Raw genomic sequence first — 561,391 nt, 5'->3', positions numbered from 1 at the left:
AAAAGAACTGGGAAAACTCTTGTTTTGAAACACATCAGTGTTGAAGGATGTAGTAAGGAAGGAAAAACCACTCAGGTCTTTCACACACTGTATTGGGGAGCAACAGGGCTTCGTTAGGGCTGGGGAGAGGGAGTGTGGGTGTGCTTGGAGCACAGTCAGAGTCACCCTGCACCCTTCTGCAGAGGACCAGCCTCTCACTCTTCCATACCTGTTTGTCCTAAACAGTCCCAGCCGCAGTTTATGGGGAATCAAGTCATTTCCAGCATGATCCTTCTGCAGCCTGGGCATAGCAACACGGAGGATGCAAGGGAGCTACCAGATGCTGCAGACATTGGAGACAAAACTCCACAGAGAGTACAAGAAGGGAGGAAACCACCTTGGACCCAAGATGCTTGGTGGACAACTCAAGACAGGTGTCCTCTGAAAGCAAATCACTGTGGCAGGATGAGCATCTTTTGCTCTGCAGACGGGCTTCCTCCAGGGTCTCACTCAGTCTCCATGGTTGTGACCAACTTCCTTCCTGAGCTTTGCCAGACCATTCAGAAGGTTAAAACTGGGGCTCAGAGTGGCAGACTGGTACTGTCACTACACAAAAGGTGTCATGTCACAGCTGCAGAGGAGAAGGAGTGATTTTCCAAGTCAGATGATTGGGAAGAAGACAGCTCAAGTCTTGGCCTGTATTGCACCCTGTCGTATAATCTGCTAGGCTACAGAGGCATCCCACATCCTGGTTATGGGTAGCCAACTGTTTGTGTTTCCTTGAGCCCTCAGCCTTCCTCAAATTATTATCTTAGTTGAGCCAGAGAATATTTTACCATGAAGACGTATGGGAAGGCTGCAGTAGATACAAGGAGTGAGCCAATGCCTTCATATATCTCCTGCAAGATCAGTCCTTCTGTTGGAGGGAACAACCTTGTTCACAACTTCCTGTGTTACCCAGATCAATAATTCTCAAGCCTCCAGTGCCTGGTCGAAACACAGAGCCTAGGGACAGCAGCAGAGACAACTACAACTCGCAAAATATTTCATTAAATCAATATCACAGGAGGATCGTGTCTCATGCTGACAGAATCGCTCAGCATCCGCCCATTGGAACTGCACAACGCCTGGCTCCCTGTGCTGCTGCACGGAACTGATGCATTATGTTATTTCAGAGGTTGTTGTAGTGAAGAGGAAACAAGAGTGTCACATTAACAGCAAAGGCAGGTCATCAGTGTAATAATTGAGTACAAGATCTATCCAGTGGGGGGGTAATAGAATAACAAGCAATCAACCGCAATACAGGAAGAATAAATTAAGCGGCGTGTGTCTGCTTTCATCCAGGCACAATTAATGTCATTAGTCCTGAGAGATGATCTGGCTTTCTGGGGATAATTCACGAGACAGGTAACTCTGCTGCACCCAGGAAGTAGCTCCAGCCCTAACCCCTTTGCATTGCTGCGTCCCCCCAGGATGAGCAGCACAGCTGCACCTTCTCTCTAAAACCCCCCACCTTGCCTGACCAGAACAACCCAGCAGAGTTTTGGTTGAGTGACTCACTGGGGCAGCTCTCAGGGCGGGTTTGTGACCTTCAGGCCATGCGTAGCTGTGAATGGCCATCAGCTGGTAAAAGGCCATCGCCGACACCAGCAAAGCTATGGTTGGAAGGCTCTGGGTCCCATACCAAAACCCAAGGTATTCCGAGCAATGAATTTTATCCCAACTTGAAAGCAAATATATTGTTCACATGGTGAAACAACCTGTTTACAGTCTCTTCACTCTCAGCCAAACAGTCGAATTGCCTCTTGCCTGCAAGTGATATTTGTCACCTTATAAATTAATCACTTTCAGGCTGTTCCTTAGCTAAAGCTGTTAAGATCTGGAGAGTCTGGGACAGTTTAATCTAAAGTAAACAACTCTGCAGGAGCTCTTCGTCTTTCTGCTTGGCTCTCTTTTTTTCCTCTATCACAAAAAAAAAAAAAATGGTTGTATTAATACTTTCTTGATGTTTCGTCTCAAGAGCAAAACTTCAAAGTGATTTCACGGTCTAGCTCACTCCTGAAAAGAAATAAATCATGAAGTCAAACAGGCTGGTGGCAGAGCCATGGCGGGGATTGTTAAAAAAGCTGTTTTCAGCCTTTTCCATTTTCCAGGGAGCTCTCCCAAAGACTACACAAGGGAGTTATTTCTCCTGTGTTACTTCAGGGAAGACACAGCCAAATAGCCCAGGCTTGTTCCCATCTCACTGGTCAATGCAACAAAGGGGGAAAAAGGCTGCAACCCAGTGCACACAGCACAGGGGTCCTTGTAGGCACAAGGAACAGGGGGGCTGGGACATTGCTGACCATGGACAATGGTGGAGCTTGTGGCAGTGGCACAAGCATCATCCTAGCATCATCCCTCCACCCCAAAAATTAAGGGGATTTTATTTTATAAAATACTTCTATCTCTCACAAAGATGCCCTGAGCAGGGTGGCTGAAAAAATGCTTACACCACACAACTTGGGAAAAGCAGGCTGCCTCCATCAGGCTGCAGTTTGGAGAGCAGGGTGTAGGAAGCAGACAGTGGATGTGGGAGCAGTACAAGGCTCCCCAGCCCTTCGTTGGTCACAGGCAATCTCATGAGCACTATGCTGCCGAGAAGACCAAAGGTTGCTTTTGGTTGTGAGCCAGAACCACCTAAGGGGTAGGCTAAGGGAAAGCTTTATGATAATAACTCAACTAATGCATGAGCAATAGCGGGGCTGAGGCAGAAACTGTACTGATTAGTGTATTGTCAGTGCTGAGGCCTCCCACACAGACAGCTCTGTCTGCCTTCCCTTCCTTCGCATACTCAAGGATGCTACATTCATTAGCTTGTTTCTGTGCTCAATGCCCTCCATCCCTCACCCAGTGTCCTCTGCCTGTTTATTCAAGCTTAATGCCAAGGCAAATAATCCACCTACGAGGCACTTTTTCACATGCCCGGCAAGAAGCTCTGTGCTCCAGGTTAAAAGCAGCAGCCCCCATCACTGCTTCATCCTTGGGAGGGCTGGGGACTGGCAGAGTCAGAGCTGGCTGCCACGTGTGTCCTGAACCCAGAGTGGTGTGACTTCAAATAAACATCACCACCACCTCCAGGCAATGCTGGGATGCCTACAGGGGAGCTTTCGTCCCATCTTTTAGCTGACTGGTTTTGAAAAGGGTGAGTCTAGTCCTGTGTCTTGCTGGATGTTGGACTAAACAAGGGTTTTGAGTTGAAAGCAGGCAGTTTCAGCCCATTGCTGAATGAAAAAATACTAATGCTTTTAAATGGATCATGCAGTGGACTTTCCCCCTCTCCCCTGCACGGCCTGGGGAGACTGACGTGCTGCATAAGTGCAGTGGTGGCTATTTGAAAGACCCCCTCTCCCAGCAGACAAAAAGGAAAGGGGGCATATCCACCTAGCCATGGGGTGCAGAGAAACCTGGGCTTGAAGCAGCAGCAGGGTTCTTGTACTCCTCACCCTGGGATATATCCAAAGAGAGAGACAGGGGATGCCCTCCCATCCATGCTACCGTGCTAAAAAACTGAGGAATGCCAAGTCCCAGAGCCTCTAAGGCCATTCCTGGCTAAATCTTTTGGGAATTCAGCATTCTACAAGCCACGGTGTCCTGCCTCAGGTCCTACAGATAGCCCAAGGGAGAGGAAAGCACCGAAGCTCAAGCTTGGACATCACCCAGGCTGCTCACTGCTCCTGAGTGCAGGTGTGTAAACCAGTGTGTATTGATGTCCTATGGCTCTGTCCTGTACTCTGCTGTCACCACCATCCCCTGTGCCTTTGGTTTGTGTCTCCTCCAGGGTGTTTGTGGCCAGGAGGCAGAGCTTTTCCTCTTGAAACCCACTGCTTGGGACATGCAGCAGTATATTTGCTCTTATCCTTCTGAAGGGTGGCAATTTGCAGAAAGCCAAGGCTGGAGAAGCTTTCCAGTGCCAGCACGGAATCATTGAATCATAGAATAGTTAGGGTTGGAAAGGACCTTAAGATCACCTAGTTCCAACCCCCTTGCTATGGGCAGGGACACCTCACACTAAACCATGTCACCCAAGACTCCATCCAACCTGGCCTTGAACACTGCCAGTGATGGAGCATTCACCACTTCCTTGGGCAACCCATTCCAGTGCCTCACCACCCTCACTGTAAAGAACTTCTTCCTTATATCTAACCTAAACTTCCCCTGTTTAAGTTTGAACCCATTACCCCTTGTCCTACCACTACAATCCCTAATGATGAGTCTCTCCCCAGCACCCTTATAGGCCCCCTTCAGATACTGGAAGGATGCTATGAGGTCTCCACACAGCTTTCACCAGGCTGAACAGCCCCAACTTTCTCAGCCTGTCTTCATACGGGAGGTGCTCCAGCCCTCTTATCATCCTCATGGCCCTCCTCTGGACTCGCTCCAACAGCTCCATGTCCTTTTTGTGTTGAGGACACCAGAACTGTACACAATACTCCAAGTGAGGTCTCACAAGAGCAGAGTAGAGGGGCAGGATCAGCTCCTTCGACCTGCTGGTCACACTTCTTTTGATGCAGCCCAGGATACAGTTGGCTTTCTGGGCTGTGAGCGCACACTGCCGGCTCATGTTTTATGTTGCAATGGGGAGTGATTGCTTCTTCCCAAGCCAAACTTCTCTAAAAGAGCTTTCCTAAGGGCTGCCACTGCAGACAGGGACAGGCTGGAGGCATGTCAGCTAATGAGGAGACTATGATGGCAGACCAGTTTGGCTTGCCCTAGAAAGGGAAGGACAGGATGAAAGTGGTTTATGAAGAGAGACACAGGTGGGCTTCATATTCTTAATTATGGTAATGGCCTGTGAAAGGCTTAATCAGTGCTGCTCCAAATGCAGCTGTGGGGTGTATAGTGAGGGGTATTACCTGTGCCCAGCATTTCTCAGTGAGTCTGTAAAGCTACCTGTCCTCCAACACCTTTTATTCATCTCCACCCTCCTTTTATTCAAGGACCATCCAGAAAGTGCAAAATTATCTGTCCCCTGCAGTCACTGCCCCCCACAGCCATCTCCCGCCTGGGACCGATGGGAATGCAGGCGCTGACGTGTCATTTCATGGAAAATCCTGAAAAAAAACCTGCCCCTGGAGTTCTGAAATGGGTCAGTCCCAGGGAGATTTTTACTAAGGGAGCTTCAGTCTCCTGCACCGATCCTCATTAACAGAGTCTCCACCAAGCCACAGACACAGCGGCAGGCTCCATAGGGAGGAGCTGTGGGGAGCCAAGCGGAGGCAGCTGCCTCCCCCAGGCAGACCCAAGGTTTTCACTACAAACAGGACAGCATTATGAAATCAAGATGGTGTGGGGTCCTTGGGGCAGCAGGGAAGGAAGGGGACATTGGAGAGAGGCTGAACAGAGAGAGCAAGTGTGCTTGGGGCTGGTTCAGCCAAGTTCCTGGAGAGAGGTGCAGAGAAGGACCAGGAGACAGGTAATGATGGATTCAGGAAGCAGAACATTCAGAGAGTGCCCTGGCTTTGTTTCAGCATCCCAGGCTGCTAGAGAAGAGCTGCAATAGCATCCCAACAGTTAAACAGCAGCTGGGCTCATTTCCTCACTCTGATGTGTCTTTATGTAACGGAGCCCGGGATGCACAGCATGCACTGGGGATCTGGAGGTGGGAGCCCCTCAGAAATGAACTGTGCTCCCCTCTGATTGCCACCTTCAGCAAGAAAATTGCCCTTTCAGTTCTAATTAAAAAAAAAAAAAAAATGGAACATTTCCATATGTGTATGTGCATAGATATAGAAAGCAATTGCAGCCCCCACAGTGTGAAAGGAATAAATAAAGGAGTGGGAGAATGATTCAGTAGCAAAGGCTGGTTATGTGCATACCCATTAGCAAAACTAAGAGAGGAACGGGAGTAATGACATTGGAATAATAAAGTCATTAGAGTGAACAGCCAGGGCCAGTGCTTACACCTGTAAATGCTGCTGAGTCTTTGAGTAGATTAAGTTCATCGTAGTGACCACAGCTGCCTCTTCTAAAGTAATTATTGACAGATCCATGATCCATGTTTGCTTTGCATTTAGTGATCGATTAAAATGCAAACACTCTCACCTTCCTAGGCATGCCTGTGGGATGTTTCTGTAGTTAATTATTTAAATGCTTAGGTGACAGGATAACAGATTTCAGGAATTCTGTTGTATTTAAAGCCTGGCTGTGCCCTGTGATGTGGAAACAATCTAACTCTCATTTTAAAATTTCCATCCCAGCAAGAATTTGCTCAGTTAGAGAGGGAAGTATCTGCAGATGCGACATTAAGAGCATGCAATAAAATGGAGCATTAATGCAGTGCTTTGAGCTGGGAACACATTGGATGGGGGGGCTGGTTTGGGGGGGACAGAGAAAGGGGATTCCAGAAAAGCCAGGAACTTTTTGACTCAATGCAGCAGTTAGTAGGTGTGTTGGGAAAGCCCACACAGGAAAAATCTGGATGTAATAGTTTTAAGAAAAGGACCCTGAGCAGGGTCAAATGCAAGTATTAAGGTTAAATGCACAAAATATTATCTCTGTCATTTCTTTCTTGCTGCCCCAGTGTGATGGTCTCCAAGGCTTTGAGCATGGCCAGTGCCTGTCCCTGAGAGCATGGTAGACACTGGGGAACAGCAGGAGCTGTGATGTTCTGCTGCTACCCCAGCATCAAATACTGTGGGTGTGTCAGCAGCCAGGACCATCTTTTTAGGCCAGGGATGAAGCTGCCCTGAGAAGCTTGCCCATGCCCCACAGCCTAACACAGAACCTCCCCTCTCAGAGCTGCTGTCTTGTCTGGCAAAAATCTCAGCTTCAAAATAAAGAACTCAGTCGCTTTACTTACAGTTGCAAAGGAAGAGTCACCAACACAGCCCAGCAGCACTCAGTGTAAAGATGAGGGTGCACTGGGAACTTGAACAGTGACTTGCAGGTGGCTTGGCTGAGACCCAGCCCCTGAGAGATAACTCATGTCGGTGTGTCTGACTGCAGACATTTGTTCCTTGTGAGAGAAGGTGCTGCCATCCTGGGGAATGATGTCTCATGACACCACGTTGGATGAAGCTGCTACTGTATAAGGAGGAACCCAACCTAAAATGCCTATCATGGAGAGTTGTCAGAGAGGAGTTTAAATAAGCCAGATAATGTTGAGCCACCACCAGCACCACCACATGCTTAGCCATTACCTAGTGTTCCCTGCCCAGTTGGAGGTGGTACCCATGCAGAGACACCTGTGAGTCTGTCTTCCCCATCCCTCCTAGAGAGGACATCCAGTAAATCCTGCTCAGTGCTGGCATATTGGCACTGGCCCTTGCTAATGAACCCCCACAGCCCCCCCCACAGCTAATGAACCCCAACCTCCTGCTCCCTGCAGAGGAGTGGGTTTCTCACCCACCTGCTAGCAGAGTGCTGTCATCACCTAACTGCTCGCCCTTGCAAATGCCCACATACAAACAGTGTGGCGGCTGATGGGTTTCCCTGTGCCAAATGATGTGGCATCATGGGCCCACTTTGGCCCGTGGACCACCAACCCATTATCACCTCCAAATAGCCTCTTCGCCCCTCTGAGCTGCAGGTCAGCTAGGTCCTGCTCCAAGCCATGCTGTGCCCGTCACCCAGATGAAGGGACCTGACGTGTGGTTCAGTTGATACGCTGGAGGGAAGGGATGCCATCCAGAGGGACCTTGACACGCTTGTGAGGTTGCCCGATGCCAACCTTATGAAGTTTAACCAAGCCAAGTGTAAGGTCCTACACCTGGGTCGGGGCAATCCCAGGCACTGCTACAGGTTGGGCAGAGAAGAGATTCAGAGCAGCCCTGCAGAGGAGGACTTGGGGGTGTTGGCTGACGATAAGCTTAACATGAGCCGGCTTCAGTGTGGGCTCGCAGCCCAGAAAGCCAACCGTATCCTGGGCTGCATCAAAAGAAGTGTGACCAGCAGGTCGAAGGAGCTGATCCTGCCCCTCTACTCTGCTCTTGTGAGACCTCACTTGGAGTACTGCGTACAGTTCTGGTGTCCTCAACATAAAAAGGACATGGAGCTGTTGGAGCGAGTCCAGAGGAGGGCCATGAGGATGATAAGAGGGCTGGAGCACCTCCCGTATGAAGACAGGCTGAGAAAGTTGGGGCTGTTCAGCCTGGAGAAGAGAAGGCTGCATGGAGACCTCATAGCATCCTTCCAGTATCTGAAGGGGGTCTATAAGGATGCTGGAGAGGGACTCTTCCTTAGGGACTGTAGTGGTAGGACAAGGGGTAACGGGTTCAAACTTAAACAGGGGAAGTTTAGGTTAGATATAAGGAAGAAGTTCTTTACAGTGAGGGTGGTGAAGCACTGGAATGGGTTGCCCAGGGAGGTTGTGGATGCTCCATTCCTGGTGGTGTTCAAGGCCAGGTTGGACAGAGCCTTGGACCACATGGTTTAGAGCAAGGTGTCCCTGCCCATGGCAGGGGGGTTGGAACTAGATGATCTTAAGGTCCTTTCCAACCCTTACTATTCTATGATTCTCTGACAGGGGAAGGACCTGTTGTGATCAGTATCCATGCAGAGCAAGATGGGGCCATCGAGCCCCACACCACAGCCCTCACCAGCCGCGTCCCTGCGTGAGTCTCCCATACAGCTGCAAAGCCCCTTTCCACCACAGTCAGGACAGATTAACATGGCAAACCACAAACAAGCAAAAACCTCTGTATCCCATTATCCATCTCCTAAACCATCCTGTCCCTGAGTACTGCATTCTTCATGGAACAGAACAGCATTGGTTGCAGTGCCAGTTTTCCAGTCCTGTTATTTATTTAGCATTTAAAGGCTAGTTTGCACGCTTTTTCCCTCTCTGCTTATCAGTCAAGGGATGTTGACACTGTGAAATGCATCTGTTAAGACGACAGCATCTTTCTCCATAGTAATTTATTGTCCTCAAGAAAAGTGTGGGGCAGCTTAATATCTTGTTAACGAGTCTGTCAAACAGACTGTGATGGCTGGGGAAAAAAATGCAAAATAAAAAATGGAGTTTATATTGAAATCAATGGGAGTTTTGCTACTTTATAAAATGGCATTTTTCCCATTGGATGTCGATTAAGCTGTCTGACTTAATAGGTCTGTCCCAGAAAAAAAAAAAAATATATCTTCAATAAATAAATGGCCTAGATAAATACATTAATAACTGGTATGTACTGAAGGTTCCTCTGCTGATATTTGTTATCCTTTTTTTCTCCTCTCTCAAGTTTACATAACTGTCTGAGAGCTAAAAAGCATTGACTTTTCTCCTAGCATATGGCTTTTAAGTAGGATTTACTCTAGAAAGTGCTTTCTGACATGTGGCTAATATAGTCTGTGTATGTCTTGGCTCTTTAATAGACTTTTGAACTGCAGCCGCATTTCCATACAGCTGAAGACTCAGAAACACAGTCTACTCTCTCCAGCCTCTGCTATCGACCAGGTCCACACTAATTTGGCATATTTGAAGAGCTCCTTATTACATTTTCCTCCCTAGTCACAATTCACCATCCCTGTCTTTGGAAGAGATGTGGGACAAGCGTAGCCAGTCCAGCGAGGAGCTCGTGCTCCTGCCAGGAGAAGTCCCATGGAGTATCTTGGGCACCTTTGGCACCTCTTGGATCCAAGTTGCGCTTCCCAGCTCTTGCAAACATGCTTTTTTGCCAGAACAGAGCTCTGTCCATGCTCCAAGCTCCCATGGTCATAGCAAGGCCAGGACACAGGGAAGAAAGTCATCAGGATGCTTAGAATAAATGGTTCAAAGGCTCTGTTGTGATTCTTTATCCCATGAATTGGCCTTCTCTCATTTTCCTGCCCAAAGGCCCAATGGGAAGGGATCTCTGGGCACAGAGATGTAACACCAAGACAAGGGCTTCACCTGCTCTGGGTTTAAGCAGCAACAGATATCCCTGAAATGGCTAGGAATCACCTTGGGAAGACAACTGAGGGTGAGCCCCGAGTCTCTCAGTGTCCGTGTCCATGCCAGTACACAGCTGCTGATGCATCAGTCTTAGGACACAGCCTGCTCACCCTTCGGGGTTCTTCTGGTCCCTGCCCCCACCCTGGGTGTCTGGGACAGGACTGCCTCTGAACACATGGACCTGTAATGCTCACTACCAAGAGACCCTCCAGAAAGTTTTTTCCAGCTGCTGTGTAATGCAAACAAGCCACTAACGAGCAGTCACCTGGCAAAGTTACATGCTGCCAAAAAGCACTCTAGATGCTAAGCCCTCCCTGCCAGGACCCCAGACTTTCAGGCACAGATCTGCACGGACTCTTCCTACAAAAGGGAGGTAGCGTCATGGGCTGCTCTTTTCTGCTCTTGCAGCAGTTTTCTCAGCAAATGATCTTCTCCCCTTCTGGATGAACTGAATGCCTTTGTTAATTCTCCTGTCCGAGCCACACACAAGGTCCCACTGAATCCTATCACCCACCTCCAGGGGTGACAAGGCTGTGTGGGGCTCGTGCATCCTGCTGTCAAGCACAGCAAGCCAGGACATCCCATCTGGGGATGCTCATTAACACCCGGCCATTCCCATTAGAGCAGAGATGACTGTAAGTCACAGCAAAAACAGAAACTCCCAAAGAGCAGGGTGTATCTCTCTGCAGCAATGCTGATTAGTTCCCTGGGCTGAATCGCTTGCTGTGGGGCATACAGGGGTCCCATATCACAGGGCTCTGAGAGGTGGCAGCCACCCCAAGAGGATTGAGCTGCCATTGATACAACTAAGTAGAATTACTTAAATATTCACAGTCTCCTTCCCCTACGGTATTTACTAGAAATTTGCATTTCCACAAATACTTTGATTTCACCACATTTCCTTTCATTCTTCCCCTAGGGAAGGGCCACCAGGGGAGCTTTCTTCTTTGCTTTCCAGCAAAGCTTCAAGCCCTCCTGTTCCAATTTTGAGTCTTTCCTTTTTCCTTTTCCTCTCTCCGCTTTTCTTCAAAGAGAGAAAGCAGAAACAACAGAGGAGAGATGAAGGAGAGCCTCTAAAAATACCAAAGTCCTTCCCCACCCCCAGAAATGCCACATAAAAGCCTTCCAGAGTTCTCAGTCATTCCAAGCTGATGAAAGGGCAGATCTCTGCAAAATTCCTAGGGCTAAATCCACTGCTTAAGAACACTCACAAAACCCTTTCCTATTTTATGCTCAGCTTTGCCCCACAGCCCGGCGTGGCCGCTCTCCTCCAAACAGGTTGCTCCCTTCCCCACGCTCTCCAGTGTTGCACCTTTGCGGCAGGCAGCATGCACAGGCAGCCATGCTACCGCTTGCAGCCGGGCTGGCTGGCACTGCTCTCCTGCTGCCGAGCCAGCTGGCCACAGCACGGGTAAGCTCCTGCTGCTTGGGCAGCTGCCGGGTTTTTGGCTACCAAGCTGGCCAGACAGCAGGGGCTGCCTCTCCACGGCTGGCAGCCCTGGTTCTGCAGGCAGCCTGTCGGCCAGATGCCGGGTAGATCTGCGCTACAGTAATAACCGTAATTAATAACAATAACATGCCTGCAAACCATGATGACAGCAGGCACTAATCTTTCATAATACTTTTAAGACAGGAAGAGGAGAATCCTGCCATACAAGTCCTGCTCTATATCAGTTTGGAGCCAATACTTAGAGGAGGCAGAAGACCTCTTAAATGCCATGCAAATTTGTTTTTCATTGAGCCAGGTTCTATCAAAACCTTCTGTCCTTACGCTGTAGCTGAATTTGCTTTGTCCCAGTCTGTGTCTATAGGATTAGGCAGCAGATCTGATCCTTGCAGGCTGAAAAAATGTAGGAAAATTTTAATACTATATGGCTACAGCTGCTCCACCAAGCTGGAAACCAGGAGGACTAACTGTCATGCTGAGCATGTGGCCTTTTAGCGCTGCTGCTTCTTCTTAAGTAAGCAGTTTGATTTGGCTCACTGGAAATCAGCTGGGAGGGGGCTGGCAATGGTGCTACCTGCATCTGTGCTGGTGAAGCAGTGACCAGGACACTGGTTCCCAGGAGCACAGCATCTCTCTGGATATCGGGGCTTGGTTTCCCCAGCACTGCTATGTGTCAGTGTAGAGGGCAGAAGCCAGCACACCTGCCCCTCCTTAATCCACAGTATTGGTCTCAAACCTCCCAGTGCTGCTGTCTCATTTATTTCAGGCTCATATGCAAACAAAATATCATTCAGGATAATATCTGCGTTCAGTGTTTAATTCCCTGCCCACGAGCGACAAGGGTAGAGCACAGGCTGCTTTGATAACCTCCCACCTCACCCCCTGCCTCCCCAGCTCTTCGCTGCAGCACCAGCCCCATTTAAACCAGTTTGGCCCACACTGTGAGAAAGAAATCTCTTGCCCCACACAATAGCTGATAGGGCAGAGTCCTGCAGAAGGTGGGCAGCCACATCCAGACTGTCCCAGGAGGAAGGAACACCTTAGGAAATCCAGAAACTGCTGCTCCCTGCCTCTGTTTCTCCGGAAACAGCTTTGGAAAAAATAGGGGGGGCTCCTCGCATCTGCTTTTGCTAACCCCCCCAAATTCCAGGGGCACAGAGACCACACTATTCATGCTTTAATTCACAGCTCTCTGCCTCAGTTTCCCCACCTGTGACATGGGGGTTGGGTAATCACCTGCTGGTCTGAGGATAAATTGGGAGGTTTTCAAAGCTGTAGACAACCAGTGGGTACCTAGACACTGTGGCATGCTTTTATGAAGTGAGTGAAGGGGCAGAGGTGTTTCAACACAGGCATCACAGAAACAAGAGATGCTATTTAAAAAGTGCTGTTGCATTGTTTGCTGAACCCCACAAGAAGTGACTATGGAAGGCCCTCTTGAGATGTCAGAGCTGATGGGCCCCTTAGCCCTACCATGTCTCAAGTTATGGTACCTTCTTGCACAACTGTCACGGTAGTTCAGTGGCTGGGTAGGCTCTGCCAGTGAAAACATCACCCAATTACACTAATGAGGTGTGCAAGGTCCCCAGAGGGGTCTGGAGATGAGGCACATCATGTGAAGAGGATTTTAATTGGCCTGGGAGGCTGAGGGCTACTGGAGGTGCACACCAGCTAGTGGAGGCTCTCTGGGGTCCTGCTCCTGTCTCGGTACTGAGGACAGGCAGGAGACTTTGCACATCGACTGCTGTTGTGTGGTTAATGGACATTGGATGACCTTGATAAGGACATGGAACAGATAGTAGCCAGCATGTCCAATCACACCACCAGGGCTCCCAGATGAGCCTGGCTGTGAGCTGGGCTCTCCATTGCCCTGAGGACTACAGCGTTCTGTGCTCCTTTGCACCAAAGCACCAAAGCTGAGCACCCATGGAAAACTGAGGCTTGCTCTGCAGACAGTCCTCCCAGCATGCTTGCTCCCAGGAAAGCTGCCAGAAAAGCCTGGGCAGCCACTTGTAGAAGGGAAAATCCAGTGTTTTATCCTGCAGAGCCCTCCCAGCTTGTGTTGCTGGTGAGAGCTGCCTGTTGCTGCATGTTATTATGGGTAGGACTGAGGGCCCAGACACAGATGATGGAGCCAAGCCTTGATCATGCGAGGCTGGGGCTGACCTTTGAGCTCTCTAAGCCCTTGAGAAGGCAAAGGGGGGCTTCACATGCGTTATACTAGGGTAGTGACAGAGGGGAGAGGTCTCTCCCGTGGGCAACAGCAAAAGCCTCCCCTGCTACTTTCTGCAGGGCGGGGATGCTTACTCAGCAGCTTTCCTCCCAGACCGGTGCCTCTGAACGGGTGTAGATTCCCATTCCTCCTCCTCGGCTGTGAGCCATGAATCAGCTGTCCCAGAATCTTTCTCCTCTCAAATGCTGTGCCCTTTCCCCACCCCTTCCTCCCAGGCTGCGTCTTCCTCCCACACAAGAGCCAGTGGGGATGGGGACAGCATCATTCCCCATCCAGGGAAGGGAGGAGCAAGGTGCCTGCCTGCTTCCCACCAAGCTGGCCTAGGAGACAAGAGCAGTGGCAAGATGAGGTGGGAGCAGGACATGTGAGATGTGCAGTGCTAGAGGATGAATGCAGGGCAGCCGCTCCTGGTTCTGTCATGCCCCACCTCCCTGCTTGCCCCTGTGCTCAGAACACTCAGCTGGGAACTGGTTTGTAACCGCATGCCCTGATGTGAACATCCCAAGGTACTTCTTTCATTCACAGCATGATAGCTCCTGCCATGCTGGGATGCGATATCCTGTTCAGAGACTGTTAGATATAATCCAAGGTAACCCTTTTGTGTTTGATTTATCAGAAAGGCGACCTTGGGAGGAGGAGTGTAAAATTTGCTGAAGAAAAGATGTTTTTCTTCTGATAAGGACCATGAGATCCCACTCTGGGAACTCCCACTGCATTACCAACACCAGCACACCTACTCTCTGGGTTTTGGGGCCTGAGTGACTCTTGTTCCCCTGCAAGGATGGCACAGGAATGATGCAGAGTCCCCAGAGGGGCCATGTCTATGTCACCGCAGGGTTGGACAAGCCTAGCTTCCTGCCCAGCTTCTCCTAGAAAAGACTTTGTGGAAGTGCCAAGCCCTACGCACGTTTCCTTGAGTCCCTTTGCAACCACTGAGCCTGGTTGCAGAGCCTGAAGTACAGCAAGGAGAAGTGATAACAAAAACTAGAGAAAAAGTAGGCTCTAAAAAGCTTCTGATTAATGTGCATTTAATGAGAGCTTCACTGACGTCTGAGCTGTGTGCCAGCTCGAGGGGCGATAGCAAAAATCTCTGCTGCCTGGGACAAAGGACCAGCTCCAATCACCTCACAGCAGTTTCTCACTCCGCACCTGATGACATGATTCGTGCCTAGGATGAGACAAGATCTGCTTTTTTTTTTGCAGAGGATACAGTAGTGGGCATGTGTGAGCGCTGGTGCTTGTGTAGACCAAACCCACCCATTCAACCCTAGAACAGTAGAGAGAAATATTTGCCCAGAGAAGCTGTGGATGCCCCATCCCTGGCAGTGTTCAAGGCCAGGTTGGGTGGGGCTTTGAGCAACCTGGTCTAGTGGAAGGTGTCCCTGCTCATCACAGGGGGTTTGGAACTAGAGGATCTCTAAGGTCCCTTCCAACTCAAACCATTCTATGATGTAATATGAGGGTGGGTGGGTGGGTTGGTGTGTTTGTGCAAACTTAGTGTTTGTACATCAGTGTATATATAACTGCAAGGTTCAGTGCAAATGTATGGACTCATGGACAGATGGATTTACTAAATAGCAAAATAAGCCAAATCCTCAGAAACAAGATATTTGAAACCTCTTGGTAGTGTCTGATCTGAACTCACTGTGACTGCTTTGTCGATCTCAAACTCAGAGAAATGGGAAAAGCTTTCATAAACCTCCATCAAGCTAAAGGGGTAAACAAATGGCATCACCTGCTCTTCTGACTTGAGGTGAACTTGACCATCAGATCATTGGAAATGTGAAAGTAAGCTCCATTTCTTTCTAAATGGAGCTTTAGAAAGAAATCTCATTATCTATTGGTCAGCTTTGCATTTGTATTCTGTGTTAATCCAAGTTTCAACTCAGAGAAAAGCAGCCCTTCATTGTAGGGAGATTTTTGATGTGTGACTGATATTTTATAACACTGCTGAAAGTGACCGATCTGGAGGGGAGGATCAGTGTTATTCTTCCTGCTGGGAAAATTACTAATAGAACTGGGGAATTGTTCCCCTTATCTTTATTTCAGATGCAGAACCATTGCATCATGCACCAAGTTTAGTGGTGTAATCCCCTTCCACATCTGCAAGACTAACACAGACTTTCTCCAAAAAGGCTGTAGGCAAGATTAGGAAAGCTTAACAATATATGTATATAGATGTTTATATATAAAAATATATAAGTGTATAAAATTGTTCATACTTTAAGTGTAGGTAGAATTTATCCATTCCCTCTAAATCAAAGTGCTGAAAGAAACCCAGAGCATGACAACCTCATCATCATAATTAACTTTTTCTACAATAGTTCGAAGGAAATAAACCTAATTTAGTTTCTTTGGGCTTTTGTTCTTACTTTCAAAAGTAACTCTTGCTGTCTTAAGAAAAGCCTACAGATGAGGCAGAGACAGAAACTGCTTATTCAAAATGCTCCTTATTATGGAAATGTTTGACTGCTCTTTTGGGATTGTTTCAGAGGAATTAGGCACACAAGACTGGAAGGGAAGAAAAGGGCCTTCAAGCTGCATCTCCAGCAATCCCAGCCCCAGGGCAGCCACATGATGCAGAAGAGCCCCCAGAGCATCTCATCCACACCCCACGCACACACACCCCAAAAATCCCATGAGATGTTGGAACTGTGTCAGAAAACAAAACCGCAACTATGAGATGGCACAGGAAGAGGGGAGAAGAGGTAGCAAATGTGTCATTAAATGTCTGAAATGGCAGTGGGTTTGTTTGGGGAAATTCAGAGATAACTGGCTCAGGAGATGAGATTGAGGCGCTGGACCTTTGTATTCCCAGCTATTTTTGCCCATAAGATTTTGCTCAGCTGCTCTGTGCTGAGCCCACTTATATTTGACAGGGTTGTGCTGTAGCAGGACCTGCATCCTGGGTCAGAAGGTGCTGAGAGATGGAGCAGGCACCATGCTCCTTGACTGCCTATTCCTGGTAGAAACCACTTTGTTAAAAATGTGTGACTCATCCAGTGCTCTGCCTTCATGCCCCAGCTGCTTGATCCTCACTCTGTTTTCCATCTGCCCACAAAGACTTCCAGCAATTACTGCTTCTGCCCTTTGCCCTGCCATCAGCTCACCCCCCAGGCTGCTGGGCAATGAGATGTGCAGAGGTCTTGCTGAAATATGGCTTTTGCCATCTGTGTCATCCATGCAACAGATGGACACACTAAATAGAGGTCCTGAGCAAAGGCCCATTCAAGCCCTGGATTTTGATGAGCTGTCTATCAAACCCATTAGCAGGGCCAGCTCTATGCACAAGCAAATTAAGTCATTGCTAAGCCAAAACACTGATGAGAATGGCATAAAAGTTGAGGACCCCTGGTTCGTTTGGCAAGGGCAACACTTTACAGAGTCAGACTGACTGTGACTGCTGCCAGGAGATGGGTCAGAGTATGGCCCATGGTGGCTCCATGCATAGAGAAGAAGTGGCATCAGCCAGCAGCTGCAGGGAGAAAAAGCTATGGTCTCCTGGCTTTCCTCACTTTTACCTTCACTTGTCCCTTCCCACTCCCACAGCAAGAGTAGCCCAACTCCAGGTTCTCATTAAGAGCCATGATCTTGTCTTAGCCTACAAAAACAAGGTCTGAAAGTTCAGAAGGAACTCAATTAGCAGGAACAACAGCTTCAGTGGTGAAGGTCCATGACATCACTGACAGGGATTGATTAAATGTCAATCGGTGCAAGTATGGCCTCAGCTCTGGGACTGTGTCACAGTCCTATAAATATGATTGTGTGACCCAAACTCCTGACTGCAGGAGGAGTCAGGAAAGGCTGTGGGAGCATCTGTAAAACCTTCAGCCCATGGAGCAGGAAGCTTTCAAGCAAGGGAACATGGCCCTTCCACTCACCCTTTGCGCAAGGACCTGACTCATGAGTGATTTCATCCACGCTTTTCATCAACTTCACCTCATGTGCTCTTCCTGCAGCCTGGATCACCTCTTTGGCATTGTTCCCCCTGCACAGACCCCTGCATTTCCCTTCTGCAGTCATGCCCCAGCTGGAAACATGCGTTTTTCTACTCTTGACTCAACAGAGCCAGTAGCAGGGTGGAGGGGCAAATGAGCTTCCGTTCTGCCTTGCACATTAGCAACAAAACATGACTGACTGCGTCCTGATTGCAAACATTTTATTCTTGGTGACAGCATGGTAGAGGCACAAAGGATACAGCTGGATTTGCAGAGCCCAAGATGAGCTCTGCAGAACTGATAATTAGAAGAAATCATTTTTTTGACTTGTGAGCTGAGCACATTTGAACTGAGATCAGTGAGGGGGAATAAATATGAAAACCAATTATGTCATTTGAACCAAGTCACTTCCCTGATTATAATCACCTCCCTGTATGGGCATAAAAAAGGTGAAAAAATGCCCATGTCAAATTATTAAGCGAATTAGGGTGACCAGACTGCTCTTAATGATTCTGTCGCTAGTAGAATTTAAGTGAAGTTGTCTGATGCGATTCTGAAGTCAGACGTGCACCGAGAGGGATAATTGGAGCATCGAGATGAGGATTTATGGTACCATTGCAGTAGAGGACTCAGAGTAGGTTATATAGCACCGCTACAGCTGGAATCTTACTGCTGGCAGGGGGTGCAGTAACAGCAGAGAAGCCTGGGTATGTTCTGCAGGGCAGTGTCTCACCAGGTTTCGCTACGGTGAAATCCAGTTAGACAGCCTGATGATAGTGCAGCACCATTCATGGCATCCCAGCAATGACTCCTTGATTGCAGCAAATAGAAGAAGTGAGGATTGCACTCAGAAAGAAGTCAGGTAAATGCTGCATGAAACAAGCAATTGCAATCTCCTTGTGAACGTGCCTGAGGTTCAGCAGGGTCAAAGACCCACAGACACAATCTGAAAGCAGAGATGATCCCAAAGGATGCATCCCAAACCCACCTCTCACCAGTATAAGCTGGATCTGTGAGATGCTGAGCATCCATGAAGAGATACCCAGTTTCCTCCCTAGAAAGACATTTAGATTTCTTCTCTGTCTGGTCTAAGTTCACCAAGATTTAATCAAGTATATGCCTATGCTGCCACTGTACTTCAGGCAAAGGGCAAACTTTACCAGCAGCCTGCAGTACTTCCACCAGGTTCCAGCACCCACTTTGTAACCATAACCCTTTGGAAAACCTTGAGATGAGACAAAAAGCTTAAGAGCTTTTTGCTAGCTTTTGCTGTGCATCCGTGAACCAAGCCTGTGCTTAGGAGCTTGCTGAGCAGTGTTTACACACTTACATCCACTAAGCTTCAGCAGCTTTGCTACCTCTCAGTGGAGATGTTTTTAAAAACACGTTTTTGATCCTTTGTTAGCTATCCACTGGAGGTCTCCTGGAATCTAAATTAAATACCATTAGGAGATCTTTAATCTGCAGTGTTTCCAGCAAAACCAGATGGTGTCTCTTGAGCACACAGGCTCATTCACTGAAGACTCTCCCGGCACGCTTATCCTCCACGCTGGATCTCAGAAAGCGAGCCAGGCACTCGGCAAGCTTGAATTGGCTGGGTTCCCCCGCCCTCAGAGGGGAAAAGCCTGTCTGTGCCAGCCAAGGGTCTGAACCAGTATTTGCTCACAGGAAGGAAACTAAGGAATTTGGGCTGCTCTTCCCAGCAGAGTGCCAGGAGCATCTAAGAACCTACACTGCTGTCCTCTGTCCACAAAACAATTCGGGAAGGCACAAATACTTGTGTCTTCAAACTGTTTAATCTCCCTGGCTTAAACTGCTTGTCCAAATTTGAAGCCTAACTAGATTGTCTCCAGACCACTTGTAACTTTGTCTTATCCTTTTATTAAGATGAGGAGGATTATTTGAAGCTTTTGTTCTTTACAAATCCCCATGTGCAAAGGCAAAGGAGGAGCTTTAGATGAAATCTTCATCGCGGGATTCTCAGATTAGAGATGCAGTCCTTTCCCACAAAGGATTTAACGATATTGGATGTTGAAAACTGGTACCGCATTGCTTGGGGGATCCATGATGCTCTAGTCCCCATGATTGCTGCTTTTCTTCCTCCGAGCCCAAGAAGCTGTGGATCTTCAGCCCTGCAGAAGGAGGCAGAAATCCTCATTCTTAATGCTAGAAGCATAAAAATATGCAAACTTTCACTTGAAATGGAGGACAGGAGAAGAATTCCCTCTAACTGCTTACAAACCTTGGCTCCTCTGAAAGCCTTTGTTTAGCTGCATCACTTGCTCTTATTTTAACTTGCCTTAAGGCTTGGCAATCAGCACCACTTAGCTAAAACATATATAAATCTTAGTGTTGAATCCCTGTAAGCTAAACCTCCTTGGGGAAAGCATGACCAGGTGTCCCCTAAGAAGAACATCTGAGGGGGGGTGGGTTTCAGAATGTTTTTTAGGTGGTGCACAGATGAACAGGCCTGCTGAAAACACGCAGCAAGGATACCGGCTGGGGGTCCCTCCCAGACCAAGTGCTTTAGAAAGCAACTGGCTCCTCTCATGTGCTCTGTCCAAGGAGCAGGGCACAGCAACGATACACGTCCGTACCTCATGCATCCTCAAACCTTGCAAGACCCAGGGACTAAGCGTTCTGGATGGAGAGACAGATAAGGATTTTTACCTGAAAAAATGTCAGCTACCAGGAATTGCAGGTGTGGTTTAGGGGAGCAGGACATCTCCAAATGAACACTCAGACGCAGGAGCAAGACGTAAAGCCCTGTTCCCACAGAGCAGGTACTGTGGTGAGTCATTTCCTTGCCCGTTTTTTCCCAAGCATTGATCAGAAGAGGAAAAAATGTCCCTTTTGTTGATGGGATACCCAACCGGGAGCTGTGCCAGTTTTGCTATGGTCTTGGGGGAGTTTCTTAGCATTAGTGAGTGTCTGAGGTATTTAAATACCTTTCTGAAGTTGGGTCTTCATTTACCTGGGTTTCCAGCCTCTGTCTTTTGTATAGTCTTTTCAGACTGTAAATGTTTTTTAGCAAGAAGCCTCTTTTATTATGCACAGCACCTAGCACCACAGAGCCCAATTGATATTGTTATTAAAAGCCCTGCTACATACCACCAAGGGCAAAGGTGGATGCTGAATCAAAGCAGTTCTCATTAGCAAGCCAGGCAGGGATGCCGGAGGAACTGCCACACTTCGCGGCATGCTGCATATGCACCCAAGAAGTCACAAGCTCCTTTCAAAGCTGCCTGACGTTCCCCTGTGGCCTCCTTGCAGGATGCTAACAGGGCCAGCAGGGAAGCGATGTCTGACAGGCACAGCCTTTGATTGCTATTGTAACATAGAGAATATTAGCAGAATTGGGCACTAAATCCATCTCTTAGTGCCTGTTGTGCCTGTATTATTCATAATTTTCATGTTGCAGTGGCAGAGCCTCCCTTCCTAGGTAATCTTGTTGGCAAGTTGTGGTGACTTTGGCTTAGTCTTTGGGAAGTTGTTCTGGGGAATGTAAAGTGGAACATCCCGTAAGCAATTAGCAGGAGGAACACGTGCATTGCAGATGGTTAATCTGCCTGCTTTCATATGAACAAAAGAGAAGTCCCTTGAATGAAAGGAAACGGGTAACTTTAATGCAAGCTACAGTAAATGCAAATTAACTCCACAAATAAAGAAGCTTTTCTTCTTGGAGCCAAGAAAACATTTCTCAAAGTCTGTATTTTAGATATACAATAATCCCTTTTATACCTCAGAAAGCCATCCCTGCCGTGAGCAGTGTGATATCTTCCTTGCAGACAGTAATCAGTCCATCACCAGCACTCAAAGATGAATATTAATGTTTGATTGTTCTCTTTGTGTTCTGGCACGTCCAGTTGCAGGGCTGGAACCAGACTGACTTCCACTGCAGCCTGCAACCTGCCCAGCCTCAGGTTTAGTCTGGAGCACAAGAAGGTACCTCACACCAAGCACTGGAGTATCCAAAGATCTCAGTATGGACCTACTGCCCTCCTCAGCACTAGGATGTATCAGATTTTTAATCTACTGATCCATGATGCTGCTAAGACCCTGCATCTATCTATTCAGCTTGTCCCAGGCACTCATCCCTTGATAAGGATGCTAGAGCTGAACAGGGATATGCACCCCTTTGAGGACACTTATCCTTCCCCAGCTGCTACAGCAGCTTCCCCAGCTGCTACAGGGAGCCAGCCAAAGGCAACAGCTTTAATCTGATAGGGGCATAGAGCTGAGATAAAGAGAAAGTTTGGGGCACTTCTTCAGGCAAGGGAGTCTATGCCAGTTAGGAGAACCACTGGCGCCCTCTCCCACCACATCAGTGTTGAGGCAGAAAGGTGCCTCAGTTGAATACTCTTGGTCTGAGATCAAATTTTCATGAGCAGGGCAAAAGGTGAGGAAGACAGCAGTCCACAGTTGCTGGTGTGCTTATGGAGCAGCTGGAGGTACAGCTAATGGCCTGGCTCCTGCAGATGCAGGGGAAGAGAGTGGAGCCATATGGAGATGACAGGCTGGGCCAGGCCAGGTGGCCAAAGAGTCTGGAGAAGCGTTGCCTGAAGATAAAAATGACCAAGTATACAGGGCAATGCCCCAACCTCAAAATTACCCAGCACGAAGTCCTATAGGCGTAACCCCAGTCTCCCTTGACACCCATCAGGGCAGGTCTCACCAGCCTCTCCAGCCTCAGCACTGCTGGTCCCACCTCCGCCCAGCAAAAAACAGACAATAGCCATTTCAGATAGCGCAGGGGACGATACGCAACACCAATCTCCAGCAAAGGCTCAGATGGTCCCAGTGCTGATTCTTTCCACCTGGAGTTCATGAAAGGGACATGAAATCCAAAGCAGTGGCAGGCTTCTCAGCCCATTCCAGCATGACAGATTTGTAAGTCAGTGAAGCTGATGGCATTTGGGAGGATTTGGTTGCAGATGGATCAAAGAAAATCCATCCCAGGAGACAGCATTTGCAATGAGAAGCGGAATCTGTGTGAGACGGGGAGGAGGGAGCACAGTAGGGGTAGAGGAAAGGACACAAAGCAGAAGATTATTTTAATTTCCTTCTCCTTCAGGCTCTATTAACACCCTGCCAGATCCCTCTCCCTGGCTGATGTAGTGATGGTGGGGGCCAGGCAAACGTGATGGCAGCTGGGTGCAAATCAGGGACAAGAGAGACTAAGGCATCTACACACTCCACATCCCTCATGACAGCCCTGAGAGCAGAGGGAGCTAAAGAGAACATTCCAGGGAAGGGGAGGGAATAAAGGACCAGTGACAGTTCCTGTTTCTCATGCCTTATCCCGGTGACCTGCTGCAAACACAACCCTGAGAGGTGCTAATAGGAGAAGCTGAAATATTCTGGTGAATCCACACCTGCTGTTATCTGTGCATCACCTATCAGCAACACAGCTGTGCCAGTCGAGCAGCCGCTTGCCTTCAAGGCTTGCCTGCAAGGTGGCACTTGTGGCCTGATCTTCAGCAGGTCACACAGGCAGGGAGGGAGAGGAAAGCAGCTGCGGCTAGTACTGGGGTTTAAGTCTATCCTGGGGCTGTAGAAAAGGGGATCTTGTGGTATGGAAAAGAGCTGAGTTTCAGCTCTCAGGTGTGGAGCTATTGCCATGATGCTGCCAGAGCTGCTGCTTCTCCCTTGGCTTCCTAAAGATATGAGGCTTATATGGACCTGCAGAATGTAGGAGTACCATGCTGTCTGAAGAACTGCCAGCCCCCACCCCTGAAGCTTTTAAATCTTCAGGCTGTTTTTTCAGAGAGACAGAGATCCTAGAGAGAAGTCCTTTCAAATGCTGTGAGCTAATGGATGTGGATGTAGATGATCAAGCAGAAGAGGGGGATCCTATTCTTTTCTCCACAGAGGTGCAGCAGATGGAGTTCAACCCCTTGGTAGACAACAGAGAATACACACACACATGCACACAGATGCCTGCACACTGATGCCTACACACAGATACAGAGCCAAGCTGGGATGTTCTTTGGGCAGGTTTCGCACCTTTCTGGATGCCAGAGGGTGCAATCATGAGAGATGGAGGCAAAGGAAAGATGGCTTCGTGGGTTCATACAGGCTCTGAGGCAGCTCTAAGTCATTTCCAAAATAAGGACACACATAACCAAGTGAAATAAAGTAAGGACTGAGGGAGGCAATAAGGATATGGGGTAATTCCTCACTCTCCTTGTGGTGCCTTGGCGGGTGGGCGACTGAGCAAGCGCCTGGAAGCCTCTGCTCCGTCAGGGGCATGGGAAGTTACAGCAACACCAGCGAGACAGGCCCTGGAGTATTAGTGCTAATAGCCATCTCAACCAAATTAATTCAAATTGCATTCAGTCGACCATTAAAGCATTGTTGGTGGTAGCGCTTCCCCATCCGCTCACATTTTCGTGAAGTAATTAAAGCCATTAGAATGTAAACCAGCTTTTTTTGGCTTGAGAAGGAACGAAAGCAGGAAGGAAAAAGGGAAACTTAGCCACAGCTCAACTAATTCAGCTAATAGTCCCGTTATTTCCATATATACTAATTACTTTCCCTTCTCCAGCCATTTCCATACCATTGCATAGGCTTGTATCCTCTGCAGAGGTGCCTACACCTCCATGCAGTGGCATCCCCTGACCCCAGCTCAGCATCCATCTCAGGGAGGATGCAGGCAGCTATGTTTTCATCCCACCAACCCTCACCCTTCAGGTGTTCACATCCCTGCACATGAGTCTGTTCTCTACCTTATCACGAACATATGGGAGGAGGGGAAAGAGCAAACAGGATTTGTTCTTGAAGGAAAGAACTCTCCCCATGAATCCTTAAACACATGGAAATAAGCAAGAGATTCAAGGTAACCACACTGTCCTCGGAAGTCATTTCATGACTGAGAAACCCTTCCCGTGATGTTCAGCAACGTGAGTCCCCTCCAGTGATGGAGCTACTGGTGCAGGGTCTTTATTTATTAGGCAATCAAAGGAAAATGGCATTGCCAATGGCAGACGGCCAGAGCAAATACCTGGGGCTTAATTCATCGCCCTTCGCCCAGTGCTGGCCTGCTTGCCAGAGGGCAAGAATGGCTCAGGGCCAACAGAATCTGTGGTGAAGATGGCTTTGTGACAAGTCCAGTGATTAGAGAGAAATGGGCTAGAAAGTGGAGAGGTGAGACAAAGGGATGCCCAGCAAGGTGATGAGAGTTGCTGGGGAGATAAAAATGGCTTGGCAATGCCAGGGAGATGGAAATCCTGCTGCATCCTACCTGCAGGGCTGGCTCTGCCTAAGGACTCTTTCCCAGGCTGTTTTGGTTAGACAAGCATGGAAAAGCTCTCCTGACTAGATGCAGCAGCAACTGGCCTGCTGCTCATAAAGCTTCTTCCCCTCTTCCCACCCACCTCATCCCTGCTGAACCATCCCTGTGGGATGGCGGGTTTCTCAAGTCACACCAAGGACCTGGCAGCACAAGCCATATCTCTGCCCACATCAAGCCTTCACGCTGCCCCCAGGCACCTGTACCAGTATGGCGGAGATGCAGCAATAGCAGGCAGGAGAAGTGAAGCATCCCTGGAGTGGGTTTGCAGCCAGATACAGAACAAGATGGAACAGCACCCCATACCACTGCTTTCACAGCTTTTCCAGCAAGGTCCAGCCCAGGCCACAAGGAAGACAGGATGGATATCAAGTCTAGAGCATCCTTTATACAGCCATAGGATGTCATTTTATCAGCACACTTGGACAGCAAACAAAAAAATGAATTCAGGAAGCTAAGGAGCAAATTTATCTCTGGGGTTACTAAGGTAGTAGGTACTAGTGAAAGTCAGAGATTTTGCACAGGAAGTACGTTGATACTTATTCCTGGGGAGCAAGGGGTGCCCATAGGGTCATCTTCAAACTGAGGTCCCCACCAGCAGCTGCACCTGCACACGTGCCGCAGAGATCTTGGAGAAAGAAGCACTGGGAAGCAGCAGGAGGAGGAAGGAGCTGCATTTATCTGGCAGATCTTTGTAGCAGGGCTCCACTCAGGGCTGCCCAAATTCCCCAGCACAATCTCGCTGCTGCTCTCACAAAGTGCTCCTCTGAGAGCGAGAAGGATGGCACAATGCATCAATCACCCCAGGCATTCATCCCACCTGGGCCTCTCAGCGCGATGTGGGGAGCAACGCTTTCAATCAGGCAACATTAAAAATGAGATTCACTTTTCCATTGGCATCAGCAAAAAAGATAGAAGAAGATGCCAATTGAACCCAAGGGGCTAAATAGCGCCTTTCACTCAGTTTTCTATGGGCTCCCAAAACTATGGGAGAAAATTGAAATCTGTCTCCTTGTGTATCCTTTTATTTCTTTTTTTCTTTTTTAATTAATAATTCCTGGTATGCAAGGCCTTGTGCCGGGGCTGGTATTGTGGGTGATGAATCCTGAGTCAGGCAGTGGGGAGGTTTGTGTCCTATCAGTGTGTGCTTGCCGTGGTTTGGGATAATGTGCCTGCCGGCTTGTCAGGTGCTGATGGGGAGCAGGAGGGGTGGGGGGGCTGAATGCATTTTTGATTGCTATAATTGCCACAGATTGGATGCTTGAGAGGAGCTAATTAACGAGGAGGCTATGGGCGGATTATACTTGCAGAACAGAATCCCATGCAGATCCTTTCTCTTTGTGCCACATGTATGAGATCATTGGTAGGTGATTATGGCTGTGAATACGGTGCTAATTTACTTTGCACGTCTGACGAAAATCCTGTACATAATAAACAGCAGAGGCAACTTAAAGTGGCCCAGTTCATAGGGGAAGGACAGCCTTGCTGTTGAATCACTGAACCCAGAGCTAAGCTCCCGAGGCCTCCTGCTTTCCCTAAGTAACCGCAGCTGAGTGACAGTTCTTCCCCTAGCCTCAGTTTCCCTCCATACTAAATGGATAAGTCAAGTTTATCCTATGTATCTATGGATATTTGTAAGGCACTGTGCACCCTGTCAGGGAAGATGCTGTAAAGGAAAGAACAAGAATATCATCATGCCATGGGAGAAGCAAAAATAGCAGCCAGAAAGCTGTGCGCTTGGAAAAAATACACGTCTTTGTGAGCACTCTTGCTCTCAGAAGAAAGGAGTCTAAGCAGCAGAGCCAGCTGCCTCTGCAGCCTCAGGATTAGAGAGAACTGACAGGCAGGATTAGCTCTGCCATCCTGGTCCTGCTGCTCTGATGTTGTCTCACCAATGTATCTCCTGTATTCTCCAAGGCTTACCTTTGGTCCTGGGGCCCTCAGTGGGAAAGGAGCAAAGATTTCTCTTTAAATGTAGCCTTTATCCTGCTGGAGATGCTTGGGCTGGCATTTAACCCAGGCTCTGACTTCAGGGCATGGTTACACTTGTTTTTCTCTCTGGTTGCTGGGCACTCCTGGTGACTGAAAATGAGGAGCTGCCCTATAGCTACTCTGCCAACATACAGCTGGAACATCGCTGGCCAAGCAGGGAAAAGAGTTACTGTTTGCAGAGACTGAGCATCCATCCATCCGTCCATCCGTCCATAGAATCATAGAATAGTTAGGATTGGAAAGGACCTTAAGGTCATCTAGTTCCAACCCCCCTGCCACGGGCAGGGACCATCCATCCATCCATCTGTCCATCCATCCATCCATCTATCCATCCACCCATCCATCCCTCCAACCCTGAAGATTTTAGGAATAGGTTAGACTACAGAATACCCCTGTCTTGATTTGGAGAGCTGCAGAATGGTTTGCCTAGGGCCTTTTCACCAATGTCTGTGACGGTGGAAGTTAGGCTGGACAAGCCTGGAGGGCTTTGGCCTTTCCGAGCACAGCGGAAGTTTCCAGCAGGAATACTTTGCTGGGAGTCAGGCAGTCTGATTATGTACCACTAGACTCTTTTAGAAAGTTGCAGTATTCCTCACAAATAAATCACATCTTTCCATTCAAAAATGGAAGTGACATTTACAGATTTGGTCAGAACATTTACAGTATTGGGTAATTTTCACTCAAAATGTTTTCTGTGCATTTCAATTGATTTTTTCTTTTTGTGTGTGTGAGGTGTTTTGGTTTAGGTTTTTGGGGTTTGTTTAGTTTTTTTAGGGGAGAAGGTTGTTAAAGTCAGCATTTTCAGAGGAAAAGAAACAAAAGCACTTTCAAATGCTTCGAACTAAAGTCAGCATTTTGGACTCCAAATTATACACAGGTAGTTGATCTGTGAAATGAAAAGGTCTATTTTACCATGGACATTTTCGGATTACTGTTACTGTTTCAGTAATAATGGTATCCCCACTGATTCAAAAATGAAACATAAAATCATAGAATCATGGAATCGTTAGGGTTAGAAAGGACCTTAAGATCATCTAGTTCCAACCCCCCTACCATGGGCAGGGGCACCCCCCACTAAACCAGGTCGCCCAAGGCTCTGTCCAACCCGGCCTTGAACACTGCCAGGGATGGAGCATCCACAACCTCCCTGGGCAACCCATTCCAGTGCTTCACCACCCTCACTGTAAAGAACTTCTTCCTTATATCTAATCTAAACTTCCCCTGTTTAAGTTTGAACCCATTACCCCTTGTCCTACCACTACAGTCCCTAAGGAAGAGTCCCTCCCCAGCATCCTTATAGGAGTGGACAGGATGGAAGGCAGGGATCAAAACCAAAAAACATGAAGTCACCTTCAAAGACAATGTGATGGTAAGCTCAGCAGGATGGGGGTGGTGGGGAGAGGACACGTAACGGGATGTTGTAAGGGGGTTGGCCTTTTTTAATCTTTCACATTAAAATATTGGCATGATTTGCTCTAATTTCTAAGTAAAATATGTATCTCTGGTACTGAGGAGAGACAGGTTGTCACAGATGTGGAACACGCTGGGTAGAGATACTGATGATGTGCACTGCTAAAGGAGCTGCATTAGCATATTGGTATTTGGGCTGGCGCCTTATCTCAGGCTGACTTCTGAATCAAAAGTAATTCCAGATACTCTCCTTCTCCTGCAGCAGTTTGTTATTTTATTATTAGGATTGATTTTTGTCCTGTTGAGCTCTGCCTTTTCCTGCTGAGTGGCCAGAGAGGCCAGGTCCTCATCTGGGGAGAGGAGGGGGCAGCCGCAAAGGCACAGCCTTGTCTCCCAAAAGCAGCTGTGAGGAATGAAGTGCAGGACTGGCTGATAAGGGATGGGAGGGGAGGAGAAGAAAGGCCCGATGGCAAACCTGGCCTTGATAATGGAGCACTATCCAAGCATGCAGGCTGCTAGCTGTGGAGTGTACGGCCCAGATAACAAAGTGCTTTGGTTAGCGACCACCTCCCTTATGATGTCAGGATGCTGCTGTCCCCTCCATCGCTTCCCAGCATCCCCATTCTCAGACATGGCTTCTGGGGGATGCCAAAATGCCGCTCCAGCTCTGGGTCCCTCTGTCCAGCCACCCCGTGATGTGCAGACAGCATTCCTCCCTGCTGACAGCCCTCCTCATACCAGCTCTGGGATCTACAAAGAGCTCTCATCCCTCTCATCTTTAAAAAAAAAAAAAAAAAAAGAGCCCCATTAAATACTATAGAGCATTTATGGTCCAATAGGTGAAATTTATGGGCCAATGGGGTTTTTTATGATCATTAATGAAACTTTAGGGTCCCTGTTGGGACCATGGAGTAGAATAAATGACCTCTTGCTAGTCATTGCCTCCCTGGTTTCTAGGACTCTGCACCAGCAATGATCCAACTTCATTTAAAAAGAATCAGATTAAAAACAGATTAAAGTAAAAGCACCTCGTGCCCCTGCTGTGATTTAACTGTGATGAAAAACAGACCATGAAGTAACTTTATAATGGAAGGAAGCTCATTTAAATATTCCCCTCCCACCAGAAAGAGATTTAAGAATTAAATGAATTAGGAGATTTTGCTTTTAATGAGATTAGCCTTCTATAATTGCTCATTATGGACCACTCAAGAGATTTGGAAGAAAAAAATGTTATACAATGTACCTGGAAAACACTGCACTAGAAACCAGCAAACACTGCCCCTTCGCCATCAGTTCCAAAACCTGAAATTCAAACTAGTTTCTACTTACAAATCACTCATCTAAAGTGGCTGCAACTCCTTCAGATCCTCTTTGCAATTACATGGCTTTGTAAAGAAAGCGAAACAGAGGCTTGAGATTTGCAAACCTTAATACATTTGCTAAAAATTCTCCCTTTTCCCCATGGAAGCACAGATTTTATTTTTGAGTGTCAGCTGTCTGGCAAGGCCATGTGATTTCATTTCATCTTTCCAAATTTCAGTCCTACCAAAAATAAAGACTGGACTGAGCCATCCCTTCTGGATTTGAAATGACAGCTCAATTCAGAAGCATTACGGTGAGGTTAGACTAGAAGTTTCGCATCTGAACTTGAAGCATTTGGGCCATATAATAACACCACAGAAAGGACACATACACACTTATCGTTTCATCTGTCTCTGATTGTGATTTATATTTAGCGTCAGGTTCTTTTGGATGAGCTGAAACTAATAATCAGAGCAGGCTTTTCTTACAAAGTGGGATTGAGCAGTTGCTTACCCCATTACAGTTGATGGGAGCAGGCAGTAAAGTAGATCAATAGCACTCTTTGTTCGCAAGCGTTTCCATGTGCTGCATGTTTACAACGATCATCTTCTCCTTTTCTTTATCTCTCCACCTGCAGTGGTTGCTATGAACCAGCATTCAGCAGCTGGCAGCACCAGTATGCAGGCATCTCAGCCCTGTGCTGCGGGATGGATCTTGCACCTTTCGCATTGGGATCCTTACATCCCTTTCCCAGCCATTCTCTTGTGATGCTATAGGGAGAGACTCTGCTCCCCAAAATTTGGCTGCCTTGGAATTGAGTATGTTGTGTATGTCAGCTGTCCTGTCCTCCCTGCAGTCAGAGTGGAGAGATGCATTTCCGGAGGATGCTCTGTTCCACTCCAAGAAGGGGATTTAAGGCAGGTGGGACAATAAGTGTGCCAGAAGGCCACTTTGTCCCATCATCTCCTGCAGGACCAGCTCAGATCTGACTCCTTGCTGTCAGGGGCTGAAGTCAAGAGAACTGGATCCTGACTGGGATCCACTGGGGTTTCATAAGGCACAGCCCAGTGCAACCACAGTGAACACTGGAAAGCCCTGCTGTCTGTGATATCAAGGAGCCAGGCTGGGTGACCACAGCTATGTCCCCAGGCAGCTGGTGCTCATGGGAAATGGCCAAAGCAGCTAACAAGAGCCATCAGCCGTTTGGTGCAAGGCAGTTGTCAATGTGTTAGCGGCTGCTTACCCAGCTGCTAGAGCTGCTCAGCCCTCTTCTGTCAAACCACTTGACTTTGAAGAGAATTTTTAATTCCAGCTTCATTTTGTTATCAGACCTAAAGTCCATTTCTAAAGCTGTTAGGATTGGTTTACTTCAATTTATACTTCCTTTCCATGTTTGCAAAGGCAAACAGACACTATTTCCAAGCATCTCTGCTACCCGTTGATGGCATTCCCTTGTAAATCTGTGCTGGTACCAGAACCAGGGCAGAAAGTGAGGCATGCCACTAATGAATCCAACATTTCATCCCTATCCACCCACCATGTGATGCTGTGTGCTCCCCACTGATCTCACCAGGGCTTGGGAGATGCTTTTAATCGTGTATCAGATAAGAGGAACTCAGCCTAACCGTTCTTGGCCTTGAATGCATACAAATAGGTTTTATGTTAATATTTGCAGATAGCTTCTCAGAGGAGATAACTCCCAAGCTTCTCATCTTCTGGGGTTCTCCAGGCGATGGAGGGGGACAGATGGAGCCGTCAGCTGTTAGCACAGCCCAGGGGTGGGGTCAGAGGCAGGATCACAAATATTCAGCTTAATTCACCCATGGGGAAGCCAGCAACCCTATGAGGTCCTGTCACCCCAGGCATGCAGAGGGCATCCTGTAGATGGTCTCCTGAGTGGAGCTGGGCAGTGTTTTTTTGGTGAATTGAGAGGGGTGTTTTTGCTGAAAACCAGACTTTCAGGAGGGCTGGAGCTGTTTGAGAATTCAGGTCAAATGCAGCAAGGAGCCTTGGTGGAGACAAAAGGAGGGCATTTTGAGAGAGAATGTCAAAACATTTTCTCTCTTTTTTCCCCCCTGTTGCAAAGTAATTTTTTTTTTCCTTCAAAAATTGCCTTAATTTTCTGGAGACACTAAAACAAAACACAGACAAACAAATTCATGTGCACAGGATCAAGCGGAAGATGGGGGCTGACTGAAACCCACGTTTTCCTATCTTTGTTTTCACTTGGAGACAACACGGGGCCCAGGGAGGGGGGCTGCTCTCATAAAGAGGAAAAAACCTCCTTTTTACCTCACCCAAATCATTCTCCATAGCCAGACACTGACCCTGCAACTTTGTAAGTGAGCCAACAACTCCTCTGGAGCAGATATGGATGGAGTAGCTGGGACAATGTCCCATCAAAGAGTCCTATTGCTAGGCCTCCAGGGTGTCCATACAGGCAGAGTTTGGAGTTTCATAAGTTCATAAGTTTTTCAGGGAAAGGGAAGGAATTGCCAAGTTCATTGCTGGGGTGGCAGTGCCCTGCTCCCCACCATCCCCACTGAGCCGGCTGCCTGGGGAGCGATGCCTCCACTGTCCCCATCCCCACAGCACAGCAACGGAGAGGTTTTCATTCCTCCCATGCTGTCACCCTGGCACTATCTACCCCTGCTAGAGACTTGGAAATTAAAATAATAAACAAAGCAAGCAACACTGCTTGCGGAGGCTAATGTACCATAATGCTCTGAAACACAGGCAGCCGCTGCCTCACGCTGAGCAAAGGGGACGTGTTTGAAAAATGTCTCTTCCTCTGGCAGCAGTTATTTCAACATTAGCTTTCTTTTTTACTTCAAATAATGCATTTACTTTCCCCCAGATCATAATCTCCTTACAGAGAAGAGGAGAGGGCGGTGGGGAAAGGCAGAACAATTACACTTTTTAACACAGTCGAGGTTGGTGGGATTTAAATCATGGCAAAACAAACAGAATTTAACTGCCTGGCTGAAGTCACATTCGTGTCGTGGGTATTTATGGCAATCGTCACTAACAACAGGAAGAGATTAGATGTTGCCGAGAGCCTGAGTGCTGGCTGGGGAGCAGGGGCTGACTCTGCCCATCAGTGTATGATCTTCAGAGCAAGGCTGGGATGTGTGCACGTGCACATTCATCCCTGCATGTGCCCAGGTGTGTGTGGTTGTGCTTGGTCCATGTATTTAGTGGCTATCCCAGAAAGACCTTTGCTGGGCAACCTTAATCTCACCTTAATCCCGCTTTCCATCTCAGATCTGATGAAGATCATTTTACTGGAACTGGCTGAGGGTGACTACAAGATTAACTCTGAATATCAATGTGGGTGTCTCTTAAATGCCTCCTCCAACAGAGGCACATACTGATTCTCCAGCTAAGCATGTGAAATCTTCTTTGATTTGAATGGCAGTTTATCTCAGATCTCAGAGCAAGCTTTTTGTCTAGTTGACAGATGCAAACACTGATCAGGATATGCTATGCATTGTACAGACAAAGAACTTCCGCTTCAGCAACCACCCCATGAGCCAGGTGAGCACACAGCATCCCTCAACATGTCTCTGTTGGCATGCTCTACCTGGTATGGGTCAAGGCTTGGCTTACCCTTTCCCTGCAATGCAAATTTGCTAAGAGACATGTAAGTGAACACGTTTCTGCAAAGAGGCAGCCTGGACACCTTTCAAGGTCCAATCCATGCAGTTTGGGTGGAGTGGGTATGGCTGGGACCAGGGATACAGCAGGCTCTAAATACCAACTGCTGGTATTTTACTTCCGTGAGCATCTCTCTTCAGCTATCTGAGCAGGGTCCTAATGGGTCAGTTCTGCAGAAAACCATCTCATCTTCACTCCAGGAAAAAAAAAAAACCACGTACAGCCAGAACCACTGAGTTGTTTTGAAGGATAAAATCCACCTAGAAATCCCCCTATGCCAATTCCCAAGCAAACATGTCCATGTTAATAAAACAAAGTGCTTTCAGCCACAACAGCTTCAGCATGGGAAAGGGTTTTAATGCACTGACCGGGAGGGAAAATTGACTTGAAAGAAGAAGAGCTCTGTCTGAGTCCTCTGGGCCTGGGCAGGGGCACAGTTTAGTAACCTGTTTTAATCAAATTGCTCTTAAAAAGCAGAAAGGAAAAAACTCTGTGATAAGTCTGACCCTTGGGCACCTCAAAGATGAGGGCACAAACTGTGTGATATACTGGCTCAGATGAAAGAAAAAGGGGTGGAAACAGAGTCTCATTTAGGGAGTGAAAAATAAAGGAGGGAAGAGTACAGACAGATCATCTGCTGGCTGGTGGAGCTGGATTCAAACACATCCCAAGTCATGATGGCTCCAAATGGGACTCATAAGTCATCCCCAGTGGGAGCAGTTTTCAGCTGGACTTCAGCATCCCCTTTGCCAGCTCCCTGCTGTGACTATATTCTGTGCTTGGTTTAGTTGTTTTGGAGACTCTTCAAGGAAGGATGAACATAGGTACTCACTGCACCTGAGGAGCCAGACAAAATAATTAGCAACAACATTGGTGAAAATAAATTAAACATGCACCAAATGAATGGGAAATCTCCATTCCCAACCTCTGGACAACACTCTGCAACGGCAATGCTGGAGACAGAGGATGGTGTTAAACTATCTGTTGCAACATAAGTAGGAAATTCCAGAGGCACCAAGCACATCTGCACAGATGGGAAAATGATAGTTACCGCTTTGGTGGTATGACAAAGTAATTTTTTTGCACCCCAAAAAACAACTCAATAGTGGGAGGAATGTGTCAGTTGCAATTTTGTAACTTAATGAAATAAATCAACCAGATAGAAAGAAAAGATGAAGATGAACCCACACAGTCTTGTGGGAACACAAATCCACATGAAGACAGCTGCTGGTAAGCCAAAATCTTGTCTGGAAGACTTCGGAGCCACCTTTGGGATGACAACGATGAATTCCCCAAGTGAGAAAGCATCTTTGAACTTTCTCCAGCCTCTGGGGCTGAAATTTCAGGAACATACAGCCACTGAGCTACGAAAAAGCAATTTCTTGATCAGCTGAGCAGCAACCTCAGGGGACTATGGATGGAGTTCTGCTCTTCCTGACCTGTTGGGATGCTGCTGTGTCTCCTGCATGGAGCAAAACCTGAAAACCTAGGAGGCTGGTATCTGTAGAATGAGTGGAGAAAGGCAAGAGAAAGAGTCAGAGCCAGGCAGAAAGGCTAGGAGAAACATCAAGGCTTAACCCTGCAAAGATGAGGAGGCACTGCCAGCACTCACCTAAGTCCAAGTAGACTGAGAAAACCTAGAGCAGAAGAGTCAGAGCAAGGCTTGGCTGCTGCTCCCTTGTCACGTGAAGGAGGCAGCAAATGGACGGCAAGTAAAGGAGCAGCTTTCCGCAGAGGAAGCCCAAGACAGCACCTTTAGCCAAGGATATGTAACACCGCCTGCTAAAATAACCTCCAAATGCCCATAGCACCCATCTCTCCAGAATGGAGATTTTACAGCAGAAAATTGATTTCCAGAGGCTCCCTCATTAATTTTCATGGCACCCACAGTGTCATTTTAGAACAAGCAGAATTATTAATGCTCAGAGTTACTTGAGCACTGTTGGGAACTCAAGGCCCTCCAAGAGTCAAAGCGGGGCTGAAAAACTGGGGAAGAAAAAGCCAGAACTGAGCAGGTACATCCTTCAAGGCCCAGCTGGGCTTGCCCTCGGAGGCAGGCAGAGGAAGAAAAGCAGAAACTCTGGAGAAAACGCCCCGTGCCCCCTTGATGGCTCTGCTGTTTGGAAGAGAAAAAATAGCACAGACATCTATCTTTTAAAAGGGGAGAAAACGGTCTAATTACACTAGTTCAGGGCTGCCCTGATTCTAAGCCGCCCTGAGCTTCTAGGGAGTGGGACAGTAGGCAATTAGGAAGGGCTAAATATTCACAAGGGGTAGAGCTTGCTGCTGGCTGGTAATGATGCTCTTGCCCTTGAAATCACATCTGAGCTTTAGTGACATCTCAGCTAATGAGAAAACCAGCCCAAGACTCCCAGATTTAAGTATTAGTTCTGGACAGACATAAACCAGTACCCCTAAATTATCTTAAACTATCTGCTGGCTAACACAGGAGGGAGGATAGGAGCCCAATAGCTGCAAAGGCATCTCCACCTAGCTCTCCTCCATCTGCCTTTGCATGAACAGCCTCATTCCCAAGCATCTCAGTGCTTTTGGGCTGCCCCACACCCATCACCTGCTCCTGCCTGCCCCCAGCTATCCCTAATGCCAGCTACTGCTTTGTGTCTCCAAATATAAGATCCTGCCACAGCAAGATGGAGGATTTTGCTGTGCCAGGGGATACTTGTTGGCTGGCACCATATCATCTGTGATCTCGCCCCATTGGAGCACGAGAAAATAAGTACCATTTGTTAACATGCCAATCGTTCTTTACACTGGCTGATTAAAAAATAATTACCCACAGCCATTATTGAGCACTCTTGGAAATGAGCTGTGGGAAGCTGTGACCGTGCGCTCAGCACACAGTGTGTCTTGCCTGTTTCAATATTATTTTAATTAAGTATCTGGGTAAAAGGCTTTTCTAATGTAACTTTCTTTTCATAAGCAGGCCTCCATGTTCAGCTGAGCAGTGCCAGACTGCTGTAACCCGGTGTTACTTCAGGCTGCTTCCAGTGTGGTGGCACAGCAGGACCCACCGATTATCCAGATTCAAAGGACTAATCTTAAGCAGACCCATGAGGAGAAGAGTGCTCGTCTACACCCAAGGGACACGGCTACAGCAGAGTGCTGGAAGGCATCACTGCCCTCAGACCGACCAGCTATGGCCATATGGCTTGGGCTGGGATGTGGACAGGGTGGAAGCAGTGACCAAGGACATCCCTTATGCCTGGGAGGCTTTGGGCTGTTTCTCCTGCCAGCAGAGGAGACCAGCATTGCTGAAGCGGGCTGGCCCTCCTGGCTGGACAAGAGCAGAGGACCTCAGTGAGAAGAGGTCTGGGAGAGCTTCATCCCGCTGCAGGGCCACAGACCCACAGCACACCTTCACTTGCTATGGACTTTTTTTTGTTCTTTTCACAAAACACTTTGGAAAAGAAAAACACAGAAGAGGTGGAGGAAAGCCCACGTGTGCTGGTTGCCCATCCGCCTCCTGCAGCTGCCTTTGTGCATGACTCAAAGCAGCCGCATTAGCCAATTCCACCTCTTTCTTATTTACGTGTTTTCCCCTTTCTGCATCCCAGCTGGGGCTGTATTTAGCAGAGCACACGGTCACCATTCTTTAGTTTGGGGAGATGTTTGCCCTTTCACATGTGCTTACATTCTCTCACATAGCATTTAAGCTGCAGCACTGGTTTCAATTATCTCTTGTTTGCAAGCAAATTAGCTCGGCAAGCACATTTCAGATCCTCAGCCAGTGTAAAACTAACATTGCAGTGGAGAAATCGAATTACTGCACACATTCAAGCAGCACAAAACAGACCCAGAGGTTCCTCTTGCTCTCCCAACTGTCTCTGACCTGTCAAAATTCCCTTTCCAGTTATTTCTATCAGGATAAAAAGAAGCCCCTGAGCAGGTGGAGCCTTTCAGACCTGGCAACAAGGAATCGCAGCAGGGTTGGGGCTTGATGCTAAGCCTGGGATTGGGTCCTTGCTACAGGTTCTGTTTTGCAGGATGCAAAACCTGAGAAGGAATAAGATTATTGGACACAAGAAGAAAATTCTTCACAATGAGAACAATCAGCTTTGGAATAATCTCTCCAGGAAAGTGGTGGATTCCCCAGCATTGGACACTTAAGATTCAGCTGGACAGAGTGCTGGGCCATCTTGTCTAGACAGTGCTTTTGCCAAGAAAGGTTGAACCAGATGATACTTGAGGTCCTTTCCAACCTGGTATGCTATGATTCTATGAAGATGTTGAGAAAGGTGCAGCTATAACAGGCCATCATAGTGCAAATTGCTTGCAGTGAGGTGAATAAATGATCTCTTACTGTTTCTTTGGCAAAGTCAGGCTGATCATGCTCTACTGGAACAACACAGAAATGACATTGCTTTTTGATCAAATCAACCCATTTCCCCAGCCAATTCTTCTTCGTGAGTTGAGAAATGCATTAATACCAGTAGACACTCCAGAAACCTGAAACCCTGAGCTTCAGACTTTGAACAGACAGGGAAAAAAAAAAAAAAAAAAAAAAGTGAAAATCAGAGGGGTTTTCCCTTGCTTACACAAAGCCATGTGTTCTCACCAGACTTTTCTTGACAGAAGAAAATAACACATTTCCCAAACAGCTCTAGTTACTGCAAACGACTTCATTTCCCATCTCAGACACTGCTATGACAGAAATGTAGAAAGGAGAATTGATTAGACCAGATTAGGTTAGATAGGGAGCCTGGTGATGAAAAGCTGCTGCCGCTCTCTCTGCACCCATTCGGGACCATTAGCAACCTCCTTCCCTCTCATCCTCAGGGATGCTGCCCCATTGCTGAATTCTGCTCTAAGTAGCCGCACCGTGTCTCTCAATTTCTTCCCACAACCCACGATCACATTTTGCCCCTGTGTGCGCTTCCCCACCAGAGGTGAGCTCCAGGAAAACAGGAAGGAATTGCTGTATACATAGTTTAGCAACACATTTTGGGATCCCTTGGGATAAAGCTTGCTGGATTAGTGCACTTTACTATTATGAGGATGTTGATGAGTATCCTACTATTCCTTAAAAGCCAGGCTAGCCATTTCCAAAGTCTCTTTTATTTTTTTAATGCAGTAACATTTCCTTGTAGCTTCCCCCAGGTAATTGCTGTTTCCAGTGCAGCTTCACACTAGGTCACCCAGATAACCTGGAAAGAATTGCCAGCCCCTCCTGTCTTCAACATAAAACTACTATATCTTATTTGCCACCACATTAAGCTGGCTGAGAAGGGAGCAGGGCTGTGGATGCAGCGCACTTTGCTCTAACAGTCCCCCTTTTTTATTTTTTATTTCCTTGGATAATTTCATGGTCCATTAGTTTCTTGTAGTTGCTCCCTGCAAACACACACACACATCACCATGGTGTATAAGCTTCCCTCTCACAAGCACAGGCTTTTGGCAGACTGCACATATAGTGGTCATGCCTGCTCTGGGGGCACAGGAAAAGCATCTCTCCCGCATCCAGGGCAGTGCAGAGCAGGATCCCCAGGGATGCTGATGTCCACTGCAGTTGGTACATGCTAAATGCAGATGTGCAAGCACTAAGCTGAACAACTGGGTGAGGACTAGCCCAGATTGCCCATGTCCCAGCACAGCACAATTTGCATGACACCCATTTGGCAGAGGCACAGTATAGGAAATACAGCAGGGAGAGCATGGCAGGGGGAGCAAAGGGGCATTCCCCACCAGCCAGCCCCTCAGCTACAGCCAGAGCAACCTCTCAGCTGCCCCAGCTCACAGCAGCTCACCCCAAGCAGCCTACAGGTCACAGTGCCTGCAGCATCCTGCCCTTGCAAAGAGAGCAGCTAAAGCCTCACATAAGACTGCTGTACTGGAACAGAAGACACAATATTTCCCTTATTTTTAAGCCATCTGGTGGAAAAAAAAAAATAAATCTGAGGACTTTGCAGCTGCATTATGCTGGTCAGTTCTGAAACTTGCAGAATTAGGGAGCTGCTTCCCAACAGCAAAGTCTGTGCCTAGAAGCTGCGGCCCTGAATTTGCAGGGAGAGATGACCCTGTCCCCCAGGAAGAGGCTGAGGCAGCAGGACAGGCAGCCCTTCTGGACAGGCACAGTGTGGGTGGAGGGGACTGATGAGACTGATGTCTCTCCAAAATGACAGCTATTGCTTGGAGTTCGCTTTCTCTCTCTGACAATTGAACTTTGAAAAACAGAGCCAGAACAGAATGTGAATCCTGCCTGGAAAGGGAAAAAAAACAACACAACCCCCAGGAAAACAAAGGGAGGGAGGAAGGTAGGTTTGGTGGATCTAAAATACAAAGAAATGTTATTCATCGGCATTATTGATTAAGTTTTCCTCACCAATACATACGTAAATACTTATCTCTCAAATGAATAAGAGGCTCTGTAATGCTGGAGGGAAGAAGGAAAAAGATTATTGAAAACGTGAGGGTCAGAGAAGCATCCAGCTGCAACGGATGCATTGAGAAGATAAACGAAGACATCTTTGCCAACACACTGGTCTGCCAAAGACCAAGTGTGATAGAAGGCAGCGATTTTCAGGCACTAGAAGCAATGCTTGGGCTTTGATAACAGTGAAATAGAGATTATGGAGCAGATCCTCACCTGGGCTAATTCAGTGCCAGGGCTCCAATCACAGGGCAGCTACACCAATTTACATCATCTGAGGATCCTGCTCACTCTGGACAAAGCAGCCCATTAGCAGAAGGACAGCAGCAGAGATTTATGACAACCACTGTAAGTCAGGGACAAAAGGGAAGAGCGGCCATGGGTGGGATCAAAGGAGAAACAGAGGAGAAATGCAGTCTCTGACTCATGAGCACTCCTAAACCTGCCTGACTCCCTGGGTACTACCCCATCCCCAGTGCTGCCTTGCCTGCTGCCACACGGTGGAGCACATGAGCCCTTGCCTGAAAAAAAGCTCCTGCATCTGGGTTAGCAAACATGCCAAATGCAACCAGACTAGATCTGGTCCATGAGCCAAACCCAGCGTCTCATGTAGCACCATGCAAAGCAGGTTTGGCAAGCAGAGGTGGGACCCCCAAACACCCTAAAGGTGCAGAAAAGAAGGTTTGGTGCATTTGGTAATATCAGCCCAGAAGCACTTGATATGTCTGAAGTTTGTGAGGGACCAACACGATCATCTGTCCTGGCATCCAGAAACCCCGTGGGATCAGCTCACACATCCTGCCTGCAATCCGTGGCTCCATCACCATGACTTTCTCTCCAGGCAGCAGGACTGTCTCAGGGACGTATTCAACCTGCTCAGCACAGCTCAGGTCTTACCTTTCTACACCTACATCTGTCACCATGTGGGGAACAAACGGTGGGCAGTGTTCAGGCAGTATTTCCATTGACTAGGACATTGGAGCTGGTGTGACAGCGGATGCCCAGGAAGGAGTTAACAAGATGCCAAGCTCCCCCAGCACTGGGGGGCTCAGCAAATGCCAACACAGGCGTTGGGCTTGCATAGGTGTGCAAGCGCAGGATCGAGGGTGCACCAGGAGATACCACAGCTCCCCCAGAGAAGCTCTGCTGCTTCAGGCCAGTTCCAGCCATCAGGTCTGCCCAGCTATACCCAGAATCGGGTCTCTCTGAGCTCTCTCAGAAGGCGTGTGGATTCTGCAGCTACTCCACACACACACACATAGGGTTTGTTCCTACTCCCTCGTGTGGCAGCAGCCAGAGCCAGACACTGGGGTCTGCCTGTGTTAACACCCCCCTCGCCCTGAGCTGCGGAGCTGGCTTGCCATCAGCCAAGCCAGCCATATCCATGCACCTCCTTGTGCCTCAGTTTCTCTGTCCGTAAGCAGGGACACAAGTGACACCCCTGAGGGCCCAGGTTTGCTGCGACACCTGCTCAATCCACTCACAGAAGTTATAAAAAAAGACTTCAGGGCTTTTCCTACCACCTTCTCTCAGTGCCTAAAACACATGCAGCAGAGCTGCTGTGAGCCCTAACGAGCAAAGGCTCAGGAGCTGGAGCAGGGCAGCCTCTAGTGGCTGCAAGCCGGGAAATACTGGTCCCTAAACCCGCGTTTAGGGGATGTTTGCTCTTCAAAGCAACTGGCCTGAATAAACCACAGCCTGTGCTGCTACATTGCCCCATGGCCCTGTAGCCCTCGGACTCCCTGTTCCTGGTTTACATCTTTGCCTCCCTGCTGCTGCAGCCATCTCTCGCACACTGCTTCCATTCGCTCCTCCAAAAGCCTCTGACCCCATGGGCTTCTGCTCTGCCCATGCAGCCACAGACACCAAGAGACAATGTGCCACAGACACCAAAAGACAATGTGTCCCAGATCTCATGAATGTGCTACACGACACGTCCACAGGGCTCTTTAGTATCACTGGAAATATCTCCAGCCCCAGCTCAGATTTGGCCATGCAGCTGACTGGTTAGCCACTGGATCTGCAGTATAGTCTCTGATTGCTGGCACTGACTATTGACAGCAGATCCATCCAAATTCTTTAATGCCGCATCTGGACAAGCACAGTCTTTGCTGCTGCAGGGTGCTCTGGCCCTAGGGGATGCACACTGGCCTCCATTGCAAGGGAAGAAGGCTCCCCTAGCATGTCATGGGAAGGGATGGTCAGGAACTGAAAGACCAGTCCTACTCTTAACATTGGATCTATGGCCAGAACCTCCAGTGCCACTTTTGCTGTCTTGGCCCACCTCTGCTGACAAAACTTTGTCTTCCAGGCAGAAGGGGCATGGTCTGCAGCCATCTCACAGCTCCATCGCAGGCCTTCAGCTTCCTGTCCCACAGGACATAAAAATGAGTAGAACAAGCCAAGTGAGACAAATATCCTCCTGGCTGCCTCCAAGAGCCATTTGGCTTCACCTCAGCACATCCCTGCTCCCTGCCTCATCCCAGTTTTACTGGTGAGTCAGAGCTCTCCAGCTAATGGTTGAGCATCACCATGGGGGTGAGACAAGAAAGGCAAGCAGGGACCAGGCTGTTTGTGGGACATATCAGAGGACAGACACATAAATTAATTGAATAGCGGATAAAACAGAAGAGAAGCTCTTTACACACCAGTGTGGGATGGTCACTTGCCACAACTTGGACAGAATGTTTTCCTGCCCCATGTTTCAGGGTGATGACCAGTAACACGGCACAGCATCAGCACAATGAGCTGCTTAACTGCTGGCTGCTGATTCATCAATTACGCAAGAAGCAATTTAAACACACTTTATGTCAATAATTCAGGCATCAGCTTTACTTTTAGAACATCCTAAAATGAAAAAGGGGCGGGGAGAGAAATCAAGCAAAGAGGTCTCTCTGCAGCAAGGACACCCATACTTCATCTTAAGTTGCATGCACGCAGGGACCCAGCACCATCCTCCTGCAGTGCTCCCACTGCAGCTGCTAGGGACCCATGTCTGCCATCAACTTGCCCCACCACATTTTGTTGTGAGAGCTCAGACTGGAGCGTAAGATTCAAGGACAGGGCGAAGGTACATCCAAAAGTAGAAACAAGGAAATGCCTTGGGGACTGGCAATACGGCATATCAATCCTGTTCATAAATGCAAAGTTTTCCTCCTCACCTTTGTCTCAGACCATTTCACTACGAGATGCAGTCTGCTAGCTAAGCAGCACTGGACCACAGGCAGTCATGCAGAGCATCATAGACCGTTATGGTGCTCTGGACATCACATGGAAAGCCCTTAGCTGCAGGAGGACCAGGCTGTGTAGCTCTCGGACACTTGATACTTATGTTACGGGATGAACAGTTCCCAGTCTACACATTTTTAAGCATACTGGGATTCCTTGACTACAGAGGAGGCCCTAATCTTGCAGGGGGAGAAAGCACAGGGTCTCCTAGCTAGGAACAGATGTCAGTCAAGCTCAGGTTTGAAATACTGAGAAGAGGGTGAAGGTGATTATCAGTTAGAACTGGATTATTGTGGGGCTGAGAAAATCCTCTGTTAGAGCCTTAGAATCTAGACAGGCTGGGCTGCATCTGTGTAACATGAATCACTTGGGCAAAACCAGCCAAGGAGCATGGACATATCAGAGAAATTTTTGCTTCCCCCTGTTGAATATCACCTTGTTCCTTTTGACTGTTTCTCCCTTTTGTCTAGGGAAAATAGAAGCTGTAATTGTCCAAAAGCCTTGTGGGATTATTTCTTAAAACCCTAGATACTTCTCTTATATATAAATATAGCTACTCTGTAACTATTCTTTTGTGAAATCATTTATGATTTCAAAGGTGTAACACTTCAGAGTGACAGATTACAGCTGCATTCCTCAGAAATTTTATCATGGGCAAGCTAAGGCAGGACAATGGCCAAACAAGCCACTGAAAAATCTGGCTGGGTTATATGGAATGAGATAAGAGGAAGACAGGGACAAGATACAACCTTTTATCCTCTGCATTCACCAAGACGTTTGTCCCTTTTTCAGTGAAGCAGACCTCCGACCAGCAGAACCTGCAGCAAACAACCTGAGCCCACCTCCGCCTGGATGGCATTGGTGAGAAAAGCAGCTAAGCAAAGGGGGAGGACGTTTTCTGCCAGACCTCTGCTCTGCCACCAGGAACACTTGACATTGCCTGTGCCAGCTCTTCGACACCGAGGCAACAGCAAAATTAATGGCTGTGTTTCTGAAAGGCATTTAAACATTAATAATGAAGAGGGGACACAGCTCCGCAAGGCACATTAGCAGTCATTCAGGGCTCCATTCGCCTGGGATGATTACGAAAGGGTCCTTTTGTGATGGGGACTCATCCATTGGTAATGGGATGGAGATGTGAGAGCGCCTGGGCTAATCTTGCCTTAACTGTACCAAACTGACTCTGTCTCCCCTTTGCTCCCTTTCCCCAAAGCCATAGTAGGTCCAGGTATTTGGTTTCTCAAGAGCATGGCAAGATTTTGTGTTGAACCCACATCTCCCCTGATGTTGCACAGCTTTCCAAGTCACAGATTTCAAAGTCACAGATTACCTGATGTGTCCCCAAAATTTGCTCTCCTTCCATGGCTGTGGTGTTTGGCTGTTCTAAAATACAGAGAAATTTGTCTGTATTAAAACAGGAAAGGGGCCAACACAGTTTTGTTTCCATCAGAGAGGCTGTCAAGCTGTCCACAGGAGGAGCAGGAGCTGCATCCAACTCCCCCCATTCATCCAATGACAGCATCAGGGCTGAATAAAATCAGAAAGCCAGTGGTCATAGGGTCTGCCAGCTCCCACAGCATCTTCCCCTGTCATCAGTGCCAACTCCTTCCCCCACTCAATAAGACAAATTACCCAAGCAGCCCATTCCCCACTCAACCTGCAGAAATATTGCAGACAAACGAGCTTCTCAGTAGGCTGGTTCAGTCATTATCAGCTCACTTATCCAACACTTAGATATCTCCAGACATTCAGACACCGCATATTTGACTCCTTGTTCATTATCTGTACTGCACTGTGGGTGGAGGCGTTCAAAGCCAAGACCTCCTGGCCCAAATCAGATGAAGTGTGCCCTCTGAGTTCTCCTTACTTACTTTCTGGTTGCTGAACTTCTGAGTTTGATCTCAGACCACGATTTTCAAGCTGTTTTCCATGATTATGAAGCACAGAATGTCCTTTTCTTTACTAAAAGTGTAGAGTCACAAGAATCCATTTGAATCCAGAATCTGAAGCTTTAGAACAAATGCCCATTCTTGCAAACATCACAATAAAATTATGTGAGCCAGCAATACTTGAAATAACACCCAATTTATCTTCCTATTTCCCCTGTATGATTATGTCCTTCATTTTGCTGGGGTAGAGAACCTTGAAAACAAATGAGTCAGTTTGATTTTTGTTTCATGGAAAAGTTAATTTCCTGGCTCCTTTGCTCGCTCATGACATTCGGCTGACAGTCTGCGTGCTTTCTGAAGAACTGTCAGACTTTGAAACTTTGGGCTTTCCAGATAGGGAGGTTGAGGTCCCAGCATCCTCCTGCCACCCTCCAGTTTTGCAGTGGCATCCAGTGCATGTGGTACCCACACCACAGGAGTGTTTTCCTGTGCTTTCCATGAGGCTCCCAGCTTTCCTTCTGACAGCCTTCCCATCGCTAAACTCAACACAGCAGACAATTTACAGCCTTAAAGTTTGGCAAGATTGACCTGACACATTTAAAATGTAAATAGCAAATAAACCACCCTCATTATCACACAAGCCTGTGCTGTGGTGGTGGGAGAGGAAGCCTGTGAGCCCTTCCTCCAGCTGTGTAACACTGACCACTGCCATGACACAACCACAGAGCATCATTTACCCCCAGAAATGAAGGGGAACAGACCCTTTCACCCCATCCTGAAGAAAAGATTCGCATCCTTGATGTCAAACTCCTTGACTTGCTTTTCAAGGTGACTCCACCAGGTGAGTTCAAGGATTGTTGAACCTTTCCCTTCTCCAGCCCTTTTGGTACTTTCCACCATCCCCTGGATCTGTCCTGCAGACAGAGGCCTATCACCTTTGCCAGAAGGTTAATCCTATCTCGGAGGGCATCCCCAAAACTTGTACTCAGCACCACTCTCCATAACTGTGAAAGCAGTCTTGCATTGGTCTAGCCAAAGAGGCACCTGAAAATCTCAGTCTCCCCTCCTGCCTCTCCCAAACCCTCAGCACTTCATCTCACCCAAGCAGCAGCTACCACACTCTCACACACAGTCTTCTCCAGTCTTACAAGGAGATAAGGCCAATTTAGCAGTATAATGAATGTATGTACATAAAAGTTGTGATTCAAACACTTTCATTAGATTTAGTCACTGGCTCCCAATACAAAATGATGGTGACACCAATTCCTTCTCAGCCTGAATGACTAATTGTGACACAGAGGCAATTAGGCTTGGTTAAATGATCCGTGTCCCTTCAAAATAATGGCCTGTCAAACTGCATTCGCCCAAAATAATCCAGGATTGACTTGAGAATCAAAATATCGGTTTCTTCAAAAGTAATAAAAACCCAGAGCTCAGTGTTCCTCCACGGTGCAGCTGCAAAATGAAAGGGCTGCCTCACAGCACATGGGGGAGGATGGGCCACCCCAAGGGAGGTGGGAACAGGCATGAGAAGGCTAGATGCTGTTAGAGGCAACAGCTATCGCAAACTACCTACCACAGGCAGAATACAGCCTGAACAGAGCTGGATAGACTGCTCTGGCCTTATGCAAACCTCCCTCCAAAGACTCCAGCACAGGCAATAGCTGGAACACAGGAAGATGGGGCAGGCAGGGGTGTCTGGTCATCTGGACCAGGCTGTTAGTTCAGGCTTCCTCATCTGAGGCCCCAAGTCACCAGCATGAGCTTTGCTGGTTGCACCCTGAGGGCAAGGCTCCACGTCTGGGATCTTCAATCTAAAGAAGCCCTGCGCATAGGCATCTGTAGCCCATGAGGTGACCCTGTGAAACCCACAGCCCCATGGATCCTGGGGAGCCAGTGGGCCACCTCATGGAAGCACATTGCAGAGAACACAGTGCTCACAGGGACTGCATGACACTGTCCACTTTGGGGACAGGGACACTCAGGAGATGGGGGCTGAGTTTCTCCAGGGTTCAGACAGCAGATCCCAGAGCATGCTGCACTTTCCCATAAAATATCCTAACCAAAAGTTAATAAGAAACAACCCTCAACTCTGTTACCTAGTTATCTGCCTCCACAGAGAGCTCCTGCTAATTAAGCACAGTGGGTTAATTGCAAGAACCCACACAGATGTCCCTAAGGAGCAAGGCCAGGGAATGAGCTCTCCCCCACCCTACGCCATCCTTTGCAACCCCCAGAGGGTTTGTTAGCTCTTGCTGCACACCCACTACAGTGCAGGGCACTCACCTCCACGAGACCCTAGCAAAAGATGCTCTGGCACCTTAGCTAATTTCTACATCATCCCCCAAATTATGCCCATGCAATTTCCATTTGCTCTGCACAGCTCACTGCACCCAGCTCTGAGCAGGGAATCACAAAGCAATTACCCACATTAATGGAAGCAGATACTCATACTGCCTATCTTGCTGCTGTAATCCCACTCCTGAGAGCCGGTGGCAGGAAAGTGCCATGGAGCCATCTAAGTAAAGCTTGTGACCTGCCTTCATCTGCGTAGAATCATAGAATAGTTAGGGTTGGAAAGGACCTTAAGATCATCTAGTTCCAACCCCCCTACCATGGGCAGGGACACCTTGCTCTAAACCATGTTGCCCAAGGCTCTGTCCAGCCCAGCCTTGAACGCTGCCAGGGATGGAGCATTCACAACTTCCTTGGGCAACCCATTCCAGTGCCTCACCACCCTCACTGTAAAGAACTTCTTCCATGCATCTAACCTGAATTTCCCCTGTTTAAGTTTGAACCCATTACCCCTTGTCCTACCACTACAGTCCCTAATGATGAGTCCCCTCCCCAGCATCCTTATAGGCCTCCTTCAGATACTGGAAGGCTGCTATGAGGTCTCCATGCAGCCTTCTCTTCTCCAGGCTGAACAGCCCCAATTTCTCAGCCTGTCTTCATACGGGAGGTGCTCCAGCCCCCTTATCATCCTCATGGCCCTCCTCTGGACTTGCTCCAACAGCTCCATGTCCTTTTTATGTTGAGGACACCAGAACTGTACACAATACTCCAAGTGAGGTCTCACAAGAGCATTGTAGAGGGGCAGGATCACCTCCTTTGACCTGCTGGTCACACTTCTTTTGATGCAGCCCAGGATACGGTTGGTTTCTGGGCTGCAAGCGCACACTGAAGCTGGCTCATGTTAAGTCTCTCATGAACCAACACCCCCAAGTCCTTCTCTGCAGGGCTGCTCTGAATCTCTTCTCCACCCAACCTGTAGCTGTGCCTGGGATTGCCCTGACCCAGGTGTAGGACCTTACACTCGGCTTGGTTGAACTTCATAAGGCTGGCATTAGTCCACCTCACCAGCGTGTCAAGGTCCCTCTGGATGGCATCCCTTGCCTCCAGCGTATCATCTGAACCACACAGCTTGGTGTCATTGGCAAACTTGCTGAGGGCGCACTCAATCCCACTGTCCATGACGCCGACAAAGATGTTGAACAAGATTGGTCCCAACACTGATCCCTGACAGACACCACTTGTTACTGTTTTCCAACTGGACATTAAGCCATTGACCACAACTCTTTGCGTGCAACCATCCAGCCAGTTCTTTATCGCCCGAGTGGTCCATCCATCAAATTGATGTCTCTCCAATTTAGAGACAAGAATGTCATGTGGGACAGTGTTGAACGCTTTGCACAAGTCCAGGTAGATGACGTCAACTGCTCTGCCCCTGTCCATCAGTTCCGCAGCCTCATCATAGAAGGCCACCAAACTGGTCAGACAGGATTTGCCCTTAGTGAAGCCATGTTGGCTGTCAGCAACCACCTCATTGTTTTTCATGTGCCTTAGCATGCTTTCGAGGAGAATCTACTCCATGATCCTACCAGACACAGAGGTGAGACTGGCTGGTTTGTAGTTCCCTGGGTCTTCCATTCTCCCCTTCTTGAAAATGGGGGTTATATTACTCTTCTTCCAGTCGTTGCGAACTTCACCCGACTGCCATGATTTTTCAAATATGATGGAGAGTGGCTTAGCAACTTCATTCGCCAGTTCCTTCAGGACCCACAGATGGATTTCACCAAGTCCCATGGACTTGTGCACGTTCAGGTTCTTAAGATGATCTCAACCCTGATCCTCTCCTACAGTGTGCTTAAGGTCTTCATTCTCACAGTCCCTTCATCTGCCTTCCAAGACTTGGGTGGTGTGATCAGAGCATTTGCCAGTGAAGACTGAGGCAAAGAAGTCATTGAGAACCTCAGCCTTCTGCAAATCCAGGGTAGCCAGCTCTCCTGATAGCTTCTGGAGAGGGCCCATGTTGTCCCTAGTCTGTCTTTTATTTGCTACATACCTATAGAAGCCCTTCCTGTTATCTTCCACATCCCTTGCCAGATTTATTTCTAACTGGGCCTTAGCTTTCCTAAGCTGGTCCCTAACTTCCCAGACAATATCCCTGTATTCTTCCCAGGCCACCTGTCCTCGCTTCCACCTTTTATAAGCTTCTTTTTTCTCCCTCTAAGTTTCCTCAGCAGCTCCTTATCCACCCATGGATGCCTCCTGGCCCTCCTGCCGCACTTCCTTCTAACGAGGGCAGGCATCCCACTTGATCACACCCATTCATTCAGAGGCAGCAGAGACCACAAAAGTGACTTTTCAGGGACCTTCCCGAGTGGATTCTCACATGTCTGATGCTAGTGAGTTTGCCCCTTGGAAACTACCTTTCCCTTGGAACCACCAATTTGGCTATTTCTCCTCCCCTTTCACTGGATCGAAGAGGAACTTAACATTTTTGAGACTCCTGCCCCATGACAGCTTTGGGGCTGGCTCAGGTACCTGGGGCCAGCGTGAGAGATAGGGAGCCAAGCTTGTCATCTCATTCCTGGGAAGATGGAAAATAAGAGATTTCACATTCCAAGCAAATTACCACCTAGGAAACAAGAAGTGGCATGGCCTCCTCCCAAAACACTGGTCCATGCCACACAATTTCATCCTCCATGCAACTGCTTAAATCAGTGTGGACTGAGGGCGAAGGTCCAGGAGCAGACCAAGCCTCATGTTTGCATGCTAGATGAGCCCTTGCCAGCAGCAAATGATGAAGGAGAGATCCCTGATGTTCTGCATGTGACAGAAAGGAGTCAGAGCTGATGATGCTGTAGGTCTCTAACCCCTGTGCTCGACAGTGAACTCAGCAGCACAGTCAGTAACAGACAGAAATAACAACTTACTTCTTAGAGAGATTTTTCACTAAACTGCCATTTCATCGGTGACTGTCTGGGCTGATCTGCAAAAGATGACTGTAAAATATCTTCAAAGAGATGCAGGAATAGAAACAGCTCTCTGCTGGAAAACTAAAAATCACTGACCTTCTAAACGATAGTGGTTTATTTGTGCTATCAGTCATAGCATGTGCAAGATGCTCTTCCCCTAGTATCCCCTCCATGTTGTAAGGAGATTAATTACTTTTATCTCTCATTTTCCAATGGAGAAAAACGGCCTATTGCTTCTGCTCTAGCTAAGCCTCACTGCTCCGCAGGTACCAGTGGCCTTAGCTCTGAGGCTAAATGTATCAACATGACACTTCAGCTCAGGATGGTGCTTTCAATTTACTCCTGACTTCAAGGCTTCCTTCTGACACACAGTGGCCCAGCCAAGCCCTCTAGCCCAGAGGCTCCTACACATGCTGTGTGCACCACAGCTGGAGGTGGGCAGGAAGGTGTTAAGTCTGGAGCTGCACTAGCTCTCCACTCCTGCAGTGGGGATTTCATTATTTATGGGCCAGCCTCCTCTGGCTAGGAGACATTTAAATTTTTCAGCAAGGTCTATGTCCCATCACCCAGGGCAGTTTAAATTCTCACTCATTTCATCATGCACAGACATTGGCGCAGGCATCAGCAAGAGGACAGTAATTACAGCAGGAAAAAGATGAAAAAAAAGGGTAAGTTCTGCAATGATTATCCCCTGTGTAAAATAGAATTATGCATATTTTACAGGATGAAAATGATCAGCCTGTTGCACTACTCAGCCTTACCCATACACGACAGAACAGAGACATTAAAAGAGCATCACATTAAGGTTTTGTCTCAGCCAAAGGACATTGCTGTTGAAAACAACCACTACATGTGAGAAAGCCCCATATAGCACTCAGCTGGTTTTGCGCATGATGTGACCAATAATGTCTGATTGTTCATCAAAAGGCAGCTTGAGAACAGAAAGCTTTCTGGCACAGGAGTCTCCAAACAGAATTGTAACATAGAATGTTTCCACTTCGGGTGCTGACATATAACACTTAAGGGCTCTGATTTTCAAAGACTTGCAAAAACCCAGCTTTGAGACAGCAGCAGAATTGTTATGGCCCACAGGAAGTCTCAAGGCTTGCTGCCTTCTGTCACCAACTACACCAAGAGCAGAAGCCATCATTGCCCCTACTGCCAAAAGAGATGCTGCTAGGGAATTGCTCATCTCCTCACCAGACTGGGTTTGACTATCAGGCATGCTCAGACAGATTGGTATTATGTGTCAGAGAAAGTTCAGGCTCTCAGCAGAAGCTCCTGGGCAATTTGCACAGTTCAATATAACAATTTGCTCATGGATAATGCTAGGGAGAAGCCTGAGTGCTGAAAGGGAGAGCTGGTCATTGCTTTGCCACCACGGCATCACTCCGTGATCTTTTTGCCAGATGTGTTTTAAACAGCTAATCACTGCTGCAGAAGAACAGAGAGACTCTGAGCTGCTCAAGGGCAGGAAGACTGTGTCCAGTCAAAAGGCAGGGCAGGCAGCACAAGTGGTCCAATTCTTCCTCATTGCTGTGGAAACTGAGGCATGGAGAGATAGCAACTTGTTTACGGTCACACAGAGAGGGTGCTGCTAGGGTAGAAATGAAACTCCCATTTTATAGCCCCCAACTAGGAAACACTGGAGCTGCAGATTTGCCTCCTACCCACCCCTCCAGGCCACTGCCCCACATTGCAGGGGCTGCAAATCGTCACCAAGTTTTGTGACCTCCCTAACAGCACAGCAGGGAGGTGGTACAGGCCAGGAGTCCTGCACAGAAGTTCCCACTCGCAGGCCACCACTGCAGAGAGAAAGGGGGCACTGCTGGGAACGCCACTTGGCACTTCTGGGAGAGGAGGCAAAAGGTTTGTTTGTTTTCCTTTCCTGCACTGGGAGCTCCCTAATTGCACTAGACTGTTTCCCGGAGAAGGGTGTAATTAAAAGTGAATGGCTCCAAGTCCTTTATTAACATGAATATTAAAGGAAGATAAACACTACATCAATATTCATTTAAGCAGTAACGGAAAATGAAAGGCAGGACTTGATCCCAGCTGACACTTCAGCATTTTATAAATGAAATTACACAGCTGGGGGGAAAGGGGAAACAAACAAACAAACAAAAAGAAGACCCAGAAAACAGTAAGGACCTTGGCACAAAGCAGCTAGGACAAGCTGGAATTGACAGTCACCCCATGCCATGTCCTTCCTCATCACCTCGTCCCCAAAGTTGTTTCAGAGGAAGGTACAGGACATTCCTAGGTTGACAGTTCCAGTACCGAATGGCCCAGGAACTGGGATTCATCTCACCTTTGCTTGTAGCGCTGATGCACAAGTGTTTGGTAGAGTCACTCCATAGACGTACAGCTCAAACTGGATGCTATCATTGACTACATCAATAGTCCATTGTGCCCCACTGCTACTGTGCAGTGACTCAAAACCTGCTGAGTGAGCCAACCCCATCCTGTAATATGTTCAAGATTTTCTCACTAGGAAAAAGATCTAAGTCACGTTTTCTGTCCACCTTCTCCCACTCCATCTCTGGTTTCATGTTTTGCTTCACTTCTTCAGCGCTCCACCAGCATTATCTCCCCAGTACAGGAAGCATAGCTCACCAGTGGCAGATGCTGCAAGTTACAGGACTGATGGTACTTCAGTCTCTTGTTAGAGCTGCTGGAATCTCACCAGTGACCTGTTATACAGCACAGCAACACACAGTAGCTTCACCCATCTGCACTGACTATAGATACAGCTCATCCCCTGCACATTGCACCCTCTGGCCTTCAGTCATCACAGACCAGATTTCCCCAGGGAGCCCAGATCTGAGCAAAGCTTCGCATGTCCCGGCTCACCCCTAGAAGCGCTTTAAAGATACCATTAAGGAGAAAATGGACATAGCTGGTTTGCAAGAAAATCCTCCATGTAGGCGAAACAAGCCTACATCCTTCTCCACCAGGTCACAGGCATCCCCACTGACAGCACCAGGCTTTCCTAGGGATCAGGCCCATCACACCACACCGAGACTGCATCCCTCAGCTTTCTAAGTTGCTACTCACACTCCTGCATACTCTGAGCCTGATGCCAATGAAAACAGAAGAGGAAAAAGAAAATCCTTCCAAGGCTCGGTATAACAACACAATCCTCAGCTGCCCTGTAGGTATTTATGCCATTCTCAGGCTCTCTCTAACTGGTCCTCAGGCAAATGCAGTGCACCTGAGTCAGACCAGCGAGTAGCGCTAACCTCAAGGTTCCAGCCACCTTCAGCCCCTGCATCTGAGAAGGGATTGCAGTCCTGAGTCATGCCTTGAGGCTGCAGAGCTTTGTCTGGGGTGCAAAACTGATGTTTACATTTCTTCTATCTGCAAGCAAGGGCACATGTGTGTCTGGGTCACTGCCCAATGGTGTCTCAGACAAACACTGCCTTTCAGACCTCTCCCTTCATCAGCCTGCCCCTGCTTTATTTCTGCACTGGTAATGTGCTCTTAGAACCCGTACTCTGCCCTAGAAGTGGCTGCATCCTAGCAGTGAGTGAAACTACCCCTGTGAAAATCATTTTGTGATGCTAGAAATATTCGATATCAATTTTTGTGTTCAAATACACCCCCAAAGTGCTCACTCATGGATGAATAATGCAGAAATCACTCTCCACAATTACAGCCCAGGGCACCATCCCTCCCTGCTCTCTGCTGCCCTCAAAACTAATCATCTTCTGCTTCTCTCAAACCTATGGCTCATCATAAGATGAGGTGCAGTACTGGACAGGTTGGTTGGGGCATGAGTAAGAACTAAAATGTGACTTGAATGACATCGTAAACACGGTTGTTCGTGAAAGCACAAGCCATGGCAGATTCTGAAGATAACTAATGGCCCACTGCTGGGTCTCATAAATCTAGGTGGTTTGTTAAAATCCACCCAGCACTCCAGTCTCCATCTATGTGATCTATAAGCTATGTTCCCCCTCCAGCCTACAGAACATGTTAAGCATTGCCTGCCATAACAGGCAATGTGTCTCTGTACAGCTTCTAATGACAGGTAGCAGATGATTAACAGGTTGTTAATAAGGGCAGAGCTGGTGTTGTCAATAATAATCCGCAGAAAGACCCATGCAGCCCACACGAAGAATGACTGCTCCTGGGCTGGTTTGCAGTAATGCACAGAGGTAGGCAAAGAGCTTGCATCCTTCCTTTGCTGAGTCCTCTCCTAATCCCCTGTCTGCATTGCCATGGGTTTCCAGTCTTCATATTGTTGCTCCAAAGGATGTTCAGTGGAAGGGTTAAACGTTCAGATCTCCCTTGGATGGGGGTGCCCAGAGAGCTGGGCCAGCTGGCCCTTCAGCTGGCCACATTAAAGGCAGCAGCTCTGGGAAGAATGTTTATCAGTTAGTGGAGCAATGACTTCAACATTTGTATTGCTGCTATGACTAATGGCTCCGCCCTTCCAACGCCAGAGCATCTCGCATGTCTTGGCAGTCATCCTCACCATAAGAAAGTGACACCAAGGGAAACTGAGGTAGGGGACATCAGGCTGCCACCATGGATGCCATGCTGTGTGTGAGGTGCAGCTTCTCAGGCAAGACACATGTCCAGCTGTGGCTGTGGGGACTTGGGGGTCTCTTCAGCAATAGCAGGGTGTGCACTAGCATTAACAGTCAAAGGACTTGTCGAGATACCTTCTTGCAACCTCCCCCATACATCTGTATTACCTTCTAGCCTTAGCAGCTCTACAGCAACTCAGCTGCCATGTCCCACTCCAGAGATGGCCACATGTCAAAAGCAAGAGGGATGATTCCTGGAGAGACTGAAAGGCCCTGCACACATGTGGCTTTCCATGCTGGCAGCAGCAGGGGATGTTTCCGCTCCTGGCCAAGAGCAAATGAGTCATTTGGCACTGGTGTCTGTATAGGAAGAACTGCCTCATCTCTGAAGCAGTCCAGCACCAGGGGTTTGCCATCAGTGTTGACCTCACCAACTCCAGAAGCGCTGGATGTCACACTGGCATTTCTTCATACACCAGACCTTCCTTGGGTCCTTTTCTTTCCAGACTGTGTTGCTTGAGGTAGCCAACATCATGAGGAAAATACTACCAGCCTTGAAAATGCTTCCTACCGAGGACACAGCCTGAAGCTTAAATATGGGTTGATGATGGCACACAATGGGCAGTGCCCCCAGCCCCAGTGACACACAGCAAATTGCCTGCCTGCCCCAGCTCCACTGAGAACAAAATGGCATCACCAGGAACCACCATTCATGGTGAATTGCTCCCTGGTCAGCATCCTACCTAGTGCCACCATAACCTAGATCCCAGCGAGCAGGCAGACCCAATGCATCACCTGCAGGGACAGGATTGCTCTTCACTGCTGCTAGCAAAGACCAGCAGGCTTCCATATCTATCACAGCCTCACCATCACCATGTCTAGAAATGATTGCAGCAGCCCAGTAGAGAGGGCTTTTCCTTGGGGGAGCTTTGAAGGGTCTACTCATCCTAAGGCAAAATGGACATCCATCTTCTCCAGTAGCAGGAAGCTTTGGTTTCCCAAGGCCGTTGGTTCTCAGGCTTCTCAAGTGAAGAAAGTGAAGAAAGAAAGAAGTGAAGCTTCCCAAGAAAGAAATTCCCTAAATTCTCTGCATTTAGGGCAGAGAGTTATGCACCCAGAACAGGGGCTGCAGACCCAAATGCCATGAGCTACAAGCTACAGGGAATCACAGTAAACCCCAGGCATGTGAGCAATGGCAGGTGCTATCAGCACCAGCAATGACTCACGTCGTGGTTCAGCACCCACCAGCTTCAGTCAGGCCCAGCTTTCAGAAACTGAGAAGGAAACAATGCTCTGAGATTTCTCTGGGTCTTTCTTTTTCTGCTCTTTTTCCCACAGGGAAGCAAGGTCCTGCCAACAAACTGTTGATTATGCTCAGACGGCTCATGTTATCTGTGCGTGGGAGCACGGCACAGCGTGCAGTCCCCTCCAATGCCTCGGATTTGCTATCATCCCCTGCCACCAGCATAATCGCTTCGGTCACACCATGCTCTCCCCCACTGCAATTTCACAGCCACTCAGTCAGGGGGAAATCACAGCGATTTAGGCTTGTCTGGAAGCATTACAACTGCACACTGCCTCTTAAAAAGACACTGGTTTGCACAGAGATGGATTGGCCGTGGTGGGATCCTCGCAGGGTCCAGAGCTCCCCAGTGAATGACTTGCCACCAGGAAAAGTGCTTGGACAAGTAAAGGGTGCTGGGTCTGAGTGTTTGGGGATGAAAACAGGCCCCTTCCCATGCCAAGAGCTCCCCTGGACTGGGGAGGGTATGGGGCATCAGGCTGTGAGGCAGGACTGTAGGCTTCAAAGCCTGTCCCTGCCTCAGCTTTCCTCCAGATTCCTCAAAAAAAATTTCAGAGGTCTTTTTCTCTCAAAGGGGTGCAAGGGATGCTGTGCTGCTCGCCTCTGTAGGTACTAAGTGCCTAAACCCTTCACAAGGCTTGTGTCTGTCCTTCAACAGGTGACGCAGGCAGAGCCAAGCCTGTATCCCGTCATGGTGGATGATGCTTCAGCACCTCAAATCTCACACTCCCGAAAGCATTTAGGGGCTTCCCTTCCAGTGAAATACAAAGGGTGGCAAAATAGCCACCAAAGTCGGCACCAGCACACATGGTTAAATACCAGCACAAAGTCACAGCTCTGGGAGCTGTCAAGAGTCAGTGGTGCAGTGGCTGGGACCCAGCAGTAGGAGAAGATCCATTTGACTGGGCAGATATGTAACAGAGCATTCTGATTTCTCTGGTTCTGTTTCAGTGTTATATGCATTTTTCCCCTCTGTGCACCCTTTTGGGCTCCCCCAAGCCTAGTCTCAGCAGAAGAGGGAATGCCAGGTTGCTGAAACAACTGTGCTCTGACAGTCAGGGTACAGCCTGTGATCTGTGCCTCACAGTGTGCATGCAGGGGCAGAGGATGGGGCTGAAAGGGGAAGAGGGCTCAATATTTCCATCCACAGCGTTATGGATCTGATTTTCTCTTGCAGTCAAATGAAGCATCGATTTATTGCAAATAGCCACTGGGTTGTGCTGATAGTGCACTAGATTATTTTTTTTAGGTACCTTCTAGTCAATGCTGTGTGCACCTCAGCAAATTACCTCTGTAAAGGGCTGCGGCATGAGCCTTACTACAGGGCAAATGCCAGAGGAGGGCCAACATGGCCCAGGGGCAGGGAGGGAAAGCTGGGTGCAACTCCTCTGTCCCTAAAAGCCATCCCACCTCTAAAATTTCTCCTTATCCAGCCCATGGGGCAGAATTATCTGTGGGAACTGGCTGCAAGGAGCAGACCTGAAAGCCCTCAGAGCCCAGTGCACTTGGCCACTGCCCCCTCCAGCCACCAAAGCCAGAGGTTCAAGTGCCGTCTGGTGGCGCACAGGGCCACATGGACAACCCCACCTCCGGGCAGCAAGCCTTCTTCCCCTGCTCACCGCCTCTGTGCACTCTGCCTCCAAGCTGCTCCCCATTCTTCTCCACAAAGCCTGCCTTTGCCAGCATCCCTCAAGCCTCTTATTCCCACCTCTGTGTAGCTTCCTTTCTCCATCTCCATCTTCCTTCTTTTGCCCATTGTCATATATCAGCATTTTCCCATGCCTGTACATCCTCCCTTTCCTGCACTCCAGATCTGGGCTATGGCCACATCCACCTGGGTCTTGCACCCTGTATCATGCACCATGCAGCACACTCCAAGGAGAAAGGACTGCAAAAGTGCTCCTCCCAAACTCACAAAGCAGGGAGATGGCTTTGCAACTATCTGCCCCCTCTGATTGCCAGTGTCAGGTGAGTGTCTCTGTTGTCACCTCCATGCCATGTCCCCCAGTGACATCTCCAAGGTGGGTCTTGCTGCCTCCCTAGCACTGGACCTGCAATGAGAACCCGCAGCAGGGTGCTGTGGGCCCCACCAGCAGCTTCCCGAGGATGGATTTAGCGGGACCTCGTCAGTGGAAAGAACCACGAGGGGGCTCCAGGAACCCATCCGAGCCTGAGCAGAGATGCCAGGAACAGAGCTTGCTTTTCCTGGAGGACGGAGGAGAGATGCTAGGAGCTGAGCTCACATCTCCTGAAGGATGGGGTCTCATCCATCATTCAGGGTGGAGGGAAGCAGAATAGATGACACAGCTCTGTTGAGGATTTGCCAGAACTTTTGTCCCTGTCACATACATCATGACAAGGAGCAGTGCACATGTCACAGTGTGCCCAGTGCAGGGCTGTGGTGTGGGCTGTGCTGGCCTGATCCAGGGGACAGCATGGCCACAAGCTCTTGCAGGATACTGGTGTTCAGTGTACGATCATTTACACCAGCTGTGGATTCATTTCACAGTGTTATTCCTGCAGGCCCACATTTATCCCTCACAGCTGTTTTATCCCTGTCTAACTCCACTGAGTGTAGGGGTATTATTTCCAAGAGGTGAATTTGATCCCAGCATTAAAGAAATGCTTTGGATAACACTGCTGAGCTCACTCCTTAGCGAGCATCCTGGACACACAGAAGTCCCTCCAAGGATGACCTTTTCAGGTATGGGAGAAACTGGTGAGAAAGTAGGTCCAAGTCTGTCTACTGGTCTGTCACACTCTAGCTCCACTGTCTCATCAGCACTTGAGGAAGAAAACACTCCTTTTGAGTTAAAGACTCAGCATGCCCACTCCTGTTACTGCATCGTGAGGTGAAGTCGCCCAGTAAGGACAAGACTCAGCAGCCCTGGCATCACTGAGATACCTAAGTGTTAGCTGGATCTTTTAGGTTCAGGGCAGGTAACAGCATACGTGCAACAAGCTGATCCTTGCCTGGCACTCTGCCTGGCCAGCACCAGATCCTCCTCTCGGTGAAATTTTTTTGCCTTTACTCTTGGTGCCTTTACTCACAGCCGCATGAGTCTCCAGGCCTGGCCACAGCAGACCATTCTCCTGGACAGGTGGAAATAACACTGAAGAAGACACTGCTGCCAGAGCAGATTCTCCACCACCTTCCTTCCCTTTGCAGGGCCCTGTCCATGTCCCCACCTGCAGACTCTGTAGCACAGGGTTTATATTGCCATGGAGGCTGGATACAACTCGGAGTGCCAAGTCCACGTGGCTGCTGGGTGGCACTACGGTTCAGCAGGAAGAGCCCTGCACGGCAACTCTAGACCTACAGCAGCAGTGGGGTGCAGAGTCCATTGAGGCTGATCTACTGTAACTGATGGAGACAGTGCAATTACCGTGGCCAGCTAATTAGGGCTCCAATAAGACTGGTTTGGAGACCTGACCTTAGTGGAGGACTGGATCACTGCAGGTGTTGGACATGAGGTTTGGAGCAGGAAGGAATGGGGATGCATGAGGCTGCAGATAGCTTTAGTCACTTGGAGACAGCAGAAATGTGGTTGAGACCACTCAGCCACTGTCTCTCAGCTTTCTTTAGGACCCCACACTATAACAGCTCGGATTTGGCTGGAAAACCCCTGATTCCTGAGCTGGTCAGCGTGAGCCTGCAGGAAGCTATGGCTCTGCACACCAAGGGGTTTGGTAGGCTGATGGATGGGGACAAGCACTGGGGCAAGGGAACCACCCAGGATATGGCAGTCTGGCAGGGAAATCAGCTCAGAGGTCTGCTGATAGTGTCTAAAGTGACATGCCTCTTGGGTATCGTCTCCCGCCCTCCAGAGCCTACAAAGTCAGCATTGATGCTTTAAGCCCATGCTACACCCAGCAACATAGTCCAAAAACACACAGAGCTCCTGTTGCCACTTCACATGTCCCAGTCCAGCCTCACAGTGTTAGTTAGCACAGACTTTGACCCTTGGTGATCTGGCTTGAAAAAGGCATCAGCAAGCAAAGAAAATGTCACTTCAAAATTAAAGTTGTCCCTGAATTAGAGGAGTTCTTCCAAAAAGCTATCGCGATGGAAAAATGAATGTGTGAAGCACCCACCCTGCAGAACAGGCACGGAAAAAATAGATCACAATGTATTCAGGGCTCAGACAAGACCACACTTGCTTGCAAAAATAAAGCCTTGCATTTGACACATTTCTTACATATTAATTAGTTTGATCAGCTTGCCTGGGTGTGTTAACATGAGTGAGAGCTTGTGTCTGTTTGGTGATGAGCTGTTAAAACATCCAAAATAGAGCTACAAATAATGTCAGACTGAGATCTTCCCTTTGCCTGGAGCCTTCCTGCTGTTTTTCTAGTGCTTTTCCACCCATATTTTTCTATTTTACTTCACTGTGTCTCCTAGGTACCATTTCTTTCCCAGTGCAGAACCAGAGACCCACGGGAGCAAGAGAAGTGTCTTCTGCACGGTAGGCCAAGGAACTGTCACTCCTCAAACACAAAGACAAGAAATGGAAAAAGAGGAAAACTCTATTCTCGTTACACCATCCCCTTCCTCTCCAGGTTCTCTGGGATTGCTGGAGGGGCATAGCCTCCGCAGAGGCTGGAGTTAACATCGCCCCTTTAACGGCAGCGCCACAGCCTGACATCAGCGAGCTGGGGAGTCCAGGGAGGGTGGGAGCTGCTGCTCCAGGAGTGGTGCCAACACATCCCTGTTTCCCTGCCTCTTCCCCGCTCTTGTTTGTGTGTGCCTTTTAACATGCCGCATATGTATCCGTGCCTGCCAGTGGATGTCTGCAGGGTTTACATTAACCAGCTCAAGCTGAAGTCGGTAAACAGCTATTAAAGTTTTGCTCTTCATGTCTCCAAGGGTGTCATTTCTGGACAAGGGAGTCACTTGCATCCTTTGAGTTCTTACAGGCTATTCCCTTGTTTGCAGCCCAAATAGATCTTCCCACTTAACTATGCAGACACGAGGGGTTTGAGTTGGTTTGTGCCTGGCACAGAGAAGGGAAATGAATCTCCTGAGGCTCAGTGAGCAGTGTTCATGTTTTTACCTGTTTCCTCGACATGAGGGAGTCAGACTCAAAACCTGTAACTTTAGTGTTTAAAGTTCTCACTCCCGAGCAGGGTCCGCATCTAAAGCTGTTCTTTTGCCCTGGGACAAAAAGCTGAACCCAGTAACTCCTCAGTCCTGCAGGAGGCTGCAAACTAGGTCTTGATTTTCCTTAGACTGTCACAACTCGAAAGTTTCTTGGAAACCAGATTCTCATCCCAAACGCTGCACGGCACCGAGTGGGAAGCCGAAAACAAGTCCCGAGCACCAATCCCAGCTGCACCACCACCACTAAAGCTATTTATCCACGCACAGGTTTTGTTTCACCCGTTCTTGCCGTCTGTTTTTGCTGGAGCCTCCGACGCTATTGAGAGGCAAATTTTAGCCATCTGGCAAAGCAGGCTGTAGGGGAAAAAGGAAGAAAAGGGAGAGAGCAAACACAATGTGCATGAGCACACACACACACACAAAACTCTGGAGATTAGGGAAGACAAAAACTTCGCTGAACGCCGCGGCTTTTGCTGGAGCGCACGGGCGGCGGGAGAGGAGGGAGCGGCGGGCGGGCGGGGAGGACGGTTCCAATGCAGGCAGGTCTGCCTGCGTGCCTGTGGGGATGTGGGGAACGGTTGCAGGCAGGGGAAGGCGTGACCTGCATGGAAAATGCCAGACAACTCCAGACGCACACACACATAGGCGCACACACGCTCACAAATCTCCGGACAGAGATAAGGCGGACAGCGGAGCTCTTAGAAGGAGGCAAAGGCGTCCCCTGCAAACCAACCGGCAATCCTCCACACCAAACCCACCAGCAAACCCTCCCAGCAGCAAAATGAGGTGAGTACCTCCGCAACGGGCTGACCCCGGGGTCCCGCATGCCGTGGTTTCGGGGCACGGCCGGGCAGGGGGGCCATCCCACTGGGGAAGGTTTCCCTCTGATGACCGTGGCTTTGGTTTCCCTCTGTGCGAGCAAACCAGGCGTTGCTCATGCCTCGGCTTCGTGCTGCAGCCCGGCTTGTGTGCCAGCATCCCGGCAGAGCTCAAGGAATCCTCGGGTGATGGGCACGCAGCCGGGGCGTATTGCTCTGCCTGGTCCATGGGCAAAAGGTGCGAGTGAGGCTGGACATGCTTCAAGAGCTTCAGGTTTCTGTGCACACCATGGTCATTTATCACTTTTACATGAGGTTAAGATTTTCCTGGCATGGAAAAGAAGTTTGATGTTGTTTTGCCTCCCCTGTTTAAAGGGAAAGCAGAGACTTGCACCAGCAAATGGCCCATTGAGGTTGGGGAGGTGATGCCCATTTTCACAGCTGAGCATCCAGCCCCATGCATGTACCCTGTCCAGAGGAGAAACAGATTTTCCCTTCACACATTTTTGTGGTTTCAGACAAGCTGTCAGAAAAAGGCATGTTCAACTTCACTGTGCTTGAAAGAAAAATCAGTCCAAATTTCTCAGCTCCTATTAACTTTGGTTTGTAATGAGGAGCTGAGAAAAGTGATGGAACTACACAAATGAGTCCCAGAAATCTACTGCCCTGGTTTTGAAAGAACACAGACAGGTTAAAAATAATCCACTAACAGTGTTTCAGTTTCCTCACCAGCATACCCAAATCAAGCCTGATTTTGAAACCAGGTGTACACATACATGTGAGCAGTTCCAGTGCCTGTAATACACACCTACAAGTCTTTGCCAGGCCTTACTACCTTTTTAGAAAGCATAACTTTCCATCTTTAATGGCTCTAATTTCCTGCATGTTTCTTTTCCTTTCTGCACTCCACTGGGTGTAAAGAGCCAGAGGTCTGCTCCTCTTTCTGAATCCCATGCAGTGGCACTGGCTTTGGTGTTTGGACCTCCAGCACAGGCAGTGTTCTCACCTTGCACAGAGAAATATGTGGTTTACGCTCCTTTCATGCTGAAAGGAGCTCGAGGGTGGTGTGAGGTCAGCTGGACTGCCACCAATTTACCTGTCTTTTCTGCCCTCCTCTGGGACAGGCAACTTGGTGACAAGTTGGGACAAACTCTTTAGGCTGAGATTTTTTAAAAGCTGAGCTTAATGACAAAAGATCTCTAAGGATCCCAGCCTCTGTATGCTTCTCCATATGGGGTGAGTGGTACCCTAAGAACTGAAGAGAAAGAAAAGAAAAAACAGGGGAGAAAAAGAGAGGAGAGGAGAGGAGAGGAGAGGAGAAGAGAAGAGAAGAGAAGAGAAGAGAAGAGAAGAGAAGAGAAGAGAAGAGAAGAGAAGAGAAGAGAGGATAGTGGAGCATAACATTCTGGGTTACACTGCTGTGGCCCCAGTCCATCCTTGCCCAGCTGTGAAGACGTGTGCTCTTTATTGAGAGTCAGGATGAGGCAAAGCAATAATATAATGATACTTAGCAGTTATTGCCATGATACTTTCATTAAACTGATTTAGAAAGCACCATTATTTTATTAAGCATCCTTATGTTTACTCTTCCATTAAATGAAGATTTGCCCACCAGAGCCCCATTATTTAAAGGACGTGTTGCCAGCGGCTGCTGCTGCCAGAAGCATGAAAAACACCAAGCTCATGACAGTGCTCGGAGCTGGGAACTGTGGAGGTGCCTTTGCATCACTCATGGCACCTGCACCATCCACCTTTCAAGGGGGCTTTCCCCTCCTGGGAGCCATGTGTAGCTCCCACCCTCACCTTCACCTCCCTACGGCTTGGCAGAGGGGTTGCTCCTGGTGACGCAGTCCTGCACCTCCTCTCCCAGATGTTTTGAGTGTGTGACCTTATACAACCCACTTGAGAAAATAGACTGAGACCTCAACAGGTTTTGTCATTGCCAGAGTTTCGTTTCATCTCCTCACGTATGTTTTCCAGGTACCCTATGACATGGGCCTTTTGTGCCTTGCTGCTCTACACAGTGGATGCCATTGAGCTGACGGACATGTTTGGGGAGATCCAGTCTCCCAACTTCCCAGATTCCTATCCCAGTGACTCAGAAGTGACATGGAACATATCTGTGCCCGACGGATTTAAAATCAAGCTGTACTTCATGCATTTTGACTTGGAGTCCTCCTACCTCTGTGAATACGACTATGTGAAGGTGAGCTGTGGTATCATGGGCATGTGGCGGGGTAGACAGCAGACTTGTTTGGCCAGCTAAGAGAAGGTAGTGCTGGAAAAGCTGGGAACAAGCCAGTTTTTCCCATTTATTGAACACAGGAGTTGTCGGTCCAGTGGACTACAGGGAGAGCACGGGTAAGCTGACAACGTACATTGAACTAACAGTGAATGGGGCACCAGATTCAGAACTTACACACAGAGGACAAGATTTCTGAAAATATTTGGGCACCTAATTCTCATTGGACCCAATGGGATTTACACACCTATGGCTGATGAACCCCCTGTGGCTAAATGCCCAGCCTGTGCCACTTTCATGCCAGCCACATGCAAGTAGGATCCTTGAGTTGGGCACCCTCTGCCAGGCCACAGCTGTGGGTGCACCTTGCACCCAGCCTGCATCCCTGGCTGCAGCTTGTCCATCCAGACACCCTGTCCATCCCCCACAGATGCCAAAGGTAGAGGTTAGACCTGAGCTTGAGGCTTCAAGTTGGGGTCTGCAAGCAGAGCCTCCCAGAAGCCACAGCACGCAGACCCAAAGACTCCCTTGGATTTAATGCAAACCCATTTCAGAACTGAAATACAAATTTCAGGGCCACTACTGACAAATACCTGCAGCACAAACAAGCTATGGAGGCTCCCAGTGACCTCTCAAGGACAAACCACAAAAGATTTCAGTCTGCTTCATTGCTGGGCAGTAACCCATCAGAGACTGTGGTGGGCCACACACTGCAGTGCCACAGAGCATCTTTGCATCCTGCACCACAGGTCTTTCCAAGCAAGGCCCTCCTTTGCATGCAGGACAATCCTGAGTTCCCCATACCTTTGAACTTGGTCAGGTCTGGTGCTTTCCAGCAGACCAGCATAGCAAGCAGGTGCTTTCTAGGTTTGCCTGGCTGAACATGCCTTACCCCATTGCCCGGCACAAGCCTCACCCTGCTCCTCCGCACAGAGGCAGGTGGAGGTTGCAGCCAGGTCTGGAACCACAGAACTCAGACCTGGTGCTAGTTGCCAGCTAATTGAAATTATTATTTTATTCTTGCCCTAGTAAAACAAAGCAAACATTTGGTTTGGTTTTTTTTTCCCTTTAGGATCTGCTGTTCGCTGCTTTAATTTCCCCTTTGTGCTGGCACTCATTCTGCTACTAACAGCTCTCATTGAGGTTTGATTAGTTCTTTCTGCTTCTCCTGGATCTTCTCCAAGCACAAGGGCCAGGGACATATATAGAGATATATTGCTTTAAAAACCCAATAAGCTCAAGGAGCGGATTTCTTGGAAACTTTCCCCATTCCAAGCTTTACCGCTCCTCCCACCCTTCACCCCCTGCTCTTTTTTCCTTTTTCATAAGGCTCCCTGTTATTTAGCCATGGTGCCAACTTGGCACCATAGCTCTCCCTGCTGCTGGATTTCCATAAGAAGGCGGTATTTTTCACAGGGATTTAGATCTGAGCTGTATAAAATTGCTTGGGGCTGTAACTCAGCTTGCGGAGCCTCTACCACAGAATTACATTTGAAAAGTGCTGAAAATGGATGGATTATGGGAGACCTGTAGGCTACTCTGCTGGGTAGGGGTCCAATCTTGATGCTGCTAAACCACCAGCTTAGAAAACATTAAGGAGGACAGCAAATGACTGCATGGTTATTTTCCTCCCTGTGTCTGTGTGCCCAGCCTCTGTCTGCATCAGTGCAAGACATAAAAACAGTGTCATCCTGCTCTTTGAAGCCAACAGTGCGTGGCTATAGAACGTAAGTATAGAGCCAACACACATAGGGACTTCTCTGTAATACTCTGTCAGTCCCAGTGAAGATGCTCAGAAAGCCACAGAACACATCTCTGCATTCAATGGTGCTCGGTGGATTCCCCTCCATGAAGTTGTACCACTGCTTTCTGAACTCATATGTGACTTTAATCTCTGCAGCATCCTCTAGGAGAAAACTGCACAGGTTAAATATATGACTATATGCCTCCGTGTGTGTGTGAAGAAACACCTTCTTTTTTGTTCTGACCATGGGTCTGACCAGGCTGTTCATCAGGGTCTTCATCATCTTGTCTGCCATAAAAAAGAGGTCAAAATGGGGGCTGAATGGCCCAAATGCAAGGTGGGAATCCAGCTCAGCACAGGCAGAAAGCTGCTGTGCCCTGGCCTTTGCTTTCCTTATCTCCTTGGCTGCCCACACACCCAAGCTCTCAAGCAGTGTAGAAAGTCATCCTAAGTGGCAAGCTCAAGGCGAGCTGAGCTGTAAACCCGCGCAGATCTCTGCCTTCGGGGTGGTCTTCAGAAGGGAACAGTTTCCAGAGCTCTGAAACAATGGCTAATTAAAACAATAGCTGTTTATTTATATATATATACACACACACGCATGCCTGCGTGTATATATATAAAAAGATCATGGCTCCTAAAGAAATGCTCATAGGCCAGGAAGCTTGTTTGTGCAGACTGGGATGGCAGAGAGGGATACTTCAGTAAAGAAGTGAGCCAGGAGGAGCAGCCACCCCCAAAATATCCACCTAAAGAAGCCCCATGAAGGTAAGAAGCACCAGCCATAGACTGCTTTGGAAAGCCAGTCAGAGACAGCCTCTCCCCAGGTTGTGAATAGCCACGTGCCAGGTCCTGGGGATGGGGAAGGAGCAGCCATCTATGCTGGGCTTTTGGCTCCTGCCCTCCACCACGCTCCTCAGCAGGCTCTGCCCAGCTCATTGCTGTCCCCAGGGAGTTGATTTGGGGGTTCCATCTTTGCGGGGTCCTCACCATGGTTTGCCCAGCTCCTTTCTGGTGTCACCCAATTCTAAGCACTTTTGTACATAAGTCTCCAGCATCTCCAGCACTGGCCCAGGGCATACCAAAAGCCACAGTCGTGACTGGGAAATAGGGTTAAGTGACTTGACTAGTGGCACTGAGAGCGCTGTGGCAGAGGCAGGGAGATGAGAGATGAAGTCACAGTGGAGCGCTAGAGATGGGAGATGAAATTCTGACTTCTGAGTGGCCTTCACGAGTAAATCCCCAAGTTTATTAAGGAGATCAGAGCCTAGGGTCTTGTCCATGAGGTTGTGTGCATTGCTCGGTCAAGCACTGGGATGAAATCAACTCCTGCAGGCTTGACAGACAGCTTGGGACCAGCTCCTTGGTGGAAGTGAAGGTGGGACCTGTAGTGAGAGGTTTTCCCTCCGTCAGCCCATGGCAAGTCCTTGATGGCCCACAGTGCTCATGGGGTTACATCTCTTCACCCTGATTCCTGTCACCGAGTCCTGATTCAGAGTGGCACATGCTTGAGACCTGGCAGGTTTTAGCACATGTTACAGCACTTCCCCTTCACTCCTTCTAGCCCAGGGGCCATCTGTGATGGGTGTCTCCAACTGCGCATGAAGGCAGGAAGGTAGAGGGGTCCATGACAATTTGTGGGTCCTACCTCCCTTGGACACATTTCTGCAGCTGCTATTCACACCCATGTGGCCATGGGAGGATCTGTGCCATCCGGTGCTCACCCAGGCAGGACTCCTACTAACCCCATGTGTGGGGGCCAAGGAGCTGGCCAAGCATCTTAGGCAAAACCAGTGGCTGCAAATAAATTTGCTCACAGATGGCCAGATGCCCAGCTGAGCACAGGAGACAGTTTTTGCCAGCCCCAGTGAGGGGCTGATGAGAGGAAAACGGGCCTGGACCAAGCTGGGAAGGCAGGACTGCAGGCAGAGCATTAGCTAGTGCCACCACCCCAGGAAGCGGTGCTCAGGGAAGAAAGGGGGATTATGAAATATCTGTGATGTGGTGGAGCCGCATCCCCCTGAGGTTTGGCACAATGTTTAGGGTGCATAGCAGCTCAGCTTTGCATGCAGTGTCCTGGGCTCACAGTGTGCCATCCCCTGCCACGGGTAATTCCCATGGGGCAGGGCTGCGTGCTGTGCCAAGCCGAGCACTCAGCAGCACTCAGTGCTCAACATAGCACTGACATGGGCCATGCAGGGCCAGGGAAGGGGATCGATGTTGCATTCAGGGCAGTGCATGCCCAGCCTGGGGCTGTGAGAAGAGGGCTCAGGACCCATTTACACCTTTCTCTGCTCAAAGGAGGAGGAAAAGTCATAAATCGGGGGTTAGCATGAACTGGGGGAGGGTCAGGAGAAGAGCATCTTCTGACTGGCCTCAGTCAGGGGGTAATCTGTGCCCCAGAGGTATGGAGTCCCATAAGGAGCATGTCAAATCCTGGGAGGCAGCTGGGAGGGTCTAGGGCTTTGCTGCTCTGCTTTCCCGTCCTGTTGGCTCTGTGCAGAGAGTGGGGTGGCACTGGCTACCCCCTGCACAGCTGTGGACCAGCAGCTCCATCGGCACCCCACCATCCTGCCTGGGCTCTCGTTGCACGCCCAGCCTCCCCAGGAAGGAAAGAAACAGGGTTATGTGGGTGCAACAGCCCACAGGAGGGGATGGTCTCCAGATGCCAAGCCAAGTCCACAGCAGGGGAAACCAGCCATCCTCTGCTTTCCCCCATGGCATGGCTGCCATGTATGTTCCTCTGAAAATTCAGGTGCATGTTCGCACACAAAAGGACCCTTAATGTGTATTGGGGAGAGGATGCATGCATGTTCGGGAGAGGATCTCTAGGAGACCTAGATGGAGGCTCCTGTCCCATCCCTGCCTCATATCCAAGAGTCAGCAGCAGCATCAGTCATTTTGCAAAAAAATCCCCATTCATCTGGGTGTTGCCTTCTTGTGTGCACTCTAACTGCGAGGCAGCTCGGCAGGGGCTGTTTCATGCCCTTCCCTGTCTCTGAGCGTATCCTCCCCATGTCATGTTCCCAGTGTCTTCAGCCCAACGCTATGATTTCTCTGCCTAATGAGCCATTTATATATATTACAAGTGGTATGTTTGGCCTTCATCAGTCCAATTAGTACATTCCTGGAGGGCTGGAGCTGGGGGGTGGTGGCTTCATTTCCGTATTGCCGGCTGCCTGCTCCTCTCCAGCAGCAGACACTGAACCGCCGGGCCAAATTCCCCTTGGTGTTTGTGGTGTTTCGTTAACCCACCCGCTGCAGGAGGCATCTCTGGAGCATTGCTCATACTCTGGGGCAGCACCCCAGCTCCTGCCCCAAAGGGAGAAATCAATATGGGACAGAGGGGAACACATGGCTCACCCACAGCCCAAGCCATCCGGGGGACAGATCCACAGCCAGAGAGGGACCCCCACCTGCCTCCATCCAGAGGGCCAGAAATCTTAACAAGGGAATAAGGAGGCAAGCAGAAACAGGGCAGACGGCAAGAGGCAGTGGCAAGGGTAAATTTAGGGCACGAGAGTGTCACTATATTTTATTTTTCAAAGGAGGATTCTTTCAGCGTATTTTTATAGGGAATTTCTCTGCGGCAATTGATATTTCCCTCAGGGACACATCTTCTCTAGTGAAAACGTCGACATCGTGACCCGAGAGGGAGAAACTCCAAACAAACAACCAGGATTTAATTACCAGCCTGCTCGCTGGATGTAAATGATCTATGAAAAAGTATACAGTCCTCAGCAGAAGCAGCAAATATTAACCAGGGATTATGACCTCTCTGTTTAGTTTACTGCTGGAGGGCTGTCTCTGCTCCCTGTGGCTCGGGGCATGGGACCCGTCATAGATAAGAGGCCTTGGATACCTTCAGCAAGGAGACCACAGCTCTGGGGCCTCATCCTGCCACTCCAGGGCTGTATCCAGGGATGCTGGCAGCAATGTTGGAACTGGCCCCATGGCAGAAGCATCCTTAGGCCAAGATATGGGGCACCAAGGCAGGTTCTGCAGCGTCTCAGTGATGCTGCGCTGCAGGTCCTGCACCGGCTGGGGCTGGAGGAGAGGGATGGGAGCCCACGTGATGGTTCATGTCTCCCTGCAGAGGTGACAGCCACCAGCCCCGCACAGAGGAGCTGGCTGGAAATTGCTCCTTCCCACAGCTTGCCTTAAGAAAAAGCAGTTTCTGCACAAAAGGCTGCGTGCCACGTGCTTGCACAGCCAAGACTGCATGATGGGGCCAAATGCCATTTTCCTTTGATTTTAGTGATGGCGCTCCCGTTTGTCAGTCTGAAAGACTATTTCATTTCAAAACAAGCTTTCTTTCAGATTTAAAAGAGATTCTAAAGCACCACAGTATATTTCAAAGGGATTGAAACCAGATGGATCCCAAATTACTTGTTTGCCTTTTTTTTTTTCCCCAGAACACTGTTTCACACAAAAAAGCTGAAATTCAATTGGGTTTTTGTCCCAGTGCAGGGGTATGTTTTTTGTCCAAATTCTCAAAATTTATCATCGGAAAGTCTCTCTCTTTTCTGGCCAGCTCCAGCTTGTATGAGAGGATGGAAAATATCTGGAGGCAATGTCAAGGCATGCTGAGTTGCCATTTCCATGTTGGCTTTCCCTGGTGTGAGCAAGTTTCCTCCTGCTTGTTCAGCCCTGGGAAATTTCCCTTTCAGCCCCAGACCCTTCCCAGCCAGCACATCCCTGGGGTCTCCAGGAGACTGGGATGCAGTCAGAGGAGGGTCTTGCCTCTCTGAGGCCATGTAAGCTGGGGATGGCTCTGGGATCCCATGGGTCCCAGAGCAGGCGGCTGTTTTCCCCATGCATGTGCTGGGGGGCTGCACGCTTCATCATGGCCTCAATAGCATTAGCTTGGCACCAGAGGCAGCAGGCTGCCGTGGTGGTGTTCATAGCATTCCTCAGACGAGGGGTTATTCATATTCATATCTCCTGGGGGAAAACAGACGGGATGCTGGGAACCAGCTGGGAGAGGTTATGGTTGAGACAGGCTGGAGATGAGATGTACTGAATGAGTTGGGGTCAATGCTGAAATGGTCCTGGAGAAAATGGCAGGGAAAAAGGAGGAGAGGGGGCTTCCAGGGAAAAACAGAGGGTTTTCTGCAGGGATTACAGTGCTTTAAGGCACAGGTGAGGCTGTGCTTTAAAGGAATGCACATAGACACTAGTGAGCATGACGGCATGACAACATGACACACTGGCTCATTGGTGTGCACCTGTAGCCCTCTGAGTGTGTGGCTCAGAGTCCAAAGGAGGCCTGGAGCCAGGCAGGGACCCTGGGTGGCAGGGACAGGACCCAGCTGGGCCAAGCCAGCCCAGGAGACAGGAACACCCTCCAAATTACAGCTCCTGCTTTGAGCTGACGCAAAACCAATGGGCAGGGGTCCCAGCACCCTCCCAGCAGCAGAGCCCTCATGCAGATGCTGCTGCCCAGATCAGAGTTTGGGCCAAGGGAGGAGGTGATGGGGCACTTCTCAGCTGCCAATAGCTCTGAGTGGGAATGACAGGGCTGATTTTCACACCCCTTCTTCCCACCACCTGCCTACGTCCTCACCCCACTTCCCAAACAGGCTCCCTCCCTACATCCTCCCCTTACACTCCCCAGCTCTTCCTTACATCCCAGATGCTGCCTGCTCTCAGCATCTGCTTCAGAAGCTCTAGGCAGAGCAGGCAGACCTGAGTCCCTTCTTGGCTGCAGAAGGTGAGGTGAATGCAGCGGGAATGGCTGGAAATTGCTGTTCCAAAAGTGCTCTGGGAGGGGCCAAGGCAGCACAAGGCTGAGCAGGACAGGGCACCCAGGGTCCCAGAGCCGCATCCTTAGGCTGTGGCCATCAAAGGCTGCTGGATGGGCAGCCTACCCCACAGAGATACTGCCGAGCCCTGGCAGGAAACAGGCTGGGGAAGCACAGGCAGAGATGTGAGGTCTCAGGTGCAGAGCATGACTCCAAGCCTGACCTCCCGCAGGAAGGCTCTCTGGACTTGCAAACACCCAAGCCCTGCGAAGCATTCACCTGTTCTTTCTGCTAACAGATTGAAGCTGAGGACCAGGAGCTGGCAACCTTCTGCGGGAGGGAGACCACAGACACAGAGCAGGCTCCTGGCCAGCAAGTGATCCTGTCCCCAGGGCCCTACATGGGGCTTACTTTCAGGTCTGACTTCTCCAATGAGGAACGCTTCACCGGCTTTGATGCCCATTACACTGCCGTGGGTAAGCAGCAGTTCAGCTTTCAGGGCCAGCTTGCTAGGGTGGCAAAAGAAATTTGCTAGGATCGTATCCCAGGCCTGCCTTGGGGATCCTAGCAAGAGAAGTCCTTGTATGCAACCCTTGGGCCATATGGAACTCGCTGGGTGCTTGTGTGACCCACCACATGGGACAACTAACTTCTTGGTGTTATGGCAAATGTCCCCACAAGGAGTGACGTGGAGGGCTGCAGGGTGACCTCCCTTCCTTGTTATCTCCATCCTAGATGTGGATGAGTGCCTAGAGAAAAGCGATGAGGAACTGGCGTGTGACCACTACTGCCACAACTACATCGGCGGATACTACTGCTCCTGCAGGTTCGGCTACATCCTCCACTCTGACAACAGGACCTGCAAAGGTACCACCTAGGCACAGCTCGGACATGGGATGATCATACAGAGGGGTCCCTGAGCAGGCAACAGACCTACTAAACACAGGCAAAACTGCCCTCTTTTGCTGCCAGGGCAGACGAGTTGCCTCTTCCCCTACACATCAATAGCCTGGGACCGGAGAGTGCCTAAGGCCTGCAGCCCTCTTGCGTGGGAAGGAGATGTGGTTTCTCCCATGGGCTCTGCTTCTCAAGTCAGAGACATCAAAAGGTTTAGTCTCTGCTCTGAATCTGCATCATGTAGGTTATCTGGGATAAACTCTCAGCCCAGGACTTCTATGCCACAGGCATATCTGGAGATTGGCTGTGTGAGGTCCCCATTGCATAGTCCCGTATTTGGGTCCAGCAGACCCTACTCCACTTCAAGGGCTGCTGAGTGTGGTCAGGGCTGGGGTGTGGCTGACAGGATCCTCAGTGAGCCATGGCTGTGTTTCAGTGGAGTGCAGTGGCAACCTGTACACCCAGAGGAGCGGGGTGGTCACCAGCGCTGACTTCCCCAGCCCCTACCCCAAGAGCTCAGACTGCCTGTACCGTATCGAGCTGGAGGAGGGTTTCTTCATTACCCTGAGCTTCGAGGATAGCTTCGATGTGGAAGACCACCCTGAGGTGACCTGTCCTTATGACTACATCAAGGTGAGCTGGGCTCTCCACACTCCTCCCACCCCATGTTCCTGACACTTCCCCCGTGCCCTAGTGATGGGACCAAAATCACCCTTGGCTAAACAGGGGTGATGAAGCCAACAGGAATCCTATGCTCAACTGATCCCCTGTCTCTTACCACATCTGATTTTGACCCTCTCAGCCAATAGTGACCCTCTTTCAATTCACATCCCCCCAACACATGGCGCTTAAGCCCCACTGAACCATGACAGCCCCATCCATTAGCCAGCCTCAGGGTGAAGCAGCCCTCAGGGATCAAAGATCCCCCTCAAAACACCCATTCTTCTTTGCCTTGGCAGATCAAAGCTGGAAATAGGGAGTTTGGCCCTTTCTGTGGAGAGAAGTCCCCAGGACGCATTGAAACCCAAACCAACAGCGTTCAGATCCTCTTCCACAGTGACAACTCGGGAGAGAACAGGGGCTGGAAGCTGTCATACACAGCAATTGGTAACTCCTGATGCTTTCCTCTGTTTGCTGGGCTTGGGCAACGAGAAGGGCTTTATAAAGCCTGCAGGTGGAGAACATGAGTTTGGTGGTTCTTGATCCCGTCTCCAGAAAGGGTCTGTTCCAGAAATCACATGAGGAGAGGAATAAAATATCATGGAGCCTCTTTCTAATTTTTACCCTACTCAAGATGAGCTGTGAAACAAGACCACATTGCAAAGCACAGCAGTTTTGGGCAGGATAATTGCACAAGCTACTGTTATTAGCTCCCAGCTAATATTTGGGCTAATAATTTGGGGTTTGTAATGCCCAAAGGCATGGTATTACATACTGGAGGAAAGACTTGGAGCCTCCACTCCTTCCAGGAGAAGAGTCTGGCTGAGCCAAGCCAGTGTAGGCTAATAGCAAGAGCAGGGCAGGGGTGCTCAGACTGTGCTACATGAACTGGTGGCAGAGCTGGGACTCCACCTTCCTGCCATTGATTCAGCTAAGTTTCATTTTGCTTCATTTGCTTTTTATTCAAAGGAAACCCGTGCCCACTGGTGCAACCACCGATCAATGGGAAAATCGAGCCTTCCCAAGCCAAGTACACCTTCAAAGACCAGGTTGTAATCAGCTGCAACACCGGATACAAAGTACTGAAGGTATGGGGTGACGGTGTGGAGCTGGGCACCTGAGTAGGAAAGGGTGGAATCCTTCCTCTCAAAGCCATTGCATCCCTGGGAGAATCAACATAATCCAGATACAATCCTTACTCCATTCCCAGGGGCAAGGAAAAAGCCTCCTCTGAGAGCCACCAACTTTCCTTTCCAAAGGAAAAGAGGAGATGGCACCTTCCCAAGCCACTCTCCAGCATCCCTCCAGAGCCGGCAAGCTCACAGGATGCAGGCTTGGCACCTCTGCCAGAGAAGAAGTCAGTAAAAGCCCCAGGGGAGCTGCCAGGACTGTGCCCGCTCCCCACCTCAGCAGGCTCTGGCTCAGTTTCCTGGGCAGCCCTGCAGAGGCCAGCCTCCGCAGACCAGGAGGTTCTCCGGGACTTTGGGACAGATTCAGCTAGTCAAGGGGGCTGGGATTTTGGCAGGCCCTCTCTGGGAAACAGCTGAGAGCCATGGGGAGTGCGGGTGACTCACAGGGTGGCTGTCTTGCCTCCAAACCAGTAGCCTGCTTTGACTTCCAACATGGAGCTGGATATTTCTCTGATCTCCTCCCAGCCTCATCCTTCATGCAGAGCTGCCTCCTTACCCATCCCAGCACCTAGAATAGGAATAAATGACTCCAAGGTTTTTTGCATTCAGCATGCCACTGAGATGCTGGCAACAAGAAAACTTTTTAAGATTTTCATTTTGATTTTATTGCAATATTTAGCTAGAAAAGTCCTTCTCCAGGATGGTCTGGATATAGCTTGACTAAATCACCAAGAATTTGACTTTTTACGGAGAGATTATTTTCTTGCCTTGTACATGGATGGTAATTTTTTGCTGGCATCTTCTGCACAGGATAACCTGGAAAGCGACTCCTTCCAGATCGAGTGTCTAAAGGACGGGACGTGGAGTAACAAGATCCCTATCTGCAAAAGTAAGAACACCCTTCCCCACCCTGCCTATGTCCTTCTCCTGCTGAAATAATTTCATGCTAAAGGGAGCTGCCTTCCCAGAGTGGAGTTCCTTACTCAGAGACACAAACCCAGCCAGAGAGGCTACGTAACTCTGAAAAGCTCTTTTGGCTCATTCTTGGATAACAGCGGGGCTCGCTCCAAACGCCACAAGCGGGAGGTTGGTGCTTTTATTTAGATTACTCATATAACTTGATTTGCGAGCCACTTGGCTGTCTCCCTGTCAAAGAAAGAGCAAGCCTGGCTCTTCAGAGCTGGGTCTGTTGGATAAATCTGACATAACTTGGGGTAATCTAATTCCTGGTACAAATTTCCTTCCCAATGGAGGCTACTAAGACCCAGGGCATTAGAAAGGTCCCGGGCACTAGCCGAAACTGGGTGCTGCTCAGCTATGTGAAAGGGAAGAGAAAAGTTGCCCAAATATTTGCAAACCTTAAAAATAGGAGAAAAGGGGAGAAGAAAGGAGATGCCATTTGAAAGGACAGGTGATGATTTGCATCACCTCTTCTTTCATCTAACCCAGCTCCTCTCTCTGCTCAGGCTTGGAAGATGTACCTGATAAAACCTTTTTCCTTTCCCCCAAACACCCTCAGCCCTCAGGAAGGCACTCACTACTGCTCAGCCTGCTGTAAGGCTGTCCCAGAGAGGAGAAAAGCAGCAAACACACTCAGAGAAGGTCCCAAGACCTTCCAGGAGAGGCAGGATGAGATGCTCTAAAGGGATGTTGGGATCCAGGCTCTCCTCATCTGGGCAGATCCTTTTTCTTTTAATGATATTGTGGATCTTACCTTAGGAGAGCATTTCTGGAGTTTTAATTAACGTTTTCTCAGCCAAAATGAAAATTATGAGGCTCTCAGACCTGCTAAATCGATTTGTATCTGAAAAGACTCTTTAGAAATTGTGGGATCAGAGATGCCCCTGCCCTACCAAGGAAATCTCCACTCCAACAACTCTCGCTACCACAGTCTCCCATTGATTTTACACAGCTTGAACAGTTACCAGATGAAAATTGGCATTGACCAGAAAAAAAGAACAAATATTTTTAATCCCAGAAAGCTGGGGCTTTTTTTTTGAGAAAATTGAAATGATTACCTGCATTATTCCAGACAGGCTTGTGTGGTATGACTCATTACACTAAATTTCTAGGACTTTTTGGAGAAAGCCAAGAAGCCCCTAAATGGGCAATTCAGGCCTCCAAAGTGCAATGCCTCCCACCTCCCCAGGATGTGTGGGAGAGGCATGGCACAAGCAAAAACAGTTTCAGAAAGCAATGCAGAAAATAGAAAACTTCTCAGCCAAGGTGGATAAAATCCAGCTCCGTGGCCTGGCAAGTCTAAACACAAACCCATGACAGCCTCTCCCAGCCCCTGTCCCCAAGTTGCCCTGGGCAAGCAGAGCAAGTAGGTCCCTGGCACAGCCCTGGCTCCACCAGCACCCGCAGCATGCTGGCATGGCTTGCTGGGCACTCATTAACAATTTCTGGTGTTTTGGGGGCTGGGTTTCCTGCATGCCTCTCTCCGCTCATCTACTAATTGGGCTTTCTCTCTGCTCTCCTCCTTCCCCTCTGCTTTCGGTGCAGCTGCAGATAGAGCCGACAACCAGACAGAGGGAAGAGCCGGCTCGGAGCAAGTGGCTGCGTGAGGCTGGTGCCAGCTGTGCTGCCCCGACGGGCAGCCTGTCTCAATGTCCCTCTGATCTACCCGGTACCCAGGGCATGTCCCCTTTGCCCCCAGGTCCGGCTGCCAAACCCATCTCTGTGGCTTGTCTAACTGGCATGGCACTCTTAACACCCCCACGTCTGGTGCTTTCTTAACTCCGTCTCAAGAAGGGGGAAGGAAATTTGGAGCCGATCCCCCCTTCCCTCCTATCACACCACCCCATGGGAAGGGTGTCTGCCCAGCCCCAGCACCACTGCCTGGGGACCGGGTGCTGCCACCAGCTCCCAGCACGTCCTCTGCATCCCTTCCTCTCCACTCAGATGCCTCAGCCAGCTTGGCTCCCCCTTCAAGGCAGCGGTTGCAAAAGGAGTGCAGCATGGCCGCCTGGTTGGTTGGTTGCTTGTTTGGATTCAGCCTCCCGCTGCCCTTCCTCCCTGGCTGCCCTTCCTCCCTGGCCCGGCATCACAAATAAGAAACACTCCTTCCTCTTTTCTCTCCGAGAGTCCTGGTGCCTTTCAAGCCCTCCAGGCAAGGAGGTCTGGAGGATGGGTTGGCATCACCAGCCCTTTCCTGCAGGCATCAAGCCCTGGCGCCAGCACAGGGGGATGGATGCTCCTCTGCTTCCCCTTTGCTCCCAGTGCTGGCCCAGCGGAGGTGAAGACAGTCTGGCCTCAAGCTGATGGCAGCTGAGGGAGTTCAGAGCTTTGTGTCTGGTCCCATTCATGTCCCCAGGAGCCACAGGCATGCACTCTTGACTCCTCGAGGCATCAGAGGCTTCACTGAGAGGATGCTGGGATGTGGTCTCTGTTCCTACAATTACACAGATTATAGGAACTAAATGGCTGCTTTCCTGAGGGAAAAGTCTGGAAAAGTGTATGGCACAAACTCCCTCTGCTCACCCTTTCAGCAGGACCCAGGACACTGCTGGAGTAACACCTCTGTGCAAGAGCCCATTCTCCAGGCATCCGGCCTGCCGCAGGCCTGGGGGACACAAAGGGAGGGGATGTGCTGTGCAGGCCAATGGATGCTGCCCTGCAGCTATAAACGACCCCAGAGCAGGTGTGCAAGCCAGGCTGGACCCCCAGTATCCATTCCCTCCTTTCTGCAAGCCCCAGCGTCCTCCAGTGCTTTATAAATGTTCCACAATTTCTAGTACCATGGCACAGGAGCACTGTGCACCCAAGCACCATGGGAATTGAGCAGCAAAGCTCAAGGTTAGCCAGGGACCCCTAGGTCTGGAGAGGGGTCTGTGTCCCCTCCTCTGCCCCTCTGCAAGGCACAAGTGCCGTGAGCCTCCACCCAACCTGGCTGCTCCCACACACCCCTGCTGTCCCTACAGCAGGTGGAGGGGACCCTGGTGAACAATGAGCTCCAGAGTTTTGTTTCACCCAAGCAATTAGGCAACCCTGAGCATCAGTACATGTCCCTGGTCCAGGTACTGCTTCTAGTGAATTCTCTCTTCATTAGCCTGGACCACTGTGTGAGGAGTTCGGGTTCCTGTCCTCCCCGCTTCCCATCCTGGAGCACATGGAGACCCATGAGCCTGCTTTCTGCAGTCACCTATCCCCTACTCAACCTCTCATCTTAAATGAGGCAGAACCCAGCTTCACAGCACCACATCTCCCAGCAGGATCAGACCCCAGTTCCTGACCTCCGGTGGGGCAGGTTCCCCAGGACAGGGCAGAGGGAGGTTGCACAGCATCACCTGGGTGTGCTGTGAACTGCCCGCACGGCAGGCAGGGAGCTGCAGTTGCCATGGCTTTGCTGGACGAACCACCTCCCAGCCCTGGTTCCTTCCTGGGGTGGGTGGCACAAGCCCAGTTCAGGGGACAAGCTGCAAGTAGAGGCTGTGCAGGGCAGGGCACTGTGAGAGGTCTGGGGGAGAAAGGGGACCATGGACAGGCCATGGAGAAGGGCAATGGCAACCTTCTCCATCATACCCTGAGCCCACACCAGAGATGGATGAAGCAGAGCCGACCTTGCTTATATCCTAGGAGATGGAGTAGGTGGAGTCTCACCAGCATCTACTGGCTTCCCAGGCCAGCTCAGACACTCTCAATGTCCTTCATCCCCTGCCATTGCAGGACAGTCAGGACCATGGGTTGCTTAGCCTGATCTGTAAATGCGTATCAGCACTGAATGGTGAGCAAGACCCAGAGCAGGAGGGATGAGGCCATGCACTCAGCAAAGCCTTGTGCATAAAGGAGCTCCCCTGATGCATGGCATAAGTTAGTGCATCAGTGCCTGCTTTTCCCTGCCAACAGCCAAGGGATGCAATGACATACTCTGGGACCATCTCTCAATGGATCTCACCTACCACAGCAGGTTTCTTCCCTTCTCAGAGGTATAGCAGAGAGAAATCTTGCACTAAATGAAGTGCACAGGAGGGTGTCCCAGGGCTGGGTTCTCCACCAGTGTGAGTGGTGTTGGCCATACAGCCTGTGGGTGAGCCGTGCTGTTGGTATTCAGCACTGCTGCCTGCATGCCCTGTCTTTGCACAGTGGCTGTGTTGGGGTTTCAGAGGCCAGGCTGCTCTGGCTGGGGATAGCCTCCTGCTGCCATCTGAGACCATGTCAGGCTGTGCCCCCTACAGTGCCCTAGAGAAAGGGGATACAGGACTATACAGGCCCTCATTCTGCCCCATAGGTAGGACCACCATCACATGCCAAAGCCCAGTATTACTGCCCACTGGCTGGCTAGGCACCCAAGAAACAGCAACGGGCTCAACCCTGCTTCTGTGTTGGCTTTCAGTTGCTGACTGCAAAGCACCGCCGGAGCTGGAGCATGGCTTTGTCACCTTCTCCTCCAGGAACAACCTGACCACCTACCGAGCAACCATCCAGTACCACTGCCAGCATCCCTACTACCACATGGCCCCCAACAGCACTGGTGAGCAGTGGGGCTGGGCCGCATTCCCACAGCACGGTGTGGGGGGGGCATGTGGCCACGCATTGCGTGTTTGCAAGTGGGGGGAGCTTGGGATGGACTCTCCGGAATGCTCTGCAAGCAGCAGGCTGTGGATGTAGCCTACACACATCATACCCTGCATCTGCACTGCCTGGATTGTGAGACTGGTCACATCCTGCACTTCAACAAGGTAGGATGGAGTTAGCACTGCCTGGTGCTTTGCATGTTTCACAGCCTCGGCAGAGCAGTGTGATTTTTCTTCTGCACTCTACCTTCTTATCCTGCCATCTGCTCTCTGCAGCATATGTGTCTCTGTGAAAGAAGCTGCTGCTGCAGAGAGCACCAGGGGCAGCAGTCTCAGATAGGGCTCCACAAGGCTCCTCATTCCAGCACCCAAGTGTCCAGCATAGCCAAAGCCGAACAGTGGGATCATGGCAGTTTCCCCCTTAACCCCTGGTCCACAACCACAGAGACACCACAAGGTGCTTTGCCAAGCACCCCAGGCCTCAACACCCTTCAGAGCCAGCTCTTCTTCCTCCCTCAGCAAGCAAAGCCAAAGGATCTCCTCACATTCCTGTCTCCCTGCTTATATCCCCCTTGCATACCTCCTGGTCCCAGCATCCTGCATGCATTAGCAGAACAGACACTGGCAGCATTACTGGGGCGACACTGCCAGCCAAGGCTGAGGGCACAGCACAGCCCTCCAGACAACTCAAGGCAATGAAACTGAGGATGTAGCATGTCCACTGCACAGAGGCAGGACTGCCAGGGCCCCCCAGGGAGTGGAACACAGAGAGTGAAAAAGGGAGGTCACTTTCTGCTCTGGAAAAGGGTTCAAAGGGTCCTGATAGCTGGGCAACATCTCCTCCTTGCAGAAGACACCCCATCATGCCAGAGCCACAGTCCAGCTAACGCTTTGCTTTCTTCCAGCCACCTACACATGTGATGCATCGGGGGTATGGAGGAGTGAAGACCTGGGGACCAAGCTGCCGTCCTGCCGACCAGGTACTAGTGCTGGGGTGGCCGGTTCCCATGGCAAGGGGTGCAAAGCAGGGATGTGCCATCAGAAGATGCCTCCACGCCTGACCTAACCTATTGTTTCTCTAGGCAGGGACCTTGCTCCCTGGTGACAATGCAATATGCCTTAGGTATATACATACAACTGCTGCAATGTATGGTCAGGAACATGGTGGGGTCAGAGGCTTCCTGCTACCCCAGCTGGCCCAGAAGGTCAGGGTGCAGTGATGGCACTGGGCAGCAGTGATGAGGGCATGTCTCTGGCAGTATAGGGCAGCAGTGAGTCATAGCCATCCCAGCTGTCAGGGTTCCCCAAGCTCCCCACTCCAGCAGTCAAGGAAACCAGCAGTCCCAGGGCAGAGCCCTTGGCCATGTTCAACCCCTAGTATCACCGGAGATGGCTCCAGCCAAGGACAGAGCATTACCTGCCCAGCACCGCTGGCTGTCAGCTCCCGTTAGCAGTGTGTCCACATGCAAAAGCAATTAGCACCTCTCCAAGCCTTGCACAAAAACCCAGCCGCTTTGCAGGGAAGGAAAAGTCCCAAACCTTTGAGCAGTAGCAGAAATGTTTGCAGCCAGCAAGTTTCCAGGCCAGGCGCCCATTCGGGATTAGACAAAAGCCCCTGGGATGTTGGCTGGCCATAGCCAAGCATGGGGCCAGCTCTGGCTGCCAGGCGGGGGGGCTGGAAGCAGCCCTGGGTGCGGTTGTGGTCTGATGTGCAGGAACAGCTCTCCAGAGAGGTGCAGGGACCCGGCTGCCGTGGAGCTGCTGCAGCCACAATCACCCCGGGGCTGGGGAGGTGGCTCAGCCCCATGGAGGGTATCTGCTCTCCGGCCACACTGCATGACTGCAAGGCCAGAGGAGGGACCCCCTCAGACTCCCTACATCTCATGGAGGTCTGAGACCAGGGCTGTGGCTCCTTTTGTTGTGGTGGCTGCTCCCTGCATCTCTTCTTGATGTTTCAGCCTGAACTAATTTGAGCTGGGAGCATATGGGGACATCTTTTGGGGCCATAGCTGCTTTCATGGGCCATTTCCAGGCCTCCTGATTAGTGACAGAAGTCAAAGAGACTTCGGGAAAATGGAAAATCCCAGAGAGAGGGTGACGCTCTCCTGAGATTGGGATATGCAGGCTGCAGCTGGCCAGCTGCTCTTCAGATCTTCCCCATGTCTCACGCCACCTCCCCATCGATAGCAACTCTTCTTCCAGGCCACTCTGCGCCGGCCTCTGCCATTAGTGGGAGCATTTGCAGCTTGGTCAGCATTTCTGATATGTAATTTAACAGAATAAATATTTGGCTGGATGCACTTCCTCTAAAACCATCTTCCTGGGACAGCCATAAGCTTCAGTGCAGCAGACCAGCTGGGCTGAGACACAGGAATTATTTGCCTCAGCACGTTTTCTGTTCCTTCCAGCACTGGGAAAGGCAGGGGAGTGGAGCACATGCAGAGACACTCACCATGCTCTCTCCCTCCTGGAGTTTTCCTAGCAGCAGACCACAGCCACAACAAGTCCATGTTAGCAACTCCTGGTGTTCCTGCCCTAGTTGCAGAGTTGACTGTCAGCCCCAATCCCATCTTTCTGTGGGGCTTTGCATCCTCCCCTTGCAGTACAGGGGGCATTGGGGCAGAGTCCTGGCACTTTCCACAGAGAATACAGGTTCTCCTTGCAGACGTGGAGGGATGAGAACAGCACCTGAGCTGCTGCAATTCAAGCCTCTCCCAGCTATAGAAGGGCAAGCTGGATAAAGCTGCTGGAGGCAGCACATCAGGGCTCTTCAGATATTGATTCTGGATCTGTTGAGGAGCGGAGTAGAAAGATGCTAGTTTGGCTGCCAGAACTGTGAGGACTTGAGATGCAAGAGTAAAGCCCGTGGTGCTAGGCAACATCCCACAGCAGAGCCTTCCCCAGCCACAGCTCCTCTGAGAGGGCAAATGCCATGGCCATGAGACCACAGATCTCATGAGAGGTCTCAGAGCGAGGGGTGAGGCAGGGCTGATGTCAGGCTTCAGTCCTCCTCCAAACGCCTCCAAACGGTGTTCCCCTGGGTTTCTTGGCACACTGAGCAGGAGCCAGGCAAGGGGCTGAATGATCTGGGAAGAGCATACTGAGGATGCAGGATTACTCATTTGGCCTTTCTGCTTCTGAAGTGATGTGTATCCAGCCAAATCCCTCCAGAAACTGAACTGCAAAGTGAGGAATTGCTAGCCCTCAAGCCATCTCCTTGTTCCACCTACCAGCTCAAGTGTACAACCCTTAAGTACAGCCCTGTTTTACTGGAATCCAGGCTTGGCAGAAAGCATAGTATCTGCCAGATCTTTGAGATAGCAGAAGGATCCCTCCACTTGCCCTTTCTTGAGGAAGATGGTAGCACCATGCCCCCATCTGGAACACAGATCACATAGATGTAAACCAAGACTATGGTCTGATACCTCTTAACATGCTTGAAGTCCCACCCTGGCTCATGCGTTTTGCTGAATTCATGCCTGACCTCAGTGTTAGGAGGTCTGGTACAGCCTGGATGAAAGCCTCTAAGGCTCTGTAGGGTGCTATACACAGTTCTGACTGTCCATATTCATGCTCAGTGGGCAACAGCTCACTCTCCTTTTCCACCCCTTTTGCAGGAGGGCAAACCGCTGCCACTAGAAATGGTTCCACCAGGCAAAGGAAGACACAAAAGGAGCTGGGGCTGCCTTTAGGAAGGAAAACCCTTCCGGAGGACCGATGTGCTCCTTTTCCACACTAACCCCAAAGACCTGTTAGTGTAGGGAATGAGGTGTAATGCCCAGCCTGCTGCAAGCTCTGAAGCACACTGACAGGAATAGGCAAAGATGGCAGGGAGGATGGGCTTTATCCACTGAGAAACAGAGAAGAGTGCCCTCTATGGAAAAAAAAAGACACACGTGTGTTGATGTGAAGAAAACCAGCCATGTGGCACAACCCACCGGAGTCTCCCTTCTCATTTGTTTCCTAGGTAAGTGCTGGCAGTAACTGTCCTGTCCCTTTTGCCTGCAGTGTGCGGCAGGCCGGCTCGTCCTCTGCCAGGGATCATCAAGCGCATCATTGGTGGGCGAAATGCAGAGCCCGGCTTCTTCCCCTGGCAGGCCCTGATTGTGGTGGAGGACATGTCCCGGGTGCCCAACGACAAATGGTTTGGCAGCGGGGCCCTGCTCTCAGACTCCTGGGTGCTGACGGCTGCCCATGTGCTCCGCTCCCAGCGGCGAGACAAGACTGTCATCCCGGTCTCCAAAGAGCACGTCACTGTCTACCTGGCCCTTCATGACGTGAGGAACAAGATGGAGGCTGTCAACCGGACAGTGGAGAGTATCATCCTCCACGAGGAGTTTGACATCCAGAACTACAACCATGACATTGCTCTGGTCAAACTGAAGGAGAAGGTGACCATGGGGAACTATGTCATGCCTGTCTGCCTGCCCCAGTTTGAGCATGAGCTGGAGGGTCCTCACCCCAACACGCTGGGGCTGGTGGCTGGCTGGGGTATCTCCAACCCCAACATCACGGTGGATGAGATCATCAGCTCGGGCATGAGGACACTGTCTGACATCCTGCAGTATGTCAAGCTGCCGGTGGTGCTGCACGCAGAGTGTAAGACCAGCTATGAGTCACGGTCGGGGAACTACAGCGTGACCGAGAACATGTTCTGTGCCGGCTACTATGAAGGTGGGAAGGACACTTGTTTGGGAGACAGCGGAGGAGCCTTCGTCATTCAGGACCCGGGAACCCGGAGGTGGGTGGCCCAAGGGCTGGTCTCATGGGGTGGCCCGGAGGAGTGCGGCAGCAAGCAGGTGTATGGCGTGTACACTAAAGTCTCCAACTATGTGGACTGGGTGGAGAAGAAAACAGGCTCTTCAGAGAGGTGGACATTTCTGGACCCGGAGCTGGAGAGATGAGTGACTAAGCAGCCTGCTGCCGCAGCTCCCTTTCTTTTGTTGTTGTTGTTGTTTAATGCGCTCCAGACTCTGGTCTTTCGCAAGCAGTAGCCACGATGCTCAGCGCACGCCAGGCCTTTGCCAGCCCTCCACATCATTTGTTTTGCTTGGTCCCACATCCCTTTTCTTGCACTCCTAGGAAATGCTTGCTAGGGAGCTGGAGGAAGGGAGCGAAGGGCAAGATCTCAGCCAGCATCCTCAGCTTGTGCTGCCCATCTGCAAACCTCACCCACACTCCTGGGGAGCCTCCCTCCAAGCCAGGACAAAGGCACAGCAATGGAGGCGGCATTTCCCTGCCACCAAAGCTTTGGGCTGTGCAGGGAATTGTCCCCACACCCAGGCTCTCCAGCCAGATCTTCCCATCAGAAGGAACTGCAGGAGCTACAGAGGCTACAGACAGTGCAGAAAACCCAACTGGACAGGCTTGGATATCGCAGGTCCCCCACACTGTGTAACACCTTTTCTGTGCAAGGAAGTAATGAGATAGCTCTGAGGGTTTACTATTGTTTTTATTTGCAAACGAACATCCCTGCCTGATGGCATCTCAGGTGATGTCGACCTGGCACCAGGGATGTGAGGAGATATCCACATTAGCCCTAAACTTCAGCCATGGCTGCCAAGATGGCACCAACTCAAATGGGCTACCCTTATCCCACCATGTGGGATGGACACCCCACAGAAGACACAAGGACAGGGGGCGGGGTTTGGATTCACTGTCACACTCACCTCCAGCCACTAGAACTTCTCCAACCCTCTATCACCTCAAGCCCTCTCCAGTCTTCCTCCAGACTAGCTCTTGGAAAGGTTTCCAGCCACAGAAGTCCTCCCAAGAAAAGTTTTCCAACATACGAGACAAGCATTACATCCGCTCTACATAAGCAATACTTATTTTCAGCAGAATCATTTTAGACAAAATGTCCTTACAATATTTTCACCTTTTGAGGCACCTGGGTAGTCCTGCATGGCAGTGCATTCATTCTTTCAAGAACCTCATCCTTTTTAACTGCTTTTAAGGCCATTGGTTTGGCTGATTCACAGGTTACTGATGGCGTTCAGTGTTTGTTTATGGATCTACTGGTCTATTGCAGGTGTCCAAGTCATTGTAGGCCGACCCCAACTCACCTATCACACCAGAAGTATTCATATCTCCCCTGTCACACCAGAAATATTCATATATTCCCAGCCTTTCTCCATGGTCCATAAAACAAGTAAACCCTACCAAGGAACAAGGTCAGGTGAGCTGACCTTCCTTCAGTGAGGACAATCTCCTTCACTTGCCAGCAAAGCTCTCCTATAGCTATAACCAACATGCAAAAATTGCCTGCTGTCTTCTCTGCATGCCTGTAGCCTTTTTTGGATCTGTCCTCTTCCACATCCTTTGGTATTGCCATGCAAGGAAAGAGACAACAGTGAATGAACCACTCAGCCATTTTAGTATCATCCAAAAAGCCATTTGTAGAGCATGGAGAGGAGCATAAGGCCTAAGGAAGGTTAAACTTGCAGACACACTAAGAACTGTACTCTTGGCTATGTCATGTAACTGCAAGGTATTTTTATGTATACAAATATATATATATTTCTTTTTTGATAATACATTCTGTAAAATATCCGATGTCACATAAGGATGGTTTTGTGCAACCTTCCTTCTGAGAACAAAATAAAACTTTGATATGTACTGAGTTCATGCCCTGAGGCTTTTATTCCAAGAGGAACATGGTCAATGTTGTTTGCTAGTCCCTGCCACACATGCCTGTGCTCCCAGGGGGATTCTCACACTGTCCCTCCCCCCGACGGCTGCTCAGCCATGGCCTGCACAGCTTCATGGGCTGAGACAGACCCCGACCATCCAGGAATACAAATTGCAAAAACTGGCAGAAGATGAGATTCTGCCCTTGGATTATTTATAACCTTAGCACTTCACTGAAGATAGGGGCAGTGGCAAGAGGAGAGTGCAGCAACCTGTGTGCTGGGAATAGCAATTAAATCTGGGTTCAACTGACATACAGAAAAAATAACAAGTGTGTTACTTTTGCTTTAAAAAGGGTGAAGAATCAGCCCATCCCCACTAGATGTTGGATTGAGAGAGCGCATCTTCATAGCAGAGACTCTGAAGCAGGCAGATGGGAGCTGAGGCAGGGACACAGCTCTGTCGGGCACCTCTTCTCTGCATCACAGGCTGTGAAAATACAGCTCGAAATCGTGGGCACTGTTTTCTAGCATGTGTCTGGATACACGCACACGTATGTGTATGAGAGATGGGTTATTGATCCCTATTTTCCTACAGCACAGAACTGAAATAGCAGCACTGGGCTCCTCTGGGTTGTCAGCAGGGAGGAGGGTGGTGGGTCTGGCTCACTTACTCGTGGGTCTGCTAACATGTCCAAACACATCCGAGGGATGAAGGGGAGGAGAGAGAAACATCTAGATCAGAGAATGTTTCCCTGAGCATTAAACCACCTACTGTAGGATCTGAACCTAGACAGCTCCAAGGCAAGCTAAAAATTATTGCTGCACTATAATAGATCAGTCATACTACAGACTCTCCTGCACCTCCCGTCAATAGCTCTGCTGGGAAATCCCCGACGCAACCCAGCCCTCATCCTCAGCTCACCAAACTGCTGTGCTGCAACTGCAAATCCCTCCTGCCCTGCGGCTGCTGTGGCTGGCTGCAGGCAGCGCTGGGAAATGGCAGCAGAGGAGAGAAGCAAGAGCAACAACCACCGTTTGCATTTGCTGGCACCTCGCGACCTGCCAGAGTGGTGAGAGCTTCTCTCCAGGGAGACAGGCATGGAGAAAGCCGTTTGTCAGTCTGGCTGCAGTGAAGGGTCAGCAAAACACCCCTCGGTGAGGTTTGCCTCTCCCTGGCCAGGTGTGAAGGCCAGGCTTGAGCTGAGAGTTGGCTGCAGTACAGCCCAACCTCAGATGGACCAGCGGAGGCAGCTGAGGGACCGGCCCAGGATTCATGGGGAGAGAGAGCATCCTTCATCCTTCAGCCCCGGGAATGGGCTTACTGTCCCCATTCCAGCTGAGGGGCTGGCCACCATTCACCAACCTAAGGGGCTGAACCATCAGCGTTTGCTCTGGGCTCCAAAAGTGCCAAGAGCCACAAAAAGCAGAACTTTGAGGGAGGGCATTTTACTAAGAAACAAGTGGGAGATGGGCACAACTGCATGTCAGAGAGGGGTATCCAGGAAGGACCGCAAAAATGAGAGTGTGATTGAGAAGCTAATGTATGCACAGGAGGGGATGAAGACTGCATGATGGAGGAGGCACGTGTGCACAGCATGAAGGGACAAGCAGGCAAGCAGGCAGCAGCAGGGAGGGGTCCAGGGGAAAAGCGGCATATACACGCAAGGCCATAGGTGGGGGAGCACAGAGTGTGTGCAGAGGGCATTGCAGGGGAGCAGGGAATGGCTCTGCCATTGTAAAAGAGCAGAGAGACCCAAGCAAGAAAATAAGGACCCCTACAGGGATGTGGTCTCCACCAGAGCTGGCTTCCCAGGCAGAGGCGAGGGAGTTTCCCCTCAACAGCTGCGTGGCTGGAGGGGCTGCAGGCAGACAGACATGATGACTGAGGCTGGGAAAACCTCAGCATGGAAAGGATAAGGCTATGGGCAATGGCAGCAAGAAACTTGGCTGTGTCTCTGCTTCATGACATAAACGCCGGCAGAGAGAGGGCGGGCTGCTCCCAGCGCAGAGCCACACAGGCGGGAAGGGAGTTGGTCCAGGCTGCCCGATCAGCCTCTTTCTCCACAGCAAAGCCACTCAGACACAGCCACCCCAAGCAAGGAGAGACCTGCTCCAGAAAGACAGGCCCATTCAGACACGAGACCCTCTGGGTTTCAAGCACTCCCACAGCCATTGTTCCCATGTCAAAAATGATCTGGACATCACTGATATTCACTCCAATGGGGACAGGTGATGCTGACTCTCCTTCCTGGGGAAGTCCCTGCTGGTGGCACCACGCTGGTCCCCAGCCCTGCTGCTGTGGCACCACTGTCCCCCAGGAAGAGATGGGGATCTGTAAAGGTTTGAGACCCCGTGCTTTGCATCATGTGTGCACCTCCAGTGCTCTGAGACTGGAAAATCATAGTGAGAGATCAATTCATTCACAGACCAGGACTGTACCCACGTAGGAAATGGTTTGGGGGGGCCACGCTACAGGGAAACAGCTGGGCACAGGGATGGCAGGGAGGGTATCCCCCATCTGGGGAATGCTGGCGCATCCCAGTGCTGCCGGTCACTGGTCCCAGTGCTTCCAGTGCAGTGCCGGAGATCTCGCAGCTCCACCTGCTGGCTTCATGGCCAGGGCTGCAGAGGCTGCAGACGAGGTAGGGCGCTGGGGAAGGGGAGAGTTGGTGGGGTAAGCACGGCAGAGCGCTTAACAAACAAAACCCACACGGCTCCTGGATCACACAGGGTTTTCTTGTTTCTTTTATTATTTTAACCAATAGCCTGCAGGTTGCATATATGAAAATACAGGAGAAACTTACACCATCAAAAAAACAAACCCACAGTGAGCAGCGTAAAGGCTTGATGCTGTGCAAGCTGCACTGGTGATGCTGGGTTTGGTTATTGCTTTTCCTTCAGCCCATCTTTCTTCCATTAATTCACCCGTGAAATCTTTTTCTACCATGTCCATCTTCAGCATCAAATCATTGTCAAAGTCAGGCATCCACGAGTCCTCTGGGCAACCTGTTCCAGTGTCTCACCACCCTCACAGTAATACCTAATGTAAATCTACCCTTTTTGCAGTTTAAAAACGTTACCCCCCGTCCTTCCATGATACTCCCTAATAAATAGTCCCCTCGTGAAAACTCAGCACCCAGATGTTTCTGGAGGATGAAGCAATCTCCTGACCCTTGGTGACACCCACGGTGCACAGGGCCAAGGCAGATGCTGCTGTACACAGCTCACAGAAGGCAGTGCCAGTGACCATGGGCACCAGCTCCCCATGACTTTGCTGCAGACCTCCAGCTCTAGGTGTCCCTAAGCTCCTAAGGCAGGGGAGAATGGGGATGTGCTTCCCTGGAAGCTGAGCCCAGGTGGTGAGTAAAGGCAGCCCTCAGCTTCCCTCTGAGCTGCCCACACGTACCTAAAAAAGGCTTTGGAGACATTAAAAAGCACAAATGCATCCTTGGACTGAGGAGAAAGGGCTTGTTTTATTCTTGCAAGTACACTTGTCCTTTGCATTGGGCAGCTGAGGGTCGTCCTTATGCAAAATGTCCCATAAGAAACCATCAGAACCACCAGGCTTCCCGAGGCTGTGGGATGAGGTGCCTGGCTGAGGCACTCCCCTGTGCACCCATGCTCCCAGCAGCTGGGGAAGCCTCACCATGCCACAAGTGAGGGCTGACCTTGGGTACCCAATTTTCCAGGCACTCCAACAACTCCCTAGCCATCACCTCAGTTCCTCTTTGCAAGCTCCCACTACTTGTAGGTGAAATAGAACGAAGAGGAGCACTGCTAGAACACAGAGCAAGGATCTGCCGATGCAGCAGCAGCATTTCCAGGGGAAGCTGCTGTTGAAGTGTGAGGGGTGGTGAGTTGGGCTTGCATAAGGCCTCATAAGAGCGTGATGGGTCCTGGCCTTGTGCACATCTATCAAGGGCTTCCAGGCATTCGACGCTGGGGTCAGCTGTGACTCACTGCAAATGCCAAGCTGGCAGCCCTCACTGCGGGTGCTGTAGTGTGGCCCCATCACCAGCGCATCCACCACAACTTCCAGGAGCTCAGAGGGCTCAACGCGCACATGATACAAGTACTTGAGGATCTTTAGCACCAGGCTGTGCAGAAGCCTCTCCACAGTCTCCAGGCTGAATTCAGACTCCTCCATCCAGGGGCTGGGGCACCACCTGCAAGCCTGACAGAAGGCTCGCATCCATACCATGCCCCAGCCCTGGCACTGGTGTATGTGGAACAGGACATGCACTTTGGCCAAAGGCCACCCATGAAAGAACTGAGAGCACTGAAACCTGCCAGGGCACAGAGGAGATCAGCTAATGCTAGGTTCCCCGTGCTGAGCCAGCGGCTTCCTGCCCAGTCAGCAGGGATCAGGGCAGCCAGATCTGATGGATTCATTTCGCTCATGTAAGCTTTACACTGAACTGTCCTCCCCCTAACAGCACAATGCCAGCCTGGGGAGTTCAACACAGATGTGAGCTCAGGGCTGGCCCAAGCATTAAAGATCTTAGGAGCCAGGCTGACTGCTGGCACCATCCTGGTCCCCTTTTTTAGCCCAGCCCAGCCCCACTGCCAGGAGCAGAGGTCCTTGGGGTGGGGAGCATCAGGCCCCTGGTCTATTTGGGGCTCCAGCCCCTCACCTATGCTGGCTCATCACAGCTCAGCGGAAAGCCAATGTCAATCTCAGGGCCAGGGAAGTTAAAAAAAAGAAGACAAATAGAAGGTGCGGGTGGAGGCTGCAGGGCAGGTGAGGAGATGGCTTGAGGAATCAAAAGGTGTGCAACCCGCAACTCTTTGTCTTGCACAATCTGCATGGGGGCTGCAGCCAAGGTCTCTGTTTGCTGCCACCTGGGCAGGGTGGCTGGTTGATGCCCAGGGTCCTGCCTAGGGTGGAAATGGTTGGGATAGAGCCTCTCATCAGCAATGCAAATCTCTCCGCTGTGCGACCTTGGAGCCTGGTGTGGGTGCAGGGACTGCTGAGGCATCACCCCATATCCCAGCAGACAGAGGCTTCCCCATCCTCATCCTCTGGGTGCAAACCCAGATTTGGTTCAAGTGTGATATAACTACCTCTGCTCACTGGAGGAGCTCTTTGTATCTTGGCACCAACATGGAGAAACTGGCGCTGCACAAACTCCTTCCAGCCAGGCTTGAGGACATGCACCTGCAGGGTATCATCCTTCTGAAGCATCCAGGCTCTGTTAAGTCCGTATCTGCTATCTTCTCTGCAAAAATGTCCTGCCAGGTCCTCATGGTCCCACCTGGAGCTGGGGAAGAGGCAGTGGCCAAGCCTGTGGTTCAAGCTTGCAGCTTCTGAGTGCTAATACATGTACACAACAGTCTTTTCCTCAAACATATCCTCTTTTCACGTCATATTTGTGTTGGAGAGGAGAACCTTTGCTCCCGTGTGAGCAGCAACGCCCCATCCTGATCCCTGTGTCAACAGGCTCTGCTGACGCTACACCACATGTTGACCAGGCGAAATGTCCTCTAAAGCAAGGACAAAAGAGGGTTTCACAAAGTCCCACACATAAACTCCCAACTCCGCTGAAGCCGTGCTCTCATGATGCTGCTCCGTCTGTAGGCTGGCATAGAAGTTGAAAGAAAACCCCCTGCCAGGCTGCCCGTGCCTTTCACTATCACGGCAGCAGGGGTGAACCAGCTGAGATTGTGCCCAGCATAGGAATAACAGAAACGAAACCCACTGAAAACACAGCACTTGACAGCTTTACCTCTCTCAGTAGCTGCCACCAAATACAGGCTGTTTTTAACATCTTTCAGCCAACTCGAGCAGAAAAAGGCCTGACATGAAACCGCAGGGTGGAAAGTTGGGGAGGATAGTACCACACGTAAAACCGAAAAAGGTGAGGTGTGCTCTGAGCTGGGAGCGCCAGGGCTGTCTGCAGCCCTCTGCCCTCCAGCTTACCCCTCTTCAGGTGTGCAGGTCCCCCGGCACATCCCATGGAGAGCAATGCAGGACAGGGAGCAGGTTAGATAAGATGCCAAATGATAACTACTCTTGAATTGGAGGAAGATCTGCAGCTTGATAAGGCAAGCTCAGATTGCCATGAAAATTGAGAGCAGCCCTGCAGGGGAAGACTTGGGGGAACTGGTGGATAAGAAGCTGGACATGAGCTGGCAATGTGCACACTCACAGCCCAGAAAGCCAACCATATGCTGGGCTGCATTAAAAGGAGTGTGACCAGCAGGTCGAGAGAGGTGATTCTGCCCCTCTGTTCTGCTCTGGTGAGACCCTACCTGGAGTATTGCATCCAGCTCCAGAGGAAAGACATGGACCTGTTGGAGAGCAACCAGAGGACAGCCACAAAAATTGCCAGGGGGCTGAAGTACCTCTCCTGTGAAGACAGGCTGAGAAAGCTGGGCTTGTTCAGCCTGGAGAAGGCTCCAGGGAGACCTCATTGAGGCCTTTCAGTACTTAAAGGGGGCTTATGAGAAAGATGGGGACAAACTTTTTAGCAGGGCCTGTAGCAATAGGACAAGGGGTAATGGTTTTAAACTAAAAGAGGGTAGATTTAGGCTAGATGTAAGGAAGAAATTTTTTACAATGAGGGCAGTGAAACACTGGCATGGGTTGCCCAAGGAAATTGTGAATGCTCCATCCTTGGAAACATTCGAGGACAGGCTGGATGGGGCTGTGAACAACCTGGTCTAGTTGAAGACGTCCCTGCTCACTGCAGTGGGAGCGGACTAGATGACCTTAAAGGCCCCTTCCAACCCAAACTGTTCTGTGATTCTATAAAGCCATGTCATCTAGCATGAAGCTTTCAGAGACCATCCTATGCACACAAAACTCAAAAAAATGCCTAGCCTTGGAAAAATGTGCCAGGTGGCTGCTGAGGATGAAGCCACCACGGAAAGTTATGGCAGTCCCTCATGTTGAGTGCCCAGAGCAGCACTCAGGCTCCCAGAAGCAGGGAGGGTTTAAAGCAGAGACTGTAAGATATTAAAGTCTGCAGCAGGACAGACCTCTGTTTAAAAATGGGTATAAGGATCTATGAATCAGGCTTAAAATACTTCACATTGCCTTCAAATAAAGTCTGTCCCTGTGGCAGCTCTTCTGGCTTACCGCACCAAAAGCCTGGGAGCCCCAAACAGCAGGGACAGTGGCTGGCCCTGTCCTGGAGCTGGCTGAGGAGGTGAGATTGCTGAGGATGCAGGTGACAGCACCTGTGTCCACATGAGAGTGGCATGGTGACTGCCGGCAGTAGGTGATAGTGGTTGTGAGGTCTTGAGAGGCACCAGTACATCAGGCTCATCCTCCAGACCCCAAAAGGGATGCAGGCGGTGAACATAGGTCCCAGCAACCACAGGTTGGCAGGGTTATTGCTGCTGGAAGAGAAAACCCTGAAGCATCTGCACGTCCCCTTGGACCTCTCTGTGTTAGGGGCTGAGATTTACCCTGGGCAGGGGGGGTTGAATGCAGGAAAAAAATGAAGGTTTTGACATCTCCCCTTTACTTCTAGGGCAGCCACACATGTTGAACACCTAAAGCTATCTCAAGGAGAAGCAGCCCTCTCTTCTGGCACTCTCATACTCACCCAAACAAACAGATCACTTCCTCTGGGAAATCCGTGGTTTCAGCCCAGCTCTTCCTTCCAGAGGCTGCTGCCCCAGGGCGGAGGGATGCTCCCCATGGTGCAGGCACAGCTCCCCACACTGCCCATCCCAGGGAGCAAAATGCTGCCCCTCAGGCACACCGCTCAACAGAGGTCCGGTGGCATCTCTCATGTGGGGACAGGCCCCTGCCTCCATTCCAGCTGCGACGGAAACCAGTCCCCCGTTACATCATGGCAACACAGCTCAGATCACGACTCACGACGTGCCAAGCCCTCACAGTCATCGCTGAGACAGAGCCTGATGCTGGTCCTGCTATTAAAGCCTTTGACTTGCTTTTACTAAAGGGACTTTCCCAGAACCACCTACAGAGCTGAAAGTGCTTTTATGTCCTGTTCCACTTCACACACACCTCCCGGCGCTGCCCAAGCACCTTGCCACCTACTGGCACCCGCCTGGAAACAAAAGCTGCTTCTGCAGGTCCCCCCACAGCCTGGCATGGACCAGGGAAAAGCCATGTCATAGCCCCAGCATGCTGACACTGGGCTGGACAGAGCCTGTCAGAGACAGATCCTCTCCATACCAGCATGTTGGTTGTGGCTGCTCCACAGGATGCCTGCAGGAGGCAAACACAAGGTGCAGCCCAGGTGGTAATTTCCCTGCTGCTTTCGCACTGCCTGAAATTATTTTTGACTTCAGCTCCCACCCCCAGGTGCGCTGCCTGTGTGAGAGGAGGAAGGTTTCCCAAAGTTCTTTCTGCCATCCGAGCAACAGGGTGTAACTCTAAACACTTCTCTGCCTTTCACTGCTTGCTTTGTACTGGGGCTTTTCTCCCGTTCTGAAGACCTCCCTCATCTCTTCCTGCACTAAACACGCCCAATGCTTTTCCATCAGTCATTCTTTCAGGGCATTTTTGCTCTTTTCTCCAGGTCATCAGGGCGAATTTGATTTCTAACCTTCCTCCCAGACGGCCCCTACACCCTCCCTCAATAGTGTGTTGCCTTCATTTGAGCCATGCTTCCCCAGAAAACCCCTATTTGATATGTCTGCTGCCACATGCTATTAATAACTGCTCATGGGATACAGCTTCTTGGTACCCGCAGTGGCAGAATTTCCCATTTCCCCTATTTGCTTATGAGAACCTCACGTAAGGCAGCATGGAGATAGCATCGCTCCTGCTTTCCCTGCAGTACCCAGCCCTAATGAAAATGAGATTGGTTTGACACGACATGTTCCTGCTAAACCTGTGTTCTCAGCCCCAGCGCTGCCCTCTCAGTGTTTACTGCTTGGTGTCTTTACTAATTTGTTCCAGCGGTTTTCTGGGTACTGAGGCAGGCTGACTCATCTAGACTTTCTCAGGTCCTCTTTTTTCCTCTTTCTTGAAGCAGACAGTGAATTGGGCATCTGTATCCTCCTGGGACACAGCTCCATGACAGCTCTCTGCACTCCTGTCCCCCTCCAACCTTGCCACTGTTGATGGTGAATGGTTGTCACCCCATCACGGTGAAACCCACTGCCTCTAGGGACAAGTGATGGCTGAAGGTTCCCTTCCAGGCTGGACTGTCTTCATAGTCAAGCCTTTGCAGTAGGGGGTTCCACTTTTCTCAGGCTGGATTTGAGGCAAGCGACATCAGGTCCTTTGGAAATAGGGATATGCCCAAGCTGAACTGTAGAGAGGAGTCATTGCGCCATTGCCCTGAACTTCTGGGGTGGAGAGGGATGCTAGGGAATGGGGAGGGATTTAAGGAAGGAGGCGGATGTGAAGATATGGGAAGGTACCACCCCACATGGCCTCTTGGGCCTCACAATGGTCCCTCCAGGCATCAGGAGAGAGCTCAGCCCCCTCCAACAAGGCTCTGCCCCACTGCCACGGGTGATGGGTTTGGTCTTTGGGGTGGTGGCATGGGCAGGGCCAGGGCTCCTGCCCAGCCCTCCAAACCCCATGCACCAGGATCTGGCCTGCTGGCACCAGCACATCCCACCAAAGGGAGCAGCACATCCCACCAAAGAGAGGAAGAGAGAGAAGGAGAAACCCTGGAGCTGACTCAAAGCAAAACTAAAGAAAGCAAAATGAGGGTGGCAGGAGGAAATGCAGATGTTCTGCAAGCCTACAGCAGGCTTGGCAACAAAGCGAGGCTCTTAGTGGGACAGGACAGAGAAGATGCAGTGGGCCCGGACCCTTGAAGACACACCATGGCTGTGCAAGCTAGCATGTTAGGGGTACAGGCAGCCTGTCCAGTAGCCCACAGATCATGCCATTAACCCAGGGGCCAAATATTGCAGTACTTCCAGCACAATCTCTCCGAAGCTGAAACACAGCCGAGACCTCCCAGTGACCAGGACAGTGCTTACTTGTAAGTGACCTTACTGCCACATAACCTGGCCGCCCCTTCTTCCCCCAACCCCGGCATCTGCAATGTCCCATTTTGCAGGAATGGTGCTTTGCTGCTCCATGGCATAGCTCTCCTCGAAGACGCTGCTGCCAGCAGCCCATCTGCCTGCCCAGTTCTCTGGTTTTACAGCTCAGGTTTCTTTAAGAGATGCTTGCTCACCTATTGTTCCCAATCACCTGTAATCAAGGCTAGGGTACATAAGGAACCAGGCTGGCTTTCAAGTATCTCCATAGGGGATTTGCTTGTTTAGGAATAGTAGCTTGGGCATGCTGAAGTCACACCTCCAGTTTTCTGCAGATACTGACAGGAATCAGCTCCCTGAGGTCTTCCACCAGGGTCTGACCCTTCCCCATCACCAGGACCCCAGCATGGGATAGGGAATGAGCTCTGCTCTCTGGAGGTTCCAGCTCAGGTATGATGCCAGGGAGCTGGTGAAGCATTTTGGTAGTGGCTGTGGTGGCGGCGCTGGGTGTCTGCAGTTGGAAGCAGCTGCTCTAACTGCCAGACCAGAGCATGTAGGAAACACAGCAGCTTTGGTGCCTGCAGCCACCCGCTCAGCTGCACCCAGGTCCTGGTATGGGAGGAGCTGCTGCACATGAATGGGGTGTTTTGGGTGCGGTGTGTCTGCAGAGATGTGCATGTATTTGGTACGTGGTAACTGTGCATATCTGGGGGTGTGCATGCAAATTTGCATGGGGAGTTGTGTACATACTTTTGTGTTCATGTGTGTGTGCTTTCACATCAGTGTCCATGGCCAGGCTGGGGATGCTTGCTCTGGGGTGATACAGAGAAAAAACAATTGGAACCCTCCAATTTGGCTGCTGTGTCCTTGTGAGAACAAAGCATGGGAAAGAGGCTGTCAGGAGCACCCTCTGTCACTCACATCATGATACTGGTAGGAATGAGGAGAGCAGATCCAAACCTATGCCTTCTCCTTTCTGCCTTTCAGGAGTCATTCCCAGTGATGGCACATCCTGAGAGCACAGAAGAGCCGGGTCCAGGTGCTATTTAATTTTACAGGGCCTTGTTGTTCTCCTGCTTGCACTGCTGTAAGCCTCAGTCTTCCCAAAATGGGATGCTGGGGACCTGCTCTTACTCTGTGAGCGGCCGGTGGCCCTGTGCACAAGGGTCAGCCCCAGCAGCTGCGATGCTGCAGGGAGCGAGGTCAAGCAACACAGCCAGATGGTGAGGTCTGCCTATCTGCCCTGCAGCAAACCTCTTCTCCACAGCCTAAAGCAAGGACCATCGAAACTTTGCCACCCATGCCCCTCCGCAGGCAGCAAAGCAGCTGCAGTGGACAGGATGTACCCCAAAACCATACCAAGTCCATCAAAGCCCAGCCTCTTCTTGGTGCAGGCACAAAAAACCAAAGGATTGTGAGGGTGGTGAAGCACTCAAACAGGCTGCCCAAAGAAGTGGTGAATGCTATATCTGTGGCAGTGTTCAAGGCCAGGCTGGACGGAGCCTCGGGCAACACGGTCTAGTGGGAGGTGTCCCTGCCGATAGCTGGGGGGTTGGAACTAGATGATCTTAAGGTCCTTTCCAACCCTAACCAATTTATGATTCTATGACTTCAGGGTGTCAGTTTAGCTACCTCAGAAAACCTGATGCAGACTTTAGCATCCTAAGTGTAAATGAGTTCAGTCTCTGCTTAATTTGGAGTGGAGAAAAGGGGCATAAACCTGCCAATTGGCGCAAATAGCAGGCAGCCAGCTGGTATGGGCACAGTGGTGGGCAAAAGCAGGAGGGCTCTGATATGGAGTGAGGGCAGGGGAAGGAGAGATGTGAGATGGTAGTGCTAGGAAAGCCAGAACTGGGGACCTCTCAGGACGACAGGTAAAACAGCCTCCTCCAGATCCCACAAGTGACTCCAGGAAGACTGAACTACTATCCTCATGCTGGAGCGAGAGTCAAAATCATGGGCGGCTGCTCTCCTGGCTTGCACGGAAAGACAAGAGCAGCTCCTGCACAAGAATGTGCTTGGCTCCCTGTCTGCAAGCAGGACACTGGGGCATGGGGGCTGTCACCCATCTCAGGGTACTGCTTGGTTCAGGGATGCTCCTCTGGGGGCTTTAAACCTGCATCCCACCTGGGCTCATCCCAGCCCTATTCCTGCTCTGGCTTGCACAGCCAGTGCCATGCTCAGTGCAGGAGAGTGTTGCTTGGGTCTCTGCCAGCACCCTGTCCTCCAGACAGGGATGCAAGATGGTGTCAGGCAGCCTGAAGCATCCCTGGGCTCCAGCCTTCTCCCTGCAAGGGGCAGATTGCAGCCAAGCTGCTGAGGGGCCAGAGGTGCACAGACACTGCTGTGGGCTGGGTGCTCTCCCTTCCCAAATGGCAGTGGGAGATGCTTTTGCTAGACCTCTGATGGTTTGGGAGCAGACCACCATCCACCAAGAGGGGAAGAGATCCAGCCCTGACTGCTCCTGGAGGAGCCATGGCTGCAGCCGGAGGGAGCAGGAACGGCTGAAGACCTGGCATCTCTGTTGCCCGAGAGGCAGGATGGAAAATATGAAGCAGGACCCACCCTCTCGCTGGTGTCACCTCTGACGGGAAAGCCCAAAGCAAAACTGCTGACTGAGCTCCTGCTTCTCGCCCGCTGCAGCTGCCTCCTGCCTTGGCCTGCTGGGCAAGCCGAGCCCGGCTGGCCGCTGTGGGTCTCTGCCAGAGCCATCGGGGTGAGGAGTGGGGCCGCTGCTTGCAGAAAGCCCTGACGGGCTGAGCCATGCACTGGTGTGAATGAATGCTGTGCGAGTTACGGCACTGCTTGTGGTAGCTACTGGCAGCCTTCAGCGGCACTGGTGATCAAGGTGGGCCACCATATCCACTGTCTTGCCCTGACGAAGGGTGAAAGCTGTCCCACATGAATGTCTGTCCTCTCTGGTCCCCTCTGGAAGTTTCTTAGGGACTTTCCAGCTCCCTGCAGCAGACACTCTGCAGTGCCTGTCATGCATCACCACTTCCCCCAGCACCCAGGCTGGCTCCCACAAGGCTGCACTGGTTTTGTCAGGAATAAAGGAAAATGAAACCTGCTGACGGTGCTGCTAAAATCTGAGATGCAAGTGACCCTTCTCTGGGTTTTGTGGTCTTGCAGCAAGTCTCTGCTGCCTCCAAACCTACACCTCACCAGGGTTTCTCCTCTCTCAAGCAGTGTCAGTTCTTTCTGTTCTGGTTTCTGGCAGGCAGCATGGCCCCAGCATTGCTTTCAAGAGGGAAAACGGATGTTTGGAGCAGGAAAGCTGCATGGAGCACCATGCTGGAAGCTTTGCCCTGGCTGATGGCAGCCAGGCCCCTGGCACAGCTAGGGGTGATCATCCCTAACGAGCTGTGCAAGTGCCCCAAGATGAACCTGGTAAGGGGGGACGTGGTTTGCAGCTGCACCCCAGTGACCAGCTCAGACAGGTATGAGAGGGAAAAAAAAAAGGTGGCAGCTTCTCTGCATTATAAAGTGCAGCTTCACAGAAGAGCAGCCTGTGTATGGCACGGAGAGGCCCAGGAACTACAACAGATGCTGCGGCTGCCTCCTGGCTCTTGCCTGCATGCTGCCAAGAGATGTTATTTGGCTGCCCACATGCCTGCCATCACAAGGCAACAGACTCCCCTGATGTGAAACCCTTTATTTACCCCCAGGGCCAAATCTGCCTCCCACCTGCTGGAGGGAGGGACACAGGGGTAGATTTCCCCCCTTGCAGAGGAGGGAAGTGCCTGGAGGCAGGAGGAGAACCAGCTGCCTGCTTCCCCGGGGCTTCTTTAAACAGCCATACACAAGGCAGTCTCTGCTCTGGGTGAGGAGAATCCCTCAGCCCTGGGCTCCTGTGAGCAGCATCTCCCAGGGTCTGCTCCAGCTTTGACCTCCAGCATTTCCTCCCACAGTGATGCTTGGGTCAGATCTGGGTGAGGGAAGCAGCGTGTCCACTCCAGAGAACTCCAGGTAGAGGCAGAAAATCGAGGCATGATGTAAATCACCTTTGGGACAGACCCATTTGCATCGCTGCTCTGCTGCAGCCCATCCTCCCTGCCCTGAATGAAGAGGTGGCATGAGGAGCCCTGCAGGGATCTTCCGTGTCTTCTGGCACCTATCCCATGGCCATGGTCCCACCACAGCCAGGACTGTCCGATATCAAGTCCAGCAGCGGCACCTCTTGCTCCAGTCCTGGCACGCTGGGTTTTTCTCAACTGCAACCTGTGGTGAGAGTGAGGGGCCAGGGCAGCCTGTCCCTGCCTGCACCCCTCAAGCAAGGAGGGACCCCAGCCCTCAGAAGGGCTGGAACTGCAGCTACCACATCTTCTCATCCAGGTGTTTCTTCCCCCGCTCTGGTGTGACGGGTTTCTCCTCTGAGAAGATGATGGTGGCGTATTCAGTCTGGTCAACTGGCGAGGTCTCGGGGGGCACCTGGATGTGCTGGTCCCACTGAAACTCCAGCACGCCATAGTCCACAGTGGACACGGACACCACAGGGGGTTTCTCTTCCTTCTGCAAGGAAATCCCATTGAGGTGATTCATCATCCGGAGGTACCTGCCATCCCCAGCACAAACCCTCTTTTTACAGCAAGTGCTAAAACCAGCTCTGAAGCATTCCAGGAGGGCAAGAGCAATACAAAGCAGGAAGACGCACAGACCTGGGATAGCATTTGCTCAGAGAAACCGGACCGTGAGCCTTGGGGTCGCTGCTGAAGCCATGTGACCTCAGCTCTCTGCCTTTGCAGGCAGGTTGGGGTCCCTGCTTACCCAGTCATAGAAGGCTGGGTTGTGCTAGAAGCCCTTTTCCCACCTCTCTGGGCTGGCACAGGATGCATGAGGAGACCATGGGGCTGAGTTTGCTCAGCCCAGAGAGGCAGGGAGCAAAGGGGACCTACTCACTGCCTTCAGCTGTCTAAGGGGGCTGGAGAGAAGACGAAGCCAGAGTCCTCATGGAGGTGCCTGGCAAAAGGAAGAGAGGAAACAGAGGCTAGCTGCAGCAAAATAAATTTTAGCTTAATGTACTGGGGAGAGGGAGTGGGCAACGCATATTTCCTCCCGTTTTCCACAGCAACACAATCCATTGTTAAAGATAAGCCTGCTTTGAGCAAGGGTTGAACTAGCGAGGTCCCATCCTATCCCAGACAGTTACTTTAATTTTGGATGGGCTGTGCTGCAAGTGCAGAAAAGCAGTTGTAGCTGTGCAGAAAAGATCAAGCAGCATCAGAGAAGACAGAAGCAAGAAGCCTGTAAAGGGCTGATGCCCTGAACACCAGCAATGCCACGATGCTCCCCTGCAGCACCGCAGGGCATCTGAGACAGAAAACTCACCGCTGGCCTGTTTTCACTTCGTGGTTTCTGTACATCTGCAAAGTAACACGTTTGGTTAGAAGATGCTTGCGTGCTAAGGCAGCGTGAGCATCTGGGGCTGACCCAGTCCCCATGTCCTACGAGAGCACTGGACACCACAACCATTGCACCACACTTCCTCCTTCTCCCCTCAGAGTCTAACACACTGAACATTACAATGACAAGTGAGATACCAGCCTAGGGTTTAATTGGGATTAGAGGGGTGCAATTCCTCAGGGGTCCCCTCTGGGAAAGCTCCACAGGTGCCTACAGCAGGGAGATGATGAGAGTGCCGGAGGTGCCTGGGCAAGGTGTATGGAAGGGACTCATACAGCATTAACATGCCACATTAATGAGTAGTGCAGAGCCACACCATGTGGTCTGGGGGCTTTATGAGGAGCAAGCAGGGTCCAAAGCACCCTTCTCCCCTACGCATGGAGATACCTGTCCCATGGGGACATGCCACAGCTGAGTTTAGCTCATTGAACCAGCCCATGTACCCCAGGAAGCTGCAGGCATCTGGCTGCCCCCAGGTCCCAGCTGGGTTTGCTGGATGAGCATCACCCATCAGGTCCCCTGCCAGAACCCAGCCCCTCAGCACAGCATGGTCTCTGTGGGGGATCATACCTCCTCTCTTGTATGTGATGGTGAGGTACCCGAAGATCAGCAGCACAACCGCCCCAACCACCAACAGGATCCCCAGGACCGTGGCCTTGATGTAGTTTGGGGGGTTGCTTTCCTCCATCTCGGGCTCGTCAGTAGCATTCACCTTCTCAGGGGCTGCTGCAACAGCCACCCAGAAAAGTGGGAACAAGACAGCAGGTCAGGAGTGTAAAATGGACTCTATAGTCCTTGTGAAAGGCAACCAGGGAACATGGGGGCTGTCCTCTGAAAGGGCTTGGTCCCAGGCAGGCTGCTACAGCCTCTCCATCCCTCCAGGGGCCCTGAATTTAGGCTGACATGGGGGATGTTTTGGCCATGTCTCATTCCTTCCCATTACAGGTGGTGAGGATGATCCCACACTGCTGACAGCTGGAGTGCAGGGGGTCACGGCACTGCTCTGCACCCACAGGCGGTCCTACAGCACAACTCCCTGCCCGGCAGAGCCCATGGAGGACACGGCTTCCACAAGCCTCCCCACAGCTACCACATCCTCAGGCCAGCACAGCATCAGCTCACATTGGGAACAGATGTTGTGAAAGACAGTGACTTTTGCAGTGTTTCCCCTTTTTATAAAAGGTCACCTTCAGTCCCACAAAGCCCCCACGCTGCCAAGCAAGAGCATGGCAGATCTTGCTGCAAGATCTCAGTCTCCCACGCCATGGGCCTACGACACCCTCCCAGGGCATGGTTTTGCAACAACAGTATCTACACCAACACTGGCTGTTTGAGGGGTCTGAGGTCTGGCCACCATCCCAAACACAATCCCTATCCCCAGAGGAGCTCTTTGGGAGTGAAGGCAGCTCCCTACGCTTGTCTCCTGCCTCCGTCTATGGGAGAGAGCAGCTTCCTATGCTGGTCTGTTGCCACCATCCATGAGTCAGGAGTCGCTCCTCTCCACAACATCACCGGGAGACAGCCCCAGCAGGATGGAGCCCTCTGGCCTCAGGACTAGATTCAGCTGCAGTGTGGATATGGGAGGACAGCCTATCTCCCTGGGCCTCAATCCTGCATGCAAAGGTGAGGGGAAAGGACAGAGCTGTGCTCCTCTAATCCACAGCAGGTCCTCCCCCAGCAGCGTAGTGTCTGCCTTATGCCCTGGGGCTACAGCATGCCTGAGAGCACCATTGGTCCCCATCAGCTCAGACCCCAGGCTGACCTGTGACCACCAGCTGGGACCTATTGCTCTCCATCACTTTATCAGGTTCAAAGAAGGTGATCAGTCCACAGAAGTAGGAGCCTGAGTCATTCTGGTGGAGGTTCAGGATCTCAATCTTGAAGGCAGGAGTGTGGTTGGTGAGCAGGTACTTCTCCGTCTTCATCTGGCGGTTGATCTGGCTGATCTGGGGGTTGATCTCAGCGATTTTCTGGGCTTGGCTATGGTTGGTCTCCTTGTACCAGTTGAGGCTGTACTCTGAGCTGGAGTCATTCTCCATGGAGATATTGCAGAAGAAGGTGGCTGAGCCACCTGCAGGGAGAGTTAACATTGCTGGGAAGAAGGTCACTGTTTGGGAGAGAGGAAACAAGGCACAGACATGGTTACAGCAGGCACAGGCCTCAGAAACAGCTGTACTCTGTACTCCCTGCTGGGAATAGGGATGCAAGGCCAGTCCGCGGCATCACTTTGGATCTCAGGGAGGTACATCAGCCCTTGTCTCTCCCCTCCTGAGTCTGTGCCTGCCAGCTGGAGAGGGATCCTTGGGTAGTAACTGTACCGAGAAGTGGTTTCAGCAGAGCAAATTGTGCTCTGGGCTACCTAAAATTAACCCCGAACACCTGCACCAGGGAAAAGAGACTTTGGGTGTTGTATCATTTTTAAATCTATACTGTGTGTTAATGTCTAAGTCAGCCTCACTCCAGCTGATGCTGCCTCTGAAAGAGCAGAGGGACCCCTGGGACCCAGTCCTGGGCCGCGGCAGTACCCTGTGGTGCAGCCCATTGCGTGCTCAGCGGCCTGTGGAGTGCTCCGTCTCTGCTCACTGCTCTGTGCTGGGACACAGCATGGGCAGGGGCTGACCAGGGCACTGTATTTACCATCTCCAGCCTGAGACCGTCTGAAAGGGCAGAGAAGCCTGGAGCTTACAATAACCATCCCTTCCCAGCTCCCCACATGTACATGAGCAGCCAGCCAGCCACACCACAGGGTCCCGGCCGGGCTTGCAGGCTGCTCCCAGCACAGAGGGTAGTTGGCCATCGCCGCTGCCTCCCTGGCCCTCAGTACCAGCCCAGCTGCTTCACCACACTTCCCTGCCTGTGAACTCCATGGGTTCATCCCCCCCAGGCAGCGAGGATGCTGCAAACACAGGCCAGGCTCACAACATCTCAGCTCAGCCAGCTCCATCCAGCAGGATAAGGCAGCTGCTGCATTAACTTTGGTTTGGAGCAATAAAAAGCAGGAAAAAGCATTTTTCACATGGGTTATCTGACCAAGCAATTCAAACTGCCAATGGTTTGAAAAGTCCCTGCCGTTAAGAAGTTTATCTTCTCTTTTCAGAAACAGCCACCGATAGGTAGGTGCCCACACTGACAGAAGTAGTTTTTGTAGTGTCTAGGTTTCTTGTGTTTAACAGAAAATATTCTGCAGGTTTGGGTCTTTTCTTCCTAACCAGTGCCACTGCCAGCAACGAGTGAAGAAGCACTTAGAGGACTTCTGAAAGCAGAGGTTGGGTTTACATATTTCCCTGTATCCTCTCAGCACAAAAGGCAACATCTGTTCCCACACCTGCACCCACCCTTGAGGCAGAAAACACCCAAAGTGACCATAGAAAGAGACCGGCTGGTAGGAAATGGTTTCATCAGGGCTCTTGCTCGCTCTGCCCAGACTCACTCCTTCCCCTCTGCCTCCCTTTCCTCCCCAGATTTCACCCTAAGCAAAAGCACATGCAGGACCCTGGCTCCCTCAGGGTCAAGTCTAAACCGGGAGGCGCAGCCTGAAACTGTGAGAGCCAGAGCAGAAAACCCCAAACCTGGCATGGTGCTGGCAAACCCAGAGGCTCAACATCAAACCCCAGCCACAGTCAATTGTGCCCACAGCACACCTCTGGTGCCGGCACCACGGGCTGGTAACCTGGCCCCTTCTCCATCCTTTAACCCTGTTTCTGCCCTAAGCTTGCTTGAGCCGCACGTACCCAAAAGGTTTGGTTTTTCTGCCTCCTTGATGCCAGAGCTATTTTTAACTACAAAGCTCCCAGCCCATAGACATTTTCCACTGGCTGCAAATGACACGGGCTGTTGTCACAAGCACACCGTGCTCCGGTACTTACCCCGGCGGCAGCCAGCCAGCATGGGGCCGCAGCAGAGCAGGACAGTGTAGAGCCTGGTCAGGGCCACCTCCACGCTGCCCCACGTCGTCTTCGAGGTAACCAGAGCCATGGCGAGCCAGTCAGTCCCCTGCCCGTGCAGATGTGCTGTGCTGTGCCACCCCGGCTCTTCTCTTTGCTTCCTTCCCCACAGCAGCAGCTTGTTCTCTGACGTGCGCAGCAGGAGCTGGGGTGGAAATGAAACGTGCCCATCTCTGCTACAGAGGGAAACCCATCTGCCTCCCGCCCCCAGCTTCCTCCCCATGGAGACCGGGATCAGCTGAGCCAGCCTAGCCCCTTCCCCTCCCCATGCGCTCCCACACAGGCACCCAGCCACCAAGCAGCAGGGACAGGCACCTCTGAGCCCGCACCCTCCTGGGGGAAAGCTCCCAGGGATGGAGCAGACAGGGACCACAGGTGACATCCTCAGCTCCAGCCTGCCCCATAAGTCAAAGGGCTGTTTTGGGTTCCCAGGCATCCATGGGTGCTTACACTAGGTGCCCATGGTAGTGGGGTGCTGGGGGAACATATGGCACTGGGCAGACAGGCAGAGTCTGAGCAGCCATGGGGTACCTATTGGCAGCCTGCTCCCACCAGGAAAGGATGGGAGAGGAGGAAGAAAGAGAAGGAGAAAAGAGTATGTTCTTTAAGAGACAGGAACTTCAGCGAGTACGTCACACCATTTTTCTGATGCACATGTCCTTTTTCCCCCAACAAGAAGCTTGCCTGATGTGTTGGCAAGGGTCCCACCAATACGGTTGAGACCTGGACAAGACCCTGGTCTCCTGCAGCCCTCACTGTTGTGGCACACAGCCACCTCAAAGGATCAAGGGTCGGTCCTAAAATGGCTTAAAAGCATCTGAGGTATATAAGGAGCGCTGAAAATTTGGAAGATGAAGAAGCAAGCAATGATCGAACAACTGGGATGGAGCCAGCTGAAGGTCAGAGCTGAATGTCCTCAAAACCCAGGGAAAGCAAAGCTTCCCAAATGAGATGGGGAGCACAATTTGCCATCAAAAGATGCTGAAGAAGAGAAATCCACAGGTCCCAAATATCCCTCCCTTGTTGGTTTAACTGAATTCACATTTGTGGGTCTGACCCAGGCAGGAGGCGATGTGGCTGGGGCAGGAAGAGGAAACGGTTAATAGTGTTTGCAAATAAACATGGAGAGCGGTGAGGTCTTTCAGATACTTCTCAGAAATTAGGAAGGCCTGTGCAAACGATTTGCATGTGCAACAGCAGCTGACTCTGAGAGGAAAGGCAGCAGCCATGAGGTGGTGAGTAAGCAGCGAGTAAGCGGAGGGATGGAGCGGAGGCACAAAACTGTTCCTTTAGCGAGCGGAAATCTGCAGGGCCTGGGCAGGGCAATGGTGATTGCAATGCAAGGGTGCCACACAGGTACGGCTTGGGGCCACCACCACTTTCGGCATAGCAGCCGGGTGCTGTTCCTGTTCTGCTGGCAGGCAGAGCTGGTGCCCAGCCACTAATGGTACTAAGGGCTCCCATGGGCCATCTCTAGCAAACGGTGCTGCTAAAGCCTGTGGAAATCAGGAGCTGCTGCTGCTGCTCAGGGCCCCAGCAACCCCCCTGCACTCACAGCGGGTTGGGGCAAGACTCAGCATCAGTTGGGAGGTGTCTGTGCATTCCAAGCAAAACTCAAAACCTCCTGCTCCCTGGTGAAGCCTCATACCCTCCTGCACCCGAGTGGCACTCCCAGGCAGCACCCTGCCCGCAGAGGCCCAGTCCCAGGTGCCCCCAGCCCTGCCACACATGCCAGCCCCCTCCGGCCCCTCATCCCAGCAGCAGCGTACTCCACACTGGCACCAGATGCACCTTCACGCTGTTTCCATGTGAAGCTGTGTGACGCACCCAGGACCTTTCTCAGCAGCATCACCCACTGCAAGTAGCAAGAATCATCACGGAGATTGCTGCACCACGATAAACAGCAAAGGAAGCAGGATGTCAGTCAGCTTCTCAGGAGGTGGCTCTATCGTACACAAGCCACTGTTCACCAGCCTCCCTCGGGAGAGTCAGCAACTGTGGGCAGGGAAAAGGGCACAAGGATGTGACTGGGTGGGGGATATTGGAGAGTGACACTTTTAAGCCTTTCTGGAAGATTTAAGAAGTTCCTGGCAGAAAGGAGCAAGACTGGTGTCTCTGTACTGATGGTTTGGAAGTATGGATCAGAGGCAGGAGGGGAGCACAGGGTGCGGCAGCAACACACAGGCAGGAACTGGGGGAACAGGCTTCGTAACAGCAAGGATTCAGGCTGCGCCCGCCTCCGCCGACGCACCCGGGCGCTCCCACCGAGGCCCTTGGGGCCGGGACACCACCGCAGCCCCCGCCGAGGCCATCGGCTGGCGTACAGGGCGCTGCCCTGCTGGCACCCGCAGCGCTCGGCGCCAAGTTCAGAGCCACCGCAGCCCACCGAACCGCGGCCGAGGGAGCGGGCAGGGTGGCAGGAAGGCAGCGGGGAGACACCCGGAGGCCGCCTTCCCCGCCGCTGCCGCCGTAAGCCCCCGCCACGCTCACGCCCCCGGCACCCATCTCAGCCCCCCGCGGCCACGTGCGAGCCCCACCGCGCCCGGCGCCGTGACGTACGGCGTGACGCGCGGCAGGCGGAAGTGGTGCGGTTGCCACAGTAACCAACGCCGGGGCGGCCCGCGGGGCACCGCGGCCATGGGCGACCCGGGCCGGGGCGATGGGCCCGGGAACACGTACAGCCTGCGGGCCAGCGCCCGGCACCGGTGAGCCGCGGGGGCTTCGGACCGAGCGACAGTGCCGAGCGGCTTTGGGTCGGGGCGCGGGGGAGGTGGAGCTGCGGTGGGGCTCTCAGGAAGTGTGGCCCCGGGCCCCGGGGGCTGGTATGGGGCTCTGTGCGCTGGGTGGTGGGAATGGGGGAGCCCCGGGACTATGGGGACTGGCGGGCACTGGGATCCCAGACTGACTTTGACACCAGAGAAAGGGGGTGTCTGAGGAGGGGAGCACAGGCAGGGGATGCTGCTGGAAGGGCTGGTTTCACACCTGTGTTTATGGGTGTTCAGCCTTTGGCAGGGCTGGTTAAGTATATCTCCATCTCAGCTGGGCTTTTTCCCCCCGTGGTTTTTAATTTCCCGTTTTTCTTTAATATGTGAAAGTTACGTGTATTTCTACACATAGCGTGAACTTTCTGGGCTTTCTGTTGCTGTTTTATTGCCCTGATAGATTTAAATCATCCACAGTAAAGGAATGCATCCGTGCAATACTGAAGGAGAAACTGGCTGATGTACAGTACATTCCAAACGACATGCCTCAGCTTACAATGTCTTTATCAGAGGCAATAAAAGACAGACTGAAAGGTAAGGAGGTTTGTTTCTTTCCTTACTGTGTCCTCTCCCTTTTTACAGAACCTTCCTTTATTCTTGAAACCTATTCCTTCCCTGTTGACTGACTCAAGGCTACTGTTATGAAACAATCTATTATATATACATATATTCCTTGCCTGCAGAACTAGAAGCCTAATTCAAGTAGACAAGATTTGTTTTCATATAGACTGGCTGGTGTGGGATGTCATCCTCGGAGGGGGAAAGAAGCTGCATTAGAGAGAAGAAAGAAGTGATGCTTCGTTGCTTCTTGCTTCAATAAACAGAACCATTCTTGCTTTTTTCTGCTGCAAGTTAGATCAGAGTTGGGTCAGAGTGGAGTAGCAGGGAGATCAGAACAAGGCTCAATGGGAGCAGCAAAGGGGGAGAGAATGAGGAGCATTCTCCCAGGAGGAGTGTGACTACAGCCTTACAGCACTGGGAAAGGTTGTGGTGGTGCTGCGCAGGATGCCCTCCACCATTTTTGAGCTCAAGAATTAAACTTCAGGCTCCATCAGGTGTTTCCTGTGTTTGCTGCTGGAACAGGTACATAGACGTGCGTTGGCACAGTCACTTTTTTTTTGTCTTCTTCCTGGCAAGAGGCTGGTGCTCCATCTGCTGGGCTGGCCTGACATGGTGGCACAGAGCTACTGTCGCCCTCGGCAGGAACCATGAATTTACACTTCTCCCAGAGTTACTCATCTGTTTTAAAGCCAGCAGCAGCTGTAGTCCCAGCACGAGTTGATGCTGAGCTAATACACACAGGGCTTGGCTTTAGGAATCTGTAAACACAGTCGCAGTAGCCTGAAGTGAGACTGGCCCAGTGTATTAGCTGGCATTTCTGATAAGCATTGACATGGTGGATGTTACCAGACCCAGCACGTTGTGTTCAATCCTCCAGTGGAAACAGTGCACCAGAATCTTCCCAGGACACTGTTTTGTTGAAGACAGTCATTAGGATCTATATTTTATTTTAAACATGCCTGTTCTCATTTGGCTTCTGGAACATCGCCGTGGCCTGATTGGATCTGTCCTGTGCCCCAAAGGTATTTCTTTACTATTGTAAAACAACTGCATATCTTTGCAGAAACATAACATACACCCACGTATGCTTTTATGTGGCCTTTTATCCCAGCTCAGAAGTAAAGGAAGCACCTATGCGGCAGAAGAATCTCTACAATACTTTTGCATCAGAACAGTTTCAAAATAAGCCATCTTTTTTTCAAATTGGATTTTGTCCACCATTCTTTTTATGTGTTCAGTTCCTGAAAGTTGTCAAAGTAGAACACTGACATGTTGTGTGGCCGTTCAGGGGTGTCCTCTGCCTTAGATGCATCTTTTGACCTATGCCAAATACCGTATTCACCCTTTAACTCCAATAAAACCATGGTACTCTGTACCTAGGAAGATGAAGCTGCAAGGTAGTCTGTCCACTTTGCCCATGTATAGGATTGCACAAGACACTTGCTTTGTAACCAGAAATCTTTAGTTTTCTGGGCCCTGTGTTGGGCTCCTATTTTAAACAAGTAGTTGTTCTCACTATGATTTTTTTCTCTCTCTCCAGAGGTGGGATTTGACAGGTACAAAATGGTGGTGCAGGTCGTGATTGGAGAGCAGAGAGGAGAAGGAGTGAAGTAAGTTTTGCATCTTCTAATTGTATTTTTATAAATTTTGTCGGGTTTGGGTGTTGTTGGGTTTGGGTTGGTTTTTATTTTTTTTTTTTTTTGTTTGGTTGTTGCTTGTTTTGTTGTTAGGTTTGTTTTGGGGATTTTTTTCCTCCTTTGGAAGCTGTTTCCAACTTCCTAGGTACAAAGTTCCCTCTGCAGACGATGATGAAACTGTAAAGCACTTTCTTTTCTTTTTAAGTGGCAAGTGAGGGCTTGGATTGTGCCTCCTTGAATTACCCTGTGATAATTGGCTGTACAGTGGTTCTTAGCAAGCAGAAATGCTGAAAAGCATTTGTGAAGAGTGTTGCAGAAAGGCATTTTAAGTTGTATTCATGATGAACTATAGCACACACCCAGCCCATTCTCAAGGCCTGGCTGGAGCACAGGAGCTATGGTAACTCACTTCTGTCTAAAGCCAGATTTCCATAAACTCTTAATTTGCATTTAATCCCCCCAGGTAGGCATTTAAGAAGTTTAAATTTCTGTAATCCCTATACAATACTGTCATGGGAACCGAGCCTAGACTAAATTCTAGTTTGGCTCCAGATAGCTGCAATTGCACAAAAGAATTCCTCTTCAGCTGCAGAGTGGGATGTAGTTTTCCATTACTAGTGAGTAGGGAGAAAACGAAAGAGAACAGCCTACAGGGTTTATGTGCTTTATCTATTGGGCTTATCTTTATTATTGTGCCCGGTGCTCCAGCAGCAGAAGATAAGTGCAGCAGAGCTGTAATCAGATCTGCTGCCTCAATGTTCTAGAGGTCAGGAAGGAATATCTATACTTGCTGCTCAGGCTTTTGTCAGGAATGTCTGTCTGCAGGCAGACTGCTTCAGAAGCGCCGTACCAGAGTGAATGGTTCAATGAGTGAAGTGAAATGAACTTCAAGGAAAAGTGAAGCCCAGCAACACAGGCTGATAGAGCAATTGGGGAAATTTTCTGGTTTTCAATAGGCAGGAGGCGAGACTGAAGCATGATTGCTAACATCCTTAATGCAAAATACTGGGAAACCAGGGTATTCCAGAGGCAGAGTGGACTACTGGACTGAATAAAAAGCAGAGTAACCCTGAGAGCTATGGTAATGGGGTGGGGGGGAGTGGGGGGAAGAGAGGGATTAAAAAAGGACTAAATTCAAAGTCTTCTAACAATGAGTTGTATGTCTAGGGACTAGGAACAACATGCTGTGCCACAAACATTGATCCTGTCAGCTGAGACTGACTGTGGCAGGCTGGGACGTGGGCATTTGCAGCAGGGAGAAGGGAGTGTCAATGATCTTAGACAAGGCAGTACTGAGGTCTCATCTGTAATATCCCATTACAGTCTGGTTGCTTGTCTTCAAGGTAAGGCTTGGACTGAAGCAGGTGTAGAAAAAAGCCAGCAGGATGGTCACGGAATAGAGTATAGATACAAGAGGACTAGAAGAGCTTAGCTCATGGTCTAGTAACACAACGTCTGCCAAGGAATACGATAGCTCCCTATAAATAAGTTGGGGGTATGTACCATGAGGGTACAGGAGGTGAAGGACAAGAACAAATAAGCTATATTAGCCACCGATATGCACAGGCCAGAACTCAAAGATTCTTAAGCACCATAGCTATGAGGTTTCAAGCCCTGCTGCACAGTGGAGGTGGCAGGGTTGATAGCTGAGGAGTTTAAAGATGAAGCTTGATCCACATACAGAAGGGGTTACAGCATGTGGTGGAATTTAGCAGTGGGGATCTAGGCTCAGGATTCAGGAGAATTCTTCCCATTTCCTTTATCTTTAAAAGAAGCTTAGGTCCTTGTATGTGAACCTTGTGGGTGATGGCTCAACTCTGTGTCTTTTGTCTAGCATGGCTGCGCGATGTTTCTGGGATGCTGACAATGACAGCTGTGCTCACGATGTGTTCATGAATGTAAGTATCAACTGTTTTACCATGGGAAAGTGTAAAGCTACTTGCTTTTGTGTGAGAGGCAGAGCAACTGTAAATATGGAGCAGAAAAAACCAGCCACTAGAAGGAAGGAACCAAGACTATTGAAACAGTATGATTTACATCCTCATTCACAAAACTTACTTAGATATAATATCAAACATAGTAAAACTTATTTCTTGAGTAGGTCATACAGTGCTGTGCAAAAGTCAATATAGTCACACCATTTTATGGTTGGGGAGAGGAAGCACAAGAGAGAAAGTCTTTTCTTACATGCTTTGCTGAACTGCTGTTGTGGAGTACGGCTGGAATCCAGGACTGAGAAAAAGCCAAGGTTTTATTTCTTTATTAGTTTTTTTATTACTATTTTAAACTGACACCTAGACACCTGCGGGTGTATGGAGGGGATAACCTGAGGTACTTCTGACATTCAGACACACTGTCCTGAGTTACACCACAAGTGAGGAATTAATCACAAGTGATAAGGAACTGATTAAGAGACAGAAACTTGCAATGTATCATAGGACAGGGTTATGCTGTGGTCTAAGTGTTGTCTTAGGTCAGCCTTTTCAGCTAGGCTAGCAAAGAGCTTGCGTGCAATAACACAGAACCTTTCTCTGTTTTCCCCAGGACAGCCTGTTTTGTATAGTAGCTGCATTTGGCTGCTTCTACTATTGAAGATGGTAAATGTTGCACAGAAGGACAGAGGTGGGGGAGAACACCTTAGGGTATTTTTTGTTCAAGTGCACAAAAGCATAACAAAATAACAGCTCTACAAAGCATGCACCACACCTGTTCTAGATGCTACAACATTCTTTCTTCCTTGTGGATATCAGTGTAGCTTTAAGCACAGTATTATTATGTCCTTTATTTAAATCACCCTTCAATTATATATAGTGTGTTGGGTTTGTCCTAAAACTGTATTGCCAGTAGCCGTTGTTTCTAAGGCAAACTCAACTTTCATCTTGAAAGGGTTCTGTTGCTTTTATGTTTGTTAATTTTCTGAAATGGATTAAATATTTATAAGAAATGTAAGATAATAAAATCTATGTATTTAGTATTTCCTCTTCTGTGGGTTGACCCTTGTCATTTCCACTGTTTCTCCTTCCACTCTACAAGGTGCACTAGCCTGGATGACTTGTCTGTGCTTCTCAGATGATCGTTTCCTGTAAATTAACCCACAAAGCTGACCTCTTATTCTGGTTATCCAGATTTGTTCCTGCGACTCCCATAACAATTGGGCTGTGAATCCCAGCTGTGTCATATGAGATGGTATTAACTGATAGGGAGAAAAGGTATTTAGGACATCAGGTCAGGCCACCAGCCTGCATACTACACAACTACTGAAACTCCTCATTGGTCTGGTGCAATTTGTTACGACTCCGGAAAGGAGCAGTAGAAAAGGCTGCTGTAGATCTGAAAAGGAGTGCTAAAGCCTGTCAACTCCCCAAGTATCAGATGACCAGGTCGGCTCCTGAGAGCGGGTGTCACCAGAGCACATCTCAGATACCTGTTGGAAGGTGGGATGAACGGCTCTGTGGTGATGCCCTTTCTCTTTGTACTGACCAAGCAGCAAGCACAGCTGAACCATTTCAGTGGCATGAATGGCTTTTATAGTGCTGAAGTGGGGCAAGGTGAATCCTGACCCCTACCCATACTGACTGTTGGACCTGAATGCACCCTACCCATGCAGCTTGGGAAGCAGGGAAGTAACAAATTGTGTTGCATCTTCTAGAACCACTCTTTTGGCTACAACACTTGAGGCAGCATACTCATGTTTCTCTGATGTTTGTTTGAAAGTGGCTTTCTCTCATTTTCCTCTGATGGGAAATAGAGGGTGCTTGCATGATACCACCATGGCCCAGAGCAGCTGGGTCTGCTCTAGGGGTGCTTAGCTCCCTCCTTCCACAATTCCCAGAATTTACATCGGGCATTTGAAGGGCCGCGAGTCGAGGTTATGGGCGGCAGCAGCAAACCTCCGCTGGCCCCTTCTCCCGCTGCTGGCCCCCGGTCCAAGCCCCGGGGCATCCGCCACTCTACGAGGCCAGCCCAAGGCGGGATGGGGGGGCCCGTTGTGCGCCGGAACGGAGATTCCAGCCGCGGTTTCCCGGAGCGCGGCTTCCCGGAGCGCGGCCGGTCCCTTCCTGCCGCCCCGGGCCGACACGCAGCGGCTCCGCCCGCAGCCCCGTTGGCGTTGGCGGGAGCGGGGCGGGGCCGGCGCCGGCGCCGGGAGCGGCTCCGGCAGCGGCGGCGGGGCCGGGCCAGGCCGGGCTGGGCTTGGCTGAGCGGTGGCGGAGCGTGCGGACGGCGGCTCGCTGGTAGGGGGCGGCGGCCGGGGCTGTGCGCACCGGGGGCATCTGGCGGGCCCCAGGGTCTCTGGGGTCTGTCACTGCGGGCCCGGGGGGCTCTGGGGCGGCTGCGGGGTCTGTCCCTGTCGCAGGGGACACGGCGCTTGCTTTGGCACCAGAGGAGTGCCCGTCGCGGGGGATGGAGGCAGGTGGGGGGCTCCTCTCTGTGCCCTGCGGGGTCAGTGGGGACCTCTTCCCAGCGGGGTGGCCAGGCATGGGGCAGCCCGGCCTGGGCTCGCTGTGGAGTAGGGGCACTTTGAGAGGTGCTGCCTCACAGGGACGTGGGGTGCTTGGCTTTGGATAAAGGGACAGTGTCTGCTGGGGAGGGTCGTGGTGCGCTGCTTCCCTTTGGAGGGAGCGTGGGGAGAGGCTGGAGCTTGGGCACAATGCTTGGAGGGCAGCAGGATGAGCTGCGCTGGGGGCAGGCAAAAGGAGGCAGCAGCAGATGCTGGGCGAAACTTTCGGGGTACACCCCCAGGGATTGGAGCATGAGGACTGGGGGGGACATCCCGGACCCAGGGGATGAAACCAAGGGCTGGGCTGGGGAGAGAGGAGGAGAATGACAAGCAGGTGGCCCTGACTGCGGAGAGAGAAGGTGTGACCTAGCTGCCGCGCAGCACACATCCTCTCTAACCCGCTTTTTTGTGTCCACCAAAGTCCTGGCTGCACTGATTTATCGTTTTGTAATTAAAGTCTGCAGGAATTCTGAGAGCTGCAGCGCTCCTCAGTAGCCCTCGCTTGCTGTGGAGGGAGGTGCAGGATGCTGCAGGTGGTATTCTCTCCTCCGTCCCCACCCCGTGCCTTTGCAGCACCAGGTCCCCAGTGTGGGGCTGGCGTGTGGTCAGAAGCAGGTACTGCTGGGTTTCCATCTGCAGGATTCCTGGGCCTGAGCACAACCACTGTATTTGCTTTGAAATTCGCATGACAAACACCTGTGCTTTGTTTCCTGAAGGAATTTGCTGTACTTACAGAATTATTACAATTTATGACTTGGAAGTTTCCTGGTCCAAGATCTAGATTGTAATTATCTTGAAAGTACTGTAGGGTGAGCCACAAATAATAATTGTTGGAGCAAGGGCTTGGTATTGATGTGTAAACCTACTGAGGAGGTTGCCTCCTGAAGTCACAAAAGGCTCTATTAAACCCTAAAAACAAATCATACATGCAACTCAACACAAAAGTCAGGACTGGGTGACCACCCATCCCTGTACTTTATTGTCCCTGGCCAGGCTCCAAATCTTCTCTGATATTCTGCATAAATCCTCCTCTTCTTCGCTAACCACAGCAGAGACAGTCGCACACTGGGACACTCGGTGCCTCGGGTTATGGTATACCCAGAAGGGCTGCAAATTCACGGAGAAGGTCTTGCCACCAGGTTCTCTTTTTTGTGTGTGTATTCCATAGCAGCGCTGCCGAGGTGATCATGCTGCACTGTTTTCAGTTGTGGTGTTAGAATTGTCTTAAGCTATTTGGGACTTTGTTGGTGAAAAGCAGCATCTTTTCATCAATTGCAAGACAGGTACCAGATTTCTGTGCTTGGGCTCTGCTTGAAAAGATATTACCAACCTGCCTGCATCAGTACAGGATGCAAGGCTTGGGGGTTTGTTTTAGCAAATATAGCAAAGGTCTGCATCTGGATGCCGTTGTACCGCTGTGCGGCACTGGCTGAACTGGAATCCCCTTTATATGTTCATGTGGCTATTAATATGCTGCAGGTTGGTTGCTTTTGCTCAGCCAGAGTAGCTGAAGCAGCCTGTCTTATAAGTGTAGACAGGACTCTGCCTACCAGATCCTGCAGTAACTTTAGAAAGGGGCTTGAGGGCTTAGGCCATCTAGATAGAGCAGATGTGGGCTGGGACGCAGCCATTAGCACTCAGGTTTTTTAGCAGATACTTTTACTCTGAAGATTGGGGTAGAGCTGGGCCTGGCAAGCTTGGGCTGGGAATGAGGTTGCCTTGGAGACTGGGCAAGGTTTTTAAGCACGAGTTGAAGGGAAATCTGTGATGAGTCTTCTGTCATTAACCTCTTCTGAGTCTTTCTGTCTGCAACAGACCTCTACAGGGATACGCACCAGTAAGTTAATCGTAAATTTGGGGTTGGAGTGGGGGGAGAACAGGGGGAAAGGGATACTCTTCTCCCCTTGATGGAGGAATGCAGGGTCATTTTGGTACTATACAGCCTGTCAGGGGAATTACCTGAAGTGACAGGACTTATTCCTTTTACCTGAGGCCCTCGCTTATGTGCTGCCCATGTGTCAAGGCAATTCTCTGCAGACAGCTGGCAGAGTGCAAAGTTTAGTAGCATTTGCCTGCAGATGAGTCAGCAGAAGAGAAATAGCTTGCTCCTGTAAAATGGGGCGATCTTGTAGGCAAAGCAGCACATGACAGTCACATCTGATGTGCCAACACCTTCCAAGTTCAGAGGGACGATAGGGGAGCCTGGGAGCTGTGGGTGTCAAGGGGCCTTGCTGGTCCAGCCTGCCAGTCTTGTGCTGACTTGGATTGGGGTGGGAAATGCAGCAGCCTGGAGCCAGAGTGTTTACTGAATAGTTGCAGCTATCTCTTGTTTTCCACAGGCTTTAGAATTTAAGTAGCAGGATTGTTTTTGCCTTGGCATGTGAATCTGCAAGTGAAAAGCAGTGGAAGTGGCAGAAGAAATCCCACTACTGCATGTAGATTTGCAGATAATATTCTTCAATAAATTCCTTGGGACATGAGAACACAAAGAATGCAGATGGGCCGGGTCCTCATGCCACTGGTGTGGTTAGGGTGCAGAAATACGCAGGAATTATCTGCGTCTCCAGTGTAGTGCCAGGCACACAGTTCTCTGACACCTCCAAAGCTAAACAAAACATCAGTACTGTCCATGGAGATGCAGACAGCGAGATAAGGCTTTGGCTAACAAGAAGGTTTGCCACACCTATTCTGACCTTCTGCATCTTCCAGAGGTGTTAACTGCGGAGTTGTGGTTAAATTCCAGCTCGGATGATGGCGTAGTTAACTAACCTTAGAAGAGTTGTAAATTCTTTCCCTACTTTTCCCTGTGGTTTTTTTTTTCCTTTGTGGTAACCAATGCTTGTCCTTTTTTCCTCACAGAAGCGGCTGCATTTCAGTGGGATTCAGTGGTTCCCTGACAGGGAGAGCAACTCCTCCCATCTGGCAGTTGGCTGGGCCTCGCAGAGCTCGTGCAACTCTCTTGAGGTGAGCTAGCTGGCACCTTGAGGTGATGCAAGGTGCTGCTTTGATACAGGATATGCACCTAAGAAGTTTCAGAAGCGAATCCCTGAGTGTTTTGTCAAGTACTGCAGAGGCTGAGATTTGCCCACGGCTTTCCCGAATGGGGCACTTCCAACCTTGCTCCTCATGAGCAGTTTCTGGTGTTCAGCACACTCAGTAATGCAGGAGGGTGGTGCCTTAAACAAAATAGAACAATGTTAATATTTTACAGCAGGGCTCGCTCTTCTGGTTATGCCTGGGTTTTATCTTGGCTTTTTTTCAGAATGAGCTTTGAGAGTTGTCTTCTCTTCCCCATTCCCCATCTGCTGTAAATGTAATTAATTTTAAACAGGCAGTGTTTTATGCATTTAGGGAAGCAAAGCTGTGTGCTCATGTGCTAAGCTCAGCTACAGATGTTGTATCCCATTGTTAGTAAGTAATTGTTTGGGATGCTATTTTAGGGTCAAAATGAAACATTCTAAGATTAATCGCTTTGTAGCAGTAAGGTATGGTTTGTTTTTAAAAACAATGTGTTCCCAGTTTTTAATGAAAACAAGTTTGGTGCTGAGAGGACTTCACAAAAACGTGCTAGCCACAGGAGAGAAGTTTTAAAGCTCTGAGGAATGGTAAAATTGTTTAATTTCTACATCAATTTGAGCACTTAGCAGGGCTGTGTCACTCATGAGATGCCCAGCCCAGCTCTCCAGACACTGCAGAGGCTCCTTCAGCAACATCTAGCCTATAAGATCAGAGCAGACAGAGCATATTTACTCCATCCTCAAAGCAGCTTTCTCCCTTGGTACATCAGTTGTTGCTGCTGCTAGGTGGCTGGTGCTGTCTGACCACTGCTGCTTATTTGATGCAAACAAAATGCATTCACTTAAGGTATTGCTTGTCATCATTTGACTAGGTATACTCTGAGAACTGTAAAAGTGAATTAGGGTGGAGGGAAACTAGTTGCTTGGGTGTGGGAAGAAGCTGTTGGAGATTTTTCCTGGGCTTGGACAGTGGTGCTGTGCATCAGCATAAAGCATAGTGTTGCCCTGTGCTGTAACCTGCTTTGACTGGCTGTGAGCTCTGCACAGGCAGCAAGATGCTGGCAATAGCTCAGCACAGTGTAGTTGTGTGCGGAGAGGTCTGGCTGCTCTGATGTGCCAAGCTAATGCAGGAAGAGCTTCACCTGTTTGTGCATGGGGACTGCTATGTCTGTACTTCAGCACCAGAGCCTCTGCCAGGGCTTTTTAATGTTTTGATGGACAGTGGTTCTGAATGACTGTGTTCAGCACTTTAATAGACCTTTTAATTCTCTCCAAAGGGAAGGAAAGCAAGTGTTCAGAGACCAACAGGTGACTTGAAGCACAGTGAAATTATTTTGACCAAATAACAAGAAAATCTGCTGCTGTTTCCCCCCACTGTTTCTACAAACACTGGGATTACTTGAACCAGAGACAGAGGCCTGCTGCTTTTTGTGAGCTAGATGGTTTCTGCTAGGATCATGGTGGTGAAGTAAACAACTCATACAGAGCGTGCTTGCAAAACCTAGGAATTGCTTGTGTCATACCCTTTGTTTTCACAGAGGCACTCTGGAAGCTGCTGCATTTATAGCACAAATCTTACCTGAAAGTTGAATGTTTGCAAAGTACTTTTGTCTTCTTCCAAATACTGTTTTGGCTTTCCACTCACCTATGATTCTCTTTTCCTGTCCTTAGTGCATTGTGTTGAACCTAACAGCTGCCTGGGATACTTAGATGCATGTAGCCCAAAACCAGTTCAGCTGTCTCTGGTCCTGATACTGTTCCTAAGGTATCATCTACTTGATGCTAGGTGGGGAGATTGGTGTGTTCACATGTTACTAAACTGCATTTGACTCCTTATTTTGGAACATTACTTAACCTGGAGTCATTTGTGCTTGAGTAAGTCCGATCACTAAATCTGCTTCTTAACAGCTCCCTTTCACAAAGCCCACCCTTCTTGGTTGCTGAACAACAGAGCTTTGCCCGGTTGCCCTTACTGAGGACAGTTCCAGCTTGTCCCAAGCAGGAATGCTCAGCAGTTGCCCTCTGCTAAGGAGAGGGGTGGTGTTCAGAGGGACATCTGCCGTGTCTCATACCTCCCACTTCCCCCACCTAACATGTTCCAGCACACCCACTGCTTATGGGTGGGGAGACGTTTTAAATTCCACACGGCTCTTATTATTAGGGTGTTGAGGCACACACGTAAGCATCATTCCTGGGCAAAGGGGTCATGCTGCTCTCAGGAACAGCAGGTCAGAAGTGCCAGTTGCTGCACTGGAGAGCTCCACACTTCAAGTGAGCCAGAAAGATAATGCTGCTCTTTAGTTACAAACTTTGCAAATGTAGCACCCGTTTCTAACTCCTGCAGCAGCTGAAATGGGAATGTTTGCTGCCATATCTTTCTATAAATCCTTAGTTTTGCTTCAGCTGTATGGAGTGCTGGGCTTCCTAATGCTCCAGGGCCCTTTTGGGAAAGTGCAATGACTCCAGCTCAAAAGCACAGATGGCTGTCATGATTTCTGTCCTAAATTGGTGGTCTGTCTGTCCGTTCATCACAGAAGCAGTTCAGCTGAACCACTGCTAATTACAAGCTGGTACATAAAGTGCCAGCAGTAAGTGTGCCCCTAATGTGATATCAGCAGCTGCTTCACCATCAGCTGAGTCACTGCTGCAGTGGGGACAGGAGACAAGAGGGGAGCACAGTGGCAGCCATCCCAAGGTGAACCGTCCCCACTGGGGAGCTGCAGCTTGGTCTTACACATGCAAAAAAGCAAACAGCAAGCCGGGTAGTTGTTGAAGTTATGACCATGGGTTGCACCCCTTCCCTCTCCCTTACCCTGCTGCTTAAACCTGCTTCTTCCTCCCATCAGGATTGTACAGGGATGCAGCACACCCACCGTCTTGATGAGTGGGTAGGGGACACAGAAGGTTGGAAGAGTGTTTGCCTTCATCAAAATGAGAGCTAGGGGAGGGCTGCATGCAGACTAGGCATGCCTTAATCCTTAGGTTGCTTTTGAGATGCTAAAATAGTATAATTAGCCCTGTAGTAGTGATTTATAATTTGCATTGCAACTCTTGTTCAAGTTTCTCTCCAGCCAGCTGGCTGCTGCACACTTCTCTCTGCAGAACAGCTCCAAGTTGCATTAAATGATTCAGTATTCCCACCAGGCACTGTTTGTCAAGCCTTGGCAGCTGGTGCCAAATACAACTGGCTAAGCCCCTTGTTAGGTGGCTGTGTCTTTGCGCTGACCTTCTGTACGCTGTGCCTGCTGTTGACTGATTCTGCTTTGGAAGAGCTGAGAAATATTTTTACTGTTTTTTCTCCCTCTCTCCTTCATTTTGTTCCAGTTCTTGCTGGGTGTGCTTGGCAAGATGGAGCCTCCGACCTCCTCCAGGCTGAATTCCCGTAAGAGAAGAAAAGGTGGATCTGGCCCCAATGGGGCGACAGAGCTGGATGGAATCCCTCCAAAAATGTCCCGGCGCTCACTCGTAAGTAAGCAGAGATAGGAGCTTTAGGTGCCCGAGAGATTAGGACATTGAGCTGTAACAGCAGAAAGATAAATGTGATGGTTTTTCTGTGGGGGGTAGGGGAGAATCAAATGACAGTAGCTATCCTTCTTGCAAAGCCAGTTTAAAATCTTCCTTTGTTCATACTAATAACATACTTACAATGTGGGCTTAAATTAGGTCTGAGGAAAGTGTCACTAAGCTGCTTTTGTGGTGTGTCTAGCTTGTTTATAGTCACTTAAGCTGAACCTGAACAGGCATGAATGTAGATACTCATGGAGAAGTAAGCATTCATTTCTCACAAGTGGGTTTTATGAAGTGACCCAGCAGGAGGGAGAAATACTCCAAATAAGTATGTAACAACCCATGCAGCTTGCAGAAAGCAGTCGTGTTCAAGTCAGGGAACTGCAGGAAGGTGTGAAGCCTGTACGCACCTGCAGAAGCAGTCTATTGAATTCACACTCTGAAACACCCAGAAGATAACTGCTCCTTTGATCCTCTGGTCTGGCAGGAGACTGCATTTATGTTGCTGGTACTTTGAGAGTGTTCAGGAAAATTTCTCTGTCTAGATCAACCTTGGGACAGCTTTAGCAAGCTAAAGCCACTGGGGTCTCTTCTAAAGGGGGTCTGTGCCAGTTAATACTAGTGTAAAGGGCTGACTTTAACTTCTCCTTGCCACAATATTGTGATGATAGACTTTTTACAGCTCTTCTCTGCCCTCTTCCTGGAGCCGTCCTGTGTATCACGTGTGCTCTAATTGCTCTTCCCTTATCTCTGTCAAAAGCCAGCTACCATCCCTGCCACGTCGTACTGGGGTCATAGTCCTTGGCAAAATAGGGTGATGTGTTGCAGCTTTCCTCTTTGATAACAATGTTTTGCTCTTCAGAAGTACTTCAGTCCTGTCCCAGAGTATCTGGCAGATGGTAACAAAGCAAGAGCAGCACCAACAATGAGAACTGGGGAGGCAAGCATTGGGAAAGGAGGCTCGACCTGTTGCATGACTTATCCCTCAGAACCTTTTTATCCTTGACTGTTGTCAAAACCCACCCCATGTATTTCAGTAAGGAAGGAGAAGTGTGCAGGTTATTCCATGGGAATCACTTGCTCTTCAAGTTGGTGTCTGTCCTGTGTTAGAAATAAAGCATCTATGAACAGCACACAACAGACAGTATCTAGCCACTCTCAAAAGTTTCTGGCTGTTTTTTAGCCAGAGGGCTAGCACAGACCTCCTGAGGAAAGATTTTTTTTTTCTTCTTTTGTGAAAGATTTATCTATTATAGCAAGAGTAATAGTGTCGCCTAACTGTGACATTACCTTGAAGCCTTTACCACTCCCAGCTCAACAGCTGGCTAGCAGAGCGTTCCCCTGAAGCAGCAGGGCTCAGCAGCAGATGGTGGTAGCAAGCTTGCTGACGCATAAGCCTCTCGTATTGTGCACATCAGGTTGAGTCCTGACCCTTGTAGGCACTGCGGAGGAAGTGCAACACTCTGGCAGGACCTTTTGAGGACATTTCTCTGTGATCATCTGATAATTTTGATAGGGTTTTTTATGCTTTTATTCCTAGCTTCATATCAAGTATGTGCGAACCACATGCAAAGAATCTGTTTTATTCACAAGTCCCAGATATAATGGCAATGATGAAAGCAGAGATGTGCAGGCCTTACCTAACAGTAAGGATCCTGGTAGAGGATGTTGTGTGTGAAACACGGGTACTAGAGCCTCAGTAAGTTAAAGGAGATTTTCAGCAGTATCAGTGTGCTTGAATCTAGTGGTCAGTGAAGTGCTTTCTTGTGCGCTTCACTTTGAGCACTCTAATAAGGAATGATGTTAGCAACAAGGAATGCCATTAGCAATAATAGCAGCAGTCTTTCTAGTTGCAGTGGTGCTGGGCACCATGGCAGGATGCTGCAATGGGACAGGAAGTCAGAGAGGAAATGGCTCATTAGGTTTTTGCAGCTTGAATGTGTTATTGTAATGATCTGCAAGCTCATTTCCTAGTCTTCTGGCTTGGGAAAAAGACATCCATTGCTGCCCCATACCTTCCTGCTACAAGGAAATGGGGCTGTTTGTTCTGTTATGGGAAGGGCAGATGTTTTGTTTTCCTTCAGAGGAGACCAGAAGTTATACCTGGACTTCAGCTGCTGATTAAACAAGCTAGCAGATTAGAGGTGTTCTCCTGCATCAGTTGTAGATACCAAGTTATAGTACCTACAGTTGTAGATGCCTGCAACAGTTACAGATGCCACAGGTTGAGGTCAATCTCTCACTGTGTATGGCTCAGAAATGGGTGATGATACACATGTTCCCTGGGAATTAGTGCTGCTGTTGGTATTGCTCTTCTGCTCGTTCATAAAATCAAGTCGAGGAGCTGTTACAATTTGTACATCATAGCACAAGCACTCAGGCACAGCAAAGTGATGGTCTTGCCTGGGTTGGCATAGCTGGAGCTGCGACAGTGAGGTTTGATGAAGCTTGGCTTATGCCGCTCTGAACTGCTGTTTGTCAAAAGTCTGGTTTTACCAGCTGCAGATCTGAGCCTCCTGTTCTCTTGCGTCCAGTATGACTGCCATCTTCTTAACTCCACTTTTCTCTCTATTTCTCTCTAAACTTAGGCTAAGCACCCTATAGGGGTGTTTTGAGGTTTAACACTAATTAGTCTTTTAGTACGTGTGTTTGAATTGTGCACAGTGAGACACAGTGAGTCACTTGGTGACTAGGACACTGCAGTGTCAGTGCTGCTGCTGTATGCTGCATTCTCACATGTAACCTTTTCTGGCTATTTAGGGACTGAAGGAACCGGCTCCGTTCTCAGATGAAGTAGAAATCGATTACAGCAAGCCATACATCAGAGTAACATATGAAGAAGCAATGAGAGGGACCCCTTGTAAGTAGAAAAACAGATTGGAAGGGGACTGTGTAAATGTTGGAGGGTGGGATGCAGGTATGATTGATTGTGATATCTTTGAGACCAAACCAACCTTGTGTGTCAGACCAGTTTTGTGGTCAGTGATTTGGTTAATGCTTTGGTGGTTAGATAACTGTTCCCATGTGAAATTGGTCTGCCAGTACAACTGAAATTGGAGCTCATGTGTGTGAGGAGCCATACCTTCACCAGTAAGGCTATTTGATGCAAACAGATATTTGTGGTTTAGCTCTTCCGTGCCGCTGGCAGCTATAGAATAGTATCAGAGCTGAACATTTTTCTGTACAACTTTGAAGCAGCTTAAGGTTAAGCACTTTAAAAGTCATCTTTTCTGAAACTTGAAAAGGGCAGACAAAACCAACATGTATCTTTTTTCCAGAATGTCCCATTGTAGCCTGGCTTTGAACTAAAGTCAGTGTTCTTAAACACAGTAGGCCAGCCCCAGAACAAGAACGTATCCTTTTATTCTCTAAACCAGGCTGGGCGAAACTGTTCTCTTTGCAAGTCTAAAAGGGAGGCTAAAAAGAAGGCAGAGGCAGGGCTGACTCCTGAAGGGTGGCTGCGCTCTCTTGCCAGAGTGTACAGACAGTGCTGTCTTGGCCTCTCTGTTGTGTCTACAGAGACAATAAAAATGCTGCACTTCTACCTACCTGACTACTGATGAGACCTGGCAGTGGTTTCCTGCAGAGGTTCTAGAAATCCGATGCCTTTCACAGTCCACATTAATTTCCCAGCTGAAAATCTCCAGAGCCTGCCTAAGGTCTCTGATTTCAGTAGCAATGGCTCTCCTGCCTGCTAAGACTAAAATACACTGCATGCTTCCTTGTTGCTGTTTATGCCTGTGCTCAGGAACCATAGCTGCTGCAGGTATGGAGGAAAAGAGAACAGTTTCCAGAACATGACTGTACTTTCATAAGGGCCTGCCAGGACCAGCCCTCTCCTGGCATACAGAAGGCTTTTGCAGTCTCAGATCTCCAGATCCTTGGCTCTCCAAAGCCTCCTGGCATCTTTAGTGAGGTGGATTTGCTGAAAAGGGATTGAAAGACGCTGTCCTCAAAGCAGCTTCTCTGCTTAGCTTGAACTTAACAACCCTACCTTTGTGTTTTCTTTGAGTAGTCAGCCTGAGTTTTTGGGTAGAGCCATACACTTCATGGTCTGGGGAAGCTGATGATAGCAGTGGGGAATTAGAACAGTCTGGTCCCTCAGCTAGACTGGTAGCTGTGGCAGTGGCTGCAGAGGAGGAAGCTGAAATGGTCTTGAGATGTTATCCTGGCTGGCAGGGGGAAATCAGGCACCTATGAAACATTTGGGCCAGTTCCCCTCCGGTAGCTCCCTGCTGTGCAAAAAATGAATGCTGTTTTGGGTTTCCATAGGAGGGAGATGTTTGGCGTTTGTTTTCCCTTGGTCTCCCTTCAACTTGTTTCAGTGGATATGTGGTAGGCTTTGAGTCTGTCTTTGAATATAGTTGTATTTCAGCTGAGCTGCTTTTGTTTCCATGTGGAAAGGCAGAGTGCCAGCCATTGCTCTTTACAAACTTTTCCTGGCCACAGCTCTGCTTTCTGCCACTTTTCTGCAACATCCCCATGAGTTTTAGAAGGTCTCCAAATGCGGACATGAGCAGCAGCTGCTTCTCCAGGAAGGACTCTTCACAAATGTCTCTCTGTCCCTTTGGCACAGTGGATCGCCCCGTAAGAGTTTATGCTGATGGAATATTTGATTTGTTTCACTCTGGACATGCCCGGGCCTTGATGCAAGCGAAGAACCTCTTCCCAAACACATACCTCATTGTTGGAGGTAAGGAGTGACCTTGTTGACTTTGGCTGTCGTAGGAGTACAGTTTACCTCCATTTGTGGTTCTGCATGTAGATGGCATAGTAAGGTTTTTGTCTTTATGGCTTCACTGGCCATAAAGCAGCTCTCACTGCAGCCAATTGTCCCAGATGTTGTTGGAGTCTCACTGTAATATGTTGAGAGTTGGGTATGTCTGCAGAAAGATACCCTGTAGCAAATGAGTGCTTAAGGAAAAGACTTTTTTGATCACACTGTGACAGACACTGGTGAGTTGCACATCTGAGTATCAAAATATATTAGGGACAATTGAACATCTGCCTCTTGAATGAGATAGTTAAAGAATGAGTAACAGTCCCTCCATGGCTGGTTGACCTTTGTGTCACCTGTATCACAGTGCATGTCACTTCCCCACTCCAACTCTTTGCTGGGGATTGCTTGTGGCTAATCCCTAACAGGTCCCGCTAGGAGTGTGGAGATCACGGTTTTCTGGGCATGTGGCCATGGAAGTCAGTGAGGCCCCATTTCTCCAAATAAAGGTTCCCTATTTTATCTGTTAGGTTCAAAGGTCTTTACATGCTGCCAGGAATATCCTGCTGACTGCCTGAGGGGATCTAGAAGAGGTGTTTCAGCCAGGCCTCCTTCCGGAATATAACAGGGAAAAAGGAAACCCTTTTTTCTGGCTGCTGTAGTATACCGGCCTCTGTGCCCGTGACTTCACCCACCTTAAAGACTCATCAGGCTGTGTATGTTGTCTATCACGAGGTGACCTGTGGTCAGGCTGTGTAATGACATTTAAGTATCAGAGTTGAGAATACCTTTAACTACTTTTCTCAACAACCGTTAGCTTCCTGAAGCAAATTGAAACTCTGATCCCCTCGCAATAGAGTGATCATAATGTCTTTGTGTGGCTTGTTTCCTTACCACTTGCTGCTGAGGGTGTTTTTGTAGTGGTACTTCTGCATTTTTTTGTGTGTGCTGTTGTAGTGTCTGGAAGGAGAAGGGAGGGAGGAGAGCTGAAATAGTCACTCCAACCTACAAAATGCACTGAGCTTAGAAATCTTGCTGGTGGAAAGACATCCCCATGTACATAAATGTTGTACCTCAAACAGGTCAAACTATTAATGTCTTAATGTAGCAAGGTATGTAACCATGTTCTCTGTCTTTGGGAGACTGGTGAGGAGATGGAGGGCAATGAACTGCTTCCCTTGAACCAGGAACTGAGATGAGGCCACAGCCCAGTGAACATTAGCTTCAAGCTGGGAGCAGTCTCACCCGCTCTTTATCATCTGTTTGTCCAGAACATAAATACATCCAATGCCAGTGAGACTGCTAATGTCTTGTTTACTTTTGAGTGATAACCAAATAAAACTCCCTCCTCTTACATTGCAGATTTTAAAGAGTTTTTAGTTTACTTTCTCATAGAACATAATTAAGCTAACTTGATTTGCTGTGAACTCACCCTTTGTTTTAATACAGCTTTCCAAAAACTAGACTGTGGTATGGCATTTTATGAAATCGGAAGCTTAGGGCTTTTTTCATGGGCTTCAGTTCCCAAGCCTGAGACATCTACAGGTTAAAAAGCAGATTCCTGTCCAATAGGCCCCCAGGTGCCATTTCATAGAGGAGAGTTGTCTTCTGTATTGACTAAGAGTTCTATAGACCTCGAGGGCTTGGCGTGTAGGCACCCAGCTTGGGCAGAAATTACCCAAAAGCCTTCCTAGAATTGCTCAGGAGCTAAGTTCCCTGCACTGCTCACTGTTCTTGGTGCTTTGCGGCTGGGTTTGAAAGTGCCAGCGCAGTCCATCAGCCTGCCAAAACCAGGCTGGCATTGCCTGGTGTAGCAGGAGTGTGTGCAAGGTCTTTTTGCAGTAAAGTATTGGGGTAAGTACCTCAGGCTCACTCTTCTCTGCCTGTTTCTTCAGTCTGCAGTGACGAGCTAACCCATAACTTCAAGGGCTTCACAGTAATGAATGAAAATGAGCGGTATGACGCTGTGCAGCATTGTCGCTATGTCGATGAAGTGGTGAGAAATGCGCCGTGGACGCTTACCCCCGAGTTCCTGGCAGAGCACAGGGTAATTTGTGACATCTGATCTGTTCTGCATTTTGATTAGCCTCTGTGCTGGCTGTTTATAGCAAGAATTTATCCATGGGGGTGACCTCTGCCTGAGCAACCAGTTTCTGTTGAAACTCCTTAAGTAGGGAACTAACTGGGTTATGGGAATCAAGTGGGCTTCTTGGGAGCCTAGAAGCATTTGCTGAGCTGGCAGGTAGTGTTAAAATAAGGTAGTGGTTGTGACAGGGTGAAAAAGCCTGAGAGGGTTCTTGCTGTTACAGGAGAAGTCGATGCTGGTTATAGATTGGTGTGAAACACAGTAGAGAGAGGATGACATGGGTTGGAAGGGATTTCTGGACGGTGTCTGGTCCAACTCCCTCCTTTACAGCAGGAGAAACTCAGATTTACATCAGCTTCCCTGCAGTAGGAAACCAGGCAAGCTGTCTTGAGAGTCTTTTATCAGTCAGTAAGATAAAGTGAGAAGAGTCTCTAACATCTGTTTAACTGCTTTGGGAGGTGAAGGAGTCTCCAGGGGAGTTTGCTTAGTTTTTTTAGCCTTGTTGGCATTAACAAGCCATTTCTCTGTGGAGCTTAAAACAGCTGTGTCCTTAGTCGCAGCCTTTCCTCTCTGGTGTGTGCTTATAATTAGTATGCAATTACTATTGAGAACTTGGGACTGCTCTGCATTGCTTTTTAACAAGAGGAAAGTGTCTTGCTATTCTCTGTCGCACCCCTGCATTGAGGTGTAGAGCAAAAAGTTACCATCCTTTGACAGAAAGCAGGATAAAATGTTGACTCTCATTGCTTTCTTAATTTTCAGATCGACTTTGTTGCACATGATGACATCCCCTATTCTTCTGCTGGTAGTGATGATGTTTATAAGCATATAAAAGAAGCAGGTGGGTCTGGGCAGATTCTGCAGGGCTTCCTGTCAAAGATCTGCTGTAGTTTCTTCTCTGCCCCTATATGGCAGGATTATGCCTGGGGAAGTGGCAGTGCTCCCCTGGGAACAAGGTCTGCCCAGGAGGCTCTGAGAGTGGGTGGATTATGCAGTGGATTATAGTCACCAGCTAAAGTGAAAAGCTTTTCATTAGAAGACATAGTATTTTGGCAGGGATTTGAGATGCTTTGGTCTTACTTAGGTCTTCCTCATAGTCCCAGAAAGGAGGACCCTAGTATTGTACATTCAAGGGCAAAGGTGCGGAGGTGCGAGAACAGTTAGGAAGTGAGCTCTTGACGGGAGAGATTATTCCCTAATAGAGGTGGCAGCAGCTCTTTTGCCATGTGTCTTGCTACAGCTGTCCTGGGTCCTGTTCCCCAATTTTAGGCATGTTTGCACCAACTCAGAGGACTGAGGGGATCTCAACATCAGATATCATCACCAGGATCGTGCGGGACTATGATGTTTATGCCAGACGGAACCTGCAGCGGGGTTACACAGCTAAAGAGCTCAATGTCAGCTTCATAAACGTGAGTTGAAGTGTCTCTCATCACAAGCTGTGTGAAGCAGAATCTTAGTGTGGAGATGTAGAGTCTATCTACTGGTAGCACAGTCCTGCCATATGCCAGTAAAAGGACAGCCTGCAGAGCTAAACAGATGCACCAAACCAATGTCCGTGGAGTAGAAATTAAGACTTCTTCTGCCCCTGCCTCAGGGACCCACCCAGAGGAGCTGGGGTTTTGCTAATATTGCTCCATTGTCAGAAATGTCCGGGTGTTGTTTTACCTGTTGAAAGAGCTGGAGACAGGGTGCGTGGTGAAATGTGTGTTTTCTTGAATTGAACGAAGTGTGGGTGGTTCTTGGCAGCAGCTGCTGTGTGTCATCTCTCTCCTCTTCAACTTTCTTAAGGTAGAGTCATTTGTTAGGATGAAGTCTGATCCTGTTCTAGCTGTACTATTCCCTTCCTGGAGCTCCTTCAGGAGCAGCAGTGCTTGGGTAGCAGAGAAGGGCGTGCTCTGATCCTGTGCTGAGCAGCTCTAGCCCACAAGCAGAATACGCGGCAGAGGGCCCTTTGATGTAGAATGTAAAGTAGTAGATGTTTTGGGGCTTTTATCACTCAGATACTATGCCTATTTTTTTTTTTTTTAATACAATCAAATACAAAAACAAAACAGGAGAGATAATGACTGCTTGGCCTCTCTTTGGCATGTAACTCTGCCTCTGTTTAAAAACACCCAGCAAAAAGACTTGTGCGATCATAATCTGCAGAGAGACCTACAGCAGGTCACTTGAATCTAATCAGTATATTGTATAAACATTTCCCTCTTCCATGCACTTCTATTAGATAGTGATAATCTCTGCGTTTAGTCTCACGCTGTGTGCTGTGCCAGTGCCTGTCACAAAGCATCTATGTTTGCCATTTAGTTTAGGGAAGAAGTGTCACTGAGGTGAAGGAGAAGTGTCACAAGACTAATGGAGATGCTGAGTCTTAACCAGCAGTTCAGTGTAATAACACAGAGCAGAGGTGGTCACCACTCAGATCTGCTGAGCTGTATTCTGATCCAACGCTTACTGTACAGGAGAAGAAATATCACCTCCAGGAGCGTGTGGATAAGGTGAAAAAGAGGGTGAAGGATGTAGAGGAGAAGTCAAAGGAATTTGTGCAGAAAGTGGAGGAGAAGAGTATTGATCTCATTCAGAAGTGGGAAGAGAAGTCCCGGGAGTTCATCGGCAATTTCCTGGAGATGTTTGGTCCAGAAGGCGCATTGGTAAGGAGCTGCTTTGGGAAAAGGGGATCTTGGAGAGCTTGGCAGTCATTGAAGGGCTTCTGGAGCCCAGGGTCTCCAGAGCAAAAGTTAGTGGTTTGCTGCAGTGCTCAGTGTGCTGCCAGTCTGCAGACAAGTTGTCCCAGACTTGGGCAGCCTGTTTACAGGGAACCCTCACCCTTTCCAGCTGGATAATGCCAGTTACAGCTGTAGCACGAGAAGTCCCCATGTCCCATAAGCTGGCCTGTAAACTCCAGCTTGTGTCCTGCAGGCCACTGAGCAGCCAAGAGATTGGTGATCACTTTGTCACTCACTGGTCTAGGATGAGTCTAAAGCTAGTTTTGATGCCAGGCTCTCCTGTACAGCTGGGTAAATTCTACAGGCACTTCATGTTAGAAGTGCTAGAAAATGGGTGACAATTACACTGTATGTGGTTTCCAAAGTCTGGAGCAATGCTTGGGCTTTTTCTGCTCTTGTATGAAGGATTGAAGGGACACAACAACCCAAAACGCTGCACAAGCTGTAGTTAGCAGCCATTTCCATTGCTGTTTGAGCCATGCTAACTGTCTCCCTGCTTCCATCACCAGAAACACATGCTGAAGGAGGGCAAGGGCCGGATGCTGCAGGCCATCAGCCCAAAGCAGAGTCCCAGCAGTAGCCCCACGCACGACCGCTCCCCATCTCCCTCTTTCCGCTGGCCCTTTTCAACCAAGACTCCTCCCTCCTCGCCAGCCAACCGCTCCAGGAACGAGTCTGCGGTCACCTATGACATCAGTGAGGATGAAGAGGATTAAGCTACCAGCCGGGATTTGCTGCGAACCGCTAACCGCCGCATCCTAAGTCTGAACCCACTGGGGAACTCTAAATGAGCGAGAGAGCCATAGGAACAGGGCTGACGGTGAGCACAGGGCATTGGAGGCACCTGTTGCTCTTAGAAAGGGCTGCTGCCTGGAAGCACATTCAAACCTCCTCTCCCTTCTCCTCCCTAAATCCCCTTTTTATTGTTTACATTCTAGTGGTTTCCAGGGGGAAGATCGTTTTTATATTTTAGAAAATACTTTTAAAGCGCAAAGAATAGCACTCAAGTGTGGCTTTTGTTTCGGTTTCTTTTCCCTTGTTAAACCTCCAGGCAAGAGGGAGAGTGGGAAGACCCACGTGTCTCTTCTTTCCTTCAGTTCCTCTGTCTTATTCCCCCCACCCCCAGGCAGTATCTGTGCCACTGCCAAATGAAAGACCCCTTGGTTTCTCAACCAGCATGACCTCGAGAGCATGCAGGAGGCGGTGGTGTAAAGAGGCCTCTAGGAAACAGAGACATTTCTGCTGCACTGGAGCCCATAGGAATCTGTCCAGCAGACGCTGTATTGCTCATGTGCCCCTTAGCTGAGCTTCGCAGCGTGTCACAATGAGGATGTAGTGCTGAGTAGGGGGCTACCAGCTTAGCACACAGGAGTTACACCCTGGAGGAACTCACAGCACTGTAGAGTCACACACCCCATAAGCACGCAGCATTCGCAGCTCCATATTGTACAGGGGCTGCAGGGAAAAGGCCTCTCCAGCTAATCTTAAGAAGACTGCTAACTCTTGAGCTAAAATTCAGCCCTCAGTTGCTGTTGGAGAGAAGAGAATAAATCTTTTCTTCAGGGCGCTTGCTGTCTGCGCATTTCCTCGGGTGCGTGAGAGCCCAGGCAGGAAACAAATGCGTGTACTCCTTTGAGAAGTTCCTTGTCCCGGTGTCTGGTTGTGTAGTGAGTTTTACTGTCTGTCCAAATGGCGCCTCAAGACTGTGCTCTGTGCGTGTTTGTGTTTCAGTTGCTGTGCTCTAAGAGCTGGAGCAGTCCTTTACACTGGTGCTGTGAAGTCGCTGCTATGAGGACAGAACGTGAATTCGTACAGCCAGTTTGCTGCCCGTGTTGGTGTGTGCAGCTGGACAGATGAAGGGCATGTTTTACCCCAGTGAAGGGTCCCAGTCCCATCTGACTGTTACCTGGCTTGCGTAATAAATTCACGAATCAGTGCCTGCTTACTCCGCCTTCCTTGAGGAAGGCCAGAAAGAGCATCAGAGAGCTGCAGCTTTTTAACATTTTAAATATGTAATCTGCTCATTTGAAACCATGGTCCAGGTTATGCCTGCTGTTGTGTCTGTAATAAACACTAAGCTTCGTGGCCTGTGGCTCCCCGTGGGCAGTTGCCTTCCTCACGCTGCATGCCTGTGCACAGAGCAGGTCAGTGTACTCTGTCCCTGCAGCAAGCGCTGGACTTGCTGTCACATAGCTGCCAAGCTCCTGCTTCCTTTTCTGTTCGGGTTTGCCTGTGATATCCATTGTCTCTGGGTGGAGCTGCTGGGCAGAGTTGCCTGTATCCTGCAATGCTGGGAGCACAGGATAGCTCAGAGCTAGTCAGCAATACTGCAGAGAGCTCCTCCGAGTGGGATTCAGTGCTTGTGGAGCAGTGGGTGCAAGGAGGCAAATCACCAAGTGCTGCCACAGGCTCTGCACAGTGCGATGCTCCCAGGAATGCAGTGGCCCTGTGGTAGGAGCAGGCTGCCGCTTCTTTCCAGCTTTCATCTAGCTGATCCTTTGTCATGCTGCCCAGAGGGCTTGTTAGAGACGCTGTGCTTCTGTTGAGGCCAGAGCTGGTATAGGGAAGGGTATTTTGGGAATTCTTCATCTGCCACTTTGGACCTCTCTCAGCAGGGATGTGCACGGCTCTGGGAGTGTGGTTGGCTGCTATGGATTTTTTTGCTATAAGGAGCAAATAATTGCCGGTTGGTACAAGCCAGTTCTGAATCCCCTAGTTTGAGTGGTAGAGCACTTACTTTATATCACCCACATTCTCTCTTCCCTCATCTTCCCCACCTTCCCTTCCTCACCCTTCCCTCAGTATGAGTGTTGCATTGCTTTCCCAAACCAGATCACAAAGGCCAGGCTGCTCTAGAGCCTTACTACTGTTTTAAACACAAGTTATGCAACAGTGTTCTGTAAATTCGGATAACAATGGTGTTTTGGATGGTGATTTGTTCTGCAGAGACCTTAATGTATTTCTCAGTCTCTCTGCAAAACCTGGGGTACTTGGTAAGAAGCCAGCTATGGTTTTACATGTATCTTGAAATAACAGAGCTGTTTCTTGTAACCAATAATCCCTGCTTCCTCCTTGCACTTAAATTAAATTGGAAACTCAAATCCCAGATTAGTCTTTTCTTTTTTTTTTCCCCTTTGTATTTTTTGTTTCCTTATGGATTGCTGGACCAGCCTTATCTCCAGCACTGCCCTGTCCTATGAGGAATAGGACAGAGCTTGATCTTTGGGCAAAACACGTGAGCCAAGTCCTCCAGGAATATCTTGTTATCCACAGATGTACCCAGTGCGGCTTCTCCAGGGCTGTCCTGCACACCCCTAACCCATCCCACTCTTCAGAAGAAGCATCCAGAAGATGCATGCTGGAACTGAGTGTGGAGTTAAGAGTTAGAGTGGAAAAATAAAACTTTACTAGCATGCACTGAAGAATGTGTTGAGTTTAATGCTGCTAAACCCAGAGGCATTGACTCCTGCAAGACAGCCCTGCCTCACTTACTCTGTAGATGTGGCAGTGAGGCTTCTGGCATCAGCAACCAGCCCCTGGGAGAGGATCTTCTGATGGCAAAGAGGAGCAGTAGCAGCAGGGCAAAGCTGGAAGGTGCCAAGGATGCTGGTAGAAGCAAGAAATAAAGAGCATGGCACTTTAACAGCATATTGCTTAGAACTGTAGGAGAAGGTCTTTAACCTCTTGGGAAAAGTATGGCACACACCTGTACTGAAATGATTTTGTGCATTTTATGGAGGACTTTATTGTGCAGTCTGGTTCTTGCAACCAGAGGCAGGTGCTAGAGCACCAAATACACTTGGCAGTAGCAGTGACTTTGGTGAGACTGACTCCATGTCTTGCCCCTGCTCCTCAGGGTGAGCTTCTCACTGCCAAGGGCTCCCTGGTGTAAAGGTGTGGGTTGGGTTTCCTACCTGCCACAGGTAAGGAGCTGGGTCTGGTTGTCTGATCGAGGGAAATGAATCCCATATTTTGCTCTTGCCTGGGTGTTGCTTCTTGGCAAAGCGAGGAGATTGCTGGGTCTCAATGCTTCTGCTGATGCCTGGGAAGTCAGTAAAGGCCATGTACTGTTGCCAGGAGGCTGTCAAATTTGGCAATCTCATTACGGAACATCAGTGAATCTTAGAGCTGAGCAGTTTCGCTTTGAACACAGCCACCTGCGAAGAGCTCTGAGTCACTTTTTTTCCTCCTTCTAATGGGACAGAAAACTTGCTTTTTCCCCAAAAGAATCAATTTAATAAAAGTTGGGAGCTTTGGCTGACTGCTTCCCCAATGGGTTGCTCTGGCCAGAAGTATTACAGTGGGAGGACACCAGGATGCAGGACGAGGGAAGCTTTGGTGGTGCCCTGCAGCAGGCTCTGGTCTTAGCGCTGATGATCTGACATCTGCTGCCCATCTCCAGCCGTGCTGCATCACCCAGTCCTGTTGTCACCTCAGTCCCACAGCAGCAGTTGCTTTAAGCTCGTTCTTCCCAGTCAGTGTTTGCTGTGGTGGTTTCTCTGCGTGGGCCTCTGTGTACACTGTGTGTCTTACTGGCTTGTTCTGGAGTTGGGTGTTTGGCTTTTATGTTTAGCCAAATAAATGCAAAGTCATTTTACTAATGCGTGCTAGATCCTTTCTGCCATCCTAACACGGCCAGCTCCTGTTGTGGTCTCCTCACCTGCCATCTTAAGCAGTGGTTTGAGAAGTTGCTTCATTGGGGATCAAAAGATTACCTAGTGGTTTGTGCAAGCCATCATTCCTCCCGATGTCCACCCCCACCTCTGTTTTGAGTGTAGAGCAGACACTGCTACCAGAGCATATTCTGGGCAAGGCTGGTTAAGGCAGCATTAACTAATTGCCTGTGTTACGAAGGTGCTTCAAGGCTTCTTTCTTTGCCTGGCCCCAGGCTGGCAGATGTGGATGCTCCCACTGTCCTCTCAGGAACAGCCACTGCTGTCCCTGCCAGGGACAGGCCAGAATCAACCAAAAGTCTCAGGAGGAAATGCTGCTGCCCTGGCATTGCCTTGGACCCCAGCACCCAGAGGTCAGTGTTACAGCCAGGTGTTGAGCACACTGTGACAGCCCCATGCCATGGCTGTGCTGGTTGGGGCTCCATCTTCTTCTCCCTGCATGGAGTCACCTCCCACCCAGCCTGGGCAGGAGACAGTCTGAGCCCAGTTACCAACGCAAGCCTCAGGTACAAATTTATCTTTATTCAGTGCCAGAGAAGAGCCCCCCAGGCTGGAGGTGGCTTCACAGGTCCCTTTGTCTCGTGGCTTTCAGGTTTCAGACCCTTTTACCCCATGCCAAGATGCTCTTTTCCCCTCTGCCTCCTCTGCTGCCGGTAGCTCCCCAGGCTCAGAGGAGGAGCAGATGCTGTATAGGGCAGAACAGCCCCTTGCCTCACTCTTCCCCTTGGCACCCCAGTTGCTCTCTCATGCTCATGCCTTGCTTTCGGTGCCTGTGGGTGCGAAGCGGACGGGCTGGTAGCCCGGCTTGTCATCCTGTTTGCGGTAGTATATCCGTGTCATGACTGCCAAGATGAAGGTTTGCGGGATCAGCAGCTGCATGTTCATCTCTGGAAAAGGAGAAGGGTTGTTTGAAGCCACCTTCGTCCACCGTGCCCATTCCCCATGTGCGATGGAGGGGCTCAGCCAGGAGCACGTACCACTGCTCCCCCATCTCCCAACTTACGCTGCGACCTGGCCTTGGAGGAGAAGGGCGGCGAGCAGGCGATGTTGCCATTGTTGGCCAGGATGCCGAAGATGGCAGGCTGCAGCGCCGTCAGGATGACGAGGATCTACAACCACCAACACCCAAGGTGGTGCAGGCTGCACCACTGCCGGGCTCCTGCCCTTCACCTTCCCCTCTCTCCAACAGCCTGCCCCATCTCCACCCATCCTGTTCATGCTGTTGAAGCCCCTTGCCTTGTGGGGAGCCAGACAGGATGGGGGCTCACCTGGAAGCAGGCAAACTTGGCCTTGATGTTCTGCTCGGTCAGGTGCAGCCGGGCCTGCCGGAAGAGGATGCCCAGGGACCACAGCCCAAAGAGGGTGGAGGCACCCACCACGGTGTTGATCCAGAGGGCCACGCTCTCCGCCGAGATCTGGGGGACACACAGAAACACACCTGGGCTGAAAGAGCTGCTGGGCAAGGCAAGGGCTGGTGGAAGGTCCCAGTCCAGGGTGTCACCCTGCCCGTCCCTGTGCCCTGGCACTCACGTCGGCAGGGTTGTAGTTCCCATCAGTGGACAAGACCAGCCCCACGAAGACACCAACCACCCTGCAGAAGGTGTACTGGAAAGTCCCCAGCATCAGCAGCTTAAGCTTTCTCCTGGCACAGCAAGAGAGACCATTAGCACCCTGAGGCCTCCAAGCCCTTGCCCAGGGGCTTCTCTTTTACCCCAGCAGAAGCAGGGGGCGAAAGCCCTCCCCAGGGGCAGGGGGTTACCCCAGCTTTGTCTTACTTGTTCATGGTGATTTGGGGCAGGCAGGGGCAGCAGCAGCAGCAGGGCCCGGTGCTGACAGGCATGGGCACATCCTTCAGGGTGCTGAGCACTGCCTCCTTCCCCCCGAAGCCCTCCACCATGACCAGCATCAGCAGGTAGAAGCAGACAGCAAAGTACCTATGGAGGAGGAGGAGGAAGGCAGGTCAGGCCCTGTGGGCTCCCTGGTGCCACTGCCCCAGGGTAGGTGATACTCACGCTGTGGTAGCCATCTCCACCACCATCATAGAGCGTGGGATCCACAGCCCGAAGCAGCTGATCACAGACACAACCTGGGGCAGACATAAGCTTGGCACATTGCTGCTCCCCACTCCTGTGGGCTGGCAACCCTTGCGTGGGCCTGGCCCCCACCACCCTCACACCTCAGCTCACCGTAGGGGCTGAGCTGCTCCAGCGGAGGGTCTTCATCTTGATGGGGCAGCGGATCTTGCGGGTGAGGTAGAAAAGCTCTTCCACGAAGATCGCGACCGACAGCAGCGTCATGGTGGTGGCGAGGCCCATGATGGCGAGTTGGGCCGTGTCCAGCTCTGCCGGGGAGGGATGAGAAACCAGCTCTGTCCCCTCCTGTCTCTCCTGGGGCAACCACTGCAGGAACTGCCACATGACCAACCGCTCCACACGTTTGGGAAGCCCCTCAGTGCATCTGGCCATGCTGGAGCTGGTGCTTCTGCCCCACTGTTCGCATGTCTCCTGCCCCAGCACTGGTCCCCCTGGGCTGCCCCCATCCCTGCAGGCAGGGCTATGGGGTGGGAGGCTGTGGCCCTGGCAGCACCTTGCTGCCTCCCCCTTCCTCAGGGCTGCTCCCTGGCTGCGCTCACCACAGCCACCCTGCCTCCTTCTTCCCTGCCCTGCTCCTGACAGTGGCAAAAGGAGAGTCCCCCCCAGTCCCCAGACCTACGCTGCAGCAGCTGCCGGGAGGTGGGAGGCAGGGAGAAGCATGCTGCCGGCACGCTGAAGTTCCTTATCAGCATCTCCACCAGCGGGCGGGAGAACCTGCAGAGAGGAAGGAGAGCGCTGCACGGACCCAGCAGGGACATGGGGGCACCCAGCCCCGCAGGGTCCCCTGGCTGGCTCGCCTGGCCCCCAAGCACCTCCCTTCCTTTATAGAGGAATAACCCAAAATCCTCCCCCAAAAAGCTGGATTTGCCAGGCCGCAAAGCGGCGCGGGGGTCCCAGCACCCACCTAGGGTCGTTTGCCAGCTCCATGGGGGTGTCCATCCTGCTCTGCTCCTCCTCGGCTGCGTCCCAGCGGCCGCGGGGCTGCTCAGCACCGCCTGCCTCGGGGTCAGAGTCCCCAGGGCAGGGACCGCGGGGAGGACGCCGCGCCTCGTTCCAGTTTAACCAGCAGCCTCCGGCGCTCCCTTCCCTCGCCCGCTGCTGCAGGCGCCCATTGGCGTGCCCTCGGCCGCACGGTTATCGACCCGGGGTGCCGGGGCAGGCGGACATCACCTATGCCAGCGCGCCTGCGCGTCGCCAGGGCACCGGGCACCCATGCTGAGGTGCACCGGGCAGCATGGAGATGGGCTTATGGTGCCACACGGCGTCCGGGACGCACCCGCGTGTCCCCTCGGCAGCAGTGGCCGGGCGGGAGGTGATGCTGCAGGGCCATGGGAGCCTGCCAGGCCCCGCACAGCCCTCTGGCTGTGTGAGCAGTTGGCAATGGCTCAGCTCCCAGCGCTCTGCAGCGCTGAGCCCTGCTGAGAGCAGTCCCACGGCACTAGAGGGCAGGGCTGGCCCGATGCTCAGCACCCCGGATCAGCGCCCGGCCCCCGGAACAGGAGCAGGGCCGGGCCTGGGAGGGGAATGTGGGATGGAGGGAGCACACTGGGTGGAGAGCTGGGGCGCCAGGCGTGGGGAGCAGTATATCTTTGTCCTAGATGGATCCCAGCATCCTCATGGGTCTCAGGGGTGTCCATGGCTCCTGGCGTCCTCCCAGCACCCCAAGGAAAATGAGCGCTGGTTTATACTGGGCCCCCAGGGACCTTCGAGCCCCAACCCTTTGCCCTTCCGGCAGTGGGCTCCTGCTGAAGCCAGAGTGGCAGCTGTGCCCCAGATGGGTCCCCTGCACCCCGGTATGGGATGCTGCAGTTGCCATGGGAGTGGGGTTGGGGGAGGAGGAGGATCCTGTGGTTGCCATGGGAATGGAATGGGGTGATTTGTTTCGCTGGGGCTGCCGTCCATCCTGTGAGGCCAGGGCCCCGCAGCTGCCCAGCCCACCATGGAGTTTCTCACCCTGCTTAGATTCAGCACCCTCATCTACCTGACTCACTGATCTCCCTCCAGTAAGTCACCCCACACCCTCCTGGGGACGTGGAGCAGCAGAGCTGCTGTTTGACTCCAGTGTCCTCAAGATGCTAGAGCCAAGCATCAGCTCAAACAGCCTGGATCTGCGTCCACCACCCTCCCGGCTCCAGTGGGCCCTGGGGCTGAGCACCCCAAGACTCTGCCCACTCTCCACCTCTGCCACGGCAGCCCCAGGGCCTGACCCCAGCCCCCCTGTACTCCTGTTTGCAGGGACAGCAGCTGGCTCTGCGTGTCACTCTTCCACCCTCTTCCTCCTATCTCTTGCTAGCTTGGTCCTGCCCCGTGTAGTCAACCTAGGGCTCCTCCAGCACGGTGGGGTGGCAGGGGAGCAGGGGCTGCCTCGTGGGAGGGTCGCCCCATGCGGACACAGTCTCCCCATGTGTGTCCTGCAGCAATGGGAGGACAGGCTGAAGCAGGGGCTCTGGAGCACGGCGAGACAGCACTGCCTGCATGGCTGCCACCATTACTGCTGGCCACACATCCTCTGCTACCCCTACTGCAACTGCTCCATGGAGGTGAGGCACGTCCAGTGTCTCGGGAGCCTGGGGTCTCTGTGTATACCTGAGGTGCTATGGATGCCAGGTTGTACCCACCCCACCTCTCAGCCCCATAACTAAGTCCTGTACGCCTGTTCCTACACACCATATACCCTCCATCCTGTCCTATATACTGTGCCCCCATACCTAACCTTGCACACCTCATGCTATAAACCCTACCTGTAGCTTGCATGCTCAGCCCTACACCCATCCCTATACCTTACACCTTGCACACCCAGCCCTACTCCCCGCAGCCCCTACACACACTGCACTCTACACTTAGCCCTATACAATGTGCCTGGCACACACAGCTCTCCATGTTGCTCCAATACCCCTGTCCATACATCCTGCACACTGCACACCCAGTCCTGTGCACTAAGACACCCCTTGTAGACCCCTTGCACACACAGACACACTAACCCCTGACTTGCACAAGCACAACACCCCCTCCATGCACACACAGCCCCTGTGTGCAGCACAGTGCAGAAGCCAGCCACAGCCCTGGGTGCTCCCAGCCCCACAGGGTGCACAGGGCCTATGGGCCCCCCCGCTAACACCCCTGTGCCGCACCAGTTTCAACAGCATCGCCTACAGCTGAAGAAACATGTCAGCTCCTGTGGTATCGGCTGCATCTGCCTCTTTGTGATGGTCACCATGGGCTGTATCATGGCGGTCCTGCTGTTCTGCCTCATCTGCTTGGTGCTCATCGCCCTGTGGTCCATTGCCACGGCAATGATCTGCACGTATCCTCACCCTAGGGAGGCAGAGCCATGCCCTAGCATGTACGTACATGTGCTGCACCACCCAGGCTGTCGCGTGCAGGAACCTATTCCCCTGCCTGCACATAGCCCTGGGGCCAGCACCACCCATGGGTGCCCACTGCATGGGGGCACACTGTAATCCCCTTGCCCAGCATACCTATGTCTGTTGTCCTTGACTCACTGCTCCAGCATCATGATGACCCTCTTCATCATTGTCTACCTGAGTCTGATTGAGCTCTGGGTCGCCTTCATCCCTCGAGCACAGCACAGACCGAGGTGTCAGGTATGGCTGCAGGGCATGGAGCATCCTGCCAACATGGGAGGGGATGCAAGACACGGCTGGACCTCAAGCAGGGAGAAAGAGCCCCATATATCAATGCTCTGCATGAGTTGGTCCCACCGTGCATGCACATGCATGCACAGGAGCCTCCATCACTGCACACACTCCCCTCTCCATCCCACCTTGGTGCCAGGTGCACCAGTGACGCCCTGCAGCACTGACCCACCTCCACCTGCACCAAGCTCCCAGCCCCATCACCATGCCCAAGCCCACCCTGTCCCACCCCACATGGGGCCAGGACATGCCTGTCACACCGTCCTGCTGGTGTCACCAGCCCAGAGCTGTCCCTCAGGGACATGTTGGGCTCTTGCCCTGCAGCCCATGGCCCTGAGCCCTCCCTGCACCAGCAGGATGGGACATGCCTGCGAGTTGCTTGCTCTGACCCGCCCCAGGAGCTGGCAAAAGATGGGTGTGGAGAGGGGAAATGCAGCGGGAGAGACCCCAACTTTTCCCCTGTTCCAGCCCCTCTCCATGCTGGGGGTGGGTGGTCCTGGGATCACCAGAGTCCCCCTTCTTCTCCAGTCACCCTTCTCCGTACAGGCTACTACCACAGCCAAAAGCTGGCAGGATGGGCAGGAGCCAACAGCAGGTGAGCATCCCCTCCCATGGGTAAGATGGGGGCAGCTACACAAGGCTCCAGGCAAGCCCCACCAGCTCAGCCTCAGCTCCAGGCCCCTGAGATGTTCCAGGCATGAGAAGCCCCTTTCCTGCCCCAAACCCCTTCAATAGAGAAGGAAAAGGGAGTACTGAGACGGGAGCCATGTACCCACCATCCCAGGGCAGGGGTGGTCTGAAGGCTCCTCGGCAGTGGGGCGGCTATTTTGTCCTGAGGAGCTGGCAGAGGGGCCAGTGGCAGCGCTGGTGATCTCCCTGTTTGCTCAGTTAGCTTTTTTAGTTTAAACAAAACTGTTTGACCATTGAAATCCTGCCCCAAAAACCCCAGGTGGACCCACCCCCCCCCCCCCCCCCAGCGAGCCTGCATCACCCACGCTGCTGCTTTGTCAGTGTTCCCCAAAACTTGGAAAAGTGCTGGAAATGCAAATATTTGGGTGGGTTTTAGACAGTTTTCCACCCATCTCTAATTCCCTGCGGTTATGGCCAGATGGGCCGACTCCAGCAGGCACGGTGGGCTCCCAGCTGACCATCACCAGTTTCCTTATGCACAGGACATGGCAAGGGTGGAAAATCCTCATTCAAAGCCCTAGTAAGAAGCCAAAATATGTTCCTGTCCATGTTCTCCTTTCCCACCCAGATCCTGGGGCTGCAGTGGACAGCAGGGATGCCAAGGAGTGAGAACCTCACACCCAGCTCAGGCTCTGGTCCATCCAACAACTGAACAATAAATATCTTCACCCCGAGCTTTTGGTGATCCATGGTCACTGCTGTCCCAGCACACAGAGGGACAGACCCGCTCAGTGGGACAGAGCGCTCCCCCTCCCAAAGGACATCCCTCACTCTGCTCAGTCCCTGTGCCAGGCAGGACCAGCAACCAGAGAGCAACGGGACCCTGAGGTGCAGGGGGATGCTTGGCATTGCAGGGATGCCCCCAGTCTGCAAGACCACATATGACCCTGCTACCCCGCACCCCAAGGGCTTGGGGGAGAGGCAGCATCCCCACCCGGCTAGCACCCCAGCAGTACTCCACCAAGCCGCTAGAAGCAGGAGGGTGGGCACTACTCAAGAGAAACAAAACACAGAGGTTAACCAGACTTGTGAAAGGGACAGAAAAGCCTTTCCCAGGGCGCTGCCCTCCCCGCTTCCTGCAAGCATCGCCCCAGTGAGGAAACTGCTGCTGAGAGTTTGGTGGTCAAGCAAGGCTACTGCACCATCCACTTCCACACGTCCTGCCACCAACCACAGCCACACAGTGCGACAGCCCCAGCTGGAACCTTCCAAATCCGGCAGCGCCAGAGAGGGGTCCCAGGCACCTCAAGCATCCCCCTGCAATGGTCAGCATAGGGCCATGCAATGCCCCCAGCCCTGGCCCCAGCACAGCGGGGATGGGCTGGCTCCCCCCGGCCCCAGCTCAGGAGCTGCCCCACTGATAGGGGTGGCAGGGAGCCCTGCCCATGGCTGGTCCATAGATAAGGCCCGTGTGGTCCCCACCGATTGCTCCAGGAGGCAGCCGGGGGGGCAGGAGCCACCATCCCTGGGAGATATGGCCAGGAGGGAGCAGCGAGTGAGGAGGGAGGGGGGCTACTGCAGGGGTGTGAGACACCAGGCCCCTGCAGGTCCCCTTCTGTGGGCAGAGGAAGGTGCCCTGGCTCCCCCGAGAGCACAGTTGGGGTGGCACAAAGTATGGACCCCCTGGCAGAGCAATAGCTGCCCTCAAATCCTCCCCTTCCCAGCAGGGAGAAGTCCCTCTGCCACTGGAAAACACCTCCCAGAGCCCTGCAAAAACCCATAGGGCTGCATCTCAGGCTCACTGCGAGGCCGGGTCAAGGACCTCACTGTGCCTCAGTTTCCCCATGTGTACAACAGCAGAGAGGGCTCAGCCTCCTCACTCTGGTGCCAGGAGAGCCCCATGCCAGGTGTTATTTATAGACCCAGCTGGCATTTCAGATGGGGACACGCTGCCCTTGGAGCCACACAGCTGCATGCAGCCCCTGCCGCAGTGTCACCAGAACAGCCAGCCTCGGTGGGGTGGGAGTCCTGTTGGCTCCAGCCTCCCGTCCTGGGCAGGGAGAATCCCCCTTTTCCCAGCTCAAGGGGGTAAGGATCATTCCCACTGCAGCCACCAGCCGAGCTCCCTTCCTGGCCATGGGCGATGGGACACGCAAGTGGCGGTGATGTCAAGGCGAGACCAGAGGTGTGCATCACATGAGGGCGTGTGAGGGAGAGCTGGGGATTTTCACTAACCAGAGCAGCATGCTACTTCACGGAAAAGCCACATCTTGGATGTTTTATCATCCCCTCCATCACCGTCTTGGGAAGCAGAAGTGGTGCAGAGGGTGTGTGGCCAAAATCCCCCCATCCCCTGCTCCCCATCAGGCCCGCTTTCAGAAACACTGCCCAGCCACAGCTGTGGGGCCAGCTCCTGCACACAGCCCTGGTGACACCCCCAGGGACCCTCCTGTCCCCCTTCCCCAGGCAGGGCAGAGTGTCCCCGCAGGTGCTGCCACCCTGACCAGGCTCCTGTGCTGCAGGGCCAGGCTGGGGAGAGAAGTGGGATGTTGGCACAATCAGGGGCATCAACACATCTGATCCAGAGCATCTAGAGGGGTTACCTCCCAGGGAACCTGCTTGCAAGGCTGTTGGCAGCCCTACTCTGCAATTCATGTCAGAAAAATGCCTCTTCCCAAAACTGCTGAGACTGATCACGTATATATTCACGGAAAAGCCATACATAATGTATACACACACATCTATACATATGTATATGACTCTATATGCTGTATGGGATCTTATATGAACTGCAGCGAGCTGGGATGGGTGTGCCCTCAAGTGGGACCGCTCACCCTTACAAGCTTGCTTATCGCCCAAGCTGTAGCCACAACCACGCTTCCAAACCAGTGCTCCCGGGGGTCTGGCCCTGCTGCTCCTGCCCAAGGGTCCCCACAGCCCCAAAGGTGACGGGGGGGGATGCCCAGGGCAGGATGCTGCCCTTCGCAATGCCCTGCATCCCATAACTGTCAGTCCAAGGGTCTGTCTTCCAGAGTAGAGGAGGAGGATAGTGGGGCTTGTCCCTGATGTGAGAGGAAGGAGAGGCCACTGTGAGTGAGAAGAAGCCTGGCAGCATCTGGATCAAACCCTTCTCCATCTGGACCGAGGCCATCAGAGCAGCTTTGATGGCTCCAGCATTCTCCTCTCTTTTGAACAGAGCCTCGCAGATGGGGCACCTGATAACATCCCCACCTTCTGCCCAGTCCTTCTGGCCTCCCTTCTGTTTGCTTTTCCTCCCAGCAGCCCCACGTCCGACGGTGCTGCGCTTGGCCGGAGCGGAAGCAACCAAGCCATGGCAGGGGCTTTGTCTCCTTCAAAGGGCACGAACAAACGGCCGGCGGCCCCCAACCCAGCTGGGGGGATCCTGCGGAAATGCCGCAGTCAACACCCTCGGGCGCCACTTCCTCCCCGCTCCCAGGCTTCGGATGCAAAGAAGCGTTTTGCTGCCGTAAGGCAACATCTGCATTTCCAGCAGGCGTCCCGGTGAAACGCCACTGGTTTCTTAGGGCCACCGCCAACCTCTGAATGAAAAGGCACCTTGTTTGAGAAACAGAGGGGCCTTTTCTGCTGCGGCCACCTAAAATACTGCACATCACTGCTGATGTTTGCTTTTTGGGAATGACGAGGTAAAGTGTGGGCTGCAGGCGTTTGCTTTGGTTAGGATCTTTATTTTCATACTTGTCTGTCTCCTGCAGGAAGCTCGCAGGTGAAAGTGCTGAGGATTTTAAAAGCCCTGCCTCAGACGGACAAATATTTTCCCAGAGAGCCAGCAGAGACGCAGTGTGTTTACGGAAGGGGGGTGCTCCTTCCCTGATGGCCCTGAGCCCTCCCAGCTCCACAACACCCTCCAGCCATCCCACAGGGACACTCACAGCGGCCGTGGGTCAGGCACAGCGAGTGGTCCCAGCTGCCAGGGGAAAGCCTTCGGCCCTTGGTGGGTCTTCTTCAGCAGGTCAAGGCTGCCCCTGGGTGATGCTGCCTCCCATTGCAGGTGGGAGGTGGAAAACATCCCGAGTGCAGTTCAGTGGAACCAAGAAAAACACCTCCTTTCCCCTCCTGTCACCTCCACTGGTGCTGAACCGAGCGCTCCAGTTCCGCTGCCCGCTCCCTCTTGCTTTGGTAGGCAAGCGGGCAGTGGGGCGGGAAGGGGTGGACATGCCCAAGAGCTGTGCGCAGACATGTGAGTGCCTGTGTGGGGTGTGCATGTGGACAGGGGCATACAAATGGATGTACGTGTGTGTGTGCGCCCATACTTGAGACATAAATGTGTGGGTGCGTGTGGTTTTGTCTACCTGGCTGCCATCCATGCCTGTGAGCACGGCACCCTGCAGGAGCCAAGGCAGTGTGTGGTGGGGGCCCAGCATCACCAGCTCTTGCTCGCTGACAGCAAAGCAAGCCTCAGCCCTGGCCAAGCCTCTCTCCTGGGTCTCACATTTTCCCCCAAGTCCCTGCTGGGGCACAAAGTAAAGGGACAAGGCATTTTACCCCCAGGCTCCAACAATGAGGAGGCAGAGGGAAAGAAGGGTGGCAGCAGTACTAGTTCCTCTAGAGAGGTGCACATAGCCATATGCCCCTTTGCCCCTTTTGCACCACAGGGTAATAAATAAAACCTCTGAATTCATATCTGGAGGAAGCCGTAAAAGATGCTGGGATGTGCACAGACAAAGAAAGGGGCTTTCTCTAGAGAGGGGTAATCACACCCAACAAAACCCACAACTGCACCCGGCTGAGGAGGCAGCCAGGGCAGGTGCCTGCACTGGCACAGCGGGTGCAGCAGCCCCCGGGGCAGTACTTGTGGACAGACTGAGCCAAGCAGAGCTAAAGGAGAGGCTGGTGCTGGGAACAGTCCCTGCTGGCCATTCCTGTACAGGCCAAGGATGACTAAAAGTCAGAAGGTAAGAATAAATACCAGCCAGCTCTTCACTGGGGAAGCGGGGAAGGGAGGAACAGAGGTTGTTTCCATTGACTTGACCAGAGAGTTCTTTTAGCTGCAGGAAAGACTTCAACTTTCAGGCCACATTGGGACAAAAACAGAGACATTTTTAAAGTCAGCTTTTCCAACCAAGCAGCGGCCTGGCCCTGCTGTGTGTGCATCCCAAAGGACTCCTGCCAAAACAAGGTGGGGGACAGGCAAGATTGCTCCTCTGCATAGCCCACCATGGACATTTGCCTTTGGCACCCCATCCCTCGGAAGGGCATATGGGGAGACGGTGCCTGCCTGGGGCGGAAGGCTGTCACAGGGCAGACCAGCAGGGATGGGAAGGTCAGCAACTTGGCTAAGGCACAGGGCTGCTGATCTCTTGATTCCAAGAGCTGGGAGAGTCATGGCCTTTCTCCAGCCACACACCTCCCAGGAGATTTGCCCTTGAGGCACTGCCCAGCTTCACATGCCCCAGGGAAAATGATACCCAGACTCACACTTAAATTACCCATGCCTGCTGCCTGTCCGTGTCCAGGGGCAGGGGCTGGCTGCAAACTGCAGCCCCTGGGATTCAGCTCAGCCTCTGGGACCCCACAACAGCCCAAGGGAAAGGCATGAGCCCCCCAGGGCCATGCCAGGCACCTGAGTGCCAAAAGCGTCCCCAGCCCTCCTGGGTGCCGGAGCTGCACTGAGGTCCCCTGGTCTGAGCACCACATCTGACCCTCTGCTCCATAAATAAACCTACAAGGCACATGGCATTGCCTGGGCCCCGGTAGCACAAAGCTGGCATGCAGGGAGCCATGGGCAGGTGTCATAGCCACTGCCAGTGCAGAAAAGGGGCAATTAGTAGGTAGAGAGAAAGCTCCTGCCCTCCCTTCTCAGCCATGCTGCGCTAATCCCACCCCAATTAAAGACCCCTCTTTGCTTTCAGCTATCGCTCTGAGACATTAATCCGCCCTAAAACAAGGCATTTCCAGCAGGTGGACAGGACAAAGCCAAACCTCAGGTTGCCAATGGCTCTGGCACCTGCCTGGGAGCATTTAATTACCCTGACAATGGCTTCGAAAGCAGAAAAGCCAGGAGAGCCCTGCAATCAAAAACCCAGAGAGGAAGCACTGGCTTAGGCTGCTGCTCCAGGATGCCTGGGGCCAGCTCCTGCAGATTACAGCTGCTTCCCAAGAGCAGAACCATCGTCCAGCCCTCTTGGGGATACTTTTTCCCACTAGAGCCTTCAATGTTGTGCATGGTGCTGGCTTCTTCTTTATGTTGTTCTTTTTCTTTGTGCTGTGGGCTGCTCTTTTGCCAATAAATGCACCTTGTAAAAACACAAAGCACTGGACAGGCCTAATCTGAGTCAACATGTGCCCTTATCGCAGAGGGTGGTTCCCACTGAGCAGGCTCGGGCTGTCCTTTATTCATAGGATAAGGCACATGTGCATGCAGTGCAGAGCAAATCAGAGGCAAAACTTTCCAGCCCCTTCCCAGGCTCTTCTGGGAGCACAGGAGTGAGCAGAGAGGGACTCTTGCAGGACTGATCGTGCTAGTGAGGTTTAGCAGGTACTGCAGGTTCCCGCAGGGCAGGCACATGTCCAGCATACAAAGCAGACCCCTCTCACAGTATCTTCATGTCCTTCCACAGCTCCATCCAGGCATTGCTCAGAGCTCAGCTTTCCAAGGCTTTTGGGCAACAGTCACTTTCCTTCTGGCTACATGGGCTTCTAAGCAAAACACCACAAACTGTGGATGGCATCCCTGGCTGATTAGGATTCAAACCACCAAGCCTGGAAGAGAAAAAACCCAACAGGCCCCAGCTGTGTCAATTGCTGATTCAAGAAAAGTGCTTAAAAAAATTGCACACAAAGCACTTTTCAAAAGTGACCTGAAATGCCTGCTTGGAGGTGGACTGAAGGAGGAAAGAGAGGGGCTGTGTGCTGCGCAGCAGATACAGATCAGCAAGGACCAGAACAAAGCGGGACAGGGGAAACTTGTGAGCAACCCATGATCTGGAGGCAGAAACCCGCAGGACTGTGTTCCAGCTCCTATGTCATCCCTCTCCCCACTGCTGTCTTTTCCCTTTCCGCTTCCCACCGCTCAAACTCTCTTCCCCTTGTGCGACCCGATGCCGGGGCCAGGTCCACAGGTAGCCATAAAACACACAGGCTTTTTTGTCGGTGCAGAGCAAGACAGACCTTTGATGTGTCCCAGGGCGGCCGCGCTGCGTCCCCCTGCTTTCCAAAGGCCCGTCCTTGGCTATTGTGCTCGCATCCTGAGCTTGTTTGTACACCCGTCTGCGGCCCCCAGCCCTGCAGCCCCCCTGCCGCAGCGGCAGCCGCCCTGACCGCCAGATAAAAGCAGGCGGGCTCACCGGGCAGAGTTGCTATCAGTGCAGCGACAAGCAGCACAGTCCCACGGTGCAGCCGCTGAGATAGCGGGAGCTTTGCCGCTCTGACCCTGCACCACGGAAGGCTCCAGGTCAACAACAGCTCCTGCTCCATCTCCATCAGCCCCAGCTGCCCACCGCAGGGCTGCCTGGGCACTTCGTCTGTTGGCAGGAGCCATATCAGCCCTGCGCACACGCAGGGCTTGTCCTTGTGGTGCTGCTGTCCCCCTTGGCTGCACCTGGGAGGGCCAGCATCTTGCCAAAAGATGTAACTGTCAGGCAGGAAGCAACGCTGAAGCCTTGCTCTTTGCTAATCGCTTCATCTCCCTGCTTCCTCTGAGCAAGAATAAAGCAGGGATCACCGCCAGCCCTGCTCCCTGTAGGCAGGGTCAGTAGTGCAAGGAGCACTGAGGGGTCCCCAGAGGTCTGGGGGTTAAAATTCCAGTGAAACCCAGTCTTTGAAAATAAGGAAGCCCCATTAGAAGAGCCAGCCTGTTTTAACCCCACTAGGACAGTGTCCAAGCATGAACCTCTCTGCTGCTCCTCTGTGCCCAGCCCCTGGCAAGCGGAGCAGTGGTAATGAGCACCACCACGTCCACTTCCCTCCTTGTGTGACAGGAGAGATGGGGAGATGAGCCTTCCCACTGCAGGGAGGCAAAACAACCCCTGGAGGTCTCTGTGGAGGAGACACCACAGGATACCCCAGGTCTGCACATTCCGAGGAAGAAGGGACTGCACTACCTTCACTCCACATCTCTCCCCCAGGTACTTGGAGCTTTCCGGCTCCTGTCCGGCTGGCAGATGTGGACAATGCGGAGAATTGTCAGATGCAGGTGCTTCCTTGGGAAGGAAGCAAACATGGGTGTTATTTTGAAGGGAAGACGGAGCTGCAGCCAGCTCTCAGCGTTACCTGCTACGTTTCCACTCTCTTAAGCACATTTTCCTGGCTGCACATGGCCCACCCCTTGCCTCCCCCACAGCCTCTTTGCTACAGGAGGAGAGGCAGCAGATCCTCTCCCAGATGCCAGTGCCTGCCAGGACCCCCTCCTTCTTCAGGCTGCACGGCAGCACATGCTGGGACTGTGGCTGAAGAACCAGAGCTCCTGAGCATGGCTGTGTGTGCCTGGATTGCTGGGAGTAAGCAGGATGGGGTGACCCCTTCCAAGGTAGCACAACAGCTTTTTCTATGCGGGTCAGATCCAATTATTTCACCCCTCTTTAAGTCAGGGCAGTTGAGGAAAGCAGCAGCAAATGCCAAAAACACAACTCATGGTGTTGTGAAACTATTGGATATTGCACTGCTGACTGGGGGAGACGGGAGGAAGGAGGGCAGGCTCTCCCAGGAACCATGCCTGCCAGCCCTGGCGTGGAGTGGGGCTGCAGCGTGATTCTGAGGTTGCAAAAATCTGGGTCCCAGCTCCCTTTCAGGACCTATAACAGCTGAATGCACCCCGGTGCAGCCCATGAGTTGAGCAGGAAGAGCAGCCAACGTCTTGCTCAAATCTGCTCCAGGAAGACTGGAGCTGGCACTGCCACTTCTCCGAGTGGCTGTGATGCAGAGGAAGCGGCTGATACACAGGGCAGAAGATCAAAGCCTTTCCTTTGTCCCCAGGTGCCTGTTGCCTATTTGGACCTGCACCCTGGGGTGCCCCTGTTTTGTAGAACACAGAGCCCATAGGAGCCCTTTGGCTTCCTCCCACCCCATGGGCCATCATATCTCCCGCAACTTGGCACCATACTCCAGCACTTGGATCTTGGCTTTTCCATCACTTCCGGATTGAAGAGCCATGTTAGTCCCTGCATTTCTTGCCATAAAAGTGCTCAAGTTATCTCCTAGTGTTGTTTTTTGATAAGATGCTCACAAAGCACTGGTCATCCTTTCCAGCCTGTTTATCTCTGTTGCTCTTGTTTTCCTTCTGCTTTTTAACTGCCTTCCCAAAATGCGTGTAGGACAGCTGGTCACACGAGGGTTAGCCATGCTGCAAAACTGAAGTGAAACTATATTTTCCTTCCCACATTTTGGTCTCATGTTTCATCATTAATCCTGCAGGAGGGACACTGTCACATCATAGGGTATTGCACAAAGGAATGTGGAGCCATTTGAGTCTGAGGCAGGGCACTCACAAGCTCCTCAGAAGTTCAGAGGAAACGGACAAACATCTCCTAAAATACCAGAACCAAGCCGCAAGGAAGAGGAACGCCCTGGTGGAAGCTGGGCTACAGTGAGGTGCCAGGACAAGCACAGAGGCTCCTGCACTGAACTGTAGGCAGGAGCCAGGCCAAGCAGGGAGCAGAGCGGGCAGAAGCACGCAGGAGCTTGGTGCAAGCTGCAGATACCTATGGCGTGGCACGGCAGGGCTCAAACAATAGTTTGCTGCAGCTGGTTCAGAGTTTAAATGCTCCCTGTCTTTGGGCAGCAGAAATCTCCAGGTGGAGGGCAATGGCTCCTGATTTTTATGGGCCTGAGCCATGCTAAAGTCATGCACAGAGAGACCATGTATCTTGCTGGGATGAGGGATCAGAAGTCAGCAGTCACCAATCCCACACCCCCTTCCCTCTTTGGCCATTTCCCAGCCTTATCTATCTCTGTTCCTTACAAAAACTTTTGGCCGAGCTGGACAGCATGAGCACGTGGGCTCAGCATCACCTGCAGCACAGGCACCACTCTGCAAACAACACAGGTGCCAGGGCCAATGGAGGTGGCATCAGCCGCTCTCGTTCCCTGCCTGCAGCCAACATAAAGTAAAGGGCACTCAGCTGCTCTCAGGTACCACATTGCATCTGAAGAACTCTCATTTTAAGGTATTTCACTGCCAGCGCTGACTATGGTGCAAAACATCCGAGTTTCCAGAATGTCGGCTTTCTTCTCTTTTTCCTGGCAGGTATAGAAATGGGGAACTGCTCAGCACACAGTCAAACATATTGTGAGAGGGAAGAGAAAACACCTGCAGCGAGGACCTGTTAGGGCAGGTCGAGGCTGGCACAGCGGGGCACACAGCAGCTCCTCTGCCAGCAGGAAAGGAGACACAATGGACAGAGGCTATGGGGAGAAACAAATCAGACTGCCCCTTTCCTGGCTTGCATTTCGGCACTGCTCCCAGGAGCTTCCTGAGTGTGGGCTCTGCTGCAGTGACGGCAGTGTCCCCCCATGACTGCCATCACCACATGTGCTGATGGATGGCCTGGAGGAGAGAGCGCCTCGGCACTGGATCCTGGCTCAAACCTCCTGGCACGTCCACCAGCATGTCTTGCCCGAGAGCTGCTTTACAGGAGGTTTGTCTCCAGACAGACGCGTAGAATTTCAGATCTAGTTAATCCCACCTTTATCAGCGCAGGAATGTAATGCTTTTCACAAAGCATAATCCTCTTTGCAATCATGTGTTCTGCCAAACTACAAACTTTCTGCTCCCGTCCTTCTTTCTTGGGAGAGGATTTGAGGCAATAATCCAGGCCTACCAACTTATTTTCTTTAATGAGCAAGGGACAAATGAGCACAGCATTGCAGAACACGCACACACACAAACCTTGAAGCAGTTCCTGGTTCTGTCATGCCTTTGAGGGATGCCCTGAACTGAAGGACTGAGGCTGGAAACGGTGACCTCCGCTTGTGCTGAAGCCCAGACAGACAGGGCAGAGGCAGCTGCAACCACAGCCAGGGCCCGCTTATGACCGAGGGCAATTCTGGAGGCAGCAGACATCAGCAGGTGCTTTAGAGGGCAAGAAGTTCTGCAGGGTCCATGCAGCTTGGGGTCTTTATGAGATTAGGCATCAGCTGAAAGGAAGCAGAGCGAATATCACAGCCCTGGTAGTCCTTGGGAAGCTATGGCAGAGAAAGCCCCTGACAGGGGGAGCTCCCTTCACAGCCCCAGCTGGTGCCTCGCCGAGCTGCAAGACAATCCAGCATCACACTCACGACTGCAGACGGACTTACTTGCAAAGGGCATGGGTGGCTTATGGGTTCTCTAAATACTCCCCATTATATTATTTACCACTTTCACTCTAAAAACCACTGAGCTGCCTCCTTACCCATTGCTTCACCTTATGAAGCCTACTGAAAGATGTGCGCTAGAACTTCACTGTCAAATGACCGATACATTCTACTTCTCCTTCAAGTTTCCTAGAAACAAATCAGGGAATCTCACCACTCTGCACTTGCTGGCTATTAGAGACCAAGCTCTGCACACACGGGAGCTCCCACCATGGGAGCGTGGGGTCACTCTGCCTGCCCCAGGGTGAGGGCTGCGGCAAGGACCACATGGGCTGTCTGTGCTTCTTGAGTCTGTGCACTACTGTGGCTGCCTCTCATAAAGGCCTGCCACGCTTCTCATCGTGCAAACAAACCAGCAACCTCAGGCAGCACAACATGAAGGAAAGACACCCCAGGTGCCTCTGCTTGCTCAGGTCTAAAAAGGCAGCCCTGAGCATGCATGACTTGCTGAGACCTGAAGATGCTGAGTGCTTCCCAAGCCAGAGCAAGCCCTCCGTCTGGTTTGCACCAGCCAGGGAGGAAAATATTTTTCCTGCTCTCTTCCCTCACAACGCAGAGAGAGCGGGAATGCCGAACCAGCGACCTGCTCCTTCTTTTGGCCGCTGCATACTGTGGCAAGCGCACACCCGTCCCACGAAGAGGTGTTCTACTGGCTTCCCTACGCGAGAGGCTGCTGCCCCGCTTCCAGCCATAACCGTGGGGCATCCAAAACCTATTCTGACAGAACGCGGCTTCCTTACATCCCTTCCCCGCAGCGAGGGAGGCTCAGGTAGGGCAGCAGCGACGAGACATCGCGCAACGCGCGCCGCACGGTGCGGCGGGCCGCGGACAGCCCGCGAGGACCCCGAGGCGGGGCGCGCCTGTGGCGGCGGCGGCGGGCGCGCTGATTGGCCCCGCGGCGCGCGGGGGCGGGGAGCGCAGGGCGGGAGTAGGACCGCGCCGCGGCGGCCGCTGCGGCAGTTGGGTCGCGGCACGGCGAGCGAGAGGGGCGGCGGGTGAGCAGCGGGGCGCGGCGGGCGGCAGGGCGGGGGGACACGGGGAAGGAAGGGGCGGCGGCCGCTGTGAGGCGAGGCGGGCAGAGGTGGCGCGGCCGGAGGGCGGCGGGGCGCGGGGGCTGCAGGGCCCGCAGCGGCGGCAGCAGCAGTAGCAGCAGTCCCGGTTGGCGGCGGGGCGTGCGCGCAAGCACGTGGCCGCGGCGGAGGCTGCCATAGCCGCCTGACCTTCAAGGCGGGCAGGGCCCCGCTGCGGAGGGGAGACGTGCCCTCGGCGGGCCGCGTATCGCCCGGCCCGCTTATCTGGCAGTCCGCAGCCGGGCCCTGCCCGCGATAGCGGGGCCGCCTAGCCCTTCGCGGGAGGCTACTCCTGTGCTTTTATTTATTGGTTTTTTCCTCCTCTTCACCTTATTTTTGACGGATTGGGGTTGTTGGCCGCCTCCCGGGCTGCGTGGAGGGAGGAGGGAACATCCCTTTCCCGTTAGGTGCCCGGAGTGCTGGCTCTCTGCTCGGGCTGGCTGAAGGGGTTTGGGCCATGAGGGGCTCGGGGGGACCCTGCACTCCTGGGGGAGCAGGGAGCATCCCTGCCAGGTGCGATGGCCCCAGGCCATTGTGCTTCCCTGGCTCTTCCCCTGGGTTGGCTTGTCTGGCTTTTAGGAGACCCTCCATATGCATGCCCTGTTGTTCCCTGTCTGCCAGCTGGGAGCCTAGGCCTCAGATTGTCGCTTGGAAAAGGCTTCTCAAAGCTGCTGGGGTTTCATCTCTGTGTACTCCTGCCCTAAGTGAAAGGAGCGGATGGCCACTTTTAACCTTTGATCTCCAAATAAAGCCTGCTTATATTGCAGAGCTCCCAGGTGTAAAGCTAATCCACATGCACCGAAAGACCAGTTCAAAGTCATTTCTTAGCAGCACTGCTTGAGGGCATACTCAGGCTGCATGCTCCAAACCTAAACACCTGTCCCAACCCAAGCTGTCTAGTCACTAACTTACAAAGCTTTTTGCAGCATCTTTTCAGGAAGAAATGCTGAAGTAATTCAGTTACAGCAGATAAGTTTACTGTCTAGAGAAACCCGAATGAATGAAATGCCTTTTGGAGAGTTGCTCTTGGCTATTCTGTAATACTGCTCAAAACTGATACTGCCTTCATAAAGTGGTAAGCCATCTAGAAGAGGCTTTGCAATTGGAAGTGTTTTGGCAGGGTTGGATTTTGTCCTGCTGTGAGTTATGGCATTGTGCCACTTCTGGCTACCAGTCGGACTCACCTCCATCCTGTCAGTGAGACAGACTCCAGGAACCTTAGATATGTGGTATCTGTTGTCACAGTTGAGCGGTGCCTCTTGCCAGCATTCCCTGAGTGGAGGTGCCCCTACCATTAATAAGACTCTTGGCTGAAATCAGCCATTTGAGACTGTATTCATCATTTATATGCACACCATCTCCATCCCCAGTTCCCGGAGTTCAATAGAAGGAGTCAGTTTGTTCATCAGAACTGATATTTGCTGTGGGAATATGTGAACTTTCTACCATTGTGACTTACTTAGAAGCATGCACGTAAAATCCATGGGCAAGTGTTGTACTGGTGACAGTGACCTTGGATGTCTTACGTAATGGCAGGGGAACAGTGTGACTTGACTACATGTGTTCTGCGCTTCCAGGGCTTTGGTCAAGTTGGTGGGTACTCCTCCAGAAGGCAATGGACCATGCCAGAGCAGCAATCTCCAACTTGGTAAGACACAGCCCCCTGTGCCATTTGTCTCTTGGTGGGCTGATGGTGCTGCAGAAGGAAGTTTTGGCCACATGTGTGTCAGTATGGAGAAGATGAGAAATCCAAAGCAGTGTTGGGTGCTACTGTGTGGGTTGTGAACTGTTGCTGCGTTGCTTCAGCCAAGACTTGCAGAACTAAGCCAACCCCTGGCTTAGGGCTAGAAGATCACAGACACCAATATGGAGGATGACCAAATAGCGTTTTATTAAACAACAGCAGGTGCTTTATACCTTTCGGCCACACGGAAGTACCTGTTCTGACCCAATCAGAAGGGCAGGTTAACAAATTTTACCTTTTATGGTATTGTCCAGCCTAGCCCCACAATTCCCCTCTCCATGCTATGGGGCTTGTGAGAGTACCTAGGGGGGGGCTCTCTCTTTCCGTACATCGCGATATCTTCCGGCCGCCATACCTTAACTACCTACATATCCCCCCTCCCTATGCACCAATAAGGTGATTAAGATAAAACAATCCTAAAAATACATGTCATAAAACTTGTGTGCAAACCTAGCAAACGTGTGCTGTTTCTACATTATTTCTTATAAAAATTCTAAAAATATACATTATAAGTTTAGATAGAAAATATAAGGCACGCCAAACAGGATAACTGGAGAACAACTGAGAGTAATGGTGTATAACTAGGGATAGCTAAAGGGAGTTTTAAACGAAAACAGTCTTAGAGCAATCGCTAAAATGCCATTAATCTAATGCTAACACTCTCTAATTGACTCTTAACAAATGAAACGAGCTTGACAGGGTCCCAAAATCACTGCTATTACAATCATTGTGATTGGTCCCATTAGGTAGATATCAGGGTGGTCAGCCATGGTGAATGGTTGAACCATGACGTAAACCAACTTTGCTGTGCCTCTCGTTCCCTCCTTCGTTTTTTCCAGACCTTTCTGCAATTTGGTCATAGTGTCTTTTACTATTCTGGTGTGGTCTGCATATACACAACACTCTTCCTCTAGTGCAGTGCACACTCCCCCTTGCTGTAGAAGCATCAGGTCTGATCCTCTTCCTTGTCATCTTCATTCGTCACTGAGACGTACCGGTTGCGAGGGTGTCCGACAATCCAGTCCTGCGGACAAGAACTCACAATTTTCATTAGTTTTATTCTGATCCTCCTTTAATTCCGCCTTAATACATCTGCTAGGTACCCATCTCAGCAATCCCTCCTTTTCTACCGCTGCATACCCTCTTCCAATTGTACGCAGCCTCCACCCAGATTCCCACTGTAGTTCCCCTGGAAATTTAACTCGCACCTGGGGAAAGGTAGCTACTTGTTGTTTTAAATACTGTTTTTCTATTGGCGAATACTGTTCATGTCCTCTAATATAGTGATTTAAAGCTAACAGGGCTCGATTTAAGATATTATTTTGTTGATCTGTCGGTATTTTTCCCGAATACCCTTCTTCTTCTCCAAGGATCTTAATTTTTTCCTTGAGCGCACGATGACCGCGCTCCACAATCCCCTGGCCCTGACAGTTGTATGGGATCCCGTGTTTTAATTCAATGTCCCACTTCTTGCACCAATCTTCAACTAATGTGCTTCTAAAACAAGGCCCATTATCTGTTTTAATCGTTTTTGGGGTTCCCAGCCAGGCCATGACGGTGACCCAGTGTTGTATGACTGTCTTTCCCGTCTGCTTGATGTGTGGTGTGGCCATTATTGCACCGCTATAAGTATCAACTGTAACCGCAAGGTGTTTCCTAGGGGCCATGAGTGAACATTCCGTAAAGTCTGTCTGCCATAACTCTCGTGCTTGCAGCCCTCTAGGATTCACTCCAGCCTCCCATAATGGGGAATGCTGGCAATAGGGACAAGTAGCGACAACTTCCCGAGCTTCTCTAATAGGAATATTACATTCTTTTGCCAATGCTTTTGCACCAATATGTAGCTTCCGGTGTAGTTCACTAGCCTGTTGTAACGTCCACAACCTTTTTGCAGCAGAATCTGCTTTTGTGTTACCTTCCACCAGTGGACCAGGGCAATTTTGGTGGCTATTGATGTGAATCACTGTGACTGTACCAGTTCGCTTTCCTAATGCTTCTTGTAATGCATTTGAAATGTCCCCGTTAGCGTATCCTCCTCTCTTCATTGATTGAACCAATTTGTACACGTACATAGAGTCTGTACAGACATTAATATGTTTTTCAGGAGTTTGTTCAAGCGCTAGACACATAGCTTTTGCCTCTAGCCATTGAACACTCTTCCCTGCTTCTACCCAGATTAGTTTTTCCCATTTATTGGCTTCCTTCCAGACCACCACTGCTGTGTCTGTGACAGAGGATGCATTGGTAAAATATGTCAGCCCAGGCTGGGGATTATCAAGCACTCTCAACTGCAGTGAGGGCTGTAATGCATCCATGTATCTTTTCCAGAGCTCTACCTTTCCTGTCTCAACCTTCCCATGGTATGTACTTAGAGATAATTGCAGCTCTACTTCATTCTCCATCAGTTCTGTCACCTGTTTTTTAGTCCAGGGCAGCCAGATGACATCTGGTTCCTTGCCAAATGTTTTTCTGCTTGATTTTCTTAAAGATTCCATTACAAAAACTGCAACCTTGCTCCACCTCACAAAGCTGTCATTTCCCTTTGAAGAGTATGCCCACAACAGGGGACACAATTCCTTCTTTCTGTCTTGTCCTAGCATTCCAAAACAGCCTCCTTTGGTAAAGGCCCAGGCTAAAATGATGTCCTTGCCTGGTTGTATGCGAATAAGGGCAAATTTCTCTGTTCTGCGTTGGATTTCTACCAACGCCTTTCGCGCCTCCTCTGTAAGAGTGCGTGGTTCCCAAATTTGATTACCCTTTAGCAGGTCATAAAAAGGTTCCATTAGGTCATTGGGGATCGGAACAAAAGTTCTCAACCATTGAATGGCCCCCACTAGCTTTTGAACATCGTTAAGTGTCTTAATTTCTGGATTTATTTGGATAGGTTGGGCAGTGACCTGCTCTCCCCTAATTTCTGTTCCCAAGTATTTGAGTGTACTACCCTTTTGAATCTTCTCCTCTGCTATGTTTAACCCGAATTGCTGTAAATTGGTCTGCACCTGTTGGAACAAGGAATCCAGGACGGCTCTGTCCTCTGCAGCCATCAGGATATCATCCATGTAATGCAAAACCTTTGTTGAACTCCACTTTTCCCTGATACCCTCCAGCGCCTTAGCCACGTAACGCTGGCACATTGTGGGTGAGTTTTTCATACCTTGTGGCAGGACTGTCCATTGCCAGCGTGTTGCTGGCTCCTCCAAATTGATTGCAGGTAGGGTAAAGGCAAACCTTTTCCGGTCTTCCAGGGCAAGAGGGATGCTGAAAAAACAATCTCGAATATCAATTATTATGATATACCAATCCTGTGGGATAGCAGAAACAAGCGGCAGACCAGTTTGCAAAGGTCCCATCGCTTCCATCTGCGCATTCACAGCTCTCAGGTCATGGAGTAATCTCCATTTGTTTTTGTTTTTCTTTCGAATTACGAATATCGGGGTGTTCCATGGACTAGTAGAAGGCTCAAGATGACCACTTTGAGCTTCTACCTTCACAATTTCCTTGGCTGCTTGTAATTTTTCTTGAGTGAGGGGCCACTGTTCCACCCAAACCGGATCATTCGTCAGCCAAGTAATTCTATCTTGTTGTGGGTCAGGTTGAGCAGTGGCCCCCCCTAAAAATCCTTCATAGTAATTCCCATTTGACGGAGTGCATCTCGGCCTAACAGGGCTTGTTCTATCCTAGCAATAACAGGAGTCACTGTGGCAACCGTTTTCCCTGCTCTTCATCATCTATTATAAACATCATTGGCTGCGAGCTTACAAGAATGTTAGTATCCCCTCCCGCCCCGGTGACCTATCAAAAGTGGACTGTCGGAGGGGATGGGTGGGATCTGTCGTTGCAGCTTGTATGCGGCCTTGCAGTTCGAGATACCATGCCTCCTTCAAAAGAAGGAATAGCAGGCCAGTTAGTACCGCCCTTGCCAGCTGCCTAGCGTCGGCAGGGGCTAGTGGCTGGACGTGGGCGGAGTCGAGCAGCATAGGTGTGGTTTCGCTCGACAAACCTTCCTCTTTTATTGCCTTGTGAAGGGCCTGCACCAACTTAGCGTCTAGGGGCGTCCACATAGCTCCTCCTTGTGGCCCAACCTGAACAGGGAACGCCTGTGGAGGCGCGGCCGCAGGTACAGCTTCTAGGGTTACGCCACTTAGCACACAGTCTTTCGCAATCAAGTTCCAATTTGGCTGCGCCACAGGGGGCGGGGTTTCGCCCAGCCGCTCCAAGGCGCGTCCCCGCATCCCCGCCTGCGCCTCCAGCACATCCATCGCCCTGCCAAGTTCCTCCACAAGGTCCCCCGGTGTCCCACGCCCCTCCTCCCCGGCACCCGAGCCCCGAGGGGGTCCAGCGCCACTCGCCGCAGCCTCCTCATTTTCTGACTCAGAATCAGAACGCATTTCACATCCACCTCCCCGCCATTCCCGCCATGCCGTTTGTTCCTTCGGGGTACTGCGTTCCTTCTTCCGTGCCCCAAAGGGCCCTGCGTCACCGCCACCCACACGTTTCAATCCCAGGTCTAATAATTCCTCGTCGTCTAGATGCCTCAGTACCATGCCTGGGAACGCATCTAGGGGGTCCACATTCTGATTTTTTGATTCACCCGGCCCAGACTCGCCGCCCCTGATTGCAGCGTCCCCTTTAAGACATTGCTTGTTAGGAAGGGCTGCAGACTTGCTGCCCTTGACTGCAGCATCCCCCTTAAGACATTCCTCGTTATAATGAGCTACAGTATCTTTTAACTCCCCCCACGGATATGCCGGTGGTGCGGGGGGCTCCTTTCGCGCAGCCCCTCCTTGCGCACCGGTTGCAGAGGGCTCCTCTTCAGACTCAGTAACAAGAAATGCCTGCGGCTCAGGCAGCTGCTCTATAGATTTATCCTCCACCTCGTCCTCCCCACCATCACCAGGCTCGCCAGTCTGCACTGCCGCTGTTGTAGTGGGAGGTGCAGTTTCAAGCGCGGCTCCCTGTAAGTATAACTGCACCGTCCCCCACGCCTCCCGATCTTGCCGAGCCCATTGCAATAAGGCCAATAACTTTCCCAGAGTGATGAGAAGATCTGGCTTTCCCGCCAGTGCCTGCTCAATCAGTGTCTGTTTAAGTTGTGGCCAATTTTTGGAATTAAATATCTGAGCAGGGTGACCAAGCACCCCACTGTGAATCAAAGATTCCAGGCACGCCTTAATGCTGCCAGATTTGATACAAATCTTGAAATCCTTTGCCAACGTTTTCAGTACCTTAACCGTCACATCCATGCTCGCGAGCTACACCTCTGCCCTCCGAACGAATCACGTCGGGGTCACCACTTGTTGCTGCGTTGCTTCAGCCAAGACTTGCAGAACTAAGCCAACCCCTGGCTTAGGGCTAGAAGATCACAGACACCAATATGGAGGATGACCAAATAGCGTTTTATTAAACAACAGCAGGTGCTTTATACCTTTCGGCCACACGGAAGTACCTGTTCTGACCCAATCAGAAGGGCAGGTTAACAAATTTTACCTTTTATGGTATTGTCCAGCCTAGCCCCACAATTCCCCTCTCCATGCTATGGGGCTTGTGAGAGTACCTAGGGGGGGGCTCTCTCTTTCCGTACATCGCGATATCTTCCGGCCGCCATACCTTAACTACCTACAGTGAACCAAGCGTCACTGTAGCTAGCTGGCCACGATAAGGGGGTGGCTTATGCAGTTCAGTGCTGTTTGGTTATCAGTAACTGCTACAGTATCTCGGGTCTCTCAGGAAGCTGATAAGGAGGGGGGGTGAGCCTTGAACAATGTTCCAGAAGGAAGTGCTGCTGAGGAAGCTGGTAAATGCATGTGTTGTATTATGTTACTTTGGGGGTGGGAATTCAACCACAAGTCCAGCTTTTCAGTGTAATGTGCTTTGAAACAAATGTGCAGGAGCTTGCTCAGACAAGTCTGCTGGTCCTAGACAGCTTGGCCTGTGAAATTACCCTAGGCTAGGCCTGCAAACATGATGGCTTGGTCTCTGCACAAGTGTGGAGGTTATGTGGGGTTGAAGCACATCCTCTGCAAAGGGTGAGGGAAGCTGAGCTATCAAGCAGCTGAGCAGGGGCACTGCTAGGACAGGCTGCTGTGTTGTGCTTTCTGAAATGTGAGCAGCCAGCCACTTCATTGCTGGTAGCATGGGCCAGGATGAAACCGCAGGTCTGAAATTAGATGGTATTGTTTTTACTAACCAAGCTGATGTATGGTCTCTGCACCTCCAGCCCCTGACTTGTAGTTTGAGAGCAAGCTGAGAACTGTGAAAGAGGTAAAGATATTGTAACAGAACTTGGGTGCTTGCCACCAGCTGCTTCTCCAGTACAGTGGAGAGGGCCTGCAGGACCATTGCTCCCAAAACTATTCCTCTGGCCTTTTAGCCAGGCTCCTGCCTGTCCCAAACACAGCCATGCCCGCAGGCAAGTTCAGTGGCTCTAATGGAAGCTGAGTGGTTCTGCTCAGTGCCTGGCTATGCCTGGAATTGAGTTTAACTGTCTGTTAATCTGAACGCCTGCCTTGCGCATGGGCTGCTGCTCTGTGAGCAGTTGGGCTATGTGTTGCAGCTGTTCAGAAAAGTGGGCTTGAGGCTGGAAGCTGCTCTGCTCAGGCACTGATAAACTCTTGCTGAATGGTGCGAGTTGCTGGTGGATGCAAGAGGTGTGTCCTCAGCTTTCGTGTTAGCTGAGGTAGCAGGATTCCCATGGGTCAGTTTTCTTCAGCCTAGCAGCTTCATAATACTCATCAATAGAGTAATTTAAGAGTAGCTTGGGGCAGTTTAACACAAGACTATCTAGATGCTGCATGAAAGTATTCACATGAAAGTGGATGTGGCTAAAAGGCACAGCCATGCAGGGGTTGCCTTCCCTTTCCTCTGTGGTGATCAAAGTTCCCTTCTGTGCAAACTGCACATGTTCAAGTCAGATCGATGCGCTACTGATTAAGACCAGGAGTTTCTGCTTCAGTCAGACTTTGCCATGGGGTAATGTGGGAAATGCTGATGCTATTGGCTGTGTCATATCTGAAATAGACTCCAAACTAAACTCTGACCAGTGTAGCTTTGAACTTGTGTAGGGCAAACATGCTAAATAGGCCCTGGAGACCCCGTGCTGGGTCTAAGTCTAACTGTTCAAAGAAGCCAGCCTGACTTACTGAAAGCCAAATGCTCAGGCTGTACTGGAGCAGTTTCAGGTGAACAAGCTGCATTTGATTTGGAGCATGGGTGCAGCTGGCTGCAGGGACAGTAGGCTGATGTAGCAAACTCTTCCGTCACATGACTGTCTTTCGATACAGTTTGGTGGCGAGCCAATGTCGTACACACGCTTCAGCATTGCCCGGCAAACAGATGGAGACAACAGCCATGTGGAGATGAAGCTGTCTGCTGATGATGAGGAAGGAGGGGAAATTGGGAGACAAGAGCACGTGCATGCCAGCATGCCTCCACGGAGGAGTGGCAAGAACCTCTGCTTCCTAGTCATTGCAGCTCTCCTCCTCCTTCTGATTGGTAAGGAAGGGTGGGAGGCAACTGCATGAAGTGGATTCTGGTATTGAGCATATCTGAGGCCATTAGTATTTGGATCTGTATTGTTTCATGAGACAATTAAAGAGCCTGAATCCAGACTGCAGCCTCTTGTCAGCAAGTATGTCTGCCTCAGACTTATGGTACAGAACTGGCACAAAGAAGTGTGAAATTTGACAGTGGAGCTGTGTCTTAGCTGAAGGGTAAGCTGGTCCATGTGGCAAGTGTGCTGGTTTTCCTTTGATTAACTCTTAACACTTCTCAAGTGATGTGGCTCAATATATCAGTAAAGCCTCTGGTGTTTGTCTCAAGAGTTTTAACGCTGCCACTGGGCTAAAGTAAGCATTCTTCTTCCAAAGTGGTGCTGGACGGACTCTGCCAAGCACAAGATCACATTTACAGTGTACCTTGAACGTGCCACCTCAGGCAAAATGTCAAGCTGCATAGTCCTGTCTGTCCTTAGCTATGCCAGTTTGTCAGAAATGGTGTGAGAGCAGAGATGCATCTTAACCCTGAAGCTGCTTTGAATGCACTTGTGTGGTGTGAAGGTGGTTTAGTCATCTCTGCAGCACAACAAAATACCTCTTCTGCCTGTAGGGTTTCTGATTGGCTACTTGAGTTATCGTGGACGAATGCAGAAGGCTAGCAGGTGTCTGGATGGAAGTGGCAAGTGTGAGATGACTCCTACTGCATCTTACTTAACGGAGGATGAAACTGAGGAAGAAGAGGTTCCTGGACCACCTATCTTATACTGGCCTGAGCTTAGAGCCCTGTTGTCAGAAAAGCTGTCAGCCAGATGTCTTGAGGACAGCTTGAGGTAACGGTTCCAGGAAGCTTAACTTACAGCTATGAGAGGCACAGCCTGTGAGCAGAACTCCTCGAGCTCCTTTGGAGAGCAAGGGCCTTAAAGATAATGTGGGGTAGTATGTGGTTAAACATGGGCTTAAATGGCTCATCCAACTTGGGTTTGCAGGCTGCAGCACTGCAGTGCAACCCGGTGCTGTAGCGTAAGCTATGTATCTGTTACCTACAGGCAAAGGGCAAACGAGGACTCTTTTGAAGCTGGACAGATCGAAGATGAGAAAGCTGCCAGCTACATTCATGACCAGTTTAACAGCTTCCACTTGGATGAAGTCTGGAACGATGAGCACTACATTAAACTGCAGGTCAAAGGCAGGTACGTTAATGAAGAGGTGCAGATCTCTTCCTTGCAGCATAGATATCTGTAGTCTTGAGCAAACACATGTTTTCTGCTGAAAGCAGTGCTGAAGTTGTGAGCCAGTTACTGCTCTCCAAAGAAGGCCTCAAGCTAGCCAAGCAAGAGCTGCTCCTGTCTCTTCTTCAGCTTGCCAAATCCAGAGGGTCTGGTAACAGCCTGGATTTTTCCTGGGGCAGCTGGTTCTTCAAAGCATGCTTAGGAAGTAGAGAGAAAACAAACTTGAGTAAAAACTAGGCTGAAGGGCAGATTGCCTGTGTGTAAAACTGCGGGTGTGGGCACTGTCTTGTCACCCAGATGGGTGCTGGGGACCTGGCAGTGGCTCCTATAGTAGCTCAGCAGGTTATCAACAGGCACTGTGTTGGCTGACAGCCCGCACCTTTGTCTTACTTGCCCTCTTTGTGTTGGGGGAGAAATGAATTTGCTTAGCTCCTCTTAGGAGATGACTAAGAGACCTGGAAGCGCAGATTCTTTCTGCCCTGTCTTAGAAGTTAGCCTTCATTAATGTCTCTGAACAACCGCAGAGATTCTTGCATGGAAGTACTGGGATGAGTCTGCCTGCTTCAGGCTCTACACTGACTTGATCGTAATTGCTGAAATATGGGAGCTAGTTAAATATGGAGTTTATGTATGAAAGAACATAACACTGTCTCTTTACATTTAACAGTAGCAACAACAGAGTGTCTATTCTGCAAAATGGTAAAGAGGAGGAATTGGAGAGTCCCAGTGCATACGTGGCATACAGCAAGACTGGCTCAGTTGTTGTAAGTGACTCCAAGAAGATTTCAGAAATGTGCTTGCACCCTTACCAGGTGGCAATGTTCAAAATATGTCCCTTTGAGATATGAAGTGTATAAGCCATCCCCAGTTAGAGACCTGGGTTGGTGGTGGGGAGAATTCAGTGAGGAGCAGGCCCACATTTTCAGCAAGAAGTGAAAGTAACTGTTTACACTTCTCTGCTGGGATCCAGACAGGAACCTCGTCAGAAATGCTGCTCAAACAGGCATGTTGCATATGATCAGTTTACATTATTGAGCCTGAACTCCCCGCTGTTAGCAGGAGTCACTGTTACTGTGACTCTGTAGGCTGTATCAAGTATCTTACTGACATAAGACTGCTGCATTTATAACCAGTGTTTCTGTCCCAGGGCAAACCAGTTCATGTGAACTATGGACTGAAAGCTGATTTTCAGAAGATAGAGAAGCTGGGTGTTTCACTGAATGGAACTATACTCATCTTCAGAGCTGGAAAAATAACCCTTGCTGAGAAGGTAAGCAGTCCATGCTCCAAAGCCTGGCCAAATTTGGCAGCAGGAAGCTGTGTTTCCTCCTCTTTGAGGCTTAGAGGTGTGTCTTTGTTCAGGTCTCTAGAACTTGTGTTTGTAGGCTTGTCCCTGCAGGTCTCGTCCTGTGTGTATGCACTTAGCTTCCATGTGCAGATCTGGACACCAAGACTGAACAGAGCTGGTTACCCTTCATGGTGGCATTCATGTCCTCTGGCAGTCTTGCTGGGACAGCCAAGCATCTGGAGTGATGGAGGCAGCCTGGGGGCTATATGGTGCAGAGCTGGCTGGTATTTCTAGATACAGCAGTAGAGCTGTTAGAAGCAGAACAGCCTTGCTTTCAGAACCCCTCTTGTTGCTGCAGCCAGGTACTTTCAAATCTTGGCTGCACTGTCTCACTTGGGCTAAGTGAAGGTGGTGGCACTGCATGCCCAGTCAGCTGCCTTGCGTGTTGCTGTAATGCTCCTTGTGTAGTGAGTAGAACCAAATAGGCAAGCAGCCTAAAGGATCCAAGTCCTTCTGTATGCAAGCTTGTTGTAGGTGTCTGACCCAGAGCTGTCTGTCAGATGGGTGTTTCTGAGGAGGCTGGGGCATAGCACTCTTTGCAAGCAGGCGCAGTCTGACTGCACGTAAGACACAGGAAGAACTGAAAAGTGCTTCCGCAAGGGCTGCTTACTGTTTTTCCAGTCCCGTCCCACTTTTCAAGCTGGTATCTAACCTTGCAAGAGTGTTTGTACTGGTGGCATATCAGTGGCAGGCCTTAACTCCCCTTGCTTGCAGTACAGATGTGCAGTAAATGTTCCGGTTTGTTACAGGTTGCAAATGCCCAAGAGGCAGGAGCAGTTGGTGTCCTGATGTACCTGGATCCCTACGATTACAAGAACACGGATGCACTTGTCCCCTTTGGACATGTGAGTATGCAGCTGGCTCCCCTTTTGTGTTCTTGTTAACCTTTCTCACTGTGGACTGCAGCAGTCCTCGTGCAGGCCTCTGGTTCAGCAGTGCTTCATGCCCTTGTGTAGATGAAAACTGTTGGGCTTCTCTGAGACTTGAGGGCTCCTCTTGCTTTTCACAGGCCCACCTTGGAACTGGAGACCCTTTCACCCCAGGCTTCCCTTCTTTCAACCACACCCAGTTCCCACCAGTGGAATCTTCTGGACTACCTCGCATCCCTGTTCAGACTATCTCTAGCCAAGCAGCAGGCAAGCTGTACAGGTAATAGTTTCTCTTGGCTTGCAGGCTAAGCTGCTGTGGCCCTCTTGGAGGAGTCAGGATGGTCTTGAGGCGCTGTGAGCCCAGGGAGCTCTCTGCTGGTCTGTACTGTGTATCGCAGTGAGCACTTACTGGAACTGGCTGGAGAAATGTTGCTAGTGTCCATGTCTTATGTCTTAAAGACTGAACTTAAGCTAGTGTTGGATTCCTCTTGGCTTCTGCCTCCTACCTCTCCCTGCATAATTAGTGGTACAGGACTACAGGCTATCTCCTGAGCAGGTCCTGAACAAAGCTGCATCTGCAGTTGTAGGCTTGCTTTCTTCACAGGATAGCTAGATGAGGTCAGAGCTGTATAATGAGTTCAAAGGACCTCTCTTTTTTCCCCTCAGCAAAATGGATGGAGAAAAATGCCTTCTGGAGTGGAAATCTGGGGTCATGGGATGCAAGATGATGCTGGGCAGCACGACCAACATGACAGTAAAATTGAGCGTGAGCAATGCTATGGTGGACCAGAAGATACTGAACATCTTTGGTGCTATAAAGGGATTTGAAGAACCAGGTAACAGCAACTGCATTGTGGCTTAGTCTTGAAGGGAACCCTTCCTCTTCTGTGATCATCAGATAACAGCTGCTCCTACAAAGACAACCACTTCCTTAGCAGAACCAAGACCCTTCCCGAAGGGTCAAGGAAAAGGCTAAACCACACTGCCAGAGAAAGGCTAAATGATTGCAAGCAGTGTGCCAGATTTAGGAGTCAGACTCCATACTCTGTTCCTAGCAAAGGCTCAAAGCTGCTCTTTTGATAAATGGTGTTTACAACCTGAAGCTTGCAGCTCAGATCTTGTTGTCTCCTTTATAGATCGATATGTTGTGATCGGAGCCCAGAGAGACTCCTGGGGCCCTGGAGCGGCCAAGGCTGGCGTTGGAACTGCCATATTGTTGGAACTTGCCCGTGTGATCTCAGACATAGTGAAGAATGGTAAATACTTGTGCAAAAGCCTGGGGGTGGGAGGTAGTGCAGGTTTATTTCTCTGTGTGTTGACATTGGAGAGCCCAGCAAAATAATCCTATGGGAAGGCAATAGGGAATCTGACTAAGCTTCCTGGAAAGCTATTGCTTTTCCAGCGTAGACAACTTAGCTGCAGTGGGCATTTGCTTCCACTGCATGCTTGTATCTGGTATTGCTAGAGTGCAAAAGTGTCCTTGGATAGCACACAGTGCAAACCTCACACTTGAACTGTTTATTGGGCAGCCAGGCCTAAAGGTGGGGAAAATACTGAAGTGGCTGACCAGCTGGAGGAGTGGAAGCTGCATGGTGGCACTTAGTATGAGTGTTCTTGTCTCCAGGGTTAATTTTGGGCTCAGGCAGCTAAACAAAAAAGGAGGGAAATGCAGACAGCATGGTTTTCCTACACAGCTCATGGGGGTCAGGGTAGAGTGTCCATGCCTCATCTAGTGTGCATATTTGTCTGCAGCAGCCAGAACGCTTTAGCTCTGTCTCGGGAGCAGGAGATTTATCACCCCAGGCCCTCAGCGCTAATCTACATCTCTATGGGGGAAGGACAGACATCTCAGTCTCCCTCTCTTTGCAGGTGGCTACAAACCAAGGCGCAGCATCATCTTTGCTAGCTGGAGTGCAGGAGAGTACGGAGCTGTGGGTGCTACTGAATGGCTGGAGGTACTGTTTCTTTGGTGGACTTCTGTGTGATGACTGTGCAGTTGTGGTTTTCTGGAGTTGTATTGCTACTGCTCATCTTAAAATACTTGTTTTGTTCTAGGGGTACTCTGCAACGCTGCATGCCAAAGCCTTCACTTACATTAACTTGGATGCTGCAGTTCTAGGTAACCTGCTACTCTTAAGTTTCTTGAAACTGAGTGGGACCAGAATAGCTTTACCGATATCCCTTAACCTCCAGGAATGGGGGCTTTGCCAAAGGTATGCGGAGCCTGAGCCAAAAGGAGGCAGCTCTGCTAGGTGCTGATAGACTGTGCTGTGTCTGTTGAAGATCCTTTGGCAACAACCTGTAGATCAGTAGTTGCTCAGTCACAGGTCTGAGCAGCTCTAGCAGCAGTGGCTAATTGTGCCAGCATGTCAAATGCCCTTGTCATTTTTTTCAGGCTCCAACCACATGAGGATTTCTGCTAGCCCACTGCTGTACACGTTGCTGGAGAGAACTATGAAGGGGGTGAGTTGAAGGGTCTTGGGCTAGTCAAGGTGACTGTGGTTTTAAGGAAAGCAGCCACAACTGTGCTGGCTCATTTTTCCCAGCTGGCACCTTCTGAGGAGAAGCCCTGAATAGGAGAAAGGGCTGAGATACTCTGGAAGGCCCTGTGTGAAGTCAGCTGGGCTCTAGGAATTGCAGTTCATGCATGCAGAATCTAAAACTGGCAAATGCCACAGTTCAGTGGGAGGTGAATGCTTGTCCTGCGTGAACTGTGTGGAGAAAAGAGATGCCTGACTGGCATCTGCACAGCAATGCAAGCTTCAGGATGGACCTGGAATCCCCAGCAGAGGTCAGAACAAGTGCAGTGACTGTTAATCTCTGTGCAGGTGAAGGACCCAACAAAGGATTCAGGAAACCTCTATGACAGAGTTGGCTCTGACTGGGTGAAAACAGTGTAAGTATTGTCATCCTGTTCTTTAGGAAAGCAAATCTCCATAAAGGAACAGACTAAATTGCCTCTGCTCTGTGTGCTGGAGTGTCATACTGCTGTCCGGGGGGGGGGGGGTCTACCAGCTGCAGTGGGATCAGGCAAGTGTGAATAGTACACTCGCTGCGCTTAGTGCTGCCCCAAGCTGCCTGTAGGTAGCCCGGACACCTTTTTGTAGAGCAAGAACAGCCTTGTCCAAAGACAGGTGGCTGGAAATGGACGAGCAGCCCTCAGTGCTTGGCTGGGGTTCCTTGCCAAAACCAGTCTCATCTAGACAGGGTAGTCCAGTTGGCTTACAGCTCCAGCTCTAGGGCTTGCAGCTTTTCTCCTGGTGTGTCTTAAGCAATTGGTAACTCAGTACTTGTCTTTTGCAGTGTTCCCCTTGGTTTGGATAATGCAGCATTCCCTTTCCTGGCCTTCTCGGGAATCCCGGTGGTTTCCTTTGGTTTCTGCAGTGTAAGTGCTGTCCACTTGACTGGTGTATTCATTCCGGGCAAAGTGTTGTCAGGATATCTGCTCTCCAGGGTGGCAGAACACAAGGTGCTGTCCCAAGCTCCTTGTCCATGCAAGAGCCTCTCTGGGGGAGGAGATGCAGCCTCTGGACCTGGTGGCTGTGGCAATACTTGCTGTGAAAGCAACTTCTGGGGCATGGTTGGCCTACAGTCTCTGTTCCAGAGTCCTGAACACTCTTTATTTTGTTGGGAGAGGGGGCACTTGCTCTGCTGGAGGCTCAGATGTCAATGTTTCAGAAGTTAAAAGTACTAGAAAGATGTCATGCTGTTGCTGCTTCAGTGAAAGACTGTACTGTGGCCTGCTGGTCAGCAAGCGAACTGCATCGGGAAGCAGTACTGTAGGCTAAAGCAAGTGCTAATTCAGACTGTTCAGGTGGGGTGCTGGAGCTTGGGGCTCGAAAAAATGGTATCAGCCAGGCAGCCTGCTCTGTTACTGCAAGGTGTGCAGCTGGGAGCCTTTCTGATAACAGCTTCCTCTGCTTATTGCTTGGATTTTGATAGTGTTGGACTTAATCCACAAAAAAACTTGAGTTATCCTATCAAGAAGGGTTGGAGGATGCTACCAGCACATACTAAACTGGGTGCTGGGGTTTGCCTGCCTGTGCTTCTGCATTCAACTCTGGTAGGGGAAAAGCTCTATGTGTCTTTGGGTCCAACAAAGTAGTAGAGCATCCTGCTGATTGCTGGAAACTGTGAGGGATGAGATGCAGGAGCTCCATTCCCTTCCTCTGTGCTTTTGAAGTTTTGCCCCTCAAGTCTCGCTACTTAGCAGCACAAGGAGATGGGATGTGGTAGAAGTAGCAAGCAAACTTGCAGCGGGAGGTAAAAAATCCTAGCTGGAGAAGCACTCTTGCCTAACTTCAATGCCTTCCTTCTTGCAGAAAGATGAGGAATATCCCTTCTTGGGCACTACTGAGGACACTGTCGAGAACCTGAAGATGACTGACAAGTTGTACGCTCTTATGCGTGCTGTTGCAGAAGTTGCTGGACAGATAGCTCTCAGGCTGACCCATGATCATGAGCTTTACCTGGACTTTGAGAGATACAGTGAAGAATTGCTAGCATTCCAGGAGAAGTTTTTGGCCTATGATCGGGATGTGAAGGTAAGAGAGGCTCAGAGTGCTCTGAATTCCTGCTACAGGGCCATGTGCTAATAAGACTCTGCTGTCATTGGATACAGCAGCATGGACATCTTCCTCCTTTGGGCATCAGAGTGTACCAAGATGTGAAAGGAATTGATGTTCCTTGCAGAGCAGTGGAGGCAGAGTCGCTGTGTCAGACAGATTTAGCTAATCTGGCTGTGGTGAGCTCTTGAGGAAATGGACGTGGATGGTTTCTTCTCTGGTTACCATTCACAGCACAGTGCAGCTTTGCATCTCATTTGCACCTCTGCTGAGAGCTCACAAGAAACTGTAGGTGGGGAGAGACGTCACTGGGCTCAGTGACCTCAGAGGAGCCTGCCAGGAACTCGCTCTGCTACTTGGTTAAACTGGGGGGGGGGGAGGGAAACAATAAACCCAACACTTTCTCTTGGTAAGAGAGCAGCAAAAGAAGAAAATCAGGTTTGCTAACAGCTCGTCCCTCACAGGCTCTGGGGCTGACCTTGAACTGGCTGTTTTTTGCCCGTGGTGACTTCCAGCGAGCTACAGATACACTGAGACGAGACATTGCCAACAGCGACAGGGAAAACAAGATCGTCCGCAGGGCCCTGAATGACAGGATCATGAAGGTGGGTACAACTGGTTTTCCTTTTTGCACGAAGGAAAGAAAGGTTGGGATGGGCCTCTTCCTCACTGTGCAGACTGGTGTCTCTTCACTTGCTTAGTGTCAGCGTGACCGACTTCTGCACTTGCTACTGCGAGAGGGTCTGGCACAGCACAGAGGTGCTGTGAGAAAGGGCTGGGTGGGGATCAGAGGTCAGGAGTTCTGTGGCAGATTAGGAAAGAAAACTTGGGAGGTGAGGGTGTAACCCTAAATTTGCACCTCTGCTTCAGGTGGAATATGACTTCCTCTCCCCGTACCTCTCGCCAAAAGATGCTCCCTTTCGCCACATCTTCTTCGGCAGAGGCTCCCACACCCTGCAGAGTCTGCTGGAGAACCTGCAGCTGCTGAGAACCAGCAGGGACAGCGTGGACGTGAACATGCTGAAAGAGCAGCTGGCCCTCGTGACCTGGACCATTAAAGGAGCTGCCAATGCCTTAGTGGGTGATATCTGGGATACAGACAACGAATTCTAGACATGGCAAACACATGGGTAAGGTACAGGATTAGGGATACCCACTCCCTAACATGGCATTATTTTTCTGTAGATTTTCTGGCAACAAATATTTTTTGACCAAAGTTGAGCTTAAAATTCAAATCTCACCTTGACAAATTCACAGGAGGCAGTTTTAAAGCAGGTACTAGGATTACCATGAAATCTGCTCTGACCAGGCTCCCATTTGACAAACCAGTCATGTACAGCTGCTTGTGGGGCTTTGCTTTACAGTGTACTTGAGAACCAAGAGCTCAGGTGACTCCTGAACTGGTACCTTGAGTGGGGAGGTACCTCGTCTATTTAGGGTTTTAATTGTTGGCCTCCTAAACCTAGTGATAAAATGGGGAATGGACTCCTCTTAACTCTTGTAATGAGGATCCCTTTTCTGGCAGGGAGCTGCAGAGATCAACCTGTAGCTCAAAAATAAACCAATCTAGTAATAGCCCGCAAGTGCTGGATTATCAGCAAGCTCTGAAGTGCCCAGCCTGCCTCTACTCAACAGGAGGGTCCCAACAACATCTTAGAGGCTTATTCTGCCAAGGCAGGTCTCGATACCCAGGGAAAATGACCCAAAGATTATCTAATGCCCCCTTTAGATCCTTAGCTGGTACCTCAGTGACTCCTGCGGCATTGAGGAATGGCTCTAGACTGGCACTTCAGACCTTGCTGTTGTGGGGCCTTTTGTGAAATCGAGTCTCTTGCTGGCCAAACCCTGTCTGACTGATGCCATTTTGCAGGATGGCTCTTGTTTGGCACTGAGATATTTATTTGTTTATTTATTTATCAGTGACAGCGTTCACTATAAATGGTGTGGTTTTTTTATAGAAGATAATTATCGGAAGCAGTGCCTTCCATAATTATGACAGTTATACTGTCGTTTTTGAATAAAGCAGCATCTGCTATTACAATCAAACATGATACTGGAACTTTGCATTTAACATAACCTAAACAGGCCCCTCAAAAAAAGTTTTGGAAAACTAGCAATTAAGCTTTCTGTGGCAAAAACACCCCTCTGGAAGAAACCTGAATGTGTAAACCTGGTAGCAAGTCTCCAGGTTGTGCTCCAAAGTGATCCTTGAAATGCTGAAAAATTGGAAATACTAGAAATTTGGCTTTCCTGTGGTGTCCATGCCCCTCTGTGGGTTTCGGACCCCTCTTTGTCCCCCTTTCTGGATGCAGTGTGCTCTCACAGGGAGCACGGTTTCCCCTTGGCCACAGCAGCGGAGCTCACTGTGTAGCCCTTGCTACACCTGCGGCAACACACAAACTTCTTGTAGTTCAGATTAGGCATTGGCCCGATTCTTAAACGGCAGCTTCCTGCAAACTTCCAGTACCTTATGTATCATGAAATCTAACTGACATTATCGGGGGCAGTGTCTTCCATAATGTGTAAAGAACAAGGTAGTTTTTGCCTACCACGGTGTTATATCGGAGGCAGTGACCTCCATATGTTGCACTATGGGTGTACGTAATTATCGGGGACAGTGTTTCCCATAATTGTTCTATGCTTATCATGCAATGTCATCTGCGAAGCTTGATGGTTAGTATCTAACATGGATCAATTTCCTGCAGTCCTATTTTTTCACTCTCCTGTGGTGATGCAAATACAAACTTCAGTCTGTTATGTGCTTCCCTATATTCTACCTTCTCCCTAGGCTGAACTGTTTCAAATTGCTATGCTGTCTTGAAGTGACTTCCTGCCTCCAGTCACGGGACTGGTGCTTGAATGTTTTGTGGAAACTAGGCTAGTTATACTCTGTGCTCTGTGATTTAGTAAACTTCCTTCAGATCTATTACAAGGACTTGGGGAGTTAGAGGTGAAGGTAGGGCCTGGGGCTGGCACTGTCTAGAGGGCTCTGGTCACTGCTCTAGATAGGCATGTGTGCTACCTGAAGGCTGGGGGATGCTGCTGTGTGTGCAGGGGAAGTTGCTTGCTCCCCAGGTCCCGCTGGAAACTCCAGTCTTGCCCCCTGGGTGTTGTGTGGAGTGGCACTTTTTTCATGGTGCCTCTCTGCTCCCTGACCCGAAGCTGAACACTGCTGCTTTGTGACACCTGCTGAACTCTGCTGCCTGTTCCCAGAAAGCAGCTGGCTCATTGTTGCCAGCCCTGTGCTCTGCAAACAGTTCTGGCATTTAACCTAAACCAAGCGAGTGACCTGAGCCCCAGCAGTAGTCCTTGAGGCAAAGAACAGTGTTTGGCTGGAACACAGGCCTGGCCTCTGCAAGGAGTGGGCAAGGATGAGCCCCCAGGCTGGTCCCTGAGCTCACCAAGGTTGAAGGCAAGTTTTTCACCTCTCTCAAAGCTCGATGCCCAGGCTTGTGTGACTCCTTGCTGCTCTTAACTACCCTGCTGTCTCCAAGGCATGTTGAACAGCCCCTCCGTGTTACTGTTTCCTAGTGACACTTCTCCGGATGGCATTTAGGAGCTGCTGTCTGGGAGTCCTCACTGTAGTGTTTGCATGCATCTTGATGTCAGACTTAATCACGCGCTTTGTAGCCAGCAGAGAAAGACAAAGCCTGTCTCCTGGCTGGGTGGCACAACCGTGACTGCTGGGATGTTGGGATGCCTTGCACAGCACTGGCATCGGAGTGGTGTGGGGTGTTAAACTCTGTTTCTGGGTTACCTGCTGTCTGCTTGAATAAAGTTTTAAAGCTTCAACACTCAACTCTTCTCATGGGTCCTTGAAAAGCCGCGATGCTGGGGTGGCTGTGTGTGAGCTTGGGCAGCTCTCCTGCTGCATCGGCCCGCGGTGACATGCAGTAGCAAGTCCAAACCTCATAGAGCTGAGCAGCACAAGGGGTGAGGACTCTGGCAATGAGGTGGAAGAGCACCCCTCTCCTGGGTACCTGTGGCCTCTTGGTCACTGTGTTGATCCTATAGCTCCTGCAGCACTGGGCTGGATGCAGTGTCAGACTTCTCACTGGCATTTGGTTGCTCATAGAGCTCTGGCTCTATGGGCCGGAGCTGCCTCCCCAGACCAAGGGCCTTTTTGGGTGAGACTCTGCTGGTTCGGAGCTTTGCATTTTAAATACGCTCAGCCTTCCTTCCCCGGTGCTGGTCTCACCTCCTTCAGAAACACTGCATCCCGTGAAAATGCACCGTTGCGGGGGGGAGGCTGCTTGCTACTTACGGGCTGTCCCTCCTCTTCCAGCAGGGATGATTTACTTCTTGGGAACACGCTGTCTCCCGCATCTCCTTGCCCAAACCTGGCAGGGCTCCTCTCCCTGCAGTGGCGGGGCCTCTGCAGCGGCCGGGCGGGGCCAGCCCCGCCGGGGCAGCGGGGGACAGGGCTGCAGGCGCCTGGGAGCAGGAATTGGGGCTGCTCCGTAGCAGTGCCGGGCTGCCCGTGCCGTGCGTCCCGTCTCACCCCTCCAGTCTCTGCAGCGGAGCGGTCCCGGCTCTGGCGCTGTTCGTGGTGAGTGTGCCCCCCGCGCCCCACTCTTCACCCATCCGCCTGCTCGTCCGTCCCCGCTCGATCGGTCCGTCCGTCCCTCCCCACCCCGCCGCCATCCCCTCCCCGCCGTTACGTAAAGCGGCGACGCGGCGCCTTTAAGAGCGGGGCCGGCCGGGCGCGCACCGCCCCGGTAGCTCTCGCCGGCGGCGGCAGGAGGGGGCGGTGGCGGCGGCGGCGGCAGCGGCGGGGTAGGGGGGAGCGGCGGCGGCGCCGGGGCTCCAGCAGCGCGGCTCGGGGGGGCGCGGCAGGGGGCGGCCCCGGGGGGGGCCCCCCCGGTGTGCGGGGCTGGGGCCGGGGCCGCGTGCACCATCCGGGGGCAGGGCGCGAGCGGGGTGCCGGAGGGCGGGGGGCTGAGCCCGGGGGTGCCGGAGGGCGGCGGGGTGGCCCCGGGGGTGCAGGAGGAGGGTGGCTTCTCCCGGGGCGTGCAGGAGGCGGGTCTGGGGGCGCTGCCCCGCGGCCAGGAGCTCGTGGCCGCGGGCGGCGGGGTGCCGGGGCGCGGCGGGGGCCAGGGCCGGTGGCACTGGGTGCCGCTGGGGGAGCGGACGGGCTTGCAGGAGTGGGGCGAGCGGCCCGGGCCGGTCACCGCCGCCGGCGGCCCTAAGCCGGACGCGGAGCCGCGGCGGCCTCGGGAGCGGGGAACGGCCCGGGCGCGGCGGCGAGCGCGGGACGCGGAGGAAGCGGCGTCGGGGGAAGCGGGGGGCAGCCCTGGGGCGCAGCCGCCGCGGAGAGCGCGGTGCGCGGTGCGGGGAGTGCAGGAGCACGGCCCCAAAGCCGGGCAGGAGCAGGGCCTGAGCCGGCGGGCGCAACAGGAGCGGGGCGGGGGGCGGCGGGAGGCGAGCCCCCCGGCCCGGGCCCGCTGGTGGGTGCGGCGGGGCCGGCAGGAGGAAGGGGAGGCCCAGGGCGGGGTGCAGGAGGAGGGCGAGTTCTACTCGGGGGAGCAGGAGCACCGCGGCGGCACCCCCGGCGCACGGAACCCGGCACACCGCCCGAGCCGCAGGAGGGCCGCCCGGGTGTGAGGCCGGGTCCGGCTCGCCGCCCCGCGGGGGATCCCCCTGGAGACCGGGCTGCCGCCGGCGTCGATCGGCGCACCCCGCCCCGACAGGCGGGCGGGCGCATCCTGCCTGGCATGCGGGCTGCCCGGAGCGCGGCCGTGCCGGTCCTCTCCCTGCGGTGACGCTGCGGACCTGGCGCACGATGCGGTGGCAGTGGCGGTGAGCACAGAGGTAAGAGCGAGGCGCGACCCCTTGCAAGGGGTGGGGGGTGTCGGTGTTCAGCACTGCGGTGCTGCCCGGGCGTGCTGTGCCTCACCGGGCACTCTTGGCACCGTGCCCCGCAGTGTTGAGGGCTGCCGGTGCTGCTGTTGTGCCCAGGCGGCAGCATGCCTGACCCCCTTGCTCCTGCGTGCCAGGACAGAGCAGGCAGTGGGGTCTGGAGTGAGTGGGTGCCCGGTGCCCTTGAAGCCTCCCAAACCGCAGCGGAAGCTGGGGGAAGGTTTTTTTCCTTGGAGAAAAGGCGGCTTTGCTCTGCTCTTCCTCTTCTCCGGGCTCGTGGGAGCTCCAGCGCTGAACAGAGGATCCTTGTCCTCCCGGGCCGGCCCTGTGCCTTGGGGTGTTGTGCTGCTGCTGGAACCCGGAGCAGCGATGAGGTGCAGGGAGCCTCTGCCCACTGGCTCGGTGGGCAGCACTGTGTCTGTGTCCAACCACGCTGTAGCAGGTTTTTCTCTGCGCACTCGGGACCCTCTGGGTACTTGTGTTCTTTGTTGGTTTTACTCTTTTTAATAAAGTCTTTAAGTTAAACCTGGTAAGGTGGTGCCAACAGCACAGGCAAGGGGCCTGTCTCGCCAGGAGAGCCCTGCTCAGCTGCTCCAGCACTGCCGGACCCCTTGCCTGCTCTGCAAGTGCCAGCTGGGGAGGGGGTTTGCAGGTGAGCAGAGGAACCGGGCAGGGACAGTGTCTGTGCCGCAGCGCTGCCGCCATGGGCTGGAGGCCATGCAGGGCTGGGCTGTCTGGGCAGGGCACGCTGGGGCAGAGCCTGGCGCTGGTGCTTCCCCACGCGCTCACCTCCCTGGAGCCACCTCAGTGCAGTGTTCTAGGGTGCCCCGGTGCGGCTGGGCTCTGGTGTCTGCTCACTGCCCCATATAGGTGGGTTCCCCCCTCATCAGTTGCTGCGGGCTCGGGGGGTCATGCATCCCCTGTATTACTCAGCCCTTCACTGAGCTGAGGCAGGGCAGAGTCCTTGAGCAAAGTTTGTCATTGCTGGGCTTTGCAAAAACCAGGACCTGCCTGGGGGTGTCTCTGAGCAGCTCTGCACTGCCAGGCCCTTCCTTAGGGAGAGGGTCCAGGATGGATCCTGGGTGCTGCAGCCTGCTGCTCCCTGCAGAGAGGGGGGCAGAAGCAGGCTCTGCACCACCAGTGCCATTGCACTGAGACCCGGGTGGGGGCTGTGCAGGCTGTGCAACCTGTTACCAGCCCCTGGAGCTACCCGGGCCTCGTTAGCCCGGAATTCGTTAGTGCAGGGCGTGGGCCATGTGGGTATGGCTGGGGGGCTGGTGGTGCCTCCCTTCTCCTGCTCTTCCTTGTCCTCCAGTATCTGCTAGCCTGCTGTCCTGGCCTTGACTCAGCCTCCCCCAGGGCATGGGGGTCCTTCGTGGGCAGAGGAGCAGCCCCCACAGGGCCAGGAACTGGTGCAGGCTTGTAGCAAAGCCCTGTCCCTGTGCCACCTTGCAGACCAGGCCTCCATCTGTGCCTCAGTTTCTCCCTGAGAGGTCCCATTCTGCCACTGAAGCACTGAGGTTTTCACTCCCGTCATGCCCAGGAGGGATGGTAGCTGGCTGGGGCAAAAGATCCTGAGGGGCATTGCCCACTTGTATGGGTTTTGGGGTGCAGGAGAGAGCTCTGCCCCACATGCAGCCCCTGCTGGAACAGGAAGGCTTTAAGGAGAAAGTCTTGCTCCAGCTCTCTGCTGAGCAGCCCCAAGGGGGGGCACTGCTCACACTGCAGCCTGGCTAATTAGGCTGACATCAATTAGTGCTAATGACCAGCAGATGTTGAATGGTCTGGCCAGGGCTCTGCTCTGGTGCTGGGGAAGTGGTGGGGTTTAGCCTTTGTCCCCAGAGCTCTGGGGCTCCTACCTGCCCTGCTCCCAGTACCCATCACAGAGGTGAGATGCTGTGTGGTGGACGTGGCTTTGTGCCCATCTGGCCTGGCAAACTCATTTTGTGACAGTTAAAGCCCGCCCCAAGGGCAGGTCCTGCAGTGGCGTGGAGATGGGGGTACTGCTGGCAGCATCCCTGGGGCAGAGGTTGGACGCTGGGCTCAGGGCCTGTGCTGGTCCTCCCTTTCCGTGACAGGACCAGGGGCAAAGCCCACCCATGCCCTGGGGGGTGAGGGGGAACAGCTCCACAAAGGCTCTTTCAGCTGTCTGGGCAGGGAGTGACTGGGCGCAGGGAGATGTCCCACCTCTTACCCCCCAGGGAACTTGGAGGGTCCAGGGTGGGCATATGGGGGGTGCCACGCTGAGGGGCCCATCCTGACATCTCCCTCCTGCTTTGCACCAGGGGGACCCTGCGGCCAGTGTCACCACAGCCCTCCCAGCCCCATGGCTGAGCCCTGACACCGTGCCCCCTCACACACTGCCTGGCTCTCTGCGACACTGGGGCTGGTGCTGCCGAGGGACCCCTGCAGTGCCACCACTGCGGCCCAGGTGAGATGAGTGCGGCGGGCACAAACCAGCCTTGCACGGGGCAGGCTGGCAGCATCCCCACTGTGGCAGCATCCCTGGGGACTGGTGATGCCAAGGCTAGCTGACACCAAGCTCGCTGCCTTCTCCCCCTCCCTGGCACTGCCTGTGGGCACGGAGCTGACTGTGGGCAGTGTGCTATGGGTGCCGGGGGGTGTTGCTTTGCCTGCTTGTCCCCCAACACACCGTGCTGTGTTTCTGTCTTGATTGGAGGGCTTGGGGCTGGGGTGGGCATCAGCTACAGGGTCAGTGATTACTGCCTGCAGTGGGGAGATGGGAGGTACAAGACGGTCTCAGCCCGCCCTGGCTCGACCTGCAGAGGGGATTTAGCGGAGGAAAGAGGCTTATGGAGGGGATTGGAGTTGCGCTGGGCTCTGTCGGGGTGGGGGGGTCCCCACCCGCCTGCGTCTCTCGTCCCCAAGCAGCCACTGCTGCAGGCAGGGGCTCAGAGTGGGGGATGCACTGTGCCAGCGGGCAGGATCAGGCTACGGGGCCGAGCTCTGGGAGCCCAGAGATGGCAGCGAGGGGGAACCGGGCACCCCGGCCTCCACGGCCACCCCCACCACAGGGGTCACCAGCCTTCCATGCCGGTCCCCCAGGACCTCCTGCTTGCCCGAGCCGGCAGAGCAAGCAGCATCGGGTACCAGCACCAAGGGAGGCAAAGCACCCACCGGTACGGGGTCCCACAGGGGGGACGTGGGGTGGGGACAGTCCCGGCGGAGCTGGGTGGCAGCAGCACCCTGGGGGCGGGCAGGATGTGTCTGGCAGCCCCGGTTTCGGTGGGAGCAGGGTGCGTGGGTTTGTGCGTGCCCGCACGCCTGCGCCAGGCCGGGGAGTGTGTCACCACAATTTGGGGCCGCCCCCGGGGCCTCGCCAGGGCTGAGCCAGCCCCGGGTGCCGCCGCGGCCGCCTTGCTGCCGCCACAGCCGGTGAGATCACTTCCAGGTGACAGAGCTGCCAGGAAGGTGGCAGGCTGTGGTGGCAGCAAGCGGAGTGATGTGCTGGAGGTGAGTGGGGGGCCCCGTCCCCCTCTGGGAGCTTGTTTTGGGGACCTGCCGCTTCCCGGGGTCCTCTGCGCGGGGTGGTGGGTGCAGGGACGCAGGACGGGATGTGGGCCAAGCGTGGTGTTCCAGAGGGCTGGGGAGGTCCAGTGTAGGCAGAGAGGAGGGACCTCCTGTGGTCAGTGCCTTGGGGGACAGGGACAGCACACCTCATCCGGCAGTTGTCCTTGCGTTGGGAGCTCCTCTGGGGTGGGAGTTGCAGGCAGGTGGGTCAGGGGTGGCATAGTGCGATGCCATCCATCCCCTCACAGGGGACCTCTCATTTGGGTTTCAGCTGAGCCTGGGCAAGCCAGGAGGACCCAGTGCGTGGAGGGGTGAATCACATCCGCCGTGGGGGCTGTGGGGACAGCGGTTGTCCCCTCGTGGCTTGGGCACCCCACAGCATCGCTGTGGCTGGGCAGGCTGGCAAGCGTTTCGGGGCAGCTGGGGCTGGAGGGAAGGTGTCACGGCACGTGCGTCAGTCACGGCTGTGGCGTGCCAGCACGGTGACGCCGGCAGCCATGCATGGGGGTGGCTCACTGCTCCCACGCCGTGGGCCCGGCCCGCCTCGGCTGCACGGCTGAGCTCACCTCCCTGGTATGGCGGGGCAGGAGGAGCCGCCGCGGGGCGACCCCCCCGGGGCAGGTGCCCCCCGGCACTGGGGGGTTTGTCCTGGGGAGAGCAGGATGGATGCGTGCTCCTCTGCCCTGGCACGGTGACAGCTTCATGTCTGGCAACACTTGGGTGTTCGGGAATGTGGGGTGTCGTGCAGTGAGTATCGTGCTCCGTGGCGCTGGCATAAGGAGCAGTTTTGTCCCTAGGGCTGTGCCATGCCCCAGAGGACACGTGGGTCCTGCGCGGCTGCAGGGGCCTCTCCTAGTTTCACCTCTGGCCCAAGGGGCCTCAGAGAGGGGCTGTGGCCGGGCAGTGTTGGGGTACAAGCTGGTCCCGATGTGCAGGTTGGGGGTTCCCCATCCAGGGGGTGATCTCCCAGTGCCACCTGCCCCTGCTGGGGGCTGTGCCTGGTGCAGCGCCTGGAACAGGTCTGGGAGACCCCCAGCGCCCTGCGATGGGGTGGGGGGAGAGGATTGATCCTGGGAGCGATGCTCCCCGCATGCCTCCCGGAGCCCATCCCCGCAACGCCCGCGGGGCCTGGCTGTTCTCCCGGCACTGCCGTGCTTGCGCCAGTGCTGCCGGTCGCTGTGGAGCAGCCATCTTCCCAGCACATCCCATCCCCCTCTGCCGGCGCAGGGAAGTGGGAGGGATGCTGGGGATGCTGCCAGCCCCAGAGCCCCCCCCAACCCCTCTGCAGGTGCCCAGCGGGGTGCTTCTCACCCACCCAGCTTGCCACCGAGCCCCGGCTGCTGGACGATGCTCCCCGCTCATCCTCATCCTCCTCTTCCCGCCTGCCTGCACCGCATCCCCGGTGGCGGGCTGCACCGTGCCCGGGTGGGGGGAGAAGGTGGCTGCGAGCGCGGCACTGGGGCTGGCGTCGATGCCACCACCTTTCCGCTCGGGTGCTGGAGTGGGGACAGCAGGCGGGCAATTGGGCTTCGGAGCCGGGAGGAAGATCGCGGTACCAGGCTGGGATCGGGGTGAGGACGGGCGCTTGAGGGGCTGCCCCGCTTCTCTTTTCCCCCATCTCTACATCCCTCCATCCACTTCCCCTCCCCTCCATCACCGTCGCGGTCACCTTCACCCTCTCGCTATTTTCCGGAACTGCAGCAACTTTCTGCCATGTGATCCCGAGCCCGGCTCCAGCCCTCGCCACCCCCGGCCAGGCGCGGGTGTCTCCGCAGAGCCCCCTGCTCGCCGCCGCGCCGCAGCCGCCGCCGCCGCCCCAGCCATGGGCGAGAGATGCGACTACCAGCGCCTGAGCAGCGCCGAGGAGGAGGAGGAGATGCTCGGCCCCCTGCCCCACAGCCTCTCGGACAGCACTGGGCAGCAGGCCCTGCGGCCAGGCAGCAGGCGCCCCGCACGGTCCCCGCGGCAGGACATCGCCCCGGGCATGCCGTGCCGGCGGGTCAGTGTGGGGGGAGTGGAGCGGCGGGGGGCACCCGGCCAGGCTGGGTGTCCACCATGAGGGGCAGGGTCCTGCTATGGGGCACAGGTCGGCAGCTGGCATGGGGCACAGGGGGTCCCTGCATGGCATCTCCCCTCTCCGGCACTCGCGGTACTCCTCAGCATCCAGGGTGGCGTGGGGATGGCATCCGCCTTCCTGGCTGTGCTCCATCCTGACCCACCGGAGCAGGGCTGCCTGCCACTTCTTGCTGGGGAAACTGAGGCATGGGGGTATGGTGGCATAGCGGGGAGGCCTGGGGGGGCACAGTGCCCATCACAGACTGCCATCCTCATGTAGGGGAGTGTCGGGCTGTGTGCATGTGGGGGGGGGTTAGGGAGCACATAGAGATGAAGCCGCCTTGGGGTGTAGGGCAAGCGGTGGGGTGTTGTGATGGGTAGGAGCATTTGGGGGTGCTTTGGCCACCTTTGTGCTGCTCAGCGTGATGCCGGGCAAGCGCAGAGGCAGGGAGCGTGCCGCGCGGGGGGCAGGCACCCGTGGGTGCGCAGGGGCGCAGGCGGCTCCAGGTGTGCATCAGGCGGAGGCAAGTATGCTGCCGCCGGCTGTGCGGCGCTGGGGTGTTGGCGCACGTGCGGCCGGGCAGGGCCATGGCTGGGGGGTGTGCGGGGGTGACGCGCTTACGGGGGGCGGCTGCGGTTGTGCAGGTGCCGGGGGTCGCACCTGTGTGGTCCCAGAGTGTGCGTGACGGTCGTCACCACCCATGCATGGGCCTGGGTGCATGCAGGGTGCACCCCTGGCGCTGCAGGGGTGAGTGTGCGCAGCATGGCGTGTGTGCAAGGCATGGAGGGCTGGGTAGCACTTCTGCTGGGGGGCCCTGCAATCTGCTGGGTCATGGGAGTGAGATGGGCATCTGTGACCCCCCCAGGAAAGGGGTTTGCTGGCTGGGCTTTGCTCGCCTGTCTCAGCGTTGAGGTTTTCATGGGTCTGTGGTGGATGGGGAAACTGAGGCACAGAGCCTCAGTGGCACAGTGGCCAAGGTTGGGTGCGTTCCCCCCCCGCTCCTTTTTGGAGACCAGTAGTCCCAGTGCGGGCTCTGAAATGGGCAGCCTCCCCTGGGGTTTGGGGGTGCAGGAGGCAAGCGCGCTGGCCCCAGTGGGTGCCGGTCCCAGTGGGTGCCATCCCCGGCTGATGGAGGTGATGCCCCATTCAGAGCAGGGAACCCCTCACATCACGGTGTCCCCAGAGCCAGGGAGTGGGCAGCTGGCGCGTGGCAGAGGTTGGTGCCGAGGGCACCGTGCCTGGGTGTCCCTGGTCAATGGGCTTCTTGTGCCGGGCGCCTGTGCTGCTGGGTGCCAGCTGGGATCCCGGCGGCGGTGGAAGCCGCAGCGGAGGCTCCTCTGCACCTGGGGATGCGCTTAACACCCTCCCAGCTGCTCCCCCCTCGCAGCCATGGCCACAGTTGGCGGGGGGGGTGTGTGTGCAGACAGGCGGGGGCTGCGGCAAGAGGTTGCTGCCGGTCTTTCCTCTCTCACGCCGTGGCTGCGGGTGCTGCCAGATGTTCTCCCCGGGGAGCCCGCGCCGGACAGCAGTGCTGGGGTTGGGTGCCAGCCCTGCCAGGGAAGGGGAGCGAGCCCCAGGGTGCTGGCGGCACCCCACAGCAGAGCCCGCGGGGACTGGCAGCTGGGCAGCGGGTGCGTTTGCCGAGCCAGAAGCTCCCCCCGCAGTGCCCATCGCCCTGGCATCCTGCCTGTGGCCTCGGCTGGGGAGCGGAGAGCCGGATGTCTCCTCTCCCTCCCTCCTTCCCGGCTTCCTGAGGGGGGAAACTGAGGCCTGGGAGCGTTTCCCAAGGCCGGGGCGAGTTTCCATGGAAATGGGAGCGGGGGTCCAGGCTCCCAGCTGCCGGCGCGGGTGCCTGCTGCTGAACAAGGGAGAAAGCGGGACATTGATGGGAGCCCGGCCCCCTGGGCGCGCGTCCCAGCCCCGGCTGAAAATAACCCCTCCCCGGAGCGCTGCGCGGGCAGCCGGCCGGGACCGAACCCCGCGGCCGGACAGGGGTCCCTAGGAAGTGGCTCCAGCCAGGGGGTGACCCCAGCCCTGCCTGCCGCCACCCCCCGCCCCGGCCCTGTTGCGTTGGGGAAGGGGAGGGCCGGCCAGGAGGATCGGGAGCCGGACGGAAGAAGGGGGAGAGCCACAGCCCGCGTCCGGCTGACGGGCGCCCCAAGAACCCCCGCCTGCTCCGGGGGCACATACGGGGCGGCCGAGCCCGAGGGGCATCTCTGCAGCCCGGATGACAGGGCTGCGGGTGCCCCGGCTGCGCTGAGCGGGCTCTGCTGTGGAACGCCGGTGCCGGGGAAGGGACATCGGCGGTGCCAGGGGCCGGCGACGGGCGGCCAGGCAGGATGCGACGCTTCCAGGCTTTGCGCCGATCTTTCCCTTTCCTCACCCGCTTCCGCCTCTACCGAGTAAGTGCCGACCGTCTCCCTGGCAGACCCTAGGCTGGCTGTCACCCAGCCCTGTTCCCATCGCCTGTGGGCAGGGGACTAGCCGTCCCCGGCCACCTGCGGGCGCACGCCAAAGACCAGCGGCTGCTTTTGCCCCGCATGCCCCCCGTGTGCCCCCGTGTGCCCCCGTGCCCAGCTGCTTGCCGCAGCCGCCGTATTTTTAGCCCAGTACTGAGGGCTGTAATTGTGGTGACACACCGAGGGAGTTGAGTGCAGAGGGTGAAGACAGCGGGGACCCGAGGGAGAGGAGAGGATGGAGGGGGCTGTGCTGCTGTGGGACCGGGATGGGGGTCCCACCTCCCGTCCAGCTCACAGCAGCCAGGGGCAGAGCCCTGCCTTTCCGCAGAAAAGTGGCAATGAAAGAGGTGGAGAGCTGGGAAAGCGGGCACGGATAGGGGGTGGAGGGGGACATGTTGTGGGGAATATGGGGAACCGTGGGTGAGACCTGGCCCCATGCCCTGGGCCAGCTGTGGAGCTGACACCAGCAGTGCTGGGTTGCCCTGTGCCTCAGCCCAGGCACCAGGACCACCCGGAGGCTGTGATGTCCCTGCGTGTCCCCTCCGTGTGGCTGCCAGGCGAGGTGCCACCACCCGTGGCAGAGGAGACCCGCTGTGGGTCTGTGCCGCAGCGGGGCCAGGTGTGTGGGGATGGCAGTGCCGCGGTGGCTGTCCCCTCCCCAGTCAGCCCCTCCAGCTGGGCAAAGGGAGCGTGGCAGGCACGGGGTGCTCCTCAGCTGGGCTCTGCTGCCAGGCACATCCATCCAGGAGGCTCTGCGGCCTCCTGTGTCCCTGGCACTGCTGCCTGGGGACAGCTTGTGCTGGAGTAGAGGGGTGGGCTAGTGTTTCTGTGGGCACCATCGGCAGCGCAGGGGTCTCTGCCTGTCCTTGGGGGTCCTGCTGATGGGGTGCCTCTCCCAGCTTCCCTGGGGAGCTGGGGACAGGCTCAGGAGATGAGTCCTGCTAGCACCCCTCATACCCTAACCAGGCAGCACTCCAGCCTTGTCTCTCAGCCTCTCTGGGTGACTTCCCCAGTGCGAGGATGGGGCAGAGGGGAGCAGAACAGGGTTCCTCCCTAACCCCACACGGTCGGTGTCTCCGCAGAGGCTGAGCTGTAGCATGCAGGCGGAGGAGGGCACGGACTGGCTGCTGGAGCTGCTCACTGAGCTGCAGCTGCAGCAGTACTTCCTGCGCATCCGGGACGAGCTCAACGTCACGCGCCTCTCCCACTTCGAGTACGTCAAAAATGAGGATCTGGAGAAGATCGGCATGGGACGCCCCGGTGCGTGCACCCACCCAAACCTCCCCCTATACCCCCAGCTGGCTGCACAGCATCTTCTGGGGATCCCAGAGAAGCATGCGGTCTATGGGGCTGGAGGGGACCCCCACCCCGTGCTTGGTTGGTGACAGTCACCATGTCCTGCAGGCCAGCGGCGGCTGTGGGAGGCAGTGAAGCGGAGGAAAGCCATGTGCAAGCGGAAATCCTGGATGAGCAAGGTAGGGATGGGAGAGGGGCAGGTGTGGCAGGGAAACTGAGGCATGCAGGAGGAGCTGGACCTCTCCTCATGCTCTTCCACAGTGCCTGGCTCTTCCCCACATCACCAGTCCCTGGGGGCTGGCAGGGAGGTGGGCAGAAGCCCCTGTGGGGCATGCCCTGCCTGCAGTGTGACCCTGCCAGCGTGTGCCCCCGTCCTGTGCAGGCTCCTGTGTCACTTCCCAGTGATGGATGTCCCTGCTGCCCCGGCACTTGGGAAATTCATTCCCCTCACGTTATTTGCCTGTTTGCCAGGAAGCTAATTTGCAGCTAACAAGCCACAGAGCCTCTGCATCTCGCCCCAGCCAGCTCTGTGGGCAGCAATGCTGCCTGGCGCCCTGCCCGCCAGGCTGGGGCTGCGCCAGGGCAGGGGACCCCACGATGCTCATGTATGCTCCCAATGCCATCTCGTCCAAAGCTGGTGCTGATGCCGCCATGGTACCCCTGGCACCTTGCACCCCCGAAAGAGCAGGGCAGTTGCCAGCTGGGCGCTGGGTTGCAGCCTCTTCCCTGTGTGACTCATCTGGGATGGGATGGGGACAGGATGGGCTTTTAATAGAAGGCTGCTCAGCCTTGCACTGGACACAGAAATGCCACCTCCCACCCCAGCCGCATGCTGGGCCCAACCCTTGTGCACCCCACACGGATCCTGGCTTCTGAGGATGGGATGGACCCCATCCCATGGGACACATCATTGGTCCTGGCACATCATCAGTCCCAGCTGGGGGAGAAGGAGGGAGAGCCTGTCCACGTTCCCTCTGGGCTGGCGGTGGCGGCAGCGCGTGTTGCAAGGCCCACGTTGCTGCAGGGATGTGTCACCACACTCGGCCCAAGCTGGAGGTTTCTCTTGGCCTTGTGCCCAGGCACATCGTGTAGTCGCAGCCTGGCCAAGGAATGCCCAGGGCCCTCCAACTACCAGCCTGGTTTGCCGAGGCTGCTGTATAGCTTCTGCGGGGCTGCTGCGAGAGGCTGAGAAAACTGGGGCTGTTCAGCCTGGAGAAGAGAAGCTGTGTGGAGACCTCAGAGTAGCCTTCCAGTATCTGAAGGGGGCTACAAGGATGCCAAAGAGGGACTCTTCGTTAGGGACTGTAGTGACAGGACAAGGGATAATGGGTTCAAGCTTAAACAGGGGAAGTTCAGGTTAGTTATAAGGAAGAAGTTCTTTACTGTGAGGGTGATGAGGCACTGGAACAGGTTGCCCAAAGAAGTGGTAAATGCTTCATCCCCGACAGTGTTCAAGGCCAGATGGACAGAGCCTTGGGCGACTTCGTCTGGTGTGAGGTGTCTCTACCCACAGCAGGGTGTTGGAACTAGGTGATCGTAAGGTCCTTTGCAACCCTAACTGTTCTATGATTTTATGATTCTCTCCACATAAATCACAGTTCAGGGTGCAGGCAGCTGGAAGAGCAGAGCCTGCTGCTGCAGCCAGCCTGCCCTGGGTAATCACCAGTTAGCGGTCGTCATTAGGTTCCAGAGTGTACAGGCCAGGCAGGGTGTCACCCTGGCACGGCTCACAAACACAATGACTTGGGGCATCTCTGCACCCGCATCTCACCTACCTCCATGTCCCACAGGTGTTCAGCGGGAAGCGCCCCGAGTCGGAGCTGCCGCCCCAGCCCCAGAGCACCTTCCGCAAGCCCCCCACGCCACCACCCCCTGAAGCTGGGGGCCAGCACTCCCTCACCTGCCTTGTACGGGAGCGGGACCTCTCCATCTTTGAGAAGCTGGGCGACGGCTCCTTTGGCGTCGTGCGTCGCGGCGAGTGGTGCACGCCCACCGGCAAGACGGTGAGGGGCTGCTTGTGGAGGGGTGAGCCAGGCAGCGGGACCACCTGGGGGGGAAAATGCTTTGGGGCTCATCCCTGCTTTGGCCGTAGCTGGATGTGGCAGTGAAGTGCCTCAAGACGGATGTGCTGAGCCAGCCGGAGGCACTGGATGACTTTATCCGGGAGGTGAACGCCATGCACTCTCTGGACCACAGGAACCTTATCCGTCTCTATGGTGTGGTGCTCTCCCACCCAATGAAGATGGTGAGTGTGGGGGGACGGGGCTGACCCCAGTGGTGCCCTGTGGGGGTTCTCTGTGGTGGGGTGAGCAAAGCCTGGATCCATATCCCGAGTCCTCTAGGGGCATCCCAGTGGGGCACAAGAAGGCTGGAAACCAGCCCAGCCAGGGTGCTTCTGGCCTGACCAACCCGCTGTTCCTACCCCATGGCCCAGGTGACAGAGCTGGCCCCGCTGGGTTCCCTTCTGGACCGCCTGCGGAAGAACCAGGGCCATTTCCTCATCTCCACCCTCTGCCAGTATGCCATTCAGGTGGCCAAGGGCATGGCCTACCTGGAGTCCAAGCGCTTCATCCACCGTGACCTGGCTGCCCGCAACATCCTGCTGGCCTCCAACGAGCTGGTTAAGATCGGGGACTTTGGGCTGATGCGGGCCCTGCCCAAAAATGATGACCACTACGTGATGCAGGAGCATCGCAAGGTCCCCTTTGCCTGGTGAGCTCTGGGGAGGGGGGGACCTGGGGATGCACCACCCGTTGCCTTCTGATGCTCACATCCTTCCCCATGCAGGTGTGCTCCTGAGAGCCTGAAGACACGCACCTTCTCCCATGCCAGCGACACCTGGATGTTTGGGGTGACCCTCTGGGAGATGTTCACCTATGGGCAGGAGCCTTGGATTGGCCTCAACGGCAGCCAGGTGAGTGCACAGCAGGGACCTGACCCCCTGCCTCACTCTGGCAGTGGTTGGGGGGGGACCTGGGAACCCCTGACAGTACTCACTGCTCTGCAGATCCTGCACAAGATAGACAAAGAGGGTGAGCGGCTGCCGCGGCCCGAGGACTGTCCCCAGGACATCTACAATGTCATGCTGCAGTGCTGGGCACACAAGCCTGAGGACCGACCTACCTTCGTGGCCCTGCGGGACTTTTTGGTGGAGGTGGGTGTGCAGAGGGGGGGACAGGGGCTCCAGCACCCCCTTCCCCTCGGCTCTGCTTGAGTGTGGGCAGTTAAGGGTGTTGCCAAGGCGGGAGGTGACATGGGGGACTCAGCCCAGGCAGCCCTGCAGGCTGGGAGGTGGCAGGCAATGATGTGGTCACAGCGGGAAGTCCCTGGGTACCACTTTGCCCTTCTCCAGCCCAGGGGTGTCACAGCTGAGGAGGGGCTTGGAGTGGTGATGCTGTCTCTTGTCCACTTTTGGGGCTCCCCTGCCCTCCCCTACACGGGGCTGCAGCTAACCTCAAAACAGGGCAGGGATGGATGTGGGGGTCTGCATCCCCTTGTTCTCACCCACTTTTCCCCCAGGCCCAGCCCACCGACATGAGAGCACTGCAGGACTTTGAGGAGCCCGACAAGCTGCACATCCAGATGAACGACATCATCACAGTCATCGAGGGCAGGTACTGCACAGGGTGGGAGGGCATGTACTGCCCGGGAGCGGTGCCAGGTATTGCACTGAGGGGGCATGGACCAGCTGCCAGCCTCAGGGCTGCCAGCCTGCGTGGAGACGGGGCACTGGCAGAGCTGTGGAGCAGGGATGGGGAGGGTGGGCTCTGCCCCCCCAGCACACCTGGTCGTGTACCCCATGGATGGGCAGAGCTGCCCTGCTGCCCTGGGAGGTGTGCAGCACCCCAGGCAGCACAGCAGTGTGGGGCCACTGGGGTGTGTGGGGGGCAGCAGTGCCTATGGGCAGCACAGCCCTGCCTGCACTGCCCGCACCATCCACCCGCTGACTCACCTGCTCTGCCTCTGGGTTTGCCCTGGCCTTGCCACCAGAAACCGGGTGCCCCAGAGCCGCTCCCCACTGATAGCGGTGGTGACCTGCTGCTGTCACTGTGCGGGGAGAGATGCTGGGGAGCTCGGTACCACGGTGGCATGACCTGTCACCCCCTGCGCTGTGGGCTCTGATACTCCACCCAGGGCAGGGCCACCCCCTTGCACTGCCCCAGTGACCTGCGGACTAGGGGGACCTTTGGTCCCCACGTTCCCATCCCAGCACGTGCCCACTCCCCTCCAGCGCGGGGACAGCCGAGACACCCAGAAAGAGCTCAGTGTCCCTTTGCCGCGCTGGCACACGGGAGGATGCCCCTGCCTCCAGCCCCGGGGGGGTGAGGAGAAAGGAGAAGGGCTCGGTCCTTCCCCCCTTCCCTCTCCCCCTTCCCGGGGCCTGCTCCCCACCGTTAGTCACGGCCCGGAGGTGAATCAGGCCGGATTTGTGTGTCTGCAGGGACCGGCTTTCTCCCCGGCCGCCGCCACCAGGGATGACTCTTGCCCAGGGTCTGGCGGTTTAATTGCAGGGAGGGGAGGGGAAGGGAAGCGGCGTCGGCGGAGGGAGGGAAGGAGGGAGGGAGGGAAGGAGAGAAGGAGCGGCGGAGGACGGCGCAGCCGCGCCAGTGCGCCTACATCGTCCCCGGCGCCGCATCACGGGCTGGGGGTACCGCTCCCGCGCCCCCCGCCCCGCCGTCGACCCCAGGTGAACCACGGGGAGCGGGGGGAAAAGCGAGAGGTTGGCAGGAGCGGGACGGGGGGACGTGGTTGCGCTGCGATGAGTCGGGGAGGGCCATGAGCGCGGTGGAGCCGGGGCGCAGCCTCCCCTGCCTCAGTTTCCCCAGGGGACGCCGGTACTCGGTGGCCCGTGGTGGGCATGTTTTGGGGGTGCTGGGTCCGGGCAGGCAAAGTGAGCTCTGCAGCCGGGGGGTGCCGGTGCTCCCGCAGCGGAACCCCCATCCCCGTGCCTCAGTTTCCCCCCTCTCGGGGCGCCTGCCCCCCACCGCGCTGCCGGCGGGGATGCCCGGGCAGGGAGGGGAGGGCTGGCGGAGGGGGTGGGGGGCTCCTCCCGGGGGCCGCATCCGGCCCCGCCGAGGCCGCCTGGGGCACCGTAAACACCCCCCACCCCTTTTCAAGCCCCTGCCTGTCGTTCGGCGGGCGCTGGGTGTGCGTACGTGTGTGTGGGCAGGGGCAGGGACCTACCTGAAAGCCCCCCCGGGGACTCAGCCGGCCGCGGGAGGGGGCTCTCGGGGGGAAGCCAGGGCAGAGCTGCAGCGGGATCGTGCCGGGGGTCCGCGCCCGGATCCAGTGGGACGAGGCTGGGAGGGGGGGGGAGCATAGGGGCCGGCCCGGCCGCAGCATCCCTCCGGTGGGATGCGGTGCTGTCGCGGCGCGGGGAGGGCGAGCGGAGGGGACCTCCCGAGGAGGGGGAGCCAGCTCCTGCCCGTCCCACCGCGGGTGAGGGAGGGTGCGCGGTACCGGCTGGGCTCTGCCGCGGCCACGCCGAGGGGTCCCGGCGCTGAGTAAGGCGGCTGGCTGGCGGCGAGCAGGGAAGGTAAACAGGAAAAGGGCTGAGCTGGTGGCCGGGGGTGACTCACAGGTGACTCCAGGAAACCGTGGGGCCCGTGCCAGCCTCGCCAGGCTGGCACCGCCACCGCCCCCTGCCCGGAGCACGCCCTGCCCGCGGGGAGCGAGGGACCCGGCAGGCGGGGAGCGGTTAGGGTCGAAGCCCCCCCACATTCATCTGGCACAGTGCCGGGGGTATCCTTTCCTGCCCCCTGCCTGTCCCTGTCCTGTCCCACTTCCCACCCGGGCTAGGTGATGCTCCCCTTCTTCCCCTGGAGCAGGCAGCTCCAGGCTGGCTCCTGGGGCACACTGGGGACCAGCACCCCAAGGTGGCATTGCCCACTGCCTGCCTGCCCATCTTCCGTTGCCCACACCAACCTGCATGGGGCTCACTGATAACATAGGAAGGGAACGAGGAAGTCCCCCCAGTTAATAGTTGAAGGTTCATCACTAGACCCCAGGCATGTCCCTTGTGCCATCCTTGGCTGCGTAGGGCACAGGAGGACTAGGGGTGAGCAGCTCAGTGCAGGCATCGCCCCAAGGCTCCTGCATAATTTGGGGCAGCTGCAAGGAGGAAGGGGCATATCTTTTTGGGCACAAGCAGGGAGCTTTGTTCCCTACCCCCCGCATCCTCAGCACCACCAGGTGCAGGGGCCCACAGGGTGGGAGGCAGAGGGCACTGCTGGCGCAGGGTTGGGATCCTGGGCGCCTGGGCTCCCTTCCCACCTGTGCCACTGCCTGCCTGTGGACTTGGGTGGACTTGGACGAGTCACCTCGCCTCCTCCCCTGTTGCTGGGGCAGGCGTGTGTCCCCCTCCCATACCCTTGTTGGTAACAAGGTCCTTTTTATTCCTTAGGGCCGAGAATTACTGGTGGCGGGGTCAGAATAAGCGGACCCTAAAAGTGGGCCAGTTCCCCCGAAACACGGTGACCTCGGTGGCAGGGCTGTCGGCGCATGACATCAGCCAGCCGCTTAAAAACAGCTTCATCCACACGGGCCATGGAGACACCAACCCGCAGCACTGCTGGGGGTTTCCCGATAAAATTGATGAGTAAGAAAATCTTTTGTCTTCTCTGCATCCCTTGCCTGCTCCCTGCTTTCCCTGCTGCCCACTGGGCATGGGAGTGAGCTGTGTCTTGGCCATCCCGTGTCCCCCTGCCAGTGAAGCATCTCTTCCCCCCCGCTGTACTGGGGATGGTGGCTCCGGGTGGCTGGACTAACTCCCTCTCTTCTTCTTACTAATGGGGTCAAGGGCAGGGGGGGGCTGCTGTGCTTGTGGGAGGGCTGTCTGGGGAGGGGTGAGCACCTTCTCCCAGCCCTGCAGCCCCTCTTGCTGTCCCGGGGCGGAGGGACATCAGTAAGCCCCACTGTGGATGTGGCTGTGTTACCACAATGCTTTTGGGGTGTCCCAGGGCTGCTAAACCTGCGCCTTTCTGTGCCTGCATGGAGGGAAGCTGTGATGGGGGTGTCGCCTGGCCCTCTGCTTTTAATAGCATGAGTTAAAACAGCAAACCATGAAAGAAATCCACCAAAATGCTTTTTCCACCCACCGTTCCATTACGAGAGACCCAGGTTGTTCTGATGAGGGGGGTCGGGTGCCTGTACCTGCTTGCCATGTGGGACTGGCGTGCTTAGTATGGTGCTGGGGGATGGTGGGCAGAGGTGCCTGGCTCACAGCAGAGGGCATGGGGGGTCTCTGCCAGCACTGGGCTGGGGGGACGTGGGAGGGCTGTGTGAGGGGGGCAGGATAGGATTTCAAAGCCTGGAAAGCTCCTGCTGGGTAGAGCCAGCTCCTGCGCTGGGCTAAGCACATCCTCTGGGATCGTGATCCCCGCTGCTGTTCGGCTTCCCATCCCCGGGACAGCTCTGCCGGTGCCCCCTGCCGCAGTCTGACCCACAGGGCACCCGGTGGGCTGAACCTCGGGGGGCTGGACCGGGGTGCCGTGCACGCGGTCCCGCTCGTGCCCCGGCAGGCTCCCACTGCGTGGGCACGGCGCTGGGTACGTGCTGCCGGGCTGCCGAGAACGCACCGAGCTGGGCACACGCCCAGGCCTTGGGGCTGCACCGGCTCCCACCGGCTCCCGCCTCGCCGCGCCGCGCCCGGCTTGCGACGGCTCGCCCGCGCCTCCCGGCACCCCACCAGCGTGCCGTGCCGTACCGGGGCGCCCTGCCCTGCATGCAGTGTCGTGCCGGGGCACCCCCTGGGTTACAGCGCATCATACGCGTGGGGGCGGGGAGGGGTGGGTGACACTGGGATGGCACCAGGCTCTGTGCCGCAGCACTGAAAGCCTCTTGGGGTGTGGTGCCCCAGCGCTTGCAGTCACTGGGGCATGGGGCATGGTGGAGGTGGGGTGTCCCAAGGGACAGCGCGCAAGCCCAGGGAGAAAGGGGTCCTGCAAGGCCCCCACTTGACCCCCAGGTGCTCTCCTCTCTCCCCACAGGCTGTACTTGGGAAATCCCATGGACCCTCCTGACGTTTTAGGTGTGGACCTGAGTGCTGCCAGACCCACCCAGCTTCCAGGCAGGGCTAAAAGTGAGTGGCTTTTCTCCTTCCACTCTGCCCGTCAGCTGCGCAAAGTCCTCGTGCCCTGCTGCCAGGGTGATGGGCTGTGGACCCTCTCCTTTCTGTCTCTCTGCTGCCACTTGCTTTTGACAGACCCAGGGGGAGCTGGGGTGACAGGGCGTGTTGTCACCTGGCCAAGTGCCACTGCCAGCAGCGTGGGTGGCTGGTGGCTCTGCCCGGCTGGACTCTGCCCCGCTGCCCTTCGTCCAGGTCCCTTGTCCGCTCCCAGCCTCCCGCAGCTGGGCTCCCCAGTACGGGGGATCTCAGTGGAGCTGCCACGTGGAGGGAGCTCAGACGCTGTGCGGGTGCCACAAATACCCTAAACCTGCTGTTTTCCCTTGGGGGGGCTTCCCACCGGCATCCTCCCTGCGCCCCACTGGTAACGGGGGACATGATGAAGCACGCGCCCTGCTAACAAGCACCCTGACTGCCGCTTGCTTTGCGCGCTCACCCCACGCCTCTCCTCCTCTCGAGCTTTCTCTTCTCCTGCAGGGCAGCCGCCTCCGCGCCCACCTCAGCCTACCGTCCTGCTCACCAGTAAGTTGGGCTTTTTTGGGTGCTTTTTTTCCCTCCTTCATGTCCCCTTTCTTTTCTCTCATAGCTCCTTTTGCCGTTTCTGCCTCCTGGGTATCACCATGGGTGATGGCATCTGTGGTGGGGACAGAGATGCAGAGCCGGGTGCTGGGGTCCGCAGACTGGGGAAGGGCAGGGTACCCTGCAGCCACCCAGCACCCTGCTGCCTGCCATGGTGCATCACTGTACCCAAGGGGGAGATAAAAGGTGGCTGAAGCTGTGGGGCGGTTTGGGGGTTTGGGGATACAGGTGCCCCTCCTTGCACCCCGGGGATCGGTGCCAGGAACCTCACCATCCCTCTCTGTCCGCCTTCTAGAGCCCTGCTACGACCCAGTCAGTGAGGAGGAGGAGGGTCTGCCAGGGGGTCTCCGGAAGCTCTGCCTTAAGAAGCCAGGCCCAGGCAAGGGTCTGCGACCAGTCAAGCCATCGGCACGGGTACCGGGCACCAAAGTTGGCGAGCGGCAACCCGGCCGGCTGACCAGTGAGGGGCCGGCAGGCAGTGAGGTGACACTCATTGATTTTGGAGAGGAGGTGCCCCAAGGTAGCCCCTCGCCAGTGGGGGAGCTGACAGCCCCGTCGTTGGCCAAGCTGGCCATGGAGGCCTTCTCCTTGCTGGACAAGACCCCACCACAAAGCCCCACGCGGGCTCTACCCCGGCCCCTCCACCCTACACCAGTGGTGGACTGGGACGCCCGCCCCTTGCCCCCACCGCCTGCCTATGACGACGTGGCGCAGGATGAGGACGACTTCGAGGTCTGCTCCATCACCAGCCCTCCGAGCCGGCGGGGCAAGACCAACTATGGCTTTGTGGATGAGGGTGAGCGGGGACCAGCGCTGGAGGATAACCTCTTCCTGCCCCCCAAGGAGATGAAGCAGCCCAGCATGACGCAGACCACAGAGCTCTTTGAGGAGCTGCAGCAGGAGTGCATGAAGAGGCTTAATGTCCCCCTGGGACCAGCTGCCCCCACAGACGACAAGCCCCAAATCCCTCCCCGTATCCCTATCCCGCCACGGCCCGTACGCCGTAATGAGCCTGGGCGCTGGTCGGGGGAGCTTTCACCAGCGTCGGGGGGCGAGGAGGACCGGCCGCCCCAGATCCCCCCCCGGGACCCGCTGTCACAGCCCACCTCCCGGACACCCAGCCCCATGGCTCTGCAGGTGGGGTCCCCCCAGCAACGTGCCGCTCTCTGCTCCTGCCTCTCCACCTCGCCAGGGAAGCCCATGCCCACCACACAGAGCTTTGCCCTGGACCCCAAGTATGCCACCCCCAAGGTCATCCAGGCGCAGGGCAAGGACTGCTCCAAGGGACCCTGCATCCTGCCCATCGTGAAGGATGGGCAGAAGGTCAGCAGCACCCACTACTACCTGTTGCCCGAGCGCCCTGCATACCTGGACAAGTATGAGAAGTTTTTCAAGGAGGCCAAAAGCCCCGAGGAGGTGCAGGCGTCCCGCCTGGTCACCACAGCCACCGTCCGTCCCATGGTGCAGCAGCCGCCACCAGACTGCAAGGTCAACTTCTCCTCCAACAACAGCAACCCTGGGCCCAAGTGCCTGGTGAAAGCCTCCTGCAGCCTCCAGAAGATCATCTATGATGGGCCGGATGGCTGCCGCCCTGCCGACAAGATCCGGCTCGTAAGTGGCATCTGTGAGCAAGAGGGGACACAGTGGCCATGGGTTCGCTTGAGCAAGAGCCATCCCTACCCTGGTTTCTCCAAGTTCAACCCCAAGGGGTTGGCTACAGAGGGTCCCCAGTTGTGCTGTGGGACATAAGTGTCACTGCAACTCCAAAATGGGGATCACAGGCCCTTTTAACCCGAATTAGCCCCATCCACAGCTGCGGGGAGGGGGGAGGAAGGTGGCTGTCACTGTGGTCCCTTTGGGCTCTCCTGGCTGGGTCCATGGTGGCCACGAGTGTGCACCCAAGCCCAGGAGAGGCTGAAGATCCCAGGGATGAGGATAGTCCTGGCTCCAAGCTGACAGTACTCCCCGGGTACAGAGCCAGGGCGGAGGGCAGCCCTGCTGTCCTCCTGCTCCAGCTGCTGGCTCCTCACTGCCTGGGTGAGGTGGCAGACATTGACCATAACCTCCCCTTAGGTGCAGGACACAGTGCACGGCGTGACCACCGAGGAGTGCCAGGCCGCCCTGCAGAACCATGGCTGGAGCGTCCAACGGGCCATCCAGTACCTGAAGGTACCACACATCCCTGTCCACCCGCCCCAGCTCCTGTGGGAGTGTTGGCACCCCTGTCCCCCTCCTTGCCATGCCCTGTCCCCTTGCAGGTGGAGCAGCTTTTCTGCCTGGGGCTGAAGTCCCGCGTTGAGTGCCACCGGGTGCTGGAGATGTTCGACTGGAACCTGGCCCAGGCCAGCTCCCACCTCCTTGATCCTTACAGCACCACCCGCCAGAAGTAGGGGCACGGATGGTCTTTTGGGGTGGGGGACGTCCACGGCACGCTGCTCTTGGCGAGCTGGCGCCATCACCCCTCCTGAGCTCATGTCTTCTCCTCTCCTTACAGGCGGTGACAGCGGGGATGGGGCGAGCTGTGTCGGATCCGGAGCAGGCATCTCGCCGTGGGGCCATCCCCCGGTGCCCACCCTCACCTACACAACCTGCTGCTGGACTCTGGACTGAGCCCCGACTTGGGGGATGGGGACACCCCGAAAGGGAGCCTGCCCAGTGCCCCTGACTTGTCAGGGTGCCTGCGCCTTGGCTTCAGTGATGGGCTCCATCCCCATACCCCTTGTTGAATTGTTTTTGTAAAGAGAAATGTAATTTTAATATATATATATTATGTATATATAAAAAACTATTCTATGGAGAGGAGGAGGGTGCCTGTGGCCATCTCCCAGGTTCATCCCTGCCAACGCACAGGGGCAGGCCATGTCTTCATGGGTGCTGGTTCCTCCCTGTGCAGGCAGCCACAGCCATGACCCACGGGACCTGCTGCAGGGATGGAACCCAGGCGCAGGGTGCCAGGGAGGGGATACGCATGTGCTGTGGTGCCCAGCAGGCACTGAGGATCCCCAGGGAGCTGTGTGATGTGTAAAACACACTGGTGATGGCTCCCAGGCTATTTTGGGGAGCAAAGGTCTCCCCGTCTGGGCTGCTAGAGTTAGTTGCATGCTGTCCCAGGCCCAAAGCTGGAGGGCTAGGCAGGTTTCTCCCCCTGTGAGCAGGCAGTATTGCCCCCAGCAATGTCCTGCAGCAGGGCCCCCCTTTCCTGGCACCCCAAGGACTCGGCTCCTGGTGACGCCTGACTCATGCCCGGGCAGGGAGTGCCGGGACGTGCCTCGCGCCCCAGCCCACACGAGGGGCGTTGTGTAACCAGATGCTACTGTGCAGCCAGAGCCGGGTGTTGGAGGGGGGGTGGCCCCCGTGGGTCCCAGGCCCCCCAAGTGAGTGTCAGAGCTCCTCTAGCTGGCTTCCCTGAGGTGACAGCAGTGGGAAGGGGTCTCTGAAGGTGGAGGAGAAACCAATGTGGACCATGGAGGACCTCTGTGCCCAAACCCAGCCGGTCACTGGGCTTTGGTGGTACCTGGTCCCCAGGATGTGCTCTGCTCCAGAGCTGGTGGCTTCAGAGGAGTGACCCCACCATGCCTGGTGAGTCGCCTGGCAGGACGGGCTGCCTTGGCATGTTTGTGGGTCCTTCCCTGTGGCATTGGTACCTGGCCACATCACCTATGTGCAATGTGCACCAGGCTGCACTTGTCTCTGGTTCCCTGGCCCTCCCTGAGTGTGGGGATGGGGAGGTTTGCTGGTGCTGCTGTGGGAACAGTCATGCATAGGTGCTTTGGACTCTCTCGGCCTCAGTTTCGCCATCTGAGGTGCAGCTATCATGGTGTGGCAGCCGGGGAGGGATGGCTGTCAATGAAGCGAGGAAGGCACAACGGCTTCACCAACTTATTTCTCATTCTTAAACGATCCCCAAGCTGGGCTAGGCTAGGCTCTGTAAAGAAGCAAGCCTGTGTTTGCTGAAGTGGCCCCACGTTTCCCTTTCCACGGTGAGGTTGCCTCTGTCCCCAGTGGAAGGTGACCCGCAACCCAGGACAAGGCGCGGCCCTGCTGCCCATGCGGGAACAGCCCCCCCGGCCAGGTTTACGTTGCTGTTTGCCGCGATGGCACTGATAACCCCTGCGCGCCAGTCCCCAGGCAGCGGTGCTGGCAGCGCCAGGAGGGGGACTGGGGCAGGGCTCACACGCAAGACCCCAAGGGTGCAGCAGGAGGCTGCTGCTTCCTTCTTCCTCCTTGGCTGCAAACCAACCCCTGCCAGGGGTTATCAGCCGCGGCCAAGCGTGGCAGGGACCCAGCAGTAAACAGGGGGAGTGACGAGGGGATGAAGAGCCCAGGGCTGACCCACCCCTCCCAGAGGTGCTAGGGACCCCTGTCCCCACTTGCCATCCCAGGGCCTTTGGCGCAGGTGACTTTGCAATCCGTTGAGTGCTCCCAGGGGTCTGGAGACCCCAACGTTGGGGTATCAACCATGGGATCACCTGGGAAGGACCTTAAAACTTCCCATGGCAAAATGGATGTTCCCCAGCATCAGTGGGTCCCCAGGACACGGACATAGCCATGCCTATGGCAGGCTGTGAGGACACGAGCTATCAGTGCCCCAGGCGGGGTAAGTCAGTGCCCCAGGCAGGGTACATGGCATCCCGTTCCCCCCACCTGAGGGAGTGCTCACTGGTGGAGCCACCCCCTTGCGTCGCTCCCCTGGGACAGGGATTGCTGCAGTCCTGTCCCTGCCGTCGAGGAAGCACCATGGGGTGCTGGGGCCAGTGGCCACTCTGGAGCTGCGTGCTGTGGGGTTTCTGGGTGCTGCCAGGTAAGTGCCGGGGTGCCCACACTGCTGCGGGGCAGATCAGGTGACCGATACCATCTGGGCGATGGGTGATGGGCTGCGAATAACTCTGGCTGCTTGAACGCTATGAGTTTGAGCCCATGCCTGGCCGGGGTTTGCCCCCTCCCCGCCAGCTGCTGGCACAGTCTCAGAATGGTTCCCTGACCATGGCACAGTAACAGGGGGTTGGTTGTGGGTCAAATGGGGTCTCTCACCTGTGGGGAAGATACCTTTCTCTTGATGTTGGTCCAGCTGTGGGTGCTGCGGTGGGGACCAGCCCCAGGGGCTGGGGGCACCTTCCTCCCACAGCAGGGAGGAGGGATGGGGGTGATGGGGGCCCCAGGCTGGTTTTTTCCTCATTCTGCCCTTACCTACCCGCTCCGCCTCCAGCACAAACCAGGAGGACGGGGGATAAGCCCCTTGCTGCAGTAGAACTGGGCAGCATCTCCTTCTCGGCCGACAGCACCAGCGCCGAGCTGCTTCCGGGCCTGGGCATGTGCCAGGCGTTCCCCAGCACCACAGCTGCCCGGCTGGAGCACCCCTCTCCTGCAGGCAGGAGCACCAGCCCCTCCGCGGGCTCAGGTAAGGCTGGTGGGCAGCCGGCTGCGGGCAGGTTCCTGCCTGCTGGGGCCGCGGTGGGGCTGATCCAGCTGGGGCTGCCTTGTCTCGCCCAGCAGGCAGCCTGGTGCCGGAGATGGTGGCGGGAGGGCTGGTCCCAGCCAGGACCAGTGGCGAGCAGCGGGGGTCTCCCACTGTGGCAGCTCTCCCCAAGGATCCTTCAACACAAGGCAGTCCCCAGGCAGGGGCTGGGGTCTCCTCTCCAGGTGCTCCCAGCCACCCGACCAGCATCCCTCCGCCTCCCACCACCGCTTGGCATGGGCAGCTTCTGTCCCTCGTGCCAACAGGGAATGCAGTGGGTCTTGCCACAGGTGGTGGCATTGCTGGGCCAGCTAGAGCCACATCGCCCCCAGCTCCACGTGTCCCCACTGTAATGGGGATGAGCAAACCACTATCAAACAGCAGTGCCGCTCCCAACCAGACTGTGGAAGGGTCCAGAGTGGCTCTGGACCGCACCCCTGGAGAACCAGTCCTGGGAACAACTGTTCCCATGCAAAAAGGCGCTGTGGCCAAGCCACCCATGGATGCTGCTGGTGCACTGAAAGGTTCCCCCCTAGCTCCAGGTGGACATCTGTCCCCACCAGTGGCACATGTCCCAGCTGCTCAACCAGCGCCAGGGACTAAAGCATCTTCCTCAGTAACTGGCAAACTGACTGATGCCCATGAGTTGGGGCAGCTGGGCAATGCTGTCACTGCAGAGGGGATGTCGGGGACAGCATGGACCACAATGCCATCGCTCCACCAGGATAAGCACAGCACAGCAATGTCGTTTCCCAGCATTAGCGAGAGCTCTGCTGAGCCGCATGCAACCGCCATTCTCCCATCCCAGGAGGAGGTGCTAGGGCCGGACAAGGCCACCTCACCTCTGGCCACAGCAGCCAGCATCTCCCAGGACATGGGCAACATCATGAAGCTGGCGGCAGCCCCAGCCAGCCCTGCTACTGGCCTCCATGGGGGTCCAACCCATGCAGCCACAGAGGGAGCCAGAATGGCAGCCCCACCATCTGCAGACCGCCCAAGTGCATCCTCAGCAAAGATCACCTTTTCTTCTGCAACAGCTGGCACCAGCGAGGCTACAGAGCCAGGGACACATGCTTCGTCCAGTGTTGGCCACAGTGCCCCGCAGGACGCCCCTGTGCCCTTCACTCAGCCACCTCCAGCCCTTTCACCTCACCTCCTTCATGATGCTGTACTAACAACAGGAAGGATGCTCCCCTCCAGCCACAGTGGAGCCCTTGGCACTGCTGGAGCCAATGCTGTCACCCACCCCCAAGCCACCGCACTAGCTCCAGGCACACCAGCTATGGCAATGGACATCACCACTGCAGAGCAAGTCCCCACTCCATCGTTTGCAGCTCTGGGAAGCACTGGCACTGAGCTGGCATCCATCAGGAGTGAACCCAGAGCCACAAGAGGCACTGCTTCCCTGGAGACCAAGGCCACCCTGGTGGGGCTCAGCATGAAGCTGTCCCCTCACGCAGCTCCCAATAGCCCTGGTGGTCCCTCTCCACGGCCCTTTCTGCACTCCACAGGGTCTCTGTTGCCCCATATGCTCTCAGCAGGCCCTGAGGCCACCACAGCAGAGGTGGCTGCAGGTGGAACCCCTCCAGCTGGACCCAGCATGGCCACAACCTTGTCCCTCAGGGGTGCTGTTGGAGCAGAAGGGCCAGCTTCCAGCCATGCGATCGTCACTGCCGAACCATCACCAGAGACACCTGCCAAGAGGACTGAGGCTCCTGAAACCAGGCCCCCCATGGATCTGCCTCTCCTGGCTCCCAGGGATAGTCACTCGGCTCTGCCAGCCATGGCTAACCCAATCCCAGCACCGGCCACAGCCAGTCCCCTCCCCAGTGCCACCACTGGCAAGACACCCCAGCCTGTGACATGGCCACCTCTCAAAACCACAGCCATGGAGGGGGGCAGGGACAGGTCCCAGCTGAAAGAAGACGGCAGCACCATGCAGGCAGCTCCAGGCTCAACCCCAGCTGAAAACACAAGGGTGGGTGCTGTGGCAGGCACCCCTCTCGGTGGTAGCACCACCCTGGAGACTGCCCTGCTGGCATCACCCTCCACCACAGCCCATGTCGCTGTTTGGCCAAGCGTGGGTGCATTGGACCACAGCTATCACACTGCTGAACCCACCATGGGCACGGACACGGGCATGGACTTGGACATGGACACACCTTCTGCCACCACAAGGAACAGGGCTATGGGGCTGCCCCTGGGATTGTCCACTTCTATGGCTGGGGTGGCTGAGCCAGGCACTGGTGATGCCAACTCATCAGCACGCTCTGCCCCAGGCAGCAAAAGCCCTACAGCAGTGGCCATCATGGGCACAGCATCAACCACAGCTCTGGAGCTGGTTCCTGGCCTCACTCACAGCCCTGCTGAGCCAGAGGCCAGTGTGTCCTCTCCTGCCCCCAGGAACACCCATCCGATGGTGGCAGCACCCTCCGTCACCCCCAGCATCACCAACACTCATCCAGCAGCAGGAGCAGATGATGCCAGGCTGGACAGGGTCACAGCAACACCCCCTTCTGCTGCCCCCAGCAGTGCCTCCACTGTCACCCCAAGGCCATTCCGTGAGGCCACCAATAGCAGACAAGACCCAGCCTCGAGGGCTCACAACCCAGTCCCTGAGGATGTGAGGAGAGCTAGGGTCTCCTCACTGGCTCTTGGCCACACACATGTGTGGGAGACTACAGCTGCATCCCAGTCAGGTGCTGGGGGTACCACTGCTCAGGCAGACACCACCCCTTTGGAGAGCAGTGCCAAGGGTGCAGCACCCCCAGCCAGCACCGGCAGCACCAATGTGCCTGTTTCCAATAGCGGTGGCACAAGCCCAGCCACCACACCAGCCGCCAGTGTGTTCCCTAGCAACAGCATCCTACAAGGCACCTCAGCCGGATGGGAGAACTCTGTGGTGACTGGGGCCACCGCAGCTGTGATATCCGCCACAGCAAAGGCCACCACCACCAGCAGTGCCCTGTCCCCTGCTGTAACACATGAAAAGGGAGGCGGAGGTGGGCAAGCTGTCCTACACCCATCAGCACGCAGCCCCTTGGTGGAGACAACTGCGAGGACCTGGGGTGTGCTCAGTACGAGCCCTGCCATCATGGTGCCCAGTTCACCCCTCTCCAGCCCGCACAGACCAGCAGAGAAGCCAGCAACAGTCCCATCATCTTTGCTTGGATTTCATGCAACTGGGGAGGCAAGAGCCAGGGAGACTCTCTCTGAGCCAATAACAGGCACTGCTTTGCCCACAGCTATCAGCGACCATGCCATGGGACAGGCAGCGAGCACATCAACTCCTGGCTTCTGGATATCACCAGGGACAAATGGCTGGGGAAAGAAAACAGCTATCACTGCAGATGGAACCACAGCCACCACTGCAGATGGAACCACAGCCATGACTGCAGATGGAACCACAGCCACCACTGCAGACGGAACCACAGCCATCACTGCAGATGGAACCACAGCCATCACTTCAGATGGAACCGCAGCCATCACTGCAGATGGGACCACTGCCGTCATTGCAGACAGCACCACAGCCATGACTGCAGATGGAACCACAGCCATCACTGCAGTTGGGACCACAGCCATGACTGCAGATGGAACCACAACCATCACTGCAGATGGAACCACAACCATCACTGCAGATGGAACCACAGCCGTCACTGCAGGCAGCACCACAGTCATGACTGCAGATGGAACCACAGCCATGACTGCAGATGGAACCAGAGCCATGACTGCAGATGGAACCACAGCCATCACTGCAGACAGCACCACAGCCATGACTGCAGGTGGAACCACAGCCATGAGTGCAGATGGAACCACAGCCATGACTGCAGGCAGCACCACAGCCATCACTGCAGATGGAACCATAGCCATGACTGCAGATGGAACCACAGTCATGACTGCAGATGGAACCACAGCCATGAGTCCAGATGGAACCATAGCCATGACTGCAGATGGAACCACAGCCATGACTGCAGACAGCACCACAGCCATGACTGCAGGTGGAACCATGGCCATGAGTGCAGATGGAACCACAGCCATGACTGCAGATGGAACCACAGCCATGACTGCAGGCAGCACCACAGCCATCACTGCAGATGGAACCATAGCCATGACTGCAGATGGAACCACGGTCATGACTGCAGATGGGACCACAGCCATGAGTGCAGATGGAACCATAGCCATGACTGCAGATGGAACCACAGCCATGACTGCAGACAGCACCACAGCCATGACTGCAGGTGGAACCACGGCCATGACTGCAGATGGAACCACAGCCATGACTGCAGATGGAACCACAGCCATCACTGCAGACAGCACCACACCCGTAACTTCAGACAGCACCACAGCCATCACTGCAGATGGAACCACAGCCATGACTGCAGATGGAACCACAGCCATGACTGCAGATGGAACCACAGCCATGACTGCAGATGGAAACACAGCCATCACTGCAGACAGCACCACAGACATCACTGCAGTTGGGACCACAGCCACCACTGCAGATGGAACCACAGCCATGACTGCAGATGGAACTACAGCCACCACTGCAGATGGAACCACAGCCACCACTGCAGATGGAACCACAGCCATGACTGCAGATGGAACCACAGCCATCACTGCAGATGGAACCACAGCCATCACTGCAGACAGCGTGACAACCATCACTGCAGATGGAACCACAGCCATCACTTCAGATGGAACCGCAGCCATCACTGCAGATGGAACCACAGCCATGACTGCAGACAGCACCACAGCCATCACTGCAGATGGAACCACAGCCATGAGTCCAGATGGAACCATAGCCATCACTGCAGATGGAACCACAGTCATGACTGCAGACGGGACCACAGCCATCGCTGCAGATGGAACCACAGCCATCACTGCAGGCAGCACCACAGTCATGACTGCAGATGGAACCACAGCCATCACTGCAGACAGCACCACAGCCATGACTGCAGATGGAACCACAGCCATCACTGCAGACAGCACCACAGCCATGACTGCAGATGGAACCACAGCCATCACTGCAGACAGCACGACAACCATCACTGCAGATGGAACCACAGCCATGACTGCAGGTGGAACCACAGCCATCACTTCAGACAGCACCACAGCCATCACTGCAGATGGAACCAGAGCCATCGTTGCTGATGGAACCACGGACATCACTGCAGACAGCACCACAGCCATGACTGCAGGTGGAACCACAGCTATGACTGCAGATGGAACCACAGCCATGACTGCAGGCAGCACCACAGCCATCACTGCAGATGGAACCGCAGCCATCACTGCAAATGGAACCAGAGCCATCACTGCAGGTGGAACCACAGCCATGACTGCAGACAGCACCACAGCCATAACTGCAGACAGCACCACAGCCATGACTGCAGGTGGAACCACAGCCATGAGTGCAGATGGAACCACAGCCATGACTGCAGGCAGCACCACAGCCATCACTGCAGATGGAACCATAGCCATGACTGCAGATGGAACCACAGTCATGACTGCAGATGGAACCACAGCCATGAGTCCAGATGGAACCATAGCCATGACTGCAGATGGAACCACAGCCATGACTGCAGACAGCACCACAGCCATGACTGCAGGTGGAACCATGGCCATGAGTGCAGATGGAACCACAGCCATGACTGCAGATGGAACCACAGCCATGACTGCAGGCAGCACCACAGCCATCACTGCAGATGGAACCATAGCCATGACTGCAGATGGAACCACGGTCATGACTGCAGATGGGACCACAGCCATGAGTGCAGATGGAACCATAGCCATGACTGCAGATGGAACCACAGCCATGACTGCAGACAGCACCACAGCCATGACTGCAGGTGGAACCACGGCCATGACTGCAGATGGAACCACAGCCATGACTGCAGATGGAACCACAGCCATCACTGCAGACAGCACCACACCCGTAACTTCAGACAGCACCACAGCCATCACTGCAGATGGAACCACAGCCATGACTGCAGATGGAACCACAGCCATGACTGCAGATGGAACCACAGCCATGACTGCAGATGGAAACACAGCCATCACTGCAGACAGCACCACAGACATCACTGCAGTTGGGACCACAGCCACCACTGCAGATGGAACCACAGCCATGACTGCAGATGGAACTACAGCCACCACTGCAGATGGAACCACAGCCACCACTGCAGATGGAACCACAGCCATGACTGCAGATGGAACCACAGCCATCACTGCAGATGGAACCACAGCCATCACTGCAGACAGCGTGACAACCATCACTGCAGATGGAACCACAGCCATCACTTCAGATGGAACCGCAGCCATCACTGCAGATGGAACCACAGCCATGACTGCAGACAGCACCACAGCCATCACTGCAGATGGAACCACAGCCATGAGTCCAGATGGAACCATAGCCATCACTGCAGATGGAACCACAGTCATGACTGCAGACGGGACCACAGCCATCGCTGCAGATGGAACCACAGCCATCACTGCAGGCAGCACCACAGTCATGACTGCAGATGGAACCACAGCCATCACTGCAGACAGCACCACAGCCATGACTGCAGATGGAACCACAGCCATCACTGCAGACAGCACCACAGCCATGACTGCAGATGGAACCACAGCCATCACTGCAGACAGCACGACAACCATCACTGCAGATGGAACCACAGCCATGACTGCAGGTGGAACCACAGCCATCACTTCAGACAGCACCACAGCCATCACTGCAGATGGAACCAGAGCCATCGTTGCTGATGGAACCACGGACATCACTGCAGACAGCACCACAGCCATGACTGCAGGTGGAACCACAGCTATGACTGCAGATGGAACCACAGCCATGACTGCAGGCAGCACCACAGCCATCACTGCAGATGGAACCGCAGCCATCACTGCAAATGGAACCAGAGCCATCACTGCAGGTGGAACCACAGCCATGACTTCAGACAGCACCACAGCCATAACTGCAGACAGCACCACAGCCATGACTGCAGGTGGAACCACAGCCATGAGTGCAGATGGAACCACAGCCATGACTGCAGGCAGCACCACAGCCATCACTGCAGATGGAACCATAGCCATGACTGCAGATGGAACCACAGTCATGACTGCAGATGGAACCACAGCCATGAGTCCAGATGGAACCATAGCCATGACTGCAGATGGAACCACAGCCATGACTGCAGACAGCACCACAGCCATGACTGCAGGTGGAACCATGGCCATGAGTGCAGATGGAACCACAGCCATGACTGCAGATGGAACCACAGCCATGACTGCAGGCAGCACCACAGCCATCACTGCAGATGGAACCATAGCCATGACTGCAGATGGAACCACGGTCATGACTGCAGATGGGACCACAGCCATGAGTGCAGATGGAACCATAGCCATGACTGCAGATGGAACCACAGCCATGACTGCAGACAGCACCACAGCCATGACTGCAGGTGGAACCACGGCCATGACTGCAGATGGAACCACAGCCATGACTGCAGATGGGACCACAGCCATGAGTGCAGATGGAACCATAGCCATGACTGCAGATGGAACCACAGCCATCACTGCAGACAGCGCGACAACCATCACTGCAGATGGAACCACAGCCATCACTTCAGATGGAACCGCAGCCATCACTGCAGATGGGACCACAGCCATCATTGCAGACAGCACCACAGCCATCACTTCAGACAGCACCACAGCCATCACTGCAGATGGAACCACAGCCATCGTTGCAGATGGAACCACAGCCATCACTGCAGACAGCACCACAGCCATCACTGCAGTTGGGACCACAGCCATGACTGCAGATGGAACCACAGCCATGAGTGCAGATGGACCCTCAGCCATCACTGCAGACAGCACCACAGCCATCACTGCAGGCAGCACCACAGTCATGACTGCACATGGAACCACAGCCATCACTGCAGGCAGCACCACAGCCATCACTGCAGGTGGAACCACAGCCATGACTGCAGATGGAACCACAGCCATCACTGCAGATGGAACCACAGCCATAACTGCAGACAGCACCACAGCCATCATTGCTGACAGCACCACAGCCATGAATGCAGCTAGAACTACATCTATCAATACAGACAGAACTACAGCCATCAATGCAGACAAAACTAAAACCATCACTGCAGACAGCACTGCAGCTCTTGCACCCACATACCCAGTGAGTCCAGCCAAGGAGGCAGGAGATGTCCTGGCTGCAGGCACTACTGTAACTTTGATCCCAGCCACTACCACCAGACCTACCACTGCCCCAGCTCCTGCCCTTGGGACACAGAGGGGACCGGCCACAATGTCAAGCACATCTGCCCACTCCACCACTGTCCACAGAAATCCTGTCACTGAGCTCCAACCCACGAGTGGGATTACCAGTAAGTATATTTTCTTCATCCCAAAGTATAGAGCAGGAAGGGGTTATCAGCTGATGAAGCATCGTGATGGCTGAGGGTACCTACGGCTAAGCCCGGGGTGACTCATCCAAAATGTGCATTGATCTGCCAGATTCATGAGGAAAGGTGAAATAGGGCTTCTGAGAGCCTATTCCAAGTTAAAAAGTGGGTTAAAAGTTGCGTTACACCATCAGAGCAGTGGTCTGTCCAGGGCAAGCACAGGCGCAGCACCCAGGCAGCAAGCAGGCGAGTTTGCACTGGCCATAGGAAGGACAGAGCATACATTAGCGGTTTTTCTCCTTTCTTTCTCAGTGCCAGCAGCCTTGCTCTACCCCTTCGGCACAGAGGAAGGGGACCAGGAGTGTGTCCAGAGGACAGTGGATTTTAACTCCCCCCTGTTCAAGCCAGAGATTGGGTTCCCCTTTGGGAATTCACTGCAGGATGCTGTCTACGTGAGTTCCCACCTCGCTGAGCATGTCAGGGATGTGCAGCCTCTTTGGTAGAAAAAAATCCCGCAGAAATGGAGCAGAAACTGAATTTCATTGAATATAACTTTTTTGCAGTTAAAAATGCCTGTTTTCTGCTCACTCGTGGAGGCTAAAAGCCACCTCAGGAGCTGCCTGTGATGTCAGCAAATAACAAGTTATTCTGGTTAGTTTACAGATAACGGACAGATCATTTTCCCACCCACGGACAACTACGTCCCCTCCAACCCCAACCCACCTCCCCAGGGCTTCAGTGGCCAGGAAGGTTTGCCGATGGTGGCCGCCTTTTGGGACGATGCAGATTTCTCCCAGGGTGTCGGCACCACTTGGTACCAGGTCAGGGCCACCAAAGCTGTTCTCCTGGGAGAGCCCAGCTCCCATCTTGCCCATTTTTACTCTCTCTCTTGCCAACCAGGAATACTCCACACTCAGCTCTACCCGAGACGCCCTTGTTCATGATGTGGAAGCAAAGATCGGGAAATACATGAAAATCCCCTACGTAGCAAAATGGACCTTGAAGGTGACATGGGAGAAGGCTCCGGCGTACCCGTCCCAGAGGGATGACACTCGGGTGAGCAGTGTGGGGCCCAGGTGACAGAGGGGACTGTCACCAGCAATGGCCAGGGCAGCACTGGGCTGCTGGTCTCCTGTACCTTGATGCAGGTGTTTCAGGTCTCACCACGTCAGTCTGCACTGCGGGAAGAGCGGGGGAGGCTTTGGAGGTGCTAAGGGGGTGCCTTGGGTTTCTCCAGACGAGCACCTACCAGGCAGTCCTCACCACTGATGGGAACCATTCCTTCACCCTGCTGCTGTACCAGGATGGTGGGATGCAGTGGGACTACACCAAGCTGGCTGCAGACAATGTGCTGATCGGCTTCTCCAGGTGCTGTGCACATGTGTGGCTGTGTTTCGGGACAGCAGGGTTTTCTCCCAGGATTGTGTTGGGACCATCTGAGACGTTACCCCCAGGAAAGCCCAAGTCCCACCCCCAGAGCAACCCTGTCCCATTTAAACCCTCTCTGCTGCAAACCACAACAGTTCCCACCCCAGCTGCTCTACAGGGAGAGGAGGAAGGTTGTGTTGGGAGGGTGACCCCCAAACCTTCTGTCTCCACACAGCAGCAATGGCTATGCCCAAAATAATGAGCTGACTCAAAAGCCACCAGCTGTCAAGTACCGACCCGACCAGCACAGCAGCACCAGCACCGGTATGACAAGGGGGGAGTCCTTGAGACAGGTCAGGATGGAGGGAGCCGTGTGCTCTGTGGCAGGAGCATGTTCCCCGCACGTGTCCGTGCAAAGCGGTGGGCCAGCAAAGCCATTGAGCCAGAGCAGGCCGCTGAGAGCAGAGCATGGGTGTCGCATGTTCTGCTGTGGCTTGCCACAGCCAAGCCAGCTCTAGAGGGAGCCTGGAGACTTTGTGTGAGATCAATGGCCAGGGACAGTTGTCCCATGGGATCCCTCTCAGAACGAGGTGAGATCCCAGTGGGGCGGTGCTGTTCTCTGGTTGCTCCCCAGATGTGCGTGGTCTGTGGATCTACAGGCTGGACAGCCGCTCCCGGGTGAACTACAGACTGTGGTGCCTGGCATGGCTGCACGCAGAGCCAGCGCCAGCCGCCTGGAATGCCCAGCTGCCGCCATGTCCTTGCTCCCAGCCCCAGGCAGAGCTGGACCCCCGCTTCCGCCACAGCTCAGGTGCCAAGCACAGCACCCCCAGGGCCAGCCGCGGGTGGGGGGACAGCAGAGGGTCCCCTCTGCTCCGGGGTGGCCATCATCCTCCCACACCATTTCAGGCCCAGCAGACGCCTCTGTGAGGATGCTGCGCACTGCATCCCCCAGCCCAGCTGGAGCAGGGGTGCGATGTCTGTACCGAGATGGGAGCTTACTCGAAGGCTGGCAGGAGAGAGCATGGAGCCTGCCCATTCACCCCACCACTGGTAAGTGGGCACCCGCACTGCCTTACCCTAAAACACCCCGAACACCGAGTGCTCTGCAGGCGCAGTGGGGACCCCGACACCCCAAGCGCCCAGCTGCCTTACCCCTCAGATGGGGAGCTGGAGGCATTCGACTGGTGCTGCCAGCGCGTTGGGAAGCCCCTGTTCTGTGCAAGGTTTGCTGAGAAGAGACCAAGGGTTGGCTGCGAGGGATACGTGCCACCCACCCCTGGTGAGTCCCCAGGGCTCTACCTCCTCTGTGCCAGAGTACTGGGTGGGTGGCATGGCCATACATGGATCCTCTCTGGAGAGCATCCAGAGGCTGCTCTCCTCCGTGCAATGACACCATCATTTGTTTATTTTCCTTCCCCCCAAATGGCTCCATGTCCTTTGGACCCCAGCTGGTGCCTTTGGGGACCCCCACATCACCACTATGGATGGACTCACCTACACCTTCAATGGGCTTGGGGACTTTGCCCTGCTGCTGGCTAGCGATGCCCAGACCAGCTTTGTGCTGCATGGGCGCACGGCCCGGACTGGCATGGCCCAGGCCACCAACTTTGTGGCCTTTGCTGCCCAGTACATCTCCACTACCACAACAACAGTGAGTAGAGGAAACCTGGGTATCAGTTTTAGCTTCTAAAGGGAATGAAGAGTACATCCAGTCCTGGTGAATGGCCCCTGGCGCTGAGCCGCTCTGCCAGGGCTGGAGGAGGACACAGCTCAAGTGTCCCCATCATGGCTGGATGGCAGGAAGGGAAGAGCAGAGGGGCTGACCAGGACATCCGCTGTGATTTGCAGGTTGAGTGGACCTTGGGGAGCCAGGGTGACATCCAAGTCGTCCTGAACCATGAAACCATCCAGTTTTCCTATTCCCAAGGTGAGCGGGTTGTGCTGTTAAATGTGTCTGGAGGAGTGATGAGTGTCCCCATCCCCACTCAGCCAGGGTGGATGGGGAGCATTCCCCTCCCCAGATCCTGGGGCATCATTTCAGACCCCAGCCTTGCATGGACTCTCCCTCTGTGCTCTCCTTCTCTTGCAGACATGGGTGCTGAGGTGTACTACAGCCCTGGCGTCCTGCTGGTCAATGCCTCCTCCGCCATGGCTGTCTTCGATGGGGCCATTGCCATCTCCATCTCAGCTGCCTCCGGGATGCTCAGTGTGGTCTGCAGCCTTCCCGATCAATACCGCAACAGCACCAAAGGCCTCCTGGGTGAGGACTTGTGGCACTGCTGCAGAGCCAGAGTGTAAAGTTCCCTTCCCACCCTAAAGCAGGCTGGAAAACACTTGGGAGGTTGAGGGGGGAGTTGGCATATTTATGAAGGCAGGGACCCCTCCATCTTAACTAAATGAGGGCCAGCACCAGAGAGGAGGTCAACCCTGGGGGGACTTCAGTCCTCTGGTGATGCTCCGCCAGGTGTGTGGGACCATGACCCTGCAAATGACTTCCAGATGCCAAATGGTACCAGCATCCCTGTGAACAGCAGCGAGGAGGAGATCTACAGCTATGGTTTGACCTGTATGTTCAGGCTCGGGATCTGCCTTGATGGTTCCCCTCTTCCTGCACCTTCTGGCTACACTTTGGCTGGAGGCATTTTGACATTTGCCTGAGCAAAAGTGATGCCAGGGAAGTCCTTTGGTCTCCTCACTGCTCTGTGGATATGAGCCTTAAAATACGACAAACCTTAAAAACCCAAGGCCATACCCATGGTGTGCTCTCTTGCAGGGGCTGTTGGAGAGCACAGCTTGCTTGCTCAGCCTCTGGACTTACCAGTAATGAACTTCACACCCATCTTCTTGTCTCGGCTGCGACAGGAGAACGAAAGCCAGTACCAGCTGGTAGCCTCACAGTGCCGTGGCAGCAAGGAGTGCATCTATGATTCACTGAGTACAGGGGACATGGCCCTGGGCCTGGCCACCCAGAGCTTCACAGCCGACTTCCAGGAGAAGAAGACAGTACTCAGTAAGTGGAGCAGATCCTCACCTCCAAGAGGTCATAGCTTTGGTAACTAGGCAGTGCCCTGCTCCCACCATGTCCTCTCTTGCTCCATGTGAGGCAGGAGAAAAGTCACCAAAGTGTCAGAGTTGCATTGCCCAGCTGGCTGGTCTCCAAGCCTGGGAGATGCCACCATGCTGTGCAACACGAGGGCCTTGTCGGTAGGCAGTCAGGGCAGCATCTGTCTAGGGTCCTGTCCTCACCAGGAGGGACTCAGAGCCAAGGGGTGCCAAAGCCATGTAGCTACCAACCAGCTGTGTGCTGGGCTGCTCTTTCCTCAGATGCCTTCCCTCCCATCATCACTGGTGATCCATCACTCACAGCCTTCAGGACAGAAAGGGTCAGGAGGCAGTACCGTGCCATGGGGGTGGGTGCACGCTTTGCCCCACACCTCTCTCCAGAGCTCAACATATCGGGTAAGGAAGGAGCGATGAGGCAGCTGGGATGGGATGGGGGGACACTTGGCCACCAGCCCACTGCCACCTCCTCTAACTTCCACCTCTCCCCTGGCAGAGAGCGGCACCTTGACATGGCAGCCCCGTGGGACAGCCCCACTCGCCATCAACCTGGAGGCTGTTGGGTCCAACAACCTCACTGCCCTCCTCCAGCTCCACTTCACGCTTTGCAGCTGCAGGAGGATCCAGGAGTGTGACTACAGCAACACCGTCACTGTTGAGGGGTCCTCCCTGCAGGTAGTGTGCTGGAAAGCCAGTGCCACATTGTGCCTGTCCCCACAGCTGTCTTCTCTGTCCATCCATCCTCCTCGTGTCCCCTAAGCCAGTGCCACTGTCCCCTTCCAGTTGGCAGCCTGCAGGTGTGAGGACGGCTACTCAGGTCCCTTCTGCCAGGACCCTCCAGACCCCTGTGTCCAGGGATGCTTCCCTGGGGTGCGCTGCGACTCCCTTGCTGGCTGCGGCTCCTGCCCAGCCGGCCTGACTGGTGATGGGCGGCACTGCTCAGGTGACAAGGGCTTGCCATGGCCACCAGGGCACCTGTGGTATCCCCACCAAGGTGCTTCTCCTGGTGCCACACTGCATTGCCTCGGCAGATATCGACGAGTGCGTGCAGGGGATGGTGTGCCCAGGGAACACCACGTGCACCAACACGGTAGGCAGCTACGCCTGCTCCTGCCCAGCTGGCAAGGAAGGTGAGTACAGGCATGGTTCTCATCCCACTATCCCCTGGGCCTCAGTGGAAGAGGGGTCCCGTGGGACCCAAACTGGCAGAGAGAAGGGGGAGCTGGCTGAGCTCTGTACACAAGCCCTTGCTGTCCTTAACAGAAGGGATCGGAATCCAGCCACTGCTCATGCTCTCAGGCTGCAGGTCTCACTATTCTGCTGGGAAGGGAAAATTTTCCCATGCAATTTTTCTCTTTGGGAAAAAGAAAAAATCTCATCCCATCAAAGCTCAAATGCACATGCAGAGGTTGGGGGGGCTAAAATCAAATCATTTTTTCAGATGGTTTGGGGAGGGGAGTGGGTGATGGGTTTTGCTCCTATTCTAATGCAGCTAGCTGGGATTTCCCAAGGATGAAAGGCTTCAGGTGGGAGGAGGAGGTGCAGGACTTTTCCTTGAGGACCTGAATTTATACTAAAAGTCCTAATGCATTAAAAAAAACCCACCCAAAACCCTGAAACTTGTAAGAAAGGTGCTACAGAGCAGCTGGGGATGGCTCAGTGGGCTGGGGCTCTGCCTCTGCAGCCAGGCTCATGCCTCAACCTGACCTGGGCTCCCCATCCTCCAGGTGAGGGGCCAGGCTGTGGCTCAGCCTGCGGCTCCCACTCCTGTCCCACGGGATACTGCAGTAACGGGGGACGCTGCCGCCTGCACCCCATCACCTGCACCCCCAGCTGCACCTGCCCCCCAGCCTTCACCGACCAGCGCTGCCTGGTGGCAGGGGGGGATTTTCGGCCGTTGCCCAGCACAGGTGGGTGCCTGTATCTGGTGGGTGTGATCCCCAACCCTGCTCACCCCAGTGCAGGGGTTGCAGAGCCACTGCTGTGCTTCCCCCTGACAGATCTGCCCCGGAGAAGCATCCAGCTATGGGTCAGGACGCTGCGAAATGCCACTGCCGAGGAAGTCAATGGCACTGTATGTCACTGGAGGGGATGGGTTCGGGGAGGGGGATGCACCAGCACACCAGGCAGCATGGCAGCTTGGGGTGCCCATGCCTCCATGCACTCCCCTCCTGTGAGATTCACAGGATCCAGTGGATCCACAGGGCTGGAGGGAGGCAGCACCAGCCATGTGATGCTGGCTGCATCCATGTGCCAGGTCCCCAGTGTGTGAATGGAAGGCCAGAGCAGCCCTTGGGGCTTGGCCACGGTGCCCACACTGCTCTTCAGCCTGTCTCTAATGCTCTTCCATTCCTTCCACCACAGGTCTCAGCCATCCTGGGCTCCCTGGAGGTAAAGGCTTTCCAGAGCAACACCAACATCACCCAGATGTGAGTCAGCTGTGGAACGGCCCCATGCCCACCCCAGAGAGCCAGCAGAGCAAGGCTGGGCATGGGGCCGTGAGGTTTGGGACACAAAGGACAGTTTCACCCACCAGCCCTGATGCCGATAAACCCTTGGAGACACAAGCCTCCTGGCACCTTCCATCTCCTGCCTCATTCCTTCTTTATCACACCCCAAATGGGGAAACCGAGGCACGGTGAGGCTCAGTCAGTCTGTGGTGCAGCAACAGCTCCACTAGCAGCCCCATCTTTTCCCCACAGGACAGACAGCGATGACTTCACCTTCACAGTGGTGTCTGAGTTCGCCTATGACAGCCACAGCACCGTCATCCAATTCCTGAATGAGGAGCTGCAGGGGGCCATCACCAGTGCCTTCAACAGGCGCAGGGGACAGCGGGAGGCAGGCACCCGCCTCCTCTTCCAGCACCTGCACAAGGACAATGTCACTGACCTGGTGAAGTGTGAGTTGTGGGGGAGCCCAAGAGGAGCACCCCGCTGTCCCCATTGTCATCATTACCCTATATGCCCTGGGGTTCATGTAAGAACCATAGGGGAGGTGGGTGGGCAGCAGTCCCCAGCCATGGATCCAGCTCAGGGAGACGAGGGGTGATGAATCCATGCCTTTCCTCCCCAGTGACAGTGGCTGAGCTGAGACAATATTTTCCCTGCGGTTTGTATGGCTACAAAGGATACCAGCTCCACTATGTGGGGACCGTCGGCTTCGTCTGCAGCTCCCCTTGCAAGATGGGCTACTGCCAGCACGGTGGCCTGTGCCAGCACCTGCCCGAGGGTCCCACCTGCAGGTAGCAGCAGTGCTGGGATGGACAAAGCCACCTGGCACAAAGCCACCTGATGCTCCCCACAGCATCACCTCTCATCTTTCCCTATCCGCAGCTGCCTGCCCTTCTCCGTGTTGTCCCCGGCCGGTGCCCGGTGCGAGCAGCTGGCCATCAGCTTCACCGCCTTCCTCAGCATCTTGCTGGTAATCCTGGCTCTGCTCTGCCTCTCACTCGCCATTGTCTGCCTGGCCTCACATCTCGGCCGCCAGCAGCGCCGCCAGCACCAGGGGTGAGCCATAGGCTGGACCACAGGGGCAGGTGCTGTGGGTGCAGCAGGGAAAGGAGGTTCGGTGTCAGCAACAAAAACTGGTGGAAAATCCATCTCTGGAAGATCCACCACTGGTGGGACCCATCTGGCCTGGGCAGGGGGAGCCTGCTATGGGGAAGAGGCTGGGCTGGGTGATCTTTTAGCATCTTCCAGACTTTTTCACAGTCATCTGCTGCTCAGAGGTCCAATAACATCAGTGGGTTGAACGTTAGCTTCCCTTTTTCCCCCGTGTCAGGGAAAATTTGCATTTCTTCCTCATCTCACCTAGTGTTCAATTACAGACGGGCTTTCTATTGAATTTTAATTTGAATGCCATCCAAATAATTTCCACTGCCATTCACGTTGGTCTAGAAAGAGTTGGTTAGGAGCCAAGATCAGGCAGGGGCTCTCCTAGCCTCCCATGACATGTCATCCCCTTTCTTTTCTCCCCTCCCAGGGCCAGGGACACCTTCTGGAGGCCACGGCCCTTCTCCTGTGAGTATATCCCTGCAACACCTCCTCACATCAGCTCTGCTTCACTCCAGTCTTCCTTGATCTCTGATCATCTTCCCTGCTCCAGCTCTGATGATGGCAGGAGAGCGAGCAGAGCCCACCCGCTCTCACTCCATGGAAAGTCATCGGGAAGTGCAGCTCCAGCCCATTGACCCCTTAGTCCAGGTATGCCATGGGGTTATTGTCCCCGTGGGGGGTCGGGATGGGGGGCCATGGGCTGGGGACAGGTGTGCTAGCCTTATGCCTCCAAGATGCTCAGGAGCCATGCCTTGTGCTGGAGCATCACGGATGCTTTGGCTGGTGCTGGTGTCATTGCTGTTGGGCTCGTCACAAAGAGCAGCACCAACAGAACAGTGTGGCTTGTCCCTTCTTTACAGATGAGGATCCAGAGACCCCACATCAGGCCTCTGAGCCAGCCTCCCCAGCAGCCTTAGCCTGCCACTGGTCCTGCCCCAGCACCTCTGGGCTCATGGAGGAGCCAGCTGCTGCTTCCAGCCCCACCGCCCGCTCTCGAGGTCTCCAGCAACAGTGCCTGCGTGGAGGCAGGGGACCGGCGGCTGTCCTTTGGAGCCTGGTCTTTGTGGGAGGACTCACTGTGGAGGAGATGCTTTTATTGAATGAAAGAAGTGCGTTTACATTGGGTGGCCGAAGCAAGAAGATTTTACCTTTCACTTAGGACCTGCAGAGGCAATCGGGATAGTCCTTGAGTGTGTCTGCACTGAGGTGTGCTCTAGTGCAACATAATCAGACCCAGCAGAGCCACTGGTAGAGTCAGGTGGGATAATGCAGTGATTATAACCCATTAGGAACAAAATAGAATAAATCAACAATGATGGCATGCTGCTAAGTTGCCTGCACCTCATGGTGCCCATGCGCCAGACCTGCTTCCTTGTCACCGAGCTCTCAAGTTCCTGCTTTCTTCTCGTCCCATTCACAGGACCAAAGAGATGGATGTAGCTTTTTTAGTCGCTCCATCCCCTCATTCTCCCTGCAGAGCTGCAAGTTTCCCCTCACTGCTCTCCCCAGGCACCACTCACAGTGGCTCAGATCATGCAGGTCAGGCTGTGGTCCCCACAAACACCCCTGCTGAGGAACATGGTGTGCCCAAGGAGGGTGTATCAGACCCCAGCAGACCCCAGCTGCAGCCCCACACCCCTAGAGCCTGTCTTGGCCTCAGCCTGGACACTCACATCACCAGCATCAACTCCAAGGGCAGAAGCCTCCTGTAATCCTGCTGCTCCAAGCCTGCCCCCACCACTGCCTCCTGTCCTGGCCCAGCAGAGGACACGGCTGCTGCAGGATCAGTGATGCTCAGACCCCAGGAGGCTTTATTGAACAAACAAGATTGAAAAGGTTTTTGGTTTTGATTTTTTTTTTTAAGGCAGACGCTCGTTTATGCACAAAATATTTATTTTTCTCCCAATTTCTGATCATGAGATTGCATTTTGCCCTCACATACCCAGCAAAGGTATGGGGGACAAGACAGGACCAGCTCATGGGGTGAGCCTGGCATACCATGGCACTTGGGGTCTTGGCCACAGTCAACCCATGCAAGGTGCAAAAACCCCTTCCCTAGGTGCCAGGGGTCCAACCTCCCCCGGTAGCATGGGAGGCACAGTGGGATGTAGGTGGGGAAAGAGGTGGTTTACGAGGTGAGGGGTACCTGCCCGTCTCCTGCCAGCAAGGAGGTGCTCATGGGCACCCACTCGGCCGCAGCTGGGGAAGGGCAACTAAAGCTACTGGTTCCTGGGACAAGTCTGGGTTAGAAACATGAACTTGTGCCAATGAAGCAGGCACTGGCCAAGTGAGCTGCCTTGTGTGGTGGGCAGTGTGATGGGTACTGGAAGAAGTGCAGGGACACAGTGGATGAGAAGGAGTGGAGGACTCGGAGGATCAGACGTGGCCCAGACCATGCTGTTGGTGTGCAGCCCCATAGTTATTCATCCTCTCCGCCTACAAAGAAGAAGAAATGAGAATTGCTCAGCCACCTCCTCCCTGGGGCCCTAAGGTAAGCTGGGAGCCCTGGAGGAGTTTCCACACAGCGGGACAGGGACAGGAAAGTGGCCAGCAGAGAGGAGACACCCAATCCCGCTCACCTCTCTGCTCCTCCGAGTAGCTCTCTGACTCCTCTGAGGAACCTGCTGGGGTTGCAAGAAAGCCCCACATCAACTTACACCGATAACCACATTAGCTGCAATCCTCCTCCCCTGCCGGTGCTGTCACCCCCAGACTACGCTGGTGATTATGTGCTAAGGAAGATGCAGAGATGCCCCCCACAACCCCGTACGGCCCAGGGCACAGCATAGACTGCATGTGGACACCCCAAAACCCATCTCTCATCTGCCTGGGGCTCTTGCTGCCTTAGCAATGGGGTGGCTGGGACGTTCCCCTCTGCAGCCCTGGGCATCAAGACAGCATCGCCCCAGCACACACAGGCTGCAAACCCACCCATGCCAGGCAGCTGGTATCCACCACAGCCAATCTTTGGTCTCTTCTCACTGTAGCGGGCGCAGAGGTGGGCGCTGCCAGCCTGGTTACAGCACCAGTCATAAAACTTCAGCTCCTGGTCTGGAGGCAAAAAGGAGAGCAAGGGGCTGAAGGGGAGAGGAGAGGGAGGTGGGCTGGCTCTAGGCAGGCAGGGTGCTCGCCTCAGCTTTCGGCAAGTTCACACTCCCTCCAAGGGCAACAGCATGTCAGGAAAGAGGTTGGCATGCAGATTAAAATGATTTACAGGCTACAGCGATGCCAGCCTCAGCTGGGGGATGCCGGGGCGGCTGTGCTTACCACGGTAGGGGGATGTCTGCCTGAAGGACCTCCAGTACCTCTCCTGCCGCCCCTCGATGAGCTGGCTCTGGCTGTCATACAGGCAGCGGATGCCAGCACCGTGCTGGTTGGGAGAGGCGGAATGCAGCATGGAGACACGGGCAGCCCACCAGCCTGCAATGGGGTGGCAGTGAGCCTTAGCGCAGCTCTCCCCAGCCAGCATTCTTGCCTCAGGGCAAAGAGCAGGGCTGGGTCTTGCTCCTTGTTATCCATCACCCATGGTGCTATGGGGGTTTGGAGGGACTGACAGAGACCATCCAAGTGGTCCCCCAGGGTGAGACCCAGGTGCTCGGTGGGTCCATCCCCACTGTCCCCATACAGCTTAGATCAGCTCCATCCAGTCTAATAACACAGGGGCAGATCAGCCCTTGTTCCTTCTCAATTTCCCTGTCTCTGCAGGGAAGGGCAGCCCCCCACCCCATTTTCCTTGGGGTCACCTGCCCACCCTGCCAGCAGGGACTCCAGCCACCCTCACAGGGATGTGGGAAGGGACAGTTTGGACACGAGGACGTGAGGGAAGTGGCATGTCCACTTACCTCCACGGCTGCTCTTGAAGCGGGGGTCCTGCTGCCCTTGCTGCAGGGAGCAGGGGCAGGCGGGCAGGCCTTGGGTCCATGCCCGCGGCTCCTGCTGCCGCCCTGTCCACGCCAGGCACTTCAGCCGGTAGTTGACACCCACACGGCTCTCCAGCTTGTAAATCCACAGCCCACGGAGGTCTGAGCAGGGACAGAAATCGCGAGCTGCCACCTCCGGCCAAGGGGACCACAGGGGCAGCTTTGGCTTGAGGCAAGAGCTGAGTGATGCTGGTGCTGGAAGCTAAGCCCACATTGTCCCTAGCCATGGGAATCCATGCTTAACAGCCACCCAACTACAGGAAAATGGGGAGAGGCTCTTGCCAAAGAAGAAAGTCTTGGGTCAGAGTCATTACAACAAAAAGGGTCCATGGACACATCAAGAACGTTTCAGCCTCAGGGTACCCAGCGGTACCTTTTGTCTCTAGGGACCTACTATCTGGTACCCAGTGGAAGCATTTTGTGCATTTTATGCACAACAACCCCATGCAATGCTACAGGGTTGGGGAAGAGTGGCTGGAAAGCAGCTCAGCGGTAAAGGACCTGGGGGTGCTGATTGACAGATCTGAACATGAGCCAGCTTATGCCCAGACAGCCAAGAAGGCCAATGACATCCTGGCCTGTATCAGCAATAGTGTGGCCAGCAGGGCCAGGGCAGTGATCATCCCCCTGTACTCGGCACTTTTAAGGCCACATCTCAAATCCTGTGTTCAGTTCTGGGCCCCTCACTGTAAGAGAGACATTGAGGTGCTGGAGCAGGTCCAGAGAAGGGCAACAAAGCTGATGAAGGGTCTGGAGCACAAGTCTTACAAGGAAATGCTGAGGGAACTGGGGGCTTTTAGTCTGGAGAGAAGAAAGCTCAGGGGACACCTTATCACTCTCTAGAGCAACCTGACAGGAGGTTGTAGCGAGGTGGGGGTCAGTCTGTTCTCTCATTTAACAAGCAACAGGACAAGAGGTTCCTCCTCAAGCTGCATAAGGGGAGGTTTAGACTGGATTTTAGGAAAAAATTCTGCACAGAGACGGCAGTCAGGCATTGTAACAGGCTGCCCAGGGCAGTGGTGAAATCATTGTCCATGGAAGTGTTCAGAAACTCTGTAGATGAGGCCCTCAGTGACACGGTTTAGTGGTGGTCTTGGCAGTCCCAGGATAATTGTTGGACTTGGTGATCTTAAGGGTCTTTTCCAACCTAGTTGCTTCTATGATTCTATGTGCCTGGGGGGAAAGCTTGGCCTTGGTGAACTCAGTGGGAGCCTTGCCACAGTGGCAGGCTGGATTTCATCCCCTGGGAACATCCCCCTCCCCACGCAGATCTTCCCCAACCCCCTGAGGGGCTGCGTGAAACCCCCCCGACTGTGCGGCACTTACCTGTGTTGTAGCCCCTGAACTGGTCAGGGCGATATTTAGTGGCTGGAGGTCTTTGAGTCAGGTCATCGTTGTGGTAAAAACCATCCCCGCTGCGTGCAGAGGAAAGAAGAATCAGGGGTTGCTCTTCCTGTGTGAGGTTATCACAGCCCCAGCCTGCCCTTCAGCCGCTCTGATCATGAGCCAGTGGGACCCCACAGCACCCAAATCACAACTCCGAGGACAAGAAGGCAAAGGTACTAGCTACCCCAGCCCGCTGCCTCCTCTGCCTCCTCTCTACAGGATGCAGTTAATTTTAGGCGCTGCAAATGCACCTACTGCATCGTGGGATGAACTCATGGACATCTCAAGACCCCTGCAAGCAGCTTGCATGGTTTCCAGCATCTTGCAGGGTGATACGGAGCAGAAACCCACAAGTGGTCATGCACAGGCAAACGTGCACACACGCACGCCTGTGCTGCCCACACTTCCCGTCACAGCCACCTTTTCCTTACCCAGCTGCAGCAATGAGGAAACCCTGGAGACAGCGTGCATGGGGAGAGACGTCATGCGAGGAGGCAGGAAGCAACTGCTCCAGCCAAGCAGCGGAAATCCCTTCCCTCAACTGGTGCAAAGTTCAGCAAACATCCCTGTTCCCCGCTCCTTCTACCCAAACCACCAGGATGCTGTGGGCCCGGGACCCCAGACGGATGTGTGGTTTTTACCACGAGCACAGCCCGGCAAGTCAGTGTGCTGCAGCATGATACAGCCAGTAGTAGAACAAATTTGGCTGTGAGACACCCGTGTGTTAGGCTACATGGGCATGCAGACCCCATCTGGGCTGTCCCTCATCCTTCATGGTACACAGGGAAAAGGATTAAACCAGCCATAGCCAGTGGTGGGACACAGCCTGGTGCTCAGAGGAGGCAGGGGTAGGGTGCTGATCCCACGGTACCTGGTGTAGCCAATGAGTACATTGGTGGCAGCGAGCCTGGTGTAATCCCATTGCATGCCTCCCTCCTGGTACAGCATCAGGACGTAGGACCTGAAGCCGTCGGTGGTCAGAACAGCCTGATACGTGATTGTCTGGGGAGAAGTATTGCAGACAGGTAAGAAAGCAAGCAAAGCTGTTAGGTTTAAAATTAGGGCTGTGGGTCAGTGCTCGCTCGGGAACAGCAGGGCTGAGGGCCTGATGTGCAAGATAAAGGCAGCCTAGGCTGGTTTGCATTTTGCATGGAAAATGCAACGGTTTTACTTTGATGCTCCATCTACTTTGATGTTCCAGGAGAAGCCTCACATTCACCCAATTTTATGCTCCCAAAGAACAGTGTTTCTGATGCACAGCAAACTCCCACCGCATTAAAGAGAAAGATTTTACAGAGCAGGGGAAGTTCAACTAAAGATGTCCCCCAGAAAACCAGAAAAACACCAAAACATGGGCACAGGCCAGTTCTTCTGGCAAAAGTCTTCAAGACTGACCTTTTTCACAAAACTGGTTCTTATTTTTAGGCACAGACAACCATGGGTCTTGGGTTTTTTGTCAACTCCATGAGCCCTTGAACTCCATCAGTCCCTTACCCTGTGGGTGTCAGTCCGCGCTGTATAGGCAGGTGCCCTCTCCCAGGTGATCTTCAGGGTCCAGACTGCAGAGTAGGAGGACTTCAGGTACCGCCGAACCTTTGCTTCCACATCGCGGACAAATGGAGGCTTGGCCGTGTTGAGGGTGAAGTACTCCTGCGGGTTGGGTACACCCATGTCTGTGTTAGCTCCCAGTAGGGCAAAGACAGGTCTAGACTGGGGTCATGCCATGGAGCACTGCAACTGAGGGTGTGGATGAGATTTGGATGTCTCAAGACATGACACACACAGGACCAACCACTCTTAGGTTTGGCCCAGAAAAGGGAAACACTGCTCATAGGCTCCATCAATTACGCATTTCAAGGGACATCCACAGAATAGGTGATGAGTTTACCATCAAAAGGTGTTTCATGCAAACATGCACCCCAGTGGCTTCGCTTACCTGGTAATAGGTGGTGCCAACCCCTCTGGAGAAGTCGGCGTTGTCCCAAAACACAGCGATAATGGGAACCTCCTCGTGGCCGTTAAAGCCGCTGGGAGGAGGGTTGGGGTATGTGAAGATGCTGTTGTCTGAGGCTGGGAAAATGATCTGTCCATTGTCTGTAAACTGAGCAGAGGCATCCCTCCATCAGGTGAGGATCACCCTAACACGGGAGCAGCAGCCCTTCCATTTCCAAGCCCACTTCGAGCAAGGCCAAGGAAGGTCACGACTGATATGACCACAAAGTCACCTCCTGCTGTAAACAGACCCCAGCAGCATCCCAATTGATTTGTCCCTGACAGGGTCCATCCCAGGCACCTGCCCCAGGGTGCCTCCCCGGGTTTCTGGGGGATGGCTGCTTGCCCAGCAGCAAGGGTAGACCAGGTAGCCAAGGTAGACTCACGTAGAGAGAGTCACGCAGGGTTTTCCCAAATGGGAATCCAGTCTCGGGCTTGAAAAGTGGAGAATTAAAATCCACCCTCCTCTCCACATACTGCCGATCGTTTTCCCTCGCTCCGTACTGGTAGAGGGGCACAGCTGCAACTGAAAAAGATAACAAGCAAAAAACCACACCCCTAAACACACAGCAAAGCCTTTGGTTTGTGCCAAAAACTCAAAGGGCTGAAATGATTTTGCTTCCAAAGGGACGCAGCCTGGGCAGCAGGAGGTTGGGGGGACACTGCCAATAGCCACCTGGACACCCTGTGTGCCACCTTCCCTTGCAGGAGCTTGCTCCCACCCCTTCCACTGCCTTACATGTACACAGCTGTCCTAAACCTGCTGTGATGGCCTTTGCGGTCACTGTCCCCTCCTGCTCCAGCCCTGCTGGGGCACCGTGCTGAAGGACTGCCTTTAGGAGGGGAAAAACATTGTATGGGACTGTGGTAGGGGGACAGCAGGGAATTAAGCACTCACAGAAGTTTCTAGAGATGTCCACAGCCTCCACTTCCATATTTATGTCTGCTAAATAAAACAAAGCCTTTGGAGAGAATGGGTTTTCTAGCTGATTGGCAGGCTTGAAGGCAGGCTTGAAGGCAGGCTTGAAGGCAGGCTCAGCCTGCCAAAAATGCAGGCTCATGTGCAAGAGGTTCTCATGGTGTGCCTCCCCCAGGTGTCCTGGCCCCAGATAGCCCCCTTGGTCTCTAGGTACCAAATGTCCCCCAGGATGGTCCGTTAGGATGCATCACATACCTGCAGGGCCAGGCAATGGGGTCAGGGCAGCCGCCGGCCCTTCTGATGGAGCTGGAAACACTGGGGATGATGCTCGAGAGATGACAGTGGCTGCTTCTGGTCTGGGGAATGTCTCCCTGCCCCCAGGGATGGGGACTGGTGGGGCCAGGCTGGTGGTGGCTGTGCGTGTGGTGGCTGGGGACCTGCCCCAGGCTCCCCCCTGGCCTGGGAAGGCTGTGGGGATGCTCGACCCACCAGTGACAGGGGCTTGGTTCACTAGGCTGGTGGTCAGCTCGCTGCCCAGCAATGGCTGTACAGCGGCTGGTGATGAACTACCGGCAGGTCCCAGCCTCGGGGTCTTTGATGTGGGGCTGCCAGCAGTGATTCCAGGGGGAGGAAGAGCAGGGACCCCTGGACTCCCCCCCAGCAGGGAATGAGTGGTGATCTCCACATCTACCCTGGCTCCAGTTGTGCTGGGAAGGAGCCAAGCCATGTCCCCTCGTCCTGCCATCGCTCCAGGGAGCATGGCACTTGCTTCCTCAGGCACAGAGATGTCAGCATCCCCAGAGGGGGCTCCAGGGCTTCCCGGCTGGCGGGGAGGCAGGAGCAGGGCAGGCCCCCCCAGTGCAGCAGCAACCAGCTCTCCCCTTCTCCCTGCAGAGGACCCCACTACTGACTCACATGCCAAAAGCGGAGCAGAAAGCCCAGGGTTGGTGGACACTCCCTCTGCAGCGTTTTCTCTCTGCGGAGCAGAAGGCAGCTCCAGGGCGGCACCAGGGGATGCAGGAGCACGGGGGGACACTTCTCCCAATGGTGCTGGCATCCCTGAGGCCACCTCGTCTTCAAAAGACCATGTCTGAGCGCCTCCAGCATCTCCTGCCAGCCCACGCTGTGCCCCTGGCATCAGGGGTCTGCTCCCACTCTGGGTGCCAGGGGCAGAGATGCTGTCCCCATTGGGTGCCAACCCTGAGCTCAGCCCATGCCCGGAAAGAGGCAGAGAAGCAGCTGGAGAGGTGGCCATGTCATTGGAAATGCTGCTGCTGTCAGGAGCCACTGGGACCAGGGGCTGCGTCTCCTGAGGGGAGGGGAGGGCAGATGGGGCTGGTGCTCCTGATGTCTTCTGCATGATGGCTCCTGCTCCTTCCCCCAGGCTGGCACCAGGGGAAGGTCCCCCGTTCACTGAGGATCCTCCAGGCAGCTCCACCACATTGGCTTGGCTCAGTTGTGCATCAGAAAGTCCAGGACTGGCACCGCTCTGGATGCCAGGGGCAGGCACAGGGCGTTCCTCAGGGCCAGGAGCCCCCAAGGCTGTGCTCAAGGCACCACCAGCTCCACCAGCTCCAGGAAGGCTTGCTCCATTAGCAGCCTCGACAGCTGTCCCAGGTGATGAAGACCCCTCTATAGATGGGGAAGAAGATGCAAACTGCAGCACAGTGCTCATTTCTCCATCAGGGGCTCCTGAAGCAGCTGGTCCCTCTCTAGCAGGGGCCTGGGACTGCCCTGAGGACCCTCTGTCACCAGCTGCTTCACCTGCCCCTTCTCCTGCAGCAGGAGGGACCCCAGGCCCAGCACCCAGGGAAGGCGGCCAAGGTCCAGAAGAACTTGGGCTGGATGGATCCAAAACGGAGGATGCTGCAACTGCACCACTGGGAGAGGCAGGACCAGATGAGGAACCTGCCCCGGGCAGCTGATCCTTCCCAGCCACTGTCCCACTGCCCGCAGCAGAGACCAGAGGCGGCTCAAAACCAGCCCCACTGCCTGCTCCTCCCAGCGCCTGCTCCGCTGGGCCAGCTCCATGCTCCTCTGCTGTCGGCAGCCCCACATTTGTGCCAGCCTGGACCCCAAGGGCAGGTGATGAGGGTCCTGCTGGTCCATAAGCTGCTGAGCTGGGGGCATCCCATGCTGAAGTCAAGCTGGTGCTGGATCCATTGGCTCCAGGGAGACCTGCTCCCTGGGGAGCACCAGCTGCCATCCCCAGTGGCTGTGACTCCCCAAAGGACGGAGGCACGGGAGCTCCCTGGGGCTCCCCAGCACTGAGGTCAGGGCTCGCTGGTGTCTCTGACCCAGACACAGGGCCGGCTGCAGCCCCTGGGGGTGGGTAAGCAGCCACAGGAGCACTGCCCCCTGGTCCTTCAGCCTCCAAGACACCAGGCTCCAGCCCAGCACTGCCAGGAGGTGCGGGACCAGGCAGGGGCCCTTGTCCCAGTGCCGGCTCTGCTCCTGCTCCATCCCCAAGAGCTGACAGAGGGGACAGTTTGGCATTTGCCAAAGCTTCTGTTCCTCCTGTCGGCAGCTCTCCAGTGTTAGCTGGATCTTGCTGAACACTGAAGGCTGAAGGACTTGTCTCCGTGTAGGGCTTTTCTGGGTTTCCTGCCTGTGCTGCATCCCCTCTGCTCTCAGCCCCTTGCACCAGAGCAAGCTCTGAACCAGTTTCAGTGTCTGGAGAGGCCAGGGACAGGCTGTCAGGGCCAAGGGCTGCGGCTGGGATGGGTCCTGCTCCACCACCCTCTGAAACCGAGGGTGCTGCCACCACATCACTGGGAGAAGCAGGACCGGACAAGGAACCTGCCCCGGGCAGCTGATCCTTCCCAGCCACTGTCCCACTGCCCGCAGCAGAGACCAGAGGCGGCTCAAAACCAGCCCCACTGCCTGCTCCTCCCAGCGCCTGCTCTGCTGGGCCAGCTCCATGCTCCTCTGCTGCCGGCAGCCCCACATTTGTGCCAGCCTGGACCCCAAGGGCAGGTGATGAGGGTCCTGCTGGTCCATAAGCTGCTGAGCTGGGGGCATCCCATGCTGAAGTCAAGCTGGTGCTGGATCCATTGGCTCCAGGGAGACCTGCTCCCTGGGGAGCACCAGCTGCCATCCCCAGTGGCTGTGACTCCCCAAAGGACGGAGGCACGGGAGCTCCCTGGGGCTCCCCAGCACTGAGGTCAGGGCTCGCTGGTGTCTCTGACCCAGACACAGGGCCGGCTGCAGCCCCTGGGGGTGGATAAGCAGCCACAGGAGCACTGCCCCCTGGTCCTTCAGCCTCCAAGACACCAGGCTCCAGCCCAGCACTGCCAGGAGGTGCGGGACCAGGCAGGGGCCCTTGTCCCAGTGCCGGCGCTGCTCCTGCTCCATCCCCAAGAGCTGACAGAGGGGACAGTTCGGCATTTGCCAAAGCTTCTGTTCCTCCTGTCGGCAGCTCTCCAGTGTTAGCTGGATCTTGCTGAACACTGAAGGCTGAAGGATTCGTGTCAGTCTGGGTATCTGAATAAGGACTGCCATTTCCTGAACCTCCTGACTGTGCTGTGTCCCCTGCACCCTCGGCCCCCTCATCCTGGACCCCAGCAGCAGGCCATGCCAGTCCATCAGGTACAAAAGATGCTGGGTTGGGAGCATCTGAAGCTGAATTCAAGCGAGCGCCATCAGCATCCTGGGGAGCACCAGCTGCCGTCTCCAATGGCTGTGTTCCCCCGAGAGAAGGAGACATGGGTGCTCCTCGAGCAGCACTGAGGTCAGGGCTTGCTGGTGTCTCTGCTCCATCATCAGCTGCAGGCAGGGTGCCAGCCCCAGTCCCTGGGGGTGGGTAAGCAGCCCCCGGGAGTGGGTAAGCAGTACCCAGAGGTGGGTAAGGAGCCCCAGGAGCACTGGGGAATGGCAGAGCAGCAGCAAGCAGTGGTGGCTGTTCTCCAGTGGGGGTCTGCCATGGGGATGGTTTGGCCAGACGCACAGCTCCCATGTCCCCTCTGGGTAGTGCAGTGGCCAGGACTGGGGGGTTTGTGTCACTCAGTACATCAGTGGGAACCCCTGGGGATAGCAGCGAGATAGCAGTGTCCTCTGTTGCCTTGGGTGCCTCACTGGCTGCAGGTGACAAGGCTGAACCAGGAGCTCCCTGCCCTTCCCAATCCTCACTGCCGGCCGGTGCCAGCAAAGTAGTTGGGCTCAGCACTGCCTGGTCGGGGAGGACAGAGGGCTCCCATAGGTTTCCCACTGTTCCCGACGCTGTTGGGCTCTCCAGGGGCAGGAAAGTCGAGGCAGGTGGGCTGAATTCACCATTTACTGCATCTCCTGCATCTCCAGGCACTGACGCTGAGGGACTTCCCTCAGCAGCCGGGGTAATTTCTCCCACTGGCTCTGGGGTGATGCCCACAGCCCCGCTCACCGCTCTGTCCTGCTGGGCTGTAAGCAGCCCCCCAGTGCTGGGGCTGGGGCTCGAGGAGTTGGCACTGTCTTTGCTTTGGATATCCAGGGGCAGGGTAACGCCTTCCTCAACTGCTCCCGCAGCTGTGGTCAGCCCTTGGCTCGGCAGCATGGTGACACCGGCACCCACAGGGCTGCCAGCAGTTGGCTGTGCCTCCCAGGCGGCTGCTGGTGGAGGGATGGTAGGGAGGGACTTGGCGGCAGTGCTGGGGTTTAGATCTTCTCCTTCTCTGGCCACAGCCGCGATGTCCTCCTTCATACCTGCAAAGAGAGGGGTGGTCCCCAGGGGGGTGCCGGGAGCAGCTGCTGTTACATCAAGCTCTGCTTCCGGGGTGATAGTGGGGTGCTGTGCAGAGATGGCGGCAGCAGTCGTGGCTGCAGCAGGAGCAGTCAAACCCCTCTCAAAATCCTGAGACGTGTTAAGCGGCTTGGTCACGTTCGTCCAAGTCGGTGCTGTAGAGGTGTATTTGCTTGCCCCTGTCACCACAGCATCTGGCTCAGCCCCGGGAGGGAAGGTTGGGCTTGGTGGGCTCTCCATGAGGGTGGTCTCCACCGTCTCAGCATCAGCCGCCACGGTGCTTGTCTCTGCAGTGCCCACCACCAGGGCACTGGGCCCCTTGCTCTCTGCCGTGATGGGAGAAGCCGTCCCTGCAGAAAATGGCCCCTCGGTAGTAAAAGGGAGGGCAGCAGCAGCCCCGAGCCCTGCAGAGGAACACAAAGTGGAGCATTACGCTGGGCTCTGGAGCCGGCAGCCTGCCAGGATCAGCCATGTGTCTCTGCCAGCTGAGCATCAGGAAGATCCTGCCCCTTCTTAAACCCTACTGCCTCATCCCATGGCCTTACAAGTGTCTGATTTAACAGCTAAGGAGCGCAGCCTGGGCTGCCTTAGGCACAGCACTGCATAGCGCCTTTTGAAGGCCCAGCATCAGCTGCTGCCACCTGAGGCAGGACACAACTCATCACAGGTCTAGTGCAAGCCTGGAGGCAAAGGCAGACGTTGCAACCAGGACAAAGGCAGATGCTGCAGCCAGGGCCCTGGGGATGGTATTGCCTGCCACTGGGAAGAGCTGGGGCCCAGTAAGTCTATTTCGTAGCCCCAAGGACATCTGCAGAGCTCTGCCGCCTGAGGACAGCTCTCAGCCCTCTTTGCCTTGCTGCAGGGACAAACCTGAGGACAGCTGCTTTTGCAGAGCCGGTGTGTGTGTGCGTGTAATTCTTCCATGTTTAAACCTTTTGGGTGTCTGAGGGACATTTAAATACAGTTTACCCAAAGCCCTTTGGCAAATAGGACAGACAGGGCTTAGTGAAACGTTCCCTGATGGCAAATCCCTCTCTCCTGCTGCAGATAAAGCAGAGGGGACCACCCCTCTCCTCCAGCTGGGCGCAGGCATCAGAAGTTCCCTGCCTGTGGAGGGAATGATAACTCCCAGAACCAAGTCCTGCTTACAGCTCCCTCCTCCTGCTGCTGAAATCCTGCCCCACATCCAGGAGCTTTACCCAAAGGAGGAGACACTACCCACATCCCAGGCATTTGTCCCAGCACCCACTATCACCCATGGGTGACATTCCACTCAGTCTTATTTTTAGGACAGGGATGTAGGCTTTGCGGAGGCCAATCTACCGCCGTTGGCTTCAGGAGAAGCTGGGCAAATCTGCTGACGCTTTGCTTTAGGTGCTGCAATTAGGGGAGACAAAGGGCACCCCGAGGGTGAGCCCCAGCAGGGTTTCACCTCAGTGAGACAGCCTGAGCCTGTTCCCCATCCGGGTGCTCCGGTTCATCAGGTTCCCCCTGCCAGACAACCGGATCCCCCTGCAGCGGAGGTGCCTCCAACCTCACCACTGGCTCAGATCATTAACTTGTGGATAGCTTGAACTGTAGTCATTAATGACTATGCCAGACCAGCCCTTGAGGGGTCCATCCTCCCCCAGTCCCCTATTCCCCCTCCTGTCAGGCTGCTTCCTTGCCATCTTCCCTGGCTGAGATATGCTCTTTGCACCAACCCCCTTCAGCCAGAGAGGTTCAGCTGCTTCCCTCCCCGTCTCAGAGAAAAAGCGCATCCATCAAGTCCCCCCAGGTTAGCTGGGCACACTCCACCCCAGTAAATCCATCTTTTATTTTAATTCTTTCATACAGAGCAGGAAATGCCACCTACCCCACGCCACCCCATCATGGGAAGAGTGTGAAAGAGAGGCCCCAGCATGGAGCACCAGAGTTTGCTCTTTCACGGGATGAGGGAGGGATGGGAGTGTCTCTGGAGCCCTGCTGGCTTCCCTTGGATCCTTTGCTGGAGGGGCTGTATGTAGGCTCCTGGGCTGGGCTCTCACCTCTCCCACGGGTCCATGCCTGCAACCAGCCCCTCAGGGTGATGCCTGCCCCATAGAACACTTTTCCTAGCTCTTTGGCAGCATTGTATGGTGAGGACTTGGTCATAAGAGGAGTTTCCAGAGCAGCCAGGAGGGAAAAGCATCTCACAAGCGTACCTGCTTTGCCCTGCAAGGGCTCGGATAGGACGTGTGCTAGCAGAAAAATATAGGACATACCGTGCAGAATCCATATGCAGCATCCCACGAAGGTAGAAAGTGTCCATCCCCTGGTCCCCATGCCTCAGGCCTCCACACAGGCAGAGCACTGGGAAGCTCAAAGGGAGGCAAGAGCAGCTCCGTCTGTCCCTCCCTGTCTGCCTGCCTCTCCTGCAGAGCTGGAGTCTCGCAGGTGCAATCCTGCTGCTGCTCCCTCCTATTTATAGGGATGGCAGAAGGAGGCAGGTTGCAACCGCCGTCCCCTCCCGCCCCCAGAGCTTTCCCTCCAATGTCCCTGTCACCGTTCACTTCCTGCTGAGCTGCCCCCCTTCCCAAGGGCTGGATGCCCTGTTCAAGTGGTGCATGGGTTGGGGGTTACCCTACAGGGACCCATTCTCCCAGGGAGCTGGGCACAGCCCAGTGCAGCTCCCTGCACCACCAGCACCAGCTGGAGAAGCTGAGCCCAGAGCAGTGCATGGCACTGCCTGCAGTGGCATGGCAGACATCCCAGAGACCACATAGGACCTGCTCCCCATGCAGGGGAGAGGGACACGGAGCAGTGGGTCATGGTGGTAATGGGGCAATGCCAGGTGGTGCCACCACGCCTGTGAGGACACCATAGACACTAAAATCAGCAGCTGAGCCGTGTTCCCCCTTGGCTCAAGGCTTCCCCCAGAGCAGAGGCAGATTATAAAGCAGAGAAGGTATAGCTGGGAGCAGGCCCTGGGATGTCAGCTGAGCTCCCCAGCACTCAGCTACAACTGGGAGCACTGGGGATTCCCGTTCAGAGCCCAGCATGCCTCATCAGGGTTTTAAACCTGCACCTCAGTATGGACACAGCAGCATGGGGTGCTGGGAGGGGGTGAATGAGCCAGCGAAGCTCTTCTGCAAGGTGGGACCAGCCCCTCCAGAGGCTGAAGCAGAAAAAGGTGCAGCCCAGGATCCCCTCCCCTGCTATGGAGATACCCTGGGTCACTTCACCCCTATGTCTCCCCTTCCCCTGGAGCAGCAATTCCCTGTTTCCCCTGCCTTGAAAACTGCTGCCAGCTCCCCCACGAACAGCATTACGCAAACCCCCATCACTACATGGTTTTGTAATCAATTAAACGCTTTTTAACCAGGACTGCCCCCAGGCAACTCCTGCAAAGTGCTATTAGGGGTGTTAGGCAGTACACAGTGTCCCACCGCTCCATCAGGCATGCGGCAGTGGCAGGGCACACGGAGTGACACCCTGGCCCCAGCCAGGCAGCACCAATGGGGGAAGTCCAGGGGAGGCCAAGTCACGGTTGATGGAACCCCATCCTGTAGACTCACGTATTCCCCCCGGCACTGGGAACAGGGCATAGGTGGTAAATAAGGGGAGAGCACCACTCGCCTGGAACCGACAATGCCATCACGGGGATGAAGCCGAGGAGAGGACGGTGCGCCAGGGGCCCCTGCAACCAGCACTGCAGATCACAGTGTGACCACCCAGCCAGTGACCACCCCAGTGGCCACCACACCTGGGCTGATGGAGGATTAAAGGGAAGCAAATCCACCGTGGGAGCGTCATCGCCGCCTGTGCTGACAATGCTATATCACTCTGGAAAGCCACCCTGATGGGGAATATGTGCTGACACTGGAGAGAGTTGCTCCAGGTGGTGTTTGAGGTGTAACATGTGGTGGGAGCCACAGGGGTTGTTGCAAACATACTGCTCAGCGTAGGGGAAAACAACTCAGCTGAAGCAAGGTGCTTCCAGCACACCTCAGCCTCAGCCCTCCTGCAAGCTCCTGCCCATGGTGTGCTGGGACTGACACTATCCAGAGACCCTCATGCCTACACCTCCTGCCCAAATAGCCCAATTCCCTGATGGTCCTCCAGCAGAGTCATGGGGGTGACAAACCAAGCTTGTCCTTCTGCTCTAGCATTGGCACACACCCCCAAGAAGGCCTGCAGCCAATCTGGGTTATCCCTCATCTCAAGGATGGTGCCCTTTTCCCACCCTGGGAAAGGGCTTTTCATTGATCCTTCTCCTACAAAATCAAGGTTCCAGCAAACTGCTGGCTCCTGGAAGGAAAACTGTCATCTGCAGTTATCAAGGACCAAAGCATCATAAGGGCATCAGGCCCATAAGGGCCTCAGGAGCCTGCATCCAGGGGGCAAAACCATGAATCCCAGCATCCACGGGCTCTGCACCATCCAGCATGGCATTGCATGGCCCAGAACAGTGCCCTATCAGCCTTCCTGGACTTAATGGGCTCGTTGTTCAAGCCCTGCTGAGATGCTGGCATCTCCTACCAGGTCTGGTCTGGCCTCCTAGCAAGGGCATTTGGAGAGGGCTCAGGGGTGGGGGGGTGGGGGACCAGGTTATCCATCAACCCCACAGGTTCTGGATGACTTGGCATCCTGCTGCCAGACAGCAGGAGAAAGGCTATAGCCTCCAGCGGGGTGAGAGGGAGGGGGACACTGGAAGGGACACTTGAGTTACAAGGGAGTTGGAACACATGATGCTGCTGGGTGTTCTGAAGGTGACAGTTCTGCTGGGCGCGGAGTCTGCTCCTTGGGACAATGCTGATAGTTGGGAGTGGGTTATAGCAAACAGGCTGAGAAATGATTTATGGGCTCAGAAAGGAACGGGACTTGGATCTGACCTCCCAAGCCTCTCTTGTCAGGGGTCCATGGCAGGCAAGCAGCCGTATGGTGAAGGTGGCAGCCAGCATCCTCAAGGATGGCAGGCATGGAGAGCATGGGCAGTGTCAGGAGCTAGTCAGAGCTCCATGTCCCCAGTGTCCAGGCAGGGCCCACCATACACATGGGAGCAACGTCCCCTCACCATGCCCCACTTCTTCCTCCCAGGCTGGGGGACAGAGGGGCTCAGTGGGACCGGAGCATCTCCTTCCCCCGCCACCCCCCAACCATGATAACAGAAGGCATCCGTGCTGGCAGGGGACAGCGAGTGCCCCGGTCACCTTTTCATCCCGGCATTTCAGGACCTTTTCCTCCCTTTGTGACGCAGTTTGGCTCCATTACCCTGGCCTTGGCCCCCGGCCATGTCCCGGGGTCTGAAGTTATGGATTCAACAGCCGGAGAGAGCAGCCCAATGGGACGCGGTGTGGGAGGACTCTTGGCCCAGCTCCATGGTGTAGGCAGAGCACGAGGATTTCTTTCCTAGCACACCACCAGGCATCCAGTGTGGGGACCCCTTCCGGCAGGCTTTACGCTGCTCCCCAGCTCCTTGCCCAGGTGCTAAGGGACCTCTCTTGGTGCCAACATCTACAAGAAGCCCCCAAAAGCCAGGCAGCATCCTAGAGAGCAAAGGGGCAACAGTGGAATGCAAAAGGGGTATCCCAAATGGGAGCATCCTGAAAAGCTGCCTGGGCTCAGCCTCCATCCCCAGCCCAGCCTCTCCCGGCCCTTGCAAAATGGCAGACAGATGGGTGATCCCAGGGTGCCTTTCCCCCTCCTGTCCCCATCCAGCCCTGGAATCATCCCCAGCTTTGGCATCCCACAGCCCCATGTGCCCCTTCCCAGCTTTCCCACACCAGGGCGGCATGGGCTGCCAGCGAGGAGCAGAGATGAGCCGAAAATAACCCCTGAGAAGCAACATGGCTATTTTGCTAATTATTTCAGTTTTCAATCTCCCGGCGAGGTGACTTGCTTAGGCTAATAATTGCTTCAGTTGGATTTTATCTGGCTAATTAATCAGTTAATAAATGACTTTGCTGCAGGGGGATAGATGTTGTGGCCGTCTCCTTAGCTGGGGACTGGAAAAAAACAGGAAGGAGCACAGCCCACGGGATTTCCACAGCCACATGGTGCACATGAGTGGCATGGGGCAGACAGAACCCAAGCAGGGACCCCCAGCCTGTCAGCATACCGAGCCATCCTCGGAACGTTTGCAGCAGCCCCTGCCAGGGGGAACAGCCCTGAGCTCATCTCTCTGCTGTGAAGCTTTTGGGACTCAGCTGGCTTTCCTTGCTGATACCTCTGCTAGATGGAGAAGCTGAAAACTGGGGAAGGCGACTTGGAAAAAAAAAGAAGTCATCATCTTTGCCGTGGAAAACATGGGATTTCCCTTTACTGCACAGCCTGGTTAGCATGGGTGTGCTCCTGTCAGCAATACCGCAGGTGAGCTGGGGAGAGCTGCTGTGCCAGGCTCCAGCTTCACTTGCCTGCTGCACTGTGGTGCTCAGGAGCTCAGCTGGCGATGGGACAGGGCTCCAGTGCAGGAGCAGGCTCTTTTCCTCTCCTGCCTCCTTCCCAGAGCCAACCCAGGCTCCACCTTGGCCCACTCTGGATGTAAAGCAGCCATGAATCATCTCTTGAAGACCCCAGGCACTGCAGTCTCCCTGGCTTGCAAATCCTTGGAGGTTACCACCACTGAGCCCCCGAGTGCCCTGGGCACAGCAGCACTGGGGGCTCCAGATCTCCTGTCTCTTGTCCATTGGTCCCCAGGGTGGATTTCACAGCTGAGCTACCCCAGCCGCAGCTGTAAAAGCCCATTCCCACAGGACCTTCTCTTCTTGGTCCCCTGGCAGCGCCGGGTCTGGTGCAGGATGGTGGGAGAGCTCAGGCTCTACGGACAGGCTGAGGGAAGGGGCAGGGGCACCCCAGCCCACAGGGAGGCACTGGGGGTCCTCTGAGGATGCGCAGTGAAGGACAGGGTGTCCCAGGTTCAAGGGGAGCTGTACAGGTTACCCCAAAGGGCTGCACCACTGTGGAGTTAGGAGCTGGCAGCAGCAGGCTTGCCAGTCCATGTGGGTGCTGGCTGGGTGAGGAGCAGTGGTCAGGTCCTCCTCTTCCCTCGCCACTCCACCGCCAGGCCAGCACACGGGAACGCTGTCTGCAGGTCCCTGCGGAGCTGTGGGGAGAGGACAGGCGTCAAATCATGCCAAGGGGGTGTCCTACCCCCATTCCCCACCTAGCAGGGGCCTCATCCCAGATGAGGGTCTCCTCTTCATCTGAAACTGCTCCAGGAGACATTCAATGTAAGACACAGTCGTTCCCCTCCTGCTGGCTGTCCAACATCCTCCCTAGCTAGCTGCACCATGGCTGGCACATGCAAAGCGGCACTCTCTTCCCAGCACACCTCACCTTGGACAACAGCAGCTCCTGCACCGTGGTGTTGCCCAGGTCCAGGGGCACAGTTAGCCGCAGTGACAGAAAGAGGTGAGATGAACCTAGGGGTGAAAAACATGGCTCTGGTTATCGTCCTTGAACATTGGGCTGTGCTGAAGGATCTGGGGTCTTTCCATGTCTCTTTGGCACAGAGACAGAACCTCCTCCGATGTTAATCATGTCATGGGCACCTTACACTGTCAGGAGAATAACACTCCACCTGTACAGCAAACCACACATCCCACAGAGCATCAACATGCTTGTATTGAGAGCATGGCAAAAGCAGTGGGGCTCCAGGACCCCCTGCACTTGCCCCTGCAAACCTAAAGCCACCAGCACTGAGGGTGGCGATGCCCATGGGGCATTGCACTTACTGGTGTTGGATGTGGTGGTGGGGCAGACAGGCAGCATCGTTGGCAGATCTGCAGAGGTGCTGAAGGCAACCTCTGTGGCCTGGGTTGAGCTGGCAGCAGGGGAAGAGGGCTCCGTGCCTGGGCAAAGTAATGTCACATTAGTGCTGCCTGCAGAGAGGTGCAGGATGCTCCTACAGCTGGGGACAGACCGAGCCTAAATGGAGCCACCTGTGTGAAGCCACCCAAGTACATGCCCAGCATCCCCATGGGGATTTGTCCTGACTATGCCCCAGCCTCCCAGGCGCCCCACAGCTGCACCCACCCGTAGCTGCACTGAGAGTCCCAGATACTGTTGACATGCCTGGGGCTGACCCCATGGTTGAGTTGGAGATGCCAGGGGTGCTCCCGGATGTGGGGCTGCTGCTGGACACCTCCGTGCTGCTAATGGAGAAGGCTGTGCTGTCTGTCAGGGTTGTCAAGGGCTCAGCTGAAGCGGCTGTCGGTGCTGGTGCAGTGACAGCAGGCGTGGTGGATGGTGAGAAACTGCTGGTCTCTGGGGTTGTGCTGGACCTCTCCAGGGTAGAGGTTTCAGGGCTGGAAGGAGGGAGGGTGGCTGCAGTGGTGGGGTCAGTGGTGGGCAGCCGTGCTGAGGTCTCCATAGGTGTCAGGGAGGTAGGGACACTCGTGGACACGGCTGCTGTCACATCTGTGATGGTGGTCCCTGAAAAGAGGTGGGAAAATGAGGCATACAAAGGCTGATGAAGAAAGGCCGAGACCACGACTGTGTTGCGGATGGTGCAGCATTACCACCACCATGAGCTCCACAAGGGACCCAGAGCTATACATCAACTGTGGAGCATTGGGAGTGGGGATTCACCATCCTGCATGAATCCAGCATGTGGATGCCCTGAACAGCAACGTGATTGTCAGCAAGGCAGGCCACATGAATCCCCCAGCCCAACAAAGCAGGAACAAGCCATGGGCATCGTCAAACTCATGGCAGAAACTCCTGTAGGCGCCAGTGCTGAGACCGGTTCCACCACCTTCACCCACCCCTGGAGGAAGTCAGACAAACCCGTCTGACGGGAAGAGCCGTGCAGGAACTGGTGACCGTGAGACAGGCTGGAACTGCAGCAGCAGCAGTTTACACAAAGCTCCCTGCTGCAGATAGTCAGGAACTGATAGCGCCGGGTGTAAATAATGGCAAGGGGGGAACCAGCCCCACAGAGGAACAAATCCCGGCTTGCAGCTCAGGGCAAGTCGTTAGAGACGTGCAGTGACCCATGAAAGCTCTGCAGGGGGTGAAGGATGCAGGAGGGCCTTCCTGTCTGCCTGCACTGACTCCGTACTGTGCAGCGTGCTATCCCTGAGGAAGCCCAGGCATCTGTAATCCTTTCCAAAAGGATGCACGAAACAGCCTGGCTGCCCCGGCCTCCATCAAGGGATGCCTGCGAGTTAGTGGCTTCGAAATGCCAGGCTGGATTCCCCCATGATCCCAGCACAAACCCAATGAGTCTGGGGCTCTGCTTGCATGGGGTTGAGGAAACAAGCCATGAGCTTTCAGCCAACCCCACCAGAAATTCCCAGAGCCCTTGACAGCCGTTCGCTCCCTGAGCTGGTGCTGGCAACAGCTGGTTAAATAATAATGTGGAGAAGGGCAAAGGTCCGATCCCAACCCATGCCGGCTATCTGCACTGAAGATCCTCGCATACAAAGCAGGAGCTGTAAGTCCACCTCTGCTTCCCATTTAGCAAACAACACTTGCAGCGTTTCACCCCCTCACCTCACAAGGCACCACACCACCCAGGGAATGATGCTCGCTGTTCACCACCCGCCCTATGGAGACCATCGCATCCCACTCAGCCCTTACCCAGCACAAGGTGCAGCACAGCGAGGCGGGTGAAGCTCAGCAGCAGCAGGGGCAGGGGCAACCTCCTGCTCTGCCCAGCCATGTCCAGGTGGGTGGGAGACGATGGGACCCTGCAGGCACCAGTCCAAGAGCTCCCTATATCCCCAGCACTGGGATTTCCTGGTCTCCTTTGCCCAGCAGAGAAGGAGCATCCAGGTGAGTCCTTTCACTCCCCAGGTGTCAGCAGCAATGGGGGGGTTTCCACCCGACACGGATACTCCCAGGGAGCGGTGTGGTGCCAGGTGGACATCAGCTGCACGTCTGGACCCAGAGGAGCCACAAGCAGCAGGCAGGGCAGGCCGGCAGGGCCACCACTGCAGCCGGGGACCGTGCAGTCCTTGCCTCCTGAGGGGACGGTGACAACGGAAAAAAGCCCAGAGAAGCAGCCAGGCTGCCTGAGACCGTCCCTGCGCTCCGCCACAGGGGTGATGTTTGGTGGTGGCTCCTAACACCAACGCCCCTTGGGAGACAACAGCCCTGTCTGAGCGCGAGGAACTGGCTGAGAGAACAGGAGGCGCTCAGGAAGGGCGTGCTCCAGGCTGAGGGTTTGTCCCCTGGGCTGTCTGTACAGGCATCACTTCCCTATGTCACAGCATGTCAGGATGAAGCGCTTTGCTGATAGCCAGAGTCACTTCCTTCTTCTCAGGGTCAGGGACAAGACCAGTCAGAAGCGCTTGCAGGCACTGGGCCAGGGTACAGGCGCTCCTGGAGGGTACAGGCATGCTGGAGGACTGCCAGGGTGCAGCCACCCTGCTCCTGTACAGATACACTGGGACACTGCCCGGTCACAGGCGTGCTGAGGCATGACCAGGGTACAGGGGTGCAGGCACTCTGTTAGGGTGTTGTCACAGTGTAGCTGTTAGGCCAGGGCACAAGTACTCGGTCAGGATTCAGTTGCTCTACTGGGGTACAGGGATGCCGGCGGCACATGAACAGCTAGGGGCACTGGGGCAGGGCACAGCGTCCCTGCCAGGTTCAGGTGCACGGAGAGGGGTGTCACCAGGGTACAGCTGCAGCCCCGGGGTAAAGATTGTACAGTGGGAGAACCACCAGGATACGATCACAGTGCTGGGACACAGGTGCCTACGATGGGGCACTGGCAGGGCACAGCTGCGGGGGGCACTGCCGCTGCACGGTCGCACTCCCGCGGTACACCCGCGGTTCACCCGCACCGCCGGCTCCTGGCGCGCCAGCGCGGCACCGGGCATGCCCCACCCCCGAAGCCACGCCCTCTTCCCGAAGCCACGCCCATTCCCAGCACGTACGTCACACACTGTCCTTCCACGGGCCGCCCCCCCGCTCTTTGCCCGCCCCGTTCCCCCCGCGGTGCGGGACGGGCGGCACCGCCGCCATAGTGTTGCACTCACCCGCGGCGGCACTGGGTGTCTCGGAGGAGGTGCCAGCGGTGGTCCCGGCCGGTTGGCTGGGGGTGAGGGTGCTCCCGGAGCCCCCCGTCCTGGTGACGGGGGTGGCCGTGGTGTTCGACGTGGTCGACTGGGGTTCATCCGAAATGACTACCGGAGCTGGTGCGGTGGGGGAAGAGGCGCTGCCGGTCCCTAGGGATGTGCTGCCAAGCAGTGTGGTCACGGCTGGCTCTTGGCGGGTGGTGATACCAAGCGTGGTGCCCACCCCGGTGGAGAAGAAAGGAGTAGAGGTGGGGGCAGGCAGCGTGCTCGTTTCGACTCCAAACGAGCTGACAGCCAGCGCCGTGCTCGTCCCCCCAGACGTGGCGGTGGTCGAATAAGTACAGTTGGGTGTCGTGGCCACGGGAGTTGGTGTCAGGGTGCTGGTGGTGAGCCCCAGCCCTGTTTGGGTGGGCTCGGGCTGTGCCGAGGTGCCATAAGGAGTGCTAAGGGCTGTGCTACCCGTTGCCTGCCGTGTGGTGATGCTTGAGGCTGCCGGACTGCTGCCCAGAGGCACAGTGCTGGCTGTGAAAGCATCCGAGGTGGAGGTGTCAGGGCTGGAGGAGGGGAGAGTGGCTGCAGCGACAAGAGGCGTAGTAGATGGTGAGAAACTGCTAGTCCCTGGGGTTGTGCTGGGCCTCTCCAGGGTAGAGGTTTCAGGGCTGGAAGGAGGGAGGGTGGCTGCAGTGGTGGGGTCAGTGGTGGGCAGCCGTGCTGAGGTCTCCATAGGTGTCAGGGAGGTAGGGACACTCGTGGACACGGTTGCTGTCACATCTGTGATGGTGGTCCCTGAAAAGAGGTGGGAAAATGAGGCATACAAGGGCTGGTGGTGAAAGGCTGAGACCATGGCTGTGCTGTGGATGGTGCAGCATTACCACCACCATGAGCTCCACAAGCTATGCATGAGACATGGATTGTCAGGAGTGCGGATTTACCATCCTGCATGGATCCAGCATGTGGATGCCCTGAACAGCAACGTGATTGTCAGCAAGGCAGGCCACATGAATCCCCCAGCCCAACAAAGCAGGAACAAGCCATGGGCATCGTCAAACTCATGGCAGAAACTCCTGTAGGCACCAGTGCTGAGACCCGTTCCACCACCTTCACCCACCCCTGGAGGAAGTCAGACAAACCCGTCTGACGGGAAGAGCCGTGCAGGAACTGGTGACCGTGAGACAGGCTGGAACTGCAGCAGCAGCAGTTTACACAAAGCTCCCTGCTGCAGATAGTCAGGAACTGATAGCGCCGGGTGTAAATAATGGCAAGGGGGGAACCAGCCCCACAGAGGAACAAATCCCGGTTTGCTGCTCAGGGCAAGTCGTTAGAGACGTGCAGCAACCCATGAAAGCTCTGTGGGGGGTGTGGGTGTGTGTGTGAAGGATGCAGCAGGAGAAGACCTACTCAAGCTCTGCGAGTGTGAGGTCTGCAGGAGGTACAAGCCTCAAGTTTATTCCCTGTGTTTGACTCAACACTGCTCTTGCTGTGTGTCAAGTGCAAATATCACGATGGCACTGGGAGTTTTCCAGGCCCACAACGTCCTGGTTATGCTGCCATCTGGGCAGAGCCATTTGATGCTGCTGGTCAGGTCGTATCAAAGGCAGTGAGCCCAGCAGTGACCAGTGTTCAGCAAGGAAGTCAAGCTGTGACCAAGGTCTTCTCTGCCCGGGTGGAAACCCACATGAGAGGCAAAAGAAATAAAGCCAAGCTTGTTGTTTCTGTGTTGCAGAGCACAGCCCTTTCACTCTCTGGAACGGGCCTGAGATGTCAGAAAGCAGACAGCACCCACAGTGTTCCACCTCTGTGGGTGAAGCCATGCTGAGGCCACCACCCCCCTGGGGAACGATGCTCCCACCTCAGCACCCACCCAATTGGTAGCACCACATCCCCCTCAGCCCTTACCCAGCATGACGTCCAGCACGGCAAGGCTCAGCAGCAGCAGGGGCAGCCCTCCTCTTTGCCCAGCCATGTCCAGAGCCTGCACCCCAACTCCCTAAGTGGGGGCAAAGTCCTGCACCCGGGGATACAGGGCCAGGGGATGGTGCCAGTGGGGATCTACACTGCCGAGTGATGGTTGAAGGTGGCAGGAGCTGCTTCCTCATTCCCGCGGCCAGGGAGGGGAGGCACCGGCGGGCACTACACCCCTTTCCCGGGGGCCGGTGCTGCGCCGATGTCCCCGGCGCACCCACGGGCGCGCCGGGGACATCGGCGCAGCACCGGCCCCCGGGAAAGGGGGAGGGCGGTACCAAATGATGGGGTCCCGCCCCGTATCCTGAATCCCTGCCCATCTCCACGCCTTTAACCACCCCCCCCTCGTTGTATAACACCCGGAGGACCGCGTGGCTGCCAGGTAGGGACCGGGAACCGGGAAGGGCAGGGTACCAGCATCCCCCGGGCTCACGGACCGGGATGGGCAAGGCACAGGGAGCTCAGTATGGTCCCGTTTCCCTTCGCAGCGGCCGCGCGGAACCACGCTGCTCTCGCTGTCGGCCCGCGTAGTCCTAAGGATGCGGCGGCGGCAAGGGAAGCGAAAGGCCGAGGCCGCGGAGGTGCCACGCGTGTCTCGGAGGAGGACGGAGGAAGAGGAGGCGGTGCAGGAGGCCCGGCGGAGGGCGGCCCCCTCCGTGCGAGAGTTCAAGTTCAACAAAAAGCGAGTGCGCCTCATCTCGCAGGGCTCGGATCTGAAGGATGATGCTCGGTGCATCCTCTACTGGATGTCCCGGGACCAGCGGCTGCAAGGTGCGAACCAGCTGGTGGAGGAGACTGGGAAGTGGAGCTCCCATGGGTGGCAAAATCCATGGTCCCTTCCCACAGCAGGCCTTGGAGCTGGTCCCCCCTCTGCAGGGGAGACTGGGGGGATTCCTCTTGTGAAACCCCATCTCCATCCCCTCAGTAAAGCATCTTCCATGACACTGCCCCATGTGCTTTCTCCCTAGATAACTGGGCTTTCCTCTATGCCCAGCGCCTGGCCCTCAAACAGGAGCTGCCTCTGCATGTCTGCTTCTGCTTGGTGCCCAAATTCCTGGAGGCCACCATCCGCCACTACGGTTTCATGCTAAGGGGCCTGCAGGAGGTGGCTGAGGTATGGCCGCTGCAGGGATATCCATGCTGAGTGGGACAGGGCTCCTGGGGAAGCTGGGAGACAGACACATCCCTTCAGTGGATGATGGTGGGATGGGGTCTGCAGAGGCATGAACCATCCCATAGCCTTTTCCCCCTCGCTGCAGGAGTGCACAGACCTGAACATTGCCTTCCATTTGCTGCGGGGCTACGCCAAGGACGTGCTGCCCACATTTGTGCTGGAGCATGGTGTTGGTGGGCTGGTGACGGACTTCAGCCCCCTCCGCCTCCCCCGGCAGTGGGTGCAGGACGTCAGGGAGCGGTTGCCAGAGGATGTGCCGTTTGCACAGGTGGGTGCCTGCACTCTGTGAGGGGAAAACTGGCTGGAGAAACGTGGGAGAAACTTGTCTCCTGCGTTCCGTGCCTGCAGAGGTATGCTGGAGTGACCTGAGCAGGGAGTGTGTGTGTCATGTCATCGGGACTGTTTGCTTCTCCTGCTCACACCCTCCTCCACGGCTTTGCTTCCCAGGTTGATGCTCACAACATTGTGCCCTGCTGGGTTGCCTCCACCAAACAGGAGTACAGAGCCAGGACCATCCGGGGAAAGATCCATGCTCAGCTCCCCGAGTTCCTCACCGAGTTCCCCCCTGTTATTCGTCACCCATATCCCCCCTCCTGCCCAGCAGAGGTACCAGCAGCAGACTCTTCTGCACTCAAGGCCAGTCCTGGAGGGTTTTACAGCTGCTTTGTGATCTTGGGGGGGATGGCAGGGGACGGGGACAGTGACCTGTCTGAAGTTGTGTGCAGGTGGTGTGGAGATGGCAATGCCCTGGGGGAGGTTGGTTCCCATCTCATTCATTCAGTGCAGGTCTAGTTAAGAGGAGAAGGCTGGCATGAGCTTGGGACTTGCTGGCTGGGGACACCCAGAGGGCATAACACTCGGGGCAGCCCTGGCTGAAGAGCGTCTGTAAATGCACTCATGCTGCTTGGTCACCGCCCAGCCCATTGCTTGGAAGGCCTGTTATTCCAGCTTGGAGGTGGACCGTACGGTGAAGGAGGTGGAGTGGGCAACCCCCGGCACGGCTGCGGGGCTGGCTGTGCTGCAGTCCTTCATCACAGAGCGACTGAAATCCTTCGTCTCCCACCGGAATGACCCTAACAAGGCGGCGCTCAGCAACCTGTCCCCATGGTTCCACTTTGGTGAGCATCCCAGGCTTCACAGTCGGCAGCAGGGCCGAGCATGGTGGCAGCATGATTTCCTCCCTCTGTGTGTCCCCAGGCCAGGTTTCCACCCAACGAGCCATCCTGGAGGTGCAGAAGCACCGGTGCAAGTACAAGGAGTCAGTAGACGCATTTGTGGAGGAGGCTGTGGTACGGCGGGAGCTGGCTGAGAACTTTTGCTACTACAATGAGAACTATGACAGCGTGCAAGGTAACGTTCGTTCTGGTGTGGGTGGGCAACATGGGCTGGGCTGGTACCCAGTGGTCACCCCAACTTGGCAATCCTGAGACCGACTTGAAGAGGGGCTGTGAGGGCACTAATGTGCTGTCATTCCTTCTGGAGGTAGGACAGGAGCTGGTGAATGCCCTCTTCAGGGTTAATGTCTCCTGGGCATAGTGCTCTTCAGTAGCCCAATTCTCCATCCTTTCCACAGGGCCCTGCAGGAGCGGGTTGCTCATCATTGCTCCTCATCTCTTTTGCCCACAGGTGCCTATGGCTGGGCACAAACCACCCTGAAGCTCCACGCGAAAGACAAGAGGCCTTTTCTCTACAAGCTGCAGGAGCTAGAGCAGGGGACCACGCATGACCCACTCTGGAATGCTGCCCAGGTACTGCCCCGCATCTCCCTCACAGAATGCTGAGTCTTTTCCTGAGGGGCAGAGGCAAGGTGGCACAGACTGACCCATCTGTCCATCCCTTTCCCCCAGCTCCAAATGGTCCGGGAGGGCAAGATGCATGGCTTCCTGCGGATGTACTGGGCCAAAAAGATCCTGGAGTGGACCCGCGCCCCCGAGGAGGCCCTGCAGTTTGCCATCTACCTCAACGATCGCTACGAGCTGGATGGGAGAGACCCCAACGGATATGTAGGCAAGCTGCAGGATGGGGGCACAGCAAGGGGGTGTCTTATCTCTGATGGCCAAGGGCTGTGGCAGGGGGGAGGGCTCTGTGCAGGCTACCCAGCCCGTCCTGCTTTGCACCCTCATTCCACTGCTCTCCACTGCTGATGCTCTGTCCCCACCCCCTGCAGGCTGCCTCTGGTCCATCTGCGGCATGCATGACCACGGCTGGAAAGAGCGGGCTGTCTTCGGGAAGATCCGCTACATGAACTACGCCGGCTGCAAGCGCAAGTTCGACGTGGGGCAGTTCGAGCGTCGCTATGCCCCCTGCGCGATCTCCCAGTGACAGGCACAGCAGCCTCCAGGCTGCTCGTGCCCCTCTGCACTAGGGGCAGATGTGCCTGTGCCAAGGTACAAGCTCACGCCTTACACCCAGCCCGGGACTGCCATGGGTGCTGTTGGAGGGCTCACTGTGACAGCAGCAAGCCCCAGGGTTTGCTGCGCTGGGGCTGTCCAGAGCCCTGCTGCTGCCACATCCTCAGTGTACCTGTGCCTGCCCGAAACCCCTTCTACAACCACTGTGGGAGTAGGCCCAAGTCGCTGTTGCTGTTGCTAGTCACAGCTTAGATTTAGGCTGAGCAGGGCTTTTCTGAGGAAAAGCTCTAAGTGGCTCCTCATGCTGTGCTGCTGCAGGGAAGCCTTGCTTTGCTCCATGGGGAGCTAGCACTGTGCTTGCACACACATCCTTCAACAGTTGTTTTAAAGTTTACAGTTTGTGTCTATGGTGTTTATATGGCGATGCACAACACTGCTCCAAGGGATAGGGATGCAACAGGGATAGGACAGCCACAGCCATGCCCCTGGGCCCCAATGCCCACAGCAAAGGCAGGCCCAGGGAGGGACAGGCATTACAGGGAGCCCCTTACTCAGTGTTTTGTACCTCCTGCCCTGAGTCCAGGGGGTAGTTTGCAAGGGGAGGTCACAAACCACATGGATTAGTCCCAGTGCCATCTGGCAATGCATCACTTGCACAAGTTGTCCCCTTCCCGACTGCCCTCTGCCTACTCCCTCCCTGCCCCAGGGGCCAACAGGCAGTGCAGCACTGACCCCAGGGGTGATACGTACTGCTACAACAGCTGAAATGATGCCACAACACAACCAGGCCCCCCATTAACTTAGTTTATTAGGGATGGCATTTTCATTGCCACTCTGTGCAACAGTCCCATGGGTAGGGCTCTAGGTAATGGCCAGAGCATTCCCTTGCTCTCTCTTACAAACAGCTCACTGCCTTGGCCAGTTCCAGTGTTCCTTTGTAGTGGTTAGTGCTGGGCATAACCCTGCCCTGGAGCTCTCCATCAGGTTTGCAAGTCCCACTGCTTCCAAAGTCCATAGTGGAGGGTGGAAACCCCAAATAATCCAAAATCCCTTCCCTCTTCTTTAAATGTACTCAGTGCTTCTAGAAGGGGATGTGGGCAGCCTCTCAGCTGCTGTCCCATGACATTAAAGTGCTTCAAACAAAACAGGGTGGATAGAGGTGTGCTGCTGAGGCAGCTCCAGGGAAGGGGGTGCCAGCTCCAGGCAGCAGTGGGAGGGCTCGACTTGCTGTTGGGGACAGGCAAGGCAGAGGTGGACCAGCGTCTGGCAGCCCCAGGGCTTGCAGAGACAGAGAGTGAGCAGGACAGCAGCAGCTCCCCTGGCAAAAACAAAGCAGAAGCAAGACAGGAGGCAGCAAAAACTCCAGGGAGTACGTGGGGAGCTGAACCCCCTTTCCAGCTAGACCCGGCTTTGTCAGGATGCTGTGAGCAGGGGAGACATGCTGCTGTGCAGCAAGGCTCACAGCCACAACTCCTTCACCAAGTCCTGCATCCATCTCTCCTGACCCCAGCCTCTCTCCCTGACCCTGTCACCCCTGCAGGGACAGCCCATGAGCCAGAGCTTGTCCTGCAAAAGCCATTGCCCCTAGATGCCTTCCACCAGTGTATTGCTCCCCAGTTCTTCAACACCCTTCTTGCACATACACAGGCCACACCATCCTTCTGAACACCCCACTGTCACCCCACATCCCACTCATGCCAAGGTGGTGCTGGACACTCACCTGTGCCATGTAAAGCATCCCCCTGCAATGCAGGCACCTCCTCAGCTGACTGCTAGCCCCAGAGCATCTTGTACTGCTGGGTCCAACCCTGCAGAGCTGTTGGTCGCAGCAGGCAGCTCTGCATCAGCAAGGGACCAGCCCTTTGCAGCACCCCAGTGCCAAACCCTCTCCCCCGTGCACCCCACATTGCAAGCAGGCTGCTTGGCCACCCCACTGCACTGCAGCTGGGAAGCCTCGAGGTTTTGCCTGGCTCAGGGACACCTCTCCCAAGGGGAACAGGAGATCTGCTGGGAGAGGGGACTCCTGGCAAACAACAGCCCCCTCCAGGGGTGAGGAACCAGGAGCAGGACAACCCTGGAAGTTTTATACCAGTGAGTTTCCAAGCAGATCGCATGTCCCCTAAAGAGGCATTTCAAGCAGCACCTCCCTGGGGGTAACACACAGTTAAAAACACAAACAACCACATTAAAAAAATAAGACCAAATCCAGCAGATTAAAAACCAAAAACCCAACCTAAAAGAACAAACTGAGATAGGGGTTTGGGGGATGTGGCCGGAGGGCTGAGCCTTCACTCACATCCCAACAGAAGGCAGCTGCGCACAAGGCAGGTCCTGGTGCCACCAGAGTGAGGTCCCATGTCACCCTTAGAGAAGGACGTGCCCCCCAGGAAGACAGACAGGCAGAATGAGGAAGTGGGGCTTACTGCATTCTCCAGCCATGGGGATCTGCCTCTACGAAGCCTGGCAGCACCAGTGCCCCTGTGCAGCTGCTCCAGGGGCAATGCCCCTCTGCAGCACAGGCTGCAGGTGGAGGGCAGGGAAAGCAGCTCAGCACAGACAGCACAAAGAGGCAAGGCAGGAATCTGGCATTTTCACCACTGCCACGTCCTCTGCTCCAATCCTGGAGTGAGAGCAACTGCTCTCTGGCAGTGTCGCAAGCCAGATTTGAGGAAGGCAGCTGTTATATGTACAACCAACCTCAAATCCCCACTGTCCCTCCATAAACACAATCCCCAGCAGCAAGACACAGGATTGGAGGACTTGGAGAGCTGATTCCCGCCTCCAAGGAGCAGATGTGGCCAGAGATTTCTAATATACAGCTGATGAGCAGGAAGTGCTGAACCCCCAGGGATCCTGTTGGGGAGCAGGGCGCAGGGACTGGCAGCACAGCCCTGCCTGGTCCAGCATGAACAACTGCTCAGGAAAGGCCCCTGTTCTGCCTGCAGCACAGGCAGCAGTTGAATTTCCCCAAGCAAAGTCATTAGGGGGTGTGAGCGAAACCTGGAGCAGACCTGGGTGGTGGAAGATGTCCCTTCCCCAGCCCAGCACTACTGCATGGGAGAAAAACAGATCCCTTCAAGACAGTGCTCCAGCCTCCTGACAGTCCTCCTCATTGCCAGTCTGTGTGGCTCAGTCTCTGGTGATGAAGGCCAGGCACATAAATAAGCCCATGTTCTGCTCCTCTGCCGCAACATTCATGTGGCTGCCACCACCTCCGACTGCTCCAGCTCCTCTTCGTAGTCTGAGACGTAGGACTCCATGCTCTGCTTGGCCAGCAGCTCTCTCCGGGCTTGAAGCCGCTCACAGCGGGGACAGTGGGTGGATTTGAAGCAGGATTTGTGGTAGCAGGCTTTGCACTCTGCAAGGGAAAGCATGACTGACTGAGAGCTGGCAGAGGCTGACAGAGACTGCCTGACACTCGGCACCCCAGGGAGGGATGCTCCAGACTTGTCCAGGAGGACTTTTCAAACCAAAGCCATGGCAGAACAAGCACAAGAAGCAGAGGTCCAGCACTGCTCTGGAAGCAGCAAGAAGACATGCTGCAGGGTCCCTGAACTGGCTTGCGAAGCCTTTGGGAGCACAGGCAAGAGGCTTCCTCCTCTATACAAGGTCCTTCCCCAAATTTCATGATTCTCCAAGGAAACAGTAACTCTGCCCCAAGTTTTCTCTGGCACTGTGTCTGCGTGTTGTCAGGAGCCATTTCAAGCCAGTTCAGAGGTTGGTCCCAAGCTGCAGCAACAAGGTCTGCTTGGCCATTAATACTGGGCATTATCAAGGATTACACCTGAAGGGACCTGTGGATTTCCTGGCAGGCTGGAAGTGCACAGAGACAAAGCCTTCAGGCTCTCTCTGCTCTACAAGGTCATCTCCAGCCATCCAAGCAGGGGCAGGGGAGCTGTGTGCAGACACAGCCTGTCCCGCAACCACAGCAGAAGGGAAGCCAAGGGACCCGCTCACTGCAGTCATGACCCGACTGCGCACTGCCGCCTGGGCAGGGAGCACACAGCGTGGTCAGGAAGGGACCTACGCACTCCAGCACACCAGCAGCTCCGGCCAGGCAGCATTATAATGCTGATCTACTGCTGTGATAACGTGGTGCAGAGACACAGGCCACACACAGAGGCATCCCGGTCTGGCTGGCTCTCGCTCTGTACCTCTCGCTAGCACAAATGCCACTCAAACTGGAAGCAGACCTTGGTGGCCTCAGGGTCTGCCCCCTCCCTGTTTCTCCCCACCATCTCACCTTCACATGTGCTGCACTTGTTGAGCTCAAAGGGGAAGATGATGTCACTCTCATTCTGGCAGAACTCGCAGATGAAGCCTTTGGCTTGGCACAGCTGGAAAGAGAAAAGGTGAGGAAAAGGCAGCTAAATGCTCCTCATCTCCCTGCTCTGCTCTAAGCATGCAGGACAGCCCTTCCTCAGCATGGAGCACAGCAAGACAGAATCAACATGTGTCAGGGGTGGGAGGGAGCCAAAATGGGGAAACAAACATCCCATACATGATTCAGCAGGAGCTCTGTGGAGCAGCCAGGAACAGTTAGCATTGAATCAGTAATTTGGTGGCTGCCTGCACATCAAAGGCCTCCCCATCAGTTATCTTTGCAGCAAGGTGCTCCCGAGGGTGCTCCTGAGGGTGCGGAGCCATGCAGGAGGCAGGTGAGGGAGGCCTTACCATGCACTTCTCAACGTGCAGACTGCCTGCCTTCAGGAGCTCTGTCAAGTGAGGCACCAGGTCCCCTTTCTTTGTGGCACTGAGGTCACTGAGCGAGTAGAGGTGCAAATCCTCTGTCAAGTGGCCAGGCACTGTATCAAAGGAGTCAAGGAGGCTGCAAGGACAGAGAAACCAGAGCTCAGAGCAAAGCAAATCCATTAAGCTCCTTCTCTCCACTGCTTCTGCTTTCTTTCCCCCTCTCCTCCCCTCTCCCCCCATTGCTCATTGCACAGGCTGCACAGATCCCCACTGCATATTGTCATGGGACAGAACCAGAACAGCAAAACAGCTTCATCTCACAGCCTGGGACTCACTCTTTAGCTAGTCGGCATGTCTTAAACATGTTCTTCATGTGGAAAAGCTGGATTCGCAGCAGCTGGAGAGGAAGGGGGGACACAAGAATCAGTAAACAGAGTACAGTCCTTGGCCAAGCAGGTCTGCCTCATTTCCTGCGCTGGTGAAATGACCGCTGCTCCTCAGCTGCTGCTCTCCTGCTACCAAAGTGTTTACACCACGCAGGACAAAGTGAGCACAACAATCATCACGTACTCCAGGAGATAAACTGAAGCCCAGCCGGACGCCAGGCAGAAATTCCTTTTGAAATTCCTCTGTTATTGGACAAAGAACAAGAGGTGAATGGAAACCCATGGTGCCAAGGTTTTAAGCCTCAAAACCTGAAATACCTGCTTCTCCCCAGCTTCCCTGGAACACAGTTTACAATGAGCACCCGCTTACCTCACCCAAACCCCACTTAGGAAGGTGTGGAAAGGGTCTTACCCACACTTGGTTGAGAGACTTCACTTTCCGGTACAGGGCAGGATTGATATCCTGCACATTGAAGAGTGGGTCACTCCAGATCTTACTCAGTAGGTCCTTGGAGAAGTTGCTCACGTAGTACTTGCTGAAGTCCCACTTGCGCAGGATGCGGCTGGGGATGACCGTCTGGGCGTTCTCATGGCAGCACTGGCAGAAATACTTCCCCAGATACTCACAGTACCGCAGTCGCTTGATGTAATCTGACCAAACCCAGGCAGATAGGGAGGTCAGCTGAGGCACAGGCTCTGCACAACCACATACTGAACTCCCAACATTGCTCAGCATTTCCAACAAGCAAGGAACCTGCTGGCAGCTTTAGGACCCCAACAGATGACTTTGCCTTAGAGGAGACAACATCTGAAATGCTCTCCCTAAAGGACAGGCTGGCTGCTGTTTGCCTCTACCAACCCATGACCTTCCAAAGACGGAAGCTCCTCTGTGCACACCAATGTGCACACCAATGTGCAGGCAGACTGGTAAAACCACCATATCAATTCCCCAGTGTCCTTGTGCTGAGCTCTGCCACCACACACCCACTGTGTGTTTTCCCACTTGTTCATAGGTTCTTCGCTACTCCCCAGCTACGGCTCAGGGTCCCAGCACTCACCAGGATCAGTCCGGATGCCACAGCCTGCGCATCGGTAATTCTGCTTGGCCACAGCCACCTTCCTCCTGCCCAGAGACAGAAGACAACATGCATGAGTCCAGCCCTAATGGCACCTGGCACCAGAGGACGCGCACTGGCACAGATGTGGATGGCAGAGATGGCCACATGCTTTGCCACTTCAGTGTGGACAACAAATCCAAGGGGAAAAGCTTTGTTGTGCCCTGGTGCACACCAAAGGCACTGACCACTGACACTGGCTCCATCTCCATCTCTTAGCACCAGCTGCTGGTGGTGACCACTGTGGATTTACCAGGCTCAGAACAGGGAAGCCTGGTGGTCAGGTAGGAAGGAGAGGATAATCAACCTTGGTGTTGATGGAAAAGGGTTGGAAAGGGCAGGTCCCTGGAAAGCCCTTGGCCGCACAGGTCCTTACGTTGGGGCTGGGTGAACATTGAAGATGATCTGTGGTCGTGGAGGGGCCCACTCCAGGTTTCCGCGCACCCGAATCCTCAGCTTGTAGATGTCGGCATGTTCTCCATCATCAGGAGAGATGGGCAGAGAGTCAGGGATGGGTAGGAGCTGGAAGAAGCAGGCAAGAGGGTCAGCTCCCTGCCTGGTACAGCAAAGGCAACACACCTGGCTGGCTTGCCAGAAACCTGCAACTGCAGCCCTCTGGAAAACTGCCAGGCATTGAGCTGCTGCTCCAGCTCAATGGGGGCTGGAGAAGGGATGTCCCCAGGGATCTGAGCACTCTGCTGTAGGAGGCTGTGGTGGCAGAGCCCTACTGAGCTGAACCCCAGAGCCCAGACAAAATCCTTTGTCCAGCTGCACAAAGAGATCACTGGCACTAGCAAAGCCCCTCAGCAGTAGGCTGAAGCCAGGGATTCAGGGAAGATCAAATACTCACACCCCTACCTTCTGTGGGGCATCATGCTCGGGGACCAGCCACTCCAATTCAGAGGCAGCCGGGAGCTGCATGCCCTCAAACTGCTTCAGCAAGCCCATGGCCACAGCCTCCGCCGAGTTGGAATTGAGGAAGGAATAGGATCTAGACAGTGAAGGGGGTGGTTAGTACCGGGTCTCACAGCTGTGCCCTCCTCAAAATCCCTGATGCCAGTCCCATCTCAAGCTGAAGATACTCCCTTCAGCTTTGGTACCTGATTTCTGCACTGCTACACAGGCTTGAAATTGATATATGTGACTGATTTCTGTCTTTGCAGCTGCCACCCAAGCAAAGGTGCCTAATGGCACAACAATTGTTTAGGAAGGCAAGCAAAATATATCTTACTTAATAAAACCTGTGCCTGTTTGCAGAAGCTGCAAAGTGAGAGCCAGCATCAGTATGAGCCAGAACTGCCCTCCCAGTGCAAACCTACCCAAGATGCTTCCAACCACAGACACGGCTTTGTATCTCACCCAGCTAGCAGAGGGGTCCCTGCATCCCAATAGGGTTTTGCTTTCAGAGCATTAACACAGCAGCAGTGCTTACAACAGATGGTGATTCCCCTCCCCACAGCCCCCACCTCTCCACCCCAGGGCAGTACCAGGAAAGGACTGAGCACTTCATGTTTAAGCTGCTGCCACACTGCACAGAGTCCGTGAGCATTGCTGTGTGCCAGCAGTTCTGCCTCTGGGTCATGGCACAGCAGCAAGGGTTGGAGAGAAGGTGGCAGCACCATGTAGTCCAACAGGCTATCCCAGTTGAGAGGGGAGAGGCAGGGGAGGCTCAGAGCCAGCAGCAAGTCAGCAGCCAGTCCAGATGCTCCAGGTTATGCCACGTCCTCTCCCCAGCCTCTTACCTACTAGGAGGTATGGGCCTGTCTCCTGACACCAGCCCATATCATATCTACTTCGTGAGTATCCGGATCATCCCAGGTGCTGCTTACCAAATTCAAGACTAGAACCTAGTGCCCCACTGCTAAGTAAAGAGAGGGAGAGAGAGAGGGAAGGAGGGAGGGAGGGAGGGAAGAAGGGAGAAAAGGAGGGAGGGAGGGAAGAAAGGAGAAAAGGAGGGAGGGAAGGAAGAAGGAAGAAAAGGAGGGAGAGAAAGAAGAAGGGAGGAAAGGAGAAATGTCCACTCCGGTGCAAAACAGCAGCTGATGCATTTGGAAGAGCAGAGTTGGGCAGGAAAGAGAACTTGGTACCAAGATGTCTCGCCACAAGCCACAGACGTACATGGACTCTGAGGAGAGAAAGGACTTCCTGCTGGAGTCTGGGTTCCTCTTGATGTCTGCATCTGAATCACAAACAGACAAGGTGGAGCAGATGGGGCAGGGCAGGGGGATACATTCATTTCAAATCAAAGCTTCACTGTAAAACTTATCAAGCTGCTCAAGAGCACGTGAACTACAGCATCAACTTCTACCAGTGGCACTGAGCAGCAAGGAGAGGTGCAGTGTAATCGGTCACCTGTCAGGAGTTTCAAGGGAACGACATGGTGAGATGCTGTGAGAACAGTGAGCCTGCAGCTTGGGGGAGTCAAGTGGCTGCTGGTACAGGTCAAACACCAAGTCTCAGCAGTGACATGGCCTGAAACAGTACACACACAAGAGCTAAGAGGGCAGGACAGCAAGGTTAGCAAGAACATTTTAGTAGCTCTCTATACGCAGTATAGATGCTGCAGGGGATTAGCAATGGGATGCAGAGCCCTTCTCTCTACTTGACTGCAACCTGTAAGATCAGACAGTGGCCACGCCACAGCCTGTCAGTGGCTGCACAGCCAGGGCTCGTAGCGTCATCCAGCACTCCAGAGACATGTCAGCATCTAAGCAGAGAGTGGGCCGGCAGCTATGGGGCCAGCCCTCTGCACAGGCCACAGACCCATCTCCCAAGCAGGGAGGAGTCCAAGGTAAAGTGCAGGAGGACACTGGGATCCTGCTCCCTCCACCCCTTCATCAGCCCCCCAACAGCCCTGGGCTGCTGCATTTCTCCTCGGTGCCAGCCTCGGGTGCCAGGCAGTACCCAGTGCTACCTTAATCACTCATCCTTTCTTTCACCTGGCAGGTTAAACCCTGACAAGGAATTTATCTCAACGGTAGAAGGACCCTGGGACAGGAGACTCTTCCGGCAGTATAAGGTAGGCAGAAGCAGACAGAAACCCTGCTTCACTGCAGACGGACTCTCAGAAAAGGAAAGAGGGGCATGCAAGGGGAAAGTACTACAGGTCAGGACAGAAGAGAGACCAGTGGCACAACCCTCAGCCCAGTAGGTCTCCTGTTTTGTCCTTCTAGGGAGCTCTTGGAATGGGGTCTGCAGTGACCATACCACCCCCAAACACAGGCTTTCCACTTTCCTACCCCAGTGGCCCAGTGCCTGGATAGGGGAGGCACAGCTCGGGGTCCCTGCTCCTCCATGCCAAGGTTGGCTACATGGACCCACATAGAGCCCATCTGACCCTGGCCAGGCACCAACCACACACTGTGGCCAAGGGAATCACAGTCTGGCTGACTGAAGAGCGCCACTCCCAAGGCCATCAGCTCCCCTAGGAAGAGCAGGGCTGCCCCGGCAGCAAGGGGAGCAAGTTCCACTCCTGCCCGTGAAGTTACAGACTCACACTAGAGGAGTTCAGCATGGATGCCTGACCCTCCTCATTTGACATCCATTGCTAGAACAGGAACAGTAAAGCATCCTAATGCTAAGGAATCCACATATCTACATCATGCAAACAGACTTCTAGCTGCACAAAACAGGAAATTCAGGCACATGTAGCCTCCCAACTATGTGGGGCACCAGCTAGACGTATCTGCCATGCTCTGGTGCCTTTGGCTCTGCATAGGAAGGTGCTGTGTTGTCCTAGACTACGATGAACATGAGCAAACAGTGGGGCACATGCAGCACAGTGTGGGCCAAGTGTTATGGGGAGGCAGAGCCAGCACACTTTGGCACTGGCATCATCTCAGGGATGGCAGAGGGAGCCAAATCTGACCCTAGACTCTCATGGGGGCTATCACTGGGATGCTGCCACTGCTCACTTCCCAACCTTAACTTCAGACACTCCTCAAAAGCCTCCAGCTAGCTGCCTGAAACACTTCTGCTACCAATGCTATCACTAGGTGGGATAGTCCCCAGAAGGCCTGTGAACAACTCCCAAACCCCAGGACATCACTCTAGCCCCTGTATGCCAGCTTCAGGCCAGGATGAGCTCCCTACGGATCAATCACTGGGCTGTAAACACAGGACACAGTAGGGCTTATGGGGAAGCTCTGAGCACCAGCATCTCCAGCAGGAGCAACATGCTGGTGCCAAACAACTGACAGGAGGGATTAGCAGCAGCCCACGTAGGCTGTTGCCTTGCTAAAGCAAACAGGGAACACATGAAGGTTATTCAAATGCATCCAGCAGACTGGAAGGATTAGGTAAGTAGTACTGTAAACAATAAAAACACTAAGCAAGACCTGGCTGCATGTGATCCTGTGCCCAGGGCCTCCAGCATGAACAAACTGCCTGTGCCCTGCCTGCTCTCACTACTTCTCCTTCTAGGGCTTCTTTCTGGAAGGATTCTTCTCCAAGTCAAATCTGAGCAGGATGGGAAGGTTTAGCTGTGGTTCAGATCAGAGCTACGGGACACCACCCCTGCCAAGTCAAGCAGGATAATGCTCCCCAAGGCACCTGTAGAGGACTCTGTTCTCATTCAGCTTAGGCTCAGCTTCAGCAGCTACAGAGCTACAAAGCTGTGCCATCACCCTGCCAAGCCCTACCCCACTCAAGACAGGTCTTCACCACAGCTGGCTTATTCGGTATGTCTGAAATACTGTATGGCAAAACACCCTGGGGGATGGAGCCCACAGCAGAGCTCCTCTCTGCTCCATCCTGCTGTATCATCCTGCCATAGCTTCTCTTGGTGATGTCTGGATGATACTGTTCACAATCCCCAAGTCAGGCAGATTTCTGAGCAGTGTGCACATGCACACACACACAGCTTGCACAAACACACACGTGCCGCAGGGGAGCTCTGCGGGGTACTACCTGAGAACAAGGAAGCCATTGACACTGAGAGGCCGTTCTTGGACATTTGAATCAGGTTAGATCCATCGTTACCATCTGTATAACACGGTGATGACGAAACAGTTGACTTCAGTGCTTCAGCCAGGCCAAAGAGAAAGGGCATAATACAAGAGCAGCACTCACATGAGAAGCCCAGAACTGAATTCACACGCCCCTCCTTGGGCTTCAAAACTGAGCCCAAAATCTAGCCCTCAGTGACTGAAAGGAGAGTTTTGCTATCCACAGTTAAGAGACGAGAAGTTTAAGCAGGAGACTGGACTGCTCCGTCTTCTATGATTCTGTCTCCTTTTTAAAGTCAGTGAGATGAAGGTACTGCTGAGAAGTCAGTCATCCACCTCAGAGGATGAACAAGGCTCTGAAGAAAAGGAACACCCAGGGACCCCAGCAGGTCTCCTGTGGTCAATAAGCTCAGCCACCCAAGCTGCCAGGAGCAGAGCAAAGGTATCGTAGGTCAGGATGTGACCAACACCCACTACTGCCACCCAAGAGTAAGTAGTCAGAGCTGCAGCTCCTTCTGCCTGGGGCTGAGGAGAGCGGGATGGCAGCTCTCCCACCTCTCTCTAGCTGTGACAGCCGCTATGTGGACCAGGCAATGAAACAGAAACCTACCAGCCACAGGCACTGAATGCTAGAAGGTTACAGAGGATTTTGAAGGAAAGTCATGCCACCACATGAGGGAAACTAGTTGCTCTGCTCATGCTGAGAATTCAGCCACTTGTTTGGGAAAAGTCATCCTGGAAGTCAGAGGGATGTGCTCTCCTTCAGCGGGACCAACCTCAGCACAATCATGTCAAGGGGAAATCTGTCCCTATGCAATAAGCAACACAGCCATTCCCTCCTACCTCGGATCTCGTACTCTTCCACATCCTCTGCAGAGCCAGAGTCAGAGAGTCGCATGGAGCCACGGGAGCTGAACTGGGACCCGCTGTCTGTCGCCACAAGACCTGGGAGAAATGCAACACAGCTAGGCCATCACTGGAAGTGGTCTGAAGGGTCACTGACAGCTAAGGGAGAAGTTGATAGCCAGGTATGGCCAGGGCAGGGAGGGATGGAAGTCAAGGTTGGAAAACACTATGGGTTCGAAATCAAATTACAATCCGTAGCTCGGTGCCAGCAGCACACAAGTGTTATCAATGTATAGTATTAGTCCCATTATGGTCTTCAGTAACAGCAGAGTTTCACAAATCTCTGCAGCACCTTCACAACCATATGATTGTTTCCCACAAAGGGGCAGGAAGACAGGATGCTATCAGGTCAGGCAATGGACAGAAAACCCACATCCCATTAGCTGATGAACCCAAAACACATCACGCACTGTCTGAGCCCATCCCCTGGCAGGTAGGAAACAGGTGCCTGGTGCGGATCTGCTGGCGCCGAATGCGAATCTTTTGTTTAAGCTCCTGGATCTCCTTGTCGCTGTCTTCCTCCTCCTCCTCCAGCTGCCGGCTCATCATATTGCATTTCATCAGCTCAATGGCAGCGATCAGGGACTCCGAGATGCTGAAGTGGGCATTCTCCTGCAAGGCAAGAGCAAAAGCATTCAAGGCTGTAGCATGGAGAAACTAGGAAGACATGGTAAAAATCCTGTCTCCACCTGTGACAGCAAAGAACTTATTACTCATGGAGGATGGTAGAAAGACCTTAATCCCTGTCAACTACACAAAACCTGACTCTTCTAGGAGGACCTAGAAACTAAAGCCTTCTTGGACACCACAATACTCCTACAAAGAAGTTGTGCAGTAAAACCACTCTGGGCAGTCAGCACATGTCCCTAAGGAGCCGTAACATGTTGCAAAGCTGCTGTGTATATGCTGGATGGGCAGATCCCGGCTGCCAGGCACCATCACAGAACTCAACCTTGAAGTTCTGTGCACAGCTCTATAACAGGAAATACTATGGCATTATCTTCCCCACGGAGGAAAGTGTCACTGAACCTGCAGTAAGATACTTTCTCCAATGCACCGGCTGCTGCTGCCTCCCTCACCTTCTCCAGGTCTGCACAGCTGCCAAAGTCCTGCTCAGAGAGGTAGCTGATGAGGGACTGCCCTTCTGAGGGTCTTCTGAACATCCCTTCCCCCGAGCTCAGGTACTGTCCAGAGTCTAGAAAAGCAAGAGACAAACGTATTAGGGAGGGACCTGCTGTTATCGCCCTGCTAACAAGCCCTGCCAGTGCCCAACCAGCATCCCACAAGCAGGTGCCAGAAGGTGAGGCCACCGCAGCTGATGAAGGAGCCTGACCAGGAGCACGCATCCCTGATGAGGGTGGCTCTACTCACCATACTCCATGTAGAGCGAGCTGGGTGTGTTCAGTTCACTGCTCTGCGTAGAAGCAGAGACTGGCCTTCTCCTTCCACCTGGATCATCGTGGGACTCTGGAAGGGAAGATGACACCAGGCACACATCAGTATCCCAGAGGTGCCCCGCCACTGCACAGGGTGAAATGAAAGGGGCTCAGCATTGCATGGGCAGGCAAAAATGAATGGAAAGCACAGAGGGACATCTTCCTGCTCCATGCCATGACTTAGGGCAAGCCAAGGAGGGAACAAAACTAGAAGGCATTTCAGGCAGGAGAAGATGAGGGACGGAAAGAAGGTGAGATGCTCATGAGATGCCACAGAGCAGTCAGGTCTGGAGCCACCTTCTCTTTACGCCCTAGCAGAGCTGGGGGACACAACAGGCTCCAGCAAGTGCCTCTTACAAGCCCCTTCTTTCTGCTGGAGCACCTCTAAAGGAAGGGCTATCCCCAGAAAGGAAGGGCTATCCCCAGGGTACTGAGTCACAAGAAACAGGAAGCCTGAGCAGCTGAGGGATCTGTGGGGCTCCCAGCCCTGCAAAACAGCCTCAACAACTAGAAGGAGGCATCTGAAGGACACGCTCTTGCCCAACTAGAAGCCTGGGTTCCCTGGTCACCTGCAGTGCTCAAGGTGACCTGCAGAGGCTGTGGGCAGGGCACTGCCCCGTGCACACATTTGTGGTGCAACTCCCTGCCAGGCTGAGCTGGCAGAGACCGTCAGGAGCTGGCGTTACTGGAGACCAGCAATGGATGGTGCTCTATGGAGAGCCACAGCCTCAGGGAGGACCTGGATAGAGCAGCTGGATGACCTAGGACTGCTGAGGGAGGCTGAAAACACCCTGACTGGAGCAGGTCAGGAGCACACGGGTGTGGACATAAGGGTAGGCATCAGCTGACATCCCAACACACCAAGCAAAACAGAAGGGCAACCCCATCCTCTCAACCTCCTACTCCTCTGTTCCCAGCTTTGTGCCATAACCCTGATGTGGCTGGAGGCTCCTGAGCCCACCAACATCAGCATCTCCCTGCAAAGACCATGAAGTGGCAGCCACCAGGATGGGCCTTGGGACCAACCCACCCCACAGGCTGGGTGACAAAGGAGACCCATTGGGGTGGGAGACTCTTATAGCTAACCACTGCAGCCTGGCAGAGTATCCTGCAGGCATCTCAACCCTGCTGAAAACCAGCAAAGAAACCACCTTGTGATCACCAGCCTGGGGGATGCCACGTACAACAGAGCCTGCTGCTGAAGGGTAAAGTGAGGCAGTGCTCAGAATCCTCTGCTGGAGCAGGACACAGGGCTGGACACATCTGTCGGAATGCCCACCACCTCCAGGAAGCAGCCTTTGCAGCCACAGAGCCCTCAGCACCCAGCTGTAAGCTCAACAAACCCAGCGCTACTGTTGAATGGGTGCAAAAGAAAACAGCACATTTTTTGGAGCTGCTGACTCTTTCTGCGTGTGGGGCAAAGGGATGGCAGCACCCCAGCACCTCTGCTTGGGGGAAACCTGCCCCAAGCCCAGAAGACCAGTTGCGAGTCCTGTCCTGGCTGTGGGTGCAAACACAGCTGACTGGGATGTGGCTGAACTCAGCCAACACCAAACCTCCCCACGCCTCAGACCCACTAAAGGAAAAGAAAAATAAGATGTTCAAGCCTGCTTAGCTGCCAGCCCTTATTTGATAGGTAGGAGACGAAACCTCTCCTGGCTCCCAGGGCAGTGGGGTTGAGGGAAGGGCAGGGGACACATCTCAGGGACTTAGAGGCCAGCACTCCATAACACCATGCAGGGGAGCTGGGCACCCTTCTGGATCTGGCCCACTGCTCCCAAAATCCAAGTTAGGATCTTCAGTCAGGTTACATGCATAAACCTGACTGTGCTTCCAAGCATCAGCTGGGACACAGGGAAGAAAGAAATTTTTTTTTTGTTTTCTAAATGAGCACTAATGGATTGATGGAAATCCTGAACTTGATGCAATGATCACTAATGAAGGGCTGTTATACTGGCTCCCAAACCTGCCACTGGATCTTCTATTATAATGGTGATATCCCTGAGGCCTCCTGGGCAGACAGAGGAGGAGGGCAGCATTAAGAGAGAGAAAACAGAGATAGACTGGTTACTACCCAGCAAGGACCTCCACTTCTCCCACAAAGGCAGCACCAGTGGGACAGACTCCCACAAACTGGCTGTAGTCTCAAATCCCCTGCCCCCCCCCGCCATGCATTCACCCCCTCAAGAGCACAGGAGGACCCAGCAGGTTACCAGTAGGATGACATCCTACCAGTAGGATGAGCCCAAGCCCCAGCCCAGTGCCCTGCCAACCATGGCCCCATGCCCCAGCCAGGCAGGGCCAGTGGGGAAGCAGGATGGTTAATGCCACAGCATTGCTGGCATTTTCTAAGCTTTTGGTAAAAGCTGCCAATACCAATAACAGACTGGCCCGGGGCATTCTGGGAAGCAAAACATCAGCCCATCACTCTAGTGCAGAGCAGGAAAGTAAGGCCTAAGGGCAAACACCAAATTTACCAACCACTTGCACACTGTTCCCCTCATCAATCAGATCCATGGAGTCAAAGGGGTGGCCAGCATCAGCCTCCCGTTACCAGGGTCTCCCACACCCCAAAGCCATCCCAGAAAAGCTGCCCCATTACCGTGCAACTTCCCCGAAGCCACGTTGGTGTCAGAGTGTGAGCGTACGTGGCTCTTCTTGAGGACGCCCTGTGTAGCTGATGACTGTCCTTCCGAGAAGCTGGACCGGCGCAACAGGCTCAGGCCCCTGCTTCCCCCTCCGCTTGCCCCCTGCTCCCCCAGGGATGAGACTGAGTCCAGCTTCTGGGAGCTGCTGGAGGAGAAGAGTTTAGAGCTACTGCTCTTGGTGCTGTTGGTGCTAGCACTGCTGCACGCTCGGCCCCGGCGCCCTGAGTTCCCAATGGCCAGGTACTCTGGCCCATCATTAACATCGCTCTGTGGATCATCCTGACTCCCCGTCCAAGTGTCCTCACTCTGGCTGGTGGTGCTGGAGCTCATCTCGCTGGCAGGAGAGAAGGGGTCTTTGGGTGAGGATACATTGAAGTGGGTGACAGAGCTGCGCTGCTCCAGAGGGGACCTGCCCTCGCTGAAGGAGGAGGACCGGGTGGACGGGCAGCACTCCTGGGGCTGGCTGGCGCTGGAGCTGACAGAGTTGCTTGCTGATCTCCTGTCTGGACAGAGGCAGGAGCAAGATGTCACATAGCCCGGCACAAGCAGACCACCCTAAGGCTTCATACCAGCATGTCCACCCACCATGGGCCCATTCCCACCAGGGATCTCCCTCCCATTGCAGGCAGACATCTTCTTGCACCCATCCACCATAACGAATCCAAGAGCAGAAATAAAAGGCAAAGTCTCTTCTGGGTCTATCCTGAGCTTCCAAGCCCACCCTCGTTACCTGAGAGGCCAGAGGAGGCTGGAGAGTGGAGGCTGGAGAAGGACCCAAAGCAGCGCTGCTGCACGCAGCCTGCAGCAGGGATGTATGGGGATGCGGGAAGGGCAGTCAGGCTCTGACTCTTGGTCACCAGAGGTGGACCATCACTCCTCCTGGTAAGCTGAAGAGAGGTAGCATCATTAATAAATCAGGATTTACAGGGCATTTACACATCAAAGGAGAAGTAACAGAAAGGAATCGACTTCCTAGTGCCTGGTCACCAGCCAGCAAGGATGCGGCAGACCTGACGGCAGGAGGATGGGGAGGTGCGGTGCAGAAGGGAAGAGGCTTTTTGTTCGTAGTTACGTGGCAGGCTCCTGTTGGGAAATTACCAGGCTCTCAGTGAAATGATCCAGGCAGCCCAGCGCCCCAGGCAGACGGCTCTCATGTCCTTCTGCATCGTGGTCACACATCTCTCTTGTACCAGCAGAAGGACCTGATGCGCACAGGGATGGCAGTGACGTGCCGGCCAGCTGAAAGAACACAGCTCCCATTTAATGGAGCCTCATTAATTGCTCTCCTCTGGGGAGCTCTGTGCAAAGAAAGCAGCTGTTGTTCCCATCCTCTGGGGAGGGGGCAGATGGTGCGGGGCTGCACAGGGGGTCACTGGCATCACCAGCAGCAATGGTGTCCTGGAGTGCTGCCTGTCCCCTTGGCAGATGACTGTCCCTCACAACCAGGCAGCTCTGCTCACTGGCCCTGAAGCCTGGGACTATTGGAGAGGACTTCAGAGGTGCCTCTTACAAGGAACCATAGGTCCTCATACTCAAATCCTCAATGCCAGGCAGAACCAAGGTGCTCCACTACAGGCTCCACAAAGCCTCCTTCACCACCCCAACCCCTGCCAGGCTCACACAGGCAGTGCACGGACCAGTTCACTGCTCTCCTTCCCTCTTGGAGCTCCTTTTGCTACATCCAAGACCAGCCCCTTGCCCAAGGGCTACATGTGGCCCAAATAAGACCTCTCACAAGCAGCCACAGTCAGCCAGCATTTGGGGAAAACCAGATGTAAAAGCCGGGACCTCTACTCACCATGGAGGTGTCAATCTGAGCCAGAAGCCTGGGGTTGTTCTGCTCGACAGCCTCCAGGCACTGCAGCATGGCCGTGACGTGTGCGTCACTGAGCAGGAAGGCAGTGTCTGGGGAGAGAAAACTGCTGCTTGGAGGAGTCCCTCTCATCTGTGTGGTTTGATAGTGCCAGTTCCTCACATGCAAATCACCTTTTCTGCCATCCCCCCTCACTCCTATGTGGCTTGGATATTTTCTTAATAGAAAGATAGATATTTTCTTAATAAGAAGGAAAAGGCCCATTTCTCTTTACCTGCGTAGAATTTCCTGATGTACTGCCGGTTCCCCAGGAGCGGCCTCAGCTGCGCTGACAGGCAGTGGCACTGCAGGCTGTGCTGCAGCCACAGCTGAGCAATGGCCTGGTCCTCTGGGCCCTCAGGGTCAGGATGGCCACTCTCCTGCAGGCTGATGAACTGGAAAGGGACACCAGGCACAGGGTTAAGGCACGCAGAGGCAAGCAGGGGAGCAGCACTGCTCACTGGTCAGTGGGAAGGAGGACACGTCTCAGCAGCTCCTCAGCCACCAGGGAGGCAAAGCACCAGGTAGGAGCAACGCTTCAAAGGTCAGCCAGCGACCAAAGTCCTCTGATAGCCACCAGCAATATGAATTTCTCTTGCATGCTCTCCCACCCGTGTGCCTCGCCCCTGACCCAAAGGGACCCCACACTCCCAAATCCAACCTGACCCCAGTGGTGACGGTCATGTTCTTGTTGACACATTAACTGGGAAGGTTACAGCAATGCCTGAGCTGCTGCAGCTTCAAGAGCTAGACTGTTAGAGATCTGCACAGATACATGAATCACCCCTGCATACACACAAGCGCTGCTTGTGCCGGTTCCCTTGGTGATGCCCGCTGTACCCGGCCGAGCCGAGTTGGAGACTGGCCTGGGAGAAATAAGCAGCTGATTGTCTCAGCCTGAGCCACGCCGAGTTCCTGGGACGTGGCTTGTACACAAACACACGGCTGCTTCAGCCTCCACAAGCCATGGAGCTGCTTTACCCCCAGCAGGCCCGCAGCCAAAGTGCTGCTATCCCAGCAGTGAGGCTCACAGCCCAGCTGCCCAATCCCATCCCTGCTGGGCACACAAGGCCACCCCACCAGAACCCACCTTCTCCAGGTGATGAGCAGAGCCGGGACTCAGCCAGCGAATGTCCTTCACAAACTGCCAGTAATCCTTCTGTCTGCAGCACACCTACACCGGACAGGCACAGTTAGATACCACCAGCCAAGTCCCAGTTAAATGACAACATCTCCCATTAGCCCCTTGCTACTATGAGAGTTCAGTCCCTAAACCTGGCAAGATGAGCCAGAAAATGGGCAAACACATCCCAGCAAAACTAGCAACCATTGCTGTTTTCTGGTGCAAACCACCACTGACGACACCAGCATGGCTGAGTACCCCAGGTAAGAAATTTGGCATTGCACTTTTACCAACTCTTTGCTGTTGTTTGCCTCAGCTTTATTCAAACAATGGATTATTTTGTTCTTAGCTATTCTTGCCATTAAAGAGGAACTGCAGCAGAGTTGCTGTTTCCATCACCACCCCATAGGGTGTAAACAAAGCCCCAAAATATCTCTCCTCACCAAAAGACTGAATATTTTTCCTTCCATTTTTATTTCCTCTTTCACAAGCGGCAGAGGAATAGATTCTGGTTTGTGGTTTATTTGTCTGGAGGGGGTAGAGATGTTGCTTTGTTTTTTTAAGACTAGAGAACTAACATGGCAATTTTAGTCCTCTAGATTGAATAGGGGTTTTTTTTGAACAGATAAGTAAAATTCACTCAAAAGTTTAAAAACCTCTTGCAATTCTCTTAACATGTACATATGGGTTTTTTCAAAAAAGCTGATAAAATAATAAGTAAAATGAATTGTTTTGCTGCAGCAACTATGAGAAAACTGCTGTTAGGAAGCTGTATTTTTATGGGCCTCCCTTTGCAGCTAATATAGCTTGACTGGTGCTGCAGGTGCCCAGGCAAGGGAGACATTTCTAAGAGAAAGAGCTGCCTTTGCCTGCCTGAAAAGCATTGAGGAAGGCAACACGATCCTGCTTTGCAGCTCTGGCATGAACTGTTACCAATAGTCAGACAAGTATAAATAATTTAAATCACGCTTCCTGAAGCCTATTAATAGCACGACTATCAGAAGGGAGCACTGCATGCCTCACACATGAAAGGTAGCTTCTCTCTGTGGATCTCTCAAAGAAGGTCCCATTCCTCTGGGCCGCAGAGCCACTCGATGGGAAGCCTGCCCCCAGGCACACCCTGCAGACTTGCTTCAACCTTCCATTGTAAATTAATTGTGCTGGTAATTGTAAGCTGAACGGGAGATCTTCAGGCCTCTGCACAGAAGCAGGAAAGAGAAACTCTTCCAAGCAGCCATGAAAGGGGGAACGGCTGGGTGAGTAGCTGCAAGGCACAAGAGCCTGGAAAGAGATCCCATTCACACAAAGCAAGGATTTGGTTGCCAGTTCCTGTTACTAACACAGCTAACCAGAAACAGTAAAGATGCAAGGTTTCTCTTGCCAGACCTCGCTGGGAAGTTATCCAATTGCAGACAATATGGGCCCAACTCATTGCAAATGCAACTTTATCACTTGGCTGCAGCAGGAGGAAAGGAGGGAGGGGCTGACCTCAGCGCAGGGTGCACAGGTACTTAGAAAAACTATGTCGAAGGTGGATGAGATAGAAAGAACACGCACCCAGGTCCCTCTGACAACCACAGCACTTGCCAGGCAAGCTCAGTTCCAGCTTTAACCATTTCCCACACTGCTACAAGCATTGTACCCACTCCTTGCTAGGAGCACTGAAGCAAGTTGCAGCAGACAGGACTGCCCCACTTGCTCATGACAGGCACCAAAGCTGCTACAGACAGACAGCAGTGCTGGCAGGACAGAGCCCTACCTTGTCATGGATGAGCCCATGGTAGAGGATGCTGTGCATGTCTCTGCAGAGCCGTTCCAAGCCGCCATACTTGGACCAGACATTCGGGTTGCTGGTGGACACCAAACCTTCCACTGTGGTCTTCAGATTGCCTAGTAGCTTCCAGTGCTCCTTTCTGCAAAGGAACACAGCAAGTTGCATCAGATATACAGCAAGAGGAGCTTCACAGCAGGACCATGGTATTGGTATCTCCAAGGAGACTCTGGTCAGGCTGAAACCTTTGGTAGTCCAGAAGCTAGCAAAGGTGAGCTAACAGACTTTACACCTCCTTGTGGTCTCCCATGCATGCTTTGTGGACAAGAGGCCGTATCATAATGATTCTTGTGATGACTGGTAGCCACCACCTATATGGTCTTAGTAGGCAACCAGAACAAAGACTGATGGCTCCTGCAATATGTGACTTGCTTGGTACATACCAGCAAAGCTGAAGGACATTTTTCCAGCCAGCCTCATGCTTGCTTCATTCACAAGCTCTATCAGAAACTGTGCAGAGCAGCAGCCCATCAGGAGTACCGCAGTTGTAAGGCAACAGTATGATGTCTGCCCTATCCAACCTAGTTGATTCCACTATCCAGCAGACAGTGGCCACACTGCAGCCACACTTACAGAGAGCAATGTGTACCGCACCAAGCACTCCAGCACCATCAGGATGCAGAGGTGCTCCACTCCAAGGCTGGTAACTCTTCACTTGCATCTCCATCTGTACAGGTGCCCCCTGGCTCCCGTACGCACAAGTTGACTTTCTCACAAAAGCATTCATCATGTTTTGGACAGAGATTAGCAAACTGCAAACTGCAGGTCTACTCAAGAGTTTGCACAGCATTTCTCATTGGTATGACCCACCTCGGCTGCTCTCCGTACAGCAAGAAATCACCATTATCAGCCACAAAGCAGGAGTGGCAGTGCAGAGAGGTAATATTATTTGCCTATGCAAAAGCAACTTTGGGGAAGGAAGCTTTGGATGACTGAGGTCCCTGCTCAAGCTGCTTGACTGTGTTGCCAGAGGAACAGTAGCTGGAAGAAACATGTATTCAGATAAAAGCCATTCTTTCAGAAGCAACAGGAATGTTGCAATGTTTATATGGGAGTGTAAATACCAAAAAATATGCCTCTGCAGGGTTTGTAACAAAAGCACCCAAGGTGATAGCTTACAATGAAAGTCCAACCTTTCATCTTGCAAGAAACAAGCCAATGTTTCAGCTGTTAATCCCTCCCACACCCAAAACCAAACTGAATTTCCAAAGCAAAAGGGGGAAAATATAATAAAAAATAACATTATTTAAAACTGCTCTCATTGTAGATGAAAGTGTGGGCTACACACTTCTGCAGCACAGAGAAGGATACTAAAAAGTAACATAATCCTGGTATTTAAAACCAAGCTTTTCTTGCCAATATTCTCTTTTTGAGACTTGATCACTATTGCTAAACTGATTAAATGAACAAGCAGATCATCAAATACTGGCTCTACTTCAGGCTACCTACCCACTCCCTTCACAAGGTCTCCCCAGGGCAACCTCACCACTTTCCGTGCCCGTGTAAACTTAAATCACACAGAAGCCGACCCATCCCACCAGCAAAGCCTGTCACCCTGGCAACACAGGAGCTCCAAACCAGAGCTGCAATGCGTATGGAAGTATGTATACGCTTATGATGTACTTAGACTAACAAGCACCAACAGGGCTTTATCTCAGGAGATAAGGAGATTTTATCTCCTTATCCTAAAGGAGATCCGACTTGGGGAGACACAGAAAACTGAACCAGCTCTTCTAAATTTATGGGCTTTTCCCATCCCTGCCCTAAGGGATGCAGATGCTCTTCGATCGGGGACTGCGGACACCCAGAGCAGCATCGCCAGTCCCAGGTCAAAAAGCATCTGCAGCCACTGAGCTCAAAACCTCACCAGCTCCTCCCCAAGATATTTCTAACACTCAGATTTAGGAAATGCAAGTGAAAGCTCAGCCACGCTGTTGATCTTCCAAGTCAGTGAGTCAGGGGAACTCCCTCCGGTGCTATTTCATGCTAAAAAGCAGGCGATGCACACAAGGATGTGGAGATAGGACATGCAGAGACGTGCCTTTCCAAATGAACTGTCTCATTAAAGGAGTTGTGCATCTTCCCAGAGGTAGAAAACTAGGGTCCAACAGACTGGAGTCACAGCTCCCTCCTAGCACAGGGAAACTAAGGTTAAGCAATCCTTAAACAAAATAACCTCAAAATATTAAAACATTGAACTCAGAAGCACATAGGGAATGAGCAGCACAATGAAAGCAACTTTGCAGAGGTGGTGCAGAAGCTACCAAAAGTGAATTAAACCCCTGTAAGACAGTAAGGATTCCATGGGACTTCTTAGCCCAAAGCAGTTCACAAGTTGGATGCACAAGACCCTACTAACATGGAAACCTCAGCTGTTTCTGGGCCGGAACACTGTGCATGCTGGAAAGCATACAGTGATGTAAGGTTGAAGAAATGAAGACCCTTATAGTTGGCTGCATATGGCAGGGAAATCTAGAGAGCACAGCTAACCACGTTTCAACTTTGACTGGACTTGTGGGTTAACCCCAAATTAGCAGCAGGGTTTGCTGCCCTCACACTGACAGAGACTGAAATTGAGCTGCCAGGAGGGATGGAGGAAGCCTGAGCCCAGCTGGCATGAAGTTCCCCATTTCAGGTGGTGTTCAGAGCAATATTAAGAAATCTGCTTGGTCTTTCCTGAATAAAGAGAATTCCCCTTTGCTAGTGCTAAAGAAAGCCTGACACGGGGTAAGGCCAATTCATAATCACATCATGCAAACTTACGGAAGGGCAAGGTGAGTGGGGTTTCATGCCCCAGAGAGGTCACAATACAGGAGCAGAGCTTCCCCTGCAAGAACTACATGTGCTTCTGCTCTCCTGCTCTAGCAGAGCCTGGTTGCCCAAGCCAGAATGGCTGAGGGTGTTTGCAGGGGTCATCACCGGTGGAGCATCGGTGAGACCTCAGCCACATCCCTCTCCTTCCTTAAAGACAACAATCTCTGATCCAGCCTCTAATTTTAACCACCAGATCTGTAAACTTGGCACGGGGTCTCCTTGCTTCACCTCCACAAACTCTACCTTCAGGTACAGCAACATCAACGCACCATCAAGAACCATGTTCAGTATAATTGAACGTTTTGCACTGGAGTGAAAAAAGACAGAATACAGCCTTGGAGCAAGAAATGGTTTAATGCCACTGCTGATGACAACAAGAGGGAAACATTGCTTGCTCTCCCAAGGCTTTTTCAGCCCCTCCATGCCAGCAAGGCTAGAAGCTTCTCTAGCAAAGGTGACTCACAGCAGAGGCAGGGAGCCATGCTGCTGACTCAGGTGAACTTCTTCATTTAAAACAAAACCAAACCCTAGTTACTTTCCAAAACAGAATCACACAGCTATCTAGTATTAAAAAAATAAAAATAATAAAAAAAAGCACTCAACGTGTGTGTGTCTGTGTTCTGCAGGAGGCAGCTAACGTTAGCTGCTTGAACCCTCTTGATCCCTCTTAGCATACTGAAAAGGTCAGGCTGAGGATGCTGAGGTCACGGAGGGACTTCCACCAGATCTCCAAGGACATTCCCGTGATGACTGTCGATTCCTCCTGCAGATCTCAAAGGCGCTGCATAACCCACTGCTGCGCACAGTCTGCTCCCGTTCTCGCCATCCCCAGGTCTCCCAGACAACCAGCAGCCCCTTCCCTGGGCTCCCCCCCTGCTGCTCCAGCAGGCTCGGCACTGCTGGGGAAAGGCATTAAAAGAAAGGCAGGTTTCATGCAATTCATCTGCAGCAGTGGGGAGTGCCTGACAAGGCAGAGGAAGCCAGAAGAGCTCTGCCAGCCTGGCAGATCAGCCCTGCTGCGCCCGGGTGGGATAGCTGAGCAGGCTGGCAGGGAAACGAAACACAGGGTGGTTTGCAATGGTGCTAAAAGCATTTGTCAGTATAAAACAGGGGGCACAACCACCAAAGGCTCCCCCAGCAAATGCAGCCCAGAGCTGCTGCTTGCTGGAGTACTCTTGCCCTTCACCGGCAAAGGGTGAGGGAAGAAAATAGGGATTAAAGGTGGGTTTTAGCCTTCTCCCAGCACAGCAGATAGTTTCACCTGCTTGTCCTGGTGAAGCTTCCCACAGGCAGATGACCACAAAACCATGAACCCAGGATACTGTCCATCAGGCTTCAATCTGCACAGGACCTGCCTGCAACAAGCACACAGGCAGCCAGAGGCAGCAACAGGCAGAGCAGACCCCAACGGCAGCCCACCTCCCTGGGACCAGCCACTCACCTTCCTCCACTGCTCCCAGTACAGGTTCGTTCCCTTTAGGGACCCTCTCCTCAGGCCCTGCCGTCCCTGGGAGCTGAAGGCAGCAGCTCTCTGCCAACCTGCCCAGCTGCACAATGGCCCCTCTGCTCCCCCCAGCACTGCTGCGTCCTCCACACCACCTACCCACAGCACTAAGAGCCCTGCTCACTGCCCAGCTAACCTGCCTGCTGCACCTCAATGGACATTGCTATTACAGCCCCTGCTCCCCGATGCATGTCAGAACTGCTGCATAGGAGGAGAAACAGCAAAAGCTAGCACAAAATCCTTGCTCTCCTCTCCTGTGCTGGCAGAAGGATGGACTTCAGCAAAATAACTTCTGCTTCTGCGTTTCCCGTGATACACAGGAAGATGGATCCAGTGAGCACTACCCTACTGCTGTCAGTCACAGCCACGATCTATAGTGAAATGGCACCTCACCAGGAATTAAAATGCTGAACCATTTGCACAAAGGACAACGACGCTGTGCACAGCCCATGCCAGGATCTGCCCCAGCGCATCAGTGATAGCCAGGAGCACAAGCAGGCCCCCTCATGTGCCAGCACCAGAGCGGATGATGTCTGCTATGTCCCCAGGGGAGTGCTGAGGGTGGCACCAGCTCAGCCCTATTAATAACACAATGGTAGAGTCTGGTAGTGCAGGATTTGCACTTGCAAAGGCAAGAGAATGCACAAAGACAATTCTGGAAAAAAAAAGAAGAAGTGAATGCAATCAACTCTTTTACCTTTCTGAACTGGCTGGGTCTGAAGCGTTAGCTAAAGAGAAAGAATGGCTCAAACCATGCAAATCAAAAGGCACCCTAAACCTGTGCTGTAGCTTTAAAAGCTCCAGTAGCATTTTCCTGGCTGATATTGCTAGCAGGAACAGAGAGGCTGGCTGAGCCCCTCAGATAAGGAATGCTTCTCTCTCATATCAAGTTTCAGTGGCTCTCTCCTCCCCAGCCAACACTCCCTTTTCCACCCAACATCCATGCTTCACTTGTGAGCACCAGGGCAAAACCGAAGCACAAAGCAGAGGCTGAAGACATGCAAAACCCTGAAGTAAACAGGACTTGTCATCAAAACACCTCCAGGGAACAACCTCTGCTGCTTTTATAAATACCAACAAGAAAAACCATGCCTAAAGCATGAATGAAGACCACACAGGTGAAGATACCACAGCACAGCCGCTCTTGCAGCCAGCCACGTGCAGGTGCACGGCCTCGCCTTCAGAAATAGAGAGAAGCCAGAGATTTCTTTTCAGCACCCAGAAGGGGCGATGCAGCCGCCTGCCAGGAGGGTAATGAGACACAATCTGAAAGCAGCAAGCTGCAGAGCTGCCAGAACAGCAGCACAGAGTCAGGGCGGGATGGCGTCGCCCTTAAAACAAGGCGTGTGAAGCAGAGGCTCGGCAGCTGCCGTCTTGGCCATGGCTGATGGAGAGTCGCTGTCTCCTCCATATCAGAAACAGAGCACAATGTACTGAGGGCGTACATCTGTGGCTACCACTGCCAATAGAATCACAGAATGGATTGGGTTGGAAGGGACCTTAAAGCTCATCTAGTTCCAACCCCCTGCCATGGGCAGGGACACCTTCCACTAGACCAGGTTGCGCAAAGTTCTGTCCAACCTGGCCTTGAACACTGCTAGGGATGGAGCATCCACAGCTTCTCTGGGCAACCTGTAGCAGTGTCTCACCACCCTCATAGTGAAGAATTTTTTCCTAATGTCTACCTGAAGTCTACCCTCTTTCAGTTTAAAGCCATTCCCCTTGTCCTATCCCTAGATGCTCTTGTAAAAAGCCCCTCTCCAGGTTTCTTGTCAGCCCCTTTAGGCACTGGAAGCTGCTCTAAGGTCCTCCTGGAGCCTTCTCTTCTCCAGGCTGAACAACCCAGCTCTCTCAGCCTGTCTCCACAGGACAGCTGCTCCAACCCTCTCATCATATTGATGGTCATCCTCTGGGCTCGCTCCAACAGGTCCACGTCCTTCTTATGTTGGGGGCTCCAGAGCTGGACGCTGTACCCCAGCTGGGGTCCCACGAGAGCAGAGCAGAGGGGCAGGGTCACCTCCCTCTTCCCGCTGACCACACTCCATCCCGCAGCCAAGACGCCCGCCCGGTCAGGGCGCTGAGCGGTGTGCTGGTCGCGGGGTGCGCTGTGAAGCACCCGGCAGCGGGGCCGGGCTGTCAGCGCAACGCGCGGCTCTGACACAGGCGGGGCCGGGCGGGGGCAGCGGCACGCCCTGCAGCCACCCCCCCTCACCCCCCCTGCCCCGGGGGTTGCCGCAGGCCCCGCTCCCGCCGCGCTCACTCCCCGCCGCGTGTCACACAGGCGCACGTGCCGCCCCCCGGCCGCGGACACACCTGCTCTCCGCGCGCCCCTCGCGGGGACCGACCTCCATCCCGCCGCCCGCCGCCCGCCGCCCGCCGCCCGCCGCCGCCGCGTCACCGTCACGTGGGGGCCAGCGCCCGCCCCGCCTGCGGCGGACTACATCTCCCGGCATGCACCGCGGCTGACCGGCGCCCCTCGCGCGGCGGGAAGACCACAGCTCCCGGCATGCAGCGCGCGCGGCCGTGCTGAGGCAGCGGCACACCGCCGTGGGGGGAGCTCCGTCTCTGTTTATCGCCCCGGAGCTCCGCGCTGCCCTCGGTGTCCTCCGCGACAGCGCTGTCGCCGGCTCCAGAGAGAGCATGCCTCCGTGAGCCAGCGCCCTGCGTGACTAGGTGAGGAGGGAGCAGCGGGCGCTCCGGGTTCCTGTCAGGCACGGCTGCTGGCGCTGAGCGGGGCGGGCCCCCGGCGTCCTCCACCTCTATAGATACAGGGTCGTGCCCCCAGGGTGAGTCTGTGGCTGCTGCGGGTCCCCACAGCGGTACGCTGCTGTCAGCGTGCAAAAGTTGAGTTGCCACTCGGGTTACCACCAGCCCTCCGAGTAAAGCGTTTGCACTGGGGTGCAGCTGCACCACAGTGTAAAACCACAGTAACTGCTGAGGTAACCGCTTGCCAAACCCTGCATCGGAGGTGATGAGGAAATTGTGATGCCGAGAAAAACAAACAAGGTGCCCCTGAGAGACAGCTCATGCACTGAACGTGCCAGCAGAGACAGAGAAACAGAGGTTTCTGTTCTGTCACCCAGAGTAAAGAGGATGTGAGAAATATTGCAGAATTATATGTACTTTCCTGTAAGAAGATTGAAATGAAACTTGGAAAAAGTGATGCTGCTGCCATTAGTTTGAGAACAGTGACAAATTATTATAGGAGATAAAAGCCAGCTATGTCTCCGGGTATGTTTGATGCCTCAGAAACCAAAGGTAGTCATTTGTACAGTGGAAACGTCCTATATCTGTTACTTCTAACGATAAATACGTGCTGCTCACTGATGCTGCGTACATGAAGACACACCCCTTCACCTGACACGTTCTCTGTGTTTTACCAGTACAGCACTTCAGCAGCATTTGGAACAATAGGGCTCTATACTGCTATTCTAAAAGCAGTAACAGCAAAAAAAATACAATGGGTTTTTTTTCAGAAGGTGCTTAATTAAGAGCCTAGGGCTCCCTGACCATAGTAATTGTGTACAAGTGTAGAACAACAGCTTCCAGCTGGTTGTCAGGCATGCAGAAGTGTTCATGCACTGGTTGGATGGGTGGAAAACACTGGCTGTACGTGGCATGTCTGCTGTCAGGGCATCGGGCTATGTGTTAACTCTCACAGTAAAAACAGTGGAGGAAATCAAGTCATCAAGACTATTGTGATCATTGTAGATGATCACACCTGGTGGAGCATGCAGATGAAGCTGACCGGTCTCATTTAGCTCCTAAATCAGGAATTACAAGATTCTCCTAGTCAGAAATACAAGTCAGAAATAGCATGGATGTTGCTTAACAGCAATTTTCAAATTCCCTTTCTTCAGGAAAATCTCTCCTTTTCCCCTGCTTCATTATGTTGTTTTGCACATTACTTGTAGACACTGCTCACTTAGCTATTGTCAATGCCTGTGTCAATTTAGAGAGCATATAAGAAATAATTCCATCAAGAATAAGCCTGGTCACAAAGAGCCTGTAGTCACACAGGGATATGTGTGCTTCTGGGACTGTGCTGAGGTTGAACTGGAGACTCACTCTCCAGTGCAGAATTTGAGGAGTGCCAGTAGAGGTCAACAGTTGTAAATGTATGAAAGCATGTATGTATCCTTTTGGATACATACAGTAACAAAATCTGGAATCTCGCAGACCTGATTGCTGTTCAGGGAAGATTTGGGTGACATAAAGTCAGTTATCAACTCACTGTAATTTCTGTACTCATTAAAAGTACCTCACAGGGAAGGCAGAACTGGAAGTTACTGGTAGATGCCAGACAATTTCATGTGAGGAATGAGAAGCTGTTTTTCAGAGGGTTAATGCCTGTGCCCCTAGGGAAGCACGGACTGGGATCGATGCAGGTGTTCCACAGCTGAGGACATACAGCTTGGACTTGACAGTCCCCTCCGGCTGTAAATCTACGAGTGCATTTAGTACCTGATTCTTTGGGCATGGTTTCTGCTTGGTAATTTTATTACCTCCTCCCAGGAATTTCAGCCAGGATGTTCAGGTCACATCTGGTCTGTAATTCCCCCATGAAGTACCGTAACAACAGGGGTTACTAGGCAGCCAAGCCATGAAGTCTCTTTTTTCTGAGGAGACAATAACTGTCAGTGCCACATGGAAGCTTTGTGGCTTGGCGGGATGCTGACACAGTCCTGAGAGCCAGAAAACCAAGAGCTGATGTTTGCACAGTTGCCTTCATGATCCCCACAGCATTTCAGCCATTTTCAACGCAGAAGAAAACACTCTTCGGGATCAGAACTTCTGTCTTTTTTTTTCTATTGTGCTGAGCAGCAGACAGCTGGTGTCCTGTCTGGATAATAAATGGAACCCATGGATATGGTACAATCTGGATTTTGTCTGATTTCCACCTGTCACGAGGGCAGGCAACATCTGCCACCTTTGCAGTTAGCGTATTTGTTTTGGGTAAACAGAGCATTTGCTTGTCAATGTGACACAGTCACCAGATGGAGCTGTACCCTATAGCATCGCAGGAATTTTATTTGATGTTTTCAAAATAATACCTCTTGTGACAGCTCTATTATTAGTATTTATTGGTAATCTGGTGATAGCATCTTTGCTTTAGAAATGAGGTCTGACTTTAAGAACCTCAAGTCCCACTTGTCATCAATCACTTGTCATCAAATCCCACTCGTCATCTGGAGGAAAATGCATAAATTACCAAATCTGTGGCTCCAGGACTCCATGTCTGAACTTATGCTGCACATGGAGAACACAAGAAAATGAGATGCCTCCAGCACTGTGGTCACGAGCTCCTCCTGCTCGAAAGGGAAAATCTCTCACTAGCTGAAGATTAGTGTCAATAGATGCCCTATGACAATAACTGAGCCATTCACTTCTATGCAGTAGAAAGCAGCAAGAGGAGCATCCAGAGCCTTTTCTTTGCCTTATTTTAAAAGGGAAGAGATGCATAAAGAGCATAAGCAGAGAAAGCAAAGCCTTGTCAACAGTCTGTGGCACAGCACAGAGCGGTGGCCAGAAAGCCTCGGCTCTTTCCTTGCATTCTCAATTTTCATGATGGTACTCCAAGAAGGATCTCCAGTTCTGCAGTCAAGAATAAAGCCCTACATGGTATTTAGGCACAGGTGCCTCCCAGCGAGTGACAGAACTGTGCTGGAGACTGCACGCACAGGGAGCTGCTGGTGGGCACTTGCATTTGCCACAGAGTATTTATTCTATCAAATGATCATGTGGAGTACACGGGCAGTTAATGAAATGTGGGAGTGTTCCTACGGCACAGAGTCATGCGTATGGAAATATTTATTCCCGCCCAAGGGTATTTGCAATATAGTCCCTGGAGGTGCAGCACTGGAGGCAGTCAGTCAAGCCCTAAAACAAGCTGTCCTTCGGTCATGTTGCAAAGCCTGCTGAAGGGCAAGGGCAGTCGGCTTTTGAATGGCAGCCTCAGCACGGCTCCAGGAGGAAACGCGGGGAGATGTGGGCAGAGACGCCAGGTGACTGCTGCAAGTGGGGAGAATCGTTACAGATCCTCCTCTCAGCATTTACTGCCTGGCTGCCAAAGGAAGTCCGGCCTCTGCAATTGTGTTGTCGCACACCTGCTCTTTCCTTTACTATCTCTGGAACCCACTGCCCAATTTCAGCCAGCTATGAGCAAGATGTAGCGATTGCAAAGCTAATTGCCATCCCTTAAATTTAACAGTGTCGAAGGAGGTAAGAGCCTCTGTAAAAGAGGTAGATCTCAGCTGTATTGCAGCTCATTGAGGAGCAGCCAGCTGACCAGTAGGTATGTGTGTGCTGTTGACCCAACAACACACTCAGTGCCAAAGAATGCAGATATATAGGGGAGGAGGAAAGGCTTCACTAGATTCCTTGCTAAAAAGTACCAAGTAGTTAATTTCTCTGAGTTTCTGAATCGTGATTCTGACCAAAAGCAAAAGAAGATAACCCTGAAAAGAACCCAAAGAAAACAAAAGGTCAGTAGCCATGCTGTTCTGAGTTTAAGAAGTAATTTTAAGCCTGACATGATATTTTGAAACGGAAACATGTTTTGAACCCTGCGGTTTGACGTTTGGAAACATAATTCTACTAGAAACTGGCCTGTGCTGGTTTTGCTCTTTCCTGCACAGGGTGTTAATCGCAGTGCGGTGGCAGGCAAAGGCATCTTGTGCTCAGCTACTCGGCTGAGCGCCCTTCCCTTGCCCTGCAGTACCTTAGCACCCGGCCAGCCCCTGACTTCATGCCCTGGTGGCATATCTGCCCTGGGCCCCGGTCGCACCGAACCCTCCCCGCCGCCAGCCCTCTGGCGCCCGCGGCCTCCGCTGTGGCAGGGCAGCGTTCGCCGTTTCCACGGATACCCGCTGTCCCTGGAGAAGCCCTCTCGCAAGCGGCCTCCGGACTACCCGGCCATCGCCACCCGCCCTGCGCCCCGAGTCGCCCAGCGGCACCCCGGCAGCTCCACAGGCGAGCGGGGGGCCGAGGCCCGGCCCGCCCGGATCCCCCCTCCCCCTGTACCTGCTCCTCCTGGCCGGCAGGGGGCGGCACGCCAGCTCCCGGCTAGCAGGGGTGAAAGAGGGGAGGCAGCTCCTCTCCGCGGCGCAGGCATCTGCTCCCAGGGCGGAGGGGAGGTCACTGCGCACGCGTGAGCTGCGAGCGCCCGGGTGTGGCGGGCGCATGCGTGGCCGGGCCCCGCGCATGCGTGCGGCAGGGTGCCGAGGCGGTTACGGGAGGTGGCGGAGGTCCCGCGCGCAGCCATGAGCGGGTTCGGGGCCGCGGCGCTGCTTCCCGGCTCCTCGGCTGCGGCGGGCGCCCGGAAGGGTAGCAGCGATAGCCTGGAGAAGATCGACATGTCGCTCGGTGAGGAGAGCGCCTCTGGCCCGCCGCTCTGGGGGACAGGGTGGAGGGGCGCGGGCTGGACCCACCGCCACGGTCGGGTCGGGTGGCACAAACCGACCGGCTCTGCCGAGCACCGGCGGGGGTGGCACCAACGGGAGGCGGCCTGAGACAAGTCGGGCGGGGGGGGGCAGGACCCTACGACAGCTACAGCGCAGCGGGGGGCAGAGTGCGAGGCTGTTTCGGGGGCTCGCCGTGTCGGGGCCGGGAGCCGCGGCCCGGCTGTGTCCCCGGCAGCAGCAGAGCTCCCAGGGCTGTGGGCTGGGAGTTGCTGTCACTGGCTGCGGAGGCGCCGGGTTCGGCGGGGTGCGTCCCCTTTGTTCCGTCTGGGTGTCCGGAGCAGGCCGAAGACCCGGGGTGCTGCGTGCGTTTGGCACCGGCCAGGCCTGCGGTGCTTGGGCCCTTTGCTGGGTGGCCCTTGGGGAGCGTCCCAGGACCTCGCCTAGCGCTCGTAACTGCAGGGGTGGGGTGGTTCGGTTGCCGCTCAGCTGGCTGTGCCTCTTTTTTCTTCTCAGGTTTGGAAGCTGGTAATGGCAACTCTCCTTTGTAACTCCTTTGCAGTACTTTACCAGTCAGATCAAGCCTGATGTCGTCTCTACCACGTAGTTTCCTGTGACAACCTACCCCCTTCTCCCCTGTCCTCCCATTGGTTGTGTGTGCTAGGAAGCGGCACAGCCTCCTTAGAGATCTGCAGAGCTGTGTCTCTGAGAAACTGACGTCCCCGCTATATGTATTTCAGAGAGGTATCTCAGGGCAATTCCGGTCTGGTCTTGTGCACTGACTTCCCTTAACAGCTGGGGATACATTTGGTGTGTTCCTGGAGTACTTGTTCCAGTTTAGTTTTATTTAAAAAAATAAATAAATAAAAGGAAAATTGATTTTATACACTACCAGACTGCTGCATGATGCTGCTGGAGTGTGTTGGGTGGTGGGTACTGTCAGGAGACTCACTTCAAACAGCAAAATCGCAATGTGAACTAGAATGTTATCAGTAGACTTGGCCTTTGTGGACCACCTTGAAATAAGAGGATCTGTACAATTTTTCCTTCTGTAGGAACCCAGTGGAGTTCTTTGTTTTGGCAATGGAGATGACTTATGAAGTGATGCTTCGAGTTTGTCTGACTGTGGAGTAGCATTACAGCATTCATATAACTCTAGTTTTACTTATAGCACACCGAGTCTTTATTTTCAAAGTTACCAATATTAGTAGAGTTATTGATTCTGAGTGGCTGGTTGTGTGTTCATATATTCTAATGTTTCTTGGCCAAGTTAACCTTTTGGTTAGCTACTGCTGTGTGTCCTGGACACTGATTAATAGCAGACCGCAAAGGACTGTTGTGGTGTCATGGTGATGTTTTGTTGTGAGTGGGTATGTCCCTTCGCTTGTTTAGATGCAAGGGTAGCTTGCATGAGAACTGTGCCACCCACAGCTACTGTGCCCGGGTCAAAGCTGCGTGGGCTGGTGTAAACAAAGATGAGAGGCTGTCCCGCCTCTCTGTCTGTGGTACAAAAAAAGAAAAAGCCACATTAATCTAAGAAATCTTAAGATCTAGATGTTAACATTGAGTATTTTGTCATGTAGCAGTAAAGATTAAACCTGGTTTTGTTGGGAATGTGTTATGTGCAACTCATCTGAAGCTAAGCTTCCAGTTTGATACCATTCCCAGATGTCCTTTGTTTTCCCAAATAAGAGAGTAGCTGAAACTTAAGTTCTAAAGTTTTAAAAAGCCTTGTAACCCTGTGTGCAGCTATAGCTAACTTGCAAAAAAGGGATTTAAGATGGAGCAGAGAAACTGAAGCAAGGATCCGTGCTCTCTGAACATGGTGGTTTTGTATCACAGGTACATACTCTGCTCTTACAGTTTTGGAAGCTTTAGTTTTTGTTGAACACTGCCTTATTAATGGTGCTATGTTCGACTAATGCTCCTGGTTGAGTACTGCTGTGACAGTTTCTGACACTTTGAAGTGGCTTTGGTTTCCTTTGTCATATAAAGAGGATAGTTTGGTAATCCTTGCTTCAGGGATGGTCCCTTTGGTAAAGAAGATTTTGTAGCAATGAAACCCTGAGTGACCTGTATTAGTATTCCTTGTCCTAGTAGGACTTTTCTGAACATTCAGTCATTTCTGCAGCAAAGTAAGCTAATTTTCTCTTAGCTTTACTTCAGCAGGATATAAAACATTGGATAACAATGTTGTGATTTTTTTTTTTTTTCTGTTTTTAATGCTGTTTTCTCTGTTCCGCCCTGTCTGAGTCCATTTGAACTCTGTTAAACACAGTAACCCTGTTCCCATCTCTCCCTGGCTCAAAAAAGGATGTCCATATGTTTGTGGTAGCTCCCTGTTGAAACAATGTTTTTATCAGTTGTGCTGCTCCCATGATCTGGATGCAATAAGCACACTTGACATTTTCCTTGATGGTGTTTCTGTAAACAAGCTAACAGTCAAATAGAAGCATGCCACATCTGTTGCTTTACTCTCATCTCCTGAGCCAGCTACCAGATCAGTGAAGGAAATCCAATTGGTGTGGCATGATTTGCACTTGACAGACCTGCTGTTCACTTTTCATCTGTGTATTATCTTACATGTATTCTGAAACACATTAATAATTTGTTCAACATTGTTTCCCTGGACAGTAGGTAAGATGATTGCTTTGGATTGCAGATACCTGGGGAGAGAGAAATCTTACTTGCTTTTTTTCCCTTCTTCTTAACCTCGGTGAACATAGGAAGATAATTGATAGGCTGAGTTCTCTCTGTGTATTTTTTCTTGACTAACTTTGTGTGGAAGAACTGAGGCTTGAACTGACAGTTTGTATGCACTCTTCAAAGTCTGGGAGTGAGATGGAATTGTCTTTTCTTTCAAGGTATACAAAAACTAACAGAGTAATTCAGTTTAAAATTTAATGATGGGCTGAATGCCATCATCTTTCAAGCCTGTTGGATTTTCTGGAGGTATGCAACCACTCCTCTTTTGCTAGTGCATTATATTATAAAGCAAGTCCTATTATAAGACTAACAAGGACTGGGTGTTTTCTAGGATAATGTTTCTGGAACCATAACTTGTATGTGCTGGCTTTGCAGGATTAACTGGTCTGTTTCCCATGACTCCAAGCTGCTAGGGTTTTTTCTTCAGAACTGGAACATGTCTGCAGTATGTCAAATTTTTATTTTCTTCTTACAGATGATATAATTAAACTGAACAAGAAGGAAGAGAGAAAGCAATATTCTCCCAAAATGAAAAGAGGGCTTCAGCAGAATCAAACTCGACAATTCAGGACACCAGGCTCTAAGTGGGGAATCCAGCAGCAGAAAGGTGTGTATGCCAAACATAATCTAGATGCACAATGCCTCTTTTGAGCTGAAGTATAACCTAATGAAACGTATGGATTGACATGGTCAATTCAGGTGTCTTTCAAATACTGTTATATGCAATTTCCATTATAATTCAATTCTTTGTGATCCATTTATGTGTGATTTTGGTTTTGGTTCAGTGTGAGAAAGTCATTGACGTGTTTGGCCAACAGGGAACTTGGGTGCTTGAGGGACTCTATTTGACTCGAGGAAGGACTGGCATTCTTTTTGATTTTTTTATTTTATTTATTTTAATTTTGGAAATGGCGTTGATACTTTGTCCCTTCTCAGAAATGGATAGAAAGAGTGCTTATGCCAGTGCCTGCATATTAGGAAATATGGAGGTCTTGCCAGAGCTCAGAGCTTTGTGCGAAAGAGCCAGCATATTTATATTTGGTAAGCAGAATTCTCCTAGCAGGTCTCCCTAAAACAGCTGTTACTGCAGACTGTAACACTGGCTCTGGGATACATAAATGTGTAGTGCAGACTGTCTGAATTGGCTTTGTTAAGAGTTTGGGATGCAGAGGAAGAACCATGTCAGCCTTCTTAAGCCAATATTTTTACAGTGGAATATAGAAATATCAGATAGGCGGGGAGTGAGGAGAGGAAGAGTGCGCAATAATAGCTTTACTGTAGATTCGCTGAGTAACAGATAAACAGAAGTCGTATTCTAAAATGATTCCCAGGTTTTAGTCCAGACATGCCCAGAACCTGCTTGAAGTATAGACTGGTTTTGCTTATGTTTAATATTGAAAAGTACCTGTTCAGCTCTGGATTATCAAAATATGGAAGAGTACTGTCTAGTCAGAAAGCTGACCACCTCAATACGAGCTGGTTAGGTGTTTAAGTCAATACATGAGATTTTTTGTTCAGTAACATTCATTTAAAACAAATACACAGCCATCTGGTGTATTCAGTGATCCTCATTTTATCTTTGTCTTGCTTAATGTTTGTTGAAGCAACAGCTCATCGTTAGCATCTTAGACCCAAATGTCTTTGGGGATCAATGCAATGTTGTGTTGGTCAGGGCTCAGAGGTTTGGTTTTTATACAGGCCAACATGGCAGTGTTACTTGTGCCTCTTTAGTAAATAGATGACTGCAGGAAAATATCTTACATCTGTCAGCCTGAACGTAGAATAATTTGTGTAGGTGAAGCGTGTAAGTGAATTTAAATTGCAGATTATCAAACGTGGAGGCTTCTATTTATGACCACAGTTGTTAAAAGCAATTGTTTATGATTTGAAGGGCACAAAAGAAGCAAGTACTAGAATTCGGAATTTTAGGAGGAACTTGAGCTGCAGATATGAAGCTAAATACAACCGTGTTGGCAGTTACTTTTCTCTCTTGGAACCTTCTCTCCTTGCTTGCCCTTGTTCTAGGAAAAAGAAAACTTTTTTTTCTTTTTCTTAAATTGCCAGATTCATGACATGTTGAAACATTGTGAATAGCTTTAACTTTTCCCCCCTGTACAGCTCCACACATTTCATTTGAAAGCAAACCTCTTTTGTATTGTTTTTTGAGCAGAAGGTATAATTAAATAGTTCTTCTGAGCAGTCTAGTTATTAGTAGCTTATGACCAATAGATTTGTTGCTGCTCCATTGCCACTGAAGCTATTCTGATAAGTACCAAATCCTCTGTTGTTTGTGGACAGCTACGGAAACCACAAATGATCAGCAGCATTCAATTCCTTGTGGGTTTAGAAGTGGCTGCCTAACTCTCTGGAAAGAAGCGAGGAACTTGAGCTGGGAGTCTTTTCAGCTTTTGGTGGAAGAAACAGAGAGAAGAACATTGTTCATGTGAATAAAAGTTGTCACTGGTGATACAGAGAATGCAACTGCACAAAACCCTGTGCAGCCTGAGCTAACTTTGAGGTTGTCATTCATTTGAGCAGAGGTTGGTCCAGAGAGCTTGTGAAGTCCTTTTTAGCCAAAGTAACCCTGTTTCTCAGCTTTTCTATTTGAAAAGAAGAACATTTGCTAACCATCCACAAAATACAGGTACATAGCAGCTTCTGCAGGGCAAAATCTATCATAGCTGCGTTCTGATTGATGGTTTACCTCATGTGACAGCTCCTGTCTCATGAAGAAGCACAGATTTATTATCAATGCTATGAAGTCAGATGTGTAAACCTAGATGCGTCTGTTGCTGTTAAGCTGACACCTTAGTCTTAATTTATCTTGGGGTCTGAGGTTCTAGAGGGGATGATGCTTGGGGAGAAAACTAAAGCATGGTCTGTATTCATAACTTAAAGTTAAATGGCTCCAGACAGGGTTAACCAAAGCCTTGTAACTGGAGTTTTGAGGTGTTTATACTACAGACCTCAAACTTACAAGCCTTTTATATTCAAAGGCTGGTTTAATTCTCAGTTTCATTTGGACTGCTGTGCAAACTTCTAATTGAAAACACTTTACATGTGATGTAATTCATACGCTGCTTAATATGGTTTTGTGGGCCAATTGCTATATTCTTTTTTTCTTAAGTCATGTCTTGGGAACCACTGATCTAAATAATAAGCTTTGAAGTTGCTTGCCTTTTTTTTTTTTTTTTTTTTGTTTTTTTGTCCCCTTTAAATTAAACTGGTAATTTAAAGTTTGCTGAATGGGTAGGCAGCTGGGGTTTTGTTTTGGTTTGCTTCTGTATTATTCAGCACTTAATGAAATTCCATTTTGCAGTATTTTGGTATTTTTCTATGCCAGAATGACTAAGTCGTCCCTGTAGACATGTCAAATAACAAATTTTCAGCAGAAATTAATGCAATGAACTAAAGCAAAACCAGGATCTATATAAGAAGCTGATTATTGTTGTGCTAGGGCTTGGGCCAAACCTGCTAGAATAACTGAATGACCAAATTGTCTTCAAGTGTAGTGATAGCTTCTGCTCTAAGGCTTCAAGTGTGCAGCCAAATAACTTGCATTGCCTGCATAGCATCGTAAAGCAATAAGCTTTTTCTTTCAATAAGGATTGTTGAACTTCCCATGTTTGTTGCAGGTTATGGTATAAACCGTTTGGGACGCAGAAAGAAGATAGCAGGGAAGAAGCGTTCTTACGGAGTTGTAACTGGCTTGGCAGCCAAGAAAGCAATGGGTTCACGCAAAGGAATTAGTCCTCTGAACAGACAGCCACTTAGCGAGAAGGTAATTAATGCAATTTTAGTGGTTCATTTAAGAACAGATTAAAAACATGAAGCCCAGTGGCTTCAGAAGAGTGCTACTGAAATAGAAAATGGAGACAGTCTAGTGCACCCTTTTATTAAATTGGGGATGTGTTAGCTGAGTTCTTGCTTGTTTTGAGGGGAGTGGTTAATGACTAGGTTTGAGAGTTTTAACACTTAACTAGGTTGGACGTCATTAAAATTGACGTACAGATATATATTCTGTGCAAGTATGGAGGTAGTTACTGTATTTTTATGAGAAAAGCTCACTTAATAGGATTTCTTGTCTTTGCATTGCAGTGATTCAGCCAATACGCAGGTGTTAAGCATGTGCCTGTTACAAAAATGGAAACTTTTGCAAAATACATCACTCCATCAGTAGGCTGCCTCTTCTGCACTCCTCCAGTGCATTGGTGCCTGCTCCATCTCATTCAGTATTGTAGAACAGGGATTGCTTTTGGATTTGTGAAGAAAAATAATTTTAAAGATGTGTGAAGCATGTACTTTGTCGGTTTGGGGAAATGCAGTAAACAAAAAGTAACTGCTGAGCTTTGGGGCTTTTGTGTTGATTCCCCCTCTCCCCTAATAATGAGTGGAATATAGAATTCATGAAAGCGTAGAAGGTATTTTCAAATTATACTAGGCTGCGAAAGGTAGGCAAGGCTAAATGTATCCTATATGCAGTTTGTAAATGGAAATTGAAGAAGTGTTTGTGTGTATACAGTATACATACACGCTATATATATTTATTGTTTTTAAGAATGCACAGCGGTATTACCCGGTTTTGAAAAAGAAAACAAACCTGCAGAGACAATCTGAAATGCAGAGAAAACAAGCTCCAGCCCTGAGGAGGCGTGCCCTGCTAAACAGAAGGTAAAATACCAAGTCTGCTTTCTGAACGCTCCTTGACAACTTCCCATAGTGAGTCTTGCTTGATAGGACTGAGTCAAAGAGAAAACGGTAGGTACTAGCAGTAATAATACAGTCAAGCCTACTGTGTGTATGAAGTTCTACAAATCTGGAAGCCAAGCGTGGAGAAAACATTGTCCCAGAACAAAGCCAGATATTTTATTACCACATAGAGCACTCGGGAATACCTGTATTTGTGAGCACTGTATTTGTGAGCCTTCATTTAAGTCATAGGCAGCCATATACTGAAATGGCCAGAGTGGATTTCAGTAGCTTTGAAGTGACAGCCATGGTTTAGTGAACTTTCTAAAAAAAATACCTTTGCTGAAGCTGGTGCCATCTTCAGTTTCATAGAAGCTATTGCATGTTTTAATTGTGCTGGAATTAACATGTCTGTTACAAACTGCATTTTAACTGGTGTCCGTGATGAAAACTTTCACTGAGTGACCTTATTGTGGAAATTGTAAACAAACTTTCTTTATACAAATCAGGCTGCTCCTTGGTTTTTGTCTAATCAGCAATGTTTAAAGTGCTGGAGGATACCAAGTGAAGTAAAAAGCTGAACTAATAATCATACTGTCCTGTGACATGGTAGTACTAGGCTTATATGTAACAGAAGTATTTTTTCCCTTTGAGTAATGAGTTTTGTTCCTAGTAGAGGAGAAGCTTATTGCAACTGAAATGTTTCCACCTCAAAGAGGCAGCATTGCAGATGTCCTTAAGGATGCATTGGGCGCTTTCCTGTTATACACAGTAATCACTCCAAGATGTTATCTGTGGAGCCTTTGATAACTATATTTTAATAAATATTACAGGAATAATGCGTTGTCAGCTTTTGCCAGAATTGGAAACAAACTAAATCAGCAGAAAGATACTCGTCAAGCAACCTTCCTGTTTAGAAGGGGCCTGAAGGTAATAAAAATTACTGAAAATGACAATAATAAAAAAAATGCCACAGGTTTTAAGCTAACCTATAACACTGATATTAATGAACTAACTTTGAATATCAGATCTGAGTAGAAACTTCAGGTGGATTGGGAAATAGCTACGGGTTCTTCTAGGGAAGTGTATTTGTCTTCTTTAGTTGCTGTAATCTACTGAGTCCTGCTTCCTGTTCCAGTGTAGCTGGATTGTTCAGAGGGGCATGGAACTCATCAGTGTTTGAGGGTGGTTGCAGGGTATTAATTTTTCCTTTTAAAAAGTAAGTGTTAGCACGTTGCAACTTTCAAAAGTTGCTTTCAGGTGAATAGAGGAGAAGCATATTTTAGAATCTGATTATGGTTGGGGGAGGGTTAGTTATATGGGGTTATTTATTTTAGTTATTTAAGTTGTTATTTTAGTTACTTAAGGATTTGGTTTTAGTTATTTTGAGTATGAACAAGAGAACAGAGAGTGTGCAGTGAATGATAAGTGGTCTTTTCAGTTTGCCCTCATTCTACATTTGCCATCATTGTGACTGTAAGTAGCTGCCGTATTCCATCCACACATTGTAGATTTATGGACAGGGTCAGGAGGAAGAAAAATAAAACCAAAGTCCTTTAAAACAGCTGTGAGAATGTATTGGGTATTATGTATGTTAACATTGATCAGATTAGGAGCTAACCAGGTTTTTCTCACTGGCCTGGTAAGGTTTTGGTGTATCTTGGTAAAGCGTATGTTTGCTGACATAGTCCTCAAAATGTTTCCATCTCTTTATTGGTTAAGTTACCGTCATTGATAATTTTGTATATCATTGTGTTCTTAATTTCTTTCCAATGTCTTGCAAAGGTAATAAGATAGTTATCTTTGAAGTCCCTCTGAAATTGCAACTGTTCTTGTGCAGTGTACAAACAGCTTTAAACTTCTGTTTTTGAACTTCTCTATTTCCAGCTGCCACAATAGGAATCGAAACAGTATTCAAATCCAGTGTCTGTGTTGATATGTTTTCAGGTGCAAGCCCAAGTGCAGTCAACAGATGATAATCAGACAGTAAAGAGAACTCGTCAGTAAGTATGTAATTTGGACAACTTCAGTTTGCTTACCAATACGATTCTCATTTTAGCTCTGGCTTCCGGGCTAGGATAATTGAATGGTTTTTCTCTTACCCTGTATGCATATCAACTGAGTGACAGTGATCCTCCCCCTATTCTCAGTTATTTCCTAAACTATCTTCTAATTTAACCAGGAGGAGTTTGGTTTTGCTTAAGACATTTGCAGGAATGAGGGGGAAGGAGGTAGCTTCAGAGGATCAGACTAATCTCTACCACTCATGGATACCGCATAGACCGGAAGAAAAAATTCAAATGTCGGTGTTCTGAGCTCTTAATGTAATTTCCATTTTATTTAATACACATATAAGCCTATGAAACAGTTTGGAAATAAACAAAGCAGGCCACAGGTGGACACTCGGCTCTTCCCGCACATATTCTTCCCATATTGTTCCATGCTTGCTAGGCTATTCACAACTTTGTTGGTAACACAACAGGCTGAGTAAGCAGCGTATGCCACAGAACTGAATCTGTCACCTTTTTGATTTCCTTTAAGGACCCTTTTCGTCCCATCTGTGGCAAGGAAATGGAATGTTTAAAAAAAAAAATGAACATTTCAGTCAGCGCTGCAGTTCTGGTACACCTTGCCAGTGTGTGATGTAGCACTCACCTACATAGGTTTAGATAGCGTAAAAGGTAGAAGAATCAATAGCCAAGCTTCTTGTAGATTGCTTAACTGCATGTGATCTTTGCACTGCCCTATATTCCGAAAGCTTGTGTGTTCTTTACAAGTGCAGTGTTTTGGATGCACATTTAAAGATATTCTGACTTAAATTTCTGTATATTTTTGTAAGTGACTTCTGTGTTTTCCATCTAGATGGCGAACTTCTACCACAACTGGAGGGATTCTGACTGTGTCTATTGACAACCCAGGAGCCATCATAACCCCAGTGTGAGTTTTCAAAAAAGTTCTGAAATATTCTTAGCATAATCAAAATTGCTGGTCTGAGCCATTCAGCAAGTTCCTTGCAGGTAGTACTTCAGATGACCGCAAGGTCACAGCTTCTTGCGAAGACTTTAAATCTGGCTCCTTTCTGAGTGTTTCTGAGCAATGTTTGAATAATATCACAGCTGGATTTCACAAGACATGTCCCAGTTAGGAGCTTGATGTGTATAGAGTCAAAGCATGGTGGGCTGGTAAATTTTCACCTTGTCTGTCTCTTCCAAATCAGATTGTATTGCAGCTGTTCTGTCTGAAAAGGAATGAGCATCTAGTTGATGAGTGATGGTGATAGTTCCTCCCTGATTCATAAAAATACTTCTGGAGTTGTGCTTAAGGAAAGCATTACTGTCTTTGTTGTTGATGGGAAGTTGATGGTGCTGTTGTTTCATGAGGTGTTTTATTTTAATTTTCAGTAGCCTTTTTCATTAGTAGCATTTTATCTGTAAGGAAGACTATCAATTTTAATTTTTTGTGTTTACGGGAATCATTAACTCCAAATTATGTGTTTGTCAGAAGGAGTGAGAGGTAGAAGATAAGATGACTTCCTGTCAGGACACTTGCTGTCTGATTACAGTAACAAATGGTACCTTTTTATAGTTCTGCGTGACTTGTACCTTCTTGAATTTGTACCCTTCAGCTATTCAGCCACTCTGGTGAAATGGCTTGATGAAAAATTCATACCTCCATCAGCATTAAGGCTTTACTACATAAAACACACATTCACTGTGTCCTTTGTACCATTCTTCTTTCACAGTTCCCCAAAATTGCGATTAACTCGTACTCCTGTGCCACCATTTCTGATGAAGAGGGACCAATCTGAAGAGAAGAAGATTCCCAAAGGGGTTCCATTGCAGTTTGATATCAATAGTGTTGGAAAACAGGTAAATGTATTTTCTTTGCTGAACTGTGGAAGTAGTTTCAAGACAGATGAAAGTCAGTGAGCCAGGCACTTTCCACCCAGACTTACTAGTGACAGGAAGAGGGAACTAGTGACTACTTCTTGTTTCCACTTCCAGTTCTTTCACTAACTTGCTATTTAACTTCATACAAGTAACTAAACTCACTGTTCCTGTTCGTCTAGTTCATGTCTTGCATGCCCACATGCTTTAAGTGGGATTTAAAATGTTGAATATTTCTAAAAGCCTTTGGATGTTCCTGCAGTGCTTGAGTCGGCAACTGTGTGTATTTCAGGGATGAGTTGTTTTCAGTTGTGTAACCTGCACGGAACCCCAACAGCTGAATTTATAAGGCAACTTTTGCTATGCATCTAGGCAAAAAAAAAATGATGTAAAGGCTTAAAGACGAACAATTTTTCACAGGTTTCATGAAGACAGGTGACTTGGTTCAGGAATCTTGGAGCTCTCATTGAAAGAATTCTTACAGGGTGACTGCTGCCAGCTGTAGAAAATTACATGGACTCAGGGTGTCAGACTGGATTTTTTCCTTCCATGAATAAGCAGTATGGCAAAAACAGTTCACTACTATACTGTAAAATTAATTGAACTTTTGGACTAGATTCCAGCCTACTGCGTCAGCTGGATGGACTGGAAAGCAGCCCTGCATTAACATAGTTAAAATGCTGCATTTGTTGAAGTTGCGTGGAAACTATGTGGGAAAATTAGTGTAGTGGAAGTTCCCTTTTTCAGTCCGTCTGTCCTCAATTTAACTTACAGTATTTTGAGTATACGTTGTCTTGGCATTGTGTAACATGTTTTTAATGAATTCTGAGAAATGAGAAATGCTAGCTCTTGATGTATAGTCCAATCTGATTTTTAAATGGTGTGGGAAATGATGAAATCAAATTAAACCATTTTTTTCATCCAAGTGAGCCTAAAGAAATCTGTGTGATGATACAGAATGAGGAAAAAAATTATTGTTGTGTCTCTTACTTTGATTAAATTAACCCTAATGTCTTTTAAGACTATAGTTAAATTACTTTATTTCTCAGACAGGGATGACGTTGAACGAACGTTTTGGGATCCTTAAGGAACAAAGAACAGCGCTGTCTCAGAACAAAGGGAGCCGTTTTGTAACAGTGGGCTAACCTGACAGATGGACTTGAGCACTGATCCCACCTACCTAAGAAACGGAGATAAAAGTGGGCAGAAGAATACAGCACACATCACTGAAATTCTCTGGACTTCATGCTGAGATGGTGGCAGAGCTCCCTCTCTTTATTACTTTGAATGGTAAAAGACATGATGTCCTGAGAAGGGGGAAAGTGGGAAAACTGATCTGCTGGAGTGGCACCATCACCTGGTTGGAAAAGATTCTGTGGCCCAGCTAATGACAAACACTGATTTTGGTTCTTGTAACCAAAATACACAAATTTTAAAAGCTTTTTGTTTGGTGGTTTTTTGTTTTTTTGTTTTTTTGTTTTTTGTTTGGTTTTGGTTGGTTGGTGTTTTTGTTTGGTTTTGGTTGTGTGTTTTGTTTTTTTTTTTTTTTTTATTTAGGAGTGCTCAGTATCTATTCTTTGACCCCTCTGTCATGATAAAGATCATGTGTTTCATTACAAACCCCATTTTAGGGTTTTTTAGGGACTGCCTATAAACTTTACTGTGGGCTGCAGTTTGGCACAGAGCCTCAGTCCATGAATACTTTGGTAGTGATGTAGTGGCATTTTTCATGGGAGCATTGGTTGTATTTCTTAGTGTTTTTGAAGTTCAGTTTTTTTCCTTTCTTGAAAACTAAATGTTTTGCATCCTCACTTTCACAAATAAAGCTGTTAGCTGAGATATCCAAAATATGAAATCGGGATGGAGGCTATTCTACTCTTATCCTTAAAAGTGGTCCAGATTGTAGTGGAGGAATACTACACAGGCAGTGTGAGAGTAATTTATATTACAAATAGCTCAAGCTCATTATCCTCCTCTGTAAATGGAGTATGTCTGTCTCCTATTTTTTCTTAAACTTCTGCTTTCTGTTTCTTTTTGTAAGCTTTTTCACAAACTTAAAGCAATAACTTTGCAATTTTGAATAAGTCCATAGGAATAAATACAACCATGCACCAGAAAGCCAGTGGTACAGTAGAGTACCTTATCCTCCCCAGACATAGGATTCTCATTTTGCATTCCTTGCCCCAGAGGGTTTTCTCTGGCTCTTGGAAATAGCCAGAGGCAAGCAATCTAATGGCACTTGTTTGTATATACCAAAGAGAGGAAAGATGCGAACCCGACCAGAAGTGGTCAGACATCTTAAAATTGTCTGGAACTGGGGACTGTTGCTGGAGGAAAGCCCTCGGTTTGCCAGCATGTGCGAGGCGTTAAGCAGGAGCAGGTAGTCATTGCTTTAAGCTTAGCTTTGTGCATCACAATCTGCAGGATGGTAACAACTGGGGCATCCTCAGTCTGAATTTGTGTGATCCCTAAAACTGAGGCACCTGTCCAGAATTGCTTCCAGACCAGGAACTTAACAGTGTTCTATAGCTATGAGATTTAGGTACAGTCAGGTAAAAGAACAACTGGCTTGCTGCTTCCAGAAATGTTTACGGTGTTTGAAGTGGGTTTAATTCCTTTTCTTGTTCTTCAGGAATTTACATTTGACTTCTTAGAGTTGGTTTCCTTGCATTTTTATCTCAAATTCCAAGTTAACTGGCATTTACCGGGAACTTCAACGTTGAAGAACGTTTGACATTAGAAGGGCTTTTGTATAGCAGTTTTAAAGTCAGAGTGCATCCTGATACTATATAGTACTTAAACCCTTATTTTTAATGTTGAAAAATATACCGTAGCAGAAGCAAACTAATCGTAACGGCATTAAGGGGTTTGTTGGGTTGTTTTTTTTTTTTCCCTGTTAATTACTAGTAGGAAATTGGGGTTTTTTGGAAAAAATGTCCCACTGTTAGAATTGGAGTAGATAAAGTGTTGTCAGTCACCCTGTTTCAGTGTATACATTCTTCCATGTGCCAGGATGCAACAAAAATAACATTCTTTTGCATCAACATAGATGCAAAACATTGATGCAGTGCATCAAAAAATGCTAGTTTGTATTTAATGAGAAGACGCGTTACACTGTACCTTTTGGTATTTTTCGGAGAAGTTATTACATTGGATCTATTCTGAAGCTGTTAATTATTTTCTTTTTTTTTTTTTTTTTAAATAAAAAGTTACAGGTTTCATACTGTCGTGTTCCTGTTCTAACCACCTGGGCAGTTTATCGGTTATGTGAATTTTGTCATATCCTTCAAGAGGTTCTTAATAATTAGATTCTTATTAAATGTTCTAAAGAATATACCAGAAAGGAGGCTCATTTGAAGAGGGCTCACATTCATTGCCTAGCTTAATATACTGAAAATGAAGCACTTCTTGGGGTGGCACTGTACAAACTCACTTGCATTTAAATGTGTATTTGTGTATTTTTTCAGTAGCACCATATAACATAGTGGTTTGGTGTGATTATAGAACCAGATCCCTTAATCGGTCAGACTGAGCACTGGTTTCACATTGCTGTGACATACCTTGCTAGTGAGAAGTCGCTGTCACCTGAACTTCGGGTTACAGGACCGGTGTGAACACCCTGAGAAGACAACCACCACTGTGGTTCTGAGTGCGGAGCTGGCTGCGGGCTTGTGTTAGCACTGGAAGTGCTGCTGCTTAGTGGAGGTGCGGGAAGAAAATGCTGCCTGCAAGTAACGTTTGATAAGGTGTTGAGGAGGAAGAGTGTCTGAAGCCTTTGTTCTTCATTACCAGCTCAAGCCCGCACAGTTGCCAGCTTTGCCCGACACTTCCAGTGTAACAGCGCATCAGTGCTTGCCCAGAGCAAGGCTGGCGTTTAGTTGGACACTGCAAAGAGCGCAACCGTTTAGGGACTGATGACATCAAGTTAAAGAACCAGTTGTTACTCTTCCCACCTAGGTCGGATCCCTGCGCTCTCCCCGCGGTTTGTTGCGGGAACGGGTCTGTGCCAGGCAGCCGCTGGGACGTCCCACCCCGGCGGGCGGACAGGAGTGTTTCTGGCTTTGGGCAGGGGCGCGGCGCGCGCCCGCGAACACCGCCTTACCCCGAGCCGGACCCAAAAAGCGGATGTTCAGCGCGGTTTTCACGAGCAGCCGTCCCTGTGCGCGCATGCGCACGCCGCACCCTCCCCGCCGGTCCCCGGGCTTCCCCGCGCCTGCGCAGTGGCGCGCAGAGCCGGAGCAGCAGCAGCAGCAGCAGCGGCGGCGGCGGCGGTGGCGGCGGGGGGGAAATGGCGGCCACGGTGCTGGCGGCGCCGGAGGGCGGCTCCGCCGTGATGCAGGCGGGGAACGCGGCGGCTTGTACTCCGCCACCCGGTCCCTCAGGTCCCGGTTCGTGGAACCGTTCCTTGGACCGAGCCTTAGAAGAAGCGGCGGCCAGCGGTACCCTCAGTCTGAGCGGCAGGAAGCTCCGTGACTACCCGCGGGCCAGCGCCGCCAACCACGACCTCAGCGACACCACCCAGGCCGGTGAGGGAGCGAGGCGGCGGGGAAGGGGGGTCGGGGAAACGCCTTGCCCTGCCTCCGCAAGCACCCCAGGGCAGGGGGCAGCCGGTGTAGCGGGGTCTTGGAGGCTCCCCGTGAGAGAAGGCTCAGGGGGGCTGCCTGTCCCGTCCCGCCCCGTCCCAAGAAGGGTGCTGGGGATGGGAGGGGGACAGCCAGCCCCCCGCCGAGAGTGAAGCTGAGTTGGTCAGTTTGCTGTCGCTCCAGTAGATTGAAGCTGGGTGCATGAGGAGGAGGAATATCCTCAGTGGATGTTTGGGGGTGCTCCCCCCCGCCAGTTTCTCTTGAAAAGTGTATGTGTGGGTGCGGAGGGGGATTCCCGCAGCGGGGCGATGCTTGGCATGTTTCTTCATTTGGGCCGTTTCTCCTTCACCCTTTTGCCTCCTCCCTTCGCCCTCCGCCCTTCCTCTCCTCAGCCGGGGCAGGATGGAGGAGCTGTTGCGGGGTACTCCTCCTTCCTCTGCCCGCCGTCGGTCTGGCCGACGAGATCTCTCGATTTATTGGGGCTTTTTTTCTTTGTCGTCTCCACTTTAGAGGTGTTTCCCTTGTTGGAGGCTGTTTTTAAAAGAGTTATGAGGCTTTTCTCAGTACTGCTGATCACTGATGTGGTTTTAGCCGCACATGTTGTGATGTATCTCCATGTGAGCGTGTGTGCATATATACACATGTATATGCACCCTACCCCTCTCATCTTGTGCTGTTGGCAGGGGAAACCAACTTTCGAAGAAGGGCTGTCATGTGTGTGTGCTAAAGACAACTGTTTCTTGTGCTCTTGCACTTCTGTTATTGTAATTTCTGACAGCCATAAGCAAGATATGAAAGGTGCTGTGGATAGAATCAGGTCCCCCCTTTTCCCCCCCCCCCTTCCTGCCTTATATGGATGAAAATTTAATATTTATTAAGGATTTTTAAGAAATACTTTACAAGGTACAGTAAGCAATAGGGCTGTTTTTTTCTCTCTGCTCTTCAAGTATAGTCATAGGAGTAGACCAAAAACTAGTATACTTTACCTGAAAGCGCCTTGATCGTAAGCAAAAAACTCATTTTTGAAGTGTGTTTACATATTACTGTATTGAATAGAGAGATGGGACTTGGGAATCAATGAGAATTTGTGCAGGAAGTAGAAGTTTGGTAAGCCACTGTCCATCATATTCGAAAAATCCTGGCAGTCAGGTGAAGTTCCCGATGACTGGAAGAAGGGTAATATAACCCCCATTTTCAAGAAGGGGAAGGTGGAAGACCCGGGGAACTACAGACCAGTCAGTCTCACCTCTGTGCCTGGCAAAATCTTGGAACAGTTTCTCCTGGAAAACATGCTAAGGCACATGAAAAACAACGAGGTGGTTGGTGACAGCCAACATGGCTTCACTAAGGGGAAATCCTGCCTGACCAATTTGGTGGCCTTCTATGATGGAGCCACGGAACTGATGGACAGCGGCAGAGCAGTTGATGTCATCTACCTGGACTTGTGCAAAGCATTCGACACTGTCCCACACGACATCCTTGTCTCTAAATTGGAGAGACATCAATTTGATAGATGGACCACTCGGTGGATAAAAAACTGGCTCGATGGCCGCACGCAAAGAGTTGTGGTAAATGGCTCGATGTCCAGTTGGAAACCTGTAACGAGTGGTGTCCCTCAGGGATCGGTGTTGGGGCCGGTCCTGTTCAACATCTTTGTCGGTGACATGGACAGTGGGATTGAGTGCGCCCTCAGCAAGTTTGCCGATGACACCAAGCTGTGTGGTTCGGTTGATACGCTGGAGGGAAGGGATGCCATCCAGAGGGACCTTGACACGCTTGTGAGGTGGGCCGATGCCAACCTTATGAAGTTTAACCAAGCCAAGTGCAAGGTCCTACACCTGGGTCGGGGCAACCCCAGGCACTGCTACAGGCTGGGCAGAGAAGAGATTCAGAGCAGCCCTGCAGAAAAGGACTTGGGGGTGTTGGTTGACGGGAAGCTTAACATGAGCCAGCAGTGTGCGCTCGCAGCCCAGAAAGCCAACCGTATCCTGGGCTGCATCAAAAGAAGCGTGACCAGCAGGTCGAAGGAGGTGATCCTGCCCCTCTACTCTGCTCTTGTGAGACCCCACTTGGAGTACTGCGTACAGTTCTGGTGTCCTCAACATAAAAAGGACATGGAGCTGTTGGAGCGAGTCCAGAGGAGGGCCACGAGGATGATAAGAGGGCTGGAGCACCTCCCATATGAAGACAGGCTGAGAAAGTTGGGGCTGTTCAGCCTGGAGAAGAGAAGGCTGCGTGGTGACCTCATAGCAGCCTTCCAGTATCTGAAGGGGGTCTACAAGGATGCTGGGGAGGGACTCTTCCTTAGGGACTGTAGTGGTAGGACAAGGGGTAATGGGTTCAAACTTAAACAGGGGAAGTTTAGACTAGATATAAGGAAGAAGTTCTTTACAGTGAGGGTGGTGAAGCACTGGAATGGGTTGCCCAGGGAGGTTGTGGATGCTCCATCCCTGGCGGTGTTCAAGGCCAGGTTGGACAGAGCCTTGAGCCACATGGTTTAGGGCAAGCTGTCCCTGCCCGTGGCAGGGGGGTTGGAACTAGATGATCTTAAGGTCCTTTCCAACCCTTACGATTCTATGATTCTATAAGTTTTCATAATGCATTGTATAGAGCAAGTTTAGCTTATGTTTATTTTTATCCTCTAGTTGTATAAGTGAAGTAAAAGCTGTTTTAAAAGGTGTCAGCATGCCGTTTGTAGCTTTGATTACTTCCTATGCTGTCATTTATATTTTCTAGTGGTTTGTGTGGAATTGTAGCTTAGAAGCTTGGAAAGAAACTCCAAACATCACTTTTTGAAAGTTACCTTGTATGTTAGTAAGTGTGTTGATTCACTGTCAGCTAAGTAATTCAAAATGGAGCCTTCTTTAAAACTGTCTGACTTTATAGTCTGTCCTGTCACACCCTGCTTATGCAAAAATCTGTCACTAATAGAAATATCAAACAAAAAATCCATCAAACCAGACCTTGAGACAAGTGTGGTTTGTTTGATGTGAACACATCCATAAATAGAAAACACTTCTTGTTGGGATACAATTTTTTTTTTGTTCAAAGGGTTTTCCACAAATGCAGTTGCGCAACGGATGTGTAGTGAGCTAATCTGTAAGCAAATGCAGCATGCACATTTGTGAGGGATTTGTGCTTTTTGTTTGTAATCCTATTCATTTACTGTACTCTTAAACAATTTGTGGGAATTCTTGTTTCCACCAATGTTCCCATCTATTGTGATGAATATTTGCATTGTAGTTGTTCAAGAAGCATTAAATGCTAATAAGCGGCAGTGCATACCATACACTTGTGTGCATTTATCATCACAATGAACCTTAGGAAAAAAAAAAAGCTAGAACTGGTCTTAAGTTGTAAGGAGCAAAGCTTATTGAGCAGGGGGCAGGAGGGAGGGACGCATTCTGTTTAAATCTCTTGTTTTGAAGGCTGCTGTGAATAACTTCGTCTTGTGCCTTTTTTTTAGTGTGGTCTGTTCTATGACTTTGTTTTGAGTGAGGCTGGGCAGTGGGGAAGAACCCATGCAAGCGTTTCTGACCCCCGCTTTTCAGTTGAGTGCTCAGCTACAAATTTAATCCAGTTCTTACCCCACATCAGTTTCATTCTTGTGAAACCTCCAATTCTTTTCTTTGGGAGCAGCCACAAATAATGTGGTATAATGTGTATGTGTGCTAGGTGTTACAAACACCAAAACACTTTAAATAAGCCCCTAGATTGTATACTCCAAGTGCCTTCCTGCATGCTGTGCTGCAAAGACTCAAAGCACATCAGGTGGGACGTGTGTGTGGAGTTTCATAAAAATCATTGGAATTACTCCCAATCTATAAAAATGAAGACAAAACAATGTATATGCAAACCTTACTTGTTTTTATGTGACACCTCTCTAGTGTGGATCATGTTATACTCATATAGCTTACTCCCATTCTTGAAGTAATAAAAGTAATTGCATGTCACTGTAACTGCATCGATGCTAAAGAGTTGAGGATGAATCACATCCCTCATTAATGTAACTACACTGCTAGAAAACCAGCATCTAGCATAGCCTTAAGCCTTAACAGGATCACCAGCCTCACCTGGAAGCTGTTGTTAATGCAGATGAACCAGCACAGTGGGTCAGCAGGAACAGGACGTTAGAGGTTAGATGCTTGATCAAGTTTAGTTGAGTGCTCTGTGAAGATTCTGAAGTTGATGATGGGTGAGGGGAAAATGTCTTTAAGTAGATGTCAGCCATAAGGTACATTTTCAAAACATTGAATCAATGGGAAGATCAAATTTCTTTGGATCTTTTATGAATTCAGAGTTGACAGTGATACTAACCCTGATGCCCAAGCTGTAGTAGCTTCAAGGTACCATTCTTAACCACTCACTGAAAAATCATCAGAGCTGAGTTTGTGGCAGGTGTAACTTAACTCTGGAAAAATACTTGATAAGCATATCACAGTTGGAAGGGACCCATAAGGATCATTGAGTCCAACTTGCTGCCTCTCGCAGGGCTATCTAAAACTAAACCATATGACCAGATCAGGTTTGCTGCATTTTTATTCTGGAAATAAATATAATTTTTCCACTGATGCCTAACAGAAATATTAAATTCCTCATTAATCATTTGCCGTAGTCACTAAACTATTCACCGGAAGGTGAATTGTCTAGTAATGTCAGAGCCTCGGCTGCTTCTGGGCACTGTTGTCTTCCACGTGGGAAATACCCGCAAGCGACTTTTAAAGCCAAGATCAGTGCTCAAGGTTGCTCTCAGAGCAGGTGAACTCAGCAGGCGTTGAAGTAATAGTGAATGTCTGGTTGATTTGTACATTGACTGGAATTAAGATCGCGTAATATAAAATCAGATTGAAGATGAGACGGTCTGTACTTGAGAGCTTTGGAATGGATTAGTGGGAAGGTAGCTCCCCACAGTGCGTGAGGCAGTAGTCCATCTAACGTTCTTGTACATGTGAAGTGGCTCATGTACAAGAAATGCATTGTAATAATAACTTAGATACTGAAAGAGAGCAGCTGTTCTTTATGCTCATCCCTTACAACTTAATTGGAGTTTTAGGAAGTGACTCAAGCTTTCAACAGTCATTGATGATGAAGAATGAGCAAGCTTCTTCATTAACAAAGCAAGAATTTGCTTCTTTCTTTCTTTCATACTCTTTCCTTTAACCTGCATTATCTATCCTCATTTTATCTGGGTTGAGTTACAACCCATTTGTTCATCCCACTCTTGTGCTCAACCAGGGAATAGGAAAAGGAAGGGCTATAAACCATCTGAAAGGAAGCACAGTTGCATTTTGCCAGTGTTAATGTAGATTCTGATGTCATTTTTTGACAGCTTTCCCAGTGGCCTAAAGCATACATTGAGCAGAAAAGTTGTTTGTCAAGCCCTTTGTGACAGCTGTAATTACCTCAACCACTCACTGTCTCCATTTTTAAAGGGGAAGATGGGAATATGGGGGTTTATGCAATAAAAGAAATGGCTGTAGTATGGGAATCAGCTAGTGAGATAATTATATGCAGGGTACTATGTCTTGTTTCTGGAATATATTAATAGAGGAAAAAGATAGCAAGACTCTAAAAATTAAGAAAAAAATTATCTGCTACTACCTTTTAGAATGCCTTTGCCAATAAGGTATCTGTGTGGTTTTGTTCTTAGCAGCTCTCCACAGAAACAATAAAATCTGACCATAGCGTCATGCAAAGTGCTTGCTTGCATTTAGAAAGATTACAGTGACTACATGAGTGTTCTGCAGAAAGAGCTCTCGCTGGTATTTTTCTTTCCTGCCAGAGATTGAGTTGATATTGCCTAATGAAATGTAAAAACAGTTGAGAAGTATAGTCTGGCACATAGAGCAGTGGCCGTATTTCCCTAACATTTGTACTCAAAGCCACAACAGCAGAATCCAAACCAACCTAAAATTAAATAATTGTTTGGAAAAAAAAAAAAAAACCCTCTTTGGGTTACTGTATCTAGAATGTGATTTTATTATGATCTTTAAGATAACTTGCAAGGAAATGGGATTGTTCTGTGTTCAAGTCACAGGCGATTTGTCAGAGGAGCTTACAGTGTTGCTACTTAGGTTATCTGAAGTTTCACTATTAAAAATCAAAACCTAACATTTCATTAGGGTAGTCCAGAGTCTTGTGCTCAGATTTCTGTGTTTGCCTCTGCCCTTATCAAAACCCAAACGGAAATACACTGTCCCAATGTTCTATTAGCTGTGGGGGTGAGAAGGAGGGAGGATGACAGTCTTTCCCCAAACTATAGATGGTGGTCTAGCTTGTTACATTCAGTTGCTTTTTTTTTTTGGTCTTACCTCCTTCTTGTGTCAGTCCCTTTATAATTCAACTATTCCTCTGTCTTGTTTTCTTTCAAGTTGTGTTTCTGTTGTTATAAAGTCTTGCTCTTACGCATGTTCTTTGCATAAATACTGGCAATTTTTAGTCTAGGCTAATGGGATTATCTGAGAGTGGTGCTTTGGTGAATGGGTAAGTTGCGGTCAGTTCTCTTTCTTGTTACCCTCAAAATGTGGACAGCAGTAGACTGTCATAGTTTATGGTTTGGTTTTGTTGAATGTGTTGGACTGGGTTTTGATGGAGAGCTGAGGCCTTCACTAGTGCTCAGTGGTTCTTGGCACACAGGCAGTCTTTTTGCCTCGTGTTTTATAGCAGCTGGGAAAATGGAGTCTGAGCTTGTAGCTTCTAATCCTTGTGGCAGTAAAAGTAATACGTGACGTTCAGAATGCCTTTGTTTAGTGAGTTGATCTTTTAAAACAGAAAAAGTAGCCCCACAATCAAACTTTTACTACCAGTAAGCTCTTCTAAGTGGTGTTCAGGATGGCACGTGTTTGTGGTTACTTCCCTAGTAGGCTTCCACTTTCCTGCCTCCATCATGATCAGGCTTTTTTTCATATTTTTGTCTTGTATGCATACACTCTTAGCTATATTTTTAAAGATAATTGTAACTACATGTAAAGAGGAGAGGGATTGATAGGTAAATATATTGAGTCCTGCAGTCACACAAAGGACAAATTAGTGTTTAGGAAAAAAGGAAATGTCTTTGTTTCTCTCATGATGTTTCCAGCCCTCTTCTCCTGTGGTTGTACCTGTGCTTGGAGGGAGCAAATTTATATTGCTTAAGTACTCCCTGAAGTCAGTCATAAACACACAGCCCAATGTGGTCCAAGTTCTATGCTGATGCCAGAAGGGGAAGTTCTGTCTTCATCTGCTGCTGCACAGTTAACACCAGCAATCATACTGCCTTCCAGCAAGCTGTTTTGTACTTACCTGGCTGAAAACTCAGCCTGTAACTAGCAGGACCAAATCCTTGGACAGCTCGCGGCATTTTCACATGTATGTGAGTGCTCTATAGGGTGATGAGAATGAGAGGGTCTGTTTTGGCAGATATCTGAGCTTAAATTAACTTGCATCAGTTGTGAAATCACACCTTAACTCTATTTTGTAACCTTTTACCTCTGAGCTGTTGTAAATTTGCTCATTTCTTTCTGTGAAACGATGTGCTAGCCTTTGAGTCAGTCAGCATAGGAACTTTTTCTTTCAGAGTATGGCTTATAGAGCTGAGTTGCATTCAGTGAAACTACTGCTGACAGATTTTGATCTCATGCTTTCATTTGGCAAAATACATTATTTTATGCAAGTAATTTTACACTGATGGTTTAGCTTTAGAATGCAGTAGACGTAATTAGTTTCTTCAGTAGAAGAACCAGCAGTGAAGAATTAGTTACAACAAACACTGGAAATTATATAGTGTGTGTTAAAAATAAAATTACATGGTAGCTAACGAAAAGGCTATAACTCAATTCAAGGGTTCTTCCCTTTTTAATAACTAATCAGGCTTGGATCTCATGGTTTCCTATGTTAGCCAAACAGCTTGAATGAATTGCAATTGTGTATTTAGCTGAAGTCATGGGCTGTGCAGTTTGCTTTCTTCTTTATCTGCTATGTCCCCCTCTCCAAAGTGGGGGGGTGTGAAAACCCATTCATGTTAAAAGTGTCTTGGGGCTAGACTTTATCAGAGTTAAAATATTGCTTTAGTTCCCTGAATTACAGCTATTTAGAGAAAGGGTAATATATTGTGGTCTTTTCTTTATAGGAGTGTTTTGTGTAAGTTAGTACTTTTGTATATATGCAGAAAGGGGGCTTTATTTTTCACTTTGAAGTCCTCAAAACTGTCCCGACAGTCCTTTCCTTCAGCCTCACTTATGGTTCTACACTAAAAACTGCTGCCTTCACTGACAGAGCCCAGAAGTCTCTTTCGAGTGAGGAGAGTCTTTGTTCTTTTCTAGCTGGTAATGTTACTGATTTGCAGGTATTTAATAGTCTTCTCTAAATGTAGTTCAAGCACTCCAAAATGAGGATATGCCTAAAAAATCCAGCTTGCTGTGCAGCCCAGGTGTTGGCTGGTGGAACACATTTTTTTTAACCATAGTCTGCTCTGCAGAGAACAGTAGGATTAGTGATCATCTATTCAATTCCCTCCCCCTCTCCCCCGAGTTGTTCAATGACCCATGTGAGTTTTAGTCTATTCTGCTTATTGTTGAAACTTAGCTCTGAATGCAGTATTGTGTTGTTATTGCCTTGGGTGTTTGGGTAGTGCTCCCTACTATTGAAAAGGTTCCAGATGCTATTTTTCATGCAATCTCTATGAAGTGAAGCAAGGTAATGTAACTGCATTTTGTATATATGAAACTTGGAATCATACAAAGTTTGATAGCATATGCTGATTTGGGGTGCCAAATTCAAAGCACATGGTGCCTGAACTTTTAGGCAACAGGTAAATTATATTTTTATTTTTTAAATGCAGTTCTTCATAACTTCAGATGCCTTGGTGACTCCTCAGGAGTACTGGAAATCAAGCCCAACATCTAGAAAAATGGGAATATGTGATTAATTACTACCTTTGGGAAAATTAGTTTAGAAGATTTGCTTAGTATGATGGAGGAATTATATGGCAATGTTAGGATGAAATCTGTAAAGCAGCATTCACCAGCTTTCAGGTTATCACCCCTTGTTCTTTTTGCAATTCTCTGCTTTTTTCCTAATGATTTTTCAACAGTAGTTGTTGATCACAGTTCCTGTGATCAGTCCTGATTCTTACAGTAATTTTGTCATCTGAAGAAATCCACGTGAACAGAAATATCTTGAAGAGGAATGAAAAGTAGTATGTGGTTGCTAATTAAAGACCTGCGGACAGTAGATACGCACAGGAAATGGGCAATTAAAGTTACGTGGGCATCTTTGATTATAGACTATACTGTCTGTGTGCTTGATTTACTGGTGTTACATAAGTTTTTAACTGAGTTTTCTCTGTGCAAGACACCAGTGCTTTTTTCAGGTTGCTTTCCTAATGCTGAATTCTAAATTCAGGCTGAATTTGTCTAGATGCAGTTAAGTGGAATCATGCTGGCACCCATGTGACTCATCACGACAGTTCAAACCTTTATGCCCATCATGTCTCTCTTACCTATGCCAATGAGATAGCAGTAGGTTGTCATTCCCTGAGACCAGTTTGTAAAGTGGGATGCTCTGCCTCCAAGTTGTACAGATGTTTGAGAGCAGAGGAGCGATGATATGTGTAGGTCTTCGGTTCTGTGCTTGGTGTACTGGAGGGGATTGTGCTCTGCTGGGTTGGGATTCCTCCATGTGTTCATGTCACATGTTCCTAGCAATATGATGTTGTCTGTCTCCTCTGCCCTCAATCTTTTTTCATCTCCTTCATCCCAGCTTCCACATCTTAACCTTTTCTTCTTCCCTCGCTAATCTTGCCCTCTGTCTCAAATGCTGCTCTCATTGCCAACTCCAATCTTCTCATCCAAGTTGTTAGCACGATAAAGGGATGAATAATCAGAATAATCTATCAAGTATTAATGCTTTGTAGAAAATCCCTTTTAAATCTGAGCAGAACATTAATTTGAGGGTGCTGCTGAGACAAGTAGTAATTTAAACCTGTTTAATTCATTATTGCCATTATTTATGGCCATATGTATTACTACTTAGTTCAGCCATAGACCAAGGCTTTTACTGGTGTTTGAATTGGTGTCATACACGCTGTTCTCTAGGAGTGAGAGTCACCGAGTGCAGTAATAGCAGGACAATTAGGTGCTTGTCATTACATTGACTCCAAGCTCAGCTATGAAATAAATGCTTTTTTTAGAGGGCCACCACTGAATGTGGTTATGAACCATAAAATATCTGCTACTTCCTTTTATTGTGCTGGCTTGTCAAGGGGTGGGTAAATTTGTGCTTAGCAGAGTCAAAAAATTATCTTTGGAACCCATCTATGCTAAAACAGCAGATCATTTGAGCTGTAAATGTGTTGCAGAATATTCGAATGTGCTATATGGCATGGCTCTGTTCTGCTGCCGTGCAAATCATCCCATCATTCAGGAATGCCTGTGTGTCAAAAGATTGTTGTCATTATTACTGTTAAAAGCTACAGTGTAAGAAGGCAAGCCTAGAAGCTTTACTGGTGGTTAAATGTTAGCTTTTCCTTCTGGGCAAGGTGAAGGAAGTTTTCATGGAGAATATCCCACCCCACCCCACCCCGCCCCGCAACTGATAACCTTCAATCTGTTTTGTAGTTCCTGTTCTCCTTAAACACATTTTTTTTAAATCAGCTTTTCTATTGGAATTTTCAGTGTAAAGGTGCTGTCATAGCGTTTATCATGAGACAGTATTTAATTGCAGATTTCTTACTATGATAACTTAACATGTTCTTTTTTGTTTAAGATACTTCTTTTTATCTCAGCTTTTTTTGTTTTCTCTGAAAGGAAAAGAGCATTAACTTGTAACTTGAAATAAGAGGTAGAAGATCTGGGTTTATTTTGAAAGTGCCCAAGTGCACGGCAACTATTTAAAATCTCTCTGAAGTATTACATCCTTCTTTCTGTTGGCTAATTGATATGGTCAGTGTTAACAAATGGTGTTGAGAGATTTATTCTGTCTTCATGTAGAGTAAGGAGGAGGCTAGTTTTCTATTCAAAAACTTCGTTTTACCATCTGTTACTGTTTAACTGAAGGTTTATCAATACTACTAGAAATTTACTTCTCTGAGAGTATTAATGTGCTTATTAAACACATGTTTAAAAAAAACCCCAACGAACCTTAATATGACGATAAAGCCGTAGTTTCTTTCCAACTTGGCTTGTTATAATTCGAAGAACTTTTTCATAGGGCTATGCTGTAAGGTATGAAGAATGTAAGGGATTACAAAAACACACCTGTATTGTAATTATTTTGAGAACTCTTTCGTGATATGACCTTTTTTTTACAGAATTAACTTTCAGTGCTTTTTCCGTATCATTACATTCATCACAAGTTCAAGCGTGCAGATGGTTATGATCATGTTGAATAAATATGAAAAATGATAAGTATGAATAAAGAACGTTACACAAACTATTTGTGTTCTAGATCTGATATTTCCGTTTTGTTTCTGAGGATACTTTTGTGGCTGCGAACACCTCTACATACCATGTTTTCTAAAAATCTGTTCTTTCAGATACTGAAAATACCTTGGCAGTGCTATGGTACAGGTTGCAAAGCTCGATTGCTTGTCCTGCTTTTTTCAAAAGAGCATTTTTGTTACTTAATGCAAGAAACTCTTCTAGTTCATAGAATTTCGTCTAGACCAAGGTATTAAAGTAGTAATAAAATAAATCCTTAAAAGTGTCTTTCCTTGCCAGAAATCTCTATTCCTTATGAAATTAACATGCTTCCTATGCTTTTCTTGAGTTTAACTTTCTCTGCACCATAACGTTCCATTCAAATCGTGATTTGGGAATAGGTAAGAGAGTTGTATTTTACTGCTGTTAAGGAGCATACAGCACTTTGAAGAGGGAAGGCACAACGGAAGTTCTAGTGCACGTGATTTGGATGTGCATTAAGTAGCTGAGTAATACAGCTGTAAACTTTTAGATATCTGCCATCTCTGCTTCCACAAATACATGCTAAAATGAGAAGTGCATCTGTTAATCTGGTAAATTCTCTTTGTCAACGTTACTGCAGTGTCATTTCTGTTCACAATCCTGTAGTTCTGCTACAGAAAGTGGTTAAGAAATAAGTCTGTGGAAGTTCCATTTCAGTAATGAGTTACCAGTTTGAAACTAGACCATTTAAATAGCTTTTCACATTTAAATAAAATTAAAATATTATTCAGTTCATATTCCTTTTCCTTAAAACACGTTATTCCTCTTTGAATATGTAAAACAAAATGCAGAAATACGTATTTTCATCAATAATGTAATTGTTGGCACAGTGCTGCCAGATTTGCACTATTTCAGTGGAAAAAAATACTTTCACAGTTTTAATAACCTCTGCTATTATTTCTATCTAATTAGATTTTTCAGACAGAAATGTGATTTATTTTTTAAACATGGCTGTATTCTTCCCATATGATGTAGTTCTTCTCAACTTTTGACTGGGTTAAATATGTAACAAATGGAAGTAGGAGGGTTTTTAGAGGCATAAATGGCAAGCTGTATGGGCAGATTCTGGAATCACTTGAATGAGTTGTTGTCCCTTCTGTTTTGGGAAAAGGGTTTCCTCTTCTAATGAATGACTACAACATGGGTCTTTGGGACTTTCTCAGCATAGTAATGAGAAGTGTATCTGAAACATGACAATTGTTGGGGATTACAAAAGCAAACAAACAACAAGAACCGAGTAGAACCAAGAGAATTTCTCTTTGCTCCTACACTGGTCTCGTGTGATGCAGTGCAAGAGGCAGAGAGGATCTGGCATGGCTCCTGCTTCACTCTAGGGGAAGCAGTTTATACTTCTCTGATTCTCAGCTGGGGGTATTTTAGTCTGCTCAACACAGTGTCTATTTTTTAATCATATTAGAAGAAAATGTGTTCATACTTAAATTATGCCTTTTAGATTTGCCCATTCTATTTTCATTCTCTGGTTTTGACCTTAAATAATCCTCCTATCTCTGTGTTTCCTGTCTTTTTGCATCTTGCTCTCTAATCTGTGTGGTACATCCTGCTTCCTCACTGTCTGCATGGAGATACTTGCTTATGTCAGAGGTATTTGTAGAACACCTTGTCTGGTGTACTGTTTTACTTCTCAGGCAAAATCTTGCAATTTTAAAGAAATTAAAGAAAACACAGTTTATGTCCCATGAAGAGAGGAGGAAAAAAAAGAAATCATAAGCCACGCATCTTATTTGGGGGACTTGAGTTTGATTTCAAGTTTTATATTGCACATAGACTAAATTTGTTGAAATAGTTTTTTAATATGCCTTTGTATTTTGTTTCCATGCCATTTGATTTGAAACTATATTACTACATTATGTAATCTCATAAAATAGCCTGTTGTGTTGGGATGACAGTACTTAGGAGGCACTGGGTATGTTAACATTTGGAAAGCTGGAGACATCTTTTTAAATAAGCAAAATGAGTGTGTGGTGTTACGGAGTTGGTTGGTGTTCTGGTGTTATTGGCTGATAAAACAGCCTACTTCTGGCAGGTAGCATCTTCCGTGAGGGGGAAGAAGATTAATGAACAAGAGTTTAATACATGTGCGTATGAAATTGTAAATGTAACCTTAATTTTGCTTCACACCTATATCATTTTTATAACTTCACTGTAATAAACTTTGTTTCACTCCAGCTGTTCAAGTGTTTTCTTCATGTTACTTTCCATGTGACAACTTTTCCATGTAGCAGAAAGGTCATTCCTACTGTGTTGTTGGTGTTAACTTTTTCAGGGGATGTCAAACTCCAGTGGCAAATTTTCATTTACCGAAGTTTTTAATCAGTTTATGGCATCTTGTCTTGTGATCGCTGCCATCCTTGCTCTCTTACTCTGTATCAATGAAATGTGGCACATTGTCTTTCTTTCATGTAGTATTCTCACAGTTGTAACAGCTGTTTCTTCTTTGGCTGTAGTTGCAGTTTAATAGAGATAGGGAAATTCTGGTTTGTAAAGAATGTTAAATATTAGCAGGTGAAGTAGAAACTAAAATGGGTTTATTTTCAAATATATTTTATGGTGAGACTTTTCACAAGTTTCTCATTCTTGCTTTATAATAGCCTGAAGAGTTTTATTTCACTTCTGTTGGAAGTACAGATGTGCTTCTAGGGATCCCAGGATAGATTTTCTTCCTCATCTTGTACTTACAGTAATGAGATCAATATTACTTTCTGGGCAAAAGAAATATTCAGTGCCATCACTATTGTTAGTGCTTTATCATCATTTTTCTTTTTGTATAAACTTCAAATATCCTGCTTGACTCATATTTTCCTACCCTTACTGTTTTCTTTTTGCTGATCACTTCCATATTTATACCAAAGCTAAATTTATCTTTTAATGCTGTGCCATTTTTATAATGTCTTTTTAAAATTGCATGTCAGAGCCAATTATTTTCCATGTATAACCTTTCCATTTGGCTGTGGGTGATTCATTGGCTTATTCTTTGCTATTCAGTGAAAATCAGATTTGTAATTTCAGGACTTTCAAGCTATCTAGTGTCTTTGCTGCATCAAAGTCCTTCTCTTCCCACAACTCCATGCGGAGACTTCTGAAAGCTAGAAGTTGTTCAAGTTGAATTGTTTCCATTAAGTCTCTTGATTAAAATTCATGGAGTGGTTGTTGCAGTGGGACTGTTTTCCATGGTGTGGGGTTGGATTTGTTTGGGATCGTTTTGCAGTGTTGGAACTGCAAATTTACCTGCAGTTTCACCCAAGCTGTAGACTGTTGTCCCTCTTTTTACCCAAGCCTGTTACCCTGGTGAGGTTTTGTGAAAGATAAATGGATTGAGTAAATATTAATGCATGCTTTTAACAATGCTCATAATTTTTAATAGGAAAAATTATAGATGGATCCAGAGCTCTGCGCATGGACTTACAAAGCTTTTTTATGTCTTTTGCTTGAAAATAGATTTTTCAAGTCAGTTTTAGTTGGGCAATTCCTTTTGTACCTGAAGAAAGTTTATCAGGGGGGTTGGGAGGGGAAGAGTTCACTTACTGCCCACTTCCCCTCACTGCTAACTCTGTGAAGCAGTGGTGTAAAATGAAACCCTGCTCTCCTGGAACACGGTCAAGTATTTCATAAGCAGTGGGCAGGGGCAGGGTGTCGTGTTGCTGAGAAGCAGTAGGGTGCTTTCATACGTTGAGTGTGTCGTGCCTGTGTCCATGTGCGAGCATGTATGAAGCAGTTTATCTGAACCTTTGAGATTTTTACATTTGGTTTTTTTACATGTTTGTGAATGACCACTTCGTGAAATAAGGTTTTGTAGAGAGAGCTCTAAAAATACCAGCAGTTAAAAGTCATTATGAAAATGGAGTAGCGAAGATCTCTGTAAGTGGAATTCTCATCGTTCTTGTGCAGTGTGGGCAGTTGCCACACAGCTCCGTGTTTGCCGAGAATTCTTCTAACAATGCAAAAAAACTTTTGTTCTCCTTTTTCTCCTGTTCTGTGCGGCTTGTACTGAGACAGTATAGATAGAGTTGTCACATGCACAAAACTGATGTTTCTCAGAGGAGCTGGAGGGATAGAACCAATCAGCCAAAAATTTTCAAAGTGACTGCTGCAGTTTGCTCTTAAGAGGCCGTGATGGAAATTAGTCTCAATGTTTACTGTTAAACCTCAACTTCAGCATTTTCCTGAACAGAGATGGGTTTGGTTTTGAAAAGAATTCTATTTTAAGTTGTAGTGAGATCAGGTTAGATTTTGTGTTGTGTGTTTGCTGCCAGAGAAGTTTTTTTTTTAAAGATGTGTAGAGTTCACCTCAAATATTGATTTGAGAATGTAACAATCCTTTTGATAGCCTTGCTACTAGCTTCTAGCAAGCTGAGCTTTTAAAAAAGTGAAGATGCATGTAATTGTGACCACAAGTTCTGTAGTTCTTGGTCTCTGCTAATGTCAGCATGGCATGCTTTTGACTGAAGGTGACTTTTATGGTGTCCAGATTAAAAATTTATTTCATATTATGAACATATGTTTTGGCAATTGCTGTCATTTATCTCTTCATTCGGCTGTCCTCTCTGTTTGATACAGGATATTTTCCATACATACCCTATACTGTTGTTTTATTTCTTGACACTAAAATGGCTTGTACTGCACAGACGACTTGGTAAGGCTCCAGCTCTTTTTCTAGAACTCTGACAATAACTGTCCAATTGAAAATTGCAGCACTGCTAGTGTAAAGTGTAACAGACTTTTTTTGTTAGGGATGATGTCAGCATGAGAGATGGCCTCAAGGAGTCATTAAAAGAACATAGGACTTTTGACTGTTGGACTTTATTGACTTTTCTCCTCAATAAAATACCGTCCTGCTGAAGACAGATTAGTGTCTGCAGTGCTGAGACATACTTGGTGACCTTACTGTGCAGTCTGATGAAGCTGCATCTAAGTGCTGTAAATACGGAGGCACTCTATTAAGAGCTTCAGAGAAATGTGGTAATAACAGGCATAAAATTTTATAGAAATGCTTGCCTTTCTGTGAAAGTAATTGGCCTTTTTATGTGAAATTACTCATTTTGCTTTTTAGGACCTTTGAATTTTCAGTTCTGGTTTGAGCTGGTTTGTTTCTAAGTCTCCACTTGAGACCTTCTGAAACGTATTCACGGCTAAAATGTTTTTCTTTATGGTCTGTCCATCTATTGCTGACTTTAAGATATCATTCTACTTAACTGTCTGTGGAAAAAAAGGGAGTAAAGTTAATGTATTTTGAACTGACCAGTGAAATACATAGGGGGAATATGCAAAACTAATGGAATACTAGGTAAATTGCAGCTGTCACATTAGCTGACTTATTTATATGTGAAAATGCTTGTAGATGGAGAATTTTATGTACAATATTAAGATGAACTGAAGTCATTGCTAGCTTTTAGAGAAATAAGTAGATGAATGGTGGAAATATGAAGCCTTTGTTGGTTGCATTTTATGTTTCCAGCCCTCCTGACTGATCTATTCCTGCCTTTATTCTGTGCCAGGTCTCCTTCCCCAGGTTAGAGTTTTGTGAGAGAGCTGTTGGAATTACTGAATATATGAGATATTTCACTGATACAGAGGAAAGTCAGAGCAGAGCATTAAGCAAAGTCACAGTAACATACAGTCGTCCTCATTGATAGTCTCTTCAGGTAGAACTGTCAGTAGCCATGAGCAGATCATTGAGTGTGGTTTAAAAATGTAATGGGTGTATTTGGAGTGCCTGAGCTGGTTGTGGGGGTGCCAGCTTACACAACATAAATTTATTCAGAAGGCACTATGCTGCCTTACAGGGGCTTTCTAGCCTGGCTCAGTACTGCCTAGGAGGTCTTGATACTTTTCTGTTAGTATTTGTCATTACTTATCATCGTACACCATCTGCATTAGCCTTTGTATTAACTTGTGGTATTGCTTTATCCACATTATCTGACCCTTCCTTCCCTCTCCTTTTCTGAATAACTGAAGGTTGACTATGGATTTTAAACTATGGACTATGGTATCTATAGTACCTTAGAGTCTAATCGCGAGATGAAGGAACTAATATTTATCATATTTTTGTTTTCCTGTCTTTTTTGTGAGAAGTATGTAGCTTCTTGGTAAGAGTCTTTTCTAATTTCCTGCTGCTATATTATATCTGCTTGTGTGTGTGGTACTTTTTGTACACGCTGCATGCTACAGATTTCCCATATAAAATGGAAAGATCAGAGAGTTGGAATTGAAGGAGATGATAGTGTGTGTGAAGACCTCAAAGCCCTTTGAGTGCTTTCTGGCCAGTCTCTGGACCATGAGAAAAATGTGTTTCCTTAAACTTGTAGATGTAAGGAAATGAAAAGTTGCCATGTAGAGCACACAGCCTTCTCTCCTCTCTTAACGAGCAAATGTCTTTCCATTACAACAGTAGCTCAGCCTTCTCTTCTGGAGGTGGCAGCTTGCATTGTGTCCTGTACTGAAGTTTTGAATACAACTTACCATGATGTGAGGACAAGTTTTATAACAACAATAGGAGGCTTTTTAATTAAAAACAAGATTAAAAATATGTATTATTGACTTGACTTTTAGATTCAGCAGTTCAGCACAACCCAGCGAAAGAACGTCTTGCACTGAAGTTTAATGAAGCTTGAGTATAGTTTCAGTATCACAGCAGGTTGAAGAAGGTGCAGCCCTTCACCACATTCATTCCTATTTCTGTGCAGCAGTTCCTTTCTCCTCTGCACTTCTAACCAAATCACTAAGAACAAGTTGTTGTAAGTTATGAAGTGACTACCAGGTTACTTCTGCACCTGTGAAAGTGGGAAGTTATACTCAAGTCTTGAATCGTTGGTTTTCTTTAAGTATTAAATGGGAATGTAACAGAAAATGAGAAATTCTTTCCTGATTAGGGAAAAGAGTCCATAGAACGGAGGTATATCCTTCCTAAATAATATGGGACAAGACCAGCTCAGGCCTATGGGAAGCCAACATTGTGGAAAACACTGATACTTTTGGTGGGAGTTCGTCCATTTATTGGTATTCATTCTCCATGATCCTGAGTGTGAGAACTGAGAAAAGCAGATGTCTTAAATAAAAATAAATGAGGAAGAAATACAGCAGAGATAAATTTCATATTGTAGAGGCTGGGATTGAAGTCTTGAATCAAAGGAGCAAATCTGAACTGTGTAATGATTCTAAGTAATGGTGTTGCAGCAAAACATTTACAAAATGAGCTTAGTCTCCTTTGTTTTAGCCGAGATGATTGCTTAATGCTAGAAGAAAATAGAATGCTTAAGTAATGAGCACTTTGATCTGATTCAAGTCCGAGTAATGTCTGCTTAGAAAATCCCGATTAAAGATTTTCTTTCAGAAGTTTCTTTCTTTCTTTCTTTCTTCCCTCCTGGTTTGGGTTTTGTTTTGGTTGATTGAGTTTGGGGGTTTTTTAACCACCTTGTAAAGGTGAGGCCTCAACTTGCTTGCCAGTGTGCAGGTAACAGCTTCTTTAAGGAGGTTGTACTACCAAAGGAAGTCACTGTCCTTATGTATCCACTAGAAAGACAGTTCATGTAAGTCCTCCCCAAGTTAGCTTCAGGCAAAATTTGCAAGAGTAGTTTAAACAACTTTAAAAATCATGTGAAGCTAACTTGACTGCTTCTCTGCCTGATGTAAATTGAGAAATGCTCACACAAGTGTTGCAGAATCAGTAGCTTACAGCAAAGGGCTGGTAAGGAGTATTCAATAGAGGTGATAATTTTACACCAGTATAGTTGGATTCCAGGGGGTGTATCTCCAAGTCTTTCAAATGCTGTTTTAAACTGTCTTGGTTAAACTAGTATAAAAGGCTAGACATACAGGTTTCATGCTATGATTTGACTATTTTCTTTTTACTTTTTTTGTTTGCTTGGTTGTGGTTTTTTTGATTGTTTTTCTTTTTACTTAAAACTTGACAAGGAGTAGGTTTGGGTCAAACCAAAACAGCCTCCTTTAAAACACGTTTATCAATGAAGGGGTGTATGCTGCCTGACTAGCTATGTATGTGCAGTCCAAAGGCTGTTTTCCCTTGGAGATAAATACTGTATGTATGTTTTGAACAAAAAACCAGAGATACTTGCAATGCAGCTGACCAGTGAGGAACTGAACTTCCCCAGTTTAACCGGACTTGGTGAGCTGGAAATTCTGGTTCATTTCCTCAGTGTTAGATCTCTTGCAACATTGCTTCTCCAACTTTCACTTATTTTAGTTTGTTTGGCTTTATGTTTTAGGGTGGTTTGAAAGAGAAGCATGATTGTGCTGTTGGCTGGATGCCCAAGTTTAGTGAGGAAAGGGAATGAAATTGCTGGAAGAGACATCAGGGGGATGGTGAGGTATCTAGCAGAAGCTGGAAGCAGAGTTTGTGTAAATACTTCTTTAACCCAAACCCTGAAGGAGGGGGTTAGAATTAATCTCTATTCTCAAACATAGCTGAACAGTTCCATTTTGCATCATCTTTGCTCTGGCAGTATATGAGTTGCAGTTTGCATTCTGTCTGTAATCTGTCCTCTTGTTTACTGACCAGTCATAAGGCCCAGCTGGTAGATCATCTGATTTCCTTCATCTGCCTCCCTTCTAAAGCCACTGAATTGTGCTCCCTGCTCATCTGAAAAGCAGTTACATCTCATTCCTGAAGTGTTTGCTTTGCTCCACCATGTGCCATCCTTAATGTCATGCTGTGTACACAGGTCCATATCTGTAATAGGCAAAACTTGGGAGTAAATCCCTGATCACAATGTATTTGCTACTCTGAAAAGAACTCTGTGGTTTTTTTAAAGTGTGTGTGTGTGTTAAGGAACCAAAAAAGTGCAGTTTCATGCACCAGCTAGTCCAAATCCCAACTACTGCCAAAAGTCATGGTCCCTTTCTTCCCATGCACATTCTTGTCCTCTCTTTCATATTGATGTTAGAGATTACACAACTGCAGCATGAATCAGATCATGCCTTAGAAGGGCTGAAAACTATTCATGGTGGTGTTTTTTTGCAGGATTTGTTCTCAGTAATGAGACCCAACTGGCTGTGTGGCTGCACAGACGGGAGTGCTGGCACAAGGGGAGGGCATGATAACACATGGCCAGTAAGGAATTGTTCCCTTCACTAGCTTAGGGTGGCTGACTGTGAAGCTGGGATCTCCATTGAAAAATTAATAAATAATACTTGATATAACAGTTTGATTCATTGATGCTACTGATTTTCCTGCTCCAGAGCCAACTAGAGGAAAAGCAACTGGAGTCAACGGAGTATTAGGAGTTCTCTGTTCCTTACAAGGACTGGAACTTGTCACTCTTCCTGTTCTCTGGTAACCACACAACTGTATAATGGTGTTCTATAGTTTCCACTGGGTTTTAGTTGTTTGTTTTTATTTTTACTAAACAAGCAATATTCCCTGCAAAAGGAAAATGAAATTATTTTACAGAGGAAGAGGCATTGTATTCCAAGTCGTTAGTCTGATTACAGTGTTTACCTCTTCTTGCAGTGCTTACACAGTCTGCTCCTGTGAGAAAATCATGCTTTCTATGGCAATGTGCTTTCTTGTCAGAGGATGTACAGCAGCTGACATTAAGTGCAAGACTGTAAAATATGTGTTTGTGTTTAGTCAGTATGTTTTATGGTGACACCTGTGAAGTTTTCATTCATGTGTAAAAGAGAAAGCTAAACTACAGCAAATATGCATTAAAATCATGTGGAGAGAAAAAAGGGAGGGAGAATGGGAGCTGGTGCTTAGAATCTTGTTTACCTCTGATCCCACGTATGACTGAGTTTTCTTATTTAGTATAATTAAAGTTCTTGCAGATCTTTGTACATATTTTTTTCTAGTCTTAACAGAGAATGGTGAATGTTGCAGAGACTAGGCTCAGAGAGTTGTAGTTAATTAATTTCTTGGGTTTATGTGTTGCATTCTAATGGAGAAGAGTTGGAGGGGCAACACTGCTAAAAAGACCCTAATGTAGTTCAGGTGAGTTGGAAGCCAGATTCTGCAATACTCCCTTGTGTGACTGTTCTTAAGATGCTCCTGAGTTAAAAAAACCAAAACAAAATAAAAGCTAGCCAGGTTTCATTTGGCAGTCTATGTGTTGAAGGTAAAGGCTTAGGCCATAGTTCTGGGTCACTAAAATTGCCTCAAGCAAGGGATTTGTGAGACGTCTTCAGAAAAGTGAAGGGTTTTCTTGTTTTTTAAAACCTTTGGCAAGACGCTTTGTTTTTTGTTATTTGTATTGAGCGTTCCAAAATAAAAGTGTGGCCAGAGGAAATGACATTGTGAAACTTTGATCCACGCATCTGACACTTGACAATGATTTGGCAATGGTTTGAAACATGGTTTATAAGGACAGTGTCAAGCAGCTCCGATTAAAAGCATGCTACAAACCTCGTCTTTAGCACACATGACAGGAAATACAGAGCATTGATTTCAGTGTGAAGTATAATCTTTCAATTCGTTTTGCGTGTTATGCTGTATATTCTCAGGTTGGTGAATCAGGCTTTGGTGGTAAGCACTTCTGCATTCCAGGCATAGCACCACCAAGTTGACATTTGGAAGAAACTGCCATCCTTTACCTTGTTTTCTCTAACTGCAGAAATCATAGCCTGTTCATGTTGCAAAACCCAGCAGGTTGGAGATTCTTGGTTACAAAATCTTAGTCTGTGGAAATGGTAGAAACACATTTTAATGCTGCTAGTATTGTGGCCAAGCAGGAATGTGATCGTACATATCAATAACTGATCTGCTGAGAACTGAAATGTGGTAAGTGTATCAAGGATGGATCACATGTCTGGATCTAATTTTTCTTCATGAAATATTGGAAATTGAAACTAGAAGTTAGGGGATGTGTTTCATTACAGGGCTACAGAAATAATGTAGGTGAAAATAGTCTTCATTATGCCTGATACTTGGGTGTTCTGGCTTGGGCAGTTGGTGCTATCGTGTCGTCATTGTACATTACTGAGGTAAAACAAAGAAGGATGTGTCTCATTTTGGCTCACCTTCTTTCACCTTAACTTAATAGGTTTGCAAGAAATGTATCTCGGATACATGGGAGAATAGTTGGGAAAAGTTCAGGTTTGACAGGACTGGCAGGTGGAAGGTGAGTCAGGAGATGACATTTCTGTGGTTAGTTTTAAATTAGGGTATGACAAAAGTGGTAGTGTTGTATCAGAGCAGGCAGGAAGAGGTAAAATCACCCCTCCTGTGTCAGAAAATCCTCCAGGTGTGAAATGCAGCGCTAAGGATGCCAACATTTGCAGTGCTCAGAGAGGAAAACATTCCCAGATACAGAGTTCAGGGACTAACAGCATCAGAATTATATACAGAAGTATTCTTTAATGATGATTTCAGGTTTTCTTGTGCAAGGAAAGTCAGGACAACAATACCAGTAGCTCGTCTGCTTAGGGCTATGCTTTCTTTTTTTTCATTTTCTTTCAGTAGCTTTATGGGAAGGTTTCCTAAAAATCATCAGAATCATAAGCATTGATCTTCTCAGGTTTTCATTTGAAGTTCTGAAATGTTTGCAAGGTGAAACAAATGATTTCATAAAACCAGGATGAATATGCATGACTTTGTTTGGCTGATAGAATGAATGACAAGCAAGAGGCGGAGTGAAGGTTTAAATAATGCATTTGGAATTGTGAGTAATCGTTCTAATAGAGTCAATTATAAACGTCATAATTGAGCAATCAAATGGCATCAAGTTCCTCAAAAGATCTGTTGAGTGACGCTATCTGAAAGATGCCTGTAACCTAAGCAGTTAATTTCCAGGGAGCAGACCAACTCTTCCGGAACAGTAGTTGCAGGTTAGTTGTTCAGGTGAGCTGCTTTCCATATCTCTGAGATTACATCAGCTGCTTCAAGGATGTTCTTCAGTGTGGTTGCGGTTTTGTTGTTATCATTGTGGAACTGTGGAGTTTGCTTCTGGTCTTTAAGTTGTGTATGTGGGGGGAAGAAAGTCTATTTACAGAGTTCCAGATTTTGAACTTATTTCTCCTTGAACAGCTGTGCTTTGTCCTCTTAGAGCAGTTCATTCTGCCTTTTGCCTTCTGTCACTGTACTGGCTGTCAGCCTCCTGGTCATTGATTGACTTCTCTAATTATTTGTGTGAAAATATGTTTTTGTCTGTAAGCTGCAAGCTAATATATCTTAGATTTGTCTGTTAGAAAACTGTGGTGTGCTTTTAAGTTACAAGCGTTTTCATACTTTTAGGGGAAAAAAAATGTTTTCTTGCCCTTCAAATGAAGTCATCCTTGTTGAGGGCAGTATATAGCAGCCAGTGTCACCATCAGGATTCAAATCAATTCACAGATACCAGTATTGTTATTGCATCACTACAGCACATTCATGGCTGATGTCACACAGCTGCAACTGGGTTATTGTAGAAGGCATGATACATCATGGGTGGGAGCTCACAGTTTACAGCTGCTGACATAAAGTCACAATCTCTCTTACATTAGTGTTTTGCCAGCGGGTGTTATGGTGGTTGCTGACATTTGGTTTTGAATAGGCGGCCAAAACTCTAGACTTTGCTGGTTTAAATTAAAAAAAAAAAAAGTGCATGGGGAACACATGCAGATCCCTGGTGACAAAAGGCAGATTTTTATCAACGAAATTGTGTAGCACAGCCCAGGCCTAGAACTGGCCTTCATTGTCATAATTAATTGGAATGAGAGCAGAAGCCATATTCCCATCGCAACAGGATTAGTGGACTGATCACATTAGCATCTCGTGATGAACTGGAATTCAGCACCGCCCAGCTAGTTTGAGTGCCAGTAACAATTGAGCTGCAGCTCCCTTTCTTTTTAGAGTATGGAGTGGGTTAAAGTACTCGGTACCTTAAACAGTGCATCCTTGTGCATCAGGGATTTTCCTTTGGAGACAAAATTAGTGTTACAGCTTAGGTTAAAAATGTGTGAACACAGCCCTGCTAATATTTGGTGTCAGAGGAACGTTCTTCTTTGAGCAGGAACGGTTTAAGTTTAGAGCCAAATGATGCAATTTTAAACGTACTGTATTCTCTAGTCGCATTTAACGTTGGATTTACTGGCTTTCTGAATGGAATCCCAATTAAGATGGAAAAGGTCAGTGATCTGACTCCACTCTGAGGTTTCATTTTGTGTTTGTACTCTTGGCTTTATTATCTTTCACAAAGAGCTTAGTTCCAAAGAACGCTTCTCCTTTGCCAAAATTCCACATAATCTTGCCTTCAAGGAAACATGTCCATTTTTAGCAGGCTACGAGAGCCTTTTTTTAAAGCATATTTCTGGTAACAGCAATTTTAGCCCATGAGATGTGGCCACAAGTCAATCCTACTTCAAATTATATCAGCTATATTCCACTCATACATTTACTCGTAGTGAAATTTGACGTTTGTGCTTTTGGGGGAGAATTAGTCATTTGCTCTTTGGAGTTCATGGTATGTCAAGCAGCAAGGGTGTGTGCATACATATTAAAGCAAATAATCTGCATCATGCTGATTACTCCTTGCTTGATTTGACAGCAGTTGGTTCTTAATTCATGCTATAACATTCGTTTAAAAAAAAAAAAACCCTATAATTTATATAAGACATCACTACAGTGTTCTGAGAAGTTGAGAGAAATCTTCGCACAACTTTTAGTTTGTAATTTTAGTTTAATAATTTATACTGTAACACCTTTTTGTTTTCTGGTTGTAGTTGAAGTTATTTTATGCATACAGTAGCAGAAGAATATCACTAAACCAAGTCTTAATTGACAAGATATTTTCAATAAAATACCTTTGGTCTTGTTCCTTCACCTCACTCCTCCTGTCTCTTTTGGAAAAGCATCAGCTACTGCTGTACTGCAGGGTAGCATATATGTAAATATCTAACCAGTCACTGGTGTGCTTTTGTCGTTATTTCTCTCCTGTTTTTGTTAGAGCTGTTCCTTTCATTCGGATATTTTTAGGAAGAAGGTGAGGAAGAGGATGGAGTTGTTGAATCGTTTCATACAATGACTGCTGCAGTCTCTGCCCCATTTCTGGCTCCATTTAAGGTCTGCTTTCTGGAGTGGAGGAGGGTTCCAGAGAAATTGGCCAAAATCAGAAATGTCACTGCGTCTTAGGGATAGTGTGTTCTGAACTTACAGAAATTAAATACTTGTTGGAGGTTTGCAAGGGAGCAAGGCAGCAATTGCAAAAAACCAGAAACAGTTCTTCATTTGCAGATTCAGAATTCACACTGTATTTTTATCATATATTGTTTTACACTATAGCTTAGTCTGGTTTTTCTAGCAATTGCCTTTTTTTATGGTCCTGGCAGACATTCCCTCTTAGCTCCCCATTCAAGCATATGAAATCATGGATGCTGTGTATGAGTTAGTATTCTCATGGCCATCATTTGGGTAAAAATGCTGCAAACTTCTTAACCAAGCTTGTAACTGGTTAGACCTGCTTTGGATGATTTAAGAGACTACACTGCAGCATCAAAATTCAGCTTCAATTTAATCTGCTTTCCACCAAATTTCTACTGCTAAACAGAAATGCCAAGTTTTAAAAATCACTGTAGATTGAGAGAAGTCTGGAAAAACTTAGTTGTTGCTGCTAACTGGCTTTGGTGTCTCTCTCCTATCATGCTATGAGCTCATTTGTTGTTTAGGTGTGAAGAAGTGAAAATATACTTTTAATGTTATTTTTTGTAGGGAGTAATTTCTATAGAAATACTGAATCATAGCTCAGAATATATGAAATTCTTGACTAGTTCATGCCTCATGGGCTGCACAGTATGTAAACCACTAGAATTTAAACGTTCTTTGGTAAGATAAAGTGAAACAAAAAGCAGTTGCTAATTCTCATGTTTGTGGTTAAACCCTTTCCAAAACAGAGTTGAAAGAAATTCTTTCTTTGCAACTCTTCTGCCAGAAAATATGTCTCATTACTTGGGAAGTCTATTTCACTGTTAAAATGGGTAGTATTGAAAGAGACTTTGCCAGCACAGCTGTGTAAACGAGGGATAAAACTGTGTGCTGAAGGATGTTGTTACATTGTGAAATAAGTGGTGGAATTCAGTTCCATCCTCCAGGGTACCTAAGAAAAACACACCTTATAATGAACCAATATTGTAATTCTTTAAGTAGGTGCTTAAACATCTAGTCAGCATGGAAGCTAAGTATTCTTTTTAAATTACTCTTGCTTGTTTCTTGACATCTCTGAAATAATTTGCATTCTTCTCCCTTTTATCTATGGCAACATACAAGTGTGCTGTGAAACTTTAATGGTGAGTTGTGTGTCACAGATAATTTCAGTAATTCCAAATACTATGATTGGCTGCACTTACTAGAAATTTTTCAGGACACATCATATTTATTTGTGTTGGGACAGTATGTTTGTTTGGAAATGGCTCTTCTGTTACGTATTACAACAATGTTGGCACAGGAGAGATCTGTTTGGGAATGTTGCCATTTTGGACATTGCATTGTTGCATAGTTTTAGCACTGTTACTCTGCTTTGAGTTTACTACAGCCATACAAGCTGGCGGAGGGGAGGGTTGGAGTTTGCTGTCATTTTCATGGAAACATTGATGAGAATTAAATTATGGAAGTAAAGCAGAAAAAACCCTAGGACAAACTAGTATATTAAGGGAAATGGCTTGTGTAAAATACGTGCCCATTGCAGAAATTCCCTTGAAAGTGTATCTTGTGTCCCTGCAGGATATAGACAATTGCTTTATTGACTCCTTGACTATCTATAGATTCTTAAGCAGGTTCTGATTAGTCCGGTTCATTTGCTGTTTCCACTTAAGCTGGAGTTCAGTGAGTGCTTTAAATCAACAAAAATAATCCATGCCACCAGAGCAAGGGACTCTGCTGCCTGCACCATTGTTTTTCCCTAGTGCTGGCATAGGGCTTGTGGGGCTGGGTGCTGAGGGGCTCAGGAAAAAAACATTGTATTTAATTCTGACCAGAGTTTCTCACAAACTCTGACAATGCAAAGGGCTTGGGATGAGCAACAGAAGTAAGGAAACTTTGGGTTTGGCAGTAGCAGGAAGCAGGGCCTATCACAGTGGTCTTTCTTTGCATTTGATGCATGTATCTGATGTTTTATCTGGATTGGCATATGGTAAGATTGGGATGTTTATGGAAGCTGCCTTTAGCAATTGTAAGAGCAGGTTTTTCTTCACTCTTCAAAGAAAAGAAAAAATAGAAAAAGAGGTTGTCTTTTTCCACACGAAAAAGAAAAAGATAAAGGAGCAAAGATCTCAAACAGTTTTCTGTCGTAAGGCAACGAAACAATTCCAGACATGTGAGGCACACTTCATGTTGATGACTTCTATTATTTTGTAGTTTTGTCTCCCACTATTAGAGCTAGTCAGAAACATTTATTTAAAAGTGTTGGTTTTTCCGAATCAAGCTTGAACAAGTTCAAGCTGAGGTCATGTTTGAGTCTGATACAAGCTCGAAAGAAGCATTTGGTGTGATTTTTTTTTTTTTTTTAAATTTGATTAGATTTTTTTTTTAAGTACTCTTTGCTGAACAGACAAAGAGTTTTGTTCTGTTCCCTGTTACCTTTTCATATCCCCTTTTGATGGATTAGAAGTTTCCACCATTTTCATGTTTTCTTATCTGTGTGCACCCTGCAACATCTACTGAACTTCATATCCATCACAGTCTCTGCTATAGTTAGCTTCAGTCATACCTGTAGGTTAGATAGTGCAGCTCCTTCCCACTTGTACGTTAAAGTACATGTGGAGGTTTTTCTGTACAAAGTTTTCCATAGCGATTCTTTCTGCTGAGATTTTTCATGGCTGGATATTTATCAGTAGTAGCTTGTGACTTATTCTAAGCACTGAGGTAGACCTAGAGCCACTTCCAGCTGTACTTGGAGTGGCCTCTTTTCCTTGATCAACCTAGAGCAGCATACATTGGAACAGTGGTAGGCGGAATATCTCTGAGGAGGACTTTTTACTCTTTTTAGTTTCCCTTATGAAATAATGTTAAGAGACACAAGACCCATCTGCATTGGCAGTCTTAAAAAAACAAGCCGTATTGGGTGGTTCCTTCATCCTATTATGCTGTTGAGGAAAATTTGAAATTCAAAACAAATAAAGTAGCAGTTAAATTTGGATTATTTACTTTTTGATCATTTATAACACTGATTCAGGTTAGAGGGCAGATGTTCATTGTAAAAACCCATCCCTTAAAAATATTAAGGTGAAGAGTTGGCTTATTAAACAGGAAGTATCTCTGTAGGAACTCCCTGCTGACACAAGGCGCTCTTAATGTGAGCATAACTCCTGTCAGAATTAAGAGCTGGGTGTGTTAGGAAGCAGGAGATGGCATTATAAGCAAGAGGTTTCCTTGACCTTTAAAAAATAAGAACCTTTTGCAACTGCATTATTTATCACAGTGTAGCTTTTATCATAGAATCATAGAATGGTTAGGGTTGGAAGGTTTTTTAGTCGTTGGCAAACTTGCTGACAGTCAATCCCACTGTCCATATGGCCAACAAAGATGTTAAACAGCACCGCTCCCAGTACCAACCCCTGAGGAACACCACTTGTCACTGGTCTCCATTCGAACATTGAGCCATTGACCACAACTCTCTGAGTGCGACCATCCAACCAATTCCTTATCCACCGAGTGGTCCATGCGTTATTACTTTTGAAAGAGAGTATTACCAATGGGTATTTTACACAAATAGACTGGTAATTGGAACTGGCTAAGGAAAAATACTGATTCTTCAAATACAGAATTTGGTAGGAGTTTTGGTTAACCTTCTGTCTTTTGCTGAGCAAGAAATGTATGATCACAAAGATAACAGTAAATCTTACTGCTAGCAGCAAGCAGAGCATTTCTCTGCAGCTGGGAAGACACTTTATTGTAAATCATTCCTTTGCCTGGTTGAGATTACAGGCTTGAGCTGTATCTCTCTGAAGGAGGGAATGCTTTGGCTAGAGTTTAGAAAGCTTGTCTGAAGTGTGTGCCTCATGTTGGCCCCTCTTGGACCTGTTACACGTAAATATATGTGTATTTATATGAAGTATGTATTTTAGACTAGAAATCTGAGATTTCCACGTAGCATAGAGTACCTTAGCAGGGGGCTGGGAGAAAAGTACTTTCGGATTCTTTTCATTACAGCATTGCCTGCCCAATACCAACTGCATTATATGAAGATTGTCTTGGTACAGAGATTTGAAGCTGGGCTTTCAGCGTTTTAAAGTAGCTTCCTCTAAGCATAATGCATTTTGGGATATGAAAGTCCGACTGTGAAAGGAGTGTTGCATCAGGCTCTCTTTCTCTCCTTGTGGCTGTAAGATTTTAAAAGATGTTGATTTATTTCGTGTGTAAATTGAGTCACTTCATAACTCGAAACTTCACTTGAAACTCTTGCAGGCAGGACAGTGAAACTAATTCCTGTCCAACTGTGTGGCAGTGAATGCACAGACAATACTTGTCCTCCTGAAGTTTTAAGATAGCTTTACTGAATGTTTCTTTTTTCCCTCCCTTTAGATTTGTCACGGAACAGACTGTCAGAGCTTCCAGCAGAAGCATGTCACTTTGTCTCCCTCGAGAGTCTTAATTTGTACCAGAACTGCATTCGATATATCCCAGAAGCTATTTTGAACTTACAGTCTTTAACATTTCTAAATATCAGGTAACAATTGGCTTAGAAATTTTGCTTTAGCATCAGTAGTCTAGGTTTATAAATCTTAATGTATCTGTAAGTAATGCCAACATGGCATGTAATCATCACATTGTTTTATTGTATGTCATTGGATCAAAGCAGCCTGAACCAGTCTTACCCACTTAGGTGGATCAGGGAACATGAGGATTAACCAGCAGTTTGTAGAACTGGAGTATGAAGAAAAAAGCTAATTCCAGCTTAAAGGAATCGCCAAATAAATTCCAGTAGTTTTCATGTGAAATACGGGCATGCAGACTGAAAAGAGGTGGTAGAGCTTTTAGACAGTCTTAACATTTCAGCTCTCAGCAGCTGAGCAAGGCTTATGCAGTTTCCCTTTACTTTTGCTGTATTGATGGTTTTTAAAGATCTTTCTTCAGCATTAATATGACTCTGCCAGCATTAAGAGCTAATTGCTGCAACTCAGCCTGTTGATTTAATTTAACTATATACAGCATCCTCTGTTTGTAGAAGGCCTTTTAAGAGGCATGGAAAGTGCCCCATCACAAATTGGCAGTGATATCAGTCAGGAAAAACTTGAGGCTGTTTCCTTCTGGTGCTACACTTTTGCCAATTTATTATGCTTATGTTTCTTTATTTTCTTTATTGATGGTGAGAATTGTAGGAATACGATATGAATCACGTATGGGTTTCCTATTGCTATGATCTCTAGTAGGTACAGTCCAAGTATTATCCTCTTCAAAGTTGCTGTTGGTTCACCTACTGCTCAGAACTTTTTTTCTTTAATAGCAGGGAAATCTGGATTCCAAGTATGAAAAAATACAGCAGCATATTTTGCTAAATGTCAACGTCTGATCAAAGCCTTAATTAAGATCCTAATCACATTCTTTCTAATGATTCGGTCACTGCTCCTTGCTAAGTTTTATTTTTAAAGAGAATCTTTGTCTTTACAATCCATTTTCATCCTGCCTGTTTCTCATCTGAGGTTACAGTCCAGTCATATGACCTCATATTTGCTTTAATAGTAGTTTATTATGAAATGGCTAAGGCTGCATTTTGTAATAGTGAAATCCAGCATACCACATTTGTTGATCCACATGACTTGCTCAATTAGAAATATACTTTAAATATTCAGTAAGTAATGACTTTCTCTGTGGCATTTTGTATGTGCCCACCTGCAATGCTACTTATCAGAAAGGCTTTTGCACTCTGTTCATAGTCATTTGTGGCAGAGGGTGGCTCCTTATCAGAAGCACCTGAAATAACATATTCCCCAGCACTGAATTCAAAAACATCTGTTCAGGTTTGGTACTTGATATTCAGAGTTTGTTCACATGTAACTAGATAAAGCAAGTAATGAAGAATGACTTCATGGAACTACTTTTACAGTGATTAGATGACTTGGTTTTTGATTTGACTCGGTTTTTATATAATTGGAATGTGCTTTTTATATGTGTCTTTCATTGCATTAAGATGTGAGGTGGTTTATCATTAGAGTTCTGATGATTTTGTTTTCTTTCTGTCCAAAAAGTCGAAACCAGCTTTCCACATTGCCAGTACACCTCTGTAGTCTACCACTAAAAGTTTTGATAGCAAGTAATAATAAGTTGGTTTCAATACCTGAAGAAATTGGACAGCTCAGACAGCTGACAGAGCTTGTGAGTATACAGTTATTTTTTAACTATTACTCTTCTGTCTTGAATTTTTAATTGATGTGTTTAATAGGTTCAGATGTGCTTCAGAAGAAATAACAATTCTTTTAAACTGATCAAAATAATGCAGTACTTAGGATGCTATCTGGGCATGTACAAGGTCAACATCCTGTTTCTCATTCTGCTGATTGATTCTAAACCAGTCACTTGCATGCAATGACAAGTTAACTTATATCAGCTCTTAGCCTAAGGAGGATTTCTATCTGCTATAGTATCTTCAACTATGTTTTGACTTTGGATAGAGTTTGAAATACTCTGAGATCTTAAAATTTTATGTGAGGGAAAGATGCCTTGCACTGGAGAGCAAATTACCCATGTCAATTTAACTAAGAGTCTTCCTTAATTTTGAAAGGAAGGGTAGATGGAATTAGAGCTCTTCATGCATTTGTTTCTGGCAAAAAGCTTTTATGTAGCAAGTTGTGCTCTCTCAGATAATATGAAATAACTTGAATGAGATAACTTGAAATAACCTTCTACATCTGAATGCTTAAATCTTTTATTTTAAAACTTTTTTTCCCCATGTATTTAAAATGAGAATAATGCTTCACATCAGCAGTAAGATTAAGGAATATAAGGATCTGAAATGTTACGTATATAGTTGTCTTTTTCAGTCCTTAAATAAAGTGCTACATATTTTACTTAACAGAGGCCTACCAGTCAGTGGTAACTCATTCTTTACTCTTGTTTTCTAGGATGTGAGTTGTAATGAAATACAGACAATACCTCCACAGATTGGAAATTTGGAATCCTTGCGGGACCTAAATGTCAGAAGAAATAATTTGGTGCGTTTACCTGAAGGTGAGATAAAGACTCTCAGTTGTAACAGCAGAAACTTAAAGCACTTCTTTTTCTTCGGTGCTGTTTTCTTTCCCTGGGAGCAAGAAGCAGCATATTTAATTATTTTGTAAAACACATTGTTTTATACTCTTGGGTTTGGGGTTTTTTTATATTTTTTTTTAATCTGCTTATTTGTATGTTTATTTTCTATGTCCAGAGCTTGCTGAGTTGCCTTTGATTCGATTAGATTTCTCCTGCAATAAGATAACAACAATACCAGTTTGTTATAGGAACCTCAGACATCTGCAGACCATCATGTTAGAGAACAACCCTCTTCAGTCACCCCCTGCACAGGTAAACTGCAGCTAGGAATTCAGATGGACTAGTTCAACTAAAAAGCGCAGAACAAAGTTAGATGCTGAGCGTTTATATTACGAGCTTTATTTAAGAACGAGAGGACTTTAAATAAATTGTATTGACTAATAGTGTTAAATACACAGCACAGCTTGAGAAGTCCCTTTGCTTCTTTTACCTTACTGTATTAGTAGTCTCATTGATGGGATATTACTAAGAATTCCCCTGTTAGCATTGTACTGCTGCTAATATTAGCTGAACACTTCTGCTTTTGGTGCAAGAGAGAGGAAGCTCTGTTAGGCAAGACTGATTTTGTGCCACTCAAATGTCAGAATTTTGGCTGAGGCCTCAGTGCTGCTGTGTGCTGGTTTACTTTGCAGCAGAGTGCTCAAATTGGCCTTTGACCTAGAAGCTGCAATATGGTTGGTGACTAATTTGATTTTTTTAATGTGGGTATAAAAGCCCTTGAGTATTACAGGTTCTGCTGTGAGCTGCTGCTTCTGAGTCAAGAGTGGCACTTGCTAAGACCTGTAGCTTCAGTAGGGTTTTGCCTCCCTTTTGAAAGCAAAAACAGCTGTTACTGGCTTCATTCACTTTAAATTTGAGCTTGCTTTGCCAGTCTGCCGTTGCCGTTCAGAGCTGGGCATGGGTGGGATGCATTGTTCTGATGCCAAGGCTATGAATTCTAGTACTTATAAATGCTTATGTGTTGTTTGCACGTTGAAATCTCAGCATCCAGCTGACAAAGTTGCATGCAGACCAGATGTACTTGGAGGGCAGCTTCCATTTGTCTGTCATGGGCGTCCTGTCATGCTCCACTATATCTGTTTCTCTAAAATGCAGTGAGATTAGAAGAAGAGATTTGTTGGTTGATGTACATGTGCTCATTTATTACTCTCAATTATAGGTGAAATGTCTGTAGAGTACTTTGAAAATGTATTGTCAACTTATACCTATGTATTTTTTCCTTTTTTTTTTTTTTTTTTTTAAGATATGTATAAAAGGAAAAATCCACATATTTAAATACCTGAACATAGAAGCATGCAAGATAGCTCCAGACTTGCCTGATTATGATAGGAGACCCATGGGATTTGGATCTTGGTAAGTTTGGCACAATGCAAGTTCTTAGTTTTGACATTCAGGAAAACTTTGTCAGTTGTCTTGAGTTTTTAAAGAAACTAAATCCAAGGATCGTTCTTCAGTAAGTGCATTGATGGAGGTGGCTTTGAAGAATGTAATTTGTATTATCTCATGGTGCATTCTAATAAGTGGTGCATGCTCTCGTGTTGTTAACACGTGTGTTCAGTTTCTAAGGTCTTAATGTTTTCCACATACTTCCTGAAGTACATCCCTGCAGTGATTTTGAACCTTTTGTACAGAATTTTGTAACTGCTGTGCTCAAACCACAGGTGTAAATGCTGATCTCCACCCTATTAGTATACTGTTATTTTTGGCAAGCTTTCACTTGGCATTATTGCTTAGCATTGTAACACAAATGTTGGAACAGTCAGCCGTATCAGCTGCTAAATTAAGATGTCTAGAGAAAAGCAGGAGTTAAGATTTATTTCTGTTATATGATATAGAAGAAAGGGAGTCAGTGAAGTATGAAACTAAATATACAGAAAAATGACCTCAATCATCTTGGAAGGTGGTAATAAAGTGTGGAGGAGTGAGTTGCCTGGAAGGATGTACTGCTGTTTTAGCAGCAATAAAACAGAAATCAGAGCGTGTCACAATAAATCATCAGGAGTCAGATTTGTGAAGAAGAATTTGCACAAGGGACTGACAGAGTGATTCCTCATCAGCACAGAGTGTCTTAAATTATTAATTCTTTAGGTGAGGTCAACATACAAGCATTTTGAGTGTTACTCAGTTTCCTAGAGTGTAAGCTGTTGCAGATGGTTTCTGCATAATACTGAGGATTCTGTTCTGTTACTAAATCATGGTATTTTATCTAAATGATAAAATGTCATGATCTGTTTAGCATAGTTTGTGTATTTTTTAAGAGAAAATCTAAAAATATCAGTGGACTCTGTGCTTACTGATTTATTGTTGTCTGTAGTTGTATATTACTATGGCAGTTAACATTAATTGCTCTGGTGAAATTAGAAGAATTAATGTATTTTAATCATAACTTGGAATTATGAATGTAAAAACAAGTGCAGAGCTATTTGCAGATGCTTTCTCTAGATTTGCCTCCAAATTCATCCATATGAAATGAGTTTCAGCTGGCTTTCCTGTAGCTGTATTTCCATCCCCAATAGCAGATAAGAGTTGGTGGTAGAATTATTTGTCGTTACCGTGCTATTCAGGCCATTTGGTGTTGCAGGTGATTCCTCCTGTCTTCATGTACCTATAGAAGAACTGCCCATGGTTAAGAGTGTATATTAGGAGAAAATAGTAGAATGATCTAGTGGAAGAGAGGATCTCAAATTATTATATTCTTCTGGAACTTGCAATGAGAGAAATAAAGGTATTCTGCTACAATATAGTTAATATTTCCAGGCAAGTCATAAGAGCTTTATGTTTGTTATCTTCAAAGGTGACCAATGGAAAAAAGGTAGCAGTCAGTACACCTAGACTTTGTTGCTGTTTTATCTGATAAGCAAGGTGGAATACCATGGATCTGAAGGTTAAGGATCTGAAACTGAGTGGTTAAGATTCTTAAAGTTTAAGGAAGTTTGAGTCATGCTGTCAGTTCGCTCTTCATCAAACATTGTTTAATAACAAAGTTGTTAATACTGATAATAAAACAAGATGCTCTGAAACATTAGGGCAGAAAGTGGGATTTCGAAGTTCTACTGCAGCTGATTATTTTTGATCTAGCCTTGTCAAATTATATCAAACTGTTTTACCGGAGTGAAATCTTGTATGTTAACAGTCCTTTTGTTAACATAAGCTATGTGAAATCTACAAGTTTTGATCTGCTGCAGCCAGTCTCTCATTTGTAAGATTGAAGTTCAGAGCAGCTCAGGTTGGTGCTGGGGTGAATGTGATTGAGAGGAGGCAGAACTGTTGAAGCTGTGTAGCAGTTCTTTTGGCACTGAGGCAGACTGGTATAGGCTGGAGTTAGAAGGTTTAAAATGTGAAGTACTCATGCGTGAACCAGTGTAGTGGATATTCTGGGACTTGGGCAACTGTTCTTTCTTAAAAATACATGTTTTAGTGTGGCTTTGGAGCTGTGTCTTTGAAGTGTTGGCAAGTATTGTCTTTCCTTTGGCTGTTGACCTTATCAGGCATTTAGCTTCTAATCCTTTGATTTCGAGCCTTACATAGCCTTCTGGATAAGTTTTACTTGCCCCAAAATGTTCTGATCTGTCTAAATGCTTAAGCGTTGTTTCTTGTAGCTTATTGGTCAGAGAGGAACAAAAATCATAAGTCTCAAGTGATTTCAGGATGGCTGCAGTATGATTATAAACATGTAAAGTGTGCAGCATTGAGTGTACAGCTGTTTTTAAGTGTGAGAGTTGGGGAGACAGAAAGCAGCTTTCATGTTAAAAAGGAAAAAAATCCTGGGAACAGTGATTGTGAATTCTCGAGTTTCCTGATAGCCTCAATGTTAGATGTATAGCTTGTCAAAATCTCTAATTGAAAATGAAGGCTAAAAGAAGAAAATTTGTGTCAAAATACTTCCCCATTTTTGAAATGTAGCCAAATAGTCATTTTGATGCTCTTCAATTTGCAATAATTGTTCAACCTTACAACAGGGTACTAGGGAGATTCTGAAAATATTGGTGTATTTATAATCGAATTACACTGCAGATGGATTTTTCTTTTCTCTGACCCACATTTTAAATCCAATATTTAAGTACTGTCAACTGTTAGAATAAGTATGGTTCTATTGTCAGTGATTCAAGTAAATAGTTCTTTAACTGCACTGGGTGATTTCATGGTCATTCGTTTTACGTCCCCACCCAAAAGAAGGGAGTTGGTTTTTCTTTCCCCCTCTTTCTTTCTAGGGGTTTATTGTGCAAATGATCTTTCTGTTCAAATACAGGGCCATAAAGGTGATAACTTTTTAATTAAACAAAACTCCATGTCTGTACAAGAGTTTGTCTTTTGGTGTATATCAGCATAGAAGTGGACGTATAGCTTAACTTTATCATCTCTCCTCCTACTTTTTTGTTATTTTATGTCTATTTAAAAATTAAAATTGCTCAGGATAATAGTCTGTTGCTGTTCTACAAAGTCCCATGCACACATACTGCACTGCATTAATAATAATAACAACAACAACAATAATGAGTCATTTGAAAATGTTTCCTGAAAGAGGGATTTCAGAGGGAGCGACAACTTGAGAGCAATACCGGAGAGAAAATGACCTGCAATTTACTTATGATGGGGTGAAGCAATTAGCTTCCTGAAATTTGTTCTTCCTTGTGTATTATATAGTAATTATTGCTGGAGTTCTCCCTGAGGCATCAAGTGCCAGTAGGACAGTTGGGCCATTGTGAAATGCCATCTGCAGTGGATCAGAGAAGTCCCATTGTCTCTTTTACTGTAGCTATCTGCAGCAGTTGCCAGACTTGACATCTGTGATGGCTGGGCTGCTGAGTTACGTAGTTTCTAAGCCCAGAAGTTTAGAGAACTGCATGGCTGTTTAGTTATGTGTATTGTTACCCTAGACCCATGTCTGATGCCTTTGTCTAGTCAAAGTCAGGCTCTGTAGATGAAAACTGTACTTCTATATTTATTATATTACGAAGCATTTGAAATACCATTGAGATTGGTAAAGTTTCTTAGGTAATTATGATAGAGAAGATAATTATGTAATACATTCTGTGTACTTTCATGTAGAAGTAGTATATTCTGAATTTTCAGTAATTTTGCATGGTTTTATGCTTACTTTTGAAAAAGTTTGTGGGACAATGTGTGTCAGTGAAAACAGAAGATGAAAGCTTGAGTTGTTAAACAGTGAAATAAGACGCCACTTTGCAGTTTTCTTTGTCATAATTTCTGCTTGGGAAACGTTTGAAGTATGGATATCTTTCGGATCAGATTAGCTCTTAAAACGCTAGGCAGTGGCAGGTGTACAGCTGACTGACAAGTACGTTTGCAGCTGTGAGTACGTGCCCTCTTGTTCTAAGCGGCAAATGCACTGTGGTGCTTTCTAATATGCTGAGCTTCTGAACATGCTGCAACTATGCTTCGTAGCTCATTCTGCTTCTGTTCTGCAATAGCTGAGAAGCTTTTAGGGGTGTTTGTGTTACAGTAACCAAAACTGTGTTTTTGACAGCCATGAGGAACTCTATTCCAGTCGTCCGTATGGAGCACTTGATTCTGGCTTCAACAGTGTGGACAGCGGAGACAAAAGATGGTCAGGGAATGAAGTAAGTGTTGCAGCTTTATTTTTGTTTGGTGCAATATTGTACAGCAAGGAAAACTGTTAAGTATATATCTGGAAGCATTTTCAATAGGTAATATATATGCTAGTGTGCAGGTTGCCTTGAGCCAAAATTATTTGTTGTTTTATTGGAGAAAAATGAGTGTAATTTTATATGGGACAAACACAAAGTTGGAAATAATATGAGAAATGTATAAAACAGTGCATGACAGATTAATTTACTAGAGTACAAAACATAAGAAAAATGGGAGGCCTTATTTTGAAAAAGCTTATAACTGTATCATATTACAATGTTGAGTCAACTACAATTACTTATGAGTAGTTGTTTCAGTAAAATAAATCTGAACATGAAAATTAAGCTTCAAAAATCAGATGGAAACTTTTTCTTCTTTCTTTGAAGCTTGTTTCAAATGTTAAAATCTGTTTGCCATTTGGAAGCAGGAAAATGGGATCTCTTAGCAAGGAGACTGTGAGTTATTCTTCCCAGGAAAAAGCTCCCTTTTTCTCCTGGGACAACTAGAAAAGGCAGTAGCCAAGACCTTGAGTGCTTCAGTGAGCTATGCTCTGTACACCTGCTTGCACTCCTAGCTTGGTTTTTGAGAGGGTTCTAGGAGTTTCCATCCTGGAATGTTTTCAAGCACTTAAAGATATTGGGGGAAAAAAAAAAAAATACCTAAACCCAAAACCAAACACAACCCTGTAGGCAAGCTGGGTTGTTTTCCTTTTAAGAAAGTTTAAATATATGGTTTAAAAAGGAAAAAAAAGCTGCATTACAGCTGTATTTTGTAGGTGCCAAACAGGACAGTTGAAGTATCGAGAGGTAAAAGTTGCAAGATGATGTTTCTGAAGAGAAGTGTTTCTTGACTTCACTGTTTGTTTTCTGAAGCCAACAGATGAATTCTCGGATCTCCCTTTGCGTGTGGCAGAGATCACCAAAGAACAGAGGCTGCGAAGAGAAAGTCAGTATCAAGAAAATAGAGGAAGCACAGTTGTAACTAATGGTGGAGGTAAATAGTGATCTTTGGTTAACAATGTTTATTGTCATAATTATATAAAGGTCATTATTTGCTATAAATAGTGGGCTGTCTAAGGAGGGGGAAAAAAAATAATAATCCAGGTATAATTGTATACAACCACTGCTGTGTAAACAGGAAAACACTTGTATTAAGGTTGTTATGAGGCAAAATCAAATAGAATCAGAATTAGGATTGTGTCAGCTTCTGCATATGTGCTGTGTAAAGTCTCCAATTGCTTCGAACAATGTTTTAGAATGGAGTTTTGCTGCTTGAGCTACTGGGGAAAATTTACAGCAGGAGTAAATTGTCAGTGCTTCATGCCGACTGCTGTTGGAATGGGGTGAGCAATTTTGTCAGGGAATTCCAAATTTCCAAGTAGCAAAAGTGCTTCATTCAGCAGTCCCTGGTTTTAATCCAAACACACAAGGCATCTAGGAGGGACTGGTATTTCTGAGTGATGTTGCTTTTTTGCACCTTCTCAATTGATTGCTCTGCAGTCTTACAGTAGCACCCTCATATTTGTTCAAGAGGTGACAGCACTTTACATGTTTCTTGGTCTCTGCAGTCCTTCTCCATTTTAACTTCCAGTAATCTGCTGGTACCGCCTTGTTTTGTTTATATGTCTCAGTTTGAGCATTCTTCCAGGTTTAGGTTTTGGGTGGGGTTTGGTTTTTGTTTGTTTTTTTTTTTTTCAATCATTCCATCTTCTCCATTTTCCTGCACTACTTATTATTAGATCTCATCCCATATATCTTGATTAATTTTTCTTCTTTCTGAGCTGCTCTCTGCTTTCCATTTCTCCTAATGGCTACAATTCATATTCCCTGTCTGAGTGTCACTCTTCCCAACTACTTTTAATCTTCCGTGCTCAACGCCCACTTTTTCTTCTCCTCCTCCCCTTCATCTTTTGCCATCTTCTTTTCTTAGTCTTACTCTTCTCCACAGTATTTTGGGGGTTTTGGCACCTGCTAGAAATATCTGCATTAATTTGGTTGAGTCACACTCTTTCACATGTGACAGACCAGAAAAATCAATTCGAACAGTTAGATTCTGGCGAAGTTAGAAGGATTAAAGACATGGCATCGATAGAAGCTCTGGGAAGCCTTAATAACAGGTAGTGCTGCCAGCTCTGCCTCCAAGACTAACTTTGTTTTGTTCTTTGGGTTTTGTACACCAGGGATTTCAAAATGCCTCACTAGTCTTTTAAGATGGAGCAGGGTCAGTTCATGAGTCGGAGTGTTTGAGAGGGGCATAAGCCATAGCATGTGGCTGTCAGTGATCCAGGAGATGCTTTCTAATTTTGTGTTTCTAACACAGACACTAGTGTCTTTCACCCTTTACTGTAGTATTATTATTATTTAAGTTTAATAGGCAAGGCTGGGAAGAAGGGCTTTTTTGTTTTGGTTTGATTTGTTGGGGATTTTTTTAAGATTCGAAACTGTAATGGAGACTTAATGAAGCCAGAGTATATAGGAATGCTGTTCTGGATGGTTGTAGTAGCAGAGGAGGTGGCTTTGGCAGTTAACAGTTGCTAGATTGTGTGGTGAGGCAAAGAGAAGTCTGTTTTAGACAAGCAGGAAAGGGGCGGGGGAGTAGAAAAAGAATGTCTGCAAGAGAGTGGAGCAAGTTTGGGGAGAGTTTTAAGGAAAAGAAGGCTCTAGTACTCAGAAAGGGAGCTCATGCTTTCTGCTGCATCCCCAGCACAGTATTTTTCACCAGGGTAGTTTGCTCAATATCATGACTCTCAGGATTCCTGGGCAGAATGTATAAAAGCAGTGACAAGTGAAAAATTTGCCCTACATAATATCACCCACACAAGGGAAAATCAATACTAGCCAAGCTGTGCTGTTTCTTGCTCTCATTTCAGTGGTTCCTAATCTCTTTTCCATTCTGCTTTTTAAAATAAAACTGTGGATGCTTTTATGTTGGTTTAGAGGGGTTTTGTTGCTTTCTGTGCTGTCCTTCGTTGTTTCCACATAGGTTTCTTATATTTATTGCATTTGCATCCAGATAACGTGGACACACTGCCTTCTGTGTTCTTGTTGTAAAATTAGTAGAAGTATGTCATATCCATTCTAATTTTTGTGACAGAGGTGAATGAGAACCAAGACAAATGATTCAAAGTGTACACAAATCATTGTACCTTCTTGGTGTTAGCTGACAGATTTTGATAGATAGTTTTGGGTATTGAAAAAAAATTCACTACTTTACTTTTTCAGTCACTGCAAAAGTATCTGCAGCCATAAAACTGCATGCTTGATATATGTTTCTCATTGCTTTTTAAAAAGCATAAATTTTCTCATTATTTCAAAATTTGATGTTTAACAGAAGTTAGTGGACCTGGCAAAATCCAAGAGCTTTTAGGCTGAGCTTTCCCAGACAGAAGAAAAACAGTAGAGCCTTAGTTCCTGGCATTGCTTTTTTGTCGGGGTTTTTTTTTCCCTCTCCTGTTGGTTATCTAATTATGGATGTTTTCTTTGTGTATGTATGTCAAGCGGAACATGATCTCGATCAGATCGACTATATTGACAGCTGTGCCACAGAAGAGGAGGAGGAAGAGGTGAGGCAACCCAAGTGCATGGACTCAGACAGCCTCAGCTCACAATTCATGGCATATATTGACCAGCGGCGAATCTCTAATGAGGTGGTGCTTTTACTTTAATGAGTTAAATTCATACGCCCCAGGAAAGCCTCTGTGATGGTATTAATGCTTCTTGTCCTCAGAGGTTTTCTTAGGGCTGTTTGTTTGTTTGTTTTTATTTATTTAAAAAAATACTAAAATCAGGTCTGATCTGGAGGAAGAGCACAGCGTTGTGCTTTGTGGAAGGTCAGAGCTGGAGTTTTAAGCTGCTCCCAAGTGCCCTTTGGGATATGTGGAATAAGTCCAATGCAGCCATACTGTTTTCCTGTCATTTGGATTTACAGAATCATAGAATGGTTTGGGTTGGTAGGGTCCTTAAAGATCATCTAGTTCCAACTCTACTGGGCATCGATGCCTTCCACTAGGCTTGCTTCTTGAAGCTTATGCTTTAGGCATATGTGAAGTAAATGTTTTTCAAAAGGAGTTCTGTCTTCGAAAAACATGCAAGTTGATGCTTCCAGCTGGTAATTTATGATATCTAGAAAATTGTGAACATTTACTTGGTAGTACTGAATATATACTGGCTTTCTCAGGGGAAAAATGTTGATTGTTACCAGCATAAAGACTTAATACAGGAATTTTGCAACTCCATTAATTTGGCTGTTCAAGTTGATTGTAAGTTACTTGCCAGTAATCTTGAGCATCCATTTTAAGTTTAGACTAACTTAAGTATTCAGACTTTTCAGAAAGCCTGCTCTTTGCAGAAAATGGTTTCTTTGTCTCTTACTATTGAGCAAAGCTCTGAACCCACAGGTACGGATTTGTTATGTATACAGTCACCTTTCTGAACAAAAACCGCCATCTGTAGTTTTAGATAAACCTGGCATGAAACTGTTCTCAGTCAGTAAAAGTATACAGGTGAATGAACAATAAGTGAAATTATTGCTAGATAGGCTAGAAAGTTCTCCAGCCAGCCTTTTAGAAATGTCTAGAAACAGCTGTGAGCAACTCTGAACACTGCCCTGTTTTCTCTCACAGAAAAAAGAAATGCTAATAATAATAATAATTTTTAAAAAGGGCAAACTCAGCATATACTATCCTAATAGCAGCTGGTTTTATTGATTGATTACTCTATCCAAATGATGTCCTGGTGCAGACAAGGGCAATGATTCCAGTAAGGTTACTGTTACTTTTCTTTAGCTCATGTCATTTTATTGCTTTCAAGCTGCACAAGAATTGGTGTGCACTATAATAAAATTCACTAGAATTCCTTTGAAATTGTATGAATTGCCAAAACTGGGAGGTGCCTTTGTGCCAGTTGTAGCAGCCTCTGCTGTGAACACATGGAGAAAACTGTTCCCTGTTAAGTCGTTTGGATGGTACATTTCTAGAGACTGTCCTCAGAAATCTAACCAATAGGAACAGATCTTCAGCATCCATGTGGGAGTCTGGTCCCTAATTTGCCCGCTTTACAGTACCGTTTGCTGTGTTTAAAATCAGTGACATAGATATCTGAGAGGTGCACTAATTTTGCAAATGTCATAAATCCAATATCAGATCACAAAAGCTGATGCTGCTTGAAGCATAAACATAAGAGCAAAACTCAGAAAAAGCAACTATTGGCAATACAGCACAAGGACTCCTTGCTGTGGATAGTGAAAAGGCATTGGTCAACATCAAAAAGCTGTTCATAGACATCTCTTTATTCATAAAAATTTAATTGTTTGCTTTTAACTGAAGTAGTAGTTTCTCTTAAAAGACAATCCAAAATACTACTTAGGAAAGCAAACTGTATGCGATATAACAACATGCATACATGAGTAAAAATTGGCAAGTTAATCTTGAAGAGTTTCAGTTTTCCTACATTAATGGGTACGAGCAGAAGCTTTAAAATAAAATTCCCAATGGGATAAATGATTTCATAGCTCAAATTAAGCCTAATGTGTTCTCATTCATCCCATGTTTTGCTTTCTTAGTCTCTCTGTGATGTATCTTTAGGGCATCATAAAAGACCATCAGCTATTGTATCCTGTATTTCTGAGTGTCCAGACTGCATTGCTGTACACCGGAATGTATGTTTTTCAGAGCTTAATGCTACATTTCTTCTAAGTGACATGAATTATTTTCTATCTACATGTACTTTTCTGCATTGTTCTTAATAGTGGAGGTTTAAAACTCTTAAATTTATCAGTAGGCATATTTATTCTTGAAATTTAGTTTATTTAAATTGGAGGAAAAAATAAAAGGGAGCTTGCCTAGCTGGAAATTAACATCCCTGAGTTGTGATTTGTGGTTCTTTTGTCAAGTATTTTGAATTAATTTGGAATTAACCAGTAATTACAAATGTTGCTCTACAAAGAGTTTCTTTGACATTAATGTACAGTTTTCTGAATAACTTGCTAACTTAGTCTTTGTTATTTTGCTTAGGGCTCACCAGTAAAGCCTGTATCCATCAGAGAATTTCAGAGAACAGAGGATACAAGACGATATTTACATCAAAACAGGTAAGAATATGTGGTAACAGTAATTTTATCCAAAGTTTTATGATGAATGCAGAGCGCGTATTTACTGAATGTGTTTTGAAAATGACACTGTTTGCTGCTGTTTCACCAGAAACGTGCATTGCACTTGATTTATAAATTATTGCTCCAGATTAGGAATTTGTATTCTAATAACGGTAGTGACCAAAAGGCATGGCTGTTCTAGACCAATGCTCAGCTTTGAATCAGTTGGTTAAAGAAATCTGCCAGGTTAAAGTGTATACTTTTAAACTGATTTAGTATCTGCATTTCAGGATTTAATTTGTGCTTCAATTAAATAGCTGACTATATTACATAAAGGACAGATGGGGTAAACATACTTGTACTGAAGGTTCAGGGGAAGCACAAAGAGAGTTACTGTGGAGTATCCAATGTGCTACCCGGGTGACTCTTGGCAGCTGTAGTACTGTAGGGTTTTAGTTTAATTTAAAATATTCTTTTATGTGTCATAATCATGAGCTTACATCAGGGGAAGAAGGGATAGGATGGGAGTCAGTGCTGAAAACAGGTTGCTTAGTTTAATAAAGCAGACTTTTTGAATTATGCTCATACTCTTTAATGACTGTTGGCCTATTGGAGGGATTGCTTATCTGTAAAAACAAGTCAGAGTTGGACAGAATATAAATGAGGTGGTTGGGTTTGAGGAAAGACGTTTGGGTGTCTAGTTAAGAGAGCAGAAGATAAGCGAATGTATAGCTTCTTGCTAATGGAACTAAAATAAAAATTGTTGGAACCCTTCATATTTCAGTATTCTGTGGGGTGAATGTGAATGTGCAAGGACACAGCAGAAAGCCAGCTCAGTTGTACTAGGAATGTTAAGAAAAGAACTGCTAGCTATAATTATGTCATTACTTATGCTGTCAGTATAAATTAATTTTTAATGGCATACTAAAATGGCATTGAAAGAGAAAATGAAATCAAGAGTAGTGTGTACATTTTTCCAGAGTCATGGCAGCATTTTAATAAGCATTTTGAAATGTCAGCAGATGTGCAGGAAAGGTAGCTGTACTGATACAAAGGAGGGTAACTCCTTCAACATATATCAGCATTCCTTATCCTGTAGTGTCTACAGGTAAGGCATAAAATAATACAGCAGTCTGTCATGTCCTCCCCAAATAAAGTGAGTGCTCTTGGTTTGAAAGACTGATTTTTTGTTTGTTTGTTTGTTTACTTTCCTATTTGTACATTTGTAGTCAACATGGAAGTATTTAGACTTTGCAAACACTGGATTCTATGACATATCTGAAGGAAGTAAAAGAAGGCTCATTAGCTAGGAGAGAGCTGCTGTTTACATAGACATATTTTAATGAGAAAGGAAATTGTATTTCACTATGGTACCCAGTGTTTTCAAAATTTAACTTAAGGATGGCAGCAGATATTCATGCAGAAGTAGTTAATCTACGATCTAAATGAATTGTAGTTTATTCATATTATGCTAAAGCAGAGTGAAATTCTTAATGAGGTACTAAAAACAAGTCATACTGTTAATGCCTTCAAAATCGTGTAAAAACAGCCATATGACAATGAGTAATTTTTTATATTTTAAGCTTGTATTAGACAAATATTTCATTTGTGGCAACCACAAGCTGTAAACTGCTTCCACAATAATTCTGTGCAAATGCCTTGGCAGGCAGCCTCTTTGTTTTTCCTTCAGCATGCTGGAGCCATTAAAACTCTTAGAGTTGGATGTAAGGCAGGCTCCATCTCAAGAGTACTTACATTAGTTGATTCAATTCCGTAACTACAGTTTGTGTCTCTGGACAGACTGTGGTGCATTTCTGATGCAACAAAGCTCTGTGTACTCTGGTCTGAGTACACTTCTTGGCACTCAGTTGAATCCAGTCCCGTCCATTTGAAACAGCACAGTAATGGATTTGTCATGTGAATCAGTGCTAATTTAAGTAACAGAGGAGACCTGTAGCATATGGGTCTTCCACATCTCTTAAGATTATCCATGCAGAATAGGTAATAAGTCTACACACAGGCAGCAGGACTGACATTTTTTGGAAATGCATTGGTGAATGTGTCTCTGTTCCAGAGTTGCCCCAGGAGTGAAGGTTGCAGAGTGGAGGCTGTCAAGAGTAAGCTACTAGATTTCCATCAACTTTCTAGGCAGCAACATGGCAGGGAACATGCTGTAGACTGTGGGCCTTGGGAATTGTTTCAGTGCTAGCAACTGCCTTCTAGCAAAGAATTGACTGCAAGATTTCTTTTATTGTTGATATGACAGATAAGAGACAGATCAGTTATTGTTTACCTTGTGACTTTGATGGGTTGTGTCGCAAACAGGAAGTCATCACTTGATTGGTAAAGTGAGCAGGTTTCTTCTAAAAATATCAGAGGGTGCTAATGTTTAAAACTCTGTTCTTTTCAGAGCACAATAAGGCCTACAATAACCAGAATATAGTCTTAAAAGAGAGATTCTATCTTTGTGTATTTTGAAATCATTGTTAATTAAGCAGGTTATGTTTATTTAATCATGAGCTGCAGTAGGTGTGATCTGACTTCATATCACAACATGATTTCTTTAGTCATCCTAAATTTCAGCTTTGTGGTTATCCGAAGTTAATTGTCTAGGCCATTACTCTTGGAAAAACAGCTGTAATCTAGAGAGAAATTAATCTGATAGTAGTTTATATGCATTAGTGGCCAATCCCCCTTCCACCTGGTGTTTACCTGCAGGGATACTGATGAATTACAAAGACCTGAAACTCTAAATTTGATGCAGGACAGAGAGCATCATCAAGTACTAAGGAGTTATGTGGACAGGACAGAAAGGTAGAGAAAACATATAGTTTCTACTGACTAATTTTATTCCACACATACACCCCTCTTCCCCCAACAGCTATAGTAGGCAGTTGGTCCTCTATATGTAGATTGTCTGAAAAGGTCCTGGATTGGTTGCTTAATCAGCTCTTAGAGAATCAGTATGAAGTACTGAATATCTCCATGTAATAGGCCAAATGTACAATCCAATTGATACATCTTTAGCTGTAGAAAAATTTTATCACAATTCCGGAGGAGAGGTAGAAATGACTGTTCAAATCTGTCATGCACAGTGAGTTAAATCGTTATTGCAGCAGTTGGTTCAACAGCTTTGCTTACTAAACAGTTACTCTTCTGATTTGATGAGATACTTTTGTGTTGCTGAAAACTCATGTATGAAAATTTGTTCAGATTTAAGATAAAAAGTATACTTACTCTGTTTTTCCATTTGTCAGACCCCCAGCTGATTCACCTTACTTTCTATCAAGTCACCACAGTCAGGTAACACATTGAATTCTACTATTTTATTCTTTTGGATGAGTTTGATACAAAACCAAACTCATGTTAGCCATAAGACATGGACTGTTTCTCCATCTGTTTTACCCTGTGTAGCTCTGTCTTTACAGCCTAGTGCGCTGTTTTGTTACAGGTGCCTAATACAGATCCCGAGCTGCATCGCAGGCACATAGAGCGTACCCGTCGGGAGGCTCAGCTAGCAGCACTTCAGTACGAGGAGGAGAGGATGAGAACAAAACAGATTCAGAGAGAAGCTGTCCTGGACTTTGTTAAGGTACCTCCTTTTAGTACCTACTTGATACTTTATCATTTCTGAATCCCGTAATGAAAATTAATTGCCAAGATTGTAATACTTGTACATTAAACTCTTGGGCATGCATGCCATTTATGAAGAAAATGGAGAAATAGTACTTAAGTCCATTTAGTGTTGGTGCTGTAGGTTAATATAGATAAAAATAGAACTGGAGAGAAAGACAGAAGAGATCTGCCCACAAATGGTTATTGCAAAGAATTGTGTTTTTACATAGTCCACCTCATTCTCTCAATTTTTCATTCGCATAGATGTGACAGGATTGGTAAAAGAAAGAAGGGGTCTTTAGTTGAGAAGGCATAGAGGCAGTTTAATTTTGAAGACAAATTTGGCAGAGAAAAAAGCAATCATACACACAAGATAATGTTGGCTGATCTATTTTGGTACTTTATGGTGCATAAGTAAGTTACTTCCAGGTAAAGCACAGTTGCGAATTTATGGTACCCCAGATCGTCCATGGATACTGCATCTTTGCTTTCTCTTTCACTGTAGTCAGTATGAAGTAGTCTGCTGCTTAACATGCAAACTTGTTTATGTGTTAGTTAAATTTATTTTACTGTTTACTGCTCTGGTGACCTACCCAAATCTCGCCATCACAAATCTAGTATTTTGGTCTTAGGGTGGTCTGCAGAGAGGAAAAGAATGTGTCACTGCATTTATGTAATGTGTAAATTTAGTTTAGAAAAAGGTTTTTAGCTGCCTGGAAGTAGGCTTTTCATTAACACCAACTAGGCTCAGGCCTCTGGCAATGTTTTTTAGAAAAGCTGTTTTTATTAAAGATTCAGCTCAGTCTTTCAGTTAAAGACATTAGATGTTTAGGATACATTTTGTTCATTGATGAGCCTTTTGGGGTTTCTGATTTTGTTTAGGTTTTTTAATTCTGTTGTCTTTGTTATGCATGAGCACTTTATTCCCAGCAGTTAAATTCCTCCCTTGGGTTATATTTTGGGTTTATTATACATCTTTAATATGCAAAACCAATTTTGATTTTGTTTGTTTTTCATATGGAATAAAGGCTGTTTTTTTACTAAAAGTATCAGTGAAGCTTCAGCTCAGTGGAAACTTGCAATTTTCCCAGCGCACGTTTCATTTAAAAACTTAAGACTTCTTGTGTTTTAAAACACTTCTAAATTATACTGTTTTGTTCTGAGCTTTTGTTTCTCTGTTGCATTCTTTTAAATTGTCATCCATTTTTCTTTTTTCTCTATAGCAAAAAGCATCCTTAAGTCCTCAGAAGCAAAGTCCTCTGGATAGTGAGGTAAGAGTGCTATAGGAGTATTACAAGGGATGTCAGCACCTCAATTCTTAGCGCTCTCCATCAGAGATATTATCCTGATGATGGAGAACACTTCGGGACTGGGTTATAGCAGTTCTTTTGACACTTAATATTAATCCTTGGGATGGGGTTTTTTTGCTTATGGGACCATCCTAGTATTTCCTTTTGCTCATGTAAATGCCTGTCCAAGTCTGGTGTTTTACTGTTTCTTGTATGTTTTCTATGTTCTGTACAGAAAACACATTTCATATCCCATTTTAAGTTTGCTCCTTGCGAGCAGTACAGTTTACTTTCTAATGGGAGTATTGAGACAAATTACTGTGTTGTAGTGATCCTTCATTGATCAGTTTTCTCATAGTTTCCTGCCGTTAGGTCACCAGTTATGCCAGAAAGATGAAGCATGAGAATTTTGAGGGCTATCAGAAAAATAAATAAATAAAATTTTAAAAAGTTTTATTCTAGTGTAGTTTAATGATCAAAACCAGTAAGTCAGCGGGGAACACAAATCATCCAAGGCTCAGTCTTCTAGAGCTGAGCCAATAACATCTGTTCACTCTCTGCATCAGATTTCTACATAGTAATAACTCTTCCACTGCTTGCCATCCCCACTTTTTTCCAGAGGACAATAATTCACTTGGCAGTGTTAATCAGATCAAAACTTTTAATAATATAATGAGTATAAATAGTTCTTCAGCAGCATTTTTCAACTAACTTTTTTTGTTAGAAAATTACCGAAACATGGGGTAATTGAGATAGTTTTTGCTCCTTTTCCTTCTTAATGTTCTTCTGTTCTTAATTTATTCTTTTAAAGGGTCCTTTGTTCTACCACAGTAAGAACTGTGAATACATAGTTATCTGTATTTACTTGAGACAACACAGAAAGCAGAGTAATTGATTCCTAAAGTAATACAAATACTCTGTAATTCCTGGGTTATGTGGTTGTACATTACTGCAGAGTTACATATACTTTATGAATTTAAAAAAGCCTCACAATGCTATAAACAAGCAGTACATGTTCCAAAATGTCTGTCTGTTCACATACCGTGTGTTTCTGACATTCTGTGTGTTTCTGACATAACTCCATCTCTCCCAACTCCCAGTGTCCCTTTCCACCCAGAAGGTCTCAGCATACTGATGATAGTGCCTTGTTAGTGGTAAGATCCTGCACGTAATGGCCTTTTTATGTGGCAGATTCTAGAGCATAGAAATAACAACATGTTATGATTGTCTCAGATTAGACCAACTATTTTAGAGCTAATCTAAATAGCATAAAACATGACCATCTTCTTTGAAAAGTAGCTTAGCTGTGAACTTTAATATTATGTCAATACTTGTACTGGCAGCCATTTGCTAATAATATAGCGTTTTCCCACAAAATAATTAAAACTTATCTTTTGCTGACAGCAGAAGAAAAGTACTGATAGAACAGTAATAAAGAACAGTTTCTACAATTAAAAATTAATCTCTAGTTGTTCTGGTTTGATTTCTTCCCCGTTTAGCTTGCTTCCCAATTGATGCACTCTGCAGTATCAAGTAAGCAATTTTAATGCTTCAGGCACAGCCTTCTACTTTAACTTGTCTGCATCCTGCACATGGTGCTTAGAAATACTTAGTATCTCAGCAGGAAAAACTGCTCTACATATGCTACAAATCACGAAATATTCCCGTACCTTTTTAATGTTTATAGATGGCGTTATCTTAAAAATAATCTATGATGAACACTTAGCAAAAATAAAAGCCTTTATGTACCTAATCCATGTTTTATGCTATTTCTCCCTTTATGGCATCTTAGCAATGTAGCATAATTAAAGAATATAATTAATGCCATAATTCATGTCTATAAAAGAAAAATACACCTGATTTGCCTGCTGTTGCATGAGTGCATGCCTGGGATTTATTTTCTTAATTCATGGGCTTCCATTATCTGCCTAAATTTTCCTTAGGCAGTGCTTTTGGTTAGAGTGTCTCTCTCTAGAACACGTTGCTCAAGATATTTACTATCTCTTTGTTCAGATATTTTTGTTTTCCTGCTTTCAAACACTAAGCACTGTGTGGGAAAGAAAGCAAGCTAGTAATATTAGAGAGAGATCTAGTGATCATGCATGTGCCTGTTGAGAGAAACCACAATCAATTAGATATAAAAATGTGCTTTCATATTTAGATAATCAGAAACAGAAGAATAGCAGTGGTCTGGTTGAAGTGTTGATAATCTCTTGTCAGTGAATTAATCTTTGGAATGTATTTTAAAGATACCTTTAAGGACCCCATTTCTATCTGATTGTGTACCCCATGACTTTTGTTGTAAATTAGTATGTAGAATTTTACATTACATGACTTGGAATTTTCAGAAATTAATTTGAAACTGTCTTCTGTCACTGTTTGTGTCCTTTGAATTTTAACCAAGTTACATCCTTGCACTTTACAGACAAGTGGCCAGGCTGATAGGGAAAGATTGAACCAGATTTCAAAGCAGTCATTTCTCTTTTCGTTTTTCTTTTGATTCCTTGCTCTTTTCAGCAGCACTGAACTATAATAGTATATGAAATACTCAGTTTTCTAAACTGCTGAAGTATGTTCTGCAGCTCTATTTTGTAGTGGAAATACACAGTGTGTCTAATGACGACATATGCCAGGGCAGCTGTTTCTGGCAATTATTATAAACTGGAACATTAAGCCCATGCAAGCTCATGAATTTGTAGCAGTTTTGGTTCTACAAATGTATTTTGTATGGTAAAAACATGTTCAGCAACAAGGAAATGTTCATTAGTTTGCTTTAGGGAAAAAAAAAAATAGTCTGTCATAAGAGTTGAATTACTTCTGCTTTTTTATATTCTATTGTATTTCATTTGACATTCTCCCTGCCCTTATGGATTTGAAATTTAGCTGGGTCTAATTTCTGAGGATGTTTTTTTTCCTCCAACAAAGTATTTGATATCAAAGTTCTGTTCGCTAATGGCAGCTTTCAGTACACGTTTTTCATTTACATAGTTTCCTCTCTGTCTTTTTCTCTCTCTCTCCATAAAGACTGCATGCAGCAATGTGAACTTTACCATACCAAACTTTAGGACATTGAAACTTGCAGATAGGTTAGTTTTAAAAAAAATAGTTCTGCTAGTTTTTCCACTGATTGTTCTAGCTTTATGGTGTGGGAATTACACTTTATGGCAGAAGAAGAGAATATTACACCAAAGTACAGTAAAAGATCTTTTGTTCAGCGTTTCCCTTGTTACATCAGAGCTCTCCAAACTGAAGAGTTGCTTTTCTTTTGCTCCAAACAATGTTTTCAGCTCACATGTAAGGAAAAGATTAAAAAAGTAGTAAGTCTAATATGTAGTTAGAATGCAACTGAGCTTTCTTTTAAAGTGAGCTTTTTTTTATTTTACCTCTTCTGTCTTCTGATTTTGTTACTACTTTAGCAAAAATTTTCTTAAAACCAAAATTAAGTTGTGAATTTCCTTTTTTAAATCTTATATCATGTTTCTTCTCCTTGTTTTCTTTTATGACAAATTAAAATGCATTCACATCGCACAGGTTGTTCTGATTGTTTCCTTCTGTTTGTAAACATTTTCAGGACAGTCTGTTTGAACTCACAAAAAGACAACCCATTTTCTATGAGTGTTAATAGTTTAGTTCTGTTTGTTCTACATACCTATGATTAGGAGTGGAGTTTGGCTGTAGTACTTTATTGCACAGTGTGGCGGCTTTCTTTGTGTTGACTTGTGACAGACTAACTAAAATGTTGCTGAAGAAATGTAATGGCTGGCCTCTGAGAAAATGTGCTGTATACTTCAAAGTTTTGTATTAGTCCTATCCTGCTTGCTGTTCTCACAAAGGTAGTCCTATTCCGTACAATTGAGATTGCTTGTTGAGATAGTATCAAGGCTTCAGACTTGGCTAGTGATTTCAGCCTTGATTGCTTATGGATCTCATTTTCCCCCAAGTATCTTGTTTCTTCCCATACTGTCCCTTACAAGGTGAATACTGTGGAAGGAAAAAAAGCCCAAAACATCGTCTCAAACTGCTGCTCAATTTCTCTATTGTGAAGCTTGTGACATACTTGATAAGCATCAGGCAGCTGGTGTGACCTCTTCCTTTCATAACCTTTGTGTCATTGCTGCCTTGTGCTCCCTTCATTGCGTTTTGTTTTCTTCTTGTGGTCTCCAGCATGGCCTGAGGCCATCATGTTGCTATTAGCACATGGGATCTCTGAAACGCTTTAGCAATTTAAGGCTTTTAGGCACCAGTGTGTTACAAATAATAATGGTATGGGTAAAGTAAGCAGGACTTGAGTTATGCTAACTTGTACTCTGGAGTTTTCTCTCAGACCATTGGCATCCATTTGTGTATTCAAAAGTTTAATAATCAAATTCTCTTAAAATATCCTTATTTGGTTCGAGCAGAGTTCTGGTTGGGCTCTGCTTTGGCAGTCCCTGTATCTACAGTTGTTTCTGGCGCAGGGAGATTTCTCTGACTTCAGTCCTAGACCTAGAGGCCAAGTGCGGCATGTGCAGTAAGGTGGTGTAAGTCTGAATTCCAGCATCTTGGTTCCTTTCATATTGTGGCTGCCTTTTCTTACAGTTATTCTTTGCCTCACTTCTTCCTTTCTTCCCTCTCTTTCTTTCCTTGCTGTCCCTGGCAGAATGGCTTTGAGCCTCTCTTTGTGTTTGAGATTGACAGTAACACCAATACCATTAAAAGAAGGCCAGGGACTTGCAAACAGGTGAAGAGCATGCAGTGTGTTGGTGTTGTGGTTGTCCTACCCTGTGGTGTGCTGTGTTCCCCTTCCCTCCACCCACTGCTGGGTACGTGGGTTTGTGACAACTTCTTGTTAGTCTGCATCAAGGTTGTCTTGGTCACTTCATATAGGAATAAACAGTTAATGTTACAGAGCACCTACTTCTGTTTTATTTTATTGTTTTCATATAATAGCTGGTGTTTTGCTGAAGTCAAGTGATATTTTGAAATACTTACCAAAAAAAAAAAAAACCCAACCAAAAAAAAAAACCACCCCAAGATTTTTGCTTTGCACTACTGTGGAGAGTCTCTCCTGAGGATCAGCTGTTAAGTCTGCATAAGGCCTAAAGATGTTTTTATTTAAGGCTTACCCTGAGCGTAACCTCTCCTTCTAGTCCTTCCTGGCTGTACTATTCTGAAGTAGCACAGTAGTTGCAAATCATTTCAAATACTAACACTCTCAAGTGTGTCATTCACACCTATAGAGTCTCTGGGTGTCATTTGGTGTTCTTTTCCTGTGCTGAACTGCCGCTTTCCTATTTGAATACTCTTTCAGAAAGTATAGTTTCATTCTTGAGCCATTTCAGTCCTCAAATGTTAATGTTTTGATCTTGCTTTCAATAAGACATGGAATTTGGCCTTCTACGTCCATCTGTCAGTGATAGATTGGGATGCTGGAGCTCCTGTTCCGTGAACATGAGAAGTTGTTTATTTGGTTGGGTTAATATTGTCTATAACTGAAATCTGGCTGTGCTTTACTTGTGGCTGCACTGTAAATCTTCACAGTGACATCTTCCCCGAGAGCTAGATTACACCCACAGGATCTTATTTACTTTGTGTTTAATTCACAAGGATCAGCATTAAGTGTTTGTGGCAGATACAAGGTGTGTATTCCTAAGCTGGTTAGATGTGGATTTTTCTGATTTTTACTAAGTTGATAGGAAAATAACTAACTAAAAATGCACAACATACTTCAAACATTAAAAAAAAAAAAAAAAGCTTTATTCTGAATAGTGGTTCAGAATGAACTGTTTAGGGTAAAATTTCCTTTTGGCTGATAGCATAGGTGATAGATTAGGGGTTACTAAAGAAGCGTTTGCCTCACTGTTCTTAGTAACTTACTGTTCTACTAGTTCTGCTTTTGATGTCGCTGTGTGGTGTGTAAAAGAAACATCACGTCTCCCAAGCTTACAAGCCAGAAAGTTCAGGAGGATAGGACTGCAGTTCAGCAAGTATGTTTTTGTTGCCTGTTGAGTGTTTCTGAGAATGTGATCACACTCACCTCTTGCTTTTTAACTTGTCTACTGCATTCCACCTTTGTGTATGACCTATCAGCCATTTGCTAACACTGCTACTGCCTTCTCTTTCTTTCTGCATTCAGTCACTTTCAGGGTTGAATCAATAAAGCCATGCTACTACCCTGCCTAATGCCTCTACCTTCAGTCCTGTCAAGGTATCTCTTGCTATTATCATTCACCAACAAAAAACCCTTGGATCCACACATCTGTTTTAACAGGTGTTAGTCTGTCAGCTTCTAATCAAAAGTTCAGGTAGGGTATGAATCTGATTTATCTGATTAAACTGTAGTAGATATTACCTCATCTTAGCTTTAGGCTGTGTCTACAGGAGGCCTAAGCTGTAAAAACATGGTAACCAGTCTCTGCTCCGAGGGGTTCTTGGCCGTCTTTGATGTTGCTTTTTCTGTACAAGTTTATTTGCTCTTGACCAAGTTGAGTTCATCAAAAGTACTCTTTTTGTATTCTTCACCAGCTTACTTCTGAATACAGACACCCTGTATTTCTTTCTCCTCTGTGAAAACTGCTGTACTGAATGTATTCATCACAAGAAATCAGTCTGTGGAAGCACTGTAACAAAACACAGGGTGTTCCACTGGGGAGAGTGATGTTAAGTAAATACCAAGTTTGCATTAGCAAAGGTGTCGAAAAACTGTGTCCTTATCGGTGCTGCTGTAGTGCAAGTTTTGCATGTTATTTAATTATCTCTTTTTTTGTGTCCCCTTTACAAAGAATACTTGGAAAGTTTTGGTTTGAAGGAAGAGTAAACGAAGATCTAACATTGCATTGTCAGTACTGTTTCATCATTCTTTCTCCTTAGAAAAAAGCAAATGTGTCATTTCTGCAAAAGAAAAAACTTTGTCCCTTTCTGTAGAGATGAGACTTGGGGAACAACATACTGTGGTTTCTCACATTTCTGGGTTTTGTTGGGTTTTCTTGGTTTGGTTTGGTTTTTTTTTTTCCTGAAACACATTTAGATGGATGGAGCCTTTTTTAAAAACACAGAAAATTAAAATGTAGTCACAGCTTTTTCAGATTAGGACCATTTATATTCTTCTGCTTTTTTATCCACAGAGTGATGACAGATCTACCATCTCCCCTGGCTCACCTACCACACAGACAGGTAACAGGGAAAGGAACAAAAGTTTCTGAAAAATGATCAAAATGCCTGCTTTGCTTATTTGTACTACAAAGAGATGGGAGCATTTGTTCCCACCTCTGTGTGTGGCACTGCTGTTTGAGAATTTACCCAGTTATTTGGGTCTCCTTAGAAACACTCAAGGGAAGAGACAACAGGGGTGAAGCATGTCCTCAGGCAGAATGTAGGGTTTGGCTGGTTTTTAGGCCTTCGTATGGGCCTAAAGCAGATGCATTCAGCACCACTCGGAACAGTTGTTAGTATTGGTATGCGGAATGTGCTTTGCATGCAAGTGTCCTTGGAAGTGCCTTTTCCTGCTCTGTGCTTTTACCATGCATGGCTGTAATTTATTTTGTCATTATTATATTAAAATTTTTGGTTTGTTCCTTTTAATTACCACATTGCTGAACCCATTTCCTATTTAAATTCTAACCATTTCCTTCTTCCTCCATTCCTGTGCCTTTTCCCATTTGTTTAGTCCACCTTTCCCCTCCATATCCTGGCCATGCAGCCCCGCCTTCCTATAGAAACGCTGCCCAGCGACCAGAGAGTTTCCTTTACCAAGCAGCTGTCAGGGATGAAGCAAAGAAAGGTAGGTTAAATAGCTCAGAAATCAGCTAGCTTTGCTACCCTGTATTAACATCTGCATTTCCCAAGGTTTTGCACTGTTCTGTTACTTCAGGTCATTATCATTAAACTACTTTTCGAGTTCCATTTCTAGACACATGGCACTACATACTTTTTGAATAAGAAATTTCTCATTTAGAGCTGTCGAATACTTTTTTTGCCATATTTGTAGAAATGTGGGGGTTTGCTCTTCTTGGCCTGTGCTTACACCTAAGAAGATACCAAGGAAATGCCACAAAAGCCTTCAACAGCTGATGAAGGCAGCTTGATAAATTTAGCATTGCATAGTAGCTCAAACAACGTTGCAATTTCTGTAGAAAGGCTGAACTGTTTCAGCATACTCCATTCGGCAGAACTTTGTTCTCCTTTGTGAATTACTGTTACCCAGCAGAAAGAACAGAATCTAAACAGCAAGGAAAATGTGTTTAAGAACACCTCATCTAGATTAGGAGATCATTAGTTCCATTCATAATAAAATGAAAGAAACAGATTGTGAAAGGGAATGCACTGTAGCCTTTCTGGAACCTTGTGTGTGCATGTATAGTACAGCAGTGAAGGACAATCAGCCAAACCATGCTTAGTGATCTTCTTTCCTTCATGCTGCTTTTTTAGCTATTACTTCATCTTCTACCTGTGCCTTGTCTCCTGCTAATGATTCTGCAGACCCTAGAGTAAGACAGAACTCCAAACAGCGAGAGGAGGAGCTGGAGCTAATAGAGCAGCTACGCAGGGTAAGTGCTGCCCAGAGCCAGTATGTGGGCATCTTAGTAAATGCTTGGTAAATCTGTCCTCGTGTTTTGGACCAATTTCACTGAACCAATGTGGTGACCAGCTGACCAAAATTAAGTGGTGGTGTACAGTCTAAGTGGTTCTTTCAGATGGATTCAGTGGTGCACACTTTGGTTTTTGCAGTGGATAACGTGAGCTTCAAATTCTGTAAAATAAAGACTCCTGCTTCTGAGTGTCTGGTGATCTCTGCTTTTAAAATTAATGTGTGTTTTCTTTTTTCTTTATCAGCCTTCACACTTGTTAGGGTGAAGCCCTCACACTTCACTGGAAAGTTACCTCACTGTTTCCTTTAAATCTCTTTTTTAAACTCCTCTTTGCTGTAAAGCCCACAGAAAAGCAGGTGGCGTGCAGAGACTACTGCCAGTCATGCTGACAGTATGGTTTCCTTCTGTGCTCTGGATCCATCTTTTGATTCTTGCTTTATCCTTAGTTAAGTGCAGAACATTAGAGGCACAAATATTCCTTATACTTGTGCTTTTTGACTGTTCAGGGCCACCACACTCATGGCTTATGCCCAGCTGCAATGACACTACACATACATGAATATTGAAAATGCCACATGGCGTTAAGGTACTGCTCTGCTTTGCCCCAGACTTGTTTCTGGAGAGCATGAAGGGATTCCTTGAGGTGCTCTAGTCAACTTTTTGAACTTTCCCAAGAATTAAGAATTCCTGTTTGTTAAGGCTATAAGCATCCCAGATGGACAGAGAGAATTCTTTCTCTTCATAACATTTAAAGTAAGGACAATCTCTCTAAAAGGAGAAAGTTATCTTAAATAAAGCAAAACAAAACTTGGTGCTGCTTGCAGAGCCCCTCTTCTGTTATCTCAGAATGCTTTGTATGTAGCCTGTCTCTTGTTCTGCTTCCCAGGTAAGCTTAAATCTTTTTTAATACTTAAAAAAATGTAGATGCAGTATAACAACTCAGTGAAATTCACACAATGTTTGAAATAAGATTAAAAGCCTGAACGGAATTTGCATTAATTTCCTTACACAAATGCTAACTATTTATGTCAAATAGTTCAGGTTTTTCTTTAAAGGCAAAAATGTTGTCTTGATTTTTCTTAACTGTGTTGTCCTCCAACCCACAATGACAATTATTTTCACTTCCCTTGGCAGAACCATTCTCTGAGACTATGTAGGATCAGGAATACTATTTCTAGACCCTGATTTCCATTATTTTTGAATAACAATTATATTAGTCCCCTGTGCTGTACAATGAAAACTGTTCATCATTGAACTCAGTTGCTCCCAGATTATGGTCAGCTCTGGGCCACAGTAGTGTGCAGAGCTTTCCTTGATGTTATTCAGAAAGCTGTTTGGAAATGTCATGAGGATGGACAGAGCTGTAATGCAAGCACTCTGCTTTATATAAAATATTCTGTAGAATGAAACAGCTGGAGGAAACCAGCTCTTACTTTTTGTGTGTCCATGTTCATCTTTCTGCAGAATATAGAATCTCGGTTGAAAGTGTCATTACCCAGTGATCTTGGAGCAGCTCTCACTGATGGTGTTGTTCTGTGCCATTTGGCTAATCATGTGCGTCCCCGGTCTGTTCCCAGCATTCATGTCCCCTCACCTGCTGTTGTAAGTATGTAATAATGACGGTATTTTATAGGTGTCCAAAGTAACATCCAGTAAAGTCCTGTAACCCAGACAAATGCTAAATTCAGCATTCTCCTCTGTGAACGTACATGACAAACAGTAACCATCAATGTTCTGTCTAAAAAAGATCTGTAGCATCATTAAAAGAAACTGTATTTGGGTTTGCTTCATTTAAATGAAGTTACTTCTAACACAGATTATAAGAAAATGTTAACATTTTCAAGTCCTCCATCCATTAACTTGAAAACTAGTGAAATAAGAGTCAGTTCAGCATGAAAACTGAAATAGGATATTTCAAAAGATTAAAAGGTCTGAGAAGTTAAGAAAAACAGATAGTAGGGAAATATAACATTCTCTACCACATTTTACTGTCTTATGTAGTGGGATCCCAAAACAGGCAGAGAAGCCAACTTGATTCCTCTGTCCACAGTACTACAAATTCCTCTGCTTAGGAATTTCAGCAGAGCACACTCAAGCTACTTGGAGAACAGCATCTCCTGGAACAATCCAGTCATACCTTTGTGATAATGGTCCCCAGATACAACCTTTTTTCCTGTTGAGAGCAAGGAAGGAAATGCAGGCACACTGCAGAGAAGTTTGAAAATGTCTGAAGTTATTTCTCTGACCCTGCCTATGTGCAGTGCTTCTGGAAAGCAGCGAGGATGATAGATTTCTGGATGCGTTACTGTATGTCATGTAGGGAAAACACAGAATTAGAGAAAGGTGAAGAACTGGGAAATAACAGTAGATCATTTACCTAATCTGTATTTGTGGAAGTTAGAAAGTTCAGTGAAAATACTTAGGGCCAGCTACTTAAAAGTAGTAGGAACAAGCAGATTGCTTGTTATGCACCTTTAAATTGTATGAATAAGGAAAAAAACCTAGAGATGGTTCCTGTGGGAAGAAGTTGGAACATGCATGTTGTGTTAGCTTTTCCTTTTTTTGGAGTCTATCATTGTGTTGGCTGGAATTTGAACTGGCACTTACTACTGTATCATTGTGGTTCCTCTCCCTTGGACTTATTGTGAACAAGCAGATGTCTTCATTACTTTGAGAATGATTGAACTGGACATGCCAACATTTTAGGCAGATTGTGGAATCATTAAGAGAAAAGGCATACTGCTGCTATTCAGAAGACTTATGTCACTGAGTATCTTTTCAATGGCCTGATTTTATGTGCTGTTGAATATTCTGTGTTAGGAATTAAATCATGGCTTTGTCATATTAATCCCAAGGAAGAGGCAGCCGTTAGCTGCATGGCTCCAGGAGCTGAAGAGGCATCATGTCATTTCTCAGTTACAATGTGATCTTTGTATTCCCTTCGTCTGTTGGGTGAAAGAAGTCAGCACTAGCCTTTAACCTGCTTTCTTGGTGGAGAAATACGGCACATTGAGGGGACAGAGCAGAAACCCCACCACTTGTGGAAGAGGATGGAATTCTCAGAGGCTGCTTCCTGCTGCTATATAGACTCTGGGTAGCTTGTTAAAAGGAGCAGAAAGCTTGTGCCTCTTTAACCAGAAAAGAATAAGCTTCAAGAATAGAAACAAGACAGAGCCTGTGCCATGGTATGTCTCTGTAGAGGTGTGAAAGCTAACTAGAAAAAAGCTTGCTTGACAAAATGGTGGTGAGTGCAATTCAAACAGTTACATCAAAGATGTCTACAAGAGGCTTAAAAGCAGCAAGCTTCAATTCCAGTTTTCTCCATTATGTTCTGGTTACATCTGACAGCCTATATTTATTTTTTTTTTTTTAATATCTTTGTTATTTCAAACATGGTTTGATATTTATATATTTTTGTATTGTAGTAATCCAGAACAGACTCCAGATTGCTTCATATCATGCAATTGCTCTGAAATCACAGCGTGGAAGCCATGCATATGTGTTTCATTCAAAGTATATTTTTAAAATTACCATACTGTGGTCACTAAAGGTGTCGGCCAGTTTTATATAACACCTTGTATCTAAATACTGCACAGCTTAGAATTGTCTTTTTTAAAAAACATCCGGAATTCATAAATTAGCTTTTCATAAAATGGTTTTGAAATTCTAAAGAAAAGCAAACTTCAACAGAGCCTGCTTTGAATTAGACAAGCTTATGTCAGTGCAGTATGTTTTTGGCAACGAGATTTGTTAAGGGGTTTATTTAAATAAAAAATTAAGATCTTTTTAAATCCTGCCAATGACAAACACTATGCTTGCCTCCTTTACAGCCTAAACTTACAATGGCAAAATGCAGACGAAACGTGGAGAATTTCTTGGAAGCTTGCAGAAGGATTGGAGTGCCTCAGGTATGTATTTCTGCTATCCGGATGTAATGTTTCAGGTGCAGTTTTGTATGATGCTTCAGAAAATAAAACCTTCTTTGAAAGATCAGATGAAAACAAAATTATTAAAAGCTTAGAAGGTTCAGGTGTAAGCTATGTCTTGTGGTATAGATCAGACTTAGCTTGCATTATCTTCCAGAGCTAAATGAAGTCAGATTTAGTTTATCAGAAGTCTTATTCACTTACTGCTGTGCCTCAAATTCATAATAGCTGATTCTAAATGCCTTTAGAATTGCAAGGTATTTCTATAACTACAGTTACATCTTCTCAAGATTAAATATTTGACAGCTTAAAAGTGGGATAAAATTTGGATGATGTTTTGCATGTTTTATTTTTATCCCAAAGTTTTTCATGTTCTTTCAGAATAATTCTCTTTCACGAATGCCTTTACTGTCTTACCAACAAGTCACAGTGTTACTGGCCTTTCTCTGATGGTAGCTATCTCTGCGTAGATCATAATTCTTTTGTTATGTACCAGTGGTAGAATTCTATCTTCTGGTATTCCTTGTCCCCTTCTGCAACTTGGAAGATCTAGGAGGTGGGAACATAAAATAGCCCATCTGACTCCAGTTACCCTGTTTTATGCTATCCTGTCCTTTCCACTTTGTCTTAGCAGCTGTGTCAGCACAAATAACTTTGATACATCATGTTTTTCTTAATTTTTCTTCTAGTGCATTAATTGATTTTGTTTCTTATTGCTCAGCATTTGTTTCTGTTGTAGGTGCTGTTTTCTTTCTTTTGTATTGTGAAAGGGAAAAATAGACCCAGTGGCTCATTTCCCAGTTATTTCTAAAACCACTGTTCTCGAGTCAGTCATGCAGTACTTTTTGGTGTGTTCAGATAATGTCACTTGCAGGCATTTGAACCATGGGGCTTTTAGGATAGCATATTTATCAAATGCCTGGCAATTTCACATGGCTCAGTGGTGAACTGAACGTGGTAGGGAGCTGTAAGTGATCGTTAGTACTTTGAGATCCTGCACTATTTTGGTACCCTGAGAAACTTCAGGCTTTTACTTCCAGCAGAACTGCACAATGTAAATTTATCTGGGCCAAAATTGTTCAATTCCATCCCAGCTTCCCTATTTATAACTCCCTCAAATATGCAGATGTGATTTTTATGGGATTGCCATACAGAGCAGATCACTGAAATGACCCACATTTAAAAACAAACGAAAAAGCCACTCAAGAAAAGGTCCCCTATAGACCCAGCCTGCTACATCTGCTGCACCTACTGTCCAGAACCCTCCTGGCTTTCTCATATTTCTTGCTTTAATGTTGAAGAGTTCAAGGAGAGTGTCTCTGGGGAAGCTTACTGAAATAGCCCCACCTGAACTCTAAAGTTGCTCTCACATGTCTACATTGCATATCTGCTGAGATGTGAATGTAAGATATGTGTATGCAAGAAAGGCCTGACAGCCTAGCATGTTTTTCTTGAAAAGATGCCTGCAGGTATTTCCTTTCATTTAACATCTAATTACAAAAATAAAAGACTTTCTGAAAGTATCAATCTGTGTAGAAATACTAAGAGGAAGACTACTTTTAGAAAATTGTAATTACAGGCTCCGCAGTGGAGCAGCTCTTTATAGAACTTTGCTAGTTAAAGCCCTTGCATCAAAAGAACCACAGATCATTGAACAGAATGATCTGTGCATCTAGATTTCACTGATTTACACTGATTACCTGGGTGAAAGGGAGGGAAAAGATACACAGTGGGAATAGTTGCAGAACACTTAAACTCTAGTTAGTAATAGATATTTCGGCAGGCTACCACATTCAAGCATAAAAAAATCACTTGTCCTACTGTTTTCCTTAACTAAGATACATACGGAGACTTAGCTTTGGTGAGTGCTCAGTGCCAGCAGCATCTCAGAAACCTCCCCTGGAGAAAAATGGTTTTCACTAAGGCATGTGTAAACTGCTGTTTTTAACAACAAAGAATAGTTACATGTTTAAGCCATACAGGTGACAGGCACCTCACCGAACACTAAATACTTGCATTAGGTCTGTTCTTTGCAATGGGAGTCTTGCGGATTCCTTTGTGCAAATTAACCAGCTGTGATACGCGTCTTGACTACGTAGGCTATATCTGAGATGTCTGATAACTGACTGCTTCGTGGATGTTGCTATGGCTAACTGACTGACCTTTTTTTTTCTGTCTGTTTTCCCTTCCTGCTCACACACTCTGGACAGGACAATCTTTGTTCCCCTTCTGACATTCTTCAGCTAAACCTCAGCGTTAAAAGAACAGTTGAGACTCTTCTTTCCCTGGGGACAGATTCAGAAGAATCCAGTCTTGTCTCCCTTTCCATTCAGCTCTGGGGCTTTGTGGTGTTTTACTGTACTCTAATGCTAACACTCTGTATGTTCTATCGCTGGGTCTTTTTTCTCTAGCTGAAGGATAGTGTTGCCGCTTCCTCCCTCTGTCACTCCAGTGCTTGGGAAAGGATTTTGGTTTTTGTCAAGACTGTGTGTATCAAGTGCTTTCTTTCCCACTGATGGGACAGAGGCGACAAGTACAATGTGTGAACACAATGGTGCACCCACATGACCATCTGTGACATAATCCACATTTGTATTTGCTGTGTCATATTTAGCAGGTGACAAGGGAGGAAGTGCTGTCTGTGGGCTAGAGCGAGGCACAGAGGTTAGGACGTGTGGGTGCGTGCTGTAATCTGCCAACAGGTGATGTAGTACTGAGAAAACTGTTGTCAGTTTGTGCCTCAGTTTTCCCACGTGTATAATGGGAATTGCACCCACCCTGGTAAATTGCTTGAGAATTTATCTGATGAAAAATGTTAAAAGAAGGCAAAGTTGTTTTTCTTTCCAACATCAGTGTTCTTGATGAGATCTCACAGTCTTAGGAGACATGGTCTGGTAAGTTTTATCCACAGGACTTTGTAGCTGATGTTTCTTTTTCCTTCCCTTTATCCTGCTTCTGAGAGCATTTGATTTCTTGTATTTGTAGACTGGTGTATTACTCTGAGTCAGGATTTGTTAAATAACTGTCAGTGAATCCTGAGCTACTTGAGCTTCATAACAGATCAAGGAGGAAATTTTCAGAGAAATTGCACTCTTTATTCTGGCACAGAAGGAAAAATCCCTTAAATTCTATCAGATGCCACAGAATGTCATAGCATTTTACTGTGCTCTGGATAAAACTTAAAAACTTCTTGAGTTTCCGCTTGATTGTGGGCAGCCCAACCTGTGCTTGTTCCGTGCTTCTTCCTCCTATCCTGTAATTTTCAGAAACCTTTGCATCATACAGTTGCAGAAATGCAAGTCCCAGTTGCACAATGACTCTTCACTGTTATACAAAACTCAGGTAGTCTTCCATAAAGCTTCAAAGCTTTTCCCTCCCCAGAAAAAGCATCCTGGTGCTTTATTGCTTTAATGTCTCAGGGACACCTCAGAACTTCAGGGCACTCCCCATGTGATGTGTAAAAGACCATGTCTCCTCAGAGTGTAGATTGATTCGGGGAACTCTGTTCAGAGACCGGTGACAGGTAAGTGTTAAATAAAATGGCTTAATGGCAAATGTGTTTTCAGTAAATTTCTGTTACATTTGAAAATACAGTAAATGGCTTGTAAGCCCAGTGTAAATGGTGTTAGCATTCCGACATTAACCTGGCAACAGCTCTGAAGCACAGTTTAAGATACAGAGGAGCTCAGTTGCACTTGTGGTCACTACCAGTAGAAACGTGTTACGTGTACATGGATCACACAAGCGCTTGTAACACGAAGTGAGTATTTAACAAAGAAACAAGTAGAGGAGTTGATGCCCTCTTTCCAAATCACACAAAGTGTTCTGTCTAAGCAAAGCATTTTTGAGCAAAGAGGGGACCTTTGACAGAGGGAGGTTGTTTTAGTTTTAAATGAGCTATTTTTGCACTGCTTACTGGTGTGAACTAAAATGAACTCAGTTCCTATGTTCCTTAACTTCTTCTAATGAACACTGTGATAAAAGCTGCAAGGGGTTTTACACTAACAGTGCCTTCCAGTTTTTAAATTTTGTTTGTCATGACTGACTGTGGTATGGAGTCATTCCAAAGCTTTTCCTCTTACCTGCTTGCATACATAAGAAAAAAGATAAGGCATGTTTGCTCAAGTTTACAAGTATTTTCACAAAAAGCACACTCTTCTCAAAATAACACAAATTGGCTGGAAGAAAAATGTATTTCAGCCTGATCATATGGCTTACTGTGAGAATTTCAGTCTGGGTTCATTTGTTCTCTCTCAGCTCTGAGCTTTGCGGGAGAAGTGCTGGCTGCTGCTGTTTATGCTGAAGGATTTCTATAACATCCAAACTCAGTAAAGGTTCAAAGAGTGGAGAAAGGCAGGTTGCTGTGGAAATAACACATGAAAAATAGTTCTATAGGAAAGATACACTTTGGTTATTTTCTGCAAATAGAGAACTGTTGGACATGTATACTGACTGTTGTGGAGTGAGGATGGCCAGGATGTGCCAAGGACTTACGTAGGATGAGGCTTTAAATACGTCTTAGGCTGAGAATAGCACAATTATTAATAAACACTTTTAAACCTCTCTTGCATTTTGCGTATTACTCTTATTCCTCAGGATGATTTTGGAGGTAACCTGCTAGGCAGGTGTACTTCTGGGAGGTCAATAAGCAGTAGTGGTTCATTGTCTGCTTTAAAGCATGTCTCTCCTCATGTTTTATAGCTAAACAGGACTCCCTCAAAAAGGCAGTGGTGTTCTGGAAGGGAAGCCGTGGTTCCATGTGGTGGTGGGTTCATCACGCTGAGGGAAAGCTTGCTCCCTCTTGAAGTTCATCTCCTTTCGGTTTCATAAGCTGCTGCTATTTCAGTGTGGGCCGAGACAGAACAATCTGCTGTTGCTCACACCTCCCACAGTCCTTTTCAAGTTCTCATTTGTACAGTTTTCTAATAAATTAACACCAGGATTAGCCCAAGGCCACCTTCTTTGAGAGTCAAGTTCATGGCTCTTTAGCCACAAGCAGGAGTTTCATGCCATACCTCTGTGTGTGTGTGTGCTGGCTGTCCATAACATTTCATATTTCAGTCTCCTTTTGCTTAATTTTTTTTTTTTCTTTTCAGTTGAGTGTTTTTCATCCATTTTGTTTTTGTCTTTGTTTTGTTCCCCATTCAGGAGCAATTATGTTTGCCTCTACATATTTTAGAAGAGAAGGGTTTGACACAGGTAGCTGTGACTGTCCAGGCGCTCCTGGAGCTGGCACCCCCAAAGCAGCAGCAACTTCACCACTTGTCTGCTGTGTAAAGACCTCCGGGACCTTTGGGGTTACCTTGGCTAAGCAGAAGGACGTGAAGACTTTACTGCCCATGCAGTGCATCCAAACACCCAGAGCTCTGTTCTAAGGAAACGAGTTCCCATGATTCCTGACAGGAATGTTTTACTTCATTTCTCCATTTTTTTTGGAGATTACAACAGTTTCCAATAACATTTTTATTATCAGTATTTTGCCCCTTATTTAAAAAAAAAAAAACAGAGTTCATTGGGAGGAGGGCAGGGAATTCCTTGCTGACCGAAGACATGGGTGTAGCTTGGAAAGAGATTCCTAGGGGAATTCATTTGTTTAAAAAGGATGTTGCTGCAGTGGGCACATGGGGAAATTTCTTTCCTTCCTCACAGGGTTCAAAGAAAGGGAATTTCTTTGCCTTCAAAGAACAACAGCTATTTCTATTATATATATAAAAAAATTGCCACACAATCTTACCTGCAGTGTTTGATAACAGGGTCGAACCTCCTGCTGCTGTAACTCGCCTTAGCACGTCCTCATTACTTAAAATTTGAAGAAAAAAAAATCTGGTTACTTTTTTTTCTCAAGGGGGAAAAATACTGCATGTTTTCTCTGCAAGAAAACACCTTAGTAAAAGATACTAAATCAGAACTGTTCAAATTGTTAAATCACATGGGCATTCTTGCTGGGTTCACTTTCTGTTTGGGGTTTAGCATGTCTTTATCTGATGATTTTCCCAGCACCTCTGTCCTCTCATCTGCCCTTCTGGCCGTGCAGGGATGCATTTGGTTACTCAGTGGTTTTGTCAAATGATGACTAGTTGTCATCAGGAACCACATCTGTATTTTCACTGCAGTGCAAAGTATCACAGCCTGCTGTGCTAATCCTTGGCAACCCTTTACCAAATGATAGGTTTATTAGGGGCAGGGGCATCCCCTGCAGCCATGTCAGCACTAGTGAGTGTCCCGGCCACTGAGAAATTCATTGTTTTAAGAGCACAGTTACTGAATTTCCACAGCGGGCTGCGTATTGTCAAAACAGTGTCTGTCACAAAAGGTAGCCTCTCTTTGTGGGTTTGACAGGGCTTTAAATAAGCCTTTTATCGTTGGGAGTTTATGTAGAGGGATGCACTGGTTTTACAGAGCTACCATGACTTCCTTCCTTTTTCCTTAATGTGAAAATGGAAATTCAATATACAGGGATGGGAGAGGTAGCCAGCAGGTTTCATGTTTTGCTGGAGAGATGATGCTTGCAAAACAAAGACTAGCTCCGTGTGTTCTGGTCCGAACGCTGAGGCCAAGCTCACAACCACATCAGCTACAGTATTTTCTCCCCCTCCCCCCCAAAAAAAAAGACTTTGCAAAATCTAGTTTTCACCCATGCATTTCCTTTGGTAGGCTTTGGCCCATTTAAGGCATCCCAGAATGTTATGTTACTAATAAATACATGGTGCATGGGGTCTGAAACCAGCTGAGGCACTGAAGGTATTCCATCTGGGAATATGTTTGAAGCAGAATACACCAGGAGGATTTCATAGGGATAAAAGAAGAAGAAATGGGAGCAGGCTGGCTAACGGGCGTTTTTGCAGAAGTAAACCTGCTGTGGGATCACTGCCAAGGACTGGACTTAGCTGGATTTTCCCCCTTTTGATTTGCAGTTTTGTTTCCACTCCATTTTGCTTCATGTATTACTTTCAAGGTCCATTGTGGTGATTGTCGAATCCCTGATTTCACATAAGTATTCCAGTTGCTCCTTACTGGCATCCGTAGATGGTTGATCATGTTGTGAGTGGAGAAGAACACCTGAAGGGTATTTCAAACTGCACAGCTGAAAAGAGAAACCTTTTCACACTGGGTGGGTGCACGGCCCTGAGCCTGGCAAGAAGTGAAAATGCCACGCATAGGAAGAGAGCAGCCCACACAGACACACTTTCCTCCTCAGTTAGATCTTGTATTTCACTTAACGTCACTTGCAAGGAGTGCTGGTAATTCTTAAGGGATTACGTCAAAGTGCCTGAAGTCTCTGCTGTGGTTTGTTGGGTGGAAGATTCTGCCACTCACAAGTAAACAGTACGGACCACAAACGTTCCGTGTATGTTTGTCTGCACAGAATTTGAAAGAGGAGGGCACTGACTTCATCAGAGTTTCCGGCATCAGGTCACTTGTGTTGTTACAGGGCTGAGTTGCTTTTTAATAGCACACCCTTTGTGGGCTGTTTAAACACTCCTGTTTTAAGAAAACCATTCCCTTCATGGAATGGTCACAGTGTGCTCTTCACTCCAGTACAGCTTCCAGCCCTTAGGGGAGGTGAAACCTAACAGAGTTCAGGTTGGCGGAAGTTTGGCATTTCATTAATACTAATCTTTAGGAATTAATGGGGTGGTGGGTTGAGTCCAGACAGCAAGAAAAGGCCATTTCCCTGTGTGCCTAGTGAAGGCAGCTCCTCTTCTGTCCGAGCAGTGTGTGTGCAGCAGCAGAGCTTGGGGCAAGGAGCAGCAGTGGCCTGGCTGGACAGGGGCTGCCTCTGGCATCGGTCACCCAGTTCCCCCTGGCAGTTTCAGTGTATGTGACTGTATCCGTTTGGCGTTAATAATCCTGTGTGTTCATCCTGGCAAACACTAAATCTTGACCAGATGTTTAGGACAAAAATCCAAACCTGAAGTTTCATCGTACAGTTCATTTAATGTGTTATACCAAACCCAACTTCAGTTCTCTTTTGCAAAATGGGTGCGGATTTTTCGGTGTATTTATGTGCAATTTTTGTTGTATCCCATGAAAAGAATATTTTAAAGAGAACATGTATAAAATCCTATTTTGTGTGTTAAAGCAAAGAGGCGATTGTCTTTCTCTGGGGCATTTGTTGGAGGATGTGGGACGAGGAATCCACCTGAGTGTTCTGTGCTTGCTGGTGTTTGCACACTGACTCCCCTGTGCCGCTGACCTTCCTCGAGCCATGTCGAGCGCTGAGCAGCATTTGATGCTCAGCGGGGAGAGCTCGAGGCAGAGCAGTGCAGGCACACGGGAGCCCTGGCAGCAAAACAGCCGGGGTTTGGGTCTCCCTGCTGAAGGGGAGGCTTTTGTAACGGCCCCAGCTCAGCAGCCTGCTTAAAATGAATCAGAGACAGCTTCTTACAGCGGCAAGAATGCCTCTCGTTCTTGGTCGTGATATGATGGCAAATGGTATTTTTATCCTTTTATGCCTATAAATGGTTCTTTGAAAAAATGTTTTAGGAACAGAGGACTTTTAAGGTGAATTTGGACATTAAAAAATGCTTTTGTATAGATATTGTGATGTTTTACAAAATGATCTAATTTTGTTATTTCTGAAAGCAGTGTAAACGTGTAATTAATAGAGTAAAGGATTTTAAAGCTCCATCCCATGCTGTATGTCTGTAAATACATTCCATAATTTCTAAGTCTGTTACATATAAATGTGTCTGAGTATTGTATATTTTACATTGCCTGTATTCTGCCAGTAGTGTGAACTTCTAGCACACCGGTAATATAAAAGGAAACCATGGGTAATTTGAAATAAAGTTTTCAAACTTACAGGAATTACATTATTTCTTCCTGCTGTTTTTCTGTTCCATCATTGAATGTCACATCCTCTGTGTTGGGTGTTTATTCCCCTTCCTCATCCTCACAGGTGCCAGTTAATGGACTTGGTTTGTTCCTCTCATTTTCATAGTTAACTAGGATAGAAAAACTCCGCTATCTTTACACACATTCTGCAGCCACATCAGAAGGTTTTTCTTGGGGATATTTTAACCTTCCCCAGACACTGAGAAGCAGTGATTTTGTTCAGAATCCTTTGCTCCTCCCTCCCCACCCCCTGGGTTTTCTCTTCCTTCTCAAAGTAGAATGTACATTCTGGGTTTGGGGAGTTTGCTGCTGCCGGTGTTGCTGTTCTTGCTGTTCTCATCACTTGCTTGGTTTTATCCTATATTGGGTCTGATCTGTAAAACTTGCACCCAGCTTCGTGCCCCGCAGCATTTGAAGGGTTTGTTTTTACTAGCCAAAATGTCTGCTCCTCTTTTCTTCCCTCCTCATAGCTAGTTTTTATTACTTAGAAAAATAAGTAAAGGCCTAGAAATTGCCAGAGATCCACAAACTTCCCGCTGTGTGCCCCTGTGGTACTGTTCGCTGCTCACCAAGCTGCTGCCTTCATGAGGGCTGCCCAGCTCTCTCCAGGTGTTCATCCTTCCCACTCTTTCCAAAGCCACCTCCTAACCAGCTTCCTGATCTCCAGCCTTTCTTCTCCATTTACCTCCCAGGAACCCAGTTCCTCCAAAGGGCTTGTGATTTCTGGTTTTCCCTGCAAAAAATGTGGATGTGCACTTTGATCCCCTCTCTCCATAGCTGGAGAAAACACGTAGTACTGATCCTGACAGAGTTCCTCAACACTGCCACGCTTTGGGATGCTTCTCTCCGCTCCCACCACCGGATGTGCTCGACCGGTTTACTTGCCCACTGTACAGCTGAGGCACGGAACGCCGCTGTGGTTTCTGCTGAGCAAGGTAAGGCTTATAAGGAGAGCAGCACCTCTGGGACAGGCTGCTGGTGGGAGGAGACCTGAAGGAGCAGGATGGGTGGCAGCCGGGCCACAGTCCCCACACAGGAGCATGCTGTCCTTCCCTGGGAGGTGTGAGGTCAGGTTCAACACCTTCACCCCTTCGCACTACCACTGGTGGCTGGGACACTTGTGTTAGGACTTGAGATTTCAGCACCCCCCACCTTACTGGAATAGCAGACCCTGTTCTATTGTTGGTTTGGGGGTTTTTTGTCACCAGAATTCTGTTTTGCTCTCTGCTGAAAAGCAGTCAGAGCCCAGCAAATGCCATGTTTTAGATTTCAGTTGGTTGTATTACTAATGTGTGCCTAGAGTTTGATATAAGGTCTGCCACCCCTCCACCTATCCGGCTTTTTCCTTTGCTCAAGCCTTCTGTGGAGTTTATTATCAGAGTTCATGCCTTCCACTCAAACAGCTCACCTGTTAACACCCGCCACATATGGAAAATACAAGTCAGCAGTGCATGAGAAAGGAGAGTTAAGATTAGGAATGTAAGTCCCACAGTTGCTCTGAGGCGCTTCCTACAGTGAGATGTGGTGTGGATATGGGTGCAAGCATGGTCCTGGCTCATGATCCCTACTCTTACCAGTGCATGGGGAGCATGGAAAGTGAGCAAAATGGCTTTGGTACCAGTGCTGGGAGGGGAACGTGTGTCTGAAACTTCTGTGCTCCCTTGATGATCCATTCTGCCTGATAGGCACCAGCCCTTTCTCTGCCCTTCACACAGAGCCCTGAGCCAAAGGCGCTCTGCTTATGATTTCAGTCATCTCCACCTTTAGATCTTTTGGCACAGTTCAGCTTGGACATGAGGACGTTTGGATGGGGCCAGCATGGGCTGGTCACAAAGAGCACCGCAGATTTTGTGTGATTTGAGCTCGCTCTCCTGTGAGGGAGTGTCAGACACCAGCCAGCTCAACCGCAGGGCTCATTTTGCTTTGTGCACAGACCTGTGTGTACGATCCTGTGTCAGGAGAAGGGGCTCCCCTCTTGGTTAGAAAAGCAGCACACTGCTCCCCAGCAGCTTCACTTTCTGCCTAGTGCCTCATCTTGCTGTGCACGGATGGCGCCAGGGCAGCTCCTGCAGGCAGTGCAGCCGGCTGTCTTTTTCCGATGTTCCTTCCCTCGGTGGGAAGGCATTTGGAGCTATGCTATGCACTGACATTTTGCAGGACTGCGGGAATGGAAACCTGTGTGCTTTGACTGCCCTTGTGTTTACGCTGCAAGCTGCCAGCGGTTTTTCCCCTGCTGACCTAATGCCGGCTCTGACAGCCTGGAGGGTGCTGCTTGAGTCCAGGTGTGGGTGGCTTGGCCTCCCTGCCTCACTTGGAGCCACAGCAAACACCAGTGCCTCAGTCATGGCCAGTGCTTTGGGGTCTGCAGAGGATGTTCTCAGTGCAGTGTGTCCCATGCAGGCAAGATACTGGGCTGTTAACAGGGTTACCTCCCTCTAGCTGTCTTGTTTCCATACAGCACTTTGGGGGACAGTGCTTCTCACTGCTCTGATGCAAATCCCCTTTCTGCTGGAGAAAATGTCTCTGCTGTGCAAGGGCAGCTTCAAGATCTTAAGAGTTACTGTAGCTTTACCTTAACTGTGTGTGACATGACTCTGTTCTCCAGAATAGCTCGAGAACTTGGTTTATTTCGTTCTGTCAGACAGACCAACCACAGTGCCATGCCTAGGAATAGCCCTGGAGCATGTCTGTGGCCACTTTCTTTACTTATCACTTTTTTTTCTTTGCTCCAGCTTTTTCCTTTTTCCCTTTTTCTTTGTGGTCTGATTTCTTTTTCTCCATCTTCTTCTTGAGGCCCTGGTAGGGGCCAAGGTTCTTGCGGACCATTGTACCTCTCCACCAGGACTGCAGCTGGAAGAGAGAGAGAGAGGTCTTAGGAGAAGCCACTTGCTGGAGTACCTGGTACAACCCAATGGGCAGAGAGTCTCTCTTGTGCTCCCCAGCTGCAGGAGGGAACCTCTGGCCCACACAACAGCAGTTGGGCCTGTGTTGGTCATGCTGAAGGAATCCACATCTGGGACAAGGGCATCTGTTGCTGGTGGCAAGGGGACAAGCAGGGAACAGCTCCATGACCCTCCCTGTATCACCCATGCAGTGGGGCTGGTGTGATAGGCACAGCCCCAAATCATTTGAGGAGACTAGCTTCTCCCCTTTTCTCTTTTTGCTCCTTTCTCAAACCTGCAGCTGACTGCTGGCTTTGTGTCTGCCCCAGTAGAAAGGGACAGGCTTTGTCTGTCCTTTGCTTGTGCTGCCCCACACCAGCCAACTTTCTTGGGCTATTTTCTGCCTGAACAAAGCCTGTGGCACAAGTTTTTAACTCCCACCTGCTGATGGAGCAGCGTGGCCTCAGCTTTGCTCCCATTTACCTTCAGGGTGCTCTTCAGCTCCAAGGCATCCTGCTCTATTTGTTTTCTTTTAGCGTCCTTTTCTGCCCGGTCAGTGATGATGGTTTTCTCAAATGTCTGGCACTGCAAGATAGCACAAGGGTGGCAACAGCAGCATGAAGAACACTTCCCTTAAAGTGCAGGGCTGTCCTTCCAGCCTCACCCTGCCCAGCAGCTTGCCAGGGCAGGGCTCACCCAGACCCTGGTGAAAGGAATCTTCTCCTCTGGCTGTGTACTGGGCCACAGTGCGGGTCCCTAGCCTGTGCACCAGGGAGCTCCATGACAGCCCAAGGGTAATGTGTAAGCATGGGCCTTCCTCCCCCGTTTCCTTTATTTGATCTTTCCTGAATCCAGATGGCAAATGTTGCTCATTACCACCATTAGTCCAAAGGCACTGAGAGCTGCTGCCAAAGTGAAGCCTCTCACAGCCTGAGTGTAATTAACCCTCTGATCCTGCGCTGTAAAATGGCTGTCTGATGGTGTCTCAGGCAACAGATGGTGGTAGGAAGGACCTGTGCTCCCCTGGGGTAGGCAGCAGATGATGTGCAAACACACTTGGGACACTGAGATGACAGTGTACAGAGTGAAAAATATGAGCTCACAAACAGGGAAACATCTAACTCAGTGCCATCGTCTCAGACCCAGTGACAGTAAGGAATGATTACAAATTAATCCCTTCTGGCTTTAGAACACCCCTTTTTCTAGACACTTCTCTCTGCCCTGTGCTGCCTGCCCCACTGTGTCTGCATAGCTGTGTTCAGAGCATGGCAGATAACCAAGAAACCAGTGTGGGGCAGGAATGGTTTTAACCAGCATCAGTCTCTTAGAGCACTGTAAACATGTCTGCAGGGAGGGATGAACTGCCTCTTCCAGTCTCAGCCTGTCTTATACCAGTGAGGCTAGAAGGAGATTTGTTCAGAATAAGGCAGCAAATGAAGGTGAGACATACTGATGGGATGGGACAGCATCTTTGACCCTCTCAAAGGCTGTCAATAGCTCTCTGATTACTTGCTGGTATTTGACAATAGGTGTAGGGGAAACATCATCATCCTTCGATGTCACAGGTGGCAAAAAGAAGATGACTACTCGGTCCTGCCTTCCCAGAACCAGTGCTTATCATCTCACCCTACACCTCAATAGTACTGATTTTTATTTTCCGTGGCCCTGGTTCCTTATCTGAATGAGGGGAGGAAAAAGCCAGGATGCAGTTTTGCATGGCTGAGCAGAGATACTGCTGATGTCTTACCTCCTTGGCAAGTCCCTGCAGTATTTCCAAGTTGTTTGCCTTTAATACTTTTAGGGCATCCAGTTCTTTGTCTTTAGCATCTGTGTCATTTTCATATTTGTCCACCCAGTATTCCAGCTTCTCTTCCACCTTCTGCATGGGGATAGAGTGGTGCTCAGCATGGTAAAAAGACTGTACAGGGGAAAGGTTTGCTCCTATTATATGGCCTGCTGTCAGAATGGTGGTAAGAGTACCCTAAATTTTGCATGGTCAGTGTTTTCTTCTCATCTTGAAATGGCCAAACCGCTAGGACTAGTGATAAATTATTGGTGGCCTGCGGATCCCTCACTGAGGGTTCACCATGGAAGCTGCAGCACTGGGCTGGGGATGAAGAGAGGCTAGGTTGGGCTTTCAGGGGTGCATGAAGAACGGAGCAGCACTGCGGGTTAGTTTCGTACACAGTCGATCCTGGAGAAGTAAGTGACAACTAGAAGCCATTCTTTGTGTCTACACAGGGGGAGGGAGGGGGTTAAGAAATAGAATTTGTCAGTGAGAAAGCTTTTGTCCTCTGCCTGACTCCCTACCCGCTTTTTGTATTAAGCTTAGCACACCAGGAATAAGGTCCCAGAGGAGCACTTCACGCTATTTCAGGTTGTGAACTTGGCTTTGTCTCACTTGTGAATAGAAGGGCAGGTGTTTCTGAAACAGTCACCCAGATGACTTCCTTCCATTCATGAACAATTTCTCCATAGCAACAACCATGATGGCTTGCATGGAAAAATAATCTGAGGAAAAGCATCAATCTCATTATGGCATCACAGCTGGACACACAAGGGAGATGTAGGCCATGGTCATCCTCTTCTCTGTGGGCCCCTATAAAGCCACCAGCTGCTGTCTGAGTACGGAGAGGTTTGTACTTTGCCGTCTGGTAGAGGTCAAATAGGCTGCAGCTTGTACTTGGAAAGCCCCCTCACTACGAAGCACTGATCAGCCTAAGGCTCTGCGATACAAAGGACACTAACTGCTCAGAAGATACGGCACTTTTTTTGCACTCAAATCACATTTTTTTTTTTAATTTAGTATCTTCTAATAAATTTTGTACTAGCAGTGACGTTAGGTACCCTGCAGTAGTACAGGTTTTCTTCCAGTCATGTGTTTTGAGATGCTTTCCAGTGTTATTCACTGTAATGGGCACACTTGATAATAGGAGAGCTCTGAACTTCTGGATCAACAACACAAGGACATTCATGGTTGTTTGCTGCTGAAAACGGGTACAATAATTGTGAATTAGCAATTATCCAACCCTGATACTTCCTCGGATTAAGATAAGGCAAAACTGGGCTGGCAAGTTGTGTCATTTCCTCCTTGGTGCCTCCTGTGTACAACACTCGGGTTGGTGAAAGAGTTGCCCTCAGTCTGCACAGTAGCACCCTTCACTGAGGCACTGGGACCCCCAGCTACTGCCAAGGAAGGTCTAAATAAAATTCCAATTAGCTGAATACAACTATCTGAGGGAGGAACAATGTGTAACACCTGAACAAACAATGCCAATCATTACATGAACTCTAATTTTAAGGAAATGTAGCAAATCCCAAGTCTGGGTGAGCTGGGTTAGTTATGACTTGAGGATAAATAGTCATTCAAACAGCAGCAATGAAGAACCTGGTAAATTTGATAGAGCAATAACTGGCTTTCTTTAGGCACTAACTGAGGGTATAATGTTTATCAGTTGCTACTTTAAGCGTTAGCAGACAGTCACACATACCTTATGGTTTTGCCTGAGGAAATCTTCAATCTCCGTGTGGACTCGAATCTCCTCATCAGTTTTGCTCTTCAACTTCTGTGATCAGCACAGACAGAAGACAAGAGACAACGTTAGTGCATACGTGTGCACACACACTCGCTGCTGAAAGCTGAGCTGTGAGCAAGAGTGCAGGAGCAATTTGCAATTTGTGTAGTCATTTTTTCCCAGTGACAAAATTAACCGAGGCAGTCCTTGACCTTGGGCCATCCATAAGGAAGGGACAACTAGATCAGACTAGTGGGGAAGTTTGCAAAACCAGAACCATTTTCTAGCCGAATTCACCTTAGGGCCACATGAACAGCTTTATCAGCACCACGTGCTGTGGGCAGTGCTGAGAGTTTGGGCTGCTTATGTTGCTAAACAGCCTTGTAAGTACACCTTTTCAACGTAGTTATGTTTCTCTGATAGTGTCATTATTTTAAGCAGTCCCTACCTCCAGCCATTGTCTCCTGCAGCCATGCCATCCATGCTGTTGCTGTTTGCAGGACCATACAGAGAATCAATGAAGAGTGAAAGATTTCTAACCTGGATGAGTTTTCTGATCCAGGTTCAAATAGTTTTGTTGGTGACTGTGATGGAGAACACAAAGGGCATCTGGGGAGCAAGGGAGGACTCTTTCCTTACTAACGGGATATGCCTTCCAGTAGAGGCCATGGGGAAGGGCTTACCTGAATTTCCTTGTCCAGGATATTCTCTGCATTGCTACACTTCTTCTGGATTTCGTGGACCTGGAGGTCAGTGCTTTTCTTCACATAGGAGCTCTCCATGCTCATTTTGGCTTTCATCTCTTGGAGCTCATCTTTGAGGTTAAGAATCATAGCATCTCGGCTCTAGTGGAGGAGAGAGAAGCACAAAAGCAAGCCTGGAGACTGATCACCTCACTGTTTCTTAATCTCTCCAGTCCCTGCTAAACTCAGGAGAGACAAGCCTATAGGCTTCACACTTTCCCTGAATGTTGCTCCATTTCAACCTCAACTTCAAAGGGAAGTTTGATTTGTAACCCATACAGATGGCAATAAACCCATCAGCAAGGACTGATTACCTCTGGAGAGGGTGGAGTAATGAACAGAGTGAGACAAGAAGCCAGGCCTTCTGGTCTCTGGTCCAGGAAGGGATTCAGTCATGCTTATTATAAGCATGAAAGAAGCCAAATAATTTCAACTACCTAAAGTTAGGCTTTACTAATCTCCTGAATTAGTGAGTGTCTCAGTGTTGCAGTGAGTGAGCATCTGTAAGAGAGCATAATGCTTCAGCCCCACGTAAGCCAAAGGTTGGTTTCCTAAAGCATGCTCTATTCCTTGGATTCATTTTTTCCTAGTTATGCAACAACTGTATAAATGCAACCTTAGGAACAGGTAAAAATCTAATCTGTGTGGTGCTTATGTTTAAACAGTTCTTGAAATCTTACCAGGTAGATGGTGTCCACTTTGTTAAAAGCACACACCCAGCACAAGGAAGTGCTGAAGAAAGCTTGCTATGAGCTCTCAGCCTCCCCCCATGCTCTGTTTTGCAATGGAGCTGAGCTTTCCTGAGGGAATTCTGTCTCTGAGGAACTCTCCATGGGCAAGAATCCTGATCCATTTGTCCAGCTTTTGGAGCATGCTCAGGAAGCAAAGTGCATTTGCTTGACATGGGGTTGTTGATTTGTTTACTCCTTTAATGAATTCCTTTGAGTAACAGGTTTCATTAATCAGGGGTTGGCACTTGGAAGAACCGCCTGTAAAATGAAAAACTCTGCACTTTTGTATTAAGAGTTAAATAGTTTCATCAAAGTCTCCTATGCAGTTATGCAAGATCAATCTTAAAGTCTCGGGTTTGGAGCCCGATTGCTCCATTACAGCCTTTCTCTTTGCCTTCCTGACATGCTGTGATGGGTTTGACATTCATCAGCCAAACCTTGCAGCTGAAGATGAAATACCAAAGTGCTGGCATTTAGATGTTTGAAGTCCACATATCTTGTCACTGAAGCACCCTCGCATTCCTCAGATGTGTAAATATGGAAAAATGCCACAGGAAGAGGCCAGCTCAATAGTGCTGTGTTTAAAAGCCGCTGCAGCATGACTCATTTGGAAAAGGTTTCCTTATAAGAAGAGTTTGGAACAGTTACAAGGAAAATCCTTCCCTCTGCACCCCTTGTGGGACATAGTTAGGAAGAGTAAAGTACGCTTGTAAGGCTCAGAACAATTTGGGCCCTTGGCTAATGCTGTTTTGTGGGTTTGAAAGTCATGTGTTCACATTTGTGTTTTTCTTCCTTTTGAAGATTTGCAACATCAGATACTATTTTAGAGCCATATCATCATATGACTGCAGACAGCTACAGACAGCACCTTTTTGTGCCCTATTAAAGTATCTGGTAATGGCCTTTATTTTCCCTGGTATGAAATTTTGGTGGGTACTGGGAGGAGTCATGTTCCCAGTCACTAGATATGCGAGGTGACCATACCGCTTTATTTAGAGATTGTCTTCCTGTCTCATAGTGGAATCATGTCTAAATTGAGGGGCTGGCAGAAGGACTGGGGAGATGCTGGTGAAGGATGCTGGGTGTTTTTGGTGCTGAAACTCAGCAAAGCCAAGTGCTGCGGATGTCAGTGTTATTGCTGTCTGCTAAGGATCTGCAAACAGGTCAGAAAAGGAGGGTTCAGCCTAGGTTACAAAGGACTCAGGTATTACAGAGGTGGGACAGAGCATGACCACTTCACCAGGTTATTTCCTTTTTTATTTCACATTTTTGTAAAGCAGAGGAAAAAAGTGCTTTTGATTCCAGCGCCCCAGGCCTCAGCTGGGATGGGGGCCTGTCTGTGCTGTTTGTTTTCTTTGTTGTATGGCATGTCTGTGGTTTGGATTTGGTCTGTGGTGTTGTAAAACATCTTTGTTAGAGGTGGGGAGTCTGGGGGCTTGGTTGCACAATTCAAAGCAGACGGGAAGTGAAATGCAAAACCCTACTGGTGGTTTACAGCAACGCATTTGCTTGGAGAGGGAAAGTCAGCTGGAGGAGTGTGGGCAGCTACTGCAGCCCTGCTGATGGACCTGGTGCTGCGGAACTGGGGCGCATTCAGTATTAGGTTGCAGGTAGTAAATACAGCAGTAGATGCCCACAGGCTGTGGGCACCGTCTGTATAGTATGCTGTTCCCTGAACTTAAGCAACACGTGGCAAATGAGTTCATATTTATTCATTCTTGTTTATCATAGCAAAGTTCCCAGCCCCGACACGGAGCGCTGTCATAGTTAATGCAGTAAACCTCTGGGCTGCTTATTTGGGATGACTTCAGCCTTGAATCTGCCAAAACAAAGATGCAAAATGATACCTCATGTGTCCAAAACTATCACAGAACTGGCAGAGACCAAGATTAAAACCCAGGAAATAGTTGCAAAGAGCAAGTCTGCTTCACAAGCAGGTAAACAAGCTGATTTTCTCTGATCTCTCAGCTTGCAGACATAAGCTCAGAGTCCTGTCTGCTGCTGTTACCAATGCCATAGCAGTCTGCTCCACAAATGCTGTTTGGCTGCAAAAGGAACTGCACTTTGCTGGAGAGGCTATGCACTCTTAATTTACTGTGCATAATTAAGTGTGTCTTAATTCATTTTGATTTGTTTCTCTTACAAACAAAGAAACAAATTCTTAATTTACTGTATCATAATTTACTTTGATTTGTTTCTCTTACAAGTGCCACCTAGATTTCTCAGCTGTTCCACAGCAATTAGTATTTACAGTCACTTAAAATATGGCTGGTTACAAAAATAGCCAACAGGAGTAAACAGTCTAGAAATTCCTGCAGCCAGCAGCACACCCAGAGCCCACCATTTGGCAGGCACTGGGAGGGGGCAGGGGAATGGGTGCTGTGCTATGTGCAGGCAGGCAGCATGCCAGCAGAGAGCCCTGCTGCCTGCCTCCTTGCTTCCACACTGGCTGCGTATGAGCTCAAGTCTCTCCACTGGCAACTGCAGTATCTCAGCTTGCAAAGCCTGAAGATATGCTTAGATCTACACACCTGCTGCAGCCTGGACTTGCTCCCCCTGAAACCACAGCATGCAGCCCTACAGACACTTCAATAAGGCTCTGTCCCAGCTGCCGGAACATCCACATGCTGCACACCCTAAGAAATGCCTCAGTTGAAAGGACACGAAAACTGGAAGGTCACCCAGCTTCGCCATAACAGCTTCTGCAGCCCTCCACTAGCTCACCTCCAACCCCAGCAGCTGCAGGAGCAAGCTGTGTGAGGGGCAGTTTGCTGGCAGAGCGAGCAGACCTGTTAGCAGCAGCACTCTTGTCCAAAGTCCTGTCCCTCTGGAGCCAGGTTTGGATCTAGTGCGCCAGCTCCAGGTCCTGCCAAGCTGCCCTGGGGCTCTGCCAGCAGTCACCCAGGAGCTCAGGACCATCACAGTCCTTGTGTCTTCTGCTGTAATCGCCTGGTGCGTTTCTGCAGTAGGAACATGCACCAGTGCATGTGTGTATGTGTTTAAAACATTCCTGCAGAACACTTCGTCATTTGTCCTTTTGGAAGAGGGTAAAGGAAGAAATATGATGGATTTTAGTTGCATTAGTAAGTGCACTACCAAGTGGTACACTGACACAGTGGCCCTGGGTGTGTTATGAGAGCCCACATAGTAAAAGTTACAAACCTGTTTTCATTGGTACCATAGTGCAACAACATGGTTTTCTGTCTGGGAGGTAGCCTGCAGTATTACTGCTTGTTATAGAATTATACCATGACTTGCACACATTTATGGCATGAATACACCACAAAACCGGCATGACATAAAGAGTCTTCAGGTGAATAGCAATGCAGGAATTCTAAAGTTTACATTTCCTACATTTTTACGTTAAACTATATAATACTATATGATGTGAACGTGTTGCAAAAGCTGACCAGACTGCTATCGCTTGTCCAGGAAACCGGAGAAAGTGAGTATTTTTATACAAGCTAGAAAATAAACACTGCAGCAGCAAACAGAACTCCTGAAGCCAAACTAGAGCTATTGGTGATGCTCCTGCATGGAGGGATAAGAGCAAAACCAGAGTGATAATTTCAGCTCCTTTAGAGACACCAGTGCTTTCCAAGAAGACAGACGGACAAGATTCAAAAAAAGAACATTCAGCATTTGATTTGTGTTCCATTAGAAAGAAAAATGAGCTGAGCAGGCTAACACTGCATTAATTAACATCTCATTAAGAGGTAGCAAGGCTGAAAATACAAACGTACAGGCAACATGCGTGAAGCAAAGACTATGTTTTTCTGGTTCCATTATTAGATTTGCTCACTTTAGTTTTCTCATCTACTAGACTGGAGACAGCCATGTAGGCTTTTTTCTACAGGTCTGTGCATTATTATTGTTCAAAGTACTCCAAAATCAGCAAGGTGTATTTTTGGTTTTAATTAGCTGGCAAGGTGACAAATCATGCAAGTGGCTGTAAAACTGCCTAAGGGAAAATCCCATATGAAGTAAATAGATATTATTCTCCCTTGGGAGATGCAGTGAGGCACCATTATTTTTGGCACAGGAGGAAAGGAGTACTTGAAAGTAGTCTTGTCTTTGATTTGTTATCAAAGCCAAAACTATAAGGAAGCCGAGTAAAGGACTTTTAAGCTGGAAATATAAAAACAAAATCCCAGATGAATCCAGATCCCACTTCATGTGGCAAAAAGCAAGAATCAAATTAGCAGAAGGTACTGAAAGAATACAGAGAAGAGCACCCTCTCAACATGGGAGCTACATACCTTGTGCTGCAAGAGGTGGGAGAGATGCAGGGCAGGACACAGAGAAGTGCCCGGCCTGACTGCACAGTGCCAGGACATTGCTGCTAGTGTGAGACAGGATGATTACAGCCCCCTGCACATCAGCCCTTGGGAAGGCATTAAACCAGAACCAGATAGGTACATTGCATGCCCAGACACTGTGAGGTTTGAGAAGCACTACACGGTAGAACAACCCCATCATATCCACTAGCTTGGGGAGATGGGAGAACAGGGGCTTACCACGAGCCATCAGATTCTGACTGAGAAGGGACAATGTGCAGAAGCAAACAGACAATGTACAGTCTCTGAGCCTGACAAACCATCCAGCTTATTTCATTTAACTGCCACGCAGATGTCAAGGAACTTTTGGGTTGTCCCACAGGGACACTTCCCAATGTATGTTATGCATTTCCAGGGTCTCCGCTAGTAGATGAACATTGACCTAAATGAATTTTCCCATCTTGCATATTCCTGCTTTCTCCTCTGCTGTTCTAATATCTTCCTGGACTTCTGGTGTTTTTGTCAGCTATAGTTAGCTGCATACACTACCAGTGCCAATAGATCCTTCATGTTGTTACAACCATGCTGTATTTACAATTAAACTTTCCACTGCACATCCAGACTGCCAGCACAAAACCCTCATGTTCTATAAACTGTGCTTTACCAGCATGTCAGTGGCTTAAAATTCCTCTCTGTAGCCAACTATATCCCGGCTTGAATACTGTCCACACTTTTGTCCAAAGACAAAATTCAGTGATACTGATTATTTCCTCAGATGCCCTTGCTGTCCTCTTGCTCAGTACTGAACAAAGCATCAGATTCTTGTTCCTTCTTCCAGTCCTTGTATAGCTCTGAATCTGCCTGCCTTTTGCTTGTTTTCTGTAACACTCTTCCTGCCTCAGCAGGGCTATGCTACATTTCCATGTTTCTGCACAGAACTGTGTGTGCTTTTGCGCTCAAGCACGCCTGAACATCAAGTCTGAGCTGTCTGGTGAGCATCAAAGTGACCAGTGATATGGCATTCAAATGACCTGCACTTGTGTAGCAAGCCTGACATTTCCAGAATGCTCCAGATTTACTGTGCATCTGGGGCACAGTAAATAAAATGCACACATAAAATGGTGTGTTTATTTTTATGCTACAGACAGAAGGGTGGAAATACTGAGCAAGAAAGATCAAGCTGACAGTGTATGTGCAATAATGTTGATCTGCCTTTGTGTGGGACTCTCAGGTTTGGATTTTCTAATATCTGGAAGCCTAGAAAAATAGATTCAAATAATGAAATTTTCCCCAGACAAAAATGTGGGTAAAAATGACATGCCGCTATGCCAGGTGTCTCTCACTCCCTCATTGTCACACTTTCTCCTGTGCCAGGTGTCACATCTGCATGAGTAAGTATGGCAGAACCTTAAATACTGCTATCTGCAGACAACCTCTTTCTTACTGATTGCAGATGTCTCTGCTTTGCCACTCCCAGCAGTGTTTTGGGGTATTCCAATTTGATCATAGTCTCTCAAGCTTATGAGAATTTTGAACTCCCGTTTGAAAACAGTGGGACACTGTCCTTCAAGTTATTACCAGGCTTATTCAGCATACAAATCTTTATTGCAATTATACTGCTTCTATATTCCTACATTATGGATCATTATATATGCCACATGTTCTGTTAGCTGAGTGCAAGTTCCTGTGCAGCAGAGGCAACCTTGCTAACAGGCTTCCCCCCTGGCATGATGCCCAGCGCTAAGTGATCTCACCTTAAGTTCTATTTCAGTTTGTTTCTTGACATCTTGCAGCTGTTTCTCAAGTGACTTTATCTGCTGCTTTCCTTCCTTCTCCCTGAAGAAAAATGTGAAAATACAATCACTTGAATATATAAAAAAAAGACAGGAGCTGTTCACCTTGAAGGGGAACTTCCTGTCTCTTGGTACATTGTGGCACCTTGCTGAACACTGCCCTGCTTATCCTGCTTGCTCAATGAGTTTCTAACAGCTGAACTAAAAGAAGTGCACACAAAAGCTTGGCCAATTTCTTCAGACCAGTAGAAGACAAGATGCTTCCTGTGGCTGAGTAACAAAAAAAGGCATCCACCTCTTCATCTGAATCTTGGGGAGGCAGCACATCTGCAACAAAGACTTCTCCCTAAAGCTAGTGTCTTGGTAAGTAAATTCTGAAAGAAGAAATGCACAGACTGAGCAAGGAGGGTGGGAATGAATGGATGAATGAGCCAAAAGCCAGGGAAAGGTCTTGAAAGCATGGAGTGCACTTGAGGATGATGCAATTCCTGTAGCTGAGAGGGAAGATGACTACCATTGGGTCACAGTTTCTGCATTTCAAGCAAAAACCTCCCTGATTCTGTGCAGAAGCATGCCTGACCAGCAGACAGTGCCAAATTGTGTAAGTTTCATTATATGTACCAAGAAAGGGTTTTTTTGTATCAGACTTAAAATCTTTCAAAAACCACTGCTTCAGGTTCTGAGATCTGTGAAGGGATATGAGTGAAGGCAAAAGCTCGAGAGGCTAGCAGATGCAATAAGGTTCTAGGTGTTACTATCACATTTCACTTAGAGTGCTTTTCTAAGTTTTTATGCTTATAGTTTGATATAAAGCCAGTAAATGCTACAGTTGGTACCTGAGACTTAATACCCTATCCCAACCTTTCAATCAAATATGCATTTAATTTTCAGTCCTTAGCTGGGTGACCTGTTAGAGCACAAGCTTCTGATACAGAGTTCTAGTCTTACTGCAGGCTGCTTTCAGACTAGTATATTGACACAAAACCAGGCAAGTATGCATTATATTGAAAGACAGAACAATTTTATTCCATGAAAAGAATATATAGTAGAACAGACATCATAGTGGCTAGATATGATTGATGGAGTGGAATAAAAATGATTATGTCCTTTCTGATTATAATTTGTTTTCTCCTTTCCACCTTCCAGTATTGGATAGCTATTCCACAAGCAATTGCTGCTTTTACTTTTGCTTTCTGTCCCTTTCATGGATAAACAATAAATCCCTTGGGTTTAGGCAGTGGAAGAGTTGAGGTTTGTGCTTGAAATCACCCATTTCACTGGAAGCTGAGGGCTTGCCCCAGAGGCAGACCACTGAGCCACCACCGGACCTGATTCAGTAGGTTGGACTCGTGACAAATCATGACTTACAGCAGCTCTGCTGTCTACCCTAAATGATGGGCCTGAGCTGCTACACAGAACAGGGTAGCTTTAAAACGATCAAATACTTCTCTGATGACTGCTGTTCTCTCTGATAGGCTTGGGATTGAACCAGAGCTTCCCATGCTTAAAACACCTCCAAACCTCTAGAGCCCAGAAGTGTGTGTTAAGGAATCACTAGTTTGAGTTGAGATGGTAACAAATCTGTGCCCTGTAAGATTTGGGTCAGAAGAGGATCTATAGTGCAGTGGCTGGTGGATTAGCCATAAATAATATAACTGCCTCTGTCACCATCTGTGCTAGCCTCTCACTGCTCCTGGGAAAGAGCATATTAGCATTAGCATGAGTCAGAACAGGTACTCCCCAGCATCACATAACCTAAATAACATACGTTGCTGGCCCTGGTTTGAACAGATTCTCTGCTGCTCTGGCTTTCACTGGGGCTAGGAGTTAAAGATCACTCCTTTAAAGATCAGCTCCTACATCACATTATGTTTCAATTTGATATGGGGCAGCATTCACATTATTGCAGACACTAGTGTCCACCGTAGTCGAAGCTCAGGCAATTCCTAGCTCAGATCAGTGTCAGAACCATCAGTTATTTCTTTCTGAAGGGGAAAGAAGTGCAGTTTGTGAAGCAGACAGAATGATTCAAGCTGAAAAAGTGGAATCCTTTCTGTATTTTGGGTGTAGGTTGGGGTTTGGTTTTTTCTAACTTTTTAGCATATATACTAAGCAGGAATGGACTTTGGCTTTCAGCAGTTAAGCAGGGAAGTACTGAACACAACACTGACCTGATGAGGACGTCATGAAACTTGCTCTTTTTTGCCTTCTCTCTCTCATTAGCTTCTGTTAGGCTATTGAATGTTCCTGATTCCTGCATCTTTTTCATAGTGGCTGTAATTACATCACTTGCATACTGCCTGCCAGGAAGAAAAGGAACACAACAGCAATTTATAGGTGCTGGTACTATAGTGTGAGGCACCTTTATCCATTATTATTTTCAGATAAAAAGGTAAGGAAATACAAGGTCCCATTTGTGTTCTTATGTCCTACCAAAGCCAGAGGTGCTTCTCCCATGGTATCTGCTTCTTGTACGTCTGGAGAACACTGTATTAGGAATTCATGGAAGTTTACAATTTAAAAATGCTGCCTTGAATGCTACTCTGGGAAATAGAAAAGAGGCACAAACATATCCAGTCTGTGCCAGACTGTACTGCCATTTAGAAGAAGTCTGCTGGCCTGTAGTAGTGATGACAGATAGGTGGATCTTGGAAAATGAGACCTGGGGAGGCAGAGAAGTGTGTCTCTGAAGAGAGAGATTTTGTGTGCCAAAATATCCCAGTACAGCCCTATGCTGATCTTAGCAAATACATGGGCTTGCCCAGTTTATTGAATTTCGTGGTGCATATGATATTTATATTTTAGCTGCATTTTTCTCATTTGTGTTAGGGTCTTCTTTAAGCCCTTTGATGATATAACATTAAAGCCAGGATGCAGTAAAATGCATACTGAATGCTCAGCTCCCCAGTCTGTCTTTTAAACCAAAGGCTGTTGGTATTTCTGTAAATCAAGACACTGGATTAGGTGCAGGAATAAAAAATATTTTAAAAAAGAAAGACACTCTTTGGTATTTATATACATTATCTGTTCTATAAAGGAGAATGTCTGTAGCGACCATGGAGGCTCTGTGTGCCCTGCAGAATAGATGAGTTCATGGGACAACGCTCAGATCCCTCTTGACCTGTACATCTCTGTTAGGGGAATCTGACTCTAGACAGCAGAACATCAGCACTGGCTAGTACCTGGCATGAATTCCACCTGAGCAACAAGTATCAATTGGGTAATATTTCGCAACTCCATTCAAAATAAACTGATTGTCATCACTTGGCATCCAGAGGCAAGCAAAGGCCAGAACTAAATTGCCTGTGAAGCTAGACCCCACTGCTCTCTTTAGAGGTACGCCTTCCAGACCAAGACTGAGGTACACCAGCAGTGGGAGAGTGAGGAGCCTGTATTTTTGCTTTGAAGAGATAAACTGAGAACATTACAGCTCATAACATCCCCCGCAGTCATCATATTTGTGCTTCGCTCACCTGTCAGCTTGAATTTTTCTGAGACTCTCTATGGACAGAGCACTGTGTTTCACAGCCCTATTGGAAAGACGACAGGTACTTTTTAGCTCTTCAGTTTTCCCCAGCTGCTGCTTGTGTTCCATGCTTTTCAGAGACATGGAGGTAACTGTTTCCTTGCTCCCTTGCTTTTCTGACTCTTGACAGTAACTGTCCAGCTCCTTCTGAGCTTCTACGATTTCTTTAATTTCCTGGATGCCAGCCTGAAAGGGAATAAGAGACACCTGCTTGCGCATTGGGCAGTGGAAGTAGACCTTCTGCAACATCGCGTGAGAGGAAGAAAAATTAATAATAGAGTGGAGCTATACTAAAAGCAGTTGATAGTCTATGTTACATTCTGCTAAGAGAAGAAGAGCAGAAGCATTTGTGTTGGTTAGCTCTGAGCACACAATGTAGGCTTATTAAAGTTTATGGGATCAAAAGTCCTGAAGTGACAGGACTAGAAAAAGCCTCAAAAGGTGAATTCGTTTGCCCCAAGAGATGATGGTTCAGACTTGTTATTCCTGGCATGTTCTTGATGACCTCCAGCAATGGAGACTACTCTGCCAGTGCCAGCATGTCACAACAATCTTTACCATAAGAAAGTTTTTTGTCTCCTCAGCTCCAGTCAAGACACCAGTTTCTTGTCCTCGTTTCTATAGGCAGAGAGGACAAATCATTCCATCTTTTGCAGCAGCTTTTACGTACTGAAAGACTGTTAGCCTGCTTTCCCTCTGCCTTCTCTCCTTCTTAGCCATTTCCCTCTGCCTGTCACCATGACCTTTCCCTACAATATTATTGTTATAACAAGAGCTGAGATGTGTGGAAATAAGTGATAGACATCAACTATCTGCTCATAGCTTTATAGTGTGCTTTTGCTTTTCTGGGGCTTTTTCTTTTTAAATAAAATTGTACACGGCCACAAGATACCTTTACATGTAGGAGAGAGCTGCCAATATTTTGAGTTTCTCTGCTTTAAGTGCTATGGGTAAGAATGCAAGTGCATACACTGGGACATCAAAATTTTTGTTGCCTGCCTACCGGCACCTCTGTGGCTGAACATTTATTAGGAGTACCACTGAAGCCAGCTAACAAAGCCACTGCAAAGCCCAGCCCAGCCCAGAGCTGCCTACTCCCACCCTGGCTGCTTGAGAAAACTGATGAGAGAACTCACTGAGCTGAAACATTTTCCAGCAAAAAAAAGGAGAGGGAAAAAAAAAAAAAAACAGTAAGTTTATTTTTAGCAGCACCAGTTCTCAGTCCAGATCCCTCCACAACCACACACACATTTGTGCCAATGCAACACAGAGGACAGAGTAAAAACAAGGGGTCAAAGCAGCAACTGGGTATGCCAGTTCTACTTCCAAGAAGTTACTTGTCAAGCGAGGCTCCATTAGTGGTCTGCAATGCTGTGTAGTCTGAGGGCAGAGCACACTGCAAGCGGCTGCTTCGGTCTGAGTATTGTGGACATCTCCAGATGGGATGAATCAGTCTCTGTTAGTGCCTGACTCACCACTGACTACAGAAGGAGTCTAGGTGACTATATGCTTAATTTGGACAGTTAAATTTACATTAAATGAATTGCATGCAAAATGTGCACAGACCAGTTAGTTAATTAGAAAAAAAATGTTTAAATAGTTTGCTGGTGATGGCTGTACTTCAGAAAGAACTAATTTTGGCAAACAAACTGCTTAATATAATGTAGATTTTATGAATGTTCTCATAGATTACTTTTTATGTCTGGGAAAGTTCAAGATAGGCTTTAACTGAATTGTCTGTAAACACACTAATAATTAGCAAATAACTACGTAAGTAAGACAAGGAGTTTGTAAACTGCATGTGTTATCAACTGTGTAGTCTCCTAGCTGTTTATGTTTTGCTAGTCTTTTGCCCAAAATTCAGCAAATAGAAAGGCTGCCTTTCTCTGAGGGGGTACACTGCATGATGCAATGTACAAGAGTCCCCAGTTTGGAAAATCAATGAGATGCTGGCCAACACAGTGATTAATCCTCTCAGAAATGTCATCAACTGAAATTTAGATGTCAGTCTTTGAAAATGTCATTGATTTTTTTCGACTGACAGAGCTCCAGGGTGCTTTGCAAATACGGGTCTTGTACAAATACAATAACAGCCAAACATAAACTGAGAAACAGGGAGGAGTAGCAAATTACAGAGCACCAAAGTTAGCGAGTAGCTTCCCTAAGTCATTTTCTTGTTTCCTTTTAAATTTGTTTTGGTGTCTTTCAGAACACAAGTAGGGTTTATAGTCTGTGAGAAAATTGGTTTTTAAGAAGTGACTTGGTAAAAATGAGCATCTGTGACTGAAGAGAAAAGCTAAGGTGTTTTCGCTATAACTGTGTAGCTTTAGTAGTTCTGCCAGCCTGAGTCTGTGCGTCTGAAGAAGAACAACAACTACCGTTCTAGAGATACGCTCTGTCTGTGTGGTTTTGCTGCTGGCACACAAGAGGTTACACACCCAACTCTGGGAGAGAAGCATCCTCTGGATACAGGTGGGGGTGGCTCACGGGACTCTTAAGGGGAGGAGTGCCCTCTATTGCACAGTATAAGCATCGTTCATTCCCTGAAATACAGTGTAACACCAGCTTCTGCGGCCCCACAATGGATTTTTTAAAAAGAAGGTAATATGGAAAGGACACACGTAGAAAACAACTTATTGATTTACCTTCCTCTTGCATTCTTAAGTGGCACATTAGACAGAGTGAATAGCATTAGATCTGAAAACCCAGATCCCAGTTTTTATTTCTATCCTGGTCACATACTCTTTTCTGAGTTCCTCTTAAAAAAAAGGGCTTCAAACCACTTAAAATGGAAACAGCCAGCGATGTAACTTAAAATATATCACAACAGAACTTAGAACCATTTACCCCTCAGGATGGTTCCATCCTGTTTCTTATGTCTATCAGCTACCAGAAATATCACAACCCCTTCCTTCACAAGCAGCAAACCTCTGCCTGAGCATTAGGACTTCTTTTCTGTTCCTTATCTCTCTGCCCAAACCTTCTTAGTTATGATGCCTATTAGAAATCAACTAATTAATAATGGTCATTGAAAATGGATAGTTACTAACATATTTTGAAGTAGAATCTTTCTTAATTCACTGTGAGGACTAGAGGAACTTTTGTGTGGATTTAGAGAGGAACAGAATTATCCTGAGTTTGAGTACTTTCAAATGTGCTATTAGTTTGTATTTTTAAAGTAGTTGTGTATCGGCATAAGAACATAGTTATGTTTTGCTTCCTTTTCCTTAGTCCTTTGCTTGTCATCTAACCATTGAGATTTTAAAATTATAAGCCCAGGAACCTCATCTTAGGTCAGTGAGGTCCTTTGCACCAAGTCTGGACAAAGGCTTCTCAGTGATGCTGCCATATAAATATTAAAATTGGTCATCCATGCACTTTTAATGTGTTTCTTCACCCAAGGGTCATGGAACACTTAGCAGAGAAAATATCTGAGTTGACTTTTTTTAAATGCTGGCAGAAGACATAACAGTAAGACAAGAAAAAAAAGGGGGGGGAAGTATTTTTTTAAGCAGGGAGGATAGAAGCACATACATGGCCGAGGTCTGTCTTGCCCTCACATGAAACCGGCATAATATATCCAAGAATTGAGAGCTGATCGACACAATTCTCCAGCACAGCAGTAAACAGCAGAGCTTCCAGATGAGTGAGTTTTTCCATTTCTTTAGTCACTGTGTTCTTGCTAAGAGGAACAAAGACAAAAGATACTAATGAGAAAGGCTATGGTGCTAGCAACAGTAGTTTAAAGGTAGACCTGAAATAGCCTTATTTGCAGCCTTTCATATACTTCCTTAGCTTTGTTTATAGTCTTTCATATACTGTTTATAAAAGAAGCTATGCTCTGCTAATGGCTGCATTCAGGGACAGTGGGAATGTTTAGCTTTCACAAAACAAAGTAGGGCCTAGTCCCTCCTACAGCAGATCTGGATAGATAGGCTGAGGACGGAATGGATACGGGAGGCACAAACTGGGTGAGGTGGCCTCACCATTCAGTTTGGGGGGGAGCAGTGTTTCATGATGGACTTTATTCTTTGCAAAACAGCAGAATGAAGGTGCCTTTTTAAAAGGAAGAAAAATAAATCCACATCATATAAAATCTCAGATCATGAACCTTTGTGCTCTAATCATTCCTCATTATTACTGTGTACCCTTAACACTTCTATGATGCAAATCTCCTCAGCAGGAACTGTTATCACCTTAAGATGTTGAAAGTCAAACAAGAACCAATATCTGGACTAAGTAAACTATCTTTAACATTGTGTCGTTTTATTTTAAATTGCATTTCAAATGTGAAACTGCTGTGATGTATGTTTTAGCATCCCTTTGCCTTGCTTACACATGGAATATTGCGAAAGCGCTTCTAGGAATGGAAATTCACTATTAGACCAAGTGAAATTGGTCCATTTAGAAAAATGCACAAGAAAATACCTGCATAAACAATGGAGAAATTCTGAGATTTTTAATGTTTTGGTAAGCCATTAGACAATCCCTCCAAGCCCAAAACATCACTTCTCCTTTCTTTTCAACCTTGGATTCAATGGTAGAAGTGGAGATGCACAAATTAAGTATTTTTACATAGAGAAAGTCAGATGATGTTTTTTTCCAGTCAGCAGGCACTAATAAAATATTTTTAAATGTTTAACTTGGTTTTATCTTTTTAAGAAATCTACAATCCATGTTTTGAGTCTAAACAACATAAAAATAATCTATTACATGTAGAGTCCTAATGCTAAAAATATGGTAAAAACCAAAAAAGATTCGTTGTGAGATAGCTGTGACAGATGATTACGACAGCATTCTTGAAAGAAGAGGTAATGCTTGCAGCCCTTATAGGAAAAAGTGACTTAATCGCAAACAAAGGAGGATACAATAGCTTCTCCTCGATCCCATCAGCAGCTTCTGTCCAGGACAGAATTTACTCAAGATATTAATATGTGTTAAAAAAGCTCACGGCTGGACTGGCTCTCTAAAGCCTGCTCCTCCTATGTGTCTCCTCTTAAAACCATAAGAAACCTCTTCTCCCTCAGAAGATGCATGTGCCAAGCCAGTACGCTCTGGATTTATGTTGACTTGGAAGTGAGAAGAAAACCACTGTCTGGAGCATTAAGAAACAGTACAAATAGTGAGCTGCTTTCTCTGGATTTAGCATTAACGCAGTCCCACAGGCCATCCTGATGTAGCCATTGGCATTGGCCTTAATCACTGTGCTTTGCCGAACTTGTTCATTAAACTCTATTAATAATAAGAAAAGAAAAAAGGAGGTATGTGAAGGATTCAGTTTTCCCCAAGAGTTTAGGTTGACATTCTTTCCCTGCTGATCTAAAGGGAAAGAAAAACATATCGAGAAATAATTTTTAAAACAACTGTATAAAAAGTCTGGCCTCCTGTTCCTTTTGGGGATTGCAACTCCCTCTGCTGTGTGAGAGTCCTGGATGCACATTTCTCCCATCCTGCTGCCTGATAAACTCAAATGGCTTCAAAGACAGCATTCCTTTTAGTCAATTAAGGATTCCAGTGAGAAAATTCAAAGCTGAGAATGTTACATCTCCTTCATCTCTGTTTTGCAAATGATTGGCAAAGAGAGATTTGAATATCCATAGTGGCAGCAGCTGGGCCATAAATCAGAAATACCTTGGGTTTTACAAAAAAAAAAAAAGTCTCTTAGGCAAGCAAAATAATAGTGGTCTTCAAAACCCTGCCTACCACTATAAATGTTAGGACATATCTTGGGTTTGGCTTAGAGATGAAATTTAGTTTTCATCCTGACTGTAAAGACTTTATGCTCCTGCTCTCTGAGGCTGCACTCATGAGAACCCTGAAGAACTGAGTGCAGGAGTAAAAGACGTGGTGCTACTTTTAGCTGTATGTCCCATGTGGGATTAGATCTGTGTGGGACAGGAAAAGATAAGATTTAGGGAGCATTTATTGACTGTGGCATCTCTACTGCTGGAAAAGAGTGTTTTGACAGAGTTTATTCTCCTCAAAGCAGGGATTGTGTTCTTTCTCTAAGCAGAGGTGCCTAGCACACATTTGATACTGGTAACTGGATAGATTACTGAGCGCTGCTTTGCTTTCTACCTCTTCCTTAAAGTAGAAGCCAACAGAGTAATTTGGAGAATTCATAATATTCTATCCCTTCTCTGCTCTTACTTCCTAACAATTTAATCTCTCTAAAGAAAAACTCTGCTTATACATGCTTGCAAGGCATTGTCTGCTTCTACCGTGGCCCAACAATGTATAAATGGACTTGATTCTGCTCCTGGATCAAGATTTAATTCCTCAGTCCAGGCTCAAGCTCTCCAAGCCCACCTGGTGACAAGACAAGAGTAGACTTTGCTGCTGAGATTCCTGAGATCCTTTTTCTTTCCCACCCCCGCCACCCCCCTCCCCCAAAAGCTCTCTGGACATGTGTCCAGATGCAGCTTAAGACACTTAGGAACAAAGTTACAGTGAAAGTCTGGCCAGCCAGGGCACATTTCCCTCACATTTCTGCCTATGTGAGGGAAGTGATAGATCAGGAGTGAATGACCCCAACATGGGAAAATGAGTAAGGGAAAACATGTCATTCTACAGGGATCTGAGTGTAGAAATACATGTTTTCTGTCACCAAGGTGATATCGGGAGTGAAATAAATGTTGAGATGATTCAATTCAAGGTGAGAACGGAGGCAGAAGGGCAGGGCCCGGAGAGCAGCCATCAGAAGAGGGCCCCGGAGCCCTGGCCATCCCAGAAGCACCAAGCACTCCACCTCCTCGCTGCCCCCTCGTAGGGCTCCTCGGCTTGTTCTACAGCCGCAGACGGTTCTCACCGCCGGGCTACGGCCCCGTTCGCCCTGCCAGGCCCCCCCTCAACCTCCGCGTCGGGATAACCCCCGCTCCGCTCCTACCCCGGGCGGCCGCAGGGCTCCCGCCGTGCCCGTCCGCCCGCTGCCGGGCCCGCCCCGTCCCGCTGCGGCGCTCACTGGCGCGCGGCGGCGGCGGCGCCCGTTTCCATGACAACCACCACGATCCGGGGACCTCGCGGGGCTGCCCAGGCGGGTGCCTGCGCGGCGGGGCTGGGGCCGCCCCTCCCCAAATCGCCACCCGGAGGAGAAAAAGGAGGGGGGAAACGCGGCGGGGAATGGCGCTGGGGCCCGATGCACTCACCCCGCCGGGGTCGCCTCTGTTTCGCCCGCTCAGGCGGTGCTCGCGGCTGCCCGAGGAGGGTCCTTCCCAGCCCATATCCCGGAAGGCAGCGCGGCAGCTTTCTCTTTTGCCGCCATCTTGGTTCGCCGCCGTGGGGGTAAGGCGGGGTGCGGCGGCGCGGGGTAAGGGGGTGGCGTGGGGGTGTATCCCCGCCATGGCACCGTCGCGGGCGCGGGACTCCGGGGGTGTTGCGGCTGGCGCCGTGCGGAGCGGGTAGAGGGCGGGATGGCGCCGATGTGCGGCGGATGGTCCCGGCCGTAGGTTGGGGCCCGTAGCTGAAAAGGGGCTGAGGCGCCTGGAGCGTCCCGTTCTGTGGAGAAGCGGAGGGGTCTTCTTCCCTCCCTCGCGAGGCGGAGCCCGGCCTGGGGACGCTGGCGGCCCTCCTCCTTGTCGCTTGGTTCTGGGTAGCTCCCGGCTATCAGGATGTTCTGGCCCCCGGACCGGGCCTGCGGCAGCTCCCGCTCACTCGGCTGGACAGAGCGGCCGGCCTGGGAGGCTCATGGCTTGTGTGTCGTTTCTAGGCCTGCTGGGACCAGGGCTTCAGGAGGACACCATGACCGGGAGGTGAGTTACCTACCCCGAGACGGCTCTCGGCTCCCTGTTGCACTGTACTTTTGACAAGTCTTGCAAACTGAGCATTTCTGAGAGTGTTAAAGCTGTGGGCAATGATCCATCTTCCTGTGGCAGCTCTTCTGCCCAGTGCCCTGCTGAGCCCTCTGCTAAACGCCCACAGTTGTGTCTTCCTGTTCTCAAGTCTCTGCCTTAAGCTAGTCATAGCTGTTCATGTGTTCTGCCACGCTTTCCCTGGCCTTTCAATAGATGTGGAATATTAATGGTGGCTTTGTTAGCACAGTGTTTGTGAACCTCCAGTGTGCAGTGGAGGCTTTGGCATATTGCTTCCTTGAGTAACGGAGCTACTTGCTGTCGAGTTTCCTTATGGATACAGGGATTGAGTCTGAATTATAACTTTTTGTCTTAATCTGTATCTGTAGAGTTCATCTTCTCTTGTGTATGTGTGAAAGATAGAACTGGGTAGCTTGGTTTAATACTGTTGTGTTATGGGACAGTTGCTGGAGGCAGTCGAGACAGTCACACTGTGTACATGATGTGTGGAATGAGCCTTGTAATTGCTTTACGTGCATAGTACAGACACATCTTTGTCATGAAGAATTGTTGAGGAGTTTCTGTAATGTCACTGGTCCGGTGCATGTGGAGCTGTCCTGATAAACTGCAGCTAAGTCCTTTGAGGCTACAAATTAGCAGCAGTTACTATTTTCTATAGCAGTTACTGCAACACAGGAGGCACCGTTTGTGGTGTATAGAAAAAAAATAAATTTACTCACTACAGAGTGTTTATAGGCATATATTGAAATATATATATTGAAATATATATTGAAAACGTAATACCTACTGATGTTGAAGCACTTTGGGTTTAGTATGCAGCCTGTAGTGCCAGAAATCTGTTACAAGCAGATACAGAGCTCTCATAAATATTTCATGTCCCCGTTACTTAGCTTTTCTCTGTTAACTGAATGTAGGGATCTGCAGTAATATGTAAAAGCAAAAGTAGTGGGGTTTTTCCTTTCCTAAATTTTTTCTGGTGCGGAAATAGCTTCTGCTGAAACAGCACATGATTTGTTTTTACATTATGGGTGAATTATAATTTGCAAATGCTTTCAATGTCTCTAGGCTGTGGTGCAAGGCCATCTTTGCTGGCTACAAACGTGGCCTCCGAAACCAGCGGGAGCACACTGCCCTTCTGAAAATTGAAGGTGTTTATGCCCGTCAGGAGACAGACTTCTACTTGGGCAAAAGGTGTGCCTATGTATACAAAGCTAAAAAGTAAGTTGCTTTTTATTGTTATGCTGAATTAGCCAACTCCTTTATCAGCTTTTGCAAATGCCAGCATGTGAGCAGTCTGCTTACAGAGCTTTTGTCAGAACAAAAATAAATTGGGTTCAGTACTGTCTAGAGCAGTTTCCTGGGATAGTTTTATTTTTAATGTCCTTGGTTGGTTTTGCTTTAATTGGCTTAATTCAGATCATGAAATTATGAAAAACAAATTTTGCTCGAGACTGGCAAATACTGAAGGTGGATTGATGGAGTAGATTGAAGTGAGGTGAGTTTGAGGTGGGTCCTGTGAGCTATTGAGTTAATTAAAAAGCAGAATTATTTTGTGAGGCCTGGAGGAATTTGTATCCTGGCATTTGTGTGCCCATGTCAGAGCGCTGTCACTGCTGTGCTAGCATTGGTGGAAGCCTTAAGAACAGTAACTTAATATCTTCCACTTATTTTTTATTTGGAGTGTAGTTGTTGGAGTTCAGGTATGGGAATTCAGAATTGCCTTGAATAAAATTGGAGTGTTAACTTGACCACCATCATTTCCAAGATGACATATGGCTTCTCTAAAGCATTTTTTTGCAGTCTATTGCAATGGCTTAGGCCTCTCCTGCCTTTGGTGTGTCTGGATAAATGGTACAAATAAGATGTTGCATTTTCTGTGGAAAACTCTTGACTTTTTGGTTTGATCATATTAGCATCAGTGTTTTACAAATTCTTCAGCTTTGTAACTTAATAGTTCTCCAGTGGAGCTTCTGATAAATTACAAGCTGCAGTATGTAGCTGTTTGGAAAGTATAGTGAAATTCCCAGGCTTGGCAAATAAAAGTGGAATGTGGTCCAGTTAAAAATGGTTGTGGAATAAAGTTATTGAAGTGCTTTAAAGAGGCCACATTGTCTGCCCTGTCACTGCAGAGCCCAGTACAGGGCTGTGGCTGGCTGCCTCAGCAGGCTGTTCCTCTCTTTCCTTAGCAACACTGTAACCCCCGGTGGGAAGCCCAACAGGACACGAGTGATCTGGGGGAAGGTAACCCGCGCCCATGGGAACAGTGGCATGGTTCGTGCTAAGTTCCGCTCCAACCTTCCTGCCAAGGCCATTGGACACAGAATCCGGGTGGTAAGTGGATTTATTTCAGGAACAAGATATTTCGTGGCAGTTTTCAGGGAGCTTTTTAATCCCACTTAATATGAGGAAAAACTTGAACTATGGTTTTGTTCTGTTGCTGTTGTGTGTTCAGCATGGCTCTTTGGTAAATGCTCCTTTTGGAGCCAGGAGGGGTTTATTGGTAGCTTCTTGTGCTGAGGGGGTTCATCTCATTGTCAAGGGTTTTGTGTGCTGGCTCAGCTTGTCTGGAAAGGCCCTTCAACTTCCAGGACTCTTCCTCTGCTCCCTTCTAAAGCTGTCTTGGTTTCTTTTCCCCAGATCATGTACTTTTGTACCCTTCTACTCTGATTTCTACCCATTGATAGATTTTATTCCTACCTCCCAAATGTTTGAACTTAGGGGAGTGCTATCCTGACATGTCCACTAGTACCTGTTCCACACTTGGTGTTTTAGCCACAAGGCTTCAGTAAGACTTTAGGTCCCTCACTGAGTTTTGATGCCGTATTTTTCTGGTGATGTTGTCAAAGGAGTATCAGGGAGTACAATCCTTCTCTCCTTCTGTTCTGACTTTTTCCTCTGCCTTAGGAGTAGGAGTGGCGCAGTTACATCCTGAAACTAGGCCCGTGAGGACTCTTGCTGTCTGTGAGCAGGAGGGCTGACTGCCGGGGCAGCCTGTACCCTCAGCAACGTGCTACTTCGAGTCACTGAACTAGTTGTTGGGCTTTTCAGTTCTTGCGCCTCTTCTGTGTAAATGGGGGGAAGGGGGTCGCTTTTATAGTAGTTGAAGAGATTGAGGAACCAGATTGCAACTGAAAAACTTGTGTTCAAAATAGTACAGTCCAATAACAAGATTTCTAACATGATTCTGTCTGTTCTTGTGTTTTGCAGATGCTGTATCCATCTCGGATCTAAATTTTTATTGCAAATAAAATGGAGACTCTGTTTAATTATTGTACATTTCTGGTTTTGTCCCCTCCACCTTTTTGAGGAACTTCCTTCTTTTTCAGTAGCGTATCAGAGTTCACAGCACAGGGATGGAGTAGTGACTCTAAGCTAGACAACGAAACAGAGATTCACCTGTGCTTGGCAAGGCACTTGCAGACCAGACTACATTCTAAAGACAAATAACTGGCAGTCTTTAGTGAGACCTGTCTCTGGAATCTGAATTGTTTGCAGGGCTGAACAATAAATGTTCACAACCCCGTAACTGTACACAGAAACTTTACCTAGAACATGAGAAGTATTTCCTTGCCTACCTAGTAGAGGGAAATTCCTTGTTCCTGTTTCTCTTGTACTGGGTGATGACTGCTATTGAGATAAAATTGTGTACATGGGCAGCGTGCATGCCTCTTGTCTGTGCAGTTTATTTCAACATGTTTTCATAGAATCACAGAATGGTTTGGGTTGGAAGCGATGTTAAAGATCACCTTGTTCCAACCCCCCACCTTGGGCAGGGACACCTTCCACTAGACCAGCTTGCTCAAAGTCCCATCCAGCCTGACTTTGAACACTGCCAGGGGTGGTGAAGACATTTTTTCATCATGCAACTCTAGTTCGTGAGTGTTAATAATTGCTGGTTTCCTGGTTAGCCTTATCACAGTGTGTGGTGTGGGGTGGTGAGGCTCTTTACATCAGACTGTGCCAGGACCCCATCCTCTTCAGACATACCTTCCTATGTGCCTTTGCCATCCAGAAAGGGATGGTGACTCAAGGAAACATAAGGAAACTTAGGACAACTGCCAAGATTGGCAGAATGAGGCACAGCTTTCAAAGAGAATGGGGTTTTGGAGAACAGAGGCAGAGAAAGGTTTGGGATTCTCTATTGTATAGGGTTTACTTGGCAAGGGTTTTACTTGGCAAGGTTTTGGTAGTGGGTGGGCTACAGAAATGTCTTGTGTGAGAAGCTGCCAGAAGCTTCCCCTATGTCCGATAATGTGAATGCCAGTTGGCTCCAAGACGGACCCAGTGCTGGCCAAGGTCAAGCCAGTGACACTGGTAGCGTCTCTGGGACAACATCTTTAAGAAGGGAGGGGAGTTACTGTGCAGAAGCAATTGCAGCTGGAGAGAGGAATGACAATATGTGAGATAAACAGCCCTGCAGACACTTAAGGTCAATGCATAAGGAGGGAGGAGGTGCTCCAGGCACTGGAGCAGAAATTCCCCTGCAAGAAGTTCAACCAAGCCAAGTGCAAGGTTCTACACCTGGGTCGGGGCAATCCCAGGCACAGCTACAGGCTGGGTGGAGAAGAGATTCAGAGCAGCCCTGCGGAGAATGACTTCGGGGTGTTGGTTGATGAGAAACTGAGCATGAGCCAGCTTCAGTGTGCACTCGCAGCCCAGAAAGCGAACCATATCCTGGGCTGCATCAAAAGCAGCGTGACCAGCAGGTCAAAGGAGGTGATCCTGCCTCTCTACTCTGCTCTTGTGAGACCTCACTTGGAGCACTTTGTGCGGTTCTGGTGTCCTCAACATAAGAAGGACATGGAGCTGTTGGAGCAAGTCCAGAGGAGGCCCATGAGGATGACAAGGGGGCTCGAGCACCTCCCATATGAAGACAGGCTGAGAAAGTTGGGGCTGTTCAGCCTGGAGAAGAGAAGCTGCGTGGAGACCTCATAGCAGCCTTCCAGTATCTGAAGGAGGCCTACAAGGATGCTGGAGAGGGACTCTTCATCGGGGACTGTAGTGACAGGACAAGGGGTAATAGGTTCAGACTTAAACAGGGGAAGTTCAAGTTAGATATAAGGAAGAAGTTCTTTACAGTGAGGGTGGTGAGGCACTGGAATGAGTTGCCCAAGGAAGTTGTGAATGTTCCATCCCTGGCGGTGTTCAAGGCCAGATGGACGGAGTCTTGGGTGACATGGTCTAGTGTGAGGTGTCCCTGCCCATGGCAGGGGGGTTGGAACTGGATGATCTTCCAGTTGGGTCATTCCCAACCCTAACTATTCTATGATTTGTTTATAGGGTGTAACCTCTGTTCAGTGGAGCTCAGAGGGGTACAGTGACTTGGATGGATCCAGGCCAGGGCTGAGTTGGCACAGGCTGCCAAGGGACCAAAACTGGGGCTGCCTCAGCCATCCCTGGAGGTATCTGGGTGTGGATTGCTGAGACAGGACAAAGTGACCATCTGGTTTGAATTCAGTGATGACTGAACCTCTCACAGGAAGGACCTGTGTCTGGTTTGGTACACTTCAGCAGGTGAAAAGTGTGGAGTTCAGGGGCTAGGAAGGTTAAGAGTCTTGCAGAAGGTCAATGGAGGAGATGGTAAGAGCTGTGGAAGAGTGAACAGGAGACAGGGGGTAGAAGGGGATCAGTGAGATGGGGATGTTCAGGGGATAGGTGGGATTTTCTTCACTTGATATTACCTATGCTATTTCTTTTGGGCACCCAAGATCTGTCCATGGATGAAGAGCTCAGCACGTGCTGGTGCTCCACAGCAATGCCCCTGGTGGCAGTCAGAAGCGCTGCACAAGTAAAGCAGGTGCTTTCTTTCCAGCATCTCGTAATGATGATGTGTTTTTCCAAAGCAGTAAGTGGAAGGAGGTTTGGAGAACAGGTCTGTGAAAGAGCACTTGTGCAAAGGTTGCTAAAGCTTAGCTTGTCAGCCACCAGTTCCTGCTCCTTGCTGGCTCAGAGGCTTTTCAAAGTGCCCCCATGAGCACCAAGGCTGCTGGAAAAAAGAGTTTAAGGAGCTAGGCTGTGTCACTAGACACACAGGCTCAGAACTGCTCTCAGATTCCCTTCTGTTTAGCTTCTCTGCAGACCTCTCATCAAAATTGGCACGAGAATCCTTTCCCTGTCCTTTTTCTACTCTCTTCAGAAGAGAGGTCAATCTTGGTAAATGCATTTCTTAAGGGGCCTAATCCAATGGACTTTTGATTTTGTTTAAACTTCAAGGCACTACTAATAAACATGATAAATTTGTTTCTCTGAACAAATTTTCTCCTCCTCTGAAGTCCAGAATGAGCAGATGCTGTGTTTTCTCTGAACAGCCATGGGCATATATAAGAGATGTGATTACCCTCATTTGGGACTATCTGTAGAAGTTTTCTACAAACGTGACTGTCAGATGGGTGTTTGAAGGAGCATCAGGGCTTGTAAATACATCTGTGTATTGCTCAGGTGCCTGCCAGAGCTCTGAAGTCACTTTGTCAGGGACCACTAATCTTGCTGAGCTCTTGACACCCTCTGAACTGTTTGAGCTGTACCCCTTTAAGTAACACAAAGGAAGATAAAGTTGTATATGTTGTTAGATCTTACCTCTGTTAATGAGTAAAGAAATGTAAACAAGGTTGTTTGGGTATTGTGGGTGACGTTCACCATTCCAGTCAGCTTCTGCTGGCAATGGTATGTGTGTACCCAAAAATTAACTAGAGAATTGCAGTGGCCATGAAGAACAGCTCTATCTGGTCCCAAATATTAGTTTTTAGAGGGTGTGCTGGCAGTTTAAACATCAGGGCCACTGCAGAGAAATAGCTAGTGGTGCTCCTTCCGAGCTGAGTTAGGAAGATAATTTAATTTTTTCTATACCTTCTCTGCAGGAATAATCTTCATTAATCTGGGGAATCACCTGCTTGAGAGCCCACTTCCCAACGAAGCTTGGGGTCTCTGTGCAAGCCACTGGCACAGCACTGCTCGAAAAGAGCCTTGCAAGACCAGTGCTGTAACAGTCTTGGCACATCAGACAGGGTATCGCTGGCACCACCACACCACAGGCTGTGCTGGCAGCTCATGTGGAATTTAAACATCTGGGTTGTCTTGTGGCAGTTTGCAGGGAGCATCCTGCCTCCTTAGAGCCAACTTCAAGAGACCTGGGCTTCCCCAGTCAAACTGGCCAAAGCAAGTGTCTGTCTTTGGTTTGTTCCTTGCAGGGAGCAGCCACAGCTGCTGGTCCATCTTCCCAGAGACATTCTGGTTGTGACTGGCTTATGATCCAATCTGTGTCTGTCACCACAATTCTGTAGTGGGGGAAAGTATGAGCAGAGAAACCCAAAGTGAGGGCTTCTGTGGGCCAGCACTTGCTCCTGTCCCTTCCAGCTGCTGCTCGTGTTGCTGCTTACATCCATGGCTTTTCTCCACAGAACCAGGAGCGAGATTCTGAATAGATGAGGAAAAAGAATTCCTCGTCAATACAAAATCTGAGTGACACTAAGGCCAGACCTGGCTGTTGAATTATGTCTGACTTCGTAGCCCTGCCATATTGACAGCTGCTCTCAGGGCAACCACCCTGGCACGGAAGCATGGGCTCTTGCAACAATAGACCCTGATCTTTGGAAGAGGAGCCTAATCCTACTGTTTAATCCCCCCCTGATTTGCTTATCAGCACTTGTCAATGAGTAAGTTGCTTTTGCAAGGACCCAGGACAGAAAGTCTCTCTGAGCCTTGCCTGCACTGTCTGGCACCTGTGATGCTGGCATGGGGGAGTGTTTGCTAAGCCTGTCTGCCATAGCTGGGGCAAATGTTTTCCTGGCTGAAAATTGGTGGCACACAGTGACCTTCCCAATCTGCCACACCTCCACTGTGCCTGAGCACCAGCCTGTGGCACATCCCACAAGTAGTGGCTGCTGATCTGCGGGGCTCTGGGGACAGGTAGCCATGAGTATGGGCAGGAAGCAGGCATGCTGGCTCAGCCGCCTTTGTGGCATGAGTGTGCCCCAGTGTGCATGCTGGCAGCCACCGATCCAGGGCAGGCACACGGATTTCGGCTCTGCTTTTGCCTGCCATGCTCTTAGAGCCAACTCTGCCCATCCCACAGACATGGTTTGCTCCAAATGGCCTCAGAGAGCAACTGCCCAAGGTGACTCCTTTGAGCTGTTTATCCCTTCCTGGGTTCTTGTGATAGGACATGAGCTGTTTGGTGGATCCTGTTCTGAAATGGCACAGGGGAAGTATTTACCACGTGCTACGGATCAGAGCTTCCTGGTTCATATGCCAGACACACCAACACCACGCAAGTGTCAGGGCTGGGCACTGCTGTGACATGGCTGCCATTCACTGTCGGCTAGCAGAGCCAGCTCATGGGATACAGGCCCTTCCCTGTGCTGGGGCTGTGTAACACATGCCAGCACCCACACCCTGATTATAGCTCCCTGCAAACATTATATGCTTTGATGGGACGTGTGTGTCACTGCAGAGTGCTGCTGATGCTGGTGGCTGAGACTATGGACTGTCTTTCGTGTGGAGGGGAATAGATGTGGTGTTTGCAGAGGGGAAGCCAAAGAGCACTGGCTTAGGAAGGGACTTGGAGGTGCAGAGTGTGAGGTGAGGGCTGCAGCTCAGCTGTGCTCTTGTGAACAAATTGGGGAACTGGTGACCACTGGGGTTGGTACGGGTTAGGGTTATATGTGGCTATAGCCTGGCCAGGCTGTGCAGCAGCGTAATGGCACATGACACCAGGGAGGACACTCCAGCACTGCCCTGGGATAAGGCCTGTTATACCCTCGGGGGTGCACGATCAACTGCTCCTTCATTGCGGGCTTGTGTGTACCTCACTTTGCAGCCACCACAGCCTCCGCTCTCTCAGCTTCCCAGCCCCTCCACAGCATATGTTTTTTGCCTGAAGTTTATCACCTCCTCATTGGAAACAAGACCAGCCTCGCAAGAGGCCCGTGCAAGGGCTCTGAGGCTGATTACGTGGCAGATATGGGGGGTCCAGGTCCCCTCCAGTACCCACCCTGCTGTGCCCACCCGGCAGCAGGCAGGGGCTGTTCACTGGAGGGAGCGGGAACGGGGGTGTGCCGGTCCCGGGACGGAGCCGGAGATGCTGCGGGGAGCCTCGCACGGGGCGGTGGGGGGATCCTTGACCCCCTCACCCCCCACCCCGCTGCATTGGGGTCGGCGCACAGGGTGGTGCTTGGCGCGGGAGGGGCAGAGCTGGTGCCCGGGTACGGGGCCAGGAGTGATGCAGGGTGCAAGGGACCGGTGCGCGGGGCCGGGGAGCAGGTGGCGGGACGAGGGGGCGGTACGGGGCTGGGGCCGGGGCTGGGGGCGGTGCGGTGCCGGGGGCGGTGCGGGACCGGGCAGGGTGCGCGGCGGCGGCGGGGGATGGCGGCGGCGGAGCTTCAGGAGCTGCGGGCGCTGGTGGAGCGGGCGGGCGGGCGGCGGGCCGTGCTGCTGGTGGCCGAGGTGGCGGAGGGGGCCCCGGCGGCAGCCACGTTGTCCGCCTTCGCCCGCGACCTCCTGGGGGAGGAGGCGCCGCCGGGGCCGGGCTGCCGGTCGCGGCGGCGGGTTGTCGGCGGGCGGCGAGGGCTGGGAGCGCGGCTGCTGCTGGTGCTGTGCCGCGGCGGGGCGGCGCGGGGCCGCGGAGCCCGTGTCCGCCTGCGGGAGGTGGTGCGGGACGTGCGCGGCCGCCTGCCCCCGGCACCGCCGCCCGCCGTCGTAGGCGTTCTGCTGCCCGGCGGGGACACGGAGGACGCGGCGGTGCTGGACGCCACGCTGCGGCGGCACTTCCCGGCGCCCGGCACCGTGCAGGCGGCCCGGTACAGCCCCGGCAGCCCGGCAGCCCTGCGCGACTGCCGCGCCGCCGCCTGCCGCGCCCTGCGGGCCGCCCTGCAGCACCCCGCAGGTACCAGTGGGGACCGGCTGGGGGGAAGCGGGTCACCTCACCCTGGGGCCGGGGGTTTTTACAGTGGGATTTGCTCCGTTTTCCGGTGGAATCTACTCCATCCTAATGGGATCTGACCACTCCTGATGGGATCTTCCTCCCCCACAATGGGATCTGGCTTTTCCCATTGGAATCTAATCACTCCTGATGGGATATTCACCCCACCCAATCAGATCTGCTTTCCCCAATGAGTTCTCTTTCATGCTGGTGGGATCAGAGCCTTCCCAATCGATTCTGTCTCTTTCTGGTGGACTTCCCAGCCCTGGCAGCTGGGAAGGACAAACTTCCCAGCAGGTTGGGAAGCACTAGAGCAGCTCACAGATAGCAGGGATGTGGCAGCTGATGGCTGTGACACCATGGGCCATCCATGCTTATGGATGTGTGTTCCTGGGGATGCAGGATTGGGGTGTGGCCCTTGCTGTAGGGTGCAAGCAGGTCCTGGCCTTCCTGCAGGAGAAGGATGCTTGTGCCGACTTTACATAATGAATAAGAACAACAGTAAGTGGATGTTTGCATCTGTTGGTGGCCAGTTTAACCAACATGAGCATGGCAGGATGAAAGCTGGTGTCAAGCAGGGCTTTGAGGAACAGCGCTTGCCCTGGGGTGAAAGGCGAGTCATGTTTGTGGGCAAACGCAGGGTGATGGGCAGCTGGGCAGGCTCTGCTGTCATAGCAGCCACACAAACCAGCCTGGGCTCACTTTAATCTTTGGCACTGTTTGTCTTGGACTGTTTCTCTTTCCTCCTTCCTTCTTTCATTTTTTCCCCAGTTTTCCCTTGCTCCCCATCATTCCTAGAGGCTTTGCTGTCTCTCTGCCTTTACCCCCAGGAATCCTGGCACTTGCCTGCAGCACCACATCGACAGGGTCCTCTGGGATCCCTGGGACATGCGAATGGTCAGCAGCAGCTCAGGTGCTTCTTTCCATCAGCTCAGTCCAGAATCCTGGATCTGAATGTTGAGGTGCTTTGAAGTGGCTGGGAGTCACTGTGAGGGTTCAGGCTTGTCTTCTGCCAACTCTTTCTACTGAAGTATGCATGATCCCCTTCCCATCTTCTTTCACATACTTTTGTCTTCCTCACTTTGCTCCCACTGCAAGAATTTCTGGTGTGCTCCCACATGCCTGTGAGCCCTTCAGTTCTGGTCACAGCAGCCTGGTGGGGCAGCAGCTGCAGAGACAGAAGAACATCCCTGCATATGTGACCTTTCTCTACCTCCGCACATTGCTGGTGCTTGGCTCAGAACATGTATTTTTGTGGCTAGCTGTGGATTTGCCCTGATACTCTGCCTAGTCATGTAAGTGTCTCGGGACCTGCATGTGTAATGAGGACGCTTATCAGCTGCAGGATTCAATCTTAGACAGGGGCAGCTTCTTTCCATGCCCCTGTAAGCCCTACCTTCCAAAATCTCCACATGGCCAGAGGGATCTCAAGCGCAGCTGTGCCTCTGGGGACGTGGGGACCTGGCAGTGCCAGGCACCAGCTTTATCGCAGCCTGGTCTCCTTCCACTCATGGCTTTCCCCACAAGCAAGGCACAAGGGGAATAGTATCTTTAATGTAATGTGAGGGAGGACTGTGGAAAAAATGGGTGTGGGGCTGCAGAGCACCCTGCAAGGCAGGTTCTAGGGATGCCACCGTAAGGATGTCCTCAGTCCGGGCTGAGCTTGTCTTGTTTCCCCTCTTGACCCCGAAAAGGGCTTGTGCTAAGCTGAAAAAAGATGCCTTTGCATCTGGATAAGGATGCTGGGAGGTGTAGAGAGTGTAAAACTCTGTGTACCTTATGCCTGTGCTTATGCCTGTTTTATTTCTGCCCAGCTTCAAAGCCTCTTCCTCTTCCACATACATTGCTGCTCCGCTCTGCCTATGACAGTTGCTCTGGAGCTGCAGCCCTCCTTCCTGTGCTGGGAATGTCCTGGACACTGTCATTTGCGCAGTGGATGTGGGACAGGAATGGCAGTGGGGTTCCTGTATCTCTTGGGTCTACGCAGGATTGTGTTGGGCTGCTCTCCTGCCATGTATCAGTGGTGGCCAGAGTCCCCACTGCACTGCGAGGAGGGGATGTCTTTACAGCTGGAGGTTTCGGTTTATTGACTGGCAGGAAAGACTGCCACTGTGAACCCTCTCATGTCGCAATGGTTTGATAAGCTGAAGGACACTGAAGTGGTTTATCATTTGTTATCCTATTTCAATGGAGTTACTGAACTGCTGCTGTTGGAGACCATTTAAAATATGCTGGTGTAGTGTTTTACAAGCTGCTATAGTGTTTTACTGTAATGGCTTGAAAGCCTGTAGTAACTTGCTGTGACCTTCATTGTCCTGCAGAATAAATACTATACATTGATTGAGGCTACATGCTCTCTGCATTTTGCAAGCAGTTACAGCAGTAGTTTTCAGTATGTTGCAAGTCTGCGTGTCCAGCAAGTCTCCCTGGGAGGGAGGAATTGCTTAATAAAGCGGGGAGCAGAGAATAGGTTGATGTGGCAAAAGCTGTGTGATAATATGAAAGAAAAACTTCCTTCTGCAGGAGTGCCCTAACCGTGTCAGTCCCCAGCGTGTGCCCACTGAGCTCCTGCCAGGTTTCTTGCTCTGGGCTACTGCATCCCGGATGGTTTTGGCAGTGAGGTACCAAAGTAGAACCTGACACTGGAGACAAATTTCCATGGTAGCAAAGAGGTTTCTGCCTGAAATAAGGATGGTCAGGAGCTGCTTTGTGCTTTCCAGGGGTGGGCTCTGTGGAGTGGACCCGTTTTTGCCATGAGGCATTGAGCTTGTGGAGGGGAGATGTGAGTTCCAGCAGGGAGGTGGAGGAGCAGCATGGCTGACCCGTTGCTGGTCTGAACTCATCTTCTCTCATTTATTCAGAAGAGGTGAAAGACAGGGAGAGGTGGAGGCTCCCATCCTTCCTGCGGTGCATTTCTTGGAGCCGGAGGAGTTGGAGAAAAGACCACAAAGCAAAAGCTGCAAACAGCATTCATGAAGGTATGCCCAGCTCCCTCCCTTGTACTCCTGCCCTGATTGTCAGAGGTTCCTCACTGACTCCTTGGTTGTCCTGATGCCCAAACCCCTTGCTGGTGGCCTCCTTAAGCTATTTCCAGCTCTGCAGCTGATGTCTCTTCCCTGGCTATAGTTTGGACAGAAACTGAAGACAACCTATGCACGTCTGGCTGCTGTGTTGCTGTCTTCCTGTTTTCTGGCCTTTTGCGTGTCTAAATAAAATCATGTGAGGTCCAGTGCCCAGCTACACCCCTGGGAGCACTGCTGAACTCAGATGTGTTTTACCAGAGTTTCTGGCAGCAGAACTGCTGTCTGTCTAAACAATGATTTGGAAGCATCACCCTGATCTTACATGATGTTTTCTGCAAACGCAGCTGGAAGGAGTGTTTCCAAACCACTTGCATTCGAGGCTGGCTGAGAGGAGGAAGAGTGCAGTCAGCCTAGGGCTCCCTGATTCCAAAGGAGATTGTTCAGGTAGCAAACAGCCTAGCGTTCAGCCTTTGCTGTACCATTGGCACTGCTGCTTGCCTTTCCCAGCAATGATTTTCTTTTTGCAGAAATGCCTCCATGCAGGAAGCTATAAGGTGTGTGGTACGGAGATCCGGGCTGCTCCACAGAGCACATAGAGGAGGGGGAAGTGCCTTCACTGTAAATAGGATAGGATAGAACAGAATAAACTGGAATAGAATAGAATATTTTCAGTTGGAAGGAATCTACGATAATCATCTAGGCCAACTGCCTGACCACTTCAGGGCTGACCAAAAGTTAAAGCATGTTATTAAGGGCATTGTCCGAATGCCTCTTAAACACATTAAATGCTTAAAAACCATAAGGCTTGGAGAAAACAACTGAGAAACAAGCTTTGAGACTTGTCCTCTAGGGTCAGAAAATTTAGTGCCTGATCTTGCTGTCAGTGCCCGGCAGGTGGCCACGCAGTTTGTTCCGATATTTCTGAGACGGCAGGAGGCCAGGGAGCTGGGCTGTGTGCTCCTTTGCTCATAGATAACCCCTGTTTGTTGAAGCAGTGTGGAGTTTGTAAACCAAAATGAAAATCAGTTATAAAAAAAATCAGCTGTGCTTAGGTTGTGAGTAGATATCAATGGCTTCATCCCGTGTGTTCTTTTCATCTTAAGTTGCATTTTGCATGAATAAAGGTCTCCCATTTAGATCTCCCTTGACCTCACTCTGCTCTTTGCAGATGACCTGCAGGACCCTGAGGAAGAAGTGGCTCTGACCAGCCTGTCCCCCAATGGAAACTACGAAGAAGCTGCTGGAGACACAGGCACTTAGAAATGCTGGGCGCCCAGCATAGTCCATGTCCCTGATCCGCCCAGTGGATTTGGAGCAGTGGGAGGAGGAGCTGGTGCATGCCCACTCACCTTCTCCTCTGAGGACCCACCACTAACAAGAGAAGCTGCTTAGCTTGCTACGGTCTTCTGTAGCTGCTGACAGCAAAAGGTCCATGCCAGAGAGCCATCCTCTGCTGCGCCCTGCTGCCAGGGGGTGTCTGGAGCTGCTGCTGGACACTGGGCTTCTGAGAAGTACTTTGGGGATTTATCCCACGTCCTGGGCGAGATGATGTTGGAACTTTGAGTGTGAAATGCAGCCACTTGCGTGAAGAATGAGGAATGCTTTCTAATTCTGAGCAAAGTTCCCTGCTGAGATTGCCAGGGCTAACCTCCCTGGTAAGAGGATTCTGCTGCCTTGTTTTCTTGCTTTATTGCTGCTTTGAAGTTCCCACCCTTTCCCTGATCAGGGAAAAAAAAAAAAAAAAGGACAACCTGGTGGTATGGATACTGCAATGGCTACAGAAAAGGCTTGAATGTAGCTGTATAACATGAAGAATGCATTAACAGCCCACTGTGGGCAGTAAGAATAACTCAGAAGATCCTGATAGCAATGGCAGCTGGAGCAAAGTGTGATTTGGAAGCAGGACCCATCCCTCTGGCTTGTCTTGGTGCTCACAGACTGACTGATGGTTTGCCTGGGTTGCAGCAGGTGGCAGGTGGACACTAAGGTGTGGCTGATGCTAGATGGGGTTATGGGAGAGGCCCATCTCGCTTTGGACATTTCCACAGCCATGTGATAGCAGGTGTCGGAGGTGGCCTGCAGCACGAGAAGCTGTGGCTGCTTCATAAATAAACAGAAAAATAATCTATTTAAGTTGTTCCAAAAGGCTGCATGTAGCTGTGGGGCAACACAATTAATTACAAATCCTTGGTTTATGAGGAGTATTACTATAAGGCTAAGGATACCTTTTTTATTCTTACTTTAATGCAACATAAAACAGCTCTTGTATTATTTTTAGCACAAGCTCTGGGTTTTGTTTGGGGCTACCTGTCCTTTTGGAGTTTCATCCAGCTCAGACCAGAAACTTCAACCTGCCACCTCCTGCCTACCTCTTCTCTGAGTTAGCTCCTGAATTATGTCAGTACATTCTCCATACATCTGTCCTCTCTCTGGCTCTTTTATTCGCAATGGCAACTGAAGTGTCTGCAGTCCTGCCAGCTCTGGCCTGCACTTCATCCCAGCAGTGTGCCTTTGGCATCTTCCTAGCTCTACCTGGAGCAGGGGATGGCTTTTGTACCCAGCTCTGCCTGTGACCATGATCATCAATGTTTTTCAACAAACCTTTTTTCTGTGCCTCAGTTTCCCCACCAGTAGGATGGGGACAGCAGTGCCCACCTACCTCGCTGGGGTTATGATGGTGATGCTGGAGCAGAGCTTAGCAGCTCTCGGGTTTAGAGTTGGTGCTGCTTTGCCCTTTTGGCTGGGAGAGAGTGGTGGAAGGTGCCTGGAGCATGCTGGTGGCGTCTAGTGGGAGAGAGGGGGAGAGTTTGCAGGTGTGCTCAGCAAGTCTCTACGTTATCATGTTGCTTGTTTGAATGTGTTGTGATAGGCCTAGTCTACATAGGAAAGCTTGGTCTACATAGCTTCACCTGAAACGCAGCTGTAATATGCTGTAGCTGCTCATAAGGTGGTGGGAGGGGGTAGGTGGGTGCTAAGCATTTGAGAAAGGGCATGTCGCATCTCTTCACAGCAGAAACACTTTCCTGTGTGGTGTGGGCTGGGGAGAGCGAACCTAGGAGGCAACTGACGTGGGCAGAGATGGCACCAAACCAGTTCTTCTTCCAGCCTGCAGGATTTTTGTAGGTTTTCTTTGCTTATGACCAGGAGGAAAATAGAAATGTAACCAAGTGACTCAATAAAGTCACTCGGTGTGGGTGGCTGTATTTATGATCCCGGGCTTCAGCACCTGATAGTGAGTGCATCTTAGCAAGATGAAGGTATCCTCCTGCTCTGTCCCAGGCATGAGCACGTGTGTGTGCTGTGCAGTGAATTCCCTCTGCTCGTATTCACAGTAGAGTCCAGGTCGCTGCACAGTTACGTACTTTCCTAATAAAGCCCTTGGTTAGGTGAGTCCAGTAGGACTTCATAGTATGATCAGGTGTATCTTTGTTTTCTTGCAGTATTTGGCCTTTGCCACCTAGAATTTACCAGTGAAGAGGTTGCCCAAGAGGCTTGCAGTTAAACCTATCTTAGTGCTACAAATCCAATGGATTTATTTATTGTTAATTTTTAAGTAAATCATGCAAGTTTACCCTTGCAGTGAGACTTTTGTGGAAGCGGATGAACTGCCTGAGGTTTAGAAGGTGTGAGAATACAGTTGATCAAAAGTATTGTTTTCCTTTGACTGAGGAATAAAAATGACTTGAATTTTTAATTTTTTCTTCTTTTTTTTTCCTTTTTTTCTTAATTTTTTTGTTTGTTTGTTTTTTTATTCAATAGCTGGGCATGTGGAGATGCAGCAGATAGTTTTTCCATGTTTAATTGATTTAATAATTGAAGGGCACTGTGATCTTACATGATTGCTGTAAAAATAAAGACATTTAATTTCTGAAATGGCATGTACTTCAGTTTGGTTTTTGTTTGCCATGGTGTTATCTGTAAAGTAGCATTATGTGTGGTTTGACTGATATTTCTCTTGATTTAAATAAAAGGTATATTGGGAAGGATGGAAGTGGCCCCAGCGTATGGTATCCAGAAGATCATCAGAATTGGTCTGTGTGGAGCTCAGGTAGGCTGCTCACCTGCGGGCAGTGGGGAAAGCTGTAGATCTTCTCAGTTGTCTGAGAAGAGCAGAGCTGACACTCTCGGCATCGTGATCAGGGCTCTGATAACTGTCATTAATAACATTCACCAACTGAGGCCATAAGGTTTCCTCGAAGAATTGAAGTCCTTCAGAAAGTATTTTTTCCTATTTACCAGAAACAGGCAGAAACCAATGCTGCTGAAGTCTGGGCGCTTTGCTCTCTTATGCAGCACCATTGCTGCTGAGCTGGGTTTTCCTTGGTGCAAACCCACTAGCCTGAACTTCCCATCTGCCTGTACTGGAACCAAAACGGGAGCTGAAGTAACCCCACGCTCCTCCACGACTGGGTACATCCGTGCGTGCGGGACCTGGAGGCAGCGCTGCGCCGCCGAGTGACCCCGCAGCCCCCGGCCCTCGAACGGCGCGCGGGGGACACCGCGGGGGCCCGCGGGCCGCCTGCGAGGACCCGCAAAACACAGCTGTCCCGCTCGCGCCTGGCTGCTTTCCCACCGCCCCGTGCAGGCGATCGCCACGGGCACCCTTCCCGGGAGCAGCGGAGTTCTGCCGGAAGGGGCCCTTCGAGGCACTTCCGGGCCGGGCGGCAGCGGAGCGGCAGCGGCGCGGATCCCGGGCGGCGGCAGCACCGCACCTGGGCCGGAGCGGACACCACCTTCCCCCGCACCTGGGCCGGGCGGGCGGCACCATGATCACCTCGGCCGGTGAGGGAGCGGCGCGGGGTAGCGTTGCCCGACGGGGTTTCGCTGAGTCAGGGCCGTGACTGGGCACCGCCGCAGGCCGCGGGGGCTCCGGCCGCGGCGCTTCGTGGGGCCGCCCATCACCGGGGCCTCCCCCCGCCCCGGGCACCCCCTACTGGTGGTCGCCATGCGCCCCGGCGGGAGCTGGAGGCCGCCCCGGTGCCCGGGAGCTCGCCACAACCGGCGTTTTAAGCCTGAGCCGCGGGCGGGCTGTCCGGTCCCCGCCCGTGTCCTGGGGCGGCCTCCCCGCCCGCTCCGGTGCTGCAGCGGCCGGAGCGGGGCGGCCCTCCGCCGGGCTCGGTGGGACGCGCGGGAGGCAGAGGCGGGTGCTGCCCGCCCCGGCGCCGCGTCCTCTTTCTGTCGGTGCCTCGTGAGGGCAGCGTGGTGGTTTTGCGGGTCCACCTGACGGTGGGGTGCGCAGCAGTGAGTTGAAGGGCCTCGCCTGCTTAAAGCGAATAACCCATAGGAGGTATAAACCCTAGGTGGTGGGGTCTGTAGGAGTGCAGCAGGGAATGAGAAAAGGGGAGGAGGCAGACTTGAACTTTACAGGAGGTCAGAAATGCAAATGCCTTGCAGAGGAAAAGCCAGGTTAAAGAGTCCAGGCTAATGAAATGTGTGAGGAGCTAAGAAAATAGGAGAGGTATTTCCAGAAGTACTCAGGCCAGAAACTAATATGTAACCGGTGTGACTTTATGAGAGAAACAATGTAGAGGGTAATAGTTTGTAAACAGCTTTATCTTTCTGAACCCTTTGCTTTATGTTTCAGTGTTATTTTAATTGAGAAGTAAGAATTCCTTTCAAAGGGATTTTAAAAAGCTAAAAAAAGTATGTTGAATAGGAGTAAGATTTTTTCTTCCTGATAGGTTAGGTAAGCACATGAGCTTTTTTAAGTAGATAAATGAAATCATACATTTGGAATGGAGTTGCTGAAAGGAGCGCTGTGGGCTGGGCTCCTGAACCTGCCTTCCTTGCTGAAGGGCCACAACAGTGCTGCTTCAGTTGTTGTTACAGACGTGTCTAGCCTGGGTTTAAAAAAGTCTGATAATGGAGGTTCTACAACCTTGTTAGGCAAAGTGAGTAACTCTCTTACTGTCAGAAAACGTGCCACCAAACCTCAATCTTTGAAGCTCCAAATAAAGCTTGGTCTTACTATTCCTCTTTGTATCTGACACAAAGATCAGATTATTCCCTTTCTGCTGGCAGCTGCCCTGTAGTTGTGTGACCTCTGTACCCTTCCCTGATTTCCACAGACTGACCAGTCAACCTGCCTAAGTCCTGATTGTTGGACTTCTTTGTTCTTATTTCTCAGTTCTGAACACCCTGGTTTGCTCGTAACTCGTAAAACGTGGTGCCCAGCACTGGATGCAGTGGTCTGGCGCAAGTGTGTCGGTGCCAAGCAGGTGGAAGGATTCCTTCATATATGTGTCAAGAAACACTCTCACACACCTCCCTGTGAAGTCTGGGTTCTCTTCCTTACACTGCAGCCATATGATACTATTGTCGTGTTTCATCTCAATCCACTGTACTGTTCAGATTCCTTTCTATTTTTGTACATTTTAGTTTTGACCTGCACACTCTCCTTTTAGATTTGTCAAGATCTTTTGAAAGGCAAGTTCAGCCCTCCAGTAGGCTTGCTGGCCTTTCCAGTTTGATGTCTTATTTAGATTTAAAAGGTTAGCAATCTATACAACAGATGAAAGATTAAAAGCAGTGAATTGCGTTGGATTTCAATCAGATGCTATTCCAACCTTTTCAGTCGCAACCTTGCAGTCTGACAGTGAAACCATTTATAACCATTCTTCAGATTGAGCTCCCCAGATAACCTCTCTTCCGGTTATGTCAGATAAACAATATTTCTGTAGCTGTTTGTACAAATGTTCTGGGACAGCATCCCAGGTGATTTGACATGATCTTTATGCCCCTTGGGGAAGTGGGAAGTGACTTGCTAGAAAGCAGTCAGCAAACTACTGATGGAGCTGGAAGTAACTCCCAGATTCTCTGAGTTCCTAATAGTTCCTAGCTGAGTTCCTCAGTTCTGAGTCTAATATCTTTTCCTCTAAGAAGGATCATCCTTTATAAACAGCGTACCTTTTCAGTTATACATTCTGAACTATTTTATATCATGTTTAATACAAACTTGGATCTGATCATTGAATTTTGATACTGAAGATTTTTAAACCTGCATTCCAGAGACAGTTGTCTTCCCTATTCTGTTGGTTTTGAACTACATAACATGTTCACTTTCAAAACGGAGCGAGTCCAAAACTGACTATGATCTTGTTTTGCAGCTGGAATTATCTCTCTTCTGGATGAAGAAGAGCCACAGCTCAAGGTAATCTGTTACATCTGGGAGAGAATAACAACAAATGTGTTATGTTGAGAGCTTGAAATCAAAATGAGTGGATCTCAATAATTAATGGTTGGACAACAACAGGTGGGCCTTAAATCATATCTAGTCCAAAAGCGGAAAGGAAGGGTTTAAGTAACGTGATAACGAATGGCAAACTTCCTTGTTTTGAACATGGATCAAAATGGAGCTTTGCATGCAAAGATCTCTAGTCACTAAAACTCCCAGCTCTCTGATGATAATGGCGCTTTGTTAATTAAGTGTTCCAGAGACTGCATTTTGACTACATAAAATTCAAAGCTGAAGAGCATCTCAAGTTTTTAACATAATTTAAGCAATGTAAAACAAAATCACAGTTACAGTTTTCACTAAGGGGGGGGGAATCACGATAGTAGTAGGAGAGAGAAATAGCAACAGAAACTTCACAGTCTGCAGACTGTATGAATCCATAGGACATCACCAAACACTCGAAGTGGTGGTGTATTGATGATGCTTGCTAGTTACTTGAATAGTTAACATAGTCCCTTTTAGGAGGGGGATCTGCATCTTGTAGTATTAGTAATACCTTAAATGTTTTGCTTGGAAACAGTCATAGGTGGCGATAAATCGGAGTGAGGCCTGCTTTTGTGCTGTACTGATTACAAGTGGGCTGATTTTAGTCTGGATATTGTTTATCTGCTAAGTACTGTGTCCACATAAGTAAATAGAGTTGGCTGGTGTAGACCACAGGCCAAATCTATGTGCTACATGAAGGTTGCCACAAAGATTTGAAAACTTTGTATTTTAAGGATTAAGGATTCCTTAAAAACTTTGTATTTTAAGGAATTTTAGCCAGTCGTTCATCAGAGAGAGAGGCTTTGGGAAGGAACATCGGGGTTGTCTTACCTGTTAAATGAACAGCCCTTTATTTGCAAAGGACTTGGAAAGTTTAGTGAATGCTTGCTAAGATCTTTTAAAGCAGAATTTGCTGTTGAAATGGGTCAGTGTTTATGATATTCGTCTTAGGTGGTACTTCATTTTTACTGGGGAAAGGTAATAAATGCATTTTTTATGTAATGTAACTTTTTATTGTCTTTTGTAGGAGTTTGCTCTTCACAAGTTGAATGCTGTTGTCAATGACTTCTGGGCAGAAATCTCTGAGTCAGTGGACAAAATGTAAGCCACTTGCTACTTCAGGGCATGCTCCTTAAAAAGAACAGGAGATATGAAGTGAATGTAATTCTGGTTGCTTGATACTGGCTAGTACAGCATCTAGCTCCATATTTTCTGGAAAGCACTAGTATAGAGGATTTGGGGTTGGAGCTATAGTCCCAAAGTTGCAAGTTCGGTGAAGCTGTCATGTGGCCTTAAAGAGAACTGAGCACACAGAGCTGATGCTGTTCTCTCTCTCCTTTGCAGTGAAGTTCTCTATGAAGATGAGGGCTTTCGGAGTCGGCAGTTCGCTGCTCTAGTTGCTTCTAAAGTTTTTTACCACCTGGGAGCTTTTGAGGAATCACTGAACTATGCCCTGGGAGCAGGTGACCTCTTCAATGTCAACGACAACTCGGAATATGTGGAGACGATCATTGGTAAAAAACTATTGCTGCAAAAGAAAAGCTCTTGTACCTTTGAGATTTTACTCGATTTAGCTGCTTTTCTCCATATTCCTTTTTCTCTCCTTGTATTCATTTAAAGTGATGTTGCAGCTAATTTTACTGAGTTTATTTGTGCTTTCTTTCTTCTGCTTCGGGATTCTGTAATGGAACTGACTTGGGAGTTCTGGCATTTTTTTTTATTCTTAACCCTTATTCTATTGCAAGTTCCTGATAGGAAGATAACTTTGGTTGTTTATTGTCCTTTCTCTCATTTGTGTGCTAATGTTTTTATAAATTTCAGCATAACTTTGGAAATAATCAACTAATAAGTGTAGCTGCAGGCCTGATTGAGGAGTAAAACCTTTTTTTTTTATCCATCCTTAATAAGATAGCAAGTCAGATGCTGAATGCATGTATAATTCGAATGTCTTTTGAAAATCTTGTCTGCTGGATCATTTACTTTGTACAGGACGTGATGGACCAGGACTGGCTTTCAATCTCCCCAGCTAGTGCTTACAGTAGAGCTAGGAAGTCTGTTACTGCTGTTTCCATATTTATTTAAAATATTCCGTTTGAACAAAGATTATGTCTTTGGTTCCATTTTAAAAATATCTGCTTGTTTTGAACACTAAGAGCAGAGTTTATTAGAAGAGAATATTAGTATCTTCCACTACTGTCTGTATATGAGTACACAAATAGTTCTTGTGCCTCACCTTTGTTAGTTTCTCGTATGCTGAATTTGCTGGTAGAACGTCAGTGTGCATATACTGATCTCTTCATCAGCAAACATCTAGGAAGTTGACTCCCATTCATATTTATTCAATATCTTTTCAGCAAAATGTATCGACCACTATACCAAGCAGTGTGTGGAGAATGCAGAGCTACCAGAAGGGGAGAAGAAGCCTGTTGATGAAAGGCTAGAAGGGATAGTGAACAAAATGTTCCAGCGGTGCTTGGATGACCACAAGTACAAGCAGGCCATCGGCATTGCTCTAGAGACACGCAGGCTGGACATCTTTGAGAAAACCATCCTTGAATCGGTATGTGCAAGAGCCAGGAGGGGCAGGTAGCCAGTCTCTTCCAGGCATGGAGTCAGAAGTGAAGTGCGGGATCCATGTTGCTATGAAACTCGCCCTGCTTTGTATGAACAGAATAAAAGATGAAAGTTAGGGTGTTTGGTTCATCATGTTCATGGAAGGCAAAGCCACTTAAGGCTATGGAGTATAGAGAGACCCCTAACTTTAAGAAATCCCTGAGCAGCAAGTTGCTGCGAGAATATTTCCAGGAAGCTTGGCTATCTACCCTCTTCTTAAGGTATTCCCTGTCAGCTACTAGCAGAAATACAATGCTGGACTAGGCAGACCTTAGATCTGGTGTAATGTAAGAAAAGCTGTTGTATTTTGCTGTGCCTGTCATCTGCTGTAACACTGGGAAGGGATCCTTAGGGCTAGGTGATTTATTTATGGCAGGCAAAAGCAAATAATCCAGTAATTGTGTGAGCTGCTCTAGTTTTCAGTAAGTGGCTGTGTGCAGTATTAGCCTGACCTGAGTGCAAGGTGGTAGGTACAGACTGGCCTTAACATCTTTCAGTGAGGGTTTAAGGTAAGTCATATTACCCAGTAATAGCAGTAAGAGAAGCATGCCTGTAGTCATTTGCAGCAGCTCAACAGTTGTGTGTAATCTGGTTATGCTGCAGTATCTCAGTCATATGCCAGACACATGGCTTAAGTCTTTTAAATTTTATCCATTTCAGTTTATAGCTTTCCCATATTTTTGGATGTCTCCCATTTTTGTATATGGGAATGAGAATCATAGGGCATCAATTTTGCTTTCTGTGTTCTGTTTTCTGTCTTATGCATTTACTGGCTTAATTGCCTGTTACACATTTCTCATCTCCAATTACCTCTCTGAAATTTAGTAACCAAATCTGTTTCTTGGTCTCTAGCAAGAGATAGGCATGTTGGGGATCTTTTCTTGGCACATGGTTTGTTTTGTTGACATTTTATGTTAGTGCAGTGACTTTCACTGCATTCAAGAATGATTATTTGAACAAGGGATGTGAAGAAGAGGAAATAGCTATTGAACTTTTAAATTAATCTGTTGCATGTTTTAACTACTGAATTAAATGTTGATCCTGTGCATTTTTGGTAGTATTTTATAGGAACTATAATCCTTTCTGAAAATTGGAAAGGAAACCGTGAAGATTCATGCGTCCACATCTTTTGCTCTGCTTTTTAAGTAGAAAGGAGGTAGCCTTGTTTTAACTTCAAAATCCTGCTTCTTAGTCCAAACTCGGAATTGATATCCCTGAATTTTTATTTCAGAATGATGTTCCTGGGATGCTAGCCTACAGCTTGAAGCTCTGTATGTCTTTGATGCAGAATAAACAGTTCCGTAATAAAGTCTTGAGAGTTCTAGTTAAAATCTACATGAATCTGGAGAAACCAGATTTCATCAATGTGTGCCAGGTAAGCTTCTTAGAATGATGTTCAAAGATCAATCAAAAGTTACTCTTCTTTAGATGCATTTGACTTGACATCTACCTGATCTCTTTCTTAAACAGTGAAATGAAATACCTTTTCCTGGTTGTGTGCTTCAAATATATATCAAAATGAGATCAATTCGAAAAGGAGATGGAAATATTGCACATTTGGTCGATTTATAGAGAAAGAAACATGTTCAAAGACAGTTTGGGGATGTAGACAACTCTGACAGAATATTTCAAGCCTATGTAGGGAGTATCAGAGGAAAGGTTCACAGCTTTGAATTTTATTTTTCTCCAAAGAACATTGGCAGTGCTGTGGTTTTTTTGGTGAGCCATTGTCTGAAAATGTTTAGACGATTGGTTATGAAATTACTCAGATGGTCTCAGACCTCTGCCATGCTTGGTGTGCCAGGTACATGTGACTCAGGACTGTTGTACCTGTTCCATTTTAGCTGAGACATCCCTACAAAATGACTCATGCTTCTTTAATCTGCTTTTGAAGTTTCTGTGTTTAGTAGGACAACATTGTCAATTTCCTAACTGCAGAAATAGGAAGGCTTGAATGACATGTCTTGAATTTGTAATACTTGGTCTTGTTTTTAAACTAACCTGTGAAAACTCTTCATAGATTTCTGTTATCTCCTGTGAGAGAGAGAAAATTTTTCTTTCTTTGAGGACATGTTCTGTGAAAGCAGCAGATGAAGGAATGGGGAAAATGGAGTGTGTAGTTTTGCTTTCTCATTCTGAAGTATGTAATGTCTTCTGGTTTTTTTCCTTCCTGTTCTTCCCTTCCTGCTCAGTGCCTGATATTCCTAGATGATCCACAGGCTGTGAGTGACATCTTGGAAAAACTGGTGAAGGAAGATAACCTTCTCATGGCCTACCAAATTTGCTTTGATCTGTATGAAAGTGCTAGCCAGCAGTTCCTGTCTTCTGTAATCCAGAATCTCCGCACAGTTGGCACTCCCATTGCATCCGTGCCTGGATCCACCAACACCGGCACCGTCCCTGGATCAGAGAAAGACAGGTGGGGAGGCTGGCTTGAGAAGGGGTGTAATTGGTCACAGTCCTGCTCTGATGGAGCTTCCTGTTCTGTGTACAGATGCCCATTACAAACAGTCATGTTGCTCTCCTTCATTTAAGTCAGGGCAATAGACAAGACATGCTATTTGCTCAGGGCAAAATTGCGTATTACTAGAATCTACTGTTTGATAGAATGCATTTTCCACTGCAGTTGAGGTAAGCATGGTGCAGTTACTGTGGCTCAGCTAATGAGCAGTAATTCATTAAACCATAGCGCGAAATGCCTGGGAACACTGATGCTGTGTGGTCGTTGCAGCATCTTGTAAAACTAAGGAAGGGAGTTCAAGCAAAAAGCTCATTGTGGCTATATGCAAGTTTCGTTTCACATCATGGCTTTTGGTCTGCTTGTGGGAAGAATGAGCTCAGATGATACGGTAGTGTTATAGACCCTCTTACACTTGCCATTAAAAAGAGCTAGTTCACATCTAGTCTGAATTTTGTTAAAGTTCTGACATTTAAAACTTCTTTGGTGGGCAACATAGAATCATAGAACAGCTTGGGTTCGAAGGGACTATAGAGATCATTTGGTTCCAACCCTTCTGCCATGGGGGGCAATCTGGCCTTGAACACTTTCAGGGATGGGGCAGCCACAACTTCTCTGGGCAGCCTGTTCCAGTGGCTTGCCACCTGCACAGTAAAAGAACTTCCTCCTTATATGTAATCTAAATCTACGCTACATCACTGGATCATAGCTGCAGGATGCAACTGTTAAGAAAACCAAAGTTTGCATTAGCTATTCCGTCTTCTTTATTTCTTGTTTTGATGGCATACTGGTAATTGGCAGATAATTTTTTTTCAAACTTCTCTTTTTAGAGGATTGACCAACCCATGCTAAGGCTGCTGTCCAGCTCAGAGGCAGCGTGGAGGAAGTTTGTGCCCCATCAGCTCTTTAATCACTACAGCTGTCATGTCTGTACAGAACCTGATCCCTGCACTGTCTTTGATAGTGTGTGATGGAGAATGCTGCCTAGATTAAAGCTGGTTAACTATAGTTAGTTATAGTTAGTTATGGTTGTATAAAACCTTATAAGGGCTTATACAGCTGTGAGAAACTGGGTCTAAATACTTAAGTTGATACGGGCATAGCAAGTATTCTCCTCTCCTCTTCCAGTGAAATAAAAGGAAGCGCAAGAATAAATTATAAGTCAGCCTGTGAAGCATTAGGACAAGGTGCTAACAACAGCTTAATAGGTTTCATTTCCATTTCAACACTCTCAACATCCATCCTTATAGTGATGAGCTCAACGCTTCTGGGTGAGGATATAATTATCCTTGCTGACTTGTTTGTTGACCTTGTTTTCTCACCAGTCTCTGCTTGTTCATTCCCTCCAAGGGTCTCTGTTTTTGTTGTCTCTATAGATGAAATGAGTGGGGCGTTTTCTAGGCCTTTTTCTTCAAGTTCCCTGAAAATTAAATTGGGAGGAGTTTTCTTCTCATCCTCCAGATAGTCAGCCCTTGTCCTGTCAGAGTCCTATTTTCAGTCATCATCTCCATGTCACAGGCTGCTCTTTCAAGATAGTGTTCAGCCATAATTTCAGTGCTTGATTAGTTAAGAGTGACGAACTAGGTTGCATTTGTAATTTTCATTTTATTTCAGTGATGCAATGGAAGCAGAAGAGAAACCAGGAAGCACTTGTGCAGGGAAATCTGCAGAAATTGTGAGTGCCATTTCCAAAATATGCCATGCCTAGTTTTTCTTACATGATCTCTTTGAATTTCTGGGGTTGCTGAATTGGTTTGGCTAACGAAGAATGGAATTCCACTTCTGTCTTGCTTGACAAGGTGACAGATGATCTCTGAAGACCAAATATCTGACAGTCTGAAAGTCCAGCAGTTCGGATACTGAAAGCTGGGAGAGAGCGCAAAGTGGGTAAATTTCAGCAAGAGTTACAGTGCTCAGTCACTGAAGAAGGGGACAGAAGGATCTGGCTCATGTGTTTGCTTTTTGTTCATATCGAAATAACTCATTCCAGAAGAAAGGGCCTGAAATTAGCTTGATGCCTTTTTTTTTAATTTTTTTTTTTTTTTTTTTTAATTCTTTTTTCTTCATTTTCTGAAATCCCGCTGTAGTTCTGATAGAATGGATAGTATAGAACTGATGCTGTTCTGCAGGAATGGCAGGAGGGGATGCTGATGTAACATAGTTTCTTTTCCATGAAGGAGGAAGGTGTTGCCTTGGGCTGGCATGGTGGCTGTGTTGCTGGTCCAGCTGCTTATAATCTTTTTGTTTAGTTTTTTTCCCCAAGTACTGGAGAAAGTGAGTTTGCTTCTAACATGCACATAAAATTGAATTTCAGCATGTAGAATATCTAATGCAATTCTGACACTTCTAATGCTGAAGAAAGGTAGTACTTCTAGGGAGGAAAGTAAAACCCAAGATGAGTGTGTTGGTTTTTCAGTTGTTTCCCCATGGTGCATGTTTGCGAACTAGACCTGGGCAATTCTTGTAGATCACTTAAAATTCATCAAGGGCAAACAGAAGTGTTTTCTTGAAATTATATTCCACAGGGAAAACAAAAGGAGTTGAGTTTCTTGCCCCATTAAGGAACCTGTAAACAGTGGTTTTGTGCAGGAAAGGTGTCTTGAATCAGTTCTGCTGCACTGGCATTGCTGACTGTGCCAAGGGGCCAGTATGTAAAAACAATTATGTGACCAGAAATGTTCTTGAGCTTAATCTTCCACAATTCAGAATGCTGACTATAAAGAAATAATTGAGGAGATTAAGGGCTGAACTACTCATGCTTGGCTGGTCTCTGACCAGCTAACAATGTCGGTACAAAATGCTGCAGTGTACTTTTCACCCTGCTCAGAAGGGACTTAAATTGGAACTTAATCTGTGGAAACTGTTCCATCATGAAGAAGGAGGAGGCTTTCTCAAAGAGCTTTGGAAGATTAATGTATTGGAGATTCCTAGTTCTACTAGGTGGTGTTCTAAATGAAGCCTGTAGCTCACAGGAATGATGCTGCAGCTCAGCAGGGCCATGTGTCGTGGCTTTGTAGTCCTCTCCATTAAAACTTCCATGGAAATACAGGTTCCCATTTACAAAAGTGGTTGCCTCTTGCAAGAGACTGTGTCTGTAAGGACAAACAGCAGCCTGCAAAGTATTAGATGTCACTCATATCCTTTTGATTTCAATGAAACAATACATTTATTTTCAAAGAGTCTCTTCTCCCACCTGCACTGTTGTGCACAAAGGGACTTGATTTTCTGGGAGGTTTGGGCTTGTGCAACAAGGGCAGAAACAATGTCTTTTTAGTCCTAAAACTTGATAGATTTTGAAATATGATGATGGGAAAATAACAGCTTCTCATTAACTGTATTGTAACAGAGCCGTAGTTGATTTCTCACATTTTTTCTTCTTTTTGCTTGTATGTGAAGAACCCAGAGCCTAAGGATCAGATCTCAAAAATGATTAAAATTTTAAGTGGGGAAATGGCCATTGAGTTACATCTGCAGTTTTTAATACGAAACAACAATACAGACCTCATGATCCTAAAAAACACAAAGGTAGGAGGTTTTTTGGATATTGTTGTCTTGGATTCATCTGGTTCATCCTGTGTTTGTTTTGGCCATGTTGCTGTTTTTACATCATTGTCTTATGTTTTAGCATGGCCTCCCTAGCTACGTATAAAACTTGAACATGTGAGGCTGAAGAAGAGCTGATTGCACCCAAAGAAGGCCATATAATCGTTGTTTGAACTGACAGCTAGTATGATCTTGTGACAGGCTGTTATTAGCATGTTGTTTTGGTTTTGGTTTTTTTCCAGTTGGTATAGAAACTAATCCTTTTCTGCCCATCCCCTCTTCCCCCCCCCTCCCCCCCCTTTTTTTGGTGGGTTTGTTTTCATCTGGTCAGTAAGATGGATGAACTCACCCTCCAGCTCCACGACTGATCTATTGCAAATGCTGCTGCTTGGGGAGGGGGGGAGTCAGCCAGGACTGTAGGTTACAGTATGTTGGTATCTTTGTTGAGATGTTCACGAGACTATACTTCTAGCTTGGCTAAAGAAATCCTAATACATGCTCAGAGACTAGTATTTCCTCATTGAAGACAAAACTGATCAGCTACTGTAGGCAGTGCTAATGAACTGAGTAACTTGTTTTGTTTTGGAAGGTGTTATTCAAGGGTGGGTAAATGAAAACTGACAGGTAAATTAAACTCTCTTAAGCTAAATGATTATTAGAAACCATAGGAGAAGTTTTTTGTATGTGAAATGAGATGCACATTGTCAGCTTGTCAATGGGTTCATCTATTTCAGGAGGCACTTCAAATGTACTGGAAAATCTTTTTCCATGTACTGGTTAAGTGCTTGGGAATGATCCTGCATAGTGTTCCAGGGGTGGCTTGAAAACGTCAGCAGCACACAGTCTGCAGTGCTCAGTTCTGGGAACCAGAAAGAGGGGTTGTTCAGTTAAGCTGCAATTGAAGTTATCACATCTCCGACAGAAACTCATTGAAAGGATTGGTTTGCACTGGAAAGATGGGTTGAGGATATGTTAAAATGTATAAACAATCTATTAGTTTGATTAAAGGGAAATTGCAAGTTAAATTAAGCACAATTATAATCCGTTTTTCTAATGTACTGGCAAGCATGCTAAGTGACCTAGGGCATACCTTTTGCTGACTGGTGATACTGATTGTTTTTGTTCTTTCAGGATGCAGTTCGGAATTCTGTGTGTCATACAGCAACGGTTATAGCAAACTCCTTTATGCATTGTGGTACAACGAGCGACCAGTTCCTTAGGTAAATTTAGGCAAGGAAGCTCTAATGTGATTTAGAGATCTTTGAACAACACTGTTGCCCTACTTAACTTGATACTTTTAAAAGGGTGGCTGCAGAACTCTGGGCTTAGAGAAGAATAAACAAAGGGTCTAAAAATTAATGTGCAGGCAGAGGAAGAAGCTGGAATTGTTTCCTTTTCTCTCTCTTCACAAGCTGACTTGATTTGACTGCTAACCATGTGAGCAGTTTGGAGAGTGGAGATCTGGAATGTTTGTTCTGTTTGCTATTTAGAGAATTTCTGAGATAATGTGTCTTTTTTTGGAAGAGACTGACAATGCTGAATGACTCTGGGAAGGCAGATGTCAGGGCTGACATTACCAGGGACTTGAAGAAAGCTTCAGAAACTCTGCTAGTTTCTCCCAGCGGGTTGATGGGCTGCATGTTGGGCAGTTGTTCTCATCTTTCACTGAGATGACCAACCAAAAATCAGGGCTGATGAAGGGAAGAGAGGTATGAAGTGGAAATGTGGTTAGCCTTCCTGCCTTCTGGATCTGCTTTTCTGGTTTGAAAGTGGTCTTCAGTGCTGTGAAACCTTGCTTGCAGGATGGGGAACAGGCTGTATGAAAAACTTCTTATAACCTTTCTCTTTTCATCTTCCAGAGACAATTTGGAGTGGCTGGCCAGGGCCACTAACTGGGCTAAGTTTACCGCTACTGCCAGCTTGGGTGTTATACACAAGGTAACATAGTGTTCATTGCCCTCTGTTCAATATAAATGCTTGACTTGTGAAGACTGAAAACATTGAAATGGGGATTCTGAATGATACCTGCACTCCAGTTTACCTAGTCTATTGCAAGGCACAGCTGTAACATAGCTGGTGTCTTTGCACTAAAGGAAAAGCTGTGCTTCATCAAGTCCATCTTGTCTGATACCCGATGTAGTTTATGACATGTTTTATTGAGCATCAAAAAGGTGGTAAGATAACACGGCTCAAGGAGAGAGTCTTCTTTCTAGATCTTCTCTTCCTTTTTGAGTTGAACAGAGTCAGTAGTTTCCAGCTATTAAAACTGCAGGTGTATATTTCTTAAGTGGTTTTAGGACAATACCTGCTGTCCTTACTGTAGTAAGTTTCAATAAGTTTGAATGGTGACCTGAATAGTGGTCATTTTCTTCAAATTCATTCACAAGAAGGGCATGTTTAGAGCTGTTTTGAAATAGCTAGAAGTCTTTGTAATTGTGCTGTGTGTCTCAGCCTTCATTAAAGTGGTCTAGTGAATGAACTAGTGTAGCTTCAGGCCAGATTTGTCCTGAATCAGTGACCAAGTGATTGATGAATTCTTGTGTACTGTGGTTAATAAAACCCCAGTACAGAAGGATTCTTTGCTGAACAGTGCTGTACAGCACTGAAAGGCTGATTTTTGTGGAGAAAGTAATGGCTATAACTTGTTTTCTCCTGACATATTTCAATATCATTGTGAAGTATGTGCATCTGCTGTTTTTTCACCTTTCACTTCCCACTGTCTTCTCTTCCTGCCGGACACTGAACATCCAGGGTCATGAGAAAGAAGCATTGCAGCTAATGGCAACATACCTACCCAAGGACACGTCTCCAGGGTCAGCATACCAGGAAGGCGGGGGCCTCTATGCCTTGGGTCTCATTCATGCTAACCATGGTGGGGACATCATTGACTATTTGCTGAACCAGCTGAAGAATGCCAGTAATGATGTATGTACTGGGTTCAGTGATGAACCTTTGTTTTGTTGGGAGTATCCAGAAAGAGTGCTAGCTTGTTTAGGGTTAGAGGTAACTAAGACCATAGCACTAGTGTGGTACTTACACTTTCTGTGGGCCTTAAATATAAAGTTTGGTTTTAACAACCTATTGCTCAAGGTTTAGGTAAGATTTTTAGGAAATTTTTACGTATTTGACAGTAAATCTACCTTCATCTTCCTTACTCCTTGTGTATCTACTTAGTTTCGCTAGTAGACCTGCAGTATTCAGGGACTGTTACTGCTTATGGCTTAGCTGTCAAAAGAATAAGCCACAAAATGCTTCTGCTGCCCTGTAGGTTTAATGCAACTTATTAAAAAAAAAAAAAAAAAAAAAAGTATTTTACTTCACCACTCACTGTTCGTAGAGCTCTACAAAAAGTCTCCTTTACAAGTTAGGAACAGATTAGTGTTTTCCCAGCATGTTCTCTTCTTCTCTTTGGGGAATTTCACACTATAAAAATTCTATGAAAGGATTGCACTCATCTTATTGCAGATGTATTGTCTTTCCTGTATCCATTGTTAGAACAAAAGAGGATGTAGACAGTTCAAGTGGGTTACTGATTTACCTTTCTACTTAAAAAGTATTACTAGGCAGCAATTTTTACCCACGGCACAGTTTTACATAAATCGCTCAGTGGGGAAAAAGACCTTAAAGTTACTAGAAAGGGTCTTGTGCTATGTGTAAAGCTTCTGATACTCATTGTTTATGGACTTTTGAACCACTATTTCTATCATTTTCTGACTCTTTCATCAGAATTACTGCCTGAGATGGTGAAAGTGGTATTTCTAACAGGTCAAGAGATAATTTTGGGTGGTTTGAGGCTAAAAGTTTGCAGCTTTATGTTGATGGAAAAATGTCTACTTCAGCTGAAGCCATATTGTTCTCTGTTTTATAATGACTAAACTTGCATATGCTTCCCTAGATTGTCCGACATGGTGGCAGCCTGGGTTTGGGTCTGGCTGCCATGGGGACAGCACGTCAAGATGTGTACGATTTGCTGAAAACAAATCTATACCAGGATGATGCAGTGACAGGTAAATGTTCTGCTTTCAAAGCAAACAACCATCTGAGGCCTTATCAGGCATCTGGGGCTTTTTGGTGTGGGGTTTGGGTTTTTTTTTTTTCTTAGCAGCATAGATTGCTTCTAGGTTGCCTTAGCTGCGTTTTATTTACTGACCTTTTCCTGATCAGCATGGTTCTTTAGTTCTACGGCAGTAATGTTCAGAGGTCCTGTCAGGACTGGTCTGTGGCATTATGCCAAATATTGGTAAGACATGCTAGGTCTTTAAACAGTCTCCTATTTGATCTGTTGGCCTACTTCTTGTGTGATTTTCTGCTTTTGGGAATAGAATATTTGCTGCTTTTGGGAGCAGAGTTTACTTGATTTTTTGCTTTTCTGTGCTGCGCAGGTGAGGCAGCTGGCTTGGCACTGGGATTGGTTATGCTGGGATCTAAAAATGCTCAGGCTATTGAGGACATGGTTGGCTACGCACAGGAAACCCAGCATGAGAAGATTTTGCGAGGCCTTGCAGTTGGAATTGCTCTGGTCATGTATGGGAGGATGGAGGAGGCAGATGCTCTCATTGAGAGTCTCTGCAGAGATAAGGTAAGTTTAGCTGTGATTTATTCCCTGGCCCTTTTTGTTACGCAGATGACCTTTCTGTCCTTTTGTGAAATCTCCAGCTATGGTGGGTTATCTCTTTCGAACCAGGGAAGTTCTTACATAGGTCTGAAGTGGGACAGTTTCACACCTTGCTTCATTAACCCTGATCAAAAATACAAGAACAGCAGTGCTTTGTTGTGTATTTTTTAGCCTCATACTCACTCTCTATAGTTCCGTGAGCAGCAACAAGGAGCCAGACAGGGTGTCATGATTAGAAGTGGATGAGGCTTGCTGTAGGTGGGTCATTCTTAAGGGTCTAGTAGTGGTCAATAGGAGATAGTAAATAAACAGCAGAATAACACATCTGTCAGATACTGTCTTTGGCAGCCTGTGGCATAGCAACTTTCTGTCCCCCTGAAACTGATAATGGCAGCCCTGCTTTGGTGCTTGTCCTGTTACTCATCCTTAATAAACAATTAAGCAACGAGGCTACATTTTTGCAGATTCCAGGCCCAAAAGAGGAACAGTTTTAAAATAAGAATTACTGAGTCTCTCTTTGGATGGATGTTAAATATTGCTGCTTTCTCTTCCAGGATCCAATTCTCCGTCGTTCTGGCATGTACACTGTTGCTATGGCATACTGTGGCTCAGGGAACAACAAGGCTATCAGACGCCTACTGCATGTGGCTGTAAGTACTGTGGGCTTAGAAGCACACCGCAAGAAATGTGGTGTGAGAGTAAGCGCATCACTCTGACAGGTTTCGTGTCTACGATGTTAATGTTCTGGTCCAAATCAGAGATTGTGAAATGATGAAAACTTTCCTTAATGCTATGAGTAGAAATAACAGGGTCTTCTGACATTAGGATAACTAGACTTTCAGCAAGAGAATATTCAGCCTGATATCACAAAAAATTTATTTTATTTTAAAAATAAAAATAATTTATGATATTTTAAAAATAAAACACAATCCCAAAATAGTTGGTAATGGGTTTGTAGTGAATAGTCTGTGTAACAATGGGCTGGGAAAAAGCAACTTAAGCTGTAAAAGGTGAGGTCTGTCTGCTCCTTGATAGGATTGCAGTCACAGCGTATGAACGAGGGTGAGGCCATTTCAGCTAAGGCTGAACATGATTTTTAACTTTCTCCACTGTTGTGTCTTCCTGATTAACCTGTGTGCCTGACACCTGGCCTGAAATGTTGCAAAGTCCTCAAGTGTTTTAACTACATTCTGAATGTCCTGTTTTCCCTTTTGTAGGTGAGTGATGTGAATGATGATGTGAGGCGGGCAGCTGTTGAGTCACTTGGTTTCATTCTGTTCAGGTACAGTGTCTTCCTTGGTCACTTCTACAGCCTTCAATTTGATGTCTGTTACATTTTCAGGAAGCGTGTATGCTATTGCTTTCACAAAATTACTCAATAGCTAACTGAGTGGAGGTTGAAAAGTCAAAAATTTGAGAGAGAATAAAACTTGGTGCAGAATTAGAAGCCTGCCTTAATGTTCAGCAGATGCTTAATGAGCCTTTCTGTTGGTTTCCGGACTTACGGCTTAATTGTCTGAATAGAGTTAGATGAAGTTGACAAATAGAATGAAAAATCAATATTTGCAGGATTGAGACTTAATGAAAAATTAAGTATAAGGTGCTTGTGCCAGGCCTCTTAAAGGCAGCAGTACTCAGACAAATATGTCTGCCTGATTGCTATCTACAATGTTCTTGGAAGTCATGACTTTGGCAAAAATAATCTGAAGAAGAATGTTGAAATAATCTTTGTTTTTTAAGTATCCACTACTAAACTCTGCCAGGTTACTGACTGGGCTTACATTGTGGTAATGTAGAGCCCACACAAAATAGTCATGATGTTTGCTTCGGTTCTTTAAAGTGAAATCTGTTGTGGATCTGGTATTTTGTAGTCCTCTATAGATAGTTCCCTAGGTAAGAGGTGCTGGGTTTGGTTGGTGGTTTTTTGTTTGTTTGTTTGGTGGTTGTTGGTTTTTTCGCTTGGTTGGTTGGGTTTTTTTATTAGATTGGGGAATTAAAAATCTCCCCTTCATCTGTTAATACAGTAATCTGTGTAATCTGAGCACTGAGCCAAGCTGCAGCCTTCGAGTATGTCTGAGAGGAGGCAGTGTGTACTTGGGTCCAGGACTGTAATGTAAAAATCTTTGTTCGCATCTTCCTTGGGTTAGTGGCAGTTTGTAAATTCATCCTAAAAAGCAGGGTAAGAGATGCTTAAAGGTGGTATTAAAAAATGGGTTACTGATATGATGGGTCAGTTTGTCATTAATGAACAAATTTTCTATGTGAGCAGCAGGTGTCTCTCAAGAGCTCCTGCTCCGTTGCATTGTTCCTTGCTGCATAGCAATCGAGTCTCCTGAAGCCAAAGGGTCTGTTTAACTGGCTTCTACATCTGTGTACAGAAGGAAAATTCCATGCAGGCCTTCCATAGTTTCAGGCATCTTTTTTCCAAACAGGTTGTGACAAATCACTTTTGATCTCTGATTTCAGTGTAATTTTTCTTCTCAATAAAGGCAAAATATAATTGGACATCAATAGCTCTTGCCAAAATGAGAAGCTTTCAAGGCTCTGAGCTAAACCATTTACCATGTGCTTGCATCTTATTGGAGCAAGGTACTTCTCGGCCTGTTCTTTCCATATCCAGCAACAAGGAAATGAGTAACATCACCTTTGACTCTTTCACCTGCTCTGCAGTGGTACAGATCTTATACTGGCTCTTTTTCGGAAGGAGTACAGTCCAAAACCTGCTTGCACAGCAAGGAGGAACTTGTAAATTCCAGTGTCCACCTGACTTGGTAGCAAAGGACTAAAACTTTTTAGCTGATTATCATTGGCTTCTGGAGACTAAAGGCTTGTGTTAAGCTGTTGTAATTGCTAACACTTTTAATAACTTTCATAAAATATACGATCAGTTGTTTTGCTTTAAGACACAGTTCTGGAGGGAGCCCTTCGTTTGTCTAGCCCAGACTCCTGCATTCACATGCAGCAATGGAAGGGATTTTCTGCTAAGTGGGCCTCACAAGTTACCCCCTGCATTATTCTCTCTAATTATAAACCAAAAGCTGTGTTTCATTCCTGGAAATAAATATTGTACATCACCGTGGGGATCTGAAAGCTGGTTTTACATTTACATTTCCTGTTTGCTGAAACTGCTAGTTAGAGCTAATTGTGTTCTCTGGACCGTCTCAATATTGCAGGTGTGCAGAGATACAAAGACCAAGTGGGCTGTGAGTTTGTCAGATTTCATGCGTAAAATGACATCTCTTAGGACTGTTGCTTGTTGAAGTCTAACTAGATTTACTTGTCTTAAAGGCCACTAATACAGCATTGAATGCTGGCAAGAGTCAGTAATCTGTCAGCTGCTAGGTATACAGAGCTTTTGAATGAAGTGTTTTGTGATGGGAGGTGAGCAGATCTGTAACACAGTGGGCTAAGCCCCAGAAATTAATCTTGTCTTAGGTGGAAGAACATGACTGAGGCTTCTGTGAGAAGAGATGTTGAATTCTCTGCATGTGGTTCCAAGAAGGGAACTGTGAAGTCAGGATTCCAATAAGAGAATAAGTTTGTTTAATGCAAAAAAACCTTTTTGTTTTTTAAGACTTATGATGAAATGGAAAACATGATGAATTTAAAGTGGTTTACTTTTTAAAATTGGAAAGAATTATTTTTATCTTATTTTTTACCAATTTAGATCAGGAATTGATCTTTGTTTATATTGCAAAGTGAGATGTAATTGGTTTATATAGTCAGATTTTTTTAATATTATTGTATGTTAGAGCAATGCTGCAGTGTATCTGAACACCATAGTTTATGTACAAAATGAGGAGGTAGATGTTTTATAGATAAAACAAATACAGTTGGTAAGAAGGCTTCAATGTGGGACGCAGCAGTGCTTGAAAGCATGAACTAAAAAGGTTTAATACTCTCATAGCAGTGTTAAGAGCCATGGGGAAGAAGGACTGAAGTTGTGGGATGCTGTTTCTATGTTGGTGCAGTATTGTTGGGAAAAGGCTAAGGGCAGGAGAGGGAACAATGCAGCCTCTAGAGAATCTCAAAAGGAAGATGTAGTCTCGGCTGATAAGCATAGGCTACCCAAACACAGAGAAGTCTGCATGGCTTATGTTCAGTTCTTCATTTTAGGATTATGCAAGTGAGATAGTAATGTTTCCTGCTTTTGTATTCTTTGTGTTTACATAGTCTTTGATATTTTAACACTATATGTTTGTTTTGAGGCAAACATAGATCAGATACTTAGATTTTGTTCCAGGAATACTTGGACAGTTTGTTTTAATTCCTACCTTCATCCAGTAGGCAGATGGCAGATCTTCTGGGTAATTGAGTAATAGGCTAACAGTTATTCTAATGTGATCTGTACCAGTCACTTTTTCAGTTTATTAATTGTGAAAAAGAGGAGTGTAGTGAAACATACCTGCTTGTTAATTCTTGCATGGGAAAGGTCAAAGGGTTTTGTTTACCCTCCAACCCATCTTATCTTTGTCTTAATCAGTCCTCCTGGGGGAGGAGGGTAAGAGTGCCTTTCAGTGAAAGGTTAATAGTAACAGAGTCTTACTATAACCAGAAGAAGCCTCAGACTTTCCCTGAAGTATTTTTGAATTTGAAAGTGCTTTTATCTGTAGGTCTGAAACTGGAAACAGAACTGTGTGCCTTCACTGACCAAACTATCGTGCACTGGAGAACTCCCTTGGCATCTCTGGCAAAACTAATCTAACTTCTAATGAAAATTGTAGCTCTACAATCAGACTGCACGTTGTTTCAATCAGTACAACACTATGACATCTTGCATTAATTCTTCCCTGCTATTGTTTTATCATTATTCTAGACCACTTTGTATTCGTGAGATTTTACTTACTTTAGGAAATAGAGCTCAGAGCCTTACGTCACTTGAGAGCCTTTGAAAATCTCTGCGTTTTAACTTCCTACTCTAAACTAGAATGTCTATACAGATAAGTAATATGGTTGGTTTAAATGTGAGATAGGTACAAGCTAGGCTGAAGAAACCTTCTGAAATCTCCAGAGTATTCCTTCAATTAGCCACTTGGTCCTTACATCCCAAAAATGATAGGCTTACAGGCACTGCCTATAGTGCCTATAATAAGCCTATAAGCTTATATATAAAGATTTTCGTATCACTAAATCACAGTGTGCATGAGAAGAGGGAAAGAAACCAATCTAATATGTTCTCCCCACACCTCTCGTTCCAGAAAAGTATTATCAGTTTCTCAGATTATACACACTAAAGCTTTTTAACTGAGTAACTGAACATTTTAAGCAGTGCAATTTATAACTAAATTGGTTGTCTGATCAAATCCTTGAATTTCCTTTAAAACTACTGTTCAGCAGCTGAAGTTTCAAATTAAGTCATGAAGAAACGCTCAGATTCTTTGAGCCATTAAATGAAGTTGATGATTATTTTTTTTTTAAATGGCAAAAACTTCCTGTTGGATTTTATTAGGGTATATTGATGTGCGTCTTGCAGAATGAAAGGCTTATTTGTTGCACAGGGTTTAATGAATTTGAAAATGAGTTGCTGTCAACTGTCTAGAGCATTTGTGAAGAGGATCCTTCAGAAAGCAAGAAGCTCCTAATTTTTAGGAGCGTGATACTGTTTTTCAGAAATTGGAAAGGATCTCAGAACCTGAATGCAAGGAATCTTAGATGTGGCTAGACGAATAGGGTTTGACATATATTATTTAAAAAAAGAGTAAATATGGACATTTCAGCAAACCATCTTTCCTATTTTGTAGCTGGCTTCCCATTTAAAAATTAAAAAGCTGCTTCTCCTGCAGGGCAGAAGCCTTCCTTTGCTACTGGAGAAAACAGTGTTTCTCATGGGAACGGGCAGTGACAGTAAACAACATGGTGTCAAATGGCAAAGCAGAAATATGGAAGTTACTTCTCTCCTGACTGTTGTTTTTACCATGCTGATGATTACCTAGAGAGCCAAAGGGGAAGTGAAATGAAGAAGTGCTTCTTAGCAGTTGTACATAGGCATCTGTATCAATGTCATAAAAGAAATCTAATGCTTCATGGTAATATTAAGTCATTGATGAGAACTGGCCAGAACCCTGGGACTCCTGCCTCCAGCTTCCAATGCAAAGAGCCAGAGGAGCTCTGGTGAATGTCCTGCCTCTTTTGGCTCCAGTGTACCAGGTTGTTCAGTATGCCTTCACCAGGTTTACTGTGCTTGCATTTCTTTACCTTTTAAGGCTGAAGTTACATATGACAGCCTAGAAAAAGATTTAGAGGAGTAATCCTTTTGCTTTCTCAAACCAGCTTGCAGTGCTGTGGATTTTTCCACAGTAAGAAAATGGTGTAGGAAAATTACATTTTCTATGAAGCACCATAAAAAAAATCAGCATGCCTCTTGTATGCTAGTGAACAGCTTTATAGCATCAGTCTCTCTTCTCAGTGCCTTGACCTCTGCTTAACACTGGATTTTTTAACTGTATTTTGATGCATTTGAAATCGATACGAGTATGGCCAGATGTGATGTGATTAGGAAAAGTTTTTCACTTGGAGAATACAAGATAAATGATGAATACATTTTTCTGGCTGCCTAAAAGTTTTCTTATAGAATCTGAACTAAAGGCTTGCAGCTTAACCTCCCAGATGATTTGGGACTGGCTTCACAAAATGTGTTTTATATCAGCACAGTTGAGATTAGCTGAATTTCTTGCTTCCCTCTTCCTTAGAGTGGTTTAAAGATTGGGATTTTGTTTGGTTTTGCTTGGTTTTGTCTGGGTTGGTTTTTTGGGTATTTGTTTGGTTTTGTTGTTTGTTTGGTTTTTTTTTTCTTTATGGTATTCCCTTCATTTGCATTTCAAGGCACTTACTCTGTTAGGCTTCGAACTCCATTGTTTTCCTCTCTGCAAGGCTGCTGAGGTGGATGTATTTATAGGTAGTCCTTATGTCCATGTCTGTGCTGTAATTTTTAGTTAGATAGGCAGCCAGAACATTGACTAAGTATCTCCTAATGTATTAATGGAACAACAACAACAAAAAAAACCCATACTTGTCCATTGTTCTTCTAAAATGTATCTCTTCCCATAGTGCAGATCAGCTTTTAGTCTTGTCTGCCTTGCTTCTCTAATAGTTTAAAAAGAAATGAAATATGCCAGGTAAAAGCTTCTCTGATAGTGAGGAAAGTTGAACTAGGTAACTGTGTAAGTTAGTATTTTATGTGGTACATAGAGGCCATAGAGCTGGCCACATGATTGGTTTGGCATGGGCCAGATTCTGTAAGAATTGAGAGCATCTTACTTCAGAGAAAGGAATGTCTTATAAATTTGTGTTGTTTAAAGATGATACCCATGGATGTAGTCCTGAGCATCCCATCTCGCTTGTCAGTACCACACGAGCAGTGTTGTCCTTAGTTACCGTACAACAAACTCGTGCTTTCTTACAGTAGCTTGCAGTGACTCTCTTATTTTCAATCATGTCTTGCTAATGAAGGTAATGTCTTTGTTCAAATCTGTTCTTGTAGATACAGTTGCTAAAACAAGATCTCTGCTGTCTGTTACATATTTTTATTTCATAGTTCTGCATCTTCTCTTCATCTTTCTTCTCCCTCTGTCCTTAAGCTTTCAAGACTGAATTCTTTGCTTGTTTGCTTTCTCAGTGGACAAGCAATTTTTTTTACACTTGGCATGTTAAATGAAATGTGCATGTTTTTCTGTCTATGGAGAAATTTCCTTTCTTTGTAGGAAGAGTGGATTTTTGATGAGTCAGTAGTCCTTTTGGTTGAGGGTTATTATTGCTGACTAAATTCAATAACTGGAACATGTTTCTTTATATGGTTGCTAAAACCGAGAAATCTATATGCTGGCTTGACAAAATACATCTTTGCCAGGTGAGACTTTTTCAAGAGTTGTTTCCTGTTAGTGTAGTCTAACCACTGATTGCTAAGAGGCCTTGCTTTTGGGGGGTTCGTTTTATTCCTACTCCCTCACTCCTAGAGCATCAAAGTAATCTAGGTCTTACTAAAGGCTTTGATTCTCAAAGATTTTTAAATGTAGGCATCTTTTACAGCTATAGCAATCCGTCAATTCTGGCTTTAACTACAGGATCTCCTTAAACAAATTTTAACAAAAAGAGGAGTAAGAGCAGTTAGAGTTTATTCTAACTTAAGTGACTAGTGACTATCACCAAAAAGGGTAGGAAGAAGACAACTTACACAGAAGTATTTATAATACTTTCTTCTGGGACTCCATGGCAGTTTTTACATTAGGCTCTGTTTGGATTTGCATATGTTCTAAATTAAATATATATAAATAAATGTTGGAAGGACATGTTATCTTTTGTACTTTCTGTTCTGAGATGGAAAAAAAATAAGCCTTTTTCTGTACATAATTTTAGTGTGTAACTAGAGGGTTTTGAAAACATTAAAAATGAAAACAGAGCCCCAGCTAAAAATGTTACTGTAAATGGGAACTATTGGGAAAAAATTGTGAGCTGGCTGCTTACTGTAAGAACGCCAGTACTTTGGGGAAATCCGATTTCCCTTCCCAAAAAAAGATGGTCTGGAACTGTCAGAAGCTTCTCATTTCCCAGATGCTAGATTCTGGTAGCTTTTATGGATTGTGATGAGCGATTCTTTTTATGAATTTTATGCTCTGATGGAAGGCTTGAGCATGTTTGGGAGAGTGCAGATTGGGACCTGCAATCTTATGCCATTAGTCCAGTGAAATTATTGTGAGCTAAGCTAAACTGCAAATGTGTGCGGGTCTGGATAGTACTGTCATCTCTGCTGTCTCTTAAACACTTGCTCTTATTTTCAGGTGCAATAGCTATTCTGTCTGTGATTTTTCTACTTTGTGTGAACTATATAAAATGAGGGAAGGCTTTCACTGAAGTTCCAATGGTCATAAGAAAGAAAGTTTGTCCATATAAATTAAAGGGAAGTTCCAGGCACTGTCTGTCCTGGTTTACTCATGATCATTGATGTGGTATTGCCCTATTGTGGTTAAATGCTCTCATTTTCTTAGTATGAAAAGAACATCTGACAAATCTAACAACACCAGACATATTTGTATGTGAGAGTAATGGAGATGAAATTCAGGTGGGTAAAAGATTCTACCCACCCCTGCAGTAAAACAACAAAGGGACAATTTCAGCACATGGAATTTTTACTCATCCTGATAAGAAATGGTTTTACCCCTTGTGGAATGGACACCTTTTGGTCTCTGGAACAAGTGATTCTGGTTCTGATATGCATACCCTCAGAGAACAAGAAAAGCTCATACTTGGATATGCAGTCTCAGCAGAGGAATGTATCTGTAGGAGGCAATGCGGTGAGCGTATGTGCTGTTCTGTTTACACAGAGTAAAGGTGGATTTAAATGAAAACAAGCACTCTTGTATCCCCCTGCTGATTTCATCATAAAGCATCAACCTACAGAGTGTTCTGTCTTCTTCCCAGAGTAAACATTAGTGTTTGTACAGAGATGCTTTTCTTATAAAAATGTACTTTGAAGAGACTGGGGGTGGTGAGAACTGAAGTCAGATATGCAAACTGGTTTAGCTTATATTTATTTCCCTCTTCCTGAAGGCTACAGTTCTGCATCAGTCATTTATCATGGAATGAAGCTGTGGGTGCCACCATGGAGTTGGGGTTAAAATAGAGGAGGCTTTGGAGGAGAGGAATTAATATAAATTTGTAAGATATTGCTTGCATAAATAACAGAAAACAATAGTATTTATACCCTCTTACAGCACAGTTACCTAGAACAATACATACAATAATACTATGATATAGACATAGCTGCCATTCCACTATACGTAGCTGACTTGTTCTTCTGTTTTATCAACTTCATTCTCTGTGAGCAGCAACGTATCCAGCAGAATGGCCGATGACGCTTGGATGGGTGAGCTCCTCAGCCTCATTGGGCTCTGGTATATAATGGGGTTAATCCCGTTTCTCATCCCATGCATGACAAAGAATTTGGAATTTTCTGTCACAGAGCTTCTGAAAGAGATCCTGCTGGAGCGTTTTCTAAGGGCCTTGATAGGCTGTGTGGTCCGATAGTTGCAAGTGATATACCTGCTGAAAGCTTCCCTAAATGTTTTGTTGAATAGTGTATAGACAAGAGGGTTCACTCCTGAGGATACATATCCTATCCAAACAAATATCTCCATAAGCTTTTGAAAAACCTCTTGGTTGCAAGAGTTGCACAGAACTGAACTTATGTTTGTTATGAAGAATGGGCACCACATCAACAGGAAAAGAAAAAATACAATCCCTAGAACTTTTGACGCCCTTTGTTCATTGGTTATTGTTTGCATGGACTTCCTCCCGATTGTGGATGTTCTGCAGATAGGCATGTCATTGGACAAAGTCTTGTCCTTTCTGGAGCCATTTAGCATGGCCACCTTTTCTGGTGAGGAGGCAGGTGTTGTGTTACGCTGAAGTACTGTGGACACCGTTGACCAAGTGAAACGGTGAGGTGGCTTGTTGATGAAGTAGGCCTTCTTGCGTAGCACTTGGATTGTCAGAAAATAAGTGACTATCATGATAGTGAGGGGAATGAAGAATGCAGCCACTGATCCGTACAGAATGAAATCATGAAAACGATCAGGCGTCAGGGCACACGTGATGTTTGTAGAGTTGCCATTTCCATCTTCAATGCCTCTGATAGGGATCGGAATAGCAATGCCTACAGGAGAAAAACAAAGTGCTTCAGCATATGGTAATCGCTTGCAATCTCTTTTTTGGGCCTGAAGCCTCAGGGTTTCTAAAGGAAGGTAGTTCCTGAGCTCTGGAGCTGGCACGGGGTGACAGAGGATTGAGAGCATCATGTGTGTAGTTGGGCAAATAGTACTCTGTAAGACTTGGCAAGCTCAGCTATAACAGAGCCTTTTTCTAAGGAGATTGAGCCTAACCTTTACTTATTGAGGAAGCAGGATAAAGTTGCCAACTTCTCAAGTGTAAAATACATTAATTGTTTTGACTCTAGTTGCTAGAATTAGTATGGCTTTTCCTCCAGTGAACTGTGTTTCCCTAATGCCACCTGCTTCCACCCTCCCTCCCCTGGGGTAACCTTTGCACTTTTTGAAGGGCAGTTTTGTAAATACATGAATCTTGTCTTTGCTTCTTATCTTAACCCCTTGAAGTGGCTGGACACAGCTGATTTTTTTTCACCCTGTCTTGACTCTTTCGTATGTACAAGTAGTTAAATAGTTGTTAGAGTTATGCAGTGTGTATTTAAGATGGATTTGTTGTTTAAAGTCTCTTGCATATTTAAGAGTGTTTAAATGAGAGTAGCTAACTCTGTAATTCACCACTCTTAAAAAAAATATAAAAAAAAATAATGTTAGCAGTCCTATCTTTTAAATGAATTTTTTATAACCACTAAATTGCAGTCAGCACTTTGTTTGCCAGCAGTCTGACATTACAACAAAAACAACAGGTTCCTTGCTGTCTGGTGAAGGTTATTGTGCTATGTTTCCTGATAACACTTAATGAGATGTAGGGATTTACTACATCTACATCATTACTCTGCTACTCCGCTTACTGAAGCTGGCTAAAGGCAGCAAGAGCAAAATGGTTTACTCTTCAGCCACTTGATCCCTTTCTTAATAAGAGGCACACCTTCAGATACAGCAAACATTTAAAATTAGGATTGAACCAAATTAACCTTTGATTTGGAGAACCCTGACTCAGCTGCAGAATGCTTTTGTGTCAGATAAAAAAGATATTAAGAAGTACAGCACTGATTAATTACAACAAACCAGGCATTAAAAGGTCAACTTGTGTCTTGTCATGCTAAGAGCTTCTTTTTTTATTTTTTGTGATAAAATAAAGATAGCATCTTTTCTCCTGTCATCACAGTTCTTCCTGAATTTTTTTGCAAGTTGGAATGTTTGGGTTTAGGCCTGTATGCCTTGGCCAAGATGGTAGATGTACCCATTCTCCCATGCATCATTTGCCATAATAACCCAGAAAAATTTTGTTCTTTCTCTTGCACACAGAGCATACAGCACTGTGCCTATGGCTGCCTGCAGCATGCATTAGGTTATTTGAATTAAATGTTTTCACCTCCTTAGCTCATTTAACAGATTTTTTTTTTTAATCCTTAAAGGCCGGTGAGGTGCCACATGCACATCACAGAGGTGCTAATTTAGAAGTTTATTCATTGGCTTCCTTTATATAAACTCTTCAGGGTTTGTTTAGGTTTTGGTTTTTGGGGTTTTTTTTCGCTTAGAAGTTAGCTTTTCTATATGCTGTATTGCCAGCGCATCTCAATCTTCAATGTGAATGTTACCAGCCACTCATTTATCTTTCAGTCTTTGATATAAGTAATTAACCTTTTTTTATTTGCTTCATGGGAAAATTGTAAGGCACAGATTTAGCAGCATCTACTCAAGGCTTAAAACTGTGTTCGGGATAGAATATACTACCACAGGAACATGTACTCTCGCTTTCCTGGGAGACATGCTATGCATGCAATTACTGTCTTCTGATTTTTGGACTTTTAGGACCGTGAAGAAGAGTGATGACTATCCCTACTCAATCCTTGCCCTTTCTGGTAAGCCTGATAAGGAGCGGTGGTTGAGGCAGATTCTTATGATGTAGCTATGCATCATCTAAGAGGTGGACTTCGGCCAGGCGAGGTGTTAGGGTCTGCCACTCAATATTACTTGGACAGAGTTTCCATTTTGCCCAGCAATCACCCAGTGTTTTGGATGTGAAAAGCTTCTGCATTCCTTTTCCAGTCTCTGAGTCTCACATACCTATTGAAATGAGCCAAACCACGATGATTTTGATGATTGTTGTAGCCCATGAATTGTACTGACTAGCCTGGATTGGCTTTTTAATCGCAATATAGCGGTCCAGTGAGATGGCACAGAGGTGCATGATGGAAGCTGTGGAAAAGAGGACATCAAGGAACAGCCAGATAGGACACAAGGCAGTTGGAAAAGGCCAGGTATTGTCTGAAAGAGAACAGAAAACTCATTAGAATCTAAGCTTTTTGAGAGTTTCCAGTGTGTGGTTTTCCCTTGGCCATTAGTATTTTTGAGAAGTTCACAATACTATGGGAGCAGAGCTTTGCCACTGCCTTGGCTGGATTCTGTCTTACATTTTAGTTAGCTCCTAACTGGCATGATTGCTGTCATCATATTGATCAGGCTGATTGGGTATTAAGCCTTTTCCTGTCTTTTTGTCGTTTTTAGATCATAAGGTATTTGTGGCAAGGACTTTGGATAAAAAAAGTTTTAAAGAAGTTATGACTTTGCTTGGTCCTTGTGCCCTGCTGTTAAATGATTATTTTCAGCTATGTCTCTTTGATAGTCCTATGATTCAAGGTTGTATTAGATGGAGGAGATAATGGGTCATAACCAACGTATTAGTCAATCATTGCAGAACCTTGTTTGAATCTTAGTTGATGATCTTGGAGAATCTAGTTCACATAGTTTTAAAATACGTTTGCTGTGTCACTTGACCAGCTGCAGTTGAGCACTACTGTGGCAACGCAGGGCTTTTCTGTCCCAGTAATGATTTTATAAAAACTGAAGGACTTTCATGTGCATCTTCCCTCTCCCCCGTGCCAAAGCAATGGCTTGGGTTTTAAGTATGGCATCCTGCTTCTTACAATAGTTACTTGTCTTTAATGTTAATCTTTATAGTGAACCTAGCACCTGTCAACTGCATTGTGGTTTTGTAGCGTTAAACTTTCCAAAAAGCTCGTAGTTTTGGGAGCTGGGTCTCCCCTACCAAAGTTTACCATACCAAACCAAGTGAACTTTAATGAAACTCTGATTGGTTTTTTTAACTGCTTTATATTCATTCACAAGTAGTTTTTGTTGCAATCCAGTGCTAGCAGTGTTCAGTTTGAGATGCACCTTAGTGTTGCGTCTGTAAGAATATTCTGTAGTCCTAGGGAAGAACGTATGAACATAGAAGTTTATTTCTGATGGTAGAAGTTGATGCACTATATACTTATTCTATTAAAATTCAGCTGTACTCAGTCAGTAGGCACATTGGTAGTATTGCCAGAGGAATCAGTTCTTAGTTGAATGATGATTAAGATGGGGGGGAGACATTTCTAACAAATCCAATCGTTTTTAATCTCGTTGCTCTGAATAAATAGGTCTGCATGCTGAGAGTGCCAAATGAGCTGGACTGTTGTAATGCCCAGTCTTATCAATGTGGTAATGTTGCAGTAGTTTGAGATTAAAACATGGTGTGACTGATAGATGGAACTCATAATGGTGCTGCCTTGACTTGGATTATAAACTCCAGAGAATGGAAAATTTTATAAAGTCAGACATAGCACATGCTTGTCTGCACTCTTCCCTATGTTGGGAAACCTCGCCTGTTAAAACAAAGAGAACGCGTGGATGGAGCCCTGAACCAAACCTCATCCATCCCCAAAGCAGGGGAGGATGGTATAAAGCAGTGAGGCAGAAGGGAAAGAGGCAGTCTGTTTTCAAACCATTAACCAGTAAATTTTAGTTCTAGCTGAATATTTCCTAAAATAGCTACCATGGTTGAAATTGTACTTCAGAAAATTGTTGTGTCAGACAGGTATGAGGAAGTTGTAATTAGTATATTATGAAACCCTTACTCATATTTAATAATATGGCAGGATGACACAGCTGGATTTCAAGTGACAAGCAGTATTTCTGTTGTAGAGTACTTACATGCTGCTCCCTGGATTGTAACTGCTTTGCTTTCTGGTGAATTGCAGTGTGATAAATTCTTCCCTCCCCCCTCCCCTCCTCCCCCCCCCCAGTTAATTTACTCTTTGCAGAAGAAAACCCTCAAATATTTTGCAACAAAAAGCTGTTTTCCTTCTTTTAAATATAGATGCATGTAAACAGCAATCTGGTGCAAAGCGGCCTTGTGTGTTTTTATGAGTTTTAAGAGCTTTTCTTAGTTGGTAAGTGCAACTGAAGAGAGAAAGTTTTGTCTTTTCTTTATTTTTGTCTTGTTTTGAACTGGGTGCAGAAGGCAGTAAATTATCACATTCATGGTTATGGCATTCTGTACTATTATACTTGTGTCTGAGATGATGATTTTTATCCAAACAAAATCGGAGTAGACTTTAAATGCAGTAGCTAATAAGAATTGAAGAATATGGTTATTATTTAAACTAAATATTGTGAAACTGGTACCTTAAAGTCCAGAAAGCCATGTAATTATCTAGGATTCATACTGTGGTGTATTTTGTTTTTACTTACTTTGATTTGTTGGTTACACCTGTGTCAGAAGCTCTGTGCCTAGTGCTTGAGGGGCTGCTCTGGGCTGAGATTTTGTACTTTCCTGGCGATAGTGGTGTGTATCACTGTTGGCCTATTCTGTTAGTTTGGTAGTTGGAATATTAATTTCCCCTATCAGAACTCAAAGCCTCTCTGACCCTTGAACATGATGGTGACCTGCTTGTTTGTTGTGCTGCTTTATAATTCAGATGGAAGGTAAAATGAGTATGTCCTGCCAGGTGGCAATGGGAAGCCATTAGCAGGTCATGCTTGGTTTGGATAGTTACAAGTTCTGATTCTCCTAGTATAAATCCACGCTGTTGGAGCAGACCAGAGCATTTACTGGGCTGAGATTCTCCACCTTCTTTTTCCTTCAGAGTTGAAATGCTGATTTAAGCAAACTAGTGGATTGGATTTGGGGTTTTTTTTTAATATATTTTTTTAAATGCCATAGTTACCTGACAAACGTACCTGCCTGAAAGCTTGTCTGGTTTCTCCAACTGTCAGGTGGTATAAGATAAAAAGATATTCCTTCTTCCTACAAACGTTGCCTCATATCCTCCCAGGGCTCTATGATCTTTAAGGTCCCTTCCAACCCAACCGTTCTATGATTCTATGATTTTGTTATAGGCTGCTGAAATGTGTTCCCTCTGTAGGATTTCATTGCTGTTAGATAATGATGCTTTTACTGAACTTGGATATTTTTAATCACTAGCTGATTTAAGCCTAGGCTTCAAGCTTCAGATTGGGCTGTGTGTCTGTAGCATGCATGTGTGGTGTTCACCGTTGAGTCAGTATTCTGCTTTGTGGACTGCACAGGCATGGCGTTTCTAGGCTGTCGTCTTCCTTCACCCCCATAGCTGCCTGCCTTTACTTCTCTGCTACTGTTACAGCTTCAACAGTAGTTGTTCACTGTCATGTAGTTTTTTAAATTTAGCCTAAGTATTTTCTTTTCCTTTTTTTTTTTTTTTCAAATTAGATTTGCTTTGTGACAAACCAACCTTTGTTTTCTTAGTTATCTTTAGATTTGAAATTTTAGGAAGTAGCCCTCAATAAGGAAGTTTTCTCTGGTAGTTTGCACAAGCAAGAAGGGAAGATTTGCTATGGTCATCATCAGTAATAGGGGAAGATTGAAGATAAGATGTTGATTGCTTGTGATAGATTTTAAAAACGATGGTTTGCAACCTAGGACGATCAGCATCACCTCCTGATTTTTAAGTGGATGAATATCAGGAATATTTTATATTTAAAAAATTTCTATTTTAGAAGATGGTACATGCACTGTGTCCAAGGAACCTATTGCCTACCAAGCTGTGGACAACAGGCTTCTTTCTGCTGCAGGCTTTGCAAATGAGAGGGTCTCTCCAGTTTATTTGCTAATTTCACCATGCAATGAATAGCAACATTTTTGCTTTTCTTCAGTAGTTCCGAGTGTTAGAATTGTGGATAACTCTTGAAAGCTAGGTTTCAGAGGATGCAATTATTTCGTAACATGCCCTCCTATTTTTGGAAGAAATGAGAAGAATTTAGCAAGCAATAAAAACAATGAACTATTCGTGTATCCTGACACTCACACTCTTAAATGAGAATTGCAGTGTATATTTGTACCAAAGTACATTTTGGTCACTCTGCTGAAAATAAATAATCTGCTCATGGTATTATACCTGTGAGTGCGAGTTACAGGTTTGTTTATTTATCTTTAAAAGGGGCAGCTCTTTATTACAGAGACAGTCTATTTCTGAAAATTTTTCTTCAAGCGTACCATCAGGGCATGGAGCCAGTATCTGCAGTAGGTTTTGAACATGTTGTGGTTAGTTTTTTACAGTCAGGATCATTTAATGTGACTGTGCTTTGGTTCGCACCCTTTCCCTGAAATATTCTCCACATAATTAGATATCAGTCCCAAATCGGAAGCATAATATTTGTATTCTGTATCTAGAAGCTGCATCCAGCTATTTCATTATTATGGAGACATTCCTGTGTGGAAGTGCCAGGAGGGTGGGTTTAGTTTGCTCTCTGGCTGTCAGTGATTTTTTTTACATTCGCGTAGTTAGCTGGCTAATGTAGCTTCAAGATTTAGACTTGTTATGTATTTAAATATCTGTTCTAGCTTCATTCCAGTAAATCCTCATGTTTTGCTCATGCTTTGAACTTCTGTAAACACCTCAGCATCTTCTCGCAGTCGGTGAAGAAACAAAGCAGTTTCTCTGGTTGGCTGCCAAAAAGAGACTTGTATGCAAGAAATTTCAGTTTTAACCACTGCTATGTGAAAGGCTGGTTGCAGTCTTAGTTATAACTAATTTTGCTACTCTCCAGTAAGTTTCCTGCAAGATGAGAGATACTTTTGTTTGACTTTTAAATTAAGATTCCTAGCATGCTTTAAACTGTTGTAACCAGGGTTTAGCATGAGATTAATTGAGAGATTAAGGAGCAATAGCCCCTTCATAAAGTTAAAAAGAAAAAATTCATTAGTCTAGCAAAATGAAAATAATTTAAAAAATCCAAACCAAATACCTCTACCACCACCAAAAATCAACTCCAAAAAATCTGGAACTTGCCTTCCCTTTGTATTGGTTGCTAGTCCAATTCTAGCACTTTTTATGGTTAGGAGTTTTATTATTAATGAGGCTTTTGGCAGGAACTAAGCAGTTACACTATCAGTGTGTCTATACATATCTGTTTCTTGCCTCTACACTCACATACACATACATGGCATACCAAGGTTTTCTCTAAGTGGCTGGTTTTTTCAAGTTATAAATCACTGTCCTGGTCATGTATGTTCATTTTTCTTTTTAGAAACTGTTGCTTGAAAAAAGACTATTTTTTTATTTCAACACTGAATTCTGACCTCCAATTCATACTTCTCTTTAGGGAAGAGCAGTCTGTAATATACAGAAAATCAGTCTCAAGGCATTTAGCGAATAATCACATTTGTTAATAAAGTTATACCAGTCTTCTGCAGCAAACAAAAGCTACTGATGGCCTTTCTGAAATAGAGTGTATTATTGTGTTTGCTTGTTACTTGGGTAACTCTTAGAGATCCAGGATAGAAAAAATGAACTGCTGCAGCCTTTCATTATCTAGGGTCCAGTGGTATCTGTACCTTAAGGATAATAGTGTAAATCCCCAATTTTATTGAAAAAACAGGCTTGTTGATTTTTTTGTTTAGTTGTGTGATATGAAAACAGACCACTGAAAATGTATTCTTAAAGAAAGTTTAGGAGTAAAACAGAGAGACTTTCTCATAGAGCTGCCTCTGGTTAGTTGTCAGAAGCAATATCTGAAATAAAGCTGGACATGAGAGAATATGAAAAGTCATGCTTGTTCTGTAATGACTAACCAGAAAGAAAATGTCACACCTGATGTATGCTCGTATAAAAAAATACCTATTTTATTCCATATGAACCAGACTAAATGATAAGTCTAAGTCTAAAACGTTAGGTTCACAGATTGAAGCTTCCTTGGCTCGACAGATGAGTTAATTCTTTGGGATGCTTTATAAGCTTGCCACTTTCCCCAAGGTGGGAGAAAATCGATTTATCTGAAAGTGGTACTGGTAAAGTTTGTTGTCATTGGTGCTGACAGGAGCCATCTCTGACTGCTCATGGAGCGTGGAGTCAATACTAAGGTAAAATCAGGTGCCTGACTCATAAAAAGTTGAATATCTGTTCAGTGTACTGAACAGGTACCTAGTTTTCATTTAACATTTTTTTAAGAGAAGACTGCCTACAATTGGTGTAATATTGAATAGAACAGATGCCCACATTGTGCTAAAAATAATATTACACTGTACACAATGTGATTTCCCATGTCCAGCTCCAATTTAGTATCAGTTCTAAGTCTCAGGTGATTTTTGAATGGTTTGTTTCAAAGGAAAGAATATCCAGAGTGGCTATACTTCTTATAAAGACATTAAGCTATAAGTTGGGCAGAAGAGAAGATTTAGCAGCCCTCATTCAAGGGATTTTAAAAATGGTAATGGTGGAAAGCAAACAGTATTTCTGTTTAAATTAGACCTCCCCAAACTGTACCCCATATGCTAGCCTGATGGAATAAACACGCTGTACTTACCAAATAAGATTATGAGAAGGGCAATCGGCATCACAAACAGACCCACGAGCAAATCCGCCACTGCCAAGGATGTCAAAAAGTAGTTAGTAGCATATTGTAACTTTTTCTCCAGAGACACTGCCAGTATGACGAGTATGTTCCCCCCGATCGTGGGGATTATCACCAGGAGGATCAGTAAAGCCGCCCAATGCACTTTGTTTCCTTGTTCGTCACTTGTGTAGTCCTGCTTGGGTTCTTCCGTTACTGAGAGAGGCAACAAAGATCCATTGCCAAGTCCAGACCCGTTCAAGAAATGTAAAGGATAGGACATTTTTGTGCCCAGCAGAACGTATTCAGGAGCTGTATTTTGTGCAGGAATTGCGTACGGTGTAGGAGTTCACTGTTCCTCTCTGGTCCAGGATGGTCCTGAAGAAAGGCCAGCATGGTCAGTATGGTAAACTGGTCATCTGCTATTTTGAGATACTGTAACCATCTCCGATAAAAAAGTTTCCAACTTTTTTATCATGTACCTTGCTGGGTGCAATTAAGTCTTAAAAATGAAAGTCTTGTCTTGTGTCCATCTCTGCTTGGCAGGGTTCAGTGGTCTGGTCTCCCCTTTATAGTGAAGTTCAGGTTTCAGAAGATTATAGCAGAAAATTCAGTAGCTGTGAAAAGCAAGCAGTCCATTAGCTACCCGCCCTCTTTTGTTTCCTTTCTACAGCAGTAAAAAGTGATAGATTAATTTGGATGCCAAATGGTTCCCTTTAGATACAGTGAATGTAGATTTGCTCTTTTTAAGTACAGACTGATGCAAAGGCAGATGCTCACATTGTGTGTATGCAACTCCTCCTCTCCTGAGTGTCCACTCTCCAGCAGCGTGTGCGTAGGCAGACGGCAGTTCCCATATTTCCCCTTATTAAGAATCCTGTTTCTCAACAGAGGGTCACCTCAAAAATATCTTCAGAAATTATGTATGAGGTTTCCGTTTTAATGTCTACGATTCCTGATTTATTAGGTGAGGGTCGGGAAGCCGTAGACAATAAAACACTGGTGACAGTCTCAAGGGGACCGTGAAGATTTATGGAACTGAGACATCTAAATTTACCCATTACTTGAAGGGGGAAGTGAGTAAACCGCTTGTTTTTGTAATCTGAGCAGGGCTTTTATTAAGCACAGCCTTTTCTCTCCCTCTCTCTGTCTCTCTCAACTCTGCTGAAGAGTTGAGATTATAACAGCTGTCACAGCATTAAGCTGAACAAATGCTCAGTTACTGAGTAGATGTGATGCGTTGCAATTTTCAGGTGAAGAAAGCCTTACCTCTTTCTTTTGCATTTTAGCAGAGTTCACTTTGCATCCAGGAAGATCCTTTGTAATCTTTTTCATCACTTGGTGGATTTTAGGATAAGATGTTTCACTACTTTCTGGAAAACAAGTTGTTGATTTGGTTTTTTTTTTTATAATTTTTCTGAAACTTGTCTCTCTGCACGCTTTTGTTTAGCACTTGTTTCTTCTAATACCAAGAAGAAGAATTTCTATTTTGGGAAAACTGTATTTCTTACCCAGGTATTTTCTCCAGCTCTTGAATGGAGGAGAATAATAATTCTTGCCACATTTAAAAAAGATAAAAATAAGGTTGTGTTCTTTTTTTGCTGTCCTTTCTCTTCCATCATTTTGACGATTTTACTTAAGTGATTAGCAGAGTCTGTGTGCAGTTTTCTCTTTTCATTAGCGAAGCTCCCAGTCTGCTGCTACCCTTGTTTGCTGATTGACTCGTTCCAGTGTTTTCAGCTCCAGTGCTTGAAAAGCAGGGAAGTAAATGAGTGGGGGTTTGCCTGGAAAAGAGCCAGAGAGAGTTAATTGGTTCAATGCTCCAGTACTGTAATGTGTGCTCTCTGTAGCTGCATCAGGATGTGCAGATCTTGTAAATGACCCTTCACGCTGCAATATTGTAGCTGTATGCACCATAGCGTGTGTATGCCTGCACACACGCTTGCTTTTGCTCTCTCTCTGGATGGAAACACAATTAACCCTAAAAAGTTCTGCTGACTTGTAAAGGCTCCAATTTTTTTCTTGACTAATTTAATAAAAGATTGTCTACCACACTATTTTATTTTAACCGTGTACACTGTTACTTTAAATATTTCATCATGCAGCTGCATTTTATTATGATGAGCATTCTCTTTTGTTACCTTCCAACTTTGTCAGATGTGTGTATGGTCTCTAAAAAAATCTTATAGTTCTGCATTAAAATGGAAATAAAGTTCACTTCCAAGGACATTAGCAGGACAAGTGTGTAACAGACTCCTTGAGCTTAGGGCCAGAAGAGACCATGAGATCGTGGCCTGACCCCCTGTGTGTCACTGGCCATTACATTCCATGAATTGCTGATGCTTACCACGTCTGAGCTGGGAATCAGGTCCTCGATGAACTGTGAATCAATTTATATTTGTTAATAAAAAAAAAATCAAACCAAAGAACAAACAAAAAAACCCAAAACACAAACATTCATATCTTTATAATACAGCTACTTTGTGGCCAAAGAGAGAAAGCTGCTGCCAGTAATTAATAGAAATACTTGACTTAAAGTATGTTCAGATACAATAGAATTTCCAGCAAAGTAGTTTTCATTTGTTCCTTATTTTTGCTTTCCTTTGGTAAGATTCCATGTTGTATTCATTTGCAATTGACTTTTGATATCTTTATTCTTCAGAAAAGTACATATTAGGAAATAAAGGTTAATCCAGCTACAATATTTCTGTTTCCTTATCTGACCACCTCCCCATTGTCACCCCTGACATTACTGAGAATAGAGCACATGAAAACTTACAAAAAGCAGAAATCAAGACAGGACAATACTGTGTTGGGCCAATGAGCATTCGGATTCAGATTTTGTTAAGCTCAACTATGTCTAATCAACTTCTGTTTCATAAAATAAATCTCGAAGGCTTTTCTGGCATTAATCTAGCTGTACTTTATGTCCTTACCAAAATTTCCATTGGATTAAACAGTGTTCCCTCTTCCTGATTGTACAGATGAAGCTTGTTTTCCTTCATCATTAACACTTGAGCTATTTTTTTCCCCTTGTTGAAAGGTGGCTGGAATTATTGCCACTTTCTGGAGATGGAGCTATTGGCAGTATGGCTGCATCATAAATGGAAAAGTAAAATGTTCTGAAGTAAACCCACCGAAGTATAGTAAAAGATAGATTAATCCTTTAACTTCAGTGGTTTACTTGTGGATATGTGTCACATTCAGATCTTCATGTCACATCTCTGAATTTAAAGAACAGAATTAAAACTTCTGGGGAAAAAAATAGGCAGTGCATCTATCAGAACCATCTGCTACTCATCAGCATCAGTTACTCATGCAAGCCTGTGTTGGAGCTGAAGCATTATCTTGAAAGAGGTTTGGTTTGGGTTTGGTTTTTTTTTCACTTTTTCACAGCACAATCGACACTATCCCTCAATCACGTCAGTGTGGGGCAAGTATCAGAGTTCTAGAAATGTAATTTTGTTGACTTGAGTTCTGTATTAGCTCTTTATAAATTTTTTTCACAGATCTTACCATCTGAGAAGCATCGCTGTCAGCTATTGCAGTAGAGAGTTGTTTTGGTCAAAGTGAAAATCAAGAAAATCACTTCTCTGGAATGCCACAGTAGATGTTACAATGTCATTTATGTGACAAAATAATCCCTTTAGTCACTAGAATGACTAAATCTGATAAATTGGGAGGGGGGAGGTACCTTGACGAAACACCTGCCAAAGGATGTACTGTTGCCTACAGATTGCTCTGATAAAAGCTGTATAAATACATTCATATTTAATTGAAAAGGATCATCTTTTTTTTTTTTTTTTTTAAATACAGATGAAAAAAGTTTTCTTAGAAACTTGCAGAGGAAGATGATACAGTTTTAGTCACATATAGGCTTGCATGGCATATGTACCTGCTTGGGGCATTTCTTTCGCTTTAGATGACTAGAAAACTTATCTGCCTTTTGTGATGTTTTTTGAACTTTCTCAGGTTTGAATCATTTCTAAGAAACACGTCCTCCTTTATATCTATTACAGATCTGCAGCAGGTTCTTTACTTCATGCTTCTGGCCAGGCTTTTTGTTCAGGCCTCTCTCCTGCCCCCATATTCAGCTCCTTCCGTGTGATAATGAAGATAAACCTTAAACCATGCTAGACCCCACTCCTGGTCCACTGTAACCAGAATATTTGAACCAAGCATAGATATTATCTTTTCCTCACCCCTTGCTGTTATTTCTGTTTTCAAATTGCCAATACTGTTCTATTTGAATGGAGCCAGGTCTACATTAGACGTGAGCTGACACTGGTGACAATACTGTTGAGTCGGTGCATATCCCTCAAGTTCCCCTCTGTGCCGGCTGGCAGCACTCAGCCTCATCCTCCGAACAGCAGGAGGCCTCCTAGGAGTTCTCATTCTTTATCAAGTCCTGCTTAGACAACCAGGAGGTATTTCAGAGAAAAATACTGTGGAAAAGGAGGCTGTGTTGCACATGAGATATTTGCAGCAAATTCCTGGCATTGGAATAGCTCAGATTCTTTTTGTTGAGAGGGAAAGAGATGGGGTTTACAGCCAAGCTTAGTCTACACCAAAAATGTGTCAGTTCATTGCATTTTTCTCTGCAGGTTTTCCATCTTCTTTGTTTTCCCCCCTCTGCTACACACACCCCGTTCAGAAATGACTGCAAATTGTGCAGTTAGGTATCCTCATTCCTTCTTTATTGACTGATTCATGGATGAAATGAAACTTCTGTGGTTTTTTTTTTTTTTAATCTGTCACTGTACTACCACAGCAACTTGTGGAAATAGTTGTGTACCAAATGATTAATTCATGACCAATAGTTTAGAAAGTCATAAATATTCAGAATCTTTTGAAATATGACTGGGGAGACTTAATGAGAATTTTAAAAGATATATTTGACATTGTTCTTTATTTCTCTGGCATTTCATTTTTCAATGAATTGTGAGGTCCTTAAATATTTAGATTAAAAAATCGGTGTATTTTAGTAATGCTTCAGATGCTTCCATTTTTTAGTCTCAATCACAAGACCAGTCTGATGGTTTATTTTCAGTATTCTCTTTGTTTTTTGATGCCACCTTATGCATATACAGGATTTCATGTTTAAATACTGCTAAAATATAAAGAGAGATGGCAGTAGTCCTCTAACCTTCAAGATGTGCAACTTACAGAATTGGAGATAAACAGCACAAAGATATTTGGATGTGATTCTAATGGGGCTGTGATCTAAGAAATCAAGTGGAATGTGCTTCAGGATACGGCAAGCTGAGTTTTTAGTTTGTCTTGTGATGGTGTTGCATACCTCTTGGAAAAAAAGATTGAAATGGATTGTTTAAACAGAGTCAATGTATCTAACAGTGCTCCTCAACTTTCAGGAGCCCAGTAAGGCTCTTGTAGGCAAAGCCTACTAAGAATTATGCTGTCTGCAGAAGTTGCAGTTACAATTACCTTCAGAAAAACGAGACAGTTTAGGTTCCTTACAGATATCTTATAATGCTGCTGTGAGAAATGTTTTGTGGTGAAAAGGAAATACAATTTCAGGGTTTTCTGCAACGAATGGAGAACCTTCCATGGTCCATGTTATGCACTGAAAGGAAAACTGACCACCTTCTGTGTCCAGTTGATCACTTGATGGGATTGTTTTGCATTTTGTGAATTTTATTTATTGTGGGTTGGGGTTTATACGGGCTAACCTTTGGCAACAGCATGTAGGACTTTGTAAAGCCTTTCAGCAATAAAGTGAGCAAGGAAATGTTATTGCTTAAGCATTGATACCAAGAGTGCTCTTGTGTACTTCAGTTCTGTTCCCCGGTAAGCATTTTTACAAGACTCTTGCTTCCTCAACCCACCTGTGGTTCTGCCTTCTAATTCTCAGACGCTTTCTGAAGATTGCAGATTCGAGAAGACTGCATTGCTGAAGAAAGTGGTGGGACCCCGTTAATTAGCTTTAACTCCCAGAGTGGATTTACAGAAGGCCTCCTGTCAAAATACTTTTTTGTATGTTTTATGGGTAGATGTGAGATAAAAGCATTTAAAAATAATGGCCACAAATAATTTAAACCTGGCTAAGAATTCCCTAATCAATTAATGTAGATTAATCCTGATTTTATAATAAAAACTGTTTTGGAACTTCTGAGCCTGCAGACACAAAGATATGTCCAAGTCAGTGATTCTGTAAAACCCAGTTTTCTGAACAGGAATTTAATGACTTATGCTTCAAAGTGCATAACCACATCTTTGCCAGAAAATGTTTTTTCTCTTCTTTGGCTCGCAATCTGCCTGTTTAACATTTGCTGAAGTAAAGCAAACACAAAGGTGTTAAAAATCTTTGTGCAAGAGCTGAAAGACTTCTGTGCAGCTGAATGATTGGACTAATTTATTGCAGGATTTGTGACTCCTGGTCTTCACATCACCTCATTAAAAAAAACCGAACCAATACAAAACACCCACCACATTGTCAGCATCCAAGATGTTATTTGAGCAAGAGGCTAACAGATAGTTTTAAATGTGTCTTTTAGCTTATAGTCTTCACTTCTGCTTGCTTGCAAGACAGAATTGTTCCGTTTCCCAGCTCTTCCCTCTTTCTTAATATTTGTCATCACAGCTGCATCTTAGACGCAGTAGTTTCCAGAAAATTTGTGTTTGTTCCTTTCTTCTTTTATGTGTTGGGGTTTTTTTCTGTCTTTGTTTTTTGCGGTTTTTTTTTTTTGTAAGTTGGTGGTGGTGGTAGTAGATGGGATTCTTTTCCTAAAACATATAGATTATAAAGTGGTTTGTGTGGCATCAAAATTAATGGAGTGATAAATATGACTGCAAAGACAGGAGAGAAATAAATATATCCACACCTGTAAATGAGTTCTGCCTTACTTCAGAAATACTCAATGTTTCCAAGACTGTTTGCATTAGCAACACGTGCTTCTTGTTGTAGGAAATTAAGGGTTCCTTTCATCTCCCCCAGCACTGGGCTAGAAGTTCTGTTGCTGTAATGACCAAATAGCACACTGGTTCCCAGCTGGCGAGGCATGACTATCTCTTAAAAGACAGCAACGTCACAGCACGATATTGTAAGGAGGCAACAGCAGACATTGCTGATAAACTGATTGAAAGTGTGTGTTGTATTTGAGTTTCCTCACATGCTTAGGTTTACAGCAGTAGGTGGGGTGAGGAGGGGAAAGCAAAAGCAGTGATTGTGAAAAGGATTTTGGGACCCACCAACCTTGAAGGTTGATTGAATACTGGAGTTAGGGTTTGTGTCTGCTAATGGGAGGTTTAGTACTGTGTGTCTTATTCAGCATAAGTCTCTGCTAGTGGAAGGTCTCACAACAGCATGATTTCTAGAAATAAAGACGTCAATCTCAGTAGATACGTCATTCTGTCATTCTGTTGGGTGATCTTTTGAAGGCAGAAAATATGCACTCAAAAGGAAGACTTTAATAGTGAGAGCTGTGTGTAACATCTGCAGTGATAGTGAAGATAATTCATTTGTGCACTTCCCTGTTCTCTTCTTAATCCACTGGTTTTGAGAGATGAAAAACGTGGTGTGGAAGGACAATTTTAATTTTTCCAGTGTGAACAGAGTGAAGTCTCCATATTTTGAAGAACAATAATAATTTCCTTTTTTTTTTTTTTTCCTCTTTCTCTAGGACTCCTGAGCAGTGTCCGAGCGTGGTTTCTTTGCTGTCAGAGAGCTACAATCCCCATGTGCGTTATGGGGCTGCCATGGCTTTGGGTATCTGCTGTGCGGGCACTGGAAACAAGGTGAGGACCAGAAGCATCCATTGCCAGTACTGTTCCTGCTCTGTCCTGACACATCTGTGTGGAAATGTCACACACACACAGAGCTTTCTCACACATGTACACTGTTAGCCAGCTGGAGTAGAGCAGTACTTCTTTAAATTCTTTAACTGTCCTGGGCATAGAGATTTTTTTCCTACTTGTACAGAATAGATTTTTATACAATAGATAATGGTTTTATACGTTATTGCCAGATTCTTGGAATTTTGTCTTCAAAACCTTCCTTAGAGTTTTCGTAGTTGTCAAATTGCCACTGAGCTTTAAATGTATGTTCAGTACTTCAAAATCAATACTCCTTTGCCCTTGGAGTTGATCTTTTAGAGATTGCTTTATGGGGAACAAGGGGATGCCAGTGTCAGGAAAACAGCAGGTGTTTTGCCTAACTTCTAGCTCCTTTCTTCTGTCCTGTGATACACAGTTCATGGAAGATCCATGTAGTATTTGATAAATCTCATGCTTATCTGTATCATCCCTTCCTCAGCTAGTATTAAACACTTGGTCTGTGACTCTTGCAAGTGAGCACTCCCTAGCATGACGCTCATATTGTGAAATGCACAGGATGCTGACGTGCTCTGCCTGCCATCTTTAGTATCTACGTCATGCAGACTTGAAAGCAAATTGGAAGTCCTATTTTTTTATCCAGGTTGCTTTATTCTCAAGTGGAAGGTGGAATCAAAGAACTTTTAACAAAGAATTTAACAAAGAATTTTTAATGTGCTGCATCTGACAAGTTCATTTAAGTGGGAAATGCTTTTTAGTCGCACAAATAAGTTTGTTTTATTTCCAGATACATTGTGTGATAAAGACATAAACCATCTGATTACATGCAAACATGTCTTCCAGAGCTTATATTAGTAGGTTTTGAAGGCCCAAATATATTCAACTTTGGAGATTGGAAAATTCAGCTTTTTGTCATAAAGGAAGTTCCATATGTGGTATCAAATATGTGCGAAAGAGTGAATGAGTCACCTTCAGGTGGAGAAGCACAGTCTCCAAGATAGCTCAGTTGGCAAAAGCAGTCTAAGTGAAGGCATGATATTTTTCTAGAATTGAGTCTTAGAAATAGTGTTTTGTATAAAATCAGGTTCTTCTTAAAGGCCTTGCTCTGACAGAAGTAGCACTGGGAGGGGTCTGTGGTGAGAGACTCATGCACTCATCTGCATTTGCTAATGTCCTCAGTTTAAGTGTGGACAGGAGGGAGCTCCGTAAAAGAGTTTGCCAAGTGATTCTGTCTGACTTCTGTAAATCAGATCACATAACAGATTAAAAGAGCTCTTTGAGCTTCTTAGGGTGGATGTCTGACTGTTATCTCTTCTGTTCCAAAGAGTATCTAGCAGCTTGCTTCACATACCATTTCAGAGTGCTTTTAGAATGCCCCTGTTTTGCCACAGACCAAATTTATCTGTGCAGCCTGTTGCTGTACAAACGACTATCTTAGGTTTATTCTGCTTAGATCTGAAGAGCATGATTGCTGAAGGCTGGCTGAGCCCACTTGCTGCTATTGAAACTGGTAGTGTTGGTCCCTCCTGCCATCTTTTGTTCTGTCTCATGTCCAGCTCCCTGGTGAGCTGATTCAGACACAAACTCACAGAAAGCTGACCCAGATAGCAACAACAAAAAAGAGAACAGTTCTCCCTTGAATTGTCGAGCTGGAAAAGCTCACTGGGAGGTGAGACAAGGGCTGCAGCTAATGCAGGGAAAAGGCTGGGTAGCTGAAGGGAAACTGAGGAAGGAGAGGGATCTCATGTTGGTAACAGTGAGTTAAGATGAGTTCGCTTGTCCAGAATAATGTGCACTGAGGACCTTGCATGTTTAGAAATAAATTTGTGTCTGTAATAATTCTATGTATGTTGAAGTCATGGCTTGCGAAGTGGTAGAACTGTAAATGGAGGTCAAAAAATGTGCCTACAGAGATGATTTAGTCAGAGGTGCCTGTAAATTCCCCATGCTGGTCTGGGGTACATCTAAGCAGCATTTGTTACAATAGACTCTCTTAAAGCTTTTCATAATCAATGACTAAATTGAAAGGAATACTTATTGATAGATCATTCTGGATCATGTATCTGAAGGGGGTCTGCAGGGATGCTGGGGAGGGACTCTTCCTTAGGGACTGTAGTGGTAGGACAAGGGGTAATGGGTTCAAACTTAAACAGGGGAAGTTTAGACTAGATATAAGGAAGAAGTTCTTTACAGTGAGGGTGGTGAAGCACTGGAATGGGTTGCCCAGGGAGGTTGTGGATGCTCCATCCCTGGCGGTGTTCAAGGCCAGGTTGGACAGAGCCTTGAACCACGTGGTTTAGAGCAAGGTGTCCCTGCCCATGGCAGGGGGGTTGGAACTAGATGATCTTAAGGTCCTTTCCAACCCTTACGATTCTATGATTCTATGATTCTATGTTCCTGTTGTGCCTAGCTGGGAAGTTACTGAATTTGAAGAAGCAGTAGAACATTTTGAAATGTTCTAAAATTGTAGATTTACTATTTGGGGGCTCAGAGGCAGCCTACACATAGGTTTGAAATGAATGCATTCATGTGATGCTAAACATTACAGGTTCTAACAATAAAGTGAAAGACCAAGAATTTGGGATCTGGCTTGTTTTACCATCTCATTTTCTAACCTCCAACATGTTCTTGAAATCTCTGGTTCACTTGTTCCTTACGCAGAAAATGAAGGTAATGCTGATGTATTTTGTTGGGAAGAATGGCAAAGAAAGTGTATGAATAATTTATGTGTCCTGTTTAAGGCATGTCAGTAGTTCTAATGTGATGAATGCATCTGGTGCTCACAACGACTGATGTTTATCTGTTGCCCTATTTCTGCAGGTAGGTCTTGTATCATCCATCACTAGTTTTTGGTGGGATTTTTTCTTCCCGATTTTTAGATTAAAGTCCACAGAAATAAAGATTTCTGCTTCATTTACCAAGAACAGGCAAGATATATTAAAAATATATCTGACAGCATCAATCTCATAACCTCCTATTAGAGTACTGAATCCTAGGATACTAAAAGGAATAGTATTAACTTTGCAACTGCTTATTTCTTTATTTTTCTAGGAAGCAATTAATTTGCTTGAGCCAATGACAAATGATCCTGTGAACTATGTACGTCAAGGAGCTCTGATTGCATCTGCCCTTATCATGATCCAGCAGACTGAGATTACCTGCCCAAAGGTAGTGTGGCATACCTTACATACCGGCTTGTTAGGTGGAAAAATGGTCTTGGATGCAAATCTTAGTGATTTTCACTGCATATAAGGATTGGCAAGAGAGTGCATGTGCCTTGTAAAAAGCCAGAGCTGAATGCACAGCAGGAAGGTCCTGCATGGTGCAGAGCATGCGCTGTTGAATGGGGGAGTGATACATGCTGATCAAAACACGCCTGATAGATGGCAGTGTTTAACTCTAGGCGTTACAAGAATAAATGCTCTTTCTTACAAGGTCTAAAAGCATCTTGTAATGATATAAAAGTGACCATCATCCACTAACATGCACTGAGGCCTGTATGCTCACAATTTATGTGAAAACCATTATTTAGTAAAGAAGTTGATTTTGATGACAGTAAACTTGGATTTGGATGTAGTCACCCAGGCAGGAAGTCCTGTTATGTTCTTTTGTAGCCCTCAGGTGAAACAGTTTCTTTAGGCTGTTCAGGAGAAACAGTGTCTGCTGTCAAAACTGGCTTAGTGGCTTAATAGCAAATGCTTCTTGTTTTTAATGGAGTTTTTCTTTCAGCTCAGAAGGCAAAAAGGATTGCATATGCTGTGTTTAGCTTTTAAAAATAGATTGCCATGTGAATATATGACAGATGATGATATGCAAACATTTGTACAGACTAAAAGTCCGCATTAATAGAAGCTCTGAGGTTCCACATTTCACCTGGTGGTGCTGGTGAGTGCTGGGGCAGAGCGGTAGCTGGTACTTTGTTACTCATCTGTCATATACAGGTTGCTTTTATTGATGTCATTTTAGAAACTGAACTGTGATAAGAACAGCCACTTTTTTGCTGCATTTGGATGGGGAGGAAGAAATAAACCTCTTTTCTTCCAGTGGAAAATGTTACTTGGGGAAGTCAGTGAAGGAAATCTGCAAATATAGGTGTTTGAATATTTCCAAGTCATGGAAGATGAAGATTTGCTGGCAGACAGTTTGTTCCTTTTATTTACTGATTTTTATTTTTTTTTAAGTTCAAAGTTAAAAACCAACCAGTTACTTTTTACTGATCAGAGTCTGGGAGCATTGTTTGTATTATCAGAATTGTTGTTCAAGTGGATAAGCCGGTGGAGAACATTAGAGTTATGTTGGATCCCCTCATCTTCCAAGATACAAAGCCTTAGTAATGTGAAGCTAAATTGTCTTTCTATGGAAACAAACTGCAAATATGGGATGAGATGTATAGCATGGGGTTCAGTGACTTGTTAAAAAATGGGGAGAGGAACTGAAAAAGCTTTATGCCAGAGCCTTGTTTCAGCCAAAATTTGTTACATAATATAGATACAAAAGGCAATTCATTACCCAGTCGTAGAAACACTGCAGATATTAAAAAACAAACAAACGCCCTAAAACTACAGTTTATAAAATAATAAGTAAGCCTGAAAATATTCTGCTAATTTAGGAATTAAACATAGCATATGGATGTTTTACTTGTTTTGAACACCCCAAAAGTTGGTTATAACCATCATAGTTTCTTGCTCAAGAGTAAAAGGAATATTTTGAAGAGTGTGCTGCCAATTAAATTATTTATTATCCATGGGAAACTTACTTTGGAGCGCTCTGCCAGTCTGAAGAAAAACTATTTTACTCTGATGTGAAAGGGTGAGTTCAGAAACCCAACCATTTTTGGATTACAGTGACATATTTTGATCTGATTAGATTCCTAAGTGGCATGCTGGTGCACTGTGTGCCAAAGTGTCTAACCTGATGTATGTGAGTATTTGCATTGCTGGATAAGCAGCTAGTAAGAGGGGCAGGATGGGTTTCGTATCCCACAAGCTATATTTGTGGTCTTGGTGGGGTTATAGAGATGCTGAATTTTAGGTGTCATCATCTCACTGCTGCTAAATACTTCATGATGCATGTCAGAGATGGTGATTTTAATGAAGATTGTGACATATAGTTTGACCAGCTTCCCGTCATGACTTTTCTGTTTTGTCTCTTCTTGGATTTTTTAATATATTTTTTTTTTACTTCTTGCTTGTGAGCTTTGGGTTAGAAAGACTTTAAATTCTCTAGTGACAATTTGGGATGAAGATGGTAGCAAAGAGTCTTCCTTGAATAGATTTAGATTTTTCAGGAATAAAATAACTTCAGAGTTTTGAGAGCTGAGTATTGCAGTGCTGAAATGCCATCAATAAACAGAGATTTAAGAATCTAAATACTTTGATTTAAAAAAAAGCATTTTTGTTGTGAGAGAATGTAGGCGTATGCCTTTGAATCACTTTTGCTGTGATTTCCTTTGTATTCGTCTTCCTTTTAGTTGTGTTCACTCTTTATTTAAACAAATGATTTAAAGAATTTCATTAAAGAGTTTAAATAAAGAATTGTCATTATATGGAGGTCCCTTGAACTTGCAAGTTGCTTAAGTGTCAAAAAGGGCAGCAAATCTTGTGTAAAGCTGATTTGGACTCTTTGGAGTGGAAACACAATTCCTCCATGTGCAGCCAGCATGATTTTTTCTGACCTCTTGATACATTTAAGAACCACAATAGTGCAGGATACAGAACAATAACAAGTTTATTTTGTGAAATGGAATCCTAAATTACAGATGTGATGAGGTCATTGTAACAAAAATCAATGACAACTTCATTATGTATTTGTGACCTGCAGAACAATTAAGACAGCAATTTTGGAGACAAATTACACATCTAACATCTTGAATTTAATTTACTTTTTCCTGGGTTTGTGTTGGGATAGTCACCGGCAAAATGAGAAGATAATAAGCAAGGTCAAGGCTTTTCCTCCATCCTCTTTGATCATCTTGGCCTATTATCTTTAAGATGTAAAGAAACCAGAACCAGATTGTCTTTTTTTTTGTTTTCATTTAGATGAAATACTAGGTTTTGCTAGGATGCAAGAATGATTTTTTGCTATATTTTAGTAGCATCTTCACATTCCTTCTTGTAAGCTTGTTACTGTTAGATGCTCCTGCATACTGTGTACTGTTTCAAGAGAGTAAATGTATGCAGAAGAACTTCAACTTCTGAAGTAGACAGAACACGCAGTTTAAAACCTATTCTATTAATAATAGATTCCTAAATACTTTTGTTCTTAAGAACTTGCATTTGCAAAAAGCCCATCAGGCACATCACCTGCCACTATTTCCCTTAGCTAACTGTTTACTAGCTCTTCACAATCTCATGGGCTTCATGTGCATGAATGTTGACTGGTGGAGAGAAAATTGCTAAATAACCCAATAAATGACAGCCCCTTAGGTCTGTGGTAGGAAATGGTGCTGTATCATTCTCACGTCTTAAAGCCTCTGTTGTTTCCTCAGCGTTTCCAAGGTTGCACGTTTGGCTTCATTTGAAATCAGTAGTGTGTTGTTTTGGCCAGCACTAATTACCAGAATGGTGTGTGTGTATTGTTAGTAAAGACAAAATGAGTCACTGCCTACATTTTAGTGTTGCTCCTGGAAGTCACCCAAATAAATTTCTTGGTAGCATTTCGAAATGCTATAAAATTTTTAAAGTGCTTGAAGATTTCAAGGGAGAAACAGAGTTTGTGGATTTCATAACATATTAAATAAACCCGTTCAGTAGTTTAGGATGTGCTTGTTGCTGTGGTTTGAAGGAAAAATAATAGCAGATTAAAGGTCTGTACTAGACAAACTCTGGCAGGTTTTGCTTCAACAACTTAAGAAATTACTGTCTGTTGACATCTTGCTCCATTCTGTAGGAAGTGAGCACCCCAACAGCAAAGGCAGAACTGAGCTTTTGTCTGTACTGCTCTTGCTTTCTCCAAAGAGATGGAGCAGTGGCTCCATGTGAGGATGATACCTTCCTGAACCACTGCAGCTAGAGCTGCCAAAGCAGGCTTTCCCCAGCAGCAAAGAAGTTTTTCAGCTGGGACCTGATCCAGTCAAAAATCCCATTCCTGTGAAGTGTTTGATTTATAGGAACAGCCTGAATAAACTTGCAGGTCTGCTGTGCATTCGAGTGTTGAGGCAGTCCTTCAGTCTGAGTTTGCCTGATCCATAAGTCCAGGAGGAGTAGTCTCCCACCCTTTCATAGAACTATTTTGCTTCCACTGGTGTTGCTGGTGGGCTTGTTGCCCAGGTGTTTTGTTCATCTGCTCTGGACTAATGTACATGTGAGCAAGAGCTGTGGAAGGCATATTAGGAAAGGGTGCTCACAGGCGCACCATGACCAGGGATGCGGATGACTTCCCCTGCTAGCCCTGCCTTGCTGTTCCTGGGCAAGCTGTTTCTGCCCTCCGTTCCCAGGTGCTGCTCCATCAGACTTCAGACACCAGCGTGAACATTAGCAGTTCTGCTGAATGTCTTCTTCATTCTTGCTTCACCCAGGAAGAACTCTGAAGATTTGATTACAGTGTAAATTACAGATTACCATCCACTAAACGAGCTTTGTAACATCTCTCTGTTTATATTTATAAATATTACAAACCCAGAAGCTGAGCCCAGAGTCACAGGAATGATGTGCTCTAAACAGAGGCACTGGAATTGTATTGCTCTGCTCACCCAGAGGAATAGTTTTACATGTTGTTTTAGTGTCTCTGTGTCTGTCCCAAATAATATCTGAAGGCTTTGGTTCACCTAGTGTGGATATGGTTGCCCTTGATACTGGATGAGGCCCTGTTCCAGGTTGCAAATGCAAACTAAGATATTTTTCCAATGTACAAGAGGTCAGGCATAAGAAACAAACTATTTATATTAAACCTGTAAACCTCAGTGTAAGCTTTTGTAAATAAAAATCGGGAGAGCGTGAAAAAGCATAAATGGAGTGAAGCAAGAGCAGAGTGTGGTCAGTATATCCAGAATAAACCCTTTATTGTGCATGGAGTATCTCCCTTCCACACATCTGTCTGTGTGGCTGCCCTGAAAATGTACATTGCTCTTTTTTCTTAGCTTTAATAAATACAAGGAGATTGTAAGTCAACTCCTTCTGGGGACATGAACTAATAACTAAAATCTTTTTAATGCAAAGGGAAATTGGTGAATAGAGAACCAATATTAGCACACAGATTGTTGGATTTGGACTGAAAAATGGAAATAGGTGCTGTTTTCTCCCTGTCAGTTTTAATAAATGTCTTGTGCCCTACTGGAGAAGTGTTGTTTTGTTAAGTTTTGCTGCCCCTCTTTAAAAGTGGCTGGCTGCTGTGGAGCTTCATGGTTGTGAGACTGTCCATTTCTGTGAAACAAAGTAATTTTAATACAGTCATGTTTAGCAGGTCACGATTTACTCATATGAGTGTTAGTGCCTTCTGCTGTCACATACTGATTTAAATTTCATCAGGTTATATGCCATCAGTGCTGAAGGAGTTGAGGTAACAGTACAGCTGGGTTATAGTGGCTGAAAGAGTGAAGGCAGGAAAGTTATTAACTGGAGAGTGTTTGTTCTTTTAAGACTGCCTGTGTTTTAGGCAGTGTGGTGAGTTAACAAGAATTGAGAACTACTTTGCAGAAAATATGCAGTCTTAATCTGAACTGTTCACTAAGTGTGTAGGGCAGCCAAGCAGCTGGTGGGTTGGAGAGGCAACCTCTGTCTTCTTTCCATCCCATACATTGGGCATAATCTCTCAAAGGTATGGTCTCAACTTCAGACTGCCTCTGGTCAAAAATTCACACGTGAAATGTGGTGAAATTTATTGGTAGTGTTACCACAGCTGCAGGATTACCTCATGGCTCTGATGTGCTTTTACTTGCGAACTTGATCTCATGCTTTGCTGAGAAACCCCTGCAGTCTAATTTATGCTCTCAGTTAGATCTTTCTTCTGTTTTGATCTTTTTTTTATTGTTGTTGTTGACCGTGATGAATTCCAGTGTAACAAAATGTTACTCCCAGCACAGTTCTCATGTCACTGAGTCAGTTGTATGAATGTTTTTTTCGTGGGTGTGAAAACTCTTTCTCTAAGCACTTTGAGATTCCCCAGTGCACCCCAAGACAGGCCACGTGCTGGGAGTGATGCCTGAACCTTGCTTCTGGTGCTCAGTGCTGCTTATCCTTAGCACAGCTCCGGAGCTTGTGGTGTCCTGCATGGATGTCCTGCCTCTTTGCTGGGTGCTGTTATCAGCCAGAAGGACCTCCTGAGTATTGTAGTCAATGTTTAAGCCTCCCTTCACTGGGAGCATTAGAGGCTGTGCAGGAGGGCATTCCTAATGGTGGTGTTGGAGCTTGGCCTCTTTGCCTGCAGCAGACGCCAAATGTGTTTCACAGCTGAAAAGTAGGACCTTTCTTTAGATGCTTGTCACTGAGCAAATACCACCGGTGTCCCTAGAGAGGCACATGCTCTTTGGATGTGAAAAGTGGCTAGGGAGTTGTGTGGTGGTAGAGTTTTATACTTGGAAACTTTAACTACATTTGCAGTACTAGGAACTGCTCAGTATCTGGTGGCTGTGTCTGGCCCTACAGCCTTAAGCTAGAAATTTGCCCTCTCATCTATGGCTGCAAACATAGGAAGAGGACTTGGAATACCAGCATCGAAGTAGACTAGTAATGGGGAGAAGCTTGTTCAAGCCTTTCTGAAAAGATGTCCTTTACTTTTGAGCATGTCAAGTGAAGGCTTAGTATGAAAACAGAAAAAAAGAGAACAGAAAGTCACGTGGTATCTCAATTAAAATTAATTTAGTGAAGAGGTATAACAAAATGTCCAGACATGCTGTGGATGGCATGCAGCTTCTCAGGTTTTGACTGGCTTGCAGATTGGGATTTCCTGGTCTGATTTTTCAGCTATAAAAATTAATGGAGCTGTATTGTTGCTTCACAGTATATAGTAAGAGAATAAGTTATTAATTTGAGATAAAGCCTTAGATATTGCTGGATGTGATACTGTTCTGTCTCCTCAACACTTAGTGAACCAGTGAAAGATGAAGCTGTGATAATAGTATGAGCAAAGGTTTAGCAATTTCCCTTACTAATGTGTACTTAAGATATTGTGGTGAACATACCAAGGCATAAACTGTTAATTTATTAAATATTTTCATTAACGATTTTCATTTAAAAGCAACAAAATTTGCTGATGACTCACCATAGGGGCATTATCAATACAGCAGAAATATTGTACAGGAAAAATGGAATAGGTTTGAGATTTTCAGCAGTAGGAATTGAAGGAAATTTAATACAGTTGCAATGTCACACACCTAAGAACATGTGATAGTTCTTGCTATAAACTTATCAGTTGGTCTTTTCGTCCAGTGGCACTCCAGAGATTCTCAGGCTATTCCCGTGAGGCCTACAAAATGTGGTTTGGATACGCATGTTCATCCTGACTATTTTATAATTGCTGTATGGATATCTTCAAGCGAGGAAAACATTTTAATGAAAGATTATTATCAATTAAAATCAATTATAAAATAATTAATTATTAGTGGGATGACTTGTAACACCAATGACTAAAGCTGTGGAAAAAAAATGTCGTCCTAGCGTGCAGAAATCTAGGATGCTTCCACTAAAGACAGAATATTTGACCCATGCAGTCAGTTTTATAATCTTTCTTTTTTATTTGTTTTTATCCAGGTCAGCCAGTTCAGACAACTGTATTCCAAAGTGATCAATGATAAGCATGATGATGTTATGGCAAAGTTCGGAGCAATCCTGGCACAAGGCATTTTGGATGCAGGTAATTCCCCAAACATTTAAAGCAGTGAAAATTTCTTAAACTTGTTTGGCTACAATAGCCGTAATAGCAAATTTCATTTGGGAGATTAAATGCTGAATTTATGCCTGTCATGTAATAGCAGAAGACATCTCAAATTTCAAGTCATTTAGCTAATTAAATAAATAAACCCTATTTTATAGTTTCAGCTTGTATCAGTGTGCTTCTGTTAGGAGAGACTTAACCCAGTCATTGAGGCAGAATTCATGTCCAGAAGTCTGGACAAGTATGATCTTTTTGCTGTAAGTCTGTTGTAACCCTGAATGTGGATTTATACCTGATAGGTTGCTCCTTTACTTTTCTAAGTAAGCACCTGCTCCAGAAATTTGGAAACTTTGTGGTATCCAGTCCTAATATTTTGCTTTTTCTGTTAAAACTTGATGTAGCCAGGGTTTTTTTAATAGATATGTGTGTATTAAATATGTTTTTAATAACTAGGTTTTGCCTCTTTCCTGATGGAGAGGCGTTGCTCAAAGAGGGAAGCATAGTGCCTCTGTTACTTCAGAAGACCCAGTTAGTTTCACCTTCTAGGGAGGAAACATCAATTTCATGACTAAATGTTGAGCCAGGGGTAGGATTCTCTAAAGGCATTAGCATTTCACAAGGACTGAATTGCAGGACCTATTAAGGAAGGTTTCTGTAAGCAAAGAGGACAGGCAATGTTTTGCTTTGAATTTTTCTTCCTGCTAGAGTCAAGACTTGTGCAGTGCTGTCAATAGCACCCCCTTTCCAAGATTCCAAACGCAGTTTATCCCTTGTGGTGTCTTGTACTCTGGCCTTTTCTTGCCATGCATCTCCTTATTCCTTGTGGTAGATAGAAACAAGCTGATTTTCCCTGTACTCTTGAGACCAAGGTTAGTCGTGAAGTCATATAAGCAAAGGAGTCTCAATACGTTTGTCTCTGTGCATGGCTTCAGCACAGCACCATATATTGTGGTTACACAGTGTTTGTATGAAATTACTACATCTCCAAGCCATAGGCCATGAAAACATGCTTTAAAAACTTCCTGGTGGGCATGTGGCAGTCAGGCTGCTCTGTGCCCTACGACTAGGGCTACTTAGAGAAGAAATCAACAGGAACCTCCTTTTTTTATCTTTCTTGCCTCTCAGGTACCCCTCTTGGAGCCCAGACTGAGCAATATTCTTGGCACAAGACTGTTAGAATAATTTTGGTCATGCCCATACTCATACTGTGTTGCTGGGAAACCAGAGCCCAGCTGGCTTAGATTTTTCTCTCAGCAGTACAGACCTGCTTCGAATTCTAACCTTTAAGATTAAATCATCAAAATGCAGCTAAAATCTTATTTGCTTCCTGTGTCACTCGTGTTGTACGATGACTTGGAAACCAGAAGCATCCAATTTTAATAAACTACATATGAATTTGTGCCAACTTTAACCTCTTTATTTCTTGCTGAGTTGCTGGGGGAAGGCTGTGAACTACCCGTTCTTAACCTATTGCCACTTTCATTAGAACCTCTTGAAAGAATAAATTCTTTTTATCTCTCCCATACAAGTACAAATGCTTATCTGAAACAATGAGCTATAGAATTTAATTATCAGTACCAGGAAGAAAAGGTTCTTTGTGTCATCTGCCATAGTTGAGGCAATTGAATTTAGGGGTTTTTTTCTTGGGTTTAGGTTTTTTTTTGTGGGGGGAGAGGAGAAAATTATAATTTTCTTCCAGTGACAGGCTTTGATTAAAAGTGCAAGATTTCCAGTGCACAACTGGGAAATGATGCACAGGAGGTGGGGTTTTTGCTCTGACAATGAGGCAGTCATTAGACTAGTGGTTTTAGTGGTGGAGCAGGGTACCTTGGGAGCACTGAAATTAAGAATTTGGTTGTTGTCTAATTGTTAGGCCCCAGCAGCTACATTTTTGCTTCTTTAATAAAATAAGAAAAATGTAGACACTCTAACTTACGGAATTTTTTTCCCCCCCCCAAAAAAAACCTCCGAACTTTTATAATGCTCCCCTTTGTGTACAAACATGGTCTTTTGTTCCAAGCTAATGTATCCCTTTCTGTTCTTTGCAAAATCATTACGCTTTATCTTCTGGACTATGTATTTGTAAATGTGAGCTATAGAAAGGATATACTGATCTTAAATAGATATCAGCATTTTATGTGCTTGAAAACTATATTGCCCTCTAGACTCTAGGTATCTTCTCTAGTTCTTAATGCCACATTTCTCAACCAGTGAGAAAAAAGGAGCAACAGTCATTACACAAATACCTACGTAGTATATCTGGAAGATCTTTTCTCGATATTTAGAAAAGGTTTGGGTGGTTTCAGCAGTGCAGTGGCTTGGGGACAGAGTGTAGCATTGGGCAGTGCAGACTGAAGCCAAAGAAGATGTTGACAACCTGATGGTGAATGTACTGGATTTTCCACTGTTTGGAGACATCTTTAACGAGTGATAAAAAAGAAAGTGTCATCCAAATTAGAGAGGAAAGAGTTGCCTATCTCCTCATTGCTGTCTCTCCAAATATGCATCTTGCATGATGTGTTATATTTTGGATGTTAAAATCTTTATTACAAATATAAACTAATGCATAAGGTCTGCTCTCCCATGTGTTGAATTTGGTTTGAATTTCGTGCGTTTCTGCTGCCTGTCTTTGTTCATGAGCTCTTCATGTAAAGTTGGGTCTAAGTCTCTGGTAGTTAGGAAAAAAAAACATTATCCCATGCTAATGTTCTTGTCCATTAGATTAGAGCTACCTTGTGTTTCATTGCCCATATGAATCAGGTTGCTGGCACATGCTGAAATCAACTCTGCCAAGGTTTTGATGGTTGGTCTGATGAGATTTTGACTTCTCGGTGCTGCTGCTAATAGTTCCATTTGTCTTCGTTCACTAAATGGATGAAGTGGATTGTAAGTGTTTGCTGATAGAGAAAGAAACAGTATGATACTGTTTGAAAATGGGATGCTGCCTAGGCCAGGGTTGGAAACTAATTTCCAAAGTCCACAAAGCATTTTAATGACTGTTGTGCTGGTGTGTTGTCCTGGGCTACACTGCCCAAGTATTACCAAGTGCCACCATGACTATATAAAAAGTGAGTTCATCAAAGTATATGTCATCTTTGATGAGCTCACTTTTCATCAGTAGGGATGAGTGCAGTCTGCTTGCAGCACTCTCCCTCTTGTTAACTGACATTAAACTTGAGCCAGCAAATCTTCGTAGTCTTTAGAACAGCCACTTTAATTCAGCAGACCTTGCCACATTTGCAGTGTAAATTCTGGGAGATGAACTTTGTAGTTGTACCCAAGGAGCCCTGAAAATTTTTCTTGGTTTTTGAAATTTTTTTTTGCAGGCATCATGTCACAGCTTTCATCCATCTAGGCAAAGGTCTGGAATGTGTTCACTTCCAGCCTGTCAGGGCTGCTACTTAATCGTGAAGATAAATCACAGTTGTGCAATATCATATCTCCCCACCTTTCCTGCTCCCTACAAAACTCAGGGAGAGAGGGTGGGCTGTGTGTGGGTGTAAAACAGCAGAAAGAAGTAGCATGACAGCATCTTTTGAATATGAAATCTGTTACTCATCCAGGAAATTCCAGAGATTGGATAATAAAATTCTAAAGGTTAAAATAAATTCTGAGAATTAAAGTCCAAAAGTTTGATAAAATCTAGTTAAGCTACTTGTGCAACATTCACTGGGCTGCTTGATCCAGAGTATCTGCAGATTACTGACGTGGCCTGTATACAGCAATGCAGTGAAGAAAAGTTCAGAGTAAAGATGGGGGAGAAGACCAGTAATTTGAGTGCACAGTGTTTGACATGTTCATGTTAAAGGATAGCACAAGACCTCAGGCAGTCTCTCCTTAATGCTGTGGCAAATTCAAGTATAAAGGCGAGAGATTGTTATCAGAGAAAATAACGAGAAGCAGAGCAGGCCTAGCAGTAAAAAGTCTAGTAAAAGATGAGACTGTATCATTGTCTTTCTTCAAAGAGATGGTGGGAAGGAGTTATCTAGTCAAACAGCAGGAGATCTGTTGCTACCACAAAAGCAAAAGTAAGGACATACTATGTATGCAGACTATCCTACAGGAGAGCATCAAAATCCTCCATCTTCCATTGCTTCTCCTGGGACTAACACTGCCAGATACCCAAGATGAGATTACTGCTTCATTCAGAGCTTTCATGAGTTTTGGCAGCAAAAATTAATTTTGCTTGTCTTTAAATCTCATCTCCATTGCTTCCTGGCCCTGTTGAGGTAGATATCTGTATGAGGCTGGGTAGTGTTACTCCAGCTTGGGATTTTCAGCTACAAAATGCCCTGAGTTTGTAAGGAGCGAGTGGTTGTATTTTAACAAAGTTAACCTCCCTGCACTTGGTCTTGTCAGTGGTAATGGACTTGCCTGGTGCTCTCCGCAACCCAAGTCACTGTGTTCATCAGAAGGCTGAAGATCATATTAACACTTTCTCACTCTGTCTGCAAACCCAATCTTTCAGTTTGGTTTCTAGCTGGATGTTTCTGCACTACATCAACATATGGAGCTGTTTTGGTCTCTGCTTTGAAAGTACAAAGCTAAGACTTAGTTGTCTGGCAGAGATGGAATTCTGCTGCAAAGACTGCCGGAGCTTGTCTCTGCTGCTTAGATTGATAACCTCTAGAAGCAACTTCTGAAGTTGCTGCTGTTTACATTTTTTTCTAGTGAGATGGTGTAGGATAAAAACCTAGGCATATTTCTTCTGAATAACTGACAGTTCAGGGAGGCAGCCACAGAAAGAAAAGTTTCTGTATGCTCTGCTTTATATGCACTGTTTTTCTTGTGAGTCTTGTCTTGAGGATCATCTGTATGCTATGTTTTAAAACTGCTTACAGCAAAGGTTTGCCTTTTTCTTCCTCTCTCCCTGCCTTCTGCATTGTAATTCTGTTTAACCTGTATCCTGGCAAAATAAGTGGGCGCAGGCTGTATTGATTGTGTTTAGGTAATACCTAGCAGATAGAGCTGCCCATCTGTTTAACTGTGTAAGCTGAAATCATGGTAATGGAGGGAGGTATGTTCCAGAGGAGAAAGCTGACAGCATTGTGGCCTGGCTTTCGCTGTGAACAGCCCCTTCACAGCAGCTGTTTTAGAGATGCATTGCTCAGGTGTCTTTGTGGAATACCCAGGAATGCATTCATTAACTTACTTCATTTATGATTCCTTACAGGGGGCCATAACGTAACTATTTCACTGCAGTCGAGGACAGGCCATACTCACATGCCTTCTGTGGTAGGGGTTCTGGTCTTCACCCAGTTCTGGTTCTGGTTCCCCCTGTCACACTTCTTGTCACTGGCTTTCACCCCAACCTGTGTCATTGGTCTTAACAAGGATCTTAAGGTATGTAACTAGCAGAGAGGAGAAAAGGCGCTGATAGCCGCTTGGAAGACTCGAGCGGTCTAAGAGGGGTGTGCATGGATTTGTTAGTTGTCTTTGCATGTTTCCAGCTTGTTTGTGTCAGAAAAGTCTTTATCTGGAAGAAGTCTGAAAAGCAGGTTTAAATTGCAGAGCTGGTGGTGGGAATAGGGACAAGAAAAATGTAGAGAGCAGACTTTGACCCCTTTATTTCAAAGTAGCTTATGAAGAAAGGAACTCTAGTCAGTGTATGTGGGCAGAGACCACCCCATCATCACTCCAGAAGGTCAAGGTTATTTAAATAAAAAATAGTTTGTTGCCCCACCGCCCTCCCAAATAAATTATGTGATATTCTCCCCTAGGAAAGCTAGCAGTGGGAAAACAGGATTTGTTCGGATTCCTTGGGGAATAAATATTAAACCAGGCAGTCACGGGTACCACGCTTTTCTTATGCATCTGCTTTTCCAGCTGATGAGCTGTGCTATGGCTGCTGCAAGCTGTGTACCATCCAGGGGCTCCTGTGCTGAAGAACTGAGCTCGCAACTTCCACAAAAAAAAACTTGTGAATGTGGCGGCACAGGGGTGTGCAGCACCCTCCTGTCACTGCTGCAGCCTTATTCTGTGATGCGCAGAGCATGTGTAGGGCTCGGCTGCTCTCAGAGTCCCTCTGTGGGACTGGGCCAGCATACTGGCTTGCAGCCCCTGGACCAAAACCTCAGGGATCTAGGTTGCTCTTCTTCAACTGTCTCAGGCTGGGCATCAAGTCAAATTACACACCACTCTCAATTCTTGCTCTTTAAAGAGAGAGGGTTGTTTTTTCTTTCCCCTCTCTGTCCTGAATACTTCATTGTGGCTGCATTGCTGCACCTCCTCAGTGGTAACAGGCTCAGCACCTTTTTGGCTGTTAAGCTGAACTGCCATTTTGACTCCCTCTCCCCATTCTTTAGAGTTTCCAGGGAGCCCAAATGGCTGTAGGTCAGGTTATGTTCTAGAACTTTGCTTGCACGCTAAAGCCAGCTACAAGGGTGGATGTACATTATGGGCTGCACCACACCCACCTTGCTTCCTCAGAGCAGTCCCTGTTCTATTGTTGCTTCTCGATGTGTTGCAAAGGAAGAGAGTTGAGATACTGCAGAAATTAATTCAGTTTAAGTAAGAATTTGGATTGGCTGTCAGGAGATGCTTTCTGCTCTTACTTAAGTAGCCGAGAGTAAAAGAATATGTGAGATTGGTAACCCACCCCCAAAATGTACTGTACTTTTGCAAGAGGTGAATGTCAGGCAGTGATTGGTTTGCTCTAGCATGCACTGACAAAGCAGGTCTTGGATCTTAAACTAATTTCGTGTTCATACAAGCAGGCACAGCAATAACATTAAAACCCCGAAAGCTTTGAAGCAGTGAAAACAAGGCATGGTGTGAATAGCATGGAGAAGCGTGTATGGAGAAGGCTAGGAGAGCTTGCCAGAGTTGAATTATAGAATAATTAAATAACATTGTTCTAGTTGAACTGTTGCCACTGATAACAGTTTCTCAGCTTCCGGAGGGGGAGAAGCGGAAGCTTGTATTTTTTAGAGGATCTGTGTTTCTCTGGAAGGAAAATGAAGCTAAAGTAATTATTCTGCTGTGGATTTTTTTCCCCTGCTTTTCTCATCTCTAACAATGTTTTGAACTGTTTGTCTTAGATGCCAAAAGTCCAGTACAAGTCCAACTGTAAGCCGTCCACATTTGCATATCCCCCACCTCTTGAGGTACCAAAGGAAAAGGAGAAAGAAAAGGTATGTGGGCTAGCTTTCTGTGTGGTAAAGACCCCTTCTCTCCTAGTATAAACATTGACTTTAGTGGCACTAACAGGGAATCTAAAGAGCGAAAGAAGAATTGTCAGGCACTGTTGTCTCTGAAAGAGAATTCTAGCTATTTTTTCCTGCCGTGCCTGGGACCGTTTCTGATCATGGCATACAAGTACTTTGCTACTGAGTTGCTGGGACCTCCCTTGTCTCCAGTGGTCAAGCAGAAGCATTGATTAAAAAAAACCCAAACCAAAATGCTTTCCATGCCATACTGATTTGTATGTGTGTATCATCTTTGCACAGCGCCTAGCACAGCAGGGTTCTTGTCGATGACTTGGGCTCCAAAGTGTTACTGCAGTACAAACATCAAGAATATTAGGTGTGATGCTTCTCAAATAGTCCCATATGGAAGGACAGAGGTGTACCTGGTCTTGTGGCAGTGGGCCCATGTGCTAGAATAGTAGCTGTCAGGACCATGGATTGCAAAACAGTGAACATGGAACTGAGAATAGGTATTGAAAAGGAAGAGATGAGACCTGTGGGGTAACAAGTGGAAGCAATTTGTCTCCTGGCGCAGGATGGTAAAAGCTATTGAGCAGACCACAGTAGCAGGCAGAGCAGCCCTTAGGGAGCAATTGCAGTAGTGGAGACCTAAGGCATGTCATGCTGATGGATGACATTGTGTGAAAACTGTAAAACATTTTGCCAGAATTGAATGCTGGGTGGGACAGTTTTTTGAGCCACCAAGAAATGAACCCTGATGAAAGGCAAACATCACTACTCTGAGAAAACAAAAGCTGTTTTCTGACCTTTGGAATAGGCTGGGAATTTGACAAATCTTTCTCTTTTAAACTTTCCTGGCCAAAATTAAAATGTGTGAAAAGCCTGCAGCCTAGAAAGCTTCACCAGCAACATGGCTAATGTGGTTGCTTCCTGCCTCTTAGAAAGTCACTGCCTTACAGGGACAGTTACTATGGATAGAGAGATGTGCTCGCTGGAAGGGAGACAAGCTGAATTCTTGTACTCAAGTATTGCTTCTGGGTACTTTCTGGCTCAGGAGTGCCAAAGCCTCCTGAGGGCTCCTCCATAGGGCATTTTGCATATGCTCTTCTTTAAATCAATGAGAAACACAGCTGTCTGATTAGGACAGCGGAACAGCTTTAGGTCATTTCTAAAGAGTATCATATACATGTTTCTTTATATTGGAGACTCCAGCAACAGATTCTCCTCTAATAAAAATTCAGTTTGTTGCTCTGTTAACTAAAGAAACCTCTCATATAGACACCAAAACAGTAGTGATTATTCTCTAAATTACGAAGTTTGTTCTCCTTTTGCATATGTGGCTGGAGCCTGTCTGCATTCATGTAAATTTTTTTTCTGTCCCAGCTGTGCCATTTATTTGCTTTGGTGTGGGTAGGAAGTGGAATTGTTCTCATTGACAGCTACACTGAGAACTAACCTAACATTGATCTCCTTTTGTTCCCCTGTCTGGGGAGCTGAAGCACAGCGTACGGTGTTGCAGTTATGGTGAATACCTCCTCTGTTTAAATATCCAGGTTTCCACTGCTGTGCTGTCCATCACTGCAAAAGCCAAGAAGAAGGAAAAGGAGAAGGAGAAAGAGAAGAAGGAAGAGGAGAAGATGGAAGTGGTGGGTGCAAACATTGAAATTTAAATGTATCCTTACAAATTTGGAAGGTGTGTCATGAAAGCTGGCACCCACTGAACAGCCCCCCTACACCTGTGTTAGTTCTGAGCAAAGCATTAACACACTTTTCAGTGTACTGCATACACGGGTTAGCATCTTTACACTGTGTGTGTGCACTGTTAAAAGCAAGGGGTATTATTATTTCTGAGAAATAAATCTTCCTCAGTATTGTTAAGTAACTGAATTCCTTAAAGGCAGAAGCTTATTTTGACAAATTTATGTGCCTTTAACTGCGTGAACCTTTTGTGCATTATTTCATTGCCAACTGTTTCTAGACCAAATTTTATCTCTTATCCATGTACTTTTGTTATTAATGTGGAAAAAGACTTAGAATTTTATGTCCTTGGGACTCAGCGTTGTAGCAGTTGCTTGGTGATGTCTAATTCAGTTGAGAGCACTGAAGAGTTTTGAACTTTCTGGTTTTCACATGCTTAACTCCCTATTCTGAAATGTTCACCTTTTTGGCAGCAATCTCTTATGTGCTTTGCCCATCTATCAAAATGCCAAACATTTATTCACACCCAGCTCAGAACCAGCTGAGCTTTGAGCACAGAATCCATATGCTGCTCAGTAGTTACGGTGATTGCTTCAGTTCTCTGATGATTTCTTTCAGCTCATAGACCTGACACTAGAACTTGTCATCCTCATGTGTCTATAATGTGTCATCCTGCAGCAAGATGAGGGATAGAGAAATGGCTGGTTAATGAATTCTTGGTGGTTGCTGTAACTTGGAAAACATATGGCAGCTAAAATTCTTGCTGTACCTTAACAAAGGACCCTTCCTTTTGTACTCTTGAAACAGATGCAAATATGCCAAGAACAACTGTAAGCTGAAAATGTGTTACAGAATCATAGAATCATTTAGGTTGGAAAAGACCTTTAAGATCAAGTCCAACCATTAATCGAGCACTGCCAAGTCCACCACTAAACCGTGTCCCTCAGTGCCTCATCTGCACGTCTTTTAAATACCTCCAGGGATGGTGACTCCACCACCTCCCTGCACAGCCTGTTCCAGTGCTTGAGAACCTTTTCAGTGAAGGAATTTTTCCTAATATCCAATCTAAACCTCCCGTGGTGCAACTCAAGGCCATTTCCTCTTGTCCTATTGCTTGTTACTAGGGAGAAGAGACTGACCCCTTCTCACTACAACCTCCTGTCAGGTAGTTGTAGAGAGTGATAAGGTGTTCCCTGAGACTCCTTTTCTCCAGGCTTCACTTCCTCAGTTTCCTCAGCCTTTCCTTATAAGACCTGTGCTCTAGGTCCCTCACCAGCTTTGTTGGCCGTCTCTGCACCTGCTCCAGCACCTCAATGTGTCTCCTGTAGTGAGGGTCCCAGAACTGAACACAGGATTCGAGGTGCAGCCTCACCAGTGCTGAGTACAGGGGGATGATCACTGCCCTGGCCCCGCTGGCCACACTATTGCTGATAAAGGCCAGGATGTCATTGGCCTTCTTGGCCGTCTGGGCACAAGCTGGCTCATATTCAGCTGTCAGCCAACACCCCCAGGTCCTTTTCCACTGAGCAGCTTTCCAGCCACTCTTCCTCAAGCCTGTAGCATTGCATGGGGTTGTGGTGGCCCAAGTGCAGGACCCAGCACTTTGCCTGGTTGAACCTCATGCAGATGGCCTCGGCTGGTTGATACAGCCTGTCCTGATCCCTCTGCAGAGCCTTCCTGCCCTCCAGCTGATCAACTTTCCCAGCCAATGTAGCATCATCTGCAAACTTACCGAGGGTACACTCGATCCCCTCATTCAGATCGATACAGATATTAAACAGAACTGGCTCCAGCACTGAGCCCTTGGGAACACTGCTTGCGACTGGCCACCAACTGGATTTAACTCCATTCACCACCACTCTTTGGGCTCAGCTACTCAGGCAGATTTTATGCTGAGAATGGTTCACCTGTCCAAGCCATAAGCAGCCAGTGTCTCCAGTGGAAATGGTGTCAAAGTCTTTACCATAAGCTCACTAGAAACTTTTCTGATTCCACTTTAACATCTATGTGAGAAAAGGAGAATGGTCAGAGAATTTTTGGCCTCTTTAATTTTAAGAAGAAACACACAAACAGTATGTGAAAGGAGTGTGGCATAAGATCAGAGGTGTATGTGTAAAATAACCTTCCTAGACCTACTAAGTGTGGCCATGTTGTAGGCACTGAACTTTATCCAGTTGGCTCAGAAAATGAATCGTCTCATGCATGCAAGGTCAAACCTCTGGAGGTTTGTTCATTTTGCTCCTTTATCAAAGTTTCCTTCTCACCAAACACTGCCTTTCCTTTGAATTATTCTTGCAGCACTGTATGCTAAGCAAAATGTGCTGAACAGATGCATGTTTCTTCTAAAATTGCTACAACCTATAGTTAAGTACAGGTGTTGAGAGGAAGCAATATATTACAAGATTCACGTGTTGTGTCTGTACACTCCAGATGTCTGAAAAGTTTTGTTGGCTGAATCGAGCAGAAAAATGAGGATAGTAAAAAGGGAGCTTGCTGCCACCTGCTGTGTTTGAGTTGAGAGTTTTGCCATTGTCCTAATGTTTTAGAAGTATAATTGCTTTCCTGTTTTTTCTCTTATGCCTGTTATATGACAAGTAATCCATAGCTTCCAAGAGATCTGCACAGCAACGAGCAGTCACTGTGACAGAGAAAGTCCTGTCTGCTGTTGCAGGACGTGCCGTGCACTTAGTGGGGCTCCTGATTATTTCCTATTGGTTGTTTCCGTCTTTTCTGCACCATTTTTGTTTGCACTCAGATGTTCCTGAGCAAGGGGGAAAACACAATCCATGTTCTTAAGTACATGAAGGATGCTGTGTTTCTTCCTTCTGAGCTTTTCCCTCTAGCTGCTGAGTCATTGGTAAAGAAGGGTTTAACTGCAGTTCCCTAGTGAGTCACTGAGGTCAAATCATTCTGGTTGAGTTCTCGTCACTACCAGTAACGTGAAATGTCAGTGACAGCTTTATAACTGCAAAAATACAAGGACTGCTTTTAGCAATTTTCATGTTCTCAGTACTTATGCTGAAGAATCTTCAGTTGTGACCAGAAAGTGGTGGGTGAGTTTACAGAAAAAGTATGAGAAAGGGAAGCCAGAGGTAAACTGTTCCATTACCACCTCTTGCTGAACTTACTTTCACCTGTAGTTGAGAGTGAGGCATTGCCTGATGAGAACACTTTGATCCACACTGGCATTGCCTGTGCCAGCTGACAGATAGGTGTTAGCTTGTTCCTCAGCAGAACGGTTTCTCACCACACTCTGGGATTTGCTGCCTGAGTGTACTTTACCCTCCTGAACTATGAAAGGGTTAGAGATTACTGTTAAAATAATGTTAATGTTCTCCTCCCCCTCTGCAGGATGAGACTGAAAAGAAGGATGAAAAAGAAAAGAAAAAAGAGCCTGAACCCAACTTCCAGCTTCTGGATAACCCAGCCAGAGTCATGCCTGCTCAGCTCAAAGTTCTTACTATGACAGAGAGCTGCCGATATCAGCCTTTCAAACCAGTAAGTGTCACCTTCCTAGTCCATGTGCTTGACAAAGTGTTCCCAGGGCTGGGCTTGTGCGTAAGGACCCAGAAGTTCTGTCTGTGCATGAGAGTGCCACTCTCAGCTGGTGTATCACTGTAATGTCTGGCAGAGATTTGCAACTTCACTGTTGTTATACCTTCTTTTTAGTCTCTCTCTCTCCAAATGATCACATGCAATTCTAGTTGTAGGAAAGCCAGAGCTGCTGCAAACCTTTTCACCATGCTAATGCTGCTTTGTTTTTTTTTCTTCTTCTACATATGACAAATGCTGTGACATGAAAACCAATCAGATGTACTCTGTATTAATGACATTGCTGGGGACATAAAGACTGAGCCATGATTTTTACAATTGGATGAGATGCTGTAGAGGCTTATTGTCAAAGCAGTGAAGTATATTATGACTTCTACTGGGGCTTTATTATCCTGCAGTGGGATTTATACCTAAATGGAGGGGTTTTTCCATTAAACAGATTTCCTATTCAGTTACATCTTACCTTAGAAAAAGTGCCTTTATCTCTGCTTAACACAGAAGAGATAGCATGTGATTGTCAGGTGGATGATGGAAGAGATCTTTTAACATTAAGCCTAAGGGATAACTAACTTTTATGTGGGATGCTCAAATATATTGCAAGCTAACAAGCAAGTTGCTCTTGCTTTCCTGATCTCAAAATCTCCTGAGTCAAATTCTTTTGGCCTTTATTTTTGTTCAAGAAATAACACTTCTTTCAAGTGTTAAGTCAAAGGACTTTCTCCTTTTGCAGGATTACGCATGGGAAAATGGTGTTCAGAAGAAGTAATATTTTTTTCCAGGAAAATAGTGATTTTTTAATAAATTGATTTATTGGAATAATATCAGCACATCGGAATTCTCTGTGCATCATCCCCTTTTGAAATGCCTCCTTTAACAAAGCTGTGGAAGGATTTTTTAGTTTCTACCCTTCAAAAAGAGGAGGTGACCCAAGTGATATTTGGATTGGGAAGATCTGTTACGCAGCCCAATCATTGCCCACTCATGCAGCTGAAATGTGGAGGTTATCTAGCTGTTTGCTTCAGTTTCAAAAGAAGTCAAGTCCTTGGTGAGGGGAGTGCAGTTTCCTGCCTTTAGCTCCCATAAATAGGTTTTGAAGAGAACAGAACAGTGAGGGTTTTTGCTGGGATTAGGGTGTGTAACCAAGGAGGCTTTTGAAATTGAGCTGTTCCAGACCTTTGCTCTGCTTTGGGGAATGCCAGAGTAAAAGGCCTCTTTTAAATGCTATTTATTGCCTGGAATCCTGCTGTGGTCAAAGCCCTGATCCCAGACAGACATGACACAGCACTGCCTCTTTGCACCTTGTATTTCAGTCCTGGAGACACACAAATTTGCTTCAGCCTGCCAGGCTGTTTGGTTGTGATCTTAGCAATTAATTTCCTTTTGTTTTTATGAGGTTCTGCTAGATAGGATTCCTCACTTGGTGGAAGCTGGTGATCAGATTATGCTCTGTTTCACATAGCCTCTTGGGAGGCAGCTACACAGAGAGGCTTCACTAAGCTTTGTTACCCTGAAAAGATGAGCCTTATAAAGCAATTATGGTTTGATTAGTTTACATATGGAAAGCCCCAGACTGGGAATGGGGTAAAGCTGTGAATCCAGATTCCATTTTCTATGAAACTGAGACTTAGATAGTGGAAATACAAAAGGTGGCCTGGATAGACTTGTGCCGTCCCCTTACCAGGCAGGGACCCAGGTGAGTGTCAGATGCTTTGCTCTCTGAAACTCATTGCTGCTGAGGTGTCCTGGTTTTGGCTGGGATAGAGTTAATTTTCTTCCTAGTAGCTGGTACAATGCTGTGTTTTGGCTTTAGTTTGAGAATAATGTTGATAACACACCAGTGTTATAGCTGTTGCTAAGTAATGCTTACCCTGATGAAGGACTTTTCAGTCTCCCATGCTCTGCCAGTGAGGAGGGGCACAAGAAGCTGGGAGGAAGTAGAGATAGGACAGCTGACCTGCACTAGCCAAAAGGCTATTTCATACCATAGATTGTCATGTTTGGTATGTAAACTGGGGGGAGTTGGCCAGAAGGGGCCAGTTGCTACGCAGGGGCGAGCTGGGTATCAATCAGCAGGTAGTGAGCGATTGTATTGTGCATCGGTGGTGTTTGTTGGGTTGGGTTTTTTTTGTTTTATCTCTCTCTCTCTTTCTGTTGTTTCCTTTTTTTATTATTATTAGTAGTAGTAGTACTATACCTTATTTTAATTTTTAAACTGTTCTTCTCTCAACCCATGGGTTTTATCTTTTTTCCAATTCTCCTCCCCATCCCACTGGGGGCAGGGGTGAGGAAGCAGCTGCGCAGTACTTAGTGGCCAGATGGGCTTAAACCACCACGCCAAGGATAAAGGTGTGGCCACAAACACTCCATCATGAGGTAGAGGCAAGCAGCTCTAATGCTCACTGCATTCATCTTGCAGCTTTCCATCGGAGGCATCATCATTCTGAAGGACACCAGTGAGGATATGGAGGAGCTGGTTGAACCTGTGGCAGCTCATGGTCCGAAGATTGAGGAAGAGGAGCAGGAACCTGAACCACCAGAGCCCTTTGAGTACATTGATGATTAAGACCTGAGGTACAGTGTATTGTGCAGAGTCACCTTTATTAATCCCAGTGAAAGAGAAGCCTCTTTGGATCAACTGAAGCAATTACCAGCACACAGCACTCTTGTTTTAGCTCTTTGACAGCTTCTCTGCCAGGTTCAGAAACATGCTTTATCCTGATTTGAAGAGTTTGGCAGCAATAAAAGAGAAGTCCGCTCTTCTGGGTCATGCCTGACCCAGTTGTACTGGATCTGGTCTCTAATCTCACAGGTCGGGCTGCTCTTGGGTAGAGCCTCACCGGGCAAAGTTAGAGCCATGCATGGGGTCACAGGCAACAGCTGACCTGGGAATAATCAGCTCATGAAAACAATCCCAGAGGGGCGAGTAGTTTATGTAACAAAGCTGTCATCTGCTTGACCTCAGTTGGCAGGATTGGTTAAAAGAGAACTACTAGTCCCCTTTCTGGGGTTGTCTTGTCTTCCCAGCAGTTCTTAGAAGAATTTAAAGACACTCCAGTCATGGGCTCTGTGGTGCTCTCTAAGCCTGACTCGTAGATCTGTTTCAGGCAGTGAATGGTGTGAATCTCTGGTTCCTTGGTTAAAGTGCCTGAACTGGTGTGCAAGTTCCTCACTGACAGGGAGAAACCCAGTTGCTTTATTTCCAAATATGGGCTGGCATGTCCCAGTGCTCCCAAGAGCAAAGATTATGCACTCGAATTGGTGGATGGGCAGGAAAACAAACTCCTTGTTAAAATCCATAGATGTTGCGTCAGTGGCAGGCTCGGGTCAGTATATGGGGCAAACCACAAGAAGCCTTAGTTAAATAGATTTGCTTTTCTGGTTTCTCTTTCCCCCTTCTCCAGGATCATGTCCTCTAAAGAAGACACTATGCTTGATATCAGAAAGACAGACATGAAGACCTTCCTATCAAGATCTGCTGTTCAGTGCATGCAGCCCCAATCTGTGCTGAGCTAAAACTGATAGTCCGTGTTTTATGGCTGAAGAACAGATATATGCTATTTAGTGTACTCTTTCACAAAACCTTGTTTTCAAATAAATATATTAAAAATTCTTGACAGAAAACTTGCTGCTTTAAAAAAAAAAAAGCCTAACAACCTTCTGTTTCACTCACTCCAAATGTTAAAAACTAGACTCAAGTTGTGCATTTTCCTCCAGCAAAGCTTGACTGACTCTGCTCTTCTGTAGAGTTGTTAGAATCTGTGCAGATCTCTACTTTCTTGAGCACTCATATAGGCTGAACAAGGTCACCAACTCTGGTCTGGCACAGCGATAGCACTGCTGCTACAGAGAGGGCAAGTCTGTATTTGGCAGCAGCTGTCCAGATGAGGTCTGCATCCAAATTATCTCTGTGATACTAACTTTGCGCTGGTCTTCCCCCTTTTTCATCCTGGTATTCATGTGGTGGTGTGGGGCTGACAAAAGGGCTGTGGGTGTTAGTGACGGGGAAATGGGAGCATGTTTCTCTTTGTTTCACAAAATCCCTTGTCTTTTTCCTGTGTGCTTTCACGAAATATGAGCATAATAGCTCATGTGAGCAGGCAGCAAGAAAACATTACAGGCCTAGATGGTGTGAATCCAGACATGCAGGTTGTTACATTGCATCGTCAGCCAAGGGGGGATTTACAGTTAGGGGTATGGCATGAGCAGCAGTCAGAAGGAAGGAATGCTGCTCCACCATTCACTGTGCAGCCAGCCCTTCACCTGGTGAGCTGCAGCGCTTCAAAGGATGCACACCGGCGAGCCAGAGCCTGCAGCCGTGGTCAGCTGTAAGCCAAATGCTGGACAAAGCTCCATCAGTTGAAACAGCACTTAAACAGAATGAGGGGTTTATTGTATGTATGTTGGGAATATTTTGCTCCATGTGAACATACCACAAGCTCATGTGCATCAGTAATAATGGAAGACAAATCTTGCATGTGGTGCCTGGGAGCTTTTCCAGCCGATGGTTTATTTTGGTGAATGTTACTATAGCAATAGAATAGTCTGCCTTTGTTCTCTGAAAAGCTTAAGCAATACAGAGCAGAGGTATGGGGCCAAAAGCCAATTTTGAGTCTTAGGCTTCAGTCAGAAGTCCCTGAAGTTGAAATGTCTCAGTAAGGGTCCAGATCTGTTCTCCCATGGAGCAGAGCCAAGAAATGAACCTGAAATGGCTACAGACAGTGTTACTCTCAGTGAAACTGGAAACAAAGAGGGGATTGCTACTTCAATCCCATGGACATTCAAAGTGAGACCTGGTATTGTGGTGGAAGAAACAGAAACTGGATAAATGTACCTTGTGTAAGTCTTTCTGGTGCTGTAATCCCTTCCCTCTGAATGGGTACCTGGATCCCTTAGTCCTGCACATTCTGCTGATACCAACTGGTGTGGTATATGGAGTTTTTCAGGTAATTTGTTAGTAATGCCTTGTGTCTTCTTATAAAATATTGTATAGGGGGGAGGACACTGGGAGGAGAAAAAACCCCTCATTTCAGGTCACTCAGCAACCTGCCAGATATCGCTGGGAGATCTCTAGAGTCTGAGTAGAAATGCTGGCAATAGCTGGCTCAGAAGGACCTAAAGTGCTATATTGGTGCCTTGGCCAAGCTGTGAACAGTCTGCTTCTATTCAAAGGACCTTTTGCTGAGCCTTTGATACTAGAATGGACGTTTCAGGGTAGCCAGTGCATTCCTGGTGCTTGCTACAGGTTTAGTTCTCAGTGTGGCTGTGTAAATCTGTATGCACAGAGCAGTTCCCACTGAGCCGTGTACTGCCTGGGGCACCATCCAGAAGACTTGATTCTTCTGCTAAATGATTTTCTTGTCCCTGTAAGACCACTCCTGCCTCTGACAATGATGTTTCCCAGAGCTCCCTTGGCACAAGCAAATGTAAAAACCTCAGATACCCCCAAACTGATTTCTGAGCTGCTACTCTGGAGCCAGGCACTAAGGTTACCCTTGGGCAGTCAGATTTTTAGAAGAGCTTTTGATGGCTGTGAAAGAAAAAGGCCATGTGTGCCAGGCTGGGGACACCAGGAGGAACATCTGGGAGTTGGCCTGCCTGTCCTCACTTCCCTGGCTCTGCTGTTTGCTGTGTTTTCCTCTAGAAATGTTCTGAAGATACAGCAGAAAACCTCTAGAAAGATTAGAAAAACTTGTAGGGAATGGCCAGGAAACCTCCAGAAATCTTCTCGAAAGGTGCTAGAAAACCTCTGAGAAGGCTCTGGAAACCTGCCTGGGCTGGATCCTGCCCCCATGCTAAGGTGTCTGACCGGTTTCTTTGGGGACAGATGTGGCCAGCAACTGCAGGACCAGCTCATTGCTGTGCTTGGGGGATGGAGGTCACTCCTGGCTTTTTGATCTCTAGTTTGGAGGATGCATGGTGGGAGCCTGGAAAACTTTGGTGCTGCTTTAAATAATGTCATTTAGCCGCAGTCTCATGAGCACTGACTTCTTCAGAAGTGCTGCCCTCCTGAGCCTGGCTGGGGATGCTGCAGAGGGACCCACCCCCGGGCTGTTTGCCAGGGGCTAATTGGACCTAATGCTCCTGGGTTTGCCAGAGGGAGAGGCCGAGGTGGCAGGAAGCATGCTTCTGTCCCTCCTGACTAATGGGCTTCATCCCCCTTAACCCTGGGAGAAATAAATCACTTCAAAAGCATGCTGCTTCTGACAGATCCCAGAGTCCCTCCAGGAGGCCCTGGACATGCCCTCGGTCTCTCCTTTCCACTCGTTAACTTGGGTACAAGCCCCTTGCTTGGGGACCAAAGCGGAGATGAAGATGTTGGAGGTAAAACTCCCAGGGCAGGTGTTCTTTGACGAGGGGGACAACAGGCCTCAGCATTGCTCCTCTGCCCCAGCAGGCACTCGGTAGGTCTTGTCCTCCCACCTCTCCCCATTACAACAATGCCACCATCCCCATCTCTCCCCTTTTTTCCAGGGCCAGGTGGAAGTCTTGCTCCTCCCAGTTCAACACAAAGGTTGGGCGCTGCTGATAATGATGATGACACTGGCCATTTATCTACCTGTATCCTGGAGGCTGGAACATCCCCCACCCTTGCCCCTGCCAGACCCCAGCCTGCCCCAGCGCCTCCCCTGCCTGCTGCTCTCAGTGCTGGTGACAGGTTGGGTTTTCAGCCCACCTTAACCCTGCAGTAGCAGCAGGATGAGGGAGATGGGGAGCACAGACACTGCAGGACTGTGCAAAGCTTGTGTTTACTTGCAACCTCTGATGGGACCAGTGGGCCTGAAGGCCTTCCCCCACAGGTGCTGATCTTTCCCCAGTGTGACTTCACATGGGAGCATGGGTCTTTGCTCCCTCAGTGAAGATAACTGGTTTTGGCAGACCTGGTTCAATGTGTTTCTCCAGCACTGGTGCGACTGAGCTGGCCCTTGCTCTGCGTCTTGGGAGGAGAAGCTGCCCCAGCCCCTGCTGCTGGTCTTCAGCTCAGGTCTGGCTTGACTCAGCCTCTGAAGTTCTACTCTGTGTGGGCAAATGGTCCAGCCGTCGTTAGTCCAGGTCTCGAGTTTTGTTGTGAGGCCTGTTCCTGGCATTGGCTGCACAACTAAAACTCTGGTTTTGCTCAGAAGTACTGTGCAGATACTCAGGTGAGCCATCGGTGTCTCCTCCAGCGGGGGGGAATTGGCACTGCAGAGACATGACTCGAGGCAAATCCTGTTTCTGTCCAAGTCCACTGGAGATCAGCTAATCAGAGGTTCTAGAGACCATAACCCTGATGTCCCAGTTTTGTACACTTGGTCTGATGGACCCTGCTGCCTGACACCCCTATGCATGTGTGTGTTTAAGCAACACTTATGTCTATACTTTGCATATACTTTGCAAAGTATATGCAGAAAATGGACAGTGGAGGGTCTATACACTAAGGGTCCAGGTGAGGCAGGTCCTGGCAAGCATGGGGGGACACTCTAGGGCTCGCTGCCCACCACCTTGGTGCAGGGTTGGTCAACGGGAAGGGCAGTCGTTTGGTGGCAACAGCATCCCTGGCCAAGGATATAAATAGCTGTTCTGGTGACCCAGGGAAGAATTGCTGCACAGGCAAGGTTAATTTTCAGCAGAAATTATGGGGACATTGTTCTTCCAAAGATAACCTGCAAGGGGTGAAGCATGGAGCAATTTTTTCCCCTTCAGAGTGAAGGAAAAAGGCCTGAAATATTGGTGCAGTGTCTTTGTTCTCAGCTTTAGGCTGGCTCTGCCATTTAATTGTTTTTCTTCATTCCGTGTCAATGAGAACCAAGATGGATTAACTTTTTCTTTCCCCCCGATGTCCTCCCAGAGGAGAAGCTGAGATAGCTGCTGTAGGGCTGGGCAAATAACTTCACACACAGATCTTTTTTATTTTTAGTTTAAGCCTGAAATCTGAGGTTCAGGGATGAAAAAGAAGCAGCTGGAAATAATTTGCTAGAAACACCTACATTGGACAGCAGAGTTCATGGGCTCATTCACAGATGAAACCTGCTGCTTGCTTCTCTTGCAGGCCCAGAGGTTTTGTGGTTTGTCCCCAGGTGATTGGGCAGGTGATCACTGCTCTGTGTCGGTGGCAGCATCAAGGCTGTGCCCATGGGATGAAGGCAGTGAGGCTCCCTGGCGCGGGGGGTGTTTCTCCTGATGATGAAACTCTCTGTCCTGCTGTTTCTGTGCACCCAGCCTTCCAGATTATTTTTGCCATATTTTGGGTTTTTTAATGGAGCATCTCTAGCTCTTCCTTCCTCCCAGCCCCCTGCCATTTTTGGCTGGAAATCCTTGCTGTTACTGCAAGGCAAGCCCTCTCATGCATTGGTGTTCACGTTGGGTGGGGGCTTAATGACCCATGCCTGAATTGAGCACATGCCAGAAAGCCCTGCTTGGCCGCCTTCGGGCCCAGGGCACTGAGCTGCGATCATCCCCCATAGAGGCACCCTCCTGCAGTCGATCAGTCTCTCCTGGTTGTCAGCTCTGTTCCTGTAAGGATCTCTGAAGGATGATCTCTGCCACAGCTGAAAAGGTGCCATGGGCTGGTCTGTTGCGAGCCTCCTTCACCATTTTGCAATGGAGCAGAAATGAGCTTTTTGGGGACCCACCAGCCAGTCCCTCTTTCTTCCCTGCTTTGTACTGAGTAGGTCAAGAGGCTTCTGGATCTCAAGGAGAGCTGAATTCACCCTGTTGCCTCCTTCATGCATCCCGTGGCACAAAATCAAAGTCTCCGTTGTGCCTCTCCCTGGTCAGGGACTTTGGTTACCGGAAATTACTGAAGAAAAGGCTGCATATAAACAGCCTGGCAGGGGCTGACCGCATCCTTCTGGGGAGAGGTGGGGAGAGGTGAAACTTGAGGCTTGGCAGCAGCTAAACAAGCCCCATCCATGGGAGACAAGAGCAGCTTTATGATAGCCTGAAGCTGGGGAGAGCAGAGAAGTTTTGCAATTCCATTGCCTTGGTTTTCCTTTCAGAGGGCCCTGGGGAAGCACTGCTGTATAATTCCGTATGTGAGCAGTGTCTGAACTGCTGGGCAAGTGCCCTGCCTGAGCGCAGGACATGAGTCCAAGCAAACCCCTCTGTCTCCCAGCCAGTCCCAGTAGGAGCCAGTCCATGCTCCAACCCAATCAACAATAATGTGTCATCAACTAAAAACTCAAATGACTTCTTATTTATTTATTTATTTATTTATCCTTCAAGGTGTTAATTGAAAACCCAAACCAAAATCTGTTTTGGCAACTAAAAGCTGAAGTTTTAGTCAGAAAATGACAGGATGTTAAAGCTTCAAAAAGCATTCCTCTCCTGCCTGCTTGCTTTTATTTTTAATGCAATCACTTGGAAAGGCTTCTGTGAGAAGACATTTCCTGCAAAACTTTCCACCTGGGCACAGCGAATAGCCTTCTGGTTTTTTAATCCAGCAACAGGCTATGATCCAGTCTGGGACCTGCAGAGTGGTGTGGTCTTCACTGGGGTTTCAGGAATCTGCTCTTATGTGCCTTTGCCCTTGCCTGTTGTGATGTGCTTGCTGGGAGTGTGGAGGAAGGAGGAAGCCTGAAGAAAACTGGTGAGGTTTCTCCCGATTTGCTGGCGAAGCTTTCCCAGCAGGATTTCTTTAACTGAGAACATCTCCCAAGCACACTGAGTTAGGGAATGAGATGTTTACAAGGGCATCTGGCACAGGCAGAGGTGATGGATGAAGTGACCTGTTCCTGGCACCTTTTCAACCATCACATGGAACATAAGTAAGTCGAAACTGGGCAGTTTGGCACAACTCTGGCTCAACCCATGGCTCTGTCCCTTATCAGGACAAGCATAATTTGAAGAAGCAAAGCATGGGAGGGGGCATAGATTTGTCAAAGCTGTTTCTGCCCTTCTTAAGATATTTAAGATCTCCCTTTCCCAAAGCGTAGGAGTCTGCCTCAGTATTTTATTCACAAATACCAAACCAGAGGTGAAATAACTCCCATGGGTTATGGATGGAGCGCTAGTTCCTGTTCACCATCCATCATAACTCTGCTTCCCATCACCTCACCCTTTCCAAACATTTCACCTGTCAAGCTGATGATTTTAGATCTGGCAAGAATGTTCAAGAGTTACTTTTTTTTCCCCTGTTCCTTAAATGTTATGTTTGTTGTTCTTGGTTTGTTGGGGTTTTTTTTAATTACATGAGGAGAAGAATACCCTTAGATCACGAGCCAAGGGAGGGCTGTAGCCTGAACTGCATTCACCCGCACTGGTGTTGGAAAGTTAAGGTTTGACTGGGAAATGGTCTCTTTGGAGAGCAGTGCCCCTGAGCTGAGTGGTCAAATTAGCTTTTGGGGTTTGTGAGATTACTGAGGGTCAAAATCCCAGTGTGTGTGTCAGATGCGAATCTCTGCATTCTGTTTCGGCTGCCTGCTTATGAGCCTTTTAAATGAAGAAAGATGGTGCCATGCTGTGTCTGGTTGCAGGATGTGCAGAAGACATGGGTCTTCTTAGGTGTTAACGATGGAAACCAAGACTGGGGGGGGAGAGACCAAAACCCCGCAGGACATCACTGGCAATACAATGTCATTTTGCTGTGTCTAGCAAATGCTTGCTAGAAATTTGCTGTTAATACCAAGAGGTTCATTAACACCAGTGTTAATTAAAAATGGGACAAAGCCTTGATAAGTGGCTCGGTCGATCCCTCTATCTGTTTCGGTCAGGATTCTATGAGGTAATGACATGTCGTCTGTGTGCTTGCTGGTGCTGTGTGTGCACAACCCATGGGGTCGGTCTCGGTGTCCCTTGCTCCGGCTGCGCTGGGGCTGCAGTTCAAGCTCATCGTGCAGTGCTCAGCCTTGGCAGGGATCTCACTTTTTCCTCTGACACCTTTTCCAAAGGAACCTTCCAAGCGGTGAGGCAATGCAAGTGACCATGGCCACAGGCTGTTCTAACCACAGTGGGAATTACTCCCAGCATTTGCTGCCCAAGAAAGCTGTGAATGCTCCATCCCTGGTGGTGTTCAAGGCCAGATTGGAGAGAGCCCTGGGCAACATGGTTTAGTGCTAGGTGTCCCTGCCCATGGCAGGGGGGTTGGAACTAGGTGTTCTTAAGGTCCTTTCCAACATATTCTATGATTCCATGCCCTCAGAGAACGCAGCGCTCAGTGGCAGATGTGGCGGGGTCAAACACTGCCGGATGATTGTAATTAAGAAATCATGTAGCTGTGCAGCAGAAAGCTATGGGCCTACAGGCAAGCACACCACAGGGTGCGCTTTTGGAAGGCCTGCCCATGGTGGCGAAGGGGTACAGACACATAAGCTAAGACAGTAGGTAACCAAACAAATGGACTTGGCCCCACACTCCCCCCAGGGCGGTCAGACCCCGGGAACCCACAACAACCGACCGGTGCTCCAGGGGCGCGGCCGCGAGCACGGAGAACACCCTCCACCACGTGACGCACGCTTCCCAGCCTGGGATTGGCTGAGAGAGATCATGTGCAGCGGGACGGGGTGTGGAGTGGTGAGAGGCCGCGGTTGCCAAGGCGACAGGAGGCGGCGGCGCGGGGCTGCGGGTAGGCCGTGCCGCCGGGCCGCGGTGGTGCCGGTGGCGCTCGGTGCGCGCTCGATACGCTCCGGTTCGCTCCGGAGCCGGCAGGGCCGCATGCTCTCGGCCCTTCAGTGGAGGGCCGGAGTCCCCCGGTCCGGGTAGGGGTGCGGCGGGCCGCGCTGGCGGTCTGCCGGGTGAGTAGCCGATGTGACGGCCCCGCGGCCTGGCGAGAACAGCGGTTCGGGTCGGTGAGGACCGGCCGCGGAACCTGCGTGGAGGTGCCGTGCGGGGGGTGGGTGTCCTCCTCATGCGCTTTGTTTGGAGGCGAGATGGCTGATGGGCTGTGCGTGGCTGGGGTTGTGCTAACCTCTGTGCTGTCTGATAACCCCTTCCTTCTTTACGATTTTTTAGGTTTATCAACAATGAACCACAGCATTAATGCTTAGCGATGAGTAACGGTCAAGTTTATGAACCTGAGTTACTCGGACTAGTGAGAGAGGTTGGTTTTCTCTCTTTTTTTTTTTTTTTTTCTTTTTGGTTGAAGTGAGCGAGGCAAAATTTCATAATGCTCATATTCAGAGCCAGGCATTGTAACTGCGGTCTAAATTCTGGAGTTACTTATCTGGGCAAGTGTTTGCTACACCCTGAAATCGTATTGACTCCTGTCATGCTCTGTAGATTCAAAGGGCTTGACATCCATTAAATGCCAATAGTCAAATATAAAATCAGTCTGGAATTATCTGTTGTTCATTGCAAATGAGGCTTTCATTAAAGGAACAGTTAAGTTGATTAGATCCACAGACAGTTTTAGGGCCCAGGTCCAACTCGTGATAATAGTGAGCTCTTTAAAACATTGTTTAGCTACCACTTTGTTCCATATGTATATAAATCACAAAGGCATATAAAAACCCTTGAGCTGACAAAGCCCAGGCTGATGTCCTGAGACTACTGGTTTAATGCCTAAGCAGGATTTTCCAGCGAGTCACTCGTCTTATAGGCAAATGGGTAGAAGTAATCAGAATGTATTCTAAAGTGGGAAATGGTCCTGTGAAAAAGACAGTGAGAGACCAGCTTTCAAGGGCAAGCGCCTCTATGGTAGTCTGTACTTCAGCCTTCTGCATAAATTGGCTAAAATGGGACATTTGTGATTTGGAACAAGAACACGAACTGTGATCTCTGCTGCTTGTTACTGCTCCATTCCTTTAATTGACACTGTGTTGGTAGCCTAGTTTAGGGCCCTAAATGAACACCAAACCAACAAAACCTAGACCCCCTGCCTTGTGTGATCCACCTATTGCAGGACAATCAGGAATGGCAGTCAGTGCCCAGTTTCACCAGGCTGTCTGTTGAAAGCCTGGACAGAGAGTCTACCAAATGGCAAAATCATACACAACTTAAATCGTTTTGTGGATCTCAGAAAACAAATCTAAAAAGAGGCTCAAGTATTTAGTCATTACTGTATTGCTGTTAATGTCAACAATGGAGAAAGTAAACGATTCTTGTTCTCTGTAGCAAATCAAAATGAATGGATTTGCTACAGATTTGAGTAGATCAAAATGAAATGTGATGCCTTGCCTCAGCAACCAATAACTAAGACTCTCGAGGTGGGGGGAGAAGGGGAAAGTTGTGTGTAATATAGTGACCGTGCATTGTGGGAGGAAGAGGCAGGGCTATTTATCTCTTTCTCAGAAGAACAGTGCTTGATTAGATGGTCATTAATTTGGCTTGCACAGCTTCAGATGAGTGACCTAGCTTAGAATTCAAGCTGTCTGTAGTGCTGTGGAGATAAGAGTCATGCTTGAGAATTCTGCCCTCTGAGAATGCTGTTTGCAAGGAAGTTACTTGTTTCTTCAACCAAGGTATAGCATTAATGAATTTCAGTTCTCTTTCTTGTTTGGTTGAATGAAATTACTGGCTAAATTGAGGGGCATCGTTTTCTCAGAGAGGATGTGCTTTGTTGTCAGTAGTATTCTCCAGGATGCAGGAGGAAATTTAGTTCTGAGGCAGTATTTCCCTACCATAAGGTACCAGTTCTTGATTTGTTGCTGTGCAGTCTTTGGTGTTTATGGACCCTGCTACAGGGAAACTTTAAAGGACTTTGGCAATTCATGGGTCACTCACTGGAGCATTAATAACCTAAAAACATACTGTTCCTGTATGTTTTTGTCTTGTAGTATTTGGATTTTGCTGAATTTGAAGAAACAGTGAAAGTATTTACAAATGAATGTCAAATAAAAGGGAAGACACTACCTAAACCAGCAGGTGTTTCCTCAAGAGATTCACAAGCTTTGGCTGTTCAGGTAATGCATAGTTTACTTTCAATAATACTAAAACCAGTTAAAGGCTACTAATTACTGTGTGAGATTACAGCAGCTATCTGAGCTGTCTGAAGAGATTCTTGATTGTTTGAAGAAGTCTGCTAGCAGTCTTCTTCCAGTGCAGGAATCTTCAACTTTGGATTTGTTGGTTGGTTGGTTGCTTTTGGGTTGTTTTGGTTTTTTTTCAGGACTCCAGTCCTTTTGAACCTGAGACAGTAGTTTTGATTCTGACTATTTTAGGTTTTTAGCTTGCCATACTTTGGTGAGACTGATTTTTGCACATTGTAGGATTTGTTTTTCCCTTTTAGTAAAGGTAGGTCCCCAGATCAATATGTTTGAAAATTTGGACTTCTCGAATTGATGGTTGATTCAGGCTCTCAAAGATATTAAAGAAAAATATTTAGGTGGCCACTGAATGGTGAGAGATTTTGGATAAAACTTTTAATTCAAAGTGTTCAGATGGCACTTGAATTCTTCATTCACTAACCTACCGTTGGAAAAATGTAGTGCTTCTGTGCTTGGTTTTTTTCACTGAATGCTTTTCCCCTTTGCAGAAAGATCTGCTTACAGCATTTGAAAATGGTGAACAGAATGTTTTCTTCCAGCTCTGGGAGGAGCATATTTCATCTTCAGTCCTGGACGATGAACCGGCTGCTCAGAAGCTGGAGTTCTATCTTCACATACACTTTGCCACCTACCTCTTGAAACACAATATTGGAAAGCCTGTAAGTTTAGTTCACAATTTAAACTTGAAATGGCTTTTGTTTGGTTTGCTTCATTTGTTTGTCTTTAATGTGCATGAGGATGGAATGTTTACTAAGAAGAAATCCCAGTCTTTGGGCCTAAAATGCAGTCTGCATTTCAGTTGAACCAGACCCATTGTATTGTGAAGTACAGAGATGGAAGTTGGAGGTGTCCTTATCCTGGAGCTCCTAAAGTATTTTAACTTGGAAAGTACCAGCATGCTGATTCTTTCAGTCTGTAGGAGATTCTTAAAACATTTACTTTGCTTCCAGTTTGGACTGAAGCTGTCTGTTGAAATACAAACATTTATGATAAAATGAGAAAGCTGAATCTTGACCAGCTGAAGATATCATATTGAAAGCTAATACCAAGCTGTCATAAAATAAAATCTCTGTTACATGGGACATTTATGATGAAGAGAACTTTAAGTAGCCTGGAATCAGCCAGGGCTTAATAGCTCCTGCCTTACACCTGTCAGCTGCTACAGGAGTATTTGGATGCCTTCAGTTTGTTTTCCAGCCTCTAAGGAGCTTTTGTTCTCTGTGCTAGCTCCCCTTCCTAGTGCTGTATGAGTGAATTTTGTGGTTCTGCACTTATCACTGAAATGAAGCATGGCTAAAGTAGGTGTTTCCTCTCTGCCCTGAGTATGGAAATGCACTCTGCTTTAGAAATCTAGCTTGACAGGGGAGCAATAATTTACATTCAAAAAGCAATTTTCCCTTACTTTTGTTGGACTTGGGGGACAGAGACAACATTGGTTTAAATTTTCTTTATGGAGTGGCGAAAGCAAGATAGAATGCTCTCTAGTTAAATAAATCTTGCTTTTTAGAGAACAAATATTCTGGGATTTCAAATTTGATATTAATGTATTTAGGTCTCTTCTTGTATTTGCCAGCATTACAGTGTGTTCAGAGTGGTAGTTTTCTAAATAAATATTTCTAAATAAATATTTCCTAGGACAAAGCTGAACTTGAGGAAAGGATTTCTCATTTTAAGGCATACCTGGAAACAAAAGGAGCTGCACTGAGCCATACTACAGAGTTTCTTCCCTTCTATGCTTTGCCTTTTGTTCCAAACCCCATGGTACATCCTTCTTTTAAAGAACTTTTCCAGGTAAGTATCTGTTTTGCAGAGATGGTTTTTATGATGATTTTTCTGATGGGGTAGTAGATGTTGAATGATATTTACTTTGGTAATCATTTTTGTTTCCTTTAAAAGAAACTATACAATCATAAAAAAATCAAATATTTGATGGAGGATGGGTTGCGAGAGTAATATCAATAACAAAGTACCATCTTAAATATGTATTTTCCATTTGTTTGAGTTCTAAATGGTATGCTAGCTTTGTGTCCAGAAATAAGAATTGCTGTCTCTCCTTCCTTTCCACAGAACCCTGAAATACACATGCTTCTGGGATCACTATTTAGTAGTTCAAGTCCCCTTAACTTGTTTTGAGGTTGTTGTACAGCCCCACTAGCTGTGTGTAAATATAGCTGGGTTTAAAACATGATAGCTAGGCATGAGGAGACTGAAGCAGTTTCATTTTATGTGGAAAAGAGAAAGTCAAGTTTATAAGTAATCCTCCTGTAAAAGACTCAGTGTTGCCTGCCTCTCCATCCCCTCCCCACCCCCCAAAAAAAAAAAAGTACTGGAAGAGCAGAGCTGTGCTTAGTGGTTTGGTGACTCTTGCCACAGGCATTTTTCCTGGCAAATTTTTTTGTTAAATATGTTTCAGCCTTCGCTTTGGCTGTTTCAGAGTTGAGTTCTTAGGTTTGCATGTGCAAAGTGAGGAGAGAGTGTAAAAGTTAGTGTGTTTGAACTTGAACACATTTGCAGGTGCACTTTCAATATGATGGTGATCTACAGTTATTCTATTGATGAAAGGGTGATAAAACACCCTGACATTGACTGCTTTCTGAGCACCATGCAGGTAGATGATTAGGAGATGATGGTTTGATGTTCCAAAGCATTGGTGTACCTTCCCCACATTTCCTCTGTGGTGAAAAACTGTGCCTTAACTTCTTGGTTATGCTGGAAACAGCTGGTTATTCATATATCCAGTGGTTGGACTGGATCGAGGACCTGATCTGCTTTATTGCCTGTGAATGTGTATATATACAGCTCCCATGTACACAATTGAAACAGCACACACAGGTACACAAATTTGTTTGTAAAATATGTACAGTATTTTGCAGGGTTACGTATGCTTGAAATGCTTCACCATCCTACCTCATGGACATTTGTGCTGGCTTTTATAAGCAGCTGCAGGCAGTTATTGTGGTAGGAGGGGATATCTTCAGCCTGCATTGCTGCCACACATTTTTTGATATGACATCAAAGCTTAAGTGATACTTGCCCTAGGGCTGGCTTTAGATATACCAACTGATGAGGAGCTCCAGTTTAACACCAAAAAAAGGCATATACAGCCATTTTCCTTTGGGACTAGCTATAAATACCTAGATGTACTGGTTGACCTCAGAGGTGGGATATGACTACTCTTGTTTTAATTATACTTAGCAGCCTTCCCCCCCCCCCAACCTCCCCCCCAGCCCCAAATGCCTTATCTAAGACGAGATCCTCAGGTTTATTCATAGTAACCCAGTGTCCAAGCTCTTAGTCCAGTCACTCATATTTTCTTGTGGGAATTGTACAGCTTATTCCATGCTGGTGTTGAAACACAGATTGTTTTATGTTTGAGAAAGAACAGCAGTGAGTCACTAGTCTGCTAAGCAGTGTTCTTAGCTTTTTTTTTTTTTTTCCTCAGGCGTCCAATGCTTTATATAGCTGAGTTCCTGCCTGTTTGTGTAATACATCTTGAAAAATAATATACACTCCTCTCTGTAGGAGACATGTTTCCTTTGGTAATATACAGCATACTGCGGTGCACCACTGTCTGGATATTGAATTGGTAAATGCAGCAAGTAAACTCTGTATGCTCTCCAGCATGGTGAAATAAGGGCAAATCTGAGCCGTGAGAACAGCTTGCAGCATATACGTATACAGCAGTAAATTTAGGAAGCTCCTGCTCTTTGTTGGAAGATACTGCTTTTTCATTTGCTGGCTTGCTTTTTGTCAAGCAGAAAGGAACTTAACTGAAGGTTTGAAATAGATTAAATGAGTATTCAGTGAATTCTTAGCTGTAGTTTGGCCTTTTTCCTTAACCATTATTTTCTTGTGCTTATGAGATATTATGTCAGGCAGAAGACAGCATTCCAGTTAGTGGCTGATATGTTGGTCTGGTTTTTTGTGTATGAGTTATTTTTCTCCAAATCCTTATTTTAGAACTCTTGTACCCTAATCACTGATGTCATATCATGGCTCTTGCAATAGTTATTGACAAAATTTACAGTTGCCAGATGTTGTTAGGAGTGAAAGATGTCTAGTGATTACTTTTAAAAAACTGAGCCATGGAAAATTATTCATTTCATACTTTATTTCATAAATATAAAATTCGCTTTATTTTTATCTCTTTTTCAAGATGCTTGTATTTTTTAAGTACTTCTAATTTAGGGGCAGTTGTTGCATGTCATATGAGGCACTAATATTATATGTTAGTTTTACCCTTTAAATAAAGCTACATTGTGTTTCTAGAACTCTCATTTAGGCATAATACTGAACTCTCTTCTATCTTCTGTACACTGGTATGGGTAGCTAACAAACCCATTCACTTCAGTAACAGCGAAGGGAAAAACATTTCAGTACAATGCTGGCTGCCTTGTTCAGTAATAGTGGAAGGTTGCTGTGATCCAAACAGTACTTTCAGCAGAGTGTATGTATTTACTGAAAAACTGTCATTGTTTGTTTTTCTTTTCAAGGATTCTTGGACATTGGATTTAAGGACGAGATTGGAAAAGTTCCTGTCTCTGACCCTCAAAGACACTCCTCGGCTTCTCACTATATTTGTATCCTTTTGAGAAAACACTTTGAAGATAATTAGAATTACTGTAAAGAGGCAGTATAATTTACTGGAAGAGTGTGCTGCTAAGGTTTACGGCAGAATTGCAGTAATGTTGCAGTTCAGTGTTTTTATGATAGGAAACTTTGTTTATATTCTACATTAAAAAAAAATCTTTTGAAAAAGTTATGTAAAGACAATGGATAGATGCATATAGACCTGCATATTTGTTGTATGACCATTCTTTGCTTCCATGTATAAAGTATAGGATACTTGAAGACACCAACCTGAGCTGACTTCTTTCTCAGCATTAACTAACTAAAATTATTGTTTTACTAAATGGCTGTGATTCAGGCTTGTTTTTCTAACAGTATTGTTTAAGCTGTGTTGTCAGGCCTAATTTGCAAACTAACTAGCTATATGACAAATTTTCTTCTCTGTTTTTGGTCAGTACAGTTAAAGGCAAGGTAGAAAAAAATGTAGGTTTTGTTTCTGGGTTGTTGGGGTGGTTGTGGGGGTTGTGGTTTTTTTTTTTTGGGTTTTTTTTTGTTTGTTTCTTTTTTCTGGGGTTTTTTTGTGTGGGGTTTTTTTTTGTTGTTGGTTTGGTTTGGTTTTGATTTTGGTTTTTTTTAACAGGAGAAGTCGAAAGGCCTTTTCCTGCTATATCTTATTTTATTTTAAAGCATCACATTGCCATGGTGGTACTGAATGATGAGCTGGGAATATATTCCTTCTGTTCCATTCCTGCCCATTTGCCAGGATGGGGAACAGTGATCAAAACAGTGCTTTCACTTCCATCTTAAGGATGTTTGTGTGGGAGTCTGGCATAAAACAGCTGAAGAAAATTTTCTCACTGCTTGTATCTCTTTATGGAGTAATCGACTGGATCCTTATTGAGCCCTGAATATTTCTTAGGTATAAAACGTTACTTACACTTAAACACTTGCCTATTTGTATGTTGATTTTATGTAAAATCTGTGGCTTGACTTTTGATTTTGGTGTTAATACATTTAGACTGGAGTTACTCTATTTTCTACTTCAGGGCTGGATTTAGTATCTTTAAAGGTCACCAAAAGTCTCAAGTCTCTCTGCAACATTATACATTGTACACAAGATTTTTATGTATTTATTATTGATTCATTTATTGCTCTCCTGTAAAGCATTAGGCACTTGCTGTTGCCTGGGACAGTAGGAATATTTGACTTGGTTGGGTTTTCCAGTTGGTTGAATTTCTCATTCTGTGTCTCTGGAACTAACATGTACTGGAAGAATGCACATTTTCCTGAACTGCTCCTACTCAAACAACAGAAGGAGAATGGACAGTGCAGCAAAGGTAAATGCTGAGATGTGGTAAGATTACTGGGGGCTATAATAGTAGTGGAAAGTACACCTGCAATGACAGGGAAACTAGTGATGCATGGCAAAAAGTCCTCTGAAATCCAGACCCCTGTCTTGGTGGTAGTCATTGCTAGACTGCTCAAGGTCAGTAGGGTTGGACGTAGGCATGTGCTATAAATGGGAGAGGGCTTAGTTGTAGGGTTTGTATTTTAAGTCTGTTCTGTCCCAAAATATGGAAAAATCAGATGGAGAACTCTGTACAAAGTGCATACTAGGTCTCCATTTTTAGTGATGATAAATGTAAGTTTCCTCAAATTCCTTTCCCATACCTGCTTATGCCTACCTGCATCTGCCAGATTTCAAATCTCATTTAGTTATTCAGATGACTGTCTAATGATTTTAGACAGACTTTCGTTCCTATTCACTCATCCTGTTTAAACTCCTAAAATAGCACGTACTGGTATCTCCTGAATAAGAATGTGTTTATTTAAGTAGGACTCTGATGTGTTGCATTTTTAGGTAAGCTGTTCATACATACTTAAGTGTGTAAGTGACTTGGGGATCTTATAAAAAGAAAAAATAATTTCAGCACTGAATTCTGTTAGGTGCTGATGGCATTTGAAATATGTGCCTTTATATGTTCAATAAATAGAACTTAGGTTCCTGACTATCTTGCATTCATTTTTTCACCTAACTCTGTTCACTTTATTAGTAGAGATTTGTATGAGCCCAGCTGGGTTCTTCAGATGACTTCTCCTCTTGAGTTATTTTAATCTGTAATTTTAAACTGAGGATTTACTACTTGTAGATTGAATTAAGGAGAAAATTAGGCTTATCTACCAGGGTGAGTTCCAGGTATTTTCTGTGTTATTTGTGTTGCATTAGACTTTCATTGAATAGTAGAAAGATCTTTGTGGATTTTTATTTTCCAGAAGTTACTTTTTTCTTGTGGCAATAATTCCATACTCTGATTAAAAAGAAATAACTACATGATTGGGCATGAATTATTTTGGGTCTAATTACTTTTTATTTGTGCAGGTTCTGTACTTTGTACAAGTACAGGGAATGTCATGGTATTGAATCCATACAGGTCAGCTTTAATTTGTAGATCTCTTATGTGCTTTGGAGATTGAGTTGGTTTGGGTTTTTCATAGAACTTACTTGAGGCGTGTCTCGTATGAAACTTTGGGAGCCGAGATGTTATTTTTGCAGTATGCTGCTCAGTTCACATGGGATCCATAGCACATACTTGCTGTTGGAGAATGCTTACTTTATCAGTGAAGGAGAAAAGCAAAGAAAATTAATAGGTAACACATGAATAAAGAGAAGTATGGCAGAGAGTCTTGAAAGCAGCCTTTGGTACATAGTTGCCAGTCATTACTCTGACATACTGAAGCACTTCAAGTTTGGGTGGGGCGATGCATACTCTCTTGAGAGTGTCCTGCAGAGTTCAGTGTGTTTACCTTGCCTGATTGACCTGCTACAGTCTGGCTTTCTACACATTTTCTAAAAAAAAAAAAAAAAAAAAAAAATAAAAAAAAATAAAATTAATACCTGTATGCATTTTAAAGCTGCCCGTGGGGCAGTTGTGCTTAACTTGCAGCTCTCCCGTATGTTTTCAGTTTGGCAGAATGGTTGGCATCTTGCACAGATAGCTTCAGACCTTCTGTGTGTCCTCTGGGCTAACAGGAATGGAGGGAATGAAGTATTTGGAAGCATGTTCAGCTACTGTCCCCTTCCCTGCCTCATACAAATCTGCGGATGAGTTCACAGCTATTCTTCCACCATGTCAGGGAAGGGGAGAGTAGGGGAAGTGTGTCAGGCTGCTGCACAATAGAAGGTGAAGTGTGACATGTCTATCTGTCAAGAGTTGCTATAGTCTGAATTACTATTAATGTGGAAAGATGTCAGTTTAAAATATAGATTGTAATTTTTATGGAAATGAGGTTAGCAAGAAGGAGACAAGGCAACTACTGCCTCTCCTAAGAGCAAGGTTTCGGTGTCACCTAAGGAGTCCTGGTGTTAGACAGCAGCTCTTGGGACCTGCAGCTCCTCTGCTGAGAGCTCTGCTGCGTTGTACACAGGAAGTCAACCTGGCTGGAGTCAGTGCTTCTAGCAAGTGTGTGAGGGTGGGCTGAGACTAGAGAGACAGAGAGAGCAAGCACAAGTTCAGGAAGAGTGTTTGAGGTGTAGGTAGGCTGTTGTAAAGGGTAACAACTAGTCTCACTTAAAGAGAAAAGCTTATTGTGGAATTATGTGCATACGTATAACTCCTTGGCTGTTCATAGGAATTGGAGTCAAAACATTAAAAAGGCTTGACAATTACATATATAAGAAAGCAGGCAAGAATGTTGGTAGAAACATGCAGTAGTTCAGATGATGCCTAATGCCAGCATCTTCATTTGGCAGAGTTGCAAGCTTTACTGTATGCTGCATACTCCTAAACTAGGAGGTTAGTCCTCTGCCCTTTATTTTCCCCTCTTTTCTTCCACATATGAATAATGGTCTGGTAGGCATAAGGTGCAGAGCTTGCCCTCACCCCTCCCTGAACTTATCATATGCAGAAAGCATATGGGAGTTTTGTCTGAGAGGGGGAAAGAGAGAAGCCAAATGTGTTGTGTTACTCTCTGATGCCTGTTACAGGTGCAGTTTGATCACTTCTGCAAGGTGACATAAATGTGAACTGCTTCTGAAAAGCAGTTTCCTTTTCACCAATCCTGACTAAGGTGGCAATGACTTTAAACAAGCAACTAAATATTAATTTTTGTCTGGAGTGGTAGCTCCCTGATCTGTCTGCACAAATGGTGTTAATGTTTGTGGGGATGTGGCAGGAATGCAAGAGGGAAGTGGGGTAGCACAGGACCAACACTTCCAACAGCTGTCTCTACTTCGGTCAGCTACATGTCAATGATGAAAGCTTTCTGCTCTCTCAGTAAGAAACTTTGATGAAATACTTTTCCTTTTCTAGTAAAATTACTTACATGAGAGAAGATAGTGACACGAAAAATAGAAGATTTGTCAAGACTGTGCCTCCTCTCTTTGACTCCCCTTTATCAGTAAAGACCAGTATTTATTATTGATAACCCCTAAAATTAACAGGCAAGGGGTAAATTGAACCCTGTTTTTTAATTGCCAAGACTAGCGTTCATGAGCTGCACAGAGTTCTGGTTATGTAGTTTTTCCTGCTGACTGTAGTTGAAAGATGGATCTTCATCACTGGAAACTTTCCTTACTGGGCTTTGAAAAGCAAGCAAATTATGAATAGGTTTATATTTCATGGCTTGGTGCTTCCAGCCTTCTTCTGAGTAAAGTCATGCTCTAGATACATCCACTGCAAACTTCTGAATCAAATGTGTTGTATCAGTTAAATAAAAATATATTCTAATTGTTCATCTAGGCAAAGGAATAAAGTGCTGAAGAGTGGCTAATTTTGTGCAATGGTTGCTCTCAGAATCTTTATTAGTTTAGAAAAATACTCTTGTTTTGGAGCTGTATCATTAAAGCTATGGTAGCAGTTTAGCAGTGATGGTTGTGGAATAAAAATAAAATTCAAGTTGAATGATTATTATCAAGGGAGAATAATTTGGGTTGTCTTTGGAAGCTATCTTAACTCTTGATTTTTAAGCTGATGAATATTGATTGCAGCTGAGATGGTTTTAACAGCTTAAAGAATTGTAAAAAGTTTGGTACTCTCAGCAAGATTGCTTAATATTACTGGGAGCTGTTCTAGTGTTCTTTGGGCGTTTTTTTCCAAGTGCATTTTGCTGGATTTGAACAGGATCTGTAGCTTGTCACAGTTTCTGTTGTTATGTCACACTGGTTTGTGCTCCCTCCTAGAAAGCATATAGAAAAGTACTATTAGGGTGGCTTAATTTGCAGCTGGATCTCAGGTGTCAGTCACAAATCCTGCAGGTGCAAAATGCTGTGATTCATGAATGGTTCTCAGAAGGTGGCCATTCTTAGAGGGGAGGAGGCTGTGAGAGTAAAATAACTGTCTGGGTGTTTGTGGGTTTTTTTGTTAACTCATAGATTTTTGAAAAAACATGGATTAGAAATAAGAAGGTGTACCTTCTTTGTATTCCATGCTTTAAAACTGTCAATTTATAGCTAAAGCTTATAGCTAAAGTCTATTAATGCACATTTTCTCTAAAAATCCCATTAAAAAGATGATTTTGCTAAATTTTCTGAAAGTAAAAATAAGCTGTTCTGACATCTACTGCTTTTAATATAAATGGGATAAAAGCCTATTTCAGAAACCCTAAAATCTATATGATGTGACAAGTTTTTAAAGTCTGAAATCATAGAACTATCTAATGACTTTGATCTTGTTTATTTGTAATGAAAGCTTTATGAACAGGTCTATTTGAATAGTATGTTTCTGACAGTTTTGTGTCTCTTATGTCCATGTGTTTATCGCTTTTTTTGAAGTGGTTTGTTGGAAGTTGTTTGGCAGATATTTGTGTGTTAGTAGTACGTCACTACCTGCAATATAACTAGATCACCCTTGTAGAAGAGAACTTGTGAAGGCTCTACCAGATACGCCATGGTGTTAATACAGGACTTCCCTTCACTACTTTTCCCTCTGAAGATTACCACCCCCTATGCCAGCCACCTTGGTTCAGCAGAGGTTCTGCCTCAGTTCAGAGAGCAGGGGAACAAATGGCAAGGGACAGTTTTTGAATAAGTACACCTAAATTCTCCAGAGCTTGTTTACTGCAGCTGTAAGGTATTACATGCTGGGATTTTTTTAAACACAGAGCATAATGGTGTGGTGAAAGTTAGTGCTGCTCAGGATTCTCCAAGTGAAGATCCAGAAGATTTCTACTGATACCGGTTTTGTTTCCCAATGCTTCTATGTTACAGGAACATATGATCTCCATCTTTATGGAAAGAGATAGTGAACCATGAAAGAGGATAATGGTTTCCTTAAAGATCATGAGCAAAGTCTGTTCAAAGCCAGGAACAGGAAATAGTTTTTCTAGTTTCTAATTCTGCATCTTAGCTCCTTCTTTTGTTTTTCTTCCCGTTGGGTCTGTTTGAACCTAAACAGTTTTGGTCATATTGGGCTGTTTGGAATGCTCTACTCTAACCCCCAAATTTTTTTTAATCTGTGAAAAATAATCCTACTTCTGTCTGAAACTCTGTAGTCAAGCGGATTCCTGCCTACTGTTTGATAGAAAGTCCCATGGTAAATATTGAGTCTGTTTGCAGATGGGCGTGATGCCGTTTTTGCGACACTAGAGCGATACTGGCTTCTCAGCAAACTAATTTAAAACATAATGTTCTAGCAAAATACATAGACACCAGCAGTAACAATAGAAATATTGTGCCTACATTCGTAGTTATCCAGTTATGAAGATGTGCACTGCAATACACAGCTCAAGATTCCGTGCCCAACTACCACGTAGTTCAACTATGTCTGAGGCTGTTTTCCTTAAAAGATAGCAGACTTAGTATTTAGTTTAAAATAAGCAAAACACTACATAACCTAAATATCAGTGGTCTCTTTCTATAAATTAACGGGAGAAAACACCCAGCCTCATAGTGTAATCTATTAAGCACTGGCATGAACCTCTGGGTGGTGTCATTCTCCCATTTTGTTGCTTTATCTTTGAAGTGGCTGCTTTGGCCTTTCCAGTTGCTTGGTGTGATACTGCTTTTTACCCACTGGTACTTTAGTGAATATAGCAGATAGCGCACAAATCTCATCTGAAGATAGCAAGTCTGAGTTGCATTTTGTCATATATTCTTCCGATTTGATGGTTACTGTCTTGTTTTGTCTCTAGTAGCATGGAACTTTTTGTATTAACAGACCTTTAAAATAGTACTCTCTTCGCAAATGTATTCAGTGGTGTTTACTGTTTAATAATTGTATTGCTGCTATAACTGTGAAGCAATTGTTTCTTTGGGCAATTAAGGCAAAATAAATACTTGTAGCTGTCATGACAAAATGAAATCACACTAGTAGTATGGAATTATCCTTGCAGTGTAATTCCACACCTTGAATAAAAATAATTCCACAGCAGCAGTTGAAGTTGTCCTTTAGAGCAGTAAAAATGCTTGTGGGTTCTTTGTCCTTGTGGTTGAAAAGGTAATGTTATTTCTGTTATTCTCTTGACAGAAAGATTGCAACATCTTCAACAACAGTTAGTGGAATCTGAGCGCAGAGCCATGACCTATTTGAAACGATTTAACAAAATGCAGGCGGACTACCATAACCTTATTGGAGTCACTGCAGAGCTGGTGGATTCCTTAGAGGCCACGGTGAATGGCAAGATGGTAAGAGATGACTCAGATGTGTACTTGCTTCCTCATCCCCCAGAAAATGGAGAAAAAGTGCCACTAAAATGTGAATTAAGCTTTGTAGTTAAGAGCATTTCTGTAAGTACTGTGTCTCTTTGCTAATGCAACAAAGCACTTTGGATGAGAGATTTCTTCTGTTGCCCCTGTGTACTAGGATAGAATTAGTGCAGAGTATGGGTTGAATTGTGTTGGCTCAGAAATCTTCAAGAAATTATCACCATCTCACAAGACAGATCTCTTCTGAGAGTCCCCTTTTGAGCTTTGGCATCAGCAGTGATTAGAGGGCATTTCTGTGATTACTGCTTGCAATCAGCCCATCAGAGGTTGTATATTTAAAACTGCTGCCAGGTCTGTTTTAAGTTACACTATGGTGGAAACAATTGTCTCATCCAAAATTTTGTTGAGGAAAAGCTTTGCGCTCTGTTCTACTGAGCTCAACTTGTTCATTTAGTTGGTAAAGGGAGCTGGGGTAGGAGTAGTGAATGAGTTGTTCAGTGTGGGAAACGGGCCACACACCTGACTGTAGAAGGTACAACTTCCTTTTGAGTGTTTTTTATACAAAGATGATTTTATGCCTCGTCTTTTGTGCCATCTTTTCTTCAAGCAGTCCTCTGTACTATAACTTCTGTGTAACCTGAGATTTGCTTTTATGGCAGATGTTTGTGGCCTCTAGATGCTTTTAAAGGAGCTGTGAATTATTAGTAGGGAGAATGACTTAGGAATTCCTGTGCTGCATGCTGAAAAGTCAGTATGTACCTTCCTCCAGTCATCAGCATGAACGTCTTATATTTCATTAAAAGAATTTGCCTGTAGGTGTGGGCTTTGCTTTAGAGCAGATTAGGAAAGATATATGCTCCCATGAGCTCCGGTAACAATAAGCAGTACGTAGTAATTCATTTGCTGCCTCGCATTTCACACTTCAGTGCTCTCCAAGGTGATATAACCCTTACATTCTGGGGGGAGGAACTAGGCACGTTATCTTCTGTTGTGGATACTTGTTTAATTTCCTTTCTAAGCCTTGTGCTGGACAGTCATTTGATCCTTCCCAGGTGTGTCCAGCAGATGGTGCTCTTTCGTTGGGAATCTTGGTTTCTGTCGTTTCTGAATCCAAAGTGGGGTTGGGTACTGAGTAAAATAATGTTGAAGTTACAGCATTCTGAATTTGAAGGGTTTTATTATCTCGCCATAGGTCTGAGAATATCAGAAGTTCCCCATTCGCGTTTCTATGATCTAGGTCCTCTCAATTGTTCTGGGGAAGCTAATAACTGTTCTGAAATCAAGTAGTTCTATTGTGGTATAGATTACCCAAAACAAAAAACCTAAACCTGCTGAGATGTTTTGCATTGAATCATAAAGTGCTGTACTGTGTAATTCATATTTATTCACTTTGCTGCATAAGACAGTTGTGTAGGTTCTGCTTTTTAACTAGACAACACATCAGCATATCATAAGTCTAAAGCACAAAACTGCTTCAATACTTACGGTTGGACGTCTTACCTTTTGATTGAGGAAAACCTGTATGCAAGCATAGTTGTGACAAATTCTGGTTTTCTTCTAGATTCTGTGGAAGTGTCTAGTGTTAGTATCGTGAATAGCATAACTATTCCCAGATGAAGAGAGTTTATGATTTTCTTAATTTCATAGAATCACAGAATGGTTAGGGTTGGGAAGGACCTTAGAGATCATCTAGTTCCAAGAACTGTGCCATGGGCAGGGACACCTTCCACTAGACCAGGTTGTTCCAAGCCCTGTCCTACCTGGCCTTGAACACTGCCAGGGATGAGGCATCCACAACTTACCTGGGCAACCTGTTTCAGTGCCTCACCACCTTCACAGGGAAGAATTTGTTCCTAATATCTAAATTTACTTTCTTTCATCTTAAGGCCATTTCCCCTTGTCCTATCCCTACAGGGCCTTGTCAAAAGGCCCACTCCAAATTTCTTGTAGGCTCCCTTCAGGTACTGGAAGCTGCTCTAAGGTCTCTCTGGAGCCTCCTCTTCTTCAGGCTGAACAACCCCAACTCTCTCAGCCTGTCTTCATAGGAGAGGTACTCCAGCCCTCTCAACATCTGCGTTGCCTCCTCTGGACTCGCTACAACAGGTTCACGTCCTTCTTATGTTGGGGGCTCCAGAGCTGGACGCTGTACTGCAGGTGTGGTCTCACCAGAGTAGAGGAGAAGGATCACCTCCCTTAACCTGCTGGTCACACTCCTTTTGATGGAGCCTGGCATACAGTTGGCTTTCTGGGCTGCGAAACTGCTGACAGCACACTGTCAGCTCATGTGGAGCTTCTCATTAATGAACACTCCCAAGTCCTTCTCCTCAGTCCAGTATCTGCCCTGCCTATAGCTGTACTTGGGATTGCCCTAACCCAGGTTTAGGACCTTGCACTTGGACTTCTTGAACTTATGAGGTTTGCACTGGCCCACCTCTCCAGCCTGTCAGGATCCCTGTCAGCATCGACAGCATGTCGACCACACCACACAGCTTGGTGTTGTCACCAGACTTGCTGAGGATACTTGATCCCACTGTCCATTTCACCAACAAAGATGTTAAACAGTGCTGGTCCCAATACCAACCCCTGAGGAACATCACATGTCATTGGTCTCCATTTGAACACTGAGCTGTTGACCATAACTTGTGAGTGCGACCATCGAGCCAATTCCTTATCCACCAAGTGGTCCATCCATCAGATCCATGTCTCTCCAGTTTACTAACAAGGATGTCATGCAGGACAGTGTCAAATGCTTTATGGAACTTTAGTTCTGTCCTGAATTTCTGAACAGAACTGTAGTTGCAGTATATACTTTGTGTTTGCATCAATTAGTCTCAGGTGTGTGATTTTTTTTGCCCTCTGCTTCTTCAGATGCACAGTTTCCGACAAAACAATAAACAACCTTTAGTATAGAAACACTTGTCTGGTAGAAAGTGTAAGTTTTATATAATTCTATTCTCTCTGTTTCCTCATTTTAGATCACACCGGAGTATCTTCAAAGTGTTTGTGTTCGCTTGTTTAACAATCAGATGAGACAAAAGGTAGCACATAGTATTGACTTCACAAGGCCTGGAACTGTAAGTATTCATGTTTGGTTTTCTTACAGTAACTATCTCAAGAGACAATACAACTTAAACCATACAATCGAACAACAGATGTGAGATAGTAAAGGCAAAACATCATGTATTATGTGTCCAAGCTTGTAATAAGAATATAGCGATGCAGAAGGTTTTGTTGATCTCAAATGCTGGTGAATGACATGGTTACGCAGTCATAGCTGCATAAGTATGACTAATTCTGTTGTTATGATAACGGTAAGCTGTGTATCTGTTAAAATGCTAACTGAACGTTTAAAAAACCGAAACAAACCCAAAACTAATATCCTGAGCGTGGTTTGATGGCACATCTTAGCCAATTTAATAATTTAGCTAAAGAGGGGTGGTGCTGTTGCTCAGCTTTGGACACATGCTCTGTTTCTTTCTGCTGTCAGTGATGCTCCTATAAGCTAGAGTGATTTGGCTTAGCCAGCTGAAGGAGAACCATCAGACAGGATCATGGGAACATATGGGGAAGAGGAAGGGAGAACTTCCCTTATTTGTAAGAGCTAGTTGTTAGATGGTCATTTAGATGATACACCTAAGCCAACTTGTTGATTTACATGATGAGCTTTAATTCCATATCTAAGGATCTTTGATCTTACTGATAAGCAGCTTAGGCTCCCTAGGTTTTTTTCTTCTTACTTCACCAGCCTCTTATTCCTTTTCAGATGGCTGCAGTATACCGAGCTGCTTGTGCCCATTAGTGTTCTGCTCAATCTCTTCTGCCTGAATGGAGAGGGAGCTTTTTGTTCCAGCAGCAGAACCGTCTGAACCATCTTAGGATAGTTTCTAGTGCCTGTAAAACTGTGCCTGGGGGTGTGAAATTTTAAATGACTTAATGGGAGTGTAAGAGCTGTTCAGTGGTACAACCATTTTTAATACCTAGTTTGTTCAAATTAACATTAAATTAATACATTAAAGCATTAACATTAAAACTGCATTAAAACATTTTAGTATTAAAATATTGTGTGCCAGTGCTTTACAAGCCAAAGCTGTGAACTGTGCTTATTATTTTTGCCATGGCAGACTTTAATGTATACGTAACTTTGTAGTAGGAGAGCTTTGTGAGGTATCAAAGGAAAAGCAGAAGAAAATAAGATTCTTGCTCCTTATTCTAGCCAAGGTTTTTAATAACAATGATGCCATGGGTACACTTTGTTCGTCTTGAAAATTATTACAGAAATATGAGGAGATAATAAAAATGCTCCCTTTTTGTATGTTCTAATATTTTCAGTGATAAATATTATTCCTCATTGCTCTGTTTAAGCTGTTTTAAATGCCCTCACTTCCTGGTTAATGGTCAGATCTCCTTTCTCTGACCTGCCATGTATTTAGGAGGTGTGCTCCTAGCAGCTATTGCAGGCTGCATATCCCAGAGTTTTGGGAAGGAACCAGGATCTCTGCTTATCTACTACCTCAACAGCAGGGGCTGCTTGTAACTCTTCTCCAGATTTACACCATGTCTGTAGTGCATGGTTATGCCATCTCCCACCCTCTAATGTACCTCCTGCCCCATCTTTCTTCTGACCAACACTTTTCAGGGGTCTTCCCTCTTTCCCCGCCAATGGCTTTCCAAGGTAATGCTGTGTGTATCCCAGTAGTCTTCTGTATTTTTGCCATCTGATGTTGCAGCTGTATGTGTCTCCTAGCTCCCCTTCCCTGTACCGAGATAATTCATTCTGTGCAGCCACATTCCCTCTTCTATCTGTTCCTGCTCTTTGCTTGCATCAAGGTTTCTCATTTTCTCCTGTGATTTCAAGATACTTCATTTGCCCACTCTTATTATTTCTTTTCTTTCTATCATAAGTTGATCCTCTGATCTCTTGAAGCCCTTTTGGAAAGGGGGCAGAGGAAAGAGTGTCCTCCTTGCGCCAGGTGCTGATTGTTTTCTTTATCTGCTCTGCAGAAAGTGCAGAAGTGGCTGAAGCTGTGTCTTCACTGATAAAAGCTGGGTGGGTTATTGCTAGACTGCATATGGCTTTCTATACCCCTGTCACATGCAATTTTAGCATAAGCATCTGTCCTTGTACGGTTTAGCCTTTAGGTATAGGCATCTGTTTCCTTCTCTATGAAATAAAGACTTTTAAGAGTTCTAAGAACAATAAGTGATCATTGAAGAAGTGGATTAGCAGCAGTGTTGTAAGCACAGTATTTCAGCCAGAATCTCTGTTGCTGGAGATTTTTAAGGACAAGGTAGACAAATGGACCACTTATGGGTGTTGCTTGACTCTTTATGCAGAACAGATTAGGTGACCGAAATCTTCCGCAGCCATACTTCTTCTGTTTCCTTCTAGTAATGCTCAACTGTGTAATGATTCTTTGGTCTTACGCATCATGTTTATTTACGACTGCTTCTCTAAAAGCATCTTAAAAGTATTTCTGCTCCAGAAGCACCTTTGCCACCATACTTATGCCCCTATGGCCAGTTTAGCACAGTCTCCAGCAATATAGGTAGGTCAGAGAAAGAGGATTTGGTGGTGGTGGATTTTTTTCCTCTCCTAAAATTAAATTTTTGCCTCCCTTCTGTCCCAAATTAGCCAGTTAAGATGAGGAAAGCTGTATTCTGGCAGAGTTGTATCTATTTTTATACTAGGCTTTACTAGCACAACTATTTCTGTGTGACTTTATGGCTCCTTTAACCATACTATTTGTAGTAGTTGCTGTGCCAGCAAAGTTCTCTAGTGAAGGACAGCAATAACACTGAGACTGTTTAGATTAAGGGTTTCTCAACTACTTTAGGTTGCTCCATGACAGTGAGATTATAGTAGCTACTGTGGTTGAAATCCGATGTTTCTATAAGCAGACCCACACACTCAGGCTGTCTGAGGCATTAACCATGTTTTGGAGGGCTAATCGCAGTCTTTGCTTGCAGATCTTCACTGCATCGTAACCAGGTTTCCTCATCTTCTGCTTTTGTCCACACTTGGTTCATCATATTTTCTTGTTTGTTTCCCATGTAGAGAGTTCTGGTTTTATACATGAATAGCAAACACGTAGAAACACAAGTAAGTGGAAGAAGAAAATATATATGTAGCCCATCTTCTGAGAAGAAAAATAAGACTCCTTCTTCATCATCCCAAAACACTTCTAACCACTCCCTGACTGTGATCCAAGAAGCCAGATAAGATGGAGTAAAAACAAAATTCTGACTCTTTGCCACTAGGCCACTAAGGCATCCCATTACTTTAAGGATTCCAAATACCTCATTGTTATACACTTAGATGTTTTTGTTCTATCCTTAAGTGGTTTCAAGTTTTTGCATAATTTTTGGAATAAAGCTGGGGGCGTTGTGACCTGGACTAAGTAGTAGCATGAGCTTGCAGCATCCGTGCTGGATTTATGTTGGAAGATCCCTTCACTTTTTTGCTCATAACTAATTAGAGACACTAGAGTGTGTTTTTTTTCCAGCTACTCCATTTCACAAAACTCCTCTGCCATAGGGGCAGTCACCTGTATAGTTGCAGGGGGAAGAGACTAGCAGGGGGGCCAGCTCCTTTGCTCATCCTTACCATTAGGTCACTGTGTAGGCAAGGTGAGAGGTTTTTTGGAAAAAAAAAAAAAAAAAAAAAGAAAAAATTCAATGTCCAAAGAGTTTTGGCAGGCGTTAAATATGGTGGTTTGTTGGGGTTTTTTTCCCCATTTTGCCTTGAGTTTTCAGGATTAGACTCTATCGCACTGACGTCAGGACCAGACCGTGGATCAATATCTCTAAATAGGTGAGCAGAAAAGAAAGTCATTAGCAAGGAAATTACTTTTTTGTTGTACTGACATGCAGCCTTAAATTTCTACCACTTTTACTTAGGGGATGAGTGGATGTGCATTACATAGTTTGGAAAGAGGAGGTGCTTGAGTTCACAGTCAGTTATACTGTCGCAACGTGGGACAATGCAGGTTTTGGAGCAGGTTCTGAGAGCAGAAAATGTTAAAGCTGCATCATTCTCAGAGATGTTTACTTGAGCTCTACAGTATATTATGTTAAATCAGCTAGTCTACACTGGTAGTCTTAAATTATTCTGGGAAGGAGCACTGTATCACTGGGAGGAGCATTGTGCCAGTGCTGTAAACAAAATGAAGTATTGCCCAAGGAAATTAAAGAGTATGCCTTGGATTATATCCTTGGTAGTATTATTTGTATGCAAACTTGATTTTGTTCCCAGTACATTGTACTCTGTGCTCAATTTTTAATGTCAGGAAAGTAGTATTGTGTAATATAAAGCCTTGAGGTCTCAGACTTTGAAATTACAATAAAGGTAACGTGTATCCCTTACTAATGTGTGCTGGTTTTGTACAAACATCAGCTTCCTGGTTTGCTGCTCCATGGCTGAAGGCCTGTCCTTTCACACTGGAATAAATTTGTGTTGAGACAATAAATCCCAGAACAAGTCTTTCTTACCAAACTGGCTTTAAGACCTGTGGCAATGACGTCTGCTAACCAAGAGACTTTCCCTGTGTAATCATACCCACAAAATCTTACTTAGCATGGGCTTCTGGTGTTGGCTGTTGCTTTGTGCTCTCTTGTAAGCTGGCTTGGATCTCCTCCTTTTGCAGAGCAACTTCGTGCCTCTTGCCAGCTCTCTGACCTCCTGGGTCAGCTTGTGAGCCTGATCTACAATCCATTAACAGGATGCATCTGCTGCATGTAGTGGGAGAGAGGCTACACTACTGTGTTACAGTTGGGAGATGTTTCCAAGGCTTCTCTAAAGACATGTTTTACCACAAGGCTTTTTTCCTAGCTCCAGTTGAATGTTATTGCCATCTTCCATCTTGTCATTTGACATGCGTGGTCCTAAATTGGGAGATAAGAAACCTGAGAGAACTGTTAGAGCAAAAGGTCTGGATCCAAGAATAGAAGGTCAGAGTACCAGGTCTGACAAGCTGAGGAAACATTCATTTGAGGATTTAATCAGATTCCTGACTTTCTAATGTTTGTTTAGGCAGGGGACTGATGTGGGTAATGGTAAATTTGAATAGAATAGTTTTAAATACAGTGATGTATCATAGTCCTTTATATCTTTAATATTCTTGAAGTGACTTAGGGGGTTTAGTTTGTTTGTGTGTGTGCGTTGTCTTTCTTTCTAACAGTGATTTGTCTGGTGGGTAAGAAGTACGGGTTGTAGTTTATTGATGCCTGCAATTTTCTGTTTAATACACGTGAAGCCAAGAGGATTCTGGCTTTTTGTCACTGAAGTGTTGTACATTCACTCCCCATCAAAAGTAGCATAGACTCAAGTCATAAACAAATAGATTTTCTGACTCGAGTAAGATATACCCCTTCCTGGAATTTCTTTGCATTAGAGGTAGTGTAGTAAGAGTCTCTAAACTTTGGATTAAAGGGAAAACAGAAACTGCTTCTTCAGATGCACAGTTTCCGACAGTATCAAGATGTGTATCAACCGCTGGAGAATCTTTCTGTGACTAGAAGGCTGTATAGTAGTTTGCATACATTGCTCCTGTGTCACTGAATAAATGCCCATTATGTTGTTACTACTATTCAGTCTGATTATATTTACCTGTAGCCACAATTAAGTGAATTAATGTCCCTTGCAAGGTTTAGGTCTTTTCTTGGCACAATTCCTAAAGCTTTGAAGTGCAAATTTTTTTTAATTTTTTTAATTTTTTTATTTTTTTTAAGTTCTGTCACTGGACAGAAGCACCAGCTCTTCTGTAAAGTGAAGTTGTCATTTACAAACTGTGAACAAGGAGGAATTTTAAAAATTTTTCAAATGTTCTGGGATAGCTGTAAACTGGCATGGTATCTTTTTTTTTCCTTGTGCTCTGTGCTTTTTTCCTCAAACATGCTTTTTACTGCAGATATGAACATGCCATCAAACTATAATAGTTGGCAAATATTCTGTTTTTCACCTATGAGAGAGTTTTCTACACCAGGAGGCCACATGAAACCCAGGAGGAAGGGTAACGGAAGTTTTTTTGTTTGGTTTTTTTTTTTTATCTCTCTGACCCATTCAGAGTGGATTCACGAAGCATTATCTGGATGTATGCTCTTTCATTTAAAAATAATATACAGCAAACAGCATCTACCCTAAGCAAACATTTCTTAGGATGGAATATATCAGTCTTCTCCATCCCTGTCCATGGGAAGAAACAATCTACCTCTTTATGTAAGCAAAGAGAAGTACCTTTTTTTTTTTCTGCTGCTGTGGTATATGTTGTCTTTTTCGCAAGTTGCATAAATTCCTCATCTCTAAAGGTAAAGTGTTGCCATCAGTAGTGGTTTCCACAAACATTTCCTCTTACTGTCCTCAAATCATAGAACAGCCCAGGTTAGAAAGGACTTTGCAGGTCATCTAATCCAACCTTTTGTGGTTTCTTGTAATATTAAAACTTTCCTTTAATGTAATTTTTGTCTTGATGCCTATGTATGTTTTCAGTGGCTCAGGTCATGCATGTGTTGAAATGTCCTCTCATCATGATACTGGTTTCTTTTGCTCACTTATTGGTCTCTTTTTAATCTTAAAATGACTTTGACAAGAACTGTCTATGTGTGTGTGTGTAGCACTGTGAAAGTTAAAATACTCATTAACGTTAGGGAATTCTGAGTGTGATTGTAATAGAAAGAATAATGTGAGATTTCAAAAATTGGTTAAAGAATAGAAAGAACTTTATTTTCTCCTCACAGTGAAGAGTGGCAAGTTTCTTATACCTTCTCTATAAAGCTGTATATGTGTGTTAAAGAGAAACCTGCTCTTTACAGTGTTTATGTGTTTGTATGCCTCTAAAGTAAGTATTGGCAGGTTTGCACAAAAAGATTAAAAGCAGAATAATTAATGTTGGTCTTATTTCATTGTGTAGAACTGTGCACTTTTATTTAGATGCAAAGCTTTCTAAGTTAAATATTTTAGTCTAATTAAAGAGAACATAGCATATTTTGTACTAAACTACTCAAACCATAAATTACCACAATTTTTTATTTTAGTAGCTAAATCTTAGGTTTCCTTCCAGAGACTTTTTCTTGGAGCCTTTCAGGCTCCTTTTTCTCTTATCCTTGGAGCCTTTCAGGATGAGGAATTGTTAACATTGCTGAAACACCTTAAATTGTCTCAGCTTTCATAATGTTCTGGTGAGAAACTCCCAGTCAGCAAAGTTATGGAGAATACTTGCAGCTGCTTGCTCAGAAGCTGAGGTCTTCTGATTAATATGTTTGTTGGTATCTCTGTCTTCGCTGTTTCAGTGTAGTGAATGATAGAAGTCATACAGTCACATAAATGTGTCAGTGCCTTGTATGTAGCAATTCTAGCTGACAGTTATAATGAAATATTGTGCAGGCTAGGTATGTTTGTGAGGTGTTGAAAGAACTTGTAAATATATCATGAGACACTGATTTCAGTCTGACAACACACAATTATGTGGATTGGGAAATGATGCTTATACTTTTCAAAGCTAATAGTTTGTTAATTTTTAGCTAATTTTGAGTTGTTAGATTTTATTTTTTTTTTTAAGAACTGTGTATTTCTCTGTGATTAATTTCTGTTAACTTTTTTTTTTTAATCTTCTTTATTTTAATGTGTGCCTGTTTGCCCATAAAGGGATATTACTCTATGAGCCCTTGTGATGACGGATATGTAAGTGTCTATATCTTTATATCCTTTCACATGCCTGCTCAGTCTGTCACAGTCTGTATTTCTCTTCATTTCACAATGTGTAACAATTTTCTGTGCATTTTAACTTGTCATGATATTAACTGTGTGATTTATGAAGAGCCAAAAAATGTGGAAGGCTTGGAATTTCTGCATGAGCGAATAGAAGTTCTGAGTAACCTTATGGCTTCATAATGCACATAACATAGCATGTCAACAAAAGAGTAGCTTTGTCTACAACTTCTACATGAAACACAGCTTCTTATAGCATGCAGAAAGCAATTGTTTCTTCCATGCGAACATCAGGGTCTATAGCATACAGTGTCTCTGAAATATGACAACAGTAGCTGATCCCACACCACCTTTGACAAAGCAAATAAACGTTATCGCTTAAGATAATAGAGCAAATTAAGTTGTGCTCTTCAGAGATGTCATATTTTACATATTTGCATTTTTAATTTCTAAAGTGAAACCTCTGTAGTAAAGATTATGAAATCTTTTCATAGAATTAAAATCTATCTTCTTCTGTTGAAAACTGAACAAGCAAAATGGGATTCTGTGTACTGCCTGTGACTTCTGTAACCCAGATGGAAGTTTGTATTCTGGAAATATTACAAGTACACCATAAGTATCTAATTTTGCCCATAGTCAGTGCATTCTTTGCAAAGAGAGGAAATGAGTCTACTTCTAAGTAACTCAGTATGTTATCAATTCATAAAGGTGACTGACACCAATTCTGAAAAATGTCACTCAGTATTCTACTCAAAATAATCTATAGTTATATTTTTTTATCTCTTTCTTTGGCTAAAACAAAATTTAATCTTTCAAGAACAGCTACTTTTTTTCAGATTTATTTGTCACCTGGAATGGTGACCCCTGTGAGCACACAACTTCCTGCTTAAAACAACATTTGTTTTGAGAAACAGTTCTAGAACTACTGAATGCAATGGGTTATTCTTTTTTATCTTTATGTAGGGAACACTAACCCCATTAACCTATGTTAAAAATATCACCCGTATCAATCAATCCGTTGCATTTGATGATGTGAATGGTCATAACAGACACCTTTTGCTTGACATTTAGCGTTTTGTTCTCTCTCATAATGGTCTGTTTTGAGACAGAGAAATGTTTATTACAGATGAGAATTATGAATTGAATTATCTCTGCTAAAGAGAAGCTTTTTACTTATACAGGTAGCCTTAGTTCAATGTAACTTTATATGATGTAAAATGTAATAACTTACAGCACAGAGTTTGTAAAGTTTCTGTAAAGCTAGCTGACTCTAATTCTGAGGTATTTTTTGAATATAGAGATAGCCTTCAGCCACCCTTCACTGTTTATATATAGTACTTTATACTTTTTTCTGACACTTTTTTCTTGTCATTACATGATCACATAGTATTATTGTAACTCTTTTTATGTACACTTCAGATTCTTAGAGAATCTGTTTTATATGGCAAGTGGGAAGTTTTCGTAACAGCATATCTAGTGTAAGTAAGAAAAAAAATTAAAAACATTTGCAGATCTTGTGAAATAAGTTTGCATAGCCCCAGTAAACCTGCCAGGTTACACAAGCTCAGAGTCTAATCCGTCACAGGCTGCATGTAGCAGCCTTGTTGTCATTAGATATAACAAATGAGCTTAGCAGAAGTTTTGAGTTCAAATGATACGTACAAATTTGCTCAAACTCTGGTTTTACTCTTCACATATTCATCATGTCTCTTTCTTTGATTATTACTTCTGAATCTGCGCTGAATTTACACTGAATTCTTATAGCACATTTTCAGACTGGTAGCTGAGGACAGAATCTGGCTTCCAGCTTTATTCAGCATATTATGAATATATACATTAAATAGCAAAGTGGAGTTGGTTTGAATACAGGGCTACAGTATTTGATAAAATCGGTTGTGGTTTTGGCTTGCACATGAAATGCATCTGTTTTCTTTTAAAAATATTGTTTTTATTTATTTTCCCTTTGAACTTCTTTGTTTTATTCCACACTGTTCGTATTTGTTCCTCGCTTCATGCAAAAATGAAGGGCTGCCATCTGTGGCTAATCTGCATTGTGACAGAATTGCTGGACTTAATATGGCACCTGGTTTGTCTTTGGCAAGAACCAACACAAACATAAGTCATACCCTGTGATCCTACCAGAATGAGCCATGCTTGGGCTGTTTTCTTGTGTTTGTCTGTCTTCCTTTCCTTAGTATACCTAATTTCTGCATGTGTTTCAATTATGACAAATGATTTTGTCTGAACATAGGCTGTGCATGAAAAGTATTTTATTCAAGTTTAAGTCTGTGAATGCTGGGAGTCATCTATTGCAGATGAGTCATGTACACCTCATGTTTTTCACACTCTTTCATTCACTGGCAATTTAAGGAATACCGTTACTCAAAACATTGAACTAATATTTAAAGTGTTTCAGGAAAGGTAAGATGGGAGAAAGGCTTGGGAGAAAATGCTGAGGAAATAAATTATTTTTAGTCTATGAAATTTGGTAGTAAAGAGAAGCTATGTAAACTTGGCTGATTGAGGCATCGTCTGGTAGTTAATGTATTGGATGTGCAATAAGGAAATGACTTGTCAGCAGTGCCTTTGACTGCCTTCAGTATATGGGCTTGGATTCATCACCTGGAGATGAAGATCGTAATGTTTCTACTAACCTTATAAGAATATGAAGAATTTACTTTCTATAGAGAGCTTTGAGGGCTATGAATGCACAGTGCTGATGGCTTTACTTTCTCTTATCCAATTATTTGAAAGCAGCTATTATTATAAATAAGTCCCAAATTTCCAGCATCCAAATACTTTCTCTCTCAAAAACACAGTACACATGTTTCTAGTTTTTGCATGATTGCCACAGAAACAAGAAGATACCATAGTTCAGCACTTAGATTTGAGAATGAACACCAGGAAAGAGAACAGGTCTATGATGGTCAAATAAACAGAAGGCCCAAGTGAGCTCTGTTCTGCTCACTTCCAGAGTTCAATATTAACCTATTCCTCAGTTAAATGTATCCCTTTGTTCCTAAAAATAATTTTCAAAGGCTTCATCTTTTTACATGTATCTGCAACATAGAAGTCCATTTATAAAAGCATATGGCTAAAGTTTTGTGAAGAACTTTAAGAGTTTTGTTACCAATTTGGTGATAGGGCAGGTTTTTGTTCCTCAGAATCTCTTGCTTTTGCCTTCTGGGGTAGCAATGTGTTGCAAGGAGTGAATATTGGTTCAGCTGGCAGTCCCACCACAAGTAATGTGTGTGGAAGCTTGACTTTGGATCTACTGTATACAAAGATAATGGTGAAGACAATGACGTTTTTCCACTGCCTAGATTATATATCTTAAATGAAGTAAGTGTGCTGATGTAAGTAAGCCTGAGAGCTGATTTGTAGGACCCAGCTATATTTGAGGTGTGGTTTTCCCTTTGTTAAAGCTAATGTGCAAGTCAAGAACTAGGGCTTAACACAGCTTTTGGGAGTTAGGTTCCGTAAAGATATTTAACTCGGTAAATATCCTGAGACTGGGACATTTCACATCCATACCAAAGAGGAGAAACAGAAACAATACTACCTACTGAAATGTCAAAGGAGGTGTTGAGGCTAGTATATTTGTTTTGGTGGGCTGCCTGCTAGGGAACCCATAATGGCATTTACTCTCTCATGCTTGTGTGGGGCAAGGAACTTTGTGAGGTGGAGAAGAACACCCTGCTTAAGGAATGAAATTCAAGTTAAAATGAAGTGTTTGGATGGGCCTGTATTTTGCTCTTCTAACTGGAAATGTTAATGAAGGAAACCATGAAGTTTTCAGCAGAGTACAGGTTGTATTACCCAGGCTTAATTTCTACCCACATCCATAACACAGTGCTTCCTGTTGCTGAGCCTGCTGCTTCCAACTGTCAAATCTGTCAGTAATAAAAATGAGCCATGGGGCTTGGTACTAACTGTTACAGCCAGTTACAGTCGGGGGTATCAGCTCAAGCTCTGTGCTGGGACAGGCACCCCTTGATGCTGGTGCTGCTGCAGGAGGTGGTGAAAGCAGCAAAGGAATGGGTGCAGAGGTGGTACCAGCCAGACTGGCAGTGGTCTAGGAGTGAGAGCTGAAGAGGCCATGGTATGAGGAGGAGAAAGGCTGGTAGGGTAGCAGGACTCCGGGGGTCTGGAGTGCCACGTCTTCTCTCTTTAAAAATAAGGATCAAAAGATGAAAAGGTGAGAGTTTATGGTGAGAGGTAGCCTGAATGTTGAGTTGAGTGATCAGCACTTGGTGGTGCTGTGCTTGGAACACTTGTTTGAAAATTAAACTGACGGAAAGTCTTTTCAGACCCATTTAGCAATAGATGGAGAGTGTGTGATGCTGTCCCTCAGCATGCTGCATGGCTATGTGCTTCACAGGGTGTCTCAGCTGTCTAACCCAAAGTAGTGCAGACCCTGAAATCATAGGAGAGCTGCTGGATTGTGTAATGGCCAAAAAATGCTCAGAAATACAATTCTCTAGCAATATTTTACTGTAATTCTTATTCTCATAAAATTCTTAAAATAGAGGCCTAAATAAATTCCAAAACAGGAAAATATTTGTACCAGAGTTGTTACTATACTGTATCAGCTGCTGTTAACTTATTTTGCAGAATCATACCGCCATAATCAAGCGCTAAATCTGTTGGTTTTCTGTTTGCAGTGGTTGTGCCATAAGCATTTGATTGTTTAATTGCAAAATAATAATTTTTAGCTCTTGCACACTGCCATTCATTGGTAGACCTCAAAACCCAGCTTATTCAATGCCTCTATTTGCTTTCCAGATGAGAAAAGTTGAGTCCCAGAGATGTGAAATGACACATTTCAATTCTGTCTGCAGTCAGTAGCTGGATCAGGAGTAGAAGCAGATCTCCCGAGACCCAAGCCAATGTCTTACTCAGTATGCCATACTAGATGGATACAGATTAGCTTACTAATGACTAATTGCAATCATAAAGATGAAGAAAGGGAATCTCTGTCTGTAATGTGGTTGCATTCTTTCTGCATATCACTGGTGCTGCCCATAGTCAATCGGATTCAGAAATGAAAGTGCAGTGAAGGATAAACTAACCCTGAAAAAATTATCCCATTTGTGTTTTACCTCATTGAACCTGAAGTAATACAGTGTGTTTCCTTGTTGTTTTCCCAGAAACACCAAAAGCCTGAGAGTGCTTCCTTCTCCCTGTGCAGGTTCTAGACTGATAAACTCGGGTCCAATCAGAAAAGTGAATGCTGGACAAGAAGGCTCTTTCTCTTGGTGGTCCTGCCCTCAGAGCTCCAGTGTAGGGTCTGCCTCACTGTGGTGCAGGTAGACCACAAAGCCAAACCGTACTAAACAGTTTGTTGTGCTCCATCTACCAGCTGACAAAGTAATTTGGGAATTAATAGGACTGTCCTGGTTGATCCGATTGTTTTTTGGTTTGGTTTTTGGTTTTTTTTTTATCTGAATTTTGAAAAATGTTTTTCTAATTGAAGTTTCTGTAGTTCGACATTTGTAAGATCTTGCAAAATCTTACACTTGCCAAAAAGTTTTATTTGTGTGGAAGGGTGATGCATGTATCTTTACTAATTATATATCCTTTAGTTAATTTTGTTTGGAGCATATTTTTGTTTTTAAGGCAGCAAAGAAGTGGTGGGTAAAAAGGACTTTATTGAGAAGCAGAGAGCTTTTTTATACATCTGTTTACTCTTAGTGACCTGCCTATTTGTTTTCTCACTACTGTTCTTTCTCTCACCTTCTCATCTTCAAGGGCTCTCTCTTTTGCGTTAATGGACTTTAGTCACTTTCTTCCCCATTTCCTTTAATGAAGAAGGGCACTGAGGAAGGCAATAAAAATGATTTGTGATTTCATTGAGCACTCCAGTACAAGATGATGGGTTTTGACTGGGAAAGCAGTTTGCTGAAACAGAAGTAAACTTTTTATATTCATCAAAAAGGCTAAGGAAAATTAATACAAATAAATAAGGGGAAAACAGTTTAGATATGATACTTTAAAAGATATTTCTATTATGTAAAATAAACTATGATTTGAGAACTGCTGTCAAGACAGGTTAATTTTTATGTGTATGACCTGTTAATTGTCTATTGCATACAAGTCATTCATTGACTTGAACATAATATGCTTTCCAATGTGCGTATAAGCTTATTTCACATCTAAGAGAGCAGTTCCTTGTATTATGAAGGATATCCATGAGGTAGTGTGTTCAAGAATATGTCAGATGGTGTAATTCAATATTCTCTATGGTATTTCATGGTTTTTGTTTCCTAAATCCCGCAGTTTTAAATCTGACAATAGACATCGATTATGTAGCTCCCATTGAAAGAGGCTAGGTTAGAAGAGAAGACCAGTTTTAAAGGCATAAGTGGTAATGAGAGATTTTTTAGAAAGTGAGTAGGAACATCAACACAAAGAGACGACACTGAGTATTTTGCAAATATGATGTGTAGTTGACATCAGAATGCATGATATGAAGCACTCTTGTGCCAGTATTGCTGCTTCTTGGCTCACCTAAAATTAGCTCTAGAAAAGTAATATTACTGAATCAGACAACTTTTATATAGAACTTTTATATGGTGCGATATTCTTAAGTTTTGATTTGTTCAGCAGTGTACCTGCATATGCTCTGTGTCACACTGCATCAGAAAGGAAATATCCAGGCTTACACTGAACTTATCCTAGGCAGAACCATTGAGAAATAGTGTACTATTCCATAGTGGTTTTATCCATACTAGAATATATAATCTTTTCTCTACATATTAATAGTTATATATGGGGTATATATTAGTAGTAACAGGTACTCTGATAACATTAGTGTTGAAACAAAGAATTATAGCAAATTTGGATGCAGTGATACATGCTAGGTCTCCAGTGAAATTACTGAAACTTTAAGGTATGAAAATTTTTGAAGTCAATAAATGTGTTTAACAAGTTCTTCACCTTCCTCAGTTTACTCAGTGGGCTTCAGATCGTAGTTTCTACTCACTTTTTTCCTTTTACTTTTTTTTTTTTTAATACTTCAAGTGTACGTAATTTTGAGAGTATGACAGTAAAGATAACATAGCCAGGTCGTAACAGAAGAGGTATTTACCTGTGAAACACTTCAAGAGAAAGAAAGATAAGCACTGAAGTCTTCTCTTTCTTTAGCTGTGTTTCTATTTTGCAACGTAAGTTTTATAGGAAAAAAACTGCAGAACCTCAGTGAAAGAATTCTCTCCAGGGAATTCATTAGTAACACTGCTGGTGTGAAATTTGGACTAATTTGTTATGATTTCTTTATTCTTTCTTTTTCTGATCCAGGCTTCCACAATGTTAAGAGCATCTTTAGCCCCCGTGTAAGTATTTATTGCTGAGCTTCATTTATACCTATAGAGAAGAGGACGAGGAGTTTATAAACTGAAGTGCACTGCCAGTTGTCTGCAAATGGGAACCACTCATCCTCTGTGTGCTTCCTCTGGTCTCAGTGAACAGTATATGCAAATATGTGATCTGCATTCTTCTGTTGAGCAGGTTCAGTAACATCCTAATTTCAGCAGGATGTTGCTAATCCAGTAAATCTGCCACTCCACACCTGTGAGTTGGTTGCTGTGTTTTCTTTACTGTTTCTGCACATTACAGTCCTGTTGTTGTAATTGGTTTGCTTCTCACAAATCCAGGAAAAGGAGGAATTGGTAATGTGGATTTTTGGGTACTTCAAGTTTAATTTTTTTGTAACTGACTTAATACATTTTGCTTATAAGATCAAATAGAGATGGTATATCTGAGGTAGAGGTTTTATTAAATTTTTTATATGCTGTTTTGATCCTTTTATTATTTACAAGGTAATTAAAGGGACAATTATACATATAACACAAAATTTGTTTTTAGAAGTGGTAGGACAGGAAGCTAGGAGTAAAAGTTTTTTAGTTGTGTATAAATATTAAAATTAAAGCATTGACTGGAAGCAATTTTGTTTAGGGAAACTTCTATTACAGTATAAACACTCAAAATAGCAAGATAGTACTGGTGCGTGGAAATTGATCCTGTGTTAAGTCTTATGTTAAGCCGGCATAGTTCAGCCTGTAAAAATTTATTCAGCCTCCCTCCTTTGCCTTGGAGAAGACATTTCTGTGTGCATGAGGGCTTAGAGGTGAAGTTGTAGCTGCAGCTTGTTACTGTGTCTGTTTATAACTATGTTAACAGCCATAAGCACTTGCCCTCATGCCCTTGTGGTCTGCAGAGGGCAAAAAAAGGGTGTTACTGTACTGTTTTGTGCCATGATAAAGCTCAGATCATCAATTGTCAGCGTTTAGTGTCTGCAAGTTGTGACAGTAAATAAGCTGCATGCATGGTGAAAAAATAAGTCCAAGTTCAAAAAAGTCTATTGTTCCAACATGGTAATAAAAGTAACAAAGGTGTAAAAATGAGGAAGCTCTTTTCCTGGAGCAGACTTCCTGTTTTGGCTCTTCTCACCTCAGTAACATCAGCTGCACTGAATAAGGAGAGAGAGTTTTGATGAATGTCTTTCCCTTTTGCATTGTAGGAAGATGCAGGATGTGCCGTTGTTGCCCTCTTTGGATTATGAGAAGCTGAAGAAAGATTTGGTTACAGGGAATGATCGTCTCAAGGCCTTCTTACTGCAGGCTCTGCGCTGGGTAAGGGAGAGGGCTTCTGTAGAAAAGAAATACGTCCTTTCTGTAGCAATCCGGAATTGAAACCTGTTTTGCAAGCAGGATGATTGTCATCATAGGCAACTTCTCTCATTGTCGGTGAAGCTTGCTAAGGTTCTTGAGATGATGAAGAAAACCCAGGCAGTAGGTATCTATTTATAGCTATATCATCCTCATCCGAGGAAAGCCAGATAGGAATTCCTGGGATCTTCAGTGGAAGTAATTTCTGATGTGTTTTCAAAGAAATTTTTGTTGTTTTAAGCAGCTCCTTTTTAACATGTATTGCCCTGGTTTAGGTTTATGTAAATATTGCTGTATCCAATAAATACCTGACTCTAATCACCAGTTTTCCTTTATAATCAAAGTATTCTACAAGACCCTACCTTTTGGTTGACTTGGATCATGTAATGATATTTCAGAAAAATTAAAGGTGACAACAGGAAGTTACATTTTCCTGCTGAAAAGGAAGCTCATGGGTTCAAAATGACAGACATGAAAGACTGCAATAGTGGAATTGTGATCAAGCTTCAGTGTTCATTTTCACATAAAAAAACATCCGTTGGGTCTAGAACAGTGATTCTTCTTCCCCGGTGCTCTGTCTCACGTGTTTTAGAAAAGCACCACATCTGTAGCTATTAGAGAGGCTTTTTAACTTTATGGGAAGTAATGCTGTATCCTTCCTGTCACAGTGGTGGCAGCTCCCACATAACAGTTTTAATGGATCACTGAGCTGAGGTCAGGTCAGTTCATCTCTTTTTCCCTTAGATCACTGAGATTGAATTCCTTCTCCCCATGAGAAGAGATTTCTCAGCTATGGGGTATCATCACATTTAAAATCTTCAGTGGTCATCATTCACATTACCATTTACTTGACTGGCTTCTTTATGTTGTTATTTATTTTAGCGCTTGACAAAATCATATCCTGGAGAACAGAGGGACACTGTACTGCAAGCCTACATCAGTAATGACCTCCTAGATTGCCACAGCAACTGTCAGGTCAGCTGGAAAGGGTTTCCTTTCAGCTCTTGTGTGATACTGCTCATTTGTTTCTATAAACTGAACAGAAAATTTTATCACCCTCAGGAAGGGGGAAGGGGGGGGGAAAAGTGCCAAAATCATGTGATGCATTTAATTTCAGCATCTCAGTCTTTAAATGTTGATGGACAAAGCTTTGCATTACAAGAGCTCTCAATGTAGATACAGTTCTTGCAGACAAGCGGAAGTTTGTTACCTCTCCTGCTTCTTAAAGTCTGTGGGTTGACCAGATGCCTACCCAGGTCCGTCCTTAGGAGTTAGCTCTTGCTTATCGGATGCTAAATCTCTTTTTGAGTGATTATATATTGTTAGATAATACACTCAATCCATTTCACTGATCTAGGATAAGAACTAAATTAGGACTTCAGTCTCAATACCTCTATAGAATATCTGATTATGGACTTGTAATAACATGTTCAGCAGTATTTCCATGAATTTAGAATGGATTGTTACCTTTCTTTAGAAAGGGGAATTGCTGGCCTGTTGATTCTGAAAGGTTGTTTCAGTCACTGATAAACCAATGCTATTGCTAATAAAAGTGTGACTTTTTTTCTCTTGTAATAGTGAATTTTGTGCATGGTTGAATTCTTCAGTTGTTGGAAGCAGTGGGCCTACTTGTTATGTTGTATCTTCCATTGTCATTGCAACAGTAACTTGTACTACTACTTAAAGGATTATTTAATCAATAATCTGGTTTTCTCCCTGTAAATTTCTGGAAGAGGGGAGTTACATATAAGTAGTGCCTGAAGTAAAACAGATTATAAATAGCTTGCAATGTGGTGTTCTTGGTAAGTTACTGAGCTGCTTTCCCACACTCTTAGTTGTCAAACAAAAGCATTCACGTAACATTACTGAATTTATGTTCATCAGTAAAATTAGGAGTTGTTTGTTGATTTTTCTTGTCACTGACTAAATATTAATTTTAGATATCAGCTTTAACTGATAACAGTGTTGGTTCATTTTAATTCCCTCCCTACACTTTAATGGTGTTTTAACAGACTGAGCTGAGGCGCTTTAATTTGCTTATTTCTTCATTTTGCATCTTTCCCTCAGCCCCTATCAATAAAAAAGAAAACTGGGAAATTTTAAATCATATTGAGAGTATTTAAGATATCAATATGTATACAAAGACTGTTGTGAAAATTTAACAAAGCATTTAAACATAGAAGAATAGCTTTGGGTTTTTTCCTCCTTTGGTGATTTTTTTTTTTTATTAATGCTTGTTTCGTTTTTCAGAGAAGTGTCCTCAAATTATTACATTCTACAAGTGTGGTAGTCAGACAGTATATGGCAAGGCTCATCAATGCTTTTGCTTCACTGTCAGAAGGTAAAAGACTTGCTTAAAAAAATCATATAATGCTGGCTTATAGGTACTTCACAAGTGTGTGTCACTGCATGTGGAAATTTAGAGCCTTATTTGCACCATTTTTCTAGGGATTCGCTGTCTTTTGTTACATGCAGGTTTTCAGTATCTGGAAAGTTTTAATTTTGACACTCTATGTTCAACATTTCTGACTTCTTTTGATGATTTGTGGTCTATGTGAGAACTTACCCAGGGGCTGCCTGTAATATAGTCCTCAGACTCTTCATGAGAGTTAAAAAAAAATAATTCCCCATTAATTAAAGGTCCTGTAGGCAGAGCTGCTACCAGGCTGTGTACCAATAGTTAGTGCAGCTGCTCTTTCATCTTCCTGGTCCTCACCTGAGTAAATTTTGTGCATCACAGTTAACTGTTTGATTGCATACGTATGCAGCTTCATATGTCCGCCTGACCCAAATTAGCCCTTGATTTGGTGCTACCTAAGGAGCTAACTATTGCTAGGAGCTGAAATGCCATTTAAAGTCAATACCAGGAGGGCACCTAAGTTTCCTGAGCAACTTGGACATATCTATTCTTTTCCTAGAGTGTACAATACTGTGATATAACAGAAAGCATGTGCTGAAAGAAGAATAGTGGATTCAGTGTGGGCTTCTAATGCCCCAAGTACCTAGATTAAATGCAGCTGATCTGCTAGACAACTCATTTGTGAAGGTTTGTTTGGGTCTTGGCACAAGATTGCGGCTTGTCAAGAAGAAACTGCGGTCAACATACTTACTTTTCCAAGGAGAGGGAACTTTTCTGTCATAAGCTGATATCTCAGCATCTGTTCTTTCATCACTTTTTGCACCAGGTCGTGTCTACCTTTCTCAGAACCCAACATTGCTGCAAATGCTGGAGGAGAGACTGAAAGCTGAAGACAAGGATTCCCTTACATGGGAGAATGTTCTTGGGGCTCTGCAGAAATTCAGTCTCAGGTGATGAAAGTGCAGCACACAGTGGTGACAGCTGGAGAGGAAATACAGGCTAGCTAGGCTCTGTTCAGGGAGGAAAGAAGAGCACTTGATTTTCCTATAACAATCATCAGAACCTCTGGTGACTGTTGAAAGCAGTGTCACTTATTGTGGAGAAAGCAGTTTTGCTGACTGAATTAACCTGACTTCCTGTCAAGACTCAAGTAAATGTACATCTCCTGCCACAGCCTTGTGTGCTTTATATGTATTCCTTAACTGAACAAAATGAGAATCTTAATGTAGAATGTTCTGAAGATTCTGCATAAAAAAAAAAGAATTTCATTACATTCCAAAGCATAAGGTTTTCGTTATCCTTTCTGCAAACATTTTTCAGGGATTTCATGCCCATCCTGTTGATCCTCTCTCCTGGAGCTGTCTATGCATGGGCTGTCTTTTTTCTTACTTTTGCATTAGAAGTCTGACTTAAATGCCCACCGTAAAAGAAATGTCATGCAAAAGCAGTAAAGGGCATGATGTTGCTCTCATTTATCAAATAAATACGATCTAGGAACTCCGTTTTCACAACACTTACAAGGAATATTCAGCCCTGAATAGTTAATTAAATGTAAGGAGGTAGATGGATGTATTTAGTTCTTGTAATTTTCATTCATGTTGTGTCTAAATTAAGACTGTTGGGTTTGGGAGGGGTTGGGGTTTTTATTTGTTTGTTTGTGCTTGTTGAAGAATCAGGGCTGCTTTTGGATTTGCCTCACATCGAACTTGTGTAGATGAAGCAAATGTAAATGTGCTTTGGGTAATATTCTGCACTGCTTCCTGACATGATACCTTATACATCTTTGAAATAAAAGAGAATAAATCTTCATACCCAACTGCTTGAAATCCTAAACCAGTCTTGGAGAAAATGTTTTTTTTCTATTAAAGCAGTTGTAGATAGTACAAGTTCGTTGAATTTTGAGATCTAGGCACTAAGCTACTGAAAATCTACAGTTTTTTACTTTTTAAAAAATAACAGTTAATCTTTTAATCTTAGAGAACATTAAATCCAGATATGTGGCATGAGGGATTTTTTTCCTTTTTTTTTTTTTTTTTTTTTTTTTTTTAAATGCTGTGTGGTCACATGCTCCCTTGTTTTGCTCAGTCCATGCCATAGACCTGCGGCAAGATCCAAGACTGAGAAAGCATGTCAGCTTTCAGGAGTAGTCCAGATCCCAAGTACTAAGACCAGGAAAATACCTGCTTTGGCTTTTGTAATTCAGACTTACCGTCCTTTGGAAATAATGTGATTAAGAATGGTGTTCTTCAGTAAGATCTTCTTACCAGTATATCCTTCTCTTTTGTATTTTTATGGTTCTATGTTTGTAAAGTGAGGAATTTCTGTTGTAGGAGAGCACAGTTGACCACCTGGCACTTTATTCAGTATACTCTTTGAGGGCAACCACAGGTTGAGTTAGAATCATAGAATGATTAGGGTTGGAAAGGACCTTAAGATCACCTAGTTCTAACCTCCCTGCTATGGGCAGGTATACCTCCCACTGCACCATGTCGCCCAAGGCTCTGTCCAACCTGGCCCTGAACAGTGCCAGGGATGGAGCATTCACAGGTTTCTTGGGCAACCTGTTCCAGTGCCTCACCACCCTCACAGTAAAGAATTTCTTCCTTATAACCAATCTAAATCTCGCCTGTTGAAGTTTGAACCCATTACCCCTTGTCCTATCGCTACAGTCCCTGATGAAGAGTCCCTCTCCGGCATCCTTGTAGCCTCCTTCAAATGCTGGGAGGCTGCCATGAGGTCTCCACACAGCTTCTCTTTCAGGCTGAACAGCCCCAGTTTTCTCAGCCTGTCTTTGTATGAGATGTGCTCTAGCCCCTTATAATCCCTTGGACTTGCTCCAACAGCTCCATGTCCTTGTTATGTTGGGGACACCAGAACTGTACGCAGAACTCCAAGTGGGTTTCACAAGAGCAGAGTAGAGGGGCAGAATCACCTCCTCTGACCTGCTGGTCATGCTCCTTTTGATGCAGTCAGGAGTTAAAAGAATATGTGATTTAAGATTCTTCAGAGAAAAGAGAAAATAGATTTAAGCAAAAAATCTCATTTTTCAAATCAACAGTATAAAAATGCTATTGTGCTATGGTTACCTATAGCAGAAGTAGTAATTAATTTGTTTTATGGGTCTGTTGTGTACAACTGGCTTTTTTTTACCAATTTTAAGACAATTGAAAATGCAATTTTAGGAGTTAGAAGCCTTAGAAAACAATGTAGAAACTGACCTTAGCAGTTAGCACATTTAAAAAAGCAAAACACAAAAAACCACACCCACACAGTAATGTTTTAGTGCTCTATGTCTATGGGAATCTGTATCTTCAATTTCTTTAGGCTTTGTTAATTCCTTAGTTTAATGATTCTACCAAAATGGGTAGTTCTGGGTTGGTTTTTTTTGTTGGCAGGCTAGTGTATGACAGGTAGATGAAGTAGAATTTTAATGTGCTTATACTAGCTATAAATGTATTTGAAAGCTATTTATGTTGTAGTCTGATTTTTTTGTGGGTTTCGTTTGTTGTTTGTTTTGGTTTTTTAATCCTAGGCGTGCACTGCAGTCAGCAATGATCAAAGATGGGCTCATTTTCTGGCTGGTTGATGTTCTAACGGATACAGATTGCCTGTCTGATTACACCCTGGCGTATTCTGTTGCCTTGCTCATGAATCTTTGTCTGCGGAGTGCAGGTGTCTTACATTTTTAATTACAAGCTTATTCCAAGAAATGGATACAGAAGGTTTTGAATCTGTGTTGATGATATACCTGGATTCTTTCAAGTGACTATAATTAGTAGCAAGGATTCACATGACCAGAGATACTTGAGTGTTATAACCAATGCTTTGGAGCATATCTCTTTCCCAAGAATCCCAAACTATGGAGAGCAGCTTCACCAAAATCTAAAAAATTAAGAAATCTGTTAATCACCAGAAACCTCTAAGATTCGATTCTTCTTTTTTTTTTTTTTCTATATGTGGGCCATTTCTACATTCCAGGCCCACTTTTCAAAGGACACTTTATACTTGTGTAAGATATTTGTGTGTCAGAAAGAAACTCAGAAGTGAGTTGATGAGCAATGGCGAGGAGTTTAAGCTTCACCTGTGGAGTGAAATACTTGCATGCTTCACTTCTACAACAGAGGTTCCCCCCAAGAAAATAAGGTCCTGCCTATGTCCAAGAGACTTAAAAGGAGTTTAAAGTAAGTTTCTTTTATAAAGGAAAGTAATGTAAGGGTGAAAGATTGACTGCTTGCCGTAAGCAAAAATAATGCCTCTGTTAAAATTTTTTAAATCCCTTTGTGTTGTGTCCTGACCAGGATTACAACTGTAGAAATCCAAAGTAACTCCACTGATTTCACCTCGGTTGTGCTGAGCAGCATTTGGCAGGAACAAGGAATAGTATTGCTCTATGTAAATTATACTTAGTACTGATTTTAAGAAATATGAAAAGAGTTTGGTCTAATGTCTTATATTTTTTCAAGCATATTTGTTTTCTCACTTTGCAGGAAAGAATATGTGTGCAGGGATTGCAAACCATGTGCTCAGAGTTCTCTCTGATCTTCTTGGCCATGAGAATCATGAGGTACTTGTACAACTACATTTGGGTTAATGAAAAGGTGGAAATTAAAATTAAGGAAGAAATGGAAAAAAATAAATTGGTTTTGTTTCCCTTGTTAGACCCTCATGTAATTAAGTTGCATGAAATTTTCCCAAAATTCACAATTATGTGAATTTTATTTCATTGGGTGCTGGTCTTTCTAGATATAATTATGTCTTCCTTTAACAAATGTTGGCAGCTAAGAATGAGTCTTTTAGATGCATAGTTAACATGCAGTCCATGTGCCTTCTTGATCACAGTTTCTGATGCTGTTTAAATGTCATCTTACACCAATCATCTCAAGCTTAACTAGTTCACTTCATTTAACCTGCCGCTTAACCCTTTTGAGGTTTCTTTTCTGTCTCCAGATACACTTGCATCTTAGATGCTAAATTAAACTACCACAGAGGAAAAAACTAAAACAGATTAGTTATTTCTACCTAATACTTTTCAGCACATCACTATGGTATCTGCTGTCTGCTATATAAAGCATTGCTTCATCTGTCTCTGCAGAGAGGCACTTTAACCATGGAGTAAAATTCAAGACAGGAGAAAATTCAGGCAAATATTGTATGAAGATGAAATCAGGGAGGCAGTATTTTTACCAGGGTATTTTATGAATGTGCAAGGTATTTGCAGACTTGAATAAAATAATATAAACTCAGGTGTCTTATGTTTATAATATAATGATTGTATCATCAGGTTTTTTGTTTACAACTGAAGCTGAAAATAGAGAATGAATTTCAGTCAAGAGTTTAGACCATGTTCTATGAAATCATTAGATGATGTCGGTCAGTTCTTTACAAGCAGTGTTTTGAATAAGGTGAAACTTGGCATATCTTTATTGGACTCTTCCACTAGCTTTGTTTTTATGACTGATGAAAGTTTAATACAATACATACTAATAATGCAAAATAACATCCCAGTCTCTAGACTGAAGTACTTGGAAAACATTAGCATACTGTTGAAGTCTGTGCCTTAGAATGAGCTTGAAATTTCCCTCACAGGGTACATTCTTACAACCTAGTTTACACTAGCACAGCTGATAGAAGTTTTGTTATCAAAGTCAAGGGTAGAAGGGAGTCCAGAGAGCTTCCTGAGAAGTTGTGGAATCCTTGTGTAAATCCCAGTCTCTTATCTTTCCTTGCTTCCTCTGCTCGCAGCCTAGCTTATGCTTTGTTTTCCCAGGGATGTAGACAGAGGATGACTGGAAATTTTAGTGCTCCAAAAGTAACTGGCCAATAGAAAAGGTCACATAAGTGCTGATAAAACTAGTTTGACAGATCTGGTGGCTTTCACTAGCCATAATACAGAGCTTTCATACTGGCTCTTTTTCTGTCTCTCCTGAAGGACAGTATACAGGCAGCAGAGTGAGAGGATGTTTGAACCTGTTACAGCTTTTATCCTGCGTAAGGCTACAATGCTTGAAGCCTGTTTTGAGTTCATGCTGCCAGTCTTGTCCCTGTTCTTTGTCCTCTCTTTTTTGTACTGCCACTAGTGTTTGTCAGAAACTAACTTTTTTCTGCTTTTCTTTTTTTCCTTTTTTCTGTTTTCTTTTTGTTTTTTTGGTGGTGTTTTTTTTTTTTTTAAGGCTAGGTCAGTTTGCAAGAATACATCTTCAGAAGGGGTGGGGAGGAAATCGACATGCAGCAGTACTGATTTAAATCAAACATATAACAGTATATTTGCATCCTAAAATTTCACTGCTTCCCAAGTGGGAATTTTTGCAAGTGCAGGCTAGCCTGATTAAATTCTCTGAACATAGTTGTTCTGCACTTCACTTTTAAATTTTGGTTATAGGCAACTGGGGTGAACATAAGAGTTTTTCTTAGTGGTACGATTATTTCTTCCTTTTAGATACAACCGTATGTGAATGGAGCACTCTATAGCATTCTTACCATCCCTTCTGTCCGAGAAGAAGCCAGAGCAATGGTAAGAAGTGCTGCTTTGCATAACACAAGCATCAACGCATGTGCCATATGGCATGCACAGAGGTACCTGTTGCACAGTGCGCAGCAGGGTTGTGAGGTAGGAGCTATGGCATTTTGAGAAGGAAATCCCCAAGAGGCTCTCCACCTTTCATACCTAGTATTCAGGCAGGTATGAATGTAGGTCACAAACACTTTTGCCATATTTGCTGGTCTTTTCCCAGAAGTGGAGCCCCAACAGTGTGAAGGATTCTGCCTAAATTATAAATTAAGGGTGTTATTTTTAGAATAATCTTGTCCGTCTAGCATTTCATACCCTGGCTTAGGAGATGCTTTTATCTGACCTGCTCTTTCTTCCCCTAATTTAACTCATTGTGCACCAGCATATAGCCACTAAGAGGATGAGTTCCTCTTGCTGCTTTTCTTCCTTCCTAGTAATAGACATAGTTAGCTGGTGAAGGCAGCATGAGGAAGGTTTAAGCAGAACTGGGAACTGGTCTCCTGTGAAAGTCTAATGGTAATGAACATGTTTTAACTTCTGGGTTTGAGGAAGCTGTTCTTGGGGTAGCAGTGTTTCTTTGTATCTTAAGAATTCACCTAGGGAGCTATGCAAATATAATTGTTGTCAGATGTGTTACCTCACAGAGCACAGAGGATTGGAAGTCATCTTAAATGATTAAAGGCACAACATCAAACCTGTAAGGGACCATAAAGAGAGAAACTGGATTTAAGAGAAAGTCAGAGTCTGTCCTACTTTTTGCTTTCCTTCTCTGAACCTTGCACTGTTGTCTCTGTGAATGCAAATCTGCCCTTTTCTGTTGACTACTGTGTACTGAGTTCAGAAGTCAGAAGCAGCAGATCTATTGGAAAAAATTTGCTGTTCATCGTGGCTACTTCTGCAATTACACTAGAAGCAATCTAGACAGCATATTTCTTTTATCTTTGGGAAGTGTGTGGACAAAATGGAGAGCTTGGAGCTGGACACATTGGTTTGTTTCACGCTGCCTCTGTTTTTCTTAACCAAAAAAAAGACATTTTAGCTAACAAAACACTCTCACTGTGATCACATGAAATACTAAACTAGCGATGTTTTCCACTATATCCAGGGAATGGAAGAAATTCTGCGCTGCTTTGTCAAGGAAGGAAATGCAGAGATGGTCCGACAGACTGAATTTATTATCAAGCAGCTCAATTCAGGTCAGAATAACAGATCTGAGCTGTAAACCTTTCACAAAAGCCAGAAGAAAGCTCGTGTTTTTACTTGGCATTGAAACTCTGGAAGAATAGTAATAGTATGATGGTCTGAGATAGGGTGAGTTGTGGATGTCAGGATTTGAATGTCTGATGTGTTTTAAAATATCCTTTTTGTGTTACAATTATAAAGAAGAATAAAAGGATGAGTAGGTCCAATTCCAAAGTTTTGGGACTGTAAATAGAATGACCTTGACTGTTCACTTTCTTGCCAGTAGCCTCACGGTAATGAGAGACTGCTGTCAACTGCAAAAATAAAGAGGTGATACAATTTCTTTTTAAAAGTGCTTGTTAAGCACCGTATTGCCACTGTACAATAGTTGTTCATGAAGGTTATAGAATTGCTCCTCTTCTACCTGTGAATGCTATTTTTAAAAGGTTTTGTCTGATCGCTGAGTAACAGTTGAGTGTACAGATTTCCAGCATAAGCCTGGCTGCTTTTTCTAAGGAAATGAGTTTTTCCAAAAGTTACTAAGTATTCTACACGTGTACTATCTTTTTATGTCTAAAAGCAGTATAATACTGAAGAGTTTGTAGGGAGAAGTAGAGTCTTTTGTTCAAAATTAGTTGAGAAATAGACAAACACACACTTTCATTCATGCCTTGTTGGTAAATACACTGAGGCATCATAGTGGGGTTTATGAGGAAAGAGCTATTCCACAGTGTTTCTGTTTCTGCCATTTTCCCAAATATGAATTGATTTCAGTGATTTCTAGAATGTTTTATGGGAACAAATAATTTCAATAGTTGTCTTGAACAGAACAGGATGTCTATATGACAAGCAAGCTGAATCTCACTCTTTTAAAAGAGGGGTAATAACTAGAGATTCTGTTAAGTCATACATGTACTCTTAAAAGATTTTGGTTTGCTTCTTTCTAGAAGAGCCATTAAATGATGGTATTGTGTCTGATGACGAAGAGGAAGAGAACAATAAGGAAGTAAGTATAAAGGCTTTCTAGCACCTTTTAGAAAAATCCTCAATCTTCTAAACAGAAAATATTTGTGTCAATAAATCAGACTTTTTTTTTTTCTTTTGGTGGGTTTTGCTTTTGTTTTTTACTTTTATTTAATTATTCTTGCATTAACAAGAAAATTGGATCTGTTTCCATTATCTTTTCTTCTTTTGAAGTCCTACTCTTTTATTTTGGCAAATCATCTGTGATAACTGTGGATAACTAGAGGATAACTTGAAATAAGAGATGAGATACTGTAGCAGTAGAAATCTTGCTTTTGAGTACAATTGAAAAGAAAGGAAGCAAATGAACCAGTATATTATGAGAATAGTTTATAAGCAGGTTGTCACTGCTTATAAAGGTATCATAATCTATTTGGGGTGTTGTCCTGGGATCAGCTGCTTTTGCTGTTTAGAGACTTTGAAATGTATTTAGTAAATTGTCTGTATGTAATGAAGGGAAAGAGTAATTACAAATTAAAAAATAAATCCCATAAGAAAATAAAATTTTAAAAATTGAGAAAGCAAGCATGAGAAACTATATAATAAATATAAACTGGTTAGCTGTCTATTTCCAACTCTGATAATAAATGCATTTTATACCAATACTTTAGCATTTATAAGAAGCTGTCTTCATAGAGTAATGGGTTCCCAGGTGTAGACAGCACAGCATATTCGATCATCTGAGTTAACAAGCAAAGCAAGGCGTAAATTATGTAAGGGAAATCTTAAACCCTTCTTCACTGGTGATGTTGGCCATTGCTACATTACTGTAAGTGCATGGAGAGACAGGAAGGGGGTAGAAAATATACTGTATAGACAGTTAACATGGGAGTTTTAACTGAAAAAAGTCTACCACATACCATTTTTCTTTTATTGAAAAGTCTTGCATGAGAAATTTGAAAGAAGAGCTATATGTCCTTGGAGCAGTGTTTGAACATACATGGGTGGGTGTATATGTGCACACATATGTGTATCTATATATATAATGTATTTGCCCTGAAGAAGTCAATGACATTGAGAGTTAATGATCTCTGCAAACCTTCTTGTATTAGAAATATTTACTGAGAAACAAGTTTTTAGACAAAATGGAAGTTTTTGTCCTGAACCAACAAAGAATAAGACACACAAAACTTACCAAGTCAGTTGCATTCACATTCTACTAGCTTGTTGCACATGAACACAAATGCTAGTGAACAGTGACAACCATGCTACAGTCTAAAACTTGACTGTTACTGCAGAGTGACTGAATGCGTTTTCAAGTGTGTGTTGAGTCTTTTCTTTTGAAAGCAGAGAAAAATGTGAATATCCCAATTGTAATAGGTGTGGTGTGCTCTCAGCTGCCATGGGGTGCAGCACCTGGCAGGATCCAGCCTTTGCCTGGCAGCATCCTGGGAAGTTTTGCACTGGTTGCATTATGTACCCAGTTTCTGTGTTGTGGCACAATAGGTGGTGAACATGTGAACTAATTATGATTACCCTTGTGACTGCCTAAATTTAGAGCTATGTGGAAATTCTAAGTTTGAAGCTACAAGGAAGTTTTTTAACAAGTGGCTCTCCCCCTTTTGTTCCAAGGGGGTACATTAAACTATTTAGGGTTTTGGGTTTTTTTCTAATAGGATTAGATTATTGTACTAGTTCCACCTACTGCAGTCCTGCAGTGACTTTTTAGTACTGGTTTCCACTCGTCACACTCAGAATCAATGCTTGATGTGCAAGATGGGCTTCCTGGTGATTAATCATTATAACTTTGTTTAATATGCTACTTAACACTCTTTCACTCATGTTCCAAGGGTTGAATTGTCTTAGGTGTGTCATGTGAATCCAAGGTGGTGGTATTTTCGCTTGAACTATAATACACTTTTTTGAAGCATACTGTGTTCTGTTGGCAAAGCACATAGATAAGGAACTCCTTTGTGAAAGGTGTGGTATTAAATTGTACGATAGTGTTGAACACTTTCATTAATTTAACTGCTCTTGGGAATGAAAAGAAGGTGAATCCTCCTATTCAGTCATACCCCCTGCACAAATTGCTGCTGCTCCCAACCCCAGCCAAGGCTCTAGATCATATCATTTTGAAATGTGTTTTTACCACTGAACCATCATGTGATTAAGACGAAGTTCTGTAGCTTCTTGTTACTTGACTCGAATTTTGAAACAGAGAAGTGTCTAATTCCAGTTTTCATTAGCTTTGCCATTGTAAGAAAAAGTCTCATTAAGTCAGTTTTAGAATTGTTTCTAGTGTAACATTAGTTGTGGCACATTATAAATCCTTATTGCTGCTGGGAACTGTAATTCCATTCTGCTGCAAGGATGCCTGGTTTCTTAGTTCCTCAGCATAGAAAATATAATTTACAAACAAAATGGCAGCAAAGTGCCACACAAAATGCATGATGATGTTACTTTGTTAAATAAGCAAGGATTTGTTGACTCACTGCCTCAAAGCTTGGAGCCCTTTTATGTTTTGGAAATGCAGCGAGTTTGTTGTTTGATGGTGGTCTGTGATAACATCTGATGTGATCTGGCAACAGAAAGTTCTGGAAAACATTATCAAAAGTCTTGCCTTTACATAACTTTTAAACTACTACAGACTGAATGTATTTCAGAATATGGCCATATATTGCAAATTTAGTGACATGCAATTAGACTGCTTACTGATATTATAATTTGTTGCTGATCCGTTCAGTACCAATATTTATACCTTCACAATTTAAAAAACAACAAAAAGACACTCTTATGAAAACTTAGTTTGGTGCTTTTGCCCCGCATTTTATTGTTTCCAAGAGCATGCAAAGGATCCTCATGCTATTACTATTACCTTTCATGGGTTATTTTTTGTTATTATTTTTGTTTAATTTAGAGTCGTTCAGTTCTCTCTTGCTTTTGAGTAGATTGTGTGGTAAGGTCTACTTTCTCCTAAACACCGCTGTCAAGATACGATTGAGCTTGTTAAAGGAAAATTCTGGGATTTCCAAGGGCATTATACACTCAGAAATTTAATATTCTGTAATGTGTGACACTGGAGCAATTAAACTGAATAAAAAATGTCTATGTGTATATGTTATTCAGAAATAAGTTAACTTTTGGGTTTGTGTGCTGAGCTTCACGTTAACTAGTGTAGAGCTCAGGATGCACCAGCTTCTGGAGTACATATCCACCTTTGATACGTTAGTAGTCTGGGGTGTGTTGCCATCCACAGTTGCAGTGCATGTTTGCTGGTGCTTAATATTCTCTTGACTGTTCTGTTAAATACTAACTGAGTTTGTCTTCAGTATTCGGTCTTTACATTTGCTTTTTGTTTGACTTGGACCATCTTTAAAAGCTGCTTGTAAAAGGGAATATGTGATACTGTAGCTTTAATTCAGAAGTTTTGTTACAAACTTGAGCCATGTTAGATAACTGTATAGTGACAATTTATCAGACACCCTCTGATCCCACATCATTCAGTACTTGGCAATAAAATCAATAAACTGTGGTGTGAAAATACACTTCAGCTAGAGAGTACATCAAAAGAAAGAGAGCTTAATCACAGACCTAGTCACAGGACTTAGCCATTACATTAAAGAACTTTGCTGCCAACATCTGCTGTAGCTGGTGAGCAATGGTGAACAGGGCACCAATGGTGTTATTTCAGCAGTGGAATGATGGCATGTGTCAAAGCTCTTTTTCAGTACAGGGGGGCAGGGGAGGGATACATTCAGGCTCAGTAACCTGGCATGTTAAATAACGTCGGGGAGCAAGGTTGCAGGGAGAGGTATTTCCCAGAAACTAGAACCTGGTGTTCTCTATCTGACAAAATGTCTCAACCAGAATACTGGAAGAGGTGGAACCTGGGGAAACCAAGGTGAACTCTGAGGAGAAGTTAAATACATCATGCATGCGGAGACCTGGATGAAAAAGCAGGGTGATATTCTGACTGTGATGTGTAACACTCTCCCCAGGCGCAGTGTAGGCAGTCTCTTGTAAAGCATCCTTGAAGAAAACTGTTACCTTTGGATGCTGTGTTAACATACCATATTAAAAAAACAAATAAATAAATCTACCAGACTATTTATAAAACTGATCTTTGGAATTTTTAATTTTTCCTTTTTTTTTTTTTTTTTTTTTAAGTACAGTGTATTGTGGAGCTTGGAGTGTGGTTTTGTTTTGTTTTGCTTGATACAGATCATTATTGACTAGTTTACAAGTGTTTATCTGTGGTTTTCTATTATCTGGGTTATTTTTCACACCTACCCAGCTTCCCAGATAATTAGAAGCTGACTGTAACTTGTCTTGGAGAGAAAGGCAGATCAGACATCTTCCTGAAGTCCTATACAGCTTCATCTTGTATAGTTGAGCACTGAAAGAATACATATTTAGGAGGATGCAGAGGATTAACAATCTAGTATCTTCAAAGCACTGACTCAAGAAATAGACTTTTTATTAAAACAGTACATGAACAAATAATTATGGAAAAAAATTTACTTTAACCCTTAGAACACTGTGTGGATTATTGGCAGTGTTTCTGTAACTGCTTCAGTTGTTTACACACAGGCATCTAATGTCTCAAGATAACTGCAGTATCAGAAGCACCTGCTCAAGGCTGTTGCATATGACTTAGGACCTGTGGGAGACTTGTGCCCTTTCAGAGTCACAGTGGAAGACTAGACAGGATATTTCAAAGAAGAACTGGATGATGCTGTGAGATACTGAATTGAGCCCTTTGTGCATGTACTTTCTATCTCTGCTTGACACCTGTGAATAAGGAGATGATGAGCAATGAGAATAAGTACATCAAAACAAAAACTATGATTTTAAGCCATTTGTTACAGAGATTATTAAATTTGAAAAAAGACAAGCCAGTAAAGCTGTGTGGAAGCCCACACCTACTTGGTCTGAGCAATGGCGGTCCCATTATTTTAGACCAGACAAAGACTGGAATCGGTCAGTCATTTCCATTGTAGGAAAAACCTTCCCTGTACACACTTCCAATGTCTTTTTTCCTCATGCTGTTTTTGTAGAGCACTGTCCAAGCATCCCTATTATTGGCTAATCTTTGTGACAGAACGCATTTCTTAATTTGGCTATTTAAAAATATTTGAGTCTGAATCTCACTAAAGTGAAACTGCTTTTCATTTTCTTTATGCTCCAGAACTCATCAAAGTTCAGTGGCCATTGTTTTTAATGAAGCTTATGCCAAGCTTTCTACATTATTTCCATGAAAGATGAATCACCCATAGTTAAACTAGAAATAGGCACAAGAGAGTGAATTCTTGGTACTTTTCACTTGAGAAGTTGGTTACATGTGGTTTTAATGAAATAAAGTCAGCAGAGGATTGCTGCCTTGTAGAATATTTGTATACTAAAGTACTGATTCCAAGAATTTTGTACCAGCCTCCTATTGTCAGATTTAAAGCTTCCTTGCAGACCTGCGTAGGTGGTGCTGCTGCTGCTTCACATTACTCTAGAAAAACTCCTGTTGGACACCCGTAGTCTCACCTTTCAGGAACCACTGCTTGAGGAGTGGTTTTGAATGCACCTCAATAAGGATTTTTTTTGTCTTGGGTGATTAAATATTATGCCTCTATTTCTTGAAAATGAGTAAAAATGCTTGGGGTTTGGGTTTTTGGGTGTTTTTTGTTTGGTTTGGGTTTTGGTTTGTTGGGGTTTTTTTTGTTGTTTTGTTTTTTCCTTTGTGGGGAACAAAAGGCAATAAACTCAGTGTTTTTGTCAAGAGGGACATACCACAAAGTGCTGAATATCTATATGGACATTTTGATCTCATGGAATGCTAGCATTATATTCAGGAATGACTATGAATTGTATTAAGGTGCACTTACTTTATTTTTACTGCTAGTTGTTACAGTCTATCTTAAATGTATAGCTTTTATTACTTAGAGGATACTGATACATAACAAGATCCATATAAGTTTTCTATAAAGTTTCCTACCATCCTTATTGCTTGAATGATAACTTACAACTTTCTTGTCCCCCACCCCCCCCCCTTTTTTTTTTTTTTTAAATTTGCCTGTACTTCATGACTAGATGGACTTGGGCAGATCTGCAAAAACTAAAACTTAAGACTTCATATCAGCTGCTTGTTAAGGACAGAGCATTGTGTCTCTTTAGACTAATATGCAGTGTTCTACAAAGATACTAATGACTGAGATTTTTCCTGAGCCTCTGTTAGGTCAAGCAGTGAATAATTATCTGAAGCTGGAAATTTGAAGGAGAACAACTTCTAAAATGCATGTTGTACTTTTTGGCATAGCCTTAGTGGAAAAAGGGGTGGGGTTTTTTCTTCTCTCAGGATTCCTTAGTTTTTGCTTATATCAAAAATATAGGTGTGTCTTTAGATGTCTGCTTTTTTAGTGGAAAATGCTTGTACGTTACCACTTACATGTGCAGTGCATATCATCAAAATTACTACTGAAGTGAGAACTAAATTTGAAATGAAAACCTCTTGTAACCTGGGCTCAAATAACATGCATGTTGCTGTAGCAGGAGGACCATGACATCATGGAGGCTGACCTGGACAAAGATGAGGTTTTGCAACCTCAACTGGGAGAGCTTGCAGGAGAAAAGCTGCTAACAACTGAGTACTTGGGAGTGAGTACCACTCATTAGGATCTTGAAATAAATTATTTTGCTGGATAAAGTGTTTAATTTCAGTAATTTCATCACTTTCTAAAATAATTTCTTCAGTCTGTTGCTTAAAGAGCTGGGTTCTACCTGCATAGCAGTCCAGATCTTTTCACAGCTGCTCTTTAGAAGAAGTAGAATAAGTTTGAGAAAGGTAGCTACCCTTTCACAGGAGGTGGTAAGTCTGTAGCTTAATAATAAGCTAAAGGCAGCCTTAGGGTTCTAGTGCTACATCAGTGACGCTGTGAGCACACAAAGCAAAGTGCTGAGCAAGTTAATAGTGGAACACTCTGCTGGTCTAAAATGATTTTGAAAAAAAGTTGAGGAAAAAAAAAAGTTGAAAAGTTAACTGCTCCTGGAGGCATTATGCCAGATCAAGTATTGTATGTCTTACCTCAAACAGCAAAAAGCCATTAAGTAAAAAAAGCATAAAGTTTGCATGAATGCCATTTAATGTGCTGTGTCTAACTTGAGATATTCAGAGGGCTGGAGCACTCTCCTGTGAAGACAAGCTAAGAGAACTGAGATTGTTCAGCCTGGAGAAGAGAAGGCTTTAGGGAGACCTTAGGGCAGCTTCCAGTGCTTAAAGGGGCTGACAAGAAATCTGGAGAGGGACTTTGTAAAAAGGCATGTGGGGATAGGACAAGGGGAATGGCTTTAAACTGAAAGAGGGTTCATTTAGATTAGGTATTAGGAAGAAATTCTTTACTGTGAGGGTGGTGAGACACTAGAAAACAAGTTGCCCTGAGAAGTTGTAGATGCCCCATCCCTGGCAGTGTTCAGGGCCAGGCTGGACAGGGTTTTGAGCAACCTGGTCTAGTGGAAAGTGTCCCTGCCTGTGCCGGGGGGGGTGGAACTAGATGATCTTTAAGGTCCCTTCCAACCGAAACCATTCTATGATGCTGTGATGAATGTGACTGTATGTCTTCTGGACCCCAGAATCCACAGGTGTACCAATGCTGATGATGGAAATGTGACCCGAGATGAGATGTCATGGAAGAGCCTACGGTGATTCCAGGCAATACTTTATCTAGTGACATTAAAATGCAACTTAGTTTCTGATGCAATGTTTCTATAGAATTTTCTCTAAGGCTCCAGTTACCCATTTTTCAACTGCATTCTCTTCTTGGGCCCCGCTCCCCCTCCCATTTCTTTATTTTCTGTGTATCAGATAATGACTCATACTCCAAAAACCAAGAAGAAGCTGTTTCCTGGTGTCCATCAAAGTATAGATGAGCCTCTCCAGAGACCTGTGACGCCCGGTTATCACAGAACTGTGTACCCACTGTAAGTCCAAACAAATGAGACCAAGTTGGATTTTTTTAAGCTATTAAAAAAAAAAAAAAAAGCCTGATAAATACACTTCCCCTACCTAGAAGTGCATTGCCCTTGTCATTCCCTAAAGATAATTTCAAAAAAAGAAAGGAGAGGAATACCGTAAGCAGAGAAAGGTCCATTGGCTGAGGTCACATGCTTGGAATAGTTGAGTAAACTATTTTTTTATGTTTACTGATCAGTTTGATTTAAATTTGCGTTGTATCCTGTATGTTCACAGTCCTTTCATCTTCTGATAATATATCCTACTGGTAAATTGCATGGAGTGTCTAAACTGCCTGTGATCTTCCACTTTATAAGCAAGAAAGTATATATCTCTGGGGGCAGTTGCTAGCCACGCATAAGAGGGCAGATTAAAAAGAAAATGGGAAGGCAAAAATCTTGTTATGTTGGATTTTCTGCTTTGGAAGAAATATATTTTCCAGCAAGAAAGTCTTTGACACCTTGGTCTTGGTGTGATTGGGGTCAGAGATAGAAGATTGGATTGTAAGTGGAATAAAGAAATCTTACAGTATAGAGCCCTTGAATATTCTCTGCCTTTTGTTAGAACAAATATGTCTTAATTTTTTAAATGATACTTCTCCCTTTCACTGACCTGACTGAGGAAATAAAATACCAATGAGATCTCAAATTTAAATGATTTTTTTTTACTTTCAGTTACATATTGTTTTGGATTTGATCCAATCCAGGTTGCTACAACACAGGCAGCAGTTTATCATGAGGATTTAATATTTTTATTTCTGCGGACACTTAAGCTGAGAGACTACAAGCGTCTCTAACAAAGTATAGATAATAGTACTCTAAAGTCATGGTATTGGTATAGCCAAGTACATTAAAATGAATGGGTAACCTGAAATACAACAGTGTAATGAAGTTAGAATGTAGAGGCATTTCTTAGAAGAATGTATTAGTCCTGAAGACTGTCCCATGTCATCCTCTCTGCCACTCCTTGCTGTCATATTCATATTTTCTACTTCTTAAAATAAATTTCTTCCTCATTTTAGTGTGGAAGATCTCTCTCTTTCTTTCTGTCTGTCTTTCTGTCTGTCTTTCTGTCTGTCTTTCTGTCTGTCTTTCTTTCAGAATGTTTTTTCTTAGCCAAAGAGCATTTGGCTATCCCGGGGCACATTCGGAGTTTTTACTTTGTGTCCTTCCTCACAGTGGTCAACTTTTGCACTATTATAATGTCCACCGCTTTTGCAAGCCTCTCCCTATATATTAAAGGTGTGTCTGTTTGTGTGTAAGAAGAAAACAGCAACTAATTAATATAAGCTTATATTAATAGCATAGTTATTATCTAATCACTGCTAGTCCTCCAATCCTCCAAAAGAGCTGCAGATCTTTAAAAATAAAAATAAAAATTGGCTAATACATGACTAAATATACAGTGCCACTTTACTGCAGGGTCAGCGTTACCAAGTTAAAGGTCCCACTTTACCCGCCAGTATTTTGCCCATGGTGGGTTAGGACACCTGTACCGATTCTGTGGAATCAGCTGTTAGGATAGCCTTAGGACTATTTAGAAAGTATTTTTCAGAAAGAAATCTTAGTTACCATCAGAGTGTCTAACTATTACATTCCTGCTTTGTAAGTGGGGAGAAAAACAAGCTTGTGAAAATGAAGTGACTCTCCTGTGGGAAGTCAAAAAAACAATAGCAAACCTGGGGGAGTGGCTTTTATTTCCTGGTGCCATGTAGCACACTGCAATTTATGTGTCAGAAATAATCTCTAGAAGTGATTGTATGCATCTCTTTACCACCACCATCTACCCAGGCACTACGTTTACTTAACAGCATCCTGGGATACCGAGTGATGCTAGTTCCATATTTTGTCAAAACTTGAATCTCCTTACGAACAACTGTGCAGTTCATGCCTCTGCAAGATGGTTTCGGGCCACTGCTGGACTGTCATGGTTTAACTCCAGCCAGCAACTAAGTATCACACAGCCGCTCGCTCATTCCCCGCGGTTCCTATACTGAGCATGAGCTTCTATGGTATGAAATAGGCCTCTGGCTAGTTCAGGTCAGGAGCCCTGTCTCAGCTTCCTCCCAGCTTCTTGCGTCCCTCCTCACTGGCAGAGCATGGGAAACTGAAAAGTCCTTGATTAGAGTAAGCCCTGCTCAGCAGCAACTAAAACATCGGTGTGTTATCAGCATTATTCTCAGAGTAAATCCAAAACCACAGCACTGTACAAGGTACTGGGAAGAAAATTATCCCAGCTGAAACCAGGATAGTATCCACCCCTTGTTGCATACCCGTGATGCCCAGGTCCCACACATTCCAGTACACCACCACCTTTCCTGTGTTTTGATATAGGTACACAGATTTTGTTCCCTTAGTCTATGGGCCGTCCCTATAAAGCATCTGTTGAGTTCATTTAGTCCATGAGTTGGGCTCCATCTGTCTTAACAGTCTTTCAGGGCAGAAAGATGGTGTGTGGTGTTGGATTGTTGCATGCTGAAGCCAATTCTGATTCCATCACTGCTACTCTGACCCAGTTTTATCAAAATGTATTCTTCACTAATCTGGGTGATTTTTACTGTAATGCCCTTGATACAGCAATCAAAATGGAGTTGGATTCAGGTCCCTGACTGCGGAGTGCTGCAAGGTGTCCAGTGCAGTGATGTGCATATAGCTACCACAGAAGTGATGATATTCAGTGTTATATAGCAATTAACATCATACAATTTAATTCATTCACTATTCTCATCCCAAAGTCAAGTCCCCTTGAGGTATACATTGGAATTCCCTATCCTTCTGCAGAACCGTACTGGTTCTGGTGGCTCTGTGTCCGAGAGAATTGTTAGTTTGATGGTGTAAAGCAGCCTTTACAGATTGCTTCACTCTGCAAACTAGGGAGGAAAAATGTAAACAGCAGAAATCCAACATAGTGATAATATGTGAAAATTAATTTCCCTCCTGCTCTAGCCAAATTATTAGAAATAATATGACTGTTTGGGGCTCCCATGTTGTAAGGAATCATGAGATATCACTCTAAATGAGAAGTTTGTACTTTGTTTCTAATTTGTGTGCAAGAATACTACAGTAAATAGATGAAGACATTCTTGAACTAGATTTTACAGCAGAAAAAGACAAGCTTTGATGGCTTTTGTGCTGTTCTAATTGTAGTGTGAATTCACTCACTAAAATGAGGAAATACTGTCTTAGGAAGCCATGCAATATAAGTGACCAAATCTTAGCTGCCTTAATTTGAAAGCAGGATCTGAACTGAATGTATTGCATATTTAAAATAATTTAAGTGGCTTGTGTTTGTATCTGACATGAAAAATGTCAGACTTTTGCCTCATATGCAGCTTGTCTACCCAGGGACAATCCAGAACAGTTGATCAGAATTATCTGAAGTTTTGGACTCAGCAGAGTAGTTAAACTACATTAAAAATTTGCGTAAATGCTTGCGTTCAGAATTGATGTGAATATAACTTGTTTGGAGTTCTTCACATGAGATTGGATGTAACATATTGCATTTTAAAAACATCGTGAAAGAGGAAACGGTGGAGATACTATAATGTATCTCTTTGAGTTGTTGGTTCATACCTCCAAAAGGAGGGGAGTAAGGGGTGGGGTGAATATCTAGTGCTGAATAGAAGTATTCACACAGAAGATTAATGCAGAATAGCCACTGCACATGTAGCAGATATTCCATGCTAATTTTTCTATGACTTCTCAGTGCAGACAAGGCTCCTAGTTACTTCAAATGAATTGTCATGGGATCCCAATGTGGACAAGCTCTTGCTGTATGGAGCTGAGGGAGCCATGAAATACTGGAAAACCGCCCTTTTTTTTTTACCTACCCCCCCCCCCGCCCTTATTTTTTCCCCTTCTCTTCAAAGACTCACTGGCTGAGATCACTCAAGAGGGACTGAACTACTTAATATTCTGCAAGCTGTTTCCTTAGAAACCAATTTAGCTGTGAAATCATTAACTGCCTCGGGCTGCATCCTTTCTAACTAGAAATATAGTCTAGTTACCTTAACCTGATATTGGGCAGGGAGACTTTCTCTGTCTGCCAACTTCTTTTCACACACTTTTCATACCCCTCTTACTTTTGCTGTGTTTTATTGCTTATTACTAAGCAATCTTGACTCTGTTCTGTCCTTCCACTACTTCAGTTTTTCATTGATCAACCCCACTTGGAAAATAAACAGTTCTATTTCTTATCATCTACTTTGTTTTAAATCTGTATTGCATACTGCTCTGTAAAGTGAAATCCTTGTAACATTCAGGAGCAAATCTTAAATCCTTGAAAAAGCTGAGTATTGAAGACCTCTCAGCTGCGCTGCTACAGGCTTTTTCTTTTAAATGTCCTGCTGCATTTTGGGTCTTCAGACTGCAGCAAGTTACGGTTTCCTTTCCTTGACTCTTTTATCACAGCGGGAAAAAGTGTTTATTTCAAATATGTTTAGCATTAGCTGGTTCGGGGGAGCTACAGTCATGCAGTTAAATTACGTTCTTAGGGCTAGTTTGCGATATGAAATATAAAATAATGTCAATATCTTCTATGTCATTGCAAACAATTAGAAAAAATTAGAATTTACTCTCATGCAACTTTTTGTACTGCAGTTATTCATTACCCTGCATTCTCCTTTCTCCTCCAGGCCAGAAAACGATACCAATTCTTATCATGATAGGGATGAGAAGCTGCAATCTCTGCCAAGTGATCATCCTTCCACTTGTGGGAGCACATCCAGCATTTCTGACCTCTGCATTTCCCCTTCATGTAAGAATATTCTGTGAATGCTGCTGTTAACTGTGGCTGCCTTTCTTGACTGGGACAGGCATTTGGGGCTTAGCTTATGAGTTGTAGATTTGTTGTTTTTTAAATGTAGCCTTGGAATTGACCTTCCATTTGTCGACCCTGAGGCAGTCTGCAAGACCTTGGGGCACACGGTTGGATTTTGGCTTGAGCTAAATAAATGGCTACAGAAGGTAATGTGTGGTCAACAGAGAGAGACCAATGGTCTCCCTTGCCTCGCTCCATCTTGCTTTCTGCAGAAGTGCCAAGGATCATATCCAGGGCTTCCAGTGTGCAAAGTATACTGTATCTCCGCGATGCCCTCTGCCTAGGGAAAAGAGCTGCATCCCAGAGACAGTGCACTTTCCAACAGGCAAAGCCCCTTACTTGATCAAATATACCCTTGTTTGTATCTAAATGAATCACTGTCTGCTGGCACCTGCAGGCTCTGTTGGCTAGACCTCTATATTAAAGTTGAAGGCAGCTGCAGTTATCTGCTTAGATTTGCAACTACATTCAAACCATAAAAGGTTGTGGAGGATGGGAAGCCCTGTGCTGTATAGCTACGTTGTGGGTGATGCTGCTAAAGATTCTGTCCTTGCAACTTAAACTGAAATGAATATATACTCAGCTGGACCTGAGAGCTCAGAAATATGATGAAATTTACAAGGTTATAGCCTTCTGAAATACTTTATTTCTGAACTTCTGATATCCACAGGATCATGGAACTTCAGATGTGGGAGTTTCAGCCTTCTTGCAGGGATTCATTAACATTTCCAATTAGGGATTTAAGGCAAAATGTTCTGCAGTCTTAGATAAAGGATCTTGCAGTATATCCGGTACAGAATTATTAATAAGTTCAGACAAAGCATGCCTTTACTTTGCTGAAAAATATGCTTTGAAGCAGTAAAGGAATAGCATACTTTACACTCTCTCGTCTATTTTTTTAAATTTCCTAGAGGAAATGAAAAGGATTCTGAGAAAAGTAACCAAGGTCTTACAGGCAGGAATTTGCTTGCATAATGCCTAGAACTGATAAATATAACATGCTGAATGAAAGTCTTATGATAGAAGCAGATGAACCTCTTATGCAAGATGGGCACTTGGGTTCTCGCTGTTGTGTAGGAATGAGAGCTGCTGTCCTCTCCTCAAGCCTCGCTTTGCACAGTAGCACCTTGACTATAGCTGAGCCCGTTCTATGGGAAGGTTAATTGGCCAGGTGCAGCAACTCAGAACAGGAGAGGTTGTAAACTAATCAAAAGCATGCTGGCTTGACGGTTTTCCTATATAGAAGGGGAGGAAAAAAACCCAGTATGTTACTGTTTTCAGTCAAAATTATGTGCAGATAGGTACTAATCAGAGTACTAGATTATGCTCTTGTAGAAAAAAAAAAATATATATACAGCATATTGCAAGTTCATATATATACATGTAAAAAGACAAATAATTTGTGAGTGTGGCAGAGACAATTCTTCCTAGCACTAATCTAGGCTATAAAACAACACTGAGCTACTTGAAGGATTGCCGTAGGTTTGTTTCAGGTTTTTGCAAGTAGCCAGTGAAATACATGCTTATCTTTCTTACCTTTTGGGATTTAGAAATGAGGAGTAAGAGAAGAGAAGAGAAAAGAGAGACTGCACTTCTGGATCCCTGGTTGTTCATGTCAGTGACAGTGCTTTCATTCTGTATAATGATAATTGGAATGGACCTTTGGACAACCCCTGTTTTCCAACAGGTGGTGTGTTTTGTAACGTTTAAATTGGAAAGGCTTTAATTTAAGACAATTGAAAATAAGCCCTTTCTCTTCTAGTGCCTTCTAAGATATGGCAGGGAACAGTACATAACAAAAAGGTGTAAAAATAATTGTATCGCTTCAAAAGGCTGTGATCATGCCCTGCCAAACATATTTGCTGTGCAATAAATATGCAGTTTATTGAGTTCTGATCTTAGTCTGATGGTGATTATGCAGTACCAAGAACCTGCTCACTTCAGAATATGTTTCCCAGTATCATATGAATACTTTCAGATTCAGAGTTTCATGCAGTCGTGAAATGAATAGTAAGAGACCAAGAGTGAAAAAACAGAATGAAAGCTTTGTGTGAACAGTTAGTATCATTAAGGTCATATCTCAAGGAAGCTAAGTTTAGCCTCAAGAAACCTTGATCCTCTATTGTTTTATAAAAATGAGAGCAGTTCTTAATGTCCTCCATGCCTGGATATATTCAGTTGCTCTTGAGTCGGTCTGATTTTGTCTGGGTCCGTCTTCCCTTTTTATCACTTTGGTGATAAATTTATGGTGATATCACTTTTGGCTCTTTCTTTTTTGTCTCCTGTGAGCAGAAAACTTGTGGACTAAAGATGAACCCTGGTCATCTTACTACCCTCACTATGCTGAATATCAGACAGAACATGCACTGGGCAGCCACATGCCTGTCTGAAAGCGTCCTTATTTGTATCCATATCACCATGTGAGACCGAATAGGATGGCAACCTGTCCTGAGCGTGGGAGGAGTGGAGCTAGGAATTTTCCCTAAACTCATACTGAACTTGCACATCTTGGTAGGCTTTTGTCTCTCAGCAGACTGACTGTCCTTCCCTTCTCCATTAGCGCAAGGCAGAAAGTGAGGTATCTTGAACAAAGGTAATAGACCTGAAGTCTGACAGAAGTGTAAAACACTTAGTTTTATTCACAGTGGCTGCCTATCCTACTATGGATATGTACAGACAACTGCAAGTGGTTACATTCCTGTGGCTTTAATGAGATATTGGTCATTAGCTGATATATCTTAACTGATGGTCTGCATGCTACCAGCCTATTGTGAATGCTTTGAAAATGGTCCAAGTGTGTTTTACTTTCCAACTGCAAAGGGCTGGAGGTGTGCACACTTGCAGTTGGCTTGGCTCAGCTCATGAGCTATAATGCACTCTGCTCTTCTAATGCAGTAGCCTGCTCTTATCTCAAGGTTTCCTTCATATAGCAGGAACTGTGATTTCATTGTGTCTTTAGTAAAATTGTAAAGAGACAACTCCTCACTGAACTGTGGTTTTGGTTTGTTTGGTTTTTTTTTTGTTTTGGTTTTTTTAATAGCAGTTGAAATGAAGTCATCCAGAGAATTCTCTTCAGGCCATAGAGTGGACCGAAGCATCTCAGCTGGTGACAATACCTTGTCTTCCCAATCTACTGACTTCACTCAGGATGAAGTAAATGGGCAATCACATAGGTATGATTTATCCAGAGGAGCATCTAAAAGTGCAAGAGGAGTCTGAAAGGACTTACCAGCTAGTTCCATGCCGCTGTAAAGACAATCTGTGAAGTCATTTGATGTATGATGTAGTCTAGTCTGAGACAGCTGTGATGGTGCTTGCCAAACAAAATACCCTTAGTTGTGCCAGAGGCAGCTGTTCAATTCCTAAGCATCTGGTCCAGAATGGGAGAAATTTCAAGCAAGACATTAATGAACTTCACATGTATGCACAACGCAGTCTTCTGCAAATAAAACTTCCTGATTGCTTCCTTAGATGGCTCGACTCTAACCCATGAAAAATCATTTGTTAGTAAAGAAATAGGTAACACTGTGGGAACAGGGCAGGGATTAACTTGCAGAAGGAAGAAAAATTCAGCATTTAAGTGGATTCAGAGGGTTTAAACATGCTGAGTTACTAGCATAGCTGACCAGAGTCCCCAGTTTATCCTCTAGATAGGTATAGCAAGGGAGACAATATTATGAGTTCTCTCAGCAATGGGTTTCAACTCTTCTTTGAAACAGTTTCTGTCAAAAGAAGATGAAAGATGATCCTTCCTCTCCTTCTCCTGTTCATACCTTGAGCCCTCTGCGAAGCCTTTGTTATATGTGGGACTGTGATATATCTTGGATGAGAACTAGGAATTCATTAGCAATTGGACCAAGGTTTACCAAAGTTTTTCAGGGGCTGCATGTGTCCGTCAGACATTAACAGCTTTTTCCTATAGCTAATTTGATTGGGCCAAGTTTTAAACAGTGAGTGTAGAGAAATTATAAAAGCAAGTACATTCCAGAAGTAAAACGCAGAATGGGTGGAGATGTGTTAAAGGAAAGGTTTTACCAATTCTTTATGGATTTAATTTTTCAAAGTGCTTAGTTATTTCTGTCTAGCACTTCTGAAAATTAGACTCTGCTTAGAGTTTTGTTTCCTTCTGGCCTACAGATGCCTGAGTGTGGTTTTTGGGTGTTTTAGTTTTTGGGGTGTTCGTGTGGTTTTGGTTGTTTTGGGGTTGGGTGGTGGTTTTTTTTTGTTTGGGTTTTGGTTGGTTTTTTTTTGTTTTACCTCCAATTGTGCTGTTTCCATGGTGACATCTGAGAATGCTGGAATGCTTAGTAGTCATGGCCCTATCAGCATTACTGGTTTTGTTTCTGTTGCCTGTCCTAACAGTAGCCAAGCACATATTACAAATGAGAATTTTATGGTCAAATTCCTTGCTTTGTGATGGAGAGATTATTTTTCAGGCCTTGACTTGCAAGAAGCAAGCCAAATTGTGAGCATCTTGCCTCACACCTTGGTGAGAGGCTTTGCTTCTATACAGTCGTAACCTATTATTAAAAAAAATATGTCCCCCATAAACTTTAATTTGTCTTCATAAATGTATGTTTAAATCTCAGTAATAGATGGATCTCTAACTGAAGGAACAGGTGCAGTATCCTGCAGGAGAAGATAATATCTTTTGATTGCGTGCTTCCTTAGCATGCATACAGTTATTTGTATTTACAAATGCAGCCTCTAGTTACGGATATGGGAATGTAGCCATTCACAGTCCAAGCGAGCACAGGGGTTCCTGTGTCAAAGTCTTTTGTTGATATGTTGGTGTTGCAATAGCTGGACCTGCCTTTTCATTCTTTCATTCACGGAAGCATACTTTAATTTGTTTGCAAAACAAACAGAACAAATATATCACTGCTTTGGTCATAGTTTTGACCGCTGTAAGAGATGTGTCCTTCCTACTAGGCAAATACCAAGACCTTCCTAGAAGAAGTATGTATGAGAAAAGGAGAGATGAATTGTGGTCACTGCTATATCCCCTCTTCCTTAGCAGTATAAACTGGGAATTTAGCTGCACGGAGATCAGAGAAATTATGCTAAGTCAGTCTGAGAGAAGAATGAGACCCTAGTACTGGCATGTCTATTGTGGTTCTTTATTTCCACAGGCGAAATGATTGTTCTAGCTGATATATGTCAGACTGGCATCTGCCCCTGAATTGCTATTCCCTGCTGCATTTTAATCATGTAAGCATATAGATCTGTTGTGCTTTTTAGCTAATCAAGGCTAAATTTGTAATAGACTTGAGTTTACAATTGTGGCTGGCTGAAAAAGCCAGTATCTTCTTATTTTGACATAAAGGGCTTAAACTCTACAAGGCCTTCGTAGGTCTCTAATGGTCTTGCTTTTCTGCTAATCTGGTAAAAATCGCCCAAAGTCCAAATGTATTTCTATTGGAGAAAATGGTCTAAGTCATCTTTGTATGTTCAAGTCCTGTCATGTCTCCTGGTTGAATATTCCCAATGTCAGTCTGTCGTGCACGTTTTTTACACAGTTATTTAATTTTTTGCGAGCAAACGGTTTTCTTTCTTCTCAATGCAAACGTGAATTTCTGTGTGAATTTGTTGCAGGTTGGGTTTTTTTGTTTGGTTGCTTGTTTTGGGGTGGTTTTTTTGGTTTGTTTGAGCACTTGTTCTCAAATTACCACACCTTGTTGTAAATGACTCCTTTACAAAATACTGTGGAACATTTTCCCACAGTTAGATTTTGCTGCTTCTTACTTCATCTCATCAATTTCTAAAGGATGGCAAATAGCAGTTTTTTGTGTTATTCTGAGGATTATTTTCTGTTGATCTCAGCCTATTTATTGGTGTAGTAAAAGATGAGGTGCTTCTCTGACACCTGGGCACATCAAGACCAAGATCTGCTCTGCACTCTGCCAGAAAACCAGCAGTTTCGTTGTTTTGGGGTTTTTTGGGTTTTTTTTCAATTTTATAGTGTTTGCTACCAGCTTATTTTATATAATCCTTTCCTGAAGAGTTTGCAAACATGTGAGCCATCTGTGTGACTGTTGTGTATCTCTTTGGTATAGTGACTCTGGTTGCATTACTTTGTCTCTGGAGTGCTTACAGTCCAGCTGCCTAGGTTACTGCGGTGGAACTCTTGTGATTACTGTTGGCTATAAAAACACTTTTTAGTGTATGGGAATACAGATCCAGACTTTTGATACCTATTGCTAAATAAAGAGGAAAAAAACCCCTCATTTATCGCCCAAAAACTGTGGTGAAGCTTTTGGATCTTCCTTTTTTATCTATGTTAGCATATTATAGTACATATATGATTACCATGAAAAGCTAAAAGTGAATTGAAAACGAGCTCTTGAATTAAGTGAATAAAATGACAAAAAAGCAATAACAATGAGACTGGTTTATGGTGGAGATATTTAAATGTGTCTGTGGCCCACGGCTTGGGGTTTTATCTAGCCGATCTTAGGTTTTTGGTTTTGTTTTGCTAGTATCTCCTCCTTTGAAATGAGACAAGTGTAATACTTGTAATACTCAGAGACAGGTCGAGGGCTGCAGATATGGCTCTTAGCAGACCAGTTAGCATGTCTCTGTCCTTAATAGTTAGCATATACAAATGTAAAATAAGACAGTTCATTTCATTTAAAATACAAAAGAAACACTTGCTCAGATCTCCCTGCAAGGTGAAGCAGGGATATGGAAGGGCTAATCAGCACTGACTCAGCAGCATTCCCAGGGGAGGAGGGAAGATTAAATGTCTTGAAAATCCTCCTAATCACCCTTTCTGGTGGTCACAAAGGGTTCTTTTGATGGAGCTAATAACACGGGGACTTTCCACTTTAATCTCTTGTCTGTAGATGGCACCTTTTTCGATCTTCTGCCTTTGGCTCTTCTATTTTCTTTATAAATATGGTGAGCTTTTTTCATGTAGCTGTTATTTCAGTTTAGCTTTTTCTCCTTTTGAGAGAAAATTGACTCACTAGAGCAAACATGAGTATAGATTCTGAATTACTTTAGAGACTTGCTGTTTCCTGGTAGCCTCAATTTTTGTACCTGGGAAAGAATATTGATGCTGGGGGCAGGGAAGGACAAAGTATCTTCACACAGTCATGGACTGCGTTTGAAAGAATGGTATTCTTGCCGCACATACAGACTGTGAAAAAACAGCAGCTGTTTTATGTTCTCAGTGTGAATAAGGCACCTGTGTGGTTAGGGAATTTATTTCATAGATGCCATCGCAGCTTTTTGCTCTTTTGACAAAGCCTTCAGGGTGTTCTACAAATCTTACCACAGCTGGGAGCCAGGGAGGCTGCCTGTCTCTGCCAAGATTGTGACCTATACCTGGGAGAAATAATAGTGTCAGTGCCCTAAAAGGATACATTCCTGTGCTGTAGCATACCTGTTTGCGCCTCAGATTGAGTCTCTGTGTGTGATAAATACAATGGAAAACAAGCTAAAGATCTATTGCTTGTTTGCAAGGGACTTAACTGAACCTGTTCAAGCCTGTTGTCCAAAGAACCAGGTTTGAGTAGGATAGACAGGTCGATAGAGCCAAGTTTAGAGGCAGCTCAGTGAATACATGCCCCAGGGCAGTACCTGTAGTGCCACTGTTCCTTTCCATTTGCAGTCTCCCTGAATTTTGAATAGTCTGTCATGCTGTCACAGCACGTACTGCAGGTTTCACTTGGTTGCAGACTTACTATACATACATAATTCTCCATGCATTGCTAACCCTTTCCATCTCCTCCTACAGCAAGTTTCCCTCAGCCTTCACCAGCAAACCTAAGATTCCTCGCACTCCCGAAGTGCAGAGTGCCAGCCCTAGAAAGGGAAAGGTCCCAGCTATTGCTCCCCAGTTCTCTCAATCTGGGCCCCAACAAACAAGCCGTCCCAGCTCCTCAGGATCATCCAGAAGGAGCAGACAGAGTAAGTGGAAAAAGTCATCATTCTGTTTGTCAGACCTTGGGATGGGAATGGAGGGAGCACTGTAGTAGTTCTCCAAGAATGAAGTTGTATGCCACAAATGTGCCAGGAGTATATGACATTGTACTTGTCATCTGCAGGATATACAACCATGTAATTATATCCTGCTGAACACTGCTCCTATTTCCAGGCTGTTGTGTGAGCAGTTAAGAGACATGCTTTTTCCTGTCTCTGGGTGAAGAAAAGCGGCCCAAATTCTACGATTCTGTGATTCTGTGAATTCTCAGAAGTTTGGAAGGGAAGCTTCTAGTCTCAGACTTTCTTTAGATTTCATTAGAGCTTTTCCTTACCTTTAGACACATTTGCTCCACTCTTGTAAGGTGTTCAATGTTCTTCAGTTTGGATCCATGGGTGTGTCTGCACTGCAACTAAATGTAGACCAGATGTCAGGCAGTTCAGAAGACGGGCTCAGGGCAGCCTAGTAAGCAGACAGCCAAAACGTGGTGTGCTGCTTGTGACAGTCATCATTCTGCTGGAGATTTGTATTTAAGAACCCTATGGATGTGCCATTGCCTGAAGAAGTTTAAGCAGTACTAGCTTGCAGTGGGCTCAGAAGAGGGCTGTGACTTAAGGTTGGATGGAAAGGAAGGATGGACACTTGCTTTAAGCCAACCAACACAAGCCCAAGAAAGCAGAAATGTTGATCTCAGATGCTCTTACAACAGTAAACAAGTGTATGGTGTGTAAGCTGGGGGGAGGTTGGGGAGAAGGGGGAAGAAAGATGCATTATTCGGTAATTCGCATGATTTTTCCCTGCAGTGTGGCTAGGACTATCTGGATTCAAATATACCTCTGGGTCCATCATAAATGAAAATGGCGGGAGCAATGTGCTGTATATTCTTATTCCGAGCATATTGTAAGAGGTTTAGTGATGATTATTTGATCACAATGTAACATCAGCTCTATTCTTTAGATGTAACTTATCTTTAAACATTTCACAAACACATGGTAAGTCATAGTACCTTGCAAACCTTTGCAAGAAATTTGACGTATGTGTATATCCTTAGCTCCTCATTACAAGTAAGGAAAATGAAATGCAGAGAATTTAAATAACGTAGTAAAACAGCAATAGAACTGGAAAGAGCCTCCTAAGTCTTCTGTGTTCTTCACTGATTGTCGTTCCACACAGTTGCATGTGCAAGGAGATGGGGTGGTTTACATTCAAGGAGTACAGGTGAGGCAATGGAAGGGAGCGTCCTTGGTGGTTAAGGGAGGTTTTGACCTAGAGAGTACTTTCTTGAACAGTCCTATGCTTAGGTAATATTGCCAACTCTTTTGGCTTTACTTATGCTGCATATGCCCTGTGGTTTACCTCTGACATTTCTGTTTCCTGTGATAGGAGCACTGTTCTGCCCTGATTGAATGTGGTGTTAACACCCGAGAGTGTCCCTGCTTCCTCTTTCAGGTCATTTACAAAAGCACTGGCCAATTGAAAAGGTGAAGCTCTGCTGAAGAGGGGAATAGCATAGTGTGTGTGTGTGCACATAAATACTCCTCTGTATGTTCTAGTTTCTCCAGGACAGCTTTACACTCCTGGGTGCCTATGTCCTATGAAAGATAACGACATACATATGTTGCTCTCAGAGGGCTCTGAAGAAAGTTCCTTTTCCAGTGGCACAGTGTTTAACGTATTTTATCTTGAAATTGCATCAAAGCAGAGCATGATCAGAATTGTAGATGACTTGGGTTTCTCTGCTAATTCAGTGTATGTTATTCATAAGTTCAGAGTCTTTGGCTCTTCTAACTTTTACTGGATAGGATTTGTCTTACAATACACCTCTTAGCTGTACCTGTGCATCCTTAAGCTGAATGTATAGCAGGCATTACATCTTACTATGTGTCCATTTAGCTTTTCTCCTGAGTTTCCTATTGGGGTTCCAGGTAATTGTTTACTATTTGCCCACAGGTGCCATGGGACAGACTTGGTGTCAGCAATTGAATGTTAAACTCGTCACTTCCTGCTAAAAATAGCAAATAAATTATTTTGCAAAAAAGTAATCTTCCATTCACCCTGTGTATATATGTCCTGCATTGCTCTCTGCTGTCGCAGAAAATCTATTAGTTACTGTTTTTACATCTTGCACAGGCTTTTACAGGCTTTTTATCATTTGGAAAAATGAGAGGAAGGTGATATGGACCAGATTTCAAAGGACTAAAAAGGGCTTTAAGCACTTATGTCCAAACTTGAAGTTCTCAAAGGTAATTCCCAGCTGTTACTTAGATGCAGGGAAGGCATCTGAAGCAGGTGAGCCCCTAATGTTTCCCTAGTAAAGCTCTGTGCAACTGTTCCTTTAATTTCCCAGCTGACTCATCTGTAAGTCAAAATTATATCTGATGCATAGATATCAGCAATCAGTAGATTTCAGCAGTTGCTGCCTCCCATTTGCCTGCTGCATAGGTATGTAGGTTTTTACATATCAAGAGACTCTGTCCTAGTGGAAGCTTGTCTTTAGTTTGTGGATTTCTTGGTATTTCTGGAGAAATACCAAGTTTTTATAGTTGATGGGCATGATGAGAAAAAGATTAGTTTCTGATTGTACTTACTTGATGTGCTCACTTACCTTAGAGACACATTTTTAGCTTGCTTTTAGTATTTATTATAGGTGTATTTTCTGGAAATAAGTTGGTTTTACATAAACCCAGCTGGACTGTTCCTCTTGGCACTTGGAGTGTGTGGAATGCCTGAGGAATGCAGAGGAAGCACAGGTACAAGTGCAGCTACAGTCCTGAGGCGAGATTCCTGCTTGAGATGTAGCCTGCTGCTGTTAGCTGAGCTCTAAAGTTGTACATTAAAGCAAAACCAAGCTCCTCCAAATAAAATCAGCCATGCTGGGGTTTTCTGCGAATTCCACTTCCTAGCTGGTGCAGGGATGACACTGGCAGCATGGCTAGAACATTTAGACTTTTTCAACTGTGCTTATGTGCTCCATGTGGACATAGTTGAATGGTTTAATCTACTCTGTTCCTTACTCTGCATCTGTTCCAAGCGACTCTGTGTGGGCATGCTGAAGGTGTTTGCAGTGTACCATATTCTATCCAGGGCACAGTGGAGCCAGAGTAGTACAAAAATCTCTACTAGAAGAATGAGGAATGATTTTTATCAGGTGTGTCACTGGGCCCTGGTAACCAACCCCCTGTTCCTTCACAAGTTCTTTCAGTGTCCCCTGACAAGTGTTTGCCATAAATAATTCTGCATTTTTAAGTTGCAACATCAGTGGTTAAGGTGCCTTTCTGCATGTTCTTTGTGGTGTTTGTGTCACTGTACAAGTTGAATAAGCATTGCCCTCAGGCAGCTCCTGTCTTGTAATAAATACTGCTTTCAGCTGACAGACCCTTTCTTGCTGTTTTTCTGCAGGCAGCCAGTCCTACAGGAAGTGAGAACAGTTCCTTTCGTCAAGAATCACCTGTCACATTGTTGAAGGACAGAGCCAGCTTCCTGTAATGAGCTTTACTGGCGACCTACTGAGAAGAGAGTGGGGTTATTGACATTGCATGGCGTATGCCTTGCACAGTGATTCAGGGATTATCTGATGGGATGCATCTGTTGTCATCTCTAAAGCTGGCTAAGACAAGGGCCTTGTTATTACAATTCAAGGTCTTGGCAGCAGCCCAGGACTGATATGGGAGATGCCTATAGTCCACATATCTCCAATAGTTTACTCTAAAGTGACGTTGCCACCTTGAGAAGAAACTCTTGCTCTCTGCCTTCTGTGTCAGAGTAAATGGCCTTTGGAGACGGTATGTAATGCTCAGCACAGGAGGCTGTCCAAGCAGCTGTCTTTTTTACATACTGCTCACTGAACTTATTATGCCTTTGTGAATTAGTTGGGAGATACCTGTGTTCAAAGGATCTGAACAAGGGGGGAAAATGTATGCCATGTGTGCAGAGCCTCACTGCCTGGAGCAGTCTCGTGTGGAGCGAGTTCTGTATTTGGCCACCAGAGACTGGAGAGAAAGTATTTCATCAACTTCTGATTGACCTGTGGCAGTTGAAAAAAACTGTGCCAGTGCCTAAGACAGCATCCATGCTCACCACCATGATCAGCAGCTTTATCTGCAGCAATCACTCCTACTATTTCTTCCTATGTTTTTTTCTTAATTCTACTGTTAAACTTTTGTGGAGTGAATAATCCTTTTTTTTTCTGCTGGAATGAAGAACTTTGTTTCTTCATTCAAAGAAACCATGAGAATGTGAACACATCAGAAGTAGCTTTCTCTTTACATGTGGCTGTGGACAATCTTTTTTGGTCTTTGTTGCCTTTTTTATGTTCTTCATGTCTGAGTGATAACTGGTTATGACTTTATGGAATTTGTGCTAGTCTTCAGTGAATATGAAGTGCTGACTAGGCAAGAGAGATCAGAAAGCCCTCCACTAAATAAAAAAAAAGAGCAGTTAGTTCCACCAGTAAATTACAAAGCTAGTGCTGTTTGTTGTTCTTTCTCTCAAAAGTAACAGTGACCAGGAAACACTAAATTCTTCACTGGGGGTTGGCTTTTCAGTAACATCCCCTCATGTGACACAACTGTTAGGACAACAGCAATAACTTTTCCAGAACTGTAGTTTGCCTTGGAACTTGACTGCTGCTGAGATAGACATGCACATAATGCAGGCAGTATATTTGCCATAGGCAGACTTCAAAAGCAAATGCTTTAACAGGTACAAAAAGGGAAAAGGTAAGGCTTTTGTTTTGGAGTTTCACCTTGAGAAACAAACAAGTGGAACACAGCCTGAAAGATATAGCAACTCCAGTAGTGACACTACCTTCCCCTAGAGTAAAGATATGTAAAGCCAACAACCATTTCCATAGGACCAGAAGAAAGCCTTACGCTTCTGATGAGGCCTTGAGTTGTGCCTCTTGGTATGTGGTGGCAACTGAAGAGCCAAGCCCATTTCCTTGTGTGATGTGGTTGCCATGAGACCCACCAAGATCACTGATGCTGTGTCAAATGTTTGCAGAAAGGGCTTCCATGTGCAAGTTCAGGTAACCCCTTTGGATAATAAACTTTAAACTGGAATCAGGATATTCTGTAGGAGAAGACATCCCCCCCAATAAGACACCCCCCCCAATAAGACTAGTTTAAAATCTAGTCTTATTCATGTGGCAGGGATGATTTACTGCTCAGTAACTTCAGGGTCCTAAAACAAAGCAGGCAGTATTGCTTTAACTCCCAAACTACATAGGACATAAAGTGATTATAGACACTTCATAGCCCCGATAGCATAGATCTCCATGCATGACAAAGAAATCACAGAAAATCTTTGACTTGTACTTCAATTCATCCACTTCCTCTCAGAGTTGATAAACACAATTAATGGAAAAATGGTTCACAAAAGGGCAATAATGGAAAACAGCAATTAAGACTCACCTGGTGGTTTTCCAGGGTAGGCAACTTTTCTTTTTCCTCTGCAATGCTGTCTTTTTTCCAACATTGTAATAGCAGCGGTCAAGTTATTAACACTGACGCGCTAAGTGCATTCGTTTGCATACACAGATAACACATAATGCTCCAGTAGTTGAGTTTTATTTATTTTACAGCAATGCTGAGTTTCGTGTTGGAGCAAATTTGGTTCTCTGAGATGCAGAGCAGCAGTTCTTGAGAAGTGTTGATTGCAGACTAATTTTCTTTATTTGGAGGGACACAACAACCTCACTGGCTTTACCATTAGTTGAGATCTAAATCGCACCACTCCTTCCAAGTCAGCTGAAGGTAGTTGGTTGGTATGGCTACAACTGTTCCAGCAGATAAAGATTCATGAAAAACAAAATGCGTCTTGTAGAACTGCACTGAAAGGAACAAGCTGAAGTTTATGTACTTGTGTGTTTGTTTCTTGCTCAGGCCTATTGCAATGCAGAACTTTATATGTACATTTTTCCATATTCTACTCCTAGATATTCTGGAGTGTGAGTATAGAGTTTGAAAACTGAGACTATTTTTTGATAGTAATGCTGAGAAACTTCATTTTCCAAATCAGAGAAAAACTATGGATATGCTTAGAAATAAATTCTCAGCTGAGCAGTAATTTGAGAGGCCAGCAAAGTAATGTGTCCTCCTTTTCTCTGTCTTGTTCACAAAAAGCCCCTGTGATGCCAGCTGGGAGATTTTGAAGCTAATGAAAAATGTTGATTCTGCCTTTCTTAGTAGGACTCCAGTATTCAGGGTTGAAAGGTCCCTGGATGGAGGTCACTAACACACACATAGCAAATTCCGCACCTCACTCATAGAAGTTGTTAGGGGTTTTTTTGTATATGCTGTGTAGAGGCTGCTGCTAGATACACCACCCCCCTGGTAATTCATAACAGGAGCAGTGGAAATTGCCTGCCTGAATGAGAGGGGAGTGATTGTGCTTAAAGTGACTGAGATTTTGTTTACAATGAGCAAATATGGTTATTGCATATGACACAGATCAGCAAGGGAAGGTTTTTTGAGATCAAAGTGCTATGTGGTGCTAGCATGCCTTTTGGATATAACTTTTCTATATTCAGTGTAATTTTGCTTATGGACAGTGTTGTGTGAGACACAAAATGCATAAATCTATTTAATTTTGCATGCAGGGCTCATTCTGTACAAGTGCTTTAAAATCATCTGGCAATGAGTGAGTGAAAATGCTTCTAAAGGAATTTTTTTTTTATTTCTTCTTTCTCTTTTTGATAGGTTAGTTTGGGGTTTCATGAACTTTTAGGGTGTGCATTTGTTTACATTTCACTCTGGTTTATTGTTAATAAATTCCATCCCCAACAGTTTTGTCTCCACCTGAGTTGAAAACACAGCTCCCCTCTGTTCAGCCTGGCCTCCCTCTACAGAGGTAGCATGTTTACTCAGTGTTGCAAAGCAGGCATGAACCACTCATTGTTTGTGGTCTCTCATGAGGAGAGCCCGGGCAAGTGGGATGCCACCAGTGACACTGGTTTGGTGTCAGAAGTATTTGTTGGAGGATTTAAGTGTGTAGGGAAAGACAAGCAAGGAAGTGCTCTGGAGAAAAAACATTTCTGTGATGTGGAGGGACAGTGGTTCCTTGGTTTGGCTTTGTTTCCTTTAAACAAAGTTCCACTAGTCTTTATAAAGCATGGTGGTGGTTACAGTGTAGAGATAAGAAGTGATGCATTGCATTCATGCACATCTTTGAGTAGTGGTAGCAGAAAAGCAAACAGGTTACCTTCCTCCCAGGTAATTACCTACATCAAGACTTTTACCTTTTAGCTTTGGGCTTGAATTCATCTTTGAGCCACAACTTCCTGGCAGTTTGGACCACCTTCACACATGCTAATAGTCTGCCTCAGTAATGGAACAAGCCCTTTCCCAGGAGAGGAAATGTTGGAGAGCTGAGAGGTGCACCTCTCTCAGTGAGCATAATCTAACCGAGGAGGAGGTGCATGGGCATGGCTGACATAGAGGATGTAGAGGTAGCCTTACAAACCTCCACTGGCGGCAACTAAGTACCAAAATGCCTCTGCAACTAAGCTGTGTGGGCTTCTCCAGGCTATGCTGCGCTTTCCTAACCTCTGCTATTCATATGAATTATAAAAGAAGTGGGACTTGGGATAATTTATTGGTGGGTAAGAAACAGCAAGATGTTTCAAGGCAAACAAAACAGCCTTTACGACCAGACTGGTCTGGCCAAGCTGCATGGGAATCTACTGCTAATAGATTTTAAAAAGAAGCCAGCTTCTGGGTGCAGAACGTAGAACATTGTCCTACTACGTTATCAGACCAGTAATTCTTCTAGCCTGGCACCTTCTTAGTGATTGGGATCTGATGTTTCAAAGCAAGTTTATTCCCAGCTCCAGGCTGCTTTCTACCCTGCAGTGGAAGGGCATTGTATTCGGTTACAGGATCATGATCCAGATTTCCACTCCCTAAGGATCTGATGCTCTCCACACAACAGGCTGAGAGGCGCACCCTATGGCATCTAACAACTTTCTGGAGCACGGCCTTTTATTTCAAGTTCTCTCCACAGTCCTTGGCATATGGTCTGTTCCAAGAAACTAAGGTAGTAATTTATTGCAGTGAAAGTGAAAACACTTCACATGAACAGTAAGAAATCCAGGTGACAGCTTTACGTTTGTTTTGTACTTATCTTCTTCAAATATGGAAAATGCTGCTCTGATATGATTTGAAGTCCACGGATTTTGGGAGTGTCAGTTATTTTGTTCACTCTGAGTGTGAATAACCTAGCACTATATTTAATTTAAAAAATGGTTTCCAGTATGCTGTGCTGGTTTTCATCTTGAAAGTCTTTAAAGTGCTGCTTTATTTTGTTTGGTTTTCTTTTAATGATGCTGAGAGCTAATTCTGCTGAGTAAAAGAATAAACAGGACAAATAAAACTCAGTGTATACCTTTAACATTAAGGTTTATCCTGCAGATGTTTAAGATGCCCTATATATTAAGCTGCAGTGCACAGCTACAAATGCTGAGGCCATCTGAGAATCAGACCACCTACTAGGGGATTTTAGGAGGCAAGGACTTCCCTCTACTGATCTCAAGGGAAAAATCTGGCCTTTGTAGATCCAGATTTCATTACAAATGCATAGTCATCCTCCTCTGAAGAGTGAGAAAGTTGAGCTAGCGTGCGGATGGGATGTAAGTGCTGGAAATAGCAGCTCTGTGCCAAGTGATACAGTTCCTCATTTGGTCTGCCATGTGCCGGTCTGGCTGCCCTAGCCGTTGTCTGGATCCGGTTGACTGTTGGCAGAGGTTGAATGCTTCCTGAGAACAAATCACTTTATTGTTCATGTTTGCTCACGCACTGCCTTTTGGGAGCATGGTTCGTGTTGGTAGCAAGAAGCAGGGCCATCAGCACCAAGTAAATTGTTTGTCAAGCAGTGTGTCTCACTGAAAGTTTTGCCCTTTTCTCCAACTGCTTTCCCCTGGATTGAATTTTCAGTATCCTGATGGACTGGCTCCTGCTAAGCAGCTGACTTGTTCATTGTTTTTGCTGTTGTTAACTCGGCAGATTGTGGCCTACCATGATTTTTCACAAAACTGGCTCCTTTCTTTTGTCCTCCTTTTCCAAGTGAGCAGCTGAGAACTGACATGAGGCAGCTCTAGGACTTGAGGAAAACAGTTGTTTTGATTAAGCCCCCTGCATCCTGAGGAAAAGTGGGCTGTTTGAAACAGCCAAAATTTCCATCCTGACTAACTGTACCAAAAGCTCCATGCCAAGGAACTCCTAGTCATGAGCCACCACCTCAGGGAGCGATCCACT

General features: G+C 47.2%; 22 protein-coding genes and 2 long non-coding RNA genes across 79 annotated transcripts in view; 15 read left to right on the top strand and 9 right to left on the bottom strand.

Moving 5' to 3' along the window:
• Positions 1–6,897, bottom strand: part of LOC115611919 — a 10,527-nt gene extending 3,630 nt beyond the window's left edge. The window contains exon 1 of the long non-coding RNA XR_003992762.1: positions 6,821–6,897. This is a non-coding gene — a long non-coding RNA (uncharacterized LOC115611919). The remainder of the gene's footprint in view (positions 1–6,820) is intronic.
• A 54,383-nt stretch (positions 6,898–61,280) lies between these two features.
• Positions 61,281–86,232, top strand: MASP1 (mannan binding lectin serine peptidase 1). Of its 5 annotated transcripts, none has more exons than XM_030495584.1 (11): positions 61,393–61,647; positions 63,660–63,885; positions 71,705–71,882; positions 72,142–72,273; positions 72,740–72,936; positions 73,263–73,410; positions 73,933–74,051; positions 74,904–74,982; positions 79,429–79,566; positions 80,515–80,589; positions 83,618–86,232. In XM_030495584.1, the coding sequence occupies exons 1-11, from the start codon at positions 61,427–61,429 to the stop codon at positions 84,511–84,513; spliced, it is 2,409 nt and encodes an 802-aa protein (XP_030351444.1). In that variant the 5' UTR covers positions 61,393–61,426; the 3' UTR covers positions 84,514–86,232. The 5 variants fall into 5 exon arrangements, with proteins under 5 accessions (XP_030351447.1, XP_030351444.1, XP_030351445.1 ...); XM_030495585.1 differs by having other exon boundaries at positions 83,707–83,979; XM_030495588.1 differs by lacking the exon at positions 83,618–86,232 and adding an exon at positions 83,577–83,608.
• A 13,573-nt stretch (positions 86,233–99,805) lies between these two features.
• PDCD1 (programmed cell death 1) lies at positions 99,806–105,663 on the bottom strand. 3 transcript variants are annotated; one of them, XM_030496516.2, is made up of 5 exons: positions 105,435–105,613; positions 103,331–103,675; positions 102,139–102,294; positions 101,494–101,528; positions 99,806–100,677 (listed from the first exon to the last, which is right to left on the bottom strand). In XM_030496516.2, exons 1-5 carry the CDS (start codon positions 105,541–105,543, stop codon positions 100,480–100,482), a joined length of 843 nt encoding a protein of 280 aa, XP_030352376.1. In that variant the 5' UTR covers positions 105,544–105,613; the 3' UTR covers positions 99,806–100,479. The 3 variants fall into 3 exon arrangements, 1 of the variants encoding a protein (XP_030352376.1); XR_003992954.2 differs by having other exon boundaries at positions 101,494–102,294; positions 105,435–105,663; XR_003992955.2 differs by having other exon boundaries at positions 101,494–102,291; positions 105,435–105,663.
• A 2,404-nt stretch (positions 105,664–108,067) lies between these two features.
• Positions 108,068–113,446, top strand: TCTEX1D2 (Tctex1 domain containing 2). The gene is made up of 5 exons (XM_030496514.1): positions 108,068–108,217; positions 108,675–108,808; positions 110,376–110,445; positions 112,307–112,370; positions 113,017–113,446. Exons 1-5 carry the CDS (start codon positions 108,150–108,152, stop codon positions 113,062–113,064), a joined length of 384 nt encoding a protein of 127 aa, XP_030352374.1. The 5' UTR covers positions 108,068–108,149; the 3' UTR covers positions 113,065–113,446.
• Positions 113,447–114,517: 1,071 nt separating this feature from the next.
• Positions 114,518–135,620, top strand: PCYT1A (phosphate cytidylyltransferase 1, choline, alpha). Of its 2 annotated transcripts, XM_030496512.1 has the most exons (10): positions 114,518–114,704; positions 117,830–117,934; positions 121,312–121,452; positions 124,255–124,354; positions 126,071–126,187; positions 128,107–128,258; positions 129,060–129,138; positions 129,567–129,709; positions 130,760–130,948; positions 131,533–135,620. In XM_030496512.1, the coding sequence occupies exons 3-10, from the start codon at positions 121,336–121,338 to the stop codon at positions 131,737–131,739; spliced, it is 1,104 nt and encodes a 367-aa protein (XP_030352372.1). In that variant the 5' UTR covers positions 114,518–114,704; positions 117,830–117,934; positions 121,312–121,335; the 3' UTR covers positions 131,740–135,620. The 2 variants fall into 2 exon arrangements, with proteins under 2 accessions (XP_030352372.1, XP_030352371.1); XM_030496511.1 differs by lacking the exon at positions 114,518–114,704 and having other exon boundaries at positions 115,623–117,934.
• A 578-nt stretch (positions 135,621–136,198) lies between these two features.
• Positions 136,199–138,776, bottom strand: SLC51A (solute carrier family 51 subunit alpha). Its single transcript, XM_030496513.1, has 9 exons — positions 138,694–138,776; positions 138,409–138,503; positions 137,883–138,037; positions 137,709–137,782; positions 137,472–137,630; positions 137,227–137,338; positions 136,965–137,111; positions 136,700–136,805; positions 136,199–136,583 (listed from the first exon to the last, which is right to left on the bottom strand). Exons 1-9 carry the CDS (start codon positions 138,726–138,728, stop codon positions 136,447–136,449), a joined length of 1,020 nt encoding a protein of 339 aa, XP_030352373.1. The 5' UTR covers positions 138,729–138,776; the 3' UTR covers positions 136,199–136,446.
• Positions 138,777–154,314: 15,538 nt separating this feature from the next.
• Positions 154,315–175,520, top strand: TFRC (transferrin receptor). The gene is made up of 19 exons (XM_030496509.1): positions 154,315–154,398; positions 156,051–156,121; positions 163,498–163,708; positions 164,321–164,540; positions 164,757–164,900; positions 165,607–165,703; positions 166,087–166,209; positions 167,037–167,132; positions 167,297–167,436; positions 167,823–167,992; positions 168,293–168,412; positions 169,026–169,111; positions 169,212–169,275; positions 169,552–169,619; positions 169,985–170,052; positions 170,460–170,541; positions 171,479–171,700; positions 172,186–172,326; positions 172,592–175,520. The coding sequence occupies exons 2-19, from the start codon at positions 156,089–156,091 to the stop codon at positions 172,832–172,834; spliced, it is 2,328 nt and encodes a 775-aa protein (XP_030352369.1). The 5' UTR covers positions 154,315–154,398; positions 156,051–156,088; the 3' UTR covers positions 172,835–175,520.
• On the bottom strand, positions 157,154–161,539 carry LOC115612330. The gene is made up of 2 exons (XM_030496510.1): positions 159,372–161,539; positions 157,154–157,241 (listed from the first exon to the last, which is right to left on the bottom strand). The coding sequence occupies exon 1, from the start codon at positions 161,458–161,460 to the stop codon at positions 159,973–159,975; it is 1,488 nt and encodes a 495-aa protein (XP_030352370.1). The 5' UTR covers positions 161,461–161,539; the 3' UTR covers positions 157,154–157,241; positions 159,372–159,972.
• A 1,927-nt stretch (positions 175,521–177,447) lies between the features above and the next one.
• Positions 177,448–198,425, top strand: TNK2 (tyrosine kinase non receptor 2). 7 transcript variants are annotated; one of them, XM_030496504.1, is made up of 18 exons: positions 177,454–177,532; positions 179,866–180,011; positions 182,813–183,110; positions 186,709–186,886; positions 187,031–187,101; positions 188,713–188,925; positions 189,015–189,167; positions 189,357–189,634; positions 189,710–189,836; positions 189,930–190,076; positions 190,442–190,536; positions 193,326–193,520; positions 194,911–195,002; positions 195,525–195,569; positions 195,922–197,237; positions 197,700–197,795; positions 197,885–198,012; positions 198,121–198,425. In XM_030496504.1, the coding sequence occupies exons 3-18, from the start codon at positions 182,934–182,936 to the stop codon at positions 198,125–198,127; spliced, it is 3,318 nt and encodes a 1,105-aa protein (XP_030352364.1). In that variant the 5' UTR covers positions 177,454–177,532; positions 179,866–180,011; positions 182,813–182,933; the 3' UTR covers positions 198,128–198,425. The 7 variants fall into 7 exon arrangements, with proteins under 7 accessions (XP_030352367.1, XP_030352364.1, XP_030352368.1 ...); XM_030496507.1 differs by lacking the exon at positions 182,813–183,110 and having other exon boundaries at positions 177,448–177,532; XM_030496501.1 differs by lacking the exons at positions 177,454–177,532; positions 179,866–180,011 and adding an exon at positions 182,000–182,682.
• A 9,330-nt stretch (positions 198,426–207,755) lies between these two features.
• Positions 207,756–208,804, top strand: LOC115611198 (ice nucleation protein-like; the record flags this gene model as incomplete). The annotated part of the gene is made up of 1 exon (XM_030493722.1): positions 207,756–208,804. A coding segment is annotated over exon 1 (1,047 nt), but the record flags the coding sequence as incomplete, so codon positions are not given.
• Positions 208,805–208,847: 43 nt separating this feature from the next.
• Positions 208,848–218,798, top strand: MUC4 (mucin 4, cell surface associated). Of its 4 annotated transcripts, none has more exons than XM_030493718.1 (27): positions 208,848–209,471; positions 209,802–209,941; positions 210,146–210,310; positions 210,390–210,545; positions 210,727–210,857; positions 211,096–211,181; positions 211,492–211,668; positions 211,767–211,910; positions 212,020–212,139; positions 212,309–212,511; positions 212,709–212,787; positions 212,950–213,120; positions 213,325–213,426; positions 213,634–213,870; positions 214,185–214,319; positions 214,417–214,595; positions 214,704–214,863; positions 214,952–215,050; positions 215,648–215,830; positions 215,921–215,994; positions 216,285–216,349; positions 216,623–216,822; positions 216,996–217,164; positions 217,256–217,429; positions 217,905–217,942; positions 218,028–218,125; positions 218,338–218,798. In XM_030493718.1, exons 1-27 carry the CDS (start codon positions 208,886–208,888, stop codon positions 218,392–218,394), a joined length of 4,128 nt encoding a protein of 1,375 aa, XP_030349578.1. In that variant the 5' UTR covers positions 208,848–208,885; the 3' UTR covers positions 218,395–218,798. The 4 variants fall into 4 exon arrangements, with proteins under 4 accessions (XP_030349578.1, XP_030349577.1, XP_030349579.1 ...); XM_030493717.1 differs by having other exon boundaries at positions 211,093–211,181; XM_030493719.1 differs by lacking the exon at positions 213,325–213,426 and having other exon boundaries at positions 211,093–211,181.
• Positions 218,799–219,348: 550 nt separating this feature from the next.
• Positions 219,349–232,825, bottom strand: LOC115611196 (mucin-4-like). Of its 8 annotated transcripts, XM_032920100.1 has the most exons (13): positions 232,652–232,825; positions 229,133–230,812; positions 225,950–228,241; positions 225,162–225,301; positions 224,720–224,884; positions 224,278–224,433; positions 223,655–223,785; positions 222,724–222,812; positions 221,320–221,499; positions 220,745–220,897; positions 220,409–220,528; positions 220,057–220,101; positions 219,353–219,913 (listed from the first exon to the last, which is right to left on the bottom strand). In XM_032920100.1, the coding sequence occupies exons 1-13, from the start codon at positions 232,710–232,712 to the stop codon at positions 219,897–219,899; spliced, it is 5,229 nt and encodes a 1,742-aa protein (XP_032775991.1). In that variant the 5' UTR covers positions 232,713–232,825; the 3' UTR covers positions 219,353–219,896. The 8 variants fall into 8 exon arrangements, with proteins under 8 accessions (XP_032775992.1, XP_032775991.1, XP_032775988.1 ...); XM_032920097.1 differs by having other exon boundaries at positions 225,950–230,812; XM_032920098.1 differs by having other exon boundaries at positions 220,057–220,098; positions 225,950–230,812.
• Positions 232,826–236,218: 3,393 nt separating this feature from the next.
• On the bottom strand, positions 236,219–243,557 carry LOC115611195 (mucin-5AC-like). Of its 4 annotated transcripts, none has more exons than XM_030493708.1 (6): positions 243,293–243,556; positions 241,358–242,182; positions 238,404–238,802; positions 238,103–238,219; positions 237,705–237,790; positions 236,219–237,471 (listed from the first exon to the last, which is right to left on the bottom strand). In XM_030493708.1, exons 1-6 carry the CDS (start codon positions 243,357–243,359, stop codon positions 237,397–237,399), a joined length of 1,569 nt encoding a protein of 522 aa, XP_030349568.1. In that variant the 5' UTR covers positions 243,360–243,556; the 3' UTR covers positions 236,219–237,396. The 4 variants fall into 4 exon arrangements, with proteins under 4 accessions (XP_030349568.1, XP_030349569.1, XP_030349570.1 ...); XM_030493709.1 differs by having other exon boundaries at positions 238,443–238,802; XM_030493710.1 differs by lacking the exon at positions 238,103–238,219 and having other exon boundaries at positions 243,293–243,557.
• A 150-nt stretch (positions 243,558–243,707) lies between these two features.
• Positions 243,708–247,290, top strand: LOC115611191 (deoxyribodipyrimidine photo-lyase-like). The gene is made up of 10 exons (XM_030493704.1): positions 243,708–243,740; positions 243,847–244,129; positions 244,327–244,472; positions 244,618–244,800; positions 244,980–245,138; positions 245,452–245,650; positions 245,730–245,882; positions 246,159–246,280; positions 246,380–246,539; positions 246,700–247,290. The coding sequence occupies exons 2-10, from the start codon at positions 243,898–243,900 to the stop codon at positions 246,852–246,854; spliced, it is 1,509 nt and encodes a 502-aa protein (XP_030349564.1). The 5' UTR covers positions 243,708–243,740; positions 243,847–243,897; the 3' UTR covers positions 246,855–247,290.
• A 383-nt stretch (positions 247,291–247,673) lies between these two features.
• Positions 247,674–279,282, bottom strand: RUBCN (rubicon autophagy regulator). 6 transcript variants are annotated; one of them, XM_030493698.1, is made up of 23 exons: positions 274,450–274,559; positions 267,747–267,900; positions 265,955–266,038; positions 265,100–265,259; positions 264,811–264,917; positions 264,111–264,251; positions 263,743–263,899; positions 262,967–263,515; positions 262,331–262,375; positions 260,300–260,395; positions 260,008–260,123; positions 259,339–259,540; positions 258,866–258,967; positions 257,985–258,059; positions 255,195–255,255; positions 253,935–254,067; positions 253,453–253,598; positions 253,020–253,084; positions 252,374–252,612; positions 251,911–251,972; positions 251,558–251,711; positions 251,127–251,220; positions 247,674–250,241 (listed from the first exon to the last, which is right to left on the bottom strand). In XM_030493698.1, the coding sequence occupies exons 1-23, from the start codon at positions 274,485–274,487 to the stop codon at positions 250,078–250,080; spliced, it is 3,144 nt and encodes a 1,047-aa protein (XP_030349558.1). In that variant the 5' UTR covers positions 274,488–274,559; the 3' UTR covers positions 247,674–250,077. The 6 variants fall into 6 exon arrangements, with proteins under 6 accessions (XP_030349558.1, XP_030349563.1, XP_030349561.1 ...); XM_030493703.1 differs by lacking the exons at positions 257,985–258,059; positions 274,450–274,559 and adding an exon at positions 279,160–279,282 and having other exon boundaries at positions 263,743–263,891; XM_030493701.2 differs by lacking the exons at positions 257,985–258,059; positions 274,450–274,559 and adding an exon at positions 279,160–279,278.
• LOC115611194 lies at positions 274,704–277,016 on the top strand. The gene is made up of 2 exons (XR_003992502.1): positions 274,704–274,809; positions 275,613–277,016. It is a non-coding gene; the product is annotated as an uncharacterized LOC115611194 (long non-coding RNA).
• A 20-nt stretch (positions 279,283–279,302) lies between the features above and the next one.
• Positions 279,303–292,260, top strand: FYTTD1 (forty-two-three domain containing 1). Of its 3 annotated transcripts, none has more exons than XM_030493705.1 (9): positions 279,303–279,501; positions 282,718–282,849; positions 285,878–286,023; positions 286,801–286,913; positions 287,765–287,861; positions 288,879–288,934; positions 289,794–289,868; positions 290,674–290,800; positions 291,868–292,260. In XM_030493705.1, exons 1-9 carry the CDS (start codon positions 279,399–279,401, stop codon positions 291,961–291,963), a joined length of 945 nt encoding a protein of 314 aa, XP_030349565.1. In that variant the 5' UTR covers positions 279,303–279,398; the 3' UTR covers positions 291,964–292,260. The 3 variants fall into 3 exon arrangements, with proteins under 3 accessions (XP_030349565.1, XP_030349567.1, XP_030349566.1); XM_030493707.1 differs by having other exon boundaries at positions 279,346–279,501; positions 291,872–292,260; XM_030493706.1 differs by lacking the exon at positions 279,303–279,501 and adding an exon at positions 282,273–282,488.
• A 2,773-nt stretch (positions 292,261–295,033) lies between these two features.
• Positions 295,034–365,933, top strand: LRCH3 (leucine rich repeats and calponin homology domain containing 3). Of its 7 annotated transcripts, none has more exons than XM_030493696.2 (20): positions 295,034–295,344; positions 325,300–325,444; positions 326,964–327,090; positions 327,837–327,942; positions 328,139–328,275; positions 329,267–329,376; positions 333,512–333,605; positions 334,506–334,626; positions 337,131–337,195; positions 339,644–339,720; positions 342,978–343,023; positions 343,172–343,312; positions 344,559–344,606; positions 349,264–349,344; positions 351,728–351,776; positions 352,270–352,383; positions 353,031–353,149; positions 354,656–354,793; positions 357,022–357,099; positions 359,328–365,933. In XM_030493696.2, exons 1-20 carry the CDS (start codon positions 295,107–295,109, stop codon positions 359,526–359,528), a joined length of 2,235 nt encoding a protein of 744 aa, XP_030349556.1. In that variant the 5' UTR covers positions 295,034–295,106; the 3' UTR covers positions 359,529–365,933. The 7 variants fall into 7 exon arrangements, with proteins under 7 accessions (XP_030349556.1, XP_030349554.1, XP_030349552.1 ...); XM_030493694.2 differs by having other exon boundaries at positions 337,131–337,279; positions 362,266–365,933; XM_030493692.2 differs by having other exon boundaries at positions 337,131–337,279.
• Positions 365,934–368,562: 2,629 nt separating this feature from the next.
• Positions 368,563–390,906, bottom strand: IQCG (IQ motif containing G). 3 transcript variants are annotated; one of them, XM_030493687.1, is made up of 10 exons: positions 390,568–390,906; positions 386,957–387,104; positions 383,370–383,608; positions 382,068–382,196; positions 379,858–379,939; positions 373,036–373,197; positions 372,329–372,403; positions 370,585–370,716; positions 369,321–369,422; positions 368,563–368,805 (listed from the first exon to the last, which is right to left on the bottom strand). In XM_030493687.1, the coding sequence occupies exons 2-10, from the start codon at positions 387,080–387,082 to the stop codon at positions 368,665–368,667; spliced, it is 1,188 nt and encodes a 395-aa protein (XP_030349547.1). In that variant the 5' UTR covers positions 387,083–387,104; positions 390,568–390,906; the 3' UTR covers positions 368,563–368,664. The 3 variants fall into 3 exon arrangements, with proteins under 3 accessions (XP_030349547.1, XP_030349548.1, XP_030349549.1); XM_030493688.1 differs by lacking the exon at positions 390,568–390,906 and adding an exon at positions 390,309–390,395; XM_030493689.1 differs by lacking the exon at positions 390,568–390,906 and having other exon boundaries at positions 386,957–387,279.
• RPL35A (ribosomal protein L35a) lies at positions 390,632–394,496 on the top strand. The gene is made up of 5 exons (XM_030493691.2): positions 390,632–390,703; positions 391,128–391,170; positions 392,296–392,448; positions 393,417–393,561; positions 394,438–394,496. The coding sequence occupies exons 2-5, from the start codon at positions 391,160–391,162 to the stop codon at positions 394,459–394,461; spliced, it is 333 nt and encodes a 110-aa protein (XP_030349551.1). The 5' UTR covers positions 390,632–390,703; positions 391,128–391,159; the 3' UTR covers positions 394,462–394,496.
• A 6,056-nt stretch (positions 394,497–400,552) lies between these two features.
• On the top strand, positions 400,553–408,155 carry C8H2orf72 (chromosome 8 C2orf72 homolog). Its single transcript, XM_030493497.1, has 3 exons — positions 400,553–401,110; positions 404,008–404,124; positions 405,338–408,155. Exons 1-3 carry the CDS (start codon positions 400,591–400,593, stop codon positions 405,427–405,429), a joined length of 729 nt encoding a protein of 242 aa, XP_030349357.1. The 5' UTR covers positions 400,553–400,590; the 3' UTR covers positions 405,430–408,155.
• Positions 408,156–408,802: 647 nt separating this feature from the next.
• PSMD1 (proteasome 26S subunit, non-ATPase 1) lies at positions 408,803–478,523 on the top strand. Of its 3 annotated transcripts, XM_030493491.1 has the most exons (25): positions 408,803–408,951; positions 411,276–411,319; positions 412,416–412,489; positions 412,733–412,902; positions 413,743–413,948; positions 415,233–415,376; positions 416,194–416,420; positions 418,074–418,134; positions 419,856–419,984; positions 421,134–421,222; positions 421,862–421,940; positions 422,754–422,927; positions 423,898–424,009; positions 424,385–424,581; positions 425,172–425,267; positions 425,835–425,899; positions 451,550–451,664; positions 454,752–454,868; positions 462,386–462,488; positions 467,683–467,852; positions 469,550–469,642; positions 471,211–471,303; positions 474,707–474,853; positions 477,324–477,478; positions 478,309–478,523. In XM_030493491.1, exons 1-24 carry the CDS (start codon positions 408,936–408,938, stop codon positions 477,468–477,470), a joined length of 2,868 nt encoding a protein of 955 aa, XP_030349351.1. In that variant the 5' UTR covers positions 408,803–408,935; the 3' UTR covers positions 477,471–477,478; positions 478,309–478,523. The 3 variants fall into 3 exon arrangements, with proteins under 3 accessions (XP_030349351.1, XP_030349352.1, XP_030349353.1); XM_030493492.1 differs by lacking the exon at positions 419,856–419,984 and having other exon boundaries at positions 408,819–408,951; XM_030493493.1 differs by lacking the exons at positions 418,074–418,134; positions 419,856–419,984; positions 421,134–421,222 and having other exon boundaries at positions 408,819–408,951.
• Positions 434,112–445,694, bottom strand: HTR2B (5-hydroxytryptamine receptor 2B). 3 transcript variants are annotated; one of them, XM_030493495.1, is made up of 4 exons: positions 445,179–445,694; positions 443,883–444,526; positions 437,343–437,543; positions 434,112–435,265 (listed from the first exon to the last, which is right to left on the bottom strand). In XM_030493495.1, the coding sequence occupies exons 2-4, from the start codon at positions 444,190–444,192 to the stop codon at positions 434,385–434,387; spliced, it is 1,392 nt and encodes a 463-aa protein (XP_030349355.1). In that variant the 5' UTR covers positions 444,193–444,526; positions 445,179–445,694; the 3' UTR covers positions 434,112–434,384. The 3 variants fall into 3 exon arrangements, with proteins under 3 accessions (XP_030349355.1, XP_030349354.1, XP_030349356.1); XM_030493494.1 differs by lacking the exon at positions 445,179–445,694 and having other exon boundaries at positions 443,883–444,785; XM_030493496.1 differs by lacking the exons at positions 437,343–437,543; positions 445,179–445,694 and having other exon boundaries at positions 443,883–444,785.
• Positions 478,524–486,385: 7,862 nt separating the features above from the next.
• ARMC9 (armadillo repeat containing 9) lies at positions 486,386–558,924 on the top strand. Of its 11 annotated transcripts, none has more exons than XM_030496033.1 (26): positions 486,386–486,446; positions 486,833–486,920; positions 488,596–488,721; positions 489,294–489,464; positions 490,441–490,596; positions 493,299–493,385; positions 494,687–494,711; positions 500,838–500,995; positions 503,992–504,090; positions 511,656–511,691; positions 519,018–519,052; positions 520,240–520,351; positions 521,270–521,362; positions 522,638–522,728; positions 523,573–523,696; positions 526,279–526,418; positions 527,234–527,310; positions 529,183–529,257; positions 530,360–530,450; positions 531,384–531,442; positions 537,937–538,044; positions 539,249–539,364; positions 544,029–544,150; positions 547,254–547,386; positions 551,955–552,127; positions 555,540–558,924. In XM_030496033.1, exons 2-26 carry the CDS (start codon positions 486,870–486,872, stop codon positions 555,560–555,562), a joined length of 2,481 nt encoding a protein of 826 aa, XP_030351893.1. In that variant the 5' UTR covers positions 486,386–486,446; positions 486,833–486,869; the 3' UTR covers positions 555,563–558,924. The 11 variants fall into 11 exon arrangements, with proteins under 11 accessions (XP_030351893.1, XP_030351898.1, XP_030351895.1 ...); XM_030496038.2 differs by having other exon boundaries at positions 486,419–486,615; positions 489,345–489,464; XM_030496035.2 differs by having other exon boundaries at positions 486,419–486,615; positions 537,940–538,044.
• Positions 558,925–561,391: the final 2,467 nt, after the last annotated feature.

Source organism: Strigops habroptila, chromosome 8 (genome assembly GCF_004027225.2).
Source record: "Strigops habroptila isolate Jane chromosome 8, bStrHab1.2.pri, whole genome shotgun sequence".
Classification (NCBI taxonomy): Eukaryota; Metazoa; Chordata; class Aves; order Psittaciformes; family Psittacidae; genus Strigops; species Strigops habroptila.
Note: the sequence above shows the minus strand (reverse complement) of the source record. Positions and strands in the feature narration are given on the sequence as shown.

Excerpts from the sequence above, each read along its gene's own strand:
- MASP1 (XM_030495584.1), top strand. The coding sequence starts at position 61,427 with ATGTGGGGAACGGTTGCAGGCAGGGGAAGGCGTGACCTGCATGGAAAA. Across the intron at positions 74,052-74,903 it reads CCGGATACAAAGTACTGAAG|GATAACCTGGAAAGCGACTC; the intron begins GTATGGGGTGAC and ends TCTTCTGCACAG. Across the intron at positions 79,567-80,514 it reads CATGGCCCCCAACAGCACTG|CCACCTACACATGTGATGCA; the intron begins GTGAGCAGTGGG and ends GCTTTCTTCCAG.
- PDCD1 (XM_030496516.2), bottom strand. The coding sequence starts at position 105,543 with ATGGCTCTGGTTACCTCGAAGACGACGTGGGGCAGCGTGGAGGTGGCC. Across the intron at positions 103,676-105,434 it reads GCTGGCTGGCTGCCGCCGGG|TGACCTTCTTCCCAGCAATG; the intron begins GTAAGTACCGGA and ends TCTCCCAAACAG. Across the intron at positions 100,678-101,493 it reads GAAGTGAAAACAGGCCAGCG|AAGGAAGAGAAACCCCCTGT; the intron begins GTGAGTTTTCTG and ends ATTTCCTTGCAG.
- TCTEX1D2 (XM_030496514.1), top strand. The coding sequence starts at position 108,150 with ATGGGCGACCCGGGCCGGGGCGATGGGCCCGGGAACACGTACAGCCTG. Across the intron at positions 108,809-110,375 it reads AATAAAAGACAGACTGAAAG|AGGTGGGATTTGACAGGTAC; the intron begins GTAAGGAGGTTT and ends CTCTCTCTCCAG. Across the intron at positions 112,371-113,016 it reads CTCACGATGTGTTCATGAAT|GACAGCCTGTTTTGTATAGT; the intron begins GTAAGTATCAAC and ends TGTTTTCCCCAG.
- PCYT1A (XM_030496511.1), top strand. The coding sequence starts at position 117,806 with ATGCTTGTCCTTTTTTCCTCACAGAAGCGGCTGCATTTCAGTGGGATT. Across the intron at positions 117,935-121,311 it reads GCTCGTGCAACTCTCTTGAG|TTCTTGCTGGGTGTGCTTGG; the intron begins GTGAGCTAGCTG and ends ATTTTGTTCCAG. Across the intron at positions 124,355-126,070 it reads AGCAATGAGAGGGACCCCTT|TGGATCGCCCCGTAAGAGTT; the intron begins GTAAGTAGAAAA and ends CCTTTGGCACAG.
- SLC51A (XM_030496513.1), bottom strand. The coding sequence starts at position 138,728 with ATGGACACCCCCATGGAGCTGGCAAACGACCCTAG. Across the intron at positions 137,112-137,226 it reads GGAACTACAACCCTGCCGAC|ATCTCGGCGGAGAGCGTGGC; the intron begins GTGAGTGCCAGG and ends TGTGTCCCCCAG. Across the intron at positions 136,584-136,699 it reads CTCCAAGGCCAGGTCGCAGC|AGATGAACATGCAGCTGCTG; the intron begins GTAAGTTGGGAG and ends CTCCTTTTCCAG.
- TFRC (XM_030496509.1), top strand. The coding sequence starts at position 156,089 with ATGGACCATGCCAGAGCAGCAATCTCCAACTTG. Across the intron at positions 164,541-164,756 it reads TGTCTTGAGGACAGCTTGAG|GCAAAGGGCAAACGAGGACT; the intron begins GTAACGGTTCCA and ends TGTTACCTACAG. Across the intron at positions 165,704-166,086 it reads GCAAGACTGGCTCAGTTGTT|GGCAAACCAGTTCATGTGAA; the intron begins GTAAGTGACTCC and ends TTTCTGTCCCAG.
- LOC115612330 (XM_030496510.1), bottom strand. The coding sequence starts at position 161,460 with ATGGATGTGACGGTTAAGGTACTGAAAACGTTGGCAAAGGATTTCAAG.
- TNK2 (XM_030496501.1), top strand. The coding sequence starts at position 182,459 with ATGCTCCCCGCTCATCCTCATCCTCCTCTTCCCGCCTGCCTGCACCGC. Across the intron at positions 182,683-182,812 it reads GGTACCAGGCTGGGATCGGG|CAACTTTCTGCCATGTGATC; the intron begins GTGAGGACGGGC and ends CCGGAACTGCAG. Across the intron at positions 190,077-190,441 it reads TGCGGGACTTTTTGGTGGAG|GCCCAGCCCACCGACATGAG; the intron begins GTGGGTGTGCAG and ends CTTTTCCCCCAG.
- MUC4 (XM_030493717.1), top strand. The coding sequence starts at position 208,886 with ATGACTGCAGATGGAACCACAGCCATGAGTGCAGATGGACCCTCAGCC. Across the intron at positions 213,427-213,633 it reads CTACAGCTATGGTTTGACCT|GGGCTGTTGGAGAGCACAGC; the intron begins GTATGTTCAGGC and ends GCTCTCTTGCAG. Across the intron at positions 217,943-218,027 it reads GAGGCCACGGCCCTTCTCCT|CTCTGATGATGGCAGGAGAG; the intron begins GTGAGTATATCC and ends TCCCTGCTCCAG.
- LOC115611196 (XM_032920097.1), bottom strand. The coding sequence starts at position 232,712 with ATGGGGACCAGGGGATGGACACTTTCTACCTTCGTGGGATGCTGCATA. Across the intron at positions 220,529-220,744 it reads GCAGACATCCCCCTACCGTG|ACCAGGAGCTGAAGTTTTAT; the intron begins GTAAGCACAGCC and ends TTTTGCCTCCAG. Across the intron at positions 220,102-220,408 it reads ATACCAGCTGCCTGGCATGG|CAGGTTCCTCAGAGGAGTCA; the intron begins GTGGGTTTGCAG and ends TTGCAACCCCAG.
- LOC115611195 (XM_030493708.1), bottom strand. The coding sequence starts at position 243,359 with ATGGCTGGGCAAAGAGGAGGGCTGCCCCTGCTGCTGCTGAGCCTTGCC. Across the intron at positions 237,791-238,102 it reads CACCACCACATCCAACACCA|GTTCATCTCACCTCTTTCTG; the intron begins GTAAGTGCAATG and ends TTTCACCCCTAG. Across the intron at positions 237,472-237,704 it reads AGGAGCTGCTGTTGTCCAAG|CTCCGCAGGGACCTGCAGAC; the intron begins GTGAGGTGTGCT and ends CTCTCCCCACAG.
- LOC115611191 (XM_030493704.1), top strand. The coding sequence starts at position 243,898 with ATGCGGCGGCGGCAAGGGAAGCGAAAGGCCGAGGCCGCGGAGGTGCCA. Across the intron at positions 244,130-244,326 it reads CCGGGACCAGCGGCTGCAAG|ATAACTGGGCTTTCCTCTAT; the intron begins GTGCGAACCAGC and ends CTTTCTCCCTAG. Across the intron at positions 244,801-244,979 it reads AGGATGTGCCGTTTGCACAG|GTTGATGCTCACAACATTGT; the intron begins GTGGGTGCCTGC and ends TTTGCTTCCCAG.
- RUBCN (XM_030493698.1), bottom strand. The coding sequence starts at position 274,487 with ATGGAGGTCGGTCCCCGCGAGGGGCGCGCGGAGAGCAG. Across the intron at positions 253,599-253,934 it reads AGCATGATGCCCCACAGAAG|CTCCTACCCATCCCTGACTC; the intron begins GTAGGGGTGTGA and ends TGCTTCTTCCAG. Across the intron at positions 253,085-253,452 it reads AATGTTCACCCAGCCCCAAC|GAGGAAGGTGGCTGTGGCCA; the intron begins GTAAGGACCTGT and ends GTCTCTGGGCAG.
- FYTTD1 (XM_030493705.1), top strand. The coding sequence starts at position 279,399 with ATGAGCGGGTTCGGGGCCGCGGCGCTGCTTCCCGGCTCCTCGGCTGCG. Across the intron at positions 287,862-288,878 it reads TGTTTAGAAGGGGCCTGAAG|GTGCAAGCCCAAGTGCAGTC; the intron begins GTAATAAAAATT and ends ATATGTTTTCAG. Across the intron at positions 290,801-291,867 it reads TCAATAGTGTTGGAAAACAG|ACAGGGATGACGTTGAACGA; the intron begins GTAAATGTATTT and ends TTTATTTCTCAG.
- LRCH3 (XM_030493692.2), top strand. The coding sequence starts at position 295,107 with ATGGCGGCCACGGTGCTGGCGGCGCCGGAGGGCGGCTCCGCCGTGATG. Across the intron at positions 327,943-328,138 it reads TTTGGTGCGTTTACCTGAAG|AGCTTGCTGAGTTGCCTTTG; the intron begins GTGAGATAAAGA and ends TTCTATGTCCAG. Across the intron at positions 329,377-333,511 it reads CCCATGGGATTTGGATCTTG|CCATGAGGAACTCTATTCCA; the intron begins GTAAGTTTGGCA and ends TGTTTTTGACAG.
- IQCG (XM_030493687.1), bottom strand. The coding sequence starts at position 387,082 with ATGGAAAAACTCACTCATCTGGAAGCTCTGCTGTTTACTGCTGTGCTG. Across the intron at positions 382,197-383,369 it reads AGAAAAATTCAAGCTGACAG|GCAGTATGCAAGTGATGTAA; the intron begins GTGAGCGAAGCA and ends TCTTCCTGGCAG. Across the intron at positions 379,940-382,067 it reads TTTCATGACGTCCTCATCAG|GGAGAAGGAAGGAAAGCAGC; the intron begins GTCAGTGTTGTG and ends ATTTTTCTTCAG.
- RPL35A (XM_030493691.2), top strand. Across the intron at positions 392,449-393,416 it reads TATGTATACAAAGCTAAAAA|CAACACTGTAACCCCCGGTG; the intron begins GTAAGTTGCTTT and ends CTCTTTCCTTAG. Across the intron at positions 393,562-394,437 it reads TTGGACACAGAATCCGGGTG|ATGCTGTATCCATCTCGGAT; the intron begins GTAAGTGGATTT and ends TGTGTTTTGCAG.
- C8H2orf72 (XM_030493497.1), top strand. The coding sequence starts at position 400,591 with ATGGCGGCGGCGGAGCTTCAGGAGCTGCGGGCGCTGGTGGAGCGGGCG. Across the intron at positions 401,111-404,007 it reads CGCCCTGCAGCACCCCGCAG|AAGAGGTGAAAGACAGGGAG; the intron begins GTACCAGTGGGG and ends TCATTTATTCAG. Across the intron at positions 404,125-405,337 it reads TGCAAACAGCATTCATGAAG|ATGACCTGCAGGACCCTGAG; the intron begins GTATGCCCAGCT and ends TGCTCTTTGCAG.
- PSMD1 (XM_030493491.1), top strand. Across the intron at positions 416,421-418,073 it reads CCTGGATCAGAGAAAGACAG|TGATGCAATGGAAGCAGAAG; the intron begins GTGGGGAGGCTG and ends ATTTTATTTCAG. Across the intron at positions 425,900-451,549 it reads CTTGGTTTCATTCTGTTCAG|GACTCCTGAGCAGTGTCCGA; the intron begins GTACAGTGTCTT and ends CTCTTTCTCTAG.
- HTR2B (XM_030493495.1), bottom strand. The coding sequence starts at position 444,192 with ATGTCCTATCCTTTACATTTCTTGAACGGGTCTGGACTTGGCAATGGA. Across the intron at positions 437,544-443,882 it reads CCTTCTCATAATCTTATTTG|ACAATACCTGGCCTTTTCCA; the intron begins GTAAGTACAGCG and ends GTTCTCTTTCAG. Across the intron at positions 435,266-437,342 it reads GGTTTGGCTCATTTCAATAG|GCATTGCTATTCCGATCCCT; the intron begins GTATGTGAGACT and ends TTTCTCCTGTAG.
- ARMC9 (XM_030496033.1), top strand. The coding sequence starts at position 486,870 with ATGAGTAACGGTCAAGTTTATGAACCTGAGTTACTCGGACTAGTGAGA. Across the intron at positions 521,363-522,637 it reads ATTGCCACAGCAACTGTCAG|AGAAGTGTCCTCAAATTATT; the intron begins GTCAGCTGGAAA and ends TTCGTTTTTCAG. Across the intron at positions 527,311-529,182 it reads TTGGCCATGAGAATCATGAG|ATACAACCGTATGTGAATGG; the intron begins GTACTTGTACAA and ends TCTTCCTTTTAG.